Consider the following 576,716-nt stretch of genomic DNA (forward strand, 5'->3'; position numbering starts at 1 on the left):
TTAAAATTACTTTTTAATAAAATTTTCTGACAACAATATATAAAAATATAATTTTTTACATTTAGTCACTTTGTCAAACTCTCTTATAATCCTAATAATAGATTATTTGTTTTGTTTTGCTTTGTTTTTACTTAGACAATCAAATCATCTGGGAATAATGATAGTTTTATTTATATTTATTTATTATATTTCATTATTTTTATAGCTGAAGAATATCCCATTGTATGTATACTACAACTTCTTTACCCATTCATCCATTGATGTACATTTAATTTGTTTCCATGTCTTGGCTACTGTAAAAAATGCTGCAGTGAACATGGGGGTTTGTATCTCTTTTCATGTTAATGTTTTAGTTTTCTTTGGATTAATACACAGAAAAGAGAACTGCTGGATTATATGGTACTTCTATTTTTAATTCTCTGAGGACCCTTCATACTGTTTTCCACAGTGGTTACAGCAATTTACATTTCCACCAGCAGTGCACCAAGGTTCCCTTTTTCCACATCCTCACCAGCATTTGTTATCACTTGTCTTTTTGGTAATAGCCATTCTAACAGGTGTGAGATAATATCTCATTGTTATAATTTGCATTTCCTTTATTATTAGTAATGTTGAGCATCTTTTTCATGTGCCTGTTGGCCATCTGTAGGACTTTGGAAAAATGTCTATTCAGATCCTCTGTCCATTTTTTAATCAGATTGTTTATTTTTTTGCCATTGAGTTTAATGAGTTCATTATATATTTTGGATATTAACCCTTCATCATATATATGATTTGCAAATATTTTCTCCCAATTGGTGATTGCCTTTTATTTTCTTGATAGTTTTCTTCACTATGCAGCAGGTTTTTAGTTTGATATAGTCCTACTTCTTCATTTTTGCTTTTGTGGCCTTTGTTTTTGGTGTCAAATCCAAAAAAATCATGACCAAGACTAATGTGAAGGAGCTTTCCACCTATGCTTTCTTCTAGGAGTTTATGGTTTCAGATCTTACATTCAAGTCTTTGATTCATTTTGAGTTAATTTTTGTGTATAAAGTAAGATAGTGGTCGAGTTTCATTCTTTTGCATGTGGCTGTTGAGTTCTCCCAGTACCATTTATTGAAGATACTATCCTCATTATACACTCTTGACTCCTTTGTCATAAATTATTTGACCATATATGGTTGGGTTTATTTCTGGGCTCTCTATTCTGTTCCATTGATCTATGTGTTTATTCATATACCATACTGTTTTAGTTATTGTAGTTTGTAATATAGTTTGAAATCAGGAAGGGTGATTTGTTCTTCCTCAAGATTGTCTTTGCTATTTAGGGTCTCTTGCAGATCTATACAAATTTTAGGATTGTTTGGTTATTTCAGTGAAAAATGTCATTGGAATTTTGATGGGAATTGCATTGGATTTGTAGATTGCTTTGGGTAATATGGACATTTTTAAATCATTCTTCCAATCCATGAGTGTGGAATATTTTTCTATTTATTTGTATCTTCTTCATTTTCTTTAATCAGTGTCATAGTTTTCAGTGTACAAGTCTTTCACCTCTTTGGTTAAATTTATTCCTAGGAATTTAATGATAGTTTCATTTATTCCTTTCCCAATAATTCTTTCTTTTATGTTTTTGGTGTATTTTGTTTCTTTTTCATTATGTGGGGTTTTGTTTGTTGCCTTACTAAACCGACTTGGACTTTCAGTATAAAGTGGAATGGAAGCAGGGATGGTTGACAACTTGTTTTATTCCTGATCTTAAAAGGAATGCTTTTAATCTTTTACTAGTAAGTGTAATGCTCCTCATAGCTCTTCTGTAGTTATCTTTTATTACATTGAAGATATTCATTATATTGCTAATGTCCTAAGAGATTTTATCATAAATTCATATTTAAATTTGATCAATTCTTTTCCTGCCTTTATTGAGATAATCAGATTCTTCTTCTTTAATCTGCTAATGTGGAGAATTAAATTATTTTATAATGTCAAACCAACTGTGCAATATTGGAATAACCCCTAACTATTCATAATATGTCATCTTTTTATATTGTAATCAGTTTGTTAATATTTTTAGCTTTTTGGCCTTTGTGTTCATAAAGGATATTGGCGTATAATTTTCCTTCCTTTGATCATCCTGGATTGGGTTTCACAACAAGATAGTGCTAGCCTCATAAAATGAGTTAAGCAAGTTCCTTCTTTGTCTATATTCTGCCTAGGTTTTGCAATATTGTAATTATTTCTTTATTGCATGTTGGAAGAACACATAGGTAAGAACTCTCTGGTCCTAATATTTCAAATAAGGGGATATTTTTAATTGTTCTTTTAACTCCTTTTATAGATATATGACTATTAAGACTTTCTGGTTTTCCTCGAGTCATTTTTGTTAGAAAATGTTTTCTAGAAATTTATTCTATCATCAAAACTTTCAAGTTTATTGGCATAAAGTTACTCATATTATTGTATTGCTTTTAAAATCTCTGTAACTTCTGTAATTGTCATCTTTTTTTATTCTCAACATTGCTTACTTGTGCCCACTTTTTTCAGGATCATTCTTGACAGAAATTTGTCAATTTTAGCGGTCTTTCCAAGTGACATTTTCAGCTTTGTTGACCTACTCTGTTAAATGTTTGTTTTGTATCACATTTACTACTCTATTATCTTTATCATTTCTTCCCTTTCACATTCTTTCTGTTTACACAATTGTCCTTTTCCATGTTAAGTTAGCCTCTAGCTCATTAATTTTGAGACTTACTTCTTTTATAATACAAGTATTAAAATATTACTTTACCTAGATCTCACAAATTTTAATATACTATACATTATCATAATTCAGTTCAAAATATTTTATATTTCATATTGATGATTCTTTCACTTATATGTTATTTAGGAATTTGTTTCTAAATTTGCAAAGATTCGGAATTTTTCTGATTATCTTTTGTACTCATATGTATGTCCTCATTATGTTAAAATTTAATTACATTGCAGTCAGAATATTAAATGGATATGAAATCCATCCTTTGAAATTTGTCTATGGCCCACTGTGTGTTATATTCAGAAATATTCTTTGTGCTCTGTGAAAGAATATGCATCCTGCAGTTTCTATTTCAAGCTTGTCAATTATGTTATTCAAATAAACACTCTGTCTCACCATTGATATATTTGTGTACTTGCTACTTTAATTATTAAGATGTGTGTGTTTAAAATCTCCCACAATGTTATTGATTGGTTAATTTTCTTTGTACTTGATCAGTTCTGGCTTTATATCATTTTTAGGCTGGTATTAGGTACACAAAAGTTGAGATTATTATACCTTGTTGGTTATTTAAGTTTTTATCAATATGAAATGGACTTTTTATTCCGAGTAATATTTCTTACTTGAAATTCTATTTTGCCTGAAGATAATACAGCAATTTCAGTTATATTAGCATTAGTATTAATTAGTATTGTTCCAGGACATAATTTGATATTATTTGATTTTCAAACTATCTGTCACCTAATGCGCTGGATGGGTCGCTTGTAAATTCTATGCAGCAGAATTTTGGTTTATTGGCCTGATAATCTTTAATTCTAATTGTGACATCTAATCCACTTGTTTTATTGTAATTGCTAATATATTCTATCACCCACTTTACTTCTTACACTTTATACTTGCTCTTCCATATTTTTGTTGTGTTTTCTGCTTTCAAATTGATGCTTTTATCTCTTCTTTTTTTTTCTTCAACTAGTTAAAATGTAATATACTCTATTTCTATTTTGTGTGTATGTGTGCTTACCTAGAACAGTAGACAAATGTGTTAACATACCTACGTAACTTATCAAAACATAAATTTTATTAATTTCTTTACCTAAGAATTCATAATACAATTTCAAAAAAACACAACTATTAGAAACCAAACATCTGGAATTCCAATAGACAGAATTACTTTCCTATGCTTTTGTTAAAGGAGGAGAGAGACAAAGGAAAAGAAATGAAGTAAGAGGAATTTCATTTAACTTAAGGAGACCTGCAACTCAATTTTTTATGCGACCTGAAACTACAGAACTTTACAATATAGATTTCATTTTCAAAAAGAGCATTTAAGGGCCTAGACATTCCACTGTTTCTAAGATTGCATTATATCCGGTTTCCAAAGCATGAGGCTTAGTGGGAAGACTGCAGGATGGGTAGACGCCCTGTGGAGCCAGTAGCAGGCACTGTCATTGTCATTGTACCAGTATCTACATCAAGGTCATAATACTAGTTTTCAAATAATAGAACATATAAGGAAACTGAGGCTTAGCGTGCTTAAATTATAGGAACACAGCAGAGCTGGGGCCTCAACACAAATTTCTTCAACTACAAGTTGATACTTTCTTCACTGCTTTACAACTACTTTCTAGTGTATATACAAGGAAGCAATAAACCTAAATTATTGCTAGTCTACCCTGATCTATTATCCAAGACCAATAAAGTTTAATCTTATTTAAAAAAAAGTTTTTTATAAGGATACAAAAAAAAATCTGTATTGCTCTTCTACTTTTAGAATCCTAAAAGTTGAAAAGCTAGGTTTTCATGATTTCACACTTAAAACTCAGTTGAAGAATTCTCCACTCGATTAGTCACCTGCCATGGAGTTAGGTCATTGTCAATGGCTTGTATTCATTAGTGCTTTGAATACTACTGAGCAAAAACAGGGTAATGGCTTGAGAGGTTGGATGCTTTCTACCTCATCCTGAAGTTAGTAAAGTTCATTATTTTCCTGTCATTTTTGAGGAGTATGTCTGCATCAATTTTAGAAGATCTTAGAAAAGAAAATAACGCAGAGGTGATATTAAAGAAACAACCGATTTCTTGGAAGTGCCTGGAGATTCTTATTCCGATTTCTGACTTCATTTTTTATGATGGATGAGACTTGACAATCTCATCTAGCTGTTTTCTTGCATTGCTGATCAAAATGAGAAAGTAGAGAGGAGGAAAAACAGTTTATGAAAGCAGTAAAATGCTATTTAAAATATTTATTTTGGATAAACTCATCACATGAGCATCTAGCTGCCCATACTAATGTCAGAATTAAAAAGGAGATGAACTTTTCTCTCCTTGAGAGTGAAGCGATTTTAAGAGATCATTTTAAAAAGAGCAGGAAATACTTGTTTTAGAAGATACAAATCAGATCTTTTATAAGTGGATAAAAACATAGTGTGAAGAAATATTCTAAGCTTAGATCTACATAGTATGTTCAGTCATTTCATTCCATCAGAGAAATCTAAAGTACCTATTAAGTGTCAGATGGTAATTATAAAAACCCTCACAGGAGTACCTACTCTATAGCACAGAGAACTGTATTCAGTATCTTGTAATAACCTATAATGGAAAAGAATCTGAAAGGAATATGTATGTAACTGAATCACTACTGTGCACCTGAAGCTAACGAAACATTGTAAATCAACCACACTTCAATAATTTTAAAAAGACCCTCACATACATAATTTAATGTAATTCTCACCATAATCTTATGTGGTGGGTATCGTAATAAGCATCTCATCAGATTTTGAAATATAAGGCACAAAGAAGTTAAGTGAATTGATCAAGGTCATAGCTGCCAAGTGGAGGAACCCAAGTTCTTCTAATTATGTCCATGTCTCTCAATGAAGCACAATGCTTGAGGGTCTTGATGAATTTCTTTTTGACTTCCCTGTCTGTATCATTCAGTCTTGACTTGCAAAATAAGAAGCAAGAGGACACAAAGGGAAAAGCTGAATTGTTTCAGACTGACCTACGTTTTGCAAGCTAGCTTTAGTAATTCTGTGTCAAAACAATGGCTTAACCTCTCTCAGCCATTGTTTCCTCACCTAATTTTAAAAAGATTGTCACTCTTATTTTCTAAGCCTGACAAGGATTAAATTTACACAGTTATGGTTAAATTAGCAGACATAATAGAAAAAGAAAGATATTTTCCATGGTTTGGAGCTTCTATTAAGGCATCAGAAAAATCAATTGTAAGATTTTTCACCACTAAAAAGTATGTCACCCCATTTTCTTTTTTTAATAACACTTTTTATTATGGTATGATTCTTGTGCAGTAAACTAAACATAATTCAGATATACACTTTGATGAATTTTGATAGATGTATACACCAATGAGACCACTGCCACAATCAAGATAGTTAACATTTCCATCATTCCCCAAGAACACCCCATTTTCTTGAAATAACAGATTAATATTGGTTTTCATGAAGATTTGAGGTTCATGAGAACAGAAGTAGGAGAAGGAAGGCTCTCTTAAAAGTAAACCAATGGTGGCAAAGAAAACGGGAGCCACCTGGAAGTTAAGATAGTGAAAGCAGATTTTGTGCAGGGGAAGAGATGTCTGTAGGTGGGGATTCATGGACAAGGAGACGGGTAGGTGTCAGTGGACAGAAAATTACTAAAAGGAAACATCAAAGGTCAGGGGATTTCTTGCTAAACTGACTTAAGAGGAGTCTTGCTGAAGGCTCATCAGACACCAAGGGTGAGAGATGAGGAACTTGATCAGCTATCACAGGTAAGGTTTCATGCTGAACTGACTGAGTAAAATTTTTGCTAAAACTGGTTGACGCAAAGACAAGAACGAAGAAGAAAGGTTGTGCAAAGGCTGAGGCTGAGTTGACAATAGGAGCTTGACAAAAGTGTGGTCCAAGAGGACATCTTGTTAGCAGCCTAGGGTTTTTCTTTGTGGGCAGCTTTAATTTTTTTATTAAGTTTAATAATTTAATAACTTTATTAAATTATTTTTAATAAATATAGCACTATGCAGCTTTTCTATTTCTTCTTATATTTAGTTTTTGTAAGCTGTATTTTTCTAGGTTATCCATTGCATCAAAATACATTGGCATTAAGTTGTTCACAATATCCTCTTATAATTTTACTGTGTGTAGGATCAGTAGCAATTATGTCCTTTAGCATTTCTAATATTGGTTATTTGTGCATTCTTTTATTTTTTCTGATCAAGTCTCATCACCAAGAGTTGATGAATTATAGTTGGTGTTCTCTATTGTATATATTTTCTGTCCCTACATCTGATTTTCTTCTTTCTATTCTCTTTGGGTTTAATTTGATATTCTTTCCAAATTCTTGGCATGGATGCTATGCTCATTGATTTTTTTTCCAGCTTTTTAAGATTTCTAATATATGAATTTATGGCTATAAAGTATAGCTAAGTACAGCTTTACTGGTATCCCACAAATTTTTATATAATTTTATATAGTTTCATTGTCATTCAAGTCAAAGTATTTCTACTTCCTACTGTGTTTTTTCTTTGATCCATGGTTTATTCATACTTGTATCTCTTATTTCAAAGCATATAGTGATATTCTAGTTATCTTTTTGCTATGAACTTCTGATATAAATGAAGTATGGTAAAACATCAATCTGTGTGCCTTCAATGCTTTCAATTGCGTTGAGATTTGCCTTATGGCACAACATATGATCAGTTTTTATGACTCTTCTACAAGTAAAGAATGCATATCTGCAGTATGAGAGAGACACTGTTATAAATATGTTTATTAGGTCCAGGTTGCTAATGGTGCTGTTCAATCTTCTTTACCTAATCACAGTGCTCTAGCCTGTGACAATGCTGAGAGCTCCACCTTCAGCCACCGGAGTTAATGAATGTACCCCCATCAAGGAGGGCGTGGTTGAGGGGAGCAAACTTAAGCAGTAGTTTCACTGCTCAGAGCCCCTGTTCTCCATCCTGGCTCCATAAGTCTTCACTCTCTTGTTAGCACCCTGATACCTGAAAGTAGATTGTTCGTGTATCCAGATATTTGAGCTAAATTCAGGGAGATATTTTATTTGAAATACTACTCAGTCCTAACCAAGAACTCTGCCTATTTATTCTCTTCTCCTCACCTGGAATGTGAGGTCTATAAGACCAATTACTGTGTCACTATTGTGTCTCCAGCGCTTAGAAGAATGCATAGAGTAAGCACATAATAAACATTTGTTGAATGAATGATTAAATATGCACTTCCACTCCAACATTACAAATGATTCTTCTTGACTCAGCAACTTTCTAAATACTCTTTTTCAAAAAGAAAGTCTTTCAGAGGCCCAACTTTCTGGCTTAATCTCTACCTCTGTAATAATTGGATAGTTACCCTTTCTAATCACGTATATGAAAGCCGCAGGAGTGTTTAATTTATTGACCATTATAAAATGCTTTATCATCTTCAAATTTAAGGTTAGAAAGTGCCAACTTATATGTGTAATTAAAATACTTTAATTCCACATGGGCTTAAGATTAATGTGACTGCACAAAAAGTAGATGCAATAGGGATTCTATGTGAGAATAACATTAACTATTGTGGTTGGGCTGACAAGTCTTTCATGTGATAAATTCTAGGAGTGTGAAGACATTTGAAATGTCTGTTTATCCCCAGTTCTTTCCCCAGGGTGTTTAAAAATACTTTTTTCAAGCAAGATAACATTTGCCTTCATTTAAAACACAGCTGAAATATTACTATACAATTTATACATGAGAAACAAACAGAGATGGCATAAACTTATCCAACATCACAAAAGGAAGTCAATAATTTTTTAATCCAAAGCCCTATCTCTTGACTGGGCCATTATATAAATGGTAGAGTTTTAAATTGTTAGAGCAGCATTTGAAAGAACCAATAAAAATTAAAGAAGTTTCTACTTGGAAAAACAAGTGAAATCAAGACTGGTAGGTCAGTAGGTATCAATCTCCTGGGAAATCTCCTAGAAATGAATCATCTCAAGAATTTATCACACTTGCTCAAACCTTATTCTTCTATTGCTTTCTTTCTCTCCCTTTCTAGGAGTTACAAGGACAGGCTAAAGGGTGAGGGGCATCCATTCTGCCCACCATGGACAGCCCCACTGCTAACTGACCCAGTGCCCTGGAAGCCTTCCACTTCTGCCAGTGATTAGTGGCTTGAGGAAGACCTAAAATTGAATGTCTACAGTTGGGTATTCAAAGATAACAAGGCTTTTCATATGTCCAATGAATTACAAACATCACTGTCTTTAATTAGATTAGAAAAGAGTGACTGTCCAGCAATCTTAGACGAAGAGCTAAAAGAGGTGAAAAAGTGTAGCCTTCAAGGAATCTAGTGCCCCAAAGCTAGATCACATGCAGGCTGCTCAGTGGAGCTAACTTAACAAGGAGGCTATATTTTATTCACTGTGAATCTTCTGGACCTGACCTGACCCCGGCACATAGTAAGAGTATCACAGTGGCAAGTGGTAGAAAGCCTGGCCCATTTGACCCAAAGCATTCAAGGTATATTGGTAATGCAGTGAAACCACTATGGAAAACAGTACGGAGATTCCTTAAAAACTAAAAATGGACTTAGCGTATGATCCAGCGATCCCACTCCTGAGCATATATCAGGAGGGAGCTCTAATCTGAAAAGATACATGCACCTCAGTGTTCACAGGAGCACTGTATATCATAGCCAAGACATGGAAACAACCTAAATGTCCATCAACAGATGACTGGATAAAGAAATTGTGATTTATATATACAATGGACTACTACTCAGCCATAAAAAAGAATGAAGTAATCCCATTTGCAGCAACATGGATGGACCTAGAGATTATCATACTAAGTGAAGTAAGTCAGAAAGAGTAAGAAAAATACCATATGATATCACTCATATGTGGAATTTTAAAAAAATGACACAAACAAATTTATTTACAAAACAGAAACAGACTCACAGGCATAGAAAACAAACTTACCGTTACCAGGAGGGAAATGGGTGGGTGGAGGGATAAACTGGGAGTTTGGGATTTGCAGATACTAACTACTATGTACATAATAGATAAACAACAAATTTCTTCTGTGTAGCAGAGAACTATATTCAATATATTGTAATAACCTATAATGAAAAAGAATATGAAAAGGAATATATGTGTGTATAACTGAATCCCTATGCTGTACACCAGAAATTAACACAACATTGTAAACCTCTATACTTCAATTTAAAAAAAAAGTATACTGGTGCCCTAGTAACAATCAATGACTTTGGAATTAGTATTATTATGAATTCAAGAATTTTATGTATTTGATATTTTTCAATCCATTGCAGGCATTAATGCTTTTTCAATTGAAAATGCTATCATATATTCTGGGATTATATCTGCCCTACATTGTTTAAATAAACAAACATTTTTATTGAAATACAAGATTATGCAGAAAAGAGCACCAAAGTGTACAGTTTGATTACTTAAAATAACCACAACCATGTAACCAGACCCCGATCAAGAAATAGAACATTACCAGCAACCCCAGAAGTCCCACTCTAGTCACCATGCCCCCTTTTATCTTGAATCCAATCACCATGTTAGCTTTGCCCGTTTTGAGACTTTACATGAATGATTTCATGCAGTATGTCCTCTTTTGGCTCTGGCTTCACTCATTCGAAGTGAGGTCTGTTGCATCCAGGTAATAGACTTGGTTAGTGTCACTGCCTCTGACACACACAACCACAATGGATTCTGCACAGACAGGCCCTACTTCTTCACATCACTAGCTTTTGACCTCAGGCTCTGGGGCAGGTGTATGGACGGACGGAGCCTGGATCATATGTCCATAACGTAGCTGAGCGGGAGACTAAGAAAGCAAATATCTCGCTTTTTTTTTCAGACGTTTCTGAACGTAAGCAGGGGACTTAAATTCTGAGCAATCAAAATGAATATGAAAAGTCTACTTCTTAAGCATTCGATAGACATTTGTTGATCTGAATTAAACTGCCCCCATGCCTATCTGTTCCCATCAAGATACAATGTGAGAAAGTGGGAGCCAAAGTTTAACAGCTGGTCCCACAGCACAGAGACATCCGGGAATTTAACCCTGAATTTACTCTCTGCGACACTGCTCTCCAGAATATAGGGAGTTAAGATAAATATATAATTTAACTGTGTGCCATTCTCTACCAAACAGATGGGACCTTGTTAAGAAAATAAATTATAATCTCTTTGAACATATGGTTTAACTTCCTGTTACAAACATCTTGGAATTGTGTATCATTTGGTACTATTTATGTTGTAAGCGATCGAAAATCAAATGAGCTTAAGAAAGTTACTGTATAATCAGAAGTAGTTCTTAGTTCAGGCAGATTGATCGTCTAGTTCAGAAAGGTTCCCCAGGATCCAATTTATCTTTATTTCTCTACACTGCTTTCTAAGGTCTCAGTTTCATATACAGGCACTACACAGTGGCCAATGACCCCTCTGACCAACACACACACACACACACACACATGCACACACACACACACACCACTCACTGGACCACACTCCACCTGTAGTGATAGCCAAATAGAAGCCTTAGTTATAAACCTGAGAGACTCATGTGCATAGTTTAGTTACTGTTGTAGAAGAAAGGAGATGCTTCTCTTTTCCGGAAAACTTAGCAAGTACCTCCTCATGTCTTAATGACTTTAATTGGTTTATGTGTCCATCTCTGAACCCAGTCTCATGACTGAGAAAGTTGGAAGTGCAGCTTGATTGAAGATTATCAAAACTCAACCTTGAAACCAGGAATGGGTAAATCCTCCCCCCAGAAGATTGACTGAGAATGAAAAAGAGTGATTCCACCAAAGAAAACATCTTAGAAAGGCAGGTTACCATTGGTATGGAAGGAAGGAAATAGGTATGAGACGATATAGAACAAAAAACCCATCACGGATTGGATGGATTGGCTTGGATTCTCTGTAATTGCAGCTACCTCCTTTTTGCAGTGATTAAGAACTGTGCAGTCCATTAAACACTATTACTACTATGCCATTTTTGAAGGATTAAATGATTTTTCAGTGATGGAATCCATTCATAGTTCCTAATTTATCATCTTTCTCAAATGTGTATATGCTAACTGTTATATGTCAATTCAGAAACTCAGAGCTGATGTTTCTATCTGACTCTGCACTGATGACATGAAACATTGCCGTTAGGGAGACCGAGGAGTGCCAGGTACAGATTCACAGACTTCACCTCTTCCCCTAGGCACCACGCCCTTTGACTTCTCTTTAGATCAGAACTCCCCAAGATGTTTCCAGCGCCAAGAATGATCTCCAAAATTATTGTGAAAATCACCTCTCCAATTCAAACATCCTAAATTGAGGGCACTGAAAATCACGATCACTCGGGAACCTCTAGCTCTAAAAATACATTGAACTTGTGAATTTTCATGTCTCAATGAGCGATGCCACCTTGTGCAGTGTACCTGCTTCTTTCTTTCTCCAGGAGTTCCCTGGAATCATCAACATTAAGCCCTGAACTGTCACAGCAGATTTGGAAGTCTGTACTTCTACAATACAATTATATTTCAGGAGAAACCAATGGTATGCTAAAAGGTTAAAAAAAAAAGAAAACTATATTTTGCCGTACTGGTTGACTCTGACTTATTGTAGCAAAGCTCACTGTCTCTGGCACCCAACTGAGTAACTGGAATAATGCATTTTTATCTATTGGTGACAACCTTTGTATAGGAAGCAGTTTAGAAAGGAGGGGAAGGAGACAGGTATGTCACTTGGTGCAGGAACAGGCAGCCTGACATCTGGCTCCCTCTGTACCTGGGCTCTGAAGGAAAACCAGGCAAGCTGCCAGCCTTCGTTCCGATACCCCAGAGGCAGGAGACAAGCTGAGATGGCCCTGCCACTTCCAGACAGGAGAGAAATTTGCCTTTGTGGACGCCCTCTCCGGAAACACACGGCTTAAAGCTGCTGGTTTTTCTGCACTGCCCATCTTGCTCAGCAAACCAGGGACGAGAGAGTGCTAGGGAAGCATTTTCAATTCACGTGTCACATCCCGTTATTTGCCGTGACCCCCGCGATAGAGTGCGTGGTATTTGTCAAAGCAGCAGAGACAACCTGTCTGGGGAACTTTTTTTCAGGTTGCGTTCTAATTTGGGATGGCAGTCGTCTTCAGGAATAGCTCTGGCAAGCGTGGAGAAGAAAATCAGAGGCTGCTCTGCATTCGTAGCCATATTATTTCTGATGATGCTAAATAATAGTAAGAGAATTAACGCTTTGAAGTCAAACCATACTTGTCTAATTGTACTGCCCTCTGAGAAGTAAACGTCTTAGGGAAAGTAGCAAAAATAGACCAAGCATTTCATTTAGAAGTCTTCCCTTTTCTATATATACAATTGTTAACCAAACCAGAGATTCTTATATTTTTACACTATTATTCATCGTTGGAACATTAGAGAAACTATTTGTATCACTTCCAAGCCTCGTCAACATCACAATGACTTTTATTATCCTGTACATTCTAGTCTTTCACAATGTGCATACCGAATTTACCTTATAATCATAGTGTAAATCACTGTGATCTTAGAGTAAATGAGATTTTATATTCTCTCTGATTTCACAGAGTATTATTTAATAAACATCCCAACTTGTTGCCTGTACTTAATGGAAGTCATTTTATCTCATATTACTCCATTGAATTGGTGAACAATATTCCATTAAACAATTATTCTGTTGTTGGACTTTATTATAAATAATGCTGCAATTATCTTGCAGCAGGGAAATTTAGGGGGAGAAAAAAAAGACTTATTTTTCTAATTATAAAAGCCGTACATGCTCACTGCATAAAACATGGAAAGCAAAGTAAAGCCTAATTAAAAAACAAAAGAATTATCTGTAGTACCACTACCCAGAAGTAACTATTTTCACTTTGGTAATGTCCTTCCAGCTTTTTTCTCCATGCATTTAAGGAATGTTTTAAATGTGATATTGTATATAGTACTTTCTGTCCTTTCCCTTTGCAATAAATCATGTATATTTCATGTGTATTTCTCTATGTAAGTAACTATTCATAAAGTCTGGCAGGCTTCAGTTTTATAAACAGTCATACCCAAGTCTGAATCCAGTTTCAATAACTCACCAGATATGTGGATTTCAGGTGTTGTATAATACCTCCAGGCATTAGGCCGTTATGAGGATGAAATTTTGAACCATGTTTAAGTGTATTAAGTGGTACATATTAAATACAATAGTCCCCCCCTTATCTGGGAGTACATGGTCCAAGACCCCCAGTGGATGCTTGAAACTGCAGCTAGCAGTGAATTCTGTGCCATGTTGCTTTCCATGCATGCAGACCTATGATAAAGTTTAATTTATAAATTAAACAGGAAAGGAGTAATAACAATAACTAATAATAAAATAGAACAATTTTAACAATATGTAATAAAGGTTATATGAAAACTTCTATTACAAAATATCTTATTGCACAAATTTAATGCCTTGTCCATGTTAACCAAGCACTTATTAGGCAAGGTGGTTGTGACTTTTGCAGTTTCAGGTGCAACAGCAAAACTAGCACACAGTTCTTTTTCCTTCTTCACAGTTTCATGGATAGCAGATTTATTTTTACTGTAGATCTTAGCAACCGCAGCATACCTTTTTTTTTTTTTCTCACCTTAGTGGAGAACTTTCACCTTTTCCACGTTATGTATGCTCTTTGACGTACCCAAATTGCCAGCATCACCACTCTTGCACTGTGGGGACATTATTCAGTACAATAAAGTTTACTTGAACACAAGCACTGTGGTTCCATGACAGTGGATCTGATAACTGAGATGGGTACTAAGTGACTAGCAGGTGGAAAAGGGGATGATGCTCATCCCAGGAAGGATGGAGGGGGACGTCAAGAGATTTCATCACACTATCCGGAATGATGTGTAATTTAAAACAGGAATTATTTATTTCTGAAGATGTTACCCCAAAAGGAGAAGAGAAAAGATCCCAGTTCTTGTCATATCTGAAAGGTAAGAACTCAGACAGGAGACGGAGAGTGTTGTGTAGTGAAAGGTTTTAAAGGATTTATTTAGGAAAGAAAAGTACACCTCCAAGAATGAGAGGCAGGCTGATCCAAGGGGCAAAAGTAAAATTCTGTTCCTTCCCTTATATCCTCGCTTAGACGTGGTCTCTTGATTTGATTGATGGCTTTTGTCCCTGGAGTGCTTAGTCATGCTCGTCCCCTTTTGTGCATGTCCTTCCCCATGATGCACACAGACAAGCCCATGGAGGGGCCGAAACTGCAACGCTAATTATAATATAATGAGTATTGGATCATGTCGGCTAGCTCCTTGTTGCTACCACGCAGTTAAGGCTGTCAGGTTCTAATCGGTTTCTTGCTGGCACTTGTTTAGACAAAGTAAAGCCCCTTTATGCTGAAGGCGGGCATACACCATCTTCCGGACCATCCTCCCTCTCCTCCACCTATATGCCAGGTGCCCCTACTTATCCAACTACCTAAAAAAACCTTCTGTTTAATGGTACAATTATTATTACTAAAGTGTTATACATGATTTTAATTGTTCTGCATAATTGTATTGCATAGAGAACATAATTAACTCAACCCCAATTATTGAGTATTTAAGTTACTCCCACTTTTTCAATATTATAAAGAAAAAAAAATAAACATCTCCATATGACTAACAGTGCATATATTCCTCCATTTCCTTAGCATAAATACATAGGCATGCAGTTGCTATGTCAAAGGATACAACTGTTTTTGGATTTTTAATGCATGTGGCAAAAAAAAAAAAAACAGTCAAGGAAATTTGCACCAATTTCTTACACACAACTCGTTGCCCTTCCAATTTGTTTGCAAGAACAACTGATTAATATAAGGAAAGATAAAAATGTATGAGCCAAGTTTTTGCAAAAGCCTCTGCATAACTAAGGCTGGAACCATTACAATTTGATAAGTGTAACCAGTGATGTGCTTTTCTGATTCAAATTTTACTGTGGTATCACTGCTACTAAACTGGATTTGAAAATAAACTACTTTAGGAGATGGTCTTCAAATCACAGCATCCAAAGTGTCAAGCTAGGATTTTTAAAAAATAATGAATCATACTCCAGTCACATTACTTTAAAAATTTACCCCTAATATTTTTGGAGGAACAAATGTTTGAGCACATAATAAACCAAGACTCAAGAAGGTAACAAATATTGTTATTATAATACAATATTTTTGCTAATATTAGTGACAACACATCTCACATTTTAAGAGTAACATATTATAATTTAATAATGTAAGACATTATATTGCTTCTAAAATAGTCACATATCACAGGATAAATATTTGACACTTTTGACTTAAATGCATAAAGCCAACAGCCTAACAAATTTACAAATATCTCATTACTTAAAAGCTATACTATATCATTCAATAAAATAAAATAGTTGCATTAAATTCCTTACATTTCTGAATATCAGTTATTGGGTCTCTGTCATATCAAAAGCTTATACTGTGAAAGGAAGTGTTTTAGTATCTTTCATCAAGAGATTCCTTCATGAAAACTTTTAAAAAGGAAACGAGATGAGGTAGTCTGCTGAAATTTTTCGAGCTGCCCCAAATTAAGACACTCTATCGATTTTATAAATGTTGGGTTGAAACTTAACAGAAAGTCCTTGAACGACCAAAAATGCTTGTGACCTCCAGACCCTTATCAGAGCCCATGAACTGTCAGACAAGCCTTCTGAATTCTCAAGGAGAAAATCCTTCTCCTAATGACTTAATGGCTAATGACATGAAAAAGATAGCACCTGTCTTAGCAAAGTATGCAATCATTAAAAATAAATTAGTAAAGGGAAGTTCCATGAAGATTTTACATCTTGCTAACTGGAAGGGGGACCTTTCTACAGTTCAGGCTAACGGTAAAGTCATCACCCTGTACCCTGCTACTCTCAGCTCAGGCTGCCACCTGGCAGGTGTGAATCCATCTGTTGCAAAGTGAATCAGAAGAGAGTACGGTTGAATCAGCAAAAATCTATCACCCCTTCGGAAAAGCGACCCTGTCCATGCTAATACTACTGCGCTAGTAGCGTCATCCACTCACAAAACAAATCAAATATTGCTACATCTTAATCTTGTAAGATACTTGCCAAGAGTAAGATGTCATACTGCCTGCTGTGATACTGTGACTCCGTTTGTTATTTACCAAAGTACAGTTCATTGTCCTTGTGAAGGAGGATTAATAAAATGGCCACACTTAGGCTAACAGGTTGCGTATTCTTATGTTTGCCCTTAAAACGGTCAACTGACTTGACTGACCTGGTTGCTACTCACAGTTCCAGGCCCATTGTTAAAACTAAAGCTATTGATCTTACTGTTTCTACTTCATTCCAGTGATCAAAAGCTATAATCATGCTTGGTCTCTGAGTCAATCTCCAGGGAGAAGGTCACAGGACTTTAACTTTACAAAATCGCCCAAATTACCAAGAAGACCACACCGTGGGTGCTCATAAGATAAAGAGATGGAAAGAGCGACAACCACTGGCCTCTGTAGAATTGGTCACCTGGAGGCATCATGACGCCACTCTAAGTCTTCTGATGAGAAAATGATTCTGCTTATTGTTATCGATGCTTTACTGTTTGAGCTCGGGCTGTATACCGACCCCACCCCATCCCCAAGGGGGGTTCAGAGGTCTGAAGGCACTCGCCTGCTGTAAGTCCCCTTTGCCCGGCAAAGCAATAAAATTACCTCTTTCCTTCTAAGCTCCAAGACCTCGTCTCTGGGTTATTCGGCTTGTTCGGGATGAGGGCCGATCTTTCAGCAACACTTGTAGTCCTCATTTTATTACACACCGAAATTCTCAGATTGTTTTCCTCTCAGTGACCCTACTTAGGACACAAAATAATAAGTTAAACATCTTCATCTTCTGCTTTCTACTATCTGTGTTATCTTGAATAAGTTTCTCAATCTCTCTGGATCTTTGTTTTCTCATTTGTAAAATAAGAATAAGAATACATTTCTTGTCACGTTGCCTTAGAGTTCTTTACAGATCTAGATCAAATTTATAGCACAGCATCTGGCACATTAATACATTGCTCAGTAAATCATAACTATTATCATTAAAATTTCACAGCTTTATAATTGATATTGATCATTTGATTGTTAATAATACATACTTAAGACTTTTTTTCTAATGGATATTAGGTGCACCAAGTAATTGGTAAGTGAATAAAAAGTTGACTTAACAAAGAGTGCCATTGTTAAATGACACTTTATGCAGCTCAAATAAAAAAAAAAAAAAGTCTATTTAAAGTTAACTCAGTTCTAGATGTGCACAAACAGCAAGTAGCAAAGGAAAACAAAAAATCTAAGGAACATGCTGTTTCCACATTGCCGCCCAAGTGGCAACTCCACAGTTGTCAATTTCACATCAACAGAATCTAATAGTCCAAGGCAGAGATGGGTTCGAGCCCAGTCGCACTCCGTGGACCTCCACCCCATGCTGTGGGTCACGCTGTTTGAAAGCTGACTTTGGTGGCAACAGCAGAGTGTCACCAGAGCATGCAGCCTACTCTGCTGTTTGTATTAAACACCCTCTAAACTCAAGCCTTGTGCACACGACAAGATGAAATACCAGGTTTAAAAAAAAAAAAAAAATCAGAACCAAACAATGTATGCAAAAGTTGATGGCAAATATTAACTAGCTGCCTATTTGAAATCGACCAAAAACCAGCAGAACACTTACAGTAAAAGCCTCTAACAATCAAAAATATTATTTTAGCCATTGAGGTAAAATTTCTACCCCATTACCTGCTCACAAAAACTGCAAGTATTCAAGGGAGCAGAATTATCTAATTCATTTTAACTCCTTTTTTTTTCTGCCTTTTATCTCCTCTGACCTCCACACCATGTCCACAACAAACATACCAAACATTGGTTAACATGTCCATGGAAATTCATCAATGATTTTCCACGGTTCACAGGATGAAGTCTCCAGCTCTCCGTCTGGCCCCTCCCCATCTCTGCAATGTCCCACTCTGCTCAGCTTTGCCTGTATTCACCCTGAATTTAAGCTTGACTGCTGACTGTACATCAAATATCTGACCTATCCTCCTTCTCTACTGCCTACCTTAAGTGCTTTTTATGCTTTTCCATTATTGTCTAAATATCCTACCTTTTCCTCCAGACTCAATTCAAGTCCCTTACATCAAGGATTGCAAAGTCAAAACCCAAAGCTTTGTTGTTAACGTGAGTAGATTCAGAAATGAAGGAGGGCTGCAGGAATATGGGACGAGGCTTGCCCTTTGATTTTTTACGAGAAGTCAGAACTCTAGCTGTTCGTATGAAAGTGCCTCATGCTTCCATGATTTAAAAGATTTTAATGTGTAAGGAGAAAAAGCTCTGACAAATTATCAATGTGCTTTGCATTCTTGGTATTTTCTGATGGAGCAGCTTCACTCTGGTCATCCGCCCATCACCACCCATGCCCCCACCCCAAGTAGGTATCCACAACTCAGGAACAGTGTTCCTCTCACACCCGCTCCCTTCTTTCACACTCTATAAGCACCAATTGATGGACAGAGGAAGCAAAACCCAAACTGATTGAGATTCAACATCCACTAATCCAAAGCTGATGAGCTCAAACTATAAACTACATTCGGTGACAGAAATATTAAGTTTATTGCTCTGCTGAGTTCCAGGTCTTCAGATGTAACTGTCCCATAAGTCAGCCTGCAAGTCAGACCAGTGGAAGGTGATCTTCACCAGCAATCCCACTGCCCCACTGAAAGAGAACAGGACCCTGTGTCCTATCCACTGCCTCTTGTTTATAGAAAACCTTAGTCCCCCAGGCCTCCCTGAGTCATAGAAGAGCAGGCTCAAGCAGTTGATCAGGACAAACCTGCAGGCACTGGGGGATGACAATAACTCTGACCACCTATCTCAATGATTAACTGACATTACGCCTCTGTTTCCCTTTAAAACTTTCATGACTAAACAGAATCTTTGGACATGGGGTTTTTAGTGGGGGGGATGCTAGGTCCACCAGATTGCAGGCATTCTGATTAAAAGCAACTTTCCTTTTTTTCACCAAGGTTGTTGCCCGCAGGATCATACCCCTGCCCCTCCCTCAAATAGAAACCAATGACGCTTATCTAAGTCTCAGGAGGCAGCTGCAGAAAAGAAATAAGAACTGATTAACACCCACACAGTACAAGATGATGGAGGATTTGAGTTCCAGTAAACCTTGAGTCTCATTATGCACTCATTGTACTGTATTAGCATGCTAAATGGCACACCCATCAGTGCCATGACAGTTGACGATTACCATGACAACAACCAGAAAAGCCCATACCAGGACTGAAAAACTTGTACAAGGACTGATTGACTCCATCAAACCCAGAAGGAGGACAGGCTAGCAGAAACCTCCCGTAAAAGCCCACGTGGCCCAGCTTGGGCTAGGGCCATCCCTACCACCCATCTTGGCTGATGGCTTTCCACTCGAGAGCCTCTTCCTCATTGGAGTGCTCTTCTTCCCTTCTCCCTGCATGAACACTTTACTTCCATTTCCCCTTGTGAACAGTAAAGTGGCTGTTCACTTCATCCCTCTGCCTCTGCCTCTGCTGCGTGAATTCTTTCACAGTCTGCAGCAAGAACCCACACTTTGGTGGGCTTCCTAGCTTAGGGATCCCCCTCTCCTCCACTTACACCGTGAGTCCTCTTTCCTACAAAATACTGAGAGTTTGTTGTTGTGAGCAGCTCCCTAAGGCCATGTCTATTGCTTTGGGGGCTTCTTCCTCAACAAGATTGTTCCTCAAGTTCCTGGAGGGGCCACGTCTATGTTCCACCATCCAGCACCATTGCCCAAATTCTCCGGAGTAGGTCCATTATGCTTTGCTGAGGATTATAATTGGAGAAAAGGACTGAAGTTGTGAGAGGGAAGCAGGAGGCACAGACTGGTATGTGCTGCAAAGGTTGAACTAAATACTCATTTTGACCAAAGGACCATAAGTTTCATCACATTTCTAGAGGAATCTAAATTTCTCAGTGCCGATCAAGTCCCCACAGTCATGGCCCAAGGCTTCTACGTTTGTCTCTCCCACACTGCTTGCCAGGGTAGATAGAAAAATACTGCCTTGGAAATTAAGGTCCCACCACATCAGTGTAATACAGCCTTCTTGCAGAACATCAGCAGGTTTAGCATAAATCAAGGAACTTTGCAGCCCAGGGGTTTGTTGATAGACTGCATGGAAATAAAGTCCTATTAGGAAAGGTTTTATATTTGCAACTAATCAAAAAAACAAAAACAAACAAACAAACAAACAAAGAAAACCTGGGATATGAAGGTATGAAGAAAGGTTGTCCTTACAATAGGCTGACTTCTGCTCTGTTTTCTGTCAACACTTAATTAAAAGAATGAATCTGTTAGCGAGTCCAGACTCATTCTGCTTGCCACACAACAGGCCAATAAATCAGGAGATGAGGTGTTGGGGCAAGGAATAAAGACTTTATTCAGAAAGACAGTAGGCCAGGAAGATGGCAGACTAACGTCCTGGAGAACCATCTTCCCCAAGTCAGAATTCAGGCTCCTTTCATTAAAAAGGGGACGGGGTGCAAATTTCTTGGTGTCAAAATTTTTGTTCTTGCAGCTGTCCACATAGGCCAGATCAGGATGTTCCTGTAAACCTCCAGCAAGACAAATGTTATTCTCTGTTCTGCAACTTTTTATCTCTATATGAATGGAAAATTGTTATACCCTTAAAAGTCAGAGCCTTGAGAATGGGTTATCCTGTATGTTTCAGGCTCTAGGCAACATTCAGGAAACAGAGCCCAGGGTTAGAGCTAAATGAACAGAAATAGTATGGACTCAGATTTGTTCTTCCCTGTTATAAATCCAGTCATAAGAGTCCTTCCCAAAATATGGTTCTACATTCCCGGTTGTGTCCCTAGAGCTTAGGAATTCAATTTTAAAAACAGCCCTCTTCTTTGGTGTGATGAAATGTCAGGTGTTCTGTATGCTAGTGTGATGTCTTGCAACACCTGTTCATTTATGTTTGTTTGTATCTTCTTATATAGAAGACAAAGTGAACTCTGAGATTGTGGTCTTGCTGAGAAGTCCCACTGAGAAGGGGGACTTTTATCTCTAGCATCTGCAGGATCGCTTTATGGTACTGACACAGGGCAGCCCTGGTGTAAATGGCTTCACATAAATCTGCTACTTCTATTTAAAGAAATAAGTGCCTTTTTTTTCAATCTTCAGAAAGAGGAACTGCTCCCTGTGAGGTGTCATTCAAATAGCCAGAGGCATCTAGTGTTTTTAACAGCTGGAACCCAAAGATCCCTAGAAAGGAAGGCCCTCCCCCTCACGCTGCCACTTCCACATTCTAACTCAAGCCAAACGTTCCCCTTGGCTCGCTGAAAAGTAACCTAGCCCTGCGCAACAGCAAGGGCCAGTCATTGTCATGAACCAGCCGTGGCTGAGTTGTTGGTTTTTCCTGCATTCTCCTGATACTTTTCCACTCACTTTTCAGCCTTTCCTATACACAAGTAGATCTTGCTGAGCAAATCTGTATTTTTAATTTTTTTTTTTAAGTATAGCCAGTTTACATGTTGTATCAATTTCTGGTGTACAGTGTAAGTTTCAGTCATACATATACATACGTATATTCCTTTTCATATTCTTTTTCATTATAGGTTACTACAAGATATTCAATATCTGGCTATACAGTATAAACTTATTGCCTACCTATTTTATGTATAGTAGTTAGTATCTGCAAATCTCAAACTTCCCATTTATCCCTTTCCACCCTCTTTCCACTCACCTCGCCCCAGTAACCATAAGTTTGTTTTCTATGCAAACCTGTATGTTTTAATTCTGGGGCAACCAGAATTGCCACCTTAAAGCCTCAGTTAAGACTGATGTGATGGTTTAATGAAGCATCTTATTTCTGTATTTCAATATACTTTATCTTGAACATTAGTCATCAAAATTTGAAAACAGAAGAAAAAGCAATCTCCAGACCATGCTGTATCATGACTTCAGTCTAGACTATTTTCAACTTTCAAAAATGAGTGTTCCTGAAGAAAAGGGAACATGTTCTGAGGCGATGACAATGCATTAGCTCTCAGTACTGTGCTCCCTGCTTCCAGTGCTGTGTTGAATTTATCCTTCATCACGACCTTGAGTCAAGTGCTATTAGTATTCCAATGTGAAAGCAGAAGAGAACCCAGGCTTGGAGAGATTACTTCTCTGCCCAATGTCACATAGCTAGATACGGAAGCAGGGATTTGGCCCCAGCTGTAAGGGCTGCAGAGTCCCCATCTACATCACCGCACAGAACTGCCAGACCACGTGCTACCACCGAACAAGGACACTGATGTTCCTGCGCAATGATTAAGACAGGAAACCCTGTTCCTGGACTCAGAAGCCCTAGACTACTAATTCAGGAAGGGAATTTGATTCTCTGAGTTACATTGTCAAACATTCAGTTCTTCTTCCACCCTCAAGTGTGTTTCCAAAGGCCTAAACTGAAAGAAGAGATGAAACTGGGCAGGCAGATGTCCCAGCTTTGTCGACTGAAATAAATGTGCAGCCTAAAAGTTGAGAGTTATGTTTAATTTGGTGGGAGGACTCGAGCCGGGATGACAGCCTCTCAGATGGCTCTGAGGAACTGCTCCGAAGAGGTAGGGGAGGAGCTAGGATATACAGGAGCTTTACAACAAAGACCAGGTAGTTGGAACAATAAAAGATTACTTGTTATCTAAAGAAAACCAGGCATCTCAAGTTAAAGAATTTAGTGCTTTTCTGTATGTGGGAGGAAGCAAACATTTGGGCTCACTGAATTCATCCCTTTGACAAGCACCTAGCTGTCTAGGGCCAGTATCCTGTCCTTTCTTATTCTGAGTCCCCTCAGGGTGCACCATTGTGAGTGGCTGCAGAGGCCGGGGGCTGCAGGCTTGTCTTCCCTGGGGGGTGGTGGCAGCCGCTGATGACTTGATGTCTTCAGCATTCTTTGTTTACTGATACTGCTTGCAGTATTTTTCGTTCACACAGTGCAAGTGGATTTTGTTGTCTACGTTTTTATAAAAGAAAAAAAAAGTGTCAGAAAAGATTATGCAATTTATCTATGGACTCACAGATAATAGAGAGTGAAGTTGGAATTCATTTCCAGATCTCTCTAGTTCCAAAGATCATTCTACTAGATGGACCTAAGGTGATGATCGTGGGCCTGTTAAAAGCAGCAGAAATCCTGGTAATAAAAGTAATTCTTGTTCTTGGATTCTCTCCCAGCCCCTGGTGTTGTAACAGCCCAAGGCAGAGAATGTGGATTGGTGGATTACAAGTTCTGGTGATCACTCGAAAGGGTTGGTATTAGTTATGGCCACAGAAAACAATTAAAGGCTGGTAACTATACTGAAGTAAAAAGTGACAAACTCTTCTTGTGTCCCTAGAAGAAACTGCACGTTTTAAGCAATTCTCTTGTCTAACTCTGCATTCCAAGTGGATAACATGTGCACCAGCCTATAACTGAGACTTTAATGGAGTAAATGATATTAAAGTTCTGCAACATCCCAGTTGTCAATGGGAACTTTCAATGGTCATCCTCGCCACTTTGTACATCTCACTGTTTTGCACAAGTCAAAAACCTAGTGGGCGTCCTTAATAGCTCCTTATCCCTTGTCCTTATCCAAGTCCCGACCCACGTGAAACCCTGCATTTAGAAACTTCACAGAGAAAATACGTACCAAAGAGGATCTCTATAAGAGTTCCAAAAATGAATCATATATTATCAACAAAGAAACACACAAAATTTCAAAAATTATAACCAATACAGACTTTATTTCCGATCGTGATGCACTAACTCCAGAAATGAAAGGGGGGAAAACACAGGTAAAAATCTGTCCAGATAAGCGAAAGCCCTATCTTCATAACTCTTTAGTTTAAGAAAGAATTACAACAAGAACTAAAATGACAATAATGAAAATATCATATTTGAGCCTACAGGACACAGCAGGATTTGTAATGCTAAGTATCAAATAAGAGTGAAAATAAGTAAATTAACCATTTCATCTCAAGAAGCTAGAAAAATGAATTTAAAAAAAGCAAGAAGAAGAAATTGATAGTCAGAAGTTTATGAATTATAAACCAGAAAACAAGTAGAACTAATAAATAAATTTAATAATTGGTTTTTGAGGTTGAGCCAAGATGGCAGAGTAAAGAGACTCACAGCTCACCCTCTCCCACAAACACACCAAGAATTACATCTACAAACCCACTGAATCGCACAGAACACCTGCTGAACTCTAGCAGAGTGTCTCTTGCTTTGAAATACAGGAGGATTTCACAAAATCCTATAAACAACAAGTTTATACTGTATAACACAGGGAACTATATTCAATATCTTATAGTAACCTATGGTGAAAAAATATGAAAATGAATATATGTATGTCCACGTATGACTGCAGCATTGTGCTGTATACTAGAAATTGACACAACATTGTAAACTGACTATACTTCAAAATATATATATAAAATATACATATATAATATATTTTAAAATAATTGGTTCTTGAAAATAAAACAATAAACTAAAATAAATAAACCACTAGCATAATGAACTCATTGAAAACAAGAGACAGAGACAGAGAAATCACAAATACACAAGAATGAAAAATGGGGAAAAGTATAGACAGAAAATTCAATAATTATTAAAAGCAAACTCTAACTGCTGTAACACACACTGTTCTAGCAGGACTTAGTGGTCATTAATGAAATATTAATATGTTCTGTTCACTCAAATGTATCATTTTAACTGCAATTTAAAAACTCTTTCTCTTAGATACAGTTCCTAATGAATCTAATAATTGAACTCCTGAAGAGACCAACAATCAGCTGCTTATGAATAATTAGACATTTCAGAAGGAATAAGCAGATTTTCTCACAAATCTATCCCTGAGAAAAAGTCAGAAGCTCATACAATTTTCATCAAGTATCTTATGTTCTGCATTAAGTTCAAATTCGATGTCAAGAACTGTGAACAGTCTGAGGTTTTCCCAGCCTGTAAGCTAACAAGTTAGCCTACAGCCGTTTCCTTGCTGACGGAGGCGTGCAATTCCCAGGTCAGAGACAAAGGACTGTATTCCTCGTGGTGCACAGGGCAGCCAGTACTCCCTGTTTGCATTGGTTCTTCTCAGCCTCGAAGTCCCAAGGCAGTAACGTGGAGGAATCCAAGTGATGCTACTCACCCCCAGGGGTCTGAGTCACGACTGAGAAACTCAGCGTAGGCAAAGCTGCCCAACCCTTTAGAGGAAGAAATTATCTTTATTGTCCTGGACAAAAAACAAACATGCCTTCTGGGCTGCAGGGAGACACTGTCTGTATCCTCCAAGGCTGTTCACTGTACAAGCGTCTTTGAAAAGTTAGCCCAACAACAGCTATCAATACTCCTGCTCGTAAGACACGAAGAAATGTGAGAGTCCCATAGCAAATTAACTCCTAACAGAGAGCACACGCAATACAGAAAATACTCATTTCAACAAGATTAAGTGCAAACTCAGAAAGGCATGCAATTCTTATAAACAGGCAATACCTTACAGCTAGAATGTCAATATGCATGAATTGTCAGGTATCGTTTTCATATGTCTAACAGTTAACGCTTTCTAAGTAAAAATTCAGCCCAGAGCTCAGTAGCTAAACACAATGGTTTATTATTTCTCACAAGTCCCTAGGTTTCCTAGACGGTTCTTCTGCAGGTGTTACCGAGGGCCCTCACAGAGCTGCATTTGGCTAGAGGTCTGATTTTGCTGGTAGGTCCCAGAAGGCATCCCTCATGTCTAGCAGTTAGGTAGCTATCTGCTGGCTAGTAGGGAGGATATCTCAATTTCCCTCACATGATCACTTATCCTCTAACAGGCAAGGTAAGCTTCCTTCTAGAGAAGTCTGTGGGCAGCGTTCCAAAATGGAGCAAGGCCTCACACAGTGTCATGTTACCTACATTCCACAAGTCAAAGCAAGTCACAAAGTCAACCCAGATTCAAGGGGTCAGATAGAAGAGCTGCCAAGAATTTGTGACCATATTTTCAATCTACCACAACATGACTCCTAGGTGCTTGGGATTTATTGACTGGAGTAATCATGCAAAAACAATGCCTGCATGGCTATTGAAGAAACGTGATACACCCAGGCTCTGATGGACCAAGAAGTTTCACAGTAAAACCTTCAACAGAAAAACCTTAACTCCACATAATATTCATCGCAAAGAAGTCACCACAGTAAAACGTTTGGGTCAGTCTGGCTGAACCAAATTAAACCATACCCCTAATGCAGAAGTTCTCGATCTTAATTAAGCAGAGAACCCTTGCTGTTGGTGAGGTATCTCACGCAGTGTCCCACGTAACACTCATTGGGAAAGCTGCTATATGACAGGTGAATTTCAGAATCCAACAGAACTCGTTTTGAACTGAAGCAAGCTTTTGACTTGGAACAAGTTGCTTAACTTCTCTGAATTTTAGTTGCTTGAAGCAAAAAGTCAGGGTTCATCGTGAGGACTGAATGTGGTCATGTATTTAAAACAACCTGTGAAACAGGTAGTTGATAAGACTGAAAAAAATATGACTTCCTTTTTGTTGTTTTAAAATCGGCTCATTTATTCGTTTGTGTCCCTATCCCTGCCGACTCTAGGTACAGAGAGATCTATTTTACTACTTAGTGGCAGGAGATGGATATTGGGGTAACCAATCTAAGGGCATTAGTATGTTATTATCTGCCTCGGCATATTATACATAAGAATTCCCATCTCTCTTAAATTGTGTGTCTATCATTCTGCTATGTGCGTATATAAAATCTTCCTCCAAATCAGCAGAAAAAGATGATACAACTATTTTTAAAAGGTCCTTTATAGCTCACAATGCTAGCTGTAATCTTTTTAAACTTAGTATTATCGGAGCATAGTATGTGAGATTAAAAAAAACTTGGAAGTTAGTGGAGAAGACAAAGATGGAAGGAGACAGAGGCTGAATCTGAGGATAAGGGTAAAGGGGGAGCTATCTGGGAAGCGGCAGAAAAATAAGTAAGTAGTAAATAAAATGATTTGAAGGCTGGTCATTTTCTTGTCCACCATTCTGGCAGAATAGGCAGCTTGCTGCAATGGAGAGCCAGTAGGCAGCCACTCAGGGCCCCTGGGGAGCCTGAAAAGTGGTGGTTACCGGAGACCACAGTGCAGGCTGCCAAAGGACTGGCGAGGAGTGCAGGAGGGGACGGTGGGTCCCCTCCGCCCCGGACAGGAGGGAAAGGGCTTCCTGTCAGGCGGCCAGATTTGAGGACTGCTGTTTGAAAGCACTGGCTCTAATCCTTGCTCGCCCCCCGTTTTGATAAAGCTGCCTTCAGCATGCCCCCTGGGGAGACCCGAAGTCGCCCGCACCGCTGGAAACGCGCAAGCTCTGAACCGCGAGGCGGGCACATCAGAGTCTCCTGCGGGTGAGAACGGGCTTTCAAAGGCGGAAGCGACCCAGGGATTCTCAGTGCCTGTTCTCTTCATTGAAACGTTGATAAGTGAGTCTATGACATTAATTAACTCTCTCAAAATACATTCACAGCAAGAAGAGCGATGGAGTCCATGTTACAAATCTTTCAATGCATTCTAGAATAGCCCTTATTTGAACTGATCCACACAAAGAAATTATCTCAGAATTCACTTTTTAAAATGCACTGGGTTTAAGAATTAAGTAAACTATTTAGATATAAAAAAAAATAGCTCAGAAAATATCATAGCTAAACTTTGATCAATATTTATTTTTTTTAATCCTTCCTTCTTTTATATCCATTTGGATAAAGAGTTACATCTGTGTCACTTTTACATAGACATATTCTGGAAATAAGTTTAAAAAGTTTCTCCACTCATCGTTTTCTTCAGTTTAGAAATCCCTCCAGTAACACATGAGAGAACAAAGCAAATGAGAAATTTAGCTGAGCAGCAAGTTCTGTATCTGTAAGAACGTATCACATCATTTTCATTAAGTGCTTATTATAATAGCAATACGAGGGTATAATACATTTGATGATGGAACCTGGGTATTTTTGTTATGAGATAATTTGTGGTTATAAGTATATTTATGTCCTCAATTAGTGATCAGATAATTCAAAACGGATGCAGAAGTGAGAAATTCTGAGTAATTGAAAAGATGAGTAAATCAATATTTAAAGAATAAACCAATTGAAGGGATGATTCATCCTCAGGGGGTATATTCTTTATGCAGCAGCGGCAGACTAGGAATATCAACCCTACTTATGGCCCAGAGAGATGCTGAGTGTAGGGATGTAGGGATGCAGACCGTGGGAAAGTTGACTGTCCCACTTCAGGATAAAATCTCAGGATTCATTAGGAAAGAGTGTAACCCCCGGAAGAGACCGGGCACAGCTCATAACTAAGCTTCAAGCCACTCATTATTCAGAGTAATTACGTAATACCATGTTGGAACTAAACAAGATGATACTGTAGTCTGTGACTTTGATTATAAGAATGAGGAATATGGCAAATAAGGGGGAAATGGTATCATGAATTAAATGTTATGAAATAATAAATCTCCTAAAACTCGTCCAATAGACTATAACTCATACAGGGAGGGAGGAAATAGAAATGTTACCGAATCCAAACTCATTCTGTTGGGGCAAGGAATAATGACTTTCTTTGGAAATCCAACAGACTGAGAAGGTGGCAGACTGATGTCCTAGAGAACCATCTTTCCCAAATCAGAATTCAGGCTCCTTTTATACTAAAAAGGGGAGGGGATGTGGCTGAAATGTCAGTCTTACTGGAAACCTAAAAGAATGAGTATGTGAGAGAAAATAAAGTAATAAAGTATTTCTTAAAAAAAATTCTTTGAATTTTAGAATTGTTCTGTAGAACAATTGAGATAACAAGACTTTGGCTTCGTAGTCATGGTACTAAATAAAGACTTGGTGTTGAATATACACCATCGCTCTCATATTTGATTCTTGCAACTGTAATAAGGAAGCTGGGCTTGCCATTCCTGCATTAAATGAGAAAACAGGGGCACGTGGAGTATTGTGCTTTCAGAGTTACCAGCAAGGTTGGTGTGCCCTTGCCCCGCAGCTAGATAACACTGACTTCATCTTCCAACATCAGTTTGGTCCAGTGAGCTCCGCACTGTCGTTCACCGCAGCCTTATGCATTATGACTGATTACACTAGTCCACATTCCAACAGTTTCATTTGTCCTATGAAGCAGAGTTTCTACCAGAAAGCCTTGGGGAAGCACAGACACCACAGTTCCAGAGCATTCCTGCCAACTGTTTAGGCATTGCTTAGTGACTGCAAAATGCACCGTTGAAGAGAACACATTGTTTTACACAAAGGCACCTAGCATTTAACAATAAATGCCAAGTGTAATTTGAACACTGGAAATGTTGAGGTCTGTGGCTAACCTAAGATGTGATCTGACAGTTCAGCCCTGTCTACTACCCTCTAGGATGCCTTCCAACAACCCCCAAGAGCTAACTTACATGATCCAGCTCAAAGAGAAGAATTTTCTCAATGAAAAGTAATGGCTTTAGCAAATACTTCAAGCCCTTGCTTCATTTCTTATTCAAATCATCCTTACTCTGTGTATGATTTAAATAATTCTTTTGTCCTGGACTTCTATAATCTTGACTTGATCAGCGCACATACAAATACACTGAGTCCGACGCCATCAAATTAGATGAATGCTGTGAAGACACTGCAAAGTCTGGCATCTGGGTCTAGGTGCCTAGAACTGTCCCTTTTCCTCTTAAGTAAATATTTCTGGACAGGAATATTGATTCCAGAACCAACATTTAATTGATTTCAGTGTGTCCACAGATTAGACCCACCATCATACCATATTATGTTAGATGCCTTTCTCGAAAAATCACCTTGTCAAATGTATTTCAGAAATGCCTGGTGTGTGGTACTGGCAAATTCTGGGTGTTACCTGACATTCTGTGTCTGAGTAATAGGGCATAATTCACAATATGTCTCTTACTCATTTTCAAATTGATTTCTGTTAAATGATAGAGGGAAGAGTGTTATATATTTTAGATACTATTTTTTTCCTTAAAACTATCACAGAAGCTTGTCTCAGAGCAAACAAGAGCAAGTGTCACTGAGCAGCAGTGTCTACTAACAAGCAGGTTAACAGTTGATCGGTCAAGAAGAGCCAGCAAGTCCCCAAAATGTTCGTGTAACACGTGTCTACCCCAAAACCATTAAGTTCTCGTCAAACATCTTACTTCTCCTCTTTATTTCATTTGGCTCAAAAGTAAAACTGGCCCAGTCTTACTCACCCCTGGAGATTAACTTCTAATAGGGTCATTCAGTTCGAGTACATATATGCATATGAATTGTTTGTCGTCGTTTCAGAAAATGAAGCAATGAAGGCTAAAAGGGAAATTGGCACAAAGCTTCCAAATACTTAGAATGAACCTGAAAATTGCATTCTTGAAAGCCTTTTTCAGTTTAAGCATTTGGAAAGAAAACAGAGAACACAAAGAACCATTAGCAAGAGCAGCAAGTGCTTTCAGGGAATAAATCAGACCACGTGGACAGCTTTTCAGTGAAATTATGACATTGGTGAGTAAAGAAAGAAGATATCGTATGTGTTGTGAATATACATATGAAAAGAATGATTCTCTATTGCTCACGTATTCTAACCACATAAACAATGGAATAATAAGAAGCAATTCAGCCTTGTGATCAACAAGGTAGCCATATTGGTCCCTGTAATCCTCCCAAAGTTTTAACAAGGAAGCACTGGTGCTGGTAAGTTCCAAATTCTGATCTAAAAGTGAAATCATCCCACATATTGAGATTTTTCTAATTCACCTATTTAGGAAACCTATTGTCCCTAAAAACAGAATGTAGTAATTCATTCATTTAATGTTAAGATACTTATACAATTTAACAAAAAAAAATAATTAGATTAGAAAAACAATAAATTATCTTTGCAAGACAGGTGCAGAGTGAAAAAAACTGTTCTCTACATTAATAAGAATGAGAAAATACTAGAAAGTATTAACACTGCAGTCTTAGTAAACAGCAACTAACATTTATTTATGGTAGGTAAAGTCACTAAACTTAAGTTATGTCAGAAAAAGCATTTGACAAAATTCAACATCCATTTATGATAAAATCTCTCAACAAAGTGGGTATAGAGGAAACATACCTCAACATAATAAAGGCCACATATGATGAGCCCACAGCTAACGTCATACTCAAAGGTGAAAAGCTGAAAGCACTTCCTCTAATGTCAGGAACAGGACAAAGATGTCTATTCTCACCACTTTTATTCAGCATGGTTTTGGAGGTCCTAGTGAGAGAAATTAGGTTAAAAATTAAATAAATAAAAATAAAAGTCATCCAGATTGAAAAGAAGGGAAACTGTCACTTGTCATGTCACAGATGACATGATACATCATGTATCACCAAAACCTGTTAGAACTAATAAATGAATTCAGTAGGTTACAGGATGCAAAAATCTGTTGCTATTCTATACACTAATAATAAACTATCACAAAGAGAAATTAAGAAAATAACCTCATTTAAAATTACAAATGAACAAAATACCAAGGAATAAATTTAACCAAAGAGGTGAAAGACTTGTACACTGAAAACTAGGATACTGATGAAAGAAATTGAAGAAGACACAAATAAATAAGTGGAAAAATACTAATGCTCATTAATATTTTTTAAATGTCCATACTACCCAAAGCAATCTACAGATTTAATGCAGTTCCTATTGTTGGGGCCCAGGGCAGGCCACTCCTAAAATATGCCTCAATGATATATTGATTGTTTCGAGTCAATGTTACTTAAGAAAGAACCAATGCGAGAGGGACACTCTGACTCTCCTTTCTGTCTCCCTGAAAGTAGGGAACAAGTGTTCCATGTGAAAGATGTCCTCCTTGTACCAGGAGGTGGAAAGTCATCTTTATCACCACAGATAAGGAATTCAAGGCTGAAAAGCCTGTGTAAACAAACTTTGTTATTTCTTTACTAATTTACTACCCAACCCAAACTTTGCTTAAATTATTTACTAATTAAGCACCCAAACCTAATTTTCTTTGTCCTGTCAAACCCTCACTAATTTATTATTTCTCTGTGTTCAAAGGTATAAAAGTTGCCTGCTTGTGGTGACTCCCTGAACATCATTTTATGGTCTCCTGTGTGCACAAAATTAAATTGGTTTTTCTCCTATTATTCTTCCTTATGTCAATTTTGTTATTAGTTCAGGCACAAGAACTAAAGAAGGGCAGAGTGTCAATTCATGGGGAAAATGATAATGACTCAGATGAACAGGAAGATAGGGGAGGACCTAGTTGAGGGAGAGACCAATCTAAATCCAGTAATTGCAGTCAACTTTAGCTGCCCCTTTGATATGCAAATCAAATGGAGCTACAGGCCTCATATGTAATAGATACAAATATATTTGGGTATAATATGATAATGCAAGGTATTAATGCTCTGTATCACACAATGATTTTACATTTGAGACAATAGGATTGGCAAAGCTGTAAGGATGTGAAAAATCACTTGGAACTCTGCTGCTGGTTTATATTTGGGTCTATGTTTCTATTTATTCTTCCCTAATGATGTTGGTAATAAGCTCACCAATTTTACTACCAGAGTTTAAAAGATTATATTCAGATTATTTAGATTTTTATTATGTTTTATTATAATTCACCAATAGCACATAATAAGAGGAAACCACTAAACATCCATTCAGATCAAGAAGGTTTTTCTGTTACCAAACTTAAAACATGTAGAACAATCATAGGAATTTTTTTTAAAAGAAGTAATCATCAAAATATCAAACTGGTATAACACAACATCTTCAGGGCTGATTTTTTTTTTATCTTACTGGGTTTATGTTGTGTAGGATGGCTCCCAAATGATTGGTAGAAGGCTCCCCAAGAGTGTTCCATGTAAAAGTTAGTCTCCTAGTATCAACATGACCTGTGCATGAGCTTTAGTCATTGAGAATTTATAATTTGGAAGGAATAATTTTGTCTTGTTGGCTTTTATTGATGTTTCATCAAAATCAACACCGTTTTCTCCAGTCAGGCTGATGAGGATATTCATAGAGACAAGTTGAAACAAATTTGGATAGAATCTTTTGCTCCTCCCAAAAAAGGTCAAGCTACAAAATCCAGTGTCATCAAAATCAATGATAGACTGAAATAATCTTTTCTTTTAAGTTAAAAGAAAAAAAAGAAAAAAGAAAAAAGGACCAACCAACCAGCATAGAAGAGTTGTGGTAAGGGATGGTGGGAATGCAGCACTGACACTATTTGGCAGTGGATCAGAAATTGTGTGCAGGAAAGAGCAGAAGTTAAGCACAATGCCAGATTATTGGAAGGCGTAGTTGTGTTAGGTAATTAGATAAGTGGGGGGGCACTGGGCAGACAGATGGAGGAGAGGGAAGATGGTCCAGAAGATGGTGTTATGCCTGCCTCCAGCATAAAGGGGTTTTACTTCCTCTAAATGAGAGCCAACAAGAAACTGGTTAGAACCCGACAACTGCAACCACATGGTAGCAACAAGGACCTAACAGGACACGACCCAATGCTCATTGTAATACAATTAACACTGCAGTTTAGGCCCCTCCATGGGTTCTTCTGTGTGCATCATGGGTAAGGACATGCGCAAAAGGGGACGAGCATGACTAAGCCCTCCAGGGGCAAGAGCCGTCAATCAAACCAAGAGACCACCTCTAAGTGAGGGTATAAGAGAAGGGCGCAAACAAAGACTGCTCCCTTTCCTCCCTTGGATCAGTGCACTTCCCACTCTTAGAGGTGTACTTTCCCTTTTGCTAGTAAATCCTTTAAAATCTTGTGCTACACAACGCTCTGAATTCTTACCTTTCGGGTATGACAAGACCTGGGATCTTTTCCCTTCCTCCTTTGAGGCAATAGTTAGAATAAGTGTGATGATGATAACAGAAATAGCAAAAAGGAATCAATTAAAAGAGAAAAGGATGGGTTCAGCTTGGGACAGAATAAAATTTAGGTCCATGGGACATACATTTGGGTCCACGGTGGAGCACTTGAGCAGACAGAATGTGTGAGAACAGATGTTCCTATGACTTGGGAGATTTTCCAAAACCATAAGGAGGATGAAGAAAAAAAAAACTAGCAAATTTTCTTAAATATCTATTTTTACCAAAGAAATGGAACCCCCTCGTTTCTCTTAGATCAGGCATGGAGACCACAATTCCATGTGCTATCAAAAACTCTATACCAAATGGTTAAATGTCACCAGGCAATGGTATCTTTAAAAGAAATGAGAGCTTCAGCACAGAGACATGTGGCAAAATAACTTAGGTGATTTACAGACAGGAACACAGAGTTCAACTTGGCTAGAGAAGCATAAAGTGAGGAAAAGCTCCTTCCTCATTTCGTATTATTTATCGAGCTCCACCAAGGGTCAGGCACTGCACAGCACACTGAAGAGGAAGACGTTAACGAGGCATCAGCCTGTCCTGAGACCTCTCACAGTCACAGGGCTTTTTTCTCAGGAAAAGGGAAAATGTTACGGAATAATGAAGCTGGCATGAAAATTTGTTAAACCTTTAAGCTGTAAAGATTACACCCTTGAATAGAAACAAAACCTGAGGCAGAATGGGGTATTTTCAAGAATAGTCCTGTTTCCTTTTCAATGTGTGGCTGGTTTGAGTCTGACACAGAGGTAGCCGTCACGCTTTGAAGCAATCTGTGTTGTGAAGCATCTGCTGCTTTTAAGGTTGATATGCAGGAATCATTGATTCCCAGTGGAAACAAAATCAGCTCTATGCTTTATGCGAGGTCATGACTCTAATTTTAAAAGATCATTTCCATGATCAAAGATACCTACAGGATTCTCCTTATGTAACTGAGCCAGACCCTGTGAGGCCTTCCTGGGTCAGACCCTTCCCCCATATCCTCTGCTGTGGCTCCTCTCTGAAGCACCCAGATAATCCTATCTCATGCGTATTTCCTGAGTTTTTCAGATGCTGAAAACCACCACCAAAGGGGAGAAATTAATTACTTGATGATGAAGAGCACTTAACCTCCAGACCTTCTGGCGCCTAGGGGTTGGTGGTGTTGGTCTCCCTGTTACCTCAATCAGAGAATTGTTCATGAGCTGCTCCCACAGGCTGCAACCCCTCTCCCTCACCTGGGCTTTTAAACATGCTTTGTTGAAACCCTTTGGGGAGTTCAGGGTTTTCTTAGGCATGAGCCAGCCCATCCTCGTTGCTTGGCCCTGCAGTAAACATTTCTCTGCTCCAAACTCACGATGTTTCCATTTCTTTGGTCTCACAGTGCATCAGGCACATGAACTTGCATTTGGTAACACTTACAGCTGAGAAGACAACACCTTGCAAATTAGAAATATATATATATCCATTCCCTAATGAGACAAAACACTGCGTCAAATTCTCAAAGCATTCACTGGAATTGCACTGTGGGCCAGATCCAGTTGCTTGGGGCTTGATCCGCGGCACTCTAACAACCATCAACAGAACATTTTGATATGTTTAAGGGCTGGGGAAATAAGGATACCGAAGACTTAAAGAATTATTGTCTGCTCCTGAAAGTCTGACCCCTGAGTTAAGGGAATAGAGAACACACACATTTTTCAGACAGAGAGCTGTCAGAGTGACACAGCTTAAGAAACTGAATGGCTATAAAAACAGAATCTGTAATCACGTCTGACAGAGCGAGTAAGTTCTGCACAATATCAACACTGAGCTCTGCCATTTCCATCGACTCCTGAACCCCCAGTTTTTCCAGATCTGTGTCAGTGGTTCTAGCATAGCACAAGATACAATGTTTTTACAAAAAGGAGACACAAGTCTAAAAAAGTCTTAAGTGTGGCGTTTTCTTACTACTGACAAATTAAGATATAGTCACTTTAACTCACTTCCCTTCCAAAAACAGAGTGGAAAAGATAAATGCAAGTCCAAGATCCTGCTTTGTCAGAAACCTGATGACACAGCACTGGGGAGAGAGGCTGATGGCAAGTCTTTAAGCTTGTAATTAACACTGAAGGAAGAAAATACGATTGAGTGATTATTCTAATAACAGAAGAATGATGACACAGTGACAGATCTGACAAAGGCGTTCTTTCTCAGAGGAAAAATATTCCTGTAATTTCCATTTTAATTTGAGCTGAACTATTATTTGGTAAAACTCAACAGATCATTTCAAATCTTCTAAGCTGTCAATAAAATACACTATGTTGACTGAAAAAAAAATGGACAATGTGAGAGTTGTGAGTTAAGTTTTATTTGGGGCAAAATGAGGACTATCGCCTGGGAGACAGCATCTCAGATAGCTCTGAGGAATTGGTCCAAAGAGGTAAAGGAGAAGTTAGTATTATACATGATTCTAGTGAAGTGGGGTACGTGTGGTCAAGCACACATTTTGGCAGAAGTTTGCTGCTCATTCCAAGGAGCAGATGTCACCATTAATGATTTTAGTGCTTTTCCAGATACGAAAAGATGTAAGAATTTAGGCTCATAAATCTTCTTTGAAAATATCTAAGTATCTGAAGTCCTGTACTGCCAGTATTTCCCAGAGCAGAGAGTGTCATTCTTGATCTCCACCCTGAATTCTTTCATGGTGTGTTGAAGCCCAGCAACTGCAGTGGCTAGAGACTTCATCCTTGTAGAAGTGTTACCCCAAGGAGGGGAAGGGAAAAAACTCAGTTCTCATCTTGTCTGAAAGAGAAGAATTGAGATTGGAGACACAGGGTTGTGTAGTGAAAGATTTTAAAGGTTTTATTTAGCAAAGGTAAAGTACACCCCCCAAGAATGGGAGGTGGGCTGATCCAAGGGAGGGAAAGCAGTGGTCCTTGTTTGCCCCTTGTCTTATACCCTTGCTTAGAGGTCATCTTTTGATTGATGGCTCTTGCCTCTGGAGTGCTTAGTCATGCTCGTCCCCTTTTGTGCATGTCCTTGCCCATGATGCACACAGACAAGCCCACTGGGGGTGCTAAACCACAATGCTAATTATAATACAATGAACATTGAGTGGTGCCCAGTGAAGTCCTTTCTGCTACCTCGCAGTCGTGGCTGTTGGGTTTTAACCAGCTTCTTGCAGGCTCTCATTTAGAGGAAGTAAAACCCCTTTATGCTGGGGGCAGGCATAACACCATCTTCCAGACCATCCTCACTCTCCTCCTCCTACCTGTCCAGTGCCCCCAATTATCTAACTGCCTAACAGAGGCAGATGGCAAGTGCTAACGTTTAGTTGGCAGCTATAAGTTTCTTTTTGCTTCTCATTACTTCAGAAGTCCTGACAGTAGAATGAAGATGTAGATCCTATTAAAGAAAATGACATTTTTTGGGACCCTTATCATGATTATGGAAAATCAAGGCACTGATCTTCCCCTCATTCCTCATTTAAAAGATGGCCTGGTCAATCCCCTTTCCCATTGTAACATTTGTCTAAGTTTAATGACTGTACAATTAGAAAGCCATCTTGTTACATTAAATGCAAGACATTAATTCAAAAGAAACAAAATGTCACATCCCATGCTCTCAAAATACCAGCTAGGGGAAAGTCACCCTTGAATGAAGAGAATTTCTTAATTTTTGATATTAAAACACCTATTTTTTTGGAGAGAGACAGCTAACCTTTATTGATCTGGAGTGAATTCCAAGGGCTGGGTGAAATGCTATACATAGATTATGTCACTTAATTCTCACTCTACCTCATGAGATCCTAGAGCAGGCATGCCAGGGATTGACATTACTGGAAATGAGGAGACCCAAGAGAAGCCCCCCCACCTTCCTGCTCCACCAAATCCTGCCCCCCAGCTTGCTGTTCTCCACCTGTGAGGTGGGCTTGACTCTCTGCTCCAGCATAGATTACTGGTGCCCTGACATCCTGGTGTCAGAGAGGACACAAACTTAAGGGGCAATGGTAAACACGTATCTCGGAGAACTCCATAGAGAGAAAAGTATGCTCTAAATGTGCTGCTTCTGGATTTATTTCACTAAATTACAAACCAACATCTTTAGATTTTTTTCCTTTGCCAGAGCTAATCATTTTCTCTATCAAAAATAAGCAGAGAATGGTCACAATGTAGCAGGAATGTTTTACAAAGCTGGCAGAATGAATTAAATGCTGCTGTTAATTGCAAAGTTAGTGGAGTCAAGGAAGAAGAGAGAGTTCCCAAGGAAAGCTGAATCAGAAATTGTGAAAAAATAACAGAAACCAAGCCAAACTAGTTTAAGCAGAAAGGGGAGTGGGAGGACCCTGGGATTCTTAGGAAATACAGGAAAAAGTTGAACATACTGAACTTGGAAAGGTCAGAATGAAAAAAAATCTCTGATTACTATACCTCAATAACAGAAAACAAAAAACCTGCTAACGATGGCCAATAAGCACATGAACAAAGCACCACATCACTAATTAACAAGGAAATGCAAACTGAGACCACAAAGAGATACCACTTCACAACCCTTAGGATGATGGCTATTTTTTGAAAAAGAAAAGAAAGAAAAGAACAAGTGTTGGTGAGGATGTGAAGAAATGGGAACCCTTTGCATTACTGATGGGAATTTAAAATGGTGCAGCTGCTGTGGAAAACAGTCTGTCAGTTCCTGAAAAAAAAAAAATTAGACAGAATGACCGTATGATCTAACAATTCCTCTTCTGGATATATCCAAAGGAATTGAAAGCAGGGACACTCGTGTTCATAGCAGCATTATTCACAATAGCCAAAAAAAGGTGGAAACAACTCAAATGTTCACTGATGGATGAATGGATAAACCAAATATAGTATATACATATAATGGGATATTATTCAGCCTTAAAAAAAAAAAAAAGAAAATGCTGACACAGGCTACAACATGGATGAACCTCGAAGACATTATGCTAAGTGCAATAAAAGGATTATATAAAATTATATATAATATATTGCATGACTCCACTTATATGCGATACCTAGAATAGTCAGATTCATAGGGACAGAAAGTAGAAAGGTGGGTGCCGGGTGCTGGAGGAGGGGCGGTGGAGAGTTACTATTAATGGGGATGGTTTCAGTTTGGAAAGATGAAAAAACTCTGGAGGTGAATGGTGGTGATGGTTGCCTTGTGAATGTCCTTAATGCCATTAAACTGCACACCCAAAAATGGTTAAATGGTAAGTTTTATGCTATGTACCAAAAAAGAAAAAGAGGATGAGAATCTGATCTGGAGCTGATCACTGAAGGGTTATCAGTTGCTGAAGGAGTGATTTCAGTGAAGATGGAAGATGAAATCCAGGCTGTGAAGGCCTCGGGACCCCGCAGTGGGTGAGTGGCAGAGGGCAGTGGGCAAGTCTGCTCACGGAGGGCAGGTGGGGCCCTGGGTGACAGTGGCTCAGTGAGAGAACAAACCTAGAAATTAAAGGACAGAAATGAATGACAATGATAATGAAGCTTCTGTTTTATAATAACAAAAGAACCCTGCAGTTAAAGGTCTAACCATTTAAATTTTGTGTTCAGCAAATAGTAGGTATATCTAAACTACATAACAGCAGCGCACATGCTATTGTATTCCAGAGTATTCCGTCCTGAGTTCCTGTCTCAGGAGGAAAACACTTCACTGTAGGCAAGTCAGCTAGGGGCCACTCAACCGCATCTTTATGATGGTTTCTGTGGGTGTGTCCCTAGAGATAATTGTCCATTTGGCTAAGAACCAATGAAACTACAAAGAGAAGAAGACATAACACATTTTCCTCTAAAAATCAAGAGTTAAAAACAAAATGAGACAACATAGAGGGGGAAAAAAGGAAAAACCAACATTCCGGTATTTACATTTTGGCAGTCTTAGGCAGACAATAGCTAAGAGATGATATTTATTTATTTACTTATTTTTAAAGAAAATCATGCTGTGTCAGATGAGGAATGGTTGAAATTTTATTTTTTTATTTTTATGGGTTTTTTGGGGGAGGTAGGTAATTAGGTTTATTTATTGACTTGTTCATTTTAATGGAGGAACGGGAGATTGAACCTAAGAATTCATACTAAGCACGCACTCTACCATTGAGCTATACCCTCCCCACAAGAGATGAAATTTAATCTGCTGTGTATTTAATAATTTCCTTTTGAAACTAATTGTGCTTTCACTTCAACTGTATCTTTCTGGAAAAGTAAAAAAATTAAGAGACATAAAATGTAACTACTTATTACATCACTGCCCAGAAATTTCTCTATAAAATAATGCCTTTTTTAAGAGGAGTAATTGCATGTAATTGTATGTAAATGTTTAATTGTAACAAAACTGAAGAATTATCTCCTTTACATGGAAAGGGAGTTAAAATTAAAATAAGTTCATTAAAATTAAAATTCAATTTTTAACAAGGCTAAATTCCAATGTAAACAATGGCAAACCACATAGCCTGACATCAAGAGACTAATACGTAGTTTATCACACCAAACTCTCAATATCATTCATTCTGCCCTGGGGTAGTACAGTGCGGGGGTTAAGCATCCAAGCCTTCCAGCCACAGTCTCTGGGTTTGGAGCTCTGACACTACCTGTCACCAACCTCCCAGTGCCAAATACAAATAATGATGGCCAGGATGAGGGTGGCGGTGGTGGTGGTCGTCGTGGTGATGATGATAAACCTACCTTACAAATTTGTCAAGATTAGACAGAGCAAGGTATATAAAGTGCTTATAATAACACTTGGTATATGGAAAGTGGTATAAAAGTGTTACCATTGTATCTTCTGGTCACTGTAGGTTCTGAAATCTGTAAGTAATGTTAGCAGGTAGGAGAACAAACTGTACGGGTTTTTATTGCCTCCTGCTGATATCAGTTTTTCTTGTGTCACATTTCTTTAGAAACACATCTGCCATTTGCTCTCCCCAAGAGTCATCTGACACCAGCTGAGCACCCTCCTTTCTCTGCCTTGCTAGGCTGCTTCATTTGATAGATGTGGAGGCTCCCTCTCTCTTGCTTCTAATAGCGATCTGCAGCTTCTCTAAATATTGTACAGTTACATAGTTGACGGAATTCACAAATATGTAACAGTGGCATGCCAGTGTGAGTAAGCCCAGAGAAATTAAATGATTGCATATAGCAAATAAAATCCCTGCTGCCAAAATGAACTATTTGTGTCAAAAAGAAAAGAAGGAAAATTGAAGCAAGAACGCTTATAAAAATACACTGTTCAGCACTAAAATTTTGTTTAATGTACAGTATATTTAAATTATTAATATTCTATGAATGCTTTACCTACTGGGCCCTGATCACTCATATTTTGAAGGCTTTTAAAAATTATTTTTATTATTATTTTGATCAGTGTTTTCATCAATCCTAAATGTCAAGTTCCTTACAACTCTTAAACCAGGAATCATCAGAACATAAAATGAAAATAACTTAATGAAACAGTGGAGGAGAATATCTTTGTTTGGAAACAAGAATAAAAAAACAAAACAAAACAGTGAGTTGTTAGGTAGAAAGAACCACACAGTAAACCTCAGAGGATGGGTAGCTCATAGCTGGATCCCCACTGCCTAGAACAGTGCCAGGCACACAGCAGGCATGTTGATAAATAGCTGTCTGAATTTTGAATGAGTGAAAGAATTACTAAGCTCTAACGCTATTATCAAGCAGAAGGTTCTGGATTTTGTAAAAGAGGTCAACAGTCAGAAGTGGTTCTCAACTGAAGGAGGAACAACCTGCTTATAGATGCTTGGAAATATGGTGCAGGTTGGCTTGTTGGCTGCAGACAGTTGGGAGAAGTGAGGGAGCAGAGATGCTAAATTCTCTGCAATATGGATATAATAGGAAAGAACAAATCTGAATCCATATTAGATCTGTTCCTTTGGCTTTAACCTTGTGCTCTACTTCCTAGGTTTAGTTTGGCTAGTTCTACATCTTTTGTAAAAGAATGTTGCCTGTACTCTGAAATATACAGGAGAGCCTATTCTCAAGGCTCTGACCTTTAAGGATATTAAAACTTTTCCAGTCATATAAAGATAACAAGTTGCAGAATAGAAAATAATATTTGTTTTGTTGGAGGTTTACAGGGACACCATGATCTGACCCATGTGGACAGCTGTGAGAACAAAGGATTCCAAGAACAAAGAATTCCTACACCAAGAAGTTTGCAACAACCTAGCCTACCCTCTCCCCTTTTTAGTAGAAAAGGAGCCTGAATTCTGACTTGGGGAAGATGGGTCTCCAGGATATTAGTCTGCCATCTTCTCGGTTTGCTGGCTTTCTGAATAAAGTAACTATTGCTTGCCCAACACCTTGTCTCCCCATTTACTGGCCTGTCATGTGGCGAGCAGAATGAGTTTGGACTCGGTAACATGAGAGAGATGAAGAGGACAACAATAGGACAGTCCAGCACAATAAAGAGCTTTCCCGCCCAAAACACGAACAGCAGTCTATCAAGAATTACTGGAAGCAGAACTGGGGTGGAAGGGATAAAAGAAACAAAGACAAGCAACTCAGAACAAGAAAATAAGAAAGCTGGAGGCAGAACTGGGCACCTTTTATAGTGCTCAGCAGGTTTCTTCTAAGAGTAGGGAAGAAACAGTTTTGAAAACTGAGCTACCCTAGAAGTGCCTAAAAACATTTAAATCAGAGTTTCTGAGATATATGTACTTTACTTTTCATAGTAAAACAAATACGGAATAATTATAAAGTAGAATGCAAATTTACTTTAAATTAAGATAAGAGATTCAAAGCAATTTCACGTTTGTGGTAAGCATCTGGGGCATGTTCCCCGAGCTCCATATACACCCATCCCGACAGAATCAGTAGGTGGTACTTTGGTGGAAACACTGCCTCAGGCCCTGAGCATCGAGCAGTTCATCAGAGATGAAGAGCTAAGTATAGAGCACTGTGGGGGAAGTGCCAGGATAGGAGCAAGTGGAAAAATGGCATTTACAGGAAGGTAAAGATGCTCAGGAGAGTTCAAAAAAGACAAGCTTCAAGGTACCAAATACACAAAATATGTAAAACAACAACATTAAGTCCTTGTTTATTTCACTTATTAAATATTTGTTGACTATTTCCATATGCATCAGGCATGGTGTTAGGTCCTAGGCAGAGAGGTGAACAAAAGACATGGCCTGGCCCTCATGTAGCTTGTATTTTACAGGAAAGGAAGACATTAAACACAGAAACAATAATTGAAACTCACAGAGCACTTAGAGACATGGAAACAACCAAATATCCATCGACAGATGACTGGATAAAGAAGTTGTGGTATATATGCACAGTGGAATACTACTCAGCCATAAAAAAAGAATAAAATAATGCTATCTGCAGCAACATGGATGGACCTGGAGATTGTCATTCTAAGTGAAGCAAGCCAGAAAGAGAAAGAAAAATGTGCTATGATTTCATTCATATGAGGACTCAAAAAAAAAAAAAAGGACACTGAACTTATTTAAAAAACAGAAACAGACTCCCAGACATAGAAAACAAACTTATGGTTACCAGGGAGGAAAGGGGGTGGGAAGAGATAAATTGGGAGTTCAAGATTTGCAGATACTAGCTACTCTATATAAAATAGATAAACACCATGTTTCTTCTGTATAATGCAGGGAACTATATTCAATATCTTGTAACCTATAATGAAGAAGAATATGAAAACAAATATATGTATGTATATGTATGACTGAAACATTATTCTGTACACCAGAAATTGACAGAACAAGTATCTTTTTATGTTTTTATGAAGCCTCAGAAAATCTCTCCTTAGAAAACCAGACTCCTCAGGTCACAGTCCCATCTCCTGGAAATTGGTATTTCTCGGGCTGAGAAACATCTATCTCCATGTGTCTCTGTATGAAACTGAAAAGCTAATTAATGCACTTTGCCTGACTAAGAGCTGTACAACTTTGCAGAAAACTGAGCTAAAATAAGACTTAGGTAATATTAAGGTAAAACTGAGCAATATCAGAGGCAAGAAGTTCTGTTAGGTTTCAGATTAAGTAGCCAAAAATATGAAATAAAAATATATTTTCTCTCAAAATTCCTACAGAAGTTGAATTTACTGGCATCAGCAGACATATTCTAAAACTTCTAGGTCACTCAAGGACCAGATATAATGTTCCCGAAAAAGAAGAAAACCTTCATTTTTTTCTCTCCAGATCATCTCTTCTCTCATGTGGCAACATCTTTCCTCAACTATTATGGCCATCTGAGACTAGAAAGCCAACGGTGCAGTCCCTTTTTCCAATGATTAAAGCACCTCCCTCCATAATCTTCTTAAATCAAACCACAGCCACTTACAAGTTCACAGGCTAGATAGATCTTATTTATATTCACATAGAAAGGGTGATACATACATATATCTGATTAATTGAAGTTAATCAAATATCTAGTTATTCAATACAAGACTATACCAGAAAGCCCTGGTTACCATTAATGGCTAAAATCTTAACACTTGAAAGAAAGGACTCACTGTTGGACAATCATTACGGAGGGCATCGGAGGCAGGACTGGTCTTAATGAAAAGATGAAATTGAACTTTCAGCTCCTCCACTTTCCATTCTTTCCTCCCCCATGGCACTTTCACGCTATTCTCTACTTGTTCAGATTATCTAATCACACATGCGCGCACACACACACACACACACACACACACACAAACACACACACATCCCTAGCAAGACTCGCATTAAATGCCATAAAAATCTCTGTCCACCTTCTTGCAAACAGACCACCAGGCAGCTGACAGCCAAGCAACAAGAAGCTGACTGCATATATGTCTGTGTGTTTCTACGTGTCATCTGGTCCTGTCTGGAGTAGGCGGGATACCTGTTTTCACACTACTTTAGACAACCTCCTAGTCTGTTATATGTGAGGCCAGCCATGAGATGAAACAACCATTTTCTCCCCAAACCAAGTAAAATATCAAACAATGGACAGGACCCTTGCCAAATGCTGCTTACATTGCAAACTGATCCCTTTTTTTCTTTTTTTAAATCTTAGGTAAAAACGATCTCTAAAATTGGTTCTGGACTCTCAAATTGCTCATGATTGTAGCACTTCTTATTCTGAAGCCTCTTTCTGATGTCTTTGTATCCATGACAGGTTCTCAAAAAACTCTATTCTTTCCATTTTCTGAAAAAAAGTTACTTGCTTCAAGAAACTCTCCTTTAGGATTCTCATTCGAAGGTTACTCAATTGGGAAAACAGCTGTAATATTGAGATCTATGTAAAGAGAATTACTACACTTAAGTTCATCATACATTGATATTTTATACAATCCTTAAAATCAAAGAAGTAAGTATAATCTCAGTTCTATGATGAAGCAAAGTATATGTACAACTTAAGCTGAGAGACAAATATAACGTGCAACTAACAGACCACTTGTAAATTCCTCTGATTCACGTATCATTAGGAATCACAAGTCCTGGGTCCACTCCCCACTACAGTTACTTAGCAAAACAACCACTCTGGATTTCAGTTTCCTCCCAGCGACACTAATATTTGCCCTGCCTGCCTCAGTGGGCCATATTAAGAATCGAATGAGGTAATATATTGTAAAACACTGTAATGCTTTATTATTATTATTTAGCAAAGAGCATCATAAATGTTTCTGGCTTTTCAGGAAAATAAGATTCCAGACTTTATGATTAACTTCCAGAACTATTTTTTATAACCTAAGTTGTTTTACTATCTGGTAGAAGTGCCAAATCACAAATATGGGGCATAAAGGCTACGGGGCTCTGCCTTCCTTGACAACCTCTCTAGCTACTCCAAACCAATGCCGTTTGCCAACACTTGAGGTACTTGTTTGCATCCCTCCCTCATTTTTGCTTTTGCTGCTGATTTTCATGACTATATGTCTAGTTTACACCTTTAAAGTACAAGTTCCTGATAAAGGGATGAACTTGAATGTATGACAACCTTCAGAACAATTGTAGAAAAAAGTGATTAGCAGGTAATCAACAAAAGATGGAGCTGAATATAAGAGTTCATACTGCCATCCTCATGGACCTTCAGCATTTTCATAGCATTGTTTTATTTGAGTGGACGAAAATTTTGTTCTATTTGCTGTGGAGGACAGATCTTACCATGAGAGTGGATTTCTATCCTCCAATGCTATACTTACACAATTTAGTCTATACTTTACTGAAAATGTAAAAATAATCAGAACAGAAAAACCAAGTGTTCCCATTAAGACTGTCTCCAAGGCATACATATACACATCATTAAAGACAAGAAAGCAGGTTTGAGACTATCAGAGTTTAATTTATACCAAGTGTAGGTGTTGATAATATTTTTGAACATCTTTAGCTATTAGACATTCATTTATTCCATTTGAAATCTTCATCTTTTAAAAGTCAAGGAGAAATAAGGAAAATAAGTAGAAAGTTTCAGCAAATTTTAACCCTTCCTCCCAACTTCTTCACCATCCTAGCGCTGGTCAAATTTTAGAGGGCTGTGAATAGACCACTATCAAATCCAGACCTTTGGCTAATAAGAAAAAGTATGTGCAGAGATTGTGTTTCTTAAGTCTTTTTGAATAAAAATATTATTAAGTGAAATTAAATAGAATTAAAAATCAAGGTATAAATACCCTGGGTCTATGTTTATCACTTAACTAAGGCATTTTGTATTTTATAAATTTTGTATTTTTCCACAGTTTAATATATTTTAGTTCTTATCTGTAAAAACAAATTAAAGGTAAACTAGAACTCTAGTAAAAGTGGCAAGGGGAAGTGTCAAAGAGGCTAAACTTCATGATATTGGGAAATAATTGTAATAATTTATATAGACAGCTGTAATGTACCCAGCATTGAGGTCAAGTTAACACATCAGAAAAGAACATTGAGATAAGAGTAGAAACTCCAAGGCAAGTATAAATTAATAAATGAGGGAATTTAGCAAAAATATACAGACGGAGTTGCACAGAAATCTGTGCAAAAGCTAACCTGGGTAGTATATATCCAGCCAAAATTTACCTATTTGTCACAAGTTTTTTAGAAGTTGTGAGAGTTGGCTTGACTTTATTTGGATTGATAATTACCATCCCTCTGAGAAATTCCTCTGAGGGCCTTCAACTGAGAGCGCACCACTCAAATAACTACAACTTCATCTGACGTAAAGATGCTTGTATACACATTTCCCTCATCTGACTCCTTTTGTTACTGACCAGGGTTCTTGTCTCCTTAATCAACAAAATTGGTAAGAGGCCAGATGAGAAATTCAGGCAAGACTTTCTTTTGGATTTTAAATCTCACGATCTTTTTTTTTTTAACTGAAGTATAATTGATTTACAATGTTGTGTTGATTTCTGGTGTACAGTGTAGTGATTCAGCTACATATACATGTATATATTCCTTTTTATATTCTTTTTTATTATAGGCTATTACAAGGTTTTGAATACAGTTCCCTGCACTATACAGAAGAAACTTATTTATCTATTATATATATGTATGGATATGTATATATACTGTCACGCTTTGAAAAAAGAAGGAAACATTATATCATGTAACATAAGGCTGCAAGTTTTGAAGATTTTTGAATTCTTACTAATGGAAAAATGTCCAAAAAATTTAAAGATTCAAGGTAATTTCCTTAAGACCACACATTCTTGATCCAAATGAATCTGAAGACTTCTCTCCTGCTCAAGCATTCCCTCCAAGAACTACCCTCAACTTATTTGACTTGGCCGTATGAGTAGAACTCATATAACTTCCCTATACAATTCAGTTTTATAATACTTCCTGTAAATGTTAACTTCCCTTCTGTTTTGCTTTCTCACCAGAATCATAATTAATTTGGTACTGTATGCATTGAATGCACCTTTACCTTTTCTCTCCCTCAGTGGGACCTAATTAAACTCATATGCTTTTGCACAGCAAAGGAAACCATAAGTAAAACAAAACAACAGCCTACAGAACAAGAGAAAAATATTTGTAAAATATGAGATTGGAAAGGGCTTAATTTCCCAAATATGTAAATAGCTCATACAACTTAATAGTAAAAAAACAAGCAACCCAATCCAAAAATGGGCAGAAAACCTAAACAGGCAATTCTCCAATGAAGACATACAAATGGCCAATAGGCAAATGAAAAAATGCTCAATATTGCTAATTATCAGAGAAATGCAAATCAAAACTACGGTGAGGTATCACCTCACACCACTTAGAATAGCCATCATTAAAATGTCCACAAATGATAAATGCTGGAGAGGGTGTGGAGAAAAGGGAATCCTCCACACTGTTGGTGGGGGAGTGTAGATTGGTGCAGCCACTATGGAGGACAGTATGGAGGTTCCTTAAAAAGCTGAAAATGACTTACCATGTGATCTAGCAACACCACACTCCTGGGCTTATATCTGGAGGGAACTCTAATTTGAAAAGATACATGCACCCCAATGTTCATAGCAGCACTATTTACAACAGCCAAGACATGGAAACAAACTAAATGTCTGTTGACACATGACTGGATAAAGAGGTTGTGATACATTTCTACAATGGAATACTTACTCAGTCATTTAAAAAAAAAGGAATAAAATAATGCCATTTGCAGCAACATGGATGGACCTGGTGATTGTCATTCTAAGTGAAGTAAGCCAGAAAGAGAAAGAAAAATACCATATGATATCACTTAGATTTGGAATCTAAAAAAAAGAAATGAACTTTTTACAAAATAGACTCACAGACATAGAAAACAAACTTATGGTTACCAGGGGGAAGGGCGTGGGAAGAGACAAATTGGGAGTTCGAGATTTGCAGATACTAACTACTATATATAAAATACATAAACAAGCTTATACTGTATAGCACAAGGAACTATATTCAATATCTTATAGTAACCTATAATAAAAAAGAATATGAAAATGAATATATGTATGTATATGTATGACTGAATTATTATGCTCTACACCAGAAATTGACACAACATTGTAAAGTATATTTCAATTAAAAAAAATTCAATAAAACTGTGTGTGTGTGTGTGTGTGTGTGTGTGTGTGTGATTTCTCCAGCCATAGGCATTTCTCTTGCAAAGACACATCATTTGCAAAAGACAGACCAGGTGACAGTATAGTATAATAAAACACAGAAAAAAAAACAAAAACAGGAAATGGTCATCCCAGCAACATTTGTAGACATATGAGAAAATAAGTGGCATTATTTTGCACTATGGTTAACCTTGCAGGCCACCTCAAATCCTCTCTAAGGTTCAAATCCTGAATAATAGTGCAATATAATTTTTACTTCTTAAATAATATTTGACTTTTATGTGAAGATCCTATTATCAATCTAGAAATTGGAAATTAGATACTCGTGCATAATGAATATTAGAGAAGCATAAATAAATTGTCATGATCTGCCATAAATGTAAAATTATTTAAACCTTTCTAATGCTGTTGCTAACTAGCAACAGGGTTTTGCATGAGTGACATCTAGGGGCTTAAAAGGATTAACACCAAAAAAAGAGTCTTCATCTAAACTCCTTGAATATTCCCCTCAATTGCATCTGAGTAAGAGACAAATACATAGATCAACACCTAATACAGAATCTATACCACTTGAAAATTAATCTCCTGTTACCTAAAATGCCATTACCTAAGACTACATTTTTTAAAACTATTGCAATATTGTGTGAGCTTTGCTGATTGAAGACTTAAGAGCTAAAGAAAGGATATTAGAGATAAAAGTTTCTCTTTTCTTAAAATTATCAAGTTTTAAGAAAAGAAGACAGGCTCTCTGTTCTTTCATCTCCTCTCTTTGTCCCCAACGGATTTCATTCTATAATCCCTTCATAACAATGATAGAATCCTCTCTTTTCCTACTTTATTTCTCCTGTAAAGCTTTTGTTGAAGTGCTATTATCTAGGACAATGCTTGGGATATTAAAGGAAAGTAAGTTTCCACCTGAGGGAGTGGGATGAAAAAGAGGTTAAGACATATATTATCTCCCTATACCTTTACTGCACTCCTATGAGGTACAGTGGTCCCCCCCTTATCATTAAGGGATACATCCCAAGACCCCCAGTGGATGCCTGAAATCTCAGATAGAACATTTATATACACTGTACTTGTTCTTGTGCATACATACTTCTGATAAAATTTAATGTATAAACTAGGCACAGTGAGAGGGTAATAACAACAATAATAAAATAGAACAATTATAACAATATACTAAATGACTGTGGTCTCTTTCTCTCAAAACATCTTATTGTATACATTTAATGCTTTTGTCATCTTACCTAAGCATTTATCATGCACTGTGGCCATAACTTTAGCAGTTTGAGGTGCAACAAGAAAACTAGCAAGAATTTGTTTTTCCTTCTTCACAGTTTCACAGACAGAAGAGTCATTCTTACCCTACATCTTAGCAACCTCTGTGTGTTACCGAGTCCAAGCTCCTTCTGCTTGCCACACAACGTGCCAATAAATGGGGAGATGAGGTATTAGAGCAAGGAATAGTGACTTTATTCAGAAAGCCAGCACTCTGAGAAGATGGTGGACTAGTTCCAAAAGAGTCTTCTTATACGAGTTAGAATTCAGACTTCTCTTGTACTGAAAGGGAAGGGCATGTGACTGGTTGTTGCAAACTTCTTGGTACAGGAATCCTTTGTTCTTGCAGCTGTCCACCTAGGTCTGATTGCAATTTCCTATAAACCTCCAACAAAACAATTGTTACTTTCTGTTCTGCAATTTTTTTATTTCTTTATGACTGGGAAACTATTATACCTTAAAGGTCAGAGCCTTGAGAATGGGCTATCATGGATAGTTCAAGCTATTGGCAACATTTTTTTACAAAGCTGCAGAGCCAGCATGACTCAGCAAGGGGAAAAGCACACAAGGGTTAGCGCTAAAGGAATAGATCCAATATGGAGTCAGCATAAGATATTTTTTCTTTCCTTATTAAGTCAAGAACTTTCACCTTTTCACTTAAAGGAAGCACTTTATGGCTTCTTTTGGTATCTCTGAATTGCCAGCATCACTATTCTTGCACTTTGGGGCCATTATTCATAAAATAAGGGTTACTTAAACATAAGCACTACGATATCTCAACAGACAACCTGATAACTGAGAAAGCTACTCAGTGACTAACAGGCAGAATACACTGGACAAAGGGTGATTTTAATGCTGGAGGGGTAAAGTGGGATGGTGGGAGATTTCATTAAGCTACTCAGAATGACATGGAATTTAAACTTATACATTGTTTATCTCTAAAATTTTTCATTTACTATTTTGGACCATGGTTGACCATGGGTAACGGAAGCCATGGAAAGCAAAACTGCAGATTGGGTGGGGGAGACTACGGTATTTATTTATTAAAAGTGTTTACAGTAGTTTGAGATTATAAGAACCCATTAATATATTAAATGTGTTTAATTCCACCGTGTCTATATAATTTTCTATACACAAATTTTGAAATCTACTTTTAGAATTTTGATGATGTAAAACAATTACATTAGATTTCTTGCTGCTTGTATCTTTATATTTGGTTTTAATAACTAAATGATGAATAAAAGTATTTCAGAATGTTTCAATAGCATTAATATTAATATTAACATAAAATAAAGGCTTTGGTATTCTCACCTTTCTTTACTATGATTTAAATAGGATTTTCTAGGTATTTCAAAAATAACCCTTTTTCTTTCCTTAACCACAAAGTTCAGAAGTTTTTTTTTTTAATTCATTGCCAAATTTGCTCTTTATATTGCAAGAACACTGATTTTTTTTTTTCTGTTTAATTAATGGTCTTCACCTACCCTCAATGGTCAGTATCATATACACTATACTTTGAGTTTGGATGTACATTTACCTATAAAATGGCTATAAAGAGCTATAGTTCTCTTTAGGGACTCAATCGATTTGGAGGGGAAATTTCTAGGTTAAGAGTAGGTGTGTATGAATATAGTTCCCTGTGCTATACAGAAGAAAGTTGTTTTTATCTAGTATATATAGTAGTTAATATTTGCAAATCTCAAATTCCCAAATTATTCCTTCACACTCCCTTTCTCCTCAGTAACCATAAGGTTTTTTTACTTTGTCTGAGTCTATTTATGTTTTGTAAATAAGTTTATTAGTGTTTGCTTTTTTCTTTCTTTCTTTGTTTTTTCAATTCCACATATAAGTGATATCATATGGTATTCTTCTTTCTCTTTCTGGCTTACTTCACTTAGAATGATGATCTCCAGCTCCATCCATGTTGCACAATTTTTTAAAAAGTGTGCATGAAGGAATGTTGATATTGGAACTTTTAATCACGTATTCCTGAATGATTGTTATCAAACTCTATCAGAAACTGGCCCCAGAAATATTAAGCTAGCTTTTCTTCATTTTCTTTACACCTGGACATAATTTGGATCCATCTCCTTCCACACAGTTTCCCGTTATCTTCTAGTTAAATCCTAACTACACAACTATCGGGAGGAACCACTGTGTCAAGAGAACATACCTCAGGCTGCAGCAGCCACAGAGTAGGGATAAAAAATCCAATTCTTATGATCAAAGTACAAACCAACACATGGCATGGGGTTGGAGGGTAGTCATTTGCTATATGATCAATTTTACATTATTTGTAAAGCATTAAGACAAGTTAAATATGAAAATGTGTAGAAATATGGGAGATCTGGAGGTGGCATAGGGTAGGGTTACAAATATATTTGTTGAATCAGTAAATGAAATGGAAACAAACAGAGTCACTGAAGAGGATTCCACATATAACACAAAACAAGAAAGACGGTGGTGGGAGATGTCTACTCTCCATCCCAATAGCAAGTTGAACCCTCCTGACTAAATCCCCCTCCACATAGTGCCTTATTTTTCTACCCTCCCTTACAACCAATTCTATCAAGTTGTCTACACTCATGGTCACTACTTCATCACCCCCATTCATTTTATAGCATGTTTCATCCTGAGGCCTTCCTCCCATAAGCCCCAGACTGACACAAGATGACCACAGTGGAATAGAGGTGTCAGGGCAGCTGCAGGGGGAGAGGGCCTGGATACTACAAACATACCTGGAGTTTCTCTCCACCTCCCCGAGGTGACTCAAAGTCTTAGGCAGTTAGACAGAAACGAGCATCAGGCAACGGGCGATAAAGGGGGAGGGAGCAACCCAGAAGATTACAGTACACCTGTGCTCAGGATAAGGGGCTCCAAAAATTTTTACTTTCTCTAAATTAGAGCCAGCCAAGAAGCTGGCTGGAATTAAACACAGGGGCTGCACAGTAGACAGAAGGACCTGGTTTAACTTGACTCAATGCTTTTATTATAATGTACTTAACACTGCAGTCTGTGCCCCCTCCCGTAGGTTTCTCTGTGTGCATTACGGGTAAGAACACGCGCATAAGAAATGGGCGTGCCTGAGCACAAGGAACATGAGCTGTCAATCAATCTGCCTGAGCACACAAAGAACGTGAGCCATCAATCACAATGAATCACTAAAATGCCCCCTAAGCCAGGATATAAAACAGGAGAAAAGGATGGGCACCGTTTTTCATCTCTTGGGTTGGCCTGCCCCCAATTCTCGGGGGTGTACCACAGTTTACTATCTTTTTACTTTACTAATAAAATCTTCTGTTTATATCACGCTTTCTGGCTTTCTGTCTCTCAAAAAATTCACTTTTTTCAGGATACAAAGAACCAAGGTATCTTTTTTCCCTTTCTCCTCCTGGTAACAAAAGGATAACCCAGTGAGCAGGCGATATGAGCATCTCTAATTGGGGACCCAATAGGATTGAAAGCAAGATTGCAGGTTGATCTGCAAAGGAAAACCAGTGGGAAGGAACCACTGTGCACTTGCAGTGCTGAGAAAACAAACTTCGGTGCAGCAGGTGCGCCGGGACAAAGATCCAGTGGGAACGAAGAGCCAGTGTACATGCCCAGCGACTGAGACCCCTCCAGAGGGGCCAGGAAGGGCCGGAGGGGAGCAGGCTCCTCCCCTAATGCTGTGAAGCTAAATCAAACTGTGGTATCACTGAGCCAGGGCACCCAGATTCAGCAGGAAGGAGAGAAACCTGAAAGCTTGAGTGTTTACTCACAAGGCTGTTGTAACCTGAACTGAACTGAGGAAGCCAGAAGGACCGTTATCTTTAAAGAGCAAGATTAATAACCTACACTCCCCAAAACAGGGCTCGGGGACAGATTGGGTTTACTGGCAGAAAAACAAAGTTATACGTCTGCATGTCTGAGCTGTAACTGAATTTTTAACTTATTACATGGAAAATGGAGAGACTAGAACCCAGAGAAATTCTATATTTAGCTCCTTCCCCTGCCAGATGGATCTCCGCAGAGACTGAGCAATTTAAGCTCATGTGGCCAACGATAATTTCCCCTCCACAAATGACAAACAGATGTGACACGATTTCCTAATTTTGGAGAAGGGAAATTGAGATGCCAAAAAAAAAATGGAATGATTAACCTAACTAAATTCTGTGGGTCTAAATACTCAATTTATCAGTCACAGAAATAAATCTAGACTTTTCTTCTGACTCCCGCTGGTCTAGGGAGGATAGGAAACAGAGGGCGAGGTCTGGGCACTTGGTCCGTGAGGGTTAAAGCTAAGGTTAAGAAAAGAAGCCAGCTAAACCTTCAATTAGAACATAGTTGAAATTACCATTTGGAATCGAAGTTTTATGTTGCTTTTAGTAAACTATGAGCTCACTTTCAGATAATTGTTTTAATCCTTCAAGAGGTATTTATTGAAGAACTAATTCTGATCAATTCAGTTTATTCCACTTAAATGTTGATGGGGGAATTAGCCACGTGGCAGCCTTGTTGTAAACGCTGGGAACAGAGAAATGAGCTAGATCAGCAGTCAGTGACCCATGGCTGAAAGCAGCAGGAGAGAAGTCTTTAAAGAAGTTAGATGGCTGTGATAAGCATTAGAAAACATAAAGTATAAGATGCCATGGGGATCACAAAATAAGAGAGTTTAATCTGGTCTAGACTTACCCTAGTAAGAGCCCCCCACAGGCTTTTACTTGTAGAAAATAGATACAAATTCATTTTATTTGAGGTTAAAACTATAATGCCATTTTTAAAAGGATGATATTTTAAAATCAGAAAGCATGGAGAACTGAAGGAATTTATACGAAGTATAGATTATTTGGACTTGAACATTCATTGAACATAACCCCTCGTTCAACATTTGAATTCCCTCATTAGTATTGTTTCCTGAAGCTTCTTTATATATATATAATATTATATATCTTTATACATTTTTATATCCCACCAATCACTCTTTGAAAGAGTGAATCAAAAAAACAGTTTATATGTAAACGATATAAATTAATTTTGTACATTGTATATTATGGCAGACTTGGTATTATTATGTATTCATTTGTAATGAGTTTTAAAACCTAAAAACTACCACATTGATTGTGCCAATATTGAGAATGAATTAACTGGAAAATTTTGACTCTATCTTTGAAACCCTACAATCTACCTAGTCTGGAAGTCTTGGTCACAGAATTTGGCAACATAATGGTTACTTTAATTATTGTGAACTATAAAAATTATTTAGGGCTAATAATAACTAAAAGCATTAAAGTTTAAGTCATTTTGTAATAAATAAGAGCATGCGTGATAGTACAGACGTAAGATCATCCTCACTCGCTGGCATTCTGGTATGCTTTCACGAGAAACACAGAGATGACGTTCTGACTAGCAAATGTGTAATGGCCATGGGAGTGTCAGACATGAGAATAGCATGCATGTCCTACAGATTAAAAAGTTGAGGACCTCTGTCCTAACTACCCCTGGGCCTCCTTGTCAAGGACTCTATCCTTATCCTCAGGTATTTCCAGGAACAGAAAATGTCTCCACCCTGCGTCTATTTTTCTGAAGGTTCTCATTCTGTAGGCAGGCTGAGGTTCACCAAACCACACTAATCCCAGAAGCAGGGAGCCACTAGCGAAATGAAGACTTACCATCCAATAGAAGGGACAAAAAAGCAGCAGTTCCATTCTTGTGTATGTGTTGGGGTAAGGAAGGTACAGAGAAGCTTTAGGAAAATGTCACTCTAAGGTTTTCTTTCCAAGGTGAATTACAGTCAGCTTGTGAGACAGCCGTAGAAAATTAAATTCCATTTACACAGGTTGTAACGCACTCAAGTGTTGTTAGAACCTAGAAAGCTAAATATGTATTTCTGTATAGCTCTGGAATGGACATATTTACAATCACTAAAACTTTTAAAACTATTGTTGGATAAAAGAATAATCATTTTGCTATGAAATTAATGTAATCAAGTCTATCAATTAGACCTTTTAATATAATTTTAATTAGCTACCTTCAGCCTGGAGATGTTATGTTGAAATTCTTATTCTTCTCTTGGATTCACATTAGTTGGAGTGACAGCTAAGCTTTTTCACTTACACTAACACAGAAAGACAGAAATGCAGTAGCTCAACCAAGATAGAAGTTTACTTCCTCTTCACGTAGTACTTGAGAGCAGAAAGGTGGACTCTGCTACACAGGAGCTCAGAAGAGTGGACCAGCCCCTCCATCCCATGAATTCTAAGAATCCCTTTAGTTCACACTCCCCTGGTGCTAACTTGGCCCCCTGGGCACACATAACTGCAAGGGAGGCTCGTCTATTACTACCTCTTACTGCGCAGCCATGTGTCCAGCCACAATTAATAGCATCTACCACAATAGTGTTGGGTCAATTTGTTTATTATTTTAGAATTTCAAGACCCCTTCCTTCATCATTATCTGGTCCTTGGGAAATACAGTGACACAGGATGTAAAGTCAGTAACAATGACACAGCTGTTTAATCTATGCAGCGAGTTTAAGGACATGGTACCTGGTCTGCAAGGGAGTTTGTAAAGAAAGAGTAAAGAAATGTTACCATAAATTTACTATATCTATCTGCTTTTTTTAATTGATAAATAACCTGGAGTTTTGTCAAGAGTTACTGGTTAATAACTGGAACAGCCGGTAGGTACACTTTGTTCAGCAAACAGATCAGGAAACATGTCAAGTGATTAAAGCCCTGCCCATGTACTGGACTTTGGATTTGATTTTAACTGAGATTCAGGATCTAATTGGTAGAGACCCAAGTAACGTTATGAAAGTTACATGGATTTAAAGATATTGTCCAATTAAATAATTAAAATAAAGGTCTGGTATAAATTTCCTGACCAGTTTTAATGCAGACTTGATTGGATTTGATTAACTGGGGAATTTGAGATTTCTGAGATCCTTAACTGGTTATTTTTATCTTTTGAGGATCTGAAGGACTGATAAAAGAGATAAAAATTAGACCACACAGGCCATGAAAATAAAATTAGGTTTTAAATTATTGATGGATCTCAAAAATGTCATAGTTGTAGCAAGGCCTGTTTTGTATTATCAACTGTGTTCTGGTATGTATCCAAGTCAGTCTAAAGAAACAAAACTCCATACCAGAAGCCCTCAAATGTTTGCTCCTAACATCCCCTTAAATTCTTCAAAATTGAAGACTCCAAAGAGCATTTGTTATGACAATTCTATCTATTGATATTTACTGTAATAGAAAGTAAAACTGAGAAATTTTCAAATACTTATTTAACTTTTTTTATAAAATAATTTTATTTAATATAATTATTTATTGTTTAATATCACATAAATTATTATTAAATGTTTATTTATTTTAAATAACAGTAAATATTTTAAAAAATCTATATTTTCCAAAACAAAAAAAAAAATTATGAGAATGAGATTGTGTATTCTTTCAAAACTTTTTAATGTCTGGCTAACAGAAGGCAGCTGAACTTTCATATCGGCTTCCACATTTAACCTGTTGTTGACTGTTGTTAGTTTCATTGAAGTGAATGAAGAAAATTCAGCCTTGCCGAGACATGTCAGTGGAGAAGGAAGAGTCATATGAACCTCCTGAAAGGATCTCAGGAACTCCCAGGAGTCCTCCAACTATACTTTGAGAACTACTGCTCTACACAGACCCCAGGCCTAGGTCTATACGCCCATCTCTTTGGAGGAATCCAAGCTTCCCTTATCCAGGAAAGAACAGTCCTGAATCCTCAATGAGAGAAGAGGCCAAACCTCAACCTCATAATGCCCTTCTCTCCAGCTTGAACAGGAGTTTAAATGGTGGCTGCAAAAGGGAATTCTGAGACTATTCTAAAGCCAAAGGACAGTATTAAAAGATGAGCAATAGGACAAAATAAAGGGAAATCAGGAAACAAGAAATGGAAAAACTTAAGGTTAAACATGAGTGGAGTTCATTGAATGAAAATGATAGTTAAAGGATAAGAGAATGAAAGAGATAAGAAGCAAAATCTGCCATTTACACAAGTCCCAAATTTCCTGAACACCTTTTCACTTTTGGAAATATGTATAAATGCTTCCTCCAACCATAAATATCCCAAGAAAAAATTTTCCATCCCTTCACTTTGTTACTTGAGGAATAATAGGTGATTTAAATCCCACCATCAGATGTACCTGTGCAAGACTTTAATTCAGAACTAGATTACAGGAAGAGGTGGGAAGAGAGGTTGCCACAGATGTGGATCACAGCCATGTGGGTGTCGTTCTGAAGTCCCCAGCTTTGGAAGAAGCTCCAGATCCAGCATCTCACTGATGGTGGAAGGCATGGCATGCTTCCAGAGCTGGCAAACGGGGTGGCACCTTCATAATTGGAATCTCTCTGGTCTTTGCAGAGGTAGCAGATGGTCCTGTCAGTCTCAGAAACTCAATCTGTATCAATCAGGCTCCCAACAGGAAACAGCTAATGTACTCAGAAAAGTTTAGCTGGGGAGAATTTAATGAAAAGACTGATATAGAGGTATGTGAGAATTTAAAGGAACTGGGGGGAAAAAAAGATGGTTAAGAAGCTGCTAAGCAACCAGCTTTGATCTGAATGGACAATAAAGGTAATGGTAACAGAGCCTGGAGAAAGGTATGGCCAGGGAGGAGAGGCTCCCCTCTGTGATGGAAGAAATGCAGCCATTGCCAGACCACAACATGCAGAGAAAGATAAGGAGGAATAAATTCCTGACTTCTCTCTTCTTCTGAACTCTGATCTTCTGCTTGATGCTCCTGTTGGCTGGACCCAACTAGAAGCCAGGATACAAAAAGCTCAGCTAATCCAGTCAATGGCAGTCCATATCCTGGGGTACAGCAGGGCAAAGACTGGAGTAGGAGTGGGACCAGGTAGATAGCTAGCAGGGAATAACCATCACATAGTTTCCAGTCTGTTTATTCATCTGGAGCTTTTTTATGTCCCTTAATAAATATGCTTAAATTACTAGAATAGATTCTATTGTCTACAACTTAAAAACCATGTCTGGATGCTGTTGGTATTGGAAGGTGAAAGACCCTTAGGGAAATTATATGGGTTGTCTTATCCAGTTGGCTCCGAAGGCAATAATGATGAGGTTAATGTTAGAGGATGGTACACCACTAATCCTTGGTATGGGATGCAGTGACAAATACTACCTAAAATAGCACGGAAGTAATCTGGGATAAAGTCACTACTGAAGGCAAGTATTTGACAGACCCAGTGGTTTCTCTGAAAACTCATTAAGAGGGGCACAAAAAGCACAGGAACTGGGAATCAGACTAGTTGCTTCTAAATGCACAAAACTTTAAAAAAAAAAAAAAAAAAAGATAAGTAATAAGCTAAAGGTTTTAAATTCTCAACTTCCATGAATGGAGTCCCCAGAATCCAGGACTGACAGTCCCCCAAGGACAATTACAAGATCTGAAACTGAGGTTAGCATTGAGTGGAGAGGTCCCACAATGAGGAAAAAGACAAATGATGAAAGAATGAGGCACTGGAAAGTTCCAGGGAGCTATCTAGCAAAAGAACTCCAAGAGGGAGCCCGAAGATAACAGACACAGTACTGTTCACATTTTCCAGAGGCTAAGGCCAATTATAATCAGGCTTCTATCTTTTAAGATGTCTTGGAAAACAGTATGGAGATTCCTCAAAAAACTAAAAATAGACTTACCATATGATCCAGCAATACAACTACTGGGTATATATCCAGAGGGAACTCTAATTTGAAAAGATACATGCACCCCAATGTTCATAGTAGTACTATATACAATAGCCAAGACATAGAAACAACCTAAATGTCCATTGACAGATGACTGGGTAAAGAAGTTGCAGTACATTTATACAATGGAATACTACTCAGCCATAAAAAAGAATAAAATAATGCCTTTTGCAGCAACATGGATGGACCTAGAGATCATCATTCCAAGTGAAGTAAGCCAGACAGAGAAAGAAAAATTAGCATATGATATCACTCATATGTGGAATCTAAAAAAAAAAGAAAAAAGAAGACACTAATGAACTCATCTACAAAACAGAAATAGACTCACAGACATAGTAAACAATCTTATGGTTACTGAGGAAAGGGAGTGGAAAGGGATAAATTTGGGAGTTTGAGAATTACAAATGTTAGCCACTATATATAAAAATAGATTTTTTTTTAATTTTCTTCTGTATAGCACAGGGAACTATGTTCAAGATCTTATAATAACCTTTAATGAAAATGAATATATGTATGGATATGCATGACTGGGACATTATGCTGTACACCAGAAATTAACATGTTGTAATTGACTGTACTTCAATTTTTAAAAAACGACTTGAACCTTCTAGCTTTCTCAGTGTTTGCTCTTTTAAAATTAATCATTGTTTCCTCTTCTTCTCTAGGATGCTAATGGTAAAAATTCTAAAAGTTTTAAAAATTGAAAGATGTTTGAGTTTTCATTTTAAAAAGAAGGAAAATCTAGAAAATTTGTGTTTTGCTCAATAGGGGCTCTTGGGATAACTGAGTCACAGAGGTGGCTTAAAAGGAATCGAAATTGATCCAAATCCTGGGAAGTGGTGAGAAGGAAAGGAAGGGAAAGAAAGGTGAGGGACAGTCATTTTAGGAAATCAATTGACCTTAAGATCTTAATGGGCAGAAAGCATTGGAATCTTAGCTTTTGATGACCTATGCTGTTGAAAGGCAACCATAGATTCATAAACACAACAGTGGCCAATAATTGTAGGACATGAATCCAAGCACCAAGTTCTGCTGCTTGGAACTTGGAGCGAGTTGCATAATCATACAAGTTTGAGTTTCTTCATTCAAACAATAAAAATAATAATACCTACTTCCCAGAAGCTAATGAAAATCATGTATGTAAAAGAGCCTTGTCAATTTCATTAATTTACACCTGTAGAGTGCCATCAATTTCATTAACTTACACCTGTACTGGTGTCTCCCTGCTAGAAGGGCAGCGTGTTCCTGTGGGCAGCACCGGCATTTGCTGTAAAGCCCATATGGATTTGCCATTATTAGCTGTGCAATCTGTCATATACTGCTTAGCTTTTGCAAACGCTTCATTCCTCCTCTCTGCCACTGTGATTTCACAGCCTTCCTCCTAGAGTTGCTGTTCAGAAATATTAGTACTAACAACAGTATCTAGCACCTAGTAAGCACTCAGGAAAAGTTAGTTCTCCTCCCTAGAATGGACCAATGTCCTTGAAAACATCCCAATGAGTGACCTAAGGGAGCCTGCTTTGGCTTTTTCCACCTTGCATAAAGATCTGGACATCATGAATGTTTTTTCCTTGTGAATTACCACATCTGAGTTTAAATCTGTGTTGCATTCATTAAAATAACTCACCTCACTTTAGAATTCATCTGCAGTTTGAAGTTCAGCGTCAGGATATTGCACTAGAATCCATGCATAGCTTTGCTCTTGAATTTAATGGCAAAGAAAGAATGAAAATCTAGACCCAAAAATGATGCTGTAGGAAAAGAAAAAAGTTTGAGAAGGGTTTAATAATAGACTCCCAGTTTCTTTCTCTGTTTTACTTTCCTGTTACTTACCTACAGCTATCTCTGCAAGAATTACAGGTACACAGACTCCCCCAAATCAAAGTTAATTACCCTGGAATCTTTGCTTCTTTCTTTTTATTCTTGAATCTCTCTTACCTCTTTTTTTGGAGATGCTGCCCTTCTTTTCTGTGGCAGAGCATCTTGCTTCAAAGGAAACTCATTTGCCATGGCTATGAGCAGCCCCACAAAATCAATGACTTTCTCTCCTTTTTCTACATTCTTTCGTTTCTTCAGCTCACAGAGAATGAGACTTCTAGCACGTTGTGGAAACTGCTCTTTCCCAGAGGAGTTTAACCTGAATTCATCTCGACGTCCTGACTGTGTTCTGGTTAGGGATGCTGTACATTTCCAATTCTCACCTTCCTTCTTTAAGCCCGAAGATTCTTTGCACTATCACACAGATAGGGAAGTGGACAAAGGGGGCGTATAATGCCGGTGAGACACAGATCTCTGGGCACACGAGCTCAGTCCTAGTTTCCTCTTTGTTTTGTAGGTGTCCGTGGAACAGATGCCTGGACACAGAATTTTTTCTTCCTAAAGACTCTCTAAACAGTTCTGCTATTAATCGGTTTCTTAAAATAACTTGGCACAGCTAAAAGTAGCAGAGTAAGGAAGTTCTGACATATGGTGAAGTTCTCCAACAGCAATTGTGGGATTACAATATAACAGGCACAAATCTGCGTGCACATCTATTAAAAGCAGCTCAAGACTTAAGGGGGAGGAAGGTCCCAAACACTGCCGATGGCACCCATGCCCAGTTCCCAGTCCAGGGATCTGCAGGATGTAAGTGTCTCACACTGGTTTGTGGATGATGATTCAATTAATTTCTGATCCCATGCCTGCAAGAATAGAGACTAAGCTTTTTTCTCTAATAGCAATTTAAATCCATACTCCTACCTTTTACACTAATCTGACCTAAAGGAAGTCCGAAAGTCAATTCCAGCACTTTCAAGAAACTAGGTGGTTTTTTTTTTTTTCATTTTCCCTCTAGTTTATTTAAGAACATTTAATCAAACCACAAAATGTGAAAGAAATTAATTCCGTAATCTATAGTTACTGCTAAAAAGAAGGAGACAAGAGAAAAATTCAACCATAATGAAAGGCTTCATTATTTCAATTACATCTCTTTTCAAAATGAACATTCTTCTACATCAGACATCTGCAATTTTAGTGTTAGTTTGCTCCCCAAAATAGCAGCAAGTATAATACTTTAACCAAAAAAAAAGATAAAATACATTCACAAACTAATGATATTTTAAAATGTAAGAATTATAAACATCTGATTGATAAAGATTTATCTTTATAGTTAATTCAGTTATTATGAAGGGCATCATGGAATTATACATATATTATATATATATAGCGTGTGTGTGCATGTGTGTATCTATCTATATTGCCCATGTGTGCAGATAAATTACTCACTCCTCATAGTCATAAGTACCCAAAGAAAAACTTTTTATTTATTATCATGTTTTGTCTTGTGAATTTCCATGAATGTTTATAAGCATGGAAGGTCCAACAAAGTAATTAACTAACTTTTTCTCTTATATGGGTCCATCTAGTTTGTACCTAAGCATTTGTAATTCCAGTAAGGGAAATAGTTATTCTTCCATGGACCTTAAATTTGGAGCTAAGGATCAAGTTTGCTTCTCAAATCGGGACACATTATCTCACAGTAAGCCTGTCTTACTGTCCCCAGGCAGTGTAAGCCCAACCAGTTTTCAATGACAAGGAGGAATGGCTTGTAAAAGTGTTCTTCAAGAAATCTGTAACTGGGATGAGAATAGAACTTGACCAATGATGTGCAGGAGCTGATTGTTAAATACTCAGGAATCACAGCTGAAATTAGCCACGGTGGAAGCGTTTACACCATGAAAATTGGCAGATGCTACAAACCTGGGCTTCGGCTGTTGTCCTTGTCATTTTTGCTGTAGTCACTGAGAGAGCCTGTTGCCAGCTCACCACTGCAGGCAGCGCAGCACAAGTCAGCAGGCCACGCACGGTACTCTAACCTAGAAGCCAGAACAGCGATGACTTCAAGGAGGTGGCATCCCACTGTAGTTGGGTCATTGCGTCTTATAACAAAGATAACGTTATGTAATATTCACACATTTACTAACACCCTAACAGAAAACTCAAACGTTCTTTTTCTGCCCGTTGTCCAGGTAAGTTTACAATGGACACATTAAGGTTGGTTAGACAATAAAGCATATAATGAACTTATTTTATACGGGGTACACTAGGCCTCTGCAGAGTAACCCAAACTTGTATTTTAAATTTTTCAACATCTTAGTTATATTTCTTCTGTGTTTATTTTCTAAAACAAAAGTATTTTTTAATTAAAATGAAAATGAGTAATGACATTTGACTTCCAGCATACAAAGATTCATTAACCTGTTAAAATAGTTATCACTAATATTACTATTGAGTACCTATTATATGTTGCAAGGTATATTTTTTTTAATCACATTGATACTCCACTCAATGAGTTAGACATTATTATTAGCATTTTACAGCAGCAAAACTGAGAGGCTTAGGGAGTTTAACTTACCTAAAGTCTCTGAACATGTTAAGAGTCCAAGCTTGGATTAGAAGCTTCTCTCCAATATACTGAAAATATACTGGTCAAATGAAAGTTCGTTCTTTTGACCAGTATATTTTATTGCCTCTAGAGCATACATGGTTCCCATGCACTTGTTTACACACAACTGGTTCTTTTTACCAGCTTAAAACCTTCAGAACTGTGTACTAAGCTAACCACAGTAATTATTAACATGCTGTTGACTCAGGTGCAGCCATAGGCTGTTTAGATTGACAGCTTTTGAGAGTTTATGTTAAATTGAGTTATTGGTTTTAATTCACCCATCAACTAAATAATTGGTATCAAATTTGCCACAATATTAAATATCTGTAAACTCCATTATAGAATGATACCATGATCCTAAATCGTCCCTGCGTCAAATCTCCTCAACTGTCTGTGATGAAATTTCAGTTAATGCCAATAACTGCACATACTAAAAAACTCCTTTTAAGTTAAATGTTACCCTTGATCCAAAATAATATAGCAAGTCACAAAGCCCACACCTTCCTGTTGGTATCTATATCTAAAAATTGGATCCTATGATTTAATGTGGAAAAAGGAATCTAATCCTGCAATCCAAATATCAATTTTGTCCCCATCTTCATCGGTGAGAGAGACACTTAGAATAAAAAAAAATGTTCTTAGAAATAACACCGAGACATAGCTGATAGAATTCTTCAACAGCAATCAACAGGAAAGTATCATTTACTTTCTGAAACTGGCAAATCTAATAGTGCCTGGTCTGTTGAAAATGTCTTGTAAATGTTAGTGAAGGAAAAGCTTAAGCCTTGGGGAAGTCATTGAAAATACAACCTTATAATAATCACATTGTGAGAAAGAGATGCCCCAGGATTTCAGGGACATTATTAAAGCTGTGGGCAGACTTCCTGTGGGTTCACAAGCTATTCATTAGCCCTTCATCTAAATTCTGAGTTCTATTGAAATTGAAAGACCCTTACCCTGACCATTTATTTTCAAGTAATTCCAATGACGAATGTTATTAGATGATTTTTAAGGATGAATAAGGGAGTTTCAAGAGTAATCAGCACTGCTCTTTAGTGCAGAGTCATTCCTTGTACCTTCAAGAATAATGTAATTTAGCTCGACTTCACCTTCATTTTCAGTGAGAAATAAATTAGTTATCTCACATATGCAAGAAAAATTGTATTAAAAACTCAATTACTTTGCTCAATTGAGATTACTTCCCTAGATGGAATGGCTCATTACCATAAAAATGTGTATTCCAAACAGAAGCTTTTTGGATATTATGAGAAACCATGCTTATTTCATTAATAAGGAGATGGATTTGAAACATTATGATGCCCACAGATTACTCTGCACTTCTCTTGATACCAGTATAAGTTTCTAGTGTTCATTTATTTCCCACAAGAAATTATACACTCAGTTCACTAAGGAAGAGTCCTATTTTTTTGCATTAGAAGTTCATACTAGATTATTCCAAGGTCCTTTCAGGGCTAAATCAGTGACCTTATGATTATATTCCATGCATTTTTATATTTATACTGCTTAGGACACAAAAAAATACTGTATACTCAAGTGTTTTATATATTAATGCTATTTTTCTACCAACATTTTCCTGATCTCGTGTGATAGTAATATTCCATTTTTGTCTTTCTTCCAACAAGTTTGACAATGTGTCTTATGTAAATGACACCTGTTCTTAAATAACGATGTTCGTAAACAATGGTCTTACGTTCCCGCTCAGCAAATTTGCTGCTGCATCTGTGAAAGCGCCCGTCGTTGCCATGACAATGGAGATGGCCAACAAGGAGAAGAGGCCAAGCTTTTGTATAACATCAAGTAGAAACAGCATGTCATTTCTTGAAGTGGTGATTCAAATTAGATTTTCTGATTTGTTGCAAAAAAAAAAAAAAAGAGAGAGAAAATGTGTAATTTTCCCAATTTTTTCCTCTCTTATAGCTTAATGGCTCTAGGAAGAGATCTCTGCACAAGATAAAATAATCGCAGTCAAATTCTGTTTTTGTAAGCTTCATTGGCATAAGTCACATGGCCTGACAGTATGTATAAAACAGAATTGAGGCAACACTAATGTTAGTGTTTAGTAAAAACAGACCAACCCAAATTACCCTCTGGTAACCAGAGCCTAGTTTCACCCCATTTGTTAAAATTTCTGGGTAGGTAAGAACAGATTTGATGTAGATGTGTTTTTTAATGTGTGAGCACATCCTGGCCTCAAAATTAGGGCCCAGCACGGCTGCGGTTAGAACTGAAAAGATCGATGCCAGGGCTCCCAGGCACACAGACCAGCGCCCTTCGCTCTGCAGCAGAAGTAGCTTTCCCACTGTTGGTTTTTCCCCACTCTGCTTCTTGGATCCCCAAGAGTTTCAGAGCCTCGGATAGAAAAACAGATAGGAGGCAAGGCCAGAGTCTTTATAAAAATGACAACACACAAGCTGAAGGAATGTGGGCTGACACAGATGGATAAATCTAAAATAAAAATAAAAGCAGGGATGTGTCACTGAACTCTGGCAGAGAGGCAGAGTGACAGGCAAGGGAAGGAGGAGGTACAGAGGCCAGGAGAAGGAGCCTGATGAGTTGTGAAAGGCAGTAGGAACGTTTGACACCCTTGAAGTCAGCGTGTAAAGAGTAAACAGAACAGCGCGTGCCAAACTGAGTCACGTGATTTGGGAAGCTACAGTAGGTGAAGGAAAGGGCATTATACAACTCAGAGGCTTTCCAGAATACACGTAGCTTTGCCCACACACTAACAATTCCCCAAGTCCCAAGGCCAAAGTTGTAAGAGTTACCACAGGCAAACATTTGTTTTCCTTGCCCTGGGAAGAGTAAACACAAGGCAGTTAGCATCCAGGGACTCTGGTCTCTCTTGCAGAGTTGCTGGTCCACCACGGATAACTAGCTTTTACTGCTCTGTCGACATCCTGTGTTTTCTTGTGCTAAGATCTGTGAATGTGTTAGGTAGTTAGATAAGTGGGGGCACCGGGCACATAGGTGGAGGCGAGGGAGGATGGTCTGGAAGATGGCATTGTGCCCGCCTCCAGCATAAAAGGATAACTAAGCATTTCAGGCACAAGAGCATCAATCAATCAAGAGACCACCTCTTACCGAGGATATAAGAGAAAGGAGAGAAAAAAAACTCTGCTTTTTCTTCCCTTGGATCAGCCCGCCTCCCATTCTTGGAGTTGTACTTTTCATTTTCTAAATAAATCTTTTAAAATCTTTCATTACACAATCACCATCTCCCAACTAAACTTATCTTTCAGGTGTGACAAGAACTGGGGTCTATACCTTTTAGGGTAAGAAATGGGTTGCACCTAAGGTCCCATCCTGAACCCAAGCAAGCCACCTAGAAATATATTACCTTTGAGCAATACAGAGTATCCTGGGAGTGAACTCACCCCAGGAGAGAAAATCTCCAGTGGCCACAACATACAGCCCACTGGTCCTGGGGAGGGACATAAATTCCTGAAGACGGTCTGGAGGTTGTCACTCTAGCTGGTCTCCAGATCCCCGTCTGTTCTATTAAGCTCCCACTCTGCACTAGACTGAGCTCCCAGGATACAGAGGTGAGAGAGATGAATGAAGTCAGTCAGTGAACAATTAAAACTTAACATCTAGCACAGAAACTAGGCACTACCCAGCCCGCTACTGCAAGTGGGCTCAGTGTGCGAGGAGCTGCGGGGCACTGTAAGCATCGAACAGGGAAATCTAACCAAGAGGAAGGAAGCTTCTTTGAGGGGGAGAAGAGACAATTAAATTGAGATTTAACCAGGCAGGAGCCAGGGGCTAGGGATGGAAAGATTAAATTGTGCAGAGCCCATAAGGAGCCATTGGATGGACTCAACTCACCAAGTCCAAAGTGCGGGTCAATAGGCACTGGACTGTGTGGCTCTTATATCTTGTTTTTAAGGACATGGGCCAGTATCTTGAGGATAGTGAAGCCACTGAAAGGTTTTAATCAGAGGAGATAAAGGGACAGAGACTGAAATTAAAACTGAAACAATTTTTGGTATACCCTGTGTTAACTGGGGAAAAAAAGGCACAACCTAAAAGTTGAGAATTATGTTTTATTTGGTGGACATTCTGAGGACTTCAAACCCGGGGGGCAGCTTGTCAGATAGCTCTGGGGACAGCTCTGAAGAGGTAAGGGAGGAGCCAGGATATACGTGAGTGTTTTGCATTAAAAAAAGACCAAGTAGTCAGAACATCAAAAGATTACTATTAAAGAAAGGAAGCCAGACATCTCAAGTTAAGGAGTTCAGCCTTTTTCTATGTATGGGAAGATGCAAAAGTCTAGGCTCACTGAAATCATTCCTGTGATGTGCACTTTAGCTGCCTGGGGCCAGTGTCCTGTTCTTTCCCATCCTGATTCTCCTCAGGGTGCACGCCTCAGGGGTGGCTACAGTGACTGATTACTCGACAGTGGGTGTCCTTTGTTTACTGATATGACAGGCAACATTTTTCATTCACACCTGCAAAATATCACTACGCAGGCAAGGTGGTTTATGTAAGTCCCCAACAGATTAGAGCACCAATGAATCTCCAGTACCTAGAACAGGCATGCAAATATTTGTCGATTGAAGCAATGAGCCTCCAGACTTCCCTGTTTTCCAGACTCTTTTCCAAAAGCTCCACCTTCTCACTTCATTATGCAGAATAATTTACATTCCACCTCCTACTCTTTTCCAGAGCTGCTTTTAAGTACCCAAGAACAATCGTGTGCTGCTCAGACAAAGGTTCTCATGTCCCAGCCCTCACTGCAGGAGGGAGCTGGCAGAGGCTGGAGACTTCAGGCTTCCCTTCCCCTGAGTCTCTGCCAACAGTCAGCGGGGCATTAAAATAGCCTTCTTTCTACCCAAGTACCCACAGGTTTTAGAAAAAATGTTTTCTCTTTAGAGTAGCTAGAATAATCTGTGTGGAAATTATACTTCCTAATTTCACTTACATGAAATTATATTAATGAAAATATCCAAGCTGTTTTATTGAAAGTCTATTAAAAAATTCATTTTTGCATTAAATTACATTTTTAAAAGAAGTATATTGCCTACCTCTATTTTATAAAATAGCATGGCATAGTTACTAGACCTTGTCTGAGGAGATTCCTTGCTTTTCCTTCATATCTCTTTCAAGTTCTCTTTTTCTTTTTCCTCTGAGTACACAGGCTCACTGTAGAACTGTGTGTGTGTGTGTGTGTGTGTGTGTGTGTGTGTATGCAAACACATATACGCATAAAAATTAAATCAATCATTATTCTTTCCTGAAATCCCCTTTTTAGGCATTTTTAATCCATAGTTGAAATTGAAACAGGAGGAAAGGGGGCAGGGCACAACCACTGCAGGAATGACACAGTAACTGAGGACCGGACAAACTGGTTAGAACCAAGATGGCAGAAGATTCGACTTCAGGAGACCTTGAGCCTCGTGGCGCACCCACAGGCACCATGACAGTTCCTAGGCTGACCTTAAAAGGTCAAAAAGTAGGCAGGGGGCCTGATTCCTAAATATCCCAGCCCCTTCCCCAAAGTAGTTGGAATAATCCTCCTACTCATTAGCATATGAAATTACTGAGCCCAGAAAACCTAACAACTCTGCACCTGTCTCTCTCTCTCTTGCCTTCTGAGACGGCCTACACTCTGTCTATGGAGTGTGTATCTTTCTAGATAAACTTGCTTTCACTTTACTGTGCCTCCCTCTTGAATTCTTTTCTGCAAGAGGCAAGAACCTATTCTCTGACAACAGTAAGATCTGTCAGGGACTTCTCTGAACAACAGGTTTTACAACTTTGATAGGGCATGATGTGAGGTCTGTCAGCATAGGGTATTGTGAGGTGGGCTATCTCCTGGGGCCATGAGTTTTGTTAGAGTAAACACACATCAAGAGAAGATGTCTTATATCCTGCAGAAGTACAGGTACACAAAGAGTCCTGCATCCTAGTGTGGGGGTTAAGGTGTCAATAGCTCCAGGCACACAGACAGCCCAGGGGTTGGGGGTTTCATGACTCCAGAGAGTGCCAGCCAGCTCCACAGGAAGAACATTTGGGGAAAGAGGAGCAGCAGAAGTGGGTCTCTGAAAATCGGCAGTCATCTGGGTGAAGAAAGATGCATATACTAAGGTCAGAGTAGGAGTTACATGGGAAGGATGCTGGAGATACGGTTTGGGCAGCTCTGGAAGAGGTAAGACAACGTGCGCTGGCGAGCAGCCAGGTCTAGCTGTATCCGCAATTCCACTTAAGGAATAAGAAGAGACAAACTTGGAAAAGATTGAATTTGATCCTTGTACAATGCTGTTAAATTGTAGTTTTCACCATGTTTCAAGGAATAACCCTTTTCTGAACTTATTTTAGAGAAGACTATCGTAATCAGAATAAGTACCTTTCCAGGTAATCAGACTGACTAAGTGAGTTTTTCTATTCTTGCAAATACATCTCTTTACTGCCAAAAAGCACCCTGCAATCCTGTCATTAGTCACAGAAGTAATGCAATAACTTTTAGATACATCATGCAAAAGCATGATTAGCATTTGCAAAGTTCTTCTTTTGTACCATAATTTAACTTCAGGGAAGTGATTTCTTTTTTAATAGTAGCTATACAATTTTTCTCACTTTTCTTGAAATTTTATCCAATAGTGTTTGTTTCCTGACTATAATCTAGCAAAACGCAAGTGCTAGGAAAGATTAAATGTATTCTTGTTTTGTACGTATACAAAAAACCTCAACCCTATGATTTTTAAAAATTTCTACAAGGCCCAATTTCATCCATAAAAATTAGAAGAATGGAGAGAGTGGGAGAAGGTGCTGCCTTGTAGAGGATGTGTGTGTGTCCGTGTGTCTGTGTGGGGGTTAACTTTCAGTGTTCACCTGTTGTACAAGGCCCACTTACCTCCTAGGGTACTTATTTATTTTTCTATTTATTCTTCTGTCAAATGTATCCGGTTTAAAGAAAAAATGTTAACGCTTAAATTATTCAAAAAATATAATTAGACTTCCTCAAGTATTTTTAAATTAGCTCAGGAAGGACTTACTAAAGTCTTACTCCCTTTAACTTGAACCAAAGTCCTTCAGTCTTAGTCAATATTGTGGGGCAAATTATATCTATTAGACAGGATACACTCCAGGGAGTTGGCAAGTGAGCAAAAGCACTTTACAAACGATCACTCATTCCTTCTTTCACTTTGCAAATGCAGTGCAGATCTTAACTAATACTATTTTTCCCACACATGGGATTTGTTTCCCAGGACTGAAGTTTAGTTTATTCAAAGCCACAAGCTATGCTAAAATAAGCTTGCATTGCCCTTTTGGACCTGCCATTCTGTACAGCATGTCCAAATGACTCTTCATCTTTGCCCAAGTCCATCCCATTGTTTCAGCACCATTTGTTGAAAACACTATTTTTTCTCCACTTTGCACCTTTGTGGAAAATTAGTTGCCAATATATTTGTGGATTTATTTCTGGACTATTTTATTCTATCGATCTATTGATTTCGTTATTGATATCAAATTACTATAGTGTGATGACTATAATTTTATTGTAAGTTTTATAATCAAGTAGTGTTAGTTCTTCAATTTTGCTCTTTATTTTATGTATTTTTTAACCTATCCATCGTAATGGAACCATTCAATACATCCTTTCCATGTTGAGAATACATGTGTGCCAGGTCCACACTTGTCCACACTCGGGGAAAAAGGTCTGATCAAGGGCACTAATATTCTTCCTACTTTTGATAGGCAGTCTTGTTCTCAGAAAATGTGGGAAGTGTGGGCATTACAAGCAGCCCTAGAAAGCGCCATAAGCACCAGCAATGAGATAAGGTAAAATAATTAAGAAAAGAGATGGAAAATACTGTTCACGTTCCCAAAATCACTTGCTCTTTAAACAGTTACATTTACACACCATGGGAATTAATTCAAAACTTAACACAGCAAGATGTCAGCAGAGCCGTACAACTTCGTTGATGGCCTCTTCCAAGGGGTGTCTTGGAGCTGTATCCCTGGTCGTCCTTTTTTTCCTTTGTGTCCCTTCTGAGCCCCACATGTAGCTCTAAGACCCCCACCCCCTGCCAAATGTGCTCATTAACAAGTAGTGATTGTCTATTATAAAAGAAAGTTCATAGACTAAATTAAACATAAGAGGAATATTAACCTACTATTTGGATGGTTCTTTCTCTCCTAAAGACGATTGATAATAATTTCATAAGGAGCAAACTCAATCTCTTGTGGTTATTCTAGTTTCAAAAAGTATAAACTCATCTTCAGAGACTAGTTTTAAACCACTTGCTGTTTTCTAATGAACAAACAGAGATAAAGTCCACAAATATGAACATAAAAATATGTTAAAAATAAGGAACCCTCCTACACTGCTGGTGGGAATGTAGTTTGGTGCAGCCATTATGGAAAACAGTATGGAGATTCCTCAAAAGACTAAAAATAGACTTACCACACGATCCAGCAATCCCACTCCTGGGCATATATCCAGAGGGAACCTTAATTCAAAAAGACACCTGCACCCCAATGTTCATAACAGAACTATTTACAACAGCCAAGACATGGAAACAACCTAAATGTTCATCGACAGAGGACTGGATAAAGAAGTTGTGGTATATTTATACAATGGAATACTACTCAGTGATTTTAAAAAGAATAAAATAATGCCATTCGCAGCACCATAGATGGACCTGGAGGTCATCATTCTAAATGAAGTAAGCCAAAGAGAGAAAGAAAAATACCATATGATATCACTCACATGTGGAATCTAAAAAAAAAAAGAAAAAAGACATTAATGAACTCATCTACAAAACAGAAACAAACTTGCAGACATAGTAAACAATATTATGGTTATTGGGGGAAAGGGAGTGAGAGGGATAAATTTGAGAGTTTGAGATTTACAAATGTTACCACTATATAAAAAAAATAGATTAAAAAACAAATTTCTGTATAGCACAGAAAATGAATATATGTATATATATATGCATAACTGAGACATTATGCTGTGCACCAGAAATTGACACATTGTAACTGACTATACCTTAATTTTTTTAAGTTTCTTTATTAAATATAATGTTTGGTATCAAATCCTTACCAGATAAAGAAGTCCTTTTCTATTCTTCATTTGCTAACAGTTTTTATAATAAATAGGAATTGAATCTAATCAAATGGTTTTTCACCAATTGAGATAATCTTATTTTTCTTCTTCAGTTTAATAATTACAAATTTTACAACAGATTTCTTATATTGAGCCAGCCTTGCCTTTATGGGTTAAACCTCACTTAATAATGATATACTACTTTTCTTAATCCACTACTGGATTTGGTTAGATAACATCTTATTTAAGAGTTTTGCAACTACATTCATAAGTGAATATTTTTTCTTATGTTGTGCATGACTGGTTTTGCTATCAAGATTATACTAGCCCCACATAATGAAATGTGACACTTTTGCTCTTAACTATTTTCTGGAATAACTTCTAAACAATAAAACAGAAATCAACCGTGCCATAAAAATTTGATGCAAACTCCCTTATAAAGCCATCTGGGCTAAATTTTGGAGAGGAAGAAATGTATATACTTGAATTACACTTAGGTAAATGGATGCCAGATGGCAAAACCAGGTTCTCACGGTTGGAGTGGGAGGTTACAACCAAGCAAGGGAAGAAGTCTAGCACAATCCAAGTAGTAAAATAAATATCAATGAGTCCACATAGTTATAAAAAAAGACTAATTGATTGATTAAGAGAAAGAATCAAATACCCCATGCAGAATTCCAAATAGTTTATGTAAATACTTCACCCTCAAGGAGTTGGAGTGTAATTTCCAATGCCTTAAGTGTAGACTGTGCATAGTGACTTACTTCCAAAGAGTACAGAATGAAGAGGAAGGGGAAAAAGAGGGAAACCAGACAAAAACCACTCCAGCCAAGAGATCAAGGTCAACAGTAACAGTGAAGTCATGTTGATGGCATGCAAGCAAATGGTGAAATGAGAATGACACTTTACCTATGTGGTCTTCCTCCCCAAAGCCTATAACCATACTCTATTCATTAAAAAAAAAAAAAAAAAAAAAAATCAGGCAAATCCTTATTGAGGGACTAAAGAACTAAATGACCTTTAGTCTTGACGTCAAATGGTGTCTGTTTTTTACCTTTTCTCTTATGGGTATCGTTTTCAAATATTTAATCATCTTCTACAAAATACCTGACCAATACTCCTCAGAATTGTTAAGATCATCAAAAGTAAGGAAAGCCTGAGAAACTACAGCAACTAAGAGGTATCTAAAGGAGATACAGCGGTGTAAATGTGATGCAGTATACTGGTTGGGATTCCAGAATAGAAAAGAACATTAGGTAAAAAAGTAAAGAAATCTGAATAAAATATGGACTTTAGTCAACAATAAAAAATCAATATTGGTTCTTTAGTTGGACCAAATGCACCATAATAATATAATGTAATACAGACACTAATAACATCTCCCAAAAGGGGAAACTGGGTATGGCATTTACCAGAACTCTCTGAACTCTCTTTGCAACCTTTCCATAAATCTAAAATTATTCTAAGGCAATCTAAAATCTAACAAATAAAAATAAAAACTTAATAATAAAACAAAATGACTGGAAACAAACAGGAAGATACCCAGAAGCATGCAATGTGAATACTGAAATGACTGCTTCTATTGAATGGCCAGGTAAATGCTAAGAGTTGTAAAAATGGATGGAGCCATAAGAAATCACCCCATTCACTCCTCTTCCCTAAGACGATATCAAATATAGTTATCACTTGTATTTTAAAGCACTCCATAGAAGACCCTAAGCCTTTATTAGTTGATCATTACAATTTTTAAATTCTCCCCAAATTCTTCCTTACCATCTAATTAAATTCATTATACTACAATTTCAGTTCATCTTCCCTTTGGTCTTGCTTGGTAAAGATGTAAATGTGGCGTACCATACTTTGGGTAAATGCTTCACAGGTACTCGAAGATAATTATGAAAATGACCTTTAGTCTTAAGGTCAAACAACTTCTGTTCTTTTACCTTTTCCCTCATAGGTCATATTTTCTGTCTTTAATCATCATTATGATTTTTTGAACCTCTTTTATTAGAAAGACTCAACAGTGAAAAAGAACAAATTATTTAGCAGATTTGCAGCATTATAATGGCATTGCTGAATTTCATCATTCAGATTTGCCCTTTCCTTAAGCCATACTCAGACTTCTGCAGTTGAAAAAGAAATGCCAAAACTTTGCCCTAAGTAGCAGGAATTGTCATTGAAATAAGATATCTCTCTCCAAAATAATACTGTGCAAATTAAAGAATCACTATAACTTTTCCAAAACCAAGAATATAGCATTTAAAATGCATGATTTGACCTATCTTGGTACATGGTCAATACTTAAGTTATTACAGACAAACCAGACTTCAATAAATAATAAAGAGACTAACCTCATAAAATAAAGCAATTACTTTTCAAAAAATCCTTTCTACAAGTAGACTCACTGACCTCTCCTTTTATAACTGCTTGTGTTGAACAACAGATAGATCTAATGATAAATTGTATCACAAGAGTTAAACCAGGTAAACTGATCTGAAAAAGAATCATTCTGTCTTCCTAAAGCCACCTATTATGAATTCCTCTTCACCTCATGAAGTTCACTTGACTTACTTATGTGTGAACTGACTGAAGTCCTACCAATGCTCAGGAAGAAAAATCAATATGCTATGAGCAGATTTCTAGAAAGAAGAGAATGTCAAAGTATGGAAAGGCTGAGATAAAGGAGGTGGGTGAAATGCATATGGAACTCAATGCATAATTACTGTCATTTGAAGAGTAACTACAAGAAGAGAAATTAGCAAATGGACACAGATTACTAACATGTCACCATGGGACAAAGCAAAGATCTTTGAGGGCTACTGGTTCGTTAGTTAACATCATATATTTATAATGGTGAGCTACACTCAAAACATAAACAGCCTGAAATTTGCTTTACCAGTCTTAAAATTTGACCAAAACTGTCTTATATATGTAGACTTAACTTTTTAAAACCCAGAACTTGGACTTATTTATTAAAATGATTTATGCATAACATTAAAGAGTATACATTAAATATGTTTCCACAGCAATGTCTGAATTACTACTGCCCCATTCATTTGTGATTGAAAGCTGCCTTTCAATTTACTTTGAGTCTTATACATATAAACTTTTTTGTGAAATACAAAATAAAACATTTTTAAATGGAAATAATAAAAGAAAAGAGACAGGAAGGAAGGAAGGAGAAAGACAGAAAGGAAGAAAGGAACAAACAATGAAAGAAAGAAAGAGATAAAGAGAGAGAAAGAAGGAATGAAGGAAGGAAAGAAAGAAAGAGAGAGAAAAAGAAAAGCTGTGAGCAATTATATACTAGGAACTGATCATTTATCACAATTTCCAAGAAAGGGTTCTGCTATTCGGAAGCAGCAACTTGGTTCAGAATGGCATGTGTCAGAAACTGCATAGAACATAGGAAAAATTCAAAACATATTGGTGGTACAAGAAAAAAATAATCAGAAACAGACTTGAATAAATTGGCTAAAAGCTGGGGTCTGAGGGTTAACATTTCCGTAGGAAAAGGGGCTTGGAATCACCTTGCAGTGGAAAAGCTGGGCTTAAATCAACTACATAAACACAGTCTCACCCTTCAGTGAGTGTCAGCCAAGGTGGGCTGATGTGTGGTTCTAGAAGGTGAGTGGCCCAAACGAAAAAATGCACGAGGAGCTGCCATACCGCCAGACAGACTTCAGCAGGAGACACCATGGGGTTAACAGCACTTAATTCTATTGCCACAGGGTGGTGCGCACACCTATGATGCACCTGTCCTGCTTTCATCTGTTCTCTGCCAGCACATGCACAATGTGAATTTCTTTGTTCTTGAGGCTTACAGAATATCTCTAATGCTTGCGTACTTCTATTTTCTTTGTTCTAAATCTTATATAATTGATGCAAGCATACAGTCATTATTTATTGCATACTACAAACATGCTCTGATCATGGCCTTGGGTCCCATGACCTTAACTCATCTCAAGGCCAGCTCACAGTGAGGATTCAGCCTTTCTCTACTGTGGTTTTCTGTCATTCCCATTAAATTCTCAGGTAAAAACATCCCTGGAGATACAGCCACAGATAGAGAGGTAAAATGAAGGGACCCTTACTGACTCTTGCAGTCAAAATCCGAATAAGCCATCAGAGTAGACAAACCAGCAGAGCCTCATTTACAGAAACTGCCTAGCCAGACGTGTTTGTGTGTAGGTATGCTACACAAGTTACACATCCGCGGAAACACCAGCAAATTTAGTTATCCACCCTTCATGGCTCAGAAAATTCAAGCCATCAACCACAGAAAGAAAATAAGCTATGTGCCCGTCTGTTTTAGCACCATCGTTTCAGATGTCACACTGAATCATTCATACATCCAGAAGCGAAGTTTTAAAAGTGTTAGATTCTTTCGTGGTTTCCAAAACATTTCTTATGATGTCTCTTTTATGTTCCTTCTGATTGTAATTGGAATGAATTGGGTTATCACTTTGCAGAAGCGACTTGAATTCTCAGCAATTAGGCCCATGAGACACCTGAGATTTTCATATACATTAGAACATCTGCAACTGCTGCCCTCCTTCTAGACAAGAATTTTTTTTTTTGCTGGGTGCTATACTTTCAACCTATTTTTAAAAAATCAAACTATCTTCTCATCTGCCTATTTTGAAACGGTTCTTGTGTGTCTACAGGAAGCCAAAATGACTGTGAAATTCTGAGCCCCCAAACGAGACCTCGTAAAGGTTTTGTCCAAAGCCCTTTATCTACAAACACACACTTCCTAATTAGGAATGGATCAGATTTCTACACAATTAGGAAAGTCAAGTGAGAAAAATCAGGACAGCTGCCAATTGAGCATCATACAAACAGAAATTAATTAAGCGTCCTTTCTCAACACAATTTTTGTGGTGTCTATAGATGGAAGTTTTGTCTGACATTGATAACACCCTTTGTGTCTCACTGATAAAAGTGCTTCTTCCTTTTCAATTTTCTGTCACCCCTTCCTCAATCAAGCTTACATTTCTAGAGCTGCCTATCTCACAGCCAAAAAAAGTTTACCTTTTCTTATTATCATATTTCCTTAAAAGAGTCTATTTCTATCATGTCTACACCTGTAAAACTAATAATGAACTGGAAGTCTCTTGAGTAAAAGATTATTTTTATTTTTGTATAGCCTAAATAGCACCCAGCACCACATAGTAGACACTTAGAAAAGAGTGAGTGCATGAATAAGTTAATTAATTGAAATTAGCACTTTGGACTTGATAAAATATAATTTCATTGTCCTTTAAACTCCTAAACTCTCTGTGGGGAAATTTTCAGTTTTTTTTTTCTCTGAAGTCTATTGGATTATCTCATATGGATTTAAACTTACCTGACTCCACACAATTCTGTCTTCCCTGTTTAGGAATGATGGTCATGATTATAGCAAACTTTTTTTTTAAGTTTTTATTCTATTTATTTGAGGGGGAAGGTGATTAGGTTTATTTACTTATTTAGTGAAAGTACTGGGGATTGAACCCAGGACCTCGTGCATGCTAAGCACACACTCTACCACTGAGCTATACCCTCCCCCTGTAGTAAATTTTTGATTATCCATTCCAACAAAGCAAGCAATGCAAAGGTGTGAATATAACCAGAATACAAGTTCTGATTTTTTTTAAGAGTCACTTTTCTGAATTGCCTCACTTGGTCTAATATTTAAACGTACTTGCGTTAACTTGAAAAAGAGTGTTATGGTAAGTTTCAAAGAAGTGAGCTGGATTTTAAGGGAGAGGTCAAACCAGAGTCAAAATTTACTGTCTATAATACTCAAAGTGAAAGAAAAAACTCACATAACTACATATTAATTGTATAAATACCAAATATCACTTGTTTGTTCGCCTTCAAAAACTTGCTCATTAATAGAGTCAGCAAGTTTGTATTTTTGTTGTAAATTAGCTGTCAGTAAAAGTAGAATCGTTGTTGGACACGTATTTGCACTGGGGCTGTATGTCATAAACAGATTAGTGGTTCCTATCAGATGGTCTAGACTTCAAAAGGCTTTGTTGCTTTACTTTTTGTTTCCCTTTGGCATTGCTGAGATAAATGGTCTATATAATTATTCATGATTTGAAGAACACTCTTGTTCCATGAGGTTTGTAGATAAAGCAATGAAGCTAGTCTTTTACTAGACTTTCATGTGCCATCTATTTCTCTTCATCAGAAGCTTCTGTTATACTGTTATACACAAATTTATAACCTCCATTAAGCAGCTTCACTTTCAAAACCTTGGATGAGAAATTTCAAAGCATGCATGGTGGATATCTGCTCTTGATTGCAGAAAAGCAGCAAAGGAAGTTATTGTTAATTCTATCTATTACCTTGAAATTGTAAAAATGTCAAAGGACATTGAAAAAGAAATATAATCAAACTTCATTATGCTGCTGGAAATGGGAAAGCACAATGCATGTCTGTATTTATTTACAACTGAATCAATAAAGTCCAGAAATGTTCTAAGTGACCACAAGCAATTTAGTAGCTACCTAGAAAAATAGTACCAAAATGCAGGAAAAAACACTCTCCTTCTTAATTTCCTTATGTAGAAAACAACCACCAATAACAGTTTTTATAAGAATGTAACTTTATCATTTAAAAAATGTGTATAAGTACCTTTTGAGTTGCCACTTATTTATATCAAAAGCAACTGAAAATTATGACTTTCCTTTAAAATTTTTATGTCTTTTTATAGACTGTACATAAACTATGGAAACTGTTGACAAAAAATTATCATCATTCAGAATGCAATATGTTAATTGACCACATTGTTTTCAGGATTAAGTAATGTGGTTTTTGTTATTTTATGGCACTGAGCTCTGGACAGATTTTCTGATAAAAAAAATTTGGCATCAATACTCTTTTTCTTAATTAGTTAATTAATTAACTGATTCATTCATTCAGATTTTGAAAGCCCTTTCTGTCACTATTTTTGTTTTGTGCTGTTGGAGTTAAGATTAAAAGTTCGATTCCCCTGTGTGTTACTAAGCATTGCCTTGAGTAAAGGTTTGTACCTGATACACACATAGCACCTAAACCAAAGTAGGTACTTAGAAAATACTGTTGTTCTTTGTAGAATTTCTACAAATTCTGGAATATTGTAGTAATTACCTCAGCTTAGGAGAGAGGAAAATGAGAGACTTTGAATAGTTGGCATTTAGATTCTAATTTACTAAGAATTGTCTCCCTTCAGTCAGAAAAGCCACTGACAGGGACCATATTTGGCTTTTTCATTGTTGTGTCCCTGGCACGTAGAAATAGTGGCAGCTCAAAAATTTTTGTTGGATGAATAAGAAATGATTTTTCCCTTAATGAAATATGACTTTGGTATTAATGTTAAAAGTACTAGAAAATATCATTTCAGATTTTCCATGAAAACTGGTGTTTGCTGAACCCTGCAGTGGGGTGAGGGGGGAATCTATAGAATTTACCAAACTGAAAACAAGTAACACAGGAGACCAATTTTTTAATAAATAAGTGCTTTAGGGGAAAAAAAGCCATTGAGGCAATAATATTTAGATTTCACTTCTCTGAACTAGTGTGAAAAATAAGCTGGTGACAAATGATCAAATACTTCTGCTGGATAAACCTTAGGGGAGATGAAGCAATGAGGAAGCACTTGGCTCCTGATGAACAGGAGGAAACACTGTCGCAGGACAGAGTCCAGGAGGAAGGACGGCCCTATTTCATTGACATGTCCTTCCTGTTCAGACAATGGCCTGAGACCTGACCCAATTCTGGAAACCATCTGTGGACAGAAACCTGAGCAGGGACCTCTCTCAGCCCAGTCATGGTTCAAGCGGAGCCCATCTCTCTCAAGAAAGCAGTCATAAACTGTGGAGTGTCTCATCTTAAGACAGAAAAGGAAGAAGAGAGAAAGATAATGGTTGAGAACACATTTCTTTGTCCTCTTGACACAATAGTTGATTTGTAGCCCACATTTTAAATATATATACATATATATATATACATATATACACACATATATATATATGTGTGTGTAAAGGTCATATAACTGTAGCCGATTTTGGAGAAAAGTAAAATCAACCAATTTCTCCCTCATTAGTTTCCTGGCTGATTTAGAGGCTACCTAGAACAATCTTGAAGGGAAATAAATATTTTAAATGAGAAATTAAGTCAAATCCAGCATTATTAAGAAGAAAGCAACTCAAAGTAAGTGTGCCACTCACAGATTCACAGTTACCTGTACTGTAAAAATTCAGTGACTTAATCTGCATAGAGTACTTACAGAAAGAAATGCAGAATAAATGTGTGCTGTTAGCATTAATAATACTGGCTACCATTTTTGTCACATGTTATCAGATACGTTCAAGCTTATCATCTCATTCAGTCTTTACAGTAACCTTCAGAGATAATTAATACTTTCTACATTTTATAGATTTTTTTAAAAAGTCTTAACAGGTCAAGTAACATAAATTCCACCATGTCACTCCCCACTACACACTTTTTTTTCGCTTCCTAATTTCAAAATATATTACAAAGATACAGTAATTACAATAGTTTGGTATTGGTGTAAAGACTCACATATAAACCAGTGGAACAGAAAAGGAAGCCCAGAAATCAATCCATGAATATATGGTCAACTGATCTTCCACAAGATTACACATGGGGAAAGGACAGTCCCCACAACAGATGGTGCTGGGAAAGCTGTATATCCACAAGTCAAAGAATTGAAGTTGAACCCTTATTTTATACCATACATAAAAATCAACCCAAAAAGTCAAAAAGACTTGAATATGAGATTGCAAATGTAAAATTCCTAGAAGAAAATATTGGGGAGATGCTTCATGATATTGGTCTTGGTACTGATTTCTTAAATATGACATAGGCAACAGAGCAAAACAGATAGATGAGACCATATCAAACCAAAAACTGCACAGCAAAGAAAAAAATTAGAGAGTAAAAAAAAAAATCCTATGGAGTTGGAGAAAATATTTTGAAACTATTTATCACATAAGGCATTAATATCCAAATTATCCAAATATATAAGGAACTCCTATAATCTCCTGCCACATTAAACAACATGGATATGTTTTCCTATAATCCTGCCACATGTGACAGCATGGATGAACCTTGAGGACATTCTGTAACATTAAATAAGACAATCACAAAAGGCAACCCACTACACACTTTAAATTATTTCATCTTTCATCTTTAGGATAGAGTTCAGTCCCTTTAGCATGGTGCAAAAGACATTTCATGATCTAACCCTTTGAATTCCCCAGAGTAACTTCTGCCGCACTCCTACACATATCCTTCATCATGCCATCTCCTTTTCCTCTGATACATCAACCCTATCCGTTTGCACAGGAGTGAGGCACTTTCCTTCTAGTCTAATTCCCAACCACCCAGCAGACTTCTCCTTACTTAATAAGACTCTAAATGTCCATCAACAGATGAGTGGATAAAGAAGCCATGGTATATTTATACAATGGAATACTACTCAGCCATAAAAAAGAGTAAAATAATATCATTTGCAGCAACATGGATGGACCAGGAGATCATCATTCTAAGTGAAGTAAGCCAGAAAGAGAAAGAAAAATACCATATGATATCATGCATATGTGGAATCTAAAACAAAAAAAGACAAATGAACTTATTTACAAAACAGAAACAGACTCACAGACAGAAAACAAACTTACAGTTACCAGGGGGTTAAGGGGATAGGAAGGGGTAAATTGGGAGTCTGAGATTTGCAGATACTAGTATAGATAGATAGATAGATAGATAGATAGATAGATAGATAAACAAGTTTGTAATGTATAGTACAGGGAACTATATTCAATATTTTGTAGTAACTTATGGTGAAAAAGAATATGAAAATGAATATATGTATGTTTATGTATGCATTATGCTGTACACCAGAAATTGACACATTGTAAACTGACTATACTTCAATCAAAATATATTTTATTTATACATATATATATATAAAAGAAGAGGAAGACAACTCAGTTTGAGCATCATCTCTCTTAAAAGAAGCCATCTTTGATTGTTCCTTTGCACCTTCTCTAGAACCAGGTTGCCTCCTTCCGTGCTCACTCACTCGCCAATGTATCACAGGGCTCTAAGACTGGTCTGCCCCTTACCTCTCCATCTAGATGCTGAGGGAGCGCCCATCACTCTCGCTTATTCACCGCTCTGTTCCGAGCAATTTGCTCACTATTTGTCACAGGATAGGCGTTCTATCTATGGTGGTAGAAAGAAAGGGAAACTTAAACTCAAGATTTCTAAATCTACGTTCTGTAGCTAACAGACATTTGTGGAGTCCCCCTATTATTTTCTAAGTTTGTCACTAAACACTGGAATTAGAGAGTTTTGTTTGCTTGTTTTTAATTGAATTATCATCAGGTTACAATACGTCTATTATTTCTGGTGTAGAGTGTAATGTTTCAGTCATACATATGCATATATATATTCATTTTCATATTCTTTTTCATCATAGGTTACTACAAGATATTGAATATAGCTCCCTGTACTCTACAGAAGAAACTTGTTTATCTGTTTTATATACACTAGTTAGTATCTGCAAATCTTGAACTCCCAATTTATCCCTTCCCCTTTTCCCCCTGGTAACCATAAATTTGTTTACTATGTCTTCAAGTCTGTTTCTGTTTGTAGATAAGTTCATTAGTGTCTTCTTTCTTTTTTTAGATTCCACAAATGAGTGATATCATATGGTATTTTTCTTTCTCTTTCTGGCTTAGAATGACAATTTGCAGATGGAATTATTTTATTCTTTCTTATGGCTGAGTGATATTCCATTGTATATCACAGCTTCTTTATGGAGATAGAGAGTTGCAAAGGGCATGATTCACACCTTGAAAAATATACACAGGCTATCATGCCTTAAGAAAGTAAGTTATTATAAAGCTATTAGACATCGTCTTTGAAATGTTATCTTCCTGGATCTAGGCAATCGCTCAGAGTTCCCTGCACACAAGAGGAGAGGACAAAGGAGCCATCTTTGCTTTTCTGTCTTAGGTGTTTATCTGTACACCCCATGGTGATATCCTGAACTTTTCTTCACCTTAACAAAATCATTAGATGGGCAAAGATACACAAAAGAAAACTGCAGGTTTTACAGAACATATAATCAGCGATCATTATTTCCAAGGTCCTCTAATTCTGTAGATCTTGATTGAGCAGGCAAAGGTTCTGAGATGATTCTGGACCTAAATTTTTTAAAGTGCTGTTTCAATGATTATCATATAATAAAACAGCATATGAAGTCACAGAAATTCACTGTGATTTTTAGCAATGCTCGTTACGTCATAAGTCTAATCCAGCAACTGTTTAAATTTTTGCATAGTGAAAAATAAATATATCTTATTTAAAGTCATTAACGAATTAAATAGAAAATGTTGGAATTAAAAGTTATCAAGAGAAAGCAAAATGGAACAGACAATTTTTCCTCTTGCTGAGGGTCAGTTTCACAATTACAATTCATTCTGAGGGATGCTCCACTTTGAGATTTGAAGCACGATTGAATTAGATGGGATCTTTTCTGTCTAGGAGAGCGATATTTGCATATGCATGGAAAACATGCCTCCTGGGAGTAATGCGAGCGATGCCAGCAGGCGCATCAGCTGAAACACGCTTCCCCACGTACTGGCATGACAGTGCCTTTCCCCAGGTCTGAAATACTCACCACTACCTTCACTGATCAAACGCAGGAGCAGGCCTTTGGGAAGATGGTTATCAAAGGCACTTGGGCTGGGGGAAAGTATAGCTCAGCGGGTAGAGCTCATGCTTAACATGCACGGTGTCCTGAGTTCAATCCCCTGTGCCTCCTCAGTAAGCAAATAAATACATAAGCCTAATTACCTCCCTTGCCACTCCCCAAAAAAATGCACTTGGGTTAATTGAAGAGAGCTTTCTGGAGTTCCCTTATATAAAAGGGAGTAAAAAGTTTGGCAAAATACAAGAAAGAAAGGATTGGGTAAGAACGATAACAAAAAGAGAAGAGAAAGCAATTTCAATTTTAAGCCCTTCTTGCCACAAAAAAAGAAAAAAAAAAGCCACCTTTCTCAATCTTCTATTGTGAGTGCCTCTGGAAATAGAGAATAAATCTTCCATTTAAGCTTATTTTATACATGCCTTTGTCTAGTTATAATGAAAGCTTCCTTCTACTCAGTCTACACTACACCTTAAGAATATTGTATTTTTCCATATGCCACCTTGAAGCTGTTTCAAGCTCATTTTAAGGATTTATACTAGTCCAGGAACCATGTCTAATGTTAATTAACATTTGAGTGTCTGCTATGTACCAGGCACCGTATGCTGGGAGTAGGGGAAGAGAAAAGATTAACAATGCGAGGGAAAGGCTGAGGAGAAGGAAGAAGATGAAGAAAGAGCACTCAGGGTGAGCTTGGGAAGTGTATTAAGAGAATGTTATTCAGGGGCTTAATCCAATTGAAATGTATTTCTCACTTATATATGTCTAATGTGTATGTTATTGGACCGCCCAAAACTTTCCCTCCACGTGATTATTCAGTGATCCAGGCACCTTCCATTTATGGCTCCACCATCCTCTAGTGCCAGACAGAAAAGGCAGAGAAAGCAAACGCACTTCTCAGTTGCATTCCATCCAAGGGACAGTACATGTCACTTCCGCTTACCTTCTATTGGTAGGAACCAGTCTTGTAGCTGATTCTACTTGAGATGGAAGAGGGACTGAGAAACGGAGTCTCGGCTGAGGCAGCTGCTTCTGCTGATACTAGAAGCAGGAGTCCTTGGTGAGAAAGCTAAACAGCCCAGCCTCAGAAGGGATGTAGCATCAAGTCTTCAAATTTCAAAACTGATGTTAAATATTTCTTTAAATTCTAATTAAATAAACTGGTTAAAAATTTCCTGATCTGAAGGCAGGATAATAGATTAGACACAGGGCCACGTCCTCAGTGGGCACTTAAACCATCTTTCCTGAGTTGTCTAATTATTCAAAAAAAAAAATTTCATACAGTACCCAAAACAAGAGTTGCTGGAAAAAAATGCGTCTGTCTCCGTGTGTATATCTATCGCTAAATAAGGTCTACAGTGGAATGACCTGTAACAAGATATCAACATAGTCATATCCAGGTAGGATGTTTTATTTTTTTATGTTTTTAAATTTATCTACCATGAAAACTTATTACGTGCTCAATGATAAATAAATTGTAAATGTTTTAAAGGTAAACACAAATTGATGTTTTGATATTTAGGGATTTGAAAAAAACAGTTTTTAATTTTTTTCTTTTTTCAAAACGGTACAAGTTTATTCGCATCTGCCTTGTCTCTCAGGTCACAGCAGTAAATTGATTTTTACATTAATCTATATTTTATTGTTTGTTCTGCTTTATTCCTGGTTCTCTCTTGGCTCCATCATACAGCTCTCTCTATACTACACTAGCCACTACCCCCACCCATTGCACAGAATAATAATAATAATAATAATAATAATACATCTGTCTTAGTGACATTTTTGTGAATCTAACAACTCCAAAGATAAAGGAAACAAAAGCAAAATAAACATATGGGACCTACATCAAACTAAAGAGCTTCTGCACAGTGAAGGAAACCATCAAGAAAGTGAAAAGGCCACCTACTGAATGAGAGAAGGTTTTTACAAGTCATACATCCAATAAGGGGTTACTATCCAAAATTTATAAGAAGCTCATACAACTCAGTAACAACAACAACAAAAACCCAAACAAAAAGTGGGCAGAGGATCTGAACAGACATTTTTACAAAGAAGATATACAGCTGGCCAGCAGGCACATGAAAAGATGTTTAACATCACTAATTACCAGGGAATGCAAATCAAAACCACAGTGAGATATCACCTCATATCTGTAGGACAGCTATTTTCAAAAAGAAAAGGATTAAAAAGCGTTGAAGAGGATATCGAGAAAAGGGAACCCTCGTACACTGTTGGTGGGACTGTACAGTGATGTAGCCACTATGGAAAACAGTATGAAGGCTTCTCAGAAAATTAAGAATAGAGCTACCATATGACCCAGCTATTCCACTTCTGGGTATTTGTCTAAAGAAAATGAAGGCATTAATTTAAAAAGGTACATGCAACCCTATGCTCATTGCAACATTATTTACAATAGCCAAGATATGGACACAACCTAAGTGTTCACCAATGGATGACAGGCCTAAGAAGATGTGATATACATAGACAAAGGCATACTACTCAGTCAGAAAAAATAAAATGAAATCCTGACATTTGCAACAACATGGATGGTCCCTGAGGGTACCATGCTAAGTGAAATAAGTCCGTTATATGCAGAGTCTAAAAATAAATCAAAGTACAAAAAAATCAAAAATAAACTCATGGATAACAAAAGTAGATTAGTGGTTACCAGAGGGGGGTTAAGGAGTGGGCTAAATGGGAGAAAGGGGTCAACTGTTTGGTGATGGATGGTAAGTAGACCTGTGGTGCTGATCACTTCGTAGTGTACACAGATGTCGAACTGTAGTGCTGTAACCTGAAATCTATACTGCAAGAATAAGTAAATAAAGGAGTAAATAGGAAGCGCTATAACAATAAAGAGCTGGACTAACCCCAACTGTAAGAACTGGCTAAAAGCTAAACTTCCCAGAAGCCAAGGTAAAGATTTGATGAAAATGAATTTAATAGAGACATAATTTCATAGAAGACAATAGTTTCTCATCAGTTCCTGAGACAACGTTGTCACAAGAATATATAAAAGACTATTAGCAGTGTAATGGACACATTTCCAAAAGTCACTTAACAAAAACTATTGCAAAGCACCTCCACACAGTTATTTCTTATACCCAACCTTTGTGAAAGCTGAGAATGGAAAGCAAACTTCAGGATTTTTAAAGGAAATTCAAATGAAAGGCAGGACATGGCGATATACTCTAGGTATGCAGGCTTCTGATGATTTGACTTAACACAGAGATCAATTTCAAAGAAGCTTACTTGCCCCTCACTCTCCCTGTCAAAGAGATGTTATCCCACCCGGTTCTTGAGAAGAGTTGATAGTAGAGGACAAGAACTGTAGAGACAAATGATTCCTGAAGAGTGGACGTTCCATGGTGCTGATTCAGAGAGCGTCCCTTGGCTTTGGACAGGATGTGTATTGGGATGTGTGCAACAGAGATGCTGCTTTACTCGGGACGTTGCTGAGTCTCACACAGTCTTGACTAGTTCTAAACCTACAAAACCATGGGAGTCCTGACAAGTGGGGTTTAAGCTTCTTCTAAGAGATAAGATCCAATGCTAGTCAAACATTCCAAAGCATACATAACTGAACATCATTCCGTAAAACATGGATGGAATGGCAGTGGCCTAGAAGACTTGGAAAACTGAAGTTGTCACCTTAACAATTGTGGAACTTTGACCTACCAGACAACGCAGTTTTGAATAGTGTTGAATCCCAGTGTCTAACAAGATGTTAATCACAAATGGAGCTCTAGTCAGCCCAAATATATCACCTGTTACATAATATTATAACATAGAATCCATCTTCATGTCAAAGCATCTGTCCAAAATGTTGATTTTGGCTTAGAAATAATTGATATTTGGGTAAGCTAACTCTTGCGATTGCTACCACAGTGTGAAAGGCAGCCCACGTGATCAGCAGAGGGAAAACTGGGAATCCTGCTTGCAGGAAATCACATGTCCATTTTACCTCAAATTATTCAGGAACAAGCTTTAAAAGATGGGGAAAGATACAGCCCTGATTTGCTACACTGAAAACAAGAATTTTCTCTAACAAGATTATTCCTGCCTGATTTGACTCTAGAAATATTTTTGCAATCAAGACTCTCTAAATGGATCTGAAACATCTTGATATGTATAGAAATCATAGAATTCAATCCATAAACAACTTTTGTCTATGGACATCAAAGGTCAATAATAGGTCAGTGAAATTATTAAAGGTATAATGATTCTTACTCAGGAAAAACAGAACACTAAAACTACGATCATAGCTAAGGTTCCCATAGCTAGGAACAGCAAAGCCTAAATCCTTCCTGTTTCTCTGGCAAGAAGATACATTATAAAACTGATGCCAAAGTCAGAAAAACTTGTTGCAAACATCTAAGAAGCTGTTCAGAATCCTGATGGATGTGCAGTGTTGGAGGTGAGTGATCAACATCTTGAAAGACAAAAGAGACCATCCCTGCGGAGCTATATTGGAGAAGTGAATTAGAATACATGGTATTGCAAGAATTCAAAATGATTAGTAAGAAAACAGTTTCAAGAGTGCTTACAAAAAATATCCCCTGGACAGGTTATTTGTCTTTTTGTTAGCAAAACTAGGGTTGAAAACTACATTCATTTGTGGGATTTTTTTTTTTTAGTTGAAGTACAGTCAGTTACAATGTGTCAATTTCTGGTGTGCAGCACAATGTCCCAGTCATGCATGTACATACATATATTCATTTTCATATTCTTTTTCATTAAAGGTTATTACAAGATATTGAACATAGTTCCCGGTGCTATACAGAAGAAACTTGCTTTTTATCTATTTTTATATATAGCGGTTACTTTTTAAGCTACAATTATTGGTGCCCCATCTCTAGAAAGTGCCTGGGTCCTGGGTCCCAAGCTTAGGACAGCATCACCGTCAGTCAGGGTAGAACCCCTTTTGAGCAAGAAATAAACTTCTAGCACGTCTGAGCTTATGCATGTGCAAGTTACTTGGTAAGCAGCTAGTTCCTCAGCCATACACACGACTGAGGAATAAATGCTCAGAAGGAAAATAAGAGACCAATTTTAAGGACTCTTTGACACACAGGGTTCCTATCCCTGCTTGGAATATTTACCCTCAGCTGTTTATCCATAGCCCCGCCATCATCTAGGACACGTAAGATGCTGGGCAGTGCTGTTGTGTGTTCCCCCCTAGTTGACAGGCTCACAGAGCCACCAGCTCACCCTGGCAGCCCTACACTTCATCACATTCAGCTTGTTTTATACTTTGTACGTTGCCTCATCCCTGACAGTCTAATCAGAGCCACGGAGCCGCCTTAGCATTTTGGCTCCTGCTAACCTCAGCAGGCATCTGATCCAGCTTTAACAATGCAGAACCGCCTTTCGAATCACCTAGCATACACTGTGTTCCCACACCAACTGCTGCATTAGAAATCCCTAGGAGCTCTACTAGGAACCACGTTATAAAAATCCAAGAACCAAACTTTATGGTCACATCACCCACACACACACACACACACACACGAGCACACACACTTGTCTGATGTGAGGCTGTGCTTAATTGGAAGGCAGGTAAAAATGAAGATAAGTCATAAAAAAAAAGCAACCATAGCAAATCACAGTCTGTGCCTTGGACTATAAACAATGGCTGAGAGAACAAAAGGCTTCTCCTTTCCCTGAGCCTCCTGACCCTCCCTGATGCACCATCCTAGTTCCACGTGCTGCAGATCCAAAGCAGGGATTCTGAAGAGGGATATATTGAGATTGAAGAAGAAGCAGTCACTTTTAACCAGTGATGGAGAGTGTCAAGGTAACAATTAATAATAGTGATCCTTTGAGTTACTAGCTTCATTATCTGATGGAAAAAAAAAATCATGGAAAAGAAACTTAAGACTTTAACCAGAAGGTAAGTTATTCTTTAAAATTTAGGTCACTTGTAAGCAGAGCACATTAACTCCCCTGGAAAGACGTTGGGGGTGGGATTTCAGAAGACAGCCAGTCTGTTTATTACTTCCCCTGCCAAATTTCAAGATAAAATCCTTTTTGTTTTGTTTTGTTTCTGGAAACATTCAGAGCTGGCAGAATCAGGGAAGATGCAGCTGTCTGCCTTTTGTAACTTCCCATTGAATGTGTCTCTAGTTTCTGATTTGATAACTCTGACAGGGTTTGACAACCCTGATGAGTACAGTGCACCTCTCCAATTTCTTGGAGTAGGAGAATTTATAGACTTTTGCAGTAAACATGCCCGGGAAAAAAGGGCTGCTGGGAGAAGGCAGACAGCGCTGCAGGCTGAGGACACAGGAGCTGAAGAGAATGCAACTGGATGAGCATGAGGCTAAACACTGGGCTCCAGGAATATAAAATGAAAACTTGTAAAGAGATCATATGCCAGTGGGAAAAAATGGGCAGTGTGGCAGATGTGAGGGGAGTCAACCAAAGGAGTTTCTCAATTATGAGGGTAACGGGGCTGTTATGTCTTAGAACCCAAATGAACCGCACAAATGAATTCAAGCCAAGGAAGGTGGGAAGTTAAGACAGTGGAAAGGTAGTTAAGTCACTTAACTTCAGTTGTTGTGAAGTCCCAGCACAACACACTGGGCTCCAGAGTAGCTCAAGCCTAACCCCAAAGTTGTTCAGTGTTTCCCCAGGTAAACAAGGGAGATTTGCTGCAGGACTTTTACTAGCTTGAAGAGTTTTTTTTCAATAAAGGCTGCATTTTTCTAAAGTGAGGGAGTAAATTAAGTTCCCTGACTTCAAGGCATTATGAACCTCAAAACTGGGGTGCAAAGCCCCCTGTGCTGAAACTCCAGATGGAGCTAACTCTAGCCCTAACCAGTTAGTTTCTTTTTATCAACTCATGTTTTCTGGGACATGCCAATCCAGGGGAAAGCATAGGGGGAGAGTAATAGGCAGAGAGAGAGAAATAGCCAATCAAAGTTACAATCCCCCCATCTCCAGAGCACACCTGCAAGTACTAGGTCCCGATCAAATTCTCCACCCGAATTTCTGAGCAGCAAAGGGGCATCTCACGGCAGACAGCGCGGCATCCTCTCAGCTGTCAGAGGCATCCTCCATTTCCCCTTCTCTTAATTCACGCTGCCGGCCCCAGGACCATATTATTAGTGGAGGCACCTCTGCTGCTCTGCCCCACAAAGGTAGGTCACAGCTGCTGGCGCCCGGGCACCCAGGCAGGTGCTACCCACCCAGGTGCTGTCAGCGTGAACCTACTAACGGCGCTGTGCCACTTGGTCTGCCTTATCTGCCAGGGCTATCTGCTGTCACCATTAAAACGTCTATACCTGGCATCGATTCAGCTGATATTTTATTTATTGTTCCTTTAGTTTTTCACTCGAGCATCATTGGAGCTCTCTTACCCCAGAGCTCAGCCAAAGACGCTGCATCAAGGTACAACCTGAATGGTAACGTTCACCAGCATCAAAATCCCTCCTCCTTTAAGACACTGGTCAGTAGTCCTTTCAGTAAAGTTTATGTCTTCATGTTCTCTTTCCTTAGCTGGAGTTCCCTCTAAAGAGGTTTCTTCGTTCCTATAGTGGGTGAGGTAGACTTGTCCCTCCGGTCCTATAGACACATGTCATCCTGTCTGAATCCAAGGCACTGCTATGTTACCATCATTCATTCATTCAACAAACATCTTGAGCATCTGTTTACCACAGACTCTACTAACTGCTTGAGCTGCAGTGGTGGAAGAGCCCAAGATGATCCATGTCTTCATGAAGCTCTCATTATATGAGGGACAGTAAAACAAAATAACAAAATAAGCTGGGATGCGTGTTATGTAATTGCAAGAGAGCTGACTATATAAAAATATGAGGAAATTTCTGAATCTATGCTTTGAAGGGAAGAAAATCAATTTGCTCAAGTTCATCCTGGAAGTAGGTCAATGTAATAAAAGGTTCAAATGATTAGGACCTTCACAAAAAAAGTTTTGGAAGAACATTCAAAACTACCTGGATGTTGTCCAGCCCAGACCTAGGAAACTGAATTATAGATCCCTCCCTAGGTAAAGTTTCACAGTTATTTCCTTCTCTGTCTGTGATACAGGGCCCTCAGTATAACTGGCCACAGTCAGCAACCCTGGATTTCAGAGCACAAATAGCCTATTGAGGTTCCAAGTCATCTTGGAAATAAGATAACAGCATTGTTCCAATTCATTCAGGATTGTCTTTGAGGTTTGTCTGGTAGCTTCCCCACAGAGTTAATTTGGCCAGTGGCTCTCCTAAATTTCCTGTGCAGAAAAAGCCCAAAGACCACGGTGTCTAAATCTGCCCATGAAGCCAATGCAATTTCCACTTGAACTGCCACCACGGCTGCCATCTACATGGGCATCCCCACTTCCAAATTGGTGTTCTCGAGCGGGTGGCCTCTGAGAGGTGAAAGGCACAGCACAGGGGTTTGGGGAGAACTTCCTGCTGCAGAGCGGTGATGGGAAGGCAGAAGGTCCTCCTTGCTTCCTGGCCGATGACGTACCAAGAATACTAAAAATTAATAATAAGGCTTTTAAAAGAGAGAAAAAATAGACCTAGTGCTTCTCAAACCCTAGCAAGTCCAGTTGCCAGAGGGTGAAACAGAGCAATCAATAGTTCCAGGTCACATTATGTTGCTGAAAAACCAGCTTCTGCACCCAGAAAAGCGAATTCAAACTCAGAGGTAGAGTTTGGGGAGCAAAGAAAAGAGCAGCTGTATTGCTTTGCCAGGCAAAGGGGGGTCCCAGCAGGCTAGTGCCTTAATCACTGTGAATCCGTCTTGGGGTTTGGGCTTGGTGATTATATAGGCAAACAGGACAGAGCATATCGGTGATCAGGAACAACAGAGTCTTTTACAAAAGTTTATCTTGTGTCATGAGAACATTTGGTGGTCTGTTAAGTAAGTGGTTGCCCATGGCCTTGGAGTTATCTGGTCTGATCCCTCTGGTGTCATGGGGGCTGTTGGAGAATCTGGGCATTCTTTCAGGGTCATCTTCCATGGACTTCTTTTTGGAAAATAGCTTCTGGGTTTTGGATATGAGTTATTTAGGGTGGGGCATACATCATAGGGTTGGGGTAGCTGCACATAATCATTTAAGCAAGTTGAACAATAACGGTAGCAAAGGAAAAAAACAGGTTAGTACGAAATAACTCCGAGAAAACAAGCTAAGCTAGACTCTGTAAGCTGTCTTAGCATCAGGGAAGCCATTCTATGACCCCTTCAGTTAGGCAGCACAGGTCATCACCCCCACTGCCCTGGCCCAGGTCCACAAGACCATCTTCAGCACCTCAAGCGCAGCTTCCGTGGCACAGAGCCCGGGCTGGTGAGAGACCGGGAACCCAGCCACACAGGCTGTGGTGGTGACCACAGAGGCTGCAGCAGGAGGAGCCACAAGGGTGGAAACTGCAGTGAAAGCGGTGCCAGTTGAATGTCCCACGGGGAAGTACTGGCAGGGCAGCAGCACCCAGGCCCCAGCAAAGGGGATGCACCACCTCCAGGAGAGTGTGAGTGTGCTCTTCCATGATCTTCTCGGGAGCAGAAAGTCCTGATGGAGAACTGGACTTCCAGGAATCTGGTGAGGCTGAGCTGGTTTTGTGACTCTATTGAAACTTGGTGCTGGAGAAACACTTGCTATGTTTGTGTAGATTGCCATGGGGATATCAGTCTCCAGTGACAGCAGGGAGTTGCAGGACGGCTTTAACAGGAGTGGAAACACCCTCCACGTGTATATTCCTTGAGACAGGCGAGCTCATCCTATCTCCACCCCCTCCACTCACATCTCTCACTCACCACCCATAAATAAAACTAATGGCAGCATGATGTTGCAATCACAGAACCTCCCATCTTGTCCTCCAAAGATCACTCAACCCCTTGGGCTGCAAGCTGATCCAAGGCCCTGGTTTCCATTCCTGAATCCCACCTTGTTCTCAGCAGTCACCCCAGAAGCCTACCTGGCTGGTACCTCCCGGACCCTCCTCTACTCCTCATCTCTCAGTTGGGGTGGCTTCTTTCAGGCAAAAGATTTTAATAGCTACTCAGTATCTCCAGACGATTTCTTCTAGAAGCCCCTGGAACACCCATGTCAAGCCCAGAGAGACACTCAAGGTCATTACTCCTCACAAGTACTTATTTTGCCTTATATGAGATGTTGAACTTGCTATTAGAATTTCAATGATAAGGTCAATTTGTTCTCTGCCCTCTGAGAATTTATGATCTCTCACAATCATCTATGGAGTTTTAAAATTCCCATATCACAAGGGGGTTCAGTAGCTCAAAGTTATGGCTTAGGAACTTAATAAAATAAATAGATTTAATGTGCACCTTGAGTTGGAGCTTCTGATCATGAGAAAGATAAATTCCACTGATGAGAAATGAACGAGTCAAATATACTCAGATCTGAAACAGGGGCAACTTCAGGGGCATGTGACCAGTGCAGACCACAGGGCCTCGTGCTTGGTTTAATGCTCTGATATCACTGCCTTGAAATTCTTAATAATTTTTGAACAAAGAACCCTGCATTTTCATTTTGTCCTGGGTCTCAGAAATTAAAGAGTTGGTCCTGCTTGAGCGGGTCGTGATCCTGTAGTCCACATATTCACTGCAATCCCAATTCAGGGAGAATAAGACATGAACGGTTCTTGTTAGTGAATTGGCAGGAAGCTTCCAAATAGAACGCAAATAAAACCGGAGAGAAGGGAAGAATCAATTAGCATCAACTCTTGAATTATCCCAAGAGATTTAAAATAAGAAGAAAACTCAGCCATCTAAACTACCTTGCCAACAGAGAAGACAGAATTCTTTGCTCTAAACCCTTTCATCTGTTCCTACTTTATGCTTTTAATCTCTCAGATAAGGAAACTCACAGGGTTTCCACAAAAGAAAGTCTAGAGTAGTCAGGGGGAAAGCCAAGGAAGAGTTAAGATTTGACATCCCCTTTGTCTACATGGGTGACTGTGGAGTTTATATAGAGAATATTTTCATATGAGAATAAAGAAGGTTTTTCCAAGCAAGAGGGCCAAAGGTGGCAGGGCATGTGCTCAGGTCAAGTGCAGGGTGATGGTACATTTGGGACAGCAGCAAGAATGAAGTTGGGTGGATGGGGACTGAATAAAAGAGGCAACTTCTGGGAAAAGTTGAAAGCAGGACCTCAGTGGGTGGGTAATAGAAAGCCTAGACAGATTCTTGAGCAAGAGAATGAAGTAACATGGGTGGTTTTCTCTGAAGCCTTATTTGAGAAATTTTTGCCTTTTGGTCTGGGAAGGATATTGCAATCATCCACAACAATGGCAGTGAGCACTGATATTAAAAGAAAATAGAGGTGTTTTTTAAAAAATAGTCTCAGAATGTTAGTGATCAATGGGAAATCCAGATTCAAATAGAAAGAGAAAAGAGGAGCTTTTCTGGGCAGTGTTTGCAGTCGGCACCTGTGGAAATTATCAAAACCAGGAAACAAGTACAAGAAGGGTGAGAGAGACAGAAGAATCAAGAGAGGGAAAACCTCTAGAACATTCTCTTTTGACAGATGTTTCTAAGATAGTCAATAAGGAAAAAGGTAGCTCAGCCAATGCCCCTGGATTTGGCAACATGCAAACTTAAAACAGTCTGAGAGTCAATGCATTACTTTTCAAACGTACAATAGCCATTTAGTTTTGTTTTACAAGCTTACATTTTATTCCACGATGTAAAGCTCATGAGAGCAAGGCCATGAATGCTGCTGTCACACACCCAGCACTAGTACAACGTGACGAGAAATCAACCCCCTCAAAGTAAAAGAACTTCATGTCATAGCTTCTAAAAGTAAAGATCTCAGCTAACAAGAGCCGTTCGTGTCTTTCTCCCCTTGACACATGCTATAACCTCTTCACAGGTCCTGAATACCTTAGTGAACAAATACCAGTGACCTTTTCCAATATGGCCATCAAAGGCTTTCAAAGAGCCTTTTTGAAGCCTGATGGGACTACAAGGTCCACTTAGCCGGCCCCCTAAGCATGTACGTATACCTTCTCACCTACCTAAGGGTTATGAAGACAGCTTCTCCCCTGCTGACCATAAAGCAAACCTCGGAGATGATACTGACTGCCTTCAGGTACCAGAGAAATACAAACAGAAATACAAACGTTATGGAACTAGATGCGACAGGCTCCTTCCTGCAATGCAGATGTATGAATAAAGCAGCCTTGTTTATGATTTTCGTGATTTTTATCTTCTACAACATATACTATGGATATAAAAAAAAAAAGAATTGAAGCGGGAATGATGGTGATTCATCCTCTACGTTATGAACTCTGGATAGTCAACCATCCACAAACACCAGTGGCATTGACTTTGCTCTGTTTAAAGCATGAAGAGAAATGGATCTGTCTCTAAGCTGGGCTATAGATATTCTGACTGCTAAAATCAGAATAATGGAAGAGCAGAGCAAGAAGGTAAAATAAAAGCTAAAGTATGTGCTTTCTATCTTTAAAAAAGAAACATAAAAACATCCTATAAAAGGACACATTGTATGTGAATTGCAAATTATGGAAAAGGCAAGAAAAATCAAGGATATAAGAATGATTGAAATTATTAGAAGGAAGCAATGTATTTAAAAAAAAAAAAAAAAAGACTGCAGGCAAGGGGAACTCTTCAAAGGAAATAACCAAACAAACCAGAATTGAAGTGGTCATCCAGAAAACTGCCCCATTTTTCTTGTGTTTCATTTTCAAGACGTCACTACCACAATGTTAATAGATAAAAAGGCAATTAAATAATACATCTGGAGCCACTGTGAGCATTGACTCAAACCAGTACGATAGTACTTGGGTCACCTGAGAGCATGTAACACACGAGTAAGGAAGGACACGGGCAGAAAAGCATGCAGGTGCAAAACACACAAGATCCAAGGACACCTTTCCAAGGTACTATGAAGGGGGGGAAACTCATAAACTGTGCTTCAGATATAGGGGTGAAAGCAATGAACTGCAGACAGACGAGGATGTGATTTAAATTATGCTGGTGTCATGCTGGATACACTGATAAAGGAATTTCATCTCTGTCACAAAAGCCCAAGATTAACAGTGACACACTCCTCCAACAGTTGCCCAGCAGTAATGTGAAAAAAGATGATTTTGGACAGAAGCTGTATGGTGGCTACTCTCTGCACCTGGAGAAGTTCAACAGAACCACGTGAAAGAAATCAGATACAGATTTGTCCCGAAGAGAGGCGGAAAGCTCTTAGACAGACAGATGGTATTTTTTTAAATGATAATGAAACCAGCTTCAGGGAAAATCGTTGACAGGGAAGCGAGGCAAGAAAAGAAGCATCCATTAACATAATAGATCTCAGAGTCCAGGTTCTACGCCATGAGTGCAGAATGTGTAGAAGATTTAAAAGGAGCCACTAAGTAGTCCCCATCTACCAAAAAGTCTGCTCTCCCAGAGTTGCCAAGAAAAAGACAAGACATTGTCATTAATGTCCTGCTTCCAAATGGCCTCTTCAAGTGTAGAAATTTCCCTGGAAAACTTACAACCAGGAAATCAATCTCAAGGGACAAAGAGAATATGCCCTTCCTTCACCTAGACCTCAACTTTGTGGGAGAAATTGGCCCAGGCAGACTCAGGTTGGAGAAAGAAAAAAACATGGCATGATATCTGCATTTGACTCTCAAAACACAGTTACTTTTAGAAGAAAATAATGCCTGATATTTATGTTACAACCACCAACAAGTGTGCAGGTAAGACAGAGACTGAGGAACGTCCAATGTCCCTGCTTGAGTCTAAGAGAGTTTTTTCAGAATGTGTATAAAGTGTAGAACTGTATAGAGTCGCCCTACTCCCACCAAGCACATCCCTCTCCTAACGCAACTCTGTGCAATGTGCATCCATTGTGTGTGTGTGTGCGCGCGCGTGTGTGTGTATGTGTGTAAGAGACAGAGAGACCAAGAAATAGAGAAAGTCAGAGAGACAGAAAGAGAAGCAGCATAGAGAATGAGGGAAGGGCAAAAAGAGAGACAGCTCCTGAAATTGTACCCTTTCCCCAAGGTTTCATCATCTTCTTTACATCCCGAACCTGCCAGTACCAATCACCTTGTCCACAAGAATCCTGGTTAACAGAGGTCTGTGCTGGGCCATAGGTCTGAGTAAGGACAGTCAACCCAATTAGCTGGAAAGGACAGAGCAAACAGTAGCCTTTTCCCGATGCCGATCGTCTACTTAAAGAAAAGCACACAACATAGGAGTTGTGAGTCTGTTTTATTTGGTGTCTTACTGAGAACTAGAGCCCAGGAGACAGCCTCTCAGTCAACTCTGAGGAACTGCTCCAAAGAGGTAGGGGAGAGGCCAGCTTAAATATACATTTTAGGGGCTAGAAAATGGATACAGTCAAGCATACATCTTGGTAAAAGGTTCCTGCTAATCACAAAGAAGATGTCTCTCCAGTTGATTTTAGTGCTTCTCTGCATACGGGGACATGCAAGAATCTGCGATCATTGAGATATTCCTGAGAGATGCATCTAACTATCTAAGGTCCTGTTTATCCACAGCACAGAGTGCTCCATCCTGTTTTTCATCCTGAATTCCTCTAGGTTGCCATGTGGGAGGGCAACTGCAGTGGGTTATAGCACAACCCTCATGGATTACAAGGATGTGGATGGTGAGCAATGCTATTTTGTGTTTTGCTCTTCTTCATTTATATATCTTTCAATATCATGCTGATGCTTCCTGCAGTCATAAGGAAGAGAGTCAAATCTGAAAGATAATTCTTCCTTCTAATTCTATTTCTACTTCACTTTCATAGAATTAATAAATATTATTAGCTGATCATTTTCAACAAACTACATGCCCTACCACTGCTCCCTTTCCTCCACATCTGCTGCCCTCTGTCTTCCTTCTTGGCATCTCCATGGTTCTTTCTTCCTTGCTTCTCTTTACCCCACCTTCTTTCTGCTGATTATTTTTTCTAATCTTCCTCTTCTCTCTCTCTCCACCTTTCTCTCTTCCCTCTCTCCACCTTCATCTCTTCCCTACTTTGAAGTCCCTTTGCCAAGTTCCTTCCTTTATCCCTTTGTACCTTTATGCCTAGCCTCCCTTCTTTCTTCCCTTCAACCCACCACACCGATGCTCTGAAAGTAGCTGACATTTGGATTCAAGGTTTTTTTTTTTTTAATATAGTAAAAGTCTCTGTAATTCATCATAACTGGGGGAAAACAAAAGGTTAGTTAACTTAATGGAAACCTTGAGGAAGAGAACTTTTCTTAAAGAAACTAGGTTTTAAGACATTCCAGGACAAAGCAATGAAGCTACTGTCACAGGGAGGCAAGCTGTGAAGACACTTTACTGATAACATATTTATAACTAGCACATCCATTGTTTGAATGCAAATATTTCAGCTGAAGGCCTTCATGCTCAATCAGCATAAGAGTTCCCTTGTTTACTGTATTAATTTACTTAGCAACCCCTGTTTCATACGTGCAGGTTAAGCAAAGAGTCTGACTAACAAAGCTGTATGTCCTCACAGATGGCCTGTAGGAAAAGCCTTGTTGGTCTAATCAAAATAAATTTTGCATAACACTTGCTGTTCGGTGGCCTTGCCATAATCACACTCCAAGTCAGAGACATTCTCCCAGGAGGAAAACATTTCATTGGGTGTTCTGTACTGTTTGCATTGTAAGCAGGCAGAGCTGGCCTTACATATACATATGAAAAGAGTCTAAGTTTGTCAGCTAGGTCCTACTTGCTCCTCTTCTCAACCTTCTCCCTTTTCCTATCCCACAATAAGCAAGTGGTCTATTTCCCTGCCCTCCATGGGAGTGCTGCCTTCTTCCAAGGATCAGTCCTCATTCCAGTGGAAATGGCACCCCATTAATGAAGGTCTTGAAAGGAGAAGTATTGCACGTCAAGGATCCTTTTATTATTTTACCATTCAGCACTGTTGTCTATAACACTTCACTTACTTTAAAAATGTCTGCTGAATTTTTAAGAATTTCATATTCTTTTTTGGATCAAAGACACATATAGCTTTGAATCGGATCAGCATGAGGTCTCAGAGCACTTGCATCGTCAATACTCCTTTCTATGAAATCCACCCTTCACCCACAGCCCAGCCTGGACCCCCTTTTTGGAGGGTGCACACCCACAGCTCCTGGTGAGGGGCTTCCTTTAGCACTTTTGACTACTTAACAACCCACAGACTTCCTTGGCCACTGCTGATTGTGGAAGCGAGTGCTAACCGAATTAGCCCGCCAAATCTAACCTACCTTAGCTGCTATTAGTCACTTGCTTTTGGTTGATTTTAAACTACACTCCCACTAGCCTCCTTATACATAATACCTCTGACAAGTGGCTCACTACAGTAATAGTTGCTTAAATTGTTCTTCAGGAGCTTGGAACTAGTTCTTGCCCAGTTCACACTGGTTGAGACCATGACCACTAATAGATTCTTCACTTAAGGCAGAGGCAGTAACATTTAAGCATCAGGGTTGAGCTAAATTTCTCAACACAACTGGACAACAGAACCCAGAAACAGCCAAACTGAGTTCTGAGACGAGAAATGCCCATCCAAAAATGTGACCTTACACCTGCTCATATAAAGAAGAGTTGCACATACACTACTTCTAGCCAGTCCCTATATCTTGAACACCACACATTTCACAAATGCAAAGTCATTTCTAACGCCCTGTATGATCGTTTTAAAACTGTCTAGAGCTAACTGAAGTAAATACATGTGAAACTTCTGTCTTCGGATTTCCAGTTAAGTTCTTTCAAATGCTAGCTAGTGTATATTGCTAACTACCTCCACCCCAGAAGGAGTACCTGAGTACGTCCAAATTTAACTAATGGCCCCTGGGATACAAATCAAGTATGTATATACAGATAGCTGTGTACACATACATACGTGCATGTGTATATGTGTAATACATGTGTGTAGAGATAGAGATAGATATCTACACACACTACCTTCACTGAAGTGTTTCAAAATAAATATGAACACTGTAACAGCCATTTGTTGGCAGAGCCTAAGTAGCCGGTCTGCAGAGAGTGGATGGAACTTGTGCCAACAAGGAAGCAGAGAGGGGACCCCTGAGGGTGCAGGACGGGGAGCTCCTACGACAGCTGCCTTCGTGTTTGGTAATTTCCCTCCCTCTGGTGTCAACCCTTCATGCGACCTAGCTGTACTTCCTACTTTTGCCTTGTACAAGATAATCATATCATTATATTAAATGTCCCCTCTTCCTTAAAATGATTTGAGTGTATTCCGTTACTTTCAACCAAACAATCCTAGTCTAAGAGATTAATACTATTCTTACAGAGTTAATATAATTCCAAACAAAAATAAGGTAATTTGATATATTAGTTAACCTCATTACAGGTAAAGGGATGATTTCCATCAGGCTTATTACAACACTGAAAGTAGCTCAAGGACCACACTTGCCGTCTTCACAGACTCCTAGGAATGCCCGGTCGAGAAGCACTAAACAGAGGTATGAATGCTCACGTGTTTTCCTCTAAACATATGTTCATTTTACAGGAGGATGTTTTTTAAACTCAACCAACCTTTGCTGAGTACCAGATATACTCAGAGCACCATCTTAAGTGTTTCGGTGTTAAAGGTAGAAGACATCACTCTCAACCATGGGGGCTGGGATTCTATTCACATCCAAAGAAGGGATAGAAAAGCACACAAGTGATTAAAATGAAGGGTCAGTGAAAGTGGCCAATGCCATGAAAAGTATAAACACTGAGGGTGTGACGGCAGGGGATAGATTGCCCAGCTCAGTAAGGGTCCACCAAGTTCTCAAAGTCCAGGTAGATATTGAGGAACTGGGATAGTGTGCACAGGCAGAGACATGACAAGGAGGAGGGGCGGCCTCCCAGGCAAGAAAAACCACAGGGATGTATAGAGCCGGAAGTCAGAGGACTTGTTCTCGAAGCAGTACGGGTGTGGTTCAGCTGTGGTGTAAAATGCCTGCAGACACAATGTGAGAGAAAGACTGAAAAGGTGAGTTTGGACCCAACATTGGGTGAATTACTGCACTGCCGGGTCCTTCGTTTCCTCATTCCTGAGATGGGGAAAGGACAGCTCCCACGGACCTGCTGCTACTGTCATGTGCACTGAAGCAGCTGGTTTAGGTAAAGCACTTAGAAAGACGAGTTCCTGGCATATTAAGCAAGCACTACAGACAGTGTCAGATTTTATTATGTAAACTCCACTGTTATAATGTTTCATATGTTCAGTGATTTCTGACTGGCCAGTACAGCCTGACCCACCCCACCTGCCTGAACCTGTGGGGCTCAGTCCCATGAGAAATAATCCCACCTTTAATACAAATATCTTATGGTCTCACAATTACCATCCATAGACAATGTAACCTACCTATGTAAACAATTTCAAAGCAATGCGTATAATGCCCCAACTATAACAAATACTAGATATAAAATAATGTTATTTTTATAATAATAAAATTTTATTATAATGAATAAGTAAATAATATTATTTCACAACATAAATGCTTGGGCAGACTACAACAGCATCCTCACGTCAAAGTTGGGGAGTAATAACCTATAATGGAAAAAAATCTGCAAAAGAATATATATATATATACACAAACACACATATATATGTATATATAATTGCATCACTTGCTGTACATCCGATACTAACACAACACTGTAAATCAACTATACTTCAATTCAACAAAAAAGCTGGGGAGGCACATCCCTGAATGAGAAAATAACGAAGTCATCATCACGCACTTGTACTTAGAGGTAGCCTTGTGAAGGCAAAAGCCAAAAAGCACAATAATGGAGGTGTGTTGTGTTGATAACTCAAATACTGCGAGTGACAACACTACTAGCAGTTTTCTGAAGTGGAAAAAGCCAAAACGAAATAGATTTCCAGCTTCCCTCAAATTACCCAGTAATTGTATTCATAGAAAATGCAATATATAGTAGAAACCATGGAAAAATTACTTTGTGGTTATGGGAAAAATGGAACTAAGGTGCAGTCTCAGATAATTAGAGACAGTTTTTCACCTACATGAATTTGAGGTTGACATTCAAAAGCAGTGCAATGTGTGGGCCAATTCTTCACCTTGAAGGACTGTTCCCGGAAGTGCAGGGTATCTCACCTCCCCAGCCCTGTCTACTGGGTCCATTAGCTCCTCCTCCCCCTCAATCATCTCACAACTAAAATAAGCCAACAAATTTCCAAGACAGCCCTCTGGGACAACACTCTCCCACCAAGAACCACTGGTTTAATGAATGACAGAGGAATAAAAAGAGGGAAGATATTTTCAAGGACACAGTTTCATTCCTAAGAGGAGATCTCGGTGCATTAGCCCAGCAATCAAAAGAGATCTAATGGCAACACTATCCTCACGGTGGAAAAAGAACTAAAATATTTCTTTCTGGACTTCTCTATATTTAAAAATAACCTTCAGCATGCAATGCAATGAGTATATACTGATATTTAATGAAAATATTAAGAAATAAGGGGGAATTCTCAAGATCAAGTATGAATCAGTAAAACCCAGATCACAGGAAAACTCCTGAAAATACAAAAGTATATTCACTTAGAAAATTGCCAGGAGGAGAGAGAAAAAGAGGAAAGGAGAGAGGTTGTAGCTTAAAAGAGACTTAACATATCAACCAGTTGCAATTTGGGATCTTAGGACATAATTAGAAATATGAACACTGCCTGGATAGTTGATATTAAAGAGTTATTGTTAACTTTTTGGTGTGATATTGGAATTACGGTTATTTTTAAATAAGTCAATATCTTCTGGAGATACAAACTAAAATATCTATAGATGATAAAACATATGATATTTTCTTCAAAATAGTATGGGAACAGAAAAAGGACATGGAGACATAACTGAGACAAGATTAGACATGAAGTCATTCTACTTTTGGACTTTTTTCACTTATACCATAATTTTTAAAAATAAATAAATTGTAAAGATGTGGTTATAGAGAAAGGAAGAACTAAGAAAGCTTACAGTCTGGTAACTGGTAATTCTAATTAACGCCACACTGAAAAAAAAACATTAAAAAATACAGAAAAGGAGAAAAAAATCCACAATGCCATGACAGAGCCAATTTCATTGTGATTTGGGATTTAGCAATATTAATACTTTCATTTATTATTTTCATCCATGGTCTTTTTTCCACTTTACAAAGCTTTAAAATTAGTTTCTTTCCAAGTATCAACAGTGTTTCAGGGTCAAGACAGGAAAGAAAAGGTGTAAAGACAGATATAAAGCAAAGCCTCTATAACATGAATGTTACTCCAATTGACATTTTGCCCATTGGTTATAGTCCTGCAGGACCCAAGACTGCAAGCCCCAGTGACCACCAGAGTCAGGTGATGTCCCCTGGCAGAAGCCACAAAAACCAGGGTACCAGATGTGAAAAGCTGAAAGCTTTTCCTTTAATATAAGGAAAAAGACAAGGATGCCCACTCTTGTCTCTCTCATTCAAAATATTATTGGAAATCCTAGCCACAATAGCCACATAAGAAAAAGAAATAAAAGAAATCCAAACTGAAAAAGAAGACATAAAATTGTCAGTCTTTGCAGATGACATAATACTAAATATAGAAAATCCTAAAGATGCCACCAAAAAACTATTCAAACTAATAAATGAACGCAGTAAAAGTTACAGGCTACAAAATCAGTATGTGGAAATCTGTTGCGTTCCTATACAGTAACAACAAACTGTTAGAATGAGAAATTAAGAACATAATCCCATTCACAACCGTATCAAAAAGAATGAAGTATCTGGAAGCAAATTTAACCAAGGAGGTTAAAGACCTCTGAAAACTGTAAGACACTGATGAAAGATTGACAGCAATAGATGAAGGGATACACTGTGCTCATGGACTGACAGACTAATGCTGTTAAAATGGCCATACCACCCGAGGCTATCTATAGATTCAGTGCAATCCCAATCTAATACCAATGGCACTATTCACAAAACTTGAAGTATGCATTTTCACATTCATCTTAACAGTACTTTGGGGGCGGGGGAGGGAAACAAAAATCGAAGCAAACAAATGGGACTATATCAAATTAAAAGTCTTTTGCACAGTGGAGGAAACTGTCAACGCAATGAAAAGGCAGCCTATCAAATGGGAGAAGATATTTGCAAATGATATATTTGATAAAAGGTTAATATCTAAAGCATGCAAAGAACTTCTATGACTTTTCATCAAAAAAAAAAAAGCCTGTTTAAAAAAGTGGGCATAGGACCTGAATATACATTTTTTTTTCCCAAAGAAGACAAACAGATGGCCAACAGACACATAAAAAGATGCTCAACATCCCTAATCATCATTGTATTCAAATGCAAATCAAAACCACAACCAGATACCACCTCTCACCAATAAGAATAGCTACCATCCAAAAGACAAGGAATAACAGATGTTGGCTAGGTTATGGAGAAAAGGGAACACTCGTGCTCTGTTGGTGGGACTGTACATTGGTTCAGGCACCATGGAAAGCACTATGGCAGTTCCTCAAGAAATTAAAAATAGAACTGCCATATTATCCAGCAATTCCATCTCTGGGAGTATATTAGAAGGAAACAAAAACACGAATTCAAAAAGATGCATGTACTCCAATGTTCACTGCAGCATGATCTACAATAGCCAGTATATGGAAGCAACTTAAGTGTCCACTGATAGATGAGATATATGTATACATAATATATATATATATATATCACAGTCTCAGCTATGAAAAATAAAATCTCTCCATTTGCAGCAACATGGATGGATCCAGAGGGTATTATGCTAAGAGAAATAAGTCAGATACAGCATGATCTGACTTATATTTAGAATCTACAAAGCAAAACATACAAACAAACAAAACAAAATGAAAACAGACTTACAGATACAGAGAACAAATGGGTGGTTGCCAGAAGGGAGGAGGGAAGCTTTAGGCAAAATAGGTAAAGGAGATTAAGAGATACAAACCGCCAGCTATACAGCATAAGTAATATGGTCAATAATACAGTAATAATTTTGTATGGAGACAGGTGGTTACCAGACTTACCGTGGTGAACATTTCATAACACATGCAAATGTCATATCATTATGGAGTACACCTGAAACTAACATAATCTTGCACATCGACTATATTTCAATTTTTTTTTAATTTTATTGGAACACAGCTGCGCCCATTTGTTTATGGCTGCTTTCACACTGTGAGTAGTTGTGACAGAGACACTGTGACATGAAGCTTGAAGTATTTACTCTCTGACCCTTTACAGAAATAGTCCTCAGACCCTGGCGTACATGTTAGGTGTATCACCGTCATAGTTAAGACTGCTATAAGAAAAAAGTCACCCCAGGTAACGAAGAACCAATTTCCAAGTTCCAAGTAGTTAAGAATTACCAGAGGAAATACAAACCATCTGTAAATTGGAAATAGCCTGTAAGAAGGTTTAATCCTTCCAATTTTAAAGTGAGATAAATGTTTGGTTATCACTCATGCATAAAAGCTAATCTTCATCAACCTTTGGACTGGTGCCAGGGCACAGCGCCTGACAGAACTTATTATAAACAAGTGGTCTAAATGCCTTGCTAGTGCCCCTTATACAGGCAAAAGGCAGAAGTGCCTGGAATAAACTTGTCACTACCACACTGCCTCAATCTGAAATCCACTCCTCTTCCTCCCTCCTTTTGAATCCTGCAGATACATAAGCATGCTTTCATTTGGCATGCGTACATATTTCATGGTTTTTAGGATGCCTGCAAAGTCAAATGCATTGAGGAGAATTATAACAATGCTGGGCTTACAGCAGCGAGTCCATGAAAAGTTTTTGATCAAGTTTTGGGGCCAATTAACACATGCACGCTGCTGCCTCCTGTCTAAGTCATTCTGGAGCGATTTGTCAACAAATAGGCCAAGCACTGCCATGAGCAGTTCTTTTAAAACAGAAGAAGCAGATCCATTTTAATAGCCTAATCTACAGATGTCTCCGGCTGCTGCTCAATTCTGTTTAACCTCGATAAGAGTCTCTTCCAGCTGGATACAAACAACCTGTCAAAACAGCAGCTCAGGAAGAAGGTTCCAGCTCATTAGAACTGTGCTCATCGCCACCTTAAGAAGCTCCTGGAAAAAAATGGAAAGTTAAGCAGGGCAATTGAGGTTCACACACAATAAATCCAGACAGGCAGATTTTTCTAATCTACCGCTCCTAATCTTCACTGGCAAAGGCCACGCTGAGCATTTTTGACTCACTGTTATAAAAGAAAGAAAAAAAAAGTTGTTAAAAGTGTATTTATTCACTCATGAAAACAGCCCTTGATTTTCAAGATTCGGTAATCAATTTTAAATCAAAGAGAAATTTTCAACCAGCCAAGAAGAAAGTCAGCACATTGATATTAGCACATGGAAGAAAAAAATCTGTGGATAAATTCAGATTGAGAAAAAAAAGAAATCAAGGTTGTCTGCCAGTCTGATTTTTAAACACTTGCTTAAGAAAATGTGAAGGAGCTTGGTAGAAGCTTTTTTCTTTAACCTCTCTGGAGTCTAGCAAAAGGCCACATTACATGTTTAATAAAAGTCTAAAGTTTAATGTGCTAGAGAATAAGGCTATAGATTCCAGTAAGCATGGAGCAGGAACACTGCTGTGAGTTCAAAACTATCAGTCTGTCCTTTTTGACTGGGGTGATGAGGAGACCATGAAACCCTGGGGGAACCCTCCACAGCAGACACCCAGTCTGCTCCTATCACTCACAACAGGCATCAAGAGGCCATCATGCTCTTGACTGAAAGCCATGGGGACAGCCAGCTGGTCTCTCAGCCGCCCTCGCCAGTCCTAGTACAGGGCTCTCTGCAGAGACACTGTGCCGGTCTGCATTTTCACTACCACACACTCCCTACCTCGCAAGGCCTGTCTAGAGCTTTGTCCTTGTTTTGCCTGATGTTTCTATTGGCTTCCTGTGACAGGAAACAGAAAAACAGGGGTTAAGCGTATAGCTCTGTGCTGCAGAATGCTGGATCCAAACTTTGGTCCCCTGGCTTACCAGCTATGTGGCCTGGGCCAGCTATGTAACTAGTCTGTGCCTGTTTTTGTTTTTGTCTTGTTTTTATCTGAAAATGGAGAAAACTAGAGTCACCTGCATCAGTGGGCTATCAGAAAAATCAATCTGTAGTCCTCCATTCAACACCCTCTTCCTATTATGGACATTAAGTAACATCCTCTTAAACATCCTGAAATGAAACTCATGGATCATGCTTTCTACCAAGACGTTATTTAAAAAAACAATGCAATGCCTTAACTATATATAATATAAAGAATAAATTTAAAAAAGATAATTTGAAATAATATAATGTGTTTCAATAAGTAAATGCTCAGGCATGATTATTCTAGGAGATAGAATAAACTGCCCCCTCTTTGCTCATCTACGTGGAATCACCATGAATCAGCAGCTACAATAAGCCAGGGGCTGCAAGCAGGGACGTAAGGTCCAAAATAGTGAAAAACTCTTGATGACGTTTCAAACGAAACAAAATACACCAAAGAGTCTAGCAAGAAAAGGACAGAGAAGAGGCCTTTGGACTTGGCGAGATGGAATTTTCTCATGATCTTCACGATCAAACCAATGAAGTGCTAGGGAAAGTAACAGAATAGAGTGTATTAGAGAGAAATGAGATATATGCCATATTTAGGGATAAGGAGACAAAAAACTTTAATTTTGTCCATAAATTCAAACAAACGCCAATGAAACCCTCCCCAGGATTTCATGATCTTGACATAATATTCCTAAAATTCATATGAAAGTACAAAGTGGTAAAAAATGTCTGTGAATACTTTGGAGAACATAGTGGGGGATGCACTCTACCAGATGTCAAGCTTTATTGTAAAGCTGCAGTAAATGGATCTTGTGCTCTTGATGCAGAATTATACAAATAAACCATTGAACCAATGAAATGACAGAGATCTAGGAAATAGGATAAGATAGAGGTGGCATTACAAAGCAGGAGGTGGGGGAGGGTATAGCTCAAGTGGTAGAGTGCATGCTTAGCATGCACTAGGTCCTGGGTTCAATTCCCAGTACATCCATTATAAATAAATAAACAAATAAACTTAATAATCCCCCCAAAAAAACAAAAAATGGTATTTTTTTAAACAAAATAATAGCTTAGCCATAAAACAAAGTCAAGGACCTTTAGTTCCTCTTGAAGGCTATAAATAAAATTCTGAACCATATCCTTGAGTTGTTCCGTTGTTGTTTTGTGAAACCCCCAACCAGTGGAAGACGTTAACTGTATGTTGACCACCCAGTGGAAACCCTAGACCTGCTGGAGACAAAACTGATACTTGAGATCCCTGAAGCAACACGCTTTTATCTCACTATCAACCAACCAAAGAATTGTACATGAGCTGGTCAGGCACCCTGGAACCCATACTTCTAATCCTGCCTTTAAAATTCTTTCGCTGAAAGCCACTGGGGAGTTAGGGTCTTTTGAGCATAAGCTGCCCATTCTCCTTGCTTGGTCCCACACTGGACGCCTTGCAATAAACACTGAACTTTCCTTCACCACAACCCAATGACAGTACTAGACTGGCTTTAATGGGTGCAGCATAGCAGACCCAAGTTTGGTCCAGTAACAATATCACGTGTAATACTTTTAAGAAAACGAAATAGTCTACCACATTTTCCTGTAAGCAACATGTTTTATTAAAGAGGCTCTTAAACAGAAATTATTTTCATAACTTGAAATTATTGCTTTTTCTCCTGGAGAAATGAACACTAATGTTTCATAACAGGGCTAGAAACATCAGTATAAGAAAGAAAGTATTTTGTTAGCACATAACAGCTTTTCAGCCCATGTAAATGAATATTAGAAATATTTATATACATATATTCTAAGTCCTCATATCATTTTTCCTAGATGTGTTTATTTAAAGGTAGACTCGTCTTTCATCAAGTTCATTTCTCATTTTCAGATGCACTGTTCTGAGTAAGATTACACCAATTTGATGATTCTAATCTTCTTCAGATATCACCAAAATAATCTGTAGTTAAAGATGAAAGCTGAAAACCAATTACTCTATACTACCCTGTGAATTATCCCAAAAGTAATATTAAAGGAAAATTTTTGACGTATGAAGCCACAATGATAAACAGAATAAGAAAGGACATAACAGTAATAAAATTCTAGGATGTCTGCAGCAGGTAAAGCGAGTAGGTGATTTGAACCAATCCTCCTGCTGAAAAAAATGTAGAAAAGCTGGATGAATATAGAATCATCTGGTTGAAGAAAGTGGAGCATTAACAAATACTGAAGCATCACCAGAATGGAGATTTACAAGAGGTCAGGATCAAAACAAGCAACCTTAGTTTGAGGGGACCACTTTTGCCCCAAAGCGTTTGCCAGTCAGCGAGAAACACGGAGGCTGAAGAGTGCTTTTGAAAACCTCTTGGTAAGAAGGGGACAAAAATTGGGATTCAGGCCATAGTAGAACCCTGGGAAACTCTGAAGGGCTGCATTCTAAGAACAAAGGTGAACACCGAGTACAGCCCAGCTTCTGTGCAGTCTAGAAAATCTCCAACTCAGAAACTGTATTAAGCTGATCTTGGATTGCTAGTAATCCCCCATGCTTAGAAGCAGCAAAGGAAAATCCTCTCTGGAAGGAGATATCCTAGGCTTCAAATTTTTTCTATAAAATTCCTTTTTTCTATTTCTAATAAACTTTTTATTTTATAATAAATTTAGACTTAGAGATAAATTGTGAAGATATTTGAGAATTCCCATATACCCCTATGGGAACACAGTTTCCCCTAATACTAACATCTTCCATTATTACAGTACATTTTTTACATTTAATGAACCAATATTGATACCTGAAGCCCATTAACTATAGCTCATATTTTATTCAGATTTTCCCAGTTCTTTTTTTTTTTTTTAATTTTAACTTAATACCCTTTCTGATTCCAGGAACCCATCCAGGATTCCACATTACATTTAGTTGCCATGTCTCCTTAGGCAAATCTTGGCTGTGACGGTTTCTCAGATTTTCCCTCTTTTTTATGAACTTGACAGTTTTGGGGAGAACCTGTCAGGCACTTTGAAGACTGTCCAATTGAGATTTTTCTCTGATGTTCTTCTCTTAATTGGATCGGGGTTATCGGTTTTTTTGGAGGAAGACCACAGAGGTAAAGTGCCGTTCCCATCTACCTTATGAAGGAAGCACGTTGTCAACGTGACCACCTTGTCGATGTTGACTTAATCAAAGATTACGTCTGTCAGGATTCCCCACTGCAGAGTTACTCTTTTCTCCCCTCCATGTTGTACTGCTTAGAAGGAAGTCACTATGCACAGGGCACACTTGAGGAGCGGGAGTTATGCTCCACTTCCTGGAGAGTGGAGTTATCTACATGAATTGTTTGGAATTGCTCTGCCTGTGATGTTCGTCTATTCCCCCCATTTAAGTATTCACGTAACAGTTTATCCTTATCAGTATAGACCTGTGGATATTTATTTCACACTTTATGTTATAATCCAAAACTACTTTACTTTATTCCTCAAATTGCTTCAGTTTCGGCCATTGGGAGCTCTTTTGGTTGGCTCCTGTGTCCCTTTGACATACCCCGACCAGTGTGCAGGGTTTGGGGTTTTGTTTTATTTCAGTGTTTCCTTGCTTTCTGGCACTACAAGATGCTTCAGGTACATCTTGTATTCTTCCTGCCCCTGTTTTATTTTGTTGCTATTGTTTGTTTGATTGTTTGGGGGGGGGGGGGTTATTAGGTTTATTTATTTATTTATTTATTTTTAGAGGAGGTACTGGGAATTGAAACCAGAACCCTGTGCATACTAAGCATGCACTCTACGACTTGAGCTATACCCTCCTCCCATTTGGGTGTCTTTTAAATCATGTTTTAGAATCAACCATTTCTCCAAAGAGTCTTGGTTTATTTTAGTGAAGATCTGGGTGCTAAGTGTGCTTGTCACTAGTGGGATGTCATTGCTTCTAGGATCTTTCAGCTGTTAAAGAAAGGAAATACATGTATACAAACCAGGACATAGACACAGATCCATAAATATACATAACATATATAATTAATTAATATCTATTTATGTCTTATGTATGAATTAATATATCTTTTTCTATCTGTGTAAAACAAAACATGGGTTCATATCAATGTCTCCAACTCTGCTCCATGAACACATGGATTGTTTTTGCCTCCTCCCTTTGCTTGTCTATAGCTGCCACTCCAGCGGTAGGAGAACTGGTTCCCACCCTCTGTCACCCATTTACTTACCTGTCCAGTTGCAGCGTGCGTGCTGGCGCTGCTTCAGAATTGTCAGCTCCTACCCCCGTGGGAAACAACTTGTTTCCAGAGTACACTGCTTACATACAGCTCCTCTTGCCTTTAGTCTGACAGGCTCAACTTATTTCCAAAGTTATTTAGGTCAGATTCTCCCCCACCTCCTTTAGTAAGATTGTTTTATACATTTTTCATAAGGCTGGATTCTCTTGTCACAGCCTGTACTGTCACAATTAGCAAATTAGTTAGGTGCTACCTAAAGAATGTTTTTTTAATTTATATGCTTTCAGTTTTACTCCCCTGCTGTGAAGTTCTATGGGTTCTGAAAAACGCATATTGTCGTGATTACAGAGTTACACCAAGTAGTTTCATGCCCCAACCCCCTCTGCTCCCCTGTTCACAGCACACACACCCCAAAATGCCAACAACTGTTCCACCTGTTTGCCTTTTCTGCAGTGTCATGTAAATGGAATGACACAGTATGTAGTCTTTTCATGCTGGCTTCCTTAACCTAGCAATGGGCAATTGAGATTCATCTGTGCCTTTGCATGGCATGATAGTTCATACCTTCTTATTGCTAATAGTATTCTTTTGTGTATGCACAGTTTATTAATTCACCTACCAAAGAACATCTTGCATATGTTTTAAAAAACTGTCAAACTGTCTTCTAAAGGGCCTGTGCCAATTTGCACTCCTGCCAGTATTGAATGAGAGTTCCTGTTGCTCCACATCTTTGCCAGCAATTGGTATTGTCTATTTTTTTTTAATTTTAGTTATTCTAATAAGTATGTAGTGGTATCTCATTGATGTTTCCTAATGTCAAGTGTTAATGAGCATCTTTTCATATGCTTATTTGCCATCTGTGTATCATGCTTGGTGAGGAGTCTTGTTCAGATCTTTGGCTCATTGTTAATGGAGTTGTTAGGTTTTCTTACTGTTGAGTTTTAATCTTTCCTTGTGTAGCTTGGATACATTTCCTTTATCAGAAATGTGTTTCGTGAATGTTTTCTCCCAGTGTATGGCTTATCTTTCATTTTGTTTACAATCTCTCTAGCAGAGCAGAAGTTTTTCATTTTAATAAAATCCAACCAATTTTTTTTTGCTTTCATGGATCATGCTCTTGTACCTAAAATCTCATCACCAAGCCTTAGGTCAAAAAGACTTTCTTCTATATTTTCTTCTAGAATTTTTATGCATTTTTAATTTATGTGTATGATTCATTTTTACTTCATTTCTGTGTAAGGTGTAATGTTTGTGTCCGGATCCATTTTTTTTGTTTGTTTTTAATAGGTTGTTTTCTTGGGTGGTGAGGGGGTAAAATGGCACCATTTGTTGAAAAGACAATTCTTTATCCATTGAATTGCTTTTACACCTTTGTCAAAAATCAATCAACTGTATTTGTGTGGGCCCTTCTGGGCTCTTTAGTCTGTTCCATTGACCTTTGTGTGTATTTATTCATCAACACCATACTGTCCTGCTAACTGTAGTACAAACTCTTAAAATATAATGTCTGGCTTACAATAAGAAAAAAATAACCACTTATACCAGGAGAAAAGATAATAACAAATTTTTAAAAAACAAAAACAATAAAATCAATACCCAGAGCTCCAGAATTTGGAATTATCAAACCATTCTCACTATATTCAATGAGATAAAAGACAAGATTAAAAATTTCAACACAGAGGCATAAACTGTTTTTAAAAATGATGACACAGACTTGAAAAAGAACCAAATGGAAATCCCAGACCTGAAAAGCACAGAAATTAAAATTAAGAAGAATACATTATATCCAGCTGAAGAGAAAACAGTGAAATGAAAGATGAATCAATATAATGAAAGCAAGAGGGAGGGAAAGGATTGGAAAAACATGAGCATCTGAAATATACAGATTTTATACAAAAGTGGAACATCAGAACATTAGGGAAAATAATGGTGGTGGGACAAGCAAAAGTAAGCAACAGTGCTTACAGATGTGTAATAAGTGGTAAAAAATATTATGAAAAGCAATTAATTGATTACCATAGAAATCAATAATGGTGATTATATTTAATGGGGAAAAAATGCTTGAATTTGTGAGTAGGACCATGGATCCTTCTGAGGTGCTATTAATATTCTCTGTTTTTACTTGTATGTTACCAGGGTGTTCACTTCATAATAATTTTATTGAACTGAACACGCAGGTGTAAGCAAATTTTTATACCATGAAGAGATGGTGGCAGACCTAGAAAGACAAATCTTAAACTGGCAGCAGAGAACGCTCAGAAACAATCTAATTTACATATATTTTTTTAAAAGACATGCCAGGTACTTCTGGAAATGGGGGCAAACTAATGGAAGGATTGGGTTAAAAATAGAAGGATGAACTGAAATACCTAATCATCACTTAGAACTCCAGATCCCCTCCCCCATTCCATTCATTTCTGTCACTGCCGTTCGGCCCCCCAACAAAAGGCTGAAGCTTTATTTTCTGGACAGAGTAAAGCATTCTCTGGACTATTAAATATTTGGCAGATTTGAGAGTGAGGGTACTTCTCTGAAAATAGGAAGATCAAATTAAAATACACACGAGAATATTAAGACCCAAACCGCAGACCTCTTCCTTAGCTCATATACTGATATATTGAGAGTCAGTCTATATCCTAAAATCAAGAGATCAGGAGTCTTCTCTGGGAGATGTGACCACCTGAGGAGAAAATATTTCAAGATATTGAAAGAAGGGCTGCCAGATGCAGCAAATAAAAATATAGATTGCCCAGTTAAAATTGAATCTTAGGTAAACAAATAATTTTATAGTATGTCGCATGCAATACTTGTGACATATTTATACTAAAAAATTATTTTTATCTTAAGTTTAACTGGGAATCCTGTATTTTATCTGGCAACACTAAGAAGGAAGTATCCCAGACAGATCAATCTACAGTGAAGATCACAGTTGACAAGTTCTAATAATATGCGCAGAACTATCAGTCGCCTATTAACAGACTTAAACATAAGGAGTTAAAGACCCAGTTCAAGAATGCCACCATCCAAGTAATATGGATTCCAGAAAGAGACAACACAGAAAATAAAAGACGAAAACTAGATACCTGAAGGAGATTTGTAGTAACTGAAGGACATGAATACCTGGATTAAAGGTCCTCTAAGTGCCCCCATACAATGTATTAAAATAGACCCATAACCAGAAAGATTACCACACATTATTGGAGCAGTGGAGACAAAGAAAAGCTTATAGAAGTTTCTGGAGAGGAAAAGATCTTACACAAAGAATCAAAAACATAGTTCAGGGTTTGCAGATACGAACTTCTGTATTTAAGACGGATAAACAGCAAGGTCCTACTGTACAGCACCAGGAACTATATTCAATACTTTGTAATAGCCCATAATTTTTAAAAATACAGAAAGGAATATATTCATGTATAACTGAATTACTATGCTGTACACCAGAAATTAACACAACATTGTAAACTGACTATATTTCAGTTAAAAAAAAGAACCAAGAAAAAACAGACTTCAGATTTCAGTAGCACAGGAAGCTAGAAGACAATGCATTAATTAATGTCTTCAATAATCTGTGAATGTTATTTCCAGTCTAGAATTCTCCCTCCAGTTGTCTTAGTTCTTGCAGGCTGCTGTAACAGAGTACTAGAAACTGAGTGGCTTATAAGCAACAGGATATGTTTCTGACAGTTCTGAGCTGGGAAGTCCAAGATCAAGGTGCAGGCATATTCAGCGTCTAGTGAGAACCTGCCTCCCGGTCCATAGAGAGCAGTCTTCTTGCCGTGTCCTCACATGGAGGAAACAGCAAGGGGTCTCTCGGATGCCTCTTTTATTAGGGCAGTAATCCCATTCAAGAGGGCTTCACCTTCATGACCCAAGTCGTCTCCCAAAGGCCCCACTTCCAAATACCATCATGTTGGGGTTAGTTTTCAACATATGAATTTTGGGAGGACACACACCTTTGGTCTATAGCACTGACCAAACTAGCACTCAAATATGAGGATAGATGGAAGCCATTTTCCAACCTACAAGATCTCAAGTTTATCTACTGTGAACTTCCTCTCAATAATCTACAGAAGCATGTGCTCTGCTACAACGAGAGATTAGGTTAAGAAAGAAGGCAACATGAGATTTGGAAACCATGAGATCAGACACAAGAGAGGTGAAGGAAACCCCAGGGTGGTTGTGAAAGGAGTTCCCCAGATCACTGCTGTGAACAATAACAAGAAATGAAAAAATACAGCTTGGAAGAGGCTAGAAAGCTCTGGGGAAGACGGCCCATCTGAAGTGTTTAACCATACGAGAATGAAATTTACATATCTGGGGTAATGCTTGGAGATATTTAATTGCTTTGTATGCAGAAAACTTAGGTAAGAAAAAGTGAGACCATTGCAAAAGTCATCAGAGAGGGTACTGGTTAAGAGTACAGGCTCCTGCACCAGACTCTTTGGGTTCAAATCCTGGCTCTGCCACATCTACTTTAGCTTCCTCAAATATAAAACAGAGATAATAGAACTTCCCTCAGAGCTTTGTATTGAGGAATACATGGATAATCTACAGAAATCCCTAAGAACAGTGTGTATCACAATATAAGCGCTCAGTATACGTTAGTAATTAAAGTTACTCCATGGCTCAGCTATATGCAGCATGTAAACAGTCATAATAATATAAAATTGAATATTCAATAAATGGAAAATACAATAAAACTGAGACAGATGGAGGATAGGTACATGTTTTTGAGGGTGGGGAAGGTGGGGGGAAGGAGATATTCTCAATATTTATTATTTGATAATGCCTGAAAGTGAAAAAAAAGTAGTATTAGACACATGGTATATTTAAAGGTACGAATGAGAATACTAGAACTGGCTTAAAGAATTAAAAGTGTTCAAGATGTGCAGACACTAACTACTATACATAACATGGATAAAAAACAAATTTCTTCTGTGTAGCACAGGGAACTACATTCAATATCTTATAGTAACCTATAATGAAAAAGAATATGAAAACAATTATCTGTATGTATACGTATGACTGAAACATTACACTGTACACCAGAAATTAACACATTGTAACTATACTTCAATTAAAAAATAAAGTGGTTGCCTTTGAATGGAGGTATGGCACCAAGATTTTTCTCAAACTTCATAGAACTATTTGACTCGATACATTCTGCACATGCATAACAAATTTTAAACATTTAAACCAGACTTCAAACAAACCAAAAAGGTCACCTGCATGTAACGCCAGAAAGCAAGCAATTTACAAAGCAGTACGTTTCTATGAGAGTGGAGACAGCTTTGCTATCTCCGGAGATCAACATATCGAATAAGCACCTACTTCCAGGAATAGCAATTAAGCTCTTTCGATGGCTGTTCCTTGTGCCTGTCATTTTGGAAAACATTTGACCCTAACTGTCAGCCTTCTTCTGCATTTTGGCAGGACTTCCCCCAGCTCTCTGTGTCACTGTAACAGGTGAATAAGAGAAAAAGCATTCTTTCTGTCTCTGGACACTTGTTTTTAGTGGCATTCAGGGTCCTGGAGCTGGGCTGACAGATGCTCTTCCAGAAGGTTAATGAGATAAAGGTTCCTCCAGCTGGCCCCTAAGCAGAGATTACACCTGAGGGGAAGATAAGGAGATTATTCCAGGAACAGGCACTGCCTCGTGTTCTTCATAAATTAGCACCCTCATAAAGGTAAACCAGGAAGGTTGTCCTCACTCAGCTGATGTAAATATTTAATTTTTTTTAATATTTGTCATTTTATTTTTTTAAATGAGATTTGGGGCTGTTCTGTGATTATTAGCAGAATTACCAGTGCACAGAATGTATTTGGAAACTAGAAGGGTTATTTTTGTTCTATGGATTTTTCTCCAAGTTCAAGGAAACAGAGGTAAGTCGCTTAAATATTTATTTTTTTTTAAATCACTTATATATGAAATCTATTTACACAGGTGAACGTTCAAAATTAAGAAAGCCACCACTGTATCTCAGAGGCCTCCTTTGTGGTAGGCCCTGAGTAAATATTGATTGATTAATTGATTAAATAATTGTCGGAAATGGTTTTCACTTGATTGACTATTTACTGCATAATCTTATGGGCAATTTATGTTAACAAAATAGGAGAGATGACTGCATCATATTTACTTTTATGAAACATTGAAAACAAATTTGTATCATTCATATCAATAACATTAGTAGGTCCATGAAAAAATGAAATTAGTACTTTATCATTTATGATCAGACAAAAAATGTGTTTCTTACCATCTCATAGTTAACTCATGTGTTGCTTTCTGTTAGAAAATAGCAAATGTGCTTTATCTTCAGAGCTCATGATGACACCAACTCAGAAACTTTGTTGCTTGTGAAACTGTATGCCCGAAAGAACTGCGTGTTCTTATGGCAGATCTTCAAGTGAACCTAAAACTAAAGCAAGCCACAAAACAGGCGTGTTTAAGAAAAATAGTGTATTAAAAATAACCTGTTAAAGAAAGCTTCAACTTTTTAAGTATCAGCCTGATTATTATAACATACTTTATCTTTTTAAAACATTTGAAATCAACAGTATTCGGTTCATCTTTAAGGATGACATAGCTTTGGACAATTAACCTTTTAATTGAAGCTTTGGTTTTAAAATGCCCATAGAAAAGTAAAACACATAGTTGGTTGCATTTAAGTCAAAAAATAACTCATAAATGTTTTATATGAAACATTTTAGAGGTTGCATTTGGAGGGAGAAGAAAATTTCTGGAAAAGATTACATAAAAATTCCTTTTATCTTTTACTATCTATAAATATAATAAATGAAGCAAACATTTACTTAACTTCCCTTTCAATTGTCAATTTTATATCAATGTTTACGTTTATAAAAACATTTTAATTAGAAACAAATGATGGGATTCCAGTATATTCTGAGCTTAACCTACTAAAGCAAACCAGTTTGTTTCAGAAACATGACCGGGCAAATCAGCTTTGGGTTTTGTCAATTTGTTTGCTTAATTATGTTAGCTAACATAACTATTTTTTTCTATTTTCATATGTTATTTATCAGCTATTACAAACAATTACAAATAGCATAACTAAAGGTAAAAAGTTAAATGAAATAAGCCCACCAAAAACTACAACTTGTTATATGCATTATAACTGCATAATAAAAAATCTTTACTTGTTTACTGGTTTGGGGCTTTTTATTCTGTAAGAATCTCAGATCTGTGAATTTCTGTTAATCATCAATTAATTAGTGAGATCTATGTTAATTAGAGTTTATGTACTTTCGCCAGACTGGTTTTCCAGTTGAGACTAATTAACCATCATGAGTGTATTTACATAGAAAACACTTTTGAGAGAGAGACGAGTTCAATTCAATACAACCAGCTGTTGAGCATAACCATGGGGTTTAAAGTCAAGAATTTCTTTTTAAAAAATTATTGATTATTTTAAAAAATCAAAAGATATAAAAAATTACTCATAGTACACTTGTCCAGACACAGTCTATACGAGCACCGCCATACGTTTCCTCAGTCTTTTTTCTATGCTTCTTTAATGTTTACACGATTGCAGCTCTACTGCACACAATTTTATATGAGGCTTTGTGAAGATCTGTTACATCATGTGAGTGTTCTACGTTGCTAGCTAGTTTTGACAAGCATCATTCTACTGGCTGCATAATGTTCCTTTCAGTTGATATCTCATGATTAGCTTTTCCTTAATACTCAACAAAAGAGACATAGTTTCTAATTATTTTATTATGAATAACATTGCAATGAACATCTTTGTGCATAAGCTTCTCTCAGTATTTAAGATGCCTAGAATAAATTCACTAAAGTAAAATTATTGAGTCAAAGCAATATAAATGGTTTTATGGTATTTGGTTCATATTACCAAATTTCTTCTCAAAAGGTTTCCTGTGCCCGTAGGTAATTTTTCCCAATTTGAGTCCACAAGCAGAGTGTTTGCCATGTACCCAACATGGAATAGTAAGAGATTCAGAGACATGCCAATATTTCAAAAGCTTTCCTTTGAGTTTTGCAGATTCTGAATGTAGTTTTTCCATTGATACATAAAAACAAAATGGTTTTGATTTCAAAACATTCATTAGGTAAAACTGTTTAGTGCAATGAAAGACAGTTCAATAATTTCAAAGAACATTCACTTCATCAAGATACCAGGACACCTCTCTTCGGTATTCCTAAATGGGATGCTGGTTACATCTGATGCGCACAGCAGTGCTTTATTCTCTTACCTTTCCATTTCACATAAATAATTTCACCTAGTTGCTTGTGACATTCTGATGTGTGAGGGAAAGTTGAAGAGAGACATTCCACCCTTAGCAAGCCCTAAAATGGAAATGGTGTTTATCAGAGCGTGGGCTTTTTGCATTGCGTTTGGTTATACTAAGTGAAACCTTTAACTAAGTTATTATTAGTTCACGAAGGTAGGGTGACTATTTTAGTAGCTGTGAAATGTCAGGAAATTTGCATTTGAAGACTTCCCAGTTCTCGCTGATCCTTTACTACTGGGATATGCTCTCATTTCATAAAATTACCCAGGCAGGTATTTTCCCTCATTGCGGCTCCGTGAACAGAGAACGTGGCTTCATTTGTATACCTGAGATAGCTCCCAATGACAGTCACACTAATTTTGCAGATCTTTTTTTTTTTTTCATCTCTGCTATGGTCTCAGAACAGCGTAATTGAAAAGCTCCAAGGCAGACTTTTTAGTTCCATTATATCTGAGAAAAGATGTCCTTAAAATCGAAGACTTGTAAACTTTGTGTCCAACTAAACAAATTGTGGCAGTGCACTTATTAGATTATATACCTTGAAAAGAAAAAGCAGTTGCTGCCTTGGGACCCTTCCATGCTTATTTTGCTGATCCCACTAAAGGACTATTACATGTGTGAGCTAATTAGGATGCACTGACATGACATTTTGCTTTCTTGGCCATTTCTGTCAATCATGAGCTTGCAGCCACCTTAAATATCAACTTTATTTACACGCCAACCCTCTCTGAAAATTCAGATCTTGTGTACGTTTGGTGCCTCAGTCATGTTCACAGATGTTATGCTGTTACAAAATAATCCATATGAGGCGACAGAGTTTGTTTTTCACAGTAATCTCTAGGTTTATATTATGATTCAGGTGGAAATGGCCATGATAAAAGTCCTGACCCCATCACTGTACTGTGAAGTTCCAAGCTTGAGGGCACCTGAGGTCTCCATCCACGCTACCTGTCCTTGCTTCAGGGCAGGAAAGGCACTTGTGCAGCTGTGGGGAGGGAACTGGTTACACCACCCCTTGGAAGACCGAAGCAGCTGGTTGAAAGGAAGGAGAGCTTCTGATCTCAATGTGAATTTTCAATCTTCCAAAGTGGACAGTTTTCAGCAACCACTGGGTCTGAGTTCACTGTCTGAGAGTGAGAGACAGTGTCACTGCGATTTTAGCCTCACAAATCAAGAGCGCCAAGTCAGATAGAACCATTTTAATAAGGGAGGAGGGGTGTGCTTTTTGCTCTGGGTCCGAGGCAACCTGCCTGCTGAAGCTCATCCTACAATGAGTTGATATGGCTGACTGGCAGAGCCACGGTAATGAGAATGCACATATGGAAATGCTGGTGTCAGATCTGAGCTGCAGCATGGATCGCTCTAACCATTTACTGAGAATGTACTCCCGTGGCTGCACCTCTCTTCTGGCCACAGTGCATGTGAGCAGAATATGAAAGAGTTACAGAGCAGTGATGAAAACTTCTAAGCTTGTGGCTGTATTCAGTAGATAATAAATATTCTCCCAGTGAGGTTCAGTCACTCCTAAGGAAACAGTGTCTTTCCGTGTGCCTTGTAAAGTCATCATAATTCATTCCAGTTTGGTTTTCTCCATTCAGCCACCTTTAGTCCCCGCTAATTTCATAATTGCCCCTACAGCAGAAGGGTTAAAGGAAACTAAACCAAAAGAAATTTTCTAGAGAAAAGTCAGTACCTCAAAATTAATGACTATTTCTGCTTCAGAGATCCTTTAACTTCATACAGAAAATAACATATTTAGGGCTAATTTGTCTTTCTTAAGGCTCCTGCTGCGTTTATGAACAAACACAAGTTACATTTAATTAAGCCCAACTCTGAAACCCAAGGGCACTATTTCCAAACAACCATTCAGACCTGATCCAAATGCTTTGCAGATAGCAATCATATTAACAATCCTTTAGCGTAATGTTGTATTTTTCTTATAAAAGCTCAAACAAGTTTTAATTAATCTTATTTCTTAAGATTTCACTGGTTGGTTGACAATGTGCTCATTCCTGGTCAGGAACCTAAGGCAGAGAATATTAAATAATGTTCCTAAATATCATTTGAGGTGGGAAGGTTAGAACCAGAACTGGGATTTGAGCTGTACCCAGTCCTATCTTACATCTACTTAGTCTGTTGATCAGTTGAATAATATTATGGGTGCAATTATTATGGTTTTTACTATTAATTCAAAAGCCCCCTTTCCTCTGCTAACAGCACCAGATGATTGCCAGTTCCGGGTCATCTCTAAGGTCTCTGTGTGTGACTGAGCTCAGGATAGCTGGCCACATCCTTCAGCTCTACCCTAACAATGGAAGAACCAAGTTTAGAGTCTATTACTCAAGAAGAAAGAAGTGTGACATTATGAACTCTTCAGAGAAGTAGAGTTGTTCATTCCTGGTGCGATTTTTAGGTGGCTTATATAAGGTCGTGTCATGTATCTAAAGGCAGTACCCAGCCTACTGGGTGTGATTAGAGACGGAGGGAAAGCCTCTTCTGAACCAAAATTACCTCTCTATCAGAACGCTGATATTTCACCTCTAGGTCTGCAGGGTTTTCAAGCTCGAGATGTGCAGCTCTGAAACACCCCTTTTTAGTCATTGCTCCTTCTGCTATGGAATGTGATTTTCACTCTCATGAGAACACCCGAGCCCCTCAGCCCTTCCCAGTTTCTCCGGCTCTGCAGCCCATCCAGGCCTCCGGGTTCTACGCATTGATCCAAGGTCCTGAGCCTCTCTCAGTGGTCTTATTAGCACAATAAAAACCTCGGTCCCTGATCTTCTGCCCCACATGCTTGGTTAAACCCACTTTGAGAAACTTCAGCTTCACTTCTCCACTCTCATTTCTGAGCTACCAAGTGTCATTAGAGAGGGCCAAACAAACGGGGTGCTTTTATGAAACAAGTTCATGCACGGAAACCTTCATCGGACCCTCCACACTATTGCACACTCATACTCATCTCTGATTCCCTCACCTGGTCCCCCACTGCTTTCCAAAGAGCCCCTTTCTCCTCAAACCTCAGCCTGATTCTCCCTCATTCACAAAAGGGGACAGTTAAGTGCCAAAGCTTTCATTCAGTCCAGCACACAGCTGCACAGAAGAGTTCCCTCACTTACTAGCTACGTGACCTGGGAAGACTGCTGGGTCTCATACATCTCTCCATCTTATGGTTTCTCACCTATAAAATGGGAATAATAATAGTAGTGTCTGCCTCTTGGGGCTTTGATGAGAAGAGGTGAAAGAATGTTTAGGAAGCGCTCAGTGAGATATCTACTACAAAAATGCTCGATAAACACCAGCTCCTAAGATGACAACGATGACCATCACCACGACCATCACCACCTCCCCCTCCATACTGAGAACAGCAAGGTCATTTGATTCCATTTGACATTTCTTCTTTCCACCTCAAAGCTTCTCTGCATCTATCCCAATGCTTTTCATTCTCTCTTGTTTCAGAAAGAACAAAAAGATGTCCTATCTTTGCTAGTGTTGTAACACTGGGGCTCCAGCATTAAAGGTTCTGATTTAATTTGTCTGGAGCGGGATCCAAGTTGTTAAGGAGGTTAAAAGTAAAATCATCTCTACCCACAATAAGCAATTAAGGGATACACAAAACAAGTAGATGTAAAATATGGTATCAGAAACAATCATCGTGAGGGGAGGAGAATACAAATGCAGAGTTTTTAAAATGGAGAGGTCAGCAACTCAAAACACTCTATGCAAAAAACTTATGGTACCTAAAACCAAAAATCTGTAACAGATAGACACATGAAAAGAAAAAGGAATCCAAACCCAACACTAAAGATAGTCATCAAATCATAAGAGAAGAGAACAAAGGAAGAAAGGGGGGAAAAAAAGACTTACAAAAACAAATCCAAAATAATTTTAAAAATGGTAATAAGAACAAGCTGGAAAGATTGTTAAAGTTCTCCAGGTGACCCTTCCCGGCTGCCAGGCTTGAGAAGCATGATTTATTGCCCTTCTGGAAAGATATGATAAGTGGGTCATTATATTATGAGCCACTAGAGGATTTGTTTTATTCTCCTTTTTCTTCTTAGTAAATGTTATATTATAAATATACTTCCAGTTTGGAAGGGGCGGTCTCTTTGTTTAATAAGGTTGATAGGATGATTTGTATAATCATTCCCTTCATAATGTTTCTTTTTTTAACTCTCCTACATAAACATCCCTTTGCATATTCAAGCATAAAGAGGTTAAAGGAATATTCTGAAAAAGCTGCAGAGTGTTCTAATACACACTGTTAAAAACCAGCTAGGTGCTTCCTGAGGGCAGGAACCAGATCCATCTCGTTCTCTGTAACACCAGCACCCCCTTGCTGGCATAAACCACTCTGCTTCCTGCATTGTGTCTCACTGCACACTGTCACCTTCTATCTCTAAAGTCAGGGATCTCAGTGTCATCTAAGACATCTGTCTTCCTCTTCTTCATATCTAATGTGTCATCAAATCCTGTCAAGCATGTGCTGATAAACATCTAGCAACTATCTTTTTGAGGGGTAGAAATCCATATTCAAAGTGTTTGCTGTGGGGAGGGTATAGTTCAAGCGGTAGAGCGCATGCTTAGCATGCACGAGGTCCGGGGTTCAATCCCCAGTACCGCCTCCAAATATAAATAAACGAATAAACCTAATTACCTCCCCCTCATAAAATAAGCAAAAAAAAAAAAAAGTGTTTGCCAGTATCAATAGTGTAAATAAAGACTCCTGAGATGGCCAATTTCAAACTACCAATGCAGTATCTTCTAAAGGGGACGTGAACAACTGGCTGTCAGGAACCCAATCCAGTGTGAGCCTGGTCCAGCATATCTGCACATCATCAGCTTGAGTGAGCAGATGCTTCTTTAACCCAGCTTTACCCTTCATCCTCATTGTATGGGACCATGTGTAACAGTCTCCTCTGACTTCTCCATTTCCTAAACCCATGAGAACTAGTCAGTGGGTGGCAAATCCTGTCCATGCTAGCTTAGAAATATTCCTGTATTTCTCTAGATTTAACTAGCCTTGCTATCCTTTGTACACCACCTTCCTCTGCTGGACAAAAAAAAAAAAAAAAAAAAAAAAAAAAGGATAAGGAAAGAACAGAACTTCCAAAGTCTCCCTGATGCCTTCAAAATAAAATCCAATCATTTCATCTGAGGGTCCTTACGATCTGCCTGCATCTTCCTTCCAGCCTTACCTGCAGCAACTGCATGAGTCCCCGCCATGGCAGGTCTCACTGCTTCTGCAGATCTCCTTACTTAATAAATACACATCAAGAATGTACAAAGCATATCTGTGGTATCTAGAGAATAATAATAAAATGCTCACGTCCCAAATTAAATAATAAAACATGAATAGTATCTTAGAAGACCCCTGTCTGTCCTGCCAGGATCTCTTCCCCTTTCATATCCTGAATCTTGAGTTCATCACGTCATTGTTTGCCACTGGTGTTTCCGTCTATAGATGTGTTCTCTAAATAACATATTTCTTGGTTTTGTCTGTTTATAGCATTTCTATAAATAACATCATTCGATATGTGTTCTCTGATGACTTAGTTCTTTGGCTCAACGTTGTGTTTTTAAGAGTCAGCCACGTTGTTGCGTATGGCAGACCCTGAGGCAAAAGTTTCCCTGCTCCTCTTCATTGGCAGGTGCATTGTCAGGGACCCAGGAGGAATAGAAAATGAGGAGTGAGGCAGTGAAAGAGAGAGAAACAACAAAAAGATGCTTTACGAAACTGGCCACCACTTGGTATCAAGGGCAACCAATTGACTGATGTCAAGGAACTGTCTTCAGAGACTACAGGATCTCCAGACTGTCCACGAGGTTGGGAGCCTGGGGGGTAACTGGACAAAGTTCATAAGCTATCCCCTCAAAAGTTCACCTCAAAGGACATTAACTTCCCTACACTTCCAGTGCGCAGTCCCTGGACAGCGGGAGGGTCTCTGTGCTTCTCGCACCTCAGCAGCCACAAAAGATTCTGGGGCAGGAGCAAACAGACACCAGGGCACAGCCATGAAGCAGGGAGCGGTGTCTCCTGTACTGGGTCAGAGGCTGTGAAGAGTCAGTCTGAGAGGTGAAGCTAAGAGGGCCTGACATGATGCATGAGAGGCCTCTGAGACATACTGAGGAACAGACACACCTCCGTGCTTGCGTTCTCCTGTTGATGGGTTTTTGCATTGCATACAACCCTGGACAGGCGTCCCCAGCGAGCCCCCTGGTGCTCATAGCAGGCAGGACTCTCTCCAGTCTCTAGGACTTTCTCCCTCTACTGAGTTGGAGAGAAATGGTCGTATCATGAAGAATGCATATTTTCAGTTTGACCAGGTGACACCAATCTCTCTCCCCAAGTGTTCATGTCATTTTGAGTGAGAATCCCTTTTATTCCAAATCCCCATCCATGCTCGTATTGCCTGACATATTATTTTTTTAGTCTGCATGGGGGTGAAATAGTATCCCATTGGGGTTTTAATTTGCATTTCTCTGATTACTAATGAACCATCTTTTCATATAATTTGGGTCTTTTGTGCTTTCTCTTCTAGAAAATGCTTGAACAAGAATTTTGCCCCTTTTTTTCGTTGGGATGTATGTCTTTTCTTATTGATTTAGAGCATTCTTTGAAAGTTGTGGATGCCAATCCTTTTGCAGTTATATTACCTTTCAAATACCTTCTCCCAATTTGTACCTTTATCTTCTTACTCTCTTAATGGTAGCCTTTGATGGACACACATTCTTAATTTGAATGTAGTTGAGTTATCAGCTTTTAACTTCATGGTTTGTGGGGCATTTGTTACTTTAAAAATCCTTCCCATCTTAAAGTTACAAAAATATCCTCCTATATTGTCTGATAAACGTAGTATAGTTTCATTTTTCATATTTAATCCACTAGAATTTATTTTGTGTGTATAGCAGGAAAATAAAAAATATGGATAATCAATTGTCTTAGCACCATTCAGTAAATAGTTTCTCCTTTTCTCTCTGCCCTGTGATATCTCTTCCGTCATGAACATGGGTTTGTTCATTTCACTATCCCTGAGCCCTTACCACATTGCTTTAATTATTACAAGTTTATTATAATCTTGAAATCTTGTAAATCTTGTTTCCTTGACTTTGTTCTCTTTCTACAGGAGTGTCTACTACTCTTGTCCCTCCACTCTTCCATCATACGTTCTAAAATTAGCTCACCAAGTTCCACAAAAATACCTTATTGAGGCTGGATCGGAATTGTGTTGAATCCATAGACCAATTTGGGGGGAATTGATACCTTTATAATGTTAAGTCTTTTTACCCGAGAACATGGACTATCTCTCCTTTTATTAGTACCTTACAATAAAGTTGTGTAATTATTTTTAAAGGGCTTGCACATGGTGGACCTATCCCTAGCTTCTTAATATTAATTGTGACCATGTAAACGGCATTCTCATTCCATTTTCTATGTAGGAAAGGAATTGGTTTTTTGTCCTGTACCTTTGCTGAATGAGCTTAATTCTGAAAATTCACTAGCAATTCTTTGGAGTTTTCTGCTTAAAAATTATATCATTTATGAATTTTTTTAAAATTTGAGTTCTTCCTTTTCAGGCTTTGTATCTTTTCTCTTTTTATATTTCCTTACTGCCCTTCATAGGCCGTCCAATGTAGTGTTAAAGTAAACTGGTGATCGCCTGCATCCCTTCCTTGTTACTGATCTTAGAGGGAATGCTTTCACAGCCCAGCGTTAAGTACGATGTTTGTTTTAGACTTCATTCTGTTTTTGAAAATTCCCTGTATCAAGTTTTTTTTAAAAAGTCCTTTCCATTCCTAAGAGTTTTTTTTTTTAATTGAAGTATAGTCAGTTTACAATGTTGTGTCAATTTCTGGTGTACAGCATAATGCTTCAGTCATACATATACATACATATATTCCTTTTCATGTTCTTTTTCATTATAGGCTACTATGAGATATTGAATATGGTCCCCTGTGCTCTACAGCATAAACTTGTTGTTTATCTATTTTATATATAGTAGTCAGTATCTGCAAATCTCTAACTCTCAGTTTATCCCTTCCCTCTCCCTTCTCTCCAGTAACCATAAGCTTGTTTTCTATCTCTGTGAGTCTGTTTCTGTTTTGTGTCATTTTTCACAAATATCCTCATTTGTATCTTTTTTTTTTTTTAAGATTCCACATATAAGTGATATCATATGGTATTTTTCTTTCTCTTTCTGGCTTACTTCACTTAGAATGACAATCTCCCGGTCCATCCATGTTGCTGCAAATGGCATTATTTTATTCTTTTTTATGCAGAGTAGTATTCCATTGTATAAATATACCACAGCCTTTTTATCCAGTCATTTGTCGATGGACATTTAGGTTGTTTCCATATCTTGGCTATTGTAAATAGTGTTTCTATGAACACTGGGGTGCATGTATCTTTTTGAATTAAAGTTCCCTCTGAATATATGCCCAGGAGTGGAACTGTTAGATCATATGGTAAGTCTATTTTTAGTATCTTTTGAGGAATCTCCATACTGTTTTCCATAATGGCTGCACCAAACTACATTCCCATCAACAGTTGTAAGAGGGTTCTCTTGTCTTCATATCTTCTCCAGCATTTATCATTTGTGGACTTTTTAATGATGGCCATTCTGAATGATGTAAGAATAAATATAGAAATGTATTGTGTACTTCTTCTATATCTACTGAGATTGCCAAGTGGTTCTTCTCCTTTGATTCATTAATGTGAAAAATTACCTTAATCAGTTTTTAAATATTAAGCCAGCCCTCCATTCCTGAGATAAATTCAACTTGGTCATGACCGTTATTCACACATTACTGGATTCCATTTGCTAATATTTTATTTCAAATTGTTATGTTTAATTCTTAAGCAAGATTAAACCATGATTTTTTTCTCATACTTTCCTTGTCAAGTTTGTAAGAGTTTAAATGAAAATAAAGTTATTTTTTCCTTAAGTGTTTGATAGAACTCTCCAGTGAAGCTAAAAAGTTATGTTAATGGAAGGATATTTGACTATTGACTCAATTTTTTTTAAGTTATAATACTCATTAGATTTCCTGCCTCTTCATATATTCATTTTGGTAGGCTTTATATTTCTAGAACTTATCCATTTCACATAAAATTTCAAATTTATTGACAAAACATTATTCATATCCTCTTGCTAAGTTTTTCATGTCTTTAGAAAACATAAGGATGTCCTTATTTTCAATCCTGGTAGTAATTAACTGTCTTCTCTTTCTTTTTTTTTTTTAACATTTTTTTATTGATTTATAATCATTTTACAATGTTGTGTCAAAGCCACTATGGAAAACAGTATGGAGATTCATCAAAACACTAGGAATAGACTTACCATATGACCCAGGAATCCCACTCCTGGGCTTGTATCCAGAAGGAACGCTACTTTAGGATGTCTTCTCTTTCTAACTTGATCAATGTTGTTTTTTGGTTTTGGTATTAGTATTTTCAAAAGGAAAAAGTTTTGGCTTTTATATTTCTTTTTCTTCTCTTTTATGTTATTATCCTCTTTTTTATACTTTATTAATCTCTACTCTTACTTTTTTCTTGTATTTCCTTTGAATTTATTTTGTTTTCTTTTGTTAACCTCTTGAGATAGATGCTTAGCTTATTAATAGCTTTTTTCTTTTTCTAAAATAGTCATTTTAATGAAGTAAGTTTACTTTTCAAGTACTGATTTAGCTATACCCCAGAAGTTTTATTATGTACTATTCTTACCATTTGATAAAGATATTTTAATACCCAGCATAATTTCTTTATTGACTTATGGGTTATTTATAAGTATTTTTGCTTTAATTTCCAAACATAAGGGGATTTTCCAGTTGTTTTTTAAAACTGATGTTCAGCTTACTTCCCTGTTGATCTGAGAACATAATGTACATGCATTATAGTCCAATTTGTACTCAATATTTTTGTATCTTCTCCCTGTGCTTGAAAAGAAGATATATTTTATATATAACATAAATATAGACTTTTATTTTATAATGTCACATATGTCCATTAGCTCAAGTTTAATTATGTTTCAATCCTCTGTATCTTTATAGATTTTTATCTGCTAGCTCTATCAATTACCAAGAAAGAGCTCTTAAAATCCACCTGCTATTATTGTAGATTTTACATTTTTATGGTTCTGTCAACTTTTGCTTCATATATTTTGAGGTTATATTATTAAGTACATAAAATTATAACTTGTTACATTTCTCTAATGACTTATAAACTTGTATCATTTATGTGACTGTCTTCGTCTTTGTAATGTAACTGTCTTCATCTCTGTAGTGCTTTCTGCCAAATAAGGGACTTTATCCACTGGTGTGCTGGAAGTGGCCCACACTAACTACAGGAGCCAATTGCTCACATCTCTTCCCAGCTTGGTGTTCAGCAATAGCACATCAGTGGCTTGAAAACAGCCATGGGGTAGTTTTAATACATGAAAATTGGCTATAACTCAGACCTTCTCATCCACCCCCAAGAGCTGTTTATTGAACATTTACCAGCATACTTCTGACTTCATCTATTAATGTAGGATATCAACTTTCCTTTGGTTAGTGTTTGCATAATATAACTTTTTTCCATCCTTTTAAATTTTAACTTCTCTGTATCTTTTCCTTAAATGTGTCCATTAAAACAGTACATTGTGTTAATGCAACCTGACAATCATTGTCTTTTAATAGAAATATTTTGTCCACTTATATTTAATGTGTCCCAAATATTGCATGAGGCATACTTATACTAGAAAAAAAAATTACATACTTTTTTTTATCAGAAATTCAAGTTTGGCTGAGTGTTCTATATTTTATTCGCAAAATCAGACAATCCTATTCCTATCCTATTCCTAGTCCTAAATCTCAAAATAAAATGGTACTAGATCATAGTAACAGCTAACAATGTGCCAGGCCTTCTGCAAAACTCTCGGCATCTATTTTCTCATTTAATTCTTCAAAACAAAGCAAAGCTATATAACAAGCAAACATGAACCCAAAACTATGGCATTGGAATTATTGTTATATCCTTTGTAGGTTAGAAATCTAAAGCATATAGAGATTATTTGCCCAAGTTCAGGAAGAGGTTAAGAAAGGCAGCACTGTCTTACTGTAACTTCAGCCCCACAGGTACGCAATATGAAGTTCATCTTTCTTCTCTGCAAGAACTGTGATAAGTCCTTATGCATAAGAAAGGCACAGCTTCCTAGCTGTTTAACCTGTTTACTCTGTTCCAATTCTGCTCCCTGTGAGTAGCTAAAATATCATTCTTTTGTGGCAGTATATGCATCAATGTTATGCAATTCTCTTTATACACAATTCTCTTTACTCAGAACTCCCAGCATATTCCAAGATCAGGTTTACATGAGTGCACTAAAGTTAAAGAGTAGTTGTTTCACGGTTTGTAATATTAGAATCACGGGCAGCAGAAGATTCAGAAAACAAAGATGCTGGGCTAAATTAGAGCTGATTTTGTTACGAGTACTTCAGACATGGTAAGAATCTAACAAGATAAAAGTGCTCCAAACATGTAGCACCCCTAGGAATCACGGGGAGAAAAATACCCCATGTTTCGGCAACCAGCACAGCTGGCATGTATCATTAATGTGTCCTGTAAGTAAATCTATATTCCTGTCCCCTGACATTTCCTCAGTGCACCCCTAGCTTCTCAAGTTAGCTTTCTCCTAAACTGGGGGGATTTTTTTTTTAGGCTCTCAGTGGGTCTCTGTGAATTCCTGCTACTTGTCCTCTCTACCTATTTCCAAGCAGATCATGGACGGAATCTGCCTCTAGTCTGTGAATGACCCAGTATTGCTCCAGCGTAACACTTCGGTTTCCATATCATTCAAGCCAGGCTGGAAAAATGCTCTGAAAATTGTCATGCCCCATGCCTTTGTGAGGTACACTTATAATTCATCATCTACATAACTCAGATTTATTCACAAAATCCCATTCTTATTCATAAAGTGTGTATTTACTTAAACTCCACATCCTGAAACCTATGGAGATGGTGCCAAAAACGTATACATGATGGGTTAAAAGTTGGGAAGCAAGGGTGAGGGATATAACTGGTAGAGCACATGCTTAGCATGCATGAGGTCCTGGGTTCAATCCCCAGTACCTCCATTAAAGAAAAAAGTATATAAATATATATATATATATATATACACATACATATATATATATACATTTTAAAAATTGGAAGCAGTTTAGTTGAAGTTAAGTTAATGTAAGAAAGAGATGATTAGCAGTGGCTTGATGGGATTGGTCCAACTTGAATACAGAGAAGGTACCTGCCTCCCCAGGATGATTTGAGGGGGACTAAAAAGTCCAGCTTTGGGGGAAAGCACTGTTTCCTTTTTGTCAGCTCCAGAAAACAAGCCTTAGCTTGGCTGGCCAGCAATTTTAGCATAATTGTTCTCGCCTCAGTTTCACATCCTGTTCACTTCCACCTCCACAGCTAAACCGACTCCACTCACTATTCTCCAAAGAAATATACTTCACAGCTAATCATAGCTTATAGAAATATCCTACTCTTCTAACTTTCAAGGAAAGCTTATTTTGGAGGGACAATGGATCTTGCTGATTCTGCTTATGTATTCATGTGAAAATCACTAACAGTCCTCAAGTTTCAAGTTTCTGCTAAAATGCTCAAGTAAATTTTGCCCTCTGTGAAGAAGCTAAGTATTGATCCTGTGGTTCCTGCAAACCTCTGACACAATACTGCAGACCCTGAGGGCACGTGAGAGCCAAGGGCATTGCCATGGGTCTGGAGTCGCAGCGAGAGCAGTGCCTCTGGAACCAGCAGGCGGCTGTGAATGGGTCTCAGCCAACTGGCTGCCTCGTGAAGCGATTCCTTGCCTTAGATGGAGGCGGTGTGGTTGAGACCTTCAGGCCACCCAGTGACAAATGCTGCAGTCTGTTTCTCTCCTCTCTCAGGACACAGAGAGGCCAGTCTTGCTTGAGAACAGTCCCTGCCTTCTCAACACCCTCCCCATGAAGGGGGTGGGGATAGAGCACACATTTCTGTTCTATGTACTTAAGTTAAGGACACGATCCTGCTGGACTCCTACTTGTCCCCTCCATGTCACCTGCCGGCCATGAAGAGCTCAGGGCTCCACCTGCTCACCCCTGGACACAAAAGAGACCACCCCCATTCTCTTTTCTACTTCTCTCTTCAACATCAGTTCTCACCAACCTGCATATGCCCTCAGCAAAATTTCTCAGCATCTCACCTGAACACTAGCTTCTTCCTCTTTTTCTTTAAGTGCAGTGAGGTGAAAGTTGGACTCAATACATATATATATATAAAAATCTATAATAGAATAGAAAATAGAAGATGGCAAGGGGAGAGTATAGCTCAGTGGTAGAGCATATGTTTAGCATGCACGAGGTCCTGGGTTCAATCCCCAGTACCTCCAGTAAAAAAAATAATAATAAATAAATAATTTTTTTTAAAAAAGGAAACAGTACATGGCAACTTTATTTCTTGTAAAGGTTTTCCACAGGCCTTATCCTTTCCTTCTGACATAGCAAATGCAACAGCTAAACCTGATTTTCACAATAAGAAGAAAAATAATGCAACTGCTCTGATTCTTTGAGAGAAGACAGCATTGATTTTCATCCTCTGCAGGGAGCTGTGTTGCTGAACGATATGCCAGTGGTGGAGGTAAGGGAGGCTGTGATGGCATCCAAGTTTCAAAAACCTCAGAGAAGGCAGTGGTGTGGCAGCCATCCCCTCCATCACTGGTAATCAGTCTGTATGCTATCATGAGAGTTTATTCGCTTCGTATTTCCTCAAAGAAAATCACTGGAGTTTAACTTCTATGGTCCTCTTTTCTGTCATTTACTCCAACATGCTTGCTGCACTGGCTGGCATCAAGGAAGTCCGTTGGGAACTACACGTAGGAAGAGAGGTGGGGAAACAAGATGTAGAAGCTCTTGTGTTCTCCACTTGATTATGCAGAAGACAGTGTGCTTAAAATCCATGCAATTTTCTGGAACAGCATTAAACAAGGTGCTCGGTATATCCGCATAATTTCTGAAGCAGGTTCAGGCATGTTGAGCAGGATGTGTATTTAGTTGCCCTTGCTCTTCAGAGAAAAAAATTCAGGTGGGTAATTGAGCATTTCTACTAAAGTACGGGGCGGACTGGGATGTAACAGATCACAAACAAGCTGAGCATAAAGCCTGCAACTGCTCACTCTTTTGGGGGGAAGGTCCAGAAAGCATATGCAAGGTTAAATTATTATTTTTAAAACCTTCCAGTCATTGATTTGGTCCTGAACTGTTATCCACTTTCTCTCTATGGAGTTCCGTTCTTCAAATGGAGATTTTTGCTCTGTAGGACTTCCAGTAACTGTCGTCTCCACTTCCTGTTCATTCATTCATTAGGGCACTGCAGCCTTTTCTCTTAGGAAAACATAGTGGTTCACTAAGTGCTTATGCCAGCGGCCGTTTCTCTCATAATGGTGCTGCCGTGAAAGCCCCATTCTTCTTTTCCTGTTGTCTGTTATCGTCACTGTATGTGTACAGTAATCCTAGATTGTAAGCCTGCAGGGTTAGATGGCTAGAAATTATTTCTCTTAGAAGACAGTGTCTGGTGAAGAGTGGTCCAGACAGGTTGATAAGGACGCACTTGAATACATACGGAAGAAAGGGACCAAATCACGGGCAAGGCTGAGCCCTGAAATGGAAATTTTGTAAGCAATCTATGACTGGAGGCCAACCTCAGTACAGGGAGGAAAAAAAAATAAACTTGTCAGTGATGTGACCAGAATGCCAGTCAACATCAAGGCCATGTGGCCACCAGCCTAGAACCTAGAGCAGAAAAGACACTTTTGACTGAAGAGCCAGCCTTCACATTAACTAGAAGACAGGTGTAGGCAATGCTCAGGCAATGCAATTTCAACACAATAAATGACTTCGGTCGAAAGCCCATTATTTCAGAGCTGCCTCTCCTGCCTCTCCTGCCCCTCCACCCTTGGCCGGATTTGACTTTTTCTTAGGATAATGTAGTGTTTGAATTCACTGTTTGAATCCAATGATTGTTTCATTCATCTCCCTTTCTATATACATTTGAACATTTCCAAACTTGTCATAGTTACCTTGGGTGACGGGATCTGGGTCAGCTCCAGACTGAGTGGTTAAAGAAAGTTAATTTAAACTGCAATTTATTTAATTTTAATTATTTTGTTTGTTTGTTCATTGTGGGGGGAGGGTGGTTAATTAGGTTTGTTTGTTTAGTTTGTTTAAACGGAGGTGCTGGGGATTGAACCCAGGACCTTGTGCACGCCAAGCACACACTCTACCACTGAGCTATAACCTCCCCTAAACTTCAGTTTACATCTGCAGGGTCGACCACCTTCCTCACCCGCTGAAAGCTGCCCTGCTGTGGACACACTGCCTTCCTTCCCACCAGCTATTTCCCATCTTTCAGGAGACACTCCCAGCTCCATGGGAGTGCATCCCACCATCGGCCCTTCCTCAAATGGTCTGTTTTGGTGCAAAATCACCGCCTTCCTCACCGCCACCCCATCAATTAATGTCAATACTCAACACATAAAATTCCAAAGAAGTAATTATTGGCGTTCGATTTTCCTACGGTCAGTTGTCAGGGTATTATATGTTGCATAGCGACACCTTCTGGTGAAGGGTCACAATAGCATGTTGAATGCACCAGGCTCTTCGAGCACACTGCAAACATCAAAATGGGAAGAAAAAAAAAAGAAGGAGAAGAAGGAAGGCAAAGAGAGGAGAGAATGAAGGAGGGAAATGCTGGGAGCTTTGCACGTGATATCAGAGGAATGCGTCCTCACTCATACAGGACCCTGCTTTGTTTTAAGAAAAGAGGTCAATTCAGATCTTTCAAAGGGTTTTGCTCTACGTGTAAATGGAAAAATGGGTCAATGACTAGAGGGAAAATGGTATCAAGAAAGAATCTTTTAAATAGAAGGGGAAAATAATAGTGTGTTTGTAGGCTGATTGGAACAGTCCAGTAGAAAGAGAGAAAGCAATTATGCAAGTGAATGAAAGGAGAGCATCTGGAAGAGCGTCCCTGACAGATGAAAGGGATGGAATCTAGTGCGTAAGTAAAGGAACTGGCCTTACACAGGCGCGCAGACCAGACACCAAATAGTCACAGAAGGAAAAGCGAGTGTCTGTGTGCAGACGCCGCCAGTGAGCAGAGGCAGTGCTGGAAATTTGAAAAGCTATCTTCTGGTTCCTCCAGCTCTCAGCAAAATGTGAAGCAAGGTTATCAGCTGAGAGCGAGCACAGGCAAGAAGTACAGGAAATCTGAGAAAAGATGTGTGTAGTTCTCCAAGAGAGAATTTCAATGGACCAGGGAAAAGCAGTGTGATATTGTTTAAAGATCCTAAATTTGTTTTTATTTAAGTACAGTCAGTTACAATGTGTCCATTTCTGGTGTACAGCACAATGTCCCAGTCATGCATATACATACATATATTCGTTTTCATATTCTTTTTCATTAAAGATTATTACAATATATTGAACATCATTCCCTGTGCTCTACAGAAGAAACTTTTTAAATCTATTTTTATGTATAGTGGCTAACAGTTGTAAATCTCAAACTCTCAGATTTATCCCTTCCCTCCCCCTTTCCCCAATAACCATAAGATTGTTTGCTATGTCTGCGAGTCTGTTTCTGTTTTGTAGCTGAGTTTATACTGTCCCTTTTTTCTTTTTTTTTTTTTTTTTTAAGATTCCACGTATAAGTGGTATTGTATGATGTTCTTCTTTCTCTTTCTGGCTTATTTCACTTAGACGATCTCTAGTTCCATCCATGTTGCTGCAAATGGCATTTTTTATGGCTGAGTAGTATTCCATTGTATAAATATACCATAACTTCTTTATCCAGTCAGAAAGATCCTAAATTTAAACTGAGCCTTGATGGTTGTTCTTCTACAGCCATGTTCAGTATGAGGATGCAGGTGAGGCGAAGGCCAAGAATTGGATTTCACCCTAGTTATGGTTGTGCCTGTCATGTACAATAATTAGGGAGCAAGAGAGTGGAGGGCTTGCCTTCCTAAAGAGCCAGGCAACATTAATAGTCTTTCCCATTGAGACTCATGTTTTTAATTGGCTCCATTTATTATTTGTTTATTTACTCTTGGATAAATTGAAAGATTCTGGGGACACTGACGTCACTAAGTTATTCTTTGTGTATAAGCCATCTCCTTTCTGTTCTTTTGGTTTTCATTCATGAAGGAAGTTTTTATTTGTCTTTTCACCTAGGATATTATCTTTAATAAGATGACTGTATCCAAAGCCTCAGACTTTAGACACTGCAGAGAGGAGGAGAAATTTTTAAGGGAGGTTGCAATAACGTAGGTGGGCAGGACTGTGATGCTATTTTTCATGGCCTAATGGTTTCTAAAACGAATCTAACTCATTGCATATATTATAAAAGACCCATGACTATATCCACAGAAATTTTTCATTAATTCACTTAATGAATTTATATTACATATCTATTGTGTACAAAACATTGTGCTAGGCAAGCGCCGATGTGACTTGGGAAGAGGATAGGATTATAAAAGAGAGATACTTACAGTCTAAAAGTCTAGGTATTTGCAAATCCAAAGGTATTTGCAAATCCAAAGGTATTTGCAGCCTAAAGCAGGGAATTAGTATACTTATGACAAATGTTGTGCAAGGCAGGAGAAAGCAAGCACTACACACGAGTTCCATGACATTTATTCACCTAACTCACCTCTGTCTACCACACTGGTCCTGAAACATCCTAGGCATCTGATGGATACAGCAAATCAGTAAATGCAATAAAGATACAAGTGAGTTAGGATAACTCAGGGTAACCCAGGCCCCTGCCTGTGACCACTCAGCTCAAGCCAAACAGCTTGGCAACTGGTATTTGTCCAAGCACATGGCATAGATCAGCCATACTTTAGGGAAAGGCTATTTTCAACATGTATGAGGGCAGGCGTGTTTAATTTGGTGGAAGCCAGCCTATGGGTAAAGTCACCACCTGAGAGGACTGAGTAAGGAGAATGAGTGGGTGGCAGAAGGCAGAACCAGGGCTATACTTCACCAGGCATTTCTTACCTTTAGCTTTCCTTTGGGTGTGACAATAACTTCCTTGTTGGTTAAGCCAGTTTGAGGTGGATTATCTTAACTCTTCAGCTGAAGGTTTCCTTACAGATTCACAAAACAGTGGTTCCCAAACATGTATGCATATTGGAATCACCTGGAGACCTTCAAAAGGTCCTGATGCCTATACAGATGGCCAACAGGCACATGAAAAAATGCTCAGTATAGCTAATTATAAGAGAAATGCACATCAGAACTACAGTGAGGTATCGCCTCGCACCAGTCAGAATGGCCATCTTTCTAAAGTCCACAAATGATAAATGCTGGAGAGGTTGTGGAGAACAGGGAACCCTCCTACACTGTTGGTGGGAATGTAATTTGGTGCAGCCACTATGGAAAACAGTATGGAGATTCCTTTAAAAACTAAAAAAAGTTACCATATGATCCAGCCATCCCACTCCTAGGCATATATTAGAGGAAACTCTAATTCAAATAGCTACATGCACCCCAGTGTTGATAGCAGCACTATTTACAATAGCCAAGACATGGAAGCAACCTAAATGTATCGACAAATAATTGTATAAAAAAGTTGTGAGGTGTGTGTGTGTGTGTGTGTGTGTGTGTGTGTGTGTGTGTGTGTGTGTGATGGAATACTACTCAGCCACAAAAAAGGATGAAATAATGCCATTTGCAACAACATGGATGGCCTTAGAGACTACCATACTAAGTGAAGTAAGTCGGATAGAGAAAGACAAATATCACACGATATCACTTATATGTGGAATCTAAAAAAAGGAGACAAATAAACTTATTTACAAAACAGAAACAGACTCACAGACATAGAAAACAAACTTATGGTTACCAAAGGGGAAAGGGGATGGGGAGGGACAAATTATGAGTTTCAAATTAGCAGATAAAAACTACTATATATAAAATAGATAAACAACAAGGTTCTATGGTATAGCGCAGGGAACTAAAATCAATAACTTGTAATAACCAATAATGAAGAAAAATATGTATGTGTATGTATAAGTATGACTGAAACACTATGCTCTACACCAGAAACTAACACAGCATTGTAAATCAGCTATACTTCAATTTAAAAAAAAAAAAAAAGAATTTCTAGATTAAATTGGTCTTTGGGGAAAAAAAAAAAAAAAGTTGCTGAAGCCCGTGTTGCAGAGATTATGATGTATTGCTCTGGTGTGTGCCTGGGTGAGCAAATGAATCTCTCAGCTCCTTCTTTTCTGGAGATTCCTAAGAAAGTATCACTGCCGAAGACCAGAATGGCCATCTTTCAAAAGTCCACAAACGATAAATTCTGAGCCTCCTCAAAGTGACAGCGAATAGGTGATCCCACCCAGACGCTGTCCACACACCCCCATCCCCCAAGGAAGGGGGAATTTTTATGCTTTGCAGCAGGATTTGAGTTGCTCTGCAGCCACCTACTTGGATTTCTGCTTGATCCCCTCGTCTGTACCACATTTCAGAAGACAGGGGTTTGGAGAGCCTTCTTTTTTAGTAAATGAGAACATAAATCTCTGTAAGCCACCTGCTTGTGGCCCCAAGGTGCCATAGAGAGTGGTCCCAAGGTGCCATAGTGAGTGGTCCCAACTGCTCATCAATAATTCCTTTCTTAAATGGTAGAATGGCTAACAGGAAAGAGACAGTGTGGGAGAGGAGGAATGGCGATCTGGCCACGCTGTTATCACGCTCTGACACCTCTAAGCCTCAGTGCCCCACTGGGTGGTAAACAAGAAAAAGAGTATTTTTCATCTATACAGTAGAGCTTTTGTGAGAGCGATTTGAGATAATGCATATGAAAAAAAATTCAAAATAAAAAAGTACTCAGTGAACATAAGTTATTTTTATAAGAGGTGCACAAAAAGTGAAGTCCAGATCTAACCCTAACAGACTCCACAGTGTCAGGAGGGTGAATGGCTCCGGGAGTTAAACCCTCTGGCAACCCCCTCTCTTTGACCTCCCCCTTCATCCCTCCGCTCACCACTCCACATAAAATATCAAGCTTGCTCTGTGAATAAAACTCAAAGGCATTCCTTGCCCCAAATCACTTTCCACCATATTGCCACCCCCAGAGTCCCACCCACATAGGAACCCCAGGGCTGCAGCTAATAGGCAGAAAGGTTGTTTTGCTGCATTTTTTTCCCATAGGTTTTTAGAAGCACTCCGCTTTGTCATCAAGAGTATACCTCTGGGTACCAGAATGCTCCATCACTCCCCACTTGAATTATAATGTCTATCAAAAGAGGCATCTCTCGGGAGGCTTGAGTGCTAAGTGGAGAGTGATTTTTAGAGAGATGTGTGGGAAATGATTTCAACATTTGGCAGTTCCTAAAGGCAAGATGATTCAAGAAGTTGGTTTAAAAAAAAAAAAAACACACTTGATCAGCTCATTCTGCTATTCCCTGATTTCTGCAAATGCTTTGTCATTGGAATATCACATTTGGTAGTTGCACCAAAGTAGAACTTTCAGAAAGCAGAGGATTCTAACTTTTAGGGTTTTTTCCACCCATTTATCAAGTGTTTCACTTGTCACACACAAATATCTATATTCACCAGGAAATCAATCTTTCTTTTACAGATCTCTCCATTAAAATATACCGTTCTGAAACTAAAGACATAGACAATGCCCCGAGAATCAGAACAACCGAAAAGACGGCAAAAATGCACAAAATGTCAACCATGAGACGAATATTCGATTTGGCAAAGCATCGAACCAAAAGATCAGCATTTTTCCCAACTGGGATTAAAGTCTGTCCACAAGAATCCATGAAACAGATTTTAGCCAGTCTTCAAGCTTATTATAGATTGAGAGGTAAGGAAAGAGACAGCCTGTTCAGCCTTTTGTCCTTTTCATCCTTCCCTTTCATCCATCCTGAAGTTGTCTTCAGCCCAGAACTTCCAGATTCTCTCATTCAGTCATGAAGAGTTATAAAAATCAGCCAACCGATCTGAGAGTTATGGATAACACACATTCGGAGCTGTGGAAGAGATGCACTCTAAAATGTTTGAAAACCATGTCCTGTGTTACACAGAACCATCAGGGTGTTTAACAAGTCACCAGAAAGCCTTGGCCTCCAGGTTTAACCTCTTTTTTGCATCCTTGCCGAAGCCCAGTATTGAATTCTCCTGTTGCTATGAAGTAAGAAGCACAGGAGGACTGCCGTGTCAGGAATTAGAGCTGATTTATGACTTAAGATTTTACTTTTCCACATCACAATCCACATCCTCTCTCCTGTCTTTTGGGGGCGGGGGGTAATTATGTTTGTTTATTTATTTTTGTTTTATTTATTTTTGGATGGAGGTACTGGGGATTGAGCCCAGGACCTCGTGCCTGCTAAGCATGCGCTCTACTACTGAGCTATACCCTCCCCAGCCCACTTGATAAATTTAAGTAGTTCATTGCCGGTCCAACAATAACGTCTGATGCTGGGAAACTCGTAGGCACACCTGAGTGCAGAAGAGGTGCAAATGAGCAGTGCTTACCAAGATATAATGCAGAGGGGTTAACGGATTTATGACACAATTACTGTGGTTTCCAGCAGAGTTACGGCGCAGTTTTTCACCCCAAGACAGCATTACAGGACTCTTAACAGCATTCCCAGAAATCACTGTGGAGTTCAGTCACACCACAGCCGTCAGTGGCTGTCCACTTCCCATGGATGAAAAAATTCCCATGGCTTCTTCTTTAAACAACAGGAAAGATTCTTTGGTAGCTGCTAATAAATTCCCCCAGGTAGCTCCAAAAAATGCAAAGTATCTTGTTTGGCTGAATCCTAAACTCAATTCACCTTACATGTGAAAGTTGAAGAGGTTTACTGATTTCTACCTCGATCACAATAGGTGTTCGCTTCCATTCCAAAAAGCACAGTCACCTGCTCTATTTCAAGCCTACTGACTCAAGCGAGCTGGTTCAGTTCTAGCCTGTGATGTGTGGCACGTGATGACAACTGAAAACCACTTCACCAAGCTCTTAAGCATTTCCATCTATAGATGTGCAGGGGTTGAATTAATCTGGGGAGCTCTTACTGGGTCTGGGAGGCAAAATTAACTAGCAGTATCAGAAACATCAAGCCCCAAGTTCCTCATATGTTTCATTTTATGGAAGTAAAGAGATACTTGCTTTCCGACAGAAGCCACACCCACAGAGAAATCAGTCCTGGATCAGAGTCAGAAGGAGGACTCTAATCATAGAAAATTGAGTGAGCTATGTTAATATTCTAAGGTCCTACCCAGCACCTCTGCAGAGCAGTTTCTCAGTAAATGCTGCTTGATGGATACAGGAGGCAAAGAGGTCATTGGGAATGCAAAAAAAAAAAAAAAAAAAAAAAAAAAGACAGCGCTACGTGTAAAGTATTCATTTTGGATGTGCCTACACATTGATCAGTTAATGACACTGGTCAATTTCATGTTATTTGTTAACAGATAGAAATAATAAATGTATAACATTACATGCATTACATTGTATATCAACGGAGCTATTGCTAACTATTTTCGTGTAACTTTTAATTCTTTATGACATCCGCAGATAGAATTCATCACAGGTATTTGTAGAATAGACTATTGCTGCAACCAAATTTTTAGCTCTGAATTTGATTCTTAGCTTTTTATTCTTAATTAGGTTTGCCTCTTTCGTTCTTGCTTCCCTGGGTGAAACAAGCTATTGTTTTTCTCGCCACAGCAACGACAGCCCATTATCTTTACAGCTGCCACTGGTGATAGGAAATTTTATTCCTCATCAGTCTGGGTTTCTTAAGTTGAACAAATTGGTTCACAAAGAAGCTAGACGGAAGACACAGCTACAAAGCAGGGTTTCTTTGACAGAGTAACCTGCTTATTCTTCTCATAGCTGCCTTTACAAAATGATCCGTTAACATCTTTCAAACTTAGGGGAGACAGCGCCCACATTCCTCAAATCAAATGGAATACTGGGCTATTTCTTTTCCCAATGCTTCAAGCAACACAAGCACGAAAGTTCTGAGTTCCTGTTAGAATCATAAGCACGTTCGTCAGGAAGCACAGAGAGAGTCAAGGTTGTGTCTGGCAGTTCCCCAGGCAGAACCCTGAGCTCCCACCCAGACCAACTGCCTCCTTGGTGCCTGCGTCCTTTCGGAGTTCTTTGTGAGTCCTTCTGCGACTTCACCCCTCCCCATGTCTCTTCCTCTCCCTCTCCCTCCGTCTCTCCCCTCTCTTTCCAAAGGTGATCTTTCTTTCATGTTAACGTGTGACCTAGAGACAGTTCAAGATGCAGGGAGTCCTAGTTCTTGCTGCTCGAAGTGCTGTTCACAGGCCGGAGCACCACATCACCCGGGCACTTACTAGAAATGCAAATACTCAGACCCCACACCAGACTGACTTCATAATCCGCATCTTGTAAGATGTCCTGCTCCATTGCCTGCCACCCCTTCTCCCACCTCAGGGACACATAAGACCCTCATTCCCATTAAAATCTGATTTTCACAAAGGCTCTGAGAGAATGTTCTCCCTGAAACATGAAGGTCTGAAGCTGCTTGAAGAATTGTTCCTGGGGGACATGGTAGTTTACAGGGATCAGAAAGTTAGGGAGCAGGGTCTTTTCTTCAGACTATGTTGGAGGGGCAGGTTTTTTGGTGACTCCTCTGATGTCATTTTTCTGGCCTCCTGGAAGCTCAGCACAAAGCAGGAGGCACAGAATCCTTCTGTGATCCGGAGACAGGAGCACCAGCCCACGACCCACTGCAAGAGTCATCCATCCTTACGGAGAGAACATCAAATAAAAACCTTGAATGCTGAGGCATCAAAGGCTCTCAGGGCTGAGAGGAGCCTGAAAACCTCTGAAAAGTTGGATTTTTCTCACCTTTTGGTTTATTGTTCTGCACCATCCTTCTCCAATCCACTGAGGAGGATTGCCACAAGGATTTTGGAGAAACCAGAGCCTTGGCTCCCCAGTCTTCTCACACTTGCTTGAAATCTGACCACAGAGCCTCAGCCTTTCTGCTGAATGTCTCACTCAGGGCTCTTTGAGGATGTAGGAAGAATCCAAGGGAACACAGAGCCCAAATGTGGAAAACTGGACGGCATTTTGCATCCACTCCTGGCTCTGTGGGCTCTGGTCATGCTGCTGCTAGTGAACGACCTGAGCTTCTGTTGGCCTGGAATTCTCTTTCCCTCTTAGAAAGCTAAGAGAAATCCAGACATGGACCAAGTGTGGAGTGAGGTAGGCAAGTCTCTGAACTGGTCCTCTCACACCATGTTCCTCCCCACGACCCCTTTTCTCTGCACGGCAGTCACAGGGTTTTCTATAGAAAGTCAGATGATGTCAGCTTCTGCTCCCTATTCTTCCAGAGGTAAAAATCAACAGATTATCATTGCTTACAACCAAAGTCATCTAATTTTTTTTCCTAACTTAATCCCTCAAATAATTTTTAGATTGTGTGCCCTCTTGCATGCTTTTCAGTTGACATCTAAAGTTTTTCATCATAAGCTTAAGTAACTGGAGATGTAACTTTTGGTGAGTTGTAAATACTGATACTGAAAATAAATAGGAATCAGAGCATTCTTGTGTGTACAGTGGAATCTACCATGGACACTCAATACTTCCCATCAAATACTCTTTACAAATTCAGGAACAAACTCTTCCTGACAGCTGGTGATGTCACGGGGCCCCCTGTTCTCCACACACCCACATTTTCACCCCACTTCCCACTGCTGAGTCTTATTTTCATCTAATTTATGTCATACTACAAGTCTGCTATGGGTTGCTCTAAAATACTTCTCAGGAACAAAAATATGTACATAAATTGAAATTTCATTTTTTTACCTATTTCCTATGACTGTAGGCTTTATGTGTACAAAGAAATTTCTTCTGGATTCAGTTGCATTTATAATTATTTTACTATATAATTGATGAAAGCATATAGATAAAGATTTGACAAAATTTTTTAATTTTTTGTTGACAGGTGGGTGTAAGATCAGATATCGATTTGGGGTTCTAACATTTATAAATCCAAAATTAGGGACAAGGCTTTGGAAAGGGACGAGTTTAAATGAAGGGACTGTAGCTTAAGCTCCACCTGCTTCTGCCGCTGGATAGATGGGGTGGCTTTGGTTCTGTTCCTCTAGGAGCTCATGTGCCATGACTTATTATTTATGTTACGTATTGTTAAAACGAGACAGGATTTAATATTGATTTAATCCCTCTTCTTTTACTTAGTTTCACTTAAATGCTGAGAAAACGTGTTACATAAATTAGTAGATGGGAACAGATGGAGCTTTGTTATAGTAAGATGCTTATTCTTTAAGTCCCTGCAGCATTTCGCGCTAGCAATCACATCCCGATCTGCCATCATTATTTTTAATGATCTATCAGCTGTTGACTCCATTAGGACTTCTTCTAATGTGTTGAAAGCAGAGAATCAGAAACTGCCCTACTTAACAAAAACTGTGTGTTACCCTCGACTAAGTTCACTCCCTTTCTTAACCTCCAGCACAATCATTTCAAATCTTCCCTTTGTGTGACAACTTAGGAGCACTGTGCCTCAGTGAGACCAGGGATGGATGGATGGGAGAAGAGTGATGGCCGAAGGGCAAGTGAGGAAGGGAAGCTGTGTCCTCAGGCAGACCAATTTTAGGAAAGCATCATAGGAAAGTTGAGACCTCGAATTTGATTGTCTTAAAGCTGTCCATGCACCTGTCTACCCCTTGGAAAGTCTGCAAATCCAGCCAGGTACCTGTGCCCGAGTTTGAAGACTACTAGTCTACCATCCCAACACAGCCTGTGGGACCCCCACCATGTCTTCCTGTCTTCATCCTCTGTTACTCTCAGCCTCCCTCCGGCCACAGTGACCTCCTTGCTCTCTCTCTGATGCTCCCAGCAGCCTCCAGCTTTGGGGACTTTTCCCAAATTGTTCAATGAGATCTTCCTTCACCATCCTATTATAAATAGTAGTCTTATACACAGACACATGCACACACATTCCTATCTCCTTCTTTTATTTTTCTCCACGGCACACATAAGGGCTCTATAAATATTTGCTAAATGAATTCATCTTTGTGGATGGTGAACTAGTGTATCGACATAAGCCAAGGCAGAGCATTCCATGTTTAAGCTTGTGCTTGGGTTGGGAGACGCGAACTGCTAATCTTCTAAGGATGTGACCACTTACCCCTCTTCCGGGCGCTGCCTTGCAGTGTGCCAGGAAGCCGTGTGGGAGGCATATCGGATCTTTCTGGATCGCATCCCTGACACGGGGGAATACCAGGACTGGGTCAGCATCTGCCAGCAGGAGACCTTCTGCCTCTTTGACATCGGCCAAAATTTCAGCAACTCCCAGGAACACCGGGATCTTCTTCAGGAGGTGAGCTTAAAGACACGGTGTGTTTGGAACCCGGGCCAAAGGGCTCCCAGGCCTCCAGCCCTTGCTCCTTCTGAAATGGTTTCCCCAGCATAAGAGTTGGTTGAAGTAATGCTTAGAGAGATTGGATAAGGCCAACAGAAATCTTCTTTCTGCAAAATAGCACTGGAGAGGTAGTTTGAAGTGAAGTTAAAGGGAAACGGGGATGAAAATAGACTTTAGCTCTCCAGTTGGCATTATCTCTTGGTAAAATTACTTTTTATCTTTCTGCAGAGAATAAAACAGAGAAACTTCCTTGAGAGGTAAGTACCCAAAATAGAGTGTGGCGTGCTCTTGTCTTTTGAAAGATCACACGAGGGAGTGAGACTGAGCTATTGTGCTTCGTATTATTTCAGCCACTGAGACTGTTACCCCAAAGGAAAAGAAAAAAAGACCCCAGTTCTTGTCATGCCAGGAAGATAAGATTACAGACAGGAGACGGAGCGTTGTGTAGCGAAAGATTTTAAAGGATTTATTTCGGAAAAGAAAAGTACGTCTCCAAGAATGGGAGGCAGGTTGATCCAAGGGGGAAAAGCAGTGGTCCCTGCCCTTTCTCTTACACCTTCATTTAGAGGTGGTCTCCTGATTGATTGACGGCTCTTGCCCCTGGAGCGCTTAGTCATGATCGTCCCCTTTTGCGCATGTCCTTACCCGTGATGCACACAGACAAACCCATAGAGGGGCCTAAAACACAATGTTAATTGTATTACAACGAGCGCTGGGTCCTGTGTGGTCAAGTCCTTCTCGCTAACAAGCAGTTGCGGCTGTCGGGTTTTAATCTTTTTTTTTTTTTTTTTTTTGGCTGGCACTCATTTAGAGGAAGTAAAGTCCCTTCTTTATGCTGGAGGCAGGCATAACACCATTTTCTGGACCATCGTCCCTCTCCTCCATCTATCTGCTTATTGCCTCCATTTATCTAACTACCAAACAAGACCCATGTAGGTTATTCTGACAGATAATCTATGCATATATTGTGCTGAAGATAAACTACATAAAAGAGAAAAACGGATAGACCGTATAGATTGAGATAGATGTTTGCACTATGTTTGCAGATAAAATGAATGTGTTACTATGTAATAAGTACCTAATGTGTTTTTTTAACTGATAAGCTATAGAGCAATTAAAATAGTTTAATTTTTAGAAGTTATGGAAACATGTTAGCTACCTCAGGAAAATATTGAATGCAGTCAGAGAGGAACCTGAATTTTGAACTCACTTGGTATTCTGTAAAGTGTTAGTATTTTTCAAACTAAATTACTGAAGCACTGAGCTGTCTTCAACAGGAACTGAATATCAAATAAGAAAATCGAAATACAAAAAAAAAAAAGGAAAGGAAAAGCACGTTCAATAAAATGATTAAAGAAGAGAGATGCTGTTGCCAAACTCTAAACTCGCAAATTACATACATCTTACAGCATTTGGCAATCTGAATCTCAAGATAATAATACTGCAAAGAGGGAGACAAATTAGGCTGTACGAATTACTGACAATCTTTACGATGCTTTTCACATTTGTTCCTTCATTTCAATTCCCTTTGCCAAAACTTGGTCCAGGACCTTATTAATTTACACTGTGAAAAACGTCAAAACTGATCTCCCTAACAGATTTCCCTGCTTCTAATCTCTTCCCCTCCTTAACTTGCATCAGCGCTGCTGGAGTAGTAAGTCTGAGATATTCCTTTTACATTGTGCCTTGTGCAAAGGCTTTCTGAGAAGTTCCCACATCTTCCTCTCCCCCTTCTGAGTATCCACTCCCCACCCTTCCCTACCTGCTCTGTGCTCAGAGCGCTGAGCCAGAGGGACTGACTCGAGAGCATCCCCTGGCCTCCGACTTCCAGGAAGGGCCAGCCAGTGGTGAGCGGGAGATCGGAGGGCGGGAGCAGAGTGAGGTGAGCGCATGTGTCTTCTTCTCGCGCCCCCAGCCTGCAAAATCCTCCAGGGCTATGGGCCTGCGTCAGCTTCAGCCCACCTCCTGCCAGGCAGCCCTCTCTTTCCACAGAGCCTTCTCTGTCCCTGGTTGGAGGTAGCTGCTCCATCCTCTCACCTCTCCTGGAAGAGGAGGGCTTTTAGCACCTCACTGTTTCCAGCCCTGGGCTCTGCACTCACCCTTCTGATTGCTCTTGCACTCTTCCCACCACTTAGTAAGTAAGTAATGCCTTTATTAAACTGCCCCGCTGAGTGAACCATCTGTTCCCCGTCAAGACCTTCACTGAGAAAGAGGCCAAACTAATTCATCAGGGTCCTTCGCCCCCTGATCTTCCTAACTTCGCCTCCATGAACCAGGGCCCCGCCGCTGCCACCATGTCCCTTCCTCACTGCGCCCAGTCTGCACCCTACTCACCCTGGACTCTGACCACAGCCCTTTCCTCTCCTGGAGAACCTGCCTTCCACACTCCACCCACCCAAATGCTGCTCTCCTTTCAAGACCCAGGAGGGTCCCGCCTCCCCGTGATGCCTGAACAGCCCACTTGAGCCTCCAACAATCTCTCCCTACTTTGAATCTTGTAGTCTCTTTGGCACTTACATCTGTATTTCACACTTTCTTGCTCTACCCTGCTTCCCTGTGAGAGTATAAACTCCTCCAGGGCAGGAACTGTTTTATATTTCTCCACCAACTGCCAGAGTACATGAGCAAAGTCCTCATACACTTATGGCATGTAATAGATCTTGCTATGTATATCTAGCCACGCTTTTACATTTTAAAAAGTTATTGCCAGAAGGAATAATGTGATTCAGGAAATTTTTACTACTAGAGTATTCATTTTGCTCACAAGACACAGAGATATTGACTCTTCTGATTTAAATACAGGATGATACTTACTGACTCCTCCATGTCCAAAGATTAAGAAGGCAAAACTGAGGTCATGCACAAGAAAAATATTCAACAGAATGTAAAGACTTGATAGGGAAACATTAAAAATTACAGGGAACAATTCCCCAAGCCAGAAAGAGAAAGATACAGACTCATTCCATCCACTCCCGTGCCTGCCAGCTTGCTAAAAGAAAGAAGCAATAAGAGACAAACATTTACATTATCTTTGGTTACCAAGTTGTTTTTTAAAAAAAAAAAAAAAGAGAGAGAAAGAAAAGGAAAGGGCGGGGGAAACCTGTCTTTTCGTCCAAAACTTTTTAAGAAGACGAACAATTTTCTCACCTAATTAGCCCACAAAGCTGCCAGTTTCAAATGAATTTGAATTAAAAGCTAATGGTGGGGGTGGTACAGCTCAGTGGTAGCATGGGTGCTTAGCATGCAGAAGGTCCTGGGTTCATTCCCCAGTCCCTCTGTTAACAAACAAACAAATAAATAAGTAAATAAATAAACCTGATTACCTCTCCCCACCTAAATAAATAAATTAATAAAAATGAAAAAAACAGATTTGGGGGGCTGTTGGCTTGTATCTAGTACAGTACCAGCATTTCAGTAACTACTCTTCTTGGGTGTTTTCTCTTTTACAGCAATGTAAAACAGGTATACCAGGGTGAGAGCCGTCCCCTTCGTAATTCTGGGGGGAGGATACCTGGCTATAAGCAAAGATCTATAAAGTACTAAACAAGGACGAGAATTGTCTACATTACAAATGCTGTGATGTTTGCTATCATGAGGGTTTACTAAATATGATCTCCATAAAAACCGCTAAGCACACAGCATAATACCAGCGAAAACAATTAAATAATTCCAAATTCCACTGCAGAGTCTGAGTCTGCATTTAGCTTGTGGGCACCAATATAACCATCCATGTTTACTGCTGATGGTCAGAGCCCACACAAGGCTGATCGCTATATCCTGTATGTTAGTCTTATTAGCACTTTGGCTAGAAGCGAGCATGGCAGAAATATGCAGGTGGTCCCATTGACTCTGGCCAGTCTAGATAACTCTGCAATAAGGGAGGACGTGGCCATTCCCTTTGGTCTTCCATCATCATGAGCCACTATTTGGGTCATACACTTAACCATAACTATATTGTACAAACACAGACACAATCCTTTGAGACCCAATAGCTTATAATGAGAAATCTTTCAGGGAGCTTCATAGATACCACTACAACTACTCCTTTCTAAATAAAGTGTGCTAGAATGGGCCAATATCACATGCAGACAGCTCTATAACCATAACCTTGGACCTGCCCTTGGATATCGTCCACACTGACTCTCCCTGGTACTGCAAACCTACCCACGACTCCCTGGCTGGTTACCACTGCAGGCAATGATTCTGTCCAGAATAGGGATTTAATATACCAGCATTGTCCAGAAATCTATCTATTTCTCATTACCATAACCACAAGAGTTACTTAATGAGATAAAGTATCTATCTTAATGACTCTCTGAATTTGCAGATTTGAAGGTCTGAGATTTTTAGCAAGAATATTTCGGTCATAGATCATGTCATCTATTCTCTTTGATGTCAAGGACACAGTTGAAGCATATAGGACTATAAAACATCAGGCTCCCAAAACCATCTCTGCCTTTTATGGAAATGCTCCCCAGGACCACAAAAAGCCATGATGCTTATGAAAAACCCAGGAGCCAAACATAATCGTTTTAGTGGCAGGGGTTGAATTATTTTTCAATGAATATATTAGAAGATTGCTTGTGTAATTAAAAAAAGTAGGTAGACTCAGTTTTAAAATATACTTTTTCTGTAATTTTCAAGTCATTGAGTATAGGCAAATTTAAATACATTCCCTCTATTTTCATGAAGTTCCTTTTCACTTCCCCTTTTTTATCTTCTATTGTGTTAATAGAAAGGAAGAAATATCCACAGAGGAAACATTAGGAGAGCCTGGTGGAACCCCTGTGTTTTCAGCAGGTAAGCTCAGATCACCTCATTTCATCTGCTTCTGAACTTTAATTCAAATCATCATGAAAGCATGTTATTTGGAAAGCAATCCTCGGTTGAAGTTGACCCAGTTTATAATGCACTTTCTTAAAACTAACTTGTATTTCTAACCTTCTAAAATAATTTAAATTCATAGCATAAATCTTGGAAAATATAGAAAAGAACAAAGGCAAAACCAAATCACTCACCATCCTACATCTTGGAGGCAATTGTTACAATCTTTTCAAACAAACAAATTCAAGATAGTGTACCTATGTGTCCTTTATATAGTCACAAAAAGAAAAATTAACCACGTCTCATGAGGCAAAACCATTTAACTGTTAACACATCTAAGGGAGCACCAAATTTGGGTCCTGGAAAGGAGTAATGAGGAATTTAAGTGGGATCAAGAGTATGAGTTATCTTTTGCTCAAGAACGTATCTACATGAGCTTAAAAGAAAATGAGTTCAGAGTGCACCTAACCCCTTCTGTAATTTCCAGAGTGACAGAAAAAGCATGTGACATTGTGACCTTGTTCTAATTTAAACTGCTTCAGTCTCATTTTCGTGCCTGTACTTTTTATATTTCCACAGACGTTGCCAGTGTCTCGCTTGGGCCCCTCCCTCTCCCTCCTGAAGACACACTGCTGAACGAAATCCTCAATGATACCCTCCCGGACACCAAGGTGCCTACAACAATAGGAAGTTCTTGGATTCCTTCTAGCTCGTCACATGTCTGTTTTGTTTTGTTAGTGAAAGAGGGAAAGAGAAGGGATGTTCTGGCCATTTACTGTTACTAGTGCTGCATCTTCATCACCCCAAGTAAGAGTCGGTGACTTCGTTCTAGTCACTCTTCTCACTTCTTCCCAGGGAGGGACTGAAGGGAAAAAAATAGATTGGAAACTAGGATAAAGTGGGAGGAATTGCAAGAAGCAATTGAATTATTAACTCTGGGAGGACAGGAGCCCTTTTCCCCTCAGTACCTAAGAGAACCTTATATACAGCAGGTGGTCACCAAGCATTAGGGTGAATGAATGAATGCATCTATCAATCATCCAGTCAATGAAGTTCTTTCTCCACTGAAGTGTGATCCCACACTGACAGCAGTGGTAGAGGCTTTCTTCCCAGTCACGTCCATATAAATATCCAAATGCCTAAAATCGTGCATGTCAGGCTGAGGAAAAATTAAAAACAGTGTCTTCTGGTAAAAAACAACCCTGGCCACCACTCTGTTTGAGTGAAAAGTCATGCAGGATGAGAGAATTGTTAGGGAATTGAATGTTCATTATCACAAAATAGGGACTTTTTATAGAAGTATGGTTGATTTACAATATTATATTAGTTTCAGGTGTGCAACATAGTGATTCAATATTTTTACAGATTATACTTCATTTCTTTTGTTTGTTTTTTGTGGGTTTTTTTTAATTGACATATAATTGATTTACAATGTTTAAGATGTACAGAAAAGTGATTCAGTTATACATACATGTATTCTTTTTCAGATTCTTTTCCATTATAGGTTATTATAAGATATTTAATACAGTTCCCTATGCTATTCATTAAGACCTTGTTGTTCATCTATTTTATATTATTATATCAAGTTACACTCCATTTAAAGCTATTACAAAATAATGGCCATGTTTCCCTGTGCTGTATAATATGTCCTTGTTGCTTATTTATTTTATACATAGTAGTTTGTGTCTCTTAATCAAAAGAGAAACATTTTTAATCCCTCCAACAAACTTTGAACCCAGACACTCGGTGCAGAAGCAGGGGAACACTACCCTCTTTTCTCCCCTAGAAGGCGGGAAGCAAGAGGCAGTAATGTAAAGAAGGGGCCACAAATCAGAGCCTGGATTTTATTCTTTTTTTTTATTTTATTTATTCATTCATTTTAAGTATAGTCAGTTACAATGTGTCAATTTCTGGTGTACAGTATAATGTCCCAGTCATGCATATATGTGCAAATATTTGTTTTCTTATTCTTTTTCATTAAAGGTTATTATAAGATATTAAATATAGTTCCCTGTATTATACAGAGGAAATTTGTTTTTTATCTATTTTTATATGTAGTGATTAACATTTACAAATCTCAAACTCCCAAATTTATCCCTTCCCACTCCCTTTCCCTGGTAACCATGAAATTGCTTACTATGTCTGTGAATCTGTTTCTTTTATAGATGAGTTCATTCGTGTCCTCTTTATTCTTTTTCTTTTTCTTTTTTTTTTTTTTTTTTAGATTCCACGTATGATGATGTATGGTATTTTTCTTTTTCTTTCTGGTTTACTTCACTTAGAATGATGATCTCCCCAATGTTCATAGCAGTCCTATATACAATAACCAAGACACGAAAGCAACCTAAATGTCCATCAACAGATGACTGGATAAAGATGTGTGGTATATTTATACAGTGGAATACTACTCAGCCATAAAAAGTAATAAAATAATGCCATTTGCATCAACATGGATGGATCTGGAGATCATCATTCTAGATGGATATTATTCTTATGCTGTCACTGCATCAGGTCTGCCATCCATCCCCCATGGTCTGTGAGGCTTCTCTGGCCCTGTCCTCTTCCTGTGACTCTCTCTCCAAGGCATAAGTCAAAGCCAGAAGGTGAGGGCAGGAAGTTCAGCCTCACCAACTCTCCATGGAAATTCAGAAATGAGATCCCTAGCCAATCTCTCCAGGCTTTAGGCCAGATGGCTGCAGACTTGATGGAACTATTGCTATGAACAAAGAATTTAAATATTTTGTTTTCCTCAAAAATACTGTTCCATCAACAGTAAAAAGTGCTGCTGGAAAAAAAAATATATTGCAATTAGACATTTTCCCTATAAAATTTCTAAGACTACTCCAGTCTGTCCTCTCTCTTATCTCCTGTTAATTGTATCATGTCTCCCTCAAAGCCTGATATAGGTCCCTCCTTCTGCAGTCAATATCCCCTGAATATTTGATTTAACATTCATCACATCATCCTCTTAGCATCCTTTCTACCATCTGCATCTACACTTACTCTTTCATTCAGCAGACATTGGGCTACTAAGATGAACAAGACACAGTCCCTGACTTCAAGGAATTTATAGCGCAAATAAGTACGATAAGATTGTCTAAGCACTGTGATTGAAGAAGGCAGACGTATAGACAAAACTGTAGACCAGGACAGGTTGCCAAGGGTGTGACCCCCACCTCATGTATATTCACTGAGAGTTTTGTGCATAAATGGCCTCGTATTTTTCACTTTGAGAGACTCAATGAAGTGTGAGAATCATTCTGAATTCAAGAAAATTATATGTGGGGAGACAAGATCACCGTATTAAAAAAATCCTCAAGATGGGTGTATCATAGGTACTAAATGAGCAATTCAGATGTTACTCACTAGTACAAAGGTTCAGAATATGAAAACGAATATATGTATGTGTATGCATCACTGGGACATTATACCGTACGCCAGAAATTGACACACTGTAACTGACCATACTTCAATTTAAAAAAAAAGAAACGTTCAGAGAAGGCAAAGATTTCTACCCTAGATGATAGAGGAGATATTATTTTAAATGAGCCATGGGATATTGGTAACAAGTGAAAAAGCATCTCTATACATGTGTGTGCAAATGCTTTCACAAAGCGTGCCCAGTCATAAAATGAGTCTACATAATTAACTCATTGGAGCGTTAATATTTCATCTCTCAGTGAAATTCAGAGGCTGCTACTAGTTAATAGGACTTCTATTCTAAAAGCACTTAAGCCCTCATTATTCACTTCTTGAGATAATATCAGTATATATTATATAATGTGATCATGTGCTTGTGGTTTATATTAATAGAATCTCTCCTTTTTATTTTTTAACACAGGAAAGAGATGTAGAAATCACTGATGTTGCTCGGGACCGCCTGGAGCAGAAGGTGGAGCTGAGCATCTCTCTGACAAACCAGAGGTTCAAGGCAGAGCTCACTGACTCCCACTCCCCGTATTACCAGGAGTTTGCAGCCAAGTCCCACCTTCAGGTGAGTGAACCCACCCCGCACAACCACAGCCCAAGATGTGACTTAGGATCTGGGAGCCAATAGCATGTAAATCCTCTTGGCTAATCTTGTTGTGACCAAGCATTCTTTTTATTTTGGTTTTTTTGTTTGTTTGTTTGTTTGTTTTGGTTTTTTTACCTTCTGACCCCCTTCACCCATTTCTCCTACCCCTTCCTCTCTACCTCTGACAGTCACCAATCTATTTTGCATGTCTATTAGCTTGGTTTTTGTTTGTTTTGTTTTTAAGATACCACATATACTCAAGGTCATTTGGTATTTGTCTTTCTCTGTTTGACGTATTTCACTTAGCATAATGCCTTCAAGGTCCTCCCAGGTTGTCAGAAATGGCAAGATTTCATTCTTTTCATGACTAACTAATGTTCCATTGTATGTATACCACATCTTCTTTATCCATTCATCCGTTGGTGGACACTCAAGTTGTCTTCACATGTCTTCGGTATTGTAAATAATGCTGTGGCGAACATGGGGGTACATGTATCTTTTCAAATTAGTGTGTTCATTTTCTTCAGATAAATACCAAAATTGGAATGAAGGGGAATTGCTGGGTCATATGGTAATTCTATTTTTTTTAATTTTTTGAAGAAACTCTGCACTGTTTCCATAGTGGCTGCACCAATTTACATTCCCACTAACAGTGCACAAGGGTTCCCTTTTCTCCACATCCTCACCAACACTTGTTATTTTTAAAGCCATGACATTTTTCATGGGTGATAAGTGGAAGGAGTTATGTGGTCCACGTCATCCATCACTGCTAACACGCTATCCCAAGGTGTCTCTTCCACCTCTGACCATCGTGCTTGTTCCTGATTATATTTTTTAAAAACCATTCCCTGCAGGATAAATCCAAACTGCTATGCTGAACTTGGTATCTATCTGCCATGATAAAACCTCTGCCTTCTTTTCCCACCTCCACTGAACACCAGTTCCTTACCATCCACCTCTTTACATTCTACTTCCCAGAAATACAAATGGCTTGCAAATCTCTTCTCACCTTTAGTGTGCTGCTTCCTCTGTCTAGAATGCCCTTCCCAGAGTTTCATTTTACAAACTCCATATAAAATGTTCTCTCGACCCTTTCTGGGTTCAGTGCCTCTCCTCTGGGCTAACACCTGGTGCCTACTGTTGTCACAACACTTATCTGGCCTTGAGACTGTTTGTTTTCATGTCTACCGCGGCCACCTCACTACCCCCAGGCTATGCGCTCCCCCTTGAAGGCAGGAATTGCTTCTTTCGTGTCTGCCACTTCTGTCAACCTGAAATAAAATCACACAACGTGAGAGTTGTGGGTTAAGTTTTATTTGGGGCAAGATGAGGACTATAGCCCAGGAAACACATCTCAGAAAGCTCTGAGGATCTGCTGCGAAGACACAGGGGAAAACTCAGTGTCATATATGATCTCAGTGAAGGGGGGCACATGCAGTCAAGCACACACTCAGGCAGAGGCTTCCTGCTAGTCACAAGGAGCAGATGTCACTGTGAATGATTTTAGTGCTTTTCTAGAAATGAGAAGACCCAAGAATTGAGGTTATAAAATCTTCTCCTGAAAATACCTATCTATCTGAAGGCCTGTTCAGCCAGTTTTCCCAGAGCACAGAGCGCCTCACTCCTGACCTCCATCCTGAATTCCTTTCAGGGTGTGTTGAAGGTCAGTGGCTACAGTGGCTACAGATTTAGTCCAAGCAGAGTTAGGTGGCAAATGCCAACGTGATCCGATCCTTGTAGAGGCAGATGGCAAGTGTCGAGTTTTATCTGGCGCTTCCTAACACAGAGCTTGACAGGTAGTTAAGTATTCAGTCATCATTTGTAGAAATGTAATTGAAAACAGAAGCATATGTGAGATTCCATCACCACGTACTACATTTATAAGCAGCCTGGGTGCCTGAGCATCTCACTTAGCATGATCGGGAAACAACAGGCCCCTGCTTCTCCTACTTGGAGAATTCTGTGCTTCTCTCCTCTCGTCTGGAGAGGAGACGGAGAGTGGAAACATTCTTAACCTCCAACCTCTCCCTGCATCAGCATTCAGTCAATAAAATGTAAAGAATCCTTTCCACAGACTTCAAAGAGAGAGCACTGGCATGGGGTGTTTGTGAACCAGAGAAACACTTAGATAAGAATTAGTAGATAGAATGAATTAGAGAATAGTCTGTTAACTTTTCTATTTGTTCTTTGAAATGGTCTTTTCAGCAAATCCTTAGGCTAGTCAGAGAATCTTGAAAATTGGATAATTGGCCATAGACTGTCTTCACTGACCTGTTGTTAATTTTCTAAGCACCTAAAACAACCTGATGTAGAATTAAGCAAATAAATTATATATATTTTTTTAAATCTGAGTTTTAGTCTGGTATCTGTCCAAGAATTAGCCATTGGAATTTAGGGGTCACTTCTCTGGCCTCAAATTCCTTATTTAGAAACTAAAGGTGACCTCAAAATCTTTTTCCAAGTTTGAAATGCTGTATGTCAAAATAATAGTGATGTTCTTAATGTCTTATATACATTAATTCATTTCATTTTTCATGCAATCCTGTAAGTTAAGCAAAATTATTTCTCTTTTTGACAAGTGAGGCTACTGAGGTACAGGGGGATTAGATAACATGCTCAGCAATGTCACACCTGTTAACTGGTGGAACCAAGATTCAAACCCAAGTAGCCTGGCACCAGAGCCCCTGCTCTTCACCCCACTACACTAGACTCTGCATTTTTCCCCAAGAAATACTTATGGGTAAAGGACTTTTGTATCATCAGCAAAGGAACATGCCTCTTCTAGCCTCTGAAAAATTTATCAGCCAAAGAAGCATATGTCTTGCTGGGTCTTGTTCCAGAGACCATCCCGTCAGTCCTGCTGGTTCTATTTACACAGTCGCTGGCTTCTCCAGGGTGGAGCCCTTCTGCTTAAGGGACATCTGGTCCCCTTCCAGGTGCCCAAGCAGTCCCACAACCCAGCATCTGCCGTGAGAGAACCAAGCAGCCCCACGATGGCCCAACACGTACATTTAGCACAGGCATTCAGGCCTAATCAAGAATTAATGGACGGTGCTTTGCAGTAATTTAAATTCCACAATAAACTTAATGACCAACTTAATACAAATGTTAAAAGGAATGCTTACTTGTTGTCTGAATGCTTTCTCTTGTGCAAACATGCATGAGAACTCAACCGGCTGCCTTTTTTTTATAGCCCTGTTAACATCCATTCCAGCTGAATCAGGAAGGCCCCTGTGCAGTTCGTATTATTAATAAGGTTAACTGGGCACTTAATTAGCAATTTAGCAGCTAGTGCTTCAGGATTGGAAGGTCCCCAGAAGATAATTTAGCAGAATTAACTGAAGGTCTTTGTCGTCGCCTCCCTGGATGCCTTCTGCACCCTCCCAAGCAAAGCTGATTCTTGATCAATCACAGACAGGTTCACAAAGAGGCCAAGGACACAGGCAGTAAATTCTTCCCGCTGCCAGGCTGCCGGGCTGCTCTCCTGGGAGGCTCCCTGCTGCCCAAGTGACATCTATGGAAGCAGTTCTGTGCCTGATGGATGGTTGTCATATGTAACAGCATCGCTGGTGTCCTGGACGAGAAAGAGGGACAAGTCAGGGACCAAACCTTGTGCTTCAGAAACTGCAGCTCACACTGAATGTTTATTCAGCACCAAGTGCTGTCACTGGAAGGGCGTGACAAAAGCCATGTGGCCCCAAAGCCATTTGTCACAGGAGACCGGAAGCACATCCTCAGCCTCTCCCACCTGCCCCCCTAATAAAGACCAGCCCTGCAGAGCCTCACTTCTGAGCTCGCCCCTGTTAAGCCCACGGTGAGGTGGGAGTGGAGGCACAGAAACTTACTCCCAGGCTTCCTGCCTTTGACCTCTATGGGGACCTTCATCCTGCCCTTCCCCTCAGTAAGTCTGTCAAAAAAACAACTGACTAAGCACTTCCTCTGCCCTTGCCAGGAACAAGGCTGGCCTCCTCGCTGTGTGCCCACTGAGGAGGTAAGGAACCATCCAGAGCTGGTAATCCAGCAGAGACTAAGTCAGTAAATAATTCAGTATGACCCACTCTCTGCTCACTGTGTGTCGGGCACTTACCAGTTATCCCTTAAAGCACCCTTACAATATATCCCATTTTGGCTAAAAAGTCTGAGATGCAGAGAGATTAAGGAATCAACCCAAGGTTTTGGAGCTAGAAAGTAGCAAAACCAATACTTAAACTCAACATACACAGCTCTCTTCTTATCACCCCAAAGCTGAGCTGCCTTCATCGCTGCAGTTGTTATACACTCAGGAAACAAAACCATTTTTAATATCAGTGCAGTAAAATATAATTTAGATGGTAAATCAGTCTGCTGGGGGGAAAAAATCCATGATGCACTCCGGAGCCCAAGGTAAGTGGTTCGGGGATTATCTGTGCATCACTGCTCTAGTCCTTGGCATAGATAACGTGGAGTCGGCAGTAATTTTAGATACAGTGACAATGCAGTGGCATATTGATGAGTTTAGAGAATGAAAAGATGCCCTCAGCTGGAGTAAACAATATTTGCTGAGTCCCTGCTACGTGGATGGCCATCCGCTAGGTACTGGGAGGGGGCCTGAGCCCAAGAAGCAGCATCTCAGTGGGGGAGACAGTGGGCACCTCATACACCGTTTTAAGGGCTGTGAGTTCTAGGACAGTAGGGAGAAGAAATAACAGCCTGCCTTTGGGGAGCTACAAATGCTTTTCAATAGAGAAAATATGTGAGCTGCCTTTGAAAGATGGCAAGGGTAGGGGGCAGTCAATGAGTAGAAGGTAGGAGACTTTGCATTGGGGGCTAAAGGGAAAAAAGTCATGGAAGTCTGGAGGGAGTGCATGCTGTCTTTGGGAAGGCACAGGGGTTAGTTTAGTGTGAATTGAGGACTCAATACTGGCCAAGGGGGTAATGATGGCAGGAAGGCAGATGGTGAAGCACGTGGGGAGTGGATGGGGTGTTTGATGGAGGGTCTTAAATGCCATTCTAAAGAATTGAGCCTTACTCAATAGGCAGTGCAGCCCATCAAAGGATTTTTAGTGAAGAGCAACAGATACGGAATGATAAACTTGGGGGAAAACTATAGTCAAGGACATAGTAAGCAATCTTATGATTACCAGGGGAAAGGGGATGGGAAGGAAAAAATTGAGGAGTTTGAGATTTGGAAATGTTAGCCACTATATATAAAAATAGATTTTAAAAAATTTCTTCTGGACAGCACAGGGAACTACATTCAATATCTTTAATAACCTTTAATGAAAAAGAATATGAAAATGAATGCATGTATATACATGCATGACTGGGACATTGTGCTGTACACCAGAAACTGATAAACTGTAACTGACTGTACTTCAATTTTAAAAAACAAAATATATAGTCAAGGAGACATCCTTCTTCTCCCCAACTCCAACACACCCAATAAAACCATTTCTCCTCCCTCCCCTATGCACACATCCAGATAACCATTTCAGCAGTGTTGAAGGGGAGGGAGGAAGGGTGTGCCTGTCTTGGGACTAAGAAGAACATGGTGGAAACAAGAGGCTTATGGGACTTGGACCAACAGGAGTTGGGGACTGCATGTGAGAAGCAGAGAGGGAAGGTATGTAGGGACACTGGGCTCTCTGGATGGAAGACGATGGCGTTTGTGACCCTGACTGAGATAAAGCGTGGGAGGAAAGGCAGATTTGGAAGGAAGAGACTGACTCCGGTTTGGGCATATTTAGTTAGTGGCAAAGTTGGGGTATTCATGTGAAGAACTCCAAGCTGTGTCTCACCGATCATTGACACCATGGGAGAAAACGAGATCCCCAAGGAGACGCAGAGGGGAGCGGGCACGGGGAAGGGAGAACAGGGCAAGTCCCTGCTCACCTCTTCAGCCTCGCTTTCATCCTGCTCTCCCTCCCACACTTCACTGTGAACTACATCACTTCCTCGTGGTCTCTCTTACCACCCAGCCTTCCCACGAGTGAGCTGAATGGGCAGCACCCGCCTCTGCTTCCAAGGCGATGTGAGCCCAGAGCCTAGCATAGGGCGCACAATGGGGCTTGCTGACTAAATGGGAGCATGAGTGCACTGAGGGGGCTGAGGATGCCAACCCGCAGAAACCTTCTAGTTAAACAAGAGGGTGAGGACAGAAATAGGATGGAGTAAAGCAGACTGAGGAAGCGGCCTGAGAGATGGAAGAAGAACCCAAGAAAAGCAGGGACACTGTGGAGGAGTGGAAAATGCCACTGGGTTTGGAGAGGACTGTCCCTCCTGGGGGAACCCAGAGACTGAAGCCAGACCGTCGTTGGTTGGGGAGTAACTGAGTCCTGCAACGGTAAAACATGCTGATATTACCCAGCATTAGCAATGTCAAATTAGGAAAATGTATTGTGAAGTCCACATAAATCTAAGAGCAAATATGGTAAGATTAGAGTTGACTTCTACCTTTTTTTTACCCATTCTTTTTTCTTTTTTCTTTTTTGTTTGTTTTTTGTTTGTTTGTTTTTTCATTCTTTTTTTTCAATTGAAGTATAGTTGATGTGCAATATTATATATTACAGGTATACGATAAAGTGACTCACAATTTTTAAAGGTTATATATACTCCATTTATAGTTATTATAAAATGTTGACTATATTCCCCGTGTTGTGCAATAGATCCTTGTAGCTTATTTTATACATCATAGTTTATATCTCATAACTCCCATCGCTACCTCGCCCCTCCCCCCTTCCCTCTTCCCACCTGTAACCACAGATCTGGGGAACTAGTTTGTCCTCTGGATCTGTGTGTCTGCTTCTTTTTTGATATATTCACTACTCTGTTGTGTGCTTCTACCATTTTATTTAGGTACAGCCTCCAGTTTGACTTAAACAATCCCTTTGACATTTCAGATGTTTTTCAAATCATCTAATTCAATTCAGAAAACATTATCATTACTCTGTGTGTAGAAATAAAAATACTGTAGCCAAAAAAAAGTTTCTTCCAAGTACCATCTTAAAATTGTTTCATATGTTATGTAAAATAACCATTAAAGCAAGTCAGAGCTACCCAATTACAGCTTTTAAATAAGTAACAGAACACTTTCCTCTGGGTTTCAGAAATCACTGAGAACAGAGAGTTTGGCCTCAGCCATTGCTTCAGTTTTGCACGTTCATTTTTTCCCCCTAACTCTTCAGAAGTATTTAGGCTCTTGCAGTTAAGTAAGATCTGACCCAGGAGAACCAAAAAGTATTTCATACATTTCTTTCTTTCTGCAGATGGAAAAGGTATTTAAGAAACTTCCCGGATTCAAAGAAATCCACGTGTCAGGATTTAGGTAAGGAGGAGAATCGGGCTCTCCTCAATTTTTAAATTACTTTCTCCCTGTCCTCTCTTAAAAGCAATGTCATGAGGATTATCAGTCCCTTTTTCCCCAGTTGTTTAGCTCTGCCAAATCCTGAAATCTGACTACATTTCAGATAAAGGGGTTGTCTAATTAGAACATGACTCTGGGTGATCTTCAAGGGGTAACGCAGGAGCCCTACTGCTTCCTCCCTCCCAAGTCAGAAACACCGCTCTCTGCAGAGAGCTCACCTGCTGTCCTTGGCAATGTCACTAACGAACCTCCTAGGAAAACCCCTCAGCAGACACAGATCCAAAAAAAGTAGCAGTTAGTTACCTTGGTGTCTGATTGCCTGGTTTCCTACCGAATGCTAAATATCATCATCATTTAAGCAAATGAGGGTGACCCTAGGGAGACAGGTGAAACTAACAAAAAGGCGTACCTTACCTATGGGGGTAAGGGAGTTAGGTGGACAGGGCTAGTGATGGAAGTACCTTTTATATCACTTTGATATCTGACCATACTTTTATATCATTTTGATGTCTGGACCATTGTCCTGTATTACCCTGCAAAAATTATAAAACCGAAATTTTAAATAGAAGACATGAAATCAAATATTACCCCACCACCTCAGGGTTCCATCATGTTCCCACGGCTCTCCTACAGACAGGTCTTTTTCCATTAGCATCTCAACACTCTAATGTGGGTTCAGGATTTGGGTCAAGAATTTCTGCATCTTTCTTTTAAATTCTCTTTATTCAAAACATCTACAGGTGAGGTCATACTTTTGTTTTGTTTCGTTTTGTTTTGTTTTGTTTTGAATGTGTCACAGGGTATATATCAGCCCTGGTGTGAGAAGAATGAGCTTCCATGTACCGAGAGGGATTTGTAAAATGGGAGAATATTGTCTTAAAGCGGGAAGGTCCACAGCGAAAGAGCTCCACACAGTCGCTGGGAACAGCTTGGAGAGGGGGCGGGGAGGAGCAGCGAGGGAGGCGCAGGAGGAGGGGCGAGGAACGGGGGGCGGGGGGAGCGGAGTAGGGGGATAATGGGGACGGGGGGCCCACCTATTTATTTCTCTCAAAGCTATCCGTTCCCTCTGAGTTGTGTAACTGCAGAGGAAGGAAATGTTGAACAGTGAAAGTTACAAAAGATGAAACCTTTAACGTTTACCAAAGCAGATTAGTTTTTATTTCAAGAGGCTGCTCCCCGGTAGTCCATGCGAAACCAGACGGATTAGAGAGAAATAAAAGGTGATAGGAGAATGTTCTGCATAGACGGCAAGGTCTTCTGGATAAAGCACTGCAGCTAAAGAACAAGTTTTTTTTTTTTCAAAGCTGAAGGAAATGATAGGAACTGCTCCCTTGGTGAATGCTCAAATGCTCGTTATCCGCTCCCTTCAAATAAATGAGAAACTAACAATAAGGAAAAAAAATCTGTTTCAGAAGAAGACCAAAATGTTAGGCGATGAAATTTTGCGAGGTAATTTGATCACATTTTCCCAATGATGTCCATTATGGACTTAGTCTCCCAGAAAATATTTTTGACCCCTGAATACAATAAACAATATATTTATGAGAGAGGCAAACTTTTAATTATGAATAGCAGTGCAGAATATTGTCGAGTAAACTTTTTATGAAGGAAATTGTTCTCTGCTGGGACCAGATTCCCCACAGAAGACCTAAAACCCCAGGAGTATCATCTTTCTGTCAGCTTATTTGCGTAAAACCTGATCTATAGTTTAACAAGTACGTTTCTGTCAGTGACATTTGACTCTCTCAACACAACTGCGAAGTAGTTAGGATGTCAGTTATTAACACAATTATAGAGATGAACCGCGAAAGGTCCACTTGAAATGTTGCTTTATCTCTTAAAGCAAATATGAGAAACTATTAACAATCATTTAATCCGGTCGGAGGGTACCCTCCTTCAAAAAGCTGTACACAGATCTCCATAGCAGCTTAATTTCAATTAGCCAAGAACCGGAAACAGCCCAAATGTCTATCACCAGAGCAACAGACGAACTGTGGTATATTCTTTACCATAGACTACTATTCAACAAAAGAATGAACTATTGGAATACAAAACAACATGGATTCCTCTCAAAATAATTATGTTGAGTGAAAGATGCCAGAAAAAAAGGAGTATGTTATCACTGTATTTGCATTTAACACCAGATAATGCAAACTAATCTACAGTGATACCAAACGGGTCAGTGGGTGCTTGGGGAAAGTGAGGCAGAAGGGGAGGATTATGAAGAGGCATGAGTACACTTGCAGGTGTGATGAATTTGATGGTGGCAATGGTTTAGTGGGTGTACAGTGTCAAATATATCAGATTGTACACCTGCAACAGGTGCAGTGTGTTTAATGACAATTCTGCTTCAATAAAACAATTTTTTTAAATTAATAGTACTAGGGTCTTGGGCCAGGAAGCCTGGCCTTTCTCCAGAGCTTCATGGATTGCAAACTATTGCTGAAAACAAGCAAGGGGCAAACCCTGAATGAAGGTTGAGTTGGCACAGCAGGAAGTCTCTCTTCACAGAGCAGCCCTAGTTAGAGAGTCACAGATTCTCCTTTGCCTGCATGTAAAGAAAGCAGTAGCAGAGTGCACCCCGTCATGGTACATCCAAGGATGAAAGTTGGATGAATTCATGGCTCGGGCAGAAAGAGAAACTCATATCCCATCACATGTGTAGAATGTCTTTGTCAGCAACTGTCATTTGAAATGTGAAGTGAGAAAACTGAATATAGCTTCTAAACTAAATTCCTATATATGCCCTGAGAAATCCAAAATGTCTTTGTCAGTCTGGTAACCAAATGGCCTTTTTTCAGGCATGAGCAGGTGGTGAGATGGCAAGATGAGCCTGGGCCTGAGGTCATGCAGGCTAAGGTTTGAGTCTTGGCTCTGGCACATTCCAGCTGACAACTTTCCCTCTCTCTATGTCTTCCTTGATCTAGAAAATGGAGATTGTGTTGTTGAAAGGATTAAATGAGGATGCATGTACAGACCACTCACTCGGTAAACAGGTGTTTGTTTTTCCTGCAACCAGTTCCACGGTGAATTGTACCGTTCCCTCAAGGCTCACTGGTTAAAGCACTTTGCAAAAGAATCAGTCAACAAACACCAATTCCAGGGTCCCGTCCAAGATCAGTTACCTTCAGGAATAATCTAATCATTTAATGCCTTTCAGGGGATGGGAAATCCATTTATAAAATGTTAAAAAAAAAAAAAAAAACTTACTGACACCATCACCAAACACCTAAGATGTATGGGATATATTTGTACCTTCTGTAGAAGGAATATAAGGAAATCAGAGAGTTTATGAAGAAGACAAAAAGTACATGTAATCTTTGAACTAAGGCTCAAATCCCAATAAGAAACATCATATAATAATGTTTACTTTCTGAGATCCACTTGGTTTTCAAAATTTCCTTCCAAATTCTGATGGCAATTCATATGTTTCCTTCAAAGCTCTGGGCAAAACATGGAAGACAATGTAAAGAAATATTTTTTGTATATGAAATGATTCATTGAATGTCTTCATAAATTTCATGAAAATTCTTTCTTCTTTGCATGTTTCCGTTGTGTGATGAAATGAAGACCAAAGAAAGAAAAAGATGGGTAATTTGAACTTTTTTTAATGTTCTGAAATATAGTGCATTTTCCCCCACACATTTACATGCTCATCTTTTACAAAGTATTTTTACATGTAAAGCCTGGGATAAGCCAGTGACTCTTTATGGATGTCTTATTTAAATGGGAGGAATTGATCAATTGCTCAGTAGCAGAAAAGAACTCTCAAATCAAAATCACTGCATGAGATGAGCAGGTGAACAATAACTTGATCAGCGGAAGTGTGTTCTATAAAACTCAAAAGCTTTTCAAAGGAAAAACATAAAAACACAGAGCTGTGATGCAAGCATGTTTTAGCAATTCCTTAAATGTCATTTGTGACGGGAAGTTGTCTGTCTGAACGCATACTCGTGTGTGCAACCAGCCTAAGTCTGGAATGAAGCAGAGAAACTAACTTGCCCCTTGGTTCCAAGGCCAGCTTGAATGGGGAGAAGGCCCCCTGTACCTTGGGGAGCTCAGTAGTAAGAATCCGGCTTTGGTTCCTGTAATTGGTGAAATAACGAACTGTAAACTCGGATTGATTGTGTGACCTGAAGGACTGCCAAAATCACGCATTATCGGTTCCTACGGCCTTTAAAACGTTTTCGTATCCCTCCGTGTGGATTTATGGCATAAACTAGAAAGGAAAACCTGATCCTGGAGGACAGAGCTAGAGAGAACCCTATTTCACTTTTATCTGCAAAAAGGCACTGAATCAATAAGTATAATAATAAACACAGTTAATCATGAGCTACTTCCCTTTCTCTTTTCTCACATCTTCCTTCTAAGATGTTATTTTTAAAGCAACTTGAAAGAAAAGATTTGTTTAATATAGAGTTTCATTTTTTAATTAAGAAATTCTTCTTGTAGGGGGAGGGTATAGCTCAAGTGGTAGAGCGCACGCTTAGAGCGCAAGAGGTCCTGGGTTCAAACCCCAGTACCTCCATTAAAAATAAGTAAGTAAATAAAAACCCAATTACCTCACCCCCCAAAAAAAATTGTTATAAATAAATAAATAAGTAAATTACCTTCCCCCCCAAAGAATAAACAAAAAAGTAGGAGAAATATTTCTTGTAAAAAGTAGAAAAGAAAAACCTTGAGAACTGAAGCTTTGACTCGGTTACAACACGTACGTATTATTCCACTGATTTATCCCACGTTGCTATTTCATAGATCTTCATAAGGGGGTTATTTGTAGGAAAAAAAAAAAAGACAATTCATCCTTCTTGCTGATTGGCACTTATAAGACCACCAAAAACACTGGTCAATACCAGCAACTCTTGACAATTAACACTTTTTCACTAAAGTAAAAACCTATGGTCACTTGATCCAGTTAGTAGCCCCTCCACAAAGCTAGACTTAACTCCCATCCCAACCTTCCATTTCAGAACTAAAATATATGTCAGGTCTTTTCTACCTTTCAAATTTCTGATAAACATTGAAATTAGTTTCAAGTGTGATATTCTTTAGGAGCCCATCAGGAAAGAGGTTGAAACTTCCGGAAGCTTTGTAGCAACACAGTGACTCTCGACAAGGCATGTAACAACAGCTTTGGGTGCCCCGTGTCCTCTGCTGTCTACAGGTCCAGCTCCACCGAGATGCAGCTCACAGCCATCTTTAAGAGAGACAAAGCAGAAATAAAAAGCTCTGCGAGTGATCACCTATCTTTTGATTCCAACAAAATTGAAAGTGAAGGAGACCCCCATGGGACGGTGGAGGAGGACAAGCAGACGGAAATCTATCCCACAGCTTTGGAACTCAGAAAGCTGATCATCAGAGCGCTCGAGGAAGACCAGTCCTTGGACGTGGGGGCAGTTCAGTTCATGGATGGTCAGTTGGTGATTCCACAGTGGCAGAGAGACTAGGAGGCTTGAATGTTTCACGGGCACTGTCATTTTAACTTGGGTCTTGTAGAGTCAGTCATTTCTGTGATATACACATCATGTATGGCATCATCTGTGTCTCTCCTCACTCCCTCGTGGGTCTCATCTGATGAGCCTTTTGTGACCACTTTGCACCAAAAGTAGCTCTAGGGGAGCCAAGAGCTTCAGTTCAGTCCAGCTCATGCACAGTCATCCAGTAAAGCCCAGGTGGAGAGATGAACCCAGGAACAGTTCTGTGTCCTTTGGTCAACCCAGATTCCCTCATCTAGTAAATTGGTCGGGTCTCAGAAGGAAACAGATGGCACATTCGAAGTGGGATAATTTGAGAAGAGTTTGATAAAGATACTGTTTATAAAGGTTTCCCTAATGCCCAAAGGAAAGGACAGTTCCCTGGGGCTAGAAGCTGCAAGACCTCATCGCTATCTCCTGGCCTGAAGGGGTGCTTCATGATCTAAGACTTCCCAAAGACAGAGACCAAGGAACCCCTGACAGAGTCCATATAAGGCAACCTCCCGGGGCAGAGAGTAGTGGGGAGAGAAGAGAGTGGAGCTAAAGACGCCAACAGATAGTCAGGCAAACTCAGGATCCTGGAACTTTTCAGTACACCCAGTACTCCTGGCATAATCCACAAGCCCTGGAAATGCCCTTGCAGTGTGACACTGCATGAAACTAACATTCTCTGTCAGACCTGTTTTTCTAGTTCGAATAGTCAAACTCAACTCTGGAAAATGTTACCAAGGTCCCTTGGGACAAGATGTAGGGCATGTCAGTAAGGATGTCAGTAAACATTAAAATCATCTTGGTTCACTTTTGAATTGCTAGGTTTGACAAGGCAAGGTGAACTTCAGACTCATCTCAGGGACCACCTGGCAGTCTGGGTTGGTCTTCCTGGTTAAATCTTTTGAGACAATCTGAGAATCGGGCTTCAGGATAGAAGTAGGTTTCACAAAGACTCACAAATGGTCCTTGGCTCAGGGATTTATTCTAGCCATTTCTTTCTTTGTCGCCTTAGTTATATTTTCATCCCCACTGGCGTAGCCAGTCAGCCTGCCTGCTTGGTGTAAATGTGTAGAATAAAACTAAACACCCTAAAAATCCACCTTACTAATCATTCTCATCCCTAGACGTGCAAGACACACCCCTTGCATCTGTGCTTCAGTGTATCACTCAGATCGATGACCATTAGCTTGTTTGATGCTGGTTTCTTGATGATTTGTGCCACCACTCCTTAAGAAGTGATTACTGCCACATTTTACAGCCCTATTTTACTGCCCCAGCCACACACAAAAAAAAAAAAAAAAAAAAATGAAAGAAACACTTCAACCTTGTGATTTTTCACTCTCAGAAACTGTTGGGTCATTGCCAGACTTCCATCCTGATACCTCGTCAGTGCTGCCCACACTCCTTGCTGATATCACAAAGGTGAGTTTGTTGTCCTTTTGTTCTTCAAATAGGAACAAAGTCTCAAAACCTTCCACCAGAAAAAAATCAGCTTGAGGACTACACAGAACAAAATTTCCTTTGCAATCAATGCTAAACAGAATTCTTTTCTGTTTATTACTACTCGGTTACTCACCTCCAGTATCTGTGTTAATAAAATATAATGCAACTTGCATTTCAAATATCCTTAAATTCAAAGTTTCCTCCAACATATTTAGAGCTTTGTTTCAATTAGTTAGGATTTGCTGTTTTTGTTGAAACAAATACATGTTCATGAACTGAAAAGAACACTTAAAGCAGAATATATTATTTAACTTTGACTTTCCAAAATAAATAGGTGAGTAAACATATGTTAGTTACTTAGTTTGTTCTTAAGTCTTAAGGTCTTACCCATCTATTTACTTATGGGGTTTTCATAAGTATAAATGAATGTCATAGGAAGTAAAAATAATGAATTCAGTAATAATTTTTGTATTTCATCTAAAGCTGTGTTCATTTAATTTATGCTGAATGTTGTCACTGGGGTGTTCATAAATGGAAGTGCTGATTAAGCTCTGTTCTCTTTTTAAATGAAAGAACTCATGAATTCTAACGTGATTGACGCTGTTTCAAAGTATTTTGGTTACTAGTTAACCCTACACAGGCAGACTCAATTAGCCAAGAAGCCAATTTTACTACTGTATCCATTGCACACTTTTCTTTCCAGGGCATGTTTCTAAAACCAGAACCTACATCGGAATCCACAATAGATTCAAGTCAACTACAAAATGATTTGCTTAAATTTAAATGAAAAGAAAAAAAGTACAGAGTATAGCCCTTCTCATATACAGAGCCCTTCTTAACATCTGTCTTTCTAAATTCATTCTTCAGGATGCTACTTTGAGCCCGGAACTTCCTCTTGGTCAACCCAGGCTTGAGACAATGGACAGAGCAGGACACGGTCTACCTGGTGAGTTCCTCCCCACAGAGTTTATCTATGTTAGATGACAATATTCTCTTGGAGGTTTCCATCTATGACCCTACCTCAAAGACCAGTGAGAAAGTCATCCTCGACCCGGGAGGTTTGCTCCCACCAGCGTTTCCAATAAAACCACCCTCTTCTGAAGAGGAGGTCACCTCGGTGTCCTCCCCTCCACTCTCATCCCCAGTCTCACTGAGAGCACTGACAGCCCTTTCCTGTGGATCTGGTGAAAGACACTGAGACCACAGCAGCACCAACTGCTGCCCACACAGGACGGCCAGCTCTACTAGGCTTCAGACCTGAGTGTCCCTCAGCACCAGGTAGGTCAAAAGGCCCACGTCCATGACAAGGGGCCATGGCGACAGAGGATTGCACCCTTATAATCAGTGTTTGGGTTCCTATTCGCCGCATACAGGCTGACCACTGATACTGTCTGTTCTGCTAGGTTTATGTGTTTAGTGCCAATCAGCATGTGTGTCATCGATAAATAAGGATGTCAGTAAACATTGAAATCCTCCTGGTTTGCTTTTAGAGTTCCAAGAATGTTTACTTTTGAGGCAATGGGGTCAAAATTCCTCACAGTTAAAGAGACATCTTTATCAATATATGACAACCTTAAAAAAAAAAAAAAGAAACATTCTGCAGAAGAGTCTTTTTTTTGGTACAAAAAGTAGCTGGTTTAGTGTCTCAAGACCCTCTGTGCTTCCCACTTTGTACAGCTCTCTGGTGCAACTCTAAGTAGAAATGTCTTTAAGGAAGCATGAACCCCAGGATACAAGGCTGCTCAGGAGGCACTGTGATTCTAAGTGCAAATGCTAGTGGAGATTTCTTGTGGCTGATATTTTACATAGAATTGTTACTGTCTTAGTTAAGGCTCTCTTTACAGAATTCTCTGGGTTTTAAGTGGTCTACCTCATTCCTGTTTTCCTCACAAACCTTGTGTGAAATTATGATGCAATTTTACTGAATCCAAGCTTTTTCACAAAAACACATATGGCTTGACCCTACACAGATTGTGTTTGGTTTGCATGATTACCAGTGAGTACACATTAACTGCATGGTACAGTTACCTATTTCGACATTACAAACCATCCCTAAAGTTAGTGCCTTGAAACAGCAGTCATTTATTTTGCCCATAAATCTGAAATTTGGGCAGAGATCAGCTGAGACAGCTCTTCTCTGCCCCATGTTGTCAGCTCAAGTGTGTTCTTATTCCTTTTTCTTAAACTGCACTGAGCACAGTGTCTGGCACATGCTGGAGTTTAATGACTATCTGTTCCTGATCAACAGGTCAGTTTTATTGGGCCCGTCTGTGTTTACAGTGTCGGACTGTAAACTCCTGGAGGATGCACCTGTCCCTGTGTCGGTCCTCATGCATCTCCAGAGACAGCCTCCCGTGAAAGGTGATATTCCTCATTGGCAAAGATTTTTGTCCAAACGAGAGCGCTGATTAACTGTAATCAGCCCTGCCACATGGGCCACATTAACCACCACATGGATTAACCTGTGGGCATGAAGTGAAAGAAATATGCAATAAGCCACTCTCCTAGCCAAAAAATTTGATATCCTCTCAACCAGAAGGGCCTGGCCAAGATGTTATTTAAACTGCTTCACTTCAGGATGAAAGGATAATAGTTAAGACTTGGAAAGAGTTGTAAGAAAAACTTAGTTGAACTCTAAACCACTGGGGTCACTATTTTTGCCTTTTCTTCCTTGTACATCTAAACTGAGGACCAAACAGTAAGTTTTCCTTGCAGAAATATGCTGCTTCTAAAAATAGTTCAGAGAGGTCCATGAAGAAAATGTCATCTCAAAGAAGGAAGGGACAGCCATGATGTGTGATTACACTCCATCCTTAGGGCATCTTCACAAAGCCCTGAAAGAGAGAGAGAGAACAGAAAAGTAAATCAAATTCCTTCCAGCTCTCAAATTCGATTATTCTAGATTTAACCCAGCTGTCAGGTGAGACAGTACTGTCCTCCAAATTTTATATTTGGAAAATTCAATGCCCTGCCCCCAGTTTGGGCAGTTCCCAAGAAAACGTGCGTTCTGATTTTCTGCCCCCAAATTGTGCTATTATCCCCTCTCCCTGCTGCAGTGCTGTTATGCCCTCATTCTCTCAAACCTCTCTCTCCTCGATGACCACCCTTTTTCCAGGCTCTGCCCAACTCCCTCCTCAAGCTGTGATCCAATTTCTCATGCAGAGTAGTGGCCTGTTTAATCGCTTTTCCACATTTTCGTGAACAGAGACCACATGTTTTTAAGATAAATCCCACCACTTCTGCAAGAGCAAAAGCAAGCAGAAGCAATTGTCATTCGAAATTGCATCTTTCCCTTCCTTCTACACTCACAGTCCTTCACATGGACACTCTTGCATACACAGTCAGCTGAAGCCACATCTCAGCAACTTCATCTCACCTTAGGGCCCCCATTTCTCCTTTCCCCTCTCCTTGGGGGAGCTCTCTTTTTCCTCCATCATATCGTATATGTTCATTCTCCATTTTTATCTCATATGGCGCTAGGAGACTTGGGTGTCCCCACGGGTTCCCTATAGCTTCTCTGCACATCTTTAGATGGGAGACTGGCCACCATGTAGGTGAATTCCAGGGGCACCACAGGCCACCGATCCAAGCAAACTCTTCATGTGCCGGTAAACCACAGAGTAGAACGGATTTCAACAAGTTCACTTAACTAGTACTGGAATGCTGGGATGCTGCGCTCATTTATTTACTCATTCAAGAAATATTTACGCTCTGCTTATTAGGTACAGGGGATAAAATGGTGGGGTAGACAAAGTATATCCACTCCATGACTGTTATGGTTAGTGTCCCCCAAAACAGACCTTGAGATGAGGATTTGATTAAAATGAGTTTGTTTCAGAGGTGATCCCAGGGGACCCAGTAAAGGAACAGGGAACTGGGACAGGGAAGGGAAGGAAGCGAATACAGCCAGTTAGCCCCCCGACCACTGCAGCTCACCGGCAGTGTGCTGGTCAGTGTTCAACAGCCAATCTCAAAAACGGAAACAAAAAAAAACAAAAAAAGTGGGATCCATATGCATACAGAAGTTTATCATGAAATGTTGCCAATACAAAGGCTATGTTGATACAAATCCACAAATAATAAAATATACGTATTCTTTATGATCAGTTCTACATAGCCATTTGGCCCTCCTAAAGAAGTAGTGTTTAAACTGACATCTGAATAGCAAGAAGGCAAAAATAGCAACTGGGGAGGGAGTGGAGAAGGATGTTTTGGGGAGAAGGGAGTAGCTGAAGCTGGAAGTAGGTGGTATATTGAAGGAAAGTGGAGGAAGCCAGTGTGGCTGGAGCACAAAGGGGTTGGAAAGTGTTAGAGAGAAAACCGTGAAACCCCAGAAACATCAGGCTCTATGAGCCCTGTTAAGAACATTGGAAGGGCGTAAGCATGGGAAGGACATAACAGATTTGAGTTCAAACAGACCTCCGGCTGTACTGTGGGAAATCAGCTGGAGGTGGGCAAGTGCGAGTAATCAGAAGAGCCTTCACAGTAATCCAGGCTGGAAACGTGGATGGTCTGCACTGGGTGAGAGAAGGGGAGAGGGATGAAAGCGAGTGGATTTGGGTGGTATTTAAGAGGTAAAACTGTTACGAAGCATTCTGAAGCCACGAACGGTTTCGGCAAGAAAGCTTGCCCTGGTTAATTAATGACCAATGTCTGTTAGAGGCCCATTGGTGGGCAGAGGGTTATAGGTGTCTGCGTGTCTGCGTGTCTGCACTAGGTGAGGGAGCCGGTCTCGCGACGCTTTCAGATGTCCTTCCCGTTACCACCTTACGGTCATGCGACCAGTGAGGACGTCCCGGGAGATGCCAGGCTTGGCGGGTTCTCAGACCTTTGACATGCTCACTGCCATCACCTCCATCTGTTTTTGTTGGTTCATACTTACATAAGGAGGAAGATTGATAAATATCCATTCATCCAGTGCTTTTGATTGGTCTGTTGAGTATTTGACAGAGAAGAGAAAAGGGGAGGTTGATAAATACAGAAAACTGTGCCACATAAACAGGTAAACATACTGATTCACAGGGACTCAGGACTTCTCCTCATGTCCTGCTTTAGGAAACTATTTCCAAGATCACTTTACATCTACAGAGCTGATAGCACCTGTGGCAACTCGATTCCTCAACACATCCCAGTTTAGAGATTCCAGTCCAAAAGGGCGGTGAGGGATCTTGTCCCACGTCTAGTGCAAAGCTTTCGGCGTATGAAGGGGCCAGAAGCAGAGGAAGAGGGGAGGAAAAAAGGGATACAAGAGATGTTATTATAAAATAAAATAAAATAAAATAAAATAAAATAAAATAAAATAAAATAAAATAAAATAAAATAAAATAAAGTAAGGTAAAGTGAAATAAAATAAAATATAAAGTAAAATAAAATGAAATAAAATAGTTAAAATAAAATAAAATAAAATAAAATAAAATAAAATAAAACAGGACTACTTTGGCTAATAGCGACTGGAGAATGCCTCTCCGGTCATCTGTGTTATACATGAGACACCAAATTTCTTCTCACCCTCGAGTTTAAAACCTAATGGAACACATATTCTCTCTCCCTCTCCCCCTCTTCCCCTCCTTCTCTCTTTCTTTGACAAATCAGCACAAGTCAGAGAATAGGGGTTTTCAAATATGTGTTGGGAAGGCCTCACTTAAGTGGTTGGAATTTTACACAGAGATAAGTTAAATGTTCAGTACATGTATCAGTCAGGGTCTGCAGAGAAACAGAACCAACAGGACGTGTGTGTGTGTGTGTGTGGAGAGAGAGAGAGAGATTGATTTTAAGGACTTGACTCGTGCAGTTGTGGCGGCTGGCAAGTTCAAAATCTGCAGAGTAGGCTGGCAGATCAGAGACTCGGGGGAGAAGTCCGCTGACAGAAATCCCATTTCCTCTGAGGAGGTCAGGTTTGTCGTTTTTCTTTTTTTAAATTAAAGCCTTCAACTGATTGGGTGAGGCCTTCTCACATTGCAGAAGGTAATCTGTTTTACACAAAATCTGCTGATTTAAATGCCAATCTCATCTAAAAAATACCTTCAAAGAACCAGCTAGAATGATGTTTGACCACATCTCCAGGGACCGTGGCCTAGCACACCTGACATATAAGATTAACCATCATAGTAGGTCTTGAATGAGCTTAGCATAGTAGGTAAAAAACAGAGGGTGCTCTGTACATTAGGTCAGCAGGAAAAAATGCAAAGCCAAGACTAGAACAGGCAGAATCAGGCCATAATTTGACAATTCACCTGGTGCAGCGAGAAAGCAGGGTTTCCTGACGGTGTACCTTTAGTCATAATGTGAACGGTGTGATTGTCATTAGTGATTGGTGTTTGGGTTGGTATTTGTGGAGTCAGAAGGAGCCCAGGGTAGAAGAGGGGGCAGGAAATAAACAGTACAGAGAACATTGTTCAGAAGAAAACCCTGAAGAGAGAGGCACTGGGGTGACAGGGGCCAGGTGGTCAGAGTGGCATCTAACCAATTCTGTAGCCACCCGATTCCACCGTGTACCCCTTCTCGAGTGACTGGGACATGGCGTATTCATAGCTGCAAGGATTTCTGTCTCATGTCCCCTCATCTTGACCCACACGAGGTAACATTAGGATTAGGGCAGGAAGGCAAATGATCTTCTGATCCTCTTGCCCCTTTTTACAGAGCGGAAGGCACTGGTTGTGCAAATGGTTTGAGACCAGAGCATAATCAGGCGCAGACATGTCAGCTTTGAGACTCTGGGGAAGAAATGTTCCCTGGGTCTTGTTATGGAGAATCTCAGGTTTACAATCTGATCAGCATTTTCATCAAAGAAGGAGCTCTTGCATGGAGGAAAAGTGACATTTTAGCAATCCTAAGGTAGAAATTGCCAGAGCATTTATAAGGAAGTTGGGAGTTACAGATAGAAACTGCATGAGTATTTCCTTCATTCTTATGTTTTAAGAAATAAAATTGCATTTATGAAGGTATCATAGATTACAAATTGCATGCAGTAGTCAGTTTATAGAAGGGAGTCTACAAAGGCAACAGAGCAAACCAGCATTGTCATGTACCTCTACTCAAAGTGACAGGTACCAGCATCCATCTGACCTTAAAAATGTAAATGTCAGTAGAAAACCAACTGTGGTTACCAGGAGGGGAAAGGTCGGATGGGGGAGGGATAGACTAGGAGTTTGGGATTAACAAATACACATTACTATATATAAAATAGATAAACAACCAAGACCTACTGTATAGCACAGGAAACTATATCCACTTTCTTGTAATGAGACATAATGGAAAAGAATCTGAAAAGAAAAAAATATATATGTATATGTATAACAGAATCACTTTGCTGTACACCTGAATCTAACATCATAAATGGACTACACTTCAATAACAAATGAGAATTTTTTTTAAATGTAAATGTCAGGAAAATGGAAACCTCATCTTAAAATAGACCCCTGCAGTAATCTCAGAGAGAATTGAACATCTTTTGATCACTAAGTAAACCGAAAGATAAGAGGATTTTCTTCTACCTCTATTTTTTTTTTTTTTTTTTTTTTGGCTTGGCAATGAATGAGATAGAAAAATAACAACTCTCTCATGCTCCTTGGCAAGTTCTCCATATTGTCAGGTTCAGTAAAATCCTTGCCAGAGCATATATATTAGGTTTATGCTATTTGGAATGTTGAAACAGGTGCTCATCCACAGAATTTTAATAAAATGCTCACTTAAGTATCATTCAAACTCAGCATTTACAAAACTTACCAAACTTCGCCTATAGATGAAACAAATGGAAGCATTTGCAGAGAGATAAATGAATGCATTGATTTGTATTTATGTGCATGTTTAGAGTTTAAGAAAATGTACCTCTTTGGGTTCTCAATCCAGACCTTCACTCTGCAGGATGACAAACTCCCCATGGATTTGAATCAATGCAAACATGGGAGTTTGCAATAATTTTAGTCTGGCACTTTGGTTGTATATTTGTGACATTCTTGAACGATCTTTCAGTCCATTTCTTCAACCTTGAAAGCTGGGGTGACTCAAGGGTGCTACACAAATGAGATGCACCACTTTTTGTTTTAAGGATCTTTTGTGTGTCAAATGCAAGTAGAGGTAGTTGGACAGGATGATTTACAATATTCAAGAAGCAGAGCAGGAATTATTACAGCTGGGCAGTGAGAGGAGGAGGAAGGCTGGGAGACAGAAAACAAGATGGAAAGAGGGCAACTGAAATACCTTAAGGAGCCCTATAATTGTGGGAACTGTTTGTTTAATCGTGGGATCTGGAGGGCAGCCAGAGAGAAGCTGCATGAGGATAGAGACCTAGGGACCAGGACAGTGGTGAGAGGTGCCGGCTGGCAGGAAGGGACATGTATCATCAGTGCTGGGGGTGCGGGCTCCCTGACAAGGAGCGGGGGCTGCCTGGACCCGCGCCCTAGGAGAATGCACTTAAAGAGTAAAGGCTGATTAGGGACCAGGGGTGGAAATGAGCACCTACTCTACAGGGAATGGAGGAAAGCTAAACTGATTCAAGGAGGCAGATTCACCCTTTGCAGTTGGACAGAAGTGCACTGCTACTAGGCTGTGTACCTGCAATCTGCCAACTTTCTTACAAACTGCTTTTGTGATCCCTGCATTGCTCTGAGAAGCAGAATATTTTGAACGACCGTCCATGCAAATGAGAGTGAGAATCCTCAGCAAGACTTTAGTGTCAGACCGAAATCCAGACAGAAGTCCTCCCCATCTTCCTGGGGGATGACAGGGCGGGAGGCTCCCTGTCGTGGGAGGCACTGGCTGAGGGCTGGGCTCTGCTCCACCCTAGCTGAATCCTTTCCCTAACGCCCTTCCCAAGGAGGTTCTTCGGAGCCCAGGGGGAGTGAAGCATAAGCCAGGAAAACCAGGAGACTGGGGCTGCAGTACCTAGATTCCAACCACCTTAATATTCATGGTGGAAAATGGAAACTGCTTCTTGGCATGATTGACCTGTCAGTGCCCTTCATTCCTGGTGAAAACAGAAAAAAGAAAAAGAAAAAAAAAAAAAAAAGACTTTGAGAAAACTTTCCTGAGACAATACTACATTAGAAGTCTCACTTCTGGAGTAATGGGATCCATTATTTCATCATATACGAAAGAGATGAACCCCTCCTAATTCCATGAGTCTCATCTGAGGCTTTTTTGGGTTTTAGGCTTGTTTTGTTTGCTTTGTGGGTTTTTTTTTTTTTTATTGAAATATAATTCATCTGCAGATCCTGAACTCCTATTTTATTCCTCCCCGCCTTGTGTTTGTTTTTTCAGCCTTCACACACAAGGGAATGAATTTCTCAATTCATTTTTCCCCGGGGAAGTCTCATTTTCTCTCCTTATGGCAAACATTTTCTGCTTCCTCTTTTGAAGCAGAGGCCAAGTCAGAGATCCAGTTTGACAGAGGATGCTGTTTATAGCAATAACCCTGCAAAGTGTCTTTCAGCCCTCTTCCTCGATACATCGATAGCCACCGTGCTTGATCAGGACAAGTTACAAGACAGCTGTCAATCTCTTCGACTCTAGGGCCACTTTCCCAATTTCAAGTTTTCTTGGCAAACCCATGCTCTACAATAAGTATCTTTATGCTGATTCCCATCTAGAACCTTTTCTTTCGGGGCCTCACCACCAATTCAGAGCCAATTTGCCCAGGATTCAATCGACCTGGTTTTTTCCCTCAGACTTTACTATAATTATTATTAAGACCTTGAGTCCACCCTGGGATGTTTTTTCTCTCAACTCCTTAGAATCTTCCTTTTGTGAATTCCTGCACAGACTGCTTGGCCTTTTCTCTTTCTTCTTCCTCTCAACCTAATCTCACGAAGGTTGGCATTTTTAAAGGCAAACAATGGGCAACATGGGGCTTTACATAGAGTTGTATCTTTTTTTAATAACTTTTTCTATTTAGTTCAAAATATGGGAGGATATTTTGCTAAGTGTATACAGGGGTGCACATTTTTCCCTTTGCCTCAGAACCCAATAGGCCCAGCACTAGCAGAACTCAGTCTTGCTAAAATTGTGTTCTCTGAGCAGAACTGCTCTCCAAGCTTTGTGGCGCCGGGTCATGACGTAGTGGGGTTGAAGTAGTCCAGACAACGGCATAAACAATACGGATAGCTTATAAGGATAGCAAAAGGTTTGTTGTAAATCACTAAAGCATTATTTTGGATGAGAGTGTATTAATTTTTCCATGCATTCATTGAAATATAAATACTTTTCAGTAGGGTTCTGGAATCCACGTTTGATTTTTTTTCTTCCCTAATGACCTAGCCTGTCTATTTAAGATTATAATCCCTGATCGGATCCCAGCTGGAAAATCCTGGCTGCCTGTGCATTGTCCCTGGATTGGCTAGTCGATTCTGCTGCCTTCTACCTCCTCATCCATCCCGAAGCCGTGTCCTGGGCCCCTGTGCTCCCTGCCCTCCGCATCCCCTCTGCTGGGGCCAGCCTTTCAAAGTCCCTTTTTGGTGGGAACGATTCTTCCTAAACTGACCTGTAACAGTCAGAATCTAACCAGAAAAGAACAGACATCAGGTTGCCACTCTTATAGGTCAAAGCAGCCAAACATCAGCAGTTTTGAATAGCTCCAAATATTATTTACAAGAAAGAGAATTTAATGCGAGGAATATGTTAGGTGGCAGAGGAGCTAAGAAGCCAAACAGGAGAGAGAGGCTGCCCACAGATTAAAAGAGCAAGTGTATCTACCCTCCACCCCAACCCCAACCCCAACCCCAACCCCAGGCTTGAGAGACAAAAGTTGGAGGCAGTATCACTGGGACCCAGGGGCCAGCTCACCCGAGGGAAGCTGGAAGCCTAGAACACCTGTCCAGTGGGAGCTGGAGACACAGAGGACAGAGAATTGTTGCAAGAGCAGGGAGTTGGGGCGTGCAGGGAGGAGCAACATGTTGGCCAATCCCAGCCAGAAACCGGATGGTACAGAGGCCTTTGAAATGGTTCCTACAGGGTTCAGCACCCCAGCACCACCTCCCTGAAACAGCGCAGAGGGCAGGGCAAGAAATGCCTGAGGGATCAGTTCAGAGCCCAGATCATAAGGGGTCCCACTGTTAACGGATGGAGGGATCCCTTAATTAGGAAGCCTACCAAAGTGTGGGTTCTTGCCACCGCTGTGGAAGAATTCGCACAGCCGCGGCAGAGGGACTAAGTGAACAGCTGCTCTACTGCTCAGAAGGCGAAATGGAAGGAAAGTGCTCAAGCAGAGAGAAGGCAAGAAAAGCACTTGACCCTGGAAGAGGCTCCTGAGCAGGGAGCCGTCCGCCAGGATGGGCAGTAGAGACAGCTCCGGCTTGGGTCGGGCCACGTGGACTTTTACAGGAGGCTTCTGCCTTCATGTCCTCCTTCCTGGTGTGATGGAGCCAGTCAGTCCTCATATGGGCTATTCAGTCCTTGTATGGGCTTTTCCGGTTGTTGTCATGGCCGTTGTCACTGTCGTGGCGCTGGTGGGTGGGTGTGTCACTTAGCATGCTAATATATTGCAATGAGTGTATAATGAGGCTCAAGGTCCACTGGAAGTCAAATCCTCCACCATCTTGTACTGGGTTCTAACCAGTTCTTGTTTCTTCTCTGCAGCTGCCTCCTGAGACTTAGATACGAGTAATCGAGGGAAGGGCAGGGGTATGACCCTGGGGCCAACAGCCTTGGTAACAAGAAATACAGCTGCTTTTAACCAAAATGGCTGCAATCTGGTGGACCTAGCATCAACCCCCCCAAAAAAGAATCTCCAAAGATTCTGTTCAGCCATGAAAGTTTTAAAGGAAAATGAAGGAATAATCTCAGTTAATGGCTGAGCTAGGTGGTCAGAGTTGTCATCCCCCAGTGCCTGCAGGCTTGTCCTGATCAACTGCTTGAGCCTGCTCTTCTGCGACTGAGGGAGGCCTTGGGAACTCAGCTTTTCTATAAACTTGGGGAGGCGGCTTCACAGGGTCCTGCTCCCTTTCACCATTATCCAGTAGCAATATGGAACTTGTGGTAACATCATGAAACATTGCTCAGCCAGAACCAACCAGGAGCTCTTGCTGTCCAGTCACTTCGTTTCCAGTATTGTGGGAACACACAGGTCATCGTACTTCAGAACCATACCTTTATTATTTGCACTTAATTAAAAACAGAAGGCTATCTCCCTATGTAGTAAGTAATTTTTTCAGTTGCAACAGAATTGCTTTTTTTCCCAGGGAAACAGCTCCTTGTGTACCCAAATCTGTCCATTTCTGTAAAGTAATAAACAGCAGATTCACCCAGGATAGTCCTCATGGCTGCTGACACCCTCCTGATGTAGTTACTCATCGCAGCTGCCCTTGAATGGAAGCAATCTCACTCCATCTTTTGACATCAGCTCTTAGCATTATCTTGTTTTCCTCTCCAGGGACACTCTCTGGATGAATGGATGGATAAAGGGATGGATGGCTGGGTGATGGAAGATGGATGGATATTAATGATAATGATGATGTCCCTGGATTTTCCATCAGGGGAGGCGCCCAGCATTTCTCTTGGTGGCCGCGGGAGTCATAAAGTGCCACGGTTCATACAGAGTCATAGATGCAAAATGTGAACCTCCTCAGTGCAACACTTTATCTTCAAACCATGAAGTGTTAAATTAAAAGTAGAAAGGGATGATTTGCCCAAAAAGATATTCATGATTCAGGCATTCCTCACTTCAGGTGAGGAGAGTTTGAATACATTTTCTTTATTCAGATAATAAATAATGAAGTGTTGCCTGAGTTATTCAGATTCTGTTGTTAATGTTACATTCCCTCTGCATTCAGCCTTTGCAGGATGCTGTAAATCCTTCCCCACCCCCACCCCCTACAACCTCCTATAGAGTTGAATTTTTTTACGGCTTAATGTTAATATATGATTAGGTTCTGATTTCTTCAAATATAGTTCATTACTCTTAATAAATCTTGCAAATTGTTCAAAAATCCATTGTAAAATAAAAGCAGATGAAATATCATATTTTAAGTACAGTTGTCAATACCAGGGGCATGAAATTAACCAGGCATCTAACACGCTAAAGGCAGTTTAAGTGCTCTTTATGGATCACTTAAGGATGAGTAATGCTTAGAAATTTGAGTTTGAAATAGCCCTAACTGGAGCTATTAAAATATTTCCCCAGAAGTTCTTGCATCTAAACTGTCTTTTAAAAACAGAAATTTAGAACCAGTCTCTTGCATTCTTTCCTTCTTTACACGTAATGATTCCCCCTAGCTGATAAAAATGTGATATTCTTTAGTAATGTCTTCAAAATATGTATTTACAGAACCAGCTTACAGAATGCACTGAGGCAGGAAGTGATTGTTTTAAGGGGCTGAAATACAAATATCTTCTTCAATGGTAATTTGGCAAAAACCCCTCATGCCAGTTCTCTTCCTGGGGGGAAGTTATATTCCATTAGGAAGTAAGCAAAGAAAGACGTTAACCGGCTTGAGTTGACAACGTCCTGGAAATTCAAACATACTTTTTAACATGTATTTGCTTTTTAACAAGTTCTATAGATGATATATGGCAGAAATGTCATTTTTTCCCCAAAATGACATTCATCAATATAAAAAAACAATATTTTAAATGTCAAATGGAAGAACGTTTCTAAAGGAACGTCAATATAATCATGTTACGGATTTCTTACTCTTCAGAGTAAAAAGCTACTGCCTAAAGTTGGATTTCCTTGTCTTTAATAAATTAATTGTAAAGTTCCCTTATTTGGACTTCACAGATTTTGGTATTACACGTAACTGTTCATGTAGCTCTTCTTAACCAAAGTCTTTACCAGAAAATTATCATAAAGAGGCACCTGTGGATGAAGTAGGACCTAGGAGGACTGACACAGAAGAACAGTGTTGTTTTATATCTTTCTCAAGGGCAGACCCAGGCTGGGCTGCATCACTGTGCTTAGGTCCCTGTATTTCCCATAATAAATTGTAGAACCTCTCCTCTGCCAGTGTTCTCATAACTGTCCCCTGAATCAGAATCCCTGGAGGGCTTGTTAAAACACAGATTGCTGGGCCCTTCCCCCAGAGTTTCTGATTCAGTAGGTGCGAAGTGGGGCAAATTTGCATTTCTCACAAACTCCCCGGGGACTCTGGCACGGCTGGGGAGGGGCAGGCAGGGCATCTTAGGAAAGCCTCGCTCCGCAGTAATGGTTCTAACTGTAACTTACATGTGGGCTGTAACACGTCAAAGCTCTTTTATGCTCTTTGATGGAATTGATATATTGCTGACCCTTGCTCAAAGATGCACAGGATAGCTCTTCTCTCCGTTTTAGATTATAAATGAGAAACACCGAGGCTTCCCCTCCTGTGTTCCCTGTCTCGGTGAGTACAACCTCCATCAGTGAAAGTTCTGGAAATGTAGACATCACCCAAGACCCCTTCTTCTCCCTCCATTCACATCCAGCCACGGTCCACGTCACGCGTGCTCCCCGTCTTGCAGGTGCCCTGCTCCCGCCCATCTCTGCGCCTTTGCACACACTGTTTTCTCTTCCTGTTATACCTTGAGACTCATGTTTAAATTTTTCTGGAAAAATGTTTCTTAAGGTTTGATATTGTTGCCAGGAAAAAAACAGCCTCTGTGCTCTGCAAAACAATTTCAGATTCAGAGACAGAGTTTGGGGAGTCTCAGAACAAAGCAGCTTATTGTTAGCCAGGCAGAGGGGAGTCACAGCAGGCTGATGCCCTAGAGATTCTGAGTCCATTTTGGGGCTGGTGTCCTGAGGTTTCGTAGAAAAGCTGTGCGGAACAGAAAGACGACAAGAAACAGGCTGTTTTTCTGGGGTGCTGTATCCTTAGTCTTGACGCGTCCACCCAGCATCACTTAGACACTCCGGGGGGGTCTGTTCATTCTTCTGAGGCTATCAGCCCGTGGCCACCTTCCTGGAACACAGCTCCTGGGTTAAAGGATAAGCTATTCCTGGTAGAGAATGTATGCGGAGTGGAGAGTGTAAAAAGCAGCTAAGCAAGTGAAATAGAGATGAGGGGCTGTCAAAGAAAAGAGAAAAACAAGTTGCAAGAATTTTGCATCAGAACAAGTTAGCAAACAGCTTTAGCAAAGCCGTTTTGTTACTTAGTTTCCTGCTCTTTCAATATATAACATTAAACCAGGATGAGTTAACCTGTGATACATAGCGAATATATTTTGTCCCCTTTTTATTATTCATGAACCCAGTTTCCCCTTCAAATTTGGTAATTCTGCGGTACCTCTTTTTAAAAATTCACCATTCCCTAAGTGTGTGATTGTGCCTGGAACAACCTTGCTTGACGTACAGGCGGACGTTTGGTGAGATCTCCTCTTCAGGTGGGAATCTGAGTAGCTAACCCCCAATACCATGTGGAATCAGAGTCCCATTTCTCATACCGGATTCAACCTGCTTTTTCCTCTTACAGGTGCTCTGCCTCTTCGGTCTTCCCACTTTTCCATTAATTTCAGCAAGAGCCTCATCAAGGAGGCCTGGGGCTGAACAGGGTGAGCTGCTCTCCTGGGAAAACATTTACTGCTAACAAATGTGATTACTCTTTTACTGTGAGATTTTATGAGGAGTATAAACAAGAATGTTGCTAAATTGTCAGACATAATTGTTAGAATGTAGCTGATGTAATTTCCCTTATCTTGAAATTTCCAAAGTCTGTGTTTTCATTGAAAGAAGGTCTCTTGGATCCCTTGCTTAACAGCCACTCAAATCACAGTGTCTGGACTCCCCCTGAACAAAAGGGGGAGGGGGAGGGGGATGGCATTGTCAGTAGACCTGCATGTCGCCTTGAAGATAGTTAAACTACCTGGAAAATAGGATTTAAGTAGTTTAGAGATTCATTATTGAAAAGTGAAAAGCTGACCTTTGGTTTCGTATCACGTGTTAGTAAACCTGCATGCACCTGATTGGCAGGGTCATTGTTCTGTGTTGTAAGTAGCGTATAATTCACAAAAAGCCACTTTACTGGATGTCTCCATGCCCCACCCCTTTTCCATCCAGCTTCTCTTGACATATATTAGATCCAGCACCCCGTTAACCTACCACTTGCTCCTTGAGACCATGGATATGTTGCCCCAATGCCAACCTTATTAAGTATCCATCACTGCTATTGCATTAAGAGTTTTCTCATCCGTCCATGCCTCAATTTCTTTATCTGCACAGTGGGGATGATAACGCCTTATAACTTGGACGTAACCTTTAGGTACAATAACAAATACATAGGAGGTGCTCAGTCAATTGGAGCTATTGCCATATTTTCAGCGACTGTAAGCACTGAGGCAGCCAATGTATTCATCTTGTTCGTTGCTGCTGCCTCAGTGCCTTGTGAGTACTGGCAGTGGGTAGATACTGAGTAATTGCAGCTGAGCCAATGCAAGTATGCGCACATGAGTGAATGAATGAAGCCCTGGCAGAGAGGCAAGCATCAACAACTTTTGGGGGGGTTTTATGGAAATGAAATGGCCATGTTAGGAAAATGGAACTTCAGTGAGCCTGTCTTAAATTAATTCTGAATAGGTTTTAAGTTTCCTCATCTTCGGATTCTTTACCTGTAAGTAGGATAACCGTATCTAGCTTGCCCTTCTCAAAGAGGGGTTAATAGACATTAATGAAATACAGAATGAGCACAAAGAAGAGAAAGCAGTAACAAAATACACCAGCAGTGAACTGGGACTCATTAAAAGGAAAGATGAGAGAAAGAACTAAAATGCAGAATCTTGAATGCAGCCCACGAGATGCCCGGCCTGTGAATGTCAGAGATTTGGGAGAGAGGGAAGCAGACAGACAACACACAAAGCGGAGGCAGGAGAGAGAACCAAGACAGAAGGCCAAAGAAAGCTTGCATCTATGGAGTATTTGAGTAACTGATGTTGACTCAAATAAAAGAGTTTGGTTTGGTAGGGGAAATAAGTTACAGATATATATGCAATGTAATTAACTTTTATAATATTTATTAAAACCTTTGAGGATCATTTTGCATAAACTATGTAGAAATACTTGGCGTGGTATAAAACGTCAGACAAGTATAAAATGACTTGGTATTTCATAGCTGAGCCATCACAGTTAGTGAGTGCACCATGACATCACCCCAAACTTTGAGACTTGGAAAACTTAAAGTCCCTGCTTAAAAACAGAGTTTGCGTTTTCCTATCGGAGGAGCTAAGAGCTCTGTGGGGTAGAGTGGAAAGTCACAACACTTCACAGGTTGTTACCAGCACTGTTAGGTCTTTGTCCATCTCGGATTCTTTACGGAATGGTGTGAGGTTTCAATAAGTAAAATTTATATTTAAGTCTTTGGCCATAAATCCTAATTTGCCAATTTCCAAACAGTTAGTAAAACCTTGAGAAGAGCTTGATTAAATCAATTCATAATCTTATCAACTCTTTCATAGAATTGGGTCTTTCTATTATGCTTTAAACTACAAGAATATTATATGTTATTAACATCACAGGAGTTCTATCCATTATTTATTGCATGCTGTATGTCTTAAAGGAGCAACTTGCCTTTGTTGTATCAAATAATTTTTTTAAATGCCACTTCCTCAAATGTACTGGTTCTCAATCCTGACTGCACTGTAGAATCCCCTGGAAAGAGTTTCAGACAGACCAGTGCAGGGGCCCCCTCCCCAGGGTCTAACTGTCTAACTCCACTCCGTTGCAGAAGGGCCCGGATACTGATACTGCTCTGAAAGCATCCCCGGTTTCTAATATTCACTCAGGACAGAGTCTCTCAGCCTTTTGATTCATGTTCTCCAAATACCTCAGTCGAATTCCATTAACTGCCTTTGGAATGGTAAAGAGTAATTTTTTTAAAGTAACTTTTTTTTTTTTTGGTGTAAAAGATTGCTTTTGTGTCTAGGCACTCATCCAACACAAGGGCATAGGAGAGGTTCGGAGCAGAGCCTACAGGAGGAGGAGGTGGGGGCAGAAGACTGACTGGGTCAAGGGTGGAAATTGGGGGTTGTGGAGGCAAGTACAAGCATGACTCTCATCCAAATATAAAATGAACAGGAGGAAGGGTATAGCTCAGTGGTAGAGTGTGTACCTAGAATGCACAAGGCCCTGGGTTCAATCCCCAGTACCTCCATTAAAATAAATAAGTGAGTAAACCTAATTACCTCCCCCCTCAAAATTTTTTAAAACAACAAAAAAAGATTTTTTAAAAAGAGTAAATACATAAAAATAAACAAATACAAAAATAAAAGGAACGCACAGCAAAGGTTTTATTTAACTCATTTGTTAATGAAGGAACAAATAAGATGTTAAAGTTGGTTCAGAAGAAGTTCTAAAGACAGGCAGGACACAGGCCAGAGAGCCACAGATGGCAGCCGTGGGCCTCACCCAGCCTACCACTTGTTTCCATACAGCTTGCAAGTTAGGTCTGGTTTTTACCTCTCTAAATGGCTGAAAAAACTCAAAAGGGTTATAATATTCTGTGACATGTGAAGATACTCTGAACTTCAGTGTCAGTACCCAGAAGTAAGTTTTCCTGGAACACAGCCTGCCCCTTGATTGACTCTGACTGTGTTAGAGCTTACGGCCGCATAGCTGGGTGGTTGCAATCAAGACATGTGAACTATACTGCCTAACATTTTTACTATTTGGCCCTTTTCAGGAAAAGTTTGCCAACCCTTGATATAGGCAATCAGGAATGCTGACACAAATGTGCAAATTGATGCAAAGCGGGTCAAAATCTACCCAGCAATAACATACAATGTTTGGAATCCTCTCTTCCAGGGGAAGGGAACCAATGGCCTCCCCATCAGACCAACCTCGCTTGCATCTCCATGGACTAGAATTACTGCGTTACCTTCAGTGTCCTGTGGCTTATGTAGTTGTAAAAGAGCCCAGTCAAAGACAAAAGCACAAAACTCTCTAAAATTAGATTACCCCCCCCCAAAAATCTGCTAGTAGAGACTCAGAATTCCCTTTAAAAACATCCAGAATTCTTGTAAACCCATTTCTCAGTCTTTCACAGTTATTCCTACACAAACTAAACCACGTCAACTTTTTCAAGACACCTGAGGAACTCTCTGAGCAGATCTCACTGTCTTCCAGGCCCACACAGGACATGGCCAGCATCCCTTGTCTAACCCGCATTCTCGGCATCCTCTGGATGTTGCCACAGGCCACTGAATGACCACCACTGACTGGCCCCCAATAGTCGGCTTCTCATTCACAGACCAAACCTGAGTCCCTGCTGGGCTCGTGCAGTCCTCTGTGCAGGGAGCACTCAAAGGAAGGTCCGGCTCTGCCCTCAGGGAGCATATGTCCCCACACAGGCATTTCCAAGCCATTGGAGAGGGTTTGTTTTAGATCCAGTTCCCCTGTGATTTTACAGCTTCTTACTTTCCCAAAAGAAAGTGCAACATCCCTCAAAACTTCCCATCCACACTGCGTTTCTTTCATTTATGGGTAGAAAAGCAATCCTGCATAAAAATCAATATTCTCCGATATTCTCTGGTCCTCCTTAAAAAATGCGTGTTTGACTTTTAAATACACTTGATTTTCATTTAAACTGTTGCATATTTATTGCACTTAAGAAAATCCTCATTAACCATACCTTCAGGGTTTTGATGACAGTCTGAGGAAAACTTTTTGTGAGGTAAACAATTTTCCAAATTTGAGCTAAAATCTTTGCATTATTTCAAAAAATAGCTCTTGCTTTGATCTTCACCATTCACAGGCAAAACTGCTGACGGTTGGTCTCGGAGGAGACTCACACCTGAAGCCAGACTTGCTTTTCCAGGGTACACCAGTTTGGTTTCTACAAATGGTCACAGTTTGGGGTTCAAAGAATTGCACTTGCTGAATTTTGCTTTCTTGCACCATGTTTGGCTTTGCTCCTGGGCCCATCCTTAAAGCCAGCAGAACCACAGAAGACAAAAGAGACAGTTTCAAATGGGCACCAAGCCCTTCCTGTGGCTATCCCCAGGGGTTCTGCACCGAGGGGGCAGGCAGAAACACACAGCTCCCAAGTTCTCCTGCAATGGGTTAGACTGCGTACTTCTCCAGCTGCTGCCCAAGGGTCAGAAACTTCGGAGCTCTGTGTCAGGAAGCGGTCACAGACAAATATATATTTCTCATTGTATCACAGCTACTTACTACTCGGAACTTTCAAATGTGAAGGATAACTTGACTTTTGGAGTGTCTTACTCTGCCATTTCTACTCTCTACTCTCTGTTAGAACTGCATTTGAATATACAATTGTCTCAAAATAAGAAGTTTAATTTTTTTAAAGCCAAGTCACATTAAAGTATTCTGACAAAGACAGCATTTTGCTATCTCACACCTCCCCACTCTGCAGACTACTTTCCAAAAGCAGACTGTTTTAACTCAGCAAGCTATTTCTTCTGGCATTTATTCTTGCCATATCTTTAAAATATATATACCTTTTGATATTTTGTATATTACTTATTGACTTATTATTGGAAATAGGGATTTAAGTTTCTTACAATACTATCTCCTCTCAATATACTGATAACTATTACTAAATCAATATTCAGTGTTTACATTGTATATTCACATTTTAATTTTTGCTAATTTTATGGTGTAATGGTATCTTGGTGTGATTTTTAAAAATTTCTTTTATTGAAGTATAGTTGGCTTACAATGTCATGTTAATTTCTGGTGTACAGTATAGTGATTCAGTTATGCATATATATATATATTCTTTTTCATAATCTTTTTTATTATAGGCCATTACAAGGTATTGATTATATTTCCTTGTGCTATACATAGTAGGAACTTGTTGTTTAAGTAAAGTTATTTTGAGTCTGTTTTGCACACCTCATGATGAACTAAACGTCTTTGGTTTTTAGGGACTGACTTCTCCACTGCAGTATAAAAACTTAAGGCTAGAATCGCCTGTGTTACTGCCACATCTTTTGCATAAGAATCTGATGAAAGCATAATAATTTAAAGTACATTTATAAGTGATGGTAAAGTTTGGATGGTATTTTTATTTCGAAGGAATTGACTGTAGCCTTAGTAGTTTCAGTATCAAGCCAAGAGAGAGTAGGAGGCTTTTAAAATCAGACTTAAATGGGGTTATTAGACTCAGCAGAGCAAAATACAAGATACCCAGTTAAATTTGAATTTCAGATAAACAACAAATAATGTTTTAGTGTAAGCATGTTCCAATGGGAGTATCCTGTATTTTATTTAGCAGCCCTACGTTTAAATAGCCAACTGTTGTATCCATGAAATAACTTGGTTGGATTTACTGTGAATGTGAATGATTAATGCTAAGATGCCACAAAGGGAAAGAGTTAGAAATTCATGTTTGTCGGTTGATGACATAATGCAGCAGACAGTTTCAGTCTGACTAAAGTCTATATCGGGAGAACAGTATGAGTAATGAGATGCTGGCCCAGGGCAGAATGAAGACATTGGCCCTGGTGCTTCTTCTCTGCCCCTGATCATCTGGAGGAGCAGAGAGAGCCCATCACAGGCACACAGATTCAAATGCCTTTCCCCACGGCACAAGGAAGTCAGATCAAACCACCGATAGTACTCGAAGCCCTCCACTTACTCATCCCAGATCCTCCCATGGATGTCTTAGTCAGCTTGGGCTGCTGTAACAAAACATCATAGCCTGGATGCTTAAACAGCAGAAATTCATTCCTCACAGTTCTGGAGCCTGGGGAATCCAAAGTCAAATTGCCAGCTGATTCAGTGCCTGGTGAGGACCCTTTTCCTAGTGAGCACACTGATGCCTTCCTGCTGTGTCCTCACGTGACAGAGAGAGGTCATGGCTCTCCTGTCTCTTCTTGTTTCTAAGGGCACTAACCCCATTCATGAGGGCTCCACCCTTATGACCTCCTTACCTCCCCGAGACCCCACCTCCTAATAGCATCACATTGGAGATGAGGGACTTCAACTTATGGATTTGAGGAGGATGCAAACATTCGGCCCATGGCAGTGGAGATTTGAACAAAACTACACATGTATATCCAGAGATATCTTGGTGTTAGGAACCATCGTTTCTGACAGTTGAGTGAATAATGGGGAGACACACTTAGGCATCCTCCCCAGGCAGAGAGAAGAGAGGGGGCTTCTCTGAAATCTGGTTACAACTCGCCACAGGCAGGTTTTATTTTAAGAAACTAATAAAAGTAATATGATTCCACCTTTCAGAGCAGTTTATCACTTGGAATTTCAGTTTGTAAATTAGCTGAGAGTCCAAAGATTCTATCTGCATCCAGACAGTTCATTCATCATGCTTAGCATTTGGATTTCAACACAGCTTTCCCACATATTTGCCAAAATGCCACTGAAGTAATCACAGAAAGCTCCCTGTTTTGATCTACCTAATGCCTTAAATATTGTCAGTGCCTCCGGATTTAGGTTTATTGGACTATTTTAATAACCCACCAATCTCTTTATCTGAAAGCTTCATATAACCCCTTTCCTAGTTCATAAATCCTTATTGATTTTAATTTTGCACCAAAAAGGGAGTGGACTTTAGTAGTTCAATGTGTATTTATCCAAAAAAGCAATGCAAAGTGGTGGTAGAAATTATCAAGGTATAATCCTGTAAGAAGGACAAAACCTTTAAATATTGTCAATATTTAGTAAGATATATGGTCAATATAAATTCCAACTGTATTCATAACCCACACCTTCATTCTCTCAATAGCATTTTGCAAATTGACAAGTTATTCAGTTATCCAATTTTGGAGAAGCATAATTTAAATTTTAATTACTAAAACTACCAAAATGTGATAATTGAGATTCCCCAAAAAACCCAATTGCATAAAATTCAGGCTCGTATGGTTGGAAGGTTAGTAAAATTTCCAGGCCAAAACTGCACAGCTAATTGGCTGGGAGTTCCAGCTGGGATGTGATCTATTCCAGTACCATCTGTGGTTTGGCACCATCTGCTGACCTAGTCAGTTTTTACCTCCTGGTCCCTAGATGTGCTGTGTCTGGCTGGGCAGGAATTCCAGAAATTCTAGGCAATTGGTGTTCTTTTAGTCTCACATATCCAGAATTATTGGGCCTGAATAGAAGAATGGGTTCAGGGACCCACCCTCAGTCTCCCCAGGTTTGGACACAGGCCACTGGCCCTTTCTATACCAAAACAATTTTTTTAAACATGATATGAAAAGAATCAGTTCAAATGCTATTTTTCAAAAATTAATTTTAACTTTGGATTTTCCCTTTTGCTTTCTCTTCTTTGGGGGATGCTTGGACCTAATGAATTGGTCTCAGGAGCTTCCTCCACAGACAGTTCCCGGTCTCCACCTGCTGTGGCCTCTACCTTCTTATCAGAAACTCCATCTTTCTTCACTGCATCAAGCATCTTCTCTCTGACTGATCAAAGTACCACCGACATGATGTCCATTGACCAGACAGCACTAATCCCACGGCTAACCATCCCCACTGATGATTATACTGCCATCAGTCAGTTGGCTCTGGAAATTTCACATTCGCCGACATCTTCAGAAGACAGCAGCCAAGATACAGCCAGAGGCTTAGATGGGCTGGATCTCGTTAACGCTCCCTTCTCAGAGGTACCAGGATTCAGTGGGTATGTTTCCACCCCAGATGGCTTCTTGGAAAGCACGACTCCTGACCCAGCTTTGCGGTACATCACCACCAGCTCTGTGACCATGGCTCCCAGGGGCCGAGAACTTGTGGTGTTCTTCAGTCTGCGTGTGGCCAACATGCCCTTCTCCAGTGACCTGTTCAACAAGAGCTCACTCGAGTACCAGGCTCTGGAGCAACGGTTCACGCAGCTGGTGAGTGGACATACAACTCTGTGTGTCTCCTTTCTTTTTGTGCTGTTATTTTATGATAGAATCACTGGCTGTCTTGAGCAATGCAAGTTGGAAGAGACAAACAAGCCTGTATGTTAGCTGTTGCCGACGGCATTCAGCTAGTGTGGTGAGATGGATTCAGATCCAACAGGCAGGTGAGTTCTGTGCTGGATGCATGAGGCAGACCCTGCTGCCCAGCCTTATGGGAGCAATCATTTTTAAGACTTTTTCATTATAGTTCCTACTAATGTAGGTTTCCCAGGAATAATACATAGGAACTCAAGTACTGAAACTGGAGTTTAAAAACAACATGAGCAGATTTTTCCAGGGTTATAATGGCACATGCTGTTTTCCAGCCATCTGCTGAAAGGGTTCAAGGCTAGAAAGGTCCACCGCAGATGAGGGTGAGAGGTTCACGGGGAAGAACCCTTTGTTTTAGTTCCCCTTAAGTTCTCGTAAAACTGAAAAACAGCTAAGTGGCTTACCGTCACTGACCCCAAATAAAGAGAGTGAGAAGTTAATCATGATGGCGTATAACTCTGACTATAAAACACCCTCCAAACTCACATGTTTATTTTGTTTCTATGTGCACAAAAAGAAATAAACAATGAGAAATGCTGGACTATGTAACCCCTCTAAACAGTCACGGCCAGTTAAAGTCAAGTACACAGTGCGTTATCTCAAAGATTAAAGAGTTTTGAAAATAACAGCAAATAATATCCGTAAGCTTCATGTAAGTTAAATCACTGTGCAAGTGAAAAAGCACATAAAAATCAATTCTTCATGTGAACTTTAAAGGAAGACTTAGCTATAGAGGAAGACTTTGTGCTGTCTCCTCCCTCCCCCAAGTGAGGTGAGTGAAAATTGGGACAATCAAGGCACAGTCCCAGGGCACTGAGCCCAGCTGCATTAATTAGGGTACGTGCTAGACTGCCGTAATGAGGAGACTGAGAATATAGTAAATTAAATAGTATTCTGGTTTATTTCTCTTTCACTTTTGGGACAGCTCTGCTCTCCAAGGTCATTCAGGGACTCACATTTCCCTCCATCTTATAATTCTGCCAAGCCCAAGGGTGTTTGCCCACTCACACGGCCAAAGCTGGGCCCCTGGCACATCCCTGTTTTCATCTGGGAGAAGGGGAAGAGAGGAAGCCCCGGGCAAGCAATTTCCTAAGCAAGTGGTGCCAAGATGCCCACATCTCTTCCATTGGTGGGAACCAGTCACATGGCCACACCTTGCTGCACAGGAGGCTGGGAAGTGTGGTCTTTAGCTGGGTAGCCTCTTTCCCATGAGGAAGATGGGAGTGGATTTGGGAGAAGGGAGTGGCTAGTTGTCTGCACACTCAGTGAGGACAGGGAATTCCCACCGAAGGCCAAAGCAATGTTAAAGATGCAAAGAATGAGCCCAAAGTAGGTAGGAGAAAACAGGAGAGAATAGATAGAAAAAATGAGTTATGTACTTTTTATAAACCTGCATTTTATTTTCACAATAACCTTAGTGGAGAAGCTAACTCGAGGGGCTACCAATGTGTGGGTCTGGGTCAGTCAAAATTCTGGTGGGGTGCGGACAGGGACGAAAGAAAAGCAGGTCTAGGCCAAGCCTGGCAGGTCGTAACCTGCACCTGTGTCTTCTCGGTTTGTGGGTGTTGGTTTGGGAAGGAGGGGGCTCACTTTCAGGACTGGGAACAGACATCACTGAGTTTCAGACATTTCTGAAAAGTGATCTCAAGGATGGGGCTTATAAGAAGCAGGTGCAGGAATGTGAAGCACAATTCCTAGGGGTGCAATTTTGAGATTATTAAATTATAGCTTAGAAAAGGTCCTTAGGGAACCACCTTTTCTTCTCCCTCATAATTCAGGTAAGAACATTGAGGAATGACACAGTAGCTAAGTGGCTTGAAGGTCACACAGCTAGCTAGCTCCAGGACGGACCCCTGGTCTCCTGACAGCCAAGTTCTCTGCCCTTCTCACTGTACTGCTTTTGTGTTAGTGTGAAACATCCCTGAACAGACAGACAAGCTGATTTTTTTTTTTATTGAGTTATAGTCATTTTACAATGTTGTGTCAAATTCAGACAAGCTGATTTTTTAAGCTTTGGTTTATTTCAATAGTTCATTTCAAATTGGTTGCTTCCAAGTGGATGTCCCACATACCAGGCATAGGTCAGTCTCCTCCTGGGTTCAGTTTGGAACATGTGTTTATTTATTCAGGTTTTTTTTTTTTTTTAATAACCAAGCCTGGCATCCCTGCTTGGCTGATAGTGTTGACCTGGACTTTTTAAAATCGTCTTTCTCACAGTTCATCATGAAGAAAATCACTGCCCATCCATTTCAATACACAGAAAGGTGGAAATATGACACATAATTGCTGCAAACAGGTCATTAAATAGTGGTGTTCTGGTCTCCTGCTAAATCCAAACACCAGTACAGCAAAGGAACTGAAATGGACACCTCAGATAATGCAGTATGATTATCAGTGAGTTAGCAGCAGCTGAGCACCGAACACCGATGAGGGTAAACTGTCTTTCATTGTTGCAGCTGGTTCCATATCTACGATCCAATCTCACCGGCTTTAAGCAGCTTGAAATACTTAACTTCAGAAATGGGAGTGTGATCGTGAACAGTAAGATGAGATTTGCTAAGTCGGTGCCCTACAACCTCACCAAGGCAGTGCGAGGGGTCTTGGAGGATTTCCGCTCTGCCGCAGCCCAACAGCTTGATCTGGAAATAGATCGCTACTCTCTCGACGTCGAACCAGGTAAAAGACTCCAACCCAGAAAACTGTGTGAGTGTTTGGGGGTTTTTGTTTGTATAAGCACGCATTTCAAATTTTGAGGCCACAAATGTCAACCTAAAATCGCACGTGACGAAGTAACATTTTGGAAGCTATGAAACACCTTAGGAGAAAGGAAGGGTCCTAATGTTGCTGGGGATGAGGCTCTCGTCACATTGCAGGAAGAATTCAGAGACAAGGCACAAAGGTTAAGAAAGTGAAGTGGGGATTTATTAAGGGATGGAGAGCACACTCTCAAGGGGAGAGTGGGCAGGCTCAGGTGAGCAGCTGCCCTGAGTTCCTTTGGCAGGTTGGTTACATAGAGTGTAAAAATGAATGGGCAGAATATTCACTGGGGAGGGAAAGGTCTGGGGTCATATTCCCTGATTTTCATCTCAACTCCACCTTCCTGAAGGGAGGAGGGATTCTTGTCCATATTTAGTTTGGATGGGAAGTGTCACGGTGTTGGTGCATGATGGGTACTTCTAATCTGCAAGGCTGATCTTATTGAAATGAGAACATAATGAGCAAAAGGTCACATTCAGACTGGAGATTCCTGCCTGTTCCCACCTTTCGCAAAGGGAGGAGGGATTTTTGTTCTTATTTATTCTGGATCAGAAGTGTCATGACATTGGTACTTCTGTTATCAGAGAATAGGTTCTTGCCTCTCGCAGGAAAGAATTCAAGAGGGAGGCATGGTAAAGCGGAAGCGAGTTTATTAGAGAGTCGCACTCCATAGAGTGCGGTCTGTCTCACTCAGATGGGGAAACAGCTTAGTCATACACACTCCAAAGACAGAGTGCAGGCTGTCTCAGAAGGCAAGGGAGAGACAGTGGCCACAAGGTGCAGAGCTGTTAAGTTTTATGGGCTCAGTAATTTCATATGCTAATGAGTACGAGGATTATTCCAACTACTTTTGGGAAGGGGCAGGGATTTTCAGGAATCAGGCCCCCTGCCCACTTTTTGACCTTTTAAGGTCAGCCCAGGAACTGTCATGGCGCCTGTGGGTGAGGCTCAAGGTCCCCTGGAAGTCGAATCTCCTGCCATCTTGGTTCTAACCAGTCTGTTCTGTCCTCAGTTGCTGTGTAATTCCTGCAGTGGTTGTGCCCTGCCCTCCTGTTTCACTCCTAATCTGCAAGGCTAATTTTATTGAAATGAGGACATAATGTGAAAAAAGTTACATTCAGACACTGGAGATTCCTGCTTTTTCCCACCTTTGTCAGTCTCCAGGCCACTTGTCACCCCAAAATGTGTCACCTCTTATCAGCCCAGGGGTTTCTGCTTTTCTTTCTCTGCCCAGAGACCCCTGGTGTTTACATGATGTTTAGTTTCCTGCATTTGGCTGGTGCCCCTCCTTTCTGCCCAATTCCTGCCATTTGGCCTATGTCCCCATTTTTCTGATCATATCTAGCTATCTGCCTGCTCTAACAGTTCCACCATTAGCTTCAAAATTCTATTTTCTAACCAAATAAAGGGAGTTTTTTTTTTTTTTAATTCCCTGGAGTGCAAGGGGGCAAGTCTCCAAATCTACTGGCAAAGCAACTTTCGAGTCAGGTTCAGACAAAGCTTCCTAATTGGCTATGAATTAGTGAAGTGGATCTTTAACATCCTGCCTGGCTTTCTGTGGACTAACAAGGCCGAGGGAAAGGCCTTGGGCAAAATGTGAACAAAAAGGCTCAGCTGGGAGACATTTATCTTTGACAGAGCAAAACTTTGAGCAACTTTAAGAAAATTGCCTCCTACCTTAGTAAACAGGATTATTAAAAAGACAGACAGCCCAAAGGCACTGAGCCTGGGAGCGCTTGCCTTTGAACAAGGGCAGCTAAGCAAGCCCTCTGGACCCCCTAAGAAATCAAAGACCTCCGAAGTGCTAGTAAGACACTGCCTCTTCCCCTGAAACTACCAGGGGGGGCCCTGCCAGTTAAAATCAGGAGACCAAAGTTTTTAGTCAATTGAAAATGAAAACAGGAACTTAGCAAAGGAGAACTTAGAAAGAGAGGTGGGAGCCCGAAGCATCCCTTCCACCCTCCCCTGGGGAGCTGACAGGCCACTTGGAGACCCATCCAACAACAGGAGCCACGTCCGTAAGGAGCCAAGTCGAGGTGGAGAGGGGAAACCCGGGTGGGTGCCTTTTGGAAAGAGGGCAGGAAGCTGGTAGTCTATTTGCCAAGGATGCGTAAGGCGACCCTGGTGATGCTGGAAGGAAGCACACCATGAAACAATGACCTTGGAGGGTCACAGTCCTGAATGTGAATCCTGTGCACTATGCAGCAGCGCTCAGTCTCCACAGCTGGGAAGTGGAGATGGTACCAATTTCGAGGATTCATCAAAAGAATGTTTACAACACTTAGCATGCCATTCGACACGTTGCAGTTGACTGATTAACTGTTAGCAGTTAATACTGTAACAGGGTCATTATTAACCTGACTAATAATTTGTGCCCTTGTTACCAGAGAATAGGTTCTTGTCTCATGGGAGAAAGAATTCAGGACGAGACACAGAGGTCAAGAAAGAAAAGTGAGGATTTATTAGATACACATTCTGCAGAGAGAACTTGGTCTGTCTTAGCATGGAAAGCGGCCCCAAGGTGCGGGGGTGGCTAGTTTTTATGGGCTGGATAATTTCATATGCTAACAAGTGGGAGGACTATTCCAGTGATTTCAGAGAAGGATGGGGGATTTCCAGGAATTGGGTCCCGCCTACTTTTTGGCCCTTTATGGTCAGCCTAGGACTTTTGTGGGGCCTGTGGGTGTGCCATTTAGCATGCTAATGTATTACAATGACTCTAAAATGTGGCTCAAGCTCTGTTGCAAGTTGAATCTTCCACCATCTTGGGCCAAGTTGGTCCTAACCAATTTATGGCGTATCCTCAACGGCTATGTCGTTCTTTTAATGGTTGTGCCCTGCCCTCTTCCCTCCTGTCTCACCCTGAGGAAGATACCAGTGGGAACGATGAAAAGTACCATGACAAGGTATTTGTGCATAGGCTGGACTGAAATTATTTTCACTAATTTCTCATGACCTGTTTGACTAGGTAGCTTTTCCTCTAAGAAGCCAATAGCAATAGAAGTGAGCTGGTGCTCGCATGGGTTTCAGTCCTTACTGGAGCCAAATTTATACTGAGCTATCCAAGAAATGCTTTCAGGCTGCCTAGTGTCCTGTGGGTCACATTGAAGCCTGGGGCCCAAACAGTAGAGAGAGGATGTGGGGGTAGAGATCAGTGTAGAGGGTTCTAACGCCCCAGCCAGTCTCAGGCAGTCAGAGGCCTATGGTAGATGGTGGTGTGAGGGTTGAGCTGCTGCAGCTACCAGAGACAACCAGCGCCATGAAAGAAACCATTTAGTGACACTTGTTAAATATGCCAGGGAAGGCTTTATTCCAGCAGCCCATCTCGATGGGTGTAGGGACCACTGCAGTGGAGTCTCACAGTAGAAGAGAGACTGGAATCAACTCTGAGCCCAGCATGCACAACTGGGAATTTACAGCCAAGGAGCAGAGTGGATCCGTGGATGGAAAATTAATAAGATGGAACATCAAGGGTGCCAGGGGATTGTGGCTACACTGACCCAAAAGGATTCTTGCAGAGGGCAGGTCAGCACGATCAGACACCACCTATGAGAGAGCAGAGAATGAGGAATCTAATGATCAGATATGGAGGATGGAGGATCCTAGTCAAACCAGCTTAGCAGGATTCATGCCAAAACCAGACAATGAAGAGACAAACGCAGAAGCCCAAGAGTCAAGGCCAAGTTGAAAATTTCAGGAGAACCTGGGCAGAGTCTAGTCAAGGAGGGAATCTCTGTCAGCACCAGAGCTGAAGACACAGGACACCCGCCACCAAAGTGTCGGTGGCGGCACACAAGCAACTATTGGAGGGTGGTGACTGCAGAAGAGAGAGAGGTGGCCCCAAGGGAGAGAGATAGTCAGGGACCCACTTAATTGCAGACTCACAACGCCCCACCATTCTCAGCCTCTCCTGTTCACAGCCTGTTCCAATCCAGGAGGAGACAGCCCTAAACCCAAAACACTCACAACCATTGCTTCCAACAGAGTTCATTAATTTCTTACTTCTATGAATCTGCATGTCTTGTAAAACTTCTTGAAATTGAAATGTAAAATGCTGATCTTTAAAAAAAAAAATCCTATATAGTCACAGTGAAGTGTTTCTAGCATTAGTTCTCCTGTACAATTTTAGTTGGAGGAAGTATGTACAAAATTAATATTTTGATTATAGAAGAAATGAGTGTCTAGATTTTAAAAACAAATTAAGGGAAACTATGTAGGTGATTTTTCAATAGTTGTCTTATTTTTTTAATCTAGGCTATGACAGCTATTTTACTTCTAGTTTTTCAGCATGATTGACTGATCCAGATTTTCTCCTCCTGGTGGTGTATTTGAGTGTAAGCTGTCATGGTGATCAACAGGCGAGCTGATTAAAATGCCCTCCTAGTACAACCAACCAGTGCAAGCAGTCGATCGTGCTGCCTCTCAGGTCCCTGGACCCCAAGTGAAGATAATTACTTCAGCCTCCTTGAGAACAAGGACTCAAATTCCAATTTACATGGCCCCTGGCTCTCTAGCTGGCATGGTCTTTTCTAGTGTCTAAGGCTTGGCTGATCCTTGGCAGTGCCCATCCCCCAGCTCATAGTAAGAGAGGTCACAGTATCATTAAAAATCCCAGATAATACTAGAAGGTCACTTTAGCCAAAAATGACTGAGAACAGAGGTAATTCTTCAACCTCCCATCCAGAGCAAGTTGCAGGTCTATGCCCTGGAGATGCTACTGAGAATCTACTGTAAACAGTTCGTGGTGGTGGTTCTTGAGAATGGTGGAGAATTGAAATAAAACCCTAAGTTTCTCTCCGTCCATGCCCCTTTTAGCCAGAAAGAACACCCATTAATAACTTCTTCGATTCCACAACCATGTACTAAGCTCCAACCACGTGCATGGTACCATGATGAGCCTTCTGTTATCACTGAATAATTACCCTCACTCTAACCCTGCCCTTAAGCAGTAAGTCATAAGCAAAATATTTGGGGCCAATATTTAAATAACAATTAAACAATAATCATGAACTTAAATGTAGATTTTTTTTAAAGTCCTTTTAATCACTGAATAGCCCAGCTAAAGCTGCTGCTACCTTTGCTCCAGCAGAACACAGAATGGGAGATTGATATTTGAGCTGGAGGGACATTCGTGATCATCTGGTTTAAATACCCCTTTTTGTAGAAAGGAGAGATGAGACCCAAAGGTGCTAACCCACGTTCCCAAGGCCACACACAATTGCAGGGAACCGGCTCTTCTCACCCAGGGTGCTTTCCTGGAGGTTCAGCCTCCGCAGGTGCAGCCAAGCCCAGAGTGTTGTTCTCAGGATTTGAGAGAAAAAGCCCGATGGGCCTGGGTGGAAGGTGAGGTCCCTGCTTTATGTCTCAGATGAACTCCCCAGAAGGGGGCCATGTTTATTAAAATTACTAAGCACTCAGCACCAAGCACTGAATTAAAGGGATTTTCAAGCCTTAAGAAGGGAGCAGTCAAACTACCAATGCTGCATTAGGATTTCCTGGGCTCTAGACACTTTCCCTTCAAGAATATTGATTTTAAACTTTAATACTAATTAATAGAAATATTTAAAATTCTATTTTATGGTTGCCTTGGTATAGAAACAAATATAATCCAGGTTGGATTATATTCATTTTTTTCTTCTGATCTGAACAAATTTAAAACATGTTCGTGAACCCCTAAAAGTATTGTGGGCTAGGCTGTGCGCCCCGTGCCCTGCACATTACCACTGATTGGGATGTGTGGTTCGTCATTCCCTGATGCCCCAGGGAAAGAAATGAGCCCCTCTCCCTCCCCACCAAAAAAACCCGGACTGCGAAGCCTCGGTTATAGCCGGGGAGAGGAGGGCGGCCCCCCAGGCTCCCCCTCTTCCGCCGGCGGCAGGAGCGTGCGCGTGGCCCCGGTACCCCGGACCGACTCGTGGTACATCTGCTCGCTCCTCTCAGATGTGAGGCTCGGTCACGCCGGGCGCCGGGGCGCCGCGGGTCCGCCTGCCTTGGAACTCGGGGGCCCTGGCTCTGCTTTTTTGAAAAGGGGAAAAGATGATCCAGGAGTCTGCAGCACAATACCCCGGCCGGCCAGGCCCGATCCGCCGCAGTAACCACGGAGTCGTAATGGCCCTACCAGCGGTCCCCTGGAGCTGCTTCTGCCACCGTGCCAGTTCCTAGCAGACCTCGCTTCCCTCTACCGATGCGCACTGCGCGGTAGTTCTGAAGTAGACTGAAATCCTTTCGGGCTCCTAAAATTTCCTGCTCTGAATCTCCTCCTACTTCTTTTGCTGTTGAGCGCCATCTAGCGATTACTAGGTTTCATCGCATTGAAATTAAAAAACTTCCACGGAAAAGGCGTTAACAGGCCCTCAGCCCTAGCCAGCCCAAAAGAAGCCTGAGTTTCATCTACACGGAGCTGAAATCCTGCCCTAGGGGGAGGCCCCTATCAAAGGAAATGCCTTCCTTCCTATTCGACACGTGAGTGCTGTCCAAGAGAAGAGGGTGATGAAGTAAAGAATTTCCAAAAACAGAGCAGAAAGGCAATCAGTGCACAGCCCCAAGGACGTGGGGCAAATGACGGGACGATCTGGGGGAGGTGGGCGCGTGCAGTGAACTGGAGTTGGTGACATGCCGGCCTGAGACCCTCAGAAGGCTGGTGGGAAGGGAGAGTCATTTCAGGCTGAGAAGCAGGAGTGCACTTGGGACTAGAAACAGAGGGTTTGAAAAAGACAGTCTTGGCCCATCAGGGACCTGTGAAATTTATAAACTGCTTGATGACCAGGACCATAACCTTCTTAACTTTAACTTTAAAGTGCCTCCAAGTGTTCCCTGCAGGCAGGAGATAGTCGTTTAAATGCCTTTTGATCACATAATGGAGGGCTGAGAGACATTCTTCCTCAGTCAGCCAGTTGGAAATGCTTTTCAAGACCTTTGAAATGAATACAAAAGGCAGTATATAACCAAATCCAAGGGAGAAACTGATACATAAAATGTGCTTACACTGGAAATCTCTAAATGATACAAATATTTCCAGTTCGACAGGGCAGTTCGCTTACTTCAAGACATGTTAGTTCGCTTACTTCAAGACATGTTCATTGCTGTCACATTTGAACAACAGAAACAAATGTGGAGCCACGTCTCCACATTTCCTTGTACTTTCTACGAGGAAATAATTTGCCTCGTGAAGTCGTGGTGGGGACAACAGTTTTGAGCTTCCATTTGGTTAGCAGAGCCTAACTTTAAAGGGAGGCATTCCTGGACGTCTGATTCGTAAACCAATGACAGTGGAGATGCTGGCGTGGTCCCTCCCCTCTCCCCCTCCCCCACCTCATCGCCTGTTAGTCCCTCAGAGCCCTGGGGTGGGGGGGTCCTGGAAACCCCATATTTGAAACCACTAGAATAATATCGAAAGCCGAACGTGGTAATCAGACATGAGGATGTTAATCTCGGGTCATACTTACTACTTAAAATGCGCTTCACTTTCCTCACCTAGGAAGATGAAGTTAGCGATATCTACTTTAGAAGGTGGTTGTGAATATTAATAAAGACACATGTTTTAAGTGCCCAGCACTGTCCCGAGCAAACAAGGACCCTCAATATATGTGAGCTCCCAGTTTATACAAATAATCGTCATTGCATTCCCGGTGAAGTTGGAGGTTCAGGATCGTGATCCCTGGGGCCGCATCAGGGACAAGGCCCGAAATGAAATATCAGTGCTCCTCCCATGGCCAGAATCCACACGGGAAGCCAAGGATTAGGTGCCAGAGTGGCTTTCCCACCAACTGCAAACTGGCAGCTACTGACACAGTTCAACTCACCGAGCGCCTTGGGCTGCCTCTGCAGAGAGACTGTCAAATTTGCTCTGCAGAAGAGCTCTCCACGAGGATAAGTCATTTCGCCAGCAAGCAATTATGGTGAGCCCAGGGCATGCCCCAAGTCATACTAGGTGTTTGTTGGCCCAGGCTCAGGGAGAAACCTCTCTATGGTGCCCACCGCACAAAAACAATCTATTTATAGGGGATTTAAAAATAGAAACATATTTTTAACAGGAAACGTGTGTGATTATCACACATTTCCTATGACTCTTCAGAGGGGCAGAATCCATGCTCTCCGTGGGTCTTGACCAAGTTAAACATATTTCTCCACTTCCGAGAGAGGGCGGGAGGCTCCAATGACCCGCCCCTGGACTCTGCTTTCAGGACCTGGGTGTAAAGTTGTTGACAGCTGTTACTGAGTTATTCTCTAAACAGTGACAAGGATCCCTTTGCGGGGCCAGCTTTAGGTGGGGAAAGACAGTTCACATCATCCAGGCGTGGCTGTCCAAAAGGACCCTTCTTGAGGGCTGCTGAGAAATACAGCTTAATGTAAAAACTTAGCATGTCTGCGGTGCTGGGAGACCCACAAATGTTTTCAAGGACCTGCTTTTGCCCTCAGCTTAGGCTGGACTCACTAACCCCACCCCCCACCTCCGGCTCGCACTTCTTCCACCACAAGGAGGCGCTAGATCAGGACAGTGAACATGAAGGTCAATTCTTGTCCCACAAGCTGCCCCCACCCGCCAGTACACAGAACTTTTGTGGTCAGTAAACCTAGCAAAGCAGCTGACCATGTCCTCCACGTGAAGATTCACAATCAACATCAGCTTATTAGGGTCTCTAAGAGGTTTAAAAGTAAAAAAGAGAAAGGTGTGCGGATGGAGAGAGAGAGAAGGAACACACAAGAAAGAACTGTTACATTTATTTCAATCAGCATTTAAAAAAAAAAAAAAAACTCATGTAGCCACCAAACTTCTTTTTAGTATAAAATATTAAATCCTGCTGAATTCGAGTTTGGCAAATATTCTCAATTGGGAAATACTAGAAGAGAAGATCACTGAAGCCATCCTGATTCTGAAACTTCTAAGATCTATTTAAATATTTTCTAAAGCACAAGTCTGCTCATGCCCCTCCCCTGCTCCGAAATCCTCCATGGCTCCCACCTGCCTGTAAAGTCCAGATTCCTTAGCGAGGTATTCAAGGCCCACCAGTTTGGACCAAACTCACCCTTCCTGTCTTAGTTTCCTTCCCTCCTGTTCACGAGTCTCTGCTCTTATAATCCATTTTACAAAGAATTTGAGACAGTCCTACAGAAGTAAGAAAAGAGTTAAGAGAACAACTGATGACCAAAAGAGAACAGTAGTCTATTTGAGTTTTCCAAAGGAAAGAACCTCTAACATTAGGGCCTTAAGGATCAGCAAAAGACTGTGAGAAATGCATCTTTTAAGTCAGGAAATCATCCTCAGTTTTGGAAACTGTCCATAAAAATGGCTGACTACTACTTTATAAGATATCCCGATCTTAAATATGTAAGTTTACCAATTCACCTCTACAAAACATGCTTGCTGTAAAGAAAAATCTAACAAACAAAAAATTTTTTAATTCTCTAATGCAGTGGTTATCAAAATGTGACACCCCCTGCCCCAGGTCAGATTCATCAACTTCACCTGCATTAGAGAATTAATTTTGTTCGTTTGTTTGTTTGTTAGTGCCTTAGAAATACAAACTCTCTGTCCTTATCCCAAACCTCCTGCATCAGAAACTCTGCAGGTGGGGCCCAGGAGTCGGTGTTTCAACAAGGCTTCTGGATGATTCTGATGCGCACCAGTTTGCCCATCGTTGCATTTGGAGTTAAATATGTTATCACCTGTGTCTATAAACTCATTTATCGAAGATACAGAAACGCGTGGTTCTGTTTTCACTCCACTCTCACTCCTGTACAACTCACTCCAAAACCGGGTGATGGCAAATCTATTTGGTCTCTTTGATCTTTTGACCTCTGCTGGTTCCGCTGCTCAGGGGTCCATGTAGCAATAAAATCCGCCCCGTTTCTTGCAGCCGATCGAGCAGATCCCTGCAAGTTCCTGGCCTGCGGCGAATCCTTCCTGTGTGTGAGGAACGAGTGGACCGGGGAAGCCGAGTGTCGCTGCCGAGCGGGGGACCCGCGCCCCTGCGCCCCTGGAGAGGACTGCGAGGACGTCCTGGGGAAGGGGGCGCCCTGCAGGTGGGTCCAGCATCCCGACACGCAGATCCAAGAATCTGGTACTCAGGCCTCTGAGACTCCTAGCATTAGAATGAATTCGTCTGGTCTTTTAAACCCAGGGTTCTCAAACTTCAGTGAGCACCGGAATCTCCCGGAGAACTTGCAGGAGCTCTCGTGGCTGAGCCCTGCTGGGCTGTTTCTGATTCAGTAGGTCTGAGAGGGGCCCAGATACAGCTGCTGCTGCTGGTCCACGGACCACACTTTGAGAACCACTGGTCCTAAGTCTTTCTGCAGTGTTTTATTAAGACCAATAAGGGAAGAAAAAAGAGCTTGGATCAGCTTTAAGACAGAACACTATGTGGTCTACTACCTTAACTGATTGTGTGTGTGTATGTGTGTTTGTGCACACGTGTGTAATGTTTGTTTTTTCACTGTTTGCAAACACATTAGCTTTCATCATAAGTAAGCTGAAAAATCAGAAAATTATGAGAAAGGAGATCAAAATCATGTGCGATTCACAACATTGATGTTATCTTTTGGTGTATGTCTTTATATAGAATTTTCCAAAGCAAAATGGAATCAGATTGGCTTCTTACTTTAGAGTCAGCTCTTTTACATAGGACATTCCCCCATGTCATTAAATATTCTCTGTAGCATCATTTTTAATGATTACATGGCAATCCATTTTATAGATGTGTTATGGTATGTTGAGGCAATCCTTCACTTCTGACAGAAAGGTTAAGAGAAGCTCTTTAGAAGGAGAGAAAGAAGGTGAGATATAACTGGGCTTCTATTCATGAACCAGTCTTTAGGCGTAGGTGGCCTTACGAACAAGCAGGGAATCCAAAGGGACCCAGGTCTTCCCCAAGTCCTGTGACACCCAGATGAGCTCTGCCCAGGGAGACCACTTCCCTCTGCAGACTTCTCCCAAGCATGTCCCACCTTCCCCAGTCCTGAGCTTCCAATCACACACACCTGAACATTTCCTCAGCCTTGATCACCTCAGACCCATCTCTTTCTTAGATCTTGCTTTTGTCACTGTCCTCCTACTCATTCTAGTGGTCACTGTCCCTAATTTCCCACTAGGGGGACTCATGGCCAGCTGCTTCCACAATCAACAAGAAACAAGAGAAATTCAGCCTTTTTCTTGATGAAACATACCCTGTTCCATTAAAGTATTAACATTTTAAAGACCATTGTCCAGTAGTGGTTAAGAAGCGATGTTCTGGAGTCAGACAAATTGTGATTAAAATTTTGGTTTAGCAATATACTAATCCAGTGACTTTGGACAAATTTCTTAACTTCTCTAAACCTCCATTTTTTCATTGGACAATGAGACTAATAAAACCACCCTGTTGGGTCACTGCAAGGGGTATGTGAAATCATATTCATAAAACATCTTTACAAAGAGTGGTAGAGCACAGAGTATATATATTCAGGTAAGTGAGGATTAAGATGATGCTGTCAATTTCTCCGAATTAATCCAAACTAAAATCCCCAGAGGATTCTTTTTGGAATTTGACATTCTGGTTCTGAAGCTCCCCTGGAAATAAAAATGTACAAGAGAAAATCTTGGAATACAATGACGGAGAAGCTGCTCTGTAAGACAGAAACACATAAAGTAATACGTAAAGCATGAGGATGGACACATACAGCAAATCAATAGAACATACATAAGCCCCAAAGCCTTCTATATTAGGGAATTTATTTTAACAAGCATTTCGAATCAGTAGAGAAATTGTCTGTAATGGTTGGAGTACAGCTTGTCTTCCATTTAGAAAAACTAAAATAAAATTAGCTTCTTACCACACATAAACCAATGCTCAAACATAAAATCAAAACTATGAAAATATGAGAAAAAAATTTTATACTTCTATAAATTGGGCTAAAAAAGGCTTCCCTAATAAGACATCAATCCAAGAAGACATTAAGAAGAGGACGTCCATAGGGGGAAAGGCACCATAAATAAAATTTAACAGATAAACAACAAGGTGGGAGAGAAATATTTATGACCTAAATTGTAGACAAAGGATGAATATCCATTCTATGAGAGCTCCTACATATCAATAAAAAGCAAACATACTAATATTAAAATGATCAAAGATGTACCCCCGAAACTAACATTGTAAATCAACTACACTTCAATAAAAAAGTAAACATTTTTAAAATGAGCAAAGAATACAAAGGCACAATTTATAGAAAAAATCCAAATGACGTATGAAACATAGGAAAAGATGTTCAATCTCACTTACTCACGCAGCACATCAGAAGAACCCTGGACTTTGATGTTGGCCACGCCACAACAGCGCCAATGTCAATATGTCCTGAGAGTCCACGTGGGCCCCACCTGCCCTGCAGTGTGACTCCAGGGCAGGGCAGGGCAGGGGTGGCAGAGGCCAGGGCCAGTGATCGGCTGTGAGGGACAAAGGGGACTTGTACTCAGGCTGCGTCTGAGCAGAGCAAGGGACACAATGGTTGGCACTTGTTCGGGCATCAGAGACACCTGGGACCTCTGTCTGTGGCTGACAGGAGCCGAGAGCCCGCACGGGGGTCCCCTTGTGCAGCACACACCCCTTTGGGGGAAGAGTCCTAGTGCTGGGGGAGGGGAAACACACTTACCAGGAGCAGAGCCAGCTTGGGCTCCACCCTCAGGGCTTCTGTTCCAACAACTTGGGATCAGGTCCCCTCCCCAACATGGGGCAGCAGTGGCCACGGAGCAGAGGGAAGTCCTGCCGCACACCTGGCTCCAGCTCTAGCCGCGCCGTCTCCAGCCCCCACCCCCAACTCCCTGGGTGGTAACTGTCAGCACATCTCAGGAAAGACATGATGCAGCCACGTCAAATCCAGCTCTCCCACCAAAGGCACATGCAGTCTGCACAGGGGCACTCCCACAGAAGAACACCCCTTCCGGACCGCAGTAGGCAAGCGTTTCACCTACATTCACAGAGGCAGAAAAGGTCAAGTAAAGGGAAAGGCTTAACTGAAAGAGCAGGAGAAAGCCCTGAGAGCACACACGCTGAAACAGAAGTAAGCAGCTTGCCGGATAAAGAACTCAACACTTTGGTAATAGAAGTGTTAAGTGAGTCAGAGAAAAGAATAAATGAATGCAGTGAGAGTTTTAACAAGGAACTGGAAAATATAAAAAAGACAATCAAAAATGAAGAATTCAATAACTAAAATTAAAAAAAAAAAACACTCTGGAAGGAATGACTAGAAGATTTAGTGATACAGAAGAACATGTAAATGATGTGGAAGGTAGAATAATGAAAAGTACCCAGCCAGAACAGCAAAAAGAAAAGCAATTTTAAAAAATGAAAACAGTTTAAGAGACCTCTTAAATAACATTAAGCATATCAACATTCACATTATAAGGGTCCCAGAAGGGGGGGGGGGGCATTAAAAATGCATTTGAGGAAATTATGGCTGAAAACTTCCCAAACCTGAAAAAGGAAACAGATATCCACATACAGGAAGCACAGAGGGTCCTAAACAAGATGAACCCAAAGAGCCCCACACCAAGATATCATAATTAAAATGGCTAAAGTTAAAAATAAAGAATTCTAAAGGCAGCAAGAGAAAAACAAGGGGTCATATAAAAGGGAACCCCCATAAGGCTATCAGCTGATTTCTCTGAAGAAACTTGTCAGTGTCATGATGTATTCACGTGGCTAAAAGGGAAAACTTGTAATCTAGGATACTCTACCCAGAAAGATTATTATTTAGAATTGAAAAAGAGATAAAGAACTTCTCAGACAAGCAAAAACTCAAGAGTTCAACACTAAATCTACCCTACAAAAAAAAAAAAAAAAGAATCAAAGGATCATAGTGATTACTATGAATAATTATATGCCAATAAAATGGACAACCTAGAAGAAATAGACAAATTCTTAGAAATGTATAATCAATCTTCCAAGACTGAAATAGGAAGATATAGAAAATATACACAGACCAGTTACCAGTAATGATATTGAATCCATAATTTTAAAAAACCCTAGCAAACAAAAGCCCAGGATTAGACAGCTTCACAGGTGAATTCTCGCAAACATTTAGAGAAGAGTTAACACCTATCCTTCTCAAACTATTCCAAAAAATTGCAGAAGAAGGAACACTTCCAAACTCATTCTGTGAGGTCAGTATCACACTGATACCAACATCAGACAAAGATTTCACACACACACACACAAAATTAGTGGCCAATATTACTGATGAACATAGATGGAAAAAATCTTCACCAAAATATTAGCAAACTGACTGCAACAATATATTAAAAGGATCATACACCATGATCAAGTGGGATTTATCCCAGGGATACAAGGATGTTTCAATACCAGCAAATTAATCAATGTAATACCCCACACTTACAAATTAAAGAGTGAAAATCATATGATTGTCTTAATAAATGTGGAAAAAACTTTTGGCAGAATTCAACATCCACTTGTAATAAAAACTCTCAACAAAGTGGGTGGAGAGGGAACACACTTCAGCATAATAAAGAACATAAATGGCAAGCCCACAGCTGTCGCACTCAGTGGTGAAGAGCTGAAAGCATTTCTTCTAAGATCAGGACTCAGACAGGGGTGCCCACTTCCACCACCTTTATTCAACATAGTACTGGAAGTCCTAGCCACAGCATTCAGACAAGAAAAATAAACAGAAGGAATCCAAACTGGAAAGGAAGAAGTAAAACTGTCACTGTTTGCAGATGACATATTATACATAGAAAATCTTAAAGATACCACCAAAAATCTACTAATCTCATCAATCAATTCAGTAAAATTTCAGGATACAAAATTAATATCCAAATCTGTTGCATTTCTATACACTGACAAGGAACTATCAGAAAGAGAAATTAAGAAAAAAAAATCCCATTTACAATTGCATCAAAAAAAAAAAAAAAAAGAAAGAAAAGAAAAACCTCCTAGGCTAAATCTAACTAAGTCAGTAAGAGACCTTTATTGGGAAAACTATAAGACACTGATGAAAGAACTTGAAGACAACACAAACAGATGGAAAGCTATCCCGTGTTCATGGATTGGAAGGATTAATATTGTTAAAATGACCATAGAACCGAAGGCAATCTACAGATTCAGTGCAATCCCTATCAAAATACCAATGACATTTTTCACAGAAGTAGAATAAATAATTCTAAAATTTGACTGGAAACACAAAAGATCCCGAATAGCCAAAACAATCTTGAGGGAAAAAAATGAAGTTGGAGGTATCACACTCTTCGATTTCAAACTATGCTACAAAGCCAAAATAATCAAAATAGTATGGTATTGGCATGAAAACAGACACACAGATCAATGGAACAGAACAAGAGAGCCCAGAAATGTACCCACACTTATATGGGAAATTAATCTCCGACAATGAGGTAAGAATATACAATAGGGAAAATATAGCCTCTTCAGTAAATGGTGTTGGGAAAAATGGACAGCTACATGCAAGAGTCAAACTGGACTACTCTCTCACACCATATAAAAAAATTAATTTAAAATAGATTAAATACTTAAATGTAAGACCTGAAACCATGGAAGTTCTAGAAGAAAATATAGACAGATACAGACAGTACACTCTTTGACACTGGTGCTAGTAATTTTTTTTTTAATTTATCTCCTTAAGCAAGAGAAACAAAAGAAAAAATAAATAGAAAAAATAGGACTACATCAAATTAAAAGTCTTTTGCACAATGAATGAAACTACCAACAAAACAAGAAGGCCACCTACTGAATGGGAAAAGATAGTTGCAAATGATATCCTCAGTCAGGGGTTAATATCCAAAATATATAAAGAACTCCTACAATTCAACATCAAAAAAACAGAGACAAATCTACTGAAAAACGGGCAGAGGATCTGAATGGACATTTTTGCAAAGAAGACATACAGATGGTCAATAGGCAAGTGAGAGGATGCGCAGCATCACTAATCATCAGAGAAAAGCAAATCAAAACCACAATGAGCTCGCACCTCACACCTGTCAGAATGGCCATCATCAAAAAGATGACAAATAGCAAGTATTGGCAGGATGTGGAGAAAAGAGAATCATTGTGCACTGTTGTTGGGAATGAAAATCGATGCAACTACCATGGAAAACAGTGCGAGATTCATCAAAAAATTAAAAATAAAGCCACCATTGATCTCACAATCTCACTCCTGGGTATTTATCTGAAAAGAAATGAAAACACTAATTTGAAAAGATACATGTACCTCTATGTTCATTGTGGCATTATTCACAATAGCCAAGATACAGAAGCAACCTAAGTGTCGACTGATAGATTTGTGGATAAAGAAGATGTGGTCTATACAGATACGATGGAATACTACTCAGACATAAAAAGAATGAAATCTTGCCATTTGCAGCAACATGGATGGACTTGGGGGGCATTATTCTAAATGAAATAATTCAGACAGGAAAGACAAATACTTTATGAGTTTGCTTATATGTGGAATCAAAAAAAAAAAAATGAACAAACATAACAAAATAGAAACAGAGTCATAGATACAGAGAACAAACAGGTGGTTATCAAGAGGGAAGGGCCGTGTGGGGAGGAATGAAATAGGTGAGAGAGATTAAGAGGTACAAACTTCCAGTTGCAAAACAGATGAGTCATGGGTATGAAATGCACAGCATGGGGAATATAGTCAATATCTATGTACTATCTTTGAGTGGTGACATACCAGAGCTAGACTTATTGTGGTGATCATTTTGAAATGTATAGAAATATTGCATCTCTATGCTGTGCAACAGGAAAAACAAACACTCATAGAAAAAGTGATCAGATTTGTGGTTACCAGAGGCAGGGGCAGGGGAGAGGGAACTGGACGAAGGCAGTCAGCAAGTACAAACTTCCAGTTATAAGATAAGCTAAGTACCAGGGATGTAATGTACAACATGATAAATACAATGAACACTGCTGTATGTTATCTATGGAAGTTATTAAGAGAGTAAATCTTATGAGTTCTCATCACAAGGAAAATGGTTTTTCCTATTTCTTTAATTTTGCATCTGTGTAAGATGATGGATGCTCACTGAACTTATTGTGGTCATCATTTCATGATGTGTGTAAGTCAAATCATTGTGTGTAGACCTTAAATTTATACAGTGCTTTATGTCAATTAAATCTCAATAAAACTGGAAGGAAAAAAAAAGATTAGAGGCTTTAAAGTTAGTCCCAAGTTCAAATCTGAGCTTTTCCCCAAACTACTTGTGACCTTAAGCTACGTTTCCCCCTTTAAGCCTCACATTCTCATCTATATAAAGGGGATAATGCGAATAAATTCACGTGTTTAGGTAAGGAGTAAAGTAGATGCTTCTCGGTGTCAATTGCTCAGCTACTGGCATTATTGGAGCTGTCTGAGAGTAACCAACAGAGGGCAGCCCTGCAAGGGAAAACTGAGATTCCATACCTGGTACTTAAAACTAAACTCAGAAGCAAATCAGTTGAGTTATGTGTTGTAACTTTGATAGCAGCATTCACTAAAGAATTCTAAGCTTGGTTGCATTTTCGTTATTCCACCTGAAGGTGGAGAAAGAGATGGGAAAAAAACACTGAGGGCATGTGCCCTTCTGAGAAGGTGTGGCCATCGACACCCAGGGAGCATTTTCAACTACTTCAGTTCGTCATCCTACTGCCAAATCATTGTCTGTCGTTCTCTGTTTTCACCTGTATTTTTCCTTCTCTCCTTTTCCTCCATTGAATAGTTATGAACATACTCCATATATTTTTCATTTCCCTCAATTTTAGATGTTCTTTATGTAGAATCAGTTGTAGGAGGAATTTACCTGGCAAAATTCTCCCTAGAAGAAACAAAATTGTCATTTTCAAAGGTCTCCTTTTTGGCTTAATGAGTTTGACTTTTATTAATCACAATTACCACTATAAATACACAGAAAATGCAAATCCAAATCTAACTGAGTAAATTATTCACGATCTTTCCTCTTCAGAGCTAAAAATTTTCACTTTGTCCTTTAATATAGTAGTCCTAATATGTTCTCTGTGTTATTATTCATGATAATGAAAATTGTTTTTAAATATTGAGGCCAGAGTAAGTAAATGATGGTATAAAGTGGCATTTATCAGGAGGTTTTAATAATATGGAAGTACTTGTTTTACCTGCAGCAAGATCACAGCTTACTTACGGGCTACACCTCAAATGGGGTGGGGGTGGGGAAGTCCATTTTTTCCCCTCTGGAAGCTATTCTTAACTCCCTTTTGAGCTCTTTCTCCACTGGAGAGTGGAGGGGTGGGAAGAAATAAGAGAGGGAGAGGTTGGAGTTTCATATATTCTAACCCAGTTTTTAAAACGTCGTCTGATCAATAGTTTAAGCAATCACTTTAGGCAACTGAGTTCCCGTGGAATATAGTCAGGCTCAAAAATCCTCTCCCACACTCCTCTCTTCTCCAAGGTGGTCTCTGGATGTATGGCGGAGTCGGGGTGAGGGGGACTCTCTTGTCTCACAAGGTCCTTTGAAAAGTTTCTATTCCGGTAGTCCCCTCCCCTGTGATCTCTTAGTCTTGCCCCTGGTATCTGCCTGACTGCTGGTATTCTCATTGCCTCCAATCTGCCCAACCAGGGCAAGTAGGAACCAAAAATGCAACCTTAGGTGGTGGTAGGAAGAGGAACAAGGAACTTGTTACTCAACCTTGTAAAACCAGACCTCTCTCCTCAGTCTCCCGCCTTCCCATCAAGCACCAGGACTGGGACAGGATCTCCCTCCTTCCTATAAGGACGCCCTCCTTCCCCCTTTCCCGGATACTATAATGGGCAGAATGTTGAGAGAAAGAAAACAGTTTACTGGTAAGGGAACATATATCAGAAAATATCTCACAAATATTATATCCATTTTATAATGTAAAGAGGGAAAAAGCAAGGTGCAAAATGTGTTTACACTATCATCAGAAATTATATAGTATGTGTACAGAAAAGTCTAGAGCTATATACATCATTTTTTTATTTTTTATTTTTTTTAGTTTTTTTTAACATTTTTTATTGATTTATAATCATTTTACAATGTTGTGTCAAATTCCAGTGTTCAGCACAATTTTTCAGTTATTCACGGACATATACACACTCGTCACATTTTTTTCTCTGTGAGTTATCATAACATTTTGTGTATATTTCCCTGTGCTATACAGTGTAGTCTATTCTACAATTTTGAAATCCCAGTCTATCCCTTCCCACTCTCCACCCCCCTGGTAACCACAAGTCTGTATTCTCTGTCTGTGAGTCTATTTCTGTCCTTTATTTACGCTTTGTTTTTGTTTGTTTGTTTTTGTTTTTGTTTTTTAGATTCCACATATGAGCGATCTCATATGGTATTTTTCTTTGTCTTTCTGGCTTACTTCACTTAGAATGACATTCTCCAGGAGCATCCATGTTGCTGCAAATGGCATTATGTTGTCGGTTTTTATGGCTGAGTAGTATTCCATTGTATAAATATACCACATCTTCTTTATCCAGTCACCTGTTGTTGGACATTTAGGCTGTTTCCATGTTTTGGCTATTGTAAATAGTGCTGCTATGAACATTGGGGTGCAGGTGTCATCCTGAAGTAGATTTCCTTCTGGATACAAGCCCAGGAGTGGGATTCCTGGGTCATATGGTAAGTCTATTCCTAGTCTTTTGAGGAATCTCCACACTGTTTTCCATAGTGGCTGCACCAAACTGCATTCCCACCAGCAGTGTAGGAGGGTTCCCCTTTCTCCACAGCCTCTCCAGCATTTGTCATTTGTAGATTTTTGAATGACGGCCATTCTGACTGGTGTGAGGTGATACATCATTTTTAAAATGATTTTATTTTTTGTTTTATTTGTTTGTTTAATGGAGGTACTGGGGATTGTACCTCGTGCATGCTAAGCACACACTCTACCACTGAGCTCACCCTCGCCCCTCAAAATTTTAAATAAACCTTATTTTTAAATTGTATGAACAAAATGTTATTACAGAGTTGCTTTTCAGCAACCACAACTCGGAATTTGACTTTATCTCCACTCTTGCAGGATACACTTATCACTCATCTTTCCCATGAGCTTTGTTCAGTCGTTCTGAAACAGTAAGCCAACTGGAAGGCAAAACTCAGGGAGGGGTGCAGAAAGCAGTTTTCCTCCAACTCCAGTAGAAGGCACCTGCAAAAATATGCTACTTTCACTTATAATAATTTTTAAACTAAAATCACAGGAAGTGGTAGTTGCTGTTAATGTTAATAAGCCCAGGGAATAAGATATCTTGTTTTGCTTTCTTTTGTAGGTCACCAGATCAATCTCAAAGTCAAGCATATGAACCTACTGTTAAAAATGTCCAGTATCAGCAAAATAACAAGGTAAATTCATATTTTTATATGTCAGTTTTAATTACTGAATTTGAATTTTGAAGGAAATTTCTGGGCCTGACTTACTTCAAATAGAGGTAAGTAAAAGCGCTTTTCCTTTATTTGCCAAGCTTTTAAATTTAGTATTTTAAGAGGGAAAAGGGCATTTCCTGGTGCAAAAAGGACAGACAGAGGCTGGCATTAACTGATATGTGTAGACAAAACAGTAAAATAACAGAAATAATCCAAATATTGTTTATAGTATATTTTACACCATAGAATATATAATATATATTATATAACATATATAATAATAGTATAATATTCTTAAACTTTTCTTATATAAATATACGTTCAATTTATCAAATGCATTTCAACAAGGTTGAAATTTTCATAATAATGATTTATATTCCTGGAACTGAGTAACTATATATATATATATATAATACTTGTAAAATAGCTTTTTATTTCAAATTATCAGCTAAAGCAAATATATCTAGAACATGATTGTGAACAATGAGTAACTTCAAAAATTCCTAAAACTTCATCCTCAGATAAACATTCCTTCCAGTGTCCTAAATGTCTCTTTTGAAATACTCATCTGCTCAATCAACTTATTTGACTAAAATAATTTTATTTTACAAAGGGAAATAACTTTTCTAATAATCAGGTTAAATACAGCTTACACAGAGCTTTTTAAATAACTTTTGGGAAAATACGTTGAATAATTTTTAGCCTAAAATTGCCAAGTTTCAAAAATTATACCTAGTCTTTGATGGTAAGAGTGACACTCAGCTAGTGTCCACTCTACCTGAGGTCTCTCTCTATATAGTGCTAGATGGAAACAAACGCTGCAAAACTTGCAATTGAAACTAGTCATCACAGTCAATATACAGCCAAGGATACCGCGCCTGTCACACCAAATGCTAGTCTCAACTTCATGTGTCCAAGCGCACACAGGGAATAATGTGTACCATTCTGACTTCCAGAAACAAAGAAAATTGGAAAGACAGGAAAGATTCAACTTTGGGCCATAAAATCACAATAGGACACAGGATCTGATGTTAACAAAATGCCCAGGATGACGTAAATGCCAACTGAATCTGGAAGTACCAGGTAGAATCAAGAACCACATTTCAAATGAAGCAGCAGCTTGGACTAATGATATCTGCTCTGGTTGGAAGGGAACACAGGGCTTAGATTCACAAACTATTTGCCACCCTTGTTTCAAGAGATCGATTCAGCCTGAGAATCTAATAGGTTTAAGAAGAGATAGAACAGATTCGTAGTAGGTTGTAAAGGTAGGAATGTTTGGGGGTCGGGGCAGGCATCTCCCACCTTTCAAAGAAGACACCCTAAAGGGCAAGCATGTTATCTCATCCACCAGCAGAGGTAAGGTCGGAATGAACCAGTGGTTTGATCTTGGGTGGCATTTCTAAAGTTCTTAAAACAATTTCTCTTCCAGGTAACCAGGAAAAGTAATTCTGAATTACTGAATGCAGGATATGAAGAATTTAATCATCAAGATTGGGAAGCATATTAAAAACTGGAAATGTACAAATTATCATTTAATCTGTCACGAGAGATGGCATGCTTTCTCAAGGAAAACCGTATCCACTCTGTCAAAATTCTGAAAACATAAGCAGACGTATTTACCGGTCATCGGAATCCAGGCATGTAGGTGACACTGAGAACCAGAACACAATACATTTTAACTAAAGAAAAGTCATATCCATGAAGATCAAGAAATTCTGAAGGAAAAGGCTTATTATCAAAACCCAAAACACAATCAGTGAAACATATTTTGGTTATTCCTGGGTGATAGTCAAGGTGATAGCAACCCAGATTTGTGTCCAGCTGCCCTTAAAATATTGCTCACAGATTATTTACAAGTGCAACTTACTTATTATCTGGGGAGGGTGTGGGATTGACAATATATTGGGAAACAAAGCTCTTCATTTGTTAGAAAGTACATAAAAGATGACTACGTATGCAAGGAGATGCAGGATGAATGCATACGTAAAACTCACACCGTACGTAAACTGTGGTGAGTACATAGATGCTCCAATTTCGTCTGTAACTCACAGACCCCTTTAGTTCTTAGGCACATTAGTTTTATAAGAAATCACTGCTTCCACAGTAGATAATTTTGTTGCCAATAATTTCTAAGTTGTTCCCTTAAAGAAAAGAACTGGGATATACATATCATGGAGAATCGTATTTTTCTTGTTAATGCATAAAGTTATTTCGAAGAAAGACACTATATTGGGAAAAAAGTGAAGTTGTACTCTGTGACATAACTAATTTGTTTTCCACCACAGATGAACTATGTCTTCCTATAATTTAATAGCTTTGTTGAATACTCCTTTACACGGTAGTGTGTACATCGGTAGACTGGCATCAAGGTATTCCAGCTCAGCCAGTTTTTAATGTGCTACTTAATGGAAAATGAATTCCTCTGTATCTCTTTCAAATGTTCGACTATCAAGTATATTTGCGGTAAAACTTTAATTTCAATAAAATGTAAGCACCATGTTCATAGATTTATGAGTGTTTTACTAGATATTCTTTGGATTTGCTTTATAGATGATGATAAATGATTTTAAGCATAATTTTAATGCTGCCAAAAGACAGCAACATATTAAACAGTAGTAGCAACATTTTAGCAGTAAACTTCAAAAGTAAAAACAAAATATTTCCTGATAATAGACAATCTTTTGGGAACTGACTTTCCCCCCTGGTTACAAACCCTTGGGACCACTCATGTTTGTCTCACAAATGCACAGCTTTCATCCCTATTTCCATCCCAATCCTGCCCAAAAGGGAGGAGCTGTATGATACAGGACAAGGATTCTGAATTGTGATATGGTGGGAAAGTGCCACAAAGCAAAGAATGGCAGCAAGAGATGTACCTACTCACTTTCACATCCTTGGAACTCACCAGAGGAAAACATGCTTGTTAGAGGCATGACAGGTGAACCTATTGTGAAAAGAATTCCATTGAAAGAAAATGAAAATCTAAAACTGTCACCTCTCCATAATGTGCCCTCTACCCTGGACATTTCAGTTGTGCTCTAACTTTCACAGAGAATGTAGTTTTCGATGTGGAAAGAGAAGCAGGCGAAAACTCAACCTTTCTGAAGCAAGTGCCTCTCACTCTTTGGACCATACTTTTTCTATTGGTCTTTCCCAACCAACCAGAGAAGAGCTGTGGGTCTTTCCCAACCAACCAGAGAAGAGCTGTGGGTCTTTCCCAACCAACCAGAGAAGAGCTGTGGGTCTTTCCCACCAACCAGAGAAGAGCTGCTGAGGTAAGCTGGCCTGCGTCTCCCTGCACTCTCAGAAGGCCCGTCTGGATCACAGTAGGTTCCACATGAAGTAGCCAGTATAGACCACCTGTATTTGACGTCTTGGGGAGGACCTTTCTTTGGGTTCCCAGTTTTTCCATCCTGTGTCACCTCACAAATTGATTGATAAGGGTCTGGGGAAAGGCAGCCAAGATTTGGGTTTTCTCTAATCTAGGCAAAGGGAGTAGTCGTGACTCGTATATAGTCCTGCTTTTTCCCTAGGATGGAAAAACCTGTTTAAAAGTTTGGGGTCAAAGCTCAAGGATGTTTCAATCACCCAGGTCTCCTGCCTCTTCCTCTACCACCTAGCACACGGTTTCCAGCTCTGGTGACTGGACGGAGCTTCAGGGTCCCGGCTTCTCCAATTTATTCCACCTGAGACAGAAGGCAACATGTGTACCATTTACAGCTTTTTTTGTTTATAACACCCTTTAACTGTAATAAAAGCACAAGAAACAAGAGGAAGTTCCACACAGAAAGCATTTATTATTTGTTTTTCCAGTACATCAGCATTTTAGAAAAGAGATACATTTTTAAGGAAATGAAAAATCAAGTTGAATTTTCAAAAGAGAAAAGAAAATGGCCAATTAATAAACCTATTTGGAGTTTGAAGGTGAAAGTCTGCATAGGAACAAATTAGGATTAAAGATTCTCTTTTTGATGTGCATTTTTTCCTGATTATCTCTTGATAAGCTTCATGAAAAATATGACAACCAAACTGCCTTCATACATTAGGTTAGTGATGGGGAAGGAAGAATGTATTGATTGGAAGTGAACTTAACTGTATTTGAAGATCTGGCCCTGGGAGGGAGAGGCCCCACCTCTGAAAGCCCCTGCCTCCACTTCATCCTTCTGCGGGGCTTATGCACAGAATGTGCACTTAGGGCTGGCCTTCTCCAGTGTCGCAGTGCCACTTCTATATGTATTTCTATATATGCTAAGAATTTACACGCCAGGTCCATCTTGGCCCGAGTTTTAGTAATCATAGGTTCTGCTCTTATATCATACACAATTCATTCTGAAACTTCACAACGATCTAGGCGTGTTTGGTTGCCTAAAACGCGTCAGTGTGTTCAGCCAGGGGTGTAGCGTCTTCAGGGGCGCACCCCTTTTCCTTCTCCTCCACCACATCCTTCTCTTTTCTTATTCTTACAACTGTCCCCTCCAACTTGTCCTTATGCTAGTTTTTAGGTGTCCTTTGCCCTCCTCTCCCTTGTGAGTTTATCTTCAGGGAGAAATAAAAATGCATAATCACTGTTCATGCTGGTGACTGATGCTGAACAGAGAAAAGCTGTCACACCTTCCGAAGATGCGGGGTGTTGTTTTGACTCTTTGTGCTTCACATGATTGGCGCAAAGGCATTTCTATCTCTTTCACGGTCTAGAACTATATTACCTAAGCTCTCTGGATCTCTGTTGCCTCTCCTGCAAAAGGAGTTAGGTCTACCACTAACACTGTATTAATTCACTGATTGATTCATTCAATAAATACTTATTCTACTGACCTGGGTACTTTTAAGGCACTTCAGGTAAAGAAACCAAAGATCTACCTATTTGGATTCCCTGAGAACCATGGTAATAACCTGTGAATGAAAACACCTTTTTAAAAATCCACTTAATAAAACTCTGCAAACAACAAATCCTCATTCTTCTTCTTGCCTGTTTCTGTTCTCTGAGTTTCCACAAATACCATTTATTTTCCACTTAAGCTGATCTCTTCTTTTGTGATCTGACTCAATCTTTTGTTTTACTGCTTGCAAAACAAAAGGGTTCACTATGTTACTGGGAAGAATGACCTATAAAAGTCCTTGCAGGAAGCAGTCATTATTTTTAAGTCATATTTTCTCACATCATCCTTTGAGAAGGTGTCATCTACTCACCCTTGCAACTAGGCAAACTCACTGTTCTCTTGGCATACGCGTATTAGAGAAACTTTCGGTGCTTATCCATAGCTCATAACACGTATCTCAAATGTGTTAGGGAAATTAGGAATTACACTATAACTGAATTGAATGTAAAACACTTTGTCGTCTTATTTTTAGTATTTTATGTACATCTACCTTTGCAAAGCGTACACTAAGGAAGGAAGTGGTATTGAGTGAGAGAAGCATTAAGAATTAGTTCTTAATGCACAGTATGCTAATTTAAACTTCAAATTTTAAATCTTAATTAAAGTGACTGATTAAAACATAAACTTGCTTTTGATTCATACAGTTTTCACCTAGTATTTATGGCTTGACTGTGAACATGGTAAAGCAGCTGTGTCAGCATTTTCCAGAACACTATTCCTGCCACTTCCCTTAAAGGATGCCGGGGTCCTAAGTCTCTCCAGCAAAGGGGCTCCTCTGTATACACAGATCTACCGTAAGTAGGTTACTGTCGGTCTATCTGAACTGGGGCTGTTCTCCTGGTAACCAACTTTTAACTCAGGAGACTACTTAAAATAGACAAAGTTTTAGGACAGCTGTGTGACATAATTAACAATCAAATGGTTTCAGATGAACTATAATTTTATTAGCTATTAAAGTAAAAAACTAGAGACTTGTAACAGTGCTTTGCTGAGATATAGTTCTTACAAATTCTTCAGAACAGTAAGTTCCCTCATTACAATTATTTTAATCTGTTTGATGAGTTGTCCATCTACTGCCTACATGTGTCTAGGAGACACATAAAACTGTTTCTGAAAACAGTATTAAAGGGCAAGTCATGAAAAACCCATTTGGTTACTAGATTTTCTTCAAGGACTCTACTTGTTATTAGCTAAGAAAAAGTCTTACCATTCACTATCCTATACAAATAAAAACACCAGTTAAAGGCCAGTGATAAGAAGAAGAACAGGTCATTTATTTTCAGTAACCAAACCTTCTGTCACCAAATCACAGGGACCAAACGACCCAAGAGCGGGTGAGTCTATGCGGTAATAATACAGTCTTCAAAAGATAATGACATTCACATTCTCAACAGCACAGACAGGACCATTTAATTTCTTTAACAGAAGACAATCACTTGCACAGTGTCATAATAAATAAATATTTCTATACTAAGACACAGTATGAGAGAAGCAATTCGGAAGACAGTAACGGGCTCACAAGCGCTAATCCAATCAGCTGGGAGGTACTTTCCTAAATGAGGTACTAGGGAAAAAAATCGCTTGAAATTCATTTCAAAGGTTACGGTCTTTAAAAATCAGGGCGGAGGGGAAGTACAGAGAATAATTTTATTTTCTAATTTTATTCTAAAATACAAACAAGACTCCTTAAGATTATGTCAACAGAACTCGATGTATTTTTGTTTCCAAATTCCTAACATGAAAGTCATAAATATTAGGCTTGAAACTGCTGACATTTGATCAAAACTAACAGCACACAAAGAAAACTGTTTTAAAATTATCAGTTACACGAAACAAGCAATTCCTAAGTACAGGGCTCTTGAATACAAAGCTTATAAAAGAGTTCTACAATTACCAAAATCTCAGAGGCCAAAAAAGATACTAGCAATTTTTTTTAAAAACAATGCTTTGAAGCAGAATACTAGTTTAAATTATATGAAACAACCTGGACAAGATTCTGATGCAAAATCACAACTGAGATGAGGATGAAAGAATATCTGAATTCAGCCCAGTTAAACCACAGAGCCACCTAAAGCCTATTTCCTTTTCCAAATGAAACAAGAGTTATCTCAAAACTTTTAAGCTTTTAAATGATCAGCATTTCCTTTATCTGTCTGTGGAATATAAGAACATATTCTTAAAGCAAGACGATGTGAAAAAAAAGCAAAATAAATCTGTGCAGGACACTCTGCCTGCTTTATCACAGACTGCATCAATACATTAAGGCTCCTTCCAGAATTCTAGAACTTCAGGTGAATTCTATTCAAACTAAGACACTGCAGAACAGGGGGGATAAAATTAAAATTTCCACCTCTGATGGAAACTTCCATGAATTTCAGAAAAAGTGAGCAAAGTATACAGCTTTCAGATGAAAAACATCAGTGCCTTGATCACTTTAAGTGCCTTAATTTTTTGAAACAATTTAAGCAAAGGTTTCTTTATTCCAGTTATCTGGTACTGTGCCATCTTGAAAAAAAAAAAAAGCAAGAATTCTGCATTTTTTAAAAAAATCTCTTTTCCTAGAGAACAATTACGATGGATTTAAGGTAGTCTGCTGGCAAAGAATGAAAAATGTCAGAATCTGTGCAAGAGTAACAAGTATTAGAATGATGAGAAGTTTACCAGTTACAGCCAGATACAGGGAAATATTTTTTAGGTCCCAAATTCACAAATGTAATTAGCCTTAAATGAACAAAAAGCCATGATTAATAAAATCTGTTCACTTTGTTTAAGTGATTCTAACCTGATGGTGGAATGGTTGACTCTCAGGGGCTCACTCCCTACCTCGTGCCGCGGCAGGGACTCTCGGCTGCAAGCTCATTGCAGCAGCTACTTTAACAGGTTCTGCAGCATGGCCGTGGCATAGGTGGGCCTGGCCTGTCTGCTCTCAATTGCATTCTGGAGGTACTGGATGCCTCCACAGCGTTCCCAAATCTCTTCGAATTGTCTTGGCAAAATCTCAGCACCACGCTTTCGAGTCAGGCCCGTCTCTTCGAGATTCAGCTCACACATCTCCATGTCATCCTTACCTGCACAGGTGAGAAGTCAGAATCAACGCACCTCTCTGCAGAACCATTTAGCACTAACTTTTTTCTTGAAATGTCTCATCAATTCTCATAGATTTGAGAACCTTTAAAGCTTTATTTCCTTTCTCAAGATTTAAATCTGCTTATTATTAGTAAGTTCACCAGACACAAACCAATCCTCCACCAAGTACACTCTGGAAATGTATGAATACTGCAGTGGGTCAAACATATTACCAGGGCTAATAAAAATGCTATCTCCTTAAACCATTTACAAACTAACTGATGTAGACACCAATGAAAAGGTTCTTAGGACACAGGCTTCTATGTGCTCTACCAGGACATAATTAATCCAAGCAATTTCACATTGTAAGTTGTCCTCAATTAACTGGAAATGTGATTTAATTACAAGGCTCCATACCTCAACCCTGAAATTTAATGAATTATTACGTTATCTATCACACTGTCTCATTCAGGGGGTTCATAATCCTTTTTTGCTTTCTGAATTATTTTTTTTCATGTGAATCATACCCACCAGCCACAAGAAGGATGGGTGGCTTGTCAGGGTGAAGCTCCATCTGCCGGGCAATCCACGGTCCGTCAAAATGGGCGTACCACCAGCCTTTTTTCTTATTTTGCGGGTCTTTGTACTGGTCCGCAGGGCGGATGAACGGGATGCGGAAGAAGCGCTGCTGCCGGTTCATTTCGATCTCCTGCTGCCGGGCAGGGAGCTGGGCCGCGGGGTTCTGCTGAGCTGCCACAGAGAACAGGGAGAGTCAGAGCTGCAGCCTGAGAGAGAGTGAGAGCTGCCTGAGTCCTAAACTGCACCACAAATTAAAAAAAAAAAAAAAAAAAAGGAAGAAGAGGGGTTCCTAGTAGTAGACGTAAAACAAAATGTAAATATGAATTGCCGGTAAATGAATACAATTTCTTTCCCTGAAGAAGCTCCTTGGCATGGCAAACGCACACCCTCCCACCCTCCACCACCATCAGCACCACCAACAGCAGCAGTACCACCACCACCCAGCCCCGGGCAGAGTCCCACAAATGACCGCACCTGCGCCCAAAATGAACTCACATGGCAGGAAAGCAAACCAGTCTTGTTTACTAGGTTTGTATTTTTCCTCCAGAGAGTTCAAAATGAAGGCTGCAGAATAACATTTATGGGACTAACTCATAATAAAACAAACAGTAATTTGACAAATCTAAAAGATTACAGATGTTTGTCAATTATTGTAATTTAATCACAATTTCCTCAAAAAAGTGGAAGGCATAAAAATTTTCTCTTTTGCCAGCTGATTTTGAGATTTAAAATGGCCAAGATAACAGATTTTTACTTATTAAGACTTAGACAACTTTAAGACAATAACAAAATGGTAACAGTAAGCATGAACTCTCACTCAGAATTACTTACTCTGAAATCACATTTCTGTTGGAATAAAATCCACTGAAGTAAGTGGAAAGTGTATAATATTTGGTTCTTTTTGCTAATAGAGAAGAAAAATCCTTGCTTTTCTGCTAACACTCGGTAATGAGCTCATACCAATCTTTCTTCCCTTGCTCAATTACTAAACAGTTCTTTTTTTTTTTCCCTAAAAATATAAACAGTCCTCTGGGGCAATGACTTTACATCTTCAGGAGCATAATTCTGGTAAAGCTGTTTAATATGCTCTATACGCACAACTTTAAAGGTGGACCAATCATTTACTGCAGCTCAGTTAAAAATCTTCACTGAAAAGTTAAGTATGTCAATGAAAAATTATATAAGTCAAGGACAGTCACATGGCTTTTGTAAGACTTCCCAAGTACTGAAAGGATCAAATTACTTTCATTCTACTTTTTACACCAATAGCAAGAGCTTCATAGCAGCTGAATCTATTCCTGTGCAAACCAGAGAAAGCAGAAAGCAGTTAGCACAGCTGTATACCCCTAAGAAAGGATGAAACAGAGGCCCAGTTTTGTTAGTGACTTAAAAAGCTGTGTCACCTTTAGCATGTTATCAGAGATGAGTTTATTTATTCTCTTTCCTGCTCCCTCAAAGCTGCTTACAGTTCAGTGTTTCCATTTCAAGTTTTAAAAACTACCTACTTTGCAGAAAATACACTAACTCAAAACTAAGACATTTTATAAAAGGATTTAAAAAGGAAAACCTTCCCTCCATCTTAAGCAGTGAATTAGAATTCAATGTCCTGTTGACAGGAAACTTACCACGATATTGATGGCGACCGATCAGATTAACCTACATTTTTTCTTTTAAAATAATCTCCTGTGACTCAATATATTGGGTAAAATTAAGAAACCCAAAGGAGAGTCTTTGATGGCTTTTTCTAATAATGTGAGAAATGAAATTATATTAGGGAAGCCTGGAAATGAATATTCATCTGGAAACATTAAAAGTTTGAAACTAACCTTCTAAATAACTGACTATTCTTTCACATCCAATTGTGTTATCTTCAAAAAAGTGAATAACTTTCAAATGTAGCCCTGTAAATTACTAGAAACTCTAAAAAAAACCATGTCCAACCAGTTGGCAAATAACTATGGCATTATATTCAAGTCATTACTGCTCAACTGATTTCTAGAAGAAATTCACTGTACAGTAAGATGACTCCAAGCTCTTAAAGTATCAAAAAATGAGCATCATAGGAAGCTATAAAAGTAAAAACAATCTCCTCTTCCTATTAAGAGGTATCCTATTAAGCTTGTGTATATTATCATGCAAAACTCAAATCTTTTTGGACAGAAAAGCTTATACCATCACAGTGTTTGAAACCAGCACCTAAAGTTAGTCTTTATTCTAAAAGATCAGCTGCTTATTAAGATAAGAGTTTTGCTACAATAAGAATTGCGTATACTCAGTTTAAAATGCTAGTTTTTTAAAAAAAGGAAGAAATTTGATAAAACAACAAATTAATTAAATTTTATTCTGCGTATATATTTTGGAGTGATCCAAATGAAAGCTTCATCCCAAATTAAATATCTTAGGACAGATAAACCAACATTAATGTATTATAATCTCCTTAAAATTGTAGCAAAACAATGTTTAATACAAGTTAGTATTTATAAAGTATTTTTAACCCATCTTCCAGTTAGCTCATGAGTTGCCACCCATTGACTTACGTGAATTGTTCAAAAATGGTGCAAAATCTGTGAACAAATATTTTAGGTTGAAGAAAAGATAAAAATGCCAAAGTGTTAAATGAGCATTCTTCTAATTTGTAATGCCTTCCCCATCAACTGAGAATAAATATCCTGTCCATAGCCAAACACTCCCAGAATTATCTACAGGTAGATGCTGCTTTCTGATTTTTTTTTAAAGCTATTTTGTATTTTTTAGGAATTTCTTCTTGATAGACATACAAAGAGGACCAAAATTTAATTTTGGCACACAGTAATATCTAAACAAAAATCCAAAACAACGACTTAGTTAATAACCATTATAGTACCTTTAAAGCACTGCTAGAATTTTTGTAGGAAAAAAGAGAATGACTAATAAATTCATCCAAAAATATATGCATTAGAGAAAAAGCACTGCCACATTTATATATACTCAGTATTATTTCATTTCTTCACATAGTCTGAAGTCTTAAACTCATGCCGTTTTGTTTTTTGTTTTTTTTTTTTTTAGGAACTAATAAATAAGACTGTTCTCCAAAGCCATTGTTTTAAGCAACTAAATACTGTAAATCTTTATGGGTGACTTGCCACTGCCCCCAAACTTATTTCTGAAACCTCCTTCTGTGGTAACGGTGAGGCGAGCATGCTCCCTGGGTACAGCACATAGGAAAAGGGGCGGAGCCTCCCAGCTCCGAATTCGAGGCATCAACCATGATTTGTCAATGTACCACTCTTCAAGGCAATAATACCACGTTATATTTCCATTACTTGTAAGTTATCATTTTATTTTCTCATATTAATGAATTCTAACCCTTCTAAACATTAAACCACAGAGCAGTTCCTTGTCAGAGGTCAAGCAGCTGCACTATTAGGAAACCACCTAAAGCAGAGAATTTTCCCAAGTGAGCCTTTAAGCATCATGGGGTCCTTCGCCTTTCCCTTTAACTGTACTCCTGCATCAGAATGAATCTACATGAGAGGAAAATAAAGAGAAAAATAAAAAGGTTTTTTTCTAAGCAGAAGTTACATTTTATCCTGAAAATGGCCTGTAATCAAATTCTCTGAAGGCTATATATACGTGGAGTGTGTTCACCCACAATTTCTAATTTGTTCATATACCTGGATGGGATTCCTGGGAAAACTTCTTCATCACTCTCTTGTTCTTCCAAATATTTTGTTACAAATGGAAACAGTATAAGAAGCAGTAAGGTAAGCCATGATGTGTTATTTGCTCCTTTGGGGGCAAAGCTGGATGAGTAAGGTACCAAAGTTTGGTTTGACACAAAAAAAATACAAGAAATATGTATATTCATTAAAAATGTATGTGCCAAATATGACAAAATAAATTTCTTTTTGTTTTAAGAAGTGCAATCATTCAGATGTATAAATTTTGAAATAAAAGACAATGAAAGTCTATCAGCTAAAGGTCATGATTAGAAAATTACAGCTAAAAAGATTATAGCTAAAAAGAACAGCTCTTCATTTTTACAAGACAAAAGCTAACTGCAGTTAGAAACTTGGTACAGACAGTAGTCATCCTGTCGTCTTCAATTCCCAGAGACAAATTTTTAAACTGGAGAAGAGAGTGGTGGTCACAAGAAGATGGATGTTTAGACAGCCTTCCACCTGCCACTTCTTAGTTGCAAGCAATCTCACCGCCCTTCCAGGAGCAGTATATTGACGGATGACACCCCGTGAACAGCCACTGGCATGAACAGCTCTCTTCCTGATAACACTTCCCTCCCTCAATCTAATCTTTGCAACAATTTAGAAATGCTAGAACTCCACCATTTAATTACCTTTCACTAAACATTGCTTATTTGCTAGGAAGGTGGTGAGGGAGGCAAAATATAAATGTGAGCTCATTTTCTTAGTCAACTTGAATCAAACATTGCTAACCTATACTATCAAGTGTTGCGAATATACCTCTTTTTTTAAAAAAGGACATTAAATATGCTGTCACCTTGACATTAACCAGAATTAACCTAATAAACTGTGCCAGTTTAAAAGTAGCAAGTTGAACAAATGAAATTCCAACTGTTGCTTTTAAAACTGAAAAGACACTTATATACCACAGGTATTCTCAATTAATGTTAAAGCTTTTCCTAGGTCATGTCTATCCTGCTCTTTTTTCCAATTCCAGGTGTACAACTTTGCCTTTTGCATTACAAAGTAACAAAATTCATTTTTAGAATCTCAGTCAAAAAACCAAATCTTGATCTAGGCAAAGCTCTGATCTAAACCAAGGTACTATTTCTCACTCTTGCAGTTTCACAGTATTATAAAATAATATTGGCAGTAAACATTCTTCTTTTTTTCATAGTAATCTTTGCATTTCCACACATAATCTTTACAAATATGTGTATATGTGTATGTGGAATCAATACATATTGACATGATTACACAACCTGCTCAGTATAGACAAGATTATTCTTACCTCCAGAATTTATCTTAACAAGTAAATTCGGTACTTTTAAACAAATGTGACTTTAAAGATGTATCTAACAGAAGTAATGCTTTGAAAGATAAAATATCATGGTTATGTTAGTTACCAGGTTCAGATGATCACAGGTCTACAAATAAGAGAAAACTTATGTTGGATATTTTGTTCAAATGCCTTATGTATAGTTACATGTCATTATATATATAGGAATATCCAAAAGTACAGATTTGTTTTTACCATAATCAGTAACAGACTTTGGAGCACGTTGTTCTGTTTCAGTATTTCTCTTCTTGTTCTTCGATTTCCAAGCATGGTACACTTTCAGTCTCCTGTGAAATTCCTCTCTGCAAGCTGCCAGGAGTTCAATATCTATCAATTATATAGAGAGAGCCAAAAACAAAGGGATTAGCATCCTAACTTAGTCATCTAGCATAATTATTCTGTGCCACAAACACCTTTTTAAATAAAGTTTTCATTTTCAAATAGTAAAGAATCAAAAGTCAGCTAACTATTGATAAAGATGAACATTTTACAGCATTATTACCTTTTCTATTTACAGAGCGTTTCCTTACACATTATTACTATCTTAGATCATTTGCTCCCCACAAGAAGCCTGCACTACATAGGTCTTCTAGAGATGAAGAACTTGAATCAGAGAGGTTAAGTCACTTATCCAAGGTCACAGGCCACGACAGTAGAATAAGAAGTAACCGAGCTCAAAGGCAAGCTAGATTTACACCCAACACATTTTGGATATTTTAATTATGCAGATAAACTCAGTGAGGAGAGGGAGAACACAGTGCAGGGTTCTGTATGACCGTGACACTTGAGGCGCTGGTTACAGTGTCCTGAACGCAAACACTATGACTGACACAAGAACAGAACTGTGTAGTATCCTCCAGGTTACTCTGTTCTGTTGGAAGGAAAATAGCTTTAAAAAGAAAGGACTCCATTGCCATTTTGTTTTTTTAATTTCCATTCGTGGACCAAAACATTCTGATATCTAGGTATTTAACCATCATTAGTAACATTAACATAACCCAAACTATAATTTCTCTATGCTTTTCCTCTGACCTAGGCAAGAAGACAGGCAAAATGAATTTAACTTAGTAAGCATATCTTTCTTCCAGCTTTGTGAATAGACTAGGTCTTCAAGGTGAGAGTAACAAAGAGAATGGCTTAAACTAATTTATATGAAAAAAAAATCCCACGCCAATCCAGTCCAGAGCCTTCCCATTCTCCATCCTCTCCTTTCACTCACCACAAGAAGTATTGATGGTGTCACGCAGTTCTGCGTATTTCCATTTACTGAGATCATGTTTCTTGGTACCGGCAGCTGCCTTGGTGGCTTGTACAGCAGGTCCTCTGTAATTATTATATATTTTTGTATAATTTAAACTAGAAATATGAATGAAACGTTGACTAAACAGGCAAGAAAGTGAGCACAAGTTTGAAAACTGGAAATAACTATTGGAAAAAGACATAATAATTTTTGTATCTTTGACAGATGAGATTAAGAAAGGTGTAACAGGATGCCCAGGTAAATTAAAATTTTCCAGTGTGCCATTCAATAGCCATATTCAGTTTTATCAGAACTTCTGATTCCAATATTCTAGTACCAGGGACCTCCCCCAGACCTCAGTTTAAATGTTCCAACTCATGGATAAATGAACATCTAAAGCTAAAGAATACATTTATATGTGTATCAACAAATGACTGGATAAAGAAGTTGTGGTATATACAATGGAATACTACTCAGCCACAAAAAAGAATGAAATAATGCCATTTTGCAGTAATCTGGATGGACCTAGAGATTATCATACTAAGTGAAGTAAGTCAGAAACAGAAAGACAAATAACATATGATATCACTTATATGTGGAATCTAAAAAACTGATACAAGTGAAGTTATTTACAAAACAGAGACGGACTCCCAGATGTGGAAAGCAAACTTATGGTTACCAGAGGGAAAGGAATGAGGGGAGGGATAAAATAGAAGTTTGGGATTAGCAGATACAAATTACTATGTATAAAATAACAAGGTCCTAATGTACAGCACAGGAAACTATATATATTCAATATCTTGTAATAACATAATGAAAATATGGAAAAGAATATACATATATATAACTGAATCACTATGCTGTACACCAGAAACTAACACGACACTGTAAATCAAATATACTTCAATGAAAAAAAAAATACATTTATATATATTCCTCAAAATCAGAAGAGAAATCCTCAACATATTCTAAGATCATGAGAAGCACATGAAAGGTTTGTTTATGAGCCAATCAGCCAAGCCCCAGCCACTGGCCCAGAGTCTGGCCAGGCATCTGCTTACAAAGTCCACAGGGGAGTGGCCCAACTGCCAGCCTCTGTCATTACAGACAGGCTAAAAGAGCTGCTGGAGCCTGGAAACTCCTGTGACCTTTGTGCTTCACTGTTAGAAGATTCAGAAAGGTTTGGTGGGCAGATAAAACCTCACCCTCATATTCAATGAGTAATAATATGACAACCAGTAAATTAAAGGAAAAGGTTGTAGGTCCTAAGACAGATAACAGAGATTTCAAAGGGCACAGTGTTTTACCTTGCCCTGAGTAGTAGGAACATTTGAATAGGGAAAGAAGAAATATAAAACAGATATATATTAAATATAAAAAATGAAAATAATAAATAATTTTAAATAAAAAATTTATTTTAAAAATAAATTTATTATTTAAAGAATAACTTTAAATTAAATGGGATAAAATCAACCTTTTCATAGTGCTACTGATAGCTTGATTTGCTTCTATTCATGTAATGTGAAATAATTATTCAGAAAATTTTCTTTTCTTTGATATCATTTTTTCAGCAAAAGATTATACCTGCCACATAGCAGACACTGAGAATAAGCTGCCAGTGAATTTTAAGCTCAATGTAACGAAGAATTTAAACACATCATATTTCAAGATATGAAAAGAAGATGGAACAGTATTAAAAGACTTAAGTATGAAAGAACTAAAATATCACTTCTCGGGTATCACACAAGCATTTCCACCTTTGTGGTCCACTACTTGGAAAACCTTCCTCTTAAAGAGGCATGATCACAGTATAGGATCTGAAAATGAGCTCGTATTTTTTCATCACTGTACATTCTGAAAGGCAGCAGCAATCTTGGCAAACAACCAAGACGCATTTAATGAGACTGTTGTCATTAAAAAATGATGCTTAAAAATATGTATCCTCTTTCCTGAAATAAAGAAAATAATTCCTGCAAAATTAAGCTTAATAATAAAATAAGGTACTTTTTGCTTCTTTAAAAGGCCTGTTTATGCTTTCCTTTTAGAGAATAAAAAAGAGCATACTTTACATACTCAAAAATTGTTAGGTGATTTTCAGTCACATATAAGCCTTGGCTAAAGGCTAATGTGTGACCATTTAGTCCTTTCTGCATTTTTATGGTTAAAATTTGTTTCAAGTTTATTGCAGAATCTCTTTTCCTAAGCTGTATGACTGGCCATTCTCCTTGTAGCTTTTTCTTCTTAATTGCTTTGCTCAAAGAGCCAGCTGTGGGTCAGCAAGGTGTCTCTGTTACCCTTAACAATAAATTATGCTTTAACATTATTCAAATACTCTTTTTTCTTTTCTACATCCCAAAACCACTGTTCAATAAACTAACAAAAAAGTTCTCCTTTCTTCCTAGCTCCTCTGCCAGTCTTTCTTGAAGAGCAGCTGAAATTACAGGGTTTTGCTGTTGTTTCCTTTCCTTTTGAAAGAGAAAGTGAATTTACCTAATATATAGTTTTATAGATTGTCAGAATACATACGAGGTGTCGAAATACATAAGGTGTGTTTTGATACTTTTTTAAAAATCACACTGAATTCAAATTATTATTACTTAAAATTATGGTTTTACTATTACTAGCTTATCATTCATAATACCTCAAACAAAATTACACCTGCTAAAAAGCATATTCAGCATTCTAAGAAGTACACAAATCAAATGCATTTAAATGCTTCCCCCATCTTTGGAGTTATTAAAAAAGTAAAATGAAGGTGTAATTTACTGATTATTTAGGCTTGTTATAAAGACAATCATGTAAAGGACAGAATGAGTTAGTAGCAACACTGACTTTTGATTTTAAAACATATACTAATTTTAACACTTTCAACTCTGTAACTTCAAAATTGAAAGTTAAAATGTTGCTGATTCGTATGCACTTATAAAGGTAACATGGACCAGATCCTGCTGGGAAGTTATATTCCTTGGTGGCTCAACTTTGACACCAGTGGTTTTTAATCTGTGTGCTATGGTGCACAGGGGCCGTCTGGAGCCACACCCCTCCTCACTTGCCCTTCAGCCAAGCACAGTGGTTGCAGTCAGGGGGCAGCGCCACCCCCAGAGGGAGTTTCAAAATGTTCCTTTTGTTATAATGACAGGACTGGTTACCCTACTGAGACCGAACTGGTGGGGGCCAGTGGTAAGCATGACAGTACTACCAACAAGGAATCGTCCCATCCAAAATGCCAACGGTACTCCACGGAGAGATGCCAATTGAGAGGAACACTTTTTTTTTTAAACTTCTTCTGTGTTAAGAGTGGTATGAGGACGAAGTGACATTTCTTGTGCAGAAAACTTACATGGAAAGAATAGGCTATTCATATAACAGGTTCTGGTCCAAATAATGAAAAGTAATTTTAAAAATATGATTTTGAGGTGACACTTATTTCCCCAATTACACTGCACTGACCTACTCAAAATTTCTGACATTTCTCTCGCCATTTGTTCCCTATAAGAAAAAGGATAACACAATACAGTGATATAAAAGACAACCACATAAATTACTTAAAAGACCTAAAAGCATAATTAAAATTTGTATTTTCAAAAGGACTACTGATTTACTAACCATATACTTTTACTTTGTGAAAGTTGATAATGTACTTTTCAACATATATAGCCACAAAATACAGCACAATTTTTGTTTAAATTCATTTAGTTATTTGAATTCCATTTTTGCAGTAGGAACTCTTAGATGAAATCTCATGAGAGCTACACTTCTGTGATATTTTTACGTATAGAATATAATCAGCATGTTCTAAATGCACACAGGAAACTTGGCAGGATACAGATTCTACACGAGGAATTTTGTGGTAGGGTTGCTCAGTATAAATATTAATTAGACAAGGCATAATGGTGGTAAACCAATCTGATCTACTTTACAGTGTCAGAGTTCAAATAAGAGTCTGATGTGCTCAAAGCTCCAAAATTCTAAATCAAAGCATGCTTTAAAAAAATTCAAATGCATCAAATACTTGTTAAATTAAAGATCAGAAGGGTTCTGACCTTCCAAGGATAAACATTTCCCAAAGGCAAAAACTTACTTTTATTACCCAGAAGAGTGTAACTTTTCTCAAATTTGGCTTAATTCTGTGAAACGGAATGCTCATTTCATCATGTTCATCAACTTCATGAGTATTTTATTTTCGTGTCCTCTCCTCTCTACCTTCATAATTAATCATTTTCTCACGCTTTCTATTCATCAGGCTCTGGTAACCTTAAAATCTTATAAATCAAAAGAAAGGAAGATGGCTATGTTCGCCTCAGGGCTCAGTTTTCTGGATGCCTGCCAGGAGCTGGGACCCTGATTACAAAGCAGCAGAGACGTCTCTTTCCTTGTGAGGAACACTGGCTAAGATCAGGTGCTGACGGGGCTCTATCCAAGTAAGCACAAGTCAGAGAAAAAGTCATCTTTCAAAACTGATGATCAAGGACAAACAAATGCAAATATAATCTAATAGAAATTAATCTAGTAAGAATTTTCCAACTTTCTATTTCTCTTCCCACAGCAGATTTCAAGGGAATTCATGGCCTTTCAGAGCTCTTTACTCCATGGTCTGTCATCACGTGGAGATGCCCCGACACTACGCTGGATGGCAATCTCTCCCGAGTCTACAGCCCACCCCACGCTATGGTACTGCTGTGGGAGCTACACTGTATGTACTGGGTACAAATGGCTCCTGCATCTGGGTCCCCTTCTTATTTTCCCAAACTATGTGCAAATGCTCACAATTTCACCTTGGACGTCAGCTGACTGCTAGGCTTATTTAATTCAAACTCAAACAGGAACTATAAAGCAGTGGGTACAACAGCACCCACTCAGGGGCATTTACAAAAATCTTAGTGCACTGTGGCAAGAAGGATGCTGTTGAGAGTACATGGCTGGCACTGGATGAGGTGAGGGGGTCAGAGATGCCAAATGTCCTACGCGAGAACTGCCCCACATTCCATGTGACTTCAACACATCCGCCAGACACAGAGAAGTGAAACGTACATATATGTATAGTTTTACACGTAAACAAAGTTCTACATGTGAAACGACCCTTTTTTTGCATGGTTTTGATATGCACAGAAGTTTTATAGGAACTTCTCCACTACTGTAGAATGGAGAGGAGACTGTATTTAACTCTGTTCAGAACTTCAGAAAGGATTGTCCATAATTTCTGGCATTTAAACCAATTTGCATTTGTAGTTGCTGCATTCGTGGTGAGTTTATGTATATGTAAAAACATCTGAGTACCTGACCATGTTATCCTCTAGCTGTGAGCAAGCAATTTCATATTAAAATTAGTATTAAAATAAATATAATTAAATAAATACTTATAAATTACTGTCCTCTCATTTCTCTTGTACTTACATTGCTTAGCGAGAATTATTAATATAGGTTCCATCATTTATAAAACATTTGTTATTGGTATTGGGGTCTGACAGAGCTGCGAACCATCACTATAAAGGGTACAGCTGGAGTTCTAAAAGCTGTTAAAATTCAGATTTTATATATATTTTGAAATTTTACATATATAGCACATATATTTAAAAATATAGGCAAAAATATGTTTTATGCATATAAAATATATTTTATATGTATATCCCAAATGCTACTTAGATTCTCTCTCTGCAGAGAGATCTTGACAACAGAAGAAACACTAGCACCAAAATCAGCACTGCATACGTAACGGCAGATTATGAGCTGTTTAGATATTAGTAGAATGAACTATCATATTTACTGAAAACTCAGCTATCTGCTGTGACTCAAATACTTTAAATATTTCATTTGTTCTTATTTTTATTTCCACATGTACTTCCATAAAGGCATAAGGGTGGGCTAATTAAAAACACATAAGACAAAATGGGTGTTAACATTTAAACAAAGCTAGCAAACACAAAGGAAGAACCAAATGATAAACTACTGTGATGGAGCACCAAACAGGAGAATTAAACATTCCTCCTGGGAAAAAAAAAAAATAATAATAATAATGTAAAGTTTACTTCAATGAGGAAAATATTTCTTCTGAAAAGTATCCACAACCTTTTTTTTAAGCTTATATGATTAAATCAAATGTTTAAAAGGGGAATGACATACGGTGTCATTTTGGGTCCTGCTCCACCAATTCTGTGAAAAGAATACATACATTTTAGTCAATGCCATAACCAATGCTCAACTGTGAAAAATCTGGATTGTGCCAAATTTGTTTCAATGCCTTTGCTCATTGATTTAAAAAACTCCATTACCTTTATTTAACTCTATGTGTGAGAACATTCAGAATTTTAATGTTTTTGAATCTTCTTAAAAATGATTTGAAAAGAATAAATGAAAGGCATTGAGTGAAAACTGAAGAGCAAATATATCACATCTAGGTTAGAAAATTATTCATTGTAAAGTTTGCTTGTTTGTTTTTAGTAGAATCTGGATATTACGTTATAATTTTAGGTAATGTAAAATCATCACTTTGCATCAAGGATCATATGTAAAATTGATTAAGATCACATTTTAAAATACATTACATATGTGGAAAGCAATTCTTACTTAGAAGTTACTGGATGGGAATCCAAGCTGAAAAAGTTAACTTGAAATTGTTTATTGCAGCAGAATCTAACTACATATATTTTCTAATGTCTCATAGGACCCAAGAACATTTTCATGCTTTATATTAAGAACAGAGTTACTCAGAGAGGTTCTTACACATTTGTTAGAAAGAATTCAGTGTTAACAAAGGTAAAATAAACATTCAAGAACATTAAGCTGCAGCCCGCGGAGTAAGATAAAATTACCAAACATGGGAAACCTGTAGAGAACATCGTCCACAGCGCGGTGCTGATGCCTGCGGGACAGAGTATAAAACTACCGGGCGGTTCAGAGGGGAAGGGGTTCACGAGGACAAGGCGGTCGGGGAAGGCTTCCTGGCAAATGACTGACAGAAAGGGCCTGAAGGGGCATCGGGGCGGGGACACCATCCCTCAGCCGTCCCACAGGAGAACAAAATCCATGTCTTCTACCTTTCATGTGATAACTGCTTGCAGTCTCTCCTAACTACTTGGTAGTGGTCCCATTACCTAGTTAATTCTGCTTAACTTCAATCATCGGTAACTCGTCACTTAAGGTAAAGGTCCTAAATGGCCCCCCTATTTCTCTGAGACCATTCACCTCGGAAGAAGTGCATCTTTCTGGTGATGGGATGGAGTCCACATGTAAGCCAGGATCTTATACATACTATGCGGAATGACACTGGAGCTAGCTAAATATTTCAAATGCTCAAGCACAAGAGTCCACCGTAAATACCACCGACGACTCCATCAGTGAGTCTCGTATTAATGAGCTTCAGGCATAACGAAGTCAGCTCTGTCAAGGCAGGACTCCCTCACACACAGCAGGGGGCGCCGCCTGGTTCATCGCGCCTGGCCCACTGGTCAGTTACACGCAAAGGCTCCCGGCCACGCCAACAAAACACAGGCGGAAGGAACAGAACAGCAGCTGAGCTGAGTCTGCAGTTCCAGAAGCCACAGCCGGGCAAAATTATCTTAATATCTTTGTCAAACAGTGAAATGTTCACAAAGAGCCCAAATATTGGACCCAAACCAAAGAGCTTAACAATTATTATAACACATAGGCCTATTCAATTTAAATGTAACTTCCACATACAATTCAGCTGAGTTCCCTAGTACACTCACCAGAAAAAGCGTGAAGGCAACTTAACATACTCTTTTCCTTCCCTATCTTTGTTTTCAGCTAAATAAAATCTAATCGCCACTTTGCAATGAGAACCAAGTTTTTTCCTTTCACAAGGAAATAGCAACATCTAGTCGCTGTATCTTAATAATTTTGTCATAAACACTGCTCTGACATTCTGAAAAGCATGGTTATATACATCTGTGTGCCCCTCGATATACCTACAACATATAATCCTACATAAAGGAACCGCACAAACTAGTTCTGCTTTGTATCTACAAATAATGAAAATAACTAATGTTTCTACATTCTATATTTTTAAAAAATGAATCTGTTATATTAAAACCTTCCTGCAACTTATAATAAGAACATCTGTATTCCTCTACATTGTATTTAGAGATAATTCAGAAACTTAAGGAGCCACAACATTTCAATGTGATAAACCTTCCTTCTTGGAAAAGAAAATTATTCTAAAACATGCGGGGGGGGGGGTGCCGGGGGAAAAATGAGTGTGTAAAATTTCTCAAGTGTTAGGGTGTAGGACATATTTCTAAAAATTTGCACTAGGAAAATAATAAATCTCCCCCAAAAAAATAAATAAGAAAAAAGACAATAATAAATCCCAATCTCAAATATATTAAACAGGATTATAATATAGTCACTGATTTTCATGCCAGTATTTAATGGCAGATATTTAGAAATTACCTGCCTATCCTTCGCACAATACTCGACAATTTCAGAGCGATGTTTTCTTACTCATGAGCTGAAACAGCCGGTTTAATCTTCAATAGTTCAAAACTTTGATAAAAATCGACTGTTTCATTCACTTGGGTGTAAAAGTGAATACAAGTAATTTTTAAATGGAAAATACACCGGGACCTAAGGAATATGACTTTCTCCTACACCCTTCACGCTGAAAGGAGACAGGGAAAGGGGTACCGCGGCGAGAGCGCCCCGCCCACCGGCCCCACCCGGGGCGGTACCTGCGCAGCGCCGGGTCCGCCTGCGCCTCGTCGCTGATGAGCTCGGCCTCGCTCTGCGCGATCCTCAGGGCCAGCTCCCGGTCCCGCCGCTCCTGCTCCAGCACCGCCTGCTGCTGGGACTCCTCCTCCCGCTGCCGGGCCAGCTGCTCCTCCACCTCGGCCTGCCGGGGACAGAAGGCCATGGCACCAGGGCCTCTCCACTTGTTGGCCAGATCATTCCCGTCACTACCTGGAATTGTTCCACTCAAGTTTTCTCTTTTTTAAACTAAGAAATACATACTGTTTAACCAGAAACCGTTTCAGGAGCCTCTATTCTCTTTTATATTATGAATAATGCTTCCTCGTTCCCAAATCCATGCCATGAGTTTCACCATTCTATTAACTATATAGTGACTTATCCCGGATACCACATGAGTATCTTAGGTACCACATTAACACCAACACCTAAAGCAGATGTTAGTAATCTAAAGTGTTGGTTGTGCTCATGATAAATTAGAAAGCCAAAGCAGGCACTCAATTACATGATCAATTATTCCCAGATAAGGACTTTTTAAGAAATGGAGGTAGAGAGACTCTCTTAATCCTAAATTATAAATATCAGTATCTACAAAGTTATGAAATAACATTTTAAAACATTATAGTTATGTTTTTACTGAATGTTGATCTTTCTCCTAGGAATAATAACAACAAACCATACTTACTGAACTAGGCACTGTTCTAAATGCTGTAACATGTGTTAACTCATTTAATGCTCACCACTATTATTTATCTCCATTCCAGAGAGAGAAAACTGTGGCCCACGGTCACTCACTGTGACTCGTGCAATGTCACAACTTCTGTCAGTGACAGAGGCTGGATTTGAACTCACTTCCCTAGCTCCAAAGGCCCTTCCCCATAACCACTTCAGAAACCACCTTTCGTCTCTGGGATAAATCAATGACAACTTACCTAGCAAATCAAGATCTTGCTTTCACTTCTTTTGTTTTATAATTTTGTAGATTCTATTTTGATAGAAATTCAGTCCAACTGCCTAATAAGTACAGACCTGAATACGTTTTTCATCGTCTTCCCTTTTCTTTCTCTCTTCTTCTTCTTGTTTTCTCTTTGCTTCCATCTCAAGTTTCCTAACAAAGAAACAGAAAACTCCTCAAAGATTTAACAGAAAATAAGGAGTCCTTCAGAAGGCAATTTGATGATCAATAAACAAAGGTGACAGAACGGGAAGTCAAATTAACCTCCTGGCCATATACAGTATCAACTTATTTTGAAAAATAAAATAAAATCTAACTCTACCAACAGCAATTCTTCTGAAACAAAACAAACTCAGTTACATTCTAGAACCTTTACTATCTCTAGATTAACTCAGTTACAAAGCCTATTTATAAGGTCCTGATTACACTGCTTCCCTCTACTCCTTCTCCAATTAGACAACTCTTATATTCTTCGTCTACTCCAGTATGGCCATCTTCCAAAATGCTATCAGTGCTAGCTTATAAAATAATATGAAGTCACAGTTTTGAAAAGAAGTCGTCCTCAGGTGTAAGAGTGTAACCAAAATTCAGGTTATGGTTCAAATCATTTTATGTCATTATTGTAAAACGAGCTTACTTTCTCCATTTTCAAACTGATTCTAAAATTGGCATTTAAAAAGAATATGACTTTTGACAATAAGACTATTCACTGACCACCATCAACACGAGGAACTCACTCTCCTGTGAGCTTCTAATTCAAAACAACAACGTAAAGGCCTTACATGCGCCTCTCCTCCTCCTCCTTCCTTCGACGACGTTCATCATCTTCACGTCGCTTTCTTTCTTTTTCCATTTCTTCTTGAATGCGCCTCAGCCTTTCTGCTTCCTCTTCCTGCTGCTTCTTTTTCTGCAGTGCACTGAGGAGCACCTCGGCGCTTTTAACTAGTGCATCGTATTCCTTCTGTATCTGTTCCCTTGTCATCACAGTGGACTTAGAGAAACAAAATAGACAAGCACTTAAAAAGTTCTCTCTTCTGTTGCACAACAATGTGAATATACTGACAACTGCCGAACTGTACATTTAAAAATGGTGAAGATGGGAAATTTCATGGTATGTGCTTTTACCACATTTTCTAAAAATACACATATACAGCGAAGACTGGAAACGTTGGTAAGCAATAAGCCCACTATCTTTGTGATACTGTTGGAACATTAAATAATATTCAAAAAAAATTTAACATTCTCTCTGTGCACAAATATCTGAGTCTATTTCCTACCAATCAAGTAATCAAATATCTAAGGATATACTGTAGGCAAAGTAACATACTATAGTTAAAAATTTTTTAAAGGAATGATTAGCTAATTTTACCAGAGTTTACTACTCTTTAATAATACTTCAGAATATCAAATACATCCAAAATTGTTGGATGATTTTCCTAAATGTGTCTAGGTTGATTTTAATTGATTAATACCACATAAACAGGCATGGCTCCTGACAGATATATAAAATCAGCTAAGGTTATCCAAAACATTTTTATTTTTCTCTGGACTTCTTTCTCCATTCTACCTCCAAGATTGATCACTGTCTACATAAAATATCTGCAGAAAATATCATAAAAGGCTCACTTTAAGGTATTATGTCCCACATAATTGCACTGAATTATGGAAGTAGATGAGAAAAACATTAAGACCTTAAAATATAACAGAAAAAGATATGACTAGACAGATGGAATATAATTAACAAACAAGCATATAGGAAAAAAACTTTCAATTTCACTGGTAATCAAATGAGTATCAAAATCAAAAAAAGAGGCCCTCTTTTTTCCTACAAAATATGGGGGAAAACTAATTATTATTTCATAAGTTAAGTAAGTTATGATATAGCCTACATGAAGATAATGTAATAACAGGGACGAGGCAATAACACAATGATAGGGATACAAAACGAAATCTACATTACGATAGTAACTAGCAGAAATACATGCATATGAAATACGATGGAGGGGAATACGCAACAGTATGATAGTTGAATGCGTTACTGTAGAGGGTTATGAGTTTTGGGGAGATTTTTTCCAAATTTTCAATAATATTACATTACTTTTAGAATTTAAAAATTAGTTTCTGAAAGTAGAAAAACAGGAAACAAAATAAAATAATCCGCACTAATCTCTCCCAGTAGTGATTTGCAAAAGCTTACCAACAGAGTATAGTATTTGGGGGAACCTTCCCTAACAACAGATGAAACTGCATAAAAACTGTCTTTTTATTTTTTTTGCTATGAAAATTTTCAAATATAGAGTAAATAATATAATGAGCATCACTTCCATCATTGAGACTCAACATCTGTAACATTTTGTATCTTTAAAAAAAAAAAGGACAACTTTCTATACAATTTGAATACCAGTAACAAAAGATACTAAATTATTTTTTAAAAGTCAAAGTCATTTGGGTTTAAATTACATACCTTAATTTTGGCCATTAAGGCATCAATAGAAATTTCAAGGTCCTTGACCTGTTTATTCATCTCTGGTTTTCCATCTTTCAATGCACTTACTACTTCATTAAATTTATCAAGTCGTTTCTTCAGTGTGCCCACCTTAACCAGGCCATCAATGCTGTAAAGATAATGCTTCATTAGAGTTTAGTTTCACCATATAATGCTACAGGTAGATTTTTCACTGTAGTAAAATGCTAAATATTGCTATATATCCTTATTTCACTTCTGTTTCCACATTATTTGATATTCTTTTTTTTTTTTAAAGATCTCCTCTTGAGGGTAAAAGAGAAATCAAATACAGATGTGAATGACATTAGTATCTGTCATTAAGTGTTAAGCCTTTTATATTTACACTGAAAATTTTGAGAAATCAAATTATAGAAGAACATAAAAGAGTAATCTCTTTCAAGCAGTGTTAAGGATTAACAGTTATTCAGATCTCCAAGTTTAAAAAGTCTAAACTAATCATAAAAGACTCAAACAAGAAATGGACTAAATTTACAGGGCTACAGTATAATTCCTACAAATAATCTTGAAAATTAGGGTCAAAATATTAATGAGATGTTTTTAAAAACAATGTCAATTTGACAGTTATCGATAGGCTCAAGTCACTAAAATAATCAGAATAAAACAGCTTCTTTGAAACATTTATTCCAACCTTTTATTTCAACCATTTATTTCAACCTTCTATAGTGTTAACATTTTTGTAAACCACTTCATTTTTGTAAGCTACTTCAAGTCCATTTATAGAATGAGGCAAGTAATGAATTAATGAAGCATTAATTAATATCAAATAAAGAACATAAACAAAGGCTAATACATCTTTTTACAAAGAGCACGAGAAAAAGATAACCTAGTACCCTAACTGCTCTTCACGATGACTTCACAGCCAATTACGTTAGGGTAAACAGTCCTACGGGACTCTTTAGGCACTGTTCATCTTACCGAGGTTTGTGTCTCCTTTTGCAAAGCCACATTCGAATAGTTTTTTGCATTTTAATGCAGGCTTCAGCTCGGTATTTTATTTTGTTTTTCACTATGTGAAAGAGGAAAATACAATGACAGAAAATTATTTCGTTTAAATCAGACATACAGCATTTTAAAAAACCACTCATTTCCACAAAGCAATTCTCAAGAAATGTAAAATCTTGATGAATGTATTATACCAGGCATCAAAATCATCAAGTTTATCATTTCTTTAATTCCTTATATATCTTTTTCTAAACTCATTATATATTTCTTTTTTTTTAATTTTTGTTTGTTTTTGGTTTTTCTTATATTTTTTCCTTTCTTAAGGTCTTCTGTTTCTTTTGTGGAGGGGAAGGTAATTAGGTTTATTTATTTATTTTTAAGAAGAGGTACTGGGGATTGAACCCAGGACCTCGTGCATGTTAAGCATGTGCTCTACCAATGAGCAATACCCTCTCCTCTTCCTTATACTTCTTAAAACAAAAAGGACCTCATGTATACGGCTAGGTGTACATTTTAAATGTATTATTTCCTTATTATGCTACACTATTGCTTCCCAAACTGTCCTAGGCAATATTGGTCTATGAAATGTTAACAGGCATATCTTGAAAAAAGGATTCATGTGTCAAATGAACTTAGGAAAAGCTGTACGTTATACCTCCTTTTGGAGATTGACAATGAACATACTGAGTGATGCCCTCTGAGAATCCTACAATAAAAGCATCTGTTTAACTTCAGTTACCCACAATGTCCTAGACTGATCTGACCTTGAAATATTTTTTTCAGAGGTTCCCCATTAATATCCTGCAAAGATACTGTCTGGTTATTGACTTGATCACCGCACAACTCACTCCACAAATGGTAGAGATAATTTTAATATAATGTGTCTTCCATCAGAATGCAATGTTTAAAGCTGAAGGCATTTAACTATAATGACAAGTATGTTCATATTTTACCTGGAAAATGATGAGAAAAGACCTTCTGCTATCTGTTTTTTAAATTATACTTTTCTTTCTATCTATATTTCAGTTGACTAATGAAAGACCTCAGTAATAATCTTTGCTCGCGTGATTCCTTTTCATTAGGTCAAAGGGATTTTTTTTTATTAATTAAGAAACAATTTTCACATGCCTAGCACTGTTTCAGACACTCTGGTGCGTATGGGGAAAGGGGCAATGATAAGTTCAACCAAGTTGCTAACAACGGCTCCCCACAACTAAAGGTTTGCCGTAGACTCTCAGGTAACCCACGGATATTCTGCCCTTCACCTTTGTTTTGAGTCAGAGAATACTGTAACAACTACTTATCTAACACTTTAGATTTCGCCCTCTATTAAAGGAGAGCCTTAATTAAAGACTTTCAGTCAGAGACTCTGGGAAGATAAGTCTGGAAAGCCAGGAAAACCAGTTTGGGAGCCAGTGAACTTACTGTGCAGGCAGGGAAGAGGGGCTGCACTCAGGCAGTGGCAAGAAAGAGCAGAGAACAGACGGTGTTTTGAGGGAGAATCAATAGAATTTGTTGACTGGCAAGATTTCAGGGACAAGAAAGAAGAGACAAGGACAACCCTGAAATTTTATCATGCGTACTTGTGATGTCAGGCAGGTGGAAAGAAAAGTTCTGGCTTAAGTCTGAGAGACTGGGGTACAGTATGTGGGAGGGGGCTGGGGGGTGGAGGGAGAGAATCAAGACAGTAATCCTGGGTTTATTCTTTAGGAAAGGATAAAATTAATTCTCCTATAATACATGCAATTAAAGAAGATAAGTATCATATACTCAAAAAAATTTGAAAAGAAAGTCTGTAAGTTCTGATTTATCGCACACTACACGTGAGGTGTTAACGACAGGAGTCCGGGGCACAGCACTGAATAAGTGACCCAGTCCCTTCTGTTCAGCACTGAGCACTGAGACATATTTATAACGTTCCACAAACCAATTCCCTCCCAAAATAATGCCAGGTCCTGGTGTGGGAGAAAATACCTACATTTGATGACTGAGAGCGAGCACCACTGAACTTTCTTCCAACGACTGCAGATCAGCCAGTGATTGACTCTCTTCACCAGCTCCGCTAAGTGGTCAGGGTCCGACTTCATAATCTGATCAAATTCTGCAAACTAGGGAATAATGTAAGTGACTATCAGCATCAGAAGACAGATGTGTTTAAACACACAGAGAGATACAAAATACTAGAACTCAAACCCCAGACAGAACTTTCTGGAAATGGTTACAAGCCCAATACAGACACGTCTCAGGGGGTGCATTGCAGACCCAAACACCCTCGGCTGTACTTGGCTGTTTTTTTCTTCCTTTCTTCAGGACCTTTTTTGGTTAGGGAGGGTTACTCATTGCTACTTAGTAGGTACGATAAAGAAGTAGAGAAAAAAACATTTAAATGACAATTACAGATGGTTGGCAAAAAGGTTTTATGGAGAAAAGAATGAAAAAAAGGGCTAATATATCTCTGCACTGGCTCATCCATATTCTCAAACACGTGTATACAGCTCCTGACAAGAAGGTCAGCTCTGTAAAATCAGGTACCACCAAAACTACTGTGTCTCTCCCAACACCCATCCCTGTTTTGGTCAGAGGTAAGAAATTCCTACTGAGACATGCAACACAAATAAAACAGCTAGCAGGTTGTTCAATAATAAAATGCATTATTTCCACAATTTACCATCAAATTGCGTACTGATTTCTATCCTTTACCAAATGTCCCACTATAGTATACTGAGGATGTCACACACCTATCAAAATAACTGCCTGTTGTAAATTAAAGGTAATGTAAGGAGAGTAAAGATTTCTGAAAATCTGCCTTGCAATTTCCTTCTGATTGAGTAATTTTTCCATATCCTTCTGACTGAGTAATTTTTTTCTGGAGGCAAATAAGACCAAGTGCCTCTCTCTTAACATACTTGTAATTCTAAAATAAGGACTAGAGCCCTGAAATGAGAAATGTTGAGTTTATGATAAGTGTGATTACAGCTAAGCCAACTATGAATATTTATCTATTCATTTTCTCTTAATTTTTTCTTTTATAAGAGATGGTATAGGTTCTCTGCAGTAAAAAATATTCACAGGGAAGTACATATGTTGGTAATGTATTACACAGACTTTATCTCATGCCCAAAATGTAAAATCAGATTTATTTATTATGATTAATTAAGCCTTCAAGGCACTGGAGATATTTTTTAATGATTTTGCTAAGTCAAACAAGTATAGTTGGCTATTATATATAACAGCTGTGTTTAAAATTATGAGGACAGTAAAGACGTAAAATTATTATGAACAGATTGTGAACAGCATTTAATATTTCTGTACTATATATATTTAGTTATGAAATATTCAGTCAGTTCTATATCCTAGTATGAGAACCTATAAATACTAAAACAATGGGTAGCCTAAGAAAATTATGTTACAGACAAAAGCATTTATACAGTCGTTCCTTCTAAGATTTGATAGAAGTCAGCACAGACTCCAGTCCAATCTTCTTCACATGACACACCCATCATGTTCCAGTAAGTCTTGCTTTCACAATGAAGACTCAAAAGCACTGTGAAATTTTTAATTACTGAAGATTGAATTAATATGTTCTAGAAAAGATTTCAACTTGTCTAAAACAAATATTTTCTGGAGCCCTTATTTAAGTAAAAAATTCAATTAAACAATGCTCTGATTTCAATACTTCCAAAGCTTAAAAAAACTATATAGAGTGTTACACATCATAAACGTCTCGAGTGGGAAAATTATGTGTGCACGCACACACATATACATGCATGCTGTTAGTGATAATCTAATTCAAGAATAATACAAATCATTAAACCCTTAAAAATATTCACTGACTCCAGCTATTCATATTCATCATGTTAAAGTTTAAAACAAAAATGTATTTACCTTGCCAGGTCTAAAAAATACTTTTGTTAATCCAAACTTGTAGTCAACTTCATTTAAGCCCAAAGCTTTAAAAAGAGCCTGAAAAGTAAAAGTCGAATGCCAATTAGTAATTAATAAGAATGACAGTTTATAGCTAAGAAATTTCAACATAGGTGGTATCTGTACCTTACAAAAGAGTCTTGGGTCTAATCTTGCGAGTTTATCTGGCATATACTTTTTATACATGTTGTAGAGTTCGTGAAATGAAGCTCGAGATGGGAAACCACCCTGCATCAAGTCCAGAACAGACACCATACCTAGATTCATCAACAAACACAATTATTGCCAACCACTGTGCACAACTCCAAAAATCACCTGCAAACAGTCAAACGACTTTACAAATTAATGTTTAGAAATGTGATAATTCACAGAAATTATCAACAGTGAAATATTACATAGGAAACAACACATTTATATTCAGTATGTCCCAACTGACCCACCACCTACTACTACGTAGCCAAATGTCACCTGAAACAAGCCTGACTATTTTCTAGAGACAAACTATTGACTGGTCTCTAGAAAGCTCAAATCTAATTTGTATCTTTTTTTTTTTTTTTTTTTTTTTTTGCTGCAAACCCTTGAGTCCCAATCACAGCATATAAGGCAGAGGGCTGCGTCAGGCTACTTTCTAAATCCTGAGGTTACTGCTGGAGCAAGACTCCTGACAGACTCTCCAAGAAGTCAGACCTACTCCCCAGCTCTCACCAGCGCTTAAACAAAGCAAATGGAAGAGAAAGGGGAACGCACTAGTTTCCTACAAAGATCCCCTTTCACTCATCTCTCAAAGGAACTAGTCTACTGGGGTAAAGAGTGTATCAGAGGACTATGTATATTGTGTGTAACTCTAATAAATGGTTAATCTGAGCCTTGAGTCAGTGTGAGCGCTTCATGTCAGGAAAAGCATGAAACAGCCAGGGAGAGGCTCAACTATAAATAATGCCACGACTTTTGTTCATAGAAAGATCTGGATTTCCATCTAAAGGACTACGAAAATCAAGGATGAAAATAAGATTATTCACTAAAGTGTTATAGGCCAACTGGCTACCCCTTAGAAAACAAAAATAACATTGGATCCTTACCTCACTCCCTACACCAAAATAAATTTCTTCTGGTCAAAAATTTAAATTAGCAAAGTGAAACTATAAAATATAAAAAAAGAGTGGATTTTTATTATAAAATAATCTCATTGGCAAGACAGTCTTCCTAGGCAGTCAGACTGAATTTTAACCTATGTGACCAGCAAAAACGTAAAACCCCGGCAGTGTGAGGGACGATGACAGTGTAGAAAACACACACACATACCCTCTTAGTGGGAGAGTTAATGACTAGTGCAACAATTTTAGACGGCAATCTGGAATATTTATTCATATTAATAAATTCATATTAAATATTAATAATATTAAATATCCATCCCTTTGACTAAGTACTTCCTACTTCTATGAATCTCTCCTAAAAATTGTCACACACGTGGGCAAAAACATGCACAGAGAAGGTGTGTATGTCCATTGGGTCATTGCTGGTAACAGAAAGAAAACACAGAAATTATAACTTACATATCACTTCATTAAATTATGTAATAACCATATGATAGAATATGATTTATTAATTAAAAATAATAGGCAGAGCTTTAACAAGTGTAAGAGTTAAGTGTTACCCCTGAGCCATGAGACTTTTTAAAATTTACATTATTCTGTATCTTTTCATTATTGTTACAGTGAACACATATAACTATTATAATTTAAATATAATATAATAAATATATATTACATATAATTTATATATACACTATGATGTATAATATATAATGTAATATAATATCACATACTATATATATTATAATTAAATAAAATTTAATATAATTTAATGGAATACTTAAAGGCAAACTTTCCTATGCAAAGAAATCTCCAGAACTAGATTTAGTTTTTGGCTCTGCTTGGAGAAATAAAAGTAAGGTTTGGTTGGCACTGTCACAATTTTTCCCATCTATATCAAATACACAAGGACCCTTACACATGTGTGCATCCCCACCCCTGAGTCCCTTGGCTTGCCCTGTAGCTGCAGACGAGATAGGAACTGTCTCACAGAAGTTCACTGTGAAGAGACACAATCAGACGTGGCTTGTCAAGCAGCAATTCTGGATGCATGTGAAGAACAGACTGAGCAGATGCGAGGACAGCAGTTAGGAAACTCCAGCCAAAAGCCAGGTGAAAGATGGTGACAGCCTGAATGAAGGGTCCTGAGACTCACTGTTTGCTAAGAGAGCAGGTCTTAAATATTCTCTGCACAAACAAGCAATGGTAATTATGCGACCTGATGGGAGTGCTAGCTAATGCTACGGTGGAAACCATTCTGCAATAGGTAAGTATCAAATCAACACATCGCACAAGGTGAACTTACACAATGCTGTAGGTCAATCATAGCTCAATATATCTGGGAGCATAAAAAACACTGTTTAGGAGGTCACATCAAAGGGACTTGGGGAGACCTAGATCGGGAATACACAGCTAGGCCGTCCAACAGGGCAGTCACGAGCCACAAGTTCTGTGGCTGCACTAGCCTCGTGCAACTGTTATTATTTAAATTTTTTTAAATGAAAATTAAGTAAAATGAAAAATGCAGTGCCTAAGTCATACTAGCCACATTTCAAGTGCTCACCAGCCACAAGCATCCAGTGCCTACCACACTGGACAACACAGATCTAGAATATTTCCATCACCACGGAAAGTTACACTGAACAGCACTGATACAGAGTGAGAAGGAAAACAGGCCAGACCCAAAGCCTGAAAAACCAACAAATAACACCCATGTGGAAGACGACGATCCTGCAGAGGAGGCAGGAATGGCCAGAGAATTCAAAACGAAAGCAGCGACATTATGCTGTTTCAACAGCCAAGGAAAGGCTATGTTAAAGGGATGGGTCAGAGCTGAGTGCCGCTGGGAAGCCCACTGACGTAAGGACTGCTAAGAAAATACGGGATCCAGGATCAAAGAAATCACTGGTAACCTCAGCAAGAATTATTCTGTTGGACTGATGAAGGTGGAAGCAGAATTCTCTAGGGTTAGAGAGCGAGTGGAAGGCAGGAAACTGAGAATGCAAGAATAGAATATTCTTGGACAGAAAAGGAAAAACTGGAGAACAGTGAGGCCAGAGATAAGGAGGCAGCTGGAAAGGAATGTGGGCGAGAGGGACTGGAGATGAGGTTTTAGCACATTTAAGTGGTAGAGATCTGTCTGGTCCAATACGGACAATCACTACTGAAGACTTGTGAGAAGGAAGCTAGGAAGGGATGGATGCAGTCTCAACGAGGAAGAGAGGCCCTTCCTGCTTTCTATCAGGAGGGAAGTTATGTAGGGAGGCAGAAGTGTTTGGTAGCAGACAGGCAGGCCTGAGGCTGTCTGTTGGCAGAGGCTCAGAGATCTGAGAAGAGCAGGGAGGGTCGGACTGATCTTCGTGGAGAAACAGAACACACCGGCCGGGGACACTTGGCAGGGTGACTATGAGAGCCCTCTGCAGGTCAGTGATCATGAATTTATAATGGTGTCAATCTGCCCTGCCTACCTTCTCTGTGCAGATGAGGAGAAAGGACAAAATAAGGTTCATCAGCGGCTGGGGTTTTGTGAGAGGGGTCAAGGGCAGAGCCAGACTGGGAGAGCCGGAAGCTTACATAATGGGCGGAGGGCTCTTTAAAGGAAAAGTATGAATTTACTAAAGAATAAAAAATCAGGAAGGAGCCCATTTAAATAAGGTACCCTGAAGCTAAACTGGCCTTCGCTTTCTGCCTCTGAGAGGAGGAAGATAAGGAGTCAGGGAGGCAAGAGAGTTTCAGGATGTGTCCAAGCCTGAATCAACAGGAAAGGGTCATTTCTTTCTCTTTAACCTTGGCCATCTTGATTATGTGTCTTGGTGTAGGCCTATTTGGGTTCTTCTTGTTTGGGACCCTCTGTGCTTCCTGTACTTGGATATCTGACTCCTTCTTTAGGTTTGGGAAGTTTTCAGTCATGAAAACTTCAAATACCTTTTCGATCCCCTCTGCTCTTTCCTCTCCTTTATGGGTGTACATGCAAGACTGGGACATTGCGCTGCACACTGGAGACTGACACATTGTCACTGACTGTACTTCAATTTAAAAAAAAAATTTTTTAAAAAGAAAAGAAAACTCAAATAACCAAAAAAAAAAAGAAAAGAAAGGAGAGGCCTGATGCCTTGGGAAAAGCGGGGTGGTGTGGGCAGGGATGGAGGGAGGGCGTGGAGTAAAGGAAGACAGTGAGCCTAGCGCCCATGACTTCTGAACGTGTCCAGGCGAGGAGCAGGAAGCGACAGGTCAACCACCTGCGTGAACGTTCCACAGAAGCCCAGGGTGCTGCGTCACTTCTGCTTTTTGACAAGTGGTGGAGCAGAAGCAAGGACGTCAAAGCCCCGCCTGACCCAGCGGCCTGGGCAACGAGCCACTGCTGGCCTGACGAGGCCACGGAAGCAGTCCACAGAGGGAGACACGGCTTGCAGTTGCAGGGTTTCTAGAAATTTTACTTCAGTGATGGAAAGCAGTCTTATATCAAAATAAATCTCTACCTCAATTTTGCTCAAATAATTTTCTTTGTCATGCTTTTCTTACAATTAAAGGCAATAGAAGACAAAAATCTTACTGCAGTTTAAAATAATCAAGACAGTCGTGATTTATTAGAAAACACTGGACACATTAAACTGTATTTGAACTAAGACTCCTGACACACACTGATAGAGATTATAAAAATATAGAAATACCTGAACATTGAAGTTGAGACAAAATTTGAGCACCTTCAAAGTCGTGGCTTGTCATCTTTAAATTAGGTTTGATGCAACGAATAAAGCTGGCTCCCTAGCAGAATAAAGAGACTTTTTAAAATGATACATACTGCATTCTTCTTCTTCTACTTCCAAGAACACCAGCAACTTTCAGAGGATATTATCATTAACTTACGAACCTTTTTTAAAATAATCACTGAGGAACCTAAACTTAATTAGTGTACTTTAGTAATTTAAAGCTTAGAATGAATTTCTGTATTATATACTCATAATACTAGAGGAACATGACATTTCAGATCTGAGTGCCGAGAAAACTGTGTGACGATAAAAATAAGTCTTTACATAAATAAATACTTTAACGTATTTAAACAATACAGTTTGAGGCTGACTTACACATGATTTTATTCTACATTTAAATATATTTATATACTATGTTTCTGTGATAAGAAAACTGCCCTATGACAAAAGGAATAAATGAAGTTGTCCCTGAAAATTTAGGCTGAAGAATAAAGAAAACAAAAAAAAAATCAATCTTTCTTATCATTCTATTTCAAAAATATACAGTAGGCCCTTAAGCTACACCACTGCTCTTGTTTAAAATTTTTATTTGTTAAACAATATGTATTTTAAAAAGCCTAGAGGCATTCATTTGGAATTAGTTACCAGATTATGTTGAACGAGGCAGAGCGAACACTGGTATGTACACAGTGAAACAGCTGGGCGCTAAAGCTAACATACTAGACATCTAGATAACAATTTCTCTTTCAAGTTGTCACCTTGCGAAACTGGATGGTTATTTCAACAATGATGCTCACTGCAAACATTTTTAGAATACTTTTTTTTAGAAATGCCTCCTTTTTAAAAATCACAAATGTAATCTTATCATTTAATAGCAGCATTATATTTGAGTGATGAAAATAAAATACCTCATCAGACTTGGTTTTTAAAGATGTGTGGTCCTTCAGAGAGAAATATTTGCAAGCAATGAGGATGTTTAAAAGTATCTTTTAATGGTTTCAAAACCAAGTCTAACAATAAGTTAAGCAATAATAGAAAAGACAGGATAAATACCTGGCTTTTCAAAATGACTTGAAAAGGAAGAGCACTCAGTTAAGTTCTGTGGATTTGTTTAAAAAACAAGTCTTCTCTTGAAATCATGCTTCATTTATATAATCCACATGTCAAATTTCTTTCTATGGTGAATTTTTCTTTAAAAAACAGACTGAACTTAAATGTCTAGTTAAAAATAAAAAATACTCCTAGGAAATACTGCCTCTAAAACAGGGCATAAAAATATTATATCCATCTTTTCCATACCAAAACTGTCACGGTAGAGAGTGTTACCACCAGAGTAGTAAAATGAAAATGAATTATATGCATTATCTTTAATTCTAAAAAAATACATTTCCCTTTTCTATAATAACTAATGATTTCCACTTTCCTGAAGCTAGAGGATAATCTTAATTTAATAACAGAGAACTCCCTATATTCATAAAATAATTTGACTTCACATATATATTTGACCTTTCTTCAGAACAAAACTAACCAAAATGACAACCATTTTAAAAACTGATTTTCTTAATGAGGGTATTTGGTTTTAAATAAATTTCTAATTATTCCAGGTTTACTGTGCTTATTACTAATAATAGTTAAAGAGGACCATTTAAAAACCCGGTTTTTATTACTATAAATAAAATAGATAAACAAGGACCCACTGTATAGCACAGGGAACTATATTCAATTTCTTGCAATGAGCTGTAATGGAAAAGAATCTGAAAATACATACATACAACTGAATTGCTTTGCTGTACATCTTGAAACTAACATTGTAAATCGATTACACTTCAATAAAAATTAAGTATTAAAAAATTAAATTGAATTAAAACCCTGGGTTTTTTGTGTGTGTGTACTCACAGTACTTCGAAGTTTATCCAGAAGCAAATTTAACTGTGTCTGCGGAAGAAAGGAAATCACTTTACCATTTCAAAAAGTAAAAGAACACAATTGAGTAAGTAAATATTAGCTCTCCAACATTAGAATAAAATAACATGCAATAACACAGACATATACTACAATTTAACAACTCTTTACACGAACTCTTTTACAGACAGTAACATGCAAAAATGTATGGCTAGCATATAATGCCAAGGGCAGTAAGTTATTTTACTTATACAGAACTTATATAATCAAAAGGCTGAAAATTAACAATACTAAAAAAAAAGCACACATGCACATTTGCAGGTGGGTGGATGAGGAAAAAGTACACAGGCAACGGAGGAAGTAAATGCAGATGCTGGTGACGCATTCAACACGGGGTCAGCGGAGCGGTGTGTGAACATGTGGCAGGCTGGGTGTAGCTTGTGTCAACTCCATTAAGAATGAAGACGTGTTTAAAATATACACTAATGGTGTATATTAGGGCTGCTCTGTATAACGCCTATTATAATCAAAGCCATCCTGCCTAGCTGTAAAAACCCTCCTTACTGTTTGAAAACTGTATGCATTTCAATTATTTTTAAAAGCTAGGACACTTTTCTCAAAATTTCACAATGAACACTATAAGCTACTATGCTTTCCTTTCTAAATAATAATAAGTGATTATAATTTACTCTGGCTCAGTACCTTAAAATCATGTATTTGCCTTACTTCTCTGCAAAGTAAATTAAGTATCTAAAATTCTTACATTGATTTTGTTCTGAAATGCTAACTATACTACTTACAAAAGGTAAATTAAGATGTTAATTCTTAAATTAACATATCGAATCAATCATAGCTATATTTAATAATAATAATAATAAAGTATACTTTTACTGAACGCTTTCTATGAGTCAGGCACTGCTCAAAGCTTTTCACAGCATGATCATATTTAATCCACACAATGATTCTCATTAAGGACATATGATTAGTCTCATTTTACAAGTGAAAATGTTGAGGCACTGAAAGGTAAATTACTTGCTGAGATCTCAGAGCTACTAATGGCAAAGCCAAGATTCCAACAGGGGCCTGACACCAAGGTTCATTGTCTTATCCATGATGTATAGTACACTTCAGATGTCATAGGCTTAAGCTATAAAAATGAAGTGACTCTGTCACTGGATTGAAAATGAACAGTCACACCCCACATATCTGGCTGACAGAGTTCTGACAACCTTCATCAGTCTGAACCACCACACAAATGAAAAGCAAGTATCAGAGCCACTAATTTGGAAAGGAAACTGTCAAAAAGTCCACGCTTCTTAATTCATAGACTTTAAGGACAGTATTCTCCCCCCAAAATGGAGATAAATACAATCAGAGAAGTAGAAACAGCAAAAATAAACTATCATCTGAGAGAAGAATGTCAATTACCAAAGAACAGCAGTCAAGGACCACAAGGCGTCAGGGCAAACAGCCTTGTGCAACTCACGCCTCGTTTGTATTTTATTTCAATTTTAAAGCACACAAATATTCACGTATGTAATAACAGAGTAAGATTTTCATCAAAAAGAATTCCTTTTTTAAAACACCAACAGTAAAAGGGTTATGTTTCAATAACCCGTAAGTGTCACTTTTTGGTGGAAAACTGGTTCTCAGTGATGCTGGATAACTGAATTATTACTGTAAATGCTAGCCTGTTTTGTTTTATTGTTTCACATAGCTTGAACTTCATTTAATGAGCTATTCTAATATATTCAAAAATAAGAACTATTATTAATATATCAATGCAAAATATCTCATTAAAATACTGAAATTTTATTATTAATAATGTCATTCAGTTATAGCTTTCTGCAGTTAATGTGCGAAATATAGCTTATTGTATATAAGCAATTTTAAGGCACTTCAAATCTCAAAATAAGACCTTAATTCAAAGAATTTTAGGAATGTTTTTATTTTTATCTAAATTGTCTAAAATTTTAAGTATGTTCGTGCCAGCAATACTGCTAAATTATAGTAGAAATATACTTAATAAATGATACTCATTTCATACAGTCCAACATACTATTTTAAACCAACCTGTTACTGTATGTTTATTTAGGAATTTAAGAATATCCAAGTAAGAGAAAAAATACTGCTCAAGAGAATAAGGAACTCATAATTAATGAATATAACTTTATAACAAAGTTTAAGACTTTTTATTCAGTTACCTGAAAACGTATTATAAGCTATATTTATGTTTTAGCTTTTTAAAAATCTAGTTTTATTAAAGTGATTTTATCAAGTTAGTTACTTAGGCCACTTCAACCTACAAGGTAGTTCAGGAGGCTCACAATGTTACTATAACAGTATTCTGATTCTTAAATATTGTTTATAATTACATTATTTTTAACATTTAAAGTACACATAATGAAAGGCATATGTAGGGTTTTCTTGCAAATACAACAATATTCTGTGGAAATGTGTTGGAGAGAAATTAATTCTATTTTTCTTTGTTCTATTTATTACAATTTTTTTATTCATTAAAGGTGACAGTTTTTAAATTATCTTCTTCTATTCTAAACACTCAACAATTAGAACCAAACAGTAGGGTTCCATTTCTAAGGCACATTGTGTGACAATTCCTTGTCAGACCTCAAAGAGTAAATTTCTGATCCAAAATTAATGAAACAAATGAAATGCTCTTCGATGTTAAATAAGCAGCTTGAAGGGTTTGCCACGCAGAGCATTTATCTTTTACAGACGTTATTAAAAGCTTTCATCAAATTTTAGTGTAATGTGCACACCCAAAATGCACTATGAGGGAAAACACGTCGAAAATGAATTACAAGCTGAATCGTTAACTGGAGCCGGGCTCCCTTTACCATGGCAGCCACTCTCAGAGCAGGAGTCCACGAAGGTGATCATTTACCTGAAGCCCCTGGCAGTGCCTGCTTTTCCTCTCTCAACTCAACTAGTCCTCTCTAGCCATCTCGAGCTACAACAAAACTGCTGACTGAGGGAAGAAACAGAAAACACATGGGAAAGAGGTTGGAAGGTCAACCAGACAGTAAGCAGAAGCAAGAACTTTAGGAGAAGCAATCAGACATGTTAAGCCCCAAGAAAGAACAGAGTTGTAAAATTACAAGATTTCTGTATGTTCGGTGACTATGCCCACCATATGTTACTTTGCAGACCAGCATCAACAATGCAGGGTCTGCTCCTGAATCTCACTCATGCGACTTCTGAGTGACCTACATTATCCACTGCAAAGTATAAAAGAATACAATTTTAATGAGTAAAAAAAAAAATTCAAGTAATACATTTAGCACAGATACCTTAAACTTGTTTCCCACACTGATGAAGCTAAGTTTTCCTGCTTTTTGTTTAGTATCTTTGTTGTTATTTGTGGATGATTCAAATAATTCCCGGATGAATTTATCCCTGGATTCACATATTAAGGATTCAAGAGACATATGTAGAGCATCATTATTTTTTTCCACAAACTGGGTCTGAAAAATGAAGCAAGGAGGAATGATTCAGTCCATCTTGTGATAATATCTCTTAACGTGACGCTAACAGAATGAGGTAACAGAAATGTTTTGTGTCTGTCCTGTCCAACACAGCAAGCACCAGCCAACGTGGACATCGAGCACATGAAATCCGGCCAGAGTACTGAGGAACTGAATTTCAAACTTTATTTAATTTAAATTTAAACAGCCAGATGGGGCTAGGGGTTACCATACTGTACAGTGCAGCTTCGACATCAAATGGTTCTCTCCCAGCAACGGCTATACTCACTGTTTCATAGCACACTGCCCCTGCGAAGTGCCGGATAATGAAGCCTTCATCATCTCTGATGTTCCTATGAACTGCCAGCTTAGATTTTCTGGGAATCTGAAAAATAATACATATATCAGTTACTAAATTATCAAAAAGACACTGCGTAACTTCCTTTAGAAAACATTCAGGATATAAAATACTTAAAATTATAAAGGGAATTTTCATACTTTATACAATTATACTGCTTTTTAAATACCTAATAAGCCTTAAAGTACCAGTAAAGTCGACCAAATATTTTTGGTTATAGTCTCTTAGGAAAGAAAAAAGGTGAAAGACTAAAAATAAAACAAAAACAAAAAAGCCACACTATTTAGAAGCACGTGCATTTTAAAAAGTGAACTGCCTATGCCTAAAGTAGTGGTTCTTGACCTTGGCTGACGAATTAAAACCATCTGGAGAACTTTTAAACCCCCCAAAGCCCATCCCATTTACAGCAGGGGATACTCAGGTACTGCCAGGGTTGAGAAGCTCTGTTCTAAAGAAACACCTGAAGCACAGGACTCTCCCACTGATTTAAACCACACATCCTAACACGTTTACCCAATGAGCCTGAATCTATTTATTTGAGGGAAACGAAATCATTCTCCGGATGTACTATCTAATTAGAATACCTCGTGTTGGTATCATATTTAAAACTTTTCAAAATAAAAGATCACACCTGATCCTCAAAATAATCCGAGGTTAAGAAAGACAATCTCATCTGAAAAGAAAAAGCCAAGACTTCAGAACCTTACTAGGCTTTTTCCGGGTGGGAGAGCTCGCAAATCAGAGCCTCCCTCCTCTCTGTGTGACCACACACCAGCACGAGGCGGAGTGAGGGCCCTGCAGTGGGGATGCCCGGCCCGATTCCCAAACAGCACTTCCTCACTCTGCGAGACCCGGCAGGTCACTTAATCTCTCCGTGCCTGCCCCCTCATCTCTAGCCTGGGGGTGCAAGCAGGATCTCCCAACAACGGATTATGATGAGGACTAAATAAAGTAATTTCAGTGTAACACTTAGAATGTGCCTGACACAGGCTACGTGTTCAATAGATGGTTATTACCACTTTTATTTTCAAAGAAACACAAAAGTAAAGGCCTGTACAAACTAGAGTTTACTGTCTTGCTCTTGAGGAAAGTGGCCAAAGCCCATTCCTGACACTTTAGTTTGCTGTCCTTGGAGCGACACGTCTCTGAAACCCTGGTTGCAAGTTGCTGACTAGCAACCAGTACTCCTGGTGAAGGTCACCGTGCATCCAGAGACTGGTCTTAACAGAGAGCAGTGAACAAACATGACTGAACACGTCTTCAATCTTAGTAAAAGTTCTGCTGGGGATATGAAGGACTCTGAGTCAAAGGAGCAGGTGGTCGTGCGGTGCAGTCCCCAGAGGAGGTCATCACAATGACGCCAGCTTTCCAAGTCAGTGCATTCCACCTGCTCAATGACGTAGGGAAACATGAATACTTGCTTTCATTCACTTAAGCTCCTGGATCCACCAAAGCAACGACTGGTAAACCAGGTTACGAGCTCAAAATGATAAACAGTATAGGAGGCATCTGCGACTCTAAGCAGTTTTCCTTTTCCTTCTTCCTCCCTTCCTTTCTTTGTTGTTCCAAGATGATGCGGCACCTAGCTTCCCAGGCTAGATTAACACCCATATTTCTCTGGGCTAGTCAGCTCTTTCCGGGCGTGAGGATGGAGCTGGGCATGTGCTGTTACCTCAGGATGATGGCTGAGCATAAAGGTAAGCACAGAACGCGTGAACACAGGAAATGCCTCAACGGCCACGTGCTCCAGCCTCAGGGAGAAGGGCTCACACTCCAGATTTAAGCACAGCTCTATGACCCAACAGCAGTTTAGGGGACCAAGTCTTCTGACCCTTTTAGAAGTGTACTTCTCATTTATTTCTGCTGCTCTCTGTATGTTTTTCCTGTTTAGCTAATTTTTCTACTGCTTCAGCTTCTATGACCTCTCTGAGTACATTTTCCATTCAATACTCCCTAGGAACGAGCATCAAAATGAATCTGCTGATCACTCACACGAACTGCTTCTACCGGAGTCTCAGCCAAAAGCTTTGCTGATCTTACAAATGTGCAGACAAGTGGCTGCTTGTGACTCTAGGCGCCAACCCCTGGGACGTGATCAAAGTCACATGACAGAACAAAGCAACTGACGGACACGTGGCTCAGAATGGAGAACATAAGAACAGGTAAACCTTTTTGTACAGTTTAGATAGGTGAAATGTACCTTCTATCCAGCTGAAAGGGCTTTGATTAGCTATATCATCATTAAAAATGGATACATTACATGGTCCACCTCTAGAAGATGCTGTGCAGGATTAATTGTAGGTGTTTACAGTTGTTCTAAGCCTTACATAACTTATGGTTCTAATTATCTAATGTCTAAGGTCTAGCACATCATTCTAAAGGTTTTTCTGCCCACCACAGAATCTCAGTTTTGAAATGACAAACTCACAGAAAGCCGGAAATGGTCTTTGTGCTTCTGGTGAACTGCAGATGTAAAGTGTTGATCACTTGGCTGGGGAAGGCGATTTTCTTCATCCAAAATATCCAATATTCCCACTAATTTTGCTTCAATTAAATCTATTTCCAAAAAATCAGGATATAATAGGGTAAACTAAACATATAATCTTTTAAAGATGCATGAACTTACTGATTACAAATTTTGAGGACTGGTCAGAAACAATGTAACATGATTCAGTAAGTACTGTATTCTCTGGAAAGCTACAGAGAGCAGATAAATTTTATTTCTCATCTGGCAATTTATTAGAAAGTAATATCACATATTTAATAAAGGTTTTAGAAAAACAACTCCATAAAGAAAGCAACTCATGTCACAACTGTTCCCTTTGTAAGCGAGGACAGAGGCTAAAGATTCAGAAATCCTTCCTCTCCCAGAGGAACCCCTTCTATATTCACAATGAAGTGAAACTACAGAAGCTTTTGCAGGATCAGCTTTTCAGAACTACTTATAGATATGGAGTCAAAAGATTTCCAGCATAACTTCAGCAACAGCAAACATTTTTCAGCTCTTTCCATTCATGGGGTCTGAACTCTGCCTGTTCCCAAACAACTGTAAAATGTAAGCTGCTTAAATACAGGCTAAAAGAACTGTTAAACGGGACAGACTCTAAAAGCTATAGGACACAGAAAGAGAAACCAAGATTCTAACTGCACTGGTCAGAGAATGGTGGCTCTTGGGCAATGAGTGGTGGTGAAGAGGGCATCCATCTGAGCTATAAATGAGTGTAATCTGATAAGAGGTGGACATGCACAGAAAGATAACTGGGAGGGGAGGAGCTCCAGCCAAGATATCCGACCACACCATCGGAGACACAGAGACCTGATGAGAGAGGATGTTTGTGTGAAGGCACAGACTGAGTGGACCAGGCAGGATGTGAAAGTGCTTTGAAAAGTTGCACAAATGTAAAGTATTATGTAATTCTGCCATCTTGTCCAAATCTAGCACGTGAGTTACTGGCTCAACTGTCAAAGCCGTTTTCAAAGCAAGGCTTGCCCAACAGCGGATCTCAGAGATGCGCGGGAAGAACAGGTAGAGCGAGCACCGGCTGGTGATGACAGGGAAAGGCCTCTTTCCCAATTAAAAACAGAGAAGGAAGACAGAGAGCCTGTTCTCCTGCTGCATGGTGTTATATGGATGGGACACATGGAACTTGTAAAGCCAGCTTGCAACCGGCCAGAGGCTGCGGCCAGCACTCAGAGAACAGAAATGAAGAACTGCAGCAGCCCAGAGCCAAATCCTGGCAGAGCCCGCGAGGCGCCCAGCTACCCCGTGGGCTTCCACCTGCGAGGTAAGAAATCTCCCCCTTGCGCAAGGTAAGAATTGCTTAAGCAATTGCATTTCCTTCTTAACTTATTCACAGGTCAGCTGTTTAAGAAAGAAAACATCCATCCCAGGAAACAGAAGACATTTCAGGAAAACCTTCAGCATAGCTGGATTTGATGTCTTGGTAGCAATACTAGAAAAGGAAACGCCTCTCCTGAATACCGCAGTTTCAAGTCTCATCATCAGCAGTATCACTCATAGAGCACAGAAAACTTACTAGCAAAAGCATTTACTGTATCTTCCCGCATTTCCCAAAAGTGAAGTAAAAAAAAACATACCTATACAGTCCTGATTATCCACGTAATGCACTTCATTCACACCTAAACCTTCTCTTTGATACAGTTCTTGTTCCTAAAATAAAATGATCATAATCACAGATGTGTAGATACTGAGTGACAGGAAATGGACTCACTGTTCTGTGCCTTTTCTGATCATAAGATTTATTGATTAGTCAGTGTAGAAAGGTTCACAACAGCTGATTCGGGAGCTGAGAAGTCTTGCAAAACATTGGGGAAGAAAAATCCTTGCCCCTAAAACAAGGTGATGTCAAAAACTAAAGAGCCAACATACAGTTTACATATGTGGAAATGTCCCCTCCTGCAGATAAGGCGCTTTTCCTGAGACATGCTGAGAAGCTATGAACAAACACGGGGATCTGTTTATAACCTTTCCAACTCAAGACAAGACCGGGGCTTTGAAACATTCTACAGCCTCAAACTTCTGTGCAGAACAGACCAGGGGTCAGCAAACTTCTGCAAGGGCCAGACAGGAGGTATTTTTGGCTGTGATATTTACTGTCTTTGTTACAACTACTCCGGTATGCCACTGCAGGGCAAAAGCAGCCCCAGACAACAGTAAATCAAGAAGCACAACTGCCCCCCAGTAAAACTTCATCTGCAAAAGCAGGCGGTGGCCTGCTGGGTTTGTCCCAAAGGCCACAGTTTACCCCCTGGAACACACAGAGGAACGTAAGTTGCCTTGATCATTTTTAAAAGTTTAAAAAAACAGCTAAACTAATTAGCTCCCTTCTGACATGAAATTTGTCTCTTCTATATTCTCAGTAGCCCTAAATCATTGTCCAAAGACAGGCAAGGGCAGATTTATAACCTTTACAGACAAGCACTAAAATCAAGCAAAGAGCAATCCACTGCAAATGGGCTCCAGCATCTACACAGTGATACATATGAGAAATGTATCATTGGGGAAAATAAATATAATTTGGAAGAATAATTTACAAATCAGAGTTGAGTTCCTAGATAAGTCTGGTATTGTCTTAACATTTTAAAAAAAGAGGGGGGTGGATTTTATCACAGATGGGTGAGCAAGGCAATGAGCTAAGGGTGATGTGTGTTTCAACCTTTTTTTCTTGAATGTTAAAATATTTCCTCCCACGAGACATGCTAGAAAAGGTCTCTGTCAATCTAGAAGCACTGTCTACTTGAACCCAATCTGCATTGGAAATTCACGTTTATTTTAAAGAACTGTTATAAAAATAAACATAAATCAAGACACCGTCTCCTCTCTGTGCAGTTTCCAGATGAAGTTTGCTGGGCTGGTGTGGAAAGGAAGAAGGATGTGAAGTGAGAGGCAAACACGTCAATCCTCACATAGGAAAGGAAGGACTGAAGCGGCTGGATGAGATATTTTCAAAGAAACTACCTTAACTCATTTTAACCTGCTTGTTTAAGCCAGAACTGGCTTAACTATAATATATAAGAAAAGGTATAAAAGTTGAAATGTGCTGGGGAACCCAGAAAGAAAAAGACATAATAAAAATGGGGAAAAAGACGAATGGGATGGAAATAGGAAAGAAAACAGTTCACATTTCAAGTCCAGCTACAGTGGGGGACTCAGAAAACAGCAGCGCTCACACAAAGGAAACAGCGCTGGGGTTCGTTCGGCCCTTGCAGAAGTCACTGAACTGCCGTAGTTTCTTCGTCTGTAAAATGAAGGGCTGGACTGGATTGATACTGGGTTCCCAGCAGCCAGCGGTCCTGTTGACTCTGCTGACCTGCTGGCTTTCCTGCCACACACACCCAGAGCGGCGAGCAGGCAACAGAGGGCAGAAGCAGACACAGAGGAGGAGAGGGTGATGCCGAGGTCAGGGATGAGAGCAGAAAGCTGTTTGGCAGTGCCAGGAGCAGAGACTACAGAATCAGGAAAAGAAACAAGCGGCACCTCCAGTCCAGTAAAAGTCACCAGGAAGGAGCAGGAGGCATTCACTTGTGAGCAGGCGCCGATCAGCACTTCTGCTGGGTCCCCTAAGCTTCAACTGCACCATCAGCACTTCTGATGCGCTTGGCATCTGCGAAGCCCCTGGGTCCCAGGCTGAGAATCTCACATTCCCTGGGCCATCTTCCATCATACCTCATCAACCAAGTAACTGCGGGATGGCGCTGTGCCTTGAAATTTAAAAATAGCTTAATGCGGTTCTTAAATCTAAACTGTACGGCAATTACCTCCTTCAGAATCCTTTCGTTAAAAAATTGTTGAAGTTTTTCATTGCAATAGTTGATGCAAAATTGTTCAAAACTGTTATGTTCAAAGTACTCTGAAAACAAAACCAGAGTCAAGAGTCATCATCAGATCAACTTCACATTAATAAACTTAGGATAAAATTTTATTGTATCAATGCTTACTTTAATATTAGATACAAATACATATTCGTAGAATTGTTCCATACTCCCCAAATGCTCTTATTTCAAGACTTCAAATTTTGTTAGGCATTAAGTATTAAAAATACCCTGCTTCGTGGGGGGAGGGTATAGCTCAGTGGTTGAGTGCCTGCTCAGCATGCATGAGGTCCTGGGTTCAAACCCCAGTATTTCCACTTAAAAAATACATAAATAAAATAAAATAAAAAAATAAACAAACCTTGCCTCGCTTGAAAAAAAGGGGTTTGTCAGATAAGATAAACATCATGTAGCAGGGAGGGTATAGCTCAAGTAGTAGAGTGCATGCTCAGCATGCATGAGGTTCTGGGTTCAATCCCCAGTACCTCTTCTAAGAACAAATAAATAAACCTAATTGCCTCCCTCCACCAAAAAAATAAAAATAAAAATAAATTTAAAAAGGAAAAAAAATGGTTTAAAAAAGATAAATATCATATAATACAAGATACAAAGTGTAAGCCACTTGTAACATTTTTTCAAGCACAGGTATTAAAGAATCAAAATTAAAGGAAAAAAATGACTTAAAATGTTAGTGGTTTATATTTTTCTGTATAATCTGTAAAATTACAGTTACAAAAAATATTACGGATACTAATGCATTTCTAAAATTAAGGGACTGTATTACATTATTTCTAAGATCCCTGTAACTCTAAAATGTTACGACTGTGCATGCACAGATCATGCTAAAACTGGTGTAGATCAGGGAACAAACAGCTGAAGATGATGAAATCTTAAATCAGTGACGAGTGTTTCTCTAACTTTGAATAAAAGGCACTGATTTACTACAAATTTTAAAACATGTATTACATCAAAACTGACACCCTGCCCCTCCCAAAATGTAAACACTCATCTCTTGCCTCGGCAAAGGCAAAAGAATTATGAAGGAGAACACTTCTGCACAGACAGAAGGAACACCCACACTGATAAAGCCCCAAGTAAAAACGGTCAGATTTACTTTGAGATTTTTACAACACAGTCATTCCGAACAAAGCAGCATTCAGGTATCAGTGACTTTTTTTTATTTCTGGTTATACAGCTCCACAGTTTTTCTCAAATGTTTACCCTGACATCTTATTCATTTGGTGGAAATTAATTAGAAGCAGCTATCTGCTGACAACTAACACTAATGATGAATTTTTACACACAGTAATGAGTTTGGCCTGTATGCTAGTCAGTCTGCCCACCTCTACACTGGATGGTCAATGGTTTTAATGACTGAATTCTCTTTATCAGCGGCACTAAGACTTTACCTTTATTCAGCTGCACTAGTTTATAAGTATGGAGACATCTCTACCTAGGGTAGTTTTCAATCAACATTTTTCAATTTAAGCACTAATGTGACCAAAATCCACAAGTCTTCCCTTTCCTTTTTTCGAAGCATCAGCTTCCTATTTATCATATTATGAAATGAAATGTAGGTATGGACATATAACTGAAAATACATCAAGAGAAAAGGTATTACAAGGGAAAAAAGGGTTTTTTTTTAAATTTTATTTTACATACGTGTGAAAAACCAAAGGAAAAAATATCAAGCAAATAAAACTCACCAAGAAAAGCATACTTACCAAAGCCTGCAATATCTAGGACTCCAATAAAATAGGATGACATTTCAAAAGGAAAACACTGATTGACTCTGTTTACCACGTGATCAAAAAGATGGCTGTAGACAGTCTTTGCCAAGGCGTCCCGGGCGTTGTTTGCTTGCTCCACTTTCAGGGGTACCCTGCAAAAGAAGACTATGCCAGTGAAAACTCTCCACAGCACTATTTTGTGAAAATAATGCCAGATACCCAAGAACAAAGTGTATCTAATCATACTGTGAGGAACAAGCTAAATTGTTACAAACAGTCATTTGTGAATAGGGACAGATAAATGGGGCTAAGCAGAATACTACAAAAAAACTATCAACAATTAGATTAAAAATCTATCATTGGGTGGAGAGTATATAGCTCAGTGGTATGCATGCATGAGGTCCCTGGGTTCGATCCCCAGTACCTCCATTAAATAAACAAACAAACAAACCTAATTACCCCTCCAAAAAAATCTATCATTGAGTAAAAGAACGTTCAGCTCAAAAAATCTTTTTAATCTTAATTTATACCTCACTGTACATGCTGAATATATTAAAGAAAAATTATTCAGAGGGATAATCTTCCATGTGACTTTCCGAAATGCAAAAGAAACTGTGTTTAACTCAAAGTAGCTTTGAAGTTCAGCAACTCGTTTAACAGTGTTTAGGGAAAAAATGCTTTCCGCCTTAAAATCCAATTCTACAATTTAATACAAGTAACTACATGGTTTAAAGATGTTACAGATACAGACGCACAATCTGTGTCCTTGAGAAAATGACAGTCTGATGAAGACAGACCACCACAGAGGAGAATTTCCAGGCACTGTGCTGAACGCTGTCATAAAGCACAGGGCACTCCGGGAACACCAGAAAAACACACCAGACTTGGAAGTAACCTTAAAAGTCATTTGGGTCAGACTTGAATCCCTTCTGAACAGTGGTTTTTCAATTTATATTTCCTGCAACAGAATCCTTTCCTAAAGTGAATCTGATGTGAACACCTCCTACATAAACTACACAAAAGAATTGCTTTGGAACATAGGGGAAGCAGAGATGACAGCTGAGGACCACCCTCTCGTGCTTTACCAGCCTTCCCCTGGGCTCCAGGAACATCTCTAAGGAACCGCGTACCTGTAGGGCACCACTAAATATCCTCCTCGCGGAGGGTTTCTTTACCATAAGAGTAATTTGGAATTAGCAAAGAATCAGGCCAAGCATACCCTGCCAGTATTTCTCAAAGTGTAAGAGCTACCAAATTTTCCCAGTGGCTAAAAGGTTCTCTTTTTAATTCTTCTTTTTTTAATTTGCCAAGAATTTTTTGAATATATGTTGCTAGAACTCACTGTCTGCCTTATTTCGCAAGGGACAGAGGATCTGGCTTTTCCCTCACGAAGCAGGATTTTTAGAGCAATGAGTTAAGGAACTTACTTTATAACTGTTCCTTTGGTGCCCCCTGCTGTTGTCAGCATGACTCTTGTGGTTAAACTTACACGAAGATCATCTTGATCCAAACCCAGTAACTCAGCACAATATTCCAATGACTGAGTAGATTTGTTCTTCAGATTACAGCCACCTGATGAAAATATATTTTAATCTGAAATTAGTAAACATTATGTAAACCAGATTTTTAAGATCCATCTCTTAGAAGTACACTTCATGTACATAAAACTATGGAATAAACAAGGCTCATCTGTGACTTTTAAGTTCACCTCACTTGTTCACCACCCTGACTTGTCAGACACTTACACTGCCAAGGTCAATGGAAGACCCTCATTCAGGGTGGCCCCACCATAAAATCCTTTCAGCCCTTCAATTTCAACCCGCCACTGTTTCATTTTTTATGACCCTGCAAGTGAAATAGACTAACAATAGACTATCATCCTTGTTACCATATTACATCTCTGGAATGATAGAGTGCCTTATCACTACAATTCACAGGACTCCAGAAAACCTCAAGGAGTAATTCCAGTGGTAAATGTGAGGCACTTCAGCAGGTCAACATGGGTGTGGACATCTGTCTACATGTGTGCACGCGCGAACATGCACGTGCTCATGACATGTGGGGACAAAGGAAGAGGGTGAGGAGGCAACTGCTATTAACGGTACATTGTATCTACAGATTTGCATTTATGGAGGCTGTTTTATAGAGAGCATCCCACAGTGCCTTAGACTCTGCTGTTACAACTCTGCAACTGATGAGCTGTGTGACCTTGAATGAGTTACTTATTCTCTCTGCACTCAGTTTCCTCATCTGTATAATGAGGATAATAACTGTACTTACCCAATAAGGCTGTGATGAAGATTAATAAGGTTATATAATGTGAAGTTGTGAAGCGCTTGGTACGTAGTAAGCACTGTATAAAGGTTATCCATAATTATTATATTATCATTACTAATATTAAAATAAACATTTTATTAATTTTTTGAAGTTTAATGTTTATAAATAATTCATTTTAAGACTACTCAATTTCAAAACTACAAAGAATGTGTGAAATCATAATGAGAATTTTATCATGACAAATATTTTAAAAAACCAAATTAATACTTAATAGCCTGGTCTCGGGAGAAATAGTCCATGAAATCTTTTATGAATAAGGGGTTGTTAAGACAATTCATTGGGAAAAGAACAGCTTTTCAAACAGATGGCACTGGACAACCAGGCATCTACAAGCAAAAGAATGCAGTTGGACCCCTACTTCACACATCTACAGAAATGAACTCAAAATCAATCAAAGACCTAAATGGAAGAGCTAAAAACCATAAAATTCTTAGAAGAATACAGACATAAATCTTCACGATCTTGGACTAGATAATGGTTTCTTAGATATGACACCAAAACCACAAGCAAGAAAAGAAAAAGCAGACAAACTGGACTTCATCAAAATGAAAAACTTTTGTACTTCAAAGAACACTATGCAAAAACTGAAAAGACAACCCACAGAATGAAAGAAAATATTTGTGAATTATATATCTGATAAGGAACTTGTATCTAGAACATGCTTTTAAAAACTCTTACAACTAGATAATAAAAAGGCAACCTAATTAACAAATAGGTCAAGAATGTAAATGGTCATTTCTCAAAAACAGACATACAAATGGCCAATAAAGTCATGAAAAGATGCTCAACATGAGCTGTCAGGAAAATGCAAATAAAACTACAATGAGGTAGTACCTCTCAGGCACTAGGACCTCATAGGCACTAGGATGGTGAGAATGTAGAAGGGTAGTTACTTGGAAAGTCAGTTCCTCAAAAGGTTAGACATAGAATGGCCGTATGACTAAGCAGTTCCGCTCCTAGGCATATACCCAAGAGAAATGAAAACATATGTCCACACAAAAAGTTGTACACGAATGTTGACCGCAGCATTATTCACAACAGCCAAAGGTGGACACAACTCAAATGTTTATTAAATGACAAATGGGTAAACAAAATGTGGTATAACCATACAATGGAATATTTCTCAGCAAAAAGAAAATGATGTACTGACACACAGGTGAACCTTGACAACATTAAGCCAAGTGAAAGAAGTCAGTCACAAAAGGGCCCACATATTTTGCGATTCCATTTGTATAAAATGGCCTTAATAGGCAAATTGACACAGACAAAGCAGAACGGCAAGTGGTTGCCTAAGGCGGGGGATTTGAGACACAATGGCGGTAACTGATGTAAGGCATGGGGTTTCTTTTTAGAGTGATGAAAATATTCTAAAACTGACTATGGCAACAAGTTCATGCTGTATAGCACAAGGAACTGTATTCAATATTTTACAGTAGCTTATGGGGAAAAGAATATGAAAATGAATACATTGCATGTTCAAGTATGACTGAAACATGCTGTACACCAGAAATGGATGCAACATTGTAAACTGACTGTACTTCAATAAAAATATATATACACAAACATAAATAAAAATAAAATTGCCTATGGTGATTATTGCACAACTCTAAATATGAATTATGTTTCAATAAGGCTGAAAAGAAAGAATAAGGAAAGTAATACTTAGAAGACATATTAAACCTTTAATTCTATGAAAATAAGATTACTACTAATCTCTAGTTTGTACCCTCGATACACATTATCTAAAATAATATAACTCTCAAAAAAAACTGGCCACCATTGATTAATTCATTTGAATACTTTTTTTTTAAAACTATTTTGAAAAGTTTCTTACATACTTTCAGGGATTATGTAAGAATAACATAAGAAAGCATTTATTTTAAAAGTTTTAAAAAGGCAAAATACTGCAAAATAATGTAAGGTTTTTCATGTCATTCCCCTTCCAAAGAAAGAACTTCTTTGAACATTTTTAAAATTTGTTGTTATAATAATGTATATTTTTGTTATGTGAAATTTAAAAAACACAGAACTCTCAATACGTATTTTTTGCATTATCATCACAAAAAAAATTTTAAATAGCAGGGGAGCCTTCCAAATATTTACTGAAGAATAAGTTTTCCAATAAAATAATTACAGAAATATCCAGAGCCTTTTCAAATTGCAAAGTCATACCAAAATTGAGTTCTCTGGGGCAGGAAAAATCAATTCTAATTAGAAAGAAACCATTTAGGGGTAGGAGGGTATATAGCTCAGTGGTAGAGTACATGCCTAGCATGCACGAGGTCCTGAGTTCAATCCCCAGTACCTCCATTAATAACAAATAATAAGTAAATAAATAAATAAATCTAATCACCTCCCCCCCAAAAAACTGAAGTTAAAAAAAAAATTAAAAAGAAAAAAACCATTTGGTGGGGAGGGTATAGCTCAGTGGTAGAGTGCTTGCTTAGCATGCACGAGGTCCTGGGTTCAATTTCTAGTACTGCCATTAAATTAATTAATTAATTAATTATTTTAAAAATTTACCTCCCCCCAAACCCCCGCCCCAAAACAAGAGCTGTTTAAATTAAAAAAAAAAAAAAAAAGGTGAGGGTACAGCTCAGTGGTAGAGCACATGCTTAGCATGCACAAGGTCCTGGGTTCAATCCCCAGCACCTCTACTAAAAAAAAAGAAAAAAGAAAAAAAGAAACCATTTGGACCTATATAGGAAGGGTCGCTGGAAGGATGTAGGTTAATAAAATCTTAGCTATTAAAACAGAAAACAACCTAGTTTATTCTCCTGACTCATTGCCTCGTTCCAATCTTCTCTGCTTTCTGCTCATTTCTCTTTCAACAGAAGGAAGTTTGAGAAGAAGAATAAAAGATAATGTAAATATCTGGGATGTGCCTTTTGACCATTTAAATGCTTTTCAACTAACTAGATCATGCCCCGTTTACGACCCTCGTGGACGTCTGCATGTCTGACCACAGGGCCATCACACAAGGTGTGTGAAAATGCTGCCCATCACTTCTCACATTTCCGAAGTGTGCATTAATCACTCTAAGCTACTCTGGGTTAGAACTGCCACCTGCTCCCTTGGTGTAACGATCCTATAGCGGAGGAAACAGCTCAAGTGGTAGAGCGCATGCTCAGCACTTGGGTTCAATCCCCGGTACCTCCCCCAAAAGTAAATAAATAAACCCAACTACCTCCCCCTCAAAAAAAGAACAGCAACAACAAAAATGATGCTACAGAGGAAATGAAGATGTCTTCTAACATTTCTTACACTTTTAAATCCCTCAAAAAAAAAAAATTTTAATGTAAAGTAAGAACACATCTGATTTTGCTTGGTTTTCTTTTTTTTTTCCATTTTAAACTGAGAGTAATCTGTATTTATTTTACTCATTCCTTGAAAACACTTACGGTGATTACTACATGCCAGACTAAGTACTATTTTGTATCAGTTTGCAAATATTTAACTCGTTTCTTCTTCTTTAAAACATGAGATAGGACCTGTTATTATCCCCAGTTCACAGATGAGGAAACTGAGGCATGGAGAGGTTAGGTTCCTGGCCCAGGGTCGCACAGGCAGGTGACACACAGTGGCACAAAACCTTGTGCTCCTACATACAGCTCCTGATGCTGACTTCATGGCACCGCGGGACGTTCAGTCTGAACGTCATTAAGACTGTCTACCTCAATCTGCTCATTCACAGCTCAGGTCTCTGGGGAAGGCTCAGTGACTGGGGGCAATGAGAGACAGTTACCCCAAGTGCCGGAGTTAGCTAGACATGGGGACAGCACGGCTCTCACACCTACAAGTTCATTCACAACCGTATCACATAAACTACCGCACAGGTCTCACTTGTGTAAAATGGAGATAATGTCCCCTGGCTTGCTATCTTTATTAAGTTCAGATTATGATTATGCCATTCATGATGAAACAGTATATAAAGGATCTTGCACATAGCAGATGCATTTTTTAAATGTTCTTCCTTCCTCTTGTGCCCTTTCCTTATATGCAAAATGTTGCTACGTAACCACACTTTAAAAACACTTCTCACGGATTATTTCTTCATTATTTTACAGGTGAGAAAGCCAAGGCTTAGAGAGCTTCTGGGATCTGACACTAAAGCCTAGGTTGTTGACTGCTATGGTAAACGGTGCTTTTGATTTTTTTTTAAACTCATTCTTAGTGTAAGATTTTTAAAGGCAGAAGCAGGAGTCAACAATCTTTTTCTCCAAAGTGTGAGATTTTAACCTTTGCTGGCCACACAACTACTCAACCCTGCCACGGCCGCACGGACGCTGCCACAGACAGGACACAACAGGCAGGTGTGGCTGTGTTCTAACAACACTTCACTTACAGAAACAGGTCAGAGCTGACCACGGGCCGTAGTCTGCCAACCCTGTATTCACGGATCAAACTTAAGATTACACAGTCTTACTATTTATGCAGAGACTGAAACAAGACAGTTGAAAAACTAATACCATGCAGGCATTTAAATGCTCTTTTCAATTTGCGTCAAGTTTAACCTATTTTCATTTCCCAGTAATAAAGTAGATGGGCTTTTGTGTATTCAACTGTCCTAATTAACTGATCCAAGTTCAGATAAATGAACCAGAAAAATACCAAAATATCTTAACAGATGGTAAAGAATTATTCTGTTCATGTATTGGAAAAGAATAATATCAGTTGAAAACTGTAACCAAGTATGACCCTGGTAGTCAGAGTTAATCATCCTTCATCAAATGAGTTTACTCCTCATCCGTATCACGGATTTGTTCAGGACAGAGCTCATAACAACTGATAATGCAGCATCCTTCAGTTGCAAGGTTCATCACGTAACACAATATATCCTAGAAATACCAGGATAATAACAAACCTGCACATGGAGTCAATTTACATATGACAATTAAATGATAGAACTTCTAACTTTACTCCTCTTCAAAATAAAACAAAACAAAAAGACTGCCAAAAAAAAAAAGAAAAAGAAAAAGAAAAAGAGACCTGATGTGCTGCCGGCTTCCTCAAAATCAATATTTCCAAGGTGCAGGACACCAGCTACTACCCGGAACAGATCGAGCTTTTCTTCGTCATCCAAACCAATCTTTTTCATGGCTGTGCACATTCTAATAAAATCTCCATGGTCATCTAACAAAGGATCTTTCAAGGAGCCTGCCTTAAGACACTACAAAGCAAGAAGATATCAGTTGTCTGCGGTTCACATTATTTAAGTATACTAAAAACAACCACATAAGGTCTTTTAATGCACTCTATAACATGCAAAAGTAAAATGAATATACGTATGTTCATGTATAACTGAAAATTGTTCCCTACACAGGAACTTGACGCAACATTGTAAAATGACTATAACTCAATAAAAAAAAAGTTTAAAAATAAATAAATAATTTAAAAAATAAAATGTGTGAGAAAACTAGTATTCTAACACATTCAAAAACTGAAATGACTGCACAAAGTGTACACAAGATCGATGTATTATTTCTTCCAACAACATGAGATCTACAGCTATCTCAATAAAAATTTCAGTCAAAAATGGAATGAGATGTTTTCCGATTAAAACTGGAATTTTATCTCTAAAGCATTATAATGCTAGGATATTAGATAAAAATATAAACTGAATGAAAATGAAGGAAATATCAATGGTTGAAATGAATCAACATGAAACCACAGGTCAAAAAAAAAAACAGGTTAAAAAAAACGAATAAAAATTTAAATCTAACATTTAGCATTATACTCCTTCAGGTTAACTACTATCAGCTACACTGATATTCAACAGTAGTGAACAGTGGATAGGCTAACTAAACAATTTTCATGGCCTGAGAATTACTTTTTAAATCTTTCTGATTTGAATATAAATAAGAGGTAAAATGTATCAGTAAGCATTATGTTTACTCTAAAAATTTATGCCATGACTGAAAACATTCCAAAAAAATGAAGAGACATTTTGCTTTCTCTCCTAAAAAAAAAACTTGCATCTAAAGTGCTCATTTATTAGAATCTCTAACACAAACTTGAAGGAAAAAAATAAGTTACTGGACACAGAAAGATTGGACTAGCAATTTTCCAGAACTTGAGAATGAATAAGTAAATTAAAACATTAGGTTAACAGTATCAGAATTAACTGGCCATTAAAGACACCTCTAGGAGATTTGTTTTTCCTCCAGGGTGACGAGTACTTCCCTGCTAAAGTTGTCACTGCCTTTCCACAAAAGTCATTAAAATGTTTAATTAGGCATGTGTGGAATTTCTGGAAAATGTCTAGACAAGGAAATTTAATTCTTAAAGAAAGCACAGGAAACGATCACATGCAGCCACATTGAAAAGAAAACACGTATCATGCAGAATTTTTAGTCTTGCAATTGAATGGTTACTTCATTTAAGAATTGTTTCTAATCAAAGGTCAATGAATATACTGCTGTCACGGCAGACTAAAAATACTGCATTCTCCTAAAAATTACACACAGCTTAAATAAAGACACTCCAATGGAACTACGATTCTAATTAGTCAAAACAATCACCTCATCCTCCTGATAAAGAAGACAATAAAAAGTAATTTAAACATATTAAATCCATTATTCTCTTACAAATTTTATATATAAAATCAATAATATAAATAAGACTCCTAACAAAGTACACTGACTCTAGAATCAGAAAGGGCACACTTTCTTCTTAGGAGCATACAAAGAGTGCTTTTTCTCTTTGGAGAGTAAAATCCAGTTTTCTTTCCTCTCTGCTCAGTCCTTTCCCAAGCCAAAATACCAGATTTTTATACGTATGCATTTTTTCCTTTAGTATAGCTGCCATATTCCACCAGGAACTGTCTCCATTATCTTGGTGGAAATTATACAGTTTCCATATTCTGATGATGCCTTATAAAAAATATAGGCTATCATGACAAAGGAAGATAACCATAACAAATACTAATGTCATTGCTTAAAGTTCCAACCACGGATGTAACATAAAGTTTACAATTTATAATCCAGACATCTGTGTCTAAAATGATAAATAAAATGTCAACTTAAAACAAAAATTAACTAAAGGCTCATCTTCTTAGAATTCAAAACAATGGGGATTTTTAGGTTTCCATTTTTTTTCCATAAATATATTAAATATATAATCCACCTCACCATTTTGAAAGGAGCCAAAAACATCTGACTCACACATGCAGGAGTATTAAAAACCGAGTATAATAAAAGCTTGTTCAATTAAATGCTCAATATAAACCTTTTAGTAAAATTAATAGACAATATGAACTAGTTCCTATAATAAATCCTGACTTAGTGTTTCACAATTTAAGCTCCCTGAGAGGATATAACTTAATACCTCTTATTAGTTAAACATTGTGTATTAAAATTTACAGAGGTGGGAGAAGATTTTTAGATTAAGGACTGAATGTTTTTAAAATAATACTTAATGATATAATCATATCTAATTGCTCTCAGAAATATAATAATTTAGTAAGACCAAAATATAAAACTTTTCATAGTGTTATTACGGAAACATGATGCTCTAAAGAGAAATACAACAATGTATAAACATCAGTTCAGAAGGATGCTTACTCTGTTTATTGTCTGCGTCAAAGCTTACTTCAGCTTTGACGTAGACAGTAAATTATAAAGGACATATTTCATACTCAGTCCCAAGTGGGCAATATGAGAACGAGTTTTGAAAACGTCAGCTGAGGATAATTCTTGGGCAGTATGACACCCTCGTGCTAGGAAAAAGAACAAGAGGAGAGCGGAGCACTGAGCCTCACCAGCAAGAGCCAGAACCTGCAGCTTCTGCAGGTCCCAATAGAGGCATGAAGCACCAAGCCTGCGAGGGGCATGGAGGAATATTTAGTGTTTTTAAGCATAAGCCTAAAAGTAAGAAATCTTCCTTGGGCTTCAAAATAAAGAACAGAATATATCTTTCAGCATGACATTTTTCATATTAAAGATTTTAACTCAGAAAAAAAAAAGTTTACTATACCTCAGGACTTTTTCGATTCTGTAAAATCTGTTTGTCAGTTTCTTTGTTAGCAAAGTATCTAGTGCAGCCTCGGTTTAGATACTGTGACAAAGAAATTTAAAATACAGTTAATAGATATGATCCACAGGAAAATAACACAGCAGAAAATACAGCTTATCAGATAGTGCTAACCATAAAGGATTTCTAAACATAAACTGCATATCATTTAATCTCTCAATTAAAGTCAATACTTCTATATACCATAAGTATTTCACGCCTACTAATCAAACCAGGGATGCTGAAAACCCTAACCTGGAAGTAGGTTAAGTTAAATGATTAATATAAAAATCAGTACCATAAAGCTTTCCTATTTTTAAATCTCCTCAGTGTCAAGTATCCTATGAAAAACATAGAACATAAGGTAGGAACTAAATATGTCAAGTATCTCAAACAAAGACCTGACATTGTGGTTTAATATTTCAAATATTTAATTTCTGAGTAATTAAATATTATTTTTAAGTTTCTTCATTTCTGCTTTTTAGAATCAGTTTAGGAAGGCAAAACATGCCTTTCATAGTAGTTACTGAGAGTTAACACTAACTATACATAACTTACAACACTTGTTTCATGAACCTTCACAGGTACTGAAATAAAAATTTCAGGTTTTAAATTGAAGTACAGTCAATTACAGTGTGTCAATTTCTGGTATACAGTACTATGTTCCAGTCTTGCATATACATATATATTCACTTTCATATTTTTTCTGTTAAAGGTTATTACAAGATATTGAGCATAGTTCCCTGTGCTATACCAATTTCAGCTTTTTATCTCAATGATTTACTTCTCTGCCCAGAAGCCTTTAAAGGATGAGTGCTCTGAAAACACAGAACAAGGGAAGCAGTTGAGAAGAAAATAATATACTGGTCTCAAGGAGGATCTATTACCCACATTTAAAGTGGGGAGGGGAGCGCTGAGGAAGGAAGTGCACAGGAAACAGGATGAGAAAATTTTTTAAACAGCTTTTCTTAAATCAGGTCACTATGATTCCACTCTACCATGGCGTGAATTCCAAGATTAAATATAACACATTACATGGATACCAAGAAGAATTTTACAGTAAATCTTGAATGGTTTAGGGATAAATTATTATTTTAGATGATCAATGCATTTAACTCCCCCAATCATTAAAATGAAATACTAAAATACAATTAAAACTAGAAAATAATATGTAATGAATTCTTCTTTCCAGTCTAGAGTCTTGAGGGGAAAATAAACAAGAAGGGAGGGGGGACAATATGGGTAAGCATTTTCAACTATTTCAAAAAAGAGCTCTTTTTTTTTTTTTAGTAGGATAACAGTGGCTTAAATACATGGAGCCAAAACAAATGCTTTCTTTGCTAGCAGGAGTTTTACCCACTCACCCCAATTGTTTTGTCAAATACTTGGCTTCTCGACAGATGGACTTTGTATTAAAACCTAGGAAAAATACTCATTTCTTCCAACTTTTCTGTAACTAGAAAGCTGTAACTATTCCTGCCACCCATTTTCATATTATTCAAACTTTATCTATATTCAAGCATGACTGTAACAAATGCTTCCACGGAACACGTGTAAAGGTGTTTTAAAAATTTGGATAATGCAAGCATTTTAAATCTTTCGTTTTCTAAAATACATATGTAGTTAATACAAACGTTTTCAAACAGATATATCTCCAAGATTCTTTACTTATTAATTTGTATAGAGTTAAGTGACAAAAAAAAATTTGAGGGGAAAGTGTTCACCCTACTGTAGGGTTTCTCCTTTGTCTTTACAACTTTATCTCCGAGTTATAACTAGAGGCCTAAACTAAACCACAGGAAACCCTGGGGGAGGGTACAGCTCAGCGGTAGAGCACACGCCTACCATGCATGGAGTCCTCAGTTCAGTTCCCAGTACCTCCATTAAAAAATAAATAAATAAACCTATTACCCATCCTCATTCCCCCCAAAACCTGATGACATCGCCAACACACTTTCAGGTCACTCTAAGGCAGACAGGGGAAGAGATACAGAGGTGTGTGTACGTCTGCCTGAGAGGGGTATCCAAAACGGCAGATGTTTTAGGGTGGAAGGTAATGCTGTTCTTTTAATTTCCTCCTACTAAAAGGACTCCCTTGTAGGAGGAAATCACACCTCCCAGTCCACGCTAAAAGAGGCAAGAGACTCTCTGAGCTGATAAAGCCTTTCAGGGGCTGCCCTGTTAGGAAGGCTGCCACTGCGCCAGGGAAGGCTGTGCATTCTGAGACACACACAATGTTCCCAAGTCTCCAAGTGGAAAGAAATGCTACATTAAGGCAAGAATGGTCACATCACTTTATCATTAACTCGGTGTTCACAAAGCATATCATCATTACTAAATTTCATAAATGATTCTTAGTAATTTATGTTCCTTTCCTTAAAGTCATTGTAGGGAAATGCCTCTTCTACTTTCATGAAGATAATGTGGCCAGCTAACTCCAAATTTCAATTAATTTTCAGAATTATACAAATAGATGCAGTTAGAAAGCATTTTAAAACAATAAAGTTTTGAAATTTCCAAATACACTTTAAAAGAAATTGATTGAAGTAATACAGAAATGGTTAGTTGCAAACACACACACACACAGAACAATTCTCTCAAATGGAGGACTCCTGCCCTAAGAGGACTATCAGAGTCACCTGGAGAAATTTACACAAACTACACTCCCTGGGCACATCCCTGCCTCCCATGTATCCCACACAGGGATGCTATTTCCCAGCTGATACTTTGTAACTTAGGTTAACCATCCCCAGTCACCACTGTCTGAACCTCTACTGACTTGTGACTCTCGGACCTCCTGATTTCCCTTGTACTCTTCTCAAAGCTCCACGTGTGCGTGCCTTCTTGGGCAGCTCTTCACCTGCTCATCCTTTTCAGCTCCAGAATCTGGATCCTGGCACATGCTTTTCTGCACTACTCAATCTCTCAGGACAACCTCACCTACTCACTCTCAGGGTTCTAACTACCACCAGAGTACTGACATCTCCCAAACCTGTCACTCCACCGCTTACACTGGCCTACAGATGAGTACACGCCAGTCTTCTGAACAGCTCCATTTACATGACCCACAGGCTCCAGAACTGAGCCCACCCCACATGCCACGAGTCTTCCATCTGGCCCAATATGGTATTGACACCCACCCAGTTATCTGTATCAAATTTTGGAAAATTATTCCAGACTCCTCCTCCTCCTCCTCACCATATTCAGTCTCCAAGTCCTGTCAATTTTACCTCCTCATGTTTCGCATACCCCATCCTCTGCAACCCTGCCATCTCTAAAGTAAATTCAAGCACTGAGTAACTGTTACTTCACCCGGAGCCACAGGTTCCCAACCCACCTACCCATGGTGGCAATTTCTATCCATTCCTCCCCGACTACCCCTTAAAGCTATCCTCCATATTAAATCCAGAGATAAGGATAGACCTGATACCCTACTTTCTACTTAAAGCCCTTCAACAGCTCCTTAATAACCCCAGAATTAAAACCAAACTCTCCAGGCTCACCTCCCACCCCTTCCTGCCCTGCCCTTTAAGCTATCTCTTGCCTTTCTCTGTTCATTTTTTTGCATCTACCAGGAATACCCTTTGCATGATTCTTCCTCAAGTTAATACTTAAAAATCCCTCAGATTCTGATCAAGCATCAATTGTTCCAGTAAAGGTTTTCCAAAATCACCAGTATCCTACACATATCTTACTTATCATTTCACGTATCAGTCATATTGTGTGTGTGTGTGTGTGTGTGTGTGTGTGTGTGTGTGTGTGTGTGTGTCCCACCAGCTTCTAAGTCGCTCAGAAGCAGGAACTGTGTCTCATTTATCTTTTTAACTCTGGCACAATGCCTTATACCCAATGGGTAAGCAATCAATATTTGTTGACCTGAATTAAGGAAGACAAGCATGTGTCCTTTATTAATATTAATTCAGTGGTCAAACTCTTTTATTACAAGCAAGTCAAAGGTAACTTTAAAGAGCTAGCATTACAGAACTATTATAAATTTCTCATTGACTTCAAATTAATAAGGTGTTTAGCATCTAGCCTTTTACCTATCCCATTACGTACCTCCTCGTCCAGTGTTATGAGCTCAGCAATAAATCTCAGTAGAGATCTACCTAGCACAGAAGTCATTCTATCACATTACACTGAATTTAATGTAAGTTACATGCAACAAGACACCAGGATCCACTGAAATAAGTTTCAGAATGGAAGGCAATTCAATGTGCAAAAACTGTATGAAATTTCTTTTCACCCAACTTACCCGAAAATTATCTGGGGAGCTCAGATGAAGTCTTTCCCTAATATCTTCAGAAGCACCAGCACATAACCTATAAAAGATATGGTAATTCCTTTCCTCTTTGCCTTGAACACAGATTCTAGATTTCTCTAGAAGGTAATGTGAGACAAATCCTCCAACAACTGAACTCTGAAAAACAAAACAGAAAACACATTTTTGCGTTTTAAGTCTTAAAGTATAACCCAACCAACGTTAAATTATCTGTTCTAGTAAACATTTTTTATCTATCAAAGAGGTTGTCATATTTATCAAATAAAGGGGAAAAACACAGGTGATTAAATGTAAACCTTGCAGTATTTACAGAGATCACAGTGAACATATACTGACTAAAGAGAAAACAATTGAAATAGATTTGTCATGAGTTCAAGGGCAGCACCAACTCTATCAAGACCCTTATATTTTCCAAAAACACTCCCCAAACATATCATCTTGAAACTCACTGTCTCTTACCTTTTCATTGAAATGTATTTCTACAAATTTCCCAAATCGACTGCTATTGTTGTTGCGAACAGTCTTTGCATTCCCAAAGGCTTCTAAGAGTGGGTTAGCTATTGGAAAAGAAATGAAAATATTCCATGAAAAAACGAGCATGAAGGAAAGTTACAAAACAATATGCATAGTATGTTTCCGCTTATTAATAGATACACATAACCAGAAAAATACTCTCAGAAGTATTAACATGAAGGAATTCATTTGTAATGGCAAATCCACAAATATTTACTGACTACCACTACGTCCAGGCCCTATTAAAGCACAAGAGATGGAAAAATTACTCAAAATTTATAAAAAAGAAAATTAAGTGTTACGGGAAAGACTGAATTTTCAAAAGTCACTAGGTTACAAAATTTGTAACTCAACTTAAAAAACTACTCCCTACAAATTTTAAGATTTTCACATCAGCCCTACAAGAGTAGTGATTATAGTAAAGGAAACAGCAAAGTTCCTGTGACAAAATACAGGCAACAAATTATTTGCTGACTTACTTTTTTTTAAAATATGTATTTTAAAAAACCTCCATATTTAACATTTTTACATAACATCCAACAAAATCTAACAAGTTAGAGTTCAAAGAATTATCTACAAAAGATACTCAGAATAATTTTTAAAATCCCAACAAATGTAAAACTAATTGTCTTCATTTTATAATCACACACACGCACACACACATCCACACACTCTCTCCACGTGACTGGAGTCTATTCTTGGATTCACCAGTCTCAACTAGGAGCATAGCAGATTACCGCCAATCTTACAGTTTCATCAACAACCTCACAAATTGCTTCGCATGTTTACTGCTAGAATACTTCATATGAAATCTTTTAAAATCCGTTTCTCTTATTCTATCCACAGCAGACAGTTTAACTAGTCTCCAAACCCTTTTAAAGATCACTCTGAGGTTGTTTAACTTGCCAAAAGAAGAAAGTGTTAAAACTAAAAGAAATGTTAACATGTGTATCCCACCAAAAGATTTCTACAGTCCTGCCAGTTAACTATTCTCCCATAAGAGGCTGGAGAAATGTTTGGAAAAATACTTTCCAACTCTCAACTACAAGTTACAGATCACACAACGCTATCTCATGGACAAAACCAGGCTAATATCCAATTCTCAAGCAAATTTGCACCTCAAGTAAAATCAGAATGCTAATTAGTATTTTACTGAATTAACCCATAATTTGTTCTTATTTATTTATTTATTCAATGTTAAAGGGTGATTCACTTACTAAAAGTAAGGTGCTTTACTGCGACTAAACCTGGGTGTGTCACAGAACCACACTGAGAACTGTAGGTAAAACTAGAAACTCATTTATATCAAGAAACATGAAAACCTTGATGCAAACTTTGAAAATGTTTATTTACATGCACCTACATGCGTATTTTACATAATTCTGCAAAAATGTACATAACATTCGCTAGCTATGATCTAGCAAAATGCGTGGACATAGAAGGCCCCTGAACAAATTTTTGTTCAGTTGAAATTTTTCTTTAAAATGTCAAGAGTGTTAAAATATGCACTTACTGCACACAGTTAAGATGCCTGGATTAATGTCCCATTTCCACAACTGATGAGCTTATTTGCTCTTCAGCAAGTTACTTAAAACCCTTTTTACCTTATTTTCTCATCTATAAAGCAGGGATAAAATAGTACCTAACTCATATTCTGTGAAGATTTAAACTAGGTAATAGATTTTAAGCAAATCAGACAATGCCGAATACATGACACATGTATTAATATATCATCATTATTAAAACACCTACTGAGTGCCTGGTAGGGGAAAGTGAGGAAGGAGGAAAGAGAGTGTCCAAAGGGGCCTAAGACACCTCAGAGAACTACGAGGAGACTAGCGTGGTGGAGGCATTAGGATCCAGGGGGAACATGACTCAATTAGACTCGAGGAGGCTGAGGCCAGGCCACACACAGCACCGTGGGTGATGATGTGAATTCGGGACTTTATCTTGAGAGCAATTTGAAGCCAATAAAGGGTTCAGAGCAAAAAAGATCATTCCAACTTCCATACGGAGAAAAGATTAAAGGGTAGCAAGACTCTAAGAGGGGAGACCAGAGAGGACTCTGTGATGCAGGATGGTGGTGCACATTCAGTGTGACAGCAGCCTAGACCAGGAATCTCCAGACAGGGTTAGAGAAGGCTTTCTAAGGGGTATGCAAACACTGAAGCTTAAGGAAATCAATTTACAAAGTCTTGCTTTCCAAGTGTACTCTTTCATTAAAATGATTTCCCCCCAAAAGCACCTCAATTCCAAATAACCCTCTCTCCCCTTCCCCTTTACAAAAACAAGGTTGACAAAACAAACAGGAGGCCAGAGGGCTTCCTGTATTTCTTCCACTCATCCAGCAGATAATTACGGAGCACACAGTATGTAGCAGGCACTATTCCAGGGGTTTACATGAGGCTGGGGGTGGGGGGGAGCAGAAGACATTAAGTAAATGAGAAGATAATATCTGAGCAAAGATTTGCAGAAGGCAGAATTCTTTTGGATCTCTGGGAGAACATTCCAGACCACTTAGAGGAGTCTTCTAAGTTAATTTCAGTACATATGTAACAATAGAAAATAAGAATTTTAAAAATTAACAATACCTTCAACAATTCTATCATCAATATCTTGACCTGTTCCATAAGATTCAGTCAGGTATCTGTTTAAAATACAGGATAAAAAAAAACTTAGATGACAATGATATTGCATACATCATATTTCTAATTTTAACATTATTTAATACATCTAAAATTTAAACCTGATCATCTACTGGAAATGTTCAATTAAAAATTACAAATCTATATGTAAATTACAAATCTATACTAGCATTCTTGTTACAGCTTTTTAAACATTTAAAATTCTATTTGAGGGGGAGGGTATAGCTCAGTGGTAGAGCGCATGCTTAGCATGCACAAAGTCTTGGGTTCAATCCCCAGTATCTCCTCTAAGAATAAATAAATCAACCTAATTACCTCCCCCCACCAAAAAAAAAAAAAAAACCCTAAATAAATAAATCACTCTTCAAAAAAACTTTTTTTTACTCTTTTAATTAAAATAAAATAAAATTCTATTTGGATGTCCTGTAACATCTAAATTGGCATTATTTTTTAAAAACTTTTTAGGAATATACTGATTTTAACCAACTCTTTGGTTTTAAGTATGCCACACATTTCACATGGAAATACTCATCTTGGACATGACATTCCAAGTCTTTTGTGATAGCCTCTTCATTCAATCTTGATGGTTAAAAAAATAAGATAATCTGCCACTGAACAACTAGGAAGTAACCACTCTTAGTGTTGTTTCAGTGAAGGACAAAAGATGATGGAACAGCTCTCTGCCTGGCATGTTTCCAAACAAAAGCAGTTTTTGACTTACAATATAAATTTACAGTTTCTTAATTACCTGTTCATTTTCAAAGGTGTACACTAAGCATAGACTCACCATATGATTATTACATACAGGAAAAGAGAATAAGAAATTGAAGCATTTAGAATTCCAAGAGTATTAAGGAAGCATGCATTTTACCAGAACTGCATAAACATATCAAATCAGGCAATGACAAACTCTTAAACTGGTTTCATACAAATAACTCATAGCATGTGTATTTGCACAAAAATAGCTAAACTTTAAAAAAGGACCCACCAAGCAGCAATCCACTAAGACCTGTAATAGAGTGGGAACAACACTGGAGAGAATTCAGCATGCACTAGTCTTAGCAGTAGCTTCAACACTAGACTTAACATCCCTGAGTATGCAGATTGAAAGACAAACTGCGATAAGTACTACGGTTCCTCCCATATATAAAATGTTATCATTCTAAACAAAGCGTAGAGTTTAATTTGACGGCAGCAAAGAGGATACACTGGGAGGAGCACTGTGGTCGGGCAGAAGTAAGAAGGCCAGTCCTCATAACCAGGACTGGTCTCCTCCAGGATCCTCACGAGAATAGCACGTCAGAGCTAGGTTTCTACAGTCTACAGCTTAGCTTCCACACTAGGGTATTTGGTTTTGAAAAAGAGACAGAACCTACCATTCCAAACTATGTCATAAAGCATGCAAAGTCAACCTGTTCCAATCTCAAGGAGATCTTTGTACCTCAGTTCGTAACATGTTCACAGCAATACTACTCACAACAGCCACGAGGTGGAAGCAACCCAAATGCCCACTGACGAACGAACGGGAAAACAAGATGTGATATATACACACAATGGAATATTATTTGGCTTTAAAAAAAAAAAAAAAGGAAGAAAATTCTGAAACATGCTACAGAATGGATGAGCCTTGAGGACATTATGCTAAGTAGAATAAGCCAGTCAGAGAAAGACAAAAACTGTCTGACTCACTTACCTGAGGTACCTAGAGTAGTCAAACCATAGAGGTGAGAAGTGGAACAGTGCTTGCCAGGGGTAGGGACGGGGGGAAACCGGGAGTGGTTTAATGGGTACAGAGTTTTTAGTTTTGCAAGATGAAAGGTTGTGGAGATGGGCTGAGCAACAATGTGAAGCTACTTAACAGTACTGACCTGTACACTGAGAAATGGTTAAGATGGTAAATTTTATGTTTTATATTTTTTACCACAATTCAAAAAAAAATCAACCTGTTTAAAATATTCTAGGTCAACTAAATACTCCTCACCTTAGAACAAACTTCGTATTCTCCGTTTTGCCAGCTCCTGATTCTCCAGATACAATGATGGACTGACTCATCTTGAGCACCTTCATGTCTCGAAAGGCCTTATCAGCTAGGGTCGAAACAACACATCAGTGATGAACGGTGTCTTAGACACAAATTTTGTAAATGATAGAAAGTCCATTTACTACCAAAGTGTACTTGCTCCTAAAGAAATTATAAGTGTGTGTTTACAGTTACCAAAATTTTAAATAAAGTCACCTACAAGTATTCAAAACATCTCTAGAAAGTATAGACATCAAATGTTCTATTTATCCTGACAGCTAAGTGATATGAAACCCAAATAAACAACTCTTTTGTTGGTACTAGAAGGGCTCCATGTTACGAGCTGCGGCTCAGCTTTTCCTAATACCAGAGCAGATCCGCAGGGAGAGAAAAAATGCTCACTACGCATCACTAGTGACATCCCCAGAGAAAACCCAAAAGTAACGAGCTACCAATTAAGCAAAATGGCAACCAAAATTTCTACTGGAGGAAAAAACTGCATAACTGCAAAATAAATCTGTGTTTTCTTCTGGAATACTGCTATTAAATTTAAACATCTTGTAGACTGTATCAGCATTTCAAAAACAGGCAACAGTAACTGCTTTACATTTTTTAGATTTGCGATTGTTCATATAAATAATTTTAAACTATCTTCATTATACTCCAACATTTAGGCTGTAAATGTCTTTTAAGACTCACAGACAAACTGAGCACAATTTAATTCTGTTAGGGGCCTCATATTAAAACAATTTTAATTAAAAAATAGTTCCTGACCAATTGAGCCCTATAAGGCAACTATTTCTCGCCTCAGATCTGGGCTACCCCTACAAGAGACGAAGGCGCTACAAATGGTGTTTACTCTAAGGACCGAATGCAAACTATGTGTAAGAGCATTCACATCCTTTGGACCAATTTATCAGCAATCTGTTCTACCCACTTTTGTGGAATCACTGTAAATACTTTTTTTAGCAGTAAATAACTAAAAATAGAAGCCAGTTTATTTACATTTTAAACATGTAACCGCTCTCTAATGACGAGCTCACTCACATCCAGGTTCTAAGGATTCTGCCCTATCTTCCTGGCTGATAGAACACATGCCAGTGCCCATCAGAGCATCATAGAACCAGAAGTCACTCTGCAGTTGCACTGGGCTTGGCTTACCCTGACCAACAGTACACAGCACACAGTCAGCCAAACCTGGGGGCGAAGCCCGGCTAGGCCAGGCACAAAGAGAATGCCCAAAGAGAAACTCCCTGCACTGAGAACCAGCACCAAGACGTCTCATCATTTAACTGCTGGTTACGTCTGGATCCCCAGGCTTAGCTAACTGGTACTGGCAGCCACCAGCCATAGGGGATGCCTGTCCAATGACTCCATCTCTGCTCCCCAGAGCTGAAGCGCTTCAAGATGCAAGACCCCCTGAGAGAGGCAGACACCTGCTGCTGCTTCCCACACGGAGGCCCCAGAGATGTGACACGTGTAGCACTTCCAATCCTTTAAATCCCACAAAGCCCCGATGCAAGATGAAGCACGGAAGACGTCTGCTCTCACAGCTCCCATCCAGCCCAGGCAGCTCGCTCACTGGTGAGGACCCGGGTAACAGCAGCAGGGCTGGGCGCCCTCCCCAAGTGTGGAGGAGGACACTTCTGAGACGGAGTTGAAAAAAAGCATTAGGTCAGCTTTTTTATGACCTATTTTCATCTGGTGGACACACGTAAGAGGACAGTGGCATTTAACAAAGGTAATAACGTACAACCGCCCCATGAGGTGGCTGCACAAGTGTCCTTCCCCGCCCTGTGTGGGATACATGCTCCTAACGATGGGGATACATTCAAAGCACATACAGGCCCTCCAAATTACACAGCCAATTCATGGAATCTTTTATTCATCCAGAAGAAAAACTAAGTAAATCTGGACAATTTAAGGACAAATAAAAATTAGGATACCACTAAATTACTTACCAATTGCAAAGACATGAGGTGGCATTGTCCCAAGAGACTTTCCTTGATACGACTTTATTGTTGCTGAAGAATATATTTTGGGTATGTCAAAGTATGGGTTCACTGCAATCAGAATGTTGGCCACATACGTCTAAGTAGGACAAGCAAAAACAAAATTTCACAATTACTATTTTCGTTTAAAAATAGACAAGGCTCCTAGGAGAAAGAAAATACAGCAAATGGACACCCTTACTTCTCTACATAACTAGAACCCACCAATCTGCATTTCTAGCCCTAAACAGTCCCTGATCTCCAACAGGACTCATATTTTTCTAGCCCTTAATAAATATTTACATCTTCTTATCCCATAGGCATCTAAAACTCAGCACATCCAGAAATCAAAGTTCTCTCTCCCGACCTCCCTTTGCCTCTAAGAAAACACATCCCTCCCACCCGCGCCCCCCCTCCCCAGGTCCACAGCATCACCATCACTTCACCACGGGCAGAGCTGAGTCTCTCAGCCTCTACCTTGGACGTCCTCTGTTGACTCCACCTACAAAGTCCACCCTCCTACTTCCATTCCTACACCCTGGGTTTGGGTTATTTGTATTCCTCACCTAGACTCCTCTATCCACCCTGTTACTGAAGAGGTTAACACAGCTCACAGGACCCCCTACATCTATGCCCATCCCTGAAAGCCAAGGATTGATTCAGCTCTGTGGTGACCACTTGGTCCCAGATTTTTGCAAAACAACATATGCTAACCATTGCCTAGAATACTGACGGGCTAAATGTTTAATGAGCAACTTGGGCTTGCTTTTAAATTTGGAACTTAACTGTGGCTTCAAAAGACCAGCAAAATACCCCCCATAGGATTTATAAAATTCCTTGTGGGTAAAAGGAGAGTTGTGGTTCAGCCATTAGTTGCGGTTTACTGGCCAAATGAGGGCACAGAGGACCACATTTTTTCTCTTTTCTGCTTCTGGTCATGGAACGGAAATGATACCGAAACCCTGAACTCTCGGACTGCTAATCTAAAATTCAGTGAATGCTCCTGAAGAAGTTTCCTGGCGTGGGGTAAAAATAAGAAATTCCAGGTAATAACCTTTCTATGGGAGACAAAAGGAAAGTAAGAGAGACTTCAGTTACCAATGAAAATGTGAGTGTGAGTCAGATGCTGTTCCACTCAAGTCTAAGGGAGAACCGTGGCACTTCTGGTTAGTGAGAAACATAAAGCTATCAAGTTTACTCTGAACTGCGTCCCTCTCTTACATGTATAATAATAATAATAATAATAATAATAATAATAATAATAATAATAATAATAATAATAACAACAACAACAACAACAACAACAATAACAATAATAATAGAATAACAATAATAACAATAACAACAACAACTCTATTTATGTATTGGTGACATTTTAATGGTTTTATAACTAAAAGGCATAACTAGCTAGACAAACACACACACACATCATGACTTTCATTAACTTTGAAAATACTGGTTTTTCTCAAACAGGGGCTGATGATGCCAAATAGTCACTGTCTAATAGAGGTCACGTGCCCAATTTCACACACATCTTTGGAAAAGAGGGACCAAAAAATGCTAGGAATAACCTTAAAATTCTCCAGAGTGACACAGACATTATACATGAGAAACAAAATCTTAAATTTCACAATTAGATAATTATTTCTATCAATCGTGCAATATAACAAAGACTTAGAAGTCAAGCAGATGCAATGTGGAAAAAAAGATAACTAATTTTTTTTTGAAAGTACAATTAATACTGCTTGTAAACCTTCAGTTATCCATGGTCACAATCACCAAGCGTAGCACCACTGCAGCAAAGGGAGCACTAAAAGACCAATGAAAATCCTGTGGCTGTTAGGCTTCTGTATAAACATCCCAAATTAAAATTTTTTTTTCAGTAAGATCATTCTGTAAAGGTAATTTAAAATTTCTCAACTTCAAGAAAAAGAAGCTAATTAAAATTTGCTCAAATAAATAAGATGGCTCCACTACCATCGAGTGATGTTAAACATGCAAAGAAAAAATAGTGGCCAGTTCTACTTGAAAGGGGGTTATATCTAAATCTACTTTTATAGATTTATTAAAATTAAACTGCTTTAACAAACTTAAAAAAAATTTTATATTATTTTGATACCTAACAACGTTTAGCACACATCAGATACTCAACATTAGTCTGCTGACTGAAAGGTGCTGTTCCCTGGTTATGTCTGAATTAGCTTTTGTTGAATTATTGTGAGTTAAACTGCTTTAATAAACAAACATTTTAAATTTGTATTATTTTGGTACCTAAAGCAACATTTAGCACAGATCAGGTACTCAGTGTTAGTCTGCTGAGTAAGTGAATTTTGCTTCTAAATATATTTCTAATCAAGAATAGCCATATACATAGTAACCTAAATATACTATTTAGTTGATTTTGAGGAAAACCAAGGAGGAAAGTAAAGACTCGATACTGTATGTAACCGAAAGACAGCAAGTAAACTCTTTTGGAAGAGACTGCGTTAGTGCTATTTCCCAGCTGTCACTACTTGGACAGATGGCAAAGACTAAAGGTAATTTAGTCAGAATTAAGTAAGTACAATTAGGCAAATTGATAGTGATATAAAAAATTAAGACTGTCATTCGATCTAGAAGTGTCAAAGAAGCCATGTGCTTTCTTCGTTCAAAAATAATGAAGAGCCTCGTCTTTATAACCAGAGAGCTACAGTGGGGTAATTCACCTCCAGCCAACAAGGGAATCTATAACCAGATCATACTAGAATAAAACCTCCCACATGCCCAGTGAATAGCTATAGTTAGAACACACTAGTTAACTATTCATCTGAATGATTTGGTGCAAACCCAACTTACATTAAAAGCACTGTCTTTCATTGTTTAACATCCTGGATTTTTAAGGTAAGTCATCTATTTAGGGTTTCATGAAACGTTCCAACCATTTAGGCTCTACGATCAGCACTTCGGTGTTCCTGACACTTCCTCACGTACTACCTTCTTTTCTAATCTTTTTTTCGTCATCCAAGTTTTTAATTTCAATATATATTCCCTAGAGGCTGCCTTAAATGCTTTGCAGAACGATGTGGAAAGTGAATTAATGAAGCAGATCTACAGATATATACCAAAAATTTAAAAATCAAAACTCAAAACAATTCATGTTTTTTTAAATAGGCAGACTGGAATTTCTTAAGGCTGAAAGATACTAGGAGATGCTCTGAATTCATTACTTAATCTACAAATACTTTAACTGCCTACTATGTACCATGCATGGCCAAAGCCCTGGAGTTAGAGCAGGAAATTAGGAAAAAATCTTTATCCTCACGGAGCTCACACTCTATTCATCTGGCTCAGATCAAGTAAGACTTCCTGTTAGAAAATTTCAAGCTCAACAAAATCAAACAGTAGCACATAAAATAAATTATTCCCACGAAAACTCAGACCACAGGCAAAATACTTACATAAATTCTGTCTTTACTGTATCGAACTTTGATATTATGGAGGAGTGTGGCTTCATTTAAATACATTAATGAACCTGAGATATAAAATTTGTGAATCATTAGATTTTTGAACAAAAAGTAAAATAAAACAAAACTCTCTTAATCTGAATCACTTTGATTCAAGCTAAAATTCACCCGTTAGCTTAGATTTAATTCCATCTTTTCCCTGGTACGTGTAAACCCCAGGGGGGCTGACTGTAAAATATCAAGTTTACGTATATGTTATATATGTTACAGTAATATTTTTAATTTTAAACAATAAATTTCCAATGAGGTGAGTACATCTAGTGAGTACACATTAATGAAGGCTGGTTAAAGAACCAAGTACAGTTCAAGTGGGAAGTAAGTACTGCTTCAGACACTGCGTTTTAATACACTTTTGACACAACAAAGTGACAACACTAATCCCATCTGATGCTCAGAATTTTACAGAAGAAAACACAAAAGATAAAATTTTAGAACGGGACAGGCAGCGCCTCACAACTGATAAGACAAAGTAAGACTGCTGAAGAAATTATGTATGCCTAAATCCAGGATGTGCAGCTAACTGACAGCAGAATCAGGGTAGAAATCCTGTTTTTCCTACCGCTCCTTTACTAACAGTCTGACACTTTCTATTCTGCCAGCCCTGAATCCGGGGCTCCGTTTCCACGTTGGCACCGCACACTCCAGCAGACAGACCCCACTCCTCCCCCAGCCACTCTGCTTCCATTATCAGCACCACCATCTCATCAGTCATCTTCTCTGCAGACCTTAGTCAACAAAGGATCATCTTCCCTCTCCCTCCTTGCTCTAGACCTGTTTCCAAGTCTTTACACCGTGGAATCCAGGGTAACCCAGCACCAGATTCACCGTAGGCACCAAAATGAGCACACTCTGAGTCTCTGAAATGTCTCTCCTGTCTTTCCATCTCTCCGGCCCCAATCCCAGTCTAGGACTCATGACCTTTTCTGTAATCACAGTTAGCCTCTTCCTTGTCTGCTGCCTCAGTCTCTCTCCCTCTCTAATGCAGACTCCTCAGCACATTAACCTAACTAGAGCCCTAATTAAAACTCTCTCCTCCTCAAAAACAAAAACCAGTGGGTCTCTGTCAACTACCAAAGTCCATATTCAAGTCTGATACTCACAGCCCTTAGTAAGCCTGCATTCAGCTGACCTCTTCATACAATTTTTCGTAACTCCCTTTGATGTGGTCTAACTTGTAGGCGGACTAAACTATTCATCAAACTCAAATGTCATTCATGCATCTACATCTCTGGGTGTCAAAAATCTACCCATCCTTTGAGGTCAGTTCAAAGACTATCCCACAAATGATACTTCCCCATTCTTACCACCACCACCACCACCAGAACTACTTTCTTCTTTGTCCTTTATGTTTGAGTACCAGCATTGTGATTTTAAGTTTGTGTATCTGATTTTGGCTACTAAACCAGATCCCCGAGGGCAGGGCCCTGCCTCAGCCATTTGCTTACTTGCTTGATCCCTCACTGAAGTTGTGCGTGTGTCCACACTGTACGTATGTCTAGCCTACACATCAACACCCAGCCAAGTCTGTCAGACGAGAGCCCCCTGCTTTTCCTGTCTCAGCGAAGACTGTCCCTGCCTCTACACTCACACAGCGCAGCCAGCTCACTGTGCAGGGACGCGAGCCTCACTGCTTTCTGATGCCACTCAAGCAGGAAAAAAACAGACTAAGAAGTAGGTGGAGCCTCCTAACAGTTGAATGGCAGCTCTCCTTTGACGGAGGCAAGATCTGGAGAAGGCAGGTAGCAGAGGGTTATGCAGTCTGGCTTTTGGTCGCCACCTCCCTTTCTCTACCCCTGCTCTCCCTCCACCCTCGTCCCCCAGGAGTTTGGTCTCTGTATTCTCTTTTCTTATCTGAAGCACAACACTGAACCACTCCCCCATCTCTCCCCTTCCTCTGGACCACCTGGTTCTATGATACTCCCTCTGCTTCCTTTCAGTAAGAATTCCTCATCCCACAACACGGTTCCCCTGAAAAGCTAATCACATACACCTACATGACATGTGAACGATCTCTTGCTCTTGCTTCTTTACCTCCCTCCACCCTCACCGCCGAGCCTTCTCAGGGAGATCTGTTACTTAAACCAAATAAATCCCTACCTGTTGAAATACCTGCCAGTGACAATAAAAATTTGGATGGGATGGTCTTCCTCTTAAATGGTACTACTCAGACTACTCCACTTAAATGAAGACATGTTAAAGGAAAGACCGAAAGGAAAATATCTATGACCCTCAGTGTGGCAGAATGGGAAACGCTAAGTCTCAGTTGCCTTTGCATTTGAGGGTATGGCCTACGAATGTTCATAAGGGTCTCAGAAATAGCCTTCCACTGCCTGGAACTCCCTCCTACTCTCCCCTCCTAGTGGTCAACCCCAAGACTGCTTGGCTTGGCTACTTACATGCTATTCTGTATGTGATCTGCTTGTCTTTTATGCCTAACTATTCATAGATTTAACTACACTTTATATTAAAGTTTTAAAAACAAAGATATATAATAAAAGAATAACTATATTTCTTTATAAATTCCATAAGAAGAATTTTAGTATAATTAATATATACCAAGCACACCAAAAGCTGCTGTTGAAGACTGGGTATGACTTAATTATTAAATTTAGGGATCTGAGTAGGGAGTTAGCTGAGCATTTAAAATCCTGCTTATCTGCCACGGTTCTGATTCACTGAAAGAAAAAAACAAAAAAAAAAGAGCCCACGAACAACTTCAACATAGTAGATGTCAACCAGGTCTACAGTTACCCTGTTGTAGAAGTCGTTCCATTACTGAAGAAGGGATGGAACCAGGCAACACTGGGGATTCTTTCCAATATTATAGTCTACATTATTTTCTAACTGATCATTCACGGAGATCATTACATGCCATGTAAATAACAGTAGTTTAAAAATCAGCACAAAAAATGCTTATTTTAATTACTGACGTCACATCCCTGAATTATTTTCCTATTCTGGCATTAATACCCAAGAGTCAAGTAAAAAGGCAAAATTAACATACTAAACTCCACATAGAAAACCATTCACATAAAAAACCTAGAGCTAAGACTAGATAATAAATTCTGCAATATTGTTAGGGCGTCATCGAAATCCTCTCCTGTCTCTGTTTCAACAGAACCTTTATCTCATAGTTCAGAACGCTCTACAGACATCGGAACTACATGCCACTTTCACAGCCTCCACAGACATCACGCTGTGAACCATGACAGAGAGAAGAGGAAGGATTCTAAAAGCGTGCAGGTGAGACCCTAGGAAACAATGCCATGTGTCATCTGGCAGAGGACGGTGGTGCGGTGGGCAAAGAACAAGTAAGCGATGGAACCCTTTAGCTGGAAAACCTGCATTCTAAACTCAACAACCAAAGATGCATTAATGCTGTGGTTTCAGAAAGGGGACTTCAAGTGGGGCTGGACCACCAGAGGACAAGGACAGTTAACACCCTCATTAACATTCCTGCCGTCTGGCATCACCAAAGGAACACCTGCAAGAGACAGAAATCTACACTACATCAGGAAAGTTAAATGGTTAGACAAGTACATCAAGATGAAATAACCAAAGGGAAAATGTTTTTAAATATTTAAGAAGTAGATTAAAAAATAATTCAAAACCATTCATTAGGTTTTACTACATGTGAACATATAAACCAAAAAATTTTTTTGACATATGAAAAGGACTGATTCCAATTCCGAATACCCTAGCAAGTTTTAACAGAATAGAATTTTCTCTCTTATTCTGGATATAGTAGAATCTCATTCCTTTTTTTGGTTTGTTTGCTCTAATTGTTGTTCAGAAAAATATTATCCCATCAGATGAATTTTCCAGCAATCCTGGGAAGGAAGGGAGGTTCCACATTTTTTTCTCAATCTCTCACACCTAATAATAACAGCTACCATTTATTGAGAGATTGTTAGAGGTCAGGGACCACGCCAAGCATTTTAACTCCATCACTTCTAAGCATGAAACATAAACATTATTACTCCCATATGACAGAGTAGAAGCTCAGAGAGCATACGTGAATCATCCCCAGGCACACAGCTTCCTAACAGCAGGGTCAGAATCTGAACTCAGGCTCTCCCATGACTCCTGGATTCCACGCTGCCCCGTCACATGTGGGATCTTACCCACTTACCCAAATGTGAAGTCCATAGAAAATCAACAAGGACAAAATATATTCCTTTCTCTTATCTCTGTTCTTTAAATGGAGACTTTTTAATGCCAGATACCTTTAATGAAAACTATGCACAACTGGACATGATTCTTAGATACTGACAAATAAAAAAATGAAATAGGATTACCACTTAATCTTGAAAATGCAAAACTAAACATGGCCTGAGGCTCTTGATATAGTATTTTCTCACCAAAAATTCTAAGATAATTATAAGTCAAATTAATGTTGCACTTTAATGTTCTGAAATCAATTTTTTAGTAAGTACTTATAACATGGTATTTTTTTAATGTTTCCTTCAAACAGTAACATTAAATGGATCCTCCTGACTCAACCTCCAAATTATTGAACCACATATATGACTATAAAAATCATCTGATTCCAAATGAGGTTCAAAAGAACTCTTTTAAAACAAAAACAAGAGGTCTTTAGTTCAGGCTTCAGAGTAAATTATTACTATTCCTCAAATTTACATAACTAAGATAACACAACTAAGACATTCAAGAGACTCTCACCAAAGTGCAAACATGAGGCAATAACGCATCTGGGACTCTGGGGCTCCTGCATACACATGAACCTTCGTGTCAAAAGGCTACATTTCTTCTAAACCAGTATAATGTGCCCAGGAATACAACCACTCATTGATTTTTTGAAGCAACAGTTTCCTTTTCTATGATGAGAACTGTTTTTTAAGTTGACACTTACAGTTATCTTCCACATCTTTTTTACTGTCCTCTTCTGCAGGGAACACTTGGTTTATGAGAGCCAAAAACGTCTAAAAAACAAAACAAGAACTCATTAAAATAGAAGCCTATAAACAGTAAGAAAAATGAAGGAGCTTAATTGGTTGCACACATTGTAATAATGGCAACAATATGCTCTTCATTAAAATATAATACAAGATCTTACTATTTAACAAGTCACTAACCCCAAATAGAATAACTTTACTCGAATATACTATCCACTATTACCATGAACATGAAATCAATGGAAATCAATTTTAAAAAAATCCTGTGCTCTAACACTTAAAGTGGGACAAAACAAGAAGTATATTAATAGTAAATTTACATACGTATGCTATTTAGCAACTTTTTAAAAAATAAAAAATTTACTGTTTGTATATACAGCAATTTTATTGTTTCGAAAAGGAAAAAGTAACGTTCAATCAGATATACCAACAGACTACTATTTAATTAAAGCTACCGTCTGAGCAAAACATATTACACACAAAATTCCTGTACAGGGATGTGTCAAAAAATATCTACAGTATCCAGAACTATTTGGTCCATAAAATTACAGATATCCATGAATAAGTCTGTATTTATTATATCGCTTAAATGCTACAGCAGAAATTCTAGAATTAAGATAGTATCTTGTAAGAAAGAAGAAATGATCTCAAATTACATCTAAAGAGAATTAAATGTTATCCATGCTGTTCTGGCAGTTATCCATACATTTGTATTTCTCAAACAATAACAATTACTCCTGTGAAGTTTCCATCCATATGAAATAAATCTCTACGGAAAAACTGTTTGATTATTTTAGAATAGTATCTGTAGGTCTATACACATACATATACATGCAAGAGTATAAGACAAGGCTACTGCTATAGTTTACCTAGTAAAATAAAATCCAGGCTGCTAGTGCCAACTCAATTCAAAGTCATACCTGAATTAGAAAACTTTATGCCCTGAACACCCTACAAGTTAATTATCTGGAGCCCAGTACACATGTTCTTAATGTTATAAATAAGGAAAGGCTTAGAGGATAAATCACAAAATTGGAACCAATCCATAATGTACAATGAAATATATTAATGGTAATAAAAAACCACCCACAATTTATAACAATGATCCTACAGGAAAATACGTTCAGAAATAATCACTAACAGCACAGATCTATGTGTCAGTTTCACAGCCTTGGCAACGGGGCTGCGGATGCCCCAGACTCCAGGCGTTGGTTCTATCCTGTTTGGAGCCTCCAGGGGGTCAGACCTGGGGGAGAGGAGGGGGACGAAGAGTGCCGACAATGGGAAGGTTAAGCCCAGGACTGATAGGCCTGTAATAAGTCCTAAAGATGCTTCTCTCCCTCCTTCCTCATCCTCCAAGTTACCACCAGCCCCCATCTTCTTCTGCCCTTTACCACCTACTCAGTGAGAAAGAGGAAATTTGTCTCCTTAAGGCAACTGTTTTCTCTCAGAGGGAGGAGGCTGCTTCTCCTAGCAGGAGAAGACCACTGACGAAGCCCAGTGACATCCCCCACGCAGTAAACCCGGGGCACCGAGCCCCACGACCACGACCACGGGGACAGACACACTCGCCCCTGCTCTGGAGCCGGTTACAGCCAGTGGGGACAGGGGAGAAACATAAACAAAGGTCTTCAATGCAATAGCACAGGGGGCTAAGACCTTACACCGCTCCTCAAAGGGACGAGCCATCAACAGTAAACTCTATTGCCTGGGAGGAGGAGGAGGAGGAGACTGGGCGGAAACTTTCATAAAGGAGATGACCTCAGTCAGGCTTGAGGGGTAAATCAGTATTTGCTAAATAAGCACAGGGCTGTGGGGAGTGGCACTCCGGGCAGAAAGAGTATTGTGAGCGATGACACCCAGCACCCAGTACCACCTGGTTCCCGGTGAGGGCCGGGTAAACACCGGGGAGGAAGGACTGAAGGGGAGACAGACACACGAGACTAAGCGTGTGGCAACCATACGAGGGGCGACTGTCAGCTGACAAGAGGCAAGTGCCAACAGGGAAGAGAAAACGTAGCCCCCTAAACGCCACGTGTTTAGGGCTTAAGCCTGCAGGCCAGGCAGCTGCCAGCATGGGATGTGAAATCAACTGAGAAGTTCAAGATGGCATTGTTCACAGAACAAAAAATACTGGAAAATATCAAGATGCATCACACACAATAAGGATGTTTCATTTGACCAACCCTGTCTCATTTACAAATATACACATACACACAATACATATACGTGCTGACGTGTAAAATCCATTTGCGTTCAATACACCCACAAATAATTACACATACCTAATGCAATGCAAAATCTGTTTATTGAATACACATGACAACTAATGCAATACAAAATCTACCTCTTATAAATACACACACAATACCTAATCCGATGCAAAAATCTATTTCTTATGAATACACACACGATCCCTAATGCAATGCAAAATATTTTCTTATAAATAAACATATACACCCACACACAAACCATACACATTCCTAATGCGATGTAAAATCTATTTCTCACCATGGGCCACAACTGAAAAACTATATAATATATATTTTGGGGAGGGGTAATTAAGTTTTTTATTTTTTTTCAGAGGAGGAACTGGGAATTGAACCCAGGACTTCATGCATGCTAAGAATGCACTCTACCACCTGAGCTATACCTCCCCCTGAAAAACTTGAAGAGGCATTGCTTCTTCAAAGACATGCTCCCCATGAGAGCTAATCAGTCCCTCCTCTGTGCTTCTACTGTATCAGCAAACAGATCGGCCTGACTGGTCCACTGCTGATTTCCTTATGATTTAAATGCTGCTGATCTCAAGACCATGAATTATCGAGGCAAAAGACTGCTTCTCTTACAGATCTTTTTAACCACATGGTTCAAAAAAATATGTTGGGGGGGGCAGGGAATTAAGACTCAACGAAATCCCTGAGAATTTGTTAACTTTCCAAAAAATTTTGTGAAAAGAAGTTTCAACTTTAGTTTATGCATAATCTACAGACGTATCAGTTTTCGTGACTCTACAATTTAAATTTTAGGTGCTTTTATTGGTTCTATGTGTGGACCTGATTAAAACTAAAAACGCACAGTTGTAAGCATATAAAATATTTAAGATGTAAAAAAAAAAAGCATATACCCATAAATCAAGTGTCTTCTATGTCTGAACTGAACTGAATTATTTTGTCACTTACGGATACACTTCTAGTCCTGTGTAACAGACTAGAACTAGGAAATAATACTTTTCATTTTAGGCTTTTGATTTACTGAGCTTATGAAATATGTTAAACAAAAATGCAAAAAGACTCTGAAGGAGAATGAAAGGCTCACTGGATTTCTGTCACCTCAAAACATGCTACTCTGGCACGTTGATTATCAGAGTTAAAGGCCCCTGAGAAACAGCAGATGTAAGAAGGGCGCTCTGACCCTTTTTATTTCTGAGAGCAGGAGATAAAACTCCCACGTGGAAGGTGCCCTCCCTGTACCAGGAGGAAAGAGAACGTTCTTATCGCCAGAGGCCAGGACAAATCTGGACAAACGAACCCTGTCCTGCCACACTAACCCTTATCTTCCTAACCACGTCTCCACAATTTACCACCCCTAGCCCAAGCCCCTTTGTCTTATCAATTTTTCACGAACGTATTGTTTCTCTGTCCAAAAGATAGAAAAAACTTCCTGCTCTGATCACTTCTTCAACTCTTCATTCTCTTGTGAAGGCTGCTGTGTACATGGAGAGATTTAATAAAAGTCGTATGCTTTCCTACTGTGAATCTGCCTCGTGTCAATTTAATTTGCAGGCTGAGCCAGAGACTCAAAAGAGGAGAGGGAAATTTTTCCTCCCCACAACCTCAAATACATAAAAATAACTTAGCTCCTTTTTTTTTCTTTTTTTTTCTTTTAACATGTACTGAATTGTAAGTACAAAGAGATCCTTGTTAATAAAAGGAACAACTAGAGACACTTTGTCTTTTCTTTCCTGAGGGTATCTTTAATTGGCCTCCTCTAACATGGCACATTATATATTATGCATTTAGGTTCCTGGGTTGTTTACAGTAACAGAATAGTTTCTCTGTGAAAAGGCCTCATGAGAGATCCACCTTGTTTTTCTAAGGTCCCCAGAAGGATGGCAGTCATGTGGCATTTGTTAACCATGTATCAGTAGGATGCAAATTATTCATGAACGTTTGCAGAGTCTAAAGTAAACAGAAATGACATCAACAAATTTCATCTAGTCAGAAGACCTGTTTCACAGGAGTGTTTATTATACTGAAAGTTGTGAAGCTCTCCCACAAAAACAGACCTGACAGTCCCCATGAAGCCTGAAAAGAGTCCAGGTCCCTTTCTCCCTAAACTCCCACTTTGTTATACTGTCTAGTCTATGTCTAAGCATAAAAAGAAATAGACAGCATGTGTACAAAATTAAAGTATGCTTTTACGTCTTAAAAAGGTACCATTATAACAAAAATAATAATAGATGGCTATGTTTAAGACTTAAGTATCTTTACTTAAATATATTTATTCTAATAACATACTAATAAATTTAAGTAAATAAAAAGCTTTTAAAAAAAGAATTAGCTAGAAGCTAAAGCAAAAAGCCAAACTTGATGACAGAGCCCCATTCACTTTTCATATTTTTACTTTGTAACACGTTGAATGCACCACAGATACACATTCGTAACTTCAGTAATATGGCATAAGGAATAAAAATGTTAGTTTATATTCTGTCACATAGCTGTTTCTTAAGAACATGGTAATGAAAGGCTCACTAAATTTGTCTGATTTTATGACAGGACACCATTTTCCCCCTAGGCTATGCACTTCTGATTTACTCAAACAACTCAGTAGAAAACTAAGATTCACTTACCAGAAAACTGCTTCCCCCTACTTCATTAAGAAGGGAGACACTTACAGGAAGAAGTCAAATTTTGAAATCTTTCTGAGAAGCTCACCTTGCCTTTCTGGTTCAAGGGTTCAATTGTTAAGCTGTCAGGGCCAATGTCCACAATATTGCCCATCTGAAACCCCTCCGTAGGGTGCGGCGCCCAGACGGGCTTTCCATCCTCCATTTTTGAAGGGAGCGATCCACTGTCACCTGTTTCAAAGGCACCAACAGAGCAACGTGAATAACTTGGGAAACAAAAAAGAAATAACACACCTTTTTCTTAAGGGAACATGAAAATCACAGTTCACAGAAACACACCTGTAGCCCTGCACAGGAAATCCAGCCCCTGCCATCCTGCTGCATCTGCCCCCCTTTACTGCCTTCAGGGAAGAACCAAGCAGAGGCTGCTCCCCCGGCAGGTGACACCTGCTCTGCCACTGCTTCCTTCAGTCATGAAAGCTGTGGACCGCACACTGAGCGGCACAGAAATAGAGGGCAACCTGTTGCCCACTGTAATTTACAACAGCGCTCCTTTTTACTACCTAAAGAATTCTGGATTGCACAATAAAATTAAACAGTCTTCTCAGGAACAGATGTTACTGTGTGGAGCTAGCCAAGAGCTGAACAATAAGTCTATTTTAGACCTGAAGGATAAAAATGAGAGATGTGGGAGGTTACTTCCTCTGGGAAATTCTCCCTGAGGATCTGAGACTACAGGGATGCCTCGCCCACATGTTCCCTACAGGGATCCCCACAGAACCACTCAGCACACTGTTTTTGTTGTTTTCTTTCTTACAGAGGTAAAACGCATCTACAGTGAAATGCACAAGCTGACGAGTTTCCACAAATAGGTATGCCCATGTAACAAACACCCCAGTCAACATGCAGAACGTTCCCATTGCACCAGAAAGTTCCCTCCTCTGGTCAATCCCTGCCCCACCGCAGGCATCCACTGCTCTGGTTTCTATCATCAAGTAGTCTCTGCCTTTTCTTCAACTTTATATAAATGGAGTCACATGGAACGTATGCTTTTGCGTCTGGCTTATCTCACTCAACAAAATGTTTTGATGTTCAACCATGCTGCTGTGTATACCAGCCCACTGAGTGACACGCCACAGCTGTCCACCTACTGTCCTGCAGACAATCATCTGGGTTGTTTCCAGCTTTTGCCCATTGTGAATTCTAGTCTTGTATTCAAATATTCCTAGAAAGCTGCTTTCATGCTTGGCATTCTCAGATCTAACATTTACAACTCTGTCTTTTGATAGCATCCCAGAGGGTTCATAACATATAAAATATTTAATGAGCTTGGATTCTGTGAGACTAACATGTAACAATGAATCTGCTAATGGGTGACCCCAGGTGTCCTACTTTCAGCACCATGGAGGGAAGTTATTTTTCCTCACTCATCTACACTTCAAGAAGATGCATGGGCCATGACTCTCCTCTTGTGTGGCATTCTCAAGTCTGGGATTTCCCACATGGATGTTTCATCCAGTCTAGTCTCTCATCAAAGACAAGGACGTTGGGTATGTAGTTCAATCAAAAAGCTGCAACTGCTGGTATGCCTGTAGTGTGCTTGCTGGCTGAAGTCTTCCACACCGTAGTTACATGATGGGATCTGCTTTTCCCCAAGGAGCAAATGCTATGATGTTTAAGTGCAATTCCGAGTTAAGAAGTTAACGGAGGATCCTTCGTAGAAGTGAATCAGTAACACTGCTTCAGATTTCATTACTGCACCTACATGTACACACTGTCCCTGAATAATTATATTTAGTCCTGTGGCTCGAAACAGAATCTGTATGTAAGTGATGCCCACGTTTATTTCTCCAGCCTGTAACACCACAGAGTTCCCAGATGTTTACTTGCATACTGGACACCCCCTCCTGGAGATATTCAACAGATGTCACAGTGTTGTTATTATATTATTACTCTGTTCCACCACATTCCTTCTATCAGTAAAGGCCCCGAGAACACTCAGTTCAAATCAAACCTGGAGTCATCCTCAATTCTTCCAGCTCCTTCCAAATCCCCACCACCCCTCAAACCTGTCAGCTCTACCTCCCAGAGGTATTCCAAATCCACCCACTTCTCTGAATCTCCTCTGCCATCCCAGTCAAAACCAACATGACCTTTGACCAGGACTCCTGTAATTAACTTAGCTGCCTGCTCCTACTCTTGCTGATATGCACAGATCACCAGAAATCCTACTGAAAGGATTTTGTGACATCAGGGCATGGACTAGTCCTCTTTGTGTCTCCCAGGCCCAGCACGGAGCAGGCAACTCAACATTCACTGAGGGAATGAATGAACTGTTAACAGTTTGGGAAAACAAAAAGGAGACGGCAGCCTAGAAAGAGCTGAAAAGTCTTAAAAACCAGGCTTGAAACGAAGCTCCACCACTGTCTGACTAGCTCTTAAGCAAGTTACTTAATCTCTCTGATCACTATCTTTACCCTTCCCCATAAGTGATAATATCACTTACCTTACAGAATTGCTACGAGGATTAGGTGACATAAAATTGAGATCCCCATTCTAATGGCACCCAACGGATGCCAGTGACACCTCTTCCCCTTGTATTCCCCCATATCCCTTGTTTGAAGCCACCAGTAATTCCCAGAAAATGGTCTTGTGGTCATTCTAAATACAAAGGGAAATTATAGAACAGTTATGAAGGATTATTTAGGAATAATTAAGTATCTGGGGAAAAAAATATCACAGTAAAGCAAAACCCCCTAAGTCCAAAAAAGAATGGCAAATTTCCTCGAACTATCTAAATTGTTTTCCCATTTTGAATCATTTGACGCAGCCTCCTAGTTAGGATAACAGATTTAAAGGCACGTGTCGAATTTGCTCATTCCAACCCCTAGATCTACAGTATGAAGATTCTTTAAAAAGAGATCAGTCCACCAGGATGGGGGGAACCCGAGAAGAGAAAACAGCAAACACATTCTGGAAGCTGGGAAGCAACCAGCTGGGAGGCAACTGACTTAGCAAATCCAAGAGCCGAATCCCAGTCGGGAATGGAGAAGATGGAAAATAACCCACATTTTACCACTGACTCTCAGAAGACATAAGAACTAGAGCACACAGTTCTCCTAGAAGCAAGGTGTACAGAGGGGTCCAACGTAAGGAAGACCAGGTGAACGTTGCTTAAGACATTTCCTCACACCAACCACACACACTCCATACCGCTGGGCGTGCACACACCTCCTCCCTCAGCACCACCCTCACAGGAGCCTGGACGTCACTCTCTGAAGATGACAGAGGGTCTCTGGAGTAAGACGTGCCAGGAACAGCTGAGGGTATGCATCCCAGAAGCGCCACATGTAGACAAACACCCTCTTCTTGACCAAACGTTACGCGGCTCCTCTGAGCCTTCTTGGCCTTCCATGTCCATCCTGTCCTGCAGGTGGGCCTGCAACAAGCCAGTTTTAGCAAGAATCCTGCTAAGCTAGTTTACAGAAATTCTCTCACCCTTGATACTGATCGAGTTCCATGTCCTCTACCTCTGATGTATAAATCTCTTATCAGCCTTCAGCAAGAATCCCATTAAGTCAGTTTAGCAAGAATCCTCTACCCTTGCTGTTTCCTTAAGTTACTGTGCATCCACTGACCACCCCCCCTACCGCCTCCCAACTCTGCTCACTGGCTATAAATCCCCAGCTGTCTTTTCTGTATTCACAGTGGAGCCCAATCTCTACCCCTGACTGTAATGCCCCTTGTTACAGACTGAATGCATGTGTCTGCGAGGGATGAATTGTGTCCCCCTAAATATTCGTACGTTGAAGCCGTAACCACTCCTGCTCAAGTGACTGTATTGGGAGAGGGGGCCTTTAGGAGGTAATTAAGGTTAAATGACATCATAAAGGTGGGATCCCAATCCAACAGGATGGTAGCCTTACAAAAAGGGAGAGAGAGACACCTCTCCACTTGCACACACACACTGTGAGGACAGGCCAGGTGAGCAGACAGCAACACTGCAGCATCTGAAAGCCAGAGAGTTCTCACCAGAATCCGCCCCTGCGGGCACCCTGACTGCACACTTCCGGTCCCCAGAACTGTGAGAAGTGCCTGTTGGCTAAGCCACCCACTCTATGGTATTTTATTACGGCCACCCAAGCCAAATACACTCCTACGGCAACAGTCCTGAATATAAAGTTCTCTTTGTCATTTTAACAAGAGTCAGAATAATTTTCCTTTAAGAACATAACAGCAGAAGTGAAATATTCACTAGAAGGCATAGAAAAAAAACCAAGGCAATTTTTCAGAAAGTCAAGGAAAAAAAAAAAGAGACAGAAAGCAGGGGGCGAAAAAAGAAGAAACAGAAGGAAAAAAGATATAAAAATGATACAAGAAAAAAGATTCAGCATCAAAATACCGAGAAAAACAGACATCCTGCCACGTCAAAGCATAGAGGGGAGAAAGCTCTGACATATACAAAAAAAATTCACCAGAACTGAAAGGCATGATTTTCTCGAGTCTAGTCAAAATGCCAAGTCCTCAACACAGCACCCGGAAAAACACAGACAGGAAGACACCATGTCAAATTTCAGAACACCAGAAATAAAGATGCTGCACATTTCCAGAGAAATGAGAGAAAAAAGGAGGAAAAAACATGACTCTTACGCAAAGGATCATGAATCAAAATGGCTTCAACAACACTAATCGCAGGAAATCAAAAGAAAAATGCCTCTTACTAAAATTCTGAAGGAAAATGATTTCCAACCTAGAACTCGGTGCTTAGGCAAATTACCAGCCCGGACTGGAGCAGCATTACCCCAGGGAGAGCCACGTTGAGCGCTGTTACTAAACACAGCCACTGCCTTTGAACCAGGTCGATCCGGCCCAGGTTCTGGTCTGAATCTATTTTACTGTAGCTCGGTGCTGACGATGTGACTTGTGCCCGGAGAAACTGCAGACACTCACTCCTCCCCTCTATTGAATTAAATATTATTTCCTATTGAGTGTAAGGTTTTCACTAGAATCACATTTCTTTTTAATAAGGCTTCATTTGATTATTTTTGCAATCCTAATTATTCGTAACATAAATTGCCTTTCATTAACGAAGTCTAATTTATTCATTCCACAAAAGAACATTGTTTTAGACATGTTACTATTTGTTTCCAGAAGATCATTCAGAAAACCCACACAATTAACACTCAGACACATTAAGCATCTCTGCACACAAAGAACCCTCAAGCAGGTGCCACTGTCCTAGAAACCATAAACACACTAAAGGCCGACTACACATGCCTTGCAGGGACATGCGAAAAAAAAAAAGAATAAGAAAGCACTGAAGCTGGCTGAGCAGATTTAAAATGCTTGGCATTCCTTAAGTTATTCAAGAAAATAGAGGGGATGCTCTACAATGCCCCATCATCAACTGAAAATGACCTAATTTTTAGGACGTAACTGACAGCTGGTATTTTTCTAAGAAAGCAGTACAGTAATCAACAGAAACAAGCTGCAGAAGGCAAGCTGCAACCTCTCAGAGGGGCTGTGCTAACTTCTCATCTAGTCTTTGTTGAAAAGCAAGCAGCACATCACCAAGAGGCTCCCCCGGGAGCAAATACTGGAGGCGAGAGTGACAAGTACACACACGTCCAGACTTCCTTTTTCTCTGCAACTCCAGTGATGATCCCAGCAGCGACCGTGTGCCACGAGCACAGCGTGTGGGTCCACGAAACGGGGGCCATCACCCGCTATGTCACCATCGCCTTCCAAGATTACCCCTTTAACATAGTAACTGTGATATATAACCATGCCTTACACTTTACGGGCAAGGGCATTAGAAATGGAGCTCTAGCTCAAAGTAATTTAGAGTCGGGCTGAAAGAGCTGGAATAAGATACCAAAAAAGAAGGAAGCAGCATTAACAGGGTAAGGAGAACCCTCACGAGACTGCCTTCCACAGTCATTCATTCTGTAAACTATTATTTATTTAACCTCCTATTATACAGCACATACTGCGAGGTGCTAGGCATAGAACAGTAAACCAAAAAACAGTCTGGCCTCATCAGGCTCTTACAGGAGAACGATCACTTGGAATAAAGCAGTAAACAAAAACTGGCAAAAAAAAAAAACCCCGCCCTCCAGAATCTTAAATTCTAGCTGGGGTACGGGAGTGGTGCCGAGGTATCAAATTTGCCTTTTAAAAAGACTACTCTTTCATCTGGCCGGGCCCTGGCCCTGCTTATCAAAAGAATGTCATGGGCACCTTTGGCACACAAGCTTTAAACTGGCAGCTTCTCTCCTCCGTATCAGTGTGTCCTGAACACTATTACCTTCCCTGGTGTCCAGACACTGTGAGAAAACTGGGTGCCAGGTAATAGCTGGCCATGGCTGGTGTGTTTTGTGTGTACCTCACACAATCCTTTCTTGGGCATTTCAGTTCCGTAAGAACCTACCGGTACACCAAAATTCTCCAAAATATTTCGGCAGGTTTCCCCTTAGCCACTAAACTACTCTTTAAAACATCTTCCAAGAAAACATTTCCAAGCGAGTCTCGGAACTACTAGTTGTAAAGGATGGGTATTATTTAATGGCTATAATATTGTATTGTGCATTCATTAAACATTCGTATTAAAATTTATTGCAAATGTCTTGGTTTTGTTAGCAATAAACATCCATTAAGAATGGGGAGAAAATACCTACCACTAAATCCAAACTCCTGACAAAGAAAGAAAATAAGAAAACATCTCAAGATAAAATCTAAAAGTTGACAAACCTCAATTCAATTAAGAAGTAATTTCGGTATTCTCTCATTTATTTTTTTCAATGGTTATTTATTTATCGAGCACCTACTAAGTGCCAGCTACTGTTCTAGGTGCTGATACTGGTGAGAAACTACAGAGCTCTAATGGTTTTCAGTCTAAGACTTAAAAAAGGAGGAGCGTCTAGGCTGCCTGTGACAGTCCTTCTCATCTTAATGACAGTAGGTCCAGCTGATCACAGCCATGGTCCTAGTGAAGGACAGCTTTTACGAAGGTTATACTGTACTTTGAAAGATAAAATCTTGGAAGGACCAACGTATCCACTGATGTTTAAAGCTAAGCCCATGACCACTTGATACTCAGAAACAGCCTCCGAACACCATGGCTAACTTTAAAATTAACTTGCTAACAAAAAAGAGGGTAAAAAATAAAAGCAAGTACTTCATTAATAAGTTTATTATATGGTTACTAAATATTTCAGATATTGTAATAAGATGATCTGAAAACTGATACAGTCAAATGACAGCAAAATACATATAATCTGAATTATAAGAATCAGTTATATGATTTTCTTATAGACTTTCAGAGAAGAAATCAAACTATATTTAAGATATAAACTCCTACTTCAATTACAATTACAATTACTATTTGAAATTAGATATAATTCAAATAACACATGCAGGCAACCTATACTAAGATAATCCGGCCAAAATGTAGGCCGTTCTACAGAAAACAGTGTTCTTCAGAGACTAAACATCCCAGTTCACTTCAGAAGCTTCAAAATTTCTTTCACAGATGTTAAAATACCAGGATATAATAGCCAGGAATTAATTTATGCCAGGCGATTTACATTTTCCACACCCTGTGACTAACCCTACGTACCATCCGACGGTTACATCCAGAACTTCCCTGGATAATTAGTCCTGGATTTAAAAGTTACTTCTTAAAAGTTGTTGCTGGTCTTTCAAAAAAAGGAGTTTGTAAAAGACTGAAGACTTTTTCATTTTCTCCACCAAGGGATGATGTTAGTCTCCCAGTAAGTGGCTACTGAAAAGAACAACCAAATTTCAAGAAACCAAGTTGGTCTTCAAACCAAAGAAATGCCTTTTTTGCAGGGGGACCCTGCCTGTCCAAAATGGCCCCATCTGCTCACACTGAAATACGGCAGGCCTTGGTCCAATGCTGCTCAGATTTTTCAGGAGCTTAAAGATCTGCATGTGAGCAAAACCACAAACCAGACTGTACACTATCATTAATCAAGGTGACAAGAAGTCTGAACAATCCTTAGTCCTTCAAACAATTCTGTGACATCTCTGGCATTTGAACTCTCCTAAAATGTCCCAAGGTAGAAGCTGAATATTGGGGAGGAGGGTATGGCTCAGTGGTAGGGGGCATACCTAGTATGCGCGAAGTCCTGGGTTCAATCTCCAGTGCCTCCTTATAAAAAAAATTATTTAAAATAAAAAAGCATGCTAAAAAAAAATAATAAAACTCTTAAAAAGTTGAGTATTTTCACCTACGAGCAGCATTTTAAGAGGTGACCCTAAGTCCAGTCCAATTCAGGCCACACAGTTCTGAGGAAGAACTCAAAGAAACAAAATTCCCAACTGCTATGATCAGGAGGAATAAACTTGGAAAGACACAAATTAAAAAGGATGGGTGGGAGGTCTTGTTCCACTGTAATTTCTATCATCCTTTCATAAATGAGCCAGCATTGCCTAGGATATTCAATGAAGCTCTCATGTCATTATAAGACTAAGGGGGTTTTTTTTAGCTCTACTAAGTTGGGTCGTGTGTGCGTGTGTGGGCACATACATCACACAAAACGGGAACGAAGACAAAGTGACTTTTCTCCTCACAGCTGGTACAGAGCTCAGTTCAGCCGGTCAAAGGAAACCACAAAATCCCGTTTCACAGACCTTCGCCATGTACCTGGCATTGAACTAAAACACTCTAACATGCTATCTCAGTTAATTTTAACAACTCCAAGAGGTAGCTACCATCTCCGTTTTGAAATTGAAGTTCAGAAGTCTGGGCAAGTTGCCCAAGAAGATATGACTAAGAAATGAGTGCAGAGGCAGGATTCGAACCTGTGTGACCCCAGTCCAAACCCATCCCACTGCGCTGCGTAGCTCTGCCCGATCAAGCTGCGGGTGCACACTGGTGGTCCATGTCTGTCACCAGGTCAGGAGAAACCCCTCGCTGGATGCTACCATGTTGTCCTAACCTATTTATTTCATGGCATCAGAAATAAATGAAGTCTAAAAGACATGTAAAGGTTTTATGAAAACCCTCTTATTCCTTCTTTCATAAACATTCAAACGTTAATTATTTCTTATTTCTTAAGTCCTGATTTGGATTGGGATTTAAATTCTTTAATGGGTAGAGATTACAAGGAAGCACAAACTAGAGCTTCCTGGCTCGGGTGAACATGACGATGCGTGGAGTTGATTCTGTCTTCCAGTTAGTACTGCATTTAAAGGACTAGCTGAGTGTCAGAGAGATAGTCAAGAGCACTGGAGGTTTTCATTGGAATTTTTCATTTTATCGATTCAGTTCTAAGATATTTTTATATCATTGTTTCTTTTCTGTCTTGACAAATCAATTAAAATATGCAATAAGAGTGTTCAGATAGTCTACAAAATGAGAAACAATCTTTTCAAATTTCAAGTTCAATTTACTTTACTTTCAACCCCACTCTGCAACATGCTTGAAGATGGTATCTACCAAACTACCCAGTAAAAATTCAAATATTCCTCCAGCTTTCACCACCACATCTACTTCCCAATCGGCATCTGTGCCCATATATTCTGCTTTCCCGTCCATTACAAAGGCCCAATGATCCTGACTCATACCTCCGACCAATCCCCGCACGTACCCACCAGACACTGTCCCCTGAGGCCACGCAGGCAGTGCTGGAGCAATGTCTATACCCCTACTTCTTCCTCTCCTGGTCCTTCTCTCATCACTGACTTTTCCCTTCACAACTGGACTACTCCCACTCACTGTCCACACTCACTGCCTCTCTTCTCATCCTCTCTCAAAGCCATTCCCATCAGACCTACACCCTCCCCCTGCAGGATTACCAGAGACCTCCTCCACACAGTCAAACCCCAGGGTCAGTCTTCTGTCCTCATCTCACTCAAATACAAAGCACCATGCAGCCGTCTAATGGAGCTGGGTACCCCCTCCTGGAGGCGTGCTCCGTCACAGACTTCAGGACCCCTCCCGCTCCCAGTTTGCTCCCCGCATTGCCTCGACTCCTTTCTGGGCTCCTTTGGCTGGACTCTCCTTACCTTTTCAACATCATAAATCCTTGAGGAATCGATCCTGGAGCCTCTTCTCTGTCTACTCTCATCTCCTTGCTTGTCTCATCTAGTCTGAAAGCTTTAAATTAACCAAATGCCCAAATTTCTATCTCCAGCTGACTCCTTTCCCCTGAACTCCAGACCCCTAGAGCTCAGGGCGTACTCAACCTCACATCTTAGGAGACCGACAGCCATCTCCAACTTAGATCCTAAAATGGCCTCCTACCTCCCCTTGCACATGTCTTCCTCTCTTGGCCCTCCTCAGTGAGTGACAATTTCACCCTTATTCTTGTCCATGTCAAAAATTCTGAAGTCATTCTCAACTCTCCTCTTCCTCTCCCATTCTACAGCCAGGGCTTCAGCAAATCCTGTTGGCTCTATCTTCGAACCATGTCCAGAAACTGAACAGGTCTCACCATTTTCATCTCAGCCCTAGTCCGCGTGGCTTCTCACTGAGATGACTGTGGAGGCTTCTGATGGCTTCCCTCCCTCCCGCCTTGCCTGCACAGAGTCAGTTTCTCAGTACAGCAGCCAATCTGACACCTGTATGACTTAAGTCATGTCATGTCTCTGCTTAACACTCTCCAAATGCCTCCCGTGTCACTCACGTAAAAGCCTAACTCTTCCCAGTAGCCGGCAAGACCCCTCACAAACTGCCTCCCCTGCCCCTAACCCCACTGACGCTGTCCCCGCCTCCTCTATTCCTCTGACTCTACTTGATTGGTGATAGTCTCTGTGCTGTTCCTTGAACACACCTGCATTTATTTCAGGTCTCTGGCATTTATGGATGCAATTCCTCTGCCTGAAAGAGAATTAAAAGAATTCAAACTAATTTTGGGTGGGGTGGTGCAGAGAATCACTAAAGTGATACCCAAATGCCAGGGTGGGGTGGGGTGGGGCGGGGCGTAGTCAGAAAACCAGTGCTGTAAGGCTGCCCCGAAGCGCAGTCAAGTGGGTAAGGTTAGTCTACACCACCTTCTCTTCCCTCATCTTTTCCCCATCTGAGAATACTAACGTAGGTCCCAAAAATAGGCAAAAATCAAGACACAGTGACTGTCTTAATTCCTTGAGATGAAGAGTCAAACCCCAAGCTACACAAACCTTACCTGTTAGTAAGTAAATTCGAGATAAAGAAAAAAACCAAAGCGAGTATTTTCTTGCCTTATAAACAAGTCTACATTTGCTTCCCTTATTAACTGCCTAGGGCTAACATTTTTTTAAAATATTAATTTGAAAATTTCAAACACTGATGATATTCACGATGGTCACATTGCGCCTCTGGATCTATCATCCTTGTCCGTCTCCCGCCTACAAACATCTCTGTTCTTCCCTGGCCATGGTGTTCCATGTAAATAAGAGACCAAAGTAAAACACCCTTACATGGAGCATTATAACAGGACTACTTTGACAGGCTGGCTGAAGTCAACCGGGGGCCTAGACTTTCGGGAGAGAGGGCAACTTAAGTTGGATCTTGAAGGTCCAAGAATTTCAACAAATAGGGAATTACGGAGAGGTAGTCTAGACAAATGACACAGCTAAAGGAGAAATTCAAAAATGTGAAACTGAAACTGGAGGGTGTTATTGAGAAGGAGAAGAAAAAGAAGATGGAAAGGCAAGTCCATGCCGAAGCATAAAGGGCCTTATCTCTTAATTCTTTAGTCTACAGGCAATAGAGAGCCATCAAATTAGATCTGTGTATTAGAAAGGTCACTGTGTTCTGGTAGAAGAGACCGTATGTAAGAATCCAATATGATGGGGGGGGGAATGAAAATTAGGGCAGTATCAGAGAGAATGACAAAATGGGACAGATACCAGAGAGCAGTAAATAATTAGTGAATGCGTGAACAAGCAGACGGAACAGGTTTGGTAACTGACTGGGTGTTTCAAACAAAATTAAAAGAAAAATTAATATCATGAGAAATGTAATCCCTTGTGTATAAAGACTGTTAATTGGCCACTAACTGTATGAGACTTTGTCTCATGAATCTACTAAATAACACATTTGGTGCAGCAATCATCTTTTAAAGTCACTGTTCAGCAATTCGGTTTTTCTGGTTGTTTCCATCTGTGGGACTGTAAATATCCACAGATCAGAAATATTCACGACCTGCCATCCAATTCAGCACTGCACACGAATGTGCTGGAGAAATAAAACCAAGGAAACAGAGTAACATAATAGACTCTCAAAACATGGATGAAAATACAAAGCTTTACCAAACAGCTGGCAACATTTAGGTGAGAGTTAGGTTTCTTAAAGGTAGACTTTGATAAAAAGCATAAATAGTCAAATAAATCAAACATTGTAATGGGGATTTCTCTGAGTAGAAAAGTCTACCTGGACTTCTGATTTTTCAGAGCAAGATTTGAGACGAACACAGTTTATGTGTTACCATGATCTCTCATAAAAACTGTTTCATGAAACTACAATGGTTTTGTCAAAGCACTTAAAAAGTTAATCAAAAGGAAGCTTTTCAAAAATGTTAGAAAAAAGAAACAAACATTTAGGTCTTCACAAACAGAAATAATCACTGTAAAATGTGAAATAGTGATCTTATGATCCAAAGACTCACACACTTTCCCAGTTCAAAAGACACGACAACATCTCAAAGAAACACTATTTACACAGGGTTAAAAGGCTTCAGTTTTCCTACACAGAGTTAAAAGTAAGCAAGCCGTCTTGTTTTTTAATTAGATCTCACAGTGAAAACCCTCTCCTCCCCTGCACTTTGGGCATCTTGCCTTTACTCCAACAGAGCGATGAATGGTTTCCTTTAAAGCTGCTGCTTTCCACCTACACCAAAATTCAATCTTGAACTTTCACAGTATCAACTTTATTTGTAAAGTCCCTATTTATTAAGGTCAACTGAGTCCAAAAACTTTTACATCAAAGTAGTTCTTGTATTCGGTTAGTATTTTTGTGATCTCATACATCTTGTGGACATAATTACACAGTAATTATTCAACAATTGAAATTCAACTCAGCTACAATTTAGTCTCAATTCACAAGAATTACCATCCTCGAATAGAATTCGTTAGAACCACTGAGTACTCTTCCTGAAAAAAGAATTTCTTCCCACCCTGCTTTCAGCCTGCTTTTTTTCCTTCCTTTCCTTTCCTTTGGTTGTTCACATCAAGTTGTATTAATTACAATCTTCTCAGGAGTCCTACTTAATACTGACAGCAGTTCATGAAGAGGCACTTCACAGTAAATTTATTAAAGTGATAAAAGAACAGGGTTTTGGGGGTTTTTTTAAAGCCAAATATACTATTTTAAAATGCTTATATAACCCACACCAGGGCCCTGCCCCCCTCCCTGGGCCCCGCTTGCCTGGCTGCTCAGTAGGCCTGCCGCCCAGCCAGCACCCTGAGCGGACACCTCCCTCCATGGCTCCCTCCTGGGCACACACTGGAGTCCTTTCATGTCCACAATCGTACTTAACGACAGACTGAAACAAACACGCAAAACTGAATTCTAGGCTGAAAAGGTATTGTTCTCCTAGGTGTTAAAGGTATAACCATTAGCATCCAGAACTGCTCTGCCTCTCAGATTCCCCATCATTTTACACTCCTCCTTTTCCTCCCCTCTGAACTGCAAGCTTAAAGGATCTTGTCTTGACAGCTGCCCCAAACTTCCACGAGTGCAATTAACTGCGCGCTGCTTGAATTCACCGAGAGCACATTCAGTCTCCAGGCACAAGTCACACAAAGCTGACGAAAGTCCCGAAATTATTTCTTTAAAATGCCTTTCCCTGTTTTTTTTTCCCCTCTTCCTGAAAGTCTTATAATTTGAAGCTGTACCCCTATGAGATTGCTACTCCTTCTCTTTTCTACTGTGTATTTCTTTACTTCTTTATTCCACCTTCTTGGAAATGCCCCCCACTCAGCTTTCTAATCCTTCTATTGAAAATTTTATCTCTACAATCCCATTTGTAATTTCCCTCCTTTGTCTTTGTTTCCTTCTTGCTTTTTTTCTGTTGCTTCTATTCTTTCTTTTTCATGAACAGGCTTTCCTCAGTGTATCTGTTTTCCATTCACATTGAGAAAACATAAAAAAGCTGGCCAGAAGCTCTGTAAAGTAGACTGAACCTATTAAGTAGATAGACTTCTTTTTAAAGTAACTGGGCAATGAACTTATCTACAAAACAGAAATAGATTCACAGACAGTAAATAAACTTATGGCTACCGGGAAGAAAGGGGGTGGGAAGGAACAAACTGGGAGTTTGAGATTTGCAAACATTAACTTTTGTACATAAAGTAGATTAAAAAAACAAATTTCTTCTGTATGGCACAGGAAATTATATTCAATATCTTGCAATAACCTTTAATGACAAAGAATATGAAAACAAATATATGTATGTGTATGCATGACCGGGACATTGTGCTGTACACCAGACACTGACACACTGTAACTAACTACACTTCAATAAAAAAACAGTAAGTAAGAATAAATAAAGTAACTGAGCAGTATCCTTTTTGCGGGGATGTTCCCACTGTTAGTATCTGTTCATCCTACTCTGGTAAAGTTCCATTTTGCAGAGAACAAGGGTCTGGTCTCTGAAGACAGTTACCAGACTGGAGACCTAATCTGTTCAAATACAGCCTTTCAACAAACCTCACTGTTTTCCACCCCGAGTCTTCACCTTCTGTAGTAACTGAAACCTCTAAACCCTAAAACTTTCAGGGACTCTTCAGTTTGATGTGATCTCCTCTTGTTGGTTTCTCTCTGTGCAACAACTTAGACTATAGATTCCTCCTCTTAACTAAGACAGATCATATTCTTTATCCAAATTTGCTGAAATCCCTCATCTATTCTTGCCTTCTTCTAATCTCTTTGCCCTTAGAGATTTTTATCTTTTTAAAAAATTCCTGTGCTATCATTTTAATGAAGTCTCAGGAGAGAAAGAAGGGAGAAATGGATGCAAACAAGAAATTCATGTTTAATAAAGAAAAAAAATCTTTTTAGAATAATTCACTGTTAATCATTTTCATCATTGCACTGGGGATGATTAAAACAAAGCCTCTTAATCTGACAGTCTCACAACATTTGAGATTGTAATTATTGTTTTTTAAAAGCCCCTATATTTTATTAACACAATTATTCATTGCCTAAGAGGTTTTTTCACTTGATTTTTAAAAGTCTGCCATAAACTGCATTTCAGGTAAATGGATTATGGTCTCACTGGTTTGCATTCTCACTAACATTCACTATAAAACTGGGAATGTGTTCCCTAAGGGGAAGGAGTAGAGTAAAATCATTTAGTATCTTTGAAAGGTGAAAATCATGGAAAGAAAATAAGTTTCATAGAAATGTTAACAAAAATACTCACATGCATACAAACAATGAAAAAGCACAGAAGAGGACAAGTGCAACAGAGCCAACGAGCCATCGCTCCTCCTCATTCGTCCTCAGGCTGTACCCACCACATGGCAGTAACCCCATAAAAGGCCCAACTTTTGTATTTTTGCTTTATCTCAGTATTCTCAAATGCTACATCCTAAGATTCAATAGTTGGATAAAAAGAGATGTAGAAATATTCCGGAAACTTCAAAGAAGCTCCACCCCTCTGACTAAGCTTGAGAGAAAACACTGTAGTTATTTTTTGGCATGACAAAAATACATGCTTCGGATCTTAATTTCTTTGGCACAAATTCTCCTTTTTTAACTTCGTAAAAATAATTATACAGTCCAACATATCTCCTAGAGAATAATCTAATCTTATCTTGTTAACAAGATAGTGATAACCCATATTGGGGTACCCCACTAATATCAAGAAAGCAAAATCATTTAAAATATGCTGGATTGCATCAAGCCATGAAATAAATTCATCTTAACCCAAAATTTAAAAAAAAACTTAGAACCAAATAACAACAGTGACTGGTGGACCAACTCTTCAGCAGAGTATCATAATTTGACTGTTTCTACACTATGAACAATCGATGACCTATGTTATTGTGTTCATTTCCAAATACAAAAACAACAGCAGAGAAAAGTTAAGTGACTCATCCAGAGACACATCACACAAGGCACTGGGACAAGGCTCCTCTTTGTCCATCCATTTGTCCTCTTTCCATTAAACTGTGCCAACCCTTCGACTTTCTTTCAAAAATCTGTTTCTATCAGAGCCCACTAGTAGAAACATTATGCCACAAGAAAATTCTGCACTTTAATACATATTACCTAACATTCAATTTTCTGTTCCCCCAAAAAAGTATTCAAGTATATGTTCAATATATATAGCTGAAAGCCATTTAAAAACAGCAGGTAGTGTGGCTCAAGAGAAATCTTTTTAAATGTCCAACCAAATGCTTCTACTTCACAGGTATTCAAACATCCTTCTAAGAGATCAAGCTGAAAAAAAATATTTTTTCATTCTTGTATCAGCTGAAAACTCAGTCTCCTTGATGAAGTACTTTTTACCAATGGAATAAAATCAGGAGGAAAAGATTTTACCAGAATCTTTGTACTATCACTGAAGTCCCATTTTTTTTTTTTTACCACTTGGTATAGCACCTCTTATTACATTTTAAGTGCATACTATTATAATGTTAATAATTTTCAGATACTTAATCAGGTTTCACAGCAATTACAATTTTATCCCAGCATTAACAGGGTCATAAACATTATACATATTAAGTTCATTAATTCTTTAAAATATGAGTTCTCATATCGAAAATCCACAACTTAGCAGCAGGTCAAAATAAGAAATTCAACAGAGCTCCAAAAATTTTCTAATTGTACCAATTATTTTTTTACAATTAAAAATCTAGTGGTATAGCTCATAGGCAGAGCATATGCTTAGCATGCACAAGGTCCTGGGTTCAATCCCCCCAGGAGCTCCATTAAAAACATAAATAAACCTAATTACCTCCCCCCAAAAAAGAGAATAGAAAAAAACTTGCAAATTCATACCACAGAATATAAAAATCTAACTACTGTGCTACTATAGAGGAAAAATATATCTAGTAATTAAAAATGCCAAGACAGCTGCATAATTACATCTGTACTTTATTTACAGTTTATTCATAACCACAAAAAAAATCCAGAAACTTACACATCAGTGATAAAACCCTATAAAAATTAACATAAACAAGTCTTCAATCTAGTAATCCAAAAAAAATGCAAATTAAAATGAGAAGCCATTTTTACCTACAAAATTAGAAAAAAATTTTTATTGTAGTAACCAACGTTAAAGAAGTTATGGTAAAACATTTCAACATTATTGCAGAAAACATAAACTGGTACTAGAGTTTTGAAAAGCAACATGGCTATATGAATATATCAAGTTTTAAGAATGTTTAGACTTTTTGATCTAGTATTCTTATTTCTAGGCATCTGTACTTAAAATAATCAGAACTTTAGCTACAAAGGTATCCTCTGAAGTAGTACTTAAAAAGAAAATCTGAAGAGAAAAAGAAAACAGAAAAAGAAAAATCTTAGAACTAGGCTGAATGTTTAATAACAAAGGGCAATTAACTAAATTATAGTACTGTGTAACTCAGCATTTGCGTCAACCACAGGTTTGAATATCCAACAAGAGCTACTCTGAAAAACCATGACACAGTGATTTATAAGGGGGCAATACCTACCTAAAACTGTTATTGTGAGGATTAAATGAAATACCACATACCTCAACAATTCCAATATGTACTTTTTTCATGTGCTAACATGTTCAGAACTAAGATGCATTTAGCGATCAATGATGTGTCATTACTTAATTGTCAGGGTTTTTTTTTTTAGCAGTACATAAAGTAATTGCACATCTTAGAACTGATGGTTATTAGAACAGAATTCAGATTCGATGAAACCTGGCAATGGACTGAAGAGCCCAGCACAAATCTGAAAGGCATAATGCACTCTGAGATTGGCGACCTGAACTAGGCATCTAGATAGCAAGGTGCGTCTGCAGGCGTCCTGCCATCTTCCCTCAGCTCTTCAGCTGTACCTGTTACACCATACAGAGGAGCTCTCATTATTGTTTTGTTTTATCTTTAGAGGAGGTACTGGGGATTGAACCTGGGACCTCATGCATGCTAAGCATGTGCTCTACCACTTGAGCTATACCCTCCCCCCACAATGTTTTTAGTTAAAGTACACACTGCATAGGAAGGAATATCATATAGCCCTAATTTTTTCCACTTGTTTAATAGCATGGCAAATGCTTATTTCTCTAGGTAACAACTTTCTCTCACCTCCTTCCTCCAGCCATTCTCCACGCAAGTACTCCAAGCTGAGCCAATGCCCACACCTTTTCTCAAAAGGCTTCCTCTGGCACAATCATTCCAGAACCATAGTTCTGGCATCACCTTTCTCTGAAGCTTCTCCAGTATCAGTCCAATCTCTTCCCACTACTCTTTCTCATCTTTGTTCCCACTATATCCCACATACAATTTTTCAACAGAGCATGAGAAAATGCTCTTACTAGTATTTACTTACGTTCTTCCTCCTAAACTGAAGTACCCTGATGATGGAGACATCTGATTCACATATGTGCATCCTCAAGCCAAGGACACAATAAACCTTCTATAAACGTTGCACACAGAGGTGTTTAGAGTGCACCACACGTAACTTGCAGAACTAACTGTATCCTGGATACTCCAGAAATATTTAAGTTGGCATCAGAAACAAATTTTTAGTCCTACCTGTTTATGCCACAAAATGTGAACACAGTTCAACTTTTCATACATACTTCATTTACTCAATATTTTCTCAAAAGAAAATAGTCAAGGAATTAATACAACACATCTATACAGCCCTCATGCAAAGAATTCCACAACTCAGCCTGAGGGCAGAGTTACCTTAATGATAAAATTCACTAATGAAGATACGAAAATCCTAAACAAAATATCATAAACCAAATACAGTAATAAATAAAAAGTACAATATAGCACAATTATATCTGGTTTACTCCAAGATGGCAACTTTGTTAACATTTAAAAAAAAAAATCAGTGAAAATCTACTCAAAATTATAATGGGTGGCAAAGAATCACAGGAAAAGATGTTCTATACTGTAATCATTACAGAAATGCACCTTAAAACCCCAATAAGGTATCACTATCCATCTACCAGAAAGGCTAAAATTTCAAAAACTGACAATACTAAATGTTAACAAGGATGCAGAACAACTGGATTCTCGAGTATTGTTTACCACACTACCTGAAATCCTACTCCTAGGGATTTTACCCTAAAGAAATATCCACACAAAGACCTATATCCAAATGTTTATAGCAGCCTTTATGGTAATTGCTCTAATCTGGAAAATTCCAATATCCATCAACAGATGAACAGATAAACAAAAATCCAAATAATGGAAAACTACTCAACAATAAATAGGACTGAAGTGCTGAAAGCCGTAACAACATGGATGAAACTCAAAAGCATTATGCTGAGAGAAAGACACAAGACACCAGGAATATACAGTGTTAGACTCCATGTATATGAAATGCCAGAAACCAACCTCAAGTAACAGAAATCAGATTGGTGGGGGGGGGGGTCAGGAGATGCGGAAGGGGGACGGGACCAACCACAAAGAGGAATTAGGGAGCTTTGAGAGGAAATGGAACTATTCTAAATCCCAAACTGTATTCCCAAAGAAGTGAATTTTATTGTATGTAAACCATACCTCCATAAACTTGAATTTTAAAAAACATCAATTATTAGAATTCATTAACTCTGCAAACGTCTGATAAAATTCAACAAACAATTGTGATTTTTTTAAAAAGACCCTCAGAAAACCACGAATAAAAGGTATATTCCTTAATTGGATCTGTCTATGGAAAAACAATGATACTTATCAGTTAAGCACAAAAAGCTTCTTCCCTAAAAACAGAAACTAAGTAAGGATGCCTGCTACCATCACTTCTGGTCAACATTTTAGCTTAGGTCTCAGTATGTTCAATAAGACAAAGAAAAGCAAAAGATATCAGGATTGGAAAGGAAGCAAGAAAACCTTTATTGAAAGATGTGATTGTATACAAAGGAAATATTTTTCAAATCTACAGATAAGTTATAACAACAATAAGTGCATTTAGTAAATTTGTGGACTGTAAGATCAATGTACTGAATGAATTACGCTTCTATATTCCAACAATAAAGAGTTTAAAAATATTTTTAAAAGATACTGTTTACAATAGCATCGAATAATAGCAAATATACCTAGGAATAAATCTAATTTAAAAATATGTGCATCTCCCCAAAGATACTCAATTACAAACCAGAAAACAGTAACTCTCTATGTAAAGCGGCAGACATCACTTTAACCAATGACCAAAGTTCTGCTCAGTGCATCAAAACACTTCAGTGGGTACTTCTGCTGAAAATGTACAGCCTAATTTCACCATGAGGAAACATGAGACAAGCTCAAATTGAGACGCTTTGTACAAAACAACTAGCTTGAATTATTCAAAGATGTCAAGGCCATGAAACTTATCTTCATTACCTCAGAACAGGGAAAAACTCAGAACAGAGGAAAAAACTAACCGCAAAGAAAAAGATGCGTAAGTCTGACAAATTAAAAATTTGTGATCTTAATTACTATGCAATAGTATCTTCTCTACTCCCACTCACCCAAAGAAGGCACTGTAGCAGAATTTTTAGTATTTCTTATGGCTTTATATTTGACTATGACTTTCTTCTTCAGTAAGAGAAAGGTTGCTATCCTGTGCTTCACACGATTAACTCACAAAAAAATCACACAGTTGGTGCTCAATAAAATAGTCATCGGGTAAACTACTACATAAATAAATGAAAACTGACATTTACTTATTGAAAAATGTTATACATAGGACAAATCCTTAATTGGATCTGTCTATGGGAAAAAAATTATATTTATCAGTTAAGCACAAAAAGTGAGCAGAAAAACTGAGTACTGATACAAAATGAACTACAAAGTGACACCTTACAGGATGACACCTGTGCCTCCTCTACCAGTTCCGGGAGCAACAAAATGAACTGCGAACAGCTTTCACTTTTCCTATGATGGTTTCAAACCAGAGCAACACTCTTCCACCTCCAGCAGGCTGGCACTTTATTCTTCTGCTCCATCGTCGTCTTTTTCTTTGCCTCCGTGAAGTACAAACTTTTCTCTCATTCTGCTCTGCTCCTTACTGCCACACCCTGTGGTCCGCTGGTTCTCCCCAGCCTGATTTTATTACACTCCTAATTCTGGCTTTCAACTTCACCACTTTCTGTGCCCAACCCTAGTTACTTCAAACTTCCCTCCCTCAAATAGAGTCACCCCCTCGGGATCTCTTAATCCGTTCAAACAGACATCCCTCCACCAGGTTCCTAGCATGAGCAAGCTCTGAGAACAAGAGCTATCTTCCAACTTCTCCTGTCTATTCCTTCACCTTACGGCAGAAACCTGACTTCCCCCTTCAACACAGCCTGCCTTTCTGCTCTACCCCATGTAGAAGATTTACAAATATAAATTCATGTAGCTGCATTTCAATCTAGATAAATGTCTAACTCTTTCAAAGCTGCTAGTAAACACTAAAGGATAATAAAAAATGACCATAGACAGACACCAGATTTTAGTAGAGGAGGCTTGTTGTTACTGTTAATCAATTTTATTGACTTCTTGACACAGCCCAAGGCCTTGTCTAATTAGGGTACATGTGGTACATGTCAGTATTACCGAGGCACGTAGGAATGTCTACAACGGTAATAACAAAGGAGGTACCAAATGTCATCTCAGAGGTGGAAACTACCCGCTCTGTAAAGTAGTTCATTATTAAAATAAAGAGCCCTACCAAAGCACAGGAAGAGACAGAGGGAACAGCGCTGAAAGGCCCATTAACCAGCGCTACTTCGATGTCCTAATTTCACAAGTGGGGTCACCGGCTCAGTGCACCCAATCACGTAATCCAGTCAGTACTCCTCATTTGAAATCAAATCAAGACCTTGTGACAGCAGGCGACTTCCCAAAGGACAGAGAAAACAAAAGCTTTGGGAGAAAATTAGAGACACTCTGAGAAAGGAGGGACTAAAACGCCCTCTGAGGATATCAAAACTATGGTCAAAACTATGACTTGTTCTTTTGTGACAAGCTACGTTTGCAGCAAGTACATTTCAGGGAGGTTCATGGGGACAGCCTGAACCTCTGGTCAGACAGACAGAGAACCTCTTTTCAGCTTAAAAGATAGGAAGCCCAGAAATAATAGCTACAGGGCAAGGAAACAAGGACAGATGGAAAACAGGCTGAAAATGGAAAAGGGAAAGAAGAGAAAGGAAACATGAATCTAGGGATAGGGTATCAGAGCGAGGATGAAAAGTGAACCAGAGCAACACACTCGGTAAGAAAGCAGCAACTCGCTTAGCACAGTAAACTAAATGAATGGCAGGCAAAGGGGGAATCAGAGATGGGTAATAACCACCGTATCAAATGACAAGTCATAAATCATCTTGCCACTTTTCTTTTTAACCAATATAGAGAGAAGATGTAAAAAAAAAAATTCTGTAGAAGTAGTGGCTATAATAAGAGACCAAGATACTGTCATCTTGAATATAAGGGTGAGAAAGGGACAGAAACCAAGATAAATTCGCAACATAAAGCTACCTTAAACTGGTATGAATTAAGGTAGTTAATGAACATTGTGTTTCACCTTGTCACTAACTTCCAACAAAATGCCCAGCACACATTCAGATTCAAAATGCAAAGGGGAAAAAAAAAAGTTTCTTCTGTATAGCACAGGGAACTATATTCAGTATCTTGTAATAACCTTTAATGAAAAAGAACATGAAAACGAAGATGTGTACGTATATGCATGACTGGGACGTTGTGCTGTACACCAGAAATTGACACACTATAACTGACTGTACTTAAATAAAAACTTTTTAATAAAATAAAATAAACAAAATGCACAGGAAATGCGTTTCTGAAAATTCCATTAAGCCGAAGAACTGTGAAACCCATTCCAGAGTTATCTCCCTCATCTGCCCTGCACTTTGTAGGACTCGCCTCACCTCAATATTTGGAGTAAGGTTACTCAGAATAATAAGTTTCGCTCTGAACGCCGGCACAGCTGTTCATCTATTCCTGTGCGGTTTAGGTGACACCCCACCCCTCCCGGGCCTTTGTCTTATCTTATCTTGAAGAGAAACAGTTTCTCCAAGTGACATGAGAGGAAACACATGCAATCCTGAAAACCTGGGAAGCCAGTTATCGGGCAGCACAGATGGACGTGCCCTGACTCCATCTGGAGATGAAGGCCCTCGGGTGTCCCCCTCTCAGCAGCCTGAAAGGGACAATTTCTCCTGGGGCAGCTTCTGCACGTCGTCACATGCATTCTGTGCCCCAGACACACTGAAGAGCTGCCCTTCCACACACAATCTGCACGCCTCCTGCCAGAAGGACCTCTCCCCTGCATTTCTACCCCTTGCTTCAAAAATCAAGCAAGTCCCTCCTCCCTGAAGTCTCCCACCAGAACCTTCTGAGAATTCGGTGCTTCTCCCTCTATATCTGCTTTCAACTTCACAGAGAACAGCATTAATTTCTCTCTGCTTTGTTTGGTACTTTGCTGTCAAATTTTAATCTCCTTAAAGGACAAGAATCATGTCCTGCCTACTCACATACTGCCAGCACTTGATACAGCAGATCGTATACAGGGAATTATTAAATATGTGTTGACTGAGAGGTGTCTGGTGAACAGCCCTCCTCAATTCAAATGACTGAAAACAAGGCTGTAGGTTAGGCTGGAATCTGTTAGACACAAACAATAGTGTCAGATGCTGAGATTAAAGTTCCCAGGAGCAGACGTGCACCTTTACTAGTTCATCCGTACAGAACTTCAAATTTAGCACATACCCCACCTGGTCCCTGTAAAGAACAAAAAAACAGTAATATGCATAAGAAGAATTTTTAGCAACACATATTTAAAGTGCCCCTGTTTAACAATGGTTTTTGCCATTACCCAGAAATGTTTATTTTTGGAGGAGGTACTAGGGATGGAACCCGGGACCTTATGCATGCTAAGCATGCTCTCTACCACTTGAGCTATACCCTCCTCTACCCAGAAATGTTGATGAACACAACATATAGTTCCTAAAGTAAAAATGACACATTATAATAAAGTATTACAAACGGAAGGCAACTTTGTGAATGAAAACATTTAAATACACTGTCTTTAATAAAAGTGCATATGTTTTTTAAAAATACCATTTTTAGTAAGGATTTAATTCACAAAGTTAAATGACAGTAGGAATAGTCAGGGGAATGATCACCTTATGTTCTGGGTCACTTTTGGAAGCATTCTGTTCCCACCAGGAAATAGGAAAAGCACAGGCAGAGCTATTCCTATTCCTTAGTTTCACCAAACCACACAGACATATACAACTAAAGACCTTAAGAAACAGTTAAACAAAACTGTTCATCTGCTGCTCAATTCTCAACAAGCCATAAAATACAGAAGAAAAGATACTATATTGTACAGTGTTTGTAAGGTGCTTTAGGCTTTGACTGTTCTACGTAACTTGATCAAAATGGAGATAGGAAAACACCAACAAAAGTGAAATTTATGTCAGAGGGAACTAGTTACAAACTTAGCTGGGTATTTTATGGTCAGTCCCTTTGAACACCACATTCGTATTTGTTTCAGCTTGATTATCATATAGATCATGCCAGTATTAACCATTAAACACTGATGCAAGTACAAAATACTTAAATTTAACACTGCAAACACTACACTCTAAGTGTATATGAATATTTGAATCCTAATATTAACCCAGTACTTACCTATTTTCTAAACTATTTTAAAATTTATCCTTATTTCTCCATTCCTGTAAATCAGAATATAATATGGTATCTTGGTTCCTTATTTTATTAAACAAACTGTGTTTTGTCACATGTAAGAATGTTTCCCAAGGTCTTAGACTTTAAAATATCTGATTCTAGAAATTGAAAAGCAAAGAAAGCAAGAAATACTTTTTTCCCTGTGTTACAGCATGAGTCGAGTGAAAATTAAACTAACTAAAATGAACTGGGGGGAGGGAGATAAGTGCTTCTTTATATAAAATCACAAATTTAAATTTTTTTTACCTTTTAAACACAGTCTCTATTTCAAACAGCTAGCCATGACTCCACAAAGATTTATGCCAGAAAATCATATCATATCCACCTTTCTCATGAAATTCTTGATATTTCCCTTTATATATAATTAAAACAACGAGATACTTTTTTCACCCATCACAGTGATTAAAAATTAAAATTCCATAACCAGTTGTTCTGTTGGTGAGACTACAGACGGGTAAGCCCTCTGAACCATCACTTCTTAGGATACACCAAGGATATTCACTGTAGCATGGCAGGTAAGAGAGAAAAACTGCAAACAAGCTAAGTGTCTAGCAAAAAAGAAAACGGTTTACCAATCATGCAGGCTCTGGACTACGAAAATTACGCACAATTAAAAGCAATACAGTGGATCTCAACCTTCCAATGTGGACACCTAAGGCCTGTTACCTGAAAAAAACCAAAGTTTTGAAACATTCTGCAGAGTACTCTATTAGGTCAAAAAAGATATACAAACTACATATGCAAGCCTAAAACTGTAACTAATAGTAAAAACATAGAGAAGTACACACAGCAGAATGAAAACTGTGCTTAGTTCCTAGATGGAGGCCAGGCAGAGTCTAGGGGAACACCAACTCCAACTGTACTGTTTGATTTGTTGTGGCAAAAGAATGCAGTCACATATTAGCTGATTAAAATGAATACAATGTAAAGGAAATTACTCAAAAAAATTCATGAAGCTTAAAAAAGAATCTGAAGGAATTTAAAAATAAAACTTCCCTAATAACAATCCAAAAGATCAGATTTTTCTTTCTTAATGATAAAAAGGAAAACGATTAAATACTATAATTTTAAAATCACTTTTCAACCATGCTCCAAAATAAATTCCAGATAAAGTACAGTTAATTAGGAAGAAAGGAAAAAACCATGAAGTAGAGCATAATACTTACCTAATTTCACAATAAAAATTAATTTTAAATGGTTTTAAAAACATTGTAAATGATTTTTCTTTTCTCCTTTACACATTTCATATTTTTCAAATTTTCTGAAAGGTAAGTATTGCTTTCATAATCAGGGAAAAAGTTATCTTTAAAGTAACTTCCATCCAAATATATAATAAATTATATGAAAACTCTAACTGGTCAAATGTGTATGTGTTTACAAGTGTAACAGTCTTTCTTAGACTATTGGACTTGCTCAATCCTGAGGCCAAAGAAACAGGACCCAAAACTTCAGCCTGGAGATTAAAAATGGGAATATGCACAAGTTACTAAATTTAGCTTTCTAATTTTTCAAAATGATCAATGTAACCCTAACAGTTATGCAAAGAAGCACATCCTGTCTCAGCCCTGTATCCTGGACCACGTTCTCCCTAATTATCTAAGAAAGGGTTCTTTCAGCTGTAGTTTCATCTTCCTTAAAAAATCCTTCTGATCTTTGCGACTAGTTTGGGGGCCTTTTGGGGTTTTTTTTTGGGGGGGTAGCAATATTCTAGGTACCTGAGCTTGACTATTCCAATCTCACCTCCTCTAAGAGATTTTATGTTGGCGAGATGACCTAGAATTTACATTTAGAGAAAACAAAAATGTTAAAAGAAGTAGACAATATATTCACAATTCAAGTGTGTGATTATTCAATAAATAGACACTTACTGAGCATCTATTATAACAGGGAAAAGGACCAGGCCCTGAACACAAGAATAAAACCAGAATGTATACAACCTACTGAAGGAGGAGCACAAGGAAACTGCATTGCACAGCAACACTTAAGGTGCCAACACAAAGTACTCACAGGTGCAGGGACGGAGGTGGGGGGCAGTGAAGGACAAGGACGAGGACAGTGGAGATCCATTCTGAAGAGTATTAAAAGATGAGCAATGTATTTATATGTATGTATACATATGTATACATATGGGACACTGTGCTGTACACCAGAAATTGACACACTGTAACTGACTATACTTCAATTTAAAAAAAAAAAAAAGATGAGCAGAATTAAATCTTAAAGCAGTGATATGCTACACATTCCAGGAAAACAAAACAAAACTCCAGTGTGCTCTACATGTCAGGATTCAACCTACCTGTAAATGTTACTAACTCCTGTCCCTAGGAATGCATTAGTTAACTCCACTAAAAGGCCACTTTCCACAACTCTATAAGGGTAGCATTATGAATTTCTGACACCAGTATATTCCCTCAAATAAAGGTATTACTAAACATCAAAACAGTTAACCACTAACAAAACAACATTAATAAACAACCAGCAAATAAAGCTCAAGCCTTGAACAGGCTAACTGGAAAAAGGGAGAGGATCTGTATCTGGCAAACCGCTCCCAGACGGTCCACAGATAAGCAGCCCAGCTCTCAAGGCAGGAGACTGATCTCTGGCAATGCTGGGAGTCCACTGGGTGCTGCTATCCCCATAAGCTGCCCTCAGACGAGCCCAGGTAGGCCTGCAACCTGAGAAGGTATACTTCCAATCTGGACAGTTGCCAAGGTGTCTCATGTGAAGTATCCAGGGACAAGGGCCAGCCCAGCCCCCCACGCCAGGAGCCAAAGCAGCAGCACCTTCTGGTCATCTTCCTGGCCTGGAGCTGACCTGCATACGTTCTTCCAAGCATGCTAACAGCCACACAGGAATTTCTCAATCCAGTAACTATGCAGCTTCCAGCCTGACCACTGGCAACCCAGCAACCACAAAATTCAGGTCCCAGGAGGGCCATACTTACTGAAGGGAGCACCTTGGTCTCCTGGGACACAACTAAGGACTGCAAAAACAGCACCTTCTATACAATGTATAAATGACAATATCAAAGCAGAATCTTGCACATACTACAGCAAAATAATTCCCCAAGTTTTTAAGCACCACCTTACAGAAGTCAGGAAGGGGGAATACTAAAAGCTAAGGGGAAAACTCCATTTAAACTCTAAAAAACTCTAAACTATTTAAAGATCTCAGTTTCCACCTAAAACACTGAATCACATTCATTCTCTAACAGTGGCAAAAAAAGATCCAACAGAATATAAAAGGATATCAGCAATCTGGTGGTGGAAAGAGACACATATATAAAGAACGTGTCAAAAATAAAAGGTAAATTTATTCAAACTACTGGATTACAGGAGGGAAATCTAATAATTCTTTAAATTTGTACAGGACTATAACTAATATAAATTCATAAATTCATTAATCCTAGCCAGTACAAAAATATTGAACTGTCAAGCTTTAAATAGCATTCTTAGAAAAATAAATACATAATTCAGAACCATTTTACTATGCAAAAATTAAAAAACAAAAAACATTTATATCACATGATATATACAAAACCTCAATAAGAATATATTTGCTTTGAGCCATAAACGAACATTCATCTACATTAAGTTCTCCAGGAGTTATTAAGGGGGACTATAGCGAAGTGTTACAACACTTTGATATCTAAGGGTAGTTAACTTTTCTTTACACAGCAGCAATAGTCTAAGAACCTAAGAATCATAATTTCCAGATGTAGACATGATATTTCCCAAGTCACTTTATAGAAATAAAAATGTATTTAAGACCTTCCCAAAAGAGGGGGGTTACTTTAATTTCAATTTTGTAAAGAATATACAGGTATACACATATAGATGCACTAAAAATACTAAAATATCATTCACCAAAACGCCAACAATAGTGATCATCTCTACATGGTGGAAAGATCAAAGATTCTCATTCACTTCATTTTGGTCATGTGGATTCTGCACAATGAACAAATGGTGAGATAATTTTGTAGGGGGAGGAGAGCTTAAAAGAGGATAGATTCGTCCACAAAGGTACTGATAACCATACTGATGTTTCCCCACCACCTTACACTGTTCTTTCTTACACATTTCCCCTATCACGTACTCTGACAGCATACACAGAATCTATCCATTCAAGTCCAGCCATTCGAGAAACAGTTGTTTAACATTTTCTCCCTGCTAGAACTGAATGACAGTAAGATCGTGTCTATGTGGATGAGAAATGCATCTCTGAGACTTGGCACAGTGCCTCTACACAGCAGGCAGACGAGTGACTTTAAATAAATGAACCAAACTGGTCTAAATGCCTCAGGATGCAACTGAAGATCAAACTTTCCTCTCTTTTCACTAAAAAACACTGAGTGATAAGCCTTCCATATTTGAAAACATGTCGGAATCACCTCATTAGTCTTCTTTTTGCAATTTAATCAGTTCCAGTTCCCTAAAATGTTCTCCAATTACGTGGCTTTTTCTGAACCTTAGTTTCTCCACAACGGTTCAGCTGTGAAGTTTAGCATTAAGCCAAACATTCCAATTCTAATTTACTACTTCTTAAAATTGGAAGAATAGGTATAATTTTATATAAAATTTGGATAAACTCAATCAAGTGTTTACAATGCCCTTCATATGTAGACATCCTGCCCTCCCAGAACATAAAATTTCATTCTCTTTCATTCTCCTCTTTTGCCACCATCACTAGCACATATTTGCACCAACACTATTATTTCACTTTTTACAGATTCTATGTCATAATTATGACAATTACTTCGTCGGTTTTTAAGAGACTATCGAAAACACATAGAGAGAAATATATAGTCATTTTCCAGCCTCACAGAATCAACTTAAATGTTTTCTGCAGTCAAGTAAATATAATTTATAATTACAATCCAAATCTTTGAGCAAGATAATTAAACACTCCAAACTTCAGCACTTCAATAAGGCCCCAATATTACCTCCACGCTATAAAAACTCGTGATGACTTAATGTTTCAAAAAAAAAAAAAAACAATGCAATAAGGTACAAAGTCCACCAATACTCTGCCTCTCCCATCGCAAACACATCAACCTGTAACTTCATCCCTACCTGAACACGACCCTGCTCTTTGCAGAGCTGAGCTCACACGTGCTCTCGAGCCCACGTGTCCACAGCCCTTCCAGAGCCTAGGTGCTCCCTCCTGTCTCTGAACTGGGCTCACTCATTTCCTCATCACTACCTTCTCTTTGTCAGCAAGATTAGAAAAACAATCATTTCTAATGTAAAATGTTTCCTTTACATGAAAACTTAAAACAGTAGTCAAAATGGAGAATTTTTCTAATTGAACGATGAAGGAGCTTTACCTACCTTAGGCTATTTAAGACTAAAAAAATAATAATTTCAGTCTTCAAGTATGTGAATAAGGATGAAAAAATGTGGCTACATGGGTGAATGGGTGTGTACACACAGGAACCGTGATCGAATGGCCTTCATCTCCAGAAGGTAAACTATCAAGACAGAGCGACTTAGGCAAGACATGAAGAACCTTCACAAAGAACAGGGGACAAAAAGAGGGTCTTCACCTCAGGAGCTCTTCAAGAAAAAGATAAAACTGGAGGAGGATTAGCTCAAGTGGTAGAGCACTTGCTGAGCATGCACAAGGTCCTGGGTTCAATCCCCAGTACCTCCTCTAAAAATAAATAAACCTAATTACCTCCCCAGATAAACTGATAGTAACAAAATAAGAATAAAATGTAGCTTCTTAGAACAAAGTTTTTAAAAAAGATAAAACTATCAATGACCTCTTTTGAGTGCTTGAAATACGGTCCTGCCAGGAAACAAAAAACTAGATTCAACAGGATTAACTTCTACTTCCAAATTTTGTATGAGTAACAAGTGTACTGTTCTAATAATTTTCAAGAATTCTTAAATCTCCAACACAGAATGTGATCCATTTTTTTTAACTTCTCCATAAGACAATGAACGTTAATTACTGTACAAAAACTGAATTTTTAAAATACTTTGGTCACCAAGTTTCCTCAGTTTTTGACAGGAAGTTTTATTTATACAAACTTAATATAAAAAAAGAAACTGAGCTACACACTGGAATCACCTGCAGACCTTTGGAAAAGCACCAACACCTAGGTCTCACCCTCCAAGATCTGGGGTTTAATGGGGCCAGGCTGTGGTCCGGGCATTCGGATTTTGAGAGTAACCACAGAATTTATTCTTTCACTTCTAACAGTAACAAATGAAAATTCAATCATTTTCATGTTGATACAATAACTTGGAAAGTCACCCCCAACTTTCATTCATAATGCAGAGAGAAATAAGGGGGAAATTTCCCATTGTCTTACACAATTTGGGGAGATTTTTAATGTTCAGGTTGTAACTTTGACTAGCTGATTGCTTCCCCTTGAATTTTATTCACAGAGAAATCCATTTAGCATCTGGTGTCCAAATACAAATACTGTAGCTTTGATGAGGAACAATTACAGATCAGTGTATCCTGAGTTAAAATGCATTTATTTCTTTTCCCTTTTGTTCATTAATCCGTTTCTTGGAGAAATATATACACCTTAGCAGATGCCAGTAAAAGGGCACTCTGCCAAATCTTTTTTCAAAGAAAACCCGTGAGGAAAAGCACTGCTAACTTGTGTGTGTGTGTCATAAATTTGAAGTTTATATTTCTATACATTTCTTGGGCAAAGCCAACTACACTACCCTTATTTACAACACTATGACTCTTTATGTTGTTATCCATCAAGGTTCAGCTAATCTGTCAATTTGACATTTTAAAAAAATCAGGAAAGATAAATCAATAAAGACATCTAGCATTAATTACACAAATAACAGTCACTAGAAAATGTCTATAAAACTAAAGTATCTAAAGGTGAGTAGTTCAAATATTAAACAGAGCACAACAGATACTTAACTTTATAATAATAAACACTATGAGAAAAGTATTTCTGGCCATATTTTCAAATAGATATCTCTTTAGGTATCTTTATGACAATCTCTCTCTAGTATTTCTGGCAAAATAATTAACATATTTTATGGCAATAGTTTACTTCTAAACTTTGTTCATTCTCAGACTCACAATTTCCTTAAAAGTAAAAAATAGATTATTTACATCTGGTGCAAATCTCTCTTGTAAAATAAAGAAAAATTCTTGTATTTAAATTCAGACCAAAATAGACCAGATTACTGGCACCCCAATATTCTAAAACTGTAAGTTAAAAGTTACTTATGCAATTTCTAACAGAGATGGCCTTTAAAAAGCTGATAGTAAAATACTTGGGGAGGCAAAAAAAAAAAAATTGCTATTAATCTGTTTGAGTGGAAACAATGAATCATGTTTTATTTTTAAAAAGAACTACATGTATACTATTCACAAGTATCATATTTGTTAATTTACATCAGAATAAATGTTTTTATTATTTCACTAATTCTTTGTATTCTCTACTAAATTTCAAAGTTTCAGTGTCTCACTTGAAGACACTTACACATCACTCAAGAATGAATTGAAGAAAATGACCCAAAAAACCTACTGCAGCCCAAACAAGTATCTAGGAATAGTCCAAACTGGTATGGCTCCTGTAGAAAAGAGTATAAAGAGATTCTTACTTCAAATTATTCTGATGCCATTAACGATATATATAAAGCAAAATAGCAAACTTAGAGAAGACAGCAAAGCCTAGAATCGAATCTAAAATATTTTCACACTGTTTTAATACACACTGAGTTTTCCAGAAATAAAATACCACATAAGAGAGAAGGCTGTCTTTAATTGGAACCTTGACAAAAGGTGTTTATCATTCTGGAGAAAACCATTACAGAGCAATGCTGATCGTGGTACTTTAGCCACCAGTATACAATACCCATGCGAGTCTGCATTCATGACTAGTCTACATATGGATGTCAGCAACTGACTGCTCTGTTCTGTCTTACAGTGTAGCAGTGTCCAAGACTTCCCATACTGAAATACAGGTATTAACATATAATTAATATCAATACATTTATGTTTCACTTTTATCTATAATGTAAATATTACCCTATTTTAATATAAATATTGATATATTTAATTGTTGTGATAAATATACACCATTTAATGACTGCTTGCTCTCATGTTAGATCATTGTATTAATTTTTAATTGCATATGTATTTACATGCACACACATATGTGTAGGTTATAATGTTTAATTTCAGTGTAGGAAAGGGTACCCCCTTGACAAACAATTGTTTTGAAAAGGGGGTCCCAAGTCTGACAGAATAGAGCCTCACTAGTGTTAACGGTCAAAGAGAATGGGACTGAGGCCAGAAACATGACATTTTAAAGGAAGAATGAGGGACAGTGGGAAAAAGGAGACAGAAAGGCAGCAGGCACCAGGGGAGAGAGTCCGCTGCCAGAGGAGAATGAAGTCTGCACAAGACGGGGTTGTCAACCTCATTAAGTGGTTCAGAAGAGGCTGACAACTGGAAAGGAGCCAGTGGATCTGAAGATGGGAAGGGCACTGGCAACCTCGGAGCAGCTTCCAAACGAAGCAGCTGAGGCAGAAACGAGTACCCTGCACTGAGTACAAGAGTGAACAGGGCAAAAACCCCAACAGATTACGGAGACTTCCCAAGAAGTTTACAGTAAGGGGGAAAGAAACAAGGCAAAGGAACAGGGAGATGACAGGATATAAAGAGGAGGCCTTTGTTTGCTTCTGGTTTTGTTGGTTAGGCTAGAAAAGACCTCTGGGAAGTTCATTCAAACTTATTTTAGATACCAAGTCCCCTAATTACAAGTTTTAAGAAATACTCTCTCCTACAAACTGAAATGTTTATAGATGATGAATTAAATGTTATCTGGAATCCGATTCAAAATAATCTAGGAGGAGGGGGGAAAATTACAGATTTTTTTTTTGAAAGGTAAAATAAGATTAGCCATGAGTTGTTAACCGTTGAATCTGCTGGGTGACTGGTACAAGGTGGTTTATATGCTCTCCTTTTCTGAATATGCTTAAAACATTCCACAAAAAAATAATTTTTAAAAGAATTACTCTCCAAAAGATGCTCAATTATTTTTCAAGTTTCTACATAATCATAAGCTGCTCTCTTAAATGTCAAACTGATGATACTGAATTTTACCAAGGTATATAATGAGCTTTTTCTTAGCAATGATTATACATTAATTGCTGAATTATCTCAATTTCTCACTTCCGATCCCAGCAAGCCATTTCATAGTCAACTAGATGAAAAAAAGAGGTAAAAAAAATTGATGCAAGCTGATCCTAGAGTTCTGGGTTACAAAGTCCAAAAATGTGTCCCCTAAGAATTCTATTTGACAGTTTCTTATTATAGCTTAAAAAGAAATGTTTATTTTCTAGCCAGAGCTTTATATAAAAATGTCTCTGAAATAACCTCTAAATTTTTAAATGGCATGATACTGATAAAAAAAAAAAAAGAACTCTGAGTTAAGAGCCATATGAATAATCTTTACAGTTCTGCCACTAATTTGGATGAATGACCTTCATCAAGTCCCTTAACCTCTCTAAACCTCAGTTTCCTCAACTTCTTGATAAAAAACTGGAATTAAACCAACTTGGGGGTAATGTCTAACTCTCTAGAGTTCTACCATCTGGTCTACAGAAAACCTGAACACATTCTCAACTCCAGCAGAAAACAATCTAGACCAGGAGTTCTCCAAGTGTGGTCAACATACCCCTGGAGATCCCTGAGACCGTCTCAAACAGTCAACAATGTCAGAACTATTTTAAAAATAATACTAAGACATTTGCCTTTTTCACTATGGTTGCATTTGCCCTAATAATGCAGAACCAATGATGTCAGAATCAAGGAAGGGGCACCACACCGTACCAGTGGTCACTGCGCCCACAGTAAAAAGGAAGCTGTCTCATGTAAGACACCTTTGACGGAGCAGTAAAAATTTATTAATAATACTACATCTTGACCCTCTAATATGCATCTTTTTAATACTCTATTTGACGAAACGGCAATCGCGCATAAAGTACTTCTGCTGTAACATGAAGTATGATGGTTGCCTTAAGGAAAATATCCGTCTGAGTGTCTGAGTGGTAATCTTCAGGAACTACTTTTTTTTCATGAAACTATTTTTACCAGAGAGAATGACTAACAAACCTTGGTTATTCAAACTTGGGTTTTTAGCAAACAAGTTTTTGTTTGCTTTTTGAGTAAAGCCTGTCACATTAAGGAAAGCAAGTGACAGTACTTGCTGACAACGATAAAATTCAAGTGAAAGCAGAATCTGGGAAAAATTGTATCTGCCACCTTGAACTTAAAATAGCTTATACTGTTTATGTAAAAGACTTTTCTTATGAGATCAAAATATATTACATAAATTTGGAAGATCTGCATAACTCAACACCACAGTACGTTCCACATGACCATTACAATTTTGTAAAATTACGTTTGGGTAAAAGATCCAATCAAAGCACAAAACTGAACAACGGATTGTAACAGGGTAGAAACACTTCACTGATATGGTTTAAAATTTCACTTTGGGGTTTTGAGAAATTACTACTTGGTTAGTTGTGGTGAAGGATCAAAGAATACATACAATTAACTGAAAAGGTCAAAGAAATACTTCCTCCCCCAACAATATATCCACGTGAGGCCAAATTTTCTTCACACACAGTTCAACTAAAAAAAAGAAAAACAGAAAAAATACAAACTGAATTCATGAGCAGATATGACAACCCAGCTATCTTCTATTAAGTTAGACATTAAAGAGATTTACAAAAATATAAAACAGTGGCACCCTTTTCACCAATTTTTGTTTGGAAGATAATTACTCTTCATAAAATATGTCATTTCTGTTAACATGCATTTATTAATTATCATTTTTAAGTGGATCAAATAATTTTTTAATTTCTAAATTTTAATTTCTAATACAGTAACTACTGATAGCTATAACCAAATGCATGAGCAAAATCTTCAGAGTCTTCCGTAACTAAGCGTGTAAAGGAGTCCTAAGACCGAAAACCTACTGATCTACGTAAAACCTTACCAAATCTTTAGCTAGGCAGGTCCCACTGTCTAGTCACTCACAACCTAGTGAGAGGAGCAGAGAATGAAAGAAGATGCACATTTATCACATAACCTGTGACGGACACTACGGTACAGGTGTACTTCCAAATAGCGAATTTGGGAAAGCTATCTTGAAAGACTTAGCAGGATCTTTCGAAGGTCCTGAGGATGGGTTAAGACTGACTAAAGGAAAGTGTATTCCAGACAAAGTCTGGCTTGAATGAGAATAAGATGAGAGAACAGGGGATAGGAGGGGGCATGTCTGGGGAACAGGTCAATGGGCCACTCCCGTATGACAGCAGAAGCGTCACGAGTGCCGAAGTGGAAAAGTGGGCCAAGAGATTAAGCCACAAAGGGTTTCAAATCCCACAATAAAAGTCTGGACTCCCAAAAGGATTACTAAAGGGCTAACAGGGATTCTTACTGAACAAAAGAATATTCCAATCAGACCCCTACTTTGAAACAGAACTTAATGGCAATGCACAGGACAGACTGTACACAGAGGAAGAGGGCCAAACACAGGGAGATCTGTATGGAGGAAGAGGAATGAGGCCTCAGTCGGAGGGGGAAGAAAGTGATGGCCAACCTTCCAGAAGCAGAGCAGGGTTTGGCAGCTGACAGACATGACAAGTGAAGTGGGGAAAGACGAGGGAAAGCTCTGAGCACGGATAATTGGGGTAATGAGGGTGTCATAAGGGAAACAGGAGGAGACGCAGTTTCTGAAAGGAGGTGACTTTGATGGGAATACGTGAAACTTCACGCTGTCTGTGGAGCATCAGTTTGGAAATACTGGTCAAGATAATACAGACCCTTAAAACACTAAAAACAGGTTTACCATTTGATCCAGCAACTTCAAAGGGAATCTTAATTCAAAAAGATACATGCACCCCAATGTTCACGGTAGCACTATTTACAATAGCTAAGACATGGAAACAACCTAAATGTCCATCGACAGATGACCAAATAAAGAAGTTGTGGTATATTTATACAATTGAATACTATTTAGTCATAAAAAAAGAATAAAATAATGCCATTTGCAGCAACATGGATGGACCTAGAGATTATTATACTAAGTGAAGTAAGTCAGACAGAAAGACAGTATCAAAATGATATCACTTATAGGTGGAATCCAAAAAAAAAAAAAAACCAACAGATACAAATTTTATTTACAAACCAAACACAGACAGACTCACAGACACAGAAAACAAACTATGGTTATGGGGGGGAGCAGAGAGATGGATAAATTGGGGGCTTAAGATTAGCAGATTACAAACTACTATACACAAAATAGATAAACAATAAGATTCTACTGTATAGCACAGGGAACTATATTCAATATCTTGCAATAGCCTGTAATGAAGAATATAAAAAATACCTGTGTGTGGGTGTGTATAACTGAATCACTATACTGTACACCAGCGACTAATGCAACATTGTAAATTGACTATACTCCAATTTTAAAAAAAAAGATAACATAGAAAGAAATTTGGGGGAGAAACCTACATAAAAATGAGCCAGAACCATGGGGCTGATATAATCATCAAAAATAAGAACGGAGTGAGCAGAGCAAAGTGCCAAGCACAGGATTTTATGACACACGAACAGTAAAGGCCTGGGCAGAGAAACTGAAGCAGGAAGAACAAAACAGGGAAGTCGGAGCCCTGGGAGCGCGCACGGCCACAGAAACCAACAAGAAAGAGTTCAAGGAAGATTAGTTGGTCAATAGCTGAAGAGGCTGGAAACGAATAATGATCTAAATGAGGCCACTGGACCTATTAATTAGGAGGTTACAGAGTAGTCTCTGTTGAGTGTTCAGGGACAGAACACAGATTACAATGAAACTGGGTTCACGGCCTCATTAGCAAGGTATTAGGTACAGGAAATAAACACTCCACCCAGGGCTACAGGAAAGTATGTTTTCCAAACAACAGTTTGTCTGCTTTTCAACCATAACAATTTTTTAATAAAACACTCTTATTTTCAGAGAATGTATTTCAGAGTCTTATAAAACACTGACTTAAGCATTTAAACAGGACGTTAACATTTACCTAGTAAACTTTAAGACACAAAGGGAATTTACTGTTGTGCTATACACTGAACCTCAATCTACTGCTTAAAAGAACATCATTCTTAGTCTAGATAAGACTACTGAAATACAGTTCAGTACCAATCGAACAAACAGCATTTAAGAAAAAGAAACCTATTATCTGATCTCTTTTTATTAATAGTATCAGGCACAATATGAGCTCAGACTTGATTTAGGCACATTTATATGAAATGTGTATTCAGCCAGACCAATGTTTATGCAAAGGTAACATGTGAAAGACCTATGCTTACAAGTACAATAGAGAAAACAATCATTTGTTTCACAGAAAGATTCTTCTCTTTACAAAAGTCACTACTGCGCTCCTTTAAACAAGACGCTCTCCAAGGATAATTTTAAATTATAGTTTAATTATTTATTCAATTTACACAAGACTTCACAGCAATACATTCATTCGTTAGGAGCAAATTCACAAAGTACGTAGGTAAAAGGGGTAGCTGATGAGGGGTTTAATACCCCTCGGAATGGCTTGGACTTCACAAGTCCATAAGGTCCCCCCTTCTCAACAGCTGCGGGGCGGCTGGAGACTGTGACCAGCAGGAACCGGAGGGTGAGGACACAGGAGGGCATCACAGAGGACCTGTCTGCCTGGGACGCGAAATCAAGCAACAGCTACCTGGGTGTCGGAATGTTACTACCCCTTGTTTAGAGACAGACAGAACAGATTCATTCTGAAGGGATTGTCAAAGCTTTGAGTTTTTACAAGAACACACAGAAAAAGGTAACCTAAAATTCTAAATGAGGCAAAGGCTCTGGAACTAGACCACCTGAGACCTCCCTCAGCTCTGCCCATCTCCACTCGCATAATCTAACAAGTTACTTAGAGCTCCATTCGCTCAGCTGCAAAAGGGGGCAAGAAGAGCCACCTCACAGGATCAGCGTGAGAATTAAACGAGCAAATGGCTGGAAAATATCCAAAGTGGAGGCATATCATTGTACCTCAAGAATTATTAGAATTGTACTGTTCTAGGGTCATTTTGGACCAGTCATTCAACACTCTCCCCGCTTTCACTGTCCAATCCTGCTGATGCACTCCGGTGGCTACATGTCCTGAAAATAATCCATGTCAATGTTGGATGCTAAACAGGAGGAACTCTAGGGAAGAGGACCCAAGGGCACGAGACACTGGACCAGTTCCAGAAGCACACTTTTCATAAATGAGAGCCCACTTTCTGACACAGGAACATCCTTGCATGCAGCCATTTGTGCTAATAACTCATCAAAAACACCCAATTAAACTGGCTTATAAATTCCTAATTTATACTGCATCCCTCCCCACTTCAAAAAAGCAAACTTATCAGTAGCATCTATCTCTATAAAATACAAAATTCTGACTGCAGTCTTTTTTTTTATGGCTTCTAAAACATCTGAAGTGCACCTGGTCACATGGTCAAATTCATTCACTTCCCTTCCTCCTCTCCCCTCCCCACCACACCTGATAGAAAATCTCTCTCAAGCTAATATAAACCTCGTTAATTGGCCAGTGACTGCATGATGACTACTTTTACCCCCTACAATCATCTGTTTCTACATCAACCCAATGGCCAACACAAGCCATAGTTTTATTTGAAACATCAGGCACCAAGATACATAAATCATCTTGCTCTTTCCATCAGCTCAACAATGATGGACTAGAAAAGCAGAGAAATGAATTCATTGCTTTTTGAAACACATACACATGCACGCTGTGTTCTTCCCCCAAATGCCAAAAGGATCACAGACAGCAAATCATGCCCACAAACCAAAACACAGCTGTTTGATCTAATTTTAGAAGAAAAATAACAAGGAACCAGGGAAAAGTTCTCTCTGGAATAACTCAATCCTCAAATCAGAGAAATTCAAAGAGCGTAACAAGGAAAAACCAACAGCCTCAACTCTTTCCTGCGGGATTCTAATTCTATCAGTGTCAAGTCAAAATAAACAATACGTTTTTAGAAGATCCCACAAAAGTTTGAAGTCTCTCCTTTAAAAAAGAAAAGATAAAGAAAAACACCCATTGACAGAAAAAAAATCTAAATGATTTCTAAGCACATGAGCTACTCTGTTTACTCCAAATCTGTTTTTTCCCCACCATATTCTTTTAAAGACAAGCTGAGAAAGTTATTGGTTCACAAAAAAAAAAAAAAGACCCAATTATAACATTTCACAGAAATATCCTTTATTAATATGTTAAAGTCTCACTGCCAGGCATTGATTATCGATTAGTTTGTTCTCATTTTCTGGAAGCTGGGAGTATGATCCAGCCTAGCTGATGCTTAATCTAAAATCTTGTGCTGTTTTTCCCTGGAACCCTCAAGAGAAGAAATAGAAATTATTCTAATCGTTCTAGGGGGAGTAATACTCATGGACTAGGGACCTTCATACCATCTCTGTAAGGTGAGAAACCTTTTTCTTTAAGACAGCTGAGTAACAGCAAATTATAACAAGTTTATACAGAAATTTAAGGTGCCTTTCAAAGGACTTGGGGGGAAGAAACAATTATTTCGTAACTAGTCTTAGTTCTATGAACTGTCAGTATATCAAGTCTGTGTTCTGGTGTTTTTTTCTATCAAGAGTTCAGGTGAAGAGGAAGTATAAATTTCAGAAGGCAAAGACTTTTCTTGCCAAAATATTTTAAACTTAATCATTAGATTTTTTTTTCAATGAAAACCTTTTATGCTATCAAACCAAGACGACCTAATGAAGGCAATTTCAGAAAACCTCATTAAGGCATAACAACGTATTAATAAAAGTACAGTATGTTAACAGACCTAGATTATGTTTCTCATTGGGTTCTACGGGTCACCAAAAGTTCCTAAAATAACTGATTAAACGAGAAAGCGAATCAACTATTTTTCAAAAGCGTGTACAAGACAGGTAGTCTCAATCACTCTGCAGGTGTATCACGATGCTACACGTTACTTAAAATGCACCAAGGAAATGCTACCAGTTCCCAAAGGTTCCAATCAATGCCTGACTTATTCTCCTTTTGCTCTACTGCACCCCCAACCCCTTCTCTGCTCTGCTGCTGCCCTGGGAGGATGAGCCTGCACAGAGCGATGTGAGGCTCCCGAGCTGGGTGCTGGGTGCTAGCAATGTGAATCACCGGCCCAGACCTGGAGGACAGAGGGACTGGAGGTCAGGGAACGTCCCCTCGCTCCCCTCTGGCCAGGCGCTAAGCCACAGCTCCCTGCACCCTGCTCCACAGGGCCAGCTCTCCTCTCTGGGACTCTCTGGAGAACTGAGGGCTTCTCACTGTTGCTATTCCCTGGGGGCCTCACCACCGTGTTTGTTCCCCAACCCCGGGAGTCTCTTCACTGGCACCATCAAGGGTAAATCTTGCCTGATGTGGCTGACAATACCAAGTCTGCTTACTCAGAGTACATTATCTACAGAAATCCAACGAAAATGTTTAAAAAGGTCTTAAGATCTAAACAAGCATTATTTACATATTACTATTTGCATAAATGCTTAAAAATTAAATGTAACTAACTCACTTTCCAATGAAGTTGACTAATAAGCTAAAATTCTCACTACAATTAAATTTAGGTGTGAAATTTAACACTGCGTTGTCCTCTCAAGATAAATGCTATAAGCTTAAAAGAAAAAAAAACATTAATGAAGAGATTCTGGTAACCGACATTTCACTTCCTTCTGCCATACGATGCCAGTTAACTAACCTAAGTAATTTTTTGTTGTTATTGCCAACACCTTGCCCCAAAGCATAGGATGAAGAAAAGGTTTAAACCTGTGGTTCTCAAACTTTGGTGCACAAATAAATCAACGGAGAAGCTTGTTAAAATGCTGCTGCCCAGGCCGCACCCACACAGCTCTGACCTGTTTTTACTAGCTCCCCAGATAATTCTGGTGCACACCTAAATTTCAGAACTACTTAAAACTGGCCAACTTCAAGACTCCAACCAAATCTCCGATACATAGCTTTTTCTCCTTCTGGACAAACATTCCCCATTAAACATGGAGGGGGGACCAACATAGTAACAATGATAATGGACGCCACAGGCCAGTGCGACATGGGCTTCACAAATACTACTGTCTAATTCGGTCCTCACAAGAACCAGGTACGTAGGACTGCTGTCTTCGTTTTACAGCTGAGAAAACCGAAGCCCAGAGAAATGAAGTAACCTGACCAAGGTCATGAGTGGCAAAACTAGGATCCCCTCACCCGTGTCTGTCCCCTTACCCTGGAGCTGGACAAGCAGGCCCTTATGCACAAGTGCAACTCTAGAACCTGGGGGCTGTAACAGGAGGGTAAGCCTGAGGGCCAGCAGCTAGGCAGGCAGTGATCCCGCCTGTCCCCGCTAACTCCCACCCCTCACCCAACAAGCTCTCTTGACTCTCCCCACCCACCACACTCACCGAGATCTTCCCTCCACCCGCAGGGCGCGCCATCACACCCCGGCGGACCAGTACCAGTGCATCAGCACTCTTCCCACAGGAGTAGCTACTGCTATGTGCAACGTACTCCACAGGACCCAAATTCCAGCTCCACCACGTAAGCACTGGCTGGGAGTTTGAGCAGGTTTAACCTCTCTGTGCCTCAGTTTCCCAATCCATAACGTGAGAGAAATAATGCCAAGGGCACTGAGGTGACCTAGTGATTAACTGAGCTAATGTATGTAAGACACGTGGCAAGAGCTCAATGAACAATAGCTCCTATTAAAATTATACTTTGCCAACACCCTTCTTACAAAAGCCAACACAGCAGTCCTGGCGCCTTGTTTTCTGAAACTGTGATAAAAGACAGAACGTATCCTTATTTATCAGGAGCAGACTGGTAACAGTGCTCTAACTCGGTCGACTGAAGGCCAGGAGGAGAAATATTTTAGAGCAGATGAGGCTTTAGCAGCCCTCAAATTGCACCCCTTTGACAACTATTTCCCAACTTGAGGGTCAGCCCTGTTAATCACATACAGGAACGACGAGTCTATAATTAACTTAATTCAAAACAACAGTAACATGCCGCTCTGCACAGGGACTTGGTCCTAACTTATCACCTTAGAACAATGCCTGGCCCGTAGTAGACACTCAGATATTTGTGAAATGAATGAAGGCATAAAGACACCAATGCAGACACACCTTAGCTCCTTAATGAATCCTTACAAAAACAAGCATAATCATCAGATCAATACCACTGTGCCAAGCAATTAAACTTATTTTCAAAATTCCCCCAGAATATTTTTCTTCTTTCTTTTTTAACTAATTGTTGGCTTTTAAGAACTCTACAACTAAAAAAGTGAACGTCGGCTCCATTCATCTATTAAAACTATTAAAGCAGTTCCATCAAAAAAAAAAAAAAAAAGCAAAAGCTCACCTTCTGCCTTACATTTAAAAGGGGGGGGGGCTTGTAACTACATATTTAACAAGGATCACTTGAGTGACTGTGATCATTCAGAATTTCCTGAACCCTCTGAATTAAATCCATAAAATGAAATGAGTCACTGCTCAGAAGGGAATCCTAACCAGCATCTAGGAGTCAGAGACCCAGGGAGGGGGAGGAATCTATTAAGGGAACCCACAGACAGGCGTTCCAGTCTCAGCTGTGCTTCTAAAGCAGCCGCATACAGCAGCCTTGGACAAAGCTCTTAATTTTTTGTCTCCATTTCCTTATCCACAGAACAGGAATAAATTTACCACATCTACCTCATCAAGCTGCTTTCGGACTAAATGCACATAAAATGATTTCAAAACAGTGAAGTGCCATAGTGTGACGTGTTAACTTCTGACACAAAGTCTTTGGATTCTAAACGGATGTTACCATTCGTCTTTCTTTTCATGTCTCTGCCATTCTTCCTGTTTCCTAGATCCAAAGATCTGCCAGAACAGGGAAGAACCAGTTCCTACCTACGGTTGTATTTCAAACAGAGTGGGCCCTCAGTAAACAGTTGCTGAAAAAGATGCTCATCCACATACAATAGACATTTTTTAATTCTACTTGATGCAAAATCCTTCCTTGCAGAGGTTAAGCAGCAGGTGACTTTCAAATAAAATCACGAGTGACACAACATCTATAAAGATGCCTACGGTTTGGCCAGGAGCACCACCTGCCTTTGTGCACATTACTTACGAGCCATGTGAATATTCACCTGTGTGAGTATCACCCAAGGAATGTGCTTTCGTATTTTGGTTTCACTGAACAGAAAAGGACTTCCCCTCCCTTTAACACCAGCAAGATTTCTAAAGGTGCCAGATCTGTTCTTCCGGTTTTACTTCCCATGCTTCAGTTCTCACAGGGAGAGAGCATTTGCCGGACTTGTGGTCATTTCTCAAACCATTATGTCATTCTCACACTACTCAGTAAAGAAAAAAAAACTTTATTTTTGAAAACCATAAATAGGAAGATATTCTAATACTTAAATTTTAAGATTAGTAACAGTCCACTAAATTTGTCAAATAAAAGGATAACTGTTTTAAATGCAAAACATCCTGGTTCCTCTGAACATTATATAATGCCTCAAAAGCAGAATTAAGCTTATTTAACTTTAGTTAGTTCTTGATTATCTACAGACACACACACACACACACAAAAGCAGATGTGTTACAGATCACCCATTAATAATTTACATTAAACCCCTGGATGATGGTTTCACGTTTACTGTTGCATTTGAGTATCCTTAAGATGCAAAATTCCTTCCAATTCAAACCAAATAATAAAACACCTGTTATTAATAGTAGTCACCCAACTCAGCCTATTATTTTTCTGTTCTTTTACCCAACCACATTCTACTGCTGAAATGACTCCCTGTTTGTTATAAAAGATGGACTCTATGTGCTCGTTTTTGTTCTTTATGTCTATTACAGCTCAAGGGACACTCCTGAAATAAACACGGCCATTTTAAAAAAAAATGCCCCAATACTACCGGTCACAATTTAATCATAAGTGAAAACCATTTTCCCCCCTAGAGTTAATTATGTATTATTTAAAAGACAGCGGCTACTGCATTTATAGGCAATAATCCATATCATCTGAGGAAAAATTTTAAGTTCTATCCTAACCAGCAACATTACACTTTTCATTTCAGCTATGATGAAAACCAGTGTTACATTACAGCCTAATTCTAGTTCCTGTGAACCCATCAAAATAAAGTGTGCAACACATGTAACACTCTGGGACTTCCCGCAGAATTCATACAGCAACATCGTATCGCTGTTCAAGGCCATCCACCTTAGAGGGAAGAAACAAACGCAGAACTCAAAAATTGGTTCCAGAGCCCCATTCCTGGCCTTTCTCAACCTCACTCCTATGTACCTTCTTCAGGATTATATTTAACACATTACCAGTTCTGCAGGTTTACCTGAACAGTCTCCCAAATGAAATTACATCAAGGCAACAGGCTCTGGTGGAAGGACCGGGACCTCAGGGTCAGAAGAGCTGGGTGTGAATCCAGACTCTCCTTCTGGCGCTACAGGACCTTGAGCAAATATTTAATTCTATGAACCTAAACTTCCTCATGTGTAAAAAGATGTGACCACTAACCTTGAAAATTATTTAGATCAAGTTCCTCAGATAGTGTTCCCATTGTGGCAGAGATCTAAGAAATGGGTGACAATCTTACCCTACTAAAGGTCCAGTCACAAATTACTACCAAAGATCTCATAATGGGGATCACAATCAAACTGTGAGATTTACTGAAGTTGTCATATTTTTTCAACCTTTTACTTAAAATGTTTTAATATACAGAAAAGAAAAATTCACAGAAGTTAGACATCTTTTCAAAACTGGCATTTTACACATCAAAGATGGAGCTTCAATTATCAACACAGTGAAAATTAATTTTTTTAAAGTGTTTGGGGTACTTATATTTATTCAAATCTGACATAGTCAAAAAAATTTTTTTTTAATTTTCTTAAGAAAGTTGTATTTTAGAACCCAGAGACAGCCGGGTTATCTAAACAATGAGCTACATGATACACCATAGTCTCCAGGCAAAGTCACAACAGGATGAGAAAAAAGCCTTCAGCTTCTCTCAGATTTCCTGGCCGCTGTTATTTTAAAACTTCATCACACAAACATAAACAGAGGAAAAAATCCATTTCAGATGAGCCCCATGGGTTCCAATTTATGATGTTTTCAAGACCTTGCATTACCTTACAGTAAATATTGCAACAACACATTACATTTTTTCTTGTTTGTGTTTCCAGGCACTAATAAAGAATACATGTGCATTATATGTAGTTTCATATATTACAAATATTTAGAGTTTTTAATCATAATCTTTTCTTAAGGTTGCTCATCACCGCTGTTTGTCCCCTTTTAAACTAGTTTTGGAAAACTAAAAGGTAACTTAAAAAGCCAACAATAAACAGCATGTCACACAGAACATACAAATGCAACGGGCAAATCTGCATTAGACGAAAACGACTTCTGTTTACCACTATGCAAGTAATTCTGCACAACTGAACATACTCAAAATGAGCTGGAAATATTTAAAAGTCAATGAGTTATTTTAAAAGGTTGCTTTGTTTCAAGCTCTGGCTATAGACCAATTCGTAGGGTTTCTAAAATTAATAATAAAACACACCAAGGTAATTTTCTCATCAAACAATTTCCAGTGGAAAACCACAACCCAAGACATCTAAGAAGTTTAGTTAATTTGTAGAGAAATGTCGTTTTGCTGCCAACCTTTGTACCATGACCATTACCAGCCTAAGTTCAAGATTCACATTTTACAGTGTGACTAGTGTTCAGCTAAATCTTAACAATATTAATGTTTAAAACTCTCAAACCCTGACGATATTTAGCTATATTGCATCTACACCACCAGAGCATCACAGCAAATGAAACTTTTAGTTAGCGTGTACATCAGCCCATTAAATTGGGCCATGTTCCTAGCTCCTTGTAACTGTAGATTAGGATTTAAGCATTCCTCCACACAAACTTTACGCGGATAAAATGTAACATGTTTTCTGAAACTGTATGGAAATATTTCTGACATGGATGTTCTAGTAATAACCCTATAAAATTATTTCCTATTGAAAATCTCAGAGTTCGAGCATTTTAATCGTTTTAATGAGTTTTGGAAATTAACAAAAAGGAAAAGCTCTTGCTCAGGAGCAGATATATAAATTAACATACCCAAGGCACGAGACCACCTAAAGTCTACGAACACAGCTTCAGATAGTCCCAACCTGGGTTCCTACATGATTAAACTACTAGTGGGAGCGGCTGATCCTCACATCTCAGAACAAACAGCACTGTTCCTGCACTGAATTTTAAGCTTGTTTAAGAAAGAGAAAACTATCACGGGGCGTCCAAGGCAGAGCTGGACACCTGAGTGCTCTGCTTCCACCTGGGAGCTAGAGAAGGCACACAAAGGTACCTCGGTGATGATAAGACCATGAAAGGAGACTCCCATTGTCCCGTGGAAATGAGAGCCAGCCCCGCGCTACCGTGAGCCGCCGCCGCCGCCCCGGCCCACTCATCACCTGCTTCACCCACCGGCGTCCCGAGGAGATGAGACCAGCCGTCGGCCCGGGGCGGCGCAAGGAGGCCCCGAAGCAAGGCCGGGCTCGCGGGAGCGAGGCTCCGGGAAGCGAGGCCCCGGCGCTGACGCCCCGCCGCGGGCACCCCGGGACACTCACCGGCGCGGGCGCGAGGGCAGGTGCGCGCTGGCGGAGCTACCTGTCGCCGGTGAGGCTGGGGGCGGGGCGAGGGGTGTTGAGGGCGAGGAAAGAGGGCGACGACGCGCACCGGCACAGGGACGGGGCGGCGGCGGCGGCGACCGGTCTGCTGCTCGCTTCCTGCTCGGACAGATCCCGGGTCCGTCTCCGCCTGCCGGCCGGCGCCCCGCCGAGTCCCCGGCCCCGCCGCGCGCACGTCACGGCTACGGAGCGCCCGAGGGGGCGGGGGCGCCGCGGGCCGGGCCGGGCCGGGCGGGGCGCGCGGGCGCTTCGGGAGGGGGCGCTCGGCGCCCGGGGCCGCCCCGCCCCTGCGCTCGCCCGGCCCGCGGCTCACAGCCCCCGGGGCCGGGTGGGCGCGCGAGGGCGCGGGGAGGGCGCGGGGAGGGGCAGCCCCCGGCCTGGCCGACGGTCCTTGTTCCTTCCCCTATGAAACGGCCTCCTTCGCGGCGGTTATTGTTTCCAGCGCCTGCAACGCACCGCTCTGGACAGGATGCCGTGACTGTTCCAGGAGGCAGAACTTTGTTCAGGGAAGGGTCGAGGACCCCGCGTTGTTGGCGGGGGCGGGCGGGAGCGAGGCCGCGCTGTGGCGGAGGGAGGGAGCACGACGAATTTGGCTCCGGTCCGCGCCGGCTGGGGCTGGGCTGCCCTGGGAAGGTCGTACCCTTCCTGTGCAACAGACTTGTTTGCTGTTCTGCTTTTGGAAGCAGGAGGTCTGAGATGGAAATTTTTCATTTCTTTGGCCTTCCCTACGCCGCCGCGCTATTTACTTATTAGAGCTCCGATCTTCTCTGTCCTTTAAATTGTACTGCTTTTATCAATGGCATACCTGTGAGTCATATTTGAAAGTTAAGGAAGTAGCTACGCAAAGTTGAATTATATGATGAAAACAATGGCTTTACGACAAAAAAAAAGCTTCTTTTAAGAAAATGAAGTGGTAATTATAATGCTGAAAGTCTCCGCTGAAAAAAGCTAGTCGATCCTACAGCGAAGAACTGCCTCCGCCCCACCCCGTAACATTCCAAGTTCACAACTAGAAAACTTAAGGAAGTATACAAGATTCTGACAGGAGACAAATTCCAGTTATTGAGATGTTCCACAGTTCTCTTGGAGAAGCTAAATTATGATGAGGTATTTCATGTTAGCATATAATTAAAACAATAAAATATTAAGAATAAAGTAGGGAAGTAAGAATGAGGAAGAGGAACCAAGAAAGGAAATAATTTACAGCAATCTCAGAGATTTAATTCCAGATTGCCAGGAGGTAAATCTTAAGTATGTAGAACTAGATTTCAAAACGGTTTCGAAAAAAGAGAAAAGGAGGAAAGGATGAATTCAGCGGAGACTTTAAGCAATTCACTGCTTTGGCTTCATTTTGTATTTAAGATTAAAAGGCTTTGACAGACCAATAGAAGTCCATATAGCTTATTCTGAGTAATAACTTATTTTTTTCTCTCTCTCTCCTTCGTCCTCCACTTCCAATCCATTACTGAGTCTCTTTTTTATCTCTTTATCTCTCTGATGTATCCAATTCCTCTTCGTAGCAACTACTATTATCTTGTATCAGGCCACCATCATTTCAGGTCTTGCATACTGCTTTAGCCACCTAACCAGTTTCCCAGGCTGCAGTCTTGTCCCCTGCTAATCCAGTGTCTACAGTACCGTCAGGTTTATGTTTTATAAAATACAAGCCTGATTTATGTACTCGTCTTTTTAAGCTCCTATAGTGGCACGCCACTACCATTAGTATAAAGTCCAGGCTCCTTAAGATGTCTTATATGAGCCTTCAACTGTTTTTGTTTGGCTAGTACTGTGGGAATCTCTTTTGCTTTTACTTTTAATTGAATTTGAATGCCTTTTCATTCTTCCCCAGTTCATCACAGTCCTTATCTCCTTAAAGCTGTCCTAAACCAGACTTCCTCACACAGGGTCACCTTTGAAATCACTTGCATTTTGGACCACTGTCTTAGCCCTGCTTACCTATCCAATTGCATTTCCACCCATTGCCTTTCTCCATTTCTTGCACTTTACATTCAAGCCATTCTGAAGTGCTGGCTGTCCAGAACAGACAAGCTATGCTATTATTTATTACCCTGGAGTGTTGCCAGATTAAATCCGATTAATCCTTCAGAACAAAGACCATGTATTCCCTCCAAGAAGCCTTCCCTAACCCCCTTATTCCAATACTTAGGTGCAGTTTAGTCCCCTGTCACATCCCTCTCCTACCACCCATTGCACACATCTCTTCCGACACTTACTTCGCTGTTGCTACCTTAGTGCACTTATAACTACCTCCCACCTGGACTGTAAGCTCCTTGAGGGCAGAATAGGGGACTTGTTTGTCTTTGTGTCCCTGGGGCCAAGCATAGTGGCTTTCACACCCCATTAAACAGTGGCTACCATTATTGTTATTTTTTTTTAATATGTAACACGTCACGAATTTGTGTGACATCCTTGCACAGGAGCCATGCTAATCTCTGTATTGTTCGAATTTTAGTATATGTGCTGCCGAAGTGAGCACAGTGTTAACTATTGAATAAATGGGACAGATGGATGAACAAACAGCAAGAGAACAGACGATTCTAGGAAACTGCATATGCGTTATTAAGCATGGTGGATGTAACTGTGTCATATCTGGTGCCAAAACTCAACAATGTATTCCATGTTTGTAAACTTTTCAACTTCGCTCTTACCCACTAAATATTTGTAAGACTCTTCCCAGAGTCTCTGTGTTCCATCTTACGAATTCCTGAACTAAGATGCATGGATCTCCTATCATAGATGGGGGCTCCAAGAACGCTCTCTGAAACCATATGCAAATGTCTTAATTTATTAAAATTGGGGAGGGTTAGGTTTATTTATTTATTTACTTAAATGAAGGTACTGGGGTTTGAACCCAGAACCTTGTGCATGCTAAGCATGTGCTCTACTGCTGAGCTATACCTTCCCCCCACCACTATATGCAAAATTTTGTGGTTTTTATGGGAATCAATTTCACAGGTATTTACAGAATCTCTGCACCTTCCCTGACTGATACCCACTTTAATAGCTTCAGCTGCATCTTCATTGCCAACTCCCAGAGTAAGGCAGGCTGAAAATCACACAGAAACTCACACTCTTTCCTCTCCCAACTGCTTCAGATGTTCCCCTTGCCAACAGACAATTATGGTATCAGCATCCACTCATCTCAAAAAAATTGTGGTTTTTTAAGTCACGCAGGGCTCCTTGCCTTCCTCACCCTTCCTGTTGGAGTCACTGAATGCAGTTCATTCTATGTCATAAATTACTTCTAAGCTGTTGTCTTACTCCCCATCTTCTCTTAGAACATCCATCATCTTCTTATCTGAGCTCTGGACATGGCCTCTGCTCATTCCCACCCATTCTCTCACCACTCCTCCTCCACACCTGATTATGTCACCTCTTTTACCAAATCCTGGTGACCTTCAGATCAATGAAAACTCATCTAGATGGCATACAAAATCCTTCACAATCCTGAGCCTGCCCTGGTCATAGGCATTCAAACATGCCAAGTCCTTTTGTGATTCTCCTCTCAGTATTCGAAACTCAGACTGACTATTTTCTCTGTCCTGCCTCTGGCCAAACTGGTTTTTCATTTCCCTGTTTTCCAGAGACCCACCTCATACCTATACTGTAGCACTTATTAATGGTATTAGAATTATGTTTTTATATTTGTTTCCCCATCTAACAGCTCTCCAAAATATTGAACTTTTAATTAGAAAGTCTCCCCCACTACTCTGGTTTCTCTCCAGATTGAATAAATCTTTTGCCTTTTACTAAAGAAAATTTCCCCTATTACTTTTTCATCCCTAGAGATTAGCACACTGCCTGTCTCACTGAATTAATACCAATGCAGAAATTTATTGAATGCCTACTGTGTGCCTGCACTGTGCACTTTATATAGATCATCCCATTTAATCTTTGCAGCCCTTGGAGGAGGGTATAGCTCGGGGGTAGAGTGTGTGCCTAGCATGCACGAGGTCCTGGGTTCAATCCCCAGTACCCTCATTTAAATAAGTAAGTAAAAGCCTATACCTCCCCCCAAAACAAAATAAATAATCTTCTTCGTCCTACGAGGCAGTATGGCAAGCGTTTGCCTTTTGCCTGCCTAGTTTCTGAACTCCCATCCTATTTGTGGAGAATCCTTAATTTTGAGTGTGGGTGGGAGCAGGGCCCACTTCACAGTTTGGAAACTGAGTTTGGCCAATGTCCTTCTCTCTACTACGTGGCAACTAGAGCGTAATCATGGCAGGGGACCCAGGTAAGTCAACTGGACACTCTCACGTGAAACTTGGATTCTGCACAAAGTGACCCAAAGACGCAGAGATAATTCACAGTGGTGTGGATAATTATGCTGACCTGGGTCTGAGTGTTAACAGTGCCAACAGTGACATTCAAAATGGATGGCCCGGCGCATTTTACGCACCTAGATCACCACCATCCCGGATGATTTTGTGAGCTACTGGGTAATTTTCTTCCAGTACTTTCTGTTGCCTTCAACCAGAGACCCTAACTGATACAGAAAAGTTCTGTTGTTATCCCCATCTTACAAAAGAGGAATGAGGAAGTACTCAAGTGTTTACTTAAGGAATAAATATGTGAGATATTTACAGCATTATAACTTCTAAAAGAAGGTTTAATTATTGCTTTAGTTATTAGTAAGTTTGCACTAATGGTAATCATCTGGAATTTATAGGAAAATGAAGTATGGAAATAAGCAGGTCCCAAAAGAGGTAGTCTTGTGATTTTTTTTCCTTTGAGTATATATATATATTTTTTTTAATTATTAAAGTATAGTCAGTTTACAATGATGTGTCAATTTTTGGTGGACAGCATAATGTTTCTGTTATACACATACATACATTCCTTTATGTATGTAATACCTATATTCTTTTCATATTCTTTATCATTATAGGTTATTACAAGATACTGAATATAGTTCCCTGTGCTATACAGGAGAAACTTGTTGTGTATCTATTTTATACATAATAGTTATTACCTGAAAATCTGAAACTCATTAGGGTGTATTTTAGTGCATCTTTATATACCATCAACATCTGCATGTCCATAATTTTTCATGAAAAAAATGCTTAATGTAATCACTATAAAATCATAAGTTATCTCTTCAAAAAGATTAAATGGTATTTGCAGCATCATTCCTGAACTTACTCTCCAGAAAGAAAGTAGGCTAGTACATTTTAGAAATATTTTCTATATAAAGGACAAAAATTAAGGCAAAAATATTTACCAATAGATGCTTAAAAAGAAAAACTTGCTTAACCCGATCAACACCCATCTCATCATTCTAACTCTCAGAAATGTCTGTATCTATAGTGTCTCTCTTACTTAAACTCCCAGCTAGTTTTTCCTGAGTTGTTACAGTGGTATTATAATTAAAACTGAAACAATAGCACAAGTCTAATAGCACAAAGATCATCACCTCAAGCACTTTAATGGATCTGTCACATGCCTTAAAAGTAATCTTTCATCTAATTTGCTGTATCCTGTGATCTCTAGCTCGAGTATGGTAATTTGAAGAAAAGCAGAGGAGAATCAATTTTTTTCCCCAGACTTAAATGGGTCAAATGTAACCTAACCAAGTTAAATTTTTAAAAAAAATGATTAAGTGACAGCCATTCTGGAGGTGCAGTATTATATTAAAACTTATTTAACATGAAGTGAGTAGTGGGTAGAGGGACCAGATTCCAGGCCTGTGACCTGTAAAGTCACTTAATCTCCCTGAGGCTCAATTTACTCATCAATAAAATAGCAATGATGATAATACCTCCTCCTCAGGGAAAGAACTAAATAAGATAATACAAAAATGAAAGTGTTTTGCAAACTAAAGAGAGGTTTACAAATGGCATATTACCAATCCTGTGTATACATCATATAAACAATAATTAGTGCATTTAAAAGAATCCATTCCCACATAAGCTGGAACTTGTTACTTGCTAGAAGAGTTTGAAATACATTTGAGCAAGAAAAAAGTAAATCTTTAAAAATAAAACCAGTGCTAAACGTATTTGAAATTAGCTTTGTTTTAAACATAGAAATTAATATGTGAAATTAGAGAATTTCTTTTAGATGCAGCTTTGATGAAACCTGAATGTTAAAAAAAATGCACAGAAATTTATGCAAAATATATAACTTCTAAAAATTTTCCCAGTCTAGAGAAGCCTTCCTGCTATAACTATATTCCTTTCAGTAATATAATGAGAAAAGTAGTTGATTATCTTTTGGGTTGTGTATTATGAATAAATGATTACAGTTGAATTTATGGGTATTATTTAATTTCAAAAAGAAAATGTACCATTTAAAGAAGCTCTGAGAAGATATAAAAACAAGCTTGCAATAAATTTTGAAAAAGGAAACCATAAGAATGTATTTGTTATAAATAAATAATCTACATAAAGAATTTAGTGACACAGTTTGGAAAGGTCAGTTGTCCACAGACTGCATAAATAGTCCAGAAAATACACCAAAAAATGAATGGTGTTTAAAATCTTCAAGATTGTAATTTTTACAAATTAATCCCAATCTGATTACAAGTTAATCATTTTCAGTGTCTGGTTGCTCCTTATTTAAATAGTAATATCATCAATACGTTGCAACCCTCAGGTTGGATTTAATGCCCACTGAAATATCCTGTGAGATCTCGGTGTTAGCACACTTCCTAACGTGTAAATATGTGTTCACGTGTCTGTGAGCTCGCTGAGATCTTATCTGTCTTTGGACATCTGGAGCCAGCTGGGACGTAAAAGGTGTTCACTGACTAAACCTTTGTAAAATGGAATTGATCTGAATGAACTTGAGCAGGTCCATAGTCTTGACAGTGGAAGTCCTTCAGAAATGAATATTTCTAAAACATTTTAGAGCTTTGTTGCAGAAGAGAAGGATTATGGTACTTTAAATTTGTCACTATTCCACACGTGATTCAATACATATGGAGTTGTCACAATACTTATTTCTATTTTTAACAACTCTTCTTCATTTTCATATGGGGGTTAAACATTGTGATGCTGCTATCTTATAAAAATATAAAAATGAAAATAAATTGTAGGGTAGGGGTATAGGTCAGTTGGTAGAGTGCATGCTTAGCATAAAATCCCCAGTACATTAAAAAAAAAAAAGAAATCAGAAAAAAAATTTATCTTCTCTCAAGGTTATGAATGAAATATTCAAAGCTGATAGTATGTAATGCAAAAATTTACCAAGTACACAATATTAAAAAACGGGAAAAGACTGGCTGTGGGGAGTACCATTTAAAGAAATCAGTGATACACAGTGTTATTCTGAAAACAGTATTTGTTAAATAAATGAAAACATCGGTTGTGGCTGGTTTCCTTGCTTTAAAATTGTGGTATCTTGAAATAGATCAAGGAACTATCAAGTAAGCACTGACCAGGAAGTATCCAATTAAGTATGTGTCAGAGTTAAATATTGTCCTACAGTTAATAATAAACGTAAGTATGAAGTGAACAAAGCATTAAATGGATGCACAGAGTAATAACCTGAGTTCATTCACTTACGCTTTATCAAGTTTGCCAAATGTTTATTACATCAATCAGCCTTTGCTGTGTACCCAACAAAATCTCAGTGGCATCTAATGAAAAGCATTCATTTTCCTCTCTGGCAAGTATGTAGTTCCCCTAGGACAGCTCTAATTCAGGCCGCTGGTAAGTGCAGTTCTGTTCCATGTGTCTCGTTTTGGGGTTCAGGATGAAGACCCAGTGGCTACCTGGGATATGTTCTCCTTGTGTCAGAAATCAGAAACCTGCTGTCTCTTAAAGCCTAGACTCAGAACTGGCACACTGCTGCTTCTGCCCACATCCCATTAGTCAAAGAAAGGTGACCAAGCCTAGCACCAGGGGGAGAGGATGAAAAGCCTTAACATGGATGTGTAGGCAGGGAATGTTTGCTGAACAAAAATCTAATAATCTAAATAATCTATTGCATGTATTAATTTTGCAAAATTATACATTGCAGAGGGTTGGTAGATTAAGAAGAGGGATGTGGAAGGCTTCTGAGATGCTGGTCATCTTCAATTTTTAAAAAAAATTTTTTGGGGGATAATCAGGTTTATTTATTTGGTTTTTTAATGGACTTATTGAGGACTGAACCCAGGACCTCGTGTATGCTAAGCACCCGCTCTACCACTGAGCTAGATCCTCCCCGGCAGTGTTCTGTTTTTTAGCTGCTTGGTGGTTACACAGGTGGGTTCACTAGGTGAAAATTCTTTAAGCTATACATTCATTTATTCATGATCTGTCTTTCCCTATAAATGTGTAGTACTTCAAATAGAAGCTTATGTTTAAAAAAAGAAAAATACTCTGAGACATTTTTAGTATTTTTTTAGTTTTCTGAATTTTTAGTTACTTTCTCTTGAAGAGTCAGATTAAAGTGAATGGCGTGATGCTTGAATCATGAGTCTTTTTAAAAAGTTGCTGTGAGAAAGTTTATCTTTCCAAAGAAATAATATATATTCCTGAGATGAAATAAATGTTATATTTGCATATTTATTAGTAATGTGAAGATAACCAGGTTAAGTTCATTACCTAAAGCAAATTCATATAAATGTCTACGGTCATTTCTGGGTACAATGAAAATTTTTAATTTTGCTTTTGGATATTTGAAAACAAATGTTTGTAGAAAAATGCATTGATCGTGCCAGTAATAAAGATAATGAACAGAATTAGAAAACAGTCTGCCTTATATACACCCATCAAACTTCCAAAGTTCAATGTCACCTTCAAATAAGTTTTAAAACAAAATTTGAGAATTTAAAAAATAGTTTTCATAATTTATGCAGCAAGAGTATATCAATGTATCCAAATTATCACTAGATAAAATTTTACTCTTGTGTCTTTAAATCTTTTGAAGCGCAAAAGGTTAAAACGTTGGTGTTATTCAAACTGTGGATGATAATATCAATGTAGTGGCTTTTAAGAAGCATTTCAAAAAAAGAATAAAACAGAAATGATCTCTTAAGAAAGTGTAAGGTTGTTTCCTCCTGAAACTTTTCAGTTGTGTGTGTGTGTGTGAGAGAGAGAAAAGCAGGTGGCTGGAGGGGGAAGGGGGTGGGTGTGACAGTGGGGGAGGGGTGTATAGAGAACTAGATTTAATATAGGGGCAAAAATCTAAAATATATTAATCAGTGGTGTCACTGTCCGAAAGCCTGGCAAAGAAAGGAAAAGTCTGACAGCCATTGCTTGTCACAGAAAGGAGGGTCTCTAGTCCCCGCAACTAGTCTTGCCCTGGGCTTTGAGGGTTACTTGGCAACCTGAGGAAATCATGACTAGTGCGGTGTCTAGAAAATAATTTCTCCCCAGGAGTCCTGTGGTTATCCTATTTATAGCCAAGTCTCTAATGATTTAAGGATAAAAACAACTGAAGGACTGTTATTATCATGTGCTACTTAGTACTTCAAACACTGCTGATGACAGCAGCCGTTCATTCTAAAGCCCACAACCTAAATGAACAGGTAGACAGAAGGGTGGCAACAGTGAACACCTGGATTACTGACTCCTGACTCACTTCAGCATTTGCTGTGTTCTTTTCACCCTTTGTGTGTTGACGGTGTCTCTTTTGCCTATGGTCTCTTCTGTCGTCCTCTGCTTTGGTCTGTTTCTCTGAACATGCTTCATTTTACTGTCTTCCTCCCCAGATTCCAGATTGATTTTTATAGTGCATTTGTCATACATTCTGCTGCCTCTTTTCCTGGCTTCTCTTGGGCATTTTTCCTTATATATAAGCTTTGAGACTTTAAATCTAAAATGCCACTACTGGTTCTATATAAAATTGAATTATAGTTATATAATGTTAGGAGGGAATCAATGTTTTTATATTATACCTTCCCACCCAAGAACATGATTATCTATGTTTTCCATTCCTGAAGGTCTTATTCTATGCCCAACAATGAAATTGTGTAGTTTTCTCATTCAGGTCATATGCTTTACTGACTAAATTTATTCCTAAGTATTTTATAGTTCTTGGTAATTATTGTGAATAATTCCCTCCTACGTTTCTTTTCCAGATTCTCATTGTGTATTTATGCATGCAATGCAACAAAAAAATTTTTTTAAACATGTTTCCTTAATGTTCCAGTTATATAATCACCCACTCAACAAAAAAAAATTCATCTCTTACTTTCCAAGGTTTATACCAGTTATTTAATTTTCTTGTCTTAGAAAACACTTGTTTTAAGTGCAAAAACAGTGTTGGAAAGTATGAGAGCCTATCTAGTTCTCGGTATCACTTTAATTGGTTTTAAGTGTTTCACCATCTAATGTATTATTTGTTACTAGGAACTTACAGTCTGTATTTTAACAGATTCCCTGTTCTCATTTAAAGATTGTGTTTTTATACAATCATATAAATTTCTCCCTTCACTCTTTGACATAACAATTAAGTTGATATCTTTTCTGATATTGAACAGCTTTGAACTTGATCATAGGCCATCACTTGTTTACTATTACTGGATTCTAAGGAGCAGCATTTTATTTAGATTTTGACAATCTTTTTTTTTTAAAATTTTTTGGGTTTTTTTGGGGGGGTAATTAGGTTTATTTATTTTTATTTGTTTATTTTATTGAAACATAGTATTTTTATTTGTTTATTTTTAAACAGAGGTACTGGGGATTGAACCCAGGACCTCATGCATGCTAAGCACATGCTCTACCACTGAGCTATATACCCTCCCCAATAGATTTTGTCAATATTGAACCATAAATTACTTCCTTAGTTTTCCTTTTTAATACTATCTGCATTAGAATTTTTTGTTAAAGGTATGCTGGTCTCATAAATGAATTGAGCGTTTTCCACCCATCTTTATGGCTTGGAATAGTTTAAATAACCTCAGATTTAATTGTTTAAAAGTTCAAATCCAAGAATTGATAGGGTATTTGTGCATTATAATGTAGCCCTGTAACGCCGTGCCAACGTCTGCTAAGTGTCCACAATATAATCAAGTCTACTTCTTGAATCCGTTTTGGTATCTTCTAACATTCTAAGATGTCACCTATTTCCTTCAAGCTTTTAAATTTGTAATCTTAGAATTGCAAGTTAAAGTCTCTGTTTAAAGCCTTTCTGTATTTGTGATGTTTCTCCCTTCCTTTTCTTTTTCATTTTCTCTTTTTTCCTTGGTCAGGCTCAAGAGTTTATATAATTTATTATCTTTTCAAAAAACCCAGACTTACGGGCTTTTGTGCCAGGGTGTGGTTGTGTGGTGGAGTAACTTCGAGTTCACTGATTTTCATCATCCTTAATTTCCTTTTCCGAGTCTTTTGAAAAAATGTTATTTTACTGTTCTAACATGTTTTAATTCCCTTATTTTTCATTTTGGGTTTAATAATGAAAGTGTCTTAAGTCTATAAACTTCCTTTGGGTACAGCTTTCACTATGTCTTTCGGTTATTAGTTATAAATGAAGTAATGAGTAGACCACTTAAAGAAAAAAATTGAAATTTCAGTGTTATTGTAGTAATTTAATACGTAACAAAGATGGAAATTCATTGTGAGGCCAAAAAAGATTTTTAATGAATGATGCTGGCACAAATGGCTATTTTGAAGAATATAAATTTATGAATATAACATCCATATCTTTTTCCATACACAGAAATAAGTTCCATAGTTTTACTACTTAAGTTTTTAAAAAAAAATCTTGCAAGATACATGTGACTATATGTGCTATCATGAGTCAAGAAGGAGCTTCTTAACCAAGATTGAAAACTCAGAAAATACATAAAAATATTGGTATGGAAAATACATAAACAAAGTCGACAGACAAATAATAGATTATGAAAAGATACACTTATAAAAGATGACAATGTGTATTCAGAAGGCTTAAATATTAATAAAAACAAAGACAATTACTAATCCAATGGAAAAAATGGACAAATGATAAGCACAGCTGTCATTTACAAATGCTCGAACTTAAACTAGATCTCAGGGAAATGCAAATCAAAGTAATAATGAACACAGCTGTATGTGTACAAGTCTTGCAAAATTTTAAAAAGCTGAGGATGCAGGAAAAGTTGTACTCTATCTAATAAATTGCTGGAGGAAATGTAAATTCTTACATTCTTTTAGGAAATAAGCAGATAATATTTATAAAAATTTGAAATATGTGGGACCTTGGATCCAGCAATCCCTGGGAATCTATTCCAAAGCAATAAAACTACCAGTGTATAAAGAAATAAAAACAGTATATACAAGCATATTATAGAACTTATACACAACATGCTCATGGGGACAAAGGAAATGCCCATCGGTAGCGTAGAAGTCACTTAAGCTGCTAAAAATATTCCTTTCTGGAAATATGATAAGAGTGAAATTCTTTGGTCCTCTTGAAATCAGGAGTGTTGCCTCGCTCGTTTGGGCCAGTGCCGTGTGAGTGGAAGTGATGTGCTCCTTCTAGGAAAAGCTTTGAGTCCACGTGCTGCTCACCAGACTCCCTTCCCAGCCTGTAGTAGCTCTGGAAGCTGGAACCAGCCTAGGACATCATCAGTTTGGGCAGCCGAGTAACTGAGGAGCAGAACTCCCCTGCCTTCTCCTTTGGGACACAGAGAATGACCAAAGAAAGAAAACTTTTGGAGAGGGTAAGCCACTGAGATTTTGGAAGTGTTACTATAGCATAACCAAGCCCATGAGGACTGCTCGAGTAAGGCAATGGCTAAAAAAGTTACAGCCCCTCACATAATTCACTTTTATCTTGCTTAAACCAGGTGGCTTGGATTGAGTTTCACAAGATATTGCTGAGAGACGAAAGATGCTTAGAAATATTTAAATTATTGTCCTAAGTTTTTATAAGAAAAGCAATTAATACATCTTTATACATATATTACTATATGTAGAGATTATATGAATATGGAGAAAATATGAAAGAATACATACAAAGTTGTTAAACGAGGCTATAAAAGAAAGATAAATCTAGGCTATAACAATTAAAAAAGAAAGCTAAGTGGTGTGGTGTGATCACATGCCTGTAGTTATTCACATTTAATTGTAATTACGAATAAAGTATTATTGACTAGATATCATAAAATAATTTCATACAGTATTTCATTGAATCCAGGATGCTTTGATGCCTGGTGCTCTTAGTTTTACCTCCGTTAAGAGGTTTTCAGGCACTTGGCTGAAAATGCTACTAAGAAATACATCAGTGGTTCATTCGCAAAGTGTGGTCTTGCCTGGGCTGTTAGAAACGAAAATTTGCAGGCCCCACTGAAGACAATCCTGAATCAGAAATTTGGGGTGGGGCTCAGTGATACATGTTTTATCAAGCCTTGAAGGTGATTCTGATGCAAACTCGTTTCTTATTTGATAAGATGTAGCCTTAATTCAGAGGTTAAAATGTAAAAAAAAAAAAAAAATCTTAGAAATTAAATAACTTATTAGATTGTCATTTTAATACACTATCTTCACTGCTACTTCCAATTTGCAAATTATTTTTGTTTCTTACAATACAAATTCCCAACGATCAGATGTGATTGGCTTTTTTGTTTGTTTTTTATCTGCTGGGTCATAGCACTACAAAGTAACTTCGGTGAGATGAGGTGTCCACCATAAATCCGAGCAGCCGTGACAGGAGACTGGGCTAAGAGAGCAAGTTCTGCAAAACTCAGAGAGCAAACTCAGAACAGAACTAGCTCTGTTACAGGTGCTTTGGGCAGTCTTCCTAAGAAGCATGTTTGAAAATGTCACGCAATCGACCTAGTTGAATGTTTTAATTTTATGTTGCCACAGTACTTCTCCTATGAAGACAATGGAATGCTGATATTCAGTAGTGTTTATACTTTCTCTTTATTATGTTTCTATTTGAAAAATATAACACTTTGGTGTTTAAAAAGTTTTTAATGCTTTTTCTTTGGTAGTTTCACACACTTTACAAATAATTTTGTCTTTAAAATTATTTTTCTGTCAATACTGTCTTCAGTCATTTTCTGTTCATTTTTCAGCTGTATGTTTCATTGATATTTAAGTATCTTCGATAATCATTTGTAAAGAAAAAAGTTCTGACTGGGACAAAAGAACACTCCTGTTTTTGTTTACGTTTCTAAGAGGAACATTTCAAATGAAATATCCAAATAACGTCTCGTTATTTGGCATTCCTGTGATCACAGGCATTGTTGTATCGTTACCCTAGCTATAGTAATTCAGCATTAGTTTAATGACTGTGGTACAGGCTCGTACTCATTCTGGTCCCCTCTATTGCTTTCATTACAGCCGTCGTGATCTTTTTTACATTCACAGTGGATCATTCCTCTGCTTGAAATGCTTCAGTATTGTTTTAGGATAATGACCAAAATCTTGAATGTGGCTTCAAGGCCCTGCATGATCAGGACCCAGCAGACCTTTCCATTTTGCTCTGAGCTCCACTTACATGGGCCTACATTAATCTTATTTTTTAAATTATGAAAACGTTTAAACATACTAAAAGATAACATAGTTCAAAAAACCCCTCTACAGCCAGTTTCCATAATAATCAAGGTTTGGCCACACTACACCTCTAAAACAATACGGACATCTTGTTTATTTTCATCTTCCTTTATCTAGCCAAGTTAACTTAGCTTCTAGGGTAAAATGGTGCTCAGCCTTGCTGGGGAATCTATTTCTCTGGACCTCAGATTGCTCTTCTGTGAATCGGGAGTAATTACAGTACATATTCTCTTAGAGTCATTGTAAAGAATAAATGAATTCATACATTTAAAAAGCTTAGAAAAATATTTGACATACAGTACATCTAATAAATGAGGCCATTATCATTTAGGACAGGTTACACATTTCCCTACCTCAGGGCCTTTGCACTGCCTACAAGCCCTATTCTCTTGCCCTCTCAGACTTTATTCAGCTTATGTCCACCAATAGTTCAAATGTCACATCTTCAGGGAAGATGTCCCCAACCTTCCCAGATTAGGCTATATACTGTCTTCATACAATGTATGCTTTTCCTGCATGGCACTTATTTAAAATTATTCATTCATGAGGCTGATTAACAGGTATCTTTCCACTATACTGTAAGGAGCTCCATAAGGGGAGAAGATGGTATCTGTTTGGCTCCCTGTTTTAAATCCCCAATACCAAGTACAAAGTAGGTGCTCAGAACATTTATTCAATATTTAAGGATCAATTTCTTTTCATCTAATTTGTTTTGGATCAAATTCTCTGCTGTCAACATATATAAAACTCATTATGATAAATGTAGTAAGTTTTATACCGGCTTAAACAACTTGTTTTCAGTTATTTGAGGGATGGAAGTATATTAATAAAGAGTACTTCTTTGCACAGATTTCTTCACAAGGAAAAAATGCTTCTAGGTGTAAAGTCTATTTTAATTTAATTCTACAGTAAAGGCTGATGGAGTGGAAGTCAGGTAAGGTGCAAGCTGGCAGTTCAGTGGTTCAGGGATAAACAGAAGGAAAAACCTCCAGATAACCTTTCAGTTCACTTTCATATTTTCACACAATTTCTACTTGTGTATGAGTTTAGGGGATTTGATGACCTTACAAAAAGTAGTCATCAAATCTGTTTTTTTCCTAGAAGGATCCACATGTATATAAGAATTAGACTTGTACATTTTTTCATTACAGTGGTTGTAAAAGAATGATTCTCATGAAACTTCATTTCCCCAAGACACTAGTCATTTATTTTCAAGCTTCCAAATTATATACTCAACTATTAATAAAATAAGATGTAAAAAAATACCCAGCCTCAGGTAAGTTTCAGAAGCATCTTCTCATGAAGTTCAGTTCACAAACACTCCACAAATAGTTAACTCTGTCTTCTGATGGGTAGTACATGTAAGGAAGTCTAGAGAACCTATGCAGGAGAGGAGAAGGAGTGTATGGCCAGATTCTGTATTTAGCATTCTGTTCTGTATTTTCCTCTTGCTTGGTCATTCTGCTTATTAGCATATTAAAAGCTCCAAGAAATCTGCTTAACTTGGTTTAAATTTTTGACAAACTTATTTGACCACAGAACTCTTAACTATCTCTCAAAACTAGAGTTAGCAAAGACACTTTGAGAATCGCTAGTCTGGCCACATTCTATACATTGATGAGTTCAGAATCCTAGTAAAAGTATAAAAAACCACCTTGGTTGTAGTGGTCCCATGACTCCTGGTGACCATTAAGTGTTCACAAGTCATCCATTTAATACATTCATTTTAGAATCTTATCAATAGTTGACATTTTATCTTCTAATTTGCAGAATCTACTTTCTGTCTTTTGAAAAACAAGGTATCTGCCAGTCTCCAACCTTTGAGTACTTTAAAAATTTTCTATATAATTCTGAGAAGTTTAGTAATAGCAATTTAATAACTACACCTATCAGGTTTTAGTCAGGGGAGTGAGATAAAGTGGTATCTTAAAGCATCTGAGAGATGAAAATGGAGACAAGCCTTATTACCTTTGGCACCAGCAATTTGAAAGCTGCCAGGGACATATATTGATCCTTTTTAAATTAGTGGGAGGTGCATAATAGAATTACTTGAGGAATTATCTGAAAATATATGGCACCAGTGGGGTTGAGGCCCTAGTTATGCATATTTTGAAAAGCTCCCCAGATGATTCTGAAGCACGTTTCTAGAAAATCTTTGGTTTGGATAATACGCTCCTCACTGTCATCTTTTGCGGTAAGTACAACTTAACTGTTATCTGTGATAAAGACAGTAAAGACCTCCAAGCTTTCAAGTCTTTCTTTCTCTTTCAGGCCATGAGTCTATGTATTTTCCTCTGAGTACACTGCACTCTGATTCCCCTAACAGCCGTTTAGGGCACTCTACCATTATTCCTTGATCTGGCTTATCAGAATTTAGATGGTAAGATTATTTTCCCACAAAGTACACATTTCTTCCACTTGATCAATTCTTCCTCTATGGTTAAATTTAAGTTTAGAAGAGCAGTTTTCGTAACTTTTCTTCTTCTTCCTGGGAGTAGGAAAACGACAAGTGTACCAGAAAGTCTTGCTGACTGTTCTAGAACATTCTTTAGTAGATTACATTCCCTAATACAGTCTGGTCTTGCCTCTGTGAATTCTGTTGTCTTACTGGTTCACTATCCATTCAGGGTCACTTGGCTAGACAGCCTGACGTATCCTCCCCACATAATCTCTCCCTCCTCCTTATGTCCTGAATGCAATCTACAGAGCAACATTTTAATCTGTTCCTCTTCTAGATACACAGCCCTGCACTACCCTCCTCCCTTAAGGGTTGTTTCTTCTAACCGAGTTATCCCTTCTGTTGCTATATCCCAGTAGTTTTACTCCACCAACTCTTGACCATATGTTATATATTAAAATATATTCTTTATTATTCCTATTCAGTGAATTGTCTGAGACTTTAAGTACAATTTTTTTAATTTCTGGGAAATTAAAACTGTTATTCTTTTTATCTTACAGTCTTCAGAGATCATAGTTTTTTTAAAGAAAAAATATGGAATTCATTTTGTTAACTTGAAACAATATATAACTTAGATAATTATTTCTTCCTTTCAAATAAAACCTCCTACATTTAATTGACTAATAGTTTAGGCACAGGTTACTATGCTTGACCTAGGTTTATGTGAACTTGAAATAATATCATTAAGTTTTCAGCTGTCTTAGCAACATCAAAGGAAAAGGACCAGCTAAATACCACCTTTGTTCCTAAACTAGCAAGAGCTAAGACACATACAAATTTCATGGCAAGTAATCTAAAACTCCTCTAAAAATGATTAACTGTTATTCTATCCAACAAGAAAACAAATACAGCAGATCTATCTAATTAGTTAAGACACCAGATACGCGTCATGCAGTGTCAGCACCTAGTAACAAACCTCTAAACTTTAAAATTCTGTTTCACAACTTCTAAGTACTCATAATACATTTAAAAGGTTGATACCCACTTCAAACTACGTATAGAAGTACCAGAGAACACAATTGTCAAGTAAATGTGCATATACACCAGAGATTCTCAAGTCTGATTTTGGAGCTCACACTGGCTGTCTCCAAAGATTCAAATATATATTGCAAAGTCATCAGCATAACTTTTAAAAAAAGAATTTTACATGGGGTGGGAGAAATATGATCAAATAGCTGGATATTCTGTCTCTAGACAGTTGACAGACATATCTATATTTCTCATGTCAAAACGTGACTGACTGAATTGGCCCAAGGGACAGGTTATCTTTTTATCTTATAGAAAATTGAGAGTGCAAAATGTAACCAATAGAAATTAAAACAAAAACAAGTAAGCATTTTAGAATAGTTTTTTTCAGTACTTTCACCTTCTGATAAAATACAGTACAGTAAAAAAAATTTAAATATGCCAATTTTGTTTTCTGCTATCAGGTTTTAAAAAAAATCCATTTTTTGGTCCATATTCAGTAAAAAATAAAACTAAACTCTTGTGTTTTTCATACCTGAGTTAAGAGCTCTAGGGTATTCCTAAAAAAGAAATAATGTAACTTATAAATAAAAAAAGATGGTTCAAAGTAACAAATCCATAATCAATAACCACTAATGGTGATATTCCTTAAGCTTACATTTTAATGTTTTCCTTAATGAGTGTGTCTAAATATGTTTTTTTTTTTTTTTGGTTGTTGTTAACAACACCTCCAATCCACGCCAAACACATCCATGGACTTAATTAAATCCAGGAAAATAGCCTAAAATGTTGGTTGCAATGCCAGAAAATGGCAAGATTAAAAAATAATTATATTTAAAATGGTCTTCTGTTTATTTTCAAATATGTTTGTTATATGTGCACTTTAAATTATTTAACAACAAAAAAAAGATTTTTAAAATATATAATTTCAAGTCTCAAAGTTAATTCGAAAGAAATGTGTAACATTTCATTTGAAAATAATAGTTTTGGCAGATATGTGCAATATTCCTACATGAGTTCCAAATTTGTCATCAAAACCATCACATTTTATTATTTTAAAGGGGAATTCAAGGTAGGAGATTTTTTTTCTGTATTATGCAACTGACTAAAGACTACTTTCGCTTGTAAAAATAATTTACACTAAAAAACTCAGGTGCAAAAAGTCTGATAATTTGTTTATCAAAATAACAAGAACAAAATAAGCAATGAAAAAATAGCAAAAGTCATTACAAAAAATAGTAAATTCCTATTTAAATTCCTGTGTTCACAGGTTAAAAATGTTTCTCAGTTAACTATATCACACAGGTTGAAGATACTTTAAGCTATAATAGGGAAAGGTAACATGGGATATTTGAAACTGAAGCTGTATTTACCAAAATAGTTTTAACCTGAGCCTTTGACATCTTCAGAAATGTACTTGACAATAATGTATGATAAAGTATAGTTATTATTTAGTAGTATAATTCAGTTATTTTTCTTTGAATTGCTCTAAATACTCCTTCTTAAATATTTGAATAAAATTATAAATATTTATTACATTTGGGGGCCCAGTTCTCTAAGTACAATGGAGTGTATGAATTAAAAAGCTGTTATTTTTTTTCTGCTACACAAGCATATGAAGATGTCTTTCTTATTCAAAATGCCTTTGATTTAATCTTAGTTTCATATTTCAAGTTATTTTAGAACAAATGCAAAGGTCAAAAGACTATCATTGCTACTCGAATATTCCCATGAAATATATCATACCCACTGAAGATTGAATACAATTTCACTAAAGAATATCAAATTAATCATTTCCTCCTATAAATATTTTCTTTTTATTTATTTTGTGTTTAGAAGTTGCAGTTTTAAGTACTATTAACAGAAAATACATAACAAAAGCTTCCTAACAAGTGAAAAAAATAATTATAAATGCTGGAAAAATTGGCCTCATTAACATATTTACAGACTTTTACTTAATACATACTCCATTGGAAATTAATTATATGACATTTATACAAGCATTAACATTTCCAAATCACTCTGAGTAGAGAGCACTTCAGTTCTTTACTGTCTATACCCAAAGTTGAAAGTCACTCAGTTTCTGAAGGCAATACTGACAAGCATCAGAAGTGGTCAATCTGAGATGCTATTGACATATTGTTCTGTTCCCTCGCCTAAAGACGTTTCTGTTGAGTAAGTGTCCTTATGCTTCTTCTTCTCTTTGCTCTGATCTTCCTGCAGCTTCAGAATTATGTTTCGTATTTCTTCTCTTTTTGTTCTCATTCTTGGAGGAGGAAACCAGTTTGCCAAATTCATAGGTAGTTCAAAACTAAGAATTGGATTCTTGGAAATAAAAATATTAAATGTACATTAGAAAATTATAATAATATTTTAGTTTCAATCACAAAAGCATTCCAGAGTTAAAATGAATAAAATCAATAACATTTAATAAGTATTTACTCATCTTACTCATTATCACGTGCCAGGCATTGTGCTAGGCACTGGAGATGCAAGACAGTTTCTACCTTCAGATCTCAGAGTCTAGATCAGGAGTCAGCAAACTACAGCTAGTAGGCCAAATTCTGCCTACTGCCTGTTTTTGTAAATAAAGCCTTACTGGAGCACAGTCACTAACTCATTTACATGCTGTCTGTGGATGCTTTCAAATGCCGTAATAGCAGAACTAAGAGTAGAGACTGTGTGGCTACAAAGCCTAAAATATTTACTGCCTGGCCCATTAGGAAAAGGTCTGCTGACCCCAGTGTAGACAGACAGACAACTCAACAATTAAAACAATGACTATGACAAGTATTAAGATGCGGGAAGCAGACAGTCCTATGGGAATACATATCTGAGGGCTGAACACAATTCCAAGAAGAAGTGATGTTTATGCTAAGACCTGAAGAATGGAGTTGGCCAAATAAGGAATGATGGAAGCAACAGGGAAGAGTATTCCAGGTAAGGAAATATGTATCAAGGGCTGGAGGCAAGAGAGAACATGACACAGTATGGGAAGCTGACTGACATTCAGGTAGCTGGTATGTAGAACACTAAAGAGTAAGAATGGTAGAAATGAGGCTAGAAGCTTGGACGGTAGTTAGACCATGCAGGCTACATGAAGGATCCTGGTCTTAACTAAAGGGCAACAGAAAACCACTATAAGATTTAAAGAAGAGAGGTGGCCTGATTCGATTTGGGTCCTGGGAAAAGAATTGAAAAATACAACTCAAAAGGCCTAGTTAGATGTTGGTGCAGCAGTTTGGAACAGTGACACTAGAACCTGGACTTAGAAAGCAGTAGCAGGGGTAAAGAACCGAATATATCTGACATTAAGTGACAGAATTCATAGGACTTCTAGCACAATGGATGCAGATGAGGAAGAAGCAGTTGAGATAACTGTAAAGAATGTCTGAGATGTATGCCTCGTACTGCATCTCAGAAGGCAAAGGAAGAGAGCGTTATGAGGAAGGAATGATCAACACTGTCAAATGGAGCTGGGAGTCAGGAACAATTTCAACATAAGGGTGAGGGTTAAGGCAGATCTAAGAAGCAAGTGGGATTTGTGGAAAGGAAGACAGTGAATATAAATGTTGTCCAGAAATATATCTGTGAAGGGGAGGAAAAAAAGGGTAAGAGATAGCCCAACATGGGAGAAATTTCTTAAGGTGGAAAGAGGCATTGGAGACGAATAACTGATCAGTGGTAAGGAATGAGGTCAACAAGCCCTGGATTTGATGGAGTATACAGTCTTTTCTTATGACTTAAAAATACTCTTAAGAGTTTTTACTCCCTGAAATAATTCTTAAAATGACAGTTTTCAATCTCTTCAAATTATTTGCTTGTTGTGTTTTTTACACTAACATAAGGTCAAACACACCATTTTATTATTTATTAAATGAGATCCAACAAACTTAAACTCACCTCAAAAAAGCTCTCTACATACTGCAATATGTAAACACCACAATCACTGAAGTTGTTTTGCTGGGGTACTTTTGGATTAGAGCCTTTCATAACATCTTTGGAAAAACTTCTTTTGCTTCCTTTTTTAACTTCCCATTCCACCTCTAAATACCTGCAATGATAGGTATACAGTAATATGCATACACACACACACACACACACACACACACACACACACACACACACACACAAATATACATAGTTTCTCATTCCCACCAGAATAAAGTACAGGCACAGCTTTTAACTTACTCTCTTAGAATTTTTACAACATTTGACCGAGAAGGGCCTCTGAGTGAGTCCATCAGTAGGATGCAAGGTCTGCAGGGTAGAAATGATGAATATTAATACTTTATGTTTAAAAGGCATAGAAAGCTGTGCATTAACCATAAAATTTAAAACCTGCCTCAGTAAAACCTGGGAGGAAAATAAATCTTTTATGCATAAACAACCTAATAATAATTAACTATACATGGTTATATTAAATACTGAATTATAGAATATTAATCTAACCATATCTAAGTGATGAATATATTTCACTGATGTTTCATAGTTAGTTTCTAAAAATATCACAAAATTTAGTAGAAAGCCAAAACAATTCTGAAAATTTGAACATCCCTATACTCCAAATTACCAAAAGTGGGGACCAGGTAAAAAGTAGAAGAAAAATAACTCCATTTTCAACTAAAATCTATTTTAGACAACAAAACAGGTAATCTTCACATAAAAGAATTAGTTTAGAGTCCAGTGTTTTGGGCAAGCTTCCACTTTTGAACACTCAATATAAATAACACTCAATCTTCAAACTTTGTTGTAAACCCAAGTAAGCGAGGAAGTATAATGTAGTGCAAAAAGTCCTAGAATGGTTAAAAATCTAGGTTCTTCCTGGCTAAAATTTTATGAGACCTGGAGAAAAATCTTTTAACTGCTCTAGGTCTTTATATTTTTCCTTTATAAATGAAGTTTGCATTTCAAATGCTGTTAATGGAGTTTCAGCCAACATTTCCTACAAAAAGAGAGATGAAGTCTAGGAATAGGTACTATTTTATCACCTAAGAAGTCTGGAGACCCTGAAAATCCTCTGAATATGTACATCTGAGAACCAAAATAGACTCACTCACACTCAGGGTTCCCATCTGGAACCTGTCCCTTAGGACTGCCTTGAGTCACTCCACAGCCTTCACACAGTAGCTACAGAATCAGTGTAAACTCCAATTCCTGTGTTACAGATGTGAATTGAAATGACAGTTTTTTTGTCTTTTCCTGCTTCAACTCACTATATATCCAAAAGGGATAGTGGTTTTCGGTGCACATACGCACACATGGAAAATGGGCAAACGGAGAACTGAAACGATTTCCATTCTCGCCAACTCGATCCCTGGACACTGGGCATGATCCAATTTTCCTCACTGACCCTGAAAGCTTTTTGTGACTTTTGCTTAAGTACTTGTTTAAATTAAAACAGTACGGGGTTAATGTTTTATTCTAAGAGGGTACCTGAATAAAAATTATCATGTAGTTTGCAAGATATACAATTAATGCTTACTGTTTACAGATGGTAGGCTTTAAATGCCACTGTCCTATTTCTGAACTGCAGTTGTCATCGGCAAGGAAACCATCATCACTGCTATCATCCTGTAAAAGACAGCCTACTGTTAGCACTGAAAGCATACAGTCTAAATAACTAACAACTTAACAACAGCACTATTGAGGATAAACATCTTTGCAACAAAAATGTAAAGCAACTTCTTCTATTTAGGCAATCTGACATTAGAAAATGTATGTATGTCACTCCATTCCATTTATCTCATGCTACAACACTGGCATTTGAATGAAAAGAAACAGTCAATCAGATGTCTACAAAAAACTTGTTACATCTATTTACTCAATCTAAATTTTTAAAGACTAAATATAGTATGACTGATTCTTCTCCAGTCAAACACCACGGCTCTGATTTTAGGTATTTTCACAAAAATTTAGCTTGCTGGCTAGGACAACTGTTTCATAACAGGGCATGAGTGACATATTTATTATTCTTTCACACAAATTTTTTTCATATCAAAACATTTAAAGGGTTTTTAGAAACACTGTTTTACTCAACAAAACCATTTATCCACTTCACTTGAGAGAAGATGGCTTTATGATACTGTGCCTTATTCTACAAATTATCTTGAATGTAAAACAAACAAGACTTTTTCTGTTCTTTGGGGAAGCTTCCTGCAACCTTATGAAATAATCAACAGTAAGAATAACAATAACAACAACAATAATAATAATACACAATTAGAATAACTAGTTCATATAACTGCTATGATGAAAGGAGCATAATATGTAACCATTGTAAATCTTGAATGTAATCTAGACATGGGTCTGTATGTATTAAACAAAAAACTATCTCACAGCCACACACTGTAGACCAACCAACACTACAAAAAATGTATTTTGTTCACAAGAGGATTAAGTAAAAAGGAGAAATGGTACAAAGTTATCTTTACGACTAGATAAACTCAAAGTTTATCCTAACAACTAAGGAAAGGTCAGAGTTAAAGAAATGGTATAAACTTTTCTCTCAATATAAAGCCCTGTTTAACTAAAATTATATTTTCAAAAATATACTTTATTCTTGATGTTAATAAAGTTTATTAGAGCAAATGTGACTCTAAGGAAATATCAGAATTGACCTATGTAGTTTTAACTACATATTACCTGCTCCTGCCATGATACATACACACTAAATTAGATCAAAGAAAAAGAATCACTAGAAAGTGTAAAAAATAATATAATTTTGCTATGCTTGTTCACTACATAATCGAAAATGTAAACATTTGCCTCCTAAGTCAGTCCAAAGGTAAAGTATGGTCCGCAGATGCTTTAAAAGAGAAAGGGGAAGGGGTGTGACTGGGGTGGTGGGGGCGGGAGCTGGGTTGGGGTGGGAGAATTAATCTGACATTAAAATTTTCTAAGGTGCATTAACCCACAATAGCAAACAAAACAAAGAAAAACTCTCAAACAAAAAATAAAACAACACTAATAATTTTTATCATGGCAACTTCTGAACTGAAACCTGAATTTGTGTTTTGAGATAAGTTCCAAATCCAGAAGGCGTAAGTTACTGGTTGAAGGAACTGCCTACAAGACTCCAAATAAAACCTATTAATTAGATAAAATATTAGAACTTTTGGTCAAGCGTTAGATTTTTCACCTGGTTGTCCTGATCTTCTGAGAAGTCGATGAGTTCATCTTCAAGCATTTTACTACCTTCAGCTGATTCTTCACTATAGTTTAGTCTGATTTTACTTAAGCCATCTGTATCAATAAGAAACATTATATAATTTTTAAAAAGAACATGCACATAACTTAAGAGTATATGATGTTAAAATTAATGCTTATAATTAATTATACTAAATATGAATACAAAAATCTGTCTTCACATATATCACAAATATAAAGTAAGTTACTTTTAATAAAAACCTGGACTGACATGTCATTTACAGAACTATTTCTACTCAGACCCTGAAACTTGTTAAAATTTAAAAACTGGGTATCAATTATATTATTAAATACTTATATATATATTTAAATACATATATATAAATAAATGTTGTGCTAGGTATGCTAGAGATATCTTTAATAACAGTAACTACAATAGTCTGAAAATAACTCAAATGTTCAATAACAAAGAACAGTTAGCAAATAATAGAACATAAAATTAATTATTGTACATTTAAAAAATTAAAATTGTAAAAATATGGAAAATTGTATAATACAAGTTAAAAAATGACTAAAACTAAGTAAAACAGGTCTGCTTTTGAACAAATAATTTTTAAAAATACATAAAGATGGAAATAATCATCATAAGATAGTAGTTATGGACAAGTTCCCCAGGTCTATATTTTTCCTTCATGTTTGGTTTATTAATAGATTTTTTTCAATAAAAATAAAACAACAAAAGCCAATGTAGGTCCTGATAGTATGAAAATAATTGACTCAAAAGAAATATTTGTAATGAATTCTTTTAAAGGTTTGTTTCAAGAATCTAAATCCTTAAAAACCAATTATTTTGCTGAAAGAAGCTAATCACATAATATATTTTGAAGAAACAAGATTTCATGAAAATAATGAAAACTGAGTCAGGGACTTTGATACCAAATATACAAATATTATGCTTTATTATAGAGCACACTATTTTCAAGTTTTTAAAAGCATGACTTCAAGATGTTTTGGACAGGATAAAACTTATTTTGGTACAAGCTATTAAAAGGGCACTAAGAATACTAACATACGCAAGATGGGATGGAAAGACAGCAAGATAAAACGTGCCCCTGAAAAGATATATTTAACATATATAAAAATCTATGCAGACATAGTAAACAATTTTATGGTTACTGGGGGAAAGGAGGTGGGAAGAGAGAAATTTGGGAGTTTGAGATATGCAAAGGTTAACCACTGTATTTAAAAATAGATTAAAAAAAAAAACTTCTGTATAGCACAGGGAACTATTTTCAATATCTTGTAATAACCTTTAATGAAAAAGAATATGAAAATGAATATATGTATATAATACATGCATGACTGGGACCTTATGCTATACATCAGAAACTGACACATTATAACTGGCTATACTTCAATTTTAAAAAATCTAAATGTTGTGATAAAAAACACACTATTTAAAATAATAAAGCACTCATGGTGAATCCTTTTATTATGCAAAGAATAACCTTTTCAATTTATCTTTTTCAAAAATCTATATTTTTATGCTTTTTTGAAGCTAAAACACCTTTATTTGAATAAACTTTGTTCAAATCCTGTGGTAATTCAGTTAGTCATTACAATCAAGTTATTTCAGTAGCAAATTATTCCTACCTATACCTATCTATTACACAGAAACTTTGTCATATAAATACGAACTTTATACAAATAAAATACATGTGCATTGAAAAAAAGGAAGAAAAATAATTTAAATAGTGTAGTCAATTCCTTCAATTATTTCATTCAGTAAACGATAGCCCTGGTGTAAATTGAGGCACTAACTCAATCAGCTGCTTTCTCAATCAGAACCAGTTCCTGAGCTTCTTGTATAGTGAGATCATCTGAAGGTGTCAAGCGTAATTCTAGAGTTTAAACATACACATTTTCAGGTACCATACATAGCAAGACAACTATTTCAAATGGTGCTCACCTGAAGGAACAGCAAATGAAAGCAGTGATAACACAGATTATTATTTTCCTACAGCTGACCTTAAAAACCTAATCTGTTTGATAAGATACAACTCCACTTACTGTAGTATGTCCTCCGACATCACAGTCAATATTTATGACTGTATGTGTTCAATGGTTAAAATCGTATTAAAACTATCTAAAACGCCTCATTTAAATCCTGTCAACTATACTCCCAGACCAAATAGAAATTGGTTACTAAGACACTAATCACAATCACAAAAATTTCCACAAGCTCTCCTTGTAATAACTTTAATGTCATCATTTTATCTAGGATAGATCTGCTTAACTATCCTCCCTGAGGCAGTAAAGGATCCTCTACAGAGCACTCTTATCTAATGTACTTTTGGGTGACTGATCCCTTGGAAACATCTGATAAAAGATATGAGAACTTGTTCCTGAAAAATATACACCCATTCTAGAGAACCAATTTTCAAACTGTGGGACACTATCATCACTGAATTAAGATAAGCATTAAAACAGAAGGGAATATATCAGTGTATCATGTACAATAAAGTTAAATTAATTTCCTTTAAGGAAGATATAAGACAGTTACACATATACTAAAAACAAAACAAATTCACAAACTATAATTTTAAAAAGAAGAATAAATACAATAAACATACTCAACGGGCAAACTACATAAAGCAGATATTCTTTACTTTGGTCTCCATCAGGATTTGTTAGGATATTTATTCAAATTTAACTGGTTACTACTCAACTAGAACATTAACTTGTAGGAGAGGGCCAATAGGAATTTCTGGGGTTTGTATATATGAACATATGAAAGAAGTCCTAGGCTATTTTTATCCCATTGCTGTGTTTTAAGTCATGCACGTTATTTCTTAACTTGAATTTACATTAAACTGTATGAAATTATTGATCAAAAAGGAACTTAAAAAATGTCTTATGGAGATATAACTCATATACCATACAATTCACCCATTTAAAGTATATAAGTGGTTTTTGATTTACTTACACATATATGTGCAACCATCACAAGAGTCAATTTTAAAACATTTTCAAAATGTTTTAAACCTCAAAAAAACAAAAAGAACATCGAACTCTGTATCCTTCAGCTATCACTCCCTTCTCCCCATATTCCTGTCTCCCCAACCCCCACCAGCCCTAAGCATCCATTTATTCTAGATTTTCCTGTTTGGGAAATTCATACAAATGGAATCACATAATATGTGGTCTTTTGTGACTACTTTCACTTAGCATGATGTTTTCCAGTTTCATCCATGTTGTAGCATGCATCACTACTTCATTTCTTTTTATGGCCTAATAATAACCCATCAGATGGATAGACCACCTTTTGGTTATCCATCAGCTGATGAACATCTGGATTGTTTCCACCTTTTGGCTATTATGAATAATGTTGCTGTAATGAATAATGTTGCTGTAAATGTTCATGCCCAAGTTTTTGTGTGGACATGTTTTTATCTCTCGGGTATTTATCTAGGAGTGGAACTGCTGGGTTATATGGTAACTCTGTTTAACATTTTGAGGAACTGTCAAAACTTGTCTCCCAAAGCAGGCCACACCATTTTACATTTCCACTAATAATATATGAAGGTTTTCATTTCCCCACATCCTCACCAACACTTTTTGGTAACTGACTTTTTGATTCTAGCCATGCAAGTGTGGCTATGAATCTCTTTATGGTTTTGATTTACATTCCCTTATGACTAATGGTGTCCACCCTCTTCTCATGTACTAACTGGCAGGACTTTGGTTTAAAGGCAATGAGAGACAGTGCATGCTGCCTTGAAGGCTTAATATTCAGAGTGCCCCAAATGGTATTTAATCTGTAATGTGGCTATTCACTGCCTCTTTTATATTTTTTCTATTCAAATATTAAAATACTAAAACTGAAAACAATTACAATCAGAATTTGGTGATTACCTAATTTGCCTATCTTCACTTCCTGTCAGAGGATAGACTAGGAAGTGAGCTAGAAAAGGTGGTACAGTTGACCCTTGAACAACACAGGTTTGAACTGCACTGGTTCCACATACGTATGGATTTTTTAAAAAATAAGTATGTAATACAGTATTTACATAATCTGAGGTTGGCTGAATCCAGGGATGTGAATCTGCAAATGTGGAACTGTTTAATGATACCAAGGGCCAACTGTCAAATTATACATGGATTTTCGACTGTCCAGACGGTCAGTCCTAAACCCCACATTATTCAAGGGTCAACTGCATTTATCTGTTTGGCTTTTGATGTACTTTTTTTTGCTTTATCTCTTAAATTTCCCCCTTCTGCCTCTTATCTTATACCCCCTAGAGGGCAAAAAGACCAACAATCATAGGGCTAATGTCAGCTTTAGGCAACCTAGTATCTCAAACAAACAAAAGTGATATTATAAGGGTTCAGCAACAGCTTTCTGACTTACTAAAATAATACAGGATGGCAGACATACCAAGAGTATGTTCAGAATTCACAATTTTTGATAAGGTCTTTCCGAGTTCACATAATTTCTTCTATGACTTACACTGAGTATTTTTCCTCCACAGAAAATTTATTAGATCTATTCATAGTTCAGTAAGTTTGAAAGTACATACTACAGCATATTATGGGTTTAGAAAGTAGACTATTTTACTTTTGTTTGGAGTGGAAATTATGTAGCTGCCTTGATATAAAATTTACCTATTTGAAGAGAAACCTTAGATTTCTATAACAAGGTCAGAAATATGGAACTGGTTCAAGGGAAAAAAAAATTATTAGAACTGAAGGGAAATAAAAAAGCAGAGGTTGGATCAGTGCCCTTCTTCCCATTGAAAACCATGAATAAGAGTGAGGAATAGGAACTAACCTTTAGTTTGAATGTCAACAACTATTTGGAGGAGAAAGCTTTAATTTCTGCCTCTTGCCACTTGATCTCAATTTGCTTATCTGTAAATTGAGAAGATCGAACTAATTCGCCTTACAGATCTAAGACTGTGCATCTACTGTATATGCTGAATAAGTAAATTTCCATGAAATAAAAATCAATCCAAGTTCCTATAAATGGAAAATGTAGACCTTGTACTACAATTTTAAAACTGCACTCTCTGTAAGGGTGAGAGGAGGAGACTGACTATCAAGGGGGCACAAGGGAATTTTTTGGAGTAAAGGAAAGGTTCTAAATCTTGATTGTTATAGTGATTACATGACTGTATACATTTATCAAAGCTCACTGAGCTATATTCATGAGTGAATGTTACTGTAAGTAAATTATACCTCAATAAACCTGACTTTTAAAAAGTGCACCCTGAAATCTTAATCCTATTTCTAAAAATATCCAACTTATTCTGAATTCTTTGATTCTTTAAAACATTTAGAAACATACCTGTATGGTGCATAGAACTTAAATATTCATTCTGTAGGCCATTCTCACTTTTAGTCCTATCAACAACTTTCTGGCATGCAGATTCTCCTTTATTCGATTCTTCATTTTCACTTGCAGTATGATTTATTTTTTTCAGACTACATTTCACACTGCTTATGTTTCTCCGATAACGAGGGTCACTTTCTTCCTGTTCATTATTTGAATCAATTACAGCTACGCAATGCTTTCTGTTTAGCATCTTCTTAATTACAGGCTTGGCAGAAGAGTTTTGTGAACAACTGTCCATTTCACTGGCTGAAGGAGAAGAAATACAACTGTCCTCTACAGTTGAACATTTTTGCATGACTGTGTTTTCATGGTAATGAGGATTAGGTTCATACTTTGGTTTTTCCAAACCAGGGAAACAAACAACAGCCAAAAACCAGTGTGCACTGTAAAAAACAAATGAAACTACTGAATATATTATTAGAAAAGTTTATTATATTTGGCAATAAATATTAAAATGTTTTTTCCTAAAGCTTTTGTAAACAAATTTATTAAGTATGCCCAATTTTTTCAATTCTCAAATTATCCACTTGTTTACATGATCGATTAACAGAATACAGTGTCTATTCAAAAATAACATAATTTTTGTCAGAATTACATAGTCTGCATTCACTTTTGCTAATAATCCTTTGAACCGTTTCTTGCTTTGAATGAAATTTTCATTCAAAATGAAATTCATTGTTTTTCAGGCAATTTAACAAAATGTGAAGTACATCTCTGCAATTCATCATTCCCAATTATGTTTCCTTTGCCCTATTTATGACAATAAAAAACTAGCCTCAAGATTAAAATGTCTTCAGAAGTCTAATTAGACTTTATAATTTTGAACATTTTCTAAATATTACACATAACTGCTTTTTAAAAACTTTTACCACATCTGTGTTTTTCTTATTAATAAGGCAGGAATTTCTTAATACTGAAAATTCTTTGTCTCATGCTATATTGAAATAAAATATATTAAATTAAAATAATACATCCAATCTAATCATAACAAAACTTCAAGTATTAATAGGATTCCAGCTGTCAAGTGGGTGCTCATGATATAGCCAAATTCAGGTTATCACAGTTCCCAAAAGTAGGGTATAAGCCATGAGTAAGAAGCTGTACAGCTAATATTGGTTAATATTCATTAACCTAATGAATTTTATTAAAGGCTTACTATTTGGTAGGCACAGTATTATGTGCTGGGATATAATGAACAGGCTATACATGTCATATATTAGGGTGTTCAACAGATATTTACTGAATGAAAAATGAATTATCTTGACATGGATAAAAGCTATTCTATATTCTATTTCTGAAAAATGTCAAATTCCCCCAAGGTAATACTAAGAAACAGCACATCTCTTCACCAGACAGCATAAGCAGAAAGGCCACAGAGGCTGGCTTCATTGTCAGTGTTGTAAAGACCAGATGGAGGAATGCTGCTCTCCGTTTTTAATTATTAACCTCGGCATCCTATGGACTTAGGTCAGGCTGGGGTAGGAGAAGAGCAGCACACCACCTTCCTCACTTCATCAACTCTAAGACACAGCTGACTGGAAGGTTATCTCAATTTCAGAAATGTTAAAATGTGAAGAACGTGTTTTAAAAACTAGCTAAGTATGGTATAATACAGTGATTCTCAAAGTCTATCACAGTTCTAAACATTTTGCAGTTATGATAATATAGATAAGCCATAATTTTTCTGTTGCTTCACCTAAAAACTTGGAAAAATTCTTCCTGCATCTAGCTGAAAAGAGAAAGCTTTTGAGGTCACTTCCAACCTCTAAGAGCCAGGTTTTACTTTTATGATCCCTTTTAATAGCAGCTACCTTAACCTTAAGTCTATCCATGGGAGACGAGGCTAACACAAGTAACTTCACTTAAAGATGGATTAGATCTAAATGTTAAATTTCTGCTCCTGTCAATTATGACAACAATTTAAATTTTAAAAAGCATATAAACTTTTACCTTGAAGAAATTACGACCAGGAAAATTAAAAATAAAACAGATGACAAATATATGCCTATCTAACATAATTAGTGTATATAAGTATTTCTTTACATCTCAAAAAAAAAAAAAAAAAAAAAAAAAAAAAAAAAGAACCCTCATGATCCGGAGGCTATTCTTCCCATCTACAAATGGATAGATCTCTTGCAGAACACTTTACTAACACCTTTGTTCATTATCTACCTTTCACCAAGATGACTGAAAGCAATGAATGTAGCTTCCCTCCACATCAGATACTGTGACAAAGAGGGATGTGCCTCTGTTGTTAAACTACGTGTGCCTCAAATTATATTTCTAATTTAAATTTTTATAATTAATTTCTGACAAATGGCTTTTTAGGTATATGCTCCCTTTAACCTAGTGGGAAGCTCACTTGTTAAGTTATATGACATATTAATGTCAAGAAACCTTATTCTGAGGAAAATGAAGAAATTAAAGATTAGTTTTAAACATAGTTCTAAATTTTATTATGATACTATGTTTGACTTGAATATATAGCTTTGAAGGAGTTGGGCTTTACAGCCAAAACCAGTGTTTTAATCTAGCCTACCTATCTTTGGCTGGGCTAATTAGCGAGCACAGGTCTTATGATTAAAGCATGACTTTAAATAAGCAGAATTTGATTATACCATAGAGTGAAATTTGTTTTTCATAGTGAGAAAAAAGAGCACATTCAGAAGCTATCCTGGCAGTCTTCTTAGACATAAACAATCATACAGAATATCAACTTCACACAAGGTTACTATGCAACCATGATAAAATGAGACAAAGTAAGGCCATTTCAAAATCTAAGCAGAGACAAATATAAGGTCACAATGCAACCCCCTAAAACACCAAATGTTCTTTTTTTTGCTAAATGAGTGAATGTTACTTCTTTACCCAAACAAACCACTGCTTCCTTTGACCTCCCCCTAAACTGCCAAACCAAAGCCCAAATCCTGTTACAGGCTCTATCAACCACACTTTTACTGGGACGATCCACGGTTGCCCATGGTGTGTGTTCTCCCAGGGTCCAAGGAGTAACCCTCACTGTGCAACATTTATAGGGGTATTCCTGGGGTCTCCGGCTGGCAGGCGTAGGAAATTTTTAAAAATCCAATACAAAAACTCTCAAGTCTAAACTGTATAATACTACTATCCTATGTATCTATGCCTCTAGTCATTGGGTGAGAATAATACACACTGTTTAACTTCCCCAATTTACTTAGGAAATAGCTTTAAGTGGTAAACATGGTTTTCAATGAGCAAATGACATAAATCCAGCCACTTATTCTTCTTTTTGGTTAAGAGCTAAAGTATGCTTTAAACTAAAGATTCAAATTCTACTATGTGATCTAATCATCTTTCTCTAACCTTTTCTATAGGATGTTTGCTAGACACAAAGCACCATTTTAAAAAAATGACATTATTCCATACTGATGAATAAAATGAAACGTGAAAAGATCTATCTGGTGTCTCTAAAGTTCAATATCTTACATGAGTCACTGGAAAACCGCATTAATTTCCATAAAATAAGCAGTGTAAGTATAAATATATACAATAAGTATCAGAAAGAAGTTTAAAAATGGATGATTTATTCACCTCATAAACACATTTTCTAAAAACTGCCGTCACATTTACATAAGGGAAACTCTTACTCACGCTTCATTAAGGGGTACGAAAATAAAATCCTTCTCAAAAATGTCTACATGCCGGGTCCACGTTTTGACTCTCCCATGTCGCTTTTGTTGTATTCTGTAAGACAAGGGAGAAATTATCAAGCTTCTGAAATGTTTCTAGCATTTCAGCTTATATGCAGCAATTCATAAATCACGAAGATTAAGATGTTAATAGAGCAAAAAGTTCTGTAAGATGATTTAACAAGTTGTGAGAAGAAAGCAGAACATTTGAGATGGAGTAGGAAGATGTAAAACTGCCCATCACTGAATCTGGAAGAAAGAGGTTAATTCTTGCTACTACTTACTACAGTGGACCAGAGCTACTATTTTTATTGTTGCAGAACTGGTTTTAGCAATGATACTGAAAAGCATTTCAGACCATGACCTAAAACAACTGAGGAGAAGACACCAGGAAAAGTGAGCAGTATCTTACAGTACATGAAGCAGGACAGACAACCAGCACTGGTGAAAACCAATCACTATCATCAACTCTAAGGTGTAAAATCAGGAATCACTGATATACTAGAAAATATTATTTACATAATGCATAGCTGCCATTAATTCAAGACACCTAACAGCACTTATGGCCAAAAAAAAAAAAAAAAGTACCAATTCTTTGTGTATAGCTTATGACCAATTACCAGAAAGTATTAAAGCCAGATGCAGTCACTATGTGGAGAGAAATTATAAACAAAATTACTCAGGCCTTATATGTAGAATAGTATTTCCTTAACTAGCGAGGGAATTATCCAAAGAACTTACTAAAATTACAGATTCACAGGCTCCTCTGTTAGATATTATGGATGGAACATCTAGGATTAAAACAGAACTATCTGTATTTAACTAGTATCCAAGTAATTTCACTTTTTTAAACTATCAGACATATTTGGGACATACTGATCTAGATATTACACCTTTATAAATTCCAGGTATTCTTGAGGCTTTAGAGTATTATCAATTATATTAGTTTTGCCAATTGATAATAGGACTAAATATTGTTACTTCAATACAAATAAGTTTAACTTGGTAAAATATCAGTTAAATGACTTACTACATCTTAAATATTTTCAAAGAGCTTGACTTACGATAGATTAGTTGTTTCATGAAGATTTCTCCTCTCTCTCTGATTAAGGCGTTTATAGAAAAAAGAACTGAATATATGAATTCGGTCAGCTTCTTCTTTCTTCAATTTTTCAAGCACCAAATATCTATTTTATAAAAAAAAGATTCCAAATATAATGAATTTAACATTTTACTTTATACTAAAAATAGTCACACAGTGATCAAATACCTATTTCCACCATCAATCTCTATTTCTTTAAACTTAAACAAGTTATTAACAAAGTTTATTTCATATTCCAGACAATGATTACTACCAGATTATTCTTAAGTAATGAGTTTGAGAGTAAAACTAGGATTTGAAAGATCTAATCCTTTGAAACAAGGGCACATTTATGAACATCAAAAGATTATTTAGCACAGCCAAAAAATAGAAATGACAGAAGTGTTCAACAACTGATAAGTGGAAAAACAAAATGTGATATATCCATAAATGGAGTATTATTTGGCCATAAAAATAAAGTTCTGAAACATGATGTAACATAGAAGGTCCTTGAAAATATTATGCTCAGTGAAAGAAGCTCGTCCTCAAAGACCACATATTTTATGATTCCATGTATATGAAATGTTCAGAATATGCAAATCCACAGAGATAGTGCGGAGACTGGTGGCTGCCTAGAGCTGGGGGCGGGGCTGGAGAGAAATGGGGAGTCACTGCTAATGGGTAGTGAGGTTCTCCTGGGGAATAAAAATGGTCTAATGTCGATTATGGTGACAGAGGCACAACTGTATGAATATACTAAAACCCACTAAAAACCACTGAATTATACACTTTAAATGGCTGAATCATAGGCTATGTGCATTATATCTCAATAAAGCTACTATCTTTATGTATCTTTATTTTGTTTTAAACAGTTCAGCTAATAAACCATGAAGATTCAGCCATAAATTATTTTTATAAAAACAGAAAAGAACCTGTACAGTGGTGAGGTTATAACAATGATTCTTTAAAGTGATCTTACATTAGTTTTCATTTTTTCTTGCCTTTTTTTTTTTCTATAGGTCTACATCAAAACAAACAGCAATAATCCTTTAGATCACAAAGGGAAATAATGATACATTAAATTTAACTGTTTATGTTCCAAATTTCCTCAAAGGAGCTACACAAATTTCAAGCTTATGAATATATTCATTTATTAAAATGAGGATAATATAAAAGCCTTGTGAAATGTTACACAGAAACAGCAAATAGCCAGAGGGCACATTTCCGAGACCTGTCACTTTTATCATAATATTAGGTAATTCTAAAGCTTAAGTTCTGAGGAGGACATAACTTACCGATTTCTTGCCTTAGGGCAACTCAGTGTGCCCCCACAGAAGACACAAGACGGTGAATCAGCTCATGACAGAGTTTAAATCAACTGCTGAATTCTACATATATACTTAAAACAGAGCATGTAGTGAACGAGACTTGACTTTAGGGGCTAACCATCATAGGTGAGCCATGCTGCCTTTTACCAGCACAAACTACAATGGCTACTTCGTAAACTGAATCAAACAGACAAAGGAATAATTCAACTTAAACAAGGAAAGTTATTGGTGATTTAAGAAAACTGACTCTATTCTCTACTTCATATGTAAACAAATGCATGCCTTTTAATTTAACATAACTATTTTGTTTTTCTGATCTGATATACATCCGTAAGTATAGCCATGACTATACATAGTTCTGGGGTTTTTTATGTACATGTATTAGAACTATTCACTTTAGTTGGACAGCTCTGTCTCTTATTTTAGAATTAAAAGGAAAGTCCAAGTTTATTACCAAAAAACCTGTGGGAATTTCTTTCATTGAGGTGCAGTTTTTTTCTTTCAGTGTGTATCATTTATTTAAATATTGAATGTCACAGTGAAGCAGTTCACTTGCTATTTTATAAAGTGGACAATCTAACAACTCAATCATGACATTTGATTGTAGGATGAAGTTAAAAGATGAATTTAAGGATTTGTAAGTAATTTTTATTAAAATAATTATTTTCTTCTCTGCATTGTAACATTCTCTAGATGTAATGCCCTTCTATTTCTTATAATATTGGCAAACTTTAAAAGTTTGTTTCTAGCTTGTAGAGTTAGAAATGGAAAAGAATGAGCAGCTCTGATAGCAGCTGAATTACTTACTTTAATAGTGAAGTTTTAAGAAGTTTCCTCTTTTTAATTCACTTCTAAAAATGTCATGAGAAATATAAACACTGATTTTAAAAAAAAATCATGATTTTTGTTAGAATCTCTACTTTATTTGGAATAGTGATTTGCATCAGAAAAGGCAGAACTTGTAGACAATGTAAATTTACTGTATAAAATTTGTTTCAAAGTCTAACTATAAGATGTCAAGAAGCCTCCTGAAAATGTAAAGAATTTCAAGAGAATTAAAAAAAGACCATAAAATTTCTACTGTAATGCAAGAAGTGTAGATTACTGAAGTATGAAATAGAATAAACTAAAATGTAAATAAAATACAGGAGGTTCAACTTATTTTTTACCCAATTACATGCTTTCAAAAATAAACATTTTATATTAAAGATCTCAATAGGTTAAAAGTAAAAGAGTGAAGAAATATATACCATGCCAACACAAACCAAAAGAAAGCTGGAGGAGTTATATTCATTTTGAACAAAACAGGATTAAAAACAAGGAGATCATCAAGAATAAAGAGGAACATTATGTAATGATAAACGTATTGATTCTCCAAGAAGACATAAACATGTATGTACCCAAAAGAGCTTCAAATACATAGGAAGAAATAGACAAATCAATAATTATAGTTGGAGATCACAGACTTTCTCAATAACTGACAGAACAAGCAGAGAGAAAGTAAGGACAAAAATGATCTGAATAGCAGTATCAAACAACTTGACCTACCTGATGTTCACAGAACAACACTTTTATCCAACAACAGCAGTGTTATTCTACACAGTCACAGCTTTTCAGTAGTTTGGTTTAAGGTAGCATATACTCGGATTAAGGGATAACATATTCTTTTTAAAATTATGGGGGGAGAAAAGCATAATATAATTTGCACTATTAACCATTTTTAAGTGTGCAATTCAATAGTGTTAAGTATTTTCACATTGTTGTGAAAATGATCTCCAAAACTTCTTTATTTTGCAAAACTGAAACTCTATGTCCATTAACAACTCCCTTTTCCCGTGCCCCTCAGCCTCTGGTAACCATTACTTTTTTTTTCTATGAATTTGACTACTTCAGATATCTCATGTAAGCAGAATCATACAGTGTTTGTCTTCTTGTGGGTATCTTATTTCACTTTGCATAATGTCTTCCAGATTTACCCATGCTGTAGCATGACAGGTTTCCTTCCCTTTTAAGGGTGAATAATATTCCATTGTATGTATATACCACATTGTGCTTAATACACTCATCCATCAATGGACATCTGGGTTGCTTCCACTTCTTGGCTATTATGAATAATGCTACTATGAACATGGGTGTGCAAATATCTCTTTGAGACCCTACATTCAATTCTTTTGGACATAAACCCAGAAGTGAGCTTGCTAGATCATACAGTAGTTCCGTTTTTAATTTTCTGAGGAACTGCTATACTGTTTTCTGCAGAGGCTGTACCATTTTACACTCCCACCAGCAGCGCACAAGGGTTCCAATTTGTTCACGTTCTCTCCAGTTCTTTTCTGGGTTTGGGTTTTTTGTCTTTTTGATAGTGGCCATCTTAATGAGTGTGAGGTGATAACCCATTGTGGTTTTGATGTGCATTTCTCTGATGATTAATAATGTTGAGGATCTTTTCATATGCTTGTTTGACATTTTTATGAGAGAAACAATACCTTTTGATTTACCTATCAAGAACTTTGTTTGAACTTGTCCTTGAATGTGTCTGTTAGGTCTCAAAGGATTCTATGTCTGCAAAGTTAGGCATTTAAAATCTAGGACAGTTTCTCTCGCCAGCATGTCTCTGACACATTTTATAACTTACTGAAACATAATCCATTTCCATTAAATCTTCAAAAGGAAAAACAGTTCCTTTGGAAAGGGGGTATAGTTAACACAAAAAGGAGTATAATATTACTCCATGATGTTGAGTAAGTAAATCCTGTTTATTGATGGTGTTGTTGAGTTCTTCTCTATCCCTGTTAATTTTGTTTAGTTGTTCTATCAACTGTTGATAGAGGGAAATTAAAGTACCCAGTTGTATTTGTGGACTTGCCTGTTTCTCCTTTTAGATCTATCAGTTTTTCCTTCACGTATCTTGTAGCTGTACTGTATGGCACGCACCTATTTAGTATTACTAAATCTTACTGGTGGATTAACTTCCTTATCATTGTACAATGTCCCTCTCTATCCCTGGCAATTGTCTTCCTCTCAAATTTACTTTATCTGATATTAATATATAACTCCTGCTTTCTTTTAATATTTGCATTGTATATCTTTTTCCATCCTTTCCTTTATATATATATGTATGTATATATATATATATACATATATCATTATCTTTAAGTGAATTTTTTCTAGACAGGACATAGTTATGTTCTTTCATTCACTCTACCAGTCTTGGTCTTTTGATACATTTAGTGCATTTAAATTGAATGTAGTTAGTGATATGTTCTGTCTTCTAGTTCACTGATTCTCTCCTCTGTCCTCTCTATTCTGCTCTTGGGCCTAGCTGTTAAAGTTATTTGTTATGGTAGTCTTAGTTCTAAACTTTCCATTTCTTTCTTCTTTATATCTTCCTACATTTTTCAGAGGCTTTACACCTATATTCTTAACTATTCCTTAAAGAATTCTTATGATGAATCCTTTAAAATCTTTGTCAGATAATTCTAATATCTGTGCCATCTCAGTGCTGACTATTGCCTTTTCTCACTCAATTTGAGATCTCTTTGGTTCTTGGTGAGACAAATTTTCAATTGAAATCTGGGTTATTTGAGGATTACAAGATTCTGGATCTTATTTAATTCTTGTGTTTTAGTAGGCCTCCCCTGGCAGCATATTCCAGTGGGTGAAGTGACACCACTCCACTACTGCCAAGTAGGGGATAGAAATTCAGGTTCTCTGGTAGGCCACCATTAATATCAGAGGTAGAAGGGCTCCATGTGACTGACAGGTGGGGATGGGAGGCTCCCTACAAGGCCTCCACTGATACCACCTCTGCTGGATGGGGGGGAAGGAAGGATGCCTCAGTTTCCCCCAGAGACCAGGATGCAAGTCCAGTTATACATTTGATCTTAATTAGCTCAGGACCATTGTGCCGCAAAGTTATTCTCAGCCTTTATCTGCTTAACCTCTGCTGAAATGATATCACCAAATGTACCTTTAAAGCTTTCACCTTTGAATTTCTCTTGTTACCTCTCAAATACCTTTAAAATTTATTTGTGGGAGCCTCTTTCCTTCCTGTTTATCTCTTAAAATCTACTCAAGTTCTGTCCTTACAGCTGTTTTTCTCACTCTATATCCCTACCTATGCAATTTCATACATTCTCGTAATTAAACTATCACTTGTAAAGTAAAGCCTGACCTCTAGAACCATATATACAACTGTTTGGCACTAACCCTTTCGTTGTATCACAGTTATCTAAAAGGGAAGTTGTCCCCTCTTCCACCCAAACCTGTTCTGCATCTACATTCACTGCTTCAGTTAGTGGCAAAATCATTTAGCACATGTCACTAGTAAGAAAACTAGGAGTTATTTGGCACCTATTTATTTTTCTCCTGTTTAATATCCACTCAATCAGTCCTGGACTCCTGCTAAACGACTCTACCTCTTAAATTATTTAATTATTTCCTCTTCACTCCAACTATTTAATTAGGCTTCTTATATTACCTTAATTCAGCTTCCTTAAATCATCACTTATCTAGACATCCACAATGAACATGCTTCTCAAAATATACACCATTTTTCTAATCAAAAACTCTCAATTCTTTTTTTTTTATTTTTGTTTTGCTTTTGTTTGTTTGTTTGTTTGTTTTGGGGGGGAGGTAATTAGGTTTATTTACTTACTTACTTATTTTAATGGAGGCACTGGGGATTGAACCCAGGACCTCGTGCATGCTAAGCAGGTACTCTGCCATTGAGCTATACCCTCCCTCAAAACCTTTCATTCCTGATAACAATGTTTTCTTTCCCCAAACTATGGGTTTGTAGCATAGCAACCATTTGCAGGCTATAAAATCAACAGCAGCTTTTAACAACCAGTTAAAAAAAAATTGTCTTATGACATACATTTGAATAAACTAGAAAATATTAGAGCACTAGGTACAGTGAGAGTTAAGTTGTTTTGTTTCTTATACATCCAATTTTATATCACAAAGCAGTAAGCACATACACACTTAGACATGTAAAAACACACTGCACATACATGGATACGCATGTGTATTCTGAGTCATGATGTGAGCCCTTCTAGGAAAGCTTCTTGGTCCCTCACATTTCCCAGCCCCCAAAAGAGAACAAAGCTTTCTCTTTCTGCTATGTCTGTGCCCTTTTACTGCTTCCACCAATACTGTAACCCCATATTTGTGTTTCCTACAAGATCGTAAACTTCTAACATTACTTGGCACAAAATTGGCACATAGTGAAAATTAATTAAAGGAAACGAGTGAAATCGTACTTTCATGCTTGGTGAACAAACTGATACCTAACATAGGGTAGTAATAATTTTAGAGGCTTAAAGCACTAGAGCAATAACAATATAATAAACTATAATTTATGAACACTTTGCATGTGCCAGGTATTCTCCCTAGCACTGGAAATGTGTATCTTATTTAATTCTCATGATCATTTTGGATATTATTATTCGTCCCATTTTTTAAATGAAAAAACACAGGTAGACATTAAATAACTTCCCAAATGTCACATAGTAAGTGGCAGTGATGGAATTCAAAATCCAAACAATTTTGACTCTAGAAAACCAAGATCTACATTATAAAATGTTAAAAATTTGCTAAAAGGCTAGTAGAAAATTAACTTACTTCAAATAAAAGTCTATAATAACATCATTTAAAAATTCTCCTTCACTTAGACAATGCAGGTCCTCATTAGTAACAGAGATGCCTCCCTTAGCTGGAGGTGGTGGATATACTATCAATCTGTAACAAAATGTAAAAAAATAAGCAAATAAACAAACAAAAATATATATGTGTACAAAACTGAAATGTAATAAAATGGAGAAGAAATTTAAGAGTGCTACAAGCGCTCTCACTTTTCTACAGGGCCCATGAAGATGGTGTGGCTTTCTCCAGCTTCTTCCTCATCATCAAAAAACTGGAAGTCTTGTTTGTTTTTAAGTTGTATCTTAGATTCAAGTGCCACCTGGTAAAGAAAATTAAATTATCAATTCACAAAGTCAATTTGAAAAATTTTCAGTAAAAAGATAAAGTAGAAGGCAAGAATGCTTTCCAATTTTAAAAAGTTAAAAACAAGAAACAGGAAAAACCAGGGTCCACCTTCTTTTTATCTGTAGCTTCTATAACACTGGTACTCTTACAATTTTGTTCAACACTGGTTTTCCGATACCCTGTCTTCTACTCCCCATATTAAACTGGAGTATGTTAGTACAATCCTAATGACAGATACAGTGTTTTTTTCCTGTAGGAGTGGAGGCCCACCTCAGTTCAGTGGGTAGGCAATCCATGGACTGTGGGAGCAGAGGCTCAGGGAACACAGTCCACTGAGCTTCAGTTCTCCAGAATCAAGGAGTCCTTAAAGAAAGAGCCTTCCATTGGCATTTAAGTCTATCACTGCTGTGTTATGGCCCCAGCTGCTCTTTCCTCCTCTGGAATCATCTCCTGTAGCCAAATCTGCAAAGAAGGGGAATGGTTCCCCTTCTGCCTTCCGTTCTTCTCCTCATCCCACTAACCGTGTGAACAGCTCTTCTGGTGAAGCCATGCTTAACTTCACCAATATTATGCCTTGGAAAGCCCTACTTCCAAATTTGCAAGCAGGTTGAAAGATTTAAGTACTTCTAATAAATTACCTCAGCAAACTTTAGTTGCTGTGGTAGGAGACAAATTTAGAGTATTTAAGCTATATTTGCATTATTTAACATTATAACGTTATAGTTACAATGTTATAGTTACACTGCGGCCTTTGATTCAGGTGGCTTCAGTGTTATCTACTACATGATTAGTTATTCTAGAATTGTTCAGAGTCAGAATCAAATAGTATATATTCTTTCAAGTTTTCAACTATGTATGTACATGTTACACATAAATGTATCTCAGCAACCAAAATTCCTTTATTTGTACTGAAGCCAATGACACCACTGGGAACCATCAGCAAATATAAAATAGAGTAACAATCAATTTCAAATAGTACTGTATGTGTATGTATGCTGAGAGTAGGGGAACAAGAAAAAAGTATGAGAGAAAAAGAAAGGAGACAAAAAGTAAGGACAAGGATAGACTGTGGAAAGGAACTAAAATAAAAACTTCTGAGATCTGTACCAATTACTTTGTGTCACAAATCACCTACCCACCATTAATGTTTTGACATAACACAATTTACAAATCACATATAAAAGCAAATAATTCTGAAATGGGATTAAAAAGATTTAACTCAAATGAGCAGTGTAATAATGAAATGTATTTCCCTTTAAAGCTATTATTTAAAATTACATTAAAGATATAATTACATTTTTAATTTTGTTTTCTTTTTGCACACAACTTCCTTTGATGCTCTCTTCATAGGTTCTTGTGCAGGCAACAAGTCTGCTATTGGCTTCTTCAAAGGGAATTTTTGCAAAAAAATTGGACACATTATTCTTTATACCAATTTCAGTAATGATGTTTTCAAATATCATATTTGCTTGAGGATCAAGGCCATTTTGAAAAATCAGAATTATGTATTGTTCTTCCAAATCTGAAAGAAAATCAATATAATCTTAAGTCTGACAGAAAAAAAAAATTAAGTAGTTAGATACTAGAAAAAGAGGAACAATTAGTTACTTCCAAGAATATCACCAGAAATCCTGGTATAGATGTTCAAAACAGTGTTTGGCAGACAGTGGATATACAACAAATACTAGAATAAAGATCAATAACAGTGTCACCTCAGAAGAATAAGGTACCAGAACACATTACTCTAGCAGCAGCTCAAGAACAACTCTATTCATAGATGTAACTAATTTATTTCATCTAAATAGGATCCAAATAAATTTACTCATTTGAATATATAATCCATTAACATTTTTGTCAAACACAAATAAATTGCCTACTGAAGTATCTCCAGATTTAACTGTAAAAATTGCTATTCGTTAATTTGCTAACTCCTATAGCTTCAATAACAGCTATCACTTACTCATCATTACACTAAAGTAGCAATTACTGAGGAAAGTATTTATTTTACAACCAGTTATGCTATGCCACAAATGTTAGAAGGGAAGGAAAACAAACTGGAGAACCACATCTATTTATTGTAGAGGATAAAGACCTGTTCTACGAACTTTCAAATTTCCTATTCAGGTTAAGTTTCAAGGATTCCAGATTGACGGCTGATTTACAGTGAGCACTTCCATCAGCCCATTAAAAAAAAAAAAAAACAACTCATTTTACTCAGATTATACAGTGTTAAATAAAGAGTATGTATCTTTTGACTTTTAACCCATTCTGAAAACTTTCTAAATGGGCAAACTTGGGTTTTTATCTTCAGAACATCCACTTTCTGTGGTCTTTTCCTCATCTATAAAATGAGGGAAGTAATACCTATCTTACAAGGTCACTGTACGGGCTGTAGATAATATACACCTGCGGTATCTATCAAAGTGGACTCACACTCTACTAACCAATGTATTGTATGTGTTACTATATTTGATCTACATAACTTACTTGTTAACTTATTTATTCCTTTACAATCATTCCAAACTTTATCCTCCATGTGCATCTGCAGCTGCACGCTCAGCTTCTGATAAACTGCTGGTGTTGTCTGAAGAAACACTACTGGTAATTTTCGGACATTACACCATTCACATTTAGTCAGATCAGAGGTATTTAGAGTAATCCCTACAGGATCGTTTTCTGGTTCTGGAGAAAAACAAATGGAAATGGAAAGGGAATCAATTTTTAAGAGGCAAAATCATAAATGGAGGAAACTGTGGGGAAGTATAATTTTAAAGTTAAGTATATATTTATTATGCTCGGTAAGCAGTAACTCTGGTGGGAAACAAAGAAAAATCTTTGTATCTTAAAGAAGTGTCTACATTTTTTCCAAATGAAAGAGGATTTGCGTTGGTGGTATAGTGGTGTGCATAGCTGCCTTCCAAATGAAAGAGGACTTAATAAAATGCATTTAAAAAATCAAACTCAGCTTTTGTGATGTTACAGAATGAAACTGCAGTATTAAGATATATGCCCTCTGTTAAGATGCATGTAATAACTAATGATCTTAGTGAATTCTATGAATATTGTTTTATTCTTTATTCCAGTAGTGTTACAGTGTAAACAAAGCTTTAGTGAGCAGAAGGACATAAAGAGCTTACCTTCCAGCTGTATCTTGATAAAATCTAAAGAAAACTGAAAAATAAGATAAATTAGTAACACTCATAGATTTTTGAAGATTTTGCTAGAAACACCCTAAATGACATGTTATTTGGAACTCAGACTACAGAAGATTAAAAAACTGATCCATGTACCATGTGCTTAAACACAAGATGAGATTCTGCATTCCCCCTCTGCCAATGATCTCTCAAAAAGGCAAGTTTCACCTTCTTTATTCAATTGCTTTGAACATTTCTCATATCACTGGTTTATTTCTTACAACTTTAAAGAGAAGTTGACAGACTATTACAACAAACACCTGAATAATCCTTACCTAGATTCACTCTTACAATCTTGCCAAACCTGCTCCATCACACTTTGTATATATATACACACTTCATTTTTTATCCCTAAATCTTTCAACAGATACCTCCCAAGAACAAGGCCATTTCTCTTAACACAACCAAAACATCACTACTACATCTAAGAAAATCAAGATTAATTTTGTTCAACACAAAGTGAATACTCAGATTTCCCCAACTGCTCAAAATTGTTCTTTACTGCTGTTTTAATTTTTCCCCAATCCATGACTCTGTCAAAGTTACATTTGTCCCTTCTGTCTACTCCGGTCTAGACCAGAATCTGCCTCCCTCTGTTCTTCTTGACATGGCCTTCGAAGAATCCAGGATAGGTTCTGCAAAATGTACATCTTGGACTTGTGTCTCCTCATTTTATAATTCAGGCCACATATTTCCAGCAAATACAGCACACAGGTGATGTCTTACCCCACTACGTCACTTAGAAGGCACACGATATCAGGCTGTCTCACTACTGTTCAAGCTTAATCACTTGGTGAAGGCAGTGTGCCAGGTCTTTCCACTGTAAACATTTCTTTTCCCCTTTGTAAGTAAATAGTAATTGCAGAGAGATACTTGAAAACTTGTCAATATCCTGTTTTCTAATAACCTTTTGCCCAATGGTTTTGGTATCCACTGAAGATCTTGCCTGAAGTCAGTTATTACTGGTGGTCATAAAAAGGTGATTGTCTGATTATTTTAATGTAGAGAAGGCACATTAAGCCTGATACAACCTGAATTAATGCTCATTTTGTGTGTTTACATTTAAGTCAAGAGAATCAAAAAAGGAGATAAGAACTTCAATATGCATTTTTTAAAAAGTTGGAGCGGGATCTAGACGGATAAATAGATATAGGAAAAGAAAGTTTGGTAAAATGTTAATGGCAGAGTCTAGCTGGCAGTTTTATGAGTATTCACTGTAAAATCTTTCAACTCCTCTGTTTTAAAATTTTCACAGTGGGAAAAAAGGAAACAAGGAAATATACAATAAATCTACGTGTCATTACAACAGTTGCAAAGTCTAGAGTGTCACTAAACATACCTCCTAAAGATTGTGCTTGAAAATAATATTAACTGGTTTCAATGGAAAGTAACAGGTTAATTGGGGACACTAAGAAATGGGTATTTGTAGCTTGGAAAACATTCCAACACATACAGGAGAGGAAGTTATATGCTTTAGAAGAGTGTGTCAGATGGCTCAAAAAATGGCAATATGAATGACATGGGGGGAGCGTATAGCTCAGTGATAGAGCGCATACTTAGCGGGCACAAGGTCCTGAGTTCAACCCCTCAGTACCCTCATTATAATAAATAAATAAATAAACCTAACTGCTCCCCCAAAACAAATAAAATAAAATAAAAATTTCTTAAAAAATGACAAACATTAACGTGGAAGCATTTGAATAAAATTGTTACATGAGATATATGAATACAAAGAAACATGTCTGAATAGTTATCATTTAAATATCTGTGTGGGAGGGAGGGTACAGCTCAGTGGTAGAGCACACGCCTAGCACGCATGAGGTCAAGGGTTCGATCCCCAGTACATCCATTAAGTAAAAAATGAACAATAATAAATAAATAAACCTAATTATCCCCCCAAAACACAAACAAAAATTTTAAATAAATAAATACCTGTGTGTAACTAATTACACACAAATATGAATGTTATAAGTAGACCCTGGGTTATTTTACCTACATCCCTGAGTTTCTAAATTTAAGTTGGCCAAAACTCTTGATTTTTTTATCTCCTCAATTTTCTCATTAACAGAATGAGGAATGCACTGTATTTAGGCACACATGGTATTTCTAATAATGTAAGGTGTTCTGTTAAAAAAACTGGTACTTCTACATAGCGTCAATTCTAACACCGAGTGAATTTAAAATAATTAAATTACCTAATAATAAATGCTTATAAAATTTGATAAAACACTTAAAATCTGTTTCCTCAGATTAATGACATGGCAGATAAATCATTTCACTACAAAACATAAGGAGGTTATGTTCAAGAAGAAAATGTCAAATCATCTTTTTTTTTAAATGGAGGTACTAGGGGTTGTACCCAGGACCTTGGGATGCTAAGCATGTGCTCTACCACTGAGCTATACCTTCCCCCCAACAGATCATCTTTTTAATACAGTGTACAAAGAAACTACAGATCCACCATACTTCATCAAAGAATGTTCTTTGAGAAAATCCCACAGTACAAGGAAAGTTAATACCACAGAGTTCGAATTTCCATATTAAAAGCACTAGTTTTTGGCTGAAATATTTCATTCACCATTTTAATTAAAAATAAACAAAAACCAAAAATGAAACAAAACTCTTGTCTCAAAACATTCTATATTACACATACTACCTTTATTTCTTAAAGTAAATTCAGTTAATTTTTATTCACTAGATTAAATAAAAACTAATCTGTAACTATCATGTAAAAAAATTCCATTCAACTTTTAATGTAGTAGTTCTTGATAGATAGCCTTGAGACTAAATATGCAACTTTAAACTAAATGTCTAAATTACAAGCAAGACCTAATCATCGTACTGAAGAGTTCTGGGTAAGTGTTAATGTAAGGAAAATCCATAGAAAACATATAGGGTACTCCTGGAAAATTCTGAGGTAACACAGAATGACATTTTTATTAACTGACAGAAATCAGGAAAGATAATCTGTACTAAAAAGGCTGGTAACAAGACACAAACTTCACTAATCACTAGCAATCCTGACATATGTTACAATGTTATTGGGCAACAATGGACAGATAGTCTGTACATAATTTGCTTTAAATCTTTGATGCATTTCTAAAACTTTCTAGTTTTTGAATCATGAGAAACTGGAGGTTTTTTTTTTTTTTTTAAAGAAAACAATGCTGGTTTCTCATACAGCTTTGCTGTGATAAGAAATTAGCTCTGCATTTCATTTTCTCATGTAAACTAAGCTATAAGGTTCCCCTCCTCCTCTTTTTATCATACTGTATCTTAGAACTACGAATCCCAGATAATAAGTACCTATTATTTGCCATAATTTAAATAATAATAAAACTACCTTTTAACTTTCTTGATGTAATAAAATGTATTTTCTTAGAGATACTGCTTTATGCACAAATGACAATACCAGGAGACAGTTTGAAAAAACAGTTGGAAACAGACAGGGACAACCTAGCTAAGACACTATTAAAATAAAGGGTTACAAATTAAGTACAGCACTATAGGAAGATTAACCTACCAGTAATGTATAGGATATATTAGAAAGAAGAAAAATCATCACTCAGAAGGCTTGTTAAGGAGACTATGTTAAAATTTTAAACAGAAAATAAACATTTGAATTGGACTGGTGGTAGTAGAATAATGAGTATGAAATAGGATGAGTAGAAAAATGAGATATGACAGGTAAGATAAAAGGACCAGAGAAAGTCCTTTGGGCTTTGTGGACACTGAACTAGTTCATAAGCACAGTGCTTCTCAGGTGGTTATTGTTATCCAATAATCTATTTCTAGGAGTCCCTGTGTTACATCTTCTTTTGGATTCTTCTTTCTCTCTTACAATTCTTTAAAATACTCTTTTTACGCATTAAGCTGGCATGAGAATAAAACAGTAACATAATGGAGGGTATTCTAACTTGGTGAGAATTAGCATTTTCCTATGATGAATATGCACTACCTTGAGCATCATATTACGATAAATTTTTTACTCACTAATTTTCACAGTGAGAAGTATTTATGATTGTTTATAAACAATCAAGATTCAAGATTTCAAATAGCTTAAAGCAATTTGAAATCTTGAATTGATTTTAATATTCTATTAAATATTTTAACTTATAAATTTTAAAATATTACATATTAGGCTTAGCCATGAAAATCTGCATCTTATAATTGGTACAGTAAAGAGCTTATAGAATGTACTTACAATTACAGGCTCTATTAATAGTCGGAAGAGTGTTCCCACTCGTATACTTCGACAGTTTAAAATTACACTATCAAAGGAACTTTGGCAGTTTAAAGATACAGGATCAACTGAAGTTTCTTGAGAAATCACTTTGCGACGTTTCAGAGGTGTACTGATAATAGAATTACCAAACTGAAAAAGAAAATAAAATTTTCACTTAATAAGTTACTAGAACTTATTAGCAAACTAAGTAGACATATGCAAAGAAGACCCAACACAAGAAATGTAATTATCAAAACATAAGATTGATTTTACTTCAACAATGTTATTAGATAAAGTAAATACTTATTGATTGTGTAACAGTAACTGTAAATCTTTCCTATTTTTATCTTGCTATATTTTATCTACTTATTAGTTGAAACTCCAGTAACAGCACAGCAGTGAGAAACGGTACTCTGGGAATCAGACAGCCTGGGTTCAAGTAACAGCTATACCACCTTTCAATGATCTCATCTTCTAAAACTTAATACCTCCTTAAGTTTTGGTTTCCTAAGCTGTAAAGTATAAGAGTATTTATTCAAATGAGCTAATGCATATAAGCAGCTTAGCACTATGCTTCATGCACAATAAAATGTTGGATAAAAGTTAGGTGGTCATAGTGGTGTGGCTGTAGTACTTGGATTAAATCAGCAACTTTTTAGAAAACAGGTTAATTCAGGAAAAGAGATCATTATTCACATTGTAAAATGATGCTTCTTTATATATTAAAAAAGGTTAAAATACTTGATCTGTTAAGATTAAGATTTCATCATCACCCAAATACAAATTAATCATAATATAAAAATGTATTTTATAAGTATACAACTTAAAATAAACGTAATTACAAGTTAAGTTGTTGTGTTAAAAAACCTTATTATCATCACAAGAATAAAACATGATCTTGATACAAAACAAGAGGAAAAATAGGTCCACTGCTTAGAAATAGGCACTATTCCCATTATCCCTCTAGAGACAGTTCTGTGACCTATATCATACGAAAAAATATGTATTAAAACAAAATATGGTATAACATACACATATTTATTTCTGTAAACTGCGTTTTCAAGCACATTAACAGATTTACCATGAATATTTTCCCAGTTATTAACAGAAACCTATTACAGAAGTTTAAAAACTTCTTTTTAGCTTTAGAATTATTTCTTCAAATGAGATGGTAATTAGCTCAATAAGTCAGATAATTTAAGAGCTGCACCAGCTGAATCCATAGTGGAGAGACTGAGTCTAGAAATGGACAGTCCATATCCCCTCAAAGGGCCTCTAAACCAACACTGAGGAACCCTTACTGTTCACTGTGCCAGTGGGAAAACAGCTCATTTACAAATTCCATCATATGGAAATCCATTATTTATTTAACTGAGCCCTCCTATGCTGGACATCTGGTTTCTTTCTGGACCTTTCTCCATGAAACCTTATTCTCCAACAAGCATTTTTGCAGCAATTCTGGTATATTGATTATCGCCAAATTGCCCTCCAGCATAGTCGTACCAATTTACATACCTAACACCCATTTCTCTAAACACCAACCAAACGGAAATACTAATATACTTTAAAATTTTTCAGCAATCCAACACTTAAAATATTTATCTTATTTTAATTTGGTTTTCAGTACTTTATTTTTTAAAACTCTATTCAGACCATTTACTCATTTTTCTATGGCTTGCTTCTATTTCTTGATTTTCAGGAAATTAAAAATATATAAAGGACCAACTCATACTGTAAAATACTTCACTATTTTTCCCTATTTGCATTACCTATCAAATTCTGTGGACGGTGTTTTGGTTCACTGTTCTGTACTTTTCACTTAATCAAATATATTCATCCCTTCATTTACGATTTGTGCTTGTGCTGAAATGTTTGGAAAGGCATTCCCCTAGATTATATTCAAAATATAATCCATTTCTTCTATTATTATTGTCATTATCTTTTGTTTTTCATTTCCTATGGTTACCATCTTAACAACCAAGTATGTATGTTTCCATATTAATTTATCTGTAACTCCTATAATTTCTGATATATGCACACACACATATAACTTAACATACAATTTATTCAAGCTTTTTTACAAAAATAACAAAGTATGTACATATTTCTGCATCTTGGTATTCTCGCTCAACAGTACCATGTGAAGATCCGAAGTCACTGATATTTTAATTTTTATTATCAGTGGCTGAGTAATACTCCATGGTATAGATGTACGATAGTTTCTTCAGCCATTGCCATATTAGTGGGCAATGATTTTGTTTGCTAATAGTCATATTAATACATCCAGTCTGTGCACTGGAGGGGGAGGATTCCTTTGAGATTGAGTCTCAGAAGTGAATTATTTGGTCATTTGGTATACATTAAAATATTTTAGTAGATGATTTCCCAAAGGGACATAACACCATTTTTTCCCCACCAGCATAATTAGGAAAGCACCCTTTCCCTTGGTTCTTGCCAGTAGTACATATTGACTGATTTTGTATTAATTTTTAAGGTTTGTCAAGTATATGGTTATACTTCATTTTCTTTAATTTGCACTTTTCATGTAAAAGTTCAATCTCAATCTCTTCTTTTTGTCTATTCCTATTTTTTTTTCCTCCAACTTTTAAAAGTTCTTGGTCTAGATATTAAAGTAGTGTATGTTACTTGCATTACAAATATTCCTTTCTAGATCTATTATCTATTGATGTAATTTCTGTACTTTTTACCATCTGAATATTTAAAAACTTTTATATAGTAAAATATAAAATGCAGTGAAACAATATTATGTTAAAATGAACCCAAGTTAAAATGACTTTTTCCTGCCCATTAGGTCATACAAGTATACTTGTTTATACCTATATTTTGCTTACTGTAAGGCTGATGTTATTTCTTCTTTTTTGTGTGTGTATATATATATATTTTTTTATTGATGCACAGTTTGCAATGTTGTGTCAATTTCTGGTGTACAGAATAATGCTTCAGTATTACATGAACATACATATATTCATTTTCATATTCTTTTTCACCATATGTTACTATAAGATATTGAATACAGTTCCCTGTGCTATAGATACTGTTTCTTCTTGTTGGATTTTTTTTTACACTTTAAGCTTTTAATGTAATTGAGATTTATTTTTGTATGTTTTAATGTTCTTTCAAATAATCTTCCAAGTGTTATTTTAAGATCTACCCAATGAATAATCCATTTTTCTCCTACTGACACTTCCAAATTACCCTCCCCAAAAATATTAAGGAGATTCAACCAGAATAAATGTCTATAAATGTGAAAGTACCTGGTCTTTCATTCTTGCTTTTCTTGGCAATGTAACTGTATTTAATTCTGAATCTGCTGGAATGCTTCTTAGTTCATGCTCTACTCTACAGGTATTTTCATTTAGTGCTGCTTCTACTTTTCCGGTGGATGGTGCTGGGGAGGAACATGCTGAATCAGCAGGTTGAGGAGATACGCTCTCTCTTCTGTTAGTCCTGTCACTGTCATCATCGTCATCATCACTGGACAAAATGACTATAAAGAAAATGTTAAATACATTTTCAGTACTTCATTACTGTAAGTTAAAAATGTAAATATATCACCACAGTGAGAAATATACAAAAATTGCTTTAGATCTCATCCAGATCTGAGACTTAATAAAAATGAATGATGATATAATTGATTTTCTCTGATGAAAAGTTAAATTTGGAGGACAACTAGAACTGGCTTTTTTTTTTTTTACCAATATACAAACATAAAGTTGATTCTATAGTCCATGAAAACACCCACACAGAAACATACACAAGTTACAGCAAAAATTAAATGTTTATCAGTAAGACTATTTCAGAGTTCCGGAAAGTCTTAAGTACAAAGATAATATGCATATGAATTATTCACAAATAGCATGCATTTTAAGTATGTGTAAAACTCCGTGTGACAAATAATTTTACCCCACATAGGAAATCACAAATATCAGAACTGGTCCTTGGGAGAACTTGGACAATGCTCAATAAATCTTGAGTAAATGAACACGGGCAAGGAAAGACATTAAGTATATGAAGGTAATTTGCTCTTATACCTTGTACTCATTCTTAAATTTGAATTTTATCAAACCCACCTCTATAGCATAATTCCCCAGAGCCAGCCACAACGCGCCTGAGTCAAATCCTAACTCCTTACTCTGGTTCACAAATGTCCATAACCTGGCCCTGGCCTCCTTTCTCATACTACTCCATTTTCCCTCTTTATGTTCCAGGTACACCAGCCATTTGTTCTGTTCCTCAAACACCACCAGCTTGTTCCTGTCTGGACTGTAATTCCTCTAATGCTTTCTATTTTTTTTGTCATTAAGTACTAATTTAAATACCATTTTCTGACTGACTACCCAATGTAAAGTAAGCACATAGGTAGTTGGCTCATTCACATCAACTGACTTAAACTTCTGTTGTCTTTTGTTGTGGATGTCTACTTGCTCATTCGTCTCTTCCTACTAATATAAACTATGAAACAGCCTTATGAAAGAGCCAGAATATTGCCTTGCTTAACACTACATTTCCAGAGTCGAAAACAGTGCCTCGCAAAGAAAAAGCATTCAAAAATCATGTGCTGAAGAATGTATAAACATGTAGGAGCAATTTTCTTTTTTTGTATCCCACACATAAATGCTCAGTTAGTATTTTTTGAGTCACATACAAGTCCCAGAGGGGCATCACCCCCAGCATCACCCTACTTGTTTTTTAAAATTTTGCTATCCAGTCTCAGGAGCAAATGGTAAAGTTGGATCTTTTTCAGAACTGGTATTTTATTAATAGAAAATCTAACAGGCCAGATTAGAAAGTCTAAGCAGATTTACACATACTTGAAAGTTAGGGTTTTGCCACTTACTAGCTATTTGCCTCAGTTTCTCCTCTGTGAAACTGGGGACAATAATGGTATCTATTTGTAAGGACTGTCTTAAGAACAAATCACTTACTATGTAAAAGGCTTATTATAGCACAGTGCCTGACATACATAAGCTTTTTAAAAAGTCCATGAACTGTTTGTGCTGTTAATGAAACACCACACAGAAATATATAGTAAACAATAAACCTAGTGTTCTATCTACAATTATTTTCATTGTGCTTCAGGAACAGTTAAACTTCTATATCTAATCTATCAAAAATTTATTTCAAAGCCCCAATGCTGCAACAGATAGAGCTGTACTACATAGTTCTTGTTTCATTAACACGGGTTTTATTTGGTGTCACTATAATTGGGGAGAGAGTGTGCAAAATGATATACAGTTGAGGAGCTGTTCTTACGGCTGCTTTAATTCTACATGAAATATAGAATACATTCCATATAAATATATGTCTAAGATTTTGCGTCAGCATCTGCTATAGACTAAACCGTGTCTCCCCACAAAATCGTATGTTGAAGCCCTAACCTGTAATGTGACTATATTTGGAGACAGGGCCTGTAAAGAAGTAATAAAGGTTAAATGAGGTCATAAAGGTAAGGCCTTAATCTGAGAGGACTGGTGTCACAGGAAAAAGAGGAGGCGCCCAATCTCTCTCTCTCTCTGCGGAAGCACAAAAGAAAGGCCATGTAAAGACACAGCAAGAAGGCAGCTAGCTGTCTGCAAGCCTGGAAGAGAGGCCTCACCAGACACCAGTCCCAGGGGCATCTTGCTCTTGGACTTCCAGCCTCCAGCACCGTGAGAAAATAAACTTCTGTAGTTTAAGCCCACTCAGTCTGGTATTCTGTTATGGCAACCCAAGCAGAATGATACAGTGTCTTTGCATTTACATTCCAAACTTGTTCCCACAGATATCAGCATATCTTCCTCCTCACTTCATGCTAGGCAACAGTCAACAGTAACTTTATCAAAGGTGCTTATTCCACCACCTATCTCAAACAGCACTCGTCTTCATCCTGACACTTGTCACTGTCTCTTCCCCGGAACTGCTTCACTTTTCTACACAGAATTTATCACTACTTGGGACATTGTACATTTTACTGTATGCCCACTGAGGACAAAATAAAAGCTTCACAGTAATAAACTACTTCAACATAAATACAAACTTAAGAATGATAAAGTATAAGAAAGAAGATTCTGGAACCAGAAAAACCTGTTTTTTAAAATCTAAACTCCAATAGATCATATGTATATAATATTGAGAAACTAATCTTCTTAAGCCTAGGTTGCCTCATGTATAAAATGGGGTATTATTAACTACCTCATAAGACTGTAAAAAACAAATGAAACTGTTTAGTATAAAAATCTTTTATCACAAAGCAGGGCAGATAAGCATGCAATAAATGATATCTTAGAAGATAGTTTTCCATATACTTTAATGGGAAATACTGTTCTTAATTTTTGAGCAGGGGAAGGGAGCAAATATATGCTTTATGGTTTTAATTCATGGTCGATATGGTTCTAGGTTAAGCTTTACATAGTAAACTGCCTAAGGCACCTCAGAACCACATGAATTTATTTTGTTTTTTCACTTATCAACTTAGCCTTACTAACCTCCAGTTTTCCTCAACCTGGCAATGTCCTCAGGATGTTGAGTTTCCAATATAAAGTTTGGCTCAGAATAATAATCCAATACCTGCCTACTACCTTAGAGTTTTACTTACATCTTACATTAAAATATAAAAACCCCACCACTAGGAAAGATTCAAATGATTTTAATATTTAAAATGGTACTGGTATAACAGTAATATGTATCATAAAATATTCATCAAATATTAACATCCTTGTAACATCACAACAGAGTGTTGGCTGGACATCTGTCATACACTAATTCTTTTTTAAACCAGGTTTTTTGAAAATAAGCTAATGTACTGGTATGGGTTGAGGTTTTTATATTGAAATGAGTTAAAACAGAACTTCTGAGGTTAAAAAAATTCTGCATTTTATCTTTTTATAAAGTAACCAATGGAGAGCTTTTTCCATTGTGGTGCGTAGGGGGATATCATTACAAACTAATTTTGATATATTTGACATATTTCAGTATACAGTAGTTATGATTCCTTTGTGATCCAAGGGTCTCATTATTGGTCAGTGGGGGCCCTTTCATTTTAGCTCCTGCGTGCTCTGACATAACCATGGTTGTTTCTGACTGTTTCCATGCTTCTCGATACAACAAGGTGATTGAGGTTTATCTCATACATTCATGCTCCAGACCAGGAGTCAGCCATTTCTCTGAGAAGCCTCTGGTTATTTTTAGTGGAACTGGCCTTCAAAAACACAAATATGGGAACTAGGGTTGTTCATTTCTATAGAGGACTGCTTACTGTTTCTATGCATTTTCTGTGGGTAAAGCTAAAAGATATTTTTCTATTTAAGAGAAAAATATATAAAATAAGTTCATATTATTACCTCTAATTCAAATTTAAGGTTACAATTATTTTTACTCCTTTGACTTTATTTTTGTCTTCCTTTTCTCTAACATTAAAAATCTTAAAAAAAAAAAAAAAAAGGGTAGCACTAGGGATCCTTGTGATGCAACTGTTCATATCCTGACAGGGGTGGTGGTAACATGAGTCAAAATATGTGATAAAATTGCTTTAAACTACACACATGTGTGCACACACACAAATGAGTGTGTGGAAAACTGGTAAAATCTGAATAAACTCTGTGGATTATATCAATGCCAAAAAAAGAAAAGAAAAATCTTGGTTTCTTGAGACAATAATATAACTGCTTATTTGTCTTATCAATATGTATATTTAAAAATAGCAATACTTATATTATTAACAATAATATTACTGAATACAGTTAGGATCTACTTGGAATTCCATTTGACCTTGAAATATATATATCACATTAGGGATACACAGCCACAATATTATTTTAATTTAAATTAATCTGAAGTTGATTCTTCTGTATGTTCAAGTTAACAACTAGATAGATAATTAGTTTCATTTGTCTCATTTTGTTTTCAACTTTGTTGTTGTTTTAAGCTTCTGATTTAATTTTGATTTAAAACACTGACATGGTTCCAAAGTCAAATCTATAAAACAAGATACATATTTGGAGAAATCTAGTATCAACCCCTACAGCACTATTTCCTACTCTTTTAACTTCTTTTCAAAATCAGTTTTTGATATATCTTTCCATTAAAAAAATAAAACCTATATTTATTCTTCTACCCTTCATAAATAAAGAGTAGCATATTATACACTCTTACCTGCACCTTACTCAATTCACTTGATTAAAGATCCTAGAAATCACTCTACACAATATTAAATGAGATCTTTCTCTCCTTTTATAGCTATATAATAAGCTACAGTCTGTTCAACCAGTCCTTGATTATTTCCAATCTTCTGCTACAAAAAGGACTGCATTTCATATATATATATGCACATGTGTCTAAAGATAGGAGAAGGATTTAGGGGAGGAACAAAATTGTCAAGAGTCCTTTCTATATGTCAAATGCTTTATTGGGCTATGCTAGGCATTTTATGTTATTTTATATACTCCCTCAAGAAAACTATTAGGCAAAAGTATACTCCTTTACAGATCAGAAAGATTAAGTTCACCAGGCCAAAGTTAGAAAGGTGGGCATAAATAGCATCTGACTAGGACTAGAACTAAGGTCTGTTTTTCTTTTCTTTTTTTTTTTTTAATATTAAGATGGAGTATGAGATGGGAACAGTCAGTTATTACTTCCAACTACATGGACAGTTTTAATCATCTGCCCAAAAAGCATGTTACATAACTGACACTAGAAGATACCTATTAAAACCACACTTCTGAAATATGTGCATGCTCCCATTAAAAATATACATGATACAAGTAATACGAAAGGGAGTAAAATACTTACTTGGATCGTTTAGATCTGACAGGCTTGTTTTCCTTTCTTTCAGGTTTGTGATTTTGGCTACTTTTGCCCTAGATAAAATGACTTTCCCATTAGTCTGTAAATAATTCTGTCCACTCTCATCACAATTCACAATAATATCAATTGGAACCTTTCCCACACTGTTGCCATAAAACTTCTTGGCTGGTAATGCTGTGTTTTGCGACTTCTGTCCGCCAGAATTCTGATGAATTGATGTTCTTAATAATGATCCAGTAGATTCATTCAAAGTTACAGCTTGTCTGCAATTTCTCTGCAAATCCTTAAAAGGAATACCACAACTTTGGCATTTAGTCTGATTTTCTTTTTCTTTTCCACATTTTGGACAATATCCACACTGTTTAGAAACCTTAAATACAAAAAAAAAAAAAAAAAGAAAAAAGAAAAAAGAAACAAAACACTTTGGCATTTTATTTTAACATCATGGAACAATGACAAAAATCTCAAAATTAAAGCTCTTACTCTCTATCACCATCACCATGGCAAACACAAAGTCCTGAACATTACTTGGAATTTAGCATCAGATTGCTGGAAGGAATTTTCAAAACCATCTAGTCCAGTAGTCTTCAAACTGGACTGTGTATACTCCTCAAGGGCTACATAAAGATGTTCTAAGCCATTCAGGGCCAAATAATCTAAAGGGAATAGATATCTAGATCCTCAGTTTACACATATAACCTTCCCAAAAGCTGATTTGATTATGCTTCTCATGTCAAAGCACCACCTGCCACAACTGTCCTTATCATACTTTAAAAAAAAAAAAACTAAATCCGTATTCCATTTCCATTTGAAATATTACAATGGTGCATTCCCCCGGGGAATAAAAATCACCAAACCAAACAGAAGGATAATTTTAAATGCTGGAAAAATGAATTGATTTTAAGTACTGGTTAACAAAAACTTTTACAAGATAATTTGTTTTTAAGATAGTCCTTCAAAATTATTTTAAGGAAGGCCTAATCTACGCCTCTTACAATTGTGAGATCATTAAAAAATGTTCTTTGACAACAAAGTATCATGTGATTTGCAGGCATATAACCTAGAAGTTCAAGGTATTGGATGATAATATTATAATAAAATTCTTTCCATACTCATGTACTTATTTATATGAATATGGTTCTTCAGCATTTGCGTCTATTAAAAAGAAAAATACAAATAGATGCTGAATCCTGTCTCAGTATGTAACATATTTATCCATGGACGTATGAAATAACTCAGAAAAACAGTGAATTTCTCTAATTTAAAGATGCATTTCCAATAATTTTACTTTTTATGTCAAATAACTATCAAACTTTGTAAAAATATATAGTTTAAATCAAGTGTACTAGTAACAACTGAAATAACTTAATCTGAAAGAAAAAAATTTTAATGCTTTAGCCTTATACCACAGGTGAAATGAGATGCTAATTATCAAGTGTTGTGATATCTAGACGCTCCCAGATCCCTATGAGGAGAGTGATTTAACCACTGTTTAAAAATGTTACTCCTTTCACTGTGTCAACTATTATATACTGTGTGACCATTTAAATTTGGGATGAAAAATGCTAAATGTCAACTTAAAAATACATAAGAGAATATACAGTTATTTAAAATTCTTTTAGGACTTTTAGGTGACAGAAGACATCAAGTGGTTGCAGACCTACAGATAGGTGGTAATTATATATAATTATGTGTATACACAAATTTCAAAATTTACTGAACTGAATGCTTAAGTTCTATACGTTTCATTCTATGTAAATTTATAATTCAAAAATAACACATAGAAAGTCTACAAGCAAAAAAAGTCTAGAGGCTACTACTCTAGGCCTATCACCTTCCTTCAAAGATGAAAAAACTAACAAAGAAATCGCTTACTTTGCCCAACATGACCCATGATCAGGCTGTTCTATTATGCCATGTTACTTATTCAAGGGTCTGCCCCAGATAACAAAAAGGAATGAAAACCAACCTTTAACCAGGGCAAAACTGAACTTGTAGAACATTAGCTCACTATTTCGGCATATGTGGATTATTTAAAAAAAAAAAAAAAAAAAGCGTATCTCTTTCTCTGCCAGTACATAGGAGAATTCAGTTATGCTCTTTTGAATGCGTAGGTAAGCTATGCAACAACTGGTTAGACACAAATATGGGACAGATTAATTGACTCTCATATTTTAGCCTATTGCCAAAAAGGGAAGGAAATAATAGTATATTTAAATGAAATACAAACACCACAAATAATTGACCATGTCCTACTGTACCTGAAAGGGAAAACTATAAACAAAAAAGTAGTCCCTACCTACGTACACTCTGTGATGAAATATTTAATCCTCTAAGAAAAATTTAACCCCATTATTTTCATGATGAACAAAGACATATTCCCACTTCCAGCTAAGTTTAAAAACTATTGTGATGCACTCAAAAAAGTTCAAAGACGTTTATTTATGTGGGAGCAAGAGCCCCATTTGCCACAGTGGGAATCAGCAATACACAGGCTGTCTTTTAAGAACTGATGATATGATCACGCTGCATTCAGACTGACTCCAATACTTTATTGTCTATAATAAAGGATGCATTTCAATGAAAAGCAATACTTCCACATATTTTCTTCTATAAAATTGATACTGAAATGGAAAAGGCACTTCCATACTATTAAAATTTCCAATACGAAAATATAGAAGGAAATGTATCATTAGCTATGTCATATACCTACCATCAGCTAAGAAACACATATCTTAGAAATGTTTGCAACAATTAGGAACAAAATGCAGATCAAACATGGTTATTAACTTTTCCATGATAAAAACTAGAGGTTAAGAATTTTATCAACCTAGTGATCTAAAAACTAGAATCTCAATATTGCTCACTTTTAGTAAAGTATGTGTAAAGTAGTAAATTTTCGTAACAATTTTATGTTAAATATTTCTTTTGGAAAACAAAGATTAATTAAGGTCTCATTTTCCCCCTTTTGATCAGTGGAAGATTTTCACAAAATAAAATAAATTCAAAACACATATCACAAATTATCTGCCAGTCTCTATATATTAATAATAACCAACTCTACTTGATAAGAATGAGCCTGTCTTTGATGAGACACCACTGAAACAATGTCATATTTAGTAAATATTCTGAACTTTCTATCATCACGTTAAATATCAAAGAACTTGTTTTCTTTTAAGCAGGATACACTGAAATTTCAGACTACACACGGAAGGAAAAGCCACTATCTTGTTCAAGAATTTAAAATTACATAGAGAGTAACTACAATCTATTCTTTATCTCCACTAAGAAAGGATAAGAATAAGTGGCACGGGGGTAAAGACTAAAAAAGGAAGCTATATTTTAGATGTTAAAAAAAGTCCTGAGGCTTCCATCTGGCATGACTAGTGGAGGAAGGACGGTGTGTCTGGGGAGGAGCTTTCCAAAAGACTTTTCTCCTTCTCCTCTCCCTGGGTCAAGCAGTGGGCCAAGCAGCGTGGGGCATGCTCAGATGGCCCAGGCAAACCTGAGGTTGGCATGCATGAGACTGGTCACGTAAAAGGCAACTGAGCAAATAAGTAAATACACTGGAAATGATGGGAGTCAGGTTACTCACTGTTAGAGAAGGGAGTTACAAACATGCAAACTAGGAGAGGCTAAAATAAACATTGCGGTATTGGACTAGAATTGGAGTTATCAATGTGAACTGATGGATTTTAATATGTACTAAATATTGACACATACACACACACATTTATTTCACTGAGAGGCCCTAAACCTGTGACACCCAGTAGCAAAAGGCACAACTACTGCCCAAATATCTTTCCTCCACTTACAGGAACAACGCCTCCTTAGAGAAATGCTGATGCAGAGAAAATACAAAGTAGTCTAGACTATCTGGTTATACCATAAAGTAAGTAAGTACTCAAAGAATAATGGGTACAGATCAAAAAGAAACAGTAGCCAGCGTGAAGAACTTCCCATGGGCCAAGTCTGGGACAATATGAGCATCATAGTAAATGATGATAGTTACAGAGTAACTTTTCTGAGTAAAATAAGAAACTATGTGTCTATGCTCATAAAAATAGAGGAATAAATAATATGGGATAAGAAAAAACGCTCATTGGTAAATAAGTATAGAAATACCTATTAAATAAAATACCTATTAAATGACTGGAAAAATCTGGAAGAGAACATCTTAACTAAGATAAAAGTGAGTATCAGCAATAATGTGAAAATCAACACTGTGCACCTCGTGATATGAGGCAGTAAGATCACAGCATCACTCCAGAGGATTCTTGAAAAATGTATAGACCATGAAGAAGCACCAAACAAATCCAACTTGAGGTACAAGGTAAGTAGCCTATATTCCTCACAAATACCAGGGTTATGAATGACAAAATAAGATCAAGGAATTATTTCAGATTAAAGAAGACTAAAGATCATGACATCTAAATGTAACATGATCTTGAATTGGATCCTGTTCCCAGAAACGACATTAGTTATGGAAAATTTGAAAGAACTCTGTGGATTAGATGGTAATTTTAGATCTATGTTAAATTTCAAAAATTTGACAGTTGTACTCTGGCTACATAGGAGAATTTTTTTTTTAAGGAAACGTGTACTAAAGTGGTAAATGGGCATTTTGCCACTTACTTATACCCAAATGGTAGAAAAAAATACACACACAGAAGAGAAGCTGACAGGAAGGCAGAGCAAGGGAGAACAATAAAGCAAATGTGGAAAACTGGGGAATCAAATAAAAGAATATGCAGATAGCCTTTCTATTATTTTTTTCATTTTTTCTGTATATTTAAAATTATTTCAAAAAATTTCTGGTTGAGAGCAATTATTAGAAGTATGTTGCAGGGAGCCACTCAAATTCTTTTCAGAAAAAAATATATATTCTGGATTTTTGATAACTGAAAAATGATCTAACAAAGGCAGAGAAGTTTGCGTAAATAACTTTTCTAGTTCTTTTCCAGTCTTATGTGAAAAGGTCACCTAGAATTTAATAAGCACTAAAAAAAAAAAAACGAATAAAAATACCAATTGGTTAGAAAGAAAGGATAATTTCTCTACCCACCTCTAAATCAGTTAAACATTTTTTGGAAGCAGGAGACAGAGGAGATGGGGTAGACTGATATGTACTACTGTGACGTTTCTGTGGTACTTTCCTTTTAATTTCAGAATCCAGGTGTGATTCAGACTCTTCTGTTTTCTTCATTATACGATCTAAAGGAAGGAAAAATGCCAAAAGTACTGAAATTAAACTTTATTAATTCCTCATGATCTTTGCAATGAAAAAATACTAACATATTATCAAATTATGTTTTAGTTAAAATAAACTGTTTCAGTATGTACAATAAAGCAAAACAGAACTTCAGGTCAGAGCCAGGGGCCGTCTCCTGGCTGTTCCTGTCCACCTTCCACTCCTCGTTAGAATCTCCCCCACCCCCCCAGACATGGTGGACCACTTTCATCCAGCGCACCAACACTCTCTTCTGCTTGTTCTGTGCTACTAAGGCAACAGAAGCACTTCCTGCACTGAACTTCTCTCCCTCTCTCTCTCTCATACACTTTTTTTTTCTAATTTAGTTACTCTTCTTAGAATAGTAATGAGAAAAATTTGAATTTAAATGTAGGGTACAACTGTTTAGATAAAGGAAATAATTCTCAATTCTGTTTCTTTTTTTAAATTCAAGATATACAAAAGAGAATTTTCTTCATTATTTTTCCATGTAAATTAAATCATTTTCATTAAGGATATAATTAGAATTTTTTAATGGTTTAATGAAGTCCAAAACAGGACAATTTAAAATTTATTACAATCAGACTTCATCAGTAAAGAAAACCAACCAAACGTTGGTTTCAAAAACAAAAGTTAATAAATCCACAAATCAAAATGCTCTACCTGCATAATATCCAAGTTTGTTAAATACTTCCATTTTCCTATCTTTAACGTCCTCTTATTTTTTGATATTTTTAAATAATGAGATGATCCACACATAAAAATCAACATTTTCTAATATTTCTGAGTTTGACATGCAACACTGCCTTAAAAAACCCATGACATTATTCTTTTTTAGTGTAATCACACAGGAGCTCCACACTAAGTAACTTCAACCTTCTCAGCCTTTGCACAGTTTGAACACCTTTATTTTCTTGGACACCAAACCTAGAAATCTAAGTAATCGTTGACTTCTTCTCGTGAATCCTTCCTCACATTCAAAGGAATTCTACTAACAGCTCCTCAATCCATTCCTTCCTCTCCAACTTCACTGCCACAGTATTTCAAATGTTTAACTCTTGCCTAAACTGATGTCCCTCACTCCAATTTTGCTTGCTTCAAATCCTGCACTACTGCCAAAGAGATCTTTCAAAATATGGCTCGATCATTCTAATGCTTAAAATCTTTCAGTGATTCCAGTACCTCTGGGAGAAAGTCTAAAATCCATCTCTCAGCAAGCAAAAGTCTGTATTGATGTTCAAGTCTTATTTCCAAAAAAACTATACCTCAAAGAAGTGCCTTTCTCCAGAGCCCTCTTTCACCCTTACATAAGCTGTTCTCTTTACAAGCAAAGCCTTCCCTATTTATCTAGTAAATTCAAACCATTCTCTGCCCCACACTAAGCACAACTAAGCAAATCCTGAGGGCTTCCACAGCATTTTATCCATACTTCTATTAGCACTTTTTACTTTATGCTAATTATTTGCTCTCATCTATTTCTTCCCAATATACTGTCAGCTTTGAAAAAGCAGAAATCATGTTTCAGTCACATGTTTTCTCAGTGTCTAGAAACCGCACAAGGTAAGGGCTAAAAATGTTAACTGGATTAATGAATCACACTGCAAAAGATAAGACCATATGACATATTACAAAAAGAGGAAATCACATAGGTGAAAGGAAGGGATGCTGTTATGAGGTCATCTCTGAAAATGGCCTAACTCTGCCACGCAGATACCGATACACTCACAGATCTAGAAACAGAAGGACTTAGCCAAGGAGAGGAACGGAAAGCTGCTCCAGTCAGAGTATCTAGGGGTTAGTTACAGCCCTATGAAGGCTAACTTGTTTTGTTACATGGATTAGATCTAAAAAGCCATTTCCATACAAATGAGTATTAAAGAACCATAATGTGACGACAGTAAGAGAAAACGAGGCAGACATGGTTTGGAGTTCAGAAAATACATGCAGTTATCTGGTATACAAAACCAATTACTGGCATAATCTAATCTACAGAGAGCTATCTTAAAACGTGGGGTTTCTACCCCTTCAACTCTTCTTGGTCTTACTAATTATTGTATGTACACAAAATAGCTTTTTCCTCTTAACCATATTTTAGGAATCTTTGTAACCCCCTCAATATCATTGCAAATCACTTTGCTCAAGAATGTAACTATCACTTTCCTGCCATACCCTACTTAGAGACTGACATTTTAAAAACTATTGGGAGGAGGGCATTTAAAAAATTAAAATACCATTATCACCTCATTCCTGATCATCACACTCATCTCTCCACTAAAGCTATCTCACTGTATCTTTGTCACATTTTCTCTATTTCCTATCATAATTAACAAGGAGGAAACAAATGGCCCAAGCCTTGAGAGAAATTGAAAATTTTTACAAAACAGAGAAAAATGATTTTAAAATCTTGATTCCTAAATCAATGTTATCTACAAGGTACTAAAGGAGAGAGACAGAAAAGGAAAAGAGTAACATAATTAGAAGTTTTACGATGAAACTTTTGAAACCAATGTGATGTGGAGGTGTGGCAAATGACTGACAGTGTATGGGGAACAAGACTAGTTCTACAAAGAGACAGTGAGCATAAAAAAGTTAATGTCGGGATCAAGCACTTCCTTGAGGATTCTACCTTCTATGGAAAGAAGGAAAAACATTTGAAAAAAAGTAAGAGAATTCATGTGAAAATTAACTAGTCTCATGTGAAAATTAACTAGTCTCAAATTACAGCCAGAAACATAAAATGACAAAAGACTTAAAACTTGACTAGTCTAGGAATGGCAAATGCCTAACAATTGCTTCATGGAAGTTTCACTAGCTAACCGATCATGCAAGTCATTTTTCCTAAACTGTGACACAGTCTCCAAACCTTCAACAAAGTACTCCAGGGAGGTGCTTGACATGAAACCTATGTGACATTCTTGCTTTCACTGAACTCCACTTCTAGGGAGGAGAAGGTGAACAAAGAGTGTTCACCCAAGACCACAGAGTAGGAACACCAAGATTAGGATAATTCCTGCTGATTTTCCAGCTCAAGGTCTTTTTAATATACTGCACTATTTCCAAATATGCAGAAAATGTGAGAATATGGAAGACATGAGGTAAGTAAAAGTGACTAATAGGTTGGCTCTTTAGAATAAATTTTAAAATCCAAGTTTTAAAAAAGGGGTCCGCCATAAAAAGAACATTTATAGCAGCTTTACTCGTAACAGTAAAAAACAAACCCCCCCCAAAACTGGAAACAACTCAACTAAAGAGGTACAAATTACTAATGCATGCAACAACATGTTTGAATCTTAAAAAAATTACCCTGAGTGAAAAGAAGTCTTACATAAAAGAGTACACATTGTATTATTCCACTTATATGAAGTCCCACAACAGCTCATTTTAATCTATGCTGGGAAAAATCAGAAAAACGGTTACCTTTGAGGGGTCAGGGATAAGGAGTAACTGAAAGGAACATAAGGGAACTTTCTGAGGTGATATTATTTGCACCTATGTCTTCCCAGAGGTTTGGGTTAAAAAGGTGTGTGTACTTGTCAAAATGTATACAACTTCACACTTAAGCTTTGTGCATTTCACTGGATGTTAATTTTATTCCAAAAGAGAAAAAGAAAACTAAAACATATATTGAACTCTAGATAATGATATGCCTGTTGCAGTGTAAAGTAAACTGTACTGTGTCTGCAATTTACTGTAAAATACATTAGGAAAAAATAAGATGAATTGATCTATAAATGGATGAGTAGATACACAGATATGTAATAAAGCAGTATAGAAAAGTATTAATTGTAGAATCTATATGGTAGATATATGTATATTCACTGTAAAGGTCTTCCAACTTTTCTGTATGCTTGAAAATGTTCGTAACAGAAGCTGGAGGTGAGGTGGGGCAAGGAAGGCCCTTAACTGTCTTGTTTGAGAATTCAGTTGTAATATTACCAACATGCTAGCAAACATATACGCCACAGCTAGTCTGAAAGCAAACAACTATCTTTATTCTGTTTATGTATTTGCTTTTGAATTACTTTCAGTCTTTAAAAAGACAAAGACAAATTAGACAGTTGGTTTTCTCTATCAGGTAATTGTCACTATGAGTAATTTTCAGTATAAAATAAAACTAAAGTGATACATCACATTCTCATTACAACCTCCTTAAAAATCAGCTTTGGCTATGCTAAATATGTGATAAACAGACAAAGGACACAACAGGCAGACATGAATAAAAGAATAAATTCAAATAGCCATTGAACATATAAAATACCTCACCAGTAATGAGGAAATATGAAAAACAAATACTATTTCCCCATCAAACTGGTTAAGTATGAAAGCATGATAACATCTAATGCTGCTGAGGAACACACAAGAAACAGGCACACTCAGATATTGCTTGCTGGGAACTGACACCCTTTATAGAAAGCATTTTGGCAGTAACATACCAAAAGTCTTTAAAATGTGCATAACCTTTGTCCCTGTAATCTTATATCTAGGGATTTGATCTAAGACAATAATAGATAAAATACACAAAATGTGCTGAATTATTAATCATAACATATATTAATATCAAAACATTAAAAATCTAAATTATGGGACATAAATATAGTGGGTCACTATACATTCATTAAAAAATGATTACAGAAACTTGGATATACTAACTTGTAAAGAAGCCCATTATATATAAAGTCATCCATTCGATTCTTAAGCTTCCCTTAACTATGTTTTCCATTCTGGTTTTCCTTTGGTATTCCAATTCTTTCATGAGAATACAGCAATCAGATAATATCATAACAAAGTCAAAAAGCAAGTTATAGAACAGTATATGCAGTATAAATGCATTTAAAAAATGGGTACATATGCATAGAAATCTGGTAAGTTATATATTGAGATACTAATAGAAGGTACTTTGACTGGATAAGAGTGAGAAGATATTTTTCTTTTGCACATACTTAAATAGTGCTAAATTAGGTAATTTAAATTGTAGTCACAATGTAATTACATTAAGAATGCAACTAAATGTTCTTTCAGAGACAGCATATAACGTCTATTAATTCTCTGACAAGAATACAAAGAACAGACTGGAAAACAAAAAGGAAGTTTAAGAAACAAAAGAAAGAATAGGTAGAGAAAAAATTAGAGATCTCGATTTATATTATATAATAATTTAACATGCTTATAAAAAATATAAAAATAACATCAAACAAAAAAACAAGAGAATAAGTGATATGCCCCAAAATTATACTTAATAGTTTCCAAGTTTTAATTTTATCCTAGAAAACTGCTTATCAGTGCTAATAAATGGCTATAATTCATATTAAGTGCCTCTTAAATGCAAATAATGGAGAAAAAATAGTAATAAAGGAAGTCACCTGGGTATTAAGGACTATTAAAAAACAATGATTCCTTTTTAGGAGAAAATTATTCCAGGTGCTATGCCAGTAACTACTGATCCTGGGGTTTGAAATTTCAACATTAAAAAAAACATAACTCCAAAGGAAATCCTAAAGTAAAACACAATCTTTAAACAACAATATATGCAATATTATTATAGCACTGTCATTCATCCTACACCCAAGTATACATGCACCTACCCGACAGAAAAGGAGCTACAAAGTTTACTAGTTAACTATACCAATATCCCTTTCCTGAAGTTCACAAATACTACCTATCCACATGAACCGTATATACATGTATGTATATATGTGTGTGTATGTTTGTGTGTGTGCATGCATTTTATTATCTGAGTCCACAGACATAAATTAAATAAATAAGTAAATAAAGGAGAAGGTACAGCTCTTCCCCACAAAATAATTTCAACCAATAAATGTAAAAGAATTGAAAAAAGCAGAAAATCACAATTAGATAAACACCAAATAATTACTGCCAGCAAGATCCACCAAGAGGTGCTAAAATCGGCCTGCTCAAGTTTGAGGAAAAAGAGGGTAACTGCATAGTCTCAGAGTATTTCTCCCAAGATCTTTATTAAGTACAAAGGGGAAAAAGATATTTTTACAGTGGAGAAACTCAGCAGAAACTACCTAACCAAGAGACTGTGGTTAACATCACCTGCAGTAACACAAATCAACATCGTAAAAGATTTTCACCTGAAGTAGAAAAAGTATATAAGTGCTTTAAAAAAAAACCTCTCAGCAGTAAGGAAATTGTACATCTTTAAAATCAGTATATTTTGGATAAGAAGAACCAATAGTGCTATTTAAACAAATAAAGGCCTATGATATTATGGGATACAAACTACTGACACATTCTTGGATTACTGGATTAAGGAGGTGCAGTAGAAGGACCCTGAGCTCACCTCCTTTCAGGAACACAACAAAATCACAACTGCTGAACGACCATTGATAAAAAAGACCAGAACCTAACAACAACAACAAAAATCTACATCTAAAGACACAAAGAAGGAACAACAACGAGATGGTGGGAGGGGTGCACTCGCCATATAATCAAATCCCACACCCCGAGTGGGCAGCCTGCAAACTGGAGACTAATTAAATTGCAGAGGTTCCCCCACAGGAGTGAGAGTTCTAAGCCCTATGTCAGGCTTCCCAGACTGGCAGGGGTCCATCATCAGGAAGAGGTGACCCCAGAGCACTTGGCTTTGATGGTCAGTGGGGCTTAACTGCAGGAGCCCCACAGGACTGGGAGAAACAGAGACTTCATTCTTAAAAAGCACACAAAAAATCTCATGCTTACCAGGACCAAAGGGCAAAAGCAGTAACTTCATAGGAACCTGGGCAAGACCTACCTGCTGGTCTCAGAGGGTCTCCTGGGGAAATAGGGGGCAGCTGTAGCTCACTCTGGGAACATAAATACCGGTGGCAGACATTTCGGCAACTATTCATCAGCTCAAACTCTCCTCCAGGCTGACATTTTGCTTAGGTCATTAGTACCAAGAGCTGGCCCCACCCTATAGCCTGTAAGCTCCAGTGCTGGAATGACTCAGGCCAAACAACTAAATAGATGGGAACACAGTCCCACCCATCAGCAGTCAGGCTACCTAAAGACTTCCTGAGCCAATAGTTGCTTCTAGACACACCCCAGAGGGGTAGGGTTCAGCTGCACCCAAAAGTGGGCAGGTACCAGTACCTCCCACCAGGAAGCCTCCACAGGCCTCTAGACTAGCCTCACTTACCAGGGGGCAGACACTATAAGCAAGAAAACTATGGTCACCCAGTCTGCAGAACCCAGTTCATAAACACAGGCCAGACCCTACCCTGGGACCAGCTGGCTCCCCACCCTTGGATAATAGGAGGGGAGTGCACTGGTGGGATGCATAGGACATTTCCTACAGAGAGTCACTTCTCCAAAGTCGAGAAACTAATCCACCACATACGTGAAAATACCAATAGAAATTTAGACAAAATGAGGTGGCAGAGAAATATGATCCAAAGAAACAAAATACAACTCCAGAAAAACTAAATGACGTGGAGATAGGCAATCTACTTGAGAAAGAGTTCAGAGTAATCATAATAAAGATAATCCAAGAACTCAGGAGAAAAATGGAAGCACAGAGTGAGAAGTTAGAAGTTTTTAACAAAGAGTTAGAACACATAAAGAACAACCAGGGGGAGGGTATAGCTCAGTGGCAGAGCACGTGTTAAGCACACACAAGGTCCTGGGTTCAATCCCCAGTACCTCCATATAAATAAACAAATAAATAAAAAACCTAATTACCTCCCTCCCTGCTTCCCCCCAAAAAACAACCAGAGTTAAAGAATACAGTAAGTGAAGTGAAAAATACACTAGAAGGGATCAACAGTAGACTAAATGAGGCAGAAGAATGGATCAGTGAGCCAGAAGACAGGGTAATGGAAATCACTGCTGCAGAACAAAAGAATGAAAAAACAAAGAAAAGAAATGAGGACAGTTTAAGAGATCTCTGGGACAACACCACATGCACTAACATTTGCATTATAGAGATCTGAGAAGGAGGCGAGAGAGAAAGGGCCTAAGACAATATCTGAAGAAATAATCACTGAAAACTTCCCTAAACTGGGAAAGGAAACAGTCATTCAAGTCCAGGAAGCAGAGAGAGTACAATACAGGATTAACCCAAAGAGGAACACACCGAGGCACACGGTAATCAAATTGACAAAAATTAAAGATAAGAGAAATTACTGAAAGCAACAAGGAAAAACCAACAAAAATATACAGGAGAATTCCTATAAGGTCATCAGATGATTTTTCAACAGAAACTCTGCAAGCCAAAAGGAAGTGGCACAATATATTCAAAGTGATGAAAGGGAAAAATCAACAACTGAGAATATTCAGCCCAGCAACGCTCTTGTTCATATTTGACAGATAAATCAAAAGCTTTATAGACAAGCAAAAGCTGAAAGAATTCAGCATCACCAAACCAGATTAACAACAAATGCTAAAGGACTTCTCTAGGTAGAAAAGAAAAGGCCACAATTAGAAACAAGAAAATCACAAAATGGAAAAGTTATACAGGCAAAAACATACAGTAAAGGTAGGAAACCATCCCCACACAAACTAGTAGAGAAATTAACAGACAAAAGTAGTAACATCACCTTTATCGACAATTAGCAGTTAAGACAAACAATGAGATGTAACGTATAATATCAAAACCAGTAATCATGAGGGGAGTAGAGTAAAAGTGCAGGGTATTTAAAATGCATTCAAAACCAAGAGCTTAGCAACTTTAGACAATCATGTATATATACAGACTGCTATACCAAAAACTCATAGTAACCACAAACCAAAAATCTCTAATATATACACACACAACAGAAAAGGGAATCCCAAACACAAAATTAAAGATAGTTATCAAATCACAAGAGAAAAGAAAAAAAAAAAGACCTACAAAAACAAATTAAAAACCGTGAACAAAATGGCAATAAGAACATACATACTAATAATTACATTAGATATAAATGGAGTAAATACTCCAACCAAAAGACATCGACTGCTTAATTGGATAAAAAACAAGATCCGTATACATACAGTCTACAAGACAGCCACTTCAGATCTAGAGACACACACAGACTGAAAGTGCGGGGACAGAAAAAGGTATTCTATGCAAATGGAAATCAAAAGAAAGCTGGAGTGGCAATACTAATATGAGACAAAATTGACTTTAAAATAAAGACTGTTACAAGAGACAAAGAAGGACACTACATAATAATCAAGGGATCAATTCAAGAAGAAGATATAACAATGGTAGATATATATGCACCCAACACAGGAGCACCTCAATATACAAGGCAACTGTTATTAGACATAAAAGGAGAAACTGACATTAACACAATAATGGTGGACCCTGATACCTTACACCCATCAATGGACAGATCATCTAGACAGAAAATCAGTAAGGAAACACAGGCCTTAAATGACACATCAGACCACATGGATTTAATAATTGATATTTATAGAGCATTCCATTCCAAAGCATCAGAATACACATTCTTTTCAAGTGCACATGGAACATTCTCCAAGACAGACCACATGCTGGGCTACAAAGCAAGCCTTGGTAAATCTAAGAAAACTGAAATCGTATCAAGCATCTTTTCCAAACACAAGGGTATACGGTTAGAAATCAACTACAAAAAACTGCAAAAAACACAAACACATGGAAGCTAAATAATATGCTGCTAAACAACAAATAGATCACTGAAGACACCAAAGAACCAATTAAAAAACTACCTAAAGACAAAAATGAAAATATGATGATTCAGTATGTATGAGAGGCAGCAAAAGCAGTTCTAAGATGAAAGTTTACAGTGATATAAGCTTACCTCAGGAAACAAGAAAAATCTCAAACAACCTAAACTTACATCTAAAGCAACTAGAGAGAGAAGAACAAACAAAATGCCAAGTTAGCAAAAGGAAAGAAATCATAAAGATCAGAGCAGAAATAAATGAAATAGAGACTAAAAAAACAAAAGAACAGATCAAGGAAACTAAAAGCTGGTTCTTTGAAAAGATACACAAAATTGATAAATCTTTAGCCAGACTCATCAAGAAATAAAGGGAGAGGGCTCAAATCAATAAATTCAGAAATGAAAAAGAAGTTACAACTGACACCACAGAAATACAAAGGACCGTAAGAGACTATTACAAGCAACTGTGCATCGATAAAATGGACAACTTATAAGAAATGAACAAATTCTTAGAAAGGTACAATCTCCCAAGACTGAACCAGAAAGAAATAATAATTATGAAAAGACCATTACTGTACTGAAATTGAATTAGTAATTAAAAGACTCCCAATAAACAGAATTCCAGGACCAGATGGCTTCAAAGGAAAATTCTACCAAACATTTAGAGATGAGTTAACACTTATACTACTGAAACTATTTCAAAAAAATTGCAGAGTAAGGAATTCTTCCAAGCTCATTCTATGATGCTACCATTTCCCTGACACCAAGACCAAACAAAGATACCACAAAAAAAGTACAGCCCAATATTACTCATGAACATAAATGCAAAAATTCTCAGAATACTAGCATAACAACTCCAATTAATACATGAAAAAGATCATACACCATGATCAAGTGGGATTTATCCCAGGGATGCAAGGATTTTTCAATATGCACAAATCAATCAGTGTTATGTCACATTAACAAACTGCAAATAAAAACCATATGATCATCTAAATAGGTGTAGAAAAAGCTTTTGATAAAATTCAATGTCCATTTATGATAAAAACTCTCAAGAAAGTGGGCTAACAACATACTCAATGGTGAAAACCTGAATACATTTCCCCTAAGATCAGGAACAAGACATGAATGTCCTCTCTGAACACTCTTATTCAATGTAGTTTTGAAAGTCCTAGCCACAGCAATCAGAGAAGAAAGAAATAAAAGGAATCAAAATTGGAAAAGACGAAGTAAAACTGTCACTATTTGCAGATAACATGATATAACACATAAAAAAACCTAAAGATGCTACCAGAAAACTACTAGAGTTCATCAATGAATTCAGTAAATTTGCAAAATACAAAATTAATACACAGAAATCTGTTGCATTTCTATACACTAAAAATGAAATAGCAGAAAGAGCAATTAAGGAAATAATGCCACATACCATATCAAAAATATAAAATACCTAGGAATAAACCTATCTAAGGAGGCAAAGGACCTGTACTCCAAAAAGTTTAAGACACTGATGAAAGAAATTGAAGACGACACAAACAAATGAAAAGATACACTGTTCTTAGGCTGTAAAAATCAATATTGTTAAAAAGACCGTGCTACCCAAGGCAATCTATAGATTCAAGGCAATCCCTATCAAAATACCAATGGCATTTCTCATAGAACTAGAACAAAAAATATCATTATATTTGTATGGAATCACAAAAGACCCCGAATAGCCAAAACAATCTTGAGAAAGAATAGAGCTGGAGGAATCAGGCTCTTCGACTTCAGACTATACTATAAAGCTACAGTAATCAAAACAGAATGGTACTGGCAAAAAACAGACATACAGATGAATGGAACAGGATAGAGTCCAGAAATAAACCCACATACTTATGGTCAATAAATCTACGACAAAGAAGGCAGGAATATACAATGGAGAAAAGACAGTCTCTTCAATAAATGCTGCTGGGAAAACTGGACAGCCAGATGTAAAAGAATGAAATTGGAACACTCTCTAACACTATATACAAAAATAAATTCAAAATGGATTAAAGACCTAAATTCCTAGAGGAAAACATAAATCACAGCAATATTTTTTGGCTCTGTCTCACTGAGTAAAGGAAATCAAAACAAAAATAAACAAATGGGACCTAATAAAACATAAAAGCTTTTGCAAAGTAACGGAAACTATCAACAAAACAAAAAGACAGTCTACAGAATGGGAGAAAATATTTGCAAACAATGTGACCAACAAAGGACTAATTTCCAAAATACACAAATAGCTCATACAGCTCAATATCAAAAAAAACAAACAACCCAATCAAAAAACGGGCAGAAAATATAAATAGACATTTCTCCAAAGAAGACATACAGATGTCCAAAAGGTACATGAAAAGATGCTCCACACTGCTGATTATTAGAGAAATACAACTGAAAACTATAATGAAGTATCACTGCACACTGGTCAGGTGGCCATCATCAAAAAGTCTACAAATAATAAATGCTGGAGAGGGTGTGGAGTAAAGGAAACTCTCCTACACTGTTGGTGGGATTATAATTTGGTGTAGCTGCTATGGGGAACAGTAAGGAGGTTCCTTAAAAAACTGAAAACAGACTTACCAAATGATCCATCAATCCCACGCATGGGATGTATCTGGAGATAACTCTAATTTGAAAAAAATACATGCACCCCAATATTCATAGTAGCACTATTTACAATAGCCAAGACATGGAAGCAGCCTAAATTCCCATCAAGAGATGAACGAATAAAGATGTGGTATATGTACAATGAAATATTACTCAGCCGTAAAAAGGAATGAAACAATGTCATTTGCAGCAACATGGATGGAACTGGAAATCATCATACTAAGTAAAGTAAGTCAGACAGAGAAAGACAAGTATCATATGATATCACTTACATGTGGAATCTAAAAAAATATGGTACAAATGAACTTATTTATAAAACAGAAAGAGACTCACAGACATAGAAAACAAACTTATAGTTACCAAAGGAGAAAAGAGGGGTAAGGATAAATTAGGAGTGTAGGATTAACGAATATAAAATAGATAACCAACACGGGCCTACTGTATGGCACAGGGAACTATATTCAATATCTTGTAAAAACCTACAATGGAAAAGAACCTGAAAAAGAACAGATTTCTCTGTGTGTGTATATATGTATACATAACTGATCCATTTGCTATACACCTAAAACTAGCACAACACTGTAAATCAACTATACTTCAGTAAAGAAAAGAAAAAGATACAAACTTATATGTATAAAATAGATAAGCAACCAGTATATATTCTAAAGCACAGGGAATTATAGCCATTATCTTGTAATAACTTTTAATGAAGTATAATCTATAAAAATACGGAATCACAATGCTATTAACCTGAAACTAATATAATACTGTAAATCAACTATACTTCAATTTTTTTAAAAAGCAAAAAAATAAACAAGCAAACTCCTAGAAAAAAACAGATGGACACACATATTAAGATTTACTATTCTAAGAGGGAGGGTAATAACTCAGTGGTACAGCATGTGCTTAATTAGCACGCAGGAGGCCCTGAGTTCAATCTCTAGTACGTCCATTACAGGGGGAAATAAAGAATCACTATCCTAGAATTCTAGATGATGAATATCAATTTGATGGTGAAACATTGTTCATAAATGCTATATGCTCTTATTTTATTTTTGCATTAATATATCAGTGTTTTAAAAATTATTTAAATGCAAATGTAAATTTCTACTCAACAATTTTCAAACATTTACTGTTAACACACTTATGTCAGGTATGGTCACTTTTAAATTCAGTGGCTGCCTAATGTATTTTTAATTTTAGGATCAAAATCATTTTAATCAAGAAAATATGGTAACTACATAAGTTTAAAACACTAAAGCTCCTAACATTTTTAAAAACAATGAATAGTTAAATTTACATATATGTAAATTTAAAAATATGTGCCATATACTATGTATATGTATTTACATGCAATACATTGTATATGTAAAAACTGTAACAATTCTACCTAATAAAACTGAAAAATGTAAATAAAAGAAAATTATATAATATAAAATCATAGCATAGTTCAACAAAACACAATTTTAAAGCTATAACTCATCTAGAGTTAATATTTGGATCATGAATTTAACAAAGACGCTAATATGATCAAAAAGATTTCAAACTGTAAGCACTTGAATGCGTACTCCCTGAATCATTCCCTAATGATTTTAGGTCACAATTAAATACTTAAAATCAATTATAAAAAATGGGTCTATATATTTCTATTATACCTGGGAATATTCTAAAGCAGATGTCATATCCCTATTTCTACCTTTCACATAACTACTCAGAACCCTTCACAGGTGTAACAAATAAAACTGAACACTTACCAATACCTTGGGGCCGACTTAACCTTACAGGATTACTTTCAAATTTTTGGACATGAGGTGGGTATTCTTTCCTAGAAAAGGAAATTTATATAGTTTTATTCTAACAGAAAAAATTACTTAATATGAAAAAGTTGAGGGAATATTTACAATACGTTTATTAAAAGCAAACCATAGCTTCTCTGCCATAAGAAAGTGGTACTATAATAGGACTATGGTACACAAATATACTAAAGCTTAATGCACTATAAGATCCCTAAGGGCAGTGACTATATTTTATTTAGACTGGCAATCTGTGAGAGCCCACAGTGGGCAGTCTTTCAAATAAATATTTAATAAATGAATCCAAATATTTGTCCTTTCAAAAGTCACTTTGGAAAGCTATATGTTTATTTCCCAAATGTAGAAAACTTTAGGTTGGAACTACCTTCATAATCAGTATAAAAATTTTGGGGAAGAAAATCGTAGTATTTCACTGGAATTAAAAAATTACTCAGCTTATATTAAATACTCAATTTGCCCCATTTTGCTGTAAATACTTCTAGTTGTTTAAAAAAAAATCAATGAATAAAGAAATAAATAGCAAGTAACGTATTGGTTTTGAGGATAATTTCAAAATCAGTACAAAAATGTTATATACAAAACTAGCAACCATGAAACAAGTACTTTGGTCTTATAATATAACATGACTACATTATGGGGATATAATTACATTTTTAAAAATATATTAAATTACATTTCAGACTTCATATACAATCAAATTTCAGGATTTTGAACACAGTCCTTAGTAAATAAGGATCCTAAAATATTGTATGAGTCCAAATATACACTAGTTTGGAAGAAAAGCAAAAAATCTATAGCTAATTGTGGTATAAAAGCATTGAAGAGATCTGCAAAAAATGCAATAGACCAGGGAGCTAAATAGTATTTTCCCATCCTAAATAAAAGTTCCTAAAAATATTTCCATTTTATTTAACTTGGGTATAAGAGGTTATTTTGTTATTTGTAAATCCATTCAAACTAGTGATTGGTATCACAGGGCAATATAATTTAATTAATTAATTAGTTAAAAATCCTAAAGGAGTTTTCCTGTAAGGATTTCATATTCTTATATTGTGATAGTCAAAGCACGTAAATTGAAACCAAAATAAGAAAGTTACACAAGAAAATAATAAGATTTGTGATAATAGTGTTTTTGTGACAACCATTAGCAAATAGTGAGCAACATGTGCCAGGTACTGTTCTAAGTGCTTTGTATCTATTAATTATTTTAATCCTCACAATAACTTTATAAAGTTATTGCACTTTGTAGCACTTTGTAGATGAGGAAACTGAGGCACAATAAGGTTAATTAACCTGCCCACGGTCACAAAACCATTAAATGGCAACACCAGAATCTGAATCCTGGCAGATGGCATCGGTATTGATGAGTAATGGTTTTTTTTATCATTATTGAGCAGCATTTGGTACAACTGGGTAATTTCCACACTGCCAAAATTGTAAGATTCGTGAGGATATATATTGTGAAGAGAATCTGCCTTACAGATTGAAATACTAGTGCCATGAAAAAGAAGGTAGGTTTTCAGCTCCTAACTATATTAAGCTTTAAAACATACATTTTGATATTCTATACACTTTTACACTAAAAAGGATATAATACAGTCTTACGTTTAAACCAAATAATCAAGTTTTTAATCTCTAGTTTTCATAACTCTATACTTCAGAAAAATTAAGATACAAACTATAAAATGCAACTGAGGGAATGAATCTGAAGCAAAATATTACACAATTGTAGTAAACTCTGAAACCTCTACATATTACATATTTTTTAAGTTGTGGACAACAAAAACAGTATATTCTTAAATACTAAGGATTATCAATAAAGAAAATAATATGACAGGGTGGCCAGAAAATTTGGAAATACAGATACTTTGGATTTTTGTCAATTTGAACCTGGTTACTTACTTATTCTGGGGTATTCTATAAGCAAGCATAGGTTTATTGAATAATAACTGACAGAAATCATCTGAGACAACAAATCACAGATGGGCAGGGACTGAAAATGCTGCACTAATTAACTCTTTTCTTTGCTGACACAGTGCACTGAACCATGAATTGCTGATGATGAACAAACAACACGCTGAATATACCACGAAATATCCAGCACCTATCATATACTGTAATGTAATGTTAAAACACTACTGTATTTTTGTGCACATTTCCAGACCTATGGCTGCTCTCTATCCAATAATTACTACATCTTTCCCTAGACAAACAGGGCAAATTAAGTTACTGTTTTAAAAAATATATTATAATGAGTAAATTACAGAAATAAAAGCATACCTTACGTTCAATGTAAGAGAAGTCAGAAGAAAAGTAGTATTGGTTTGATAAGAGAATTAAAATAACTTTAAGGCTATAAACTATCTTGAGTTCTTTAAAATTTACTTTTAAAAAAATTTTGTTAGGCAATCAAAAATGAGATTTTATGTTAATTTCTTGGTTTGAAGGTTCCATCACTCTACAGATACTAACATTTCAGACCCCAAACTAGTATGACACTTAAGGCTATGGTTTAATTTCCATAGGATTTTCTTTCCCATCTCAAAACAAATAGAAGCAGAGAACTGTCCCTGTCTTCTGTCTTCTACCAGGTGGAAGCATTTTTTTTTTTTTTTTTTTTTTTGCTTCTGAGGGTTTATGTTTTGTATATAAAGTTTTAAAGAAAACCTCCCTTTATGGACCCAGTGTTTTACAAGCGGCATAAAATGAACTGGGGAGTCTTTTTTCTGTGTGGAACTGTCTGAAAAACATTAGAATGCTCTGCTTATTAAAGGTTATACAGGCTTCAGCCCTGCAAGTATTTTTTAAAAATAAGCTTCATTTTACAGAAAGACTGGATTTGCTAAAGAGTTGAAAAGACAATTCAGAATTCACTTATATCCCCTACCCAGTTTTTCCTAATGTTAACACCTCCATTACCCTCATATATACGTCAAAAAAAAGACATCAACATTTGTACACTATTAACTAAACGCCAGGCTTTATTTGAATTTCACCAGCGATTCCACTAATATCCATTTCTTGCTTTAGAATCCAATCCAGGATCCACCACATTTAGTTGTCATGTCTCCTCAGTCTCTCTGCTTCTTGTTGTTGTTTTTGTTTGTTTTTTAATTTTTTTTTTTATTTTGCGGGGGGTAATTCGTTTACTTACATTGTTCTTCATGATGTTAGTCATCTATTTTGTACAATGCCCCTGGATGTGGGTCTGTCCAATGTTTTCCTCATGATTAGACTAAAGTTGTAGGCTTTAAGGAAAGTGCCCTTCTCATCACATCATATCAAGGGTTACATGATATCAGTGTTTTATTTATCACTAGTGATATTAACCTTGATCACTGGGCTAAGGAGTGTTTTCCAGGTTTCTCCATTCCAATGTTATGTATTGCTCCTTTCTATGTTCTATTTGAAGGCAAGCCTGCAAAGGGGCGGAGGGTAGTTAAACTACTTCCTGAGAAGGGGAGTATCTATATCTATTATTTGGCATTCTTCTGTAATAAATAACTGTCCATTTCCCCCAATTCATTTTATGCAGCTTGTAAAAATCCTAGAATAGTTCATAAATATTTATTCAATCATATGTATCAGCATGACTCATGGATAAATATCCATTTATTTTATACTTTATAATCCAATTGTTTCGGTTTTGGCCTTTGGGAGCTTTTTCAGTTGGCTCCTGTGTTCCTTTGATGTGACCTCACTCTTTTTTTAAATTCTGGTAAAATATACACAACATAAAATTTACAGAAATATGGAACATTTCACCAACCTGCATGTCATGCTTGTACAGGGGCCATGACAATCTCTGTATTGTTCCAATTTTAGTATATGTGCTGTTGAAGCAAGTACCCTTTTTTTTTTTAAATACTTATTTGGATTCTGATACTACAAGATACTCCATGATCATTTTGTGTTTTCCCTAACCCACCCCGAGGATCAGCCACTTCTCCATGTTCCCTTTAGTAGAGTGGTATCAGAAACCAGGATCTGAGTGCTGTTTTCCTTTTTAAGTTGGTTTTAACTCATTTTATAAATCGTTCCATTGCTCTAACTGATCTCAAAAGATGTAAATTTTCATAAATTTGTTTGGGTTCATTTTCCATTAAAATCCATTATCCCAAACTCATGTTTAAACTGAAATCAATCTAGTTTTTGAAGAGATGTATTAAAATCTTCCACAGTTGTACTCTAACCAAGAACTTTAAAAATATATATATTAGGGGAGCTTTATACGTTTAGTTGTTATACTCTTATAGACTGTGTCTACTATAAAATGTGCTCCTTTAACCTATTTAGTACATCTAATCCTTAATTCTATCTCACTTTTTGCTAAAATTCTACTCATGCTTTCCTTTTGTTTACTTACCTTTTGACTCTAAGTACCCCTTCACTTACAACTTGTTATTTTGTATTTGATTCTTGCAAACATCATGTAGTTGGGTTTAATCCAATTAGTTTTCACTGTTTTCTCTTTTCCCCTATTCTTACCGATGTGCACAATTATTATTCATTTCTTTTTTCTCCCCTAGCTAATTTAACAATAGTCACCTTCCCTCTCTCAACCCTTATTTTAATTGCATATTTCTGTTCATTAACATGCTATCAAGATTCCAACTACTTCTCTCAAGCAAGATGTTCTACTGTATCCCCAAGGGGATAAGGTCTTTAAAATCCTTTTATTTCCCTGTCCTACCTCACTCAATCTCCCTCCCCAAAAAAGGTCTTAAGATTCCTTTTACTTCTGCCTTTCTATCTCGACCTCCCTAATTCCTGAGATAGCTTTGAATACTTAGTCACAGATTATTACTGATTTTCTTTTGTAGATATCTCTATATGGTAAGTGGAACATGCTTAGCCTTAACTGAATGCCAATGACTTAAGTTTTTAATTGCGTCAAATTATAAATCATACACAAAAGATTACTTTTACTCTCAAAGATTTATCAGGTAATGTCACTTCTCTACCTAAAATGCCTTGAAGGTTTCTAGTGAGTGCATCAATATAAAACCTAAACCCTTCATATCACCTTACAAAGTCTTTTATGATCTAGGAGTCCTAGCTGACCTTGCCAAATCCACCTGGTAACATCTTCCCCTTTGCTTTCCAACTTCCAGTCATAGTGGTCTTTCTTTCCATTCTTTGAACATGCTAAACTCTTTCCTGCATTAATATCTTAGTACCAGCTCTTCCCTATCTGGAAAAGTTATCTCTATGATCATGGTATGGCTGACTCTTCATTCAGTCCTTGGTTAAGTGTCAGCTTCATAGTAAGGACTCTTTCTGAATAGACAATCTGAAGAAACCATACTGTCACTCTCTATCACATCATCCAATTACACTTTCTTACAAAGAACTTATTATTTGGTGTTTTACTTGTTAATTATCAGTTTTTGCCCATCAAAATGTAAACTACAGGAGTGCAGGAATCGTCTGTTTTGTTCATCACTATATCCTTATGCCTAGAACATAGCAGACACTTGACAAATATTTGTAAGGAATAAATGTGTGTAACTAAAAGGCAGTAAGTAATTAGAAGAGTATTTATCAGGCCGAACAATTGTATAAACACTGCTGTACAAGGATGGTAATGTTACCAAAACTGAACCACTAGCCACCATGCAGAGCCACCATAAAGTAATTCAGAGTATTAATTTGACAGCCTATGTGCAAATACCATAATTCAGGCACTTGAAAGGCACTGTAAACTTGTTTATATTTATTAATTAGATAGGTTAGCTGGAAACTGAACATACCTTGATTCTCTAGTCTGTTTACTGTCTTACTTCCTAGTCTTTTTCTAGTGTTTTCATATCCAGTCACTGTTTTCTTCACAGTGTGCATAAATTATTATGAGGCAAGACATATCATTCTTCTCTTCCCTCACTTACTCTTCTTTTTAAAGAGTAAATCTATTGCTCTTTTTAAATATTTACTCTTCTAAATGAACTTTAGAATCAATTGGTCAAATTTATTAAAATAACATCGAAGTCACCAGGATTCTTGACCAAAATTGCATTAAATTTACTTTAACAAGCACTGGTATCAAATAACCAACCATGAAACTAATATCTACCTCAGATCAGGTTCTTTAGAGATATTTATAAAGGATTTATACATCATTAATTTCATTACTCAATATTTAATTTCAGTTGCTACTGTGAATTAAATTTTGGTCTTTCCAATAAATACTCCAATTGATCAGAGGTGAATTTATAAAAACTTAATTATTATTATAAGTCTTATAGTCTACCATCTTACTGAACTCATTATTTCTAAGGTGTTAGATGACTCTCACAATTCTAAGGAAGATAGTACCATTCGAATATAATTTTATTTTCAGATCCCTGAGACAGCAATTTATAACACTAATATAAATTGGTACCACTTCTCTGCAAAACAATTTAGCAGTACTTTTCAAAGCATTAAAAGCATTTGTAAGAAGCCTAACCCAAAGAAGCCTTTTCCAAAAATTTACCTTGAAATACATTTAGAGATTTATAAACAAAGTTGTTCATCAATGTGTCACACATAGCAGTGAAAAACAACCAGAAAAGGGCTAATGGGTAAATAAATTATGTATATCTGCAGGACAGCTATTATGCAATCATTCAAAATCATTTTTAGAAGCCAACTTAATAAAAGAGAAAAATGCTAGGACATACTGTTAGGTGAAAACTCAGAATATACAGCTGTACTATTATTATGACTCCACATACATTAGGTATATTAAAAAGTATGCAAGAAAAAAATATTGGAAAGAAATGTATAAAGATCCTAACGACATAATTTTCTATTTTAAGAGCTTTTTAAGAAGTATAAAATCTTTCACTATAATACTTGTCTTTTCAAACACCCCCTTTTAAGTAAATGTTTCTAGTATTTCGTAATTTTTATTGTATTTTCACATATGTACCTTTTTGTTGTTTCAAAATTCTCTATGATAGGCACATGCTTTTTATAATAAAAGTATTTAAAATTTTTTTAAATTGGAAAATTATTACGTGCTTCAGTTTCATAATAGGCCAAGAATCTTTATCTAAGAATGCCAAATTCTAATAGCAGATTAAATACTCTAGGCTGCTGATGCTGCCACATACACTGTATTCACAACCTACCTGTCCGAAAGTCAGAAAAGAATTCAAGTCATTCAAGTTGTCAAAGTCACCCACAACAAGGAAAAATAAAAGCAATTTTTTTAAGTTTGCAAGCTCTAGATCTTAACATCATTATTTATTTATTCCAGCTTAGCTTTAAATGTAAAATATACTTATTGTGCCCAGTATATAGTATAAATGGAAAAAAAAAAACCCGGAAAAGATTAACCTTCCACAACTACTTAGGTTTTATTAGATAAACCATCCGCTTAATAAGGAAAGCATTTAGTTCAGAGATTCATAGTCCTTCATGTGTTAAGAGATAAAGATAAAGGATCTTCTATTACTCTTCAAAGATCAGGAAAAAGAATGTGGCTTAGTTCCTAAGAAGGGACGAAAAAAAGGCTTATGTGAAAAAAGTCTACAAAATAAAATCTACTGGCACAAGAGTTCTTAGTTTATCTCTGACAAAGATAAAATAATGTTAGGTAAGAATCCAAAGGATTAATGGGCTCAATTCAACCTAACAGTAACTAAGCTGCTGAATAAAGCACTCAGGTGTATTTATCATAATATATTTTACAAAAGGCTGTTGTTTCATGTCTAGGTCCTGGTAGTAATGTTGGTAACAACAACAACAAAAAAGACGAAGAGTTTTAGTATTACAGAAATTTCTAACTTTACAGTATATGTGTCAGTTTTAAATTATTATCTCATTTGTTCTTCATAAGTCTCCCTTAAAATTGGCCAAGTATCATATCCCTATTTTAGAGTAAGCTATATGTTTACTAGTAACACTGGTAACTTAATTATACATCTTCTGACTCCTTTTCCCATATTATTCAAATAAGCTCCAAGAAAGTGGGGATTTCTGTCTGCTCCTAGAAGAGTGCCTGGCACATAGAGTCATTGAAATATTTGCTCAATGTATCAACGAATAAATTTCCACTACAAAAATATGTATAAGAAACCAAGACAGTGGGAAAAAAATCAGTATAAACCCTCCACGGCTACTGTGAAAAAGAAAATAATCTAAGACTTTTACACTACTCTGATACTGTAACAAATAGTACCTGTATTTTACCTACTATAGCATTCAGGAAAGAGTCTGGTTTGCGTGTGATTGTAAAGTTATTTAATGTATATTCTTTAGCAATTTTATTAAAAGCATCTTATTAAAAAAAGGTCTTCCTCCCCAAATATTGTCCTTATGGGTTAAAAATTTATAAGATATAAAATGACTCATCTATATCTGAAAGAAATAATGATCTTCTCAGAGAAAAACAGAAAAAATTCTCCTTCTCAGGAGACAGAGTAAAATATTTGCACAACCCATTCATTCAAAACATGTAAGAACTGTGAAGTATTTCAGAATTATAAAATATGCCTAAACCTTTGCCAATGGGGTCATTTTTAAATTTACATTTGAGAAAATTTGTGTTCATGGAAAATACAGCATTCTATAAAATACTGCAAGTTGTCCCTTTGCCTCGTCTATACCTTTACACAAAATTATAGAGTCTAAGTTACATAATTAAACAAGATTATAGAATAACACTTCTTTGACCTTCACCAATGACATAAAAGTGCTGGTTTAATACAAGGGCTGTTTACCTGTTTTGTTGGGGGGAGGGTTCATAAAAGACTCTTGAAACTCATGGAAGCAAGAAAAAAAGATATGCACGTGCACAAAAATTCCCACATACATACGCTGAGGAGAGAAGCGATTTTTATGGACATTTGCTTTAGAACAACTACAACCATTTCACCATTCAAAGAAGTGTATGTTCTTAAAAACATGTTTCCATGTTATTTACAATATTCAACATTTCTGCTAAAGGATGATGTGTCTGCTAGTATTATTACAAAGGGAACAAAGAATGATCATAAAATTTTGTCACAATTTTTTGCACCAGAATAGGGACATATGTGATATTTACTTTTAACTTCAAGCTTAAGGTATTCATTCTACTTCCATTTTTCTCCTCAGTTACTAAAGTATAAAATAAAAATATTACCACTAAAATGTAATAAGAAATATTTAAGTTATCTAGCTGAAAGCAATTTTACTACTAAGATGCTGAAATATTCTATTTTTCAAAGGAAAATAGGTATACATCAGTATAGGTATATAATAATCATTCATAGAGAAATGCATATTGAGAACTATGGTGAAATATTACCCATATAAGTCAAATATCATGTTGTGCTACTACTGTTTCCTTTTATTAAAATAATTAATAAGCTTAATGATGAACTCTAATTCAATGGATATTTTTCAAAGCATATAAATAATCTGATATTTTACTGTTATATCCATGCTCTAATTTCATCAATATTGAGCTTACCTTTCCTTTTGGTCCAGACTGCTTAAAACATGAAAAAGAAAAAAAATGTAAGAGGCAAGACCTCATTTTTGATATATCATTGTAGTTTTAGTAACTGCAGTCAATAAGGCAAAACTCTGTGATTAATTTGTTTTAAACACATTATATATATATTATAGGCTAGTGGTTTGAATTTTCTCAGCTATGTAAATTGGCTTTCAATGTTTGTCAGTACAGAAAATAATTTGTATCTAAACATATTTAAGGAATAAAAAAGGATGTACAAAGATAGAAAATTCTTGAAAGAGCTTTATTTAACCATCTAACATTTGAGAATATGTTATTTTAGAGTAGTTATGAAAATAGTCTTTAAGGAATACAATTTCCTGAAAGTTATAAAATTTTTAGATGCCAATCCTGTTATCAGGTGTGATTATAGTCAACCCTTGGTATCTGCAGGAGGCTGGTTCTAGCACCCCACATGGATACCAAATAGTGGATGCTCAGGTCCCTGGATATAAAATGCTGTAGTATTTGCATATAACCTATACATACCCTAGCATATACTGTAAATCATCTCTAGATTGCTTATAATACTTAATATTAAGTAAATACTATGAAAATTGTCTCAAGTGCCAGCAAATTCAAGTTTTGCTTTTTATAACTTTCTGGAATTTTTTTCCTTGAATATTTTCTATCCATGGTTGGTTGAATCCACAGATGTGAACCCCCCAGGTACAGAGGGCCGACTGTATTTGCTTCTGAGTAAGAAAAAAAAATTTTTTTACGATTGAAACTTTTGCACAAAAGCTTTAGACTAAATACAAATACAATATATGGTTTGGGACCACAAGAAAAGTCCTGGGACTTAAAATCATGGCCTCTAACCAAAAGTCCAATGTATAAAAGGTCTACCCTCCTCCATAGTTCACAGAAAATCTAAAAAGCTATCAACAACAATTACTTAAGAGGAAAATCATAAGACCCCTCAATTTAATAAGATTCACACCCTAGAATTATTCCTCTCTATTATAAAAGAAGCTGAATATTCAGAACTGAAGCAAAACAGTTTACAAAATCCCCAAGTCCTCATATTAACTCTTGTATTCGTATCATGTGAAGCACACAGTTATCAATTTAATCCTAGCAAATTAAGAAAAAATAATATGGCAAGTTGGTTTTACAGAAATAACACTGAAAAGAAATACTTACTTTGTTTAAAATTAGTTTTAATAGTAAGGAAAAGAATTATTATAAACTTACATGGATATATTTGAAATTTTACTTCTATTTAAAAAAAGGGATAATCTGTGTAAAATTAATTTATGTTGGAAAAATGACAGAAAAATGAGGGAAAATTATCATACCCCTATTAAAGTAAGTTAAAGAAAGGTAAACATAAAAGTTGAATATAGTCTATTCTTACAGACTTACTTCTTATGGAGTTGTATTTTCAGGAAAAGTAAAATGAAAACCAAAAGTTAGGCATTAATTCTTAAGCTAGCCATTTCCAACTCTACACTGTTGTGCCCAAGGAGTGAGAAGAGTTTAGTACTTTCTTGTTTTGGGCTTATTTTTTAAACTCACCTATATAGAGTAAAGGAAAGAGGTAGAAGAAAGGGTAAAAGTAGAAGAAACAGGCTTGATTCTTTCCAATAAACCAAGGGAGCAAGGAAAAAAAACAAAAATACCAAAGAAATATATACCCATGCTCACTTCTCTTATCCTTGAGAAAAATGTATTTACTATATGACGCCTAATTTATAAGTCATGGCACTTCTCCAATATTTCTCAATATGTATTTATTATCAAGCCCTGTCCTAGAGGAGGAAGGAAGGAAGGAAGGAAGGAAGGAAGGAAGGAAGGAAGGAAGGAAAGAGAGAGAGAGGGAAAGAAAGGAAAGAAAGAAAGAAAAGGAAAGGAAAGGAAAGAAGAAGGAAGGAAGGAAGGAAAAAAAAGAAAAGAAAAGAAAAAAGAAAAGAAAGGAAAGAAAAAAAAGAAAAGGAAAGGAAAGAAACTTTAAAAAAAAACAAGGAGGGTAGACATTCTTAGTAATGTAGGACTTGTAAAAATGTCTACTTACATTCTTGTTGAACTATTTCTGCTCTTAAAATTTTACAAAAGGAAAGAAAAAAGATAGCCTGACTGACTCTGGTTTCCATGACCTGATTTTGGACTTCAAAAATTCTTTCAAAGTGGTGCTTTTCATTAATAACTAAATCTTGCTTATTCCAGGAGCCCATTTTCCCATTTATGAATTACATAAGCTTCTGCAGACATTCATTTTCCCCTATGGTCCTTACAAGTCTTTTTACCTATTCTCAGAAAATAAAAAAGTGAAAATGTAAATAAAACATAAACCAGTAAATGTGCTCTTCTTCCAAGTCTGATTAAAGTTCAGAGTGGAAATGGTATAGTTATAAAGATTTCTAAATTTCTGCATTTCTTCCATACTAATACTATCCTCCTCCATCACTAGTTGTATCTACATTTTAAATATGAATTAAATTAACATTTGGAATAGTAGTGAGAAAATAGATTGAATCATAATACTCTTCCAAATAGTAGCTGATCTGATTGTTCAATAATCTTTGTTCATATCTTTTAGATTAAAAAGATGTGATGTACTTGTTCCCCTATCTTACTGAAGAACAACAAATTATTCAAAATGCAGGTCTGATTTACTGATCCCTCACCCCCAGAAGGATGGATTATGTGTGTGAACTACCAACTTGCGACATTTCCTCTAACTTCAAATTAAGAGTTGAGAAAATAAGAAAAATTAAGAGAAGCTATAAAAGCCAGTGTGTTCACCTTCATCTGAGGCCTGAAAACTATGCCAACACTACACTAAGTAAAACCAAAAGCCTGGTAGCCATCAGCTGAGGTGAAGGCTTCTTCCATGCCTTTGAAGATGTGGTTCCTACAGCATGGTATGTTCTCTTCTTGCTAACACAGTCAAAAGCTTCTTTAATAAATCCTTTGTGAATTCTCCACTGCTCTCTTCTCTGTAAATAGTACTACACATACTTTGTATATCTCTACTACTGCACTCACCAGGCAATGTTTTGTTTACTTGTGTTTCTGTCTTCTACTCTAACCAAACTTGAGCTTCAAGGCAAAAATGGTTATATTCACCTTTGACTACTTCGTACCTATGCCTGGTACGTAGCATAAAGCCACTCAATAGTTTTGAAGGAAAAAAACTGGAAAAACCCTCAATGACTGATCTTTAAACTTCAAAATCTTTAATGACAGCCACCCTGCAGTAGGACTAAGAATTATTTATAAATAAGAGACAGATAAGAAGTAGAACATATCCTGCTGACATGACTCTTCAGTATTCCTTACTGCCCCTTGATGTTCTTGTTAGGTGTTTTCACTCAGGATTATTTCTTTAAGTATAAATCAATTCAGGTTTTGTGTTTTTTTTTTTTTTAAAGAAACAATATTTTACTAGTAAATACCACTTCCTATTAACAGAATCTAATGTTTTATACAGATGAGCAATAATACACATGGCAAGGGATAAGAAGTGCCAAAACCTAGAATAAAACAAAACATAAACCAATCTCCAAACTGGAATCAGTTTTTTAACATTAAGAATGAAGAAAGGAGGGATGGAGAGAATAAGTCATAGTGCAAATAATTCTAAACTAACATAACTTCCAAAGCAATAATACTTTTGGTTGTAGAATATATCATTTTATTATAAATTAGTATTTCAACTTAGATACTTTCAGAAAAGCAAGCAGACAGGTCTTTCTTAGCAATGGATCCTATCAATGTGATCAGTGTGTGAGAAACAGTCTATCCTTCTCTTCCCTAATCACTCTCCTTTTATTATTTGTCCTCATGTTGGTGCCACACATAGACCAGATAGCTTGATTTGTAAGGCAAGCCAATTTTCTGTTATGTACAGTAACTTCTCTGTGTTTTTAGTTGAAGTTTTCAAATATCTCATGTGAAAACTATAAAAAATAACATATTTAAACAAAGGAAAGGTTTTTTTATTATCCTAAAGTATGAGAAAGATTTAAGAGTCTTAAGCTGAAAAATCTGCGTTATCGCAAATTTAGCAAGGGTTTCCAAGAGTCAGGATACATTTTCTGATTGAGTGGTAGTCTAGATTGACATTTTTAAAAAATGAAGAACAGCATCTAGCATATATATACACCAAATCTTAAAATTTTACTAGTTACAAAAAAAATTTTATGCAACTATTCATAATGCAAGAAATAGAGATAAATTATTTTTCTAATTGTTGGAACCTAAGAATTGCTTCAATTTGAAACTAAGAACTGAATTCAACTGAAGTTTCATAATCATCCAAAATTGGTTATGAAAAACCTCAAAAGCATTTAAAAACACTAAGCATTAACTGTTACTTTCATTATTTCAAGGTTCAAGTAGTACCTTCACAATCAATGAGAACATTCAAATCTACGAAAATATAACAATTTCTCAAACATTTAAAGCTAATAATGTGATTTATTTTGATACTATGAAACCCTATAAGCCTTACGAAGAAAGTAAGTAATAACTGTAGTTTTACTTATCAGAGCTAAACTATCAGCTGAAGATTTCTTGGTCAAATGTTGTAAAATCAGCTTAATTTAATGGGAACATAATGAAACAGAATGGCTTTTATTTAAAATGTCTCTACTTACAGACCGTGATTTATTCAAAAGCAGATATAAAATAGTAAAATTCTGGGACATGGAGAAATTATTCCATAGATATGACTATCTCTTTAGAGACAATGGAAACAATAAAGTTCCACAAAGTAAAAAAAAAAAGGCAGTAAAAAACTATTAAAAAGGATGGTATGTATCTACTAAACAAAGGCAATCAGAATCCTTACCTTTGGGCTGCTGTTTTTACTATTGATATCTGTGCATTAGCATGAGGAAAACGTCTTATAGTTGCAGAACATAATGATGCATTTTGTGTATTTTCACTGCAGAGTCAAGACACAAAGAATAATTTGAACAGGGGAAAATTACATACACATATGCAAAATAAATCCTTTAGAATCTGAGCAGACATACAGAAAACTGTCACCACTTAAAAAAAAAATGTATACATAAACCTATTGGCCATGTTACATCGTTCATTGGTTTTCAGCTTTCTGAAATGTTTCCAATTCAGTTCATGAAAGAAGATAAAGAGTAGAACACTAAAATAGAAACCAGGAATCCTAAAAGAATATTTTACACTGTAACATTTTTATAAATTAATTCAGATATAGTTTTTCTTCTTATTCTCCATGTAGGGATTATCCATTTAAAAAAAGCTTTTAAACTATGATTACACAAAGTTTTCTTATATGCCAAAATAAAAATGTTAATGGGGGGGGAAGCGGTGGGGGAAGTTAGGAACCTTAAATTCTACTTTTGACTCTCACTGGCCTGAAAATTACTTTAGCCTTTACATACCTCATTTGTCTATAAATTGATAAAGTAGAAACAGTGATTTCCAACCTTATTTCTGAGACATGTAATTGCCCAATTATATCAGTAACAGTGGTTCACTATGACAACCACTAGGAAAGAAGAGAAAGGGAATAAGAAACCTTTAAAAAAAAAAAAAAAAAAAAAAAAAGACTCCCTCCTGGTAGGTACTCCCTAAAGGAGACATAACCTTCTACTTCTACTATGAGGACCAAGATTTTACTAACCATATGAAAGCAAGCTCATCTTACATAATCCTAGTCTATTGAAATTATTCTAGCAATATTTTTATTCAGAACCAAGAAATCACTGCAGTCAACCCTATTCCCAAGACTCAAAGCCCAGAATCCACACACTGGGACCATTCTACTTCTTGGTTCTACTGACAAAGTGAAAAGGAAAGGTATAGGTTGGGCCAGTTGGCCACAAAGGTAGTCATTTTTGGTGTCAAACTCTTTATCTGTTCTGTAGGAATGTGTGGTGAAGTGCCTATACCTCAATTTCTTATTGTTGCTCAACATGTTAAGTCCAATTGCGTTGCCTTTCAAAGGTTTTAAACTTTCAGTCTTGTTTCGTCTTGCACATGTCTTCCAGGGATCACCAGAATTAGTAGAAACAACTTCAGATTGACGATTTAACTGTAAAAAGATGCATAAATATTAAAGAGTCAATAAACAACCATTTGACAAATTATCAACAACCATTTGAAAACCCATTTACTTAAAAAGTAAAAATGTACCAGCTATTGGGGATAGGGGAGAGGGAAGGCAGCAGCATGGCTCTAAGAGCAACTCACCTGGAATATTTTTTTCCCTAAGGACAACACAAATATGTAGGAACACAGGTGTTTGTGTATATTTTCCTTTCATTTAAATATCTCCAAAGGTAACTGAGAAAATTTAAAGAGAAAAGCAGAAGGGATAAATAAAGGTAGAGTATCTTAAGATAGCTCTTTCCCAAGAGTAAAAAATAAACATTTCCTCTGCTTAACAGGTCTGTAGGACACTACAGACAAACATGGTAGTAGTCACTGTATGAAGACTTTGGCTTTAGCAACAAAGTTTTTATATAAATGCAGAAACTGAGATAATGTCTTCATATTTTCATACTTGGAAACGACAGCATAAATATATCAATGACAATCACTTTGTGAAGATCACAGTAGGACACCAGAATGGCCCCATGCTTGGGAAGTTCTCACCAAAGAAATCTACTTTTATTACACTCTTTGTACAAAAGATGTATTCCCAAAAGATGTATTTCTGACACACTGCTTATCACTTTCTCCTCCATGAAACATTTTTTTTACTTCTTAATCTTTGACAGTCATGTACTTCAGATTCCTTCACTTATAGTGATGGCAGATTAGGTAATACAGTTCAATCTTCCCTCTACTAGTTTTCAAAAACTAGAAAAGCTGGACAAAACCCAAATTAAAAAAAAAAAAATCTGTTCAAAGCACCTGAGGGCTATCAAGGAACTAAGAATTAAGATTAGAGACAATAAACTCAGAGATTTTTCCTTGAGACACCTGTTGATTCCATAAGAATCAACTGAGAGGCTGAGAAGTTAAGCTGAACTCCCAGAAGACAGAGCTGGGGAGACAAATGTATAGTTCAACATCCACCAATTATGGACTGGTGGAAATGTAATTCGGTACAGCCACTATGAAAAACAGTATGAAGATTCCTTAAAAAACTAAGAACAGAGTTACCATATGATCCAGCAATTCCACTCCTGGGCATATATCTTAAGAAAACTCCAATTTGAAAAGACACATGCACGCCGATGTTCACAGCAGCACTATTTATAATAGCCAAGACATGGAAGCAACCTAAATTTGCATCAAGAGATGACTGGATAAAGATGTGGTATGTGTATGTACACACACACACACAGAGGAATATTACTCAGCCATAAAAAGGAATGAAATAATGCCATTTGCAGCAACATGGATGGACCTGGAGATTATCATACTAAGTGAAGTAAGTCAGACAGAAAGACAAATACCACATGATATCGCTTATGTGGAATCTAAAAAAATGAGACAAATGAACTTACCTACAAAACAGAAACAGACTCATAGACATAGAAAACAAACTTATGGTTACCAATGGTGGAAGGGGAAGGAGATAAATTAGGAGTTTGGGATTAACATCTATAAAATAAATAAACAAGATCCTACAGTATAGCATAGGGAACTATATTCAATATCTTGTAATAACCTACAATGAAAAAGAATATATATAAGTATGTATGTATGACTGAATCACTATGCTGTACACCAGAAACTAATATAACATTGTAAATCAACTATACTCCAATAAAAACAAAAACAAAATCCACCAGATATGCAATGCCTTGTAAATACCTCAAAATTTGTGTGAGGATTATAGCCTATGAACAAGGGTGAATTAGAACTATAAAGATTCTGTTCATCTCAACTTCCAGTTCAAGTAAGTCACTTCTCCAATTTTAGAGTAAATCAGAATTACTTGGATGGTTTGTTTAAACAAATTGCTGTGTCCAATCCTTATAGTTTATTCTGATTGAGTAGGTTTGGGATGGGCCTGAAAATATGCATTTCTAGCAAGCCCATAGGTGATGTAGATACTGCTGATCAGGGGATTACATTTGAAGAACCACTGGATCAAGGTGATTTGATCCTCCTAGTCACTTGTCAGAAATCATCCTCCAGAGAAAGAAAATATCCTAGGTCTCAAATTATCTCTGTGATTTTTCATATGTCCTATCTATTAATCATAAGCAGGTTTATAAAGAAATAAGACAATGTGATCAAAACCAAAATAAGCAACTGATAACATGAACAGAACTATAGGGATAAAGATAACAGGGTTATCACACTCATTTGCATTAGAAGGCAAGTACAATCATTTCTGCATTAGGTGACCTCTTTCCACAGAAAACACAGTGTTATTGTGGAAAGATAACAATTTAGGAATCAAAAAGGACTGTTGTCTTGTTCTAGCCAGGTAACTTTCCTTGTAATCATGGGGTTATTTTATGCATCAACAAAGATATATACAGACTGTCTAGCCCTGGGATGGACTAATAGGTAGAATTCAGTAATCACTAATTCCCACTCAAGTAGAAACACAGACATCTTCAATTAGAAAGTCCATAAATTATTTTATCATAAACAACTGGTCACTAAGCTACATTCGTCTGAGAAATTAGAACATCCTGTCACTGAGACTTAGGGCATTTTTGCAAATAAAAGGGAATAGGCCTGAGTCAATGATTCTCAGTATGGTCCCTAGGATGGCAGTATCAGCATCACTTTGGAACACTTTATTATGCAAATTATCAGGCCCCTCTCCAGAGCTCCTAAATCAGAAACTATGGGAATGAGGTCCAGCAATCTGTTTTATCAAACCATCCAGTGATTCTGACATACACTAATACTGAAGAGCCACTGCTGTAGGCGATTTTGACACATGTCCTGTTAAGAATATGGGAAGCAAAAAGTTTCCATTGAAGACTGATTATATAATTTCATTCCTCCATCTACAGATAGTTAGAACTAATATTTGAGTGCTTACAATGGATAGGCATTATGCTAAATATATGCAGTATCTCTTTTAATTTTCGTATTTTATACATTTCAGTAGTTCTTCAGATTGGGATTCAGCAACTGCATCTAAAGCGTCATATCAATTATCTGATGCTACCGAGTGACAAGATTAATATGCTCAAATTTCTCACTTCAGTCCTTCCTTCAACAAAATCACTCCACCATATATCACTTAAACTTTATTGAAACTCTATCCCTCTGTTATTAAAGACTGTTGGGATTAAAAAGCAAAGTAACTTGTCCAAACTAGTTAAATGGGTTTGAACAAAGGCCTGGCCTGCCTCAAAAGCCTACGCTTTCACATACCACACTGCATGAGGAATTTTTATGTTATTGGTAGAAATATAAATAGTAATTCTTGAGAAGAGGCAAAATAAGACTCAAAAGATACAGAACATCTCGAAATCAAAGAAACTACACTAAAAAAATCCTTTATATAAATGTAAAAAGCTAATCCTTCCTCTTACGAATTGGTTAAGCCAAAATTATCTCACCTAGTATATAGGCACATAACTAATTCAACCATATTTCTGAATAAGTACTTATACATTTTCAAATTTTGTTTTTGAGAAGCATTTGGGCATAGCAATAGATAACCCAAAGTCCATCATTAAAAGCAAGAAGATCTGTAAAAGGCGAATTCTTAAATTTCCCAATTCTGCTGCCAATAGGTTACTATCAAAAGCAGTAAGACAACCCGTACTTCTAGCTTTGCAGATATCTCATGAAAAACATCTACTGCATTGTTAAATTCCCCTAGGAAAGGATCCCTACTATCCATTTATACTTCAGTAGCTCCAAGGATTTAAAAAAAAAAGAGAGAAAGAAGAAAAGAAAATCACTCCATACTCCTATCACAGGATGTAAATTTGTAAAAGATTCTCTTCTCACGCAATTATAAACCTATAGGACACAATTTCAGCTGCCAGAAAATTTAGAGATATCTGTTAAATTAAAATACAACATATAAGTTATTTTAGATGTCTGACACATCTACTTCTCCTTAGTAATTAATAATTTTTATTTTCTTTCATTTTACTCCTGCTCTTCGTAATCTACATCATATTTTGGGGGGGAATAAGGTATAATAAGTAAAAATCAAACCATTTATGGCTATCTCACAGATTAGAGCACTACTAAAAGTGAAGATAATGTATTCAATCTAAAGGTCCCTCCAAAACTTCAATTTTCCCTCCCCTCCACCCACGTCCTTAGGAGTCTAGAAGAGTTTTCTAGTTAATGCAAGCACAGCATCAGGAGAACTACTGTGGATAGATTAACACAAAACAATCAAGATTATACAACTAAGAACACGGCCTTAACTCATATCAGAAAAGCAACTATAAACACATCATTATTTGCGAAGGAAAACCAGCTTGCAAAGGTTCAATAAGACTGCATTTAATAATGATAATGCAGCTATTTATGGGAGACTTGCTAATGCCAAGCATTAGGTGAAAGCAGTCTCATAATTCTTACAACCATCCTTTAAAGTGGACAGTTATTAGCAGACCTAAAATCTGATATTCTGTCTGATTAACTACTTTAATATATCAAAAAAAGCTATCTTCCCTCAACTGGATATCAATACGTACAGAACACATTTTACATAGTATTAACAATGATACAGGGATCAGCAAACTTTCTCTGTAAAGGGCCAGAGAGCAAATATTTTAGGCTTTGTGGCTTATACAGGCTCTGCTGAAACTACTCAGCTCTGGCCAAATACTTTAAATCTGTTGTTACAACACAAAAGCATTCATAGATATTACACAAATAAGCACAGCCAATAAAACTTCATTTATGAACACAAATTTGAATTTCATGTAATTTTCATGTCAAGAAATACTTTTTGTTTGATTTTTTTTAACCATTTAGGAAACGTAAAAACTATTCTAGTTCAAAGACCATATGTTGTGGGCAAGATTTGGCCTGTAAGCCTTGGTTTGCCAATCCTCATATTTTAACATTAATCATTAATAACTAATAAACAGCCAGTTACTAGAATATATGTGCCACAAGAGTAAGAAATCTGTCTGTTTTGCTTCCTATCATCTGCAACACTGTGCTCAATATATATGTGCTGCAGGAATGAGTATTTCATTGGGACTGCTAAATGTGCAAAAGTTATCAATCTATTAAACAATTAAAGACATTAAAAACATATGTTAAAGGCACTGAAATTCTTAAAAACAAAATGGTAACTGAAACAGTAAAGAAAGAACTAGACACTGTGTGAAAATCACAAACATTTGAAAGAGAACCAACAGAAGTTCTGCAAATGATGTCACTGAATTTTTTTCAAAAAGAACAAAAATGAATGGAAAGATTAAATAACAAACTAAACAAAGCTGAAGATAAATGTTACTGAACTGGAAGTCAGAGCTGAGGAAATTCACTAGAATATGGCTTCTCGATGATTTCCTTCTTTGTCCTCTATCTATTCTTTTTTCTTTTATGTATTAAACACAGGTTAAAGAACATGAAAAAAATGATGGTCTCATATTAGTTTAAACCAATGATCCATACAGACCTATATATTATCTACAAGCCATCAAAAATCCAGGTATATATGATATATAAAACCCTGCGATACACAAAGACTTTCTAAAGGACAAACAGCCATGGATAGTTTTAAGGAAATCAACTCTTAAAACCTCAACTTTCACTTTTACATCTCCTTAAAACTGATTTACTTTAAAAGCCATCTATAGAAAAGGCGTCATACAGTATCTCCTTTCCCATCTCCATTTTCATAATAAACCTTTTTCCACCTTACAAAAAAAGACATAATTCTCATTTATTGCATTAGAGTCTAAAAACCTCTGGAAAGGAAAAACTTGAAATACTGATATCTGGAATCTCTTCTGGCACGTAAAATAGTAGTAGGGCTTCATATCTTTCCCTGATTTTATGCATATTTCTGTTGATAGTGAACCATGGGTTCGAAACCTGGTATTCTGGACCAAATTAGGATTTTCTTAATTCAACTATACTGCAAAATGGAAAAACAAAAGTGACGAAAATTTGCGTTCAGTGACTTTGTTCTTTGTAATTGTACCAGTTATTATCAAGAAAAGAACCGTCACAGGAAAAAAAATCATGTAAGAACAACTCAAAGAATAAGTTAAAAAAAAAATGACTGAAATTTGCCATGCCTTTAGTATAACCAAGTAAAAAATTCAGGTCAAAACTGAAGGCTGTGTATTCTTTGACTTTAGATTTATATAGTGAAATGACATAATGAAGATGCTGATTTAACATGTATATTTGAAATGAAAAATGAAAACAGAAAAAAATGAAGTTCCAATGTTTTAAATACACAAAACAGAAAAATATATAATATTTTACAAAAAATATTTTACAAAAAATTGGCAAAGGTCAATTAAAAATTAATAAGATTTCAATTTTTCCAATTATTTCTGAGATTATCTGGTTCAAAAGTAACAGGTATAGTAACTACTAGGCACTCATTAAGTCTCAATAAAATCTTTTTGGTATTTTTCCCCAAAATTCAAAAGGACAATAAATCTAAAGATTGGATTACAAATTACTTTTAACTTTTAAACTTTTATTACACTGCTATGTAATTTTCTGACATTTAATTCAAAAGGAAAGAAATGAATGATAATGCTACAGCAAAATTTTCTATATCCATCTATTTATCATGCAACCAAGATTTCTCAGCACTTATATCTAAAAAAAGTTTAAAAATAAAATCACTGTTCAAAGTTTTATTATAGCAATAAATAATATTTATGGATATGTGAACTACACAAATAAGGAAGGAAAACATCAGCACTATCCATTTCAAGAGACGTTATTTCCAATATAATGCTATACAATAGGTTTAATAATTATAAATTAAACATTTATTAGTAATTATAAAGACAATTCAATCCAGCAAAAAATTAATACTTAGAACTTTGGTGACAAGAATATTATTTAATGTTAAATTTCAGTGAATGTATATCTTTTTATTACAGTAATTAAAAGATTTTTCAATTGCATAAAACCACATCATATAAGGTTAAAATACATATATAATATTAAAATTCTGTGGGAAAATCGATCAGAAATATGAATCTAAGAAGAAAAAGAAAATATAAAATTCCAATCATTAAAGAGATGACATATGTATTTTTAAAATAGATGATGGGGGAAGGGATAGCTCAGTGGTAGAGTGTGTGTTTAGCTTGCACGAGGTCCTGGGTTCAATCCCCAGTACCTCCATTAAAACAAATACATAAATAAACCTAAGTACCTCCCCTCCCCCCACAAAAGTAAAATAAAAATAAAACAGATGATGATACCACCAAATCTGAATTATCTTTAGAGATCACAGGATACATGTAAGTGTCATTTTAGATTTTATTTTAAAGTATCAACATTTATATCCTTAAAAATGTGTATTAAGGCAAGTATTTTATTAAAAAAAAAAAAAACCCCAAAAATTGAAGACCAGTGTCACAAAAGATCATGATGAAAACCACCTTTTACTTTTACCTACAAAACTCATTACATTTCTGTCCACCTGAAGAACACCTAAATAGCAGCATTCAAGGGAAACAAAATGTTAAAATAAAAGCGAGAGAAGACTACAGCATATAAAACCTTATAGTTTTTCAGTGTCTTGAATAACCTTATAAAGAAAAACTTTAGTGTACTAAACAGAAAAAACTTCAAATTCTATAAATTTCCTAAATTATGACAAAACAGATGTTGTGGAAGGAAAAAAACTCAAAAGACAGAGGGAAAGAAATAAATTTAAAAATCCCTAAAATACTATTCAACTATGAGGGGAAAATATGTGAAGAGAGTGCTATGTCAGATTGGCAAAAATTTAAGTTTGACCACATACTCTTCAAGGTTACAGGAAAATAGAAATTCTCATACATTACTAGCAGGAATGGCAAATGCTAATGCCTATGAATGAGGCATTTGACAAGACTTAGCCAAATTACATGTAAAGTTACCTTCTGAAATAGCAATGCAGTTTTATAAATCTATCCCACAAATATACTGTAAAGATGTGAAAAAGTATAGGTACAAGGCTTTATTAAAGCACTACTTATAATAGCAAAAGACTAGGAAAAACCTCTGCTCATCACGAACTGAGTTCCTATAGTATGCGCATTCACTGGAGTACTATGTAGCAATAAAACAGACGACAAAGATCTCTAAATACTTTGATGTAGACTGATCTACAGGCCATACTACCAAATAAAAAACCCAAGTTGCCAAACAGTGTGGAGAGTTTCTTCAAGAAGGGTGGTATATTCTTACATTAAAAAAAAAAGAACAATGGAAGGTTCAGCCATATAATTTTTAACAGGTTGCCCACAGGTGAAGAGAAAGGGAGAGGGGGAATCACAACAAAAGGTAGACTTCTCTGAATAAAACTTCCTTTGTAGATTTGACTTTAGAACCATGTAAACATCTTTTACATTAAAAAATAAAGTAAATCCAAAACATTTTTTAAAAAGCAATTTCTCAAAATGAAAAACAAAGCTTAAATAAATAAATAAACCTAACCCTTACCTAGCTGGTGGAACTACCAACCAGGAAAAAATAGCTTCAAATGACTTTAAAACACAGTAATCTAAATATGCATTTCTAGTGGGATATACCTAGTGAGATATGCCACGAAACACCACCAGCAAGGAAACAAACCAAACCAAAATTTTTAATCATTTTATTAGTAACTATATTTGTATTGGTATTGTGAAACTAATTTGTCTGATAGGACAAAGCAAGTAAATAACTAAGGTAACATCATTAGGAACCAAGACACTAAACCCAAAAGTTATGAAAGAAAAAAAGATTATTATATTTCACAACATAAGAAAATGTTTTTTCCTCCAAGGCAATAACCCCCAAAAGTGAAGTCAAGACTAGTGGGAAAAAAAAATAGTTTAAAATGTTAGCAACTAGTATCATAGAAGTGGGCCAGTTTCTACAAAATATATTTTGTCAACCTAAGGAAACATTACAAGATGCGTTATTATTGTATGTACTGAAGTGCAAAAAACTTTTTTTAACTAAACCATGCCATCATTCTAAGAAACAACCAGTTAGATATCAAAAATGTGGCAAATTGTGTCTTAGACTCAAAGTAAAAAGAATTCCTATGAATTAATAATATTCTAAAGACCAAATAGAAAAGTAGGCAAAGGATATTAAGTGACAACTATCAAAAAGGAAATAAATGGATTGCATACACGAAAAGGTATTTGACCTCACAATGAAAAAAATGCAAATTAAAACTACACTGAGATACTGTTTTTCACTGCAAAGATCAAAACGTTCATAACAATGTTAGAAAAGTGCGGGGAAACAGGCATTCTCAGACATTCCTAGTAAAAGTACAAATCAGGTATAACAATATCAGAAATGTACCTGTCCTCATATAGTAGCTCTACTTCTAGAAATTGGTCCTACAGACATATCCGTACGTGTGCAAAATAACCCATATAGAGGCTAATCCACTCAATATTATTTTAGGGGGCAAAAAGGTTGACAACAAGCACCATAAATGTCCTTTCAACATGGTGATACTGGATAAAAATGGTACACCATACAATGTAATCCTATGCATGAAAAAATGAGGGGGATTTTAATGGACTCTTAGGGGTGCTCTCTGTATTAATTTTAGAAAGTAAGATTACAAATAGTGTGTACAATATACTACCAACTGTGAAAGTGTAAGAAGCTAGAAGTTAGGACAAGAATATACATTTTCTCTATGATAAATAAATTATTTCTGATGGGATAAACAAGAAACTGGGAATACCATTTGCCTCTGGTGTAGGGAGGTGGGTGGTTGGGACTTGCAATCAAAAAACACAAAAATCATTTGAAGTATTAGTTTTAGTATATAACTTAAAAAAAATTAATAAGCAACACTTGCCTTTTTTCCTTTTGAGGTTTCAGAATCCTCATCTTCATCTACACTGAGTAGATTTGCCTCACTACATAGAAAATAAAAGAGGAAAAAATCTTAAGTGACAATTACAACCCGTACATTAAATTCAGAAGTTTTATCCTCTTTGCTCACCTAATACAGAAATCAACAAATTTTTTCTGTTAAGGGCCAGAGAGTAAATATCTTAGACTTTGCAGGCAATATGGTGTCTATGGCAACTACTCATCTTTGTCACTGTAGCATGAAAGCAGCCAGACTGTATGTGTGGCTGTGTTCCAACAAAACTATTAACAAAATCCGACGGTGGGCCATAGAGGGCCCATGGGCCATTGTTTGTTGCCCCCATAAATGCACACATAATTTTTGTTTTCTTAACTATGGATTTCATGTTTAGTCCCTCATTTTTCCTTTCTGTCTTGGATTTTAAATTAGGGAGAAAGGACTGAAAAACAAAATAGAGGAAAAGAGACAAACTGGTAAGAAAACCTTAGTTAATGAAAAGAAAGTAATTTACTGGGTATTAACCCAGTAAAAGTTGTATCTCTACCATTCTTGGAAATATCAATGCTTCACTGAGAACCAATGGCCTGAGATTCTAAAAGACCAGACCGATTAATGGTTCATGTTAATCTGAACAAATTTGAAAAGCTGAAGCTCTTAAGGATCCACTTATAATGATAAATCAAAGACTACAACTCGTAAGTGAAACATACAGCCAGGTAGCACCTTTAAAGACATTTTTTAATATAATCATGACAAATCTCCTAACAAAGAAAGTCAAAATATACCCTTCTGAAGATAATGCTAAGCTATTTTTAGTAAATTCTTAGCTACTTATAATAAAATATAAAATGTTTGTTTCATTATTATTTATATACATACCAACTTTTTTAATGCCAAAAATTCTCTCCTACAAACATTGTACAAAAATATTTCAAAGGTAGTCTACTCAATTTCATATTTAATTCCTATTTTTCAAAACTACATAAATAACAAATATCTGTAATTAAAGACATCTTTAAAATCTTTTAAAAATAAAAGATTATTTTAAATTTAAAAATAATCAGAAATAAAAAGAAAAAAGAAATGAAAGAAAGAAGACCATAAAATACCAATTTTAAGTGAGAAACTTACCAGTTCAAAGCTCTCCTTCAAATAAAACTTCACTTCAGTTCAACATCTCATAGGTGAAGCACATAAAGTGGTAATGATGAACGGAGCTGTTGCCCAGACAGAAGTGAAGCACCTACAATATTTAGTCAATATACTCTGAATGACTTCTTGTGTAAAATTGCTAAAAAATATTTGCAGTTTGGGTAGAAATCAGTGTATATTTTGAGTCCTCTTAATTTGCTGATTGTCCTGGCCAGTGAAAAACCTGAATAATAAACTAAGAAACTAAATAATAAATGATAAATTTGTAATACAAAGTTCATGACATGCAAAAGGTTCTATTAAAACTATTATTTAAAAATTTACAGCAGTCATTCCAAGTACATTAACAAAGTGTAATGAACACTTTGCTTAACTTCTGTCTGGGTCAACACCTGTGTTTATCATTTATAGGGTTTCTGCTTTCTCTGGTAGTAATCTAAGATGAATGTGCTGGGGGAGGGGGGTTGCAACTGGAAAGAAAGATACTAAACTTTTATACAAAATTCAGGAATCATAATCTAGGTTCACTTACTCATGATAAAGGGTGACTTTCCAAATCATTGCATGAATGAACACCATTTTTTTTAAAAAAAAGAACAATTTCTTTATTAGGAAATCAGTAGTATGGTCAATTTTTAATCATAAGGTTATACGTATTACATGCACAGATTTACACATTTCAAAAGATGGAGAAATATAAAAGCAAAATTATTTACCAATAAAAGAACTGCTTTTTCTTTCCTTAATGCTACTGTAAAAGAGTTCAATGTTTTCTTAAGAATACCATACTCTTAGAAATATTTCCATGGACTATAAATCATTTTTCTAATGAAAAGTTTCATTCTTATAAAATATCTGAGGGGGAAAAAATATCTTACTCTTTATCTGTATCTCCTTCACTTTCTTCTCCATGATCAAAGCTCCAATTATTTTTAAAACCTCCATCTCTTTTAGATTCTGATCTAGCCAAAGCTGAAATAAAAACAAACTGAGATAAGTATTCATTAACAGAACTATTCAAAATAAAATAAAATTTTCCCAAGCTCTTTGCTTATTCAGGATTTTCTTTTAATTTGCTTGCCTTTTGGGACTACTTCCTCTAGGAAAAAAAAAAAAAAAACACATTAAAATCTGTTTTTGCTAATACACAGTCATCCATACATACAAGTCTAACCAGAAAAGGAACACATTAAAATCTGTTTTTGCATATTTACAGCCCTTGAGAAAGCAGCTCATAAAAATGTGGGTGGGGACACATGAATACATATGAAATACATAAAAAAGCAACTCTGTATCTCCATATTTGATCACTGGTTCTAGAAATGAGTACTGGTTAGTCTGCTGCCTTACTTATAAGAACTAAATTCAGACCACCAGCCTTTTCTTTACCTCAGCCAATCACCTCTGCCCTTTAACAGAAAAGAAACAAACCAAGGTTTTCTGTGTTAGCAACAGAGTGAACTCAATGTTAAAAAAAACTCTCCAGATCAGAACACCAAACATGCTTACTGTGAGTTTAAAAAATGTCCTAAGTGTATGCCTGAAATCTCCTGAAGCCATAAACAGCTAGAAAAGTGGAAACTGGAGAAATAAATGAAGTTCTGAAGCTGACATTTGTCTGGAGCCATATGATAGAAACCTGAGTCTGGGAAGATCAAGTTTGGGACCTCAACGAGACACAAGGTCAGACTGAAGACCAAAAGACCTGAAAAGCAACAATCCAACTGGGTGAACTAGAGAGAAAAAAAAAAAAAAAAAAAAAAAGAAAGAAACACTGAAGAAAGAGACAGTGGGGATAATTATGACATCTTGCTGTTGTTGGCTCTGGGTTTTTAGATTGAACTAAACAAAGTGTATTGCCACCCCATGGTTAGGGAATTTCTAAACATAAGCTCACTATTATTCAGGTTTGGGACCAGAATTTTCATAACCTAAGTGGCCAGAAAAGCCCATAATTAATATAGTCTCACAGAAAAGATGCCTAGTATCACTAGGTGTTAGGGAAACACAAAGCAAAACTGTAATGAGATACTATTTCACACTCATTAGGATAGCCAATTTTTCTTAATGGAAAACAGTAAGTGTTGGTGAGAATGTGGAGAAACTGGAACTCTTATACATTGCTTGTGTGAATGTGAAATGGTGTAGCCACTGTGGGAAATGTTTGGCAGTCCCCCGAAAAGTTAAACATAGAATTACCCTATGACCCAGTGATCCTACTTGTAGGTACACACCCAAAATAACTGAGAGCATGGACTTTGATACCTGCACACCACTGTTCACAGCAGCATGATTCACAATAGTTAGAAGGTAGAAACAACCCAAATGTCCATCAACAGATGAATGGATAAACAAAATGTGATGTGTACACACACACACACACACACACACACACACACAGGAGTATTATTCAACCATAAAGAAATGAAATTCTGACACATGCTGCAACATGGATGAGCCTTGAAAACATTATACTGAGTAAAATCAGCCAGACATAGAAGGACAAATATCATATGATTCCACTTATGTGAGGTATCTAGAACAGGCTAATTCAGAGAGAAAGTAGAAGAGAGGTTACTAGGGGCTGGAGGCAGAGGAGAATATAGAGTTATTTTTTAATGGGTACAGAGTTTTTGTCCGGGATGATGAAAAGTTCTGGAAAGTGGTGACGGTTGCACAACATTATGAATATACTTAATGCCAATCCACACTTGTACACTTGGAAATGGTTAAAACAATAAATTTAATGTTATATGTATTTTCCCACAATAAAAAAACTTTGTAAAAGCAAAAAACAAACACCAACACTTCAAAACGACCAACAGAATCAAATATAAATCCTCTCTAAAAAAATATAAAATTTCAATGCCTCAAAAAGTTTCAAAAAATATGAGTTCACAACCCAAAATATCATGAAATAGGAGGAAACAAGCCATCATGAACAAATCTAAAACTTCTTTACATGCATACTATAAATATAGGTAAATAAAGAGTAGATAATAGGAGCAAGATGTTTCCCTCTCAGAAAAAAAAGTTATAAATTATCAAGAGAGGAAAGCTAGAATGAACTGTTCATTCTAGTAGTGCTAGATTAGAGTGAGAGATACCAGTATGAACTCATACATTTATTTCATACACATACAGATGAACAGATAGAGAAACAAACATAGGTATATGCTGTCCCACGGGTTAGTATACACAGCTAAGGGTCTTTCCCCACAGAAGGTCTAGGAGCAGTGATACCGCAGCAGCAACAAGCATACCCAAAACTAGATCTTACTTTCTAAATACCATTCTCCAGTATTAGGAGGAGGCAGAGCTCCCAGAAGAAATGACTTATTCTAGGGATCAGGCAGGAAAAATACAAGATAAGCCTAAAGTACTGCATAGTGCCAGAAAGCAAAAAGGTGCTTTTCTTAAAAAAAGATGGGATGTGTCAAAAGAATACAGAAGCCAACCTAAAAGTACCTCCCAATCACCAAACAAAGGTGGAACAACTTCTTAGCAAAAATAAATGACAACAGTATTGAATTATAACTCCCCAAATAAAATATTCATGAGTCCACGCTGATATAAATAATTGAATAAATAAATAATGTGGAGGAGGGACGTATCTTCCTTACAGAAGAATTCCAAATGATATATGTACAAACTCTCTCTTCTAAGAGATGGAACTTAATTCCCTTTCCCTTCAGTATATGTTGGACCTGGTAAATCACCTCCAGAGAGTCCACTATAGAAAAAGGAAAAAAGTGAACTGACAGTGAGAAACCTGACAATCACTATCTCAGCCAAGTGATCGAAGTTAACATCAAAAGTGATGTCTCATAGCATACTTCATATAAAGTCATGAAAATGCCACCTCAGCTCCATGGTCTTCTTCCCAAAAACCCACAATACAAGTTTAGTCATGAGAACACATCAGATAAACCCAAACTGAGGAACATTTTACAAAACACCTAGCCAGGACACTTTAAAACTGTCAAGATTATGAAAAACAAGGGGAGATTAACAAATTGTTACAATCAGAGGGGACTAAGGAGACGTGACAACCAAATGCAAGGTGGAATTCTGGACTGGGCCCTGCAGCAGAAAAAGGACATTAATAAAATAACTAGTGAAATCCAAGTAAAGTCTGCAGTTTAGGTAACAGTATGCCTATGTTAATTCCCCAGTTTTTGACAAACATACTATGATTATATAAAGTGGCAACATAAGAGGAAGATGGGTAAATGGTATACAGAAATTCTCTACAACATCTGGGAAACTTCTCTATAAATCTAAAATTATTACCCCTCAAAACTTCTTAAAAATTCGAATGTAAAAGGAACCTGTGTTTTTAAAAAAAGACAGGGTTAAGTGTAAGTTATATTACCAAGACAGAAAAGGTAGTAAACTGTAATGATTACTAGTCTATAAAGACTCCTAATCCAGCAGCTAGTATCCATCACTGAGTCAGGCAAGTTAACCAAAAAGGCCACTAGGCCGTGAAAAGTCAAGAGATATCATATTGTGTAAGCCCTAAAGTAAGTGGGTTTTGTATGTGCAATACTAACAAGTCTAATCATGTGATTTCCTAACTGACAGTAGATTAGAACCTATAAATTAATAAGTGAAAGAACAATAACTTCACGAAAATGATAACTGACAATGAGAAAAAATAAATTATAAAAAGCAAGCAAGCTCTAAAAACAAATTTTAGAGCAACTTGCACTAAGGACAAAAACTTTAAACCCTCAAAAGCCCTTAAGTATCACCACATTTCAATATGGTTGACATTCGTAATAATGAGAGTGAGAAGTATGTCCACTATACTCTACTTACAAAATTGAAAGGAAATACAAAGAATAAGGAGAGATCCCAGTTAAGTATTGTAAATTAAATACATACATTTTTTTCAATACCTCTCCACTAAAATGGAAGGAGGAGGAAAAAGCAGAAACCCATAAGAATAAAAAAAAAAACCCAGAAAGGAGATAACAGATGAGAGATATAACTAAACTGGTGAAAGAAGAAAATTTGATGAATGGGTAGGAATGGATTTAGTTAACTAAGGCACAAATATTGACACAAGAAAAAAATTTTGAACATAGCTTTATCAATAAAAGAAACAAATCTTTCTGTAAAGAAAAACTCAAGACCCAGAAGGCTTCTCCTACAATTTCTTTCAAACTTTAAAAAAATAGCAGCAAAGTTACCTAAGTTTTTCCAGAAAAATAAAAAAAGAAAGAACACTTGCAGCTCATTTTATGAAGTCAGAATACCTGATCCCAAACCTGACAATGACATTCAAGGGAGGAAAAGTACCAAGCACTCTCTCATAAAGACAGATATAAAACTCTAAGTAAGACATCAGTAAAGGGGATGGGAAGCGATAAATTGGGAATTTGAAAATTGCACCTCTTGGGGAGTGATGGAAATGTTAGCTATCTTGATTGGGGTGGTGGTTTCATGGGTGTATACATCTATCAAAATTCATCAAATTGTACACCTGAAATATGTGTAGTTTACTGTACAGGAATCATACTATAATAAAGGTGTTAAAATAATAAGATACCAGTAAACCAAATACACTGATATTTATGAAAAATAATTTACTACATAATATGTATATTAATATATATTAAGTAGGATTTATTCCAAAAGCAAGAGTTAACATTTGAAAATTATGAATGTAATCCACAAAACAAAAACTCTTAGCAAACTAGGTATAGAAAGAAAGAAGTAACTGCAAAAACCTTCAGAAAACATCATAACTTTCCCCCTGTAATAAGCTATAAAGAGTTCTATTTAACTATGTAGTGAAGAGCCTAGCTGGTAAAGTTAAGGCAAGGGGACAAAATACCTACGAGGGGTGAGGAAAGCAAGCCAAGAAGGAAACTTACTTGTGTACAGAACCCTAAAAGGGTTCAAAAACTGGAGGTAGTAGGTATCTGAAGGAAAGATAAGAATCTGTTTTTTTTTAAGAATATGCATTCAATAGAACATGAACCAATAAATGTATAAGGAAGGATAAAATTGGAAAATCATCATTTGGGAACCATTATAATAATAACTGTTTCAGGCACGCATTATCAAGGAATGCTAAAACTAGTAAATGAGGGGAAGCTAAAACTAATGGGTGAAATCTGATGAGAAATATGTTATTAACATTATCTCAAAGTAGTTCCCTATGAAATATTTATTAATTACAAAGGGAAAAACAGTACTTTCAGTGGAGAAACCTAGCAAACACCAGCTTAACTAAGGATCAAAGTTAAATCCACCAGTAATGGGACAAAAGATCACTTCTATGCCATCCCTTATAAAACACAATCTAAATCTAATCATAAGGAAATATCAGATAAAACCAAACTACAAAGTAATTGGCCAGTATACTTTAAACATGTCAAAGCAAGGAAAAAGGAAGACTGAAAAACTATTCCAGATTAAAGGAGACTAAAGAGACACAACTAATAAGTGCAAATGATCCTAAATTGGACCCTGAACCAGAAGTTTTTTCTTTTTCTTTTTCCTTCCTTTTGCTATAAAGAACATTTTCAGGTCAACTAGTAAAAACTGAAATAAAGTCTGTAGATTAGGTAACAGTATTATATCAATGTTAGTTTTCTAACTGTAGTAATTTAAGAATGTATAGTTCTTCAAAAAAGAAGAGGTAGGACAATGAAGTTTTTAGGGATAAATGAGCAATATTCCTGAAATTTACTTTCAAATAGTTTAAAGGAAAAAAAAAGTATGTGTATATAAACATACACAGTTAGAAAAAGAGAGAATATGATAAAGCGATTGCGGTAAATGTGAATATTTGGGGAAACAAGGGCATATGGGAATTCTTTGTACTAGACTTAGAACTACCACAAGATCCAATACCAGAGTAGGAAAACCTAAACTGTAAACTGACAAACTGCTGGAGGTTCAGTGTTTACAAGTTTGAGGGTTAAAAACTCCACAGGGGCCCAATCATAGGAGGGGCTCCACTCTTTTGTGTGTTTCACCTCCAGGAACTTGACCAGGTTCTCACAATAAATACTGGAGAAAAATCCCCTCCTGCTTCCATCAGGGAGAGGGGAAAAAGGAACCATTCTGAAACAAAACAGATCACGCTGTTCTTAGCAAGGCCCACCCCCAGTGGTAAGTAGTTACCTGGAGCCTAACCTACTGGAGTTTATCAGACCCCAACAGACCCAAGTCCAGCTGGCTCTAGCCTTCCAAGTGGGAGAAGAGAAATATCTAACACCAGTCCATTCTAGCCATTCTGTCCCATCTAAGAAGAGAGAAAAATACTGAGAAACACTTGCGAAGTTCATAGTTCAGAGGCCTAGGCTCACTGAACTGAAGACTGAGACCTAATCCCAGGACTACGGTCCTAATCCAGGACTACAGAATGCTTACCTTCCACCCCACATCTAGCACCACATTACTAAAAGCCTAGTTACAGCAGTTCCTTTTACCCAGTATATCATGTCCAGATATCAAGAAAAAAATTACAAGCCATACTAAAAGGCAAAAAACACAAAGTGGTGAGATAAAACAAGCACCAAAACCAGACACGGCATAGATACTGTAATTATCAGGCTGGAAATTTAAACAGTTGTGATTACTCTGCTACGGGCTCTACTGGCTAAAGTAGACAGCAGGCAAGAACAGAAGGGCAATGTGAGCAGAAAGATGGAAATCCTAAGAACCAAAAGTAATTGCTAGAGATAAAAACATGTAACAGAAATAAAGAATGCCTCTGATGAGCTTATTAGCAGACTGGATGCAATGGAGGAAAGAATTTCTGAACCTGAGTATGTAGCAACAGAAACCGAAACTGAACAGCAAAGAAAACAAAGACTGAAAAAAGGGAAACAACATCCAAGGACCATGGGACAACTACAAAAAGTGTAACATACGTGTAACAGGAATATCAGAAGGAAAAGAGAGAAAGGAACAGAAGATGTATTTGAAACAATAATGACTAAGAATTTCCCCAAATTAATGTCAGACACTGAATCACAAATCCAGGAAGCTCAGAGACCACCAGCAGAATAAATCTAAAAAACTACACCTAAGCATATCATTTTCAAACTACAGAAAATCAAAACAAACAAACAAAAAACTAAAAGAAGCCAGAGGTAGGGAAAGAAACACTACCTATAGAGGAACAAAGGTAAGAATTATATCTGACTTCTGCTCAGAAATCATGCAAACAAGAGTGTGGAGAGAAATATTTGAAGTGCTGAGAAAAAAAAAAAAAAAGACAAGAAAAACCCTCTGGAATTCTGTGTCCCGTGAATTTATCTTTCAAAAGTAAAGAAAAAAAAAACTTTCTTAGACAAATATGGAGAGAATTTGTTGCTATTTTTCAAGAACTCTTTTGCAAACGTTAAAAAAAATGTTCTTTAGAGGGAAGTAAAATGATATAGGTCAGAAACTCGAACGTACAAGAAAGAGTATCAGAGAAGGAATAAGTGAAGGTAAAATAAAAACTTATTTTTCTTATCCTTAATAATAGATAACTGTTCAAAATAACAGCAACAATGTATTTGAATATGTATATTTATTTTATATATATTATGTGTGTATATACATATGCTTATGTAAAAGTAAAATGAATAACAGCAAAGATACAAGGGACAGGAGGGAGGAATTAAGATCATTTTGTTATTGTTAGGTTCTTATACTGCCTGTGAAAGTGGCATAATGTTAAAGTGAACTTGAGTTAACTGTAAATATCTATTACAAACTTTAAGAGAACCACTAAAAGTTTTTTTTAATGAAGTATAACTGAAATGCAAAGAAAGGAGAGAAAATGGAATCATGAAATGCTCAACTGAAAACACAAAATGCAGAAAAAGAGTGGAAGGCAAAAATAGGAAAAAGAGCAAAGGCAACAAACAGAAAACAGTAACAAATGCAGGAGACATTAACTCAACTGTATCAATAATTACAATTGAATCTAACTATATTAATAACCACAATCAAAAGTAACAGGCAGGATGGACCCTTGCTGGGTACCAACAGCACTGGCAAGGTTAGGACTGGATTATGGAAACACAAAACTACTGTGTAGCATGGGTGGGCTTCCTAGGCAGAAGTCCAGACAAACTGTGATATTCCCATTCCTTTAAGCTATGAACACGTAAAAACAAACTGTTTATAGCCACTTAGAGATTCAAAAGAATTTAATAAATGTATAAGCTTAGGATTTAAAAAAAGAAACAAAAAATTGAATGTCAATGTTCTAAATGTACCAAATAAAACATGGAAAATTGTCAGATTAAACAATGAAACCCAATTACATACCACATACAAGAAACCCATAAATAAAACAGAAGTAAAGACTTGGAGAAAGAAATACCATACTAACAATACTCAAAAAAAGGCAGACGTAGCTATATTAATTTTAGACAAAGCAGATGCCAAAGCAAGGAAAGTTATTAGGGATAAAGAAGAGCATGTACATTGTATTAAAGGGATCAATTCTTCAAGACATAACAGTCCATAACATGCATGTACGTAGCAGCAGTGCCAAATTATGTGAGACAAAAACTAATACAAATGCAAGAAAAAATAAATGAATTCACTGTCATAGCTGGAGACTGTAAAACTCCTGAATCAGAAATAGACTGATCCAGCAAGGCAGAAAATCAGTAAGGACACAGCTGAACTTAATAACACCATCAGTCAAGTGGAGATAACTGACGTCTATAGACTACTTCATCCAACAACAGTTTTCCTCTAGCTCACATGAAACATTCACTAAGACCACATTCTGAGCCATAAAACAAACCTTAACAAATTTATATGACAGAAATCACACAATGTCTGTTCTGAGACCACAGAAGAATTAAACTAGAATACCAGAAAGGTTAACTGGAAAATTCCAAAATACATGGAGCTTAAACAACACACTTCAAAAACAACAAATGGGTCAATGAAGAAATCTCAAGATAAACTTAAAAACATTTGAGACTAAAGGAAAATAAAAACATAACTTACCAAATTTGTAAGATGTAGTAAAAGCAGTGCTTAGAGGGAAATTTATAGCATTTAATGCATATATTCAAAAAGAAGAAAGACCTACAATAAACCATCTAAGCTTTTATCTTAGGAAACTAGAAAAAGAGCAATTTAAATCTAGAGTAAGCAAATAAAAAAAAAGAAAAAACTTAGAGCAGAAATCAATGAAATTTAACAGGAAATCAACAAAAAATCAAAACCAAAGCTGCTTCTTTGGAAAGACTGATAAAATCAAACAAGCCTCTAACCAGGCTACGAAAAAAAGGCGAACACAGATTACTACTATCAGAAATGAATGAAAGGGCATCACTAGAGATCCCATGGGCATTAAAAGGCTAATAAAGGAATACTACAAAAAACTCCATGTCCAACTCTGGTAACCTAGATGAAATGGATCAATTCCTTAAAAGATACAAGTTGCCAAAACAAATACAAAAACAAAAAAACTCAAAAAAAAAAAACAAAAAACCAAGAAGAAACAGACAATCTAAATAGGCTTATATCTAGTAAAGAAATTGAATTAGTAATTAATCGTTTTCCAAAACAGAAACCAGCAGGCCCAGATGGATCCACTGGTGAATTCTACTAAACATTTAAGGAAACTGTATCGATTCATGAAAATACTCTCTATGATACTGTAATCATGGATACATGTCATTATTCATTTGTCCAAACCCATAGACTATACCACATAATGAGTGATCCGTAACATAAACTATGCCTCTGAGTGGTTATCATGTGTCAATGCAGGGTTATCAATTGTAGCAAATGTACCACTCTGATGGGAGATACTGATATTGGTGGAGTATATGTACATGTGAGGGTGGAAGGTATATGGGAAATCTCTGTACTTTCCTCTCAACTTTGCTGTAAACCTAAAACTGGTTTTCAAAAAACGAAGAACGGATAAACTTCAATGAAGGTAGTCCAAGTTCCCTACCCTCCATGCCCTGCTCCTTGTAACCACAAATCTGATCTTTTCTATGAGTTTGGGTTTTCTGTTGTTTCATTTTCGTTTTGTTTTTTTTAAGATTCCACATATAAGTGAGATCATACAGTATTCTTATTTCGCTTGGCATAATGCCCTCAGGGTCCATCCATGTTGTCAAATGGCAGGATTTCTTTCCTTTTTATGTCTGAGTAACATTCCATTGTGTGTGTATATACACATACTTACATACACACACACCCCACGCAATATCTTAATCCACTCTTCCACTCATGGACCCTTAGGTTGTTTCCATGTCTTGGCTGTTATAAACAACATTGCTATGAGCAATGGGGGCATAGATCTCTCTTTAATATTGTTTTTGTTTCCTTCAGATATATTCACAGAAGTAGAATTTCTGGATCATGTGGTAGTTCTATTTTTAGTCTTTTGAGGAACCTCCATACTGTTTTACATAGAGGCTGTACCAATTTACAATCCCACTAACAGTACACAAGGGTTTCCTTTTCTTCACATCCTCACCAGCATTTGTCATCTCTTGGCTTTTTCATAATAACCATTCTAACAGGCCTGAGGTGATATCTCTTGGTGGTTTTGATTTGCATCTCCCTAATGATTAGTGACACTGAGCACCTTTTCATTTGTCTATTGGCCATCTGTATGTCTTCTTTGGAAAAAAAGTCTATTCAAGTCCTTTGTCCATTTTTAATTGGATTATTTGGTTTCTTTACTGTTGAGTTATATGAGTTCTTTATATATTTTGGATATTAACCCCTTATCAGATACATGGTTTGCAGGCATTTAATAAAGTCTTAAAAATTTTTTTAATGTAAAGAAAACATAAGGAATAGATACACTACAAATAGATTTTCAAATTTTGTTACCTCAGCCTGTATAGCTGACTGGCACTTTCTTGCTGTCAAAAAGCTAACAAAATGAACAGTAATTAATAAAACCAAAAAAAGTAAAGTTATACTATAAGGGACCAGTAAGACCAAAGAATTCCTTGTATCACAAAAAGCATAAGACATTAAGAAAAAAAACAATAAATGACTACATTTTAAAAATTCTGTTCATAAAATTATTCCATTCATTTAGAAAATAAGATAAGTAATAATTCTGTAAGTTATATGTTCAATTCATATAATTCAACCAAGGTTTAGTATCCACAGTGTATAAAGAACCCCAACATTCCAATAGAAAAACAAAATGGACAAGACATGAGCAATTAAGAACAGATGAACACAATAAAAATATATATATCTAAAAAAAAAAAAGAGGAACACATACAAAATAACCCAAAAACACAAAAAGAAAACTCTTATTTTGTTTAGTGTACTCATGTACCACAAGTATATAGAATAGGGATTAACTCTAGGTTGACCCTCAATATTTTTTGAAAATTGAAAAAATATATGATTTTTTTTAAATACAGCAATAAAGATGCTCAACCTCCCTGTACACTGGAGTATTATAAATTCAAACCACCATCTGATAACCCCATCAGACTGGCAAAAACTGAAACACCAGGCATCATTAAGTGCGTGATGGTGTGTATAAACAGGAAAACTTAAAACGTGCTAGTGAAACCACTCTGAAGATCAATTTGGCAACACTTAGGTGAAGTTGAAATTGCATATGATCGTGATTCCACTGCTAAGAGATAACCAAGATCAGATATTAGCAAAGCATGGCCCAGCCAAATCAGATCTGCTGCCTGTTTTTATAAGGCCCATGAGTTAAGAATGGCTTTTACATTTTTAAGTGGCTGGGGAGAGAAAAAAAAATCAAAAGAAGAATAACGCTTCATGACATACGAAATTCAAATTTCAGTGTCTATGAAGCTTTTCTGGCACACAGCCACACTCATTTGCTTATGTATTATCTATAAGTGCCTTCTTGCTACACTGGCAGTGTTGAGTAACTGTGACAGACTGGACTGCAAAGTGTCAGATATTTACTATTCAGGCCTTTCCAAAAAAAGTTTGCTGACCTGTGTCCTAGAGAAACATATACACGTGAACAAAGAAATCTACTTTAAAAAAAAAGTTCATAGTAGCAATATAAGACACAACTAAGATAATCATAGTAGCAATGTACATTAATAGTAAAAAATTAGATACAACCTAAATTTCCACAAAAAGGGAAATGCATAAAAATGTAGCATATTCATACTATAACAAAGCACTAGTTATTCTTACCAACATTATTTAATCTTTCAAATGCTGTAAGAATGAAAAGCAAGTTACAAAAGAATACAGTATGACATGATTTATAAAATACTTTAAACATGCAAAACAATCTGTATACACATACACAGGTTCAGAGATACATATATAAAGTACAAAGAAATGTATGGGAATGTTAAGTACAAAGTTAAGGATGGTGGTTACCCCTGGAAAGGAGGCAGGAAAGTGAAAAAAGGAAAGGGTTCACCCCTGTTTCAACTGTATTAGTTATGTTTTCTTTAGGCTAGGAAGTAGAACATAAGTTTTTGTTATATTATTCTTTATATTCCACACAGATGTGAAATATTTCCTAATAATTTTTAAACTGTCATCAATAAAGTTTTACAAAAATAAAAACAGAATTTTTAAAAATGAGTCACTGAGACAGAAGTTAACTTCTATAATTTAGAAATAAAAAAGCAGCAAAAGAAAACATAAAGAGAGAATTAAATGCAAACAACAGGAAATCTCAATAAAGCAATTTTAGGTGGCTCTGTAGTGCTTAAGCCCCAATATATCTCAAGAATCTGTCAAGATTCTCCAAAGGCAGCCTCTTAGAGCTCTAAGCCACCATGTTACAAGTCTGAGTACCCTGCTGGACTTGGACTACATGGAGAAGGATGGGCCCAACTTCCCACACCTGCCAGTCAGACATTTGAATAAAGCTATCTTGGAACCACCAGACCAGCCAAGCTACCACTGAATAACTCCAGCAGATGCTGCAGGAAGCACAAAAACCACCCAGCTGAGGTGATTTTTCTCAAATTCCTAACCTAAAAAAACTATCCTTTGATAAAGAAGACAGACCAACAGACTATCCAATACTATCTCAAGATGAAGTCTGAATGTATTAAATTCTCAGGAATAATATCAAATTAGGCTTCCTTGTGAGCTACCAAAACCACAATATTCAGAGTTCTCTCAGTTTATCTCCTTCTTCATTTTAATCAGTTAGTTCTGTCCAAGGCCAACATCAGACAGCAGTTTGGTGCTGTTGGTGTTGCTGGAAGCTCCTTGATCTTCTAAGGAATGGAAATATCGAGTAGTGGTACCTTATCCTAAAGTAATGCAGTTGGTTCCATCTTCACACAGAATACCCAATCTCTAAAAATATAGGTATCTCAAGCATACAAAGTTCCAAAGTCAGAAAATAAACAACTCAGAAATGACTGCAAGAACAAGTGGCTTCAAATGTTTCTTCTGCTCCACAGACAGGGAGAAGACGACCAAGATGGCAGGGGAATTCAATATTCAATAAGATGATCAATGGAACACTTTAATTCTGAAAGTGCAAATGCATAATTCAACAAGAAAATTGACAGATTCATAATAAACTTAAAAGAACATAAACTTGAAAAATAGATAAAGCCTGTAAACGGTGAAGACAAAGGAGATTCAGGAGTTGCTACTCAAACCTGTGAAGGAAATGCTGCTGAAGAATCTCAAACTTAATTGCTATTATGACAAAACTAAATCATTCTTTGATAGTATTTCCTGTGATGATAACAGAGAATGGAGACCAACCTGAACTGAAGAAAGATTAAATGCCAAAATATGTACTCTCACCTCATCCAAACAGTGGCCAAAGGAATTTTGGAGGCAGAGAAGATGTTGGTACCCATACAGAAAGAGTCAAGAGAGGTAATGGTGATTATGTCTCCAAGATTTAGTGGCAGACTCATATGTAGGAGGTTGTGGGGGCAGCAAGTTCGCAGATTAAAAAATATAGGAAAGGCAGCAAGGTTATCATATGGTCTACAAGCAAGTCTTGAGAAATTTCTAGCTCCTCAAGTCCTGAAAAATTGCTTCAGTCTTTGCAAAAAATAAAAAAGAACATTTATTATACACTGGACACCAACACTGTTTTTTCTTCCCTGTTGTATTTCAAAGATTGTAATGCAATTACTGTGGGAGGAAAAAAATCCCTCATATTCAAAACCAAGCATGAAATACATTAAAAAAAAAAAACAACTCTCCAAAAGCAAGATGAGGATATGGTTTGTTGTCTTACTCCTCAAGTCTGTAGTCTCAGGTGGTCCCAAAGTAGTTTTTGTTGACTTAGAACAAGGCAGAGGATCCACATATCCCAGTTTGCCTAGGACTGTTCCAATTTTAGTAGTGAAAGTCTGTATCTTCAGGAGACAAGAGGTCCTAATTTTTGGTGAAGGATGCAAAAGGCTCTGAGAAGTCCAAAACCCTAAGGTAGCCCAAAAAACGGACCAAAAGCAACACCGTTTTTAACGTTAAATGAATACTCCCTATCTTCTTTCTATACTTGCTGTCTTTGTCTTTTAGGTGATGCAGGCAACCAAAATCTGTAGTTCACAATCAAGGATCATCCATTGTTGCATCACTCCAAGTAATGTGACTTAAGTGTACAACTGAAGCGGGCTTTAATTGTGATCAGCAGTCTACCTTTGACTTTGTGGATTAATTGTTGTGTTTTGTATTCAGATAACATTTAATTTTTAATACTGTAAATAGTGGTGACCATGTTTTCTAATTGGTTAGGTAATGAATATGAAGAAGACTGCAATAATGACTCCAGTACGACCCAGACGTCACCAAATGAAAAGAAAAAAGAAAGGAAAAGTTTCTAACATTCTGCCTCTTTTCTTCTTTCTTGTGCTTGCCTGGTTTCAGAAATTCTTGAATCAGTCCCTAATCAAAGAAAAGTTAAACCAAAGACTATTTATGTTACTATTTATGTCTCTGAAACAAATTACAAATTGTGTGGTCTATTTTGTTCTGTCTTTCTTTAGCTTCCTAAACTGTCTGGAAATTAGAAACTTTTGGACCTCATAAGAACTGTCATTTTCAAGTTTAAGAAATATTATGACTTTGTTGAAAGAATTACAAAAAAAACCCCAAAAACAGGTAGGCATGGGAGAGGAAAGATGGCTATGTGGATTAAAGACAGCTACAAACTCTTTGCCTGCTGAATGTTGGGTTCTATTTCCCTTCTCCTTTAATCTGGGCTGGCTCTGTGGCCTTCTGGCCAACAAAATGTGGCAGAAGTGACAATGTAATTTCTGAAGTTGGGCTTCAAGAGATCTGTGGCTTCCGTTTTTCCCCTCTTAGGGTGCTGCTTTATCATTCCCTGTTATTTAGCCTTCTCTTGTCCAGCCCTCTCCCAAAGGTAAAGCAGGTAAGAAGAAGACTAGGCAAGCAAGAGGATAAGAAGGGAAGGAGGGAGGAAAGAAGGAAGGAAATGCTGAAGGATTTTATGGCTACAGGACAGGTCCCAAGCTCCAGTTCTGCTTGCAGGGCTAACTTGCTCTGGATCACGGAACCCCTCTATACTTCTTGATCCCCTCAGTCAACATACTTTTGTAATGGCAACAGGAGCCATTAACTTATAGGAATCTAGACATAAGGAATACATAACTTCATTCTCTATCCTCTCTCACTACACCAGTCAACATAGAATATCAACAACAATCAGCTAATACCTAGAAAAAGAAAGATAGTAAGTGAAAGAAGAATAATAAAAACTAGAATTCAAGTAAGAGACAAGATAAGCATGAAGAGAAGAAAAGTAAGAAAAGAAAGTTCTTTCTTCTCTGCCTGCTAAGAAAATAAATACAATAATCCAACTAACATAGAGCACTTGGAATTACACGCCTGGAATTGTTCTAAGAGTTCACTATACATTAACACATTTAATCTTCATGGCAACCTTATGAGGTAACTACAATTATTATCCTTGTCTTCTTAACAGATGTGAAAACACAAAGAGGTTAAGTAATCTATTCAAGATCATACAGCTAGTTAAGTATAGAGCTAGATGATGAATCCTGGCATTCTGGCTTCTGAATTCATGCTCTCCATGCATTTCTAATGAAAACTGCTTCCATTCCAAGTGAGGTTCTACTCTACTACTGTTTCTTGTGAGCACATGAAATCAAGTAGTAAGTAGAATTTATCAACTCAACTAGGATGCAACTAGAAAATACATATAGTTAAGGAATAAATAAGGAATGACACGATGGCGTAGTTTCTAAAAGTAGTACAATCAAAAGAGGAAGGAGCAGGGCTAAATGAAGAACTTTGTGGTGTGTTCCCCTGAGCAGTTTGACACTAAACACCTTGCTCATATTCATGGAATGCCCATCATTTAGGAGAAGTGGTGCTTTAGCCCAGGAGATACTGTCAAGTATTTACTGGCCCCAATAAAAGTGGCAAACAGACTGGGCTCTGAATTGCATTTATATGTAAAAATAAAGTATGGCTAAGGAGAAATGAAAAATACTTTTCATTTGGAGACATAAGTAATTTTGCTGATACAGAGGACAACACTGCAATAGTTCAGATCAGTCTTTTTAACCTAGTGGACAAAGTTCACAAAGGAGGAGGGCCCAGAATGAAAAGGAAAACAAAGTAGTAAATACACACACGCACGCACATATACAAAAGGGAAAACAGAAAAAAAATGGGAGAAAATATTGGTGAGGCAATTAATTGGTAGAAGTAAAAGGTAAAGTGGCTCAATAAATATTTGTTGAATGAATGAACAAAAGAGAAATCTGTCAAACTACCTATAACAAACGGAAAGGGGGTAGAAGACGACATCTTAAGTAAATAGAAGAGAAAGAAACAAGTCAGAGGGGAAAGAAAAAAATTCAACACAAGTTGCAGTCTAATTAAGCAACTTTCATGTAATACTATATAACAAAATAAAATACAACAGTAGCCAGTAGGTCTACTTTTCCCTAATGAAGCCAGAAAAGGAAATGGAATTAGCATTTTACTTAATAGTTTGTAAGAATGTAAAACACCATTTAGAACATGGATGACAAACAAGCATCTCAAACTTACCATCAAGGCAGAGCTATTTATTAACTTCTCATTCCTCTGCCAGTCTACTCCATCTCAGTAAATGGAATTACCCCCAACACCTCAAACCAAAACCGAAGCAGTCATTTTTGACTCCTCCCTTACTCTGATTCTCAATACGCATTACATCAAGTCCTGTGAGCTCTGCGTCCAAATATATCTCCCATCTATCCACTCCTCTTCCCAGCCTCCATTGCAACCATCCTTGCCTAAGCCCCTCCAACTTTGAGACTACTACAGTATTCTAACTCACGTCCCTGCTTTAACTTGTGCTCTCCTCTAATTCACTCCATAAGCAAAGTGATTTTTTAAAAAAGATAAATATCTTGAAACTACTTTGCTCCAAACTCTTCAATGATGTCCTGCTTCTCAGAATGAAATAAAAATTCATGATCTGGAATGATATGCTGCCTCTCTTTCATATCACTCTTTTCTCTGCTTGCTACATTTCCGCCAAAATGATCTTTTTGTTTAACAAACATAATCCTATATCATCTCGGAACCTCTACAGGCATTATCCTCTTGGCCATACTCTAGTCCCACAGTTAAGATATTACCTTAACACACCTTAACCTCCTTAGGAAGGCCTTTCCTGACTTTAGCATTACGTAAAACAGCTTTCCCATTTGTCCACTGCTCTGTATATTTCTCCCATAGCCTTTATCACACTATTACCATCTTGTTTATTTCATTAACAAATATGTTCCAAGTGCAAGAAATATGTTGGTGAAAACAGAAAGCCATTGTTTTCGTGAAGCTTACTTATATTTTAGTAGGGCTGGAAAACTTGAAGACATGAATTTATCATATGAAAAGTGCTGTCATGAAAGATAAAACACGGTAAAAGGGAATACCATCTGTTTGTACCCGTGAGTATGGCATTTTAAGTAGGTTATCAGATCTGAGCAGACCTAAATAAAGTGAAGAAGGAAACTGAAAAAATGAAGTAAGACAATTCTAAACGGATTCATTTTTACTTATTTATGAAAAGTCCCTCCCACTAAAATCTAAGGCCTATGAAGGCAAGTACCCTATTTATGCACTGCTGTATTCACCTTGGTATAATGCCTAGCACAAAGCAGGCTGCTATAAATATTTGATGAGTGAATGAAAACCTTGTTTTTCAAGAAGTCTACTGGAGAGTAAGGAAAAGTATACTATGTAGATGTTTAAATATTATATCCCAAAGGGTCTATGGGGAAACATTTTGAAAACACATAAACATGGTATCAAAAATGTATGGCAAGTTATAGTGGAGTATTTTATCATTGAAAGTGTAAAGAATCAAAAGAATTATATACAAAATACTACACACAAAAAATATATGACACTAAATATCATTCCATTTATTTCAAAAGATTCAGTACAGTATATGAAAAACTGAAATCCTATGCTCATATTCTAAACAAGGTACCATTCATTTTCTTTATGAGAATGCTGAAGGAGACACGGTGAAACTCAAATTTATCCCCAAGAGCAATTCATAGACCCTCAAGTTAGAACAAACTAAAAGCAACGATTTTAAATTTACATCAGCCCTGTATCTGTTGGCTTTATTTATATTTTCTTTCCTATGTTCATCTAGCCAGAGTTTAAACTGAATCAGAAGCCTCTACAGAAGTCCCAAACCTACCACAGTAAAAAAAAAAAAAAAAAAAAAAAAAAAAAAAAAAAAAAAGTATAATCATCTGCATACTGACTATATCAGTAAGCCATCTTTTGTGATTCCAGTATCAAAACAAAAAAATAATGCACATAACACCCCCTGTAACACAAGCTGCACCACTCTGAGCCTCTGACAGGTAACTATTCTGCCCAAACTAGAAAGGAGGTAGAATAGAGGAAATATGAAATGAAGCCAGAAAAAACTTACAAGCTTTCCACATCTTCTTACTATGAATCTCATATAAAACTCTCAACATTTTCAAATAAAGGCTGTCATGCATAGGAAGGTAAAAAAAAATTTTTTTTTGCTCTGCAATACTCAATGAAGAAGAATTATGAAAATTAAGATTTCTTTTCCCATTCATCTCTATTAGTCCGTATTTGTTTATTAGACTACGGACTGAGTACCTACTGTGGTCCAGGCACTGTTCCAGGTGTTGTTAATTAAACTGTAAACAAGGCATATCCATCATTCTTCAACACTTTCTTATAGGCCCTGGTACCACAGTTAAGTTGTACTTTCTTAATTCAGAAATTTTTCCAATTATTTTTTAAAGTATTGCTTCATGTTCCGTATGAAAAACATCTTTGCAAAATTATCCAAAGAATAGTTCATCTTTTTTAGCAATCACTGGACCGGTTCCCCCAAACATATGTATAAATCTAATTACTAGCATAAACAGTGACCCTACAGCCAAATTAAGCAATGAGCATTAGAGTTCCTGTCCACAAGCACAATGAATTTAGATGTATTTTGGGGATATATATATATAGGCAAAGGGCCAATATTGGCACCCATTACCACCATCCCCAACAATGACATACAGCTTTTCTTAAAACTGGCTTAGTCCATCTACAGCAAATGTTTAACTTTTCCTCACAACTGAATAAAAATGGAACCACTCAAACTTTATTAGCTTTGGTGACTGTCCCAAAATTGACACTGTCAATCTCGTTCTTTTTTTTTTTTCGAATTATTTTATAAAAGATGTTTAGCAGAACACATGTCGTTAAGATTATCAGAGTCAGGCCTAATCTGAATGCTGGCTTCAAAAGGAAGCCTGAAGCTCTGCGAAACATAAAGACCAGGGGGGTACAAAACAGGAAAACTACCTCTCCCCTCCCCGCTTAGACTGGCTCCCCACTTCACCCAACCTTAGCAACTTGAAACTTTCCATGAACACCAAACAAAACCCGAGTGCAGTCCGCTCTCATCCTGAGGCCACCACCGAAACACCAAAAACTGTCAAAGACTTAAACGCGTGAAAGGACAGCCACCAACTCCAGCTCGCGGCCGGAACCACCGACACTCCCTAGGGCCTCCCCGCCCTCCGCCAAGCCCCTCGCCCGGGCGGACTCGAACCCAGCGCGTTCGCACCGCATCCCCTCCCCGCCATCGCTCCCGCAGCCCCCGCCCCCGGGCCCCTCCGCCGCCCCGCAAACCCACCCAGCGCCCGTAACTGAATATCCGGGAACCAGGGGGCCATATTTTCCTCAGTCTCCCCACCCACCCCCCGCAAGGGCAGAAATAGCTGTACCTTCCAGAAAAGTAATCTCCCCTGCGCTGCCGTCGCTCTTGCCAGCCGCCATCTTCCTCCTCCCACGCCGCCGCCTTCTTAATCCATGGCCCACACCGCCGCCGCGCTCGCCGGGATGAGGGGCCGCGCCGCAGGAGGGTAGCCGCCGCAGGGTTGCGGGCCTAGGACTCGGCCGTCAGGCGGGCGGCGCTCCCCCGTCCGGACGGGCCTACACAAAAGCAGGCCGGGCGCTCCCGGGCCTATCCGCGGGCTGGTGGGCGGCGAGACCCGCGGCCTGGGCTGCTCAGGCGCCTCCGGGCGAACGCGAGCGGCGACGACGGCGACGGCGCTTCCCGGGCCCGGTGCCTCTCGGCCCGCGACTCCCCATCCACCGCCCACCCAGGCCGCCTGAGAAGCTTCCCTCAGCCGCGAGCCCGCAGGAAGAGAGACTGAAGGCGAGCACACAAACACGCCTCCCTAAGTCCCGGGCCGTAAAATGGCCGCACCCGCCGCGCCGGGGCGGCGAGGTCTCTACGACCGTCAGGCGCCCCCAGGCCGTTCGCTCCTTCTGCAGCCGCCGCCGCCGCCGCTACGGCCGTCCGCCCACCCCGCCCAGGCGCGAATGCATCAGCCGAGGTCTCTGCGACTGTCCATGTGGATAGGGGTGGGTCCCCTCTGCCACCGCCTCGCGTCCGTCGCCACAGCAGCTCCAGCCGCCGCCGCCGCTCCTCCCCCACGGGCGCTGCTGCGGCCGCCCGGCTCCCGCCCCCGCCCCGCCGCCGCCGCCGCCGCCGCCGCCGCCCCCAGCGCGGCGCCCCCTCAGGAGCCCGGGCTCGCTCGCGGGTAGAGCGGGCCGCGGCGCTGCACCGAGCCCCGCCGCGTGGCGCCTGCAGCCCGGCCCTCCGTAGCGCCGGCCCAGCGCGGCGCCCGCTCGGCCGACACACGTTTCGTCCCAAATCGCGAGCTCCGCGGGCCGGGGGGCCGACCTGGTGTCTGAGCGCTTCCCAGCCGGGCCGGCGGGGCATTTGGCTTCTGTGAGACCACGATTGCCTGAGGAATGTTCTCAGTTCATTCCTTTGAGGAGGCCTTGGAGCTTAAACCATAGCCAACTGGAGAGAAAAGGTAGAGTGAGGCAGTGCAGTCACGTGTAGAAAATGATTTGTGGTCTTCATTTTTTAAGAAGTTTTCAAAATAATTTATGAGGGGGAATGCTACAGTACCCTTTGGATGACAGCGTACAAAAAAAAAAAAAAAAATCCTGTCATTTCTGTGCCTGACACTTCAAAAACCATACCCTACCTTACCAGCCAGGCTTTGCCATTGCATTGCAGGTGACTATATCATGTTCGTTTTTCTTTTCCTGCTTTGCCTTTCTTTTTGCTTTCATTTTTTTTTTAAGTTCTAAAAACAAGACGTTCATTAATGAAAATTTGGAAAATACAGAAAAGTTATGCCTAGTCCCACCACGAAATTCAACTCCTTTGCCTGTGTAGTCCTCTCATCCAAAATTTTTCTTAAATCTCTCACTATCCTCATTTAAAAAACAAAAAATGTATGCTCTATATAAATGAAAACTCAACAGTCATTAAAATGACACAGAAAAACTATGATTTAGTGCAGTCTTTGGGGACTGAACTAACTAGTTTAATTGCCCTGCTAAACTAGGCATAAGCAGACCGTCTTTTTGTTTAAAACTTCTTTTAAAATCTTTTCCTAAAATGAACTCATGATTTCGTGATTAAGAGTAATGTAACGAGTATAATTGATTATCATTTGCTATTTTTGTTGCTTGAGGATATTGGATGCTCCCACTGCGGTCCCTTTGACACAGCGTCTATGCCAATGACAGTATAATAGTGAGGCTGATAGACAATAGGCAGATGTGGGTGACTGGACTCGTTTGTACAGACTCCAAAATGTAGTTTTGGAAAAAATCTGATTTTAAAACACATACATGCTGGCTTTGAAAATGGAAGAAGTTGCCAGAAATCAAGGAATGTGGGTGGCCTCTGGATGCTTTAAAAGTCAAGGAAACTGAGGCTCCCCTAGAGCTTCCAGAGAGCAAAGCTGACACCTGGATTTTAGCCCAATGAGACAGATGTTGGACCTCTGACCTTACAGAACTGCAAGATAACGAATTTCTGTTAAGTTGCTAATTTAGTGGTAATTTGTTACAGCAGCCATAGAGAACTAATACACGTGGAATAGGAAGACAGGTGGAGTTATGTAAAAGATGTCTGTTAAGCAATCTGAGTTAGGATCTCTCAGATGAAGTCCACTGTTTTATTTTTAAGTAGTATTAATGTCAGCTAATCTCTATGGGACTCCATAATTCCAACTTTAAAAGAGAAGTATGGATTAAACCAATGTTTCTCAAACTTTAGCTTGCATAAAAATCACCTGATAAGGCTTGTTAAAATAGATTGCATTACCCCTCCCCTAGAGTTTCTGTTTCAGTGAGCCTGGAGTGGGCCTTAGAATTTGCATTTGTAACATGTTACTAGGTGATTGCAGAAGCTGCTGATCAGGGGACCACACTATGAAACAATCTAGATTAAACAGTCCCTAAATTCCTTTTCAGTTCAATTATTCTTATTCTATAGTATGCAATTACAAATGAAATTATTAGTTTCCATATTAAAGTATAAAGATATTTTCAGAAATCACTGTTCTTCCATATGAATATAATCAGCTAAGCATTGATAGTATCATATATCCCTTTATCCAGGATTCAGGCCCTAGAAAACTTCAGATTTAGGGCATATCCCTGAAATTTAGATGTATTTAGTATATATACAAATGTATATTTAGTATATTTACAGATATTTAATTATTAGCCCTTTTTTTATACATGAATTTTGAAGTTCAGAGATGTTACTGAGAATGCCTTTGGATATTAGAAATATGACTAATTACAAAACCAATTCCCTGAGTTATCCATTCAATTTTATTAAAAGCCTAGCGTGTCTTTATTGTTTAAAGTTAGCCATCTAACTTTAATTGTTTAAGTGGAATTTAGATTCCATTTGGATGTCAGCTAACTTGTTAGTTTTCATATTTAATACAATTTAATTCTGGCATAAAAGATAAATATAATGGAGAAAAGTTAGACTATTTTAGATTTGAGTGTTTGGGTAATTACAATGGATATAATAAGCTACTTTATGTTTTCTACTTAATCCACTGAAGAAAATTTAGGAAAAAAAAAAAAGGAAAAACAAAAGAGGGTCCTGCTACCCAAAATTCAAGCCTAATGCCATATTTTCTCCAAAGTCTTTTTACTCACTCTGGTCACCTATTCCCAAGGGTGAACCCTGGGCTTACCTGTCTTCTAAGCTCAATAATTCAAATATCCCATCTCTAACCACAACCACTATGACCATTTTCAGTCTCATTGTGATCTCTAAACCTTGACTCCTCCATTTTCTCTCTTAATCTTTACTTCTCTCCCCACCTAGTTTAGATTCCATGATACATCATTTAACTGATTCTTTCTTGATTATATGCTCAACTCCCTTGCTTCTCTGCCCTTTCCTTCTCCCCTTTTTTTAAAAAACCCTCACCCTGAGTAAACCCTGTTACTCACCTTCCCTGCTGGGCCACAGGAGGGTGAGCATTGCTGAAGAAAGTCACCCAAAAGAGAAGACTAGTTCCACTATAACATTGTGGCGGCCACCCTACAGGGAACTTCTGTATTGCCAGCCTTTCTAGGAGGTTCTCAAATCAGCATGTTCTCCAGCTGTCCACCGCACCTGTATTGAACTTCTCCAACCCTTCCCCTATCGCTCTCAGCAGAATTCCTTGCTTCCTACTTAAAAGAGAAATACAAAGCACTAGATAAACATTTCCTTTGTATACCAAAACTACCTGCATCTGTACTCACCCATTCTGTTTTTCAGTCCCTACTATTTAGAGGCAAAGTCCCTCTTTCTTTAACTCAATCCCTCATGTATCCTATGAGTTCCATACCCACTCTCCTTAATACACTAGAATTTGTCTCCTTTGCTTCTGAAAGTGCTGATTCTACAGTTTATAATCTTAGACTGTTTTGACCACACCATAACATTTGCAGTTTTGCAGGCAATTCACCAGCATAGCTGTAGCCTATTTAAATTGGTTGAAAAACATGTACTCAGGGGTCCCACTATCAAGACTCCCCTCAGTTTTTGTGCAGTTTGAGTCATTTAAGAAAGAAAAATCATTGGTGATGGCCAATGGACCAAGATCCTCAAGGCTACAATTATGCCATGCTAGCAGAATTCAGAGGAGAACAGGACTGAGACAATCCAGCAGATCCTTTGGAAGGATCGAAGAACATGCGACCCTCCCCAGAGCTACTCCTCTCCTGGGATTCTTTGCTCATGAACAAACCAGAAACCTAGGAATCATTCTTGACTCTCTTTAAAAAAAAAATTAAATCTACTCCCTGAATATATCTTGAATCTATGCATATTTTTGTCCCCATCTCAACGGCCCCACCCTAGAGCTAGCCACTCTCACCTCTCAGCCATACTGCAGTAATAACCCGCTTCAAACAGGTCATTCCTTGTTCGCTCTACCCTTCCTCTAATCTATTTCTCACACAGAAGTCACAATAACCTTGTTTTAAAAAAAAAATTAGACCTCATTTAAACAAATGAGATCAAAGCATTTGCATGTTTAATAAAATCATTCAAAGGTTTCCCATTGCTCTTAGGATGAAATCCTAAATCTTTCATTGACCTACTGGGCCCTTCCTGCTTCACTAGCCTCATCTTGCACCACTTTCACTTCTTATTTAAGCTCCGATCATTTCGTACTTCTCTCAGTTCCTCAAATACTTCATCTTATTTTCTACCTTAGAGCCTTCAAATGTGTTGTACCCTTCATCTGCAATATACTTTTTGTCTACATAGAGCCTTGTTCCAGTAGGTTAATTCATATCTGCTGAATGAATAAGCAAATGAATACGACATATTTAAAATAATCTTTCTCAAGGGACCTTCAGAATCACAGAACTCAGGCCCCTTAGAGACCATCTAACACAATCCTTGCAGAGGTCCAGAAAATGTCTTTGTCTCAAGTAACATAGTGGTAGAAATTTAGGAAAGATGCCCTAAAAAGGATCGGTAATTCAGGTGTGAACCTAGGGCTTGGTTTTGAAGACGCTGAACCAACTTTAGCTGGGAACTGACAGAAGGAAGAGTTGAGTTGGTAATAGATACATAAAAACACAGTTTCCTCTCTGTCTGTGACTACAAATTCTTCTTTTGTATCACAGCCGGTGTTTACTCTATTTTAGCCAGATTAAAAATGCTGTATATAAAACTACTTGGATAAACTGAATCTCACTTCATGCTGGTAGAGCTTAATAGGTATTAATAAAGTAACATCCCCCCCATTTTAATACATACAGTTGTTTAAAAATACAATCAATTCTTTTAAACACTTCACTTAGCATATCATTAGCATAGTGTATAGTTTTAGTCCATGACTAAATACAAGTTTCAGAAGACAATAGCAGGTTATGCAAATTATGTCTGATTGATAATTTTTGAAGGGCTAAATGCATTTGTGTCAGGTGAAATGAACCATGAACGTTACAAGAGGATAGTGTATATGTTTTTGTTACAAGTGTATAGCTTTATTTTAACATAATTTCTACATTATAGTATTCTGCTTCACTTTCAACTTGTTGGTTGTAGTATTTTTGTTTTTGGGGGTGGGGAGATAACTAGGTTTGTTTGTTTGTTTACTTATTTATTTATTGGAGGTTCTGGGTTTGAACCAGAACCTTGTGCATGCTAAGCACACATTATACTGCTGAACTATGCCCTCCCCCTATTTTTGCTCTTTTTTTGATCCTATCAAGCTTCACGCTCCTTTTGTATTTCCAGTTCTCCTTTTAGTCAGTGCTTTCTGTCCCCCTTCCATGTCCCAGATTTTTTTCTGGGATTTTATCAGGCAGTTTCGTAGCTAAAATTTTAATGATTAAGTGAAAAACAAACTAATATTTTTTAAAATTATAAATGAATATATCCTCAAAATAACACACATTTCTTATAATAGTCAATTCTACCAGACACTTTCAGTGTCACATTTATAAATGAACAGTCAAGTTTTCTAGTGACCTTGGATGAATTTTTGCTTTCCTGGTTCCTAGGCACTATTGTCTTCATGGGCCCTTCCTTCACAAGAAATACATTAAACATTTTTTTCCACAACTACTACTTTTTTTTTATAAGTTCACATTCACAACCATTTTTCCCAGTATGAAATTAGCTAAAAATTTTAAAAGATAATATTTAAAGTTAGTGAGGATATTGTGAGATGAACATTCTCATTCACTGACCCCATTAATTTAAAAAAAAAAACCTCCTGGAAAGCAATGGGGCAAAAATGCATCAAGGGTTTAAAAGGTCTACTCCACGGGGGAGAGGGTATAGCTCAAGTGGTAGAGTGCATGCTTAGCATGCATGAGGTCCTGGGTTCGCATCCCCAGTACTTCCTCTAAGAATAAATAAGTAAACCTAATTACCTACCCCCACCAAAAAAAAAAAAAAAATCTATTCCATTTGTCTCTGTTATATATACACACACATAGGCAGAGCAAAAAGATACTCTCCCAGCCACCCCTCAACCCCTAAAATAACCCAAAGTGTTAATGCTGATTATAGCTTAGTGATGGGATAATAGGTAGTTTTTACTTTGGAATTACATATATTTTTAATTTAATTTCTAAAACTGAGGTATAGTTGATTTATTATATTAGTTTCAGGTATACAACACAGAGATTCAAAATTTTTGTAGATTATACTCCATTTAAAGCTAATATAAAACATTGGCTATATTCCTTTGGCTGTACAATATATCCTTTTGGCTTATTTATTTTATACATTGGAGTTTATATATTGATTCCCTACCCCTTTCTTGCCCCTCCTCCCTTTCCTGTCCCCACTGGGAAACAGTAGTTTATTCTCTATATCTGTGAGTCTGGTTCTCTTCTGTAACATTCATTTGTTTTATTTTTTAGATTGAACATATAAGAGATAAAACAATGTTTGTCTTTCACTGTCTGACTTATTTCACTAAGCATAATGCCCTCCAAGTCCATCCATGTTGTTGCAAATGACAAAATTTCATTCCTTTTTAAGGCTGTGTAGTGTTCCATTGTGTGTGTGTGTGTGTGTGTGTAGGTACATACACACACACACACAAAATGGAATAATATATATGTATATTAGTATGTATATAGATGTGATATACGTATGTGTATATATGTGTGTGCATCTTCTTTATCCATTCATCTGTTGGTGGACACTAAGGTTGCTTCCATACCATGGCTACTGGAGATAATGCTGCTATGAACATTAGGGTGCATATATCTTTTTGAGTTATTGTTTTTATTTTCTTAAGACATATACCCAGGAGTGGAATTGCTGGATCATGTGATAGTTCTGTTTTTAGTTTCTTTCAGGAATCTCCATACTGTTTTCCATAGTGGCTATACCAATTTACATTCTCAACAACAGTGTACAAAAGTTCCCTTTTCTCCACAGCCTTGCCAACATTTATTTGTGGTCTTTTTGATGATCGCCATTCTGACAGGTGTGAGGTGATATCTCATTGTGGTTTTGATTTGCATTTCTCATGTTTTCATGTGTCTGTTAGCCATCTGTATGTCATCTTTGGAAAAATGTCTATTTAGGTCTTCTGTGTATTTTTTGATTGGGTTGTTTGTTTTTTTGATATTGAGTTGTTTATATATTATGGATTTTAACCCCTTATCAGTCATACCATTTGCAGATGTTTTTTCCCGTTCAGTAGGTTGTCTTTTCACTTTATTGGTGGTTTCCTTTGTTGTGCAAAAGCTCAAGTTTAATTAGGACCTATTTGTTTAATTTTGCTTTTGGTTCCGTGACCTTAGGAGACAGATCAAAAAAAAATATTACTACAATTTATGTCAAAGAAGATTCTGCCCATGTTTTCTTCTAGGCATTTTATGATTTCCAGTCTTACATTTCAGTCTTTAACCTATTCTGAGTTTATTTTTTATGTGCTATAAGGTAATGTTCTTAATCTCATTGTTTTATATGTAGCTGTCAAGTTTACCCAGAGCCAATTATTGAAGAGATTGTCTTTTCTCCATTGTACATTCTTGTATTCTTTCTCATAGATTAATTGACCATAGGTGTGTGGGTTTATTTCTGGCCTCTCTATTCTTTTCCATTGATCTATGTGTCTGTGCCATACTGTTTTTGATTATTGTAGCTTTGTAGTATAGTCTGAAGACAGGGAGTGTTATACTTCCAGCTTTGTTCTTCTTTCTAAAGGTTGCTTTGGTTCAAGTTAGTTAATTTTAAAACTGCTTTGGTATAAAGATGCAATCCAGGCTGGATTCACTATTATATATTTATTTTTATCATTAAGTTAATTTTTTTCTTATGACTTTGAAAGAAATAATATTAAAACATATTTTTATTAAAACTATATTTTTCCTTGTGATGAGGAATTAGGATTTACTCTCTTAACTTTCATATACAACATACAGCAGACTTAATTATATTTATCAAGTTGTACATCCCTAATACTTACTTATCTTATAACTGGAATTTTCATGAGCCTTGAAATGTACCTTGGGCCTGAGGCACTGTTCCTTCTGTGCCTGATGGATAAGTCAGCCCTGTAGGTGACTAGTGGATCCTTTCATGTTCATTAATGGAAATGATCACGTAAAAATCATGTCTAGCTGAATTGTAAGGCAAGTGTGTAAGAATCATCTGGAGAGCTTGTAAAACAGTTTCATTGGCCCCGTCTCAAAACGTCTAATTCATTAGGTTTAGGTAGTGTCCACGAATTTGCATTTCTAATAAGGGAAAAGGTGATGCTGATAATCAGAGAAACACCCTTTGGGAACCAGTGCTTGGAGTAATATATCTAAGTATTTCATTCATGCAAAGACGTTATTCCCGGCATGACTTGTGAGGTATATTATCGAGATTTCCTAACCAACATTTACTGAAAATCTACAGTTATTTTTATTTTATAGGTAGAAACTGAGACCCAAAAGGCTAAGTAACTTTTCCAAAGTGACTCAGCTAGAAAAATGCAGAGCTGGGATTCAAGCCCAAGTCCGTCTAGACTCCAAAGCTCATGCTCTCTTATCATTACCATATTGTAATGGTCCCAGAGGTAAAATGCAATCAATAGACCTAGAAGCCAACTTTTAAACATGAAATAATGCATAAAAAAGGTAAAAGAGTGTATTTCCTACATCATCATTGCTGTATTTTCCCTGTTTATTCCCTGATGATGACTTTCTTTTTTCTGGCTCTTTATTCCTCAGTTCTTATTTTTAGATAATAGCAGCAAGAGGAATGTAGAAATGGCTTGCAACGTAATTTCTGAAAGTGCTGAAAGTAATGCTGACTCCCAACTAAAGATGATCAGTGTTTTGCATTTTTCATTAACTTCACTTTGCAATTTGAATGGTTTCATCTCTTCTGCAGGTCAACAAAGTTAAATCTTCAAAGCACAAAACAAGTAAGGGTTAAATTGCACTCATAGCTTTTGACTTTAAGCATCTTCACTTTATGGGATTAAAAGCCTCATTTTATAACTAGCTTTCTCATCCATCCTTCTTAATACTGCCTCATTATAAATATAAACACATAAGAATCTCTTTCTCCATCTCTGTGTGTATATATGTGTGTGTGTGTGTGTGTGTGTGTGTGTGTGTGTGTGTGTGTGTGTTTCTTATTCCTTTTCCTTCTCTGATTCCTTTTTTCCTCAAGAACATAGTCTAATACAAGTGCAGGCTATTTTCTAAAGTTATATTTTTCAAGAAGATGCTTTGGTGATCTCAAAGTTTACCAAACCTCTGCCCCCACCCCAGTGAAAAGAGATCACAGTGTTTTCACCAATCACAGGCATAATAAAATATGTACCAAAAGATATATTACAAGGATAAAGAAATGATCAAATACATTTTGGAGCATCCATTTAGTTTGCAACTAGTTAAACCAGTGAAGTGGATCTATTTGTACTGATCAGGAAAGCATCCATGATTAATTATAAAAAAAAAAAAAGCAAATTACAGACAAGTGCATCTTCATTTTTATGAAAATAAATTTTTTAAGTATATGTAGCTAATCTGTGTAGTGTAGATTATTCCAGAGGAAACATATTAGAAAGTTGATGTGGAAGACTTTGTCTTCTCTTTTTTAATGGAATTTTAAATAGTTTTTGGATTATAGGAAACTTGCTTTCTTCCTAGTGTTTTTCAACAATTAAAAATCAAAAAAGTTGTGTCTTCTTCAAACTTGTGTCAATGACACAAACAGATTTTAGGTGCCCTTGACCCTGAGGGTGACTCAACAAGGTCCATTTCCACCTGGACTCAATATTTAGCCACCGTGGCTTTGGGGATGACCACAGCTTCAAGGCATGCTTGGTTTGTATAACACAGTCAAGCTAATCCCACTCATTCTGGCATGGGGATTGCTTCTAGTTCTGAAAATACACCTTGATAAAGATGAGAAGTTTTCTTCATACCAAAGAAAAGTGTCCAAAGACCACTGACATCATCTTGACAAGTTGGCTGACTTTAGCAGTTTCATATTTATTGTATTGGCCTGTTTCAGAGGTGAACTTTGCAGTAAAGTCCTTTTTATACACCATTTAGAATAAGTGTATGGATTAAGATGGGAGACAACTGAAGCAGAAGTACGGAAATAGTAAAAAGTTTTGGAGAAGAAAGTTCATATAAAAGAAAATTGTTTTAAGGGGGAGGGTATAGCTCTAGTGGTAGAGCACATGCTTAGCATGCACAAGGTCCTAGGTTCAATCTCTGGTACCTCCTCTAGAAATAAAGTAAACCTAATTACTTCCTCACCCCAAAAAGATAATTAATACAATAATAAACAAATAAAATTTTTAAAAAAGAAAATTGTTTTAGCTATAAGAAACTGGTAGCAGTTCTTTTCTTCTGAGTAGAGAACTAAGGTAGAAGGGAGATTTCTTTTTTACTATATATCCTTTTCTACTTTTTGGTTTTTGTATCTTGTGTATACATGTTATCTAATAAAAAGCAATTCTGAATTGTTGGTGTTACAGTCATCTGAAGAGATCCCTGGGCACTTTTGTGGTTCTCACCTCCTAAATTGATGCACTGTGCGCATTACAGTAATGTTACTGAGCTGTTGGCCCTGGGTGTTTGTTTATTTCAGTTGTCAGTTTGTAGCAATTTGTGCACATTGCTTTTCCTTCTTTAACCAAGTACAACGATCATCAGTTCTCACATTCAAAATTATACTCATGCCTCTATTTTTTTTAAAAAAAAACCTCTTATATCTCAATCCTACCATATTTAGAGTAAACTTTCCAGGAATACTTATCTTTAACATTTTTCGAAAGCCACCATCTCAAATGTTGACAAAAACACAGTTGGTGCTAAGATGACGACATTACATTTTATTTAAAAATCTGGCTTTTATTCTGAAAGGATAATACAAACAAAGGAGATATGATTGACTAGCATCAAATAGCTACAATTTGGAAACAACTAAATTATAAGTTAGTTAAGAATCAGAAATAGTTTTAAAGATTTTTTTAATGCCTCCTACAGTATAGGAACATAGAAGATAATCAGTAGTTGTTCATCTCACTTGAACCAAAGATTCGAGCATCAAAATACCAGAGGATTCTGAATACACACTTTATTTTTAGGTAATCTTGCTGTTAATAGAGACGAGGTGGTAACATTTAACGTGCAGCTACTGAGATCAAGCTACCTCTGCTACTCAGCATGCCCAAAAGAAATCAATAAGTATTCTTATATTTTTCAGATACTCCTAGCATTTTTTGTTACGTAATTTTAACCAGAATTAAACTTCTAGCCACAAAATTATTTTAAATATGTGCTGTGTTTATTAAACAAACACAGAAGAATCCTAAATCATGATGTAATACTATACTGATTTCAAGTACTAACCACCCTGCCTGTTTGCCTTCTTACTTGCTTTAAAAGTATTCAGCCATACTTCTTCCTTAATGTATGTTACCCATAAGCTTTAAATACAAAAATGCTGGAATCCCTTATGAAACTTTCCTATATCTGTGCCAGGTTATAAGAGATGACATATTAGTATAACAGGGTCTTTTGGTATTTTGGAAAGCAAAGCCATTTAAATGGCTTGAAGTTAGAGCCTTTAGGTGACTGAGTCCATGCTGTAACGTGTCATGTGATAGGATGATTCAGGATACACATATATAAACAGACACCAACTATTCTTCAGACTCAAGGCTGTTGGGATTATTATTACTAGTACTGATGTGACTTTTATTACTAATGTGATCAATATTAATGTGATTATTCTCTCAAATACTCATGGCTGATTAGATGATCAGCTTTCAATGCATGAGGGACATGCTTTGGTTGGCAGGTACCAGCACTACCTCACCCTACATGTGAAATTTCTTCAAAGGAATAATCTCACTGTATGCTAACAAGTTAATGGGATTTGTTACTGTTACTGACTAACATTCCACAATACTTCGATGAATTTTAAATCAATACTCTGTTAATAGTTTCTTAATGATATAAAAGCATAAGAGGTTTTTTTTTTTCCTTTGTTATATTTTGTCTTAATATCTGTAGTGATGCTTAGCCTGCACTGACCAGCATTAAATTCTGGTAAATTACCACTGGCCAGGATGTGGTCTCTCCTCTCTAGAGTTCTGGAACTTTAATAATCACAGCTTTCAAAATAACTGGTTTACTCTAGCCAAGCACATAGTAGATCTGTGTGTGTGTGTACGCGCGCGCATGCGTGTGTGCACACCCTAGAAGATCATTTTATTAATTTTTAAAAGATCAATGTTTCCATTGGCTGGATTACTTGTATCTGTTATCTGGCACCCAACTGCTGCTATCAAAGTAACTAAGAAACCAACAATGTTGTTGTTAAGTGTGAAAGTAGAGTAAGAGAAGTTTGGTATTTAGAGAGACTTTTCCTTGCAGCAGTGGTAGATCCAGATAAAAGAGCCCTCCTTCACTATCAAAGACACTTTTCTAGCCCCTGTACTCTTATCCACCATATGCAGAGCTTCTCTTTTCTCTGTATAAGCCCTAGATGAAAATCCAGTCTTGCCTTCCAATTCTGTTTTCTATTTTCAGTATGCATACTTTAAAAAAATCACTAATACTCCTTTCCTAATTCAGAATTTAACATATGTTTATAACAATAATGAAGCAAAAGGAGGCTGTCATGGTTCAGTGTGGGAGTGGAGTTACATTTAAAGCACAGCTCCGAAAGAAATTCCAATCTTGATTCATTTCTCTTTCAGACTTTTAAGGGGGTCCAATTACTTAGTTCATGGAAACTCAATAAAATCCTCTGTCCATGCCTATCTCCGATGCTTTTAAATTCCCAAGACTCTCTCACTCTCTCACTCCCTACCCCAGTCTCTTCATTGCCACTTTCCTCCAAGCTTCCAGAGCACCAAGCCATGTGCTCCCAGAAACATGCAGTCCCCTGAAAACAGCAGTTCTCTTTAGATCTTCCTCGTCCATTTCTAAGGGAAGAAGGAGGGAGCTTAAGGAGGCAGTACCCGAAAGCTTTGTGGAAACAGTTGGAGGGAGAGGAAAGAAAGAAGCTGTGTATACCCTATGTTAATAATTTTAATCTTGTCACATATACAAGACAATAAGAGAGCCTTGTTATTTATGGGAATTATGGAAACCACCTTGATTTTAGAATATGTAATGCGATGATTATTTATATTCAAAGAAATGTACCTGCCTGACATAAATAGTCTATCATTTTTCTCAAATACGGGTAAGGGTCTCTCTTCACCAGCAGCCCTCTGACTAGTAACTTCCTTTAACTTTGAGGATACTTCAGTAGCCTGAAGAGAGAGCACTCCATGAATTATGTCCCTCACACTCACATACCTTCATACCCTTTGTACTTTGCATACAAAGCTGAGAAAGATCATTATGTTCTATTCATTTTTAGCTAATGTTGTTTAAACTTATTTCCTAATAATTTTTTTCAAAATACTTTAATTAAATTTTTTTATTAAAGAAAATTTGAAAATAAAAAAGCAGAAAAAACCATTTATATTTCAACACAAATGCAAACACGAGCTGTTCTCATGCCCTCTCATTCTCTCTGTTCCTTTCCTTTTTTCTCTCGCCCTCCCTTCCTTCCTCTCTTAACATGCTTTCATTGAACTCACAAATGGAATCATATTATAAATGCAGTTTTGTTATATTTAACTTAATTTGTAACTTAATCATTTCCCACTTATTCCATATTTCTCTATTTCTTTGAAATAATGTACTATACTTTATAATGTACTTCATTTTAGTAACTTTCCTTTAATCAGACAGTTAGTAAGAATATTGTTTCTAGTCTTCTGCTTTCATATTATTGAATGCCAGCTCCCCCAGAACACCACCATCATGACATGGTGACAAGACAAACCTGAATTTACTGCTTCCCTCTGTAGAGGAGACCATTACCTTGACAGAATCTTAGTAGCATCTCAAAAGGATGATGGCAAGGTTGGACTATTTATAAGGGTTTTGGCGGGGTCTGTTGTAAAGTGGGTCTTTGAATAAGAGAGCTTGACTAAGACAGGGTAAGAATCATACAGCAATTTAGGACTGATTGGAGGACAGACAAGGCAAAAGCTTTGAGGCTAAGTTTTGGAGACTGAAAGAGAAAACCAAGGTAAGAGTCTACCACAAGTATTATCTTGGTTTTTGACATGGAAGTGTTGCTTTTAAATTATTGCATTTCTTTGACTAGTTGTGAGAACATTCTTCTAACTTATTATTGAGTAATTTTATTTCTTCATTTGAGAATTACTGTCTGATATCATTTGTAGCTTTCTTACTGATTTGTGTGAACTTTTTGTAAAGTTAATGAAATAGCCTTTTTGGGGTCATTTTTGCTGTTAAAATTCTTTTTCCGGCTTGTTACTTTCTTTTATATCTCCGTTAATTTTTCTAGGTGCATACATGAATATTGTTATATTTTCAATATTCTGTTTCTTATACATTTAATAAGTTCCATCAGATGTTTGACAAATGTTTCCTTTTTTTTTCTCCTTTGGTTTGGATTTCTTAAGGTTCTAATATTTAATCTATTTTAATTTTATTTGTGAATATATGGTGAGGTGAAACATTTAAATTGGCTTTTTTAAAATTCACAAATTGTCATTATTTCTTTAATATTTTTCTCCTTTCTCACTGATTTGTAATTCCTCCTTTATCTTGCATTAAGTCCTATAACAAGGTCTATTTCTGTACTCTGTATTTTCTTTTGTTAATGGTCTTTCATTCCAGCATTACCACTATATCTTTAAGACTACTGTTATTCTGTAATATCTTTGAATTATTGGTATGGCTGTTTCCTCCCCTCATTGCTTTCTAGTCTCACCTAATCATAAATATGATTTTCAGTATTATATTTTTTCAAGTTCAGAAATAAATATCCCATTAGAATATTGACTAGAATTATTAAATCTATGGGGAAAATGGAAAACATGAGGTTTCATGTTCACAAAAATGTTTTTAAGAAACTGGAGTTTTTTTTGGAGAATATTCTAAAAAAATCACTAGGTTTTTAAAATATTTTTCCTTTTTATTCCCCAAATGGCACCAGCTGTGCAGTTTTACTGCCAGCTAGAATGTTGTTTTCAACTTCCACTGGAGGTTTTTTCTTTCACTCAATCTGTAGGCTCATTTTTCTATTGTATTTTCCAGCATGACATGTACACTGAAGTATATTTTATTACATATTGCATATATACTGAATTATTGCATGAGCATTACATATACAGTAAAAGTAAATTGTAGTTCATAAGTTTTTATATCCTCTGGACAAATTTATTGTAAGTAACACAATGTTTTATCATTTTGTTCACTTTTTTCCTTTTTAAAATTTTTACTTAAGTTATTCTAGTCTTAGATTTTGGTCAGTGAGCTTTAAGGAAAAACAAGAAGAAAAAATACATTTTACCCCTTTTCTAATCTAATGAAGAATTCTACAGGCACTTTCATAAATGTGAACTGGGTCATTGCCCACTGAGAAAGGAATATTTTGAATATAGCTCCACTGAAGAAAATTTTAAAACATGCCTTTATACTGATACTTCCAATTCCAACTCAACACATCAAGGATGTTTCTGGTCTTCTCCTCTTCCATGTATATAAATACCTTTCCCAACAGTGAGAAATCTGTATCTAGTTATATTCAGTATAATTGCTAATTGTCTCAATCACTTTATTTATTTTCTCACAGTCTCAATCTTACAATCTCATTGTCTCCTTCACCTACCATGTCCATGCACACACCGCATCTTGTGGTGCCCGTGAGTACCCCACTGAGAGCCTCTTCCTGGCTCCCCCCTGCCTGCTTTGGCTCCTTCTCCTTGGGTTCTGGCAGCTGATATACCTCTGCACATTTCCTTCACCTCCTCATCACTGTATGAAGAAGGAGAGGGAAAAAGAAAGGGAAAGATTAAGAAGAGAAAGGAACAGGAAAGGAAGTGAATAGGTAGGGAAGAAAATAAGAAGGGGTCAAGAGAAAGGAGAGAGTTTAAGGTCTTCATTTGATTTTTAAGAAAATAATAGAGTGAGAAATTAGATCTCTAAATAAACAGGACTCTTGATGACTTCAAAGGTTCTGGCAATAAGTGAAACTCCAGTACTTGTAGCTTACCCTGTGTAAAATTTGGTGTCTTTCCCAACTTTATTCTATTGTTTGAGAGCAGCATCTGGGCAAGGAACACACTTTTAGTTCTTCTTGGCTAGTGTTTCTCCTGGAGCTCTAATTGACTGAGGCTTGATTGTGAAGGTAGGCAACGGCACAAAAGGCTGGGCTGCAAATGCAGAGAGGCTTTCTTCTCTAATCTGCTGTGGAATGACCTGACCTAAGCTCAAGAATTTGTACTCCCTGAAACGTTTTCCCTCCTTCCCTCCCCCTCTCTCTTGCTCTCCCCTTTCCTTCCTTCCTTTGTTTTTTTAGGCAGAAAGACATAAACTTTATTATGTCAACATTACTTGACATGAACTATTTTTAATAAATCAAAATAAATCCAAGAGTCTGTTACATACAAGAAGATGAGCAAAAAGTGTGACTATTCCTAGGTATTAGGATCAAGATCATTTGACCTATTATAAAAAAGGCAATAAATTTTTTTGATACTTTTTTATTTTAGTGAATTGTCATTTGAGAAGGAGTTTTTTTTTTTTTTTAAAGCTCGAATTGCACTTTAATAGTCTAATGAGTCATTCTTTTGGGTCAACTAAATTCATATTGCCTACATTTTTTTATGAACAACTATGATAACACCCATTTTTGCTTGTTTTGTTATAGCATTTTGAGAAATTATCAGTTTTAAAGATATTTTATGCTATATAGTAATATTACATTTTAGACACTACCATAAACAATGTAGTGCAGTTCCTAAAGATAATTTCCCATTTATTACCATATTTTACAAGGTATCAAATTTTACTTTCAGAATATCTATGTAGATAGTCTAATAAACTTATTTTACTGCGGGTACACAGAAAAAAAAACAATGTGTCTCTAATTCAGTGCTAAATTTAAAGTTAAATTGAATTTAAAACTATGTTCAGTAAATAAAAATAAGACTATTCTAAAAATCAAGTGATAGATATACATGGTGGTTTTATTCTTTTTTGTTTGTTTTGGTTTTAGGGGGCAGTGATTAGGTTTGTTTATTTATTTATTTATTTTTAACGGAGGTGCTGGGGAATGAACCGAGGACCTTGCGCAAGCTAGGTAGGCATTCTATCACCGAGCTGTACCCTCCCCCACTAGAGGTACATGGTAGTTTTAAAATATCAAATAGTTCCATAAGGTGAAAGAAAAATAGTCATCTGCTGTTCCACCGGTTCCCCTCAGGAGTTCCCTTCCCAAAGGCAAGTACTTTCAAATCCTCTATCTCTTTTTTCTGACATTTGCCTCTGTATATCTAAGAATCATACGTAAGCTTTTTATTAATATTTAAGTTGACATTTGCTATTGACTTGCAACTATAAAAGATGAGGATTAGCTCCTTTATCCAAGTACACCCTCACACAGACAGATACTTCCTCTCTTTTTCTCCTCCTCCCATTTTTAGTTATATAATAATTTTTACTAGCTCAACTTCTAGTGTTTTAAATTACTATAATTCTATTCATGTGGTATACCAGGATTACACTTCTTTTCTTTTATAGTTTATGTATTTAGCTTAGAGTTTTAAAGTGTTTTTGGTAGCTTAGCTCTGCATGTATTTTTCTCAAATGTACCCCCCCCCCCCATTTTGCTAGAAGTCGAATTCTCAGCACACTATGTTCAGATCCCACCCCATCACCTCCTGCCATAATTTATTAGTCCACGTTCTTCTCAGTGACAGCCTTCCTGGAGACCTGCATCTTCCTGTTCTGATCTCCACTGGTTGTTTCTGGTCTTGGACTCAACTGCCAACCTGGGTTTTTCACCTCACTGCTTTCTTAGGGATTCCCTTTCTCTCTCTTTTTTTCCTAGATCCCACATCTTCCTCATTTTTGGTTTACTTCCTTGTTTGGTGGAATACATCCGTCAGTAGCTTCTAGGAAAGGGTGCAGTAGCCAGTTGTCAAAATGGCCCTCAAAGATCCCCACTTTCTGGTGTTCACATCCTTGTGCAGTCTTCTGCCAATAGTATATGAGAGGAGTGATGTTATCTCATTTCCCAGATTAGGTTATAAAAGATTATAGCTCTGTCTTGGGAAACTGGCCTTTAGTCTCAGATTATTTGCTTGGTAAGAAGTGAACTGCCTTGTTTTGAGCAGCCTTATATACTGAGGAATTGAGGTCTCCTACCAGCAGCTAGTGAGAAGCTGAGACCTGATTATTTACAACCACGTAAATAATCTTGGAAGCATGTTCTTCAGCCCAAGTGCAGTCTTCACATAACTGCATCCCTGTCTGACAGCTTGGCTTGCAATCACACAAGAGGCCTTCAGCTGGAACCCCCCAGCTAAGCCATCCCTGGATTGATGGCCCACAGAAATTGGGCGAAAGTAAGTGTTTGTTGCAAGATTGTACAGTATTTTGTCTTTCTCATCTCATTTAGCAAAATGCCCTCTAGGTCCATCCATGCTGTTGCAAATGACAGGATTTCCTGCTTTTTACTGGTGGAATAATATGCATATATAGTCATATAATTATATATAATATTCTTATGAAAACTTCTCTCACATGTTCTTTACCCATCCGTCAGTGGGCATCTAGGCTGTCTCCATGTCTAGGCTGTTATGGTCAGTGCTGCAATGAGCATGAAGTGCGGGCATCTCTTTGAGATAGTGATTCCTTTCCTTTGGATACATGCCTGTGATTCTCTTTATGTTTCTACCACTCAGAGTGTACTGAGCTTCCTGGATTTTTGAATTCATAGTTTTCATCAAATTTGGAAAAATTTTGGCTATTATTTCTCCAAATATTTTTTTTCTGTTTCAATCTCTGTTCCCTCTCTCTCTGCTTCTGGGACTTCAATTACATTTTGGACCATTTGATTTTGTCCTACAAGTCACAGAGGAACTCATAATTATATTCAAGACTTTTTCTTTTTGTGCTTCAATTTGAATATTCCTACTGCCCTCTCCTGTTTTTAACTTCACTGATTTTTCTCTTCTGCAATGTCTAATCTGCTGTTTAACCTATTCAATAAGATTTTCTTTTCAGAGATTGTATTTTTCAATTCTAGAATTGGTTCTATTGTAAAGTTTCAATTTCTCTGAGATTTAACCTGCCTTTGCACTTGTAGTTCATCTTTTCCTTTACATCTGTGAATATAGTTATAAAAGCTGTGTTAAAATCCTTGTCTGCTAGTTCCCTGATATTGCCATTTGTGAGTCTGTTTTTAATCTTTGTTTTTTTTTTCTCCTGCTTATGGATAACATTTTCATGCTTCTTTGTATGCCTAGGAATTTTTAATTTTATGCTGGACATTGTGGCTGGTGTGTCATCGTGAGTCTAAATTTTGTTTTCTTCCTTTTAAGAAGATTGCATTTTTTACTGAATTTAATTATGAAATGAACTTGATATTTTTGAGGCTTTTTAAAAACGAGGTTAGGGCAGATACAGAGTGGCCCTTACACTACAGCTTCAGTAACGCTACTTTGAAGGTGTGGGCTTTCTGTGATCTCCATCTAATGCCTAGGCTGTTCAGTGACGTATCTCTAGTCTGGCAGTTAGGACTTTGTCATCTCTGGGACTGTGTGACCTCCATTCAGCTCATAGGTTTCCAGTAGCTGGTCTCTGCCAGGCCTTGTATTGTCTCATCTTTTATTAGTATTTGCCCAAAACCTTAAGGAGTCTGTGATGCAGATTTCTAGAGCTTGCTCTCTACGTAACTCCTTCTCTAGCACCCTACCCCACAAATTCCAGCCTCAGCAGACCTGAACTCTGGTACCTGCCTCCTGAGAAGCAGGGAAACCTCTGTATTCTGTTTGGCCGCCACCTCTCTCTGCCACAGCATAGGACGTGCTCCCAAGGGAAAGTTTAATCAAATATGTGTGCTTGTCTCACCCTTTGAGTTTCCTTTTCTTAGGGGTCACTGTCCCCACTGTGTTCTGGTTGTCTAATATCTGATTTACATCAACAACAAATTCATATATTTTATCTCATCATATGGTTGTTTTGTTTGTTTGTTTGTTTGTTTTTAATACTCTGAGGACTGGTCTGGAACCAGTTGCATTGTCATGAGTAGAAGAGGCTGTTGCTTTTACATTTTTAATTTCTAAGGATAAAAAATTCTTGAATGTTTTGTTCTTCTTTCTGCATACTTTGTTACCTCAGATTGTTTTTATTTATTTTTTTCATTACTGTCTTTGTGTTAGAGACTTTCTCTTGAAAATCTGGTGATCCTTGGGCATCTGCTCTATTAAATGGTGAGGCAGCGCAAAGCTATTTGAAGTTGTCGGTGTGTATGGAGAACAAGTCAGATGTGAGCTTTATTGCAGGATCACTTGGCAGGGCCTGATATCAGGAAGGATCTCTAAGTAATTTCTCTTGGGCTGGAGGAAATCCTCCTTTCTCTAGGAATAGGGGTCAAAGGTCTCATTTTTCTGCAAGTTAACTTTCACTTGATCATCCTGTTTCAGTATTTGTCTCTATGGTTCATTTTTCCAAGAGCAAATATTTAATTGTCTCCCAGGGCTGGGGAGCGGACAGTAGCTTGGGTGTTGGCAGAGGTGTCATGGATGAGGGTTTAAAGACAAAGTGCGTCAATCAGTCTTTTATTTTAAGATCCATCTGTGGATCTTTTTTAAAAAGTCACCAACTTTGACATTTAAAGGTAGTTGATGCCTCAGTTTTCTGAGCGTTGCTGGGATCCTGCGGTCTGTTTCCGTATTTCCCTAATGCTGGCTTAGGTTTCAGTATTGATTGTTAAGTCAGTTTCCACTCATTCATCTGCTTTCCAGCCTCCAAAATGTTGTTGCTATGATCTTTTTACACATCCTCTTTCTCTTTGTGGTTTAAGAAATCTGCCAGTATACTGTCATTTTAATGGGATTTCAGAGGGAAGAAGCAGTAAATTCCATATTTTCAATCTGCTGTGTTTGCTGTGTTCAAGATTTATTTAAATCTACAAACGTCACACAATTAGGACTAAGTGTTTCTGTGGCAGTCACAACTCAATTCTTAATTTATCTGCATTATGGCATGGTCTTTTTTTTTTTTTTTTTAACCTTACCATACAGCGTAATTTTGTGAGTTTTCATTAAATATAATACCGATTTCTTAAATCTGAGCTCCTATTTTAAAAATAAGGAAAATATTCTTGATGCTAAAAAAGACAAAGAGGGCTTATGGATCCCCTTGAAGTCTGTCCAGAGAACCCTAGGTGCTAAGTGTAAGTATTTCATATGTACAAATGTACTCTTTGAAATCACAGAGAAATCACTTTGAGATATGGAGCATTTTAATAGAGGCAATATGGGTTTCTGAATTCTTTGCTGTTAAATTTAAGCCTTTTTTTTTTTTTTTTTACAAAGAGTAGGTCACTAGGAAGTTCAGTTTTGATAATGATAAATCACAATTATGATAGAATTAATACCTTACATGTTTCTTTTGACAATTTAAAAATACCTTTATGCAAATAATTTCATTAGTATGTAAACAAAGAAGATTATATTCAGTGTCTTTAAACATGTTATTAATTTCCATTTATGCTTTAAATTACCTTTGAACATATGAAAACTGGACAAAAAGGAATGTGTAAGATAATCAGGATTATTAGCAAATTGTAAGCAAAATGTTAAGATCACACTTATTTTTCAAGTCAGTAAAACTCTCCTTCCTTCTTCCCACAATTATTTACTAGTAAGCAGGTATTTTCTTTAGAATTGGAATAGGCGTGATGAAATAGTCAAAGCGAAAAGTTGAAGAAATAGTCCAGTGTTGATACAAGATTGATAAAGTATACTTTTGGGTATAATATTTGTCCTTAGGGTTTGTCTTTATGTAACTTATGTAGATATTTCCAAATAGCTGAATTTTTTTTTTAACATTTTTTATTGATTTATAATCATTTTACAATGTTGTGTCAAATAGCTGAATTTTTAAAAAAGGATAGGCTGTTTTGCCATGCTGGGCCATTAACACAGGGATAGCCTGGGAAAACTTTATCAGAATAATTAGGTTTCAGAACGAACACAATCAATGTGATCAACATCTGGTTTTGAATTTATGATTTTCACTAAGATCATAACCCTTCGTTACCAGACTGCTCATGATCTTGGAGTCCTAGAAAAATGCACTTAAATTTAACATCTGCTGGTAGTTTTGCATTTTGATGTTTATTTATCCTTTGGAAAATCATTAAGCTAATTTCTATCAATCAAAAGACCAGCAATAAAATGTAGAAGGTTAATGGCATAGAAATCACAAAGGATTACCTGAAATGTACTTGGGAGGAAAAAGCAGTGTGTGGCTCCTGCTCAGTACCTCAGAGCTCCTGAAATGGACTGCTCTACTGCACTCACCCAGGACAGCGAAAATAGCTGTGGGCTTTGGGGGCTAAGAAAATGAAATATATTCATCAGAGTACACGCCTCTTCACTAATGGGTACAGCTGGAAAAGGTGGGGGGGGGCACTGGTGTCACTCTGCTGAGGTTTTGTCAGAGGACAATAAATAACTGGTGATTCAGGACAAAGTGAGATTACACCAGGAATCAAGCGTAGACCAAATTCTCATAGTTCTAAAAATTAACTAATATGCTGTATTTTTATAGTGTCTTCATTTTAAAAGTTTTATAATCTTTTGAAGAATTCCATGTGGTAGTGATCTTATCTTGAAGATTTGTATTAGTTATCTATCACTGCATGATGTATTACTCCAAAATTTAGCAGCTTAAAATAATAATTAATTATTATCTTACAGCTTCTGTGGGCTAGGAGTCCAGGTACAGCTTATCTGGGTCCCTCTAGCTCAAGACTTCTCACAGGCTGCAAAGTATTGGCAGGGCTGTGGTCTCATCTGAAGGCTTGACTGTGGGACTCTCTGCTTCTAAGCTCAGGCTCATGGTTGTTAAGCAGCTTGCAACATGGTAGCTGGCTTCCTTAGAGAGAGAGAGAGGGAGAGAAGAGAGAAGGGAGAAGGGAGAAGGGAGAAGGGAGAAGGGAGAAGAGAGAAGAGAGAAGTCCAGAGACAGAGAGAGAGAGAGAACATAAAGGAAGCCATATTCTTTTTGCAGCCTGATCTTGGAAGTGATATTTCATACTTTGTCTGTATTCTGTTTGTTAGAAATGAGTCACTAGGTCCAATCCATGCTCAGGGGGAAGGGATTATACAGGGTATGACTACCAGGAAGTGGGGATCTTTGGGAGCCATCTTAAATGCTGCTACCATGACTGGCTACATAATTTGTGGGACACAATGAAAAATAAAAATGCAGAGCTTTGCTCAGAAAATATTAATATTTTCAAGATGTTGACAGCACTGCATTAAACCAAGTGTAAGGTCCTTCTAAGTACAGGTTCTGGTTTGGCTGCCCAGGTCACAGGCTTATGAACCTGGCCCTGCTGCCTACCATAGGGCTCTTAATTTTCCATCCTGGTCACTCCACCCACTCAGGCAAAGATGTATATCATCTAGGGCCAGAAAATGTTGACTGACTTATGAGGAGATGAAAATGTGTCCTTCAAAAATGACCCTCCAAATGGAAGATGATTTGAATGTTGAAAAGAAAAAGATGAAAAATAAAGGAAACTAGGATTCTGCACATATTTTAGTCAGTTCTGTGAAATGTAAAGAAAGAAGAGTATCAATATCAAGTTAAATGAGTCTTGAACTGCATCTTGGAAGAAAGAGAAGAGTTGAGACCCAGAAGGTGCAAATATTAGTTGAGGAACTAATGATAAGGGTTGAAATGATTAATCAGTCAGGGTTTGGCATGAAATGACATATTCGAATTATGTAATTTGAGGACAGTTGGTAAAAGGAACTATTTACAAAGATGTGGTCAGGACAAGGAACTACGAAGAACAGGGTAGTAGTCTTGTACAGAGTACAATGAGACTGCTACTGTCCCCATGACAGGACAGTGTGGTGGGGGTGGGGCAGGAACGCAGAGGCTGGTACTGGACTGTGGACCCAGCAGGCTGTTTGCAGAGGGCCCCACGACAAGAGCTGTGACCTATGTAACAAGGCAGCCCTTCTTGGGGTGACTCCAAAGGGTAGAAGCTAGGAAAATACCAAACTTTTACTGTCCTTTTTCCCTCAAATCCCCTTCTGATCTCAAAGAAGGGTGGAGAATGGGTCAGAAAGGTCACCAAAAGGATCTAGCACAGACAGGTTCCAAGATGGGGATCTTCTACAGCCCCATCTTGGAATCTACCTATGCTGGGTACTTTTTGTTGACATTTAACAGAAAGGACATAGATATCTCATCTGCCTATTTCCTTTTGTATGGGTTTAGACTTCCATCTGTGGGGAGGGGAGTTGCCTGGCAGTTTCTTCTGCAGCTAATACACTTTTATAACAAAAACCACCAATGAATATGGATTCTATTTTTTTTTATTTAAAAATCATTTAAAAGTTTATTTGTACTTTTCGGGTGGTACAATATACAACTCTATGGTTTTAAATTCAAAATGAAATCAGTATCTCTTATACTTTTATGTCCCAGTTCCTGAGTTCCCTCCTCAGAGGCAATCATTGTTAGCAGTTTCTTATGTATCCTTCCAGAGACGTATACCTAATAAATTAGTATGTTGACAAGTCATTTTTCACTTCTTAGCATACTTTACATACTTTTCTATACCTTAATTATTTTACTTAATATGTCTTGGAAGTTATTTTATATGAGTACATAGAGCTTTCTTCCTAGTTTCCTTCCTTGTTTCCTCCCTCCTTCCTTCCCTTCCTCTTCTTTCCTTTCATCCTTCCTCCCTTCCTTCCTTCTTCCATTCACTCAGTGATTTATTCACTTATTCTGCTGGGTGTTGTGGTGAATCCCACATTTTCCCAGCTGCCTCGCATTACAGTATATGATGCACCATCATCTATTGACTAGACCTTATTGGTGGGCACTTACGTTATTTTTCTACTTTTAATAATGTTAACAATGCTGCTGTGCTTAATGTTGGACAGCCATCGTGTTGCAAATCAATGAACATACATGGTGGATAAATTCCAACAGTGCAATTGCTGGGTGGGAGGGTAGGGACACTGAGAATTGTGACAGATATTTAGTTGCCTTCCATACCTGTTGTAGCAATCTACATTCTTAGCAGAAGTGTATTGTGCTTGGCAAACAAAATGTATCAATGGTTTTTGTCTTTGCCAATTTAATAGGTGAAAATTTAACTCAGAATCATTTTGCTACTATCTTTTCATGAGGGTGGTAGACTACTTTTTCAGTAGTAAAAGAACCATTTATATTCATATATTAGTGAACTGTCTCCTCATACAATTTGCCTATTTTCTATAGGGTTCTTGGACGTCTTATTGATTTATAAAACACAGATATATAAATACAGATATGCTAGTCATTTTTCAGTGATATGAATGGCAAATATTTTTCCCCAGTGTATCTTTATGGTGGCTTTAATGTGCAATATTTTAGATATTTAAAAAGTGGTTGAATTTATAAATCTTTTATTTTCTGGTTTCTGGGTTTGTGTCATTGTAAGAAAGACATTCTGAAATATTGTTTCATCTTTGCATTCCTAGAGTAAACCACAGTTAATCATGGTGTATTTTTCCTTCAATGTGTTGATGGATTCTCTTTGCTAATAGTATGCTTAACATTTTTGAATGAATGTTTATAAATAATAGTGGCCTATGGTTTTCTTTTTTGTGCAATATTTAAGTTTTAGTATCAGTGTCCTGTTTGGTTCGTAAAAAAAATGTTAAACTTTCCTTCTCTAGGCCCTGAAACAATTTAATAGTATTATAGTGATCTGGTCTTCAAAGATTTGATAACATTTCCTTGTAAATACATCAGGGCTTGTTTTTGTTTGCTTGTTTGTTTGTTTGTTTGTTTGTTTGTTTTGGGTGTTCTCTTTAACAGTTTTTTTCCCCCTATGATCATTGGTTTGTTTGGATTTTCCTTTTCTGGAGTCTGGTAAATTTTACTGGGTTAGAAAATTATCCATCTTACCCAGTTTCTAAAATGTATTTGATATGGACAGACTAGTTTCAAGATTATTTTAATTTCTTTTTTATGTGATTATTTTCCTCTTATTATAGTTTCTTTATTATGTTTTCTCCCACCTCCTTTTTCTCTTAGTGAAATTGGCTAATGGTTCATTAGTTAATAGTTTATGGTTTATGATTGTCTCATTATTTCTCTTCCAGAGCTCTCCTATCTTTGTTTTGTATTCTTGCTTAATGCAAGCAATTATTTCATTATGTTTTAAAATTTGTGGCAAACTATTTTATTGTAATTTTCACATGCCCCACAGCAATATTTTCTGGTGAATGCTCCTTATCTCCCCTATTTTTGCTGTTCATTTCCTCACCCCTTTCCTGATATAATATGATGTGAATGAATTCTCTTCTGGTTCATTTTTGATTTTTCATCTGTGGAATAAGTGAATTTTTCTAGGTCCAGATTTCGCTGGAGGCTTATGTGGGAAAGGCATCGGGGCCATAGTCCAGGTGTGAAAAATTTTCCTTAGAAGCCTAGTCTTTCTTCCCCTCTTCTGTCCTCCCATTTCCTCCCCTCCCTCTCTTGTTTCCCTCCCTGTTTCTCTCTACCTCCCTTCCTTCCGTCATTCCTCCTCCTGCCTTGCTGCCTCCCTCCTTTCCAGTCCCACTGGCACAGGGGCAGACTTCTTCCTACAAATTGGTTTGTCTCTGTTATTGGTCATTTAGCTCTTCTTTTTCTGCTTTTTGGAACAAAAGGAATGATCTTGCTGCTAGTCTATATATGCTGTGTCTCCTATTTTTGACAAGTGATTTCAGTTTTATACCTCAATGTGTGTCTGATAATTTAATGCGCAACTTGACTGGGCCATGAGAGACCAAGATATTGGCCAAACATTATTTTGGGTGTTTCTGCAGATGTTTTTGGATGAGATTAACATTTAGATCAGTAGGCTGACTAAAACAGATTGCCCTCCTAATGTGGTTGGTGAGCTTCATTCAATCAGTGGGAGGCCTGAACAGAACAGAAAGGCTGACCCCACCCTGTGAAAGAATTCTTCCTGCCTTACTGCCCTTGGACACAAATTGAAACATCTTCCTGGGTCTGGAGCCTGCCGGCCTTTGGACAGGAGCTTCACTGTCACTTCTGATTCTCAAGTCTTTAGACTCAGACTGGAACTAAACCAGTGGTTCTCTGAGTCTCCAACCTGCTGACTAACCCAGCAGATCTAAGACTTGCCTGCCTCCATGAACATATGGGCCAATTCCTTACAACACAACTCTTTATAAGCAGAATAATAACATATATGTGTTAATATGTATGATATGTATTTAAATAAACTCCAGGTTCTGTTTCTCTGCAAAACTCTGACTCATAAATAGTGTCCTTTATCTCTGAGAAATGTATATTGCTGGTTATTCCTAAGATTTGCAGAAACCGACACGCCCTCTTTCCTTTCAGCTTTAGTTTGTCTTCTCTGGTTTTGGCCTCTGCTCCAACTATGTTGTGGTTTGAATATCAGCTGTCTCTATTCTTGTCAAAGATGGGTTATGCATTTCTTGTTACCTTAATTTTTAAAAATCTTAATGGTTTTTAAGTAATTTCTTGGAGGGGAAGAGGGAATTACCTATGTTATCCTTTGTTCTTAAGCCAGAACTTTAGATCCTGTTAAACTAAAGATGTTATTATTCTGCTTATCCCTTCTTAGGTCTGTTAACTAGTGCTCCAAAACAGAGGAAGAAACATTTGGAGCTCTTGGGGAAATTTGGGAAAAAAATGAGACATGGGATGGAGATGAAAGGGGATGGCTTGAGGCTGGGCCTAAGAAGAACAAAACAACTGGTGAAAAATTATTGGTATAATCTTGAAAGGACTCTTCAGAGCAGTAATGTCCACTGTATTATTTGAATTTGTGTTTATATTATGAAAATCCTTCCTGAAACACATCTCCTCTCTCAATCCTCAGTAAATTCTACTGGAATCATAAAATATTTGATAAGCAAGTTTTCCCTTTCTTCTCCTTCTCCTCCCCCTCCTCCTTTTTTCTTGGGGATAGTGGAGGGGAATGTGGTCTGGGGTATGTGTTTTGAATTGAGTGAACTCAGGCTGGGTTTCATGCCTGAGTCTTGGTGCAAAACAGAAACAGATTGTGCAGAAACAAACATCAAAGCAGAGGTGACAAGGAACTAACCTCCCCTTAGTAGATATGTGGAAGAACCGAGGAAGGTTAGGAATTTACACAGAATGTGGAATCACAGTTCCAGCTGATCATATGTAGGTGTGAAAGGCTGGAGGAACCTGAGGGGTTATCTTAAAGGGACCTTTTATTCTAAATTGAGAATACGTATTTCTTTTACCATTCATGCACACTTTAGGATAGATGCTTTTGAGAGGTTACACAGATAAATAAAACATGGCCCTACATTCAAGGAACTCACAGAAGTAACCCAAGCTTAGACTAGAGCAATGGTTTGATATGTTCACTTCCTTTATACTCCTGTTTAGGCAGCAAACTACTCCACAGAGATGTGACCCTGCCTGTTATCCCTATTTATGCATGACATAGGGAAATATGTGTATGCGTCTGTGTGTGTGTGTGTGTGTGTGTGTGTGTGTGTGTGTGTGTGTGTGTAGAGATACCATACTTGGCCTAGTGACTTGTATCTGAAGTTTTCATATAGCATGAAAGCATCTTAAAAATAGTGTACTTGGGGTAGCTGAACAAGGCTCAGGTTACACGGTCAGCTTCTCTAGTTTTCCTACCTTTCCCACATCTATCACCAAAAATGATATTTTTGGAGATTGCTTAATTATGAGGAAGTGTTCACAAATTATGAGGAAAAAAAGGAAGGTAAAATTTGTGCATTTATTATGATTTGAGCAAAATTATGTTTGAGCAAAAGAATAGACAAAGGAAATATCTTTTGGAGGTGGTGCTTTAGAAGATTTTTTTTTTCTTAAAACTTTACTGTATATTTTACATTTAAAGACTACTTACAAAATTTGATTTACACTTTTTCTTAAATACAGTGACTATGATGTACGCACGCATAAGCTGTGAAGACCTGGTTGTCAGGAATTTAACATTCTTTCTTATTTGATTTCTGCTCTATACCAGATGATTTTTTTCTGTCAGTTTCACCTTAACATATTTGTGCTTCTGAGGCATAAACTTGCATATTTTGCCTATATGTTAATTTAACTAACTAGGAAAAAAGCTCAGGTTAAATATTCATAAAATTTTATTAATTTTTATTTATTTATTTTTAAAGTTTTTAAAAAGTCTTTTTATCATGAAGTTCTTTTTACCGCCTAATTAAAATTGATACATACATTTAAAGTGTATAATATGAAACACATATAGAGTGAAATGATTATAATATTTGTAAAATTTTAAATTAAAATGATCTTTTTCCCCTGTAGGTTTACATACATATCCTCTCAATCAAAGAATCAAGACTGATAGCCATTTACATCCTACAAAAAATTAGCCATTCCATTGGTGAAAAACACACTGTCTGACCTGTAATATAAACTACATTATATAACAGTGGTATCCAAATATTTAAAAGTATGAAATTTGAATTATTCAGGAACATAGTGGATGGGAGGTTAATGTTCGTGCTTATCCAAGTGTCTAAGCTAAGATTATTTTAGTGGAAAATAACAAACTCAAAACTCAAGGTCAAGGTGCATTTCAGGCTATTTTCAGATCCTGAACCAAGTGCTGGAAAGCCAGGAGGACTCCTGACAGCTCGTTCTTCAAAAGAAGATCCTCTGTTTCTCTGGAGACAAATGGACTCTTTCATCTCTGCCTCCCTCTGTACTTCTGTTTTGTTTTTCTACGCAGGAAGGCTTTTCTTGTTTCTCTGTGCATATAACCACCTTAATGGACAACAGTTTATATCCTTGGCTCAAGTGGACATCTCAGACTAATGAATGTATCAAAATTTCAAATCCAAACTCTTAGAAGAAAAGATTTGATGGGACCAGCCTGAGACAGGTGCCCAACCCTGGGTCAGTCATTCATGGCCAGTAAGCAGGGTCCCAGATTACTGTAATAGAGTTGCTAGAGGTCTGCATCTGAGGGAGGAGCAATTCTTAGAGAAAACACTCAAGAAGGAATTTATCTCTCCTTTTGTGTGCCTTCCCTGCATCTATTAAACATGCCTATCACACACCTGGTAACACTTCGTTTCATTTAGTTTTTTTCTTTGTTTTCTTTCTTTACTCCTGCACCTTGAGGACAAGGACATTTTGCTTAGTGTCCCTATCACCTATTGGACATGAAATTAGGGACTAGCAAGGTTTAATATTTATTTAGCACTTACTGTATGCTAGGCATCAAAATTTTCTTTTTTAAAAAATATTAACTTACTCTTAAAGCAGTCCTATGTAAAAAGCAAGGCTAATGCTATTTAAAAAAAAAAAACAACAATCAGATGGAAGATGGTATTGACAGAGTCTTAGTAACGTAACAGTTACTATATGCATTTTTTTGTCCACTGAATGCCCCATAACAATACCAGCTATAGTATTTTTCAGACGAAGAGCTTGTACTTTTTTCTACCACTTGGTGTCAGAGTTGTACTATTTGTGCACTTGGGGAATCTTTGAGGTTTATTTCTGTGTTTTAAGGTTTTTTGCGCTCTCTTTTCAGACGTCCTTAGAACATAACTGTGTTCTTCGCAGAGTCATTGAGGAGAGAAAATGCTTCCTTTGTCTTCCTCTGATATTTTTGGGTTAATCTGCATTTGCTGCCAGATTGGAAAGGAAGGTTATTGCCATGAGAAGTGCACACAGAATTTATGAGAGAATTCCTGGAGGCTCAAACAACTTTTCCTAATCTTTGTAGGAGGTGGGAGTACGTCAGTCTCTCAGATTAATGCTCTGTACAGAAACTAGTTGAATACTTCTCCCTCTAAATGGATTCCAAGAGGACTTACCTTTCAAGGCTTATGACAAATTGATCTCTGACTGATGGATCAGAGAAGCAGGATAAATACTGGAAGAAAGGATCGAGCATTTCTAAAATGAAAACTGTGCTAAATAATGATTAGAAGTAATTTGTTAACTCATTCCACAAAGATTATCGCCTGCTGTAATGTGCTAGGCCCTGCTTTGGGAAGATTTCCCTGGTATCAGCTTACTTCTCGGCCTGCCCTGGGCTTTTACCTGTGCCAGCATTCCTCACACACCCTGGGTCTCACAACAGAGAGAAAATCACCTGTTATGGAGAGAGTCAGTCCAGCCTTATCACAGGGTAAAGAATCACCTTGGTGCCTGGAAAACACAAAGCATTCTTTTTTTCCTAAATTTTGGTAAAATACACACAACATAAAATTTACCCATTTTAACCATCAAGACATTCTTAAGAATTTGCCTACTAGAATCGAAATTTTTGTTGTGAAATTTTAATGAAAGTAAAGTTCTAAAAATATGATCATTTAGTATCTAAAAACAAATAATAAGAACTAGGAAGTAGGTGAGGAAAAGTGACTTTAAAATGAAAAGGGTGATTTCTATGATTACTCGAAGAGTGAAACTGTGTAGGCTCTATGTTATCTTTTTCTTTGAAAAAATATTACTTTATTGACTAGGAAATATAGTCTCAAGTTTCAAAAACCGAGAAGAATATCTGTCCATCAATCTATCTATAACATAGAGGATACACACACACACACACACATACAAAAAATATATATGCTTCTTCTGATCCCTGATCCCTAGCCACCCTGCTACCTTTGCCAGAAGCAACTGATAGTATTAGTATTTTTAAAATCTTTCCAGAGATATGTTATTCATATACTAAAATGTATATGTTTTCTATCCTCACATCCTTTTTACACTTATGGGACCACCTCTGCTCCTTACTTTTTTTAAAAAAATAATTTAATAATAGTGGAGAATTCTCCACATCCTTACATAAAGTTTTTTTCTCATTCTTTCTTATATCTTAATGGAATTTCATGGATTGTCAGGCAAAATTATGAGACACTTTGAAATGGGAAAAGAAAGAAAGAAAGAAAGAAAGAAAGAAAGAAAGAAAGAAAGAAAGAAAGAAAGAGAGAAAAAAAGATCACTGGCTGCCTTTTCAATGGAATACTAAGCATTCTTCAGTGAATGCTTCCAGGTTGTCTGATTCAATAGAGTTCTGTGTGTTTCATTCATTGTCTGTAACAGAACTATTTTAAACACTGTAAGCTGGAGAAAACTGAAAGTAATGAACATGAATTTTGTCTGGTGGAAAGGCAATTGATTTCCTTCCCTGCCCCCAACTCCCAGGTCCAGTTTTTGTATCTATTGACAAATTTATTTTAGTATTTTTTTTTTTTATTGAAGTATAGTCGATTTACAATGTTGTGTTGATTTCTGGTGTACAGCATAGTGATTCAATTATACAAACACATATATTCCTTTTCACATTTTTTTTTCATTATAGGCCATTGCAAAGTACTAAATATAGTTTCCTGTGCTATACAGTAGGACCTTATTGTTTATTTATTTTAGTATTTTTGATGGCTTATATATATGTCTGTTCCTTAGATTCTTCTTTGAACCATTTGCAACATCTTACTGGTTCCCTCATTAATTAATGAGTCAAATCTTTAATATGTGTTAATTAAAAATTTTTATGATAGTCATAATTTTACCTTTAAAAATAATTCTTAATAGTTTTGGTGGTCACTGAGATGCCCAATGACAAAGCCAGACAAACTTCATTGCTAGCAAAGTGCACCTCATGGGTTCCTTAATCTCAGGCATGCCTTTTCTTGGATCCCAGAATAATCCCAAGTGACAGTAGAACTTTAATTTTGCTGACTCTCTATTTCTCTTTTTTCCTCTGCTGATTTTATGCTTTGTTTTTGTTTCGGGTTCACATATGACAAATATTTGCTGTAGGTAGCAGCAATGACTGGGAATGTGGCCTTATGGTATGATGTATTTGATGATCTCTGGATGGATGATAGAGATTTATTTTCTCCTGGGTGTGAGACAACAGGAAATTTGGTTTGTTAGGTTTTTTTGTATGTCTGTCTATTTTGAGCTCAAACCAACTTAGAATTTTTACCCTGAGAAGGCAAATAACTTGGTATCTGCACTGGTTAGTTTTTGTGTTTCTATGTTTACTCTAAACCTGTGGAACTGAAACTAAGTTTTCTATATGTCTATCTACATCTGTGTCTGTGTGTTTATAATTCAAAAAGGCCCTTTCCTCTCATTTTAAGTGTATGAATGTTTTATTTCTGGAGAATAATAATAAATTAGACTATACAAGCTCTTAAATTAAAGAAACTTTGTTCTGATTGATTTATAGAGTTACATAATGCTTATATAATTCAAATGTTTCTAAAATTCCCATAAAATAAGAACATCAAACTACTAACATTTTTAGTGTGCTAAGCTTAAAAAATTTTTCTTAGAGAAACTGCAAGGTTAGTAATATTTAAGAATCCCAGTTCACATAATTAAAAGAACTATTTGGCAAATGAGATTAGTGTAATTTTGTAATTTTAATTCAACCATGTCTTTTCTTAATTTATCAGTATTGATAGTATAATACAAGTATATATTTTATTTTAGTTGTGTTTGTTTTTCCTAAATTTATACAGGTTTTCTAATCAAATAAACTAACATTATTTATCCATAATGTTTAAGATTATAAAAAATATAAATTTGTGTGCAGTAAAATGGAATTATTATTTTGACAAACTTTTTATATATATAAAAATTAAACTTTTGTAGTGTGCCAGTTTAAACATAATTTCCAAGATCTTTGGGTATCTTAAAACTTTGAACTAATATTAACCTAATTTGTGTGCAATCATGGGATACCCAAATAGTTTCTAAGATACAATTCTGAAATTTTGGTTACTAAACATTATATTAAGTTTATATGCTTTTGATTTAAAAAAATATGCTATAAAGAGGCTATGTCTCTGGGTCATGTTAGTGAATGTGTCATGTTTGTTACTCTAAATGTGAAAGGGAGGTGTATAGTTGTGGAAAGTTGTGTTATGTGTGTTTATGAGCTTTGCTAGTCTGGGTGAATGCTTGTGTATATTAAACAGTTTTTAATTATTAACAGTCTTCCAATTGTATATGTGAAGTGGAAGTTAACTACTTTGGTTAAAAGTATAATTAATATGAGTGGTTGAAACTACAGTATGAGCATTGGTGACAGAGAAATCCAAATGTTTATTTGCCTTGTTTTTCAAAGAAAAAGAGAATAGCTTTATCTTAATGCAGGGATTCTCAAGCCCTTTTGTCTCATGATCCTTCTACATTCTGAAAATGTATAAAGACAATGAATGAGCTTTTGTCTAAGTCAATATATTTATCAGCATTTACCATATTAGTAACCAAAGCCAAGAAATATTTAAAATATTTGATTTTTTTTTTGGAAAATAGCCATGATGAACTGACTGCATGCTAACCTAAACAACATATTTAATAAAAATATATTTTTAAAAAATTAAAGAGAAGAGTTGATTCATTTTAAATTTTTATAAATCTCTGGTATCTGGCTAAAAGGACACAGCTTGATTTTCATGTCTCCTTCAGCCTTCAGTCTGTTATATCACATGTCATGTAGCTTCTGGAAAGCTTCAGTGCACACCTTGTAAGAGGGTAAGAGGGAAAAGAGCAGTCCTAAAGCGTCAGTTTGTTCCAGAAGATGAACCTTTGAAAGGGAATTTTATTTGCCTAGCTCTGTAATACCTGAGGCTGAAAAGAAGCTATGATACGGGTTAAAATTTTCGTATAGTTCACCAAGTTTTAAAGGGTTTGCTTCCTTGGTTTACTGATTGATGTCTTTGCCAAATGGCAATATGAAAGACTTTTCTTTATATTCTGTGTAATCTGTGTAATGCCCTTGCAGTCCATAATATGTTTTTACTTTCAAGATTTAGCAGAATAAGAATTACAGAGGTTGAATGAAATGATGGAAAATTTTGTTTTTAAATGAAACAATGAAATATCATTATTAAAAAATTGTTTTTTAAATTGAAGTATAGTCAGTTTACAATGTTGTGTCAATTTGTGGTGTACAGCACAATGCTTCAGTCATACATGAACATGCCTATATTCATTTTCATATTGTTTTTCACCATAAGCTATTACAAGATATAAAATATAGTTCCCTGTGCTACACAGTATAAGCTTATTTATCTATTTTATATGAAATATCATCATTTTAATGTTCTGTACTTACTGGACATGGGAAGAACCAATAATTTATTAGATTTTGTTTTTGTAAATGAAATGAAATATTTTAAAATTATATCTGATTCTTATAGACACCCTCCTTGATTTAAAAAAAAAATCCCTTAATGAGAACCAGAACTATAAAAATCTAAAAGGAAAATGATAGGTCTAAATATTTATGACTTTGGATTAGGCAATGGTTTCTTAGATATGACATGAAAAGCAGAAGCAAGAGAGGAGATCAATCAAGATGTGGACTAGGACGCGGAACTCACTTCCCTCCATGAGCACATCAAAAATACATCTACATGGGAAGCAATTTTCACTGAAAACTAACTGGAAACTTGCAGAGAGATGCCTGTACAATGAAGGCTGTAGGAAAGATCCACATGAAATGAGGTAGGAAGGGAAAGCAAAGCAATCTGGTTGGGCCTTGTGCCCCTGGGAGGAGACTCAGAAGGCAAGGAAGACTACGCAGTGGACACCCACCCTGGGAGTGAGTGACGAGAGCCACAGATTTGATGCTCCAGTCCTGGGGTCTATGCTGGGGACAGGAGCCACTTTGGCTGGTTGCAGGACAACTGGGACTAACAGGAGGGCTGTGGGAAGCCTGGACTCTGCTTGTGAGAATCCTGTGTGCTGGCTTGGCCCTGATGCAGGGTGGAGAGGATGGTGGAAGGACTGCTTCAGTGGTTGCCGGGTTTCCCCTTGGTGCACCCCCGACCCTGAGCTGAGTGAATGCTCCAGCCCTGCTTGCTCCACGTGTGGCACAGGATCTAGGGCTGCCATGGCTGTAGGAAAAACGTGGTCATGGGATGCAGAGGCTACCCGGGCCAGGGGCAGAGCCTGGGTGGGATGACAGTGGCCATTGTTGGCACTTACCCAAACAGTGGATCAGAAGTGCCCAGATCTTTGATGGCAGCTGTTCCAGCACGACTCCTGCCCAAACAGATGCCAGGAGTCCACATGGGCAATGTGGCTCCAGAACAGGGCAGGGCTGGCAGAGCGAAGGGGAGGGGATTGGTTGTGAGGGAGAAAGGGGCCTTGGATCTGAGGCTGCGTCTGAGCAGAACAAGGAAAACAGTGACTGGTGCCTGCACAGGCAGTGCCTTGGAGACAGCTCAGACCTCTGTCTGTGGCTGACAGGAGCTGAGGGACTGCGTGAATCCTGCTTGCTTCAGCACTTGTCCTCTCTGGGACAAGGGTCCTTGTGCTGGGACAGAGGAAAGCACATGCTTACAGGAAACAGAGCCAGCTCAAGCCAGATCCTCAGGGCTTCTGCTCCAGCAACTTGGGATCAGACCCCACCCTTGAGTGTGATGCTGCTGAGCAGAGGGCAAGGCCTGCTCTACACCCGGCTCCAGCTCTAGCCCCTTTGTATCTAGGGCTACCCCGTACCGAGGTGATAGCTGCCAGCACACTCTGAGGAAAGACGTGTTCATGTCAAATCCAGCTCTCCTGCAAAATTGCACTGGGCACACACAGTCTGAATAGGGATACTCACACATAAGAACGTCCTTTCAAGACTGCAGTAGGTAACTGTTTCACCTAAATTCATAGATCCAAGAAAGTTAAGCAAAATGAAAAGACAAAGGGAAGACAATTGAAAGAGCAAGAGAAAAATACTGAAAAAAATAATGAAGCAGAAATGAGTAATTTACCAGATAAAGAATTCAAAGCATTGGTACCAAAAATGTTAATTGAATTAGGGAAAAGAACTGATGTACACAGTGAACACTTTAACAAGTAACTAGAAAATATTAAAAAACCAACCAGAAATGAAGAATTCAATAACAAATAAAAAACACACTAGAAGGGATGAATAGCAGGCTAACTGTTACAGAAGAATGTGTAAGTGATCTGGAAGATAAAACAATGGATATTACCCAATCAGAGCAGAAAAGAAATTTAAAAAATGAGAACAGCTTAAGAGACTTCTGAGAAAACACTAAGTATACCAACATTCACATTATAGGGGTCCCAGAAGGAGAAGAGAGAGAAAAGGATATAAAAAAAATGTATTTGAGGAAATTATGGCTGAAAACTTCCCAAATCTGAAGAGGAAAACAGATATTCAGGTGTAGAAAGCACAGAGGGTCCCAAACAAGATGAACCCAAATAGACCCATACCAAGGCATATCATAAGTAAAATGACAAAAAGATAAAGAGAGTATTTTAAAAGCAGCAAGAGAAAAACAAAGATTCCTATACAAGGGAACCCCCATAAGTTATCAACTGATTTTTCTGCAGAAACTTTGCAAACCAAAAGGGAATGGCATGATATAGTCAAAGTGCTGAAAGGGAAAACCTGCAGCCTAGGATACTCTATGCAGCAAGATATCTTTTAGAATCAAGGGAAAGATAAAGAACTTCTCAAACATAGGCAAAGCATTCTCTGATATAAATGATAGCAATGCTCTCCTAGGGCAGTCTACTGAGGCAATAGAAATAAAAGCAAAGATAAACAAAAGGACCTAATTAAACTTACAAGCTTTTGCACAGCAAAGGAAAAAATAAATAAAACAAAAAGACAACCTATGGAATGCAAGAAGTATTTGCAAACACTGTGACTGATAGCGCTTAATTTCCAGCATATACAAACATCTCATACAACTCAATAACAAAAAAAAAACCCCAAACAACCCAATCCAAAAACGGGCAGAAGACCTAAACAAACATTTCTCCAGTGAAGACATGCAAATAACCAATAGGCATATGAAGAAATGCTCATTATCTCTAGTTATCAGAGAAATGCAAATCAAAACTGCAATGAGCTATCACCTCACACCAGTCAGAACGACCATCATTAAGAAGTCCACAAATGATAAATGCTGTAGAGGATGTGGAGAAAAGGGAACCTTCCTACACTGTTGGTGGGAATGTAGTTTGATGCAGCCATTATGGAAAACAGTATGGAGGTTTCTTAAAAAAACTGAAAATAGACTCACCTGATGATCCAGCAGTCCCAATCCTGGGCATATATCTGGAGGAAACTAATTCGAAAAGATACGTGTACCCCAATGTTTATAGCAGCACTATTTACAACAGCCAAGACATGAATGGTATGAAACTAGAAATTAATTACGGAGAATAAAATCAGAAAAGAACAAATATGTGGAAACGAAACAACCTGCTACTGAAAAACCAATAGGTCAATGAAGAAATCAAAAAATACCTTGAGACAAATGAAAATGGAAACAAAACTCCAAAATCTATGAGATACAGCAAAAGCGATTCTAAGAGGGAAGTTTTTAGTGACACAGGCAGACCTCAAGAAACAAGAAAAATCTCAAATAAACAACCTAACTTACTATCTAAAGGAATTAGAAAAAGAAGAAACAAAATCTAAAGTCAGCAGAAGAAAGGACATGATAAAGATCAGAGAGGAACTAAATAAAATAGAGATTTAAAAAAACAGAAGATCAATGAAAGCAAGAGTTGTTTTTTTGAAAAGTTAAACAAAATGGATAAAACTTTAGCCAGGCTCATAAAGAAAAAAAGAGAGAGGACCCAAATAAAATAAGAAACAGGAGAGGAGAAATAACAACCAATACCACGGAAACATAAAAAAACATAAGGGGACACTACAGACAGTTACATGCAAGCAAACTGGACAATGTGGAAGAAATGGACAAATTGTAGAAACATACAACTTGCCAAAACTGAATCAAGAAGAAACAGACAATTTGAACAGACTAATCGCTGTAGTGAGATTGAATTTGTAATAATAATAATAAAAAAACTCCCAGGAAACAGAAGCCCAGGGACCAGACTGCTTCACAGGGGAATTCTACGAAACATATAAAGAATAGTGAATACCTATCCTTCTCAGACTATTCCAAAAACTTGAAGAGGGGGAAACACTCCCAAATTCATTCCATGAGGCCACCATTACTCTGATACCAAAACCAGAAAAAGACACCATAAAAAAAGGAAATTACAGGCTAATACCTTTGATGAATATGGGTGCAAAAATCCTCAACAAAATATTAGCAAACTGAATCCAATAATACATAAAAACAGTCATACACCATGACCAATTGGATTTAAAAGGATGAGTCAAAAGGATGGTTAAACATGCAAATCGATCAACTTAATACAGCACATGAACAAATGGCAAGACAAAAATCACATGATCATCTCAATAGATGCAGAAAAAGTGTTTGACAAAATTCAGCATCCATTCCTGATAAAAACTCTAATCAAAGTGGATATAGAGGGAATATATTTCAACACAATACAGGCCATTTATGACAAACCCACAGCTAACATCATATTCAATGGTGAAAAGCTGAAAGCCTTTCCTCTAAATTCACTGGATATGATAAAAAAAAAAAAGACAATGACAAGTGGTGGTGAAGATGTAGAGGAATTTGAACCATCATACATTTCTGGTGGGAATGTAAAATGGTACATCACTGGAGAACAGTTAGGAAGTTCCTCAAAAAGCTAAACATACAGTTATCATATGACCCAGCAATTCCACCTCTAGATACATACTCAGGAGAAATGAAGACATCTGTACACACAAAAACTTGGGCATGAAATGTTCATAGCAGTGTTATTCATAATAGTAAAAAAGTGGAAACCATGCAAATGTTCAACAACTGATGAATGGATAAACAAAATGTGGTATATCCATACAATGGTGTATTATTCATCCTCAAGCACAAAAATGAAATAGAGATTCATGTTACAACATGGATGAACCTTGAAAATATTATGGTAAGTGGAAAAGTCAAACACAACAGGTCACATATAGTATGATTTAACTTATGTGAAATGTCCACAATAGACAAATCCCTAAGAAACAGAGGTACAGATCTTCCTCAATTTGCGATGAAGTTACGTCCCAGTAAACTCATCATAAGTTGAAAATATCATAGGTTGAAAATGCACTTAATATACTTAACCTATTGAACATCATAGCTTAGCCTACTTTAAGCATGCTCAAAACACTTAAATTTGGGCGAATCATTTAACACAAACCCTATTTTATAATAAAGTGTTGAATAGCTCATGTAATTTATTGAATACTGTACTGGAAGTGAAAACAGAATGGTTGCCTGGATACAGAGTTTGTGAGTGTGTGGGTCGTTTACCCTCGTGGTCACAGGGCTGACCGGGAGCTGTGGCTTGGTGCCTCTGCCCAGCACCACGAGAGAGGATCATAGCTGCATACTGCTAGCTCAGGAAGAGCTCAAAATTCAAAATTTGAAGTTTGGTTTCTACTGAATGAATATCACTTTCATACCATCATAAACTTGAAAATTTGTAAATTGAACCGTTGTGAGTCAGGGACTGTCTGTAGGTCAGTTGTTGCCAGGGGCTGGAGAAGAGGAAATGGAGAGTGACTGCTAATAGATACATGGTTTCTTTTTGGAGTGATGAAAGTGTTCTGAAGTTAGACATTGGTGATGGTTGTACAACTTTGTGAATGCCCAAAGCTGCTGAATTGTATACTTTAATAAGGTGGATTTAACGGGATGTGAGTTATGTCTCAAAAAAAGGTTAAAAAATGCAATAAAAACTTTATTGTGTCTCCTTGCTTTTCATGGCAAAATATGATTTGCGTATATTCAATAAGAATCTGTTCTCTTTTTTTTTTTAGCCAGAATATAATTAGACAAATTGATTGTGCAAACAAGGCCCTAGCTGGAGTGTCATATTTGAGAATGATGCTTATTTAATTAAGTATAATAAGCCACTGCAAAGAAAAAAATTGACTTTACTTATGGAAGAAAAATGCCTACAAAACCCTTCTGAAGCCAACTTGAATGAGTTCCCACTGGCTTGGTGCCTAGTATATACGATCTCAGCCTCACAGGTGGTAAGGAAGGTTAATTAGGTTAAGAGAATTTTGGTGACCTCAAGAAAGAAATTCACCCAGATTTATAGATATTTCAAGTGTAATTGGTGAAGAGAATTTTCTCGGCTTCATATCATAGTCTCAGGGTAGCAAATGAGAGGCTTTCAGAAGTTCAGCCCAAGATTCCTTATAAAAACTTGCAGACAGAAGTTAATATGGTGTTTTTTTTTAAAATACGCTTTTATTTATACTTTGCATAATGTAAAATTTTACTAAATAAAGCAAGTTGGCAAAAAAAAAAAAAAAAAAGAAAATGAAAAAAATTCATTTTGTCTTGCCTGTAAGCGGAAGTACTCATCTCTTGCTCCCTGGAAAGCAAGTTCCAGGCCTCTCTTTGCTGTCTGACTTTGATTATGATCATGGATGACAGTGGCCAATCTGGAACGGTATAATTCAATTTCTGTTTCCAGTCTTTCTTTGCTTTGTTTTTCACTCTTCAGGTTAGAGTTTAGCATTGTATTCTCAGCTGTCAGAACATTAAGCTGTCCACTATATATTGGAATATTGTTTTTGTTAATGTTTTCTCATTCCATTTTATTGTCTTTTGAAGATCATCATTCTTTTCTTTAGCAATTTCAATGTCCTCAAAATATTTATTTTCCTTTTCCCAGTTCTGATTTTTATTGTTTCTCTTTTCTCGTTTCAGCATGGCAATTTCTTTCTGCAACATGTGGTTTTTATGCGACAGATCTTTTCCTTTTTCATGACCATGAGACCTCAGTGCTCATTTTCTTATTTGCAGTATGTTGGTCTTAAGTACTTGTTCAATACCATACGACTGTAAATTTGCAAAGCGATCTCAAGGAGATCTGTCTGGTTAATTAACACTGCTACATCTACGTGAATAACTAGGCCACGCCTGATGAGACTAACCTTTTTTATGTGTACAAAAATAATTTTTGAGATTATTATGATCACAAGGTGGGACAAGGGAGATTGTTAAAGAAAATCTTTGAAATGGGCAAGAAATGACTACTGGTTTTATTTTCAGTTTCAGTACTAGGTGTTGTCTAGTGTATGTTTGCAAGTTATGTTTTCTACAGGGCTTCTCACCTTTCATTTCTTTAACTGAGCTATTTTACAACTCTGCAGTTGTGGAAAGTATTCAAATGAGTTTTGTCTGGTGAGGCCAGCTTTGTATCTCTGAGTAAACTCATTTCAGCATTTTTGATTGCTTCTCTGTGTGCCTGCTCTTTGGCTTCTCTTTTGAACTGGCTGCAACGTGTTCATCATTCTCTCACTGATTCATATGTTAAAAAATACTTGACATATATTTGTGGTATATTTGTACTAGAGTCATGATTTTACCTTTGTCACAGTGTACTAGGACAATGAATGAGAAACTGTCTCTTTTGTATTAAGGAATAGTTCCTTTTGGGAAACCTTGTTCGGGGATTGTGTGCTCTGTGCTAAAAGAAGTTTGCCCCGAAGCGGGACTTCAGTGGGAATTACCTAACAACGCTGGAGGAGGGAGTTTACACCTGTGCCTGTGATGATACACACCAAGACCTGGGCACAAGGCAGCTTCTGGGACAAAATAACATAGCCATGCTGGTACTACCTTGGAGTGAGGTGCAAGTTGGTGCAGTTTGCCTGTTTAGGTTAGCAGATGGAATATTCTCACTGGGAGGTTCTTTATGACCTTGAGTTGGTCAAGTGGCTGCCAGCAAAGACATGTCATTCTAGACAACTTTACATACTCACAGACATTTGATGGATTAGGCTACAATCCAGAAAATATGAGTAAGAGGCAAGAAAATGTGCAGTAGAGATTGTTTACATTTTTTCTGGTTAAGGAGGGAGATTAGCAGTTTCCAAGCAGGAATGTTTCCTTATGGAGGGGTTTTACCAACACAAAAGGAGTATAGAACTTTTGGGGGGCATTGGTGGGAGAAATTCTTGAATGGATTAAATTTGGCTACCATTTAAGAAAACTTTACAATTTCCTGTACAGTTTGTGCTCATGGTCACTCTATGGATGCAGCATCAAGTCTGACATTGGAGGAGGAAGAAAAGATAATGTTATAGTCTTTTGGACCTTTCAGCTGGGGATATTAATCAAAAGACAATAAAATCAAGGTAAACTGAACAGAGCCTTAGTTCTCAAAGTTGATTCTGCCAGAGAGAAGGACAAAAATGTCAGGAGCCAGTACATGGTATGCAAGTAGCCAAAAAGAGGCAGAATCTGAAAAGAGATTAATATTTTTTTGTAGAAATGATCTTCAGAAGAATTCAGTGTTGATGAATGTGAGTCTGTATGACTTTTGGAAAAAAGGAAGAAAAGAAAAAAAGAGGAGCTGAATTAGTATCCAAGTTTTGTCACCTTTTACCACTGAAGCCAGAGATGGTGCAAGGCTCTTGGGGATCCTTCCAGAGTAGATGCAAAAGCTAGTCCCTAAGTAGGCAGGAGAAGGTTGAAGGACTGCAGATTTGTAATAGACATTGTTGTTTTGACTACTCAGATACACTCACCATCTGGTAATCATGTTCTGGTTTTTCTCAGAGAAACCATCCTCTATCTTACTTCTAATGCATCTAGCTTATTAGTTTGGATTCTTCTTAAACAGAGCCTAAGAATAAGACTTGGATGCAGGTGGTCTATTTGGGAGATAATTTCAAGAAGGAGAGAGGGAGTTGGAAGAGGATATAGTGATGAAAAGTCAATAAAGAGTGAATTATCAAGCTAGTTACCACTGTGAGCAACTGGAGCTCAGCCCTTTTGTTGATCCTCTGAGGACCCATTAGAATGTTCTCTGAAGGTGGAGAGGTTGGGGAATTATCTGTTATTCTCATCTCTACATGGTTGAATGTTGTCAGTAGGGACATTAATTCCTCTGTACTTGTAGCCTGTGTCTACATGTGGGTTGAGCAAATTCCTCAAGCTTTCGAAAGCCTATAGGCTGAAAAGTAGAGAAACACAGGGCAGGTGCTTGAGGTGGGATGGGTTCAGGATGCACAGAAGTTTCCATCACACCTGAAACTGAAATGAGAAGAGAGACAAGAGGATGTGACATAGGGTGCTAAAATGTCTGCTATAATCGTTTATGTGGTATTGATTTCATCCTGTGTTTCAGAAGTAAAAATATAATTTAACTGGAAAATCAGAATATTGTGTCCCGCAGGTGACTGGTGATTGGTTTAGGGATAGGCATGCCACTTCATTTGGATTAATCAGAGTCAGGCCCAGGACTATTGTCTTCAGTGATACAGAAGCTTTCTTATTTGCTGGACAAAGAGCAATAAAGATGTAAGCCTGGAGATGCTGATTGCCATCTTGCTGCCAATAACTCTCCATGAGGAAAGCCAACATGTAGGGAGGAAGAGCTGAGAGGATTGAGAACAGGTCATGTTGACATTACTCTAGCGTTGAATCCAACAAGGCTTGGAGTCTCATTTATGTAGCCGAGAATTCCCTCTTTCTCCGCACTCACCTCCCCTACCACATCAGTTTTCCATTGCTCACAACAGAAAGAAACGTGGCAGATAACAGAATCTCTTTCCAATTGGACAGGGGCTTGCAGAATAAATGAGAGGCCCAAGAATGTCTCTCTTAGGAGAAAAGGGCCATCATGCAGATGGGCAGTTATGGGAACTGAACTTCTTTGTCAACCAAGGAGTCAAGGATCTGCTGAGTTGTAAAATCTTTTCTGGTCCACTTGCAAATTTCACTCCCTTCCCCTGTAACTGTAGCATCAGGTCACTTGATTGCCACTGGATTTTTAGTTTCTGGTCCCTTTTTTTGCGAGTTCAGTTATGCATATTAAAAAGATATTTGTTTGATTTGCCAAGCCTTTCTACATGTTTGTAGTGGAAGAGTTTTCTGTTTATTTCGCCGAGACCACTCTTTATTAGTTTGTTTATTCATTCACTACGTGTAGATGCCATTGATAGCTTCTTCACATCCCCTTGGCTCAACTAAATTCACCTATAGCAACAGACAGGTCAGTCACTGTTTTTCTGCCTGAGGGCTTTTTCTGTGCCACAGGCACTGGTTCCTCTGAGGGCAGGGGCAACCCTGCCATCCTCGGTCTCTGTTGGGATGATTTTTGAAGTCTATTTGGTCTGATATTAATATCACCACTTCAGTCTTCTCATGATTGTTACTTTCATGGTATATCTTTTCTTTCCATTTCCTTTCAAACTATGCCTTCATATTTAAAGTGTATCTCTTGTAGACAGCACACTTTTGGGTCTTGCTTCTTTTTATTCATTCTAACAATCTCTTTTAATTAGAGTATTTAGTCCATTGACATTTAATTATTAATTATTCATGTGGTTGAACTTAGAGTTACCATTTTATCATTTATTTTCTGTTTGTGTCCTCTATTATTTCTCTGTTCTTCCTTGTCTGCCCTCTTTTTGATTATTTGAATATTTTTACAAATTCTATTTTATTTGTCTATAGACCTTTTAGTTAGACCTCTTTGCATTATATTTTTTGATGGCTGCTTGACATTGAAATGTAGAAGCTATGAAACTTTATAGATCATTAACTATTGCTTCTACCATCCTTTATGCTATGAATGTCATATGCATTACATCTACATATATTATAAATCCCATGAGAGAATATTTAATATTTGCTTTAGTCATATTTTTTAAAAACATTTTTTATTGATTTATAATCATTTTACAATGTTGTGTCAAATTGCAGTGTAGAGCACAATTTTTCAATTATACAGGAACATATATATATATTCATTGTCACATTCATTTCTCTGTGAGCTACCATAAGATCTTGTATATATTTCCCTGTGCTATACAGTATAATCTTGTTTACCTATTCAACAATTTTGAAATCCCAGTCTCTCTTCCCACATCCCACCCCCTTGGCAACCACAAGTCTGTATTCTATGTCTATGAGTCTATTTCTGTTCTGTATTTATGCTTTGTTTGTTTGTTTGTTTGTTTTTAGATTCCACATATGAGCGATCTCATATGGTATTTTTCTTTCTCTTTCTGGCTTACTTCACTTAGAATGACATTCTCCAGGAGCATCCATGTTGCTGCAAATGGCGTTATGTTGTCAGTTTTTATGGCTGAGTAGTATTCCATTGTATAAATATACCACATCTTCTTTATCCAGTCACCTGTTGATGGACACTTAAGCTGTTCCCATGTCTTGGCTATTGTAAATAATGCTGCTATGAACATTGGGGTGCAGGTGTCATCCTGAAGTAGGGTTCCTTCTGGATATAAGCCCAGGAGCGGGATTCCTGGGTCACAAGTCATATATTTTTTAAAAGAGGAAAAAATAGTCTTTTTTATATTTACCCATAGTAACAATTTCTAAAGCTCTTTATTTCTTCCTGAAGATGTGAGTTTCCATTTGGTTTCACTTTTCCTTCAGCCTACAGGTTTTTGGGTTATTTTGCTTTTTGTTTTCTACCCCTCCTCCTCCTCCTCCTTCTTCTCTTTCTTTTTCTTCTCCTCCTCCTGTTCCTCCTCCTTTTTCTTCTTGCATTTCTTGTAGTGCAGTTCTTTTAGATTTCTATTGCCTGTATATGTCTTTATTTTGCCTTTATAGTTGAAAGACATTTTCACTGGATATAGAATTTTGAAGGACAGTTTATTTTTTCTTTCACTGTCTTCTGATCTCTGTAGTTTCTGGGGAGAAGTCAGTTCATAGTCAGAAATTGTCCCCCTGTTTTCAATGTATCATTTTTCTCTGGCTGCTTCTCTCTCTCTCTCTCTTTTTTTTAAAAATTGAGTTATAGTCAGTTTACAATGTTGTGTCAGTCTCCAGTGTAGAGCACAATTTTTCAGTTATACATGAACACACATATATTCATTGTCGCGTTCTTTTTCGCTGCTGGCTGCTTCTCGTTATTGTTGCTTTCTAGCATTTTGACTGTGATGTGTCCAGATGTGGTTTTCTTTGTATTTCTCCTTCTGAGCATCTTGAATCTGTACATTTTTGTCTTTCACCAAATTTAGGCATTTTTGGCCATTATATTTTGCATATCTTTCTCTCTGTGTTTTCCTTTTGAGACTGTGATATACGTATGTTAGGTTTCTGTTATTGTCCTAGAGGTTTCCAAGACTCTGATAATTAAAAAAAAAGATCTTTGTGTTTCAGATTGGATAATTGCTATTGATCTGTTTTGAAGTTCACTGACTCCCCTGTCATATCCAACTTGCTGTTAAGTCTGTTCAGTGAGGTTTATTTTCAAAATTGCATTTTTTAAGTTTAAGAATTTCCTTTGGGTTCTTTTTTACAGTTTCTATTTTTTTTTTCTGCTGAGATTTTTAATGTTTTCATTAATACAAGCATTTTTTTTAATTTCGATGAGTCGAGTTATAAAATCTGCTTTAAAACCCACATCTGCTAATTTCAACATCTAGATCATTTTGAGACTGGTTTTGGTTTATGGTCTTGTCTCTTGAAAATGGGTCACATTTCCCTAGTTCATTGTAAGTTGAGCAATTTGGGGTTGTATGTTGGACATTGAAGGATGTTATGAAGTGAAGACTCAAGATTATATTTTTTCAAAGAATTTTTTTTTTAAGTGGGAAATTATCTTGGCTGAACTCAAAGTGTAAAGACTTTCTCTTGGGGAGCAGCTCAAATCTCTACTCATTCCTTTTGTCCTTACCTGAGGTGTTAAAGTCTTTTCCATGCATGTACGGTTCAGCGTGTGGAGTAGAGTTTATAAACAGAATTCAGGGCTCTCTCTTTCTGGCTCACTTCTTTCTCCCCACCTCCACCCCAACTTTTCAGGATCTGTGGTTGCTCTAAATTCCACCCTCTGATTCTTTAGGCCAGAAAGACTGTTTCCTATTAGAGTTTTAGGCATGCTGTTCAGTGCTGACTTCAGCCTGCCCTCAGGGTAAAATCTGCAATGATGGAAAACTCATCCCCTTCTGATCCTCCTTCCAAGTTTCTATTCCTCCAGAATCTGCTTGTTCGCTTTCCAGTGACTTCACTTTCCAGTTTTTGCTTATTTGGTTTTTTGTAGAGAGTTTTTGGCTGTTATTTGTGCAGGATCTTGATGGGCTTTTCACTTGGTCATCTGAGTCACAGTCCACACGGTATTAGTGTGACTGAGCCTATTGCCCCAAATTGTAACCTGATCATTTTACTCGCTTTTCTCATTCTTTATCTCACTTTTCCCCCTCCTCACACATGCTTCCTAAACTACCCACATCAAGTGTTTATCTCAGGGTCTAATTTAGCCGTGACTTAGATTAAGACTCGTTCATTAAACCTTGGCCATTCATGTGTATTATATAATTTAATCCTCCCAACAGCCCTTAAAAGTACAGTGTGAAAAGAGCTTAAGTGTTATCTCTATTTTACATATGACTGATTTTTAGTGAGGCTGTTATCATGTCTTTGATGCTGTATTTGGTAAGTGGCAGAACCTAACTTCAAAGTTAGACGTGTCTGACTCTGAAATCTTACAGCAATGTGTGTTTTGGACTAGTTGCTTTACCTCATCTTTGTTTTCTCATATGTAAGAGTGGATAATAAAATACGTAGCACAGAGGATTATTGTGTCAGTTAAACGAGATCCTGTGGATACAGGACATCAGTACCTACAAAATATTAGATACTGTGTCAAGCAGCTCTTACTACGTGACAAGCAGTCTCGGATTTTCAGTGGTTTACAGCAACAAATATTTATTTCTATTCAAGTTCATATTGTCAGTGACTGACTGGATGTTGTGATTTTACTCCAAACTACAAACTGACTATCCTCTACTTATATCCTTATTTTGAGACCTAAACTAAAGGAAAGCCTTATGTACAATGTGCTTTTCTGATGGCAGAGGGCACAGGAACTAGGAGAGTTTTGGAACCTTGCAATTCCTCAAAAACTTTGTTTGAAGTGATAGCTAACGAACATTCCATTGGCCAAAGAAGCAGGTCAGATGTCTGAGCCCTAAATCAAAGGGGGTAAGGGAACATATTTTATTCCTGAAGAAGGACGGAGTGAATAATTGCAAGTAATAATACAATCTACCACAGATATAATCATTTTTGCGTTTATGGCATACAGTTTACTATTTCCCAACAACTGGAGTGGAAGGTGGACCATAAAAAAGGGCAAGGATAAAAAGGGAATATTTTATTGAATGCCAAAAGAAAAAAGAGCTCAGACAAGCACTCAGAGAGAGTTAATATGTGAGCCGCAAGGACTGGGAAGGCTCTTATTAATGAGAGAGGCCTTGAGCTGGCTCTTGAAGGGTGATTAGGATTTGGATAAAATTCACTTTAAGCAGGATGAGCAAAGGGAAAAAAAATGGACCAGTTTGGCCCTGTTTGGGGGGTGATTTTTGGTGGGAGGGCAATCACTGAAGGCAGGTTAGAGAGCCTGGATTCTGGGCAGGAGACAAAAGGGATACCTTAGCAAATTTTGAGCAAGATTCAGAATCGAAAAGTTGTTATAGAAAGACTGGCCTGGCTGTCCAACAGAAGGAAAGATGGGTGGCAGGGAGGATTTCTCCAGCATTATACACAGTGGCCATTCTTCTCTCTTCAGAGTTGTACACTGGCTCTGTGAAGCAAGTAAATGACAAAAATGTGGTGAGCATGACAAACATTTCCTCAATGCAGACTTGACTCCCACTGGAAGAAAATGAAAATGGTTTTTCTCTGAATCTTCTGTCTGACCAAATAAAGAGCATGCTTTGGTAGGAGACAATACTTCCCACATAAAAATATAATTAAAGTAACATATCAGGATAGGCTGGATGTACAATGAAGCATCGCAAACTGGATGAAAATGTATTTGACCACTGTCATTTTATTTTGCTTTTGAACTAAACAGGGAAAGTCAATTTGAGCACAGTTTTCTGTTGTGCCCTTCAAAATAGGAAGACGATTTCTAAAAATTTCCATCTTTGAATTCCTTAGGAAACTACAATGCCCAGAAGCTTTTGGAAAGCAGTGACAGTGGCTGTGGTAAGAGTTTCCACCTATTATTTTATTCCATTATTTTTCTGTTTGTTCTTGTTGTTTCTGGTTCATTAAAGGACTCTAATAAATATTTGTCATGCTGATGTTGCTCTATTTTGGGTCTGAAAACTAGAAACAGAGGTTTGAATGAGATTATCTGATTTTCAAAATTAGATTTATGACTTAGCTAAGTGGAAAAAAAAGCAATGTATATACTTAATCAACCCTTAAGCCAATCACCTAAAAATTAAGGTTTCTTTTCAGATCTATCCGGCCATCCTTGTTTATGCCATGAGACTACGTTATTGCATAATATGTTGCTGATTTTTATATGGTTTTCAGTTGGCTAAGCAAAATCATGCCAATCATGGCTTTCATTAGCTTTGAAAATACTTGTTTTCCAAACAGGAGCTGATGATGCTAAATAGCTGCTCTCTCACAAAGGTTATATGCCCAACTGCATACAATCTTAGGAAAAGAAGGACGAAGAAAATAGGAATAACCTTAAAATTCTCCAAAGTCTGAGATATATTATACGTGAGAAAGAAAAACTTAAATTTTACAAATAGATAATTTTATCAATAATGCAATTTAGCAGACTTTTTCACTCAATGAAAAAAAGACAACCCCCCCAAATTTTTAACGTACAATGAATATTTTTTAAAAATTGAGCTACTCTGTATTTATTTGGGGTTTTTACAAAAGCTTAATAATACCCCTGGGATTTTCATTGGTCTTTTACTGCTTTGTGTGTTGCAGTGGTACAACAGTTGTTGGTTCCTGTTTTTGCCCAATCAACTTCTTCTTTTTTTAAGGTTTAAAAAAAATTAATTTAGGTGTTTTTAGGCGGGGTGGGAGTTGGAGGTAATTAGGTTTATTTACTTAATTATTTTTTGATGGCCAGTACTGGGGATTGAACCCAGGGCCGCATGCCTGCTAAGCATGTGCTCTACCACTTGAGCTACACCCACCTCCCCCTCAACTTCTTTTTTTTGAACAACACACATTTATTATTGTACAGTTCTGCTGGTCAGATGTCCAGTATGGGTCTCGCTGGGTAAAATCAAGTTGTCACGAGGGCTCCATTCCTTTCTAGAAGCTCTAGGGGAGACTCCTTTTCCTTGCTTATTTAGATTGTTGGCAGAATTCAGCTTTTGGCAGTTGTGGACTGAAGTGTCTCCGTCTCCTAGCTGGTTGTTGGCTGAGGGTGTTCCAAGTGTCTAGAGGCTGCCAGAGACCTTGGTTCATGAACCCCTTCCTCCATCTTCAAAGCCAGTAATTCTGACTTTTAAATTTTATTTTGAAACTTGTAACAGTTGAGTTCCACACACGTTTCCTTACTTAGTGTGTCCTTCTTGGTCCATCTCAAATGGAAAGTAGGGCATATCTTAGCATGTAGGAGTTGCTCAATAAATGGATTAATGGCAAACCACCATGGATTCTGGCTTCTGACTCACAGCTTTGCACTAAACATTTGTTGAATTTGGACAAGCCACTTAGCCTCTCAGCTTTCTCATCTTCAGAATGAGGGAGCTGAATTAGATGACTTGCAAGGTCCCTCCTAACTCAAAACTTTTACATTTAAAAATGTATTTCCTTCCATGAAATCGTTCCCGAACTCCATGACAGAGAATGACGTCTCCAGCTTTCAAAAGTCACTGTACTGGGGGCCTTTTCTACTTTGCCTTACACAATCTTCCAGTTTCATAATAGCCTTACCAAACAACATAGGACTTTTGTCCTCCGATTTTTTATTTTGAAACATTTTAAACTGACAAGAATTTGGGATTTGAAAGACAAGTACAATGAACACCCATCTATCTTTAGATTGTATATATAACATATTAAGTATGTACATATATGAAATGTATAAATATTTTATCTATGGATCATTTGTATACATACATACATATATATATACACACATGCTGAACCATTTGAAAATAAGTTGAACACATCATGACACGCAGCATGCATTTCCTAAGAATAAGGATATTCTCCTACTGTTATCACATGTAAGAAGACAATACTTTCATAATATCATCTGACTTAGCTCATTAGAATTTCTTTAACTGTATACAAAGTGTGTATACAGTTTTGGTTTTTGATTCAGGATATGATCAAGGATCATATGTTCTGTAGCTATGCGATTTAATCTAGACCATTCCCTCCATCTTTTTTTTTAAAATTTATGATATTGCTGTTTTTGAAGAATAAAGGCACAGTTGTCATTTGAAATGTCTCACATTCTGAGTTTGTCTCGTGATGTCCTTTTGATTAGATTGAGATGAAATATTTTCAGCAAGGCTGAATCACAGCTGGTGTGCACGGACTGCATCACACCAGAAGGCTCAGTGAGTCACTCTGCCTTATTAGTGATGGTGCTAAGTACGATCACTTAGTTAAGGGCAGACTGCCAGATGGCTCCATTTTGAAGCTGTATTTCCCTCTTTGCAGTTGGTACTTAGAGACCATGTGAATATACTGTTCCTCATCGACTTTTAACCAATAGTTTCATCATTCATTAATGATTTTTACCTAAATTAGTTACTACATTGGGGGAAGGCAAAATGGGTAGTTAAAAAAAAAAATCTTTTGGATTCCACATATAAGTGATATCATATGGTATTTTTCTTTCTTTTTCTGGCTTACTTCACTTAGAATGATGATCTCCAGGTCTATCCATGTTGCTGCAAATGACATTATTTTATTCTTTATCTTGTAATAACCTTTAATGAAAAAGAATATGAAAATGAATATATGTATGTATATATATGTGCAACTGGGAAATTATGCTGTACACCACAAACTGACACATTGTAACTGACTATACTTCAATTAAAAAAAATCTTTTATTCCTTTATAATTATTAGCTCCCATTCCTCTATCAGAAGATCGTTTCTTCTCCCATCCCTTTTTTTCCTTCTTGCTCAACTTCTTCTGCGTACCTGGGTACCAGGGACTCCTTTTATAATTTGAGTATTTTAATCCTTTACTGTTTTTAGGTTTTTTTTTTTTTTTTTTTAATGCTCAGATTATCCCAGATTTAGCCAATGGAAGCCTCTTCAAATCAAGGTGTAACAACACTGTCTTTGAGCACCTTCTTGCTTGGTGGTGTAGCATGTTTCAGGCTCACCTTATATTTTCTCTACCCTATACCTGGAACCATCCAGTTCTCCAAAAGGGTCTTGGTTTCTCTCAGTGTGATTCTAATTGTAGTCAAGGCTGAGAACCACTGATCAAGAAGCAGATGTGACCACACCTGTAAATAACAAGGCAGGCATCACAAAGTGTGAGGGGTGTGAAGGGGATGGAAAGAGTTTCACAGGTTGGGAACACTGGGACACATGAACCATAAGGGATTTAAAATAGTAAAGTAAAAGGAGGAATATGACTGTCAAGGAGGGAGACATAGAAATGGGCAAGAGCAACTGAGTTGTGACTGACACAAGGGAAGGAGTATGTGGGGAAATGAAGATAGTGGATACCTTGCGGCCTGTTGTGGTGTACTTAGAGTAATGATAGCAAATTCAGGTCAGAGGATAGGTTAACCCAGGGAAGGAAATGGGCAGCAGAAAACTCATTTGGAGTTTCAGAAATAGAAAGCAATGATCTTATGGAAAACAGAAGGAGAGTCCTCAAAAAACTAAAAGTCAACTTACTATATGATCCAGTAATCCCACTCCTGGGCATATATCTGGAGGGAACTCTAATTTGAAAAGATGTATGCACCCCAATGTTCATAGCAGCATTATTTACATTAGCCAAGACATGGAAGCAACCTAAACATCCACTGACAGATGACTGGATAAAGAAGTAGTGGTATATTTATATAATGGAATACTACTCAGCCATAAAAAGAATAAGGTAATGCCATTTGCAGCAACATGAATGGATATGGAGATCGTCATTCTAAATGAAGTAAGCCAGAAAGAGAAAGAAAAATACCATATGATATCACTCATGTGTGGAATCTGAAGCAAAAAGACACAAATGAACTTATTTACAAAGCAGAGACAGACTCACAGACATAGAAAATAAATTTATGGTTACCAAAGGAGAAAGGGGGTGGGAAGGGATAAATTGGGAGTTCAAGAGAGATTTGCAGATACTAACTACTATATGTAAAATAGATATACAACAGTTAGCTTCTGTATAGCACAGGGAACCATATTCAATATCTTGTAGTAACTTATAGTGAAAGACATTATGAAAAGGAATATATGTATGTATATATATGTCTGAGACATCATGCTGTAAACCAGAAATTGATGCAACATTGTGAACTGACTATACTTCGACTGAAAAAAATTTTAAAAAGAAAGCAATGATTTGACAAGGTGATGTGTCCCAATCTTCCCATTAAAGTTTTTGATCTACAAATGAGAAAAAAGACTAGTATACAATAGAAGAAATTCTCCAAACTGCATGATTTTGAGCACTAGTGGTGCTGGCCACCTCTGATCCTGACTTTCCACCTCTCCGTGTGGTCTGCTGAGCATGAGCCAGACTTCTCCCTCCTCCCTCCTCCCCAAGCCTTGTCCACCACCCTTACAGTCCGAGTGACCTCATATTCCCTTTCCTGGGCAGAGGAAGGAGTTGGTTGTCTCCTAGTATTTTCCCAAATGGACCCATATAATATAAACTTTATGGCTGCTCCCTGATGCCCCATTTTGTAAGTTATTAGACAAACCAAACTGCCCTGAATATTGACTTTCTCCTTTTTTGTTCTCTTGAGTTAACAAGTTTCTCACTGACTGTGGCAGGGAGACAAGAAAGTATGGAGAAAAAAAGGGACAATTTCAAAATTGTCTTTTTCTACTCAAAACAAGGATAATTTTCTTAACTTGCTCAAAGGCCACACTAAACATATGAAACCTGGTTTTCTGATTCCAAATCTCATAATCCCTTGGTGACTCATGCTACCAAATTAAGTTGTTAAAACATGATAGACTATTAAAAAATAACAAATGCTACTAATGTTTTGGCTTTTCATTTTTGTATTATTAGAGAATTTTTTATCATAATAGAACAGTGCTGTTTATATATCTCCAAATATAGTTATGTGTGTCATGAGGTTCAGGATTCTACTTCTGGGTAGCATGATCTATCTGGCAAAGAATGTCTTATTTTAATTTGGCATTTGGAGTGTCAGGCTGTCGCGAGAGTTGCCTCATGCCAGGCTATCGGAGGACAATCACGCTGCTCGGAGGAGATCAGCCACCAGGTGGCAGTCAAGCATCACCCATCAATGTAAGAACAAGGGTCTGAATTCAGGTTATTGTATGATGGTGAAGCAACTCATTTTGTTGAAAATTGTGTTTCATTTTAAGAACTTTTCCCCTCATAGGTAGATAAGGTGTAATATAGACCACTAACCCCACTATTAAAATCCATCCAAATTAAGATAAAATTGTGTTACTTACCTGCCATGAATATATAGCTTCATTTCTCTTGCATGCTGCAAAACAAAAAGAGATGTGATTCAGTAATGGTTACATATTATTGGCCAGAAGCTTGAAAATATATATCAGTAAATAGTGCCTAAAAGTCTCCCATCAGAAAAACGTCCAGAACTTCTTCTGTGCAAAAGGGAACTGTAGCAGGAGTCACTGAGCTGTCAAGATGTCCCTCTACCTGGCATTTCTCTGGAGAGGACTTTCCTCTACGCCAGAGTCTATCCAACTTGGCAAGCCCCCTCTAAAAATATGGAAAATGGTGAACATGAGACTGTTTTTACTTTTCTAAAAAGATCACATTTTTATTCCCAAACTTTTAATAAATACTTTAAGATAGCATTTGAACATATTAAAGAAAAATTTGGAGTTTCTATGTGTAATTAAAAACCTTTTACATCCGTGGTAAATTAATACTATCACAGAAAGCACCTAACATGGTCTTTTCAAAGCATATAATCAAAGCTGTATCATTCTTATTGATGTACATTGATGTATCTCACTGTTACTGTTCCTTTCTCTTTTAAATAGAAATTGCATGATTTTATCCAGTTAATAACATCTTACTTGTTTTGTGTTTTTATTTAGGAAATGTTTAAAAATATACAAAAGAGGAGAGAATGATATAAGGAGCCCCTTTATATTCATCTTCCAACTTCAGTAATTACCAACATCCTGCATTACTGCTTCATCTATACGCTCCAACCTTCATTTTCCCAAAGTATTTGAAGCATTTTAAAGCAAACCCAAGAGACCATATTATGTCACTCATAAACACTTGTTTGTATCACCAATAAGTGAAAACTTAAAAGAAAAATAACCAACCACAGAATTACAATACCACTCTCCTATTACTGGAGTTCTTCATGTGTAACTTTGTTTTAAAGCTCAATCAGGCAGTTACAACATCCTCAGTGAAATAATATTTAAGTCTTGAAGTCTTAAAATGAGGATATGCTGTAGAGTGTTGAATAAAAATTAATTTTTTAAAATAGGCAGAACTATTTTAAGATGAAATACATTTAGTATATATATATACAGAGAGAGTACATTTTATTATTTGATTAAACCATAAAATCTCATGTGTGAGTCCCTGGAGAAATGAAAAGCCATTTCTGGAGACAGGCAAAGTTTGTTTTATTTACATGCGCACATAAAACTTTGTACACTTTTATAAGTTAGATAAGTGTGTTCCAATGTGCATATTTCTGTTTTATTATCACAGTCTGGATAAAAGTGATACGAATATGACTCCATCAGCTAAACTGCTGTGAGCCTTAAGACTTCCTGATGCACAGCTCTGTTTATCCTGGCTTTCATCCCTCTTCAGACTTTATGTGATGTAATGTTCCCTATAAAAATCTGACATCAATAAGGAACGGACTCATTACGTTTTCTGAAGATAATCAGTGTTTTGAGGCTTTTAGTATACTCCTCAATGCCCGTCCATATTGACATTAGCTTCAGTTGAAGCAGGCGTGACCACAGGGTTCGTTTACCTCAAATAACTAAAGCTTAAGATCATGCCCGCAGAGTTCAGCTAAGACCAGGAGAGGAATGCAATTGCCCAGACTGAATGCAAGTGATATTGCATATCCTGTTAGGAATGTAGTGTTTAGATTATATCTAGTGGTGGTGAAGAGTAAACAGACAGCTTTTTTCTCTGAGATCTTGTAATGCTTCCACGCTATTACAGTATTACCTTAACCCCTTGTATTGCTTGTGTGCGACAACTTGGCAGGGTTTTTCCTGGAAGACTGTTAACTTAAAATCGAGAAGAATCCACAGATTAAATTGCAAATACAAGTATAAAGAAACTGTTATTTCCTCAGATTTTTTACTATCCTCTGTGTGCGCCTGCTTTGTGTGGGATTAGTTTTAGGAGAAGCGTAGGAAAGATAACTGTCTCATCAAATCTGTCTAAATTGTATTTGTTGACTACATTCTGAAGTTCTAAACCGAAATTCTATCAATTCTCTAGTAGACAGATTGAATCCTTTGTTCAAATACGAAAATTCCTGCACGCTAAGCCTAATGAATGATTTATACCTTGATGTGTATTCATCCTACTCTCCCTTTCCCTACGCGAGTCCTGACAGGGAGGTGGGCAGAGCTGGGTTGCTACCAAGAAAGAATATATGCAGACATCCTAAGAAGCAGGTTTATTCAACAGAATTAGCTCTAGTCAGGATCTGACTAATTTAAAAAGTGCTAAATACATTTTTGTTAGCAAGTAGCCTAAAACTGCCTTTTTTTATTTTTCCTGTTCAGGCTAAAAATGTGTATCTAACAAGATGGTATCAGAAGTGTTTTATTTAAAACAAATTTTATAGGCTACTGTAGAACCTTTTTTGTCTAATTTTCCTGAAATACATCCTCCAGTCATAAAACTGCCAACATCATCCTCTACTGAAAGTTGTATCAGTAGATAATTGTAAAACTTCCACTTCTAGTGGGGTCTAGTATATTAGAATGTGTAAAAACTTCTGAGTGAAATAGTCCCAAGTTCCAATTCTAGTTGTGACACTGATCTTGGTCTGTTACTTAGCATCTCAGAAGTTCGATTTCTTCATCCATAAAAATAGCATAATCCTGTCTAAGAATAATAGCTATGTAGGAGAATTGTTTTGGCTGAGATGGTGAATGTGAAGTAGCTGGCTGTCTTACTTTGGGTTCTCCCAGAAGCAGATCTTACAGCAAGAATTTGAGTGAAATCAGTTTATCTGGGAAGTTAGCGAATATGGTAGGGAAGTGGAGGAAGAAATCAAGTGACAGAGGGGCAACCAATAAAGAGTACACGGGCAAGCCAGCTCTCACGAAGGGCACCTGGAGCTTAATTCCATAGGGAAAATGGTGCAAAGCACACACCTTAGGATTTTCCGCCTAAGGGTGGGGGAGCTGGGATATTAATACACCAACTTCTGGGAGGCCACCAGTTGAGGGCTTTTCCCTGGGATATTAATTCTCTAGTACCTTAGCCTGCACCTAAACAACAGCTGGGAGAAGAGCACTGAAGGATGCAGATACTGGCAGCTGGAATCTCACCAGAGCAAACTGAAAATTTGTCCAAGGAATGTGGGATGGCTTCTACACTAGCACAGTGTTTTCCCAGGCTTCAGTACAAAACAGCTAGGGAAATAAAAAATTAAACTGACCTCTTATGATTGTTCCTAAATACTATATCCTTCCTTTGATAACATACTTTCTCTTCTGAATTAGCACAAGGCTAAGCTGCTGTAAAAAAAGAGAGACAGAGAGAGAGACACCTCAAAATACAGTGGTTTAAAGAACAGAGAAGTTTCCTTCTCACGTAATAGCCCGGGGTTCAGCGGGACAGAGTGACAGGACTCACACTCAGGCAAGTGGGTTCCTTTCGTCTTGTTGCTTCACCACAGGAGCAGGAGGAGACACAAGGGGAAAATTGTTGTTTACATGGTCGAAGGGGAGTCGCTGTTTCTAGGTTCCAGCCAGCGGGAAGGGGAAGAGATAGGCAGGGAACTTCAGCCCCTTTGTCTTAGGTCCAGATCCCGAAGTGGCACCAGCATTCCTGCTGTTGTGGAGAGATCTTAGCCACGCGGCGGCAGAAAACTGGCTGGTTGGGAAGTCAGTATCCAGCTCCGAGTCAGTTCCTGGGGGAAAAGGGAGAGTGGGTTTTTGTGCACAACCAGCACTCCCTGCCACATCTTGGTAGTACAGTATCTATAGTAGGCTTGATTCAGCTTCTTGTAAATCTCACTCATTACAGAAAGAGGAAGGAAAGAAACCCGTCAGCCTGAATGGAGTGTTCCACTAAAACCGAGTCACAGAGCTATTTCAATGCTAAAGACAAGGGCTTGGGTTTCATCACATATCTCTTCCGCTTCTTCACCCAACCATATACTCACCTAGAACTTTTCCTGCCGTCACTCATATTTTTACACATTTGTATACGTCTCGTGTCTTGATTTTTTTTTAAGAGTGTATATTTGAATTGAGGTTTACCTAATTTATTATTTATTTATTGCCTCTTTTTCAACCTTCTGGGTAACTTCTTCATTGACTGAAAACAGGAGAGAAATGGGAATGAACGGAAGTTACCACAGGGAGTCCTACAATTCCACATGTAGTAACTTTTATAAAAACAATTCTGGAAAGTAAAATGTCTGAAGGTCCTCAGTTTCCTGATATATTTACTACAAGAGGGATTCTGTTCTCAGAGCCATAGGAAATAGCATATAATCTCTAACTATGTTTTAAGAAAATGCTGCTTTTTTTTTTTTTTTTTTAAGATCTAAGCAACCCAGACGGTAGGTGAGGATCTTCAAAGGTGCTGGGGTCTAGAGCCAGGGCCCTCTGCTGCCTGTTCCTTGTGGTAGGGGTGGTCCACTTTCTCAGGGATCTCCGCTCTTATGTCGTGACATGGGCAGGAGGCTGTGCAGTCAGCATGACCTCAATCCCAGTGTCAGGCCTCAAGTTCTTAGAGCGTCCAGTTACCACACAGCTGTCTGGTGCACCTGCGACCCATGGCAAAGCTCTTCATCTACTGCTTTCTTGGTGCGCCTTTGGAGATGGAGACGGGGGGAAAATGGAGTGTGGGGCTGGGAGGGAAGGTTGCGTCATGGGCAGAGTGGAAAAGCAGGTTCTTGAGCGCTGGCCTCTGGGTGGGGCTGTTGGGAGCTCAAGGGAGAAGCAGACGTGGGGTGGAATCTTAGGCTTCTTGGAGAGGACTCTGTGGCTGTCTGGCATGCGGTGTGGGGACCTGCTGGAGGGTGCTTATTATGTCATAAATGGGTCCCCACAAACATGGGCCAGTGAGAAGCCCCACTTGCCATTCCAACGGTGACCAGGCGTTTTCTCCCAGCAGCACCTACCTTGTGACTGTGAAATAATTTTTGGTCAAGTGATGGATGAAACTCTAATTTAGGCCCTGTGGTTTAGGGGAATTGATGCATGATGGAAGAAAGTGTGGGGTTTTTGAAATTTGTGTAAAACTTAGGATCTCATGGATGTATTTCAGTCACCTGTATAACTTCTGTTCTCATGATCATGAATATTTGACAACTGGCTAACCTTTGTTATATATGCAGTGCACTCTTTGCCTAATGGTCATCTATCTGCATCTCTGATTTACCCAGACCCTTTCAAAAAGTTTCTCTTCCTCATAAACTCTTGCATTAGAGAAGAAGATCTTTGATTCTTTGTACTAATTCTGTGTTGCATTGTTTTCATTGCAATTGTGTGCATTCTAATTACATATCTATCATATCAGCTAGATGAAATGTCTTGAAGGAAGGGGCAAACCCACCTTTTTATGCCCAGGAACAAGTCTTGCTCCTTGTTGCTACTCAGTGAGTGTGTACTGATAATAATTTATAAAGCACAGTGTCTCCTTTACTTGTTTTCTTAAGCTCCTTTTTTCATATACATGAGGCATCTAAAGATATTTATAGAACTATCCAGATTTCCACACAGTTTCCTTTTGTTAAGTCCCAGCTGATCTGGTATGTAATATGGAGCTGCATTTCTGAGAATATTCAGTTCGGCACACAAATTCCTAGGAAGTTACTTTGGAAATCCTGGGATTTAAGGTTTGAGGGGAGTCGTTTGAATTGATGAGTTAATAGAAACTTTCCTAAATTTGTCCAATTCAGTCTTTTACTTCTTTCTAAATAATTTATTGGAGGCACAGGATTCCTTTTCTCCCCCCAATGAGATATGGCCTCACATAGTTTGCAACTCTTTGAAGCACAGTTGTTCTCCAATGGTTCATTCTTAGCATTTCAAAGACGCTTCAGATGTTTTCCTTAGGTTTATTAATCATAGAGGCATTATAAAACCTTCCGAGACAAATTCCACCTGGCCTCTTCTAGTTTGGTCCTTCCAAAACTCTGATTACTCAGCATTTGTGTACTCTTCTGCCTATGCTTGGAAATTTGCACATTGGTAGAGAGAACTTCCTTTAGTTTAGGATTATCCAATATCAACTACAGTAACAACATACATGAGACGCAATTGTTGTCACTGCCTGGCACTAAGTAGAAGACATAGAAGAATGAACCCACTAGGATGTCTTTGTGAAACATCACGAGCCTTGGGGACCTTTCAATAATCCTTTTTCAATATTGGAAAACCATTTAATGCCACTTTTAAACATTAAAACTTACAGCTTAGGTTTGAGACATTTAACTGAGTAAGCAAAGCCCTAATTGGAAACCTGATATAAAATACTTTTTGGTTTGTCAAAGATAAAATCACAGAGCCATTGAGTGTTTAGAACAGGATCTTGGTTCTAAAATCAGCTGAACCCTGACCTCTGAGGGTCTAATGATTCTGACAGTGTATCTGACAAAGGGCATCTGTTTATTCAACTTATCAAGTCTGTGTAAAGATCTTAATTTTGAACGACCTTAAGGACTTCTCTCACTACAGGCAGAACATGGCTGAGAAGGAACACCTTCTGTATGTTAGTTATTTTATTTTACAAGTGTTAAATCAATGCATTTTATTTCCACCTCTTCCCTGAAATCATTTTTCATTCACAGTCTTCTACTTCTAAATCGGAGTCTTGAGGCTTAGAGGTCCAGGATGAGAGACCGGCATTGGACTTTTTTAATCAGACAATAGAGTTGAGAGCAAGGCTTTTTGGAGTTGAGAGTTTCCCCCCAGTCTCCTTTAGCTTTGCTTTCACTTACTAAAAGGAAGGTCTAGAAACCTTAGCTCGCAGAGTTTTCCTAGAGTGAGGAGCAGCTACCTCTCCCCCTGCGGCATCTGAGCCATCCCCCTCCCTGAGCTTTCCTGGAAGAGGAGGACCTGTGTTAAATGGTTGTGTGGGAGGCTATTTCCATTTATAATCCAACAGGGATTGCCTTTTGGGCTAATTTAGACTAACATGGGACTCAGCCTCAACAGATTGAACTTGGCTGTGCAATGTGGCTAGTGGGACCATCAAAGTTTAGCTTTTCTGGACCCCTCTTCCATCCCATGTAGTATAAATAGGACTAAGAAATTCTCGAAGCTCTGGAAGGGGAACTTGCAAAGCAGCTAAGTCAAGAACCGGAGGGCCTGCCCTATGTCCCAGTTAGAGACTGCCCTAGTTTATCCCAGTTGTGCCCATGTAATTATAATGTACCTTCATATACCTTCCTGTACTCTCATAAGTGTCTCAGTTTGGCTGATAAATTTTATTGGAGGGAGATGATGGTCATAGCTTAGTGGTAGAGCACATGCTTAGCATGCAGGAGATTTTGGGTTCAATCCCCAGCACCTCCATTAAAAAAGAAAAAATTTATTGTCAGTCTAGCCATGGAGACTACTGAGATGGGAGTGGCTCTGAAGCAGAGGCAGGAGGTGGACTGCTGGGCCCGATGGTTGGATATAGGAAATGTCAGAGATGTGGGGAGCTCTACAGCACTGCTGAGGCTGAGATGGATCTCCACCAACCATGGAGTGCTACCAGGTTTTCAGTCAGCTAAGGGACTAGATCAAGGCTGATTCCAGCAAGGGAGTTGAGTCATAATGCCAGCAGGGCAGGTAGAACCCAAGTGGCCTAAGATTGGAGAACTTGAATGGTTCTGTGTCCTCACATAAACCACAGCCTTCCCCCATCACCCAGATACTGCCTTGTACAGCAGAGGGGTGTGTGTGTGCACGCACTTGTACACAGGGACATGGTGGGAGACTAAAAATCTGCATTTCTTTCCTAGATTGCTCAGACCGTTACCTAAAGGGGCTGTTTCAATTAGTTATTGGAAGTAAATTTTAAACACTCTTGAGGAAAGTTTAATTCCCTCCTCTAACCAGCTGATGGTGGCTTGTGAGGAAGCTCAGAGCCGTTTCAGTCAAATTAAAGGAGTTACATTTTGCTTTACATATCTAAGCTGCAGTCTGCAAGTAAATTTGTGACCCCACGAAATGTATATAAAAGCAATCTAGTGTACTGATTAAACAAATGGCCAGTACAGGGAAACATATACAAGATCTTGCAGTAGCTCACAGCGAGAAAACAATGTGACAATATAAATGTGTTCATGTATAACTGAAAAATTGTGCTCTACACTGGAATTTGACACAACATTGTAAAATGACTATAACTCAATAAAAAAATGTTAAAACAAAACAAAACAAAAAAACAAATGGCCAGTGGAATCAGTCTGCTTGGGCCCAAATCCCAGCTCTGCCTATTACAAGCTATGTGATCTTATTCTAGTCACCTTGCTTCCCTCACTTTTTATTTTTCCATGTATACCATGGGGGTGATAAAAATGCCTAACTCTAGGTGGTATTGGTAGAATTAAATGAGATGTCTGTACTGGGAACATCATACACCTTCAGTGAATATTAGGTATATTACTAATATTGTCAACGTCACCTATCTTGTGAGTTGTATAACTTCTAAGTACGTACGTTTGCATCCATCCTACCTCTACCAATAAGACTCAGACTTCTTAAGAGCCTTAGAGTTTCTTTTGTTTGTACCCCTCCTGGCACCTGTTAAGTTCTCCGTGTACTAAGGATTATCAATGGACATCCCTTCAGCTGCTGACCATAGAAAATTAAGTGATTCATCACACAGTACAAGTCATTTTTGATTCTCTCTCTCACCTTCAATATCTGTTTGCAAATACTGTATTTTCTGCTTTCAAAACACCCTTTAAATCCATTTATATCTTTTCATTTCCGTTGCTACCTCTCTATTTCAAGCCATTGTAATCTTTCACCCAGATTCCTGCCCTAGTCTCCTCATTTGTATCCTCTTTTCCATTTTTGGCCCTCTCCAATTTTTTTTTTTTTTTTACAGTAAAGAGTATATATACATCAGATCACATCATTCCTTTGCTTAAAATACTTGAAGGGCTATCTTTGTCTTAGAATACAAGCCAACTTTTTTTTTTAACCATAACCTCTAAATCCCTAAGTTAAGAGCTATACATTCAAACCCCCATAGAGGCCAAAACAGCAACATAATGAATGGAAAAGGCTGGGTTAGGACAGTGGTGAACTTGAGGTCACAGACTTTGTCTCAAGGAGTGGATCCAACTGATGGTTGAAATGTAAGAATACAGGCCCACTATTGACAAATCTTTTGAGTGTTTTGAAAATTCAGAAATTACTGTGTGATGCCTCCTTATTTTCAGCTTCTGGCAATTAATTTAAACACACACACACACACACACACAACTGTGGACAAGATGCAGGCCTGAGAACTGTGTTCTATATAACTGGGCTCTTAACGTAGCTGTCCAAACCCCTCTCTTATGTTCTGCCTTTACTATCTTAATGTTTCTTGAAGGTTCTGTGCTCTGTCCCAAACCAGAGCCTTTGGACGTGCTGTTCTCTCCGCCTGGATTGCCCTTCCCTCTATAGTCTGCGCAGCTTCCTTATCCTTCAGGTCTCAGCTTAAGACGGCAGTTCCTCAAACAGGCCTTCTCCTACAAGAGCCCCTAAGTTAGCTCAGGTTACCTAGAAGGCAGAGCCTGAGACAAGGATTGTGTGCTAAACTTTATTTGTTGGTGTCATCCCAGGGCAGGGAGACGAGGAGAAGAAAGGAGGAAGGACGGGAAGCACTGCGCAGAAAAACATCACGGCGACGAGCCACGCAGAGACATAGTCACAGGGGTTGGGCTGTATGGAGGGACAGTTGCTTCTGTTAGAGTCTGTGGAGATGACTGATCTGGGGCTTCTTGTCTGGCCTGAGGCTGCCCAGCATGTAAGCCTACAGGCTGCGGGGTGGGACCAGGTCTTCGTGCTAACGATCCAATCAAGACGTCAGCCTCCAGGAAAGCTCATGTAGATGAGCACTCCTGGAATGTCAGCCACCAGCTTTATGTCCCCAGGGTGAGCCACAGCCGTCCCCTACCTCCCCAGGGGAACTTCCAAAACCAGCAGGCAGGCCTGGCCCAATTTCCTATGAAATCACTGCCTCTGCCCTTAGATCTAGAGTGCACCGAGATTCTGTGTACGTGTCTCTAGAGAGTGAAGTCTCTGTTTCTCCCAGTCCTCATGGCTCCTGGAGTTAAGCCCCACTGGCCTTCAAAACCAGATGTCCTAGGGTCTCCTCCTCCCGATGCCGGAACCCTGGGCTAGGAGGCCTGGCGTTGGGCTTAAAACTCTCACTCCTGTGGGAGGGCCTCTTCTGACTTCAGTTGCCCACCCAGGGTGTATGGGGCCCAATTATATCGTAAGCACACCCTTGCTACCGTGCGCTGAGGTTCCCTCTTTATGTTTCCAGTTGAAGATCTTTTTTGCTAGGTTCCAGTCTTTTTTTTTTTTTTTTCCTCCAGTGGCTGTTTAGCAGTCAGTTGTGGTTTTGCTGTAGTGGTGAGGAGAGGCGAGCTCTTGGTCCTGCTGCTCCACATGACTGAGGAGGTGGTGGCACCCAGCTCTCCCCTGGGGCTTCTTACAGTAACATCTTGGACTGAGGATTCTCAGACAACGTGAGTGCTGTACATTTGCTCATCAAACTTACTGAAACCTGGTTTATGGTAATGAATTCTCAGCTTAGGCATCTCTTCCCCTCATCCAGTCCACCCCACGATGGATAAGCTTCCTTCTTATTTTCCTGTGCCTGCAATTTGTTTTTTGTTTTTGTTTTCGTTTTTGTTTCTGTTTTTTAAAGTCCAAGGATGCTAGCTTTATTCAGGGGTTTGACTTCCAGATCCTAATCTCTGAGATCTGAGGCTTCATATCCTATTTCCATTAAAAAAAAATTCTATTGGTTTTTGAGACTAATACACCCCTCTTCTCAAGCCCCAGGAGCCTCATTGTCAGTTTACATTCCCTGCTCTGGTTTTCATTTCCCTCTTTGTTTTTGGCCCTTAATGGCTTCCCATAGTTTCTTTCATGCTTAGCTTTGTTTTCAAAAAGAATGTTGTGATATTTTAGCTAGCATTTCTAGGTGTTTTGCTGGAGGAGATTTTCAGGATTTTTTTGGACTATAGTCTAATTTAAAAAAAAAAAACAGAAGTCACACACTGAAATCATGCATTTGTTGGTTTGATATTTGTCTCCCTCCCCCAAGAGATAGTGTGTTCTACAAGGGCAGGAGGCTTGCCTGTTTATTAAGTCTGTGCCACACAAAGTGTTTGGTGCGTAATTTGAAGAAATGAATTTTGATCATGTTAACGTGCAGTTGGAGATATTACTCTGCTCTGGGCTCCAGAGAAGTGACTTTGTTTTACTCAACTTTGTCTTCCCAGGGAATTTAGTAGCTTCAGGAATAAAGAGAATGTTTTCTCTAAGTATTTAGTGGTTAATTTATCTTTAGTTACAGAAAAAAGAGTTCTAAAAGTAAGTAGTTCCTTTATGTTTTGTTATTTTAGGAATGGTAAGATGGATATTTACAGTTTTATTTTTCAAAGTTTTCCCTGATCCCTGAAGCTCTAAGTAATTTTTCCTCTGTATATTTCTTTTTTTAAAATTCAAATTTGTTTGTTTGTTTGTTTGTTTGTTTATTTATTATTGAAGTACAATCAGTTACAACATGTCAATTTCTGGTGTACATCCTCCGTGTATTTCTTATCGCTCTTCTTGCTTTGCCCATTGTGTGTGTGTGTGTGTGTGTGTGTGTGTGTGTGTGTGTGTGTATCTACCTCATCTTCAGTGCCAGACTCCAAGCTCTTGAGTGCAGTTCTTGCTCTGTTACTGCTTAGAATTCTCCAGTGCTTGCTGGGTTTTTTAACCTCAACACTATTGGCACTTTGGCCAAATAGTTCTTTGTTCTGGGCAGCTGTCCTGTGCATCGTAGGGTATTTAGCAGCATCCCTGACCTCTACCCACTGGATGCCAGCAGCATTCCTCCGTTGTGACAACCAAAAATGTCTCCAGGCGTTGCCAGTTGCCCCCTGGGCAACAGAAGTGCTCTCGGTTGATGACCATCTCTTTAGAGTGCCTCACACAGAGTAAGTGCTCCTCATTTGTTTATTATGTAAATTCTACTGCAAATGGGGATTGAATTCCACAAAGGCAAATAAATGTAGAATTCATGTTTTCTTGAGGGAACCGGTCTGGGGTTGGGCCAGCCCTCTGGTTTGCAGGTCTGAACTGGCACTAAGATGGCTATGCTCCTGTCACCACTCCACTGTCAACTCCCTTCTCAAAGCCTGTCTCCTCATGCTCATCTACTTATTTGTAATCTGAAAACATCTGGAGGTTTACAGTTCTGCTGTGTAGCTTAAGTCCCTTGCTTCCATAATGATGTCTTCATTCTCTGACAATACTGCCAGTCAAATTTACATTCGAATGCACTTGCTTTGCAGATGACAGGATTTCTAAGCACACCCAGAGGATTAGAATACTATTTGTCGGCATAAATGAGCAAACTTTGGCCTGGGAACTGCAACTGTTTTTTTTTTTTTTCCTTTTAGCAAGGCTACGACTAATTTAATCAGCAATATTTTAAAAGAAACATTTCTGCTTGCTTATTTTTACATATCTTACAGTGCCTTCAACAGTTTAGACTTTTGTAGGAAAACCTAAGTAGTAAATTATGGTTTGTATAAAAGATGTTTCTGTTAGAAACAAAACTTATAACAAGTAACATATTTTAGGTAACAGGAATATTTTAGGCAATGGAAGCGATTTTAGGTCATGAAAACCGAAGGTGCTGAGCACCAACGCTGCCAACGCCTTCCCTTTTGTGCTCCGTGCCTACTCTCAGGGCACCGGTGACTGTCACCTTATGTCATGTGACTGCAACAGTGGTGGAGGGTACAGAGTGGTGGTGGGGTGTGTAGATGAAATTCCATGATCTCTGCTTGTCAGTGGAGGAAATAGGCCAGGAGGGATTAAATCATTTTGAAAAATTTTCTTCGGTAGTTGAGGTCAGAGCAAAGTCGCCCTTTTCCCAGGGTCCTTTCTACCCTAAGACATATTCAGATAGTGATGTCATATTCCAGATATTGCTGGGAAGTGCAAAAAGTGTTTCTCTGTCCGTAGTCGCTAACAGTCAACAGCAGCACAATGGCTGGAAGCGTTCCTCAGGTAAGCCCTAACTGTGAAAATATTTCCTCCTGGCATCATGAAGAATTTCCAGGCAGAACCCAAGCACAGTCTATGGCTCAGAGGGAAAATGTCATGGGAGGAAGTTACAGAAGCAAATGCAATGCTGTAATGTTATGAAGAATTAAGACATTGATTTGTAAGGGAGAAAAGAGAAGGAAAAACATGGAAAGCAAAGCAACTGTAGTTCATTTTGAAGACTCAAGGAAGGATGACCTTTTTAGGTTTGTTGAAATCCTGAATAGTAGCAAGAAAGGCAAGTCATACCAAGCACAGGTCTTCAAGTCTCCACCTCAGCAAAATATTGGAAAACCACTCCAAGGAAAAGTGATTTTGAATAATCTTATTTTCCTTCTGTGGAAACAAAATGCTAGTTAAAAATTTAGAAATTATAAGGAAAGATAACCATTGTAATTATTGTGTTTAGGTACTTCAGATATAAGTATACACATGTATATGTATGTATTTATATAGAAATACATTTGATGGTGTGGGGTGGGACATTTATGTCACATTTATTTTCTACATCTATAGCTATTGCCATGCGATTGTACAGTAATTCACCAATGCTATTTCATTACGTGATGTTTTCACTTAACCTGCAGAGAGTTTCTTTCTGATTCATTAAAAAATTTCATATTCATCTGCAGTGTTGTTTTTAATAGCTAAAGAGTCAACAAGGAGGTTGTAATTAACATACAAATGTCAATTTGCTTTAAAAAATTACTGCCTTGTGATTTTCATTTACTTTTTTGTCTCGCTCTACCTAATGATTCTGATTTCTACATTCTGTAGATTCAGACTTTTATATTATATTTTTTAACACTAGGGTTCTTCAAGCACTTTCTTCATTATTTCATCACATGGTTGACTTATGTCATAGTCCTCAAGGTGAGTGACTAAAAGGAAAGCTTTGAGGTACAAAGTTTTTAGATGTTTCATCATTTCAAAATGCTTTCCTGTTCCTGTTTGTTCCAGCTCTCCTAGGTGAATTATTACCCTATTTTCAGATGAAAGGAGTAGAGAGTGCAAATAGTAAGCATATGAGGGCCTGCTCTGCTGTAAAATGGATATCAAATTCAAGTATCTCTTAGCATTGCTCACCCTGCATTTTCCATCCATAGTGTTCAGCCCTTGTGATGACATTTCCTGCTATTAACCCCCTCCATCGGCCTACAGCTTCTGCTCCCTAGACATCTTTCTTCTTCTTCTTTTTTTTTTTTGAAAAGGAAGAAGTAAAACTATTCTTTTCTGAAGATGACATGATCATGTACATAGAAAATCTTAAAGAATACGTAAAAAAGCTAACAGAACTGACACTTCAGTTTAGGAAGAATGCAGGATACAAGGTTAATTTTATTTATTTATTTATTTATTTATTTATTTATTTATTTATTTATTTATAATTTTTAAAAACAGTTTTATTGAGTTATAATCATTTTACAATGTTGTGCCAAATTCCAGTGAAGAGCATAATTTTTCAGTTACATATGAACATATATATATTCATTGTCACATTGTTTTCTCTGTGAGCTACCATAAGATCTTGTATATATTTCCCTGTGTTATACAGTATAATCTTGCTTATCTATTCTACATTTTGAAATTCTAGTCTGTCCCTTCCCACCCACCCCTCACCCCCTTGGCAAACACAAGTTTGTATTCTACGTCTGTGAGTCTGTTTCTGATTTGTATTTATGGGTTTTTTTTTTTTTTTTTTTTAAGATTCCACATATGAGTGATCGCATATGGTATTTCTCTTTCTCTTTCTGGCTTACTTCACTTAGAATGACATTCTCCAGGGACATCCGTGTTGCTGCAAATGGCGTTATGTTGTCTTTTTTATGGCTGAATATTATTCCATTGTATAAATATACCATCTCTTCTTTATCCAGTCACCTGTTGATGGACATTTAGGCTGTTTCCATACCTTGGCTATTGTAAATAGTGCTGCTATGAACATTGGGGTGCAGGTGTCATCCTGAAGTAGGGCTCCTTCTGGATATATGCCCAGGAGCAGGATTCCTTGGTCATATGATAAGTCTATTCCTAGTCTTTTGAGGAATCTCCTTACTGTTTTCCACAGTGGCTGCACCAAACTGCATTCCCACCAGCAGTGCAGGCGGGTTCCCTTTTCTCCACAGCCTCCCCAGCATTTGTCATTTGTGGACTTTTGAATGATGGCCATTCTGACTGGTGTGAGGTGATACCTTATTGTCATTTTGATTTGCATTTCTCTGATAATTAGTGATATTGAACATTTTTTCATGTGCCTATTGGTCATTTGTATGTCTTCCTTGGAGAATTGCTTGTTTAGATCTTCTGCCCATTTTTGGATTGGGTTGTTTATTTTTTTCTTATTAAGTTGTATGAGCTGCTTATATGTTCTGGACATCAAGCCTTTGTCGGTTTCATTTGCAAAAATTTTCTCCCATTCCGTAGGTTGTCGTTTTGTTTTACTTATGGTTTCCTTTGCTGTGCAGAAGCTTGTAAGTTTCATTAGGTCCCATTTGTTTATTCTTGCTTTTATTTCTATTGCTTGGGTAGACTGCCCTAGGAGAACATTTTTGAGATGTATGTCAGATAATGTTTTGCCTATGTTTTCTTCTAGGAGGTTTATTGTATCTTGTCTTATGTTTAAGTCTTTGATCCATTTTGCATTTATTTTTGTGTATGGTGTAAGGGAGTGTTCTAGCTTCATTAATTTACATGCTGCTGTCCTGTTTTCCCAACACCATTTGCTGAAGAGACTGTCTTTATTCCATTGTATACTCTTGCCTCCTTTGTTGAAGATTAGTTGACCAGAAGTTTGTGGGTTCATTTCTGGGCTCTCTGTTATGTTCCATTGGTCTATATGTCTGTTTTTATACCAATACCATGCTGTCTTGATGACTGTAGCTCTATAGTATTGTTTGAAGTCTGGGAGAGTTATTCCTCCAGCTTCTTTCTTTTTCTTCAGTAATGCTTTGGGAATTCTAGGTCTTTTGTGGCTCCTTATAAATTTTATTATGATTTGTTCTAATTCTGTGAAATATGTCCTGGGTAATTTGATAGGGATTGCATTAAAACTGTAGATTGCTTTGGGCAGTGTGACCATTTTAACAATATTGATTCTTCCAATCCAGGAGCATGGGATATCTTTCCATTTTTTTAAAGTCTTCTTTAATTTCCTTCATCAATGGTTTATAGTTTTCCGTGTATAATTCTTTCACCTCCTTGTTTAGATTTATTCCTGGGTATTTTATTACTTTGGGTGCTATTTTAAAGGGGATTGTTTCTTTACTTTCTTTTTCTGTTGTTCATCATTAGTGTAAAGAAATGCAACTGATTTTTGAACATTAATCTTGTAACCTGCTACCTTACAAGGTTGGTTTTAAAAACATCAGTTTTTCTATGTATTAGCAACAAAAATTGGAAAATGAAATAAAGAATATAATTCTAATTATAAATCATCCCCAAACTTGAAATATTTTGGAATAAATTTTATAAGACACTTGTAAGACCTATATGATGAGAACTACAAAATTTGCTGAGAAAAACTAAAGAAGACCTAAATAAATGGGGAGATACACCATATTAATTGGTGACACAATATTATTAAAATACAATGCTATACAGATTGATTACATAGATTAAATGCAGTCTCAATCAAAATGTAAAGTTGAAGCTAAAATTCATGTAATAAGCAAAGGATCTAGGACAACTAAAACACTTAAAACATTTTAGGGAGCGGGGACACACTGCAGGGATTTCAAGACTTGGACATCCTACTTCCTTCACAGTTTTCCCTTTCATTATCAGATAGGCAGAACACTGTGTTGAAGAGTTTCCTTGATGAAAGCAAGAATGAAGCCTGTTTCCCCGGTGGTTTAAGGACTAATTTGCCTCAGGCGAGCCTTTTCCCCTTCCTTTTTTTTTTCTCTTTCCACGTTTGATCTCAGTTGCTAATAGTGTGTTATTAATATTAATCCAGTTATCTTCCTAATTAGTTCATGACATCAGTGGAATTCCATGTGTCTTCCATATAGAGACTCAGCTGGATCCAAAGAGTTCAGATCATATAGATATTTTAAGATGGCAGACATATTAATAATTAAAATAACTAACATTTATTGAGTGTCTGCTTATGTCATGTAGTAAGCACTGTTCTGTAAATATTTTATTATAGAAAACTGAAAACCTGCATGAAAATAAAGCAGTAAAATGATTAATTAATTTGTAATCAATTAGTAAAATAACCCATTATGCAGCTTCAATGACTGTCAACTCATGGCCAATCTTATTTCATTGTCCTCTTACCCACTTCTCTTCCTCTCCTCACACTACATTGTTTTGCAGTAAAATCCCAGATGCCATTTTATTCCATCTGTAACTATTCCAGAGGATAAGGACTCTTAGGCATTATATATTTAAAATTGTTTTCAATTTTAAACTTATTATTAAATTATAATATGTAGAAAAATACATAAATCAGAAGTGTATAACTTGATTAATTTTTGCAAACTGAACACATTGGTATATCCAGAACATTACCAATGCCACAGAGGCCCCCATTGTGCCCGTTTCTAGGCATGTCTCCTCTTCCCAAGGGTGACTACTATCCTTCCAGCACCATAGATTAGTTTTGCCTGTTTTGGAAGTTGATATGTATGGAATCATACAGTATACTGTTTTAGGTCTGGCTTCTTTCATGTAACATCTTGTCTGAGAGATCTACCCACATTTTTACATGTTCATTCTCATTGCTGTACAGCATGCCACTGTCTGACTACACCACAGTGTATCCATGCAATGTAGAAAGAATTTAGAGAGTTTCTAATGTTTGACTATTATGCATAGCCTTATCTTCTTTATTAATCTTACAGAAGAGGTAAAGAAGGCTTCGCTGAAATAAAGTAGTATGTTAAGTTCGCACAGGTAATAAGTAATAGAGTCTGAATTCAAACTAGCTTTGCCTGATTCCAAAGTCAGAGATCTTATCCACTATGCTTTCAAGGCAGCCCTTTTTCAGTTAAATATAATTATCTACATAGTGTGTAGATATAAACTCATAAGCTTTGTGGAGAGAAGTGCATTATTCTGCATGGCCCTGAGCCCGATCATTGGTTTTCCAATTCTGTGTCTATTTCTTAAAGAATAAATGCTGCACCCCATTTAAAAAGATTCTTTAAAGTCATCCATTACAACTAAGATTTAGAGTATTGAACAAGAGACGGGGATGACTCTGGAAGAGGAAAGGAAGAAGGAAATGCGTTCAGGAGAATGTTATCTGACCCTGTAGAAAAATAAGATGCTTGTGAACTGAAGTGTATGCAAAATATGGTCCTATAATAACTATCACAGTTAAGTTCTATTAACCTAGTTTCAAGCACATAAACAGGAAGTAGGGATTTTAATGTCTAGTACATGCATGTAAGTGCTTACTTTGCTCAAGTAAATGCAAAAATATTATCTTATAAGCATTTTTTAAAACCTAGTCTTGCCTCTCTTTTTTCTCAAGCTGTTGTGAAAATAAATAATTTAATTCAATATTTTGAGAATAAGTGTAGGTATGATATAATATTTTATTTGTAAATAGGACAAAGTAGTTATTCTATTTTGAATATTTGTAGGTATTACAAAATACCTATCAGCGCTATTCTTTTAAAGTTTTGTAAAATCTAAATAGAAGCACAGCTAGATTTATAGAAAATGCAAGTATTTGCAAATTGTGAAACCTGACTATAGCAAGTACAACAGAATATCATTTTGATACCAAAGAACTAGCAAATATAGAATGATCTCTCTACCCCTATTGTATTTTTTTCCTTGTTGTTGGTTATGTCTTTGAGAAGTTTTCATTGTGAATGCATAGTAAACATTTTTAAATTGCTTATTAAATCACAGGCCAAATAATATTTTCAGAATGTAATTTTGGAATTTCACTAAGCAGCAAACTCATTCATCATAAAACATCATGCATTGTTTGTTTTAGAGAGAATTCTGAACAGCTCATATCCTTTGTTTAAAAATAGAATTTTTTTTCCCTTAAAGCAATTATCTTCCTCTCAGTCCAATTTTCTCTTTTCTGGTATTCAACAAGACTTCAGTTCGAATAAGCTTTTATTTTACTATGCTGATCATGAAACTATTCCACTTTTTTTCTATCTGCCTCAAAGCTGTGGAATTTTAAGTGTATTTTTTTTTTTTTTTATCAGAAGCATATATAGTCAAGTACAGCAAAGGCTATACATTTTGACTCTCAGTGACTGCTAAGAATAGGTTCCTGTGACTCATATATGTGAGAGGCGGTTAAGTGGTTAAGAACACACATTTTTAGAACTGGACTCCCTAGTTCAAATTCTGGTTCTATTACTTACTAACATGTGACCTTGGTCAAGTTACTTAATAACTCTATGCCTCAGTTTTCTTGCCTGTAAAATGAGGGGTAACAATAATCCCTACTTCACGGGTTTGTTGTTAGAGTTAAGTGGGTTACTGTATGCCAAGCCCTTAGAATGCTGCCTAACATATAAGAAGCGTTGCACAGGGATTTTTTTTATTGTTACCCTGAAATCTATTACTTCCCTTTGAAATTAAAAAAATTGAAAATAATTAATTTACAATCTAAGAATTTCCTTCTGCAATTTTGAATACATAGCTAATAATGACCCAACTCTGTCCAGAGAGCCTGGATGCATTTTCCATGAGTTTATAGATAATATGCTCTAAAGTTATCTTCATCTTTTCTATGTTCATTTGTTCATTCAATCATTCCTATTTATTAAATATGTATTATGGTGCTTGAGTATTCAGTAAGGAACAAACAGGAAACATTCTCTGCTTCCTGGGAGCTTACATTCCACCTTTTTATTTTGGAGAGGGGAGGTAATTAGGTTTGTTTGTTTGTTTGTTTATTTATTTATTTATTTAATGGAGGGACTGGGGATTGAATCCAGTACCTCGTGCATGCTAGGCACACGCTCTACCCCTGAGCTATAACCTGCCCCAACCCTTACATTATACTCTTAAAGCCAGCCAATATGTGGCAACAGGGCATGGCTTGGAAACTCCCCTCATCACCTGCACCCCTCACACACCTGCCACCTTAAAAGTCATTTTGAAGTAAATGTCTATTTTTCTCTTCACTGTGTATCTTAAATGCCTTGTTAAATTTTTACTTAAAAATCTCTATGCGTCTTTAACTGAACAATGTGGTAAATTTTGGTTTTAGAACTGGATGTAGACATAATGTGCCGACTCCCTTGTTTGATTCATTTGCTTTTTTCCTCACTGATGACATTATCTATCTTCTTATTAAAACGTTTCATCGTAATTCATCTCTGAAGTTGGGAAATTCAGCTTCAGCTGTAAGTTTATCTGAGGTTCTCAGAATGCTCACACTTAAGACTGTGGGAAAAGGATGCAGCTGAACAATAATATATTAACAATATGTGTTGAAAATCAGTTCCTTGTTGACTGTATACAAAACACAAATTTCTAATAGTTCTTAATGGTGCTACTTCCTCTCTGGATTATGCAGGAAATGCTTTTGTCTGAACAATCATTCCCAGGAGGTGGGGGGAAAGCCTTCAAAATAAATTCACTTTATAGACAGAGATGGAGACTTGTGTGTGAGAATGTGTGTGTGTGTGTGTGAGAGAGAGAGAGAGAGAGAAAGAGAGACAGACAGGCAGACGGTCAGACAGACAGGCAGACAGAGAGGACCTGAGAGAATGAGAAACTGATGATTGTGGAATACTGAGTCAAACACGCACATATGCCTCGCATAATTAAAGAACACAATTCGAAGATTGCAGCAGTATCTAATTATATGAAATACTCTATATGCTGTTGCTTGTCTCCACATTTTAAAAATAAACTAATGACAACAATGAACAGCTAATCCAAAAGTTAAAGAACACAACAGTGGAGGACTAGGTTTTCATTAAAGGAAAAAAAAAAAACAAACTCAGTAAAAACTCTAATTGTCTGGATAGTTAGGGAACAAATAAATATCACCCTTTTGATGGAATTATCTAAGCTCCTAAAGGCAAAGTGGGTTATTTCCCGTCAGGTTATCTTGAGTTGGGCTAACATGCTTTCTGCTTCGTTTTAATCGGGGACATCTATAAAGTGAACTCTTAGGAGGGATGAAATGACACATTTCCCAAGTCCTCTTCAGTGAAATGGGGGCTGTTGCATGTGGGATATGTGCGTGGGATGTGTGCATTTTTCAGACAATTATCTCCCCACACCCCACCCCTTTGGTAATTTCTTAAAAAGTTCTCCTAGTGATTCTGAACCATCTCATAGTCCAGACGCACACTTCCATTTCCTATCAGAACCCACAGTTTAGGGACTTTGAATAGATTGTTTCCAAAAGATCCATTAGCATTCTATAAGAGTTATTTCTTATGAGAACACTTTCATCTTAATAGAAATCCTTTTTTAAAAATCAAGGTTGGCCCAGACCCAGAAGGACTAAGGATCTGAACAAATGCAATTTAATATGTAAGTAGTAGTAAATAAATTAGGGGGAGAGGATAAATGCTGGTAGTGAGGTGGCTGGGCTGGGAAGAGCTGAGATGTTCTCTAATAGGTTGAGGTGTGGGGTCAACTAACCTTGAAGGTGAGCATCATTTCTTTAGAAAGAAGGACACAGACATACACATATACACCCTTTGTGGAAAGTGGTAGCCTTTCCCAGACAGACATTAGGATTCTCCAGCACATAAGCCTCTTATTGCTAAGTATGCAGCACTTAAAATTTTAAATCTCTGCCTTTCCACATCTCCTTGGTCCAAATTCAGTTTGCATGTCAGAAAAAAAGGGGGGGGGCGGGGCTATCTTTAAACTGATCTTAGGAAAGGGATCAACTTTTTTAGTGGTATTGGTGAGATTTTTGTCTGGGCAATATTCTATTGTGTTAACCAATAATGTGTGTGTGAGTATATGTGTGTCTTCCTTCCTACTTTATCTGTGGCCAAAAGGCTCTCTCGTGGTTCCTCTTATTCTTAATTTCACATATGTAATTGGCAACACAGTCCCAAGAACTAGTTAGCTCTAAACACATTCTTTTTTCATGAGTCTTGGCAGGTCATACTATGTTACAATATAGGATAAAGCAACTGAAATGTCTTGAGATGTTCTTCACGTTGGAGTTCAGGGCAGAAGTGATCTCTCTCTGGTTTTGGGGACCAGAGGGTTAATGAGGCAAGGCTGTGCACAACCAGAGGGTGTCTCATGTCCTGGCTTTCCTGGAGTGTTCTCCATTTCTTACTAGTAGAATGAATGACCTGGGTGAGAACAGTAAGATTTTTCTTCTTAACCTTACTCCTTTCAAAAACGTAATGTTTCAGGCACTCTTTATGGTAACCTTATTTTACCAACAGTCAGGTATATAAGCTGGTCGAGTCTGATATGACAGGTAAGTCATCTAGCTGTGAATGGAACACACCAGTGTAAAAAACCGCCTGGAAATGATCTCTCACTGTGAATTTTCCCAACAGTCGTGATGCAGTTTTAAAAGCCTTTTCTATTTAAGAACATTTATCTGAGAAAGCCTATTTGAGAAGAATGTTGTCTCGGTAAATTGTTCTGCTCAAGACAACTGCTGCTGTTTCTTTTCAGATTTGAAAACCTAACTCCCAAATCACAATCTGCATTTAAGGGCTTCAAAGAATAATTACCTCTGCGTAATGAGCAGCAGTCCTTAAAAGGGTCTGCCGGCTTCCCCACGGTCTTTTACAGGGTGAGCAGAGCCATAGCCACTGATAACCCAGCTGCCGAGGAACGGAGTGGAGCCGGCTCCAAACTTCTCAGCTGTTGACAGGCTTGACTTGCTGAGAACACTGGTTAAATATAGCACACGCGAGCTCAGCTCAACAAAGTCACTGCTCTGACAGTGTAGTGGAGGGAGCAGAAGACGAGAAACCTAATCTCAGAACCCAACAACACCTAGCAACAGTTGAAAAAACTTTCAAACAAAAGTCTGGGTGGGAGGTATACACCAGCCTCCTCTTTCTGCTGATCGGGATTTCAGGGAGAAGAAGCTGCTTTCCCCTTCTCTCTACCCAGTTTCCTGCATGACTTCAGCTATTGGCTAGTCCCAGGAAAGAAAGTGGGAAAAGCTTTTCCCTCTGTATTCTTTTGGGCTGGATAGGTTTCCAGGACTCCAGTCTCTCTTGGGCTGTGGGACAAGCCACTGGGTTCTTCACAGGATAAGCTACCTCCATAAAGGACGTACCCTGGGTTAGACCAGCTGCCAGTCAGGTAAGACCAAAATACACAGCTACTTACTCTCTTAAGAAATTTCTGCTTCCACGAGAAGAGAGCTCTCTCCGATTCTGTGTTGCCTGTTTCCTCTGAGTCTTACTGTTCCCCTCTATGATAACACATTTAGGAATTGTGACAATCGCTGTGAATTGTTTGGAAAGAATTGGAAAGTCATCTCTTTCTCAGAATCATCTGATTCCTTTTTAAACATGAAGATTGTTATGATGTTTTAACAGCCGTCGAAATATTTCTGCCAGGTTATCATTTTCCGGCAGGTGACAGAAATAAGACAAAAGACAAATTCACCGTCCTTTCACAATGAGGATGGCTGACCAGTGGAAGGGCTATTTCCCCTAGAAGCAAAATCACTTTCACGGACTGAAGCTAGCTGAGCAGCCTGTGTGGTAAACGAGAGGGAAGTCCTGCACGGTGTTTGTGCTGCTGTACTTCTGACTTGCTGCTTGCCGGATTCTCTGATTACACTGGTACACCTTGTGCTGGTTCTGACCTCGTTACATGACCGTCACCCCGAGTGCTTCTGACTAGGCACGAAAGATGCCTGGTATTAAATCACTACTTTTGCAGTTATTGAATGTAAACTATTCAGGAGAATGTTATTCTCTCTCTCTCTCTCTCTGTGTGTGTGTGTGTGTGTGTGTGTGTGTTTTAAATAAGTTGAGTCATTGTTTGTATTTAGGATAGACAGATTCTGATTTTTAATACTCAGATTGCATGTATTGGGAAAAATTCTTTCTTAACTTGCATATACGTGTGTATGAATGTGTTTACCATAACATAAAGGAGATCTCCTTCCGTCTGTTATATTGTCTCCCCTTCCATGAGTTGCCAAGCAGTTTTATCAGAATTGCATAGAGTGATTACTATTGCACTGAATCTGACAAAAGTTGTGGCTGTACATTGGTGACGTGATTGATGTTGATACCTCTTATCTATAGTTGGGTTGGATTTGCGTAAGACATTTGCTCCTCTAAATGAGCAAGATAATTTGAATGGATATCCTAAATTAAGGATAATTTCAAAGGGGATACAAATGCACACTTTAAAATAATTTTTTGAGTCTATTTTGTCGAATTAAAGAATTTACCCAAGACCAGTTTTGAACAAACTGTTGACAAGAATGCATCAACCCTTTCAGTAAATGTTCCTATTTTTAGAAAAACTAATTAAAGCTTATCTATCATATGCTCAGAAAAGTGAAATAGTACATACATTTCAGTATGTATTGTATTTCATGATTCTGATTACATGATTAGTTTACAGAGTAACTGCAGCTAATCATATATAATGAATGCATATATGTGACAGTGCACCATGCACTCTGGTGGCCTTGGTAGCAGAGAATGAAACTTCTGGTGCTTTAGTGGAGATGAAGTATCTTTGTAAAGAGTTTTGAAAAGTCTGAACTAAATGCTTTACATTTTTCTTGTTTTTATCTTCGGAAGGGTCACATTGTTGGCTTACAAATGTATGCTTAAGGTCAAAATCTGCCATTAGTAGATTTTGGAGGCGTGTGATTTCTTTTGGAGTCAGTGGAGCAGTATGAGGATCCTGAGTCCAGCACTTGGCCCTGAGGGAAAGCCCTCTTTCCTGATGAATTGATTTTTGAGTAACATTGTCTTCATGAGTGTATGCTTACCCTTGAGAATCAAAAATAGCTCAGATTAGAGCACGTGCTTTCCTCCGGTATATGAACAATCAGCCATGCAGACTTGTTCTCTCGTTGACTTGAATACACATTTCTGTGTTATTTTGGAATCTTCCCTTTCCCATTCACCATAAGTGTTGCTGGACTCCACTGCCATGTCTCCCACCACCCTGAGGCCCGTTCCCTCCATCCTCAGTCTGGATTATAACCCTGCTGCTCCCGCACCCTTCCCCCACCATTGCCATCCAAACCGCTTTGCCCATGACCACTGAGGTTCATTTTTCTGTGCTTGTCTCTACTCTTCGGTTATCTTCTGGGACTCCCAGCTGCTGCCAAACACTGAGGCTGGGTATTTTGAAAACCTTCCATCACCTGGCACATACTTAACTTTTCCAGTCTCAGCTCCCACGACTCAACAGCAAGTGTCCCTCTGCTTCAGATAATTCAGATATCGGGCCATTCTCCAAACACTGTGCAGTGCACATTTCAATGCTTCACCTCCACCTGTTTCATTCCCCCTGCCTGGAACACTTCCCCCCGACTTTCTGTGGAGAACCCTGTCCACTCTTGAAAACACAGATCAGTTTCTTCCACTCTCCAGTAATTTCCCAGACCATTCCTTCTTAGTCTGGGCTGTTTGGTGCTCTGTTGGAACCAGGGTCCTTTGGAGTAGGGTTTGTCTCTTTAAATTCAGAACAATTTTGTGAAGGCAACTAGGTACAAAGGACTGTCCTAAGCATCCCCTGACTTTGGAGTTGCTCAGCCCTGTGCACTTCGTGGGTGTACTGTGAACATCTTCGGCTCTGGATTTCTAATCATGGGTATGTGAAAAAGCATCAATAAGTACAAAATCAAGACAGACAACTGTAAGTGTGCTTAACAGCTTTTTGATCTCAGAAAGTTCTCAAGGAAGGTCTTCATGGTTTTACCGGGCACAGAAAAATTGTAAGTAATTTGTGACTGTGCTTGTGTACCTGGCTGTGGAGATGATGGACCTTTCGGGAATGACATAGAAAGGGACATATATAAAGACTGTATATATACACATATATACATTATATATACACACACACACATATATATGCATCTCCTGCGAATGCACTTAGACCTCTAAATACTATAACCCATTTACTTTCATCATCTTTTAATACTAGATTATATTTATAGTTAGCTTTGGTACTATTCATTTAAATCATGGTATCTTCCATTTGTGGGTCATCATGGATTAAAATCTGGCCTTGAACATTAAAATATTTAAATGTCATGCTATTAGCCCTTTTTTATTTTTCCCTAGATATTTTAACAAAACACATGTCTCAGTTTTATTTTAAATGACTCATGAAACCTGCAGCCTTACAGTGTGAGATAAAGCATGAATCACGATTTTGAGCCAATTTTTTTTTTTCCTGTGTTCACCAAAAGAAAAGTTTTCTCTTTATATTTTAAGATAGCCAAGGAGGTTGAAATTGCTCTCTTAAATGGATGTCCCACAAGAATCACTATGAGATTTTTCTCAATGAAATTCATGAGTTATTTAATATACTCACTTAGCAATGGTCTCCCTGTGGTTATAATTTTTACTTATTCTTTAGAAGTGAAACTTTGTGGTAAAATACACGGTCTCAACTAATGCTAACTGACTTTTTTGGAAGATGAGCATTTCTTCATAGAACAGGCTTCCTAAGAACTAGGATTTTACAGAGCTTGTTTAATGGACATTTTTACTTATTTGTCTCATCTTAGTTCTCTAAACACATGGGTTTTTAGAAAGTAGCACCACGGGAAGTGAGGAGGCATGCTTAGGCGGAAATCTATGTCAGCAGAAAGATTTAAGGGGAAACATATTGGTTAACAACTTGTTAGAAAAACAATATCTAAAAGCCTGCAGCATACATTAGCTTATACATTAATTATTTTTAAGATATATAGCAATGGAATAAAAGATGAGCTAATAAAATGCATTGTTTTCTTCATTTTGTTTCCTTAAATTGGAGCTGACATCGCAGCAACAAAGATATGCCATTGACCTGAAGGAGGAGGCGGGAAAGGCTAGTCGCATAGGCAAGTCAGATGGCCTCGATTCAGATTTCAGTGCACTGTGCTCCCCGGCAAATGACTCCCTGCGCCTCAGTTTCCTCATCGTAAAATGAACATAATAATACTTATCTTCCTCATAGAGCTATTTTGAAGACTAAATGAGTTAATAAAACTTAGAGCTGCCTGGTAGGCTTTTCAATAAATTTAAGCTATTATTGTTTTATTACTGCACCTTAAATGTCGTTATCTGTTTGTTTTACTCTCTGTTGCCCACGAAATTCTTGGATACAGATGGTCCGTGAACTCAAGTTCATAGATCATAGGAAAGGCAGGAGAATGTATTGTTTAAATTTGTGAATCCTGTTTAGGACATACTTTGCTGCTGGGTACTCTAAGCAGACATAGTTTGAACTCCAGCCAATAACTTAGTGTGGAATTTATGTTTCAGACCCTCCCTTATCACTCACCAGTGTGCTGTCTTATAGAATCATTACTAAAAAGGTCAAGAAATCACCCACAGCATAGACTGCTCTATGGTTTCTATATTTGCACTTGGAGATAAAGCGTGTTTATACATAGTGCTTGGGTGTCTCTTATAGCCGACTGCACTGGATAATGCATGTAAGGGAGACCTCCTCCTCCAAGGAGGGTTATATTATTAAATTTATCATTCTTTATTTCTTCCCTTAGATGTTTTGTTTTACTAACCTAGTAACAGATAAAAATGAAAAGACCAAAAAAGGTCATCTCACACTAGCTTCAGCCTCACCAAATACCAGTGAATTCTTGCTGTTAATCCTAGTCATTGTTCTTAAACATGACAGGAAAGCATACTCCATGGCAAAAAAAAAAAAAAAAAATGTTAACATCATAAAGATGTGTGAGTAGATTATGGGGTGCTTACTATTCTGGATATTTAACTTAACAAAATCTAAGACGCACTCTTATAAGTGGGGAAATTTCTCCATAACTTTAGTGCCAACAAACCTTATGCAGGGTACTTATGATTTAGACCTATCTATTTTGCTTTACTTTTTGCAATTGAAAGGCTGAGTTTCTAAAAGATAAGGGAAATTGAATTTTAGAATGGCCATTCTCTAATGAAGACCTTGTTTTAGAAAGAAAGAAAGAAGATAGCACAGGGAACTATATTCAATATCTTGTCATAACCTTTAATGAAAAAGAATATGAAAATGAATTTATGTATGTATATGCATGACTGGGACATTGTGCTGTACACCAGAAATTGACACATTATAACTGACTGTACTTCAAGAAAGAAAGAAAGAAAGAAAGACCGACAGACAGACAGAGAGGAAGGAAAGAGAAGAAAGAAAATAATGAAAGAACTTTGCTGGCTTTACAGAATACGTTATACAGGTCCTAGGGCAAAAATAGAGGAACCTCAGGAAAATATACTGGATTATGCTCTTTTTCCTTAAATGGTCAGTCCTATCCTTTGGCTAATCAGAGAAGAGAAAAGGCTGCAGGCAGAATACAACCTTCCCCAGGGCAGCAGCTGAGGCAGTGTAATTTCAAAGGCTAGGCAGCAAGTTGGGTAAGAATTCAGAAAAAGGAAAGTCAAACATGAATAGGGCAGCTCCAGCTGGCTGTTGACCAGTTGATTGCAGAACTTGAGAAACTCCCAGCAGAGAGATGAAGAAACACAACATTAACCAGCACTCCAGTCCCCGAGAGCTTTGTTTAAGCCACAGCAGCCCTGCGAAGTCAAAGGTTGGTGTTGCATTTCCTTTTCGGGAAATGGTGTCAATGTGGATAATATTGGGTGATTTATGGGTTTCTGAGATCTGTGAAAGACAGACTTTATAAAGCATTTTTAAAGCTAATGCAGAATTTATCTCCAGTGATCTGATGTTCACTGAGCCCTTAAGGTTCAGAGATTTTTCTGTTTTTGCTTTTACGCTTAAATGCTGTCACCTGCCTCCTTCACTAAAACATAGTTGAAAACCATTGTTGCTTCACTGGTCAAGGACCTTATATGTCTACATTTGAAAATAGTCTTTTTTTTTTTTTTTTTGCTTTTGCAATTTTTGTAACTGCAGTCTTTCCCAGTTACTTTGAAGAAGCGAATTATCTGCTGCTTATCTTTGTGAGGAAAAGGTGAAAGAAAGCCATGAAATGGACATCTCAGGTTGGCCAGATGCATTCTTTAAAAAATGACTTGCTGCAGATTTAAAGCCAGAAGGCAATTTGATTGAAAACAGTAGACTGCTGACATCACCAAGACAATCAAGTTACTGCCAGCTTGCCTTGTTTATCTAAAAGATCTTTGCAAAACTAAGGTTCCCACCCCCCCACCCCGACACACACATGAGTCATAGACAACACAGTAATAGGGATAAATGGACTTTATTTTTCTATCTCTTTTTATTTTCTTTCTAGCTCTTTAATATGCTTATGTCTTAAGTAACTCATTTTAGGGCCTGCCTCTTTGAGGGACCACAGCACAACAGGAAGAGAAGAGGCATGGCTGAGTTCATGATGCTATTTCAGTGTGGCAGCCTAAGTACAGGAGGAAATGACACCCCGGGCCTGTATTTGGAGCCTTGCAGTTACTGTGACGACAACACACACTAATGGAAAACAAAGATGGTCTGCCTGCCAGCGCCAGCCAGGAGGAGTTTTGCCAGCTCAGATTTTTCCTAATTATTCTATAAGTCTTGAAATGTGACCCTGGAGATATTCAAGGCCCTTCGTGTTTCATTAACTGTTTAGTGAGTGACACATGCTTCAGGAGCAGCCCGGAATTTGGACGAGGGAGGGGCCTTTACACAGTAAGCTTAACTTTCACATGCTGTCTTGATGGATATCATCTTCCGGTTTGGACACCGCCAGACCAACTGCCTGGGTCACAGCCTGTTGTTTGTTCTGGTTCTTAAGGAAGCCAGCTGCCTTGGTGGCATTCACTCCTTGGGGGCCCCTCACCTTTGTGACCCATCCCTACCTTCCATAGTCTGTTCATGCTGGAGATCATTGCCCGGCACACCAGGGGCTCCTACTAGGGACTGGGGCATCTGAATCCCGATTCTTATGTAAGATATAATAGATAATATAATGTTAACATCTAGTATCTATTGTCTACATAATGTATGTATCAATGTATAATCTATGTATGCTTATTTAGTGTACATAAGTGATGATAATAGTAGCATATCCTGGAGATTATTCTGTGCCAGACACTTTACATGGATGATTTTATTTACTTCTCATAACAACCCTAGGGGCACTATTTTTCTCTTTTGTTTTATGGATTAGAAAAATGAGGTTTATAGATGATAAGTAACTTGCTCAGTGGTAGATTTGAGATTCCAACCCAGGCAATTTGACTTCATTTAGCCCATATTTGCAACCACTTTCTTGTAAGCAGTTGTTCAGGGAAGACCACTACCTAGACGACTGTGAGAGGTTTGGGTGTAAGGTGTCGAATGTAACCCTGCAGGGGATTAGCTGCCCCGGCAGCCTAAGATTTACTAAGAGCAAAAAACAAAGAGATTCAGGGTCAAAAGGCCAATTGAGGCTGTTCTCCAGGTTCCTGTAGTGGAACCAAAAGCTTCAGTGGCCAGTGGAGTTTGGCAACCCAAGAAGAGCTAGGCTGGGGGCCCTGAACAGTTATGCATGCATGGTTCTTGGTTTCTATGCTGCTGAGATGATTCCCTGGGAGAGGATGCCTTGGAGCATTTGAATTTGTGATCTATTACCACGGGTACTATTGTAGCCAGATCCTTTGATGCTACCAGGAGTTTTGGTCTGTTGTTGCTCCTGTTGACAACTTAGAACCCCACCTCCTATTCTCTGCAGACCTCTGTCTTGGTCATGAGCGTTCAGTTTGTTAAGTGGTTCAAGAGAGAGTCCTACAACAGACTTGTGCCAGCTATTGGAAGCAATAATTCTTGAAGAAGCCTTTGGTGTTATGTGTGAATTGGTTGGGGGAGGCAGTGAGGAAGGGGACAGAAAGGCTCATTCCATGTAAGAGCTCTTATTGGCTCCCAATGACTTTGTTTAGATAGTGAGTTGTTAATCCGGCAGCAGGTTGCTAGAAAGCTTGCTGTAGTTTGAAGAAAATTACCTGCCACTGTTCAGCCAGTGGGTTCCTACTATGGAGCAATGCATGAGCTATTTTATTGGAGATTCTATTTAATTCTTTAATCTTTTTTTAAACATCTTTTTTATTGAGTTATAGTCATTTTACAATGTTGCATCAAATTCCAGTGTAGTGCACAATTTTTCAGTTATACATGAACATACATATATTCATTGTGACTTTTTTTTTGCTGTGAGCTACTATAAGATCTTGTCTTTTATCTTTATTAAAACCAAGAGTTACCTTTAATGATGCTAAAAATCTGACTCCACATATAATTGGAATTTTTGAGTTTCTTTTTAGTTGTATGGCATTGTCTGCAATAAAAGGAGAGTGGTTCTAATGCCATTTTTTAAAAACAACTTTATTGTGGTATAATTTCACTACAGTAAGCTACACATATTTCAGAGGTACAATTTGATGGGTTTTGATAGATGTATCTAATACAATTTTGGTGGAGCACATAATGCTTTGCTTTTTCTTATGCCAATGGGCATAAATGCCCTACTTTTCCAGTGTATCAAATATCCCAGGTGGTGGGATTGAATTGACTGTTTTACGTGAAGTAAACACATAACAGAATGAATCTCTACCTTCTGAGACAGTCTATTCTATGAATTATAAACAGCATCTTGTCACAACTGTCCTAGCGCACCCTCCCCCCTACAACACACACGTGCGCTCACTACTGGTCAGTGTGCAGGATTTACACACCTCTTACCTGACGGGCTGAACACCTTCCTGAAGCACACATACTCTTTTCTCTGGGCCATAAATCTATCTAATCTCAAATAAAGATAGTGATGTATTATATTTCATCAAGACCCTCTGTTTCATTCACATGATCTCTCCTGATTTCCTTACAACAAACAAAGAATTTCCCTTTTGCCTTTCCTGTCTTTATGTAAAAAGGTGTAACAGTGTCAAAGGAGAAAAAGAATTAGTGTTCTATTCTTTAGAGACAAAGGGCTTCACTGGTTGGCTTCTGGAAGTTTTTTTTTTTTTTTTCTCATTCAATTATTCTAAATTTCTCTTGGCAACAAAACTCAGTGATAACTAAGACCTTCTGTAAGAGCTCCTCGTTCTCGTGGCACTTCCACACCTGGTCTGATTTCGAGAAGGAATGGGGGTTCTCAGTCTCACAAGGTGGATGATTAAATGGCTTTGGTCCCGGAGCCACCCATACAGAAGAGGGTGGAAACCTCTAGACTCTGAGCTCACTCGCGACTCTCCAATCATCTAGTCTGTGGTTCTCAACACTCCCTGTGCGTCAGAATCACCTGGGATGCTTTGAAAATGCGGATGCCCTGGCAATGCCCCAGAGGTTCTGATTCAAGCTGGCCTGAGCGGCTGCCCAAGGGTTGATCTATTTTGGAAGCTTTTATGTGACTTTCATGTGCACTCAGGGTTAGAACCAGTTATCTAATATGATCTCTTCAATTTAAAGAAGATGGTACTAGGATGAGGGAAGAGAAGTCACTTGGTAGAAGTTACAAAGTCCTCTGAATCCTAGTCTGTTACCTTTTCTATCACAGGATCATGATGAACAACAAAGAAGCCAATACTTAATGAGTGCTTTCTATGTATGAGGCACTAACAACCCCATGAGGCAGATATTTATACACTCTACAGCTTACAGACAAGGAGGCTGAGGGGCCTTCCCAAGGCCGTCCGACAAGCAGGTGGCAGATCTGTGATTTGAGTCCAGGCAATTGGAGTCCTCAGCTGGTGCTCTTAATCTCTTAATCACTTTGCTATTCTGGAGTCAACTCTGAGAATGTAAGGTGCTGAATGGCAGCTGCTTCTCTGTTTCAGCATCAGGGGTCTTGTGGCAGCTGGACTTGGTGCTCTGAGATCCCACTAACTGGTTTTCTGCTTGACTAGAGGCTGGGTCCTTGCCTTCTCTGTTTTCCCAGTAAGTGGGCCAATTGGAGGCAACTCATCCTCTTAGAGACTGTTCCAATGTGCTCCATTTTCCCCAGTGACTTTTGTTTCTTTCATCTTGTCTTTTCTTTCCTTTGTGGACCAATATAATATTTTCTGCCTTACTTTTGGACACATATCTTTTTACCTTGAATGGAAATTCTAACTGCAAACTCTGCTCTGTTTAAACCTTGACTTTTCCCCTCACCCTGTGAGTTTGGGTGGGTTCACTATTCTCCCTGGGATTTCCCCTTGTTTGGACTTTCATGCCCACTCCCCTCCCCCCAGCTTCTCATGATATCAGCAACAACAGGAAGGGATTAATCACTTCACTTCTCTTATAGCAGCAGGTGTGTTGGAAACAAGCTGACTGACCAGGGGGCTTTTAAAGTATACATTTTTAGGCCACATGTATGGAATTAATTTTCTGATCAACTTTGTAACTTTGAAATTCTATAGAGAAAGCATTTTCATACTTTGGGGAAAATCTATATGCATTGTCTGGTTAAATGAACTTTCCCAAGATGAAAATCACCCATGGCAAATACTGCAAGCACAGATTTCTTTAAGCAATAGCAACTCGACAAAAAATGAACGATTATTATAAGTATTCTATGATAAATATTTACATGTACATTTAAAAAATTAACCTGAAAAATAGATTCAGGTATGACCTGAGACTCTCTTTAGAATCACATTGGACAAAATAAGTGCTCAACAAGTGTTTGTGAAGTCCATTAAATGTCATGGAGTGGAGGAAGTAAACATTACTGATCAGTTTTGATCAGTAATTGGCCTGAGCATAATTTTTAAAAAAATAAACAAAGGAATAACAATCAGTAACCATGGGTGATTATTTCTCTGCTTCTCAGCATTCTCTAAACCTTTAAGGGGCACGTATTGTTTTCATTACAATACAGAATTAAAAATCAACAAACATTTTAATTGATTACTAGAGCATCAGAGAATAATCAATGCATAACAGAGTGGAGGGTGGACTCTGTAGCTATGGTTAGCATGATGTACGTGTACTTCCAGTGACAGAGTAGAACTCTTATTTTAAACACGGTGGTATAATACGGACATCACTATCGACAGATGTCTAACCGCAAATATTTGCTCCTCATCTTTTCACTCATGTGCTGCGAAACTCATGGAAAAAACCACCACCACCACCACCACCACCACACCACCACACCACCAGGCTCTTATTCGGTTTATTGGCTGGAAATGTTCTCATCCTCCGAAATCTATTTTGGAGTTAGCATTGCTCCCCTCCCCTACAAGTGGTAAAGCAACAGCTGTCACTGAATTCATGTTTCTGCTGACAGTTCCAGCTGATAAATCCTGTTGAAGTTTCCTATCAGCATCAATACTACTCACATTACCCCAAAAGGAAATATTGATTATATCTGCTTGACTCTGCCTTACTTCACCATAGCTTTCTTCCCTGCAGTGCTTCCCCCAAATTCCAATGATGCTCTTATTTACATCACCATTCACATCTTCCAGGGAATAAGGTCCCAGTGGAACACATGTGTTCCTGGTGATGTATTGCAATGGAATCTCACCAAAATGAACCCGTGAAACGCTGAGCTCAAACAGAGGAGAGGACTGGGGGAAACCAGAGGAAAGCGACTTGCCGTTTCTGTGAAAGTAAGGAATTTTGTCCTTTTGAGAGAGAGAGATTAGAGAAACAACAACAACAACAACACAACCAGAGCTCTTGTTTCTCCACGTAGAGTGAATGTATGGTTAAAATCCTACATTTTGATTTATATCTGGATTATTATTTCAACTTCTGCTCCCAGACACTCTCATAGGCTTTGGACTTCAACAGTACTATCACTGCTGATGTGTGAGAATTAAAAGGAGTTGGGCTGTGTGAAAGCAGCTGATTATACAGTGAGAGGCACTCATTCTGCTCATCTTGCAGAACGTATCTTAGGCCCGATCAGGCAAGGCCCATGCACGTAGCTGGAAGAGGGATTAGACCGGTGCTGAACTGGGAACAGGCAGAACACAGGATCCAAATGGTATGGCAGTAGGTGACAGGAGGGTTCAGGCTAGCGCCTGGCATCTGAGGGTCTAGCGTGGGGTTGTGGGGTGTTCTGGCAGGCAGGTGAACTGTGGCTGTGTTCTGACACAGGCAGGGCGTCAGCATTTGGGCAAGCCCATCAGCAGGACCAGGGAGGGGAGCGGGGAGGTGGGGTTCAGGGACAGAATAGTTCTGGAGGAGGAGCCATCCTGGAGACTCTTGGTGCAACGTCAAAACAACTAAGACGATGCTCAGTCCAGGCTAGATAGAGCTCTTTGTGTCTCTCCTGCTTCACATTTAGTGTATGGTGTTTACTCACTTGCTAAATATTCAGAGACTCATCTGTGTCAGGCCCGGAGCTAAGAGACGGGGTACAGTACAGCAAAATCTACACCTGTATAAAGAACAAATCACAAGAACACCTACTGACCTTTGGCAGAGTGTCTCTTACACTGGAAATATGAGGAATCCCTCACAAAACCGGAAGGAAAAAAAAAAAAAAGAAGATAGGGCTTGACAAACAAGATATAAGGGAAAGCAGCATAAGTGAATGTGATTGAAAAGCTCAATAACTGATGTGTTGCAACAAGCCCACACAGTGCTACAAATGGCGGGAACCCCTAAGTTGTGTTCTTTCCACTCATAGGATAGTTTTGGTGTTTTTAAGAACAATGAGATGAAGAGGATGCAGTATATATATATATATATATATATATTTTTTTTTTTTTTTTCTCCCCATCATACTTAAATCTGTAGTGGCCGTAACGAGCCAGCCAAATATGCATCTTGTGGCCTGGAAAATTCTTGACCCTCACTAACCCCCTCACTCTGAGCATTTTTTTCCTGAAGTAATGACCTGTCTTAATATGTCTAAAAGGGAGTGGTGGATACGTCCTATAAAATTATTTGCTATAGGACTTTTACAAGTTTCTGCACTTTGAAAAATACTTCTGTATATTCATCACTTCACTTCAAGTGCCTAGCTGCTGCTGGAGCAAGAAACTTGTGTGAATAGCCAGGAAATTTTTGAAGTGCAAGTTGGGAGTATTGCCTTACCACATCATAAAACGAATTTTGAAACCCCACTCATTAAAAACACTTTTGTAGCGATGTCAGAATCAGTTCACATCAGACGAGGAGATCAAAGGAAAATAGTCGGAACTCCAGAAACCTACACGTAAGGGTTCAGTGCTAGGAAGGAGAGACATTTCAAATCAGAGAAGAAAATATGAATTTTTCACTCAGTGGAGTTGAAATAACTGGGAAAAAATGAAATGAAATCTCTATGTCTCCTTAAACCAAAATACATACTAGATGCACCAGAAATAAGTGTGAAAAAATGAACGTAAAGTACTTGAAAAAGAAATGTATGTGTGGAGTGCAAAAGACCTTCCTGAGCAAAGAAAAAAAGAAGTAAAAGACTAAAATATTTGACTCCATAAAAATGGAATGAAAATTTTTATACAGAAAAGAAAAGCACCTCATGAACAAAGTTAAAATGCAAAAGCAATCTGGACAAAAATATTTTTGTGACAGAAATAATTAAGAGCAAATATCCTTAACGTAAAGAGCTCTTTTAAATAAATAACACAAAAGAGACACAGCAGCAGAAAAATGGACAAATGGCGTAAACAAACAATTTGTAATAAGCATGTGAAAAACTAACCTCATTGGTAATTAAAAATCCAGATTCGAATAAGATAGTACTATTTCAGCCAACGCATTGGGAAAGACTCAGCAGAATCCAATACGGAGTACGGCGGGGGTGCGAGGAGACGCACATCGTGTAACGCTGGTGGGAAAGTCAAGTAGGACGAGCTTCCTGAAAAGCAACTGGACAATATGGAAAAAATCTTTATAATCAGAAGAAAAATAAGGCCACTTCCATTTTGAAAAATAGGAGTCAAAACACATGTGACACTTTGGAGAATGCATTGTTTTCCTTTCCTCCTATTGTTCTTAAATACTGCCTATTGACTTCTAAAAGTTTGGCAGCCCTAGCAGCTCTGGTTACAGAAAAAAAGTCTACATACTTCTTCCTCACTAGCTTGGTAGGATTTCCTAGGAGGGACCTTGCTTATGATTAGAATTGTTGAAACGAGGCTGCATAGTCTGCTCTGCCTAATATCGAAATGCCAAGAACACCTTGATGGCAGTGTATTTCCTGAGTAATGCTATTGTCAATACATAAACCGAGAACCAAAATGGACATATTTATGGCTGGATCACGAGTGTGGAGGGCCTTTGATCACTATTTCATAAAGCTGCCCAGGCTCATTAGGTTTAAAGGGTTAATCTGATCCAGGAAAGGGGTACTAAGTCTCAAGTTTTGGGCCATCGGCTAACTTCATGAGTTACTCTGAAAAAAATTGTTTTACCATAATATTTTTAGATGCTGAGAGATGATTGACTCCAGCTCCTTTTTGTGAGAGATGAAGAAGCTGAGACCCAGAAGGTTTGTCTTTTCTCAAAGTCAGGTAGCTTATTAATTCGGATACATGAATTCATAGACAAGCCAGAGCACGGTGCTGCATCTCTTCCTGGAATCCAGAACATTACCTGTTGGGTTATTTCCCAAGACAGCTGTTGTATAGGAGCTCATGATTTCTCTGTCTCATCATGCCTCTATACCACCAGATAGTGGGCTTTTCAGGACACCAGCAACTCTCTCCTCATCAATTCTGTCTGCTATTCCAGGGGATGGAGGGAGGCTAGTTATAAGGTGGGGTGTGCTGTGCATGTATCTTGTGAGGAGGCTTTTGAGGGTGGTACAGGGTGCCTGTGATGCACCGCTGCTTCTCACTGGTCTGAGAGCAGGAACACTTAGGGAGCAGTGGGGCGAGTAAAATCTCACTGCAACCCTGTGTGCTAATGTTCTGGTGTTTTCTTCTGGGGAAGCCCTTTCTTGGAAGAAGCCACTCCTGAAAGGTTACCCAGAGCGCAAGCAGGCACCAAGCACTTGACACTGTCTTTTGCTGTTCGTTCCTGCAGAGAATGTGCTGAGATGAGCAGTGGGGCTTTGTCACTTTGGTTGTCCTTCCCAGTGTGCCTTTTCATACACGGGGCACAGGTGGATGAGTTCCCTTTACTTCTCTCCTACCCGCAGAGAAAGAGTGAGCACACACATGATATATAATTCTGTTAATTAGAATGTAAGTGTGAATAATAGCACAACGGTGCTTCATTTCCCACTTCTATTTGGTGACTCAACTAACAATGCATTATTCAACGAGTTCATCATGTGGTCCACGCGTAGCCCTCCTTTCCTTAAACACCCAAGATGACGGCATTCTCACGTCCCTGTTTCACTATCATCCCTCTTACCCTCCCTTTCACACTCACACTGTGGTCCTGGGAATCCTGTTTCCCCTTCTGCCGTTCCCATCTGGGCCCAGGCCTTGATACATGCGAGTTTTGTCCCCTCCCTATTGGAGGCCCTTTTCCATCAGGCTTTCTGATCAACTTTCCGTGCTTTCCTGGGCTTATTCCTCACTCTTTCCTCTTTTCCTTCTTTTCAGAACCCTCTTTCTGTTATTTCTCTGGCTTCAGCCAGTTCTAGAACATCTTTCAACATGAACATACATGAAAGCTACATATGTCGAGACACTTTTATTAATGTTATACGGAAAGTTGCTGTTCACAAAGATAATTTGTTGTCAGTAATTCACTTTCCACCTCAAGATTTATCATCAATTCCGAATTATTCTCTGAGGACTGTCCATCTCGGAGGAGGGAACTGCCATTTCCTCTAGATTGTTGCACAATAGAGCAGAGACTGAAGTACAAATCACCACTCAACATGGGAGGTCGAACTAGACGCTTGGGAACAAGGAGATGGTCTAACTCGACTCTCTTCTCAGTTTTTAATATTTGCTTTTCTCTCCTGGAATTTGGTGACTTAGGGGGAACAGGGTCTCCTACACTGACAGACTGGAAGAACAGGGTGTGAGTACAATGGTTGTAAAGGGTGTTTAATATACTACGAAAAGGTCAGAATCTTCGTTGTATAAAATCCTCAGCTAAATTCCAGAAATTTTTCATGAGTGCTTAATTTAAAAGGAGAGTTATAAATTGTGGATTTTAAATATGTGTGTGGACTGGATTGGATCCGTTTTCTAAAATATTCTTGAAAAGGTTCTATATAATGATGGTGTGTAATTACTTTCTTTTACCCAACTTAGTTTCCTCACTAATAGTGGTTGATTTATTTGTCTGATTTGGTTCACACTAAGATGAAGTTTACAAATAACCTCTGATGCTGTGTATAGTCTGGCCCCCACTAAAGAAGCAATTGTCTATGTATTTTTCTACTTACAGCCCAATTAAACCAAATGACAGATTAGAATAAGGACATCAATAACACCTGATCTGTAAACTGTCATGTGACTATGACAATCATTAATACGTTAATATTCATTTTAATATAACTATTACAGCTATTGGCTATAGTAAGAAAATAAATGACAGAATAATAATAATCAAATTTGTTTTTATTGAGTGCTTCCAACATACCACAATCTATGCTAAATGCTTTATATGCATGGTATAGGAATAACTGTTATTATTCCCATTTTATAGATATGCTGTTTTTAAAGTTCTTGCTTAAGACATGATCTGACTTCTTGTCATCTAAAATTTGGGCTTATCTGAAACTCACGTTTTAGAACACAGGGTGCAAGCTCATGAAATAATTTTTTCCCTCATGGAGTTTCTCACATTTGATAGTGTTGATTAGTATACAGAATTCACTATGAAATAAAAAAATTACCCATAAAGATATTATCAGAGTCAAAAAAATAAGCCATATTCAAAGCCATTTTAACTTATTAAACCTCAGAGAAGATTTTTAAATTATTTAAATAATAGATTAATATTATATGTCATAGGTATTATATGTGATATAATAATATGTTATATTACTAATACGTGCTGGATTATCCTTTGTAGGAATGGTGGGGGGGGGCGGCAATGCCCACCCATTGTAAATACAACAAAGACTGTAAGCTGATTTCAGGAGAGGAATTGAGTTAGCTCTGAGCCACCCATTGTTTTACACCAGATTCCCCTCGTGATTAGTTCAGGTTTTAAAATAAAATTTTCTTTGTGGAAGGCTAACCACTCAGTGACATCAAATCTTTCCTTGCTTCTCTAGAACTACTCGCACTGATCAGCCCAGACTGTGCGTGATTTACAATTCAAATAACATTGATTTATACTTGAGATACATTACATGGGAAACTTTTAGTTTTACTCACTTTAAAATGGAGATCAGTTAAACTTTTGTCTGATAGTATCTTCTTAGTCTTTTGGAAGCTCTGTGCCTCCTCTGGGGAACCAAATGAACAGCTCACTCATTGCCCCCGTAAACTGCAGATCTCTTGAGGTTCCCTGCCTGGAGGAGAAACAGAGCTAGCATCTCAGTGGGACCAAGTTACAGCAGAGATCCTCCTTCCTTTCCCTCTGCGTGCACTGACAATGCTCGAAGGCATAGGTGTTGGGTCTGACGTCTGCTAGTTACCATATGATAGCCACCTGGAGGAGTGGGAGGTGGCTTTAAATACAACATGGGTGTTTAACTGCAGACACTTAATGAATCACGGCTATATGAGTGCAGCATTTTTGTTTTAGTGAAAACTTGGAAGCAAACATATACTTAAAAACAGAGCATTATTTATCAGGAAAAGAAGAAATTTGAGGTGCTCTCAGTACATCCACAGAATAACAATCTATGCAGACATCAAATTTGAAAGAGTAAATGACTATTTAATAAAACAATATATTAAATAAGAGCAAATACATTATAAAAAATAGCTACTTTAAGATTCTGTTGGAAAAATTAGAAGACTATATTCCAAATGTTAGCAATGGTCATCTCTGTTTGGAAAGATAAACGTGTGATTTAAAATTTCTACAGTAAGTATGCACATATTTAATAAGAAGCTGAAGTTATTTAAAAATGACTTAATGGATTAGTTCACATGACCAAACAGATAAGGAATATTCCATTTAAATTCAAAATTTAATAAGATACTCTCTGGAGGTTGTAATGCCAACAATGTGCTTACATATTTATGGTACCTAGCTTTTTCCATAAATGATTTAAAAGGTTATCATGGGGGAGGGGTATAGCTCAGTGGTAGAGTGCCTGTCTAGCATGCACAAGGCCCCAGGTTCAATTCCCAGTATCTCCATTAAAAATACATAAATAAATAAGTCTAATTCCTCCCACCCACCAATAAATAAAAGGTTATTTAGGTTTGGTAGAGATTTTTTTTACCTTGTCTCAAATAAAACTATAATGTCTCTATATTTTTAAATAAGGCATTTCTTGGCTAGCATATGCATGGACATTTTGCTTTTCCAAAAATGCATTTGTTTTATTTTAATTTTTTTTTTAATTTAAATGATCACAGACTTACAGAAACGTACAGTACAAAGGCTTCCTTCCCCTGGAACCACTGGTGAGTGAATTTCAAACCTGATGTCATCATCCTTAATTCGTTAGTGTGAATTAGCTACAAATAAGGATATTCTCCTATGTAACTATGACACAAGCATCCAGATTAGAAAATTAACACTGATACATTACTACCATCTAATTCCCAGAACCCATTCAGGTTTCCCAGATGTCCCAGTAGTGTCTTCCATTCCAAAAGGATTTATTTCAGAATCACACATTGCATTTAGTTTTGTCTCTTTTAATTTATTTCAGTCTGGAACATTTCCCTAACCTTCCCTTGACATCTTTGAAGATTATAGGCCTTTTTTTTTTGGTAGAATGTCCCTCATTTTGGGTCTATCTGATGTTTCCTCATGATTAGATCCAGCTTATGCACCTTTGGCAAAGCATTTGTTTTTTGTTTGTTTGTTTATGCTTCAGATACATAGGCAAATAAAACTTTCACATGTCTTCCTTTTCATTCCTAATATTACTTTCAGTTGAAGTATATTTGACATATAACATTTTAGTTTCATGTGTACAACATAATGATTCAACATCTGTATACATTGCAAAATTAGTGTAGTTACCATCTGTCACCACACAAAGCTAATACAATACTATTAACTGTATTCCATATGTTGTACATTACAGCCTCATGACTTACTCATTTTATAACTGGAAGTTTGTACCTCTTGACCCCTTCACTCATTTCACTCCCCCAACCACTGTCTGGCAGTCACCACTCTGTTTTCTGTATTTGTGAGTCTGGGTTTTTTTTTGTTTGTTTGTTTTGATTTTTAGATTCCATATATAAGAGAAATGTGATATTTGCCTTTCTCTGTCTGACTTATTTCACTTAGCATAATACCTTTAAGGTCCAACCATGTTATGGCAAATGGCAGATTCCTTTCTTTTCTTATGGCTGAGTAGTATTCCATTGTATATATGTTCATTCATTGATAGATGAATATATGTATTTATACACACCACAGCTTCTTCATTCATCTATCAATGGACGCTTCAGTTGTTGCCATACCTTGGTTATTGTAAATAATGCTTCAGTGAACATAGGGGCATATATATCTTCATTTTCTTTGGCTAGATACCCAGAAGTGGAATTGCTGGATCATATGTAGCTCTATTTTTAGTTTTTAAGGAACCTACATACTGTTTCCATACTGGATGCACCAATTTACATTCCCACTTGCAGTGCACGAGGGTTCCCTTTTCTCCACAGTCTCATCAACGCTTGTTAATTGCTTGTTTTTTTTTGTTAATAGCCATTCTGACAGGTGTGAAGTGACATCTCCTTGTGGTTTTTATTTGCATTTCCCTGATGGCTAGTGATTTTGAGCGTCTTTTCATGCCCTAATATGTTTTCTTTGGAAAAATATCTACTCAGATCCTCTGCCTATTTTATAATCACATTTTTTTGTTATTGAGTTGTGTGAGTTCTTTATGTATTTAGTATATTAACCTTTTATTTGATAGATGATTTGCAGATATTGTCTCCTATGCAGGAGGTTG

General features: G+C 37.7%; 4 protein-coding genes, 2 long non-coding RNA genes and 5 other non-coding genes across 30 annotated transcripts in view; 4 read left to right on the forward strand and 7 right to left on the reverse strand.

The window, feature by feature from the left end:
• Nucleotides 1-37,887: 37,887 nt before the first annotated feature.
• Nucleotides 37,888-65,208, reverse strand: LOC141578486 (uncharacterized). The gene is made up of 4 exons (XR_012508873.1): nt 65,067-65,208; nt 64,412-64,527; nt 62,301-62,424; nt 37,888-40,119 (listed from the first exon to the last, which is right to left on the reverse strand). It is a non-coding gene; the product is annotated as an uncharacterized LOC141578486 (long non-coding RNA).
• Nucleotides 65,209-119,932: 54,724 nt separating this feature from the next.
• On the forward strand, nt 119,933-221,316 carry IMPG1 (interphotoreceptor matrix proteoglycan 1). The gene is made up of 17 exons (XM_010972875.3): nt 119,933-119,999; nt 143,041-143,274; nt 148,629-148,795; nt 149,066-149,094; nt 153,573-153,637; nt 154,241-154,351; nt 157,510-157,655; nt 164,921-164,979; nt 168,589-168,609; nt 170,183-170,430; nt 171,829-171,905; nt 172,794-172,872; nt 195,118-195,632; nt 198,188-198,407; nt 208,346-208,511; nt 218,739-218,811; nt 220,265-221,316. The coding sequence occupies exons 1-17, from the start codon at nt 119,933-119,935 to the stop codon at nt 220,340-220,342; spliced, it is 2,355 nt and encodes a 784-aa protein (XP_010971177.3). The 3' UTR covers nt 220,343-221,316.
• On the reverse strand, nt 137,626-137,698 carry TRNAA-GGC (transfer RNA alanine (anticodon GGC)). The gene has a single exon. It is a non-coding gene; the product is annotated as a tRNA-Ala (tRNA).
• LOC141578382 (uncharacterized) lies at nt 168,611-211,844 on the reverse strand. 3 transcript variants are annotated; one of them, XR_012508755.1, is made up of 5 exons: nt 211,110-211,844; nt 210,743-210,903; nt 179,132-179,188; nt 176,346-176,858; nt 168,611-174,760 (listed from the first exon to the last, which is right to left on the reverse strand). It is a non-coding gene; the product is annotated as an uncharacterized LOC141578382 (long non-coding RNA). The 3 variants fall into 3 exon arrangements; XR_012508756.1 differs by having other exon boundaries at nt 168,611-170,215; nt 171,808-176,858; XR_012508754.1 differs by having other exon boundaries at nt 168,611-176,858.
• On the forward strand, nt 169,473-169,546 carry TRNAS-AGA (transfer RNA serine (anticodon AGA)). The gene has a single exon. It is a non-coding gene; the product is annotated as a tRNA-Ser (tRNA).
• Nucleotides 189,900-189,973, forward strand: TRNAS-AGA (transfer RNA serine (anticodon AGA)). The gene has a single exon. It is a non-coding gene; the product is annotated as a tRNA-Ser (tRNA).
• A 3,652-nt stretch (nt 221,317-224,968) lies between the features above and the next one.
• MYO6 (myosin VI) lies at nt 224,969-352,078 on the reverse strand. 10 transcript variants are annotated; one of them, XM_074368712.1, is made up of 37 exons: nt 351,876-352,069; nt 339,723-339,805; nt 304,434-304,576; nt 299,454-299,523; nt 294,515-294,588; nt 291,048-291,177; nt 289,048-289,153; nt 287,013-287,068; nt 284,368-284,465; nt 283,882-284,046; nt 279,591-279,671; nt 276,606-276,786; nt 270,707-270,851; nt 269,274-269,431; nt 267,496-267,587; nt 265,315-265,387; nt 263,645-263,772; nt 261,148-261,243; nt 260,685-260,858; nt 257,368-257,406; nt 255,433-255,526; nt 250,797-250,927; nt 250,632-250,709; nt 248,725-248,854; nt 246,720-246,810; nt 245,742-245,892; nt 244,060-244,268; nt 243,352-243,430; nt 242,307-242,467; nt 240,184-240,210; nt 239,740-239,769; nt 237,070-237,108; nt 233,599-233,702; nt 232,575-232,706; nt 229,898-229,924; nt 227,313-227,531; nt 224,969-226,783 (listed from the first exon to the last, which is right to left on the reverse strand). In XM_074368712.1, the coding sequence occupies exons 3-37, from the start codon at nt 304,548-304,550 to the stop codon at nt 226,584-226,586; spliced, it is 3,885 nt and encodes a 1,294-aa protein (XP_074224813.1). In that variant the 5' UTR covers nt 304,551-304,576; nt 339,723-339,805; nt 351,876-352,069; the 3' UTR covers nt 224,969-226,583. The 10 variants fall into 10 exon arrangements, 9 of the variants coding, with proteins under 9 accessions (XP_074224813.1, XP_074224812.1, XP_074224814.1 ...); XM_074368711.1 differs by lacking the exon at nt 339,723-339,805 and having other exon boundaries at nt 351,876-352,068; XM_074368713.1 differs by lacking the exons at nt 339,723-339,805; nt 351,876-352,069 and adding an exon at nt 351,733-351,860.
• Nucleotides 352,079-354,328: 2,250 nt separating this feature from the next.
• Nucleotides 354,329-354,432, reverse strand: LOC123613637 (U6 spliceosomal RNA). Its single transcript, XR_006721013.1, has one exon. It is a non-coding gene; the product is annotated as a U6 spliceosomal RNA (small nuclear RNA).
• A 17,162-nt stretch (nt 354,433-371,594) lies between these two features.
• Nucleotides 371,595-478,374, reverse strand: SENP6 (SUMO specific peptidase 6). Of its 5 annotated transcripts, none has more exons than XM_074368726.1 (24): nt 477,693-478,374; nt 457,350-457,443; nt 455,302-455,362; nt 445,292-445,434; nt 444,208-444,303; nt 439,365-439,382; nt 429,863-429,933; nt 415,690-415,838; nt 410,610-410,994; nt 405,098-405,330; nt 401,802-401,972; nt 397,541-397,574; nt 396,891-397,085; nt 395,699-395,925; nt 394,268-394,377; nt 394,038-394,154; nt 387,068-387,190; nt 385,966-386,058; nt 382,288-382,718; nt 376,933-377,036; nt 375,277-375,365; nt 373,983-374,051; nt 373,695-373,845; nt 371,595-372,116 (listed from the first exon to the last, which is right to left on the reverse strand). In XM_074368726.1, the coding sequence occupies exons 1-24, from the start codon at nt 477,742-477,744 to the stop codon at nt 371,907-371,909; spliced, it is 3,426 nt and encodes a 1,141-aa protein (XP_074224827.1). In that variant the 5' UTR covers nt 477,745-478,374; the 3' UTR covers nt 371,595-371,906. The 5 variants fall into 5 exon arrangements, with proteins under 5 accessions (XP_074224827.1, XP_074224826.1, XP_074224829.1 ...); XM_074368725.1 differs by having other exon boundaries at nt 439,365-439,385; XM_074368728.1 differs by lacking the exon at nt 477,693-478,374 and adding an exon at nt 456,451-456,562 and having other exon boundaries at nt 439,365-439,385.
• On the reverse strand, nt 433,668-433,771 carry LOC123613630 (U6 spliceosomal RNA). The gene has a single exon (XR_006721006.1). It is a non-coding gene; the product is annotated as a U6 spliceosomal RNA (small nuclear RNA).
• A 49,904-nt stretch (nt 478,375-528,278) lies between the features above and the next one.
• FILIP1 (filamin A interacting protein 1) overlaps nt 528,279-576,716 on the forward strand; it is a 209,182-nt gene continuing 160,744 nt past the window's right edge. For 3 of the 5 annotated variants that reach the window (XM_010972816.3, XM_074368723.1, XM_010972820.3), the window contains exons 1-2: nt 556,614-556,978; nt 557,257-562,418. In XM_010972816.3, coding sequence (XP_010971118.2) covers nt 562,341-562,418 — 78 coding nt within the window. In that variant the 5' untranslated portion in view covers nt 556,614-556,978; nt 557,257-562,340. Of the gene's footprint in view, nt 528,300-556,613; nt 556,979-557,256; nt 562,419-576,716 lie in introns of those variants that run through there. The other 2 variants (XM_074368721.1, XM_074368722.1) reach the window with 2 other exon arrangements.

This window comes from Camelus bactrianus, chromosome 8 (genome assembly GCF_048773025.1).
Source record: "Camelus bactrianus isolate YW-2024 breed Bactrian camel chromosome 8, ASM4877302v1, whole genome shotgun sequence".
In the NCBI taxonomy this organism is placed as follows: Eukaryota; Metazoa; Chordata; class Mammalia; order Artiodactyla; family Camelidae; genus Camelus; species Camelus bactrianus.

What these genes read in the sequence shown, in the direction of transcription:
- IMPG1 (XM_010972875.3), top strand. Translation starts at nt 119,933, where the DNA reads ATGTATTTGGAAACTAGAAGGGTTATTTTTGTTCTATGGATTTTTCTC. An exon ending in TCCTTGCTGATATCACAAAG is followed by an intron (nt 171,906 to 172,793) that starts GTGAGTTTGTTG and finishes TTCATTCTTCAG; the next exon opens with GATGCTACTTTGAGCCCGGA. An exon ending in CTCTCTCGACGTCGAACCAG is followed by an intron (nt 198,408 to 208,345) that starts GTAAAAGACTCC and finishes CGTTTCTTGCAG; the next exon opens with CCGATCGAGCAGATCCCTGC.
- MYO6 (XM_074368712.1), bottom strand. Translation starts at nt 304,550, where the DNA reads ATGGAGGATGGAAAGCCCGTCTGGGCGCCGCACCCTACGGAGGGGTTT. An exon ending in GGATAATCAGGACTGTATAG is followed by an intron (nt 263,773 to 265,314) that starts GTATGTTTTTTT and finishes TTTTGGAAATAG; the next exon opens with ATTTAATTGAAGCAAAATTA. An exon ending in ACCATTTTTGAACAATTCAC is followed by an intron (nt 227,532 to 229,897) that starts GTAAGTCAATGG and finishes TCTCTGTGGCAG; the next exon opens with CTCAGCAGAACCCCGCGGCC.
- SENP6 (XM_074368725.1), bottom strand. Translation starts at nt 477,744, where the DNA reads ATGGCGGCTGGCAAGAGCGACGGCAGCGCAGGGGAGATTACTTTTCTG. An exon ending in TATCAAGATACAGCTGGAAG is followed by an intron (nt 397,086 to 397,540) that starts GTAAGCTCTTTA and finishes GTTTTTCTCCAG; the next exon opens with AACCAGAAAACGATCCTGTA. An exon ending in CATGAAACAACTAATCTATC is followed by an intron (nt 386,059 to 387,067) that starts GTAAGTCAAGCT and finishes CTTGTCTTACAG; the next exon opens with AATACAACAAAAGCGACATG.